Source organism: Opisthocomus hoazin, chromosome 1 (genome assembly GCF_030867145.1).
Source record: "Opisthocomus hoazin isolate bOpiHoa1 chromosome 1, bOpiHoa1.hap1, whole genome shotgun sequence".
NCBI classification, from domain to species: domain Eukaryota; kingdom Metazoa; phylum Chordata; class Aves; order Opisthocomiformes; family Opisthocomidae; genus Opisthocomus; species Opisthocomus hoazin.
In genome coordinates this window covers 64161314-64661829 of record NC_134414.1, presented here as the reverse complement: position 1 = coordinate 64661829, position 500516 = coordinate 64161314, and the positions used below count along the sequence as shown (strand labels likewise).

The window sequence follows — 500516 nt, the reverse complement described above, 5'->3', positions numbered from 1 at the left end:
GCTTTTCCCATAATCCTGGATACATTTCATCAGGACCTCTCATGCCTGTTCCCACTATTAGCACCACTGGAGCACATCTTGATCAGGTGCAGGTGCTGCCCAGTCATCTGTTGTCAATCTTTGTGCATGCGCATCATTGAGTAATACTTATTGGCTATTTAAATTATTATTATCTACATCATTATTCACCAAGTGTTGTTTTTTCCTCGGTTGTAAACTAAAAGTTTCAAAACAAGTATGAAGAAAACATGAGTAACAAAGAGCCAGTTGCATACAGGTGGCAATTGCTTCACATGAGAAACCTGACATAACAATAACATTGGGCTTTGCAGGTGTAAGATAGTGAGAATAACAGCACAACAACAACAGCGTGAGAACTACAAAGGAAAATATTGCCACAGCATCTTACATAAAAGGTTACAGGTCTTACAGAAAAGGCAGACTACAGGGCTGCAAACAGAAGACACTGAGCATTTCAAAGGTTAGGGCACTGAGCAAGGATGGTGTTCAATACCAGAACAAAGAGGACTTTACAAGTGCTATTTTACTTAGTTGTAAGGCAACTGAGAACTTCCAGAATGGCAATCTTTAGGAAACCTCTCCCATCATTTTGCTGGTCATTTCACTTTGTTTTAGCTATTCTGCACTGAATCCACTTACAAAGTATTAAAAGATGAGTATATCCTGGGCCACTTAAAGAAACGGCAAGTTGACCCAAATTCTACTATTAGCTGAGCTGGTCTTCTCAGAGTTGGAAATGCTGCTCTGCACCTGCGAGAGGTAAGTGGGGAGTTGCTCATTCACAGCTTCAAATCGTTGAAGATCATGAATTAACTCAGGCAATATACCAGAACCAGAAAGTCGATTCTCATCACATGAAAAAACACATTTCGCTCAGAAAAGGCACAAGAAGATCAGAACAGGATCAGAACATTGTGCACTGGCACTATGGCAAGCCATGAATGTGAAGAAAAGTGAAAAGTAGCCTTTCTTTCCCGCCTCCAAAGCTCGCTGTCCCTGTAGCAGATGGCTGAGTGCATGCACCATTGGACTAGCACTTTCTAATCATTTTCCTCCCCACCCAGTTTATCGTAAATGGTAGTTATTTCAGCCCTTTTAACATGTCTGATTTTGCAGAAGAGCTCCAAGCTATAATTGCAGAGATCCTCGGTAGTTTTAATAATCCAAGCAAGACAGGGTTTTTGATGGCTTTTGGGGCCATTGCCAGAATAGTCACAGACTGCAAGAGCAAGGATAAATGTGGTGTGGAGTTTGTGAAGATTGCCGGAGTTTCACTCCTTCTTGGCTGATGTAAAGCACAAAGCACAGTGATGGGTTTAGTGAGTGTTGTTAAAGCTCTAAGGGACTAGTAAAAATGTGTGTGTATCTGTGCAAGCAGAATAAATTTAGAAGCAAAATGTGATTGTATGGAAAAGTGAAAGCATGCTTTAGAAGAGAAACCAATTAAGTCATTTCATCCTTCCAGAGCCTGGCTTTTGCATTTGCATTTTGCCAGATATGCCAGCAACAAACACTAACAACAGCAAATGCCATCCACCATAGTGAAAGTAACAACAGAACACACCTATGCATGCTAACTCTGAACAGAATAAATGAAAATAGAAAAGACTTATTCACATAAAGACAAAAATGAATCCTGCCAGGCTGAATGCAAACCACATACAGAGTTTGTACAGCCTCTATCCTTTTTGCTGTAAATGAGGTGTAACTGAAATTGAAGGAATTACAGTGGCATGAAATCAGCACAAAAGTAATATCAATCCCTAAGTATGTAATCCATAGTACACTAAGGATGGAATTACTGTACAAGACACAGGCTATACAACTATATGGCATCATACACGAACCTGGTACCATTCACAGATGTGCCTGGTGCAACATGACATTTTGATATCTCAGTCAAAAGTAGAACATCTTCTTTCACTGCACCACTCATGCCAGAGATATCACCCACGCCTTTATTTGGTAACGTCCAGCAACTGAAGATCTTACAGCGTTTTCAAAATGTTTTGGAAATGTTATCTGATTAAGCTTTACAGAGCCACAGTGCAGTAGATAAACGTTGTCATCACCATTTGTTGCGATGGGAAGACTGAGGCACATATTTTTAATGACTTCCCCAACCCAGGTCACCCTGGGAGCTGAAAATACCCCATAGTATAAGCAGACAAACCTCAGGAGAATGAAAGTGAAGAGCCTTGTAGATAAGAGGTTAATACTACTTTTATTTGACCGTATTTGAAGTTGTTGTTTGCATTCTACATATGACTGAAATGGACTCTAGTGCCTCAGTCTGGCTGCAGTGCTTACAAGACCATGCTTTTTCAAAGCCTCTGCATCAGTGGAAATAATTACTAAAGTCTACATTTTGGAAAAATGAAATCCGTTCTCCTTCTGTCAGTGATTTGCCTGTGCTGTGACCACTCTGTAAAATTGATGAAGTCCTTCCCTGTGGTGTATTTCACAGGGAAATTGCACTGCATTTAAAATATTTCAAGATTTTCTCAGAGCTGTGAATGTGAAAGACAGTTCCTAATAGAAGAGGAACCCCTCACTAACATGGTCTCACTGCTGCTGGATCTGCAAGAGCAGACTCCTGATGTGATCAAAGTGACTTGGCCATTCATGCCATGGCACTGAAGAACACAAAAGTTTCTTAGCTCCTCCAGTCTCCCAGACTGCAGTCTCACACTTCCAGGCTCTCATATTTCCCTTACCAATGGATGAAGAAATTAAGATATCGCTCCAGGTATTCCCTTCTAATTTCCCAGGTGCTCGGCTCATTAAGAGTAATTCCCTTAAGAAGAGCCAGATGTGAGTAGCTCAGCAGACCATCTGGGGCCCTCAGGCTGCCTTCATGGAACTGGTGTGAAAGAGGATAGATAGACGTGAGAAGGAACACATGCCCCACTGAGGTTCTTTAGCATTCATTCTCCTAAGTTTACATTCTTGTCTGGCAGCAGACAATATTGTAATTGTCCATCAATACTTATTTTGGAATGCTTGCTTGTGTCCTCTTGTTCTGCAGGCTTGCACAAAGACTGTAAAGGAATTCAGGAAAAACAGCTGGAAGCAACTTGCCAGGAAACCCTGTGCAAACATCTTGTTTTTAGTTGTCTGTAAACAAGGATGACATCTTTCACCCTGCTCATGACAGGACTCTGGTGTTGGGGATCCAGCAGCACTGGGACCATGCTGACAAGGGTAGTAGAGACTTCATCTTTCCACAAAGTGCTCTGAGATTTCCCAAATAGCCCTACTGCCCCACATCTTGGAAAACTGCTCAGATGGAGAGCTGTCTTAAAACTGGAGGGGGGAAAACACAACAACCAACCTTCATTTGAAAACTGTGAAGGACTCGAGTGATTTCCCATATTCTGTCTGACCATAATTTCCAGCCCCAGGCAAAGTACTAGTACTTTGCAACATTTTTATTTGAAAGCATTTTTTTTTCTTGGTTTGGTTTTATTTTTGCAATAAATAAATAGTCCAAAATTTATAGCATGTACACACTCCTAGGAATTTTTCTCCTCACCAGTATGAGAATTTTCTGTGTTTCTTTCCATATTGAGCAACACCTGGGGAGATTATTTGACTTTTTAGACCAAGTCAAGGAATATCTCGGAAGCCCATGAGTTTCCTTAGGGACAGTTGCCAGGAAATCTACAGGCAGCTGAAAAATAATCTTCTTTCCTTTCAAGAGCTACCAGCAAATCCTTTACCATGCTGAGAAACCATTCCCATTGTCTGGCAAAAATAACAATACTTAGTTCAAAAAGACTTGATTTTATTTCCTTCACCTCAGGAGCTTAACACCAAGAATGTAAACAAGAATGGGGGAAACAAACTGCTATGCTACCTCCCCTTTTCTACCAACAGTCCTTCTAAATAGTCCTCATGTTGCCTGTAAAGACATCTTTAATATTACTACTGGAGAAACCCCTTTTCTAAACACCTTCTTCCTTAATCTGAAAACTAATGGCAGAACGAAATACTAGACCACAGCACTCGGGAACATAAAAAACAATATGAAATTTGAATTGTTCTTATTGCAAGTTTAGATTGCACATTCCAGTAAGTGAAAACCAACTTGGGACAAAAGGGAGAAGTGGATTTGTCTCACATGGCAGGCAACGATTGAAAAGCATAGTTTCTTCTCTTTTGCATCTAAAAATTATTTATACCTGCCTATTCTCTTTCATATTTAAGGATCATCTATACCTGCCTAAGATGATAAAATATTATCAACACATATTTGTTTCAATTATGGTGTCTGCTCAAGGAACAGCTCAATCATAAACAGTCCATGAAATGTGCAAAGAGTGAGAGTAAGACCCTCCACAAATGAAGGAAGCCTAGAGCTCAGCAGAGTAGAAGTGGTAGGAGACGTAGAAAGGCTTCTGGGATATACCTGTAATCGTGCATAAAATATGGCAACAGCAAGAAGCATGGAGTCATTCTAGTGACAAAGATCTGGTCTTCAAGCAGGGGTTTTGGCCTGCTGTTTCTTCTTCGGGTCAGTTTTCAGCTCTTCCCCCTTAGAAACATAATTCTCCACCCATTGCCATTCCTAGTAACCACTGAGGAGAAAGCTGCACCATGCAGCTTCCTCCAGCAAGCTCAATTTTATTTTGGTTTGGAGAAATATAGGAAAACTAACATTATCACCAATTACTGCCTTTTAGACTGCTGGTTTAACACACCCACCACCACAAAAACTTCATATTCACAAACTGAAGCATACGCAGGCCTAGCACTATAATTCCAGTTCCACACTAATGGAATACCAGTATGATGGATTTACGACAATCAATGTACTTAAAAATATGCTAGAAAAGTCAGGGACAGAATGTCTCCATCCCATTTCCACTCTAGCAGGCTTTCAGCCTCTTTGCACAAGTTTTGAGATGATCAGGTAGTTTAGAAAATATCTGAAAACACAGAAGGCTTGAAATGCACATGACAAAATGGGGTTCAGACTTTAAAACCTTTAAAATCACACAAATTTCAATTAGTCAGAACAACTGTCGAGAAAATCGTGAGGCCTACAGAGCTAGAAGTCGGATGCATGCCTGCTGAACTCACGCATCTTAATAGTTTGTGGTGCTGTTTCTCTGGGTTCTGAGCAATGCAGTTCGAGGATGATCCTTAGGAAGCCTTTCTCAGATGTCAGAAGAGGTCCATTACATCTCTTCTGAAATCAAGACAAAGCCCTTTGCTCCAAATTCTGTATCCTAATTGGAAACCCTTCCAGAAGGATGCCCTGGGAGGGCTAAGGAGGAGTCATTCCCACATATTGGGAGTGGATGGCAGGGCATAACTGCAAAGCTGAAGGCAAGTACAGAGTTGATTAACATGGCATAGCGAACTAAACCAAAAAAATCCAACTTTCTTTGCTGGAGGCTTTTGAAGGCTGTTGTTATAGCCTTGTCATTAGATTTTTTTTTTCTTTCCTGTGACAGCTCTTGGAACTACTGCCTATAATTTCATCTTTATCACTTATGAAGTGGAGCAGACTCACACATCAATGTGCATGATTCTCAGTAAACAATACCTTCTCCTGCTTCTTTGCACTTTTTACACTAGTAGGATCAAATAATTAATAACAGAATCCACTGTTCCTAGCTCTTCAAGTTTTCCCAACAGACAGTTGCCTTATTTCTTTCTTTTTTTTTCTGGGCAGATAGAAATTGCAACCTGTACGTGTACTGAGCAGCCTTTGGGAAGGGAACAAGCACTGCTACCCTCCTCCTTCTTTGTATCTGGAACGTCCTTTGGGATGGGGCTGCTAGCCATCACTTCAGCCCACACGACAGAGTTTGCTTCCCCTCTTTGTTGCACTTACAACTCTCTAGCTTACAAATTCACGCAGGGGTTTAGCAGCATTTACTGAATTGTGAGTATGAGGATTAAATGCTACACACCATAGTCTTCTTTTTAAATACAATGGTTATAGTAAACTCATTTTTATGACAAAAAATTATGCCCTCCCAGTGAAGGGTTTTCCGTTTACTTCCAGCCAGTCTCTGTCAGCTGAGTCCTTAGTCTGAGCCTACTTACTTATGAAACTCGGGCCTTGGAAGTTCGAAGTAAGCATCAACCAGTCTTACAAATTTTTAAATTTGCAAAGAGTAGCCTGAACTGGGTATTAATTGCTTTGGTATACAAGGAATTAGGCAGATATCTCCTTCCAGTCCATGAAATAAAGTTTGGCATACATGTAGCACAGCAAATACACTTTTAAAGGTCTGTATCTTTTGAACACAGGATAGCCTTAGAAGTAATTAACTGTTTATCACACAGCATCAGGGGTTGTGATAGAGCACCAGTTCTACCACAACCATTCATACAGGCTTCCTGAAATCTCAGCTTGCAGCACACAAAAAAAGACAACGACCTTGAGGTCAGAAGCAAATTGCTATTATACATCACTAAGGACAGTGTGTCAAGTACCATATTTATGTGTGAAGTGGAAAGGAATTAATGAACACACGTAGAATTCAGACAGTGTATGCTCTCTGGAGCAATACAAATGAATGATGTCTTGCAACTATTATTCAGCCAGATCTATTCAGATAGGAATTACTAACACATTAACATGTTAATCGATTTGCTAACCATCATGAAAGTGCATAACAAAAAGTTTGCATTATTTTTTCTGAGATTTTTACAAGCTTTTCATTTTCCAAATAACCACTCAATTATCAAGAGCTTGTTCAGCTATCATGGGCATTATACACAGCACTTCAACTTTGGACTGATAATACAGTATCTAATTTTACACAACATGTACCTGAGTATTGTGCGTGAGGCTGAGATAAAGAATTCATTTCTGAATGTTCAACCATCAGTACTCCTAGTACCTAGTCATTAGTGTCTGGTTAGTTCAATCACCTGATTTTTTCCTCTGAATAATCTGCTCTTTATTGCAGGCCATGTTTTGCCACCCTTGCCCATATAGTAGGGTTTCTACATAGAGAAGGCTAACCAGTATTACTGGTGAACGAGGAAAATTTGGCAGAAAACAAGAAGAGATAACCTTAATGGGAATTAACACTGTAAAAAAACTCTTGGCAAACTCTGACACCAAACTGCCTTGGCATTTGGACCTACTTTCAAAATAGGTAGTAGAGGGTATTCTCTCTGGTACTGTCTCAAGGAGAAAAGAATACATTTTTTCAACAGGAAGAAAAATACTATACAGGCCTGCGGGGGTGTAGACAAAGTACAAAATTGATTTTATGTTGGTTTTTTTTCACTGGGAAGTGAGAGCTTTTAGCTAAAGTTGAATTGCCAGTCACTCCCAGAGCAACTGATTAGTGGAGGGGAAAGCTGAATATTGAAAGTGTGGTGGCGGGTACCATGCAGTATGGAGATGTTTGTGCTGATGTTATTACAGTGTCCCTCTGTTTCTCTGCTTACTCAACTGCAGCTGCTCATGCGAGTAAGACAAACAAGTAGCACTGACATTTATGCTAAGTAAAAATCTGTGCTGTGCTTTTGTGAAAAGATGTGTGAAAAGACAAAAGACCAAGTTTGTAAAGTAGTTTCATATGAAGAAAATGTGAGATTGGTATATAAAATTGTAAGGAAGCCAGGTACAAAAAGAACCCCAGGTGTAATAGAATGAATTTCCTTAAGAACAATGGAGCAGTAGGTGTTTTGGAAGTAAAGAATACTTTTTTTTTTTTTTTGAGATTCCCATGAACACAAGTTGAGACTGAAGCCATCCACACATGAGGAATCATAATCAATCATAATGTTGACACTTCCCCCCTCTCAAAACCATGTCAAAACCAGGCAAACTGCTCCAGCCAGCCTGAACTTTTGTGCAGTTCTGGGAATATTTGTGCATTGTGTAAGAAGTTTATGAGAAACAGGGAGATTCTGGAAGAAAATAGCTTCCCTTAACTTCCAGGGATTTGCCTTCATGCCCCTCTGAGGTAATGAAGTGTGAGTTCAAAAGGTTAGCTTTTGTACCAGTCAGCATGGAAGCCAAGAGGCAAACTTCACATTTGAAGCTGTATCTTTTAGAGCTGTTTTTATATGATTGGTTCTAAAGACAATAAACAAACAAAAAAACTGCTTAATGTTGTTGTGAAGGTTATCAACAATTGCTGCAACTGAAGATGTATCAGATGCAGTTTACCTGCACTTATTGCCAAGTATAAACTCTGCTTCTCTTTGTTACCCTGTATTTCATCTCCTGGATATGTACAAATATGACTTTTCGGTGAAACGTTCTTCCTGAGACAGAGAAAAGTGAGAATCTATCATTCAACAGACCGTAAAAAAATCAATAGTTCTCAACAACTCTGACACTTATTTATGGAGCTGTAAAAGGATTAAATAAACTGTAGTACATCTCTTGACTTCTTTGTAACTTCCATGGGCCCTAAAGCATGGGGCTGCTACATGCATGGTTCCAAGTATTCCGCCAAGAAAAACTCCACTAATAATGAAGAACCTTTGCAAAAATTCAAATGCCTTTTGTCCTCCCAGGAATTGTTTTATTTGCTAGGCAATGTTTCCTCCCTGCCTTCATTAAGTGTTCACTCCTTCTGTAATATTAATAGGATCCTTCTGTCTTCTTTGGAGAAACTGGAAAGAAAGAACAATTCTACCCTAACCTTTTGGCATTTGAACATTTAATTAAAAGGCCTTCGTATCTCTCAATAAAACATTACCTTTGGCAAGTGTCCCAGCAGAGTCAGGAAATCATAAAGAAAATATCCTACTGCAGACCTGTTTACCAAAACTACAAGGGCATATATCACAACTTTGGTTACTCTTATTTTTCAATGATTTTTACTCTTTTCACTGATGCAAACTAGGGATCTGAGCTGCTGTATATGACTAGGTTATAACCCAGCTGCCAGAAACAGAGCACATACAGTTGATAATTTGATGGAAGTGGAATCATCCTGTGATTTAGTTTCTTCAGTCATCAATATCATCAATGAACCTGAATAAAGCCTCCGAGTTTGAGTGATTATTGAGTTCTGTGACTGCTGATGTGTTGTTGAATGGTCTTGGGAGACAGGCTCTGCTGTCAGTTTTAACTTCACGCAAACTCTTGCTTCCTCCTATTTAAGGATGGGTACCAACTACCATGGAAGACAGTGAGAAGTTCATTACTATTATGACTATGTCTTTGGTTGATGGTAAGCTCTACATGAATCAATAGTGTGTCCTGGTGGCCAAAACGGCCAGCCATGTTCTGGGGTGCATTAAGCACAGCATAGCTAACTGGTTGAAAAAAGTGATTGTCCCTCTACGCTCTGCACTGGTGCAGTCTTACCTCAAGCACTGTGTGCAGTTTCGGGCTCCACAATATAAGGATATAGAAATATTAAAATGTGTCCAAAGGAGGCAAAAAAGAGGGTGAAAGCACTAGAGGCCATGACTTACAAGAAGAAGCTGAGGATACTTGGCTTGTTCAGCTTAGAAAAGAGGAGGCTGAGGGGTGACCTCATTGCTGCCTACATCTTCCTCATAAGCGGGAGCAGAGAGGGAGGTGCTGAACTCTCCACTCCCATGTCCCGTTATAGGATGCAATGGAATAGCTTATAACTGCATCAGGGGAAGTTCAGAGTGGATATGGGGAAAAAGTTCTTCACTGAGAGGGTGGTCAAGCACTGAATCAAGCTCCCCAGGGAAGTGGTCATGACCTCAAGCCTGTCAGGGTTCAAGGAGTGTCTGGACAACACTCAGATACATGGTTTCATTTCTAGGTTGCCCTGTCTAGAGTCAGGAGTTGGACTCTGTGACCTTCATGGGTCACTTCCAGCTCAGGATATTCTATATATTCTAACTTTATTCCAGCAAAAGCCTCTTTGTTTCGATGGCGTAGTGATGGAAAGATTTCAGTTGAAATTGTTTGTCCTCCTGAACTAATTGCAAATTTATCTCCATTTCAGCTACAAAATCAAGAAGAAATAGTGAGCCCACAAAAGTATCTTCATATTCTCTTTCTATGCAATCTGGTCTGTCAACCTACCTGAACTTGTGCACAATTCTAAATCATTATTGGCAGCTACATTGGTGTAAACCATTCACAAATCTACTGGGATTGGTGGCATAGTTTCTGCATGAAAACTGTATCCATGAGGGTCACAGCCTTTCCCATTGTAATAAGAAATAAGTTTAAATGCAGTAGAAACACTACTTTGAAGAGATCTGACTTCCCTCTGTGCATTTCCACTGACACCAAATGGGAATTAATATCATTCTTCTATAATTGTCTGTGAGAATGTCCCCTTTTCTGATGGAGGCACTTGAGTGGAAGATTGGTGGCATGACTCTTGAAGCTGGATAGGAACATTCAGAGGCATGTAGCATCCTTCGCAGAAGTCAGCAGATGTTTCATTAGAATGATTTTTAATTTATACTTTAATTTGTACTTTCTGCTACAAGGAAGTGTGCCATGTAAGGAGTTAAATTATTTCACTCCCCTACCTCTCACCTAACTTTTTAAGAAGTTTTTGAACTGCAAGTACGAATTTTCCATTAAGCTGACTCTTACCTACAATAAAGACACTAATAACAAAAGAAGACTCGAGGGAGAATGGTTCCTATAGACTAATCATAACCTCAGGGAATCGGCATATCTAGCATTTTGCTACGCCCCATAGACGCAATTATCTCACTCCAGCTGCACAATTTATTGTGACTGTTAATGAAGTACTAATACATGTGCAGAATTACACAGTTAAATCCAGAAACAGAATCACACACAATAAAAGAGCAACAACTTTTACAGATAATTATTGAACTAGTCAAAATATATCATTCTGTAGAGCTGGAGATCTTACATAGGCAATGAATGATTATACGTTTGTAACATTACTTGTATAAGTAAGGCTACAGGATCAGCTCCTGACTAACCAGCTTGAAGCACCAACTCTAGCAGTATGCAGAAGTTGCAATTTAATGAAGTGGCAGTTATAAAAAGCCATTTTTAAATGGATGAGATAGTCAGATTCACAATAAAAATTCCCTCTGGGGAGATCTTGGCCTATTTAATTCACAGACATGGAGACAATTTCAGTGTAAAATAATTTTGGATGGAGAATTTATTCATTGAATAAATTATTTCTGAGATATATGCCTAAAAATATTAGAAGTTTAATTTTTTAAAAATTGTTAGATAATTACAAGACCTGAAAAAGTCCCGAAGTATGATTGTAGTATAAAATAAAAAGTTTAAGATGTTGGTACATAGCTTTTTGAATGAAATTAAGCTATGCAAAGTCACCATGAGCCTCACTGCCACTGCCTTCTCTACATCCAACTCTTCTCTTGGCTTTCAGGTTTCCATGGTCCAATTCTGCTACCACCTCCGTTCTCCTCCTCTCCTCCACCCTTCCAGTAATGACCTGCGTGCTTCCCTATGACATCCACACCTTTGCTACAATAATGAAGTAAATTAAGTAAATATTATTCTTTACCAGCTATTGGTGAGAAGAGGAAAAATAACCTAAATTAATGAAATGTACTAACTCCAGTCTGCGTGAACCAGCACACATATACGTACACAAGTATACATGTATGAACTGAGAACTTCAAAGGAAATTTGAAGGAAATTGATGCAAAAACACTGTAGGAAATGTCAGTTAGCTTGCTTTGGCAATTGGGTGTTTCAAGTACCTCTACTGGAAAGAAAAAAAGGAAAAAAAAAGCCTAAAATGGTCCTGATTTTAATGAATATTTACAAAAGTCAACACAGGCTTTTGTTAATACTCAAAGAAAATTTCTTGGACCACATAGTTTACCTGAAAAATGAGCACAGTCCAATACACACAAAAGAATTTTCCCAATGTGTAAAAACACAATGTGTTTGTTACAGAATAAATAAAGATTCAGTAATCTCATGCCGCCATCTCCTTTTTTTTTTTTACATGGATCATTTCTCATAGACTTCTGGGCTGTCATAGATTTCATAGACTACACTTGTAGACTTCACTGACTTCAAGACTATCATAGTCTATCTAAGACTATCCTAGACATGCAACAGGAACAAGCTTTGTAAAATCTGTAGCATTTGATACTTTTCACTTCAGACCATCCTTCATCCTGGAAATGAATGTGGCCAAATTTGAAGAGTCCTTCACAAAATGATATTCAAACAGAATCCTAAAAACATACACATTTTCAGTGGATCCTCTGTAGGTAGAAATTTCCATAAGTAGTCTTTCAATGAGTTACCTGTTTCAGTTGCCCAATAAAAGTGAATAATCCTCACTTGCAGGAAAAATCTGGCGATGCTTGTTAAATTATTTAAAACACAATTTTTTTAAGAGTGGGAGTAATACAGAAGACAACAGCATCCTGCACAAAGCTGATACCCAGGAAACCCATTTTTAGAGGGCTATACATCAACAAGTACAAGTGTAAATTTAGTTTTTCTGTTTGAAAAGACATCAAGGGCAGTACCAAGAGGCAGCAGATTGAATGAAGGGCAACTTTTTAGTCCACTACAACAATAAAAAAAATGTAAGATAAAAGTAAACCAAAGTTAGTCTATGGCATTAATTCTCAAACTCCCTGCCCTTTCTGGGCACTCATTTGGCATATGAAATATACAGGCTCACATCCATCCTCTTCTTGAACAGGGGAACTCCGTATGTCTTGTTGTGATTTAACCCAGCAGCCAGCAACTCAGTGCTAGACAGCCCCTCGCTCACTCTCCCCTTCCCCCCCCGAGTGGGACAGGGAGGACAAATGGACAAAAGGTAAAACTCATGGGCTGATATAAAGACAGTTTAACAAAAGAACAAAGGAAAATAGTAATAATAATAATAACAATAACAGAATATGCAAAATAAACAATACACACTACAACTTTTTTCCCACTGCCCAATGACCAATTGCACATCCAGTCCCTGAGCAGCAATCCCAGAACATGGAACTTGTGGCTTTCATTAATTTTGCAAAATCCCAAAAGAAAGGACTGAATTCACCGAAAAGTTCAAGCTCCTGGAAAAGAAAGGATATAATTTAGACTCCTGGAAAAGTGGATTCCTGCCCCCCAGCCAACCCGCATTCATAAATTGAGCATGACGCCTATGGTATGGAATATTTCCATTGGCCAGCTTGGACTAGCTTCCTGGCTGTGCTCCCTCCCAGCTCCTGCACACCTACTCGTTAGCTGAACATAGGAAACTGGAAGAAGGTCCTTGATTTCTTGGCAACAACTGAAAACATCAGTGTTATCAACATTCTTCTCATACTAAATCCAAAACACAGCAGCTATTGGGAGGCAAATTAACTTTATCCCAGCCAAAACCAGGACACTTGTCTCTCAGGCTCCATCCAAACTACTACAGATTACTTTGAGCTGAGGAAATATGTAGTTAAAGTTCGTCAGTTCTACCACTGAAGGTGTTCCAGTGTGTAGAAAAAAACCCTCAAATTTAGGAGGACAAGGATAATGAAAAAGGGAGCATGATATCCAGCCCCAGTGGAGGAATCCTGGTCTCCAGTTTTTGTTCACATACTGTTTTATTTGTCTGATTCAGTGGTTTCTTTATGTAAGTTACAAACTGGTTCACTGGCTTGGCTTTGTTTGCACAGGATTGTTGGGCTTCCATTGTTTTATCGTAGGCAGATCTGGCCTCAGTAACACCCTCGCTGTTCATGTTGGCAAGTGGTTGAAGTTCGCTTTTTTGTTAAATGTATCAGTCGGCTCACCCAGCTGTAAAAAAATGAAGAGCCAAAGCTATACCAAAGCTATTACTGAAATGAATGAAAAGGAAAGCAATACAATGAAGTATCATTTCAGACCCTCTCCAACCAACCAGAAAGAAAATTACATTTGAGATGTCAATGCTTTTCCTGCAAAGCCTGCATGACTTACCAGAAGTTAAAATCTCTATGGGTATTGACAGATCCTGACCCTAATGTCTTAAAAATTAATTGCAACAAACAACGAAAAACTCCTCTGGAAGCCAGGACAGTGCATTACAAACAGTTGTACAGCTTCACAAGCCGGAAAGGGTAAGTCAAAAAGAATTTCATAAGCCAGAAAGAAGCTATACCTTCCAAATGGAAGGTAAAGCTGATGGAAGTTGATGGTTTGTCACTGGGAAAGAACAACATCTATCCATGCGTGTAAATTCTTAATGTCTACAAAATTTTCCATCAGTACCCCTTTGCCAGTGCTTTCTGGAGTAGTGTTCATGCCTGGTATCCTCTGGCGTAGTAGATGCTGAAGGGCAGGGGAAAAAAACATGTGAAAGTTAATATCTTGCCTGAACCTTTCTAGAAGAATGAATTTCTAGAAGAAAATCCTGCAGCTTGGAAACTGTAGTCTTTCCCGTCTTTGAAAAACAGGTAGCTTAGAGGAAGTTCATGTTTGCAGGACTTCGTGTTTGAATACCAGCATCACAGAAATCCATGAAAACACACACACACCATGGCCACTGTCAGGCTGACAAATAGCTTGTCAATCCAAACTGGCCAAACACGAGGTGACACCAGGCTGTCAGAGCTGGTTTCTGGCAATGTGAGAAGTCTACATCTTGTGCAGCAGCATCAGATACATTAGTAAAACAAATGGGTTCAAAAGCAGTGCAGGACTCAGGGTGGCACAGGACAAGTTACAGACAATGCATCTACACAGTGAAATAGAGCATAGTGGAGAGATACCTGAACTAGCAAAGATCTGCAACTGCAAGTGGCAACACTGCAACTGAACTTCTTGCACACTTTAACAGAGTGGATCTGGGCACGCATTCACCAGCATGTCAGTAGTGGGACGTATTCAACTGCATGTAGTATTGTGGTAGATGGATTCACTACCTCAGATCCCCGTTAGCTCAAGCATCTCCATTTCACGTGTAGACACAGGTGGAGAGATTAAATAACCACCAATTTAGACTTGCCTTCAGACTTGCAACTCTTGTTTATTTTATGAAACTGTGAGAAGAATAGTAAAATAAACTAATTCACAGGAAAGAAAATGGCTCAGAGGAATAATTATAGCAACTTTCACCTCAACAGCTAGGTCACTGGTGCAAAATCATTCAAATCACTTGTGATTGAAAATCATTACTAGTTGACTTCACTCAATGAGCTTGAGCTTCAGGTCAGAGTAATAATTACTGTAGAACTAAAACCGCCATTAGTGGCTCCATTAGTAAGGAGAAAGAGAGGGAAAAGAAGTATCAGCCTCCACCTCATTAGCACTGCTTCCCAGTCAAGGATGAGAGGAGAAAATACTTTGAGGAATGTGCTGCTGAGGCCTGATTTAGCTGCCCAAACAAAGCACCATTTGAGATACTCCAGGATATGCCACCTGCTCTGCACCTGCATCTTCAAAAGGACACAGGTCTTCCTTGAGTCTCACCTGTCACATCTACCATCCCCATGTAGATACAATAAATAGCCCGTGTCATCTTGGCTCTAGCACTAGATGTCCATCTGAGGACAGTCGAGTCCAGCCCTTTCCACTCCAGCCTCCCTCCAGCTCTTCCAAATAGAAACTCCAGCCTCAAAAACTATCGAGTTATTAATAAGCTTAGTAATTAAAGTCTTCCCTTTTCCCTGTTTTTATCTTGTCATGTCAACCAACAAAAACCATACAGATATTGGGAAATGTTGTAAGAAAAACTAGGTACCCAGCAGACATCCATCTGGAGACCTATTTCTCTGGATATTCCTTATAGCCTAAGCTCTGCTGCACCGTCCGGGGTGTTTTTTTTCCTATAGAAAAGTGATATCTGAAATTTCAATATCATAGAGGTAAACTGAAGAAGCTGAGCTGAGGAGCTGCCCTAGGAAGAGTAAGGAGCAAGGTTTATGACAGCTCTCTGTGGCTGGACTTGCTGATGGCTCTCTGGTACGTGAACTACAGCATAATACAGCTGAGCTATGATGTTAAACCCACTGTTCTGTCAAGTGAATGACAGACACAGATGAGACCAGGTTAAAAAAGTACAGAATTACTTGTATCAGGTGAAAAGAAATTCATGGTGGAGAACAAAACTTTTAAGAGAAGATGTGTTTCTCATGTTTTCCAAAGGAACCCCATGAAAATGCCAAATATTAATGACCATGAATCCAGAGGGCTGTGAAGGGAGAGCAGTGTTTTAAGAATGGTGACAAATGCACAAATACTCTGTTAAAGATTTATTGTAAGACATCATTCTTCCTAGCAGTTTCTGGCATTTTTTAAAAATATATTTGCTTATATGACTGGATTCTTTATACCTAGATACCCTCATAATAACATGTACTCATAACAATGGTATGGACTTATTAACATTCCATAGTTAAAAGATCAGCTGACATCTTCAATTTGGTCTTTTGACAGGTTCCCCAATGGTTGTAGTTTAATTTGTCTGTCTCTTTTAAAATATCACTTTCTTAGATAGTTATCTCTCTCTTTAAGCAGGGTGTTTTAATCCAACACCAACCCTTTAGATTTAAAGAGAAGGATATTAGAACACATAAAACATATGGTCTCACTTCAGCTCCCAGTATACATAAAATTAGTCAAAACAAAACACTACCTAATCACTACCAAAACATGTGGTTCAGTCAGTAATTTTTCTCAGCAGCATCTTGGGACTAATTTAGCATGAACAACGCAATTGTTTTTTCTCACCCCACTCTTATTTCTGTAGGTCACACAGCAGCAGAAGGCAAAATTGCAGGATGAATTTCACCCTCTCTGCCTCGCTCTGTCCCTCACTTATATATCATTCAATGTTGTCTCCGGTTCCAAGATAACAATTGCTTTTAGAGACTGGGAAATCTATTTTCGGAATTTGTATTGCCTTTTGGAATTACAGAAACATATAAATCTCTCCACACTGGTGGAAGCAAAAACTTCAAAGCAATATAGACTTAGTGTTGGAAACCTGAGATAATTCCAGGGTCTTCCTCACAATAAAGATTTTTTCTTCCACCTCTATATGAGAATGAAAAAATATCTACAGGAGTGTCTAAGATTACTGCTTGGCCTGCTATTAGGAATGGGAGCACATCTGCTCCTCCAGGGAGTGAGTTCAAGCACTGAGCTTGAGACCATCAGTGGGTCCCCCTCCCTCTGGCTCTGTTTTGGGACACTGGGCAACCACTGCCTTCAAGACAATGCTCAGGTACAGTTCAAGGGATAATTTTTGCCCAGGACCACGCAATGCAGATATATGGATGACACATGTTGGTTTTGCCATCTTCTATTTAATGCAGCTTTCCACGATTTTGCATCCTCAAGACCCTTATGCCACTTCCCAGGGCAGACAAAATATGTCCTTGGTTTCACGCTGTAAAAATACCACATTGAGGAGCTGCAGTATTATTTACAATCTAGTTAGTCTGATTTACACTGGGATAACTGCAAAACGGAATCGGCCCATTTGTGGCATTTGGGCCTGACTTCAGCAAGGGTGCGAGGCCAGCAGGCCCTCTCTTACGCATGCCACAGTGAAAGGATATGCGGCAGAAGCAGATGCAAAATCAAACTGTGATTCACCGTTAATGTGTGACGGCATGTAATAGCTGTCATGGGCTTCAGGCCAAGAAGCAGACTTCAACGCAGCTTGTAAATATAGAGATGCTACTAAAAACTTCATGCTTTTAGAAGTATAATTCTGTTTAATGCAACTCCACAAAAGCCTAAGAACAGAGTAAAACTGTAAAGGAAGATTGAATGTAACCTTTGACCTTATCATGTGAATTTGACATAAGAAAATCAAAGCAAAGCAAAGTCCTGACATGCCCAGTTTTACTCATATGTTTTCACAAGATTTTCTGAGTAAAAAGAATCCAAGGATCGTGTTGCTGGGGAAAGTAAAATAATGGTGTAATCTTCTGAGAAAGTGTGAAACATAGAATTAACACCACTGAATTGAATTTAATAACACTGTGCAACGTCAGACCTACCCTTACATCAATACTTAATTTCTCAGTCCTCTTACAGATTAGTTGTAGCCATTACATCTCCAGGGAATGCCAACCACCCTTTGGAGGGGTTACTTAAGTAATACTTTGCAGGGTCTTCTAGTGGACAGATCTTAGAAATATTCTTTCAGAGTGTATAACCTCAGCCTCCACAAATAATTTTGTATATTCTGGAGACATCCCTCATGTTCTGTAGTAAATACTACGGTTGGTTTTACCCACTTAAGCTCAGTGATACTTATGGCATATTACACCTATTATTTCTAAACCTACATTAAACATAACCCACTTTTGGAAGGCAACAAAAACAATAATCAACAATGTGACTGCATAAAAATGAGCTTCTACAACCACTCCTCTCCCAGAAAGCCAATTTTAAATGGAACTCAGAACTGCAGTTTATGTTACTCATAGCAAAATTCTGCTGCTTGAAATTCTTCCATATTCTATTTCAACCCAGTTTTTACTTGAAAGTGTCTCACAATGACAAGCAAAATTGAATTAAGAAATTGGGTGCACCGTAAGATGCACTTTCACCCTTGCCTTGAAAAAAACTCTTTGTGCAAAGGCGTTGTGGCAGCAGCAGAGATGCCACTCCTTGGATGACATTCTCCTGCGGCAGCATGCAGTCCTGGCAGAGAGCACCATCGCATACCAGGGGATCAACAGATCACACCAGGTGGGGCAGCATCAGTAGATGCTCATGCAGGGTTGCTGCCAGACCTGGGACCCACCAGTTAACTGCACCGGATATGAAGGATCCTTGAGCTAAGAAGTGTGGTAGCTTAATGCTACAGATCAGCTCTCCACTACCACACAAGGAGGAGTGCATCCATCACGTCATTTGGTACACAGGCGTGCATCAAAGAGCATATGCAGTGGCCAGTGCACAAGTCTCCCCTGTCAGCTTCCCACACGTTTAAGAGAATTGTGCAGTACAAAACGTGTCAGTGCTGAATGCACTCATATGGACCTGAGCTTGGCCAAGGTGAGCCCTGCAGCATCTGCAGTTAAGCAACTTCATGCTCGGAGTGGAATTTGCACTGCCTACAGCCCTTTCTGAATCTGAACAAAGCTGTTTCTTCTTCAGGGGTTCATAGATTTGCTAAATCATTCTTGCCTAGGCAAACACAAACAGACACTTGTGAAGAATAAATGCTCCGTGTTGTAAGGAGCAACGCTTTCACTCAGTAAATAACATCACAAACTGACAGAAATAAGGATGTAGAATTAGGTTATGTCATGGCAGAAGATAAATTTTGGAGTTTTGCCTTGGCCAGTAGGCTGACTTTATACATGGAACTAACCCATAGATCAGTGTATTCTGTAAAAGAAAAGGTCAAAAGGCCTGTTAGGAAGTTAATGCCTGCCATAAAGTTTTGGCCAACAGCAACCAGCCAGCAGCAAATTCTTAGGAAGATATTTGAGAAAGTATGTCAGAGAAGGATCCTTCCCTTTTTATATTATAATTGATTTCTAGCAATCAGTAATTTATGAAATGCCTGATAGAGATATTCTAAGTCTAAACTTAGCATGTACTGACAGATACATATGGTTCATGAACCCAGAAGTCAGGGATATAGCAGAATGCTGCATGGATCATTGATGGAGTTGTATACAGAGATTGCACTGTACCTACTGGTCTATCTGTAATTCTTGGACAGGCGGTTTAGTCCCTTATTTCCATGAGCTATAAAATTACCCTTAAAAAAAAGTATTCCAAATTGTCAACATAAAAAGATTTTAGTCCTCCATCAGTTTGGCAAGAAAAGGAAGAGAGAAATAATGAAAGAGCAGATGGTAGAAGAGACACACCAACATGTTGTATGCAGCAAGGAAAGAAGATGAGAATCTTGTACGAACAAAATACGCTTTATTTGCTTAAAAATGACAGACAAAGGAGATCTTTCGTTCAATACATGAGGCAATGTGAGCATCCAGAACTGAGAAGTAAGGGGATGTTTTTCTGGGTTTCTTTCTGCTATTGAAAATAGTAAAAAAATATCTTTAGAGCTTACTGCCTTTGGTTGCAAGAAGCTATTCAAATTACTTAGGCTACACTTACTTTTTGTATTCAGTATTTAGCAAGCAATCTTTGAGTAACCCTGAAAGTAGCTGGTGAATTGCCACAACAGAGTCCAAAACCTGGGAGAGCTCCTACAGCCTCAAGAGGCAGATGCCAGTCATGGAAAGGGTTATGGATAATGCACATAAGTGTGTACAGAAAAGTTTTGAAGACTAAGACAAAGGATATCGTGTGTAAGTGTTCACATTCAGGTGAGTCTGGGCTGAGGGATGTTTCTCTTTCATATTTCTGGAAGGTGATATCCAAAGTCACTTTAATATTGGCAACAGCATAGGCTCAGTGGAACACAGTCTTCCTTTACTGTGTTTAAATATTATAGCTAAAGGATTTTTCTTAAATATTCTTTGTTTGTTCAACCAAAGCATTATTTACAGAATTTATTGGGGTTTTAGTGCCCTTAATAATTTGCTTTTTTCCCAGTTATATTGTGCTGTATCATGAGTGAAGTAAATGAATATTCTGTAAAGCTTCAGTCTCAAACATTTAAACACTTCAAAGAAACTTAAAAACAAGCAGTCCCACTATCATCCTGTTCTTAAGAGTCAAGACTTTAAAACTGCAAACTTTAAAAATGTTATCTGAGTAAAATTAATCTGTTCTACATCAGATATGACTGGAAAAATGCCAGCCTTCACCAATACATTGAGGAGGGCTGATCATTGTAGCTAATATATGACCTTATCATCATCGAAATATGTAAGAAATAAATCACTTTAAGAGAAAGGATTCTATCATGCTTTCAGGCCCATATTAAATAATAAGATAGGCAAACTAAACAGATAAAGTAGAAAAGAGCATCTAAGTGTCCTTTATGTTTCATTCATAGAATCATAGAACAGTTTGGGTTGGAAGGGACCTTATAGATCATCTGGTTCCAACCCCCCTGCTATGGGCAGGGACACCTTCCACTAGACCAGGTTGCTCAAAATACAGTACACTAAGCCCAAATACACTGCACTAAGCCCCAAACCCTCAGACTATGCCAATTCAAACACACCAAAGTACCTGAATGTTTGTCAGAGAAACAGGGCCAGTACAAACCACAACTTCTTAGTTCAACATTTTGACTGGAAGAAAAGTTCTCCAATATCTTTGAAAACAGACACTTGACTCTCTTATTTGAACATCTGAAAGCAATATACACAAACACAGCATCCACCTGGACATTTTTGTTTTGGAAAGTCCTAATCAGATTACTTATTCTGACATACTTCACTGCTTTTGGTTTTAGCAGAACATATTCCTATTAGTTTTTCCATAGTGGAAATTAAAAGCTCAAGAACCTGATTATAATAAGAACTTGAGGGCACCTTTTGTTTATAAGGTAATATGCACAATCTGGGCTAATAGATTCCGTGGCTGAAGGCCAAGGACTTTATTAGCCCAGGATATGGTTATTACGGGTTATTATACTCAATGTTTAATTAAATATTGAAATATTAAAAGATAGAGTGGGAGGAAAACTGCTTTCTTTCTTTACCGTCCTTCAGCTGTGCCCTTCAGTCTCCTGATGTACCTTCTTCTTTTTATATCATGTCCATTTTACATTACCCTCTGATCTTTTGTGTGCAGTTTCCTTTTATTTCCACAGATTCTGGTGATAACTGAATATGGAATTTAGATTGCATCTTTCAAAGTGAAAAACACTTTGAAAACTCCAAACACTGTAGTTTTTCACCCAAACATGTAGATACTAACAGACAATTGAGGTACTTGCATATTCACAGTAAAATTACTGTATAAAAATCACAAAGTGATTAGGAAACCTAAAGCACAGAGAGAGGTAGGTTTGCCAATGAAGGTAGATAACATAGATCACTCAGTGTCAGTCCTTGCTAGTGAAGATACAGGACACTTCACATAACTAGGTCTGATTGCATGTCTTATTTTAGCAGGCCATCATTAGATGAGACAAATCCCATCCCTGTTAAGAGCTCATTCCTGGACTCAGTTTTCTTAAGCTGCAACAAATACAGTCTCAAATTCTGCCACCATAAACAGCCAACGAAATGCAGGTGACTCAACTGAGTGTGTTTAGCAGAACTGTCAAGGGGGTGAATGTATTGGAAGCTGCTTAGGGAAGTGTTATCAAGCATGAGAGCAATGGGCAGTTTCAGGTGAATATATATATGAAGCAACTTTGAATGAATGTGGATGAAGACAGCTGATGAAAGAGTTGAAAGTCAGCTTGCAATTGTCTTCCTGATGATGAACTTAGCACAAGTGTCCTCTTATTTGCTATACGACCTCAAGCAGCATAACAAGGATGAAGACAAGGGGTCTAGCAAAATAGTGGGAGGAAATGTGAACCAAGGGCAGCACGATGCCAATCACAGAGAGCTCTGTCACCATTATACTCACCAGTAGTATTTGAAGAATAAAAATCTGGCACAAAAACTCATTTAGATCATAGAATCATAGAATCACAGGATAGTTTGGGTTGGAAGGGACCTTTAGTGGTCATCTAGCCCAACCCTCCTGCAATGAGCAGGGACACCTTTAACTAGATCAGGTTGCTCAGAGCGCCATCCACCCTGACCTTGAAATTTTCCAGGGATGAGGCATGTACAAACTCTCTAAGAAACCTGTTCCAGCATTTCACCACCCTCCTGGTAAAAAGTGTCTTCCTTATATCCAGTTTAAATCTACCCTTCCTTAGTTTAAAACAATTACCCCTTGTCCTATTGCCACAGGCCCTGCTAAAAAGCCTGTGCCCATCTTATAAGCCCCTTTTCAGTATTGAAAGGCCGTGATTAGGTATCCCCAGAGCCTTCTCTTCTCCAGGCTGAACAGCCCCAACTCTCTCAGCCTTTTCTCATAGGAGAGGTGCTGCAGCACTCAGATCATCTTTGTGGCCTCCTCTGGACCCACTCCAACAGGTCTGTGTCTTTCCTGTGCTGAGGGCTCCAGAGCTGGATGCAGGACGCCAGGTGGGGTCTCACCAGAATGGAGGAGATGGGCAGAATCCCCTCCCTCGCCCTGCTGGCTACACTTCTCTTGATGCAGCCCAGGACACAGTTGGCCTTCTGGGCCATGAGTGCACATTGGTGGCTCATGTCCAGCTTTTCATTCCTCAGTACCCCCAAGTCCCTCTCAGCAGGGCTGCTCTCAATCCTGCCTGTATATCAGTACATAGGAGGTTGCCCCGACCATGTGCAGGACCCTGCTGCACCTGGCCTTGTTGAACCTCATGAGGTCCACAAGGGCCTACTTCTCAAGCTTGTCCAGGTCCAGATCCATAGTCCCTGTTCTTGCTCCACATGCTGGAGTGCCAGTATTTCCATGGGAATCAGAAAGTAAGTTCCTGTCCTCCCCTATGAGTGATTCAGTAGGCTTTCCAGACTGAAAATATTTTTGTATACCGATGACCCTTTGAGCGCATGCTGATATCCAGATCAAGTTTCTGGCAGCTGCAGAGGTTTAATACCTGGCAAGATAATAATTTGTTGTCAACAAATTCAGTAATTTATAAAAGGAAGAGATGCTTCATAAATGCCATGGAAAACTGCATTTTAGTAGGAGTTATGTTCCCAAATAATTTCCATGTTTAAGCTAATTTACTCTCTAAAATGGCATATGAAGAAGCAATTGCTAAGTAAGGCAGGAAGTGAATTTCAGCTTACCTTCAGCGACTCACACTCTGAACTCTCTCACACCCTGATCTGAGAGAAACTGTGCAAATATAACTACAGTATTTGGATAGCACCTCATGAGTTGATCTGAATAATGGCAACAGAACCTCAAAAAATATAGGAATTTCACCTTATGAAACTGTGAAGGCATGCGTGGTTCATCACCACAACATTTGTGTAGCTGTACTCTGGAAGATAAATGGAAAGCATACAGGAACAAGCACCAAACAAAATGCAGGTTCTTAATACTTCCACAACTGGGAAAGATTTGGAAATTAAGTTTTAGATTGATTCTAAATAGGACAAGGAGTAACGGTTTTAAACTGAAAGAGGGTAAATTTAGATTAGATAGAAGAAAGATATTCTTCACTATGAGCATGGTGAGGCAGTGGCACACGTTGCCCAGAGAAGCTGTGGCTGCCCTTCCTTGGAAGGTTTCAAGGCCAGGTTGGATTGGGCTTTGAGCAACCTGGTCTAGTGGAAAATGTCCCTGCCATTGGCAAAGTGTTGGAACTAGATGATCTTTAAGATCGCTTCAAACCTAAACCATTCCACAATTCTATGATTCTATGAAGAGGTTAAGCAGAGTTACAAGAGATGGAGATGGACTTTGCAAGTGAGGCTGCTGTGAGAAAACCTTGAGTAAGCAACAGCTTTAAAAGCAGGGAGAATGACACTTTAAGTTTGGAAGTGATCATGAGTTGAAGTAAAAGAAAATCCTCACATTCAGACTGATCGTTCAAAGGAAAATTTTTACCCACTAGAAAGTTCCTTAATTTACCTAAGGTGGAGGTGAATTTTAACAACCTCCTCGACTCCTTAACTTTATTAGTATTCCACTGAAGATTTGGCCCCTAGCCAACCGAGCCTGCAGGTGTGGTAGATTTTCCTTTGCTTTGCTTTGCTTTCCCCATTTCGATTGCAGTACATCTGTATCCAGATTTGTTCTACATCTCTTCCTTCACTTTCAGAGGACTGAAAAGAACCCTGCAACTAACATTACTCAGTCCACACATACACCACGGCAGATGAGCTGTAAAGTAAAATTATCTTGGCAGAAATCTTCCCAGTTACCCACAGCTGTCACACGTGTGAGTGAGCTTGGGCTTTTATACTGTTTCCTTTCTGTTTGAGTGAGGAGCCTTATTCTGAATAGAGCACTTTGCTTTCCACCTGACCCAGATTCACCCACACAGAGAGCTGCAATGTGCACAACATCTCACCAAAATACAGGGGCAATATGAGTGGTGTCACCGCGTTTTTGTCCACCTGTCACTCTAACTCTAATAGTTTCCTGCTTCTCATTTTCCCTCTGGGTTTTCCATTTCTCCAAAGCGCTGCTACTCGACCTGCGACACTAACGGCGAAGAGCAGGCTCTGCTTGGCGATCTGCGCGCTCCCCGGGAGACTTGAAGGGAGGCAGCCAAACCTCCGGCAGGGAGCAAGGGGTGTAAGGTAAAAGGCAGTTGCCAAGGCACTGGGATGACTTGTATTTTTTAGTTTCAACACGCACATGTATTTCAAAGTCTACACTCTGGGTATTTGACCCACACTGGCAAGTATTCATGCAAAAAGAGACTATCAATTCTATTGTTCATAAATTCTACCTGAGTGATTCTCAGAGCTCAAGCTGAGGGCCAGCTCATGTGCCTGGCAGCCAAAGACATTTAACTTCTGGCAGTGGAGCTGTTATTTGTCTACAAAATCAATAATTCATAGGGGAAAGAAAGGCTGCACAAAACTAAGACTAAAAGAAAAACAGTAAAATCTCTAAAATACAAATGCAGGAAATAAATCACTCTTGCTTTTTCTATACTAGAAATTTAGTTCAAAGGTTCCTACATCCAGTAGTCAGCTTAATGGAAATAAACCACGAAGAGTATAACTCTCCATAGCACGCAAGTACTGAGGTCTTCTCCAATTGCCTCAGCAAGCGGTTGTTCTGCAGGGGCAAAGAAGTAGCTGAATAAGGAAGTCTGAAGATGGAAGAATACTTTGAGACTAAGTGATTTAGTCTATATTTTCCTTGCCTTTAGCTGATCTCATCAGTATCTCCATAGGAGACCTCTGATTTATTCACTATGATTTTATTTGGTTGGGTCAAACAACTTTCCCACTTGAAGAGGACAGATAACAACAGAGTGGTTTGGCCTCAGCAAAGAAAGGCAAGGTGTCAGGAAATTAGTACTGATGCCCAAGTTTCAGCACAGAAAGCTGAAGCCTGTGATGACCTCACGGAAAGCTGCATCTGTGAAGCCCAAATCTCACAAGGGCACTGCAAAGGTTCTCCCCGTTGTACACTTCAGTGGAATGATGTAGTGGAAGCCCTGTGTGTGAAAACTCACCCTGCTTCTTCCCTCCTTGAAAAGTTTTTCTCTTCACATAAACAACGATCCAGCTCAGACCTATTAATGCTGGCAATTTAATTGATTTTCAGAGTCTGGTTTCTGTTTGAAATTGCTTTGTCCAATATAATATGAAAAATAAACAATCTGGCAAAGCTGCAAGCACAGAAAATACTATGACATTGTAAACTAATGGCCCAGATTTCAAACAGCAAAAATCTGAACAATTGCCTCCAGGAGGATCCATGGAGGAAAGGGAAGGTAGATATAGTCAGTGACCGATACTTGGCCTATGCCTTATGCCATCCCAGGTGTCAGCATAAAAGAAAAGGGGAGGATACCAGTAACAGGAAAAGCTAGGGTATCCCTACACTATGTTTGCCCTAGATAGAATTTCTTGACCCTTATTGTCTCCTCAAGCTGCCGTAAGATAACAAGAAACGGTCAAAATATGGTATGAAGGGGAAGACAGTGCATGTCACATCTTACTTGAGTTTGGCATTCTTTTTCACAAGACACACTGCTCCAGCCTGTTAAGTATGAAACAGATACAGCCACAGAAGGAGCCAAAACCTACTCTCTTAACTCGTGCAAGAATCCCAAATATCATTGGCTATGCTGCCAGACGGCAGTACTTCACTGAAACACAATGTTTGCTTTCACACAAACCTGAGCAGGTAAAGCATTGCCTCCAAAGGGTGAGACTCACACTCCAGTACCTCTTAGTGCATGTTCATACAAGCTAGTCTGAGGCTGTGCATTAAGACCGAAACAAAGAGAGAGCTGAAAGTTTCAGAGGAGCTGTGGTTGTGAATATAGTGAGCAGACTTCTAAGTGTCTTCTGTTTGCAGTAAGATACTTACAGTGCCATCAATGGGGTAGGCACTAAACAGACTAAAAAGAAAGGCACATAAAAGCTCACAGTCCAAAGAGAAAAACAAAAGAAGGAGGAAAGGTAATTATACACAGAGACTCATGGTCTTGATCATAGCCTATGTTCTGGCTCCAACAATGTGGATGTAGAAGAGGGCTATATAACTTCTGTCTCTATTTCTACAAGTGGAAATTATTTCTTGGTGATGCAGCCTTTGTCCCCCAGTTCTGTCCAAATCTGATTCATGAACTCTAATGAAGGGTGATCTGGCCACGAGGCATTTAGTAGTAAGGAAAGGACTGTGCCCAAAGCAATCTGTGCTATAGCGTGGGCTGCAAAAAAGACCTGCCAATTACTTGGAATACCTAGCATGGTTCCAGCTTGTGTTGATGCTGCACTGGCTCCTGACAGCACCAAATTCTTATAGGTGCAAAAACAGTACAAGGTAGTCCTTAACCTCTTTTGGCTAAAGTTGGAAGCAAAACTCAAACAGAGAAGACAGACACCCACTATATACACACAGTGCCAGGTGATGACTGGCCCCATTTTGCTACTGCAGTATTTAAAGAGCCTTTTATTTCTAATGAAATATGTAAAGCTTACCCCAGTTATTCATTAGACAGGCCACTAATTCTGTTCCTCTGTTCCCCTTAGAGAAAGTCACCTGATGCCAGCTATTAAATTACATAGAGTAGAAGGAGCATTCCTAAGTTACCCAGCAAATATCAGTGTATGAGGTAGATTTTCAGCAGCAGACAAAGTATCATTACCTTATAGTTAATGCATTATTAGAGGAGTATGCTTTATTTGTCATGTCCAAAAGTACAAAAATTGCTGCTGCCTGAGTCGACATAAATATTCAAACTGTTAATGCATTACCACAAGTGACAGCACCAGATTGCAAAGCTTAGCATAAAATCACAAATAACTAAATATGGTATAGAGTGTTGCTTCTCCAAGCAATCAAAAACCTTGCATAATATTACAGTGCAGCTGGTTAGTAGCTCTTGCCATGTAATTTAAGTCTCCTTAATGGATAAGCAGAACTTTGAAGTAGTCTCTAATGAAATACAACTTTGGTCCCAACAGCATCCTCAATAAGTTCTCTCAGGTTTTCCCTGTTTCCAGGCATATTCATGACAATCAAAGTAACAGCTTCTGTACATTATAATATGCTTTTTCACTTTTATCATACAAGGTGAAAAGTGAGTGTTATTCCATGCCCTTGTGCAGCTGTGCACTGTATATTTGAGAAGGCCAAACACTGAATGGTATGTCAGTATTCACACCAGCAAATTAATAGCTTACAGACTCTAAGCTGTGCAAAAAAAAAAGGACAATAAAAGCTTCTCCACTACCAATTAGACAATACTAGTACACTTGGCTTGTTGTGAGAGGTGACACTGTCCCAGAAACAACCTTATTACCTGTCACATTGAGATCCAGAATCATAAAACTCTCATCTCCCCTTGTAATTTCTGACATGCTCCATAGCCCTGGTAATTGAACTACACTCCTAGGGCTTCTTTAGCATGCTGAGACACCTTACCAGCTAACTACTGGCAATTAAAACCTGTAATGTGAATAGAAAAAAAAAATGAATTAATCAGCAGTATATTAGATAAAAAATAGAGCTTTGGTTCAGAAGACAAAATTTCTGCAGAAAATGTTCCATATAATGTATGCTAAAATAACAGGGTGCAAAGAGCATTCTTAAAACTGGACTCTGGTATGTGTTCCCATACAGAAAAAAAATCACATGCATTTTCCTAGCATTCAGATGTGAAAAAACTGCCTGGAGCTATGATAGCAGCTGAATGCTTCATTCTGTTTTTTCAGCAGCAGTAACCAGCACTTTATGGAGATTAGATAAATCATTGCAATAAATATGAGCTATAGCAGAAGAGACAGTATGTTTTCTTAATTTATTCATTCATATATTCGTAATATATATTGACGCATCGATGTTAAGACATATTAAACATTAAAAGAAACAGTCAGCTCTCTGGGGCTGTAGAGCTTTTGTTTTGTTCTGGCCATTAAATTCTAACAATAGATCCAAGATTAAATTATTCACTCCCATTTACAAAAATACGATAAGAAAACATTCTGTTCTGGAATGAAAAATAAATGGTAAATTAATTGCCTCACCAAGCCACTGTGTAGCCTCTTTGAAAAACATGTTGAAGACATACACTATTCACAGAATACCCTGGAGATCAATGTGTTATGCTTAAGCAGTAATGAATTTTATGCTGGCCACTGCATTACCAGACAGTTAAGTATTTTCTTAGTCAGACCCCTGAGAATTTAGCCAGTAATTAATGATCATGAAAGATGAGAAGATTCATTACGGGTAATACATATTTTTCCAAGATATGTCATTATTCAGCTTTGTCATAAAGCAGCACCTATTCCATTAAAAACTTTTGCATTAAAGACTATACGCTTAGGAAATAAATCTCTAGAGGGACTGGAACGCTGAAATATGAAATGCTAAAACACCAAAATTTCAGAAGCCATGAGAGTCTGCAGGTAGTCTGCCTATGTCCAGGTGCTTTCAGAGGAGCTCTAATAGAAGAGGAAGCTGCCTGAAAACAAGAAACAAACAGGATCAGACATGGCAATCCAAATTAGTTACAAGAGGTGCTGAAGAGGATAATGGACCTAAGCAACCTCAGCAATGCTCTAAATACAAATTGGAGTAAAGGCTTGAACTCAGATCTGGGTGCATTTTACGAACTGGAGCAGCTACAACAGAATAAACCAAATCTTGCCTCTACACTGCCACACAGGGTGTGACCTTGAGGACAAATGCAATCTATGTGTACTTGCCTAACGCTAACCTCCACCCACCCCACCTCCCCTTGTAAAAAAAACATTACTTGATCATATTAGGCAGACAAGACAGCTGGAACTCTTCCTACAAGTGCCCCAACATCACATCCCTGAGTTCAGGCTACTTACATTGGCAATGGGGACACCAGGTAGCAGAAAGACGAGTACACATCACAACCTTCTCCTTCCCTCCCTCCCTCCTTCTTTCGCTCCTTTGAAATAAGCTACTGTGATTTTGTAACTCGGGAACTTAAGAGGCATGCTTATTGGTTACATGATGCTATAATTCTTACATTTAACAGTGTCTTGGTACACTTATCCCCCTAAAAACTTAAATTCGTTAAAATTCAAAAAAGCCACTTTCTTGCACTATGAGTGATTAAACAAAATCAAATGCTGAAAACCCAGGAGAAGAAAGTAAAACTTTATAGGCAGCTGCTGTTTTCTTAAAATCAGCCTACCTCTTCAGGGGGCTGAAGTGATAATAACCCACAAAATACTATTCATTTGGAAGGTAATGCCTCCCATACATACAAAGCTACGTAAAATGAAATTTGGTAGTGTAAGTAAAAGACTCTTTTCAGTCAGGGAAATGACCCTTGGAGAATTACATTCTTTGTTTCCTCTGCTGCTGTCATGCTGCCTCTTGAAAACCTGGACCATAGGTCAACCTACAAGTTTTGCTGCTCTCTTTTGCAGAGAAAACCTGGGTTTGGTGAGAGCTGAGCTGGTTTTAGCCAAGTGCACGAAGCAGTTCACAAAGAACAATTAATCCGTGAGCTGCTTGTCTCTTGTTTGATCCTTTTGATGAAAGTTACACAATAAAGGTGATGCTTAGTAGAAATAGTAACTGAGAAATCAGGTCAGTCTAGAAAGCTCATTCATGTTATGCTTCAATTACATCAAAGAAATACTGGCATAGAGCTAATAACAGCCACTTTCACAGAAACACCCTGTCAGCCTGACTTGAAATGGAGAAGATCATGAGCCCCTTTCTTTAGAGACAAGAAAAGATATTCTGGTGAAAATCAAGGTACTGATTTGAAGTAATCTCTGTAACCAGTCTAGACATTGCTTGTTCATTAGATGACCCAGGCACAAACTTACAAAGATCAAATAACAAACCGCCAGGTATTTAGGAAATGAACAGCAAGCACCTCGCTTGGTTGCTCATACTTCTCTGTACTCACAAGCTGTTACATATTGACAGGCAGTGCGTTGTCTTCCCAGGAGTGCTCACTGAGATAATTGCCTTTGTTCCTACAGGCAGCATCACTGACGTAAAATGGGACTGGACCAGGACGGGTGTCTGGCTGGGGTGTCCCATCAGGAGTGGCAGGAGACAAGGGCGGGCACAGGCACACCCACAGCACAGCTCAGGGCAGGGCTGGGTGCCCAGGGCTGAGCCGAAACAGGCTCCTGGGCCATGGGAAGGGGTGCATAGTTAGGGCTCTTGCGTGAGGTAACTCATTACAGTTAGGACCTAGGGATGCACTCATGCACCTGACAAGATCTATCCCTGGTGTCACCTGGAGGTTGGGACTTTGAAAACAGTGAAATTCCTCAGTAGCTTCCAACTTTCTGCTGTTTCTTGCTAAAAGGCCAATGGAATTCCTGAAAATGTGTGTAAGCCACGAAAATCAAAAACAGGCACCAGCTCACGTGCTTCTGCAGTCTGATAAATAAGAGACAAGCGGACAGTGTGAGTTGCTTCTTTTCATTTTTACCTCCTTAATGCTCTATCTATAACAAAAATTTACATACAGAAAACTTGGGAAATTCTACCACTAATTTGCATCAGACGGTTTATATATGCTTATGTTTTTTATGGTTAAAAGTACCCTTGGTACAGGAGGTTTGAAAGGTGACCAAGGTTTTAGAAGGAACCAGGGTCTAAGCAAAAACTTGAGTAATAGTTGGCCCAAAGCAATGCACTAGAAGGAATGTTTTGGTTTTGGTTTGGGTTTGGTTTCGGTTTTGGTTCTGGTTCTGGTTTTGGTTTTGGTAGAGAGCCGAGATGACCTGTTTGATCTTTCCTTTACCTACTTCCTGTGATTCTTCTTATCTGTAAGGAGGTAGAATGATAGTTTAACATTTCTTGATTACTGGCTTCATGAAAAAAATTGGTACTCATGATGTCTGTGTTTCGACTTGTCTACTGGTCTGGAAAAGAGGCAGCGGATTGCCCTGCTGCCCTCTATGTATCTCTTACCCTGAAGTTTTGTTACCCTTTGCTGCCTGAAATAATTACAACCTTTCTATACGAGAAAAATATACAGATTAACAAAGACCCTGCCCATCTTGTCAAAACCACAACAGCTAGATCCATCTTTCAGCCTTGGTTTTGCCCCATAAACCTCTGTCAGGACACCTATGTAGAAGAGAGGCCACGCAGACATGAGGGTTTTCACCACCATCTACTTTGTCAAATGTATTTCATTATTTCCATTCTGACAAGATGCATTAATAAACCCATTGTTTAGATTTGTTTACAATCTTTTTGATCAATAACCATATTTGATGTGGGTATTGAATGCCAGCCAGATATGAGATACATTAGAATAGAGAATATAAGTACCTCTAATAAATTGCCTTGTGAACAGCAGAAATCTTGGGAACAGCATTAGGAAACCATTTTCTTCTGCTTCCAGAAAATGGACCCTGCATCATATGTCAAAAGGGGAAAAAATGTGAAACGGTGCAAAACCATACATTCAAACTATAATTTTATTAAAAAAAATTACAAGTAAGATGTAGGCCATAAAAGGAGATTAGAAAAAGTGATTTGTGAAAAACGAATTCTTTTCATCTTTCTGTAGCTACGTGAAGCAATAGATTTTAACTGACTGGATCTGAGAATCTAGATTTCTTCTCTTTTCCTACTGCCCTTTTAACTGCAGTGCTAGCCTTCCTTCCTGAGGCCAAAGATGGCAAGGTACCGGCATAGCTACGAAGGAAATACCTTACCTTACATGTACTGTGAATGCACTTCAGTCACTGCCAGGGGGGCTGAATCTTAAAGGAATGAAAGGGAGAGGGCAGAAAAATACTCCTGTATCCCAGGTAATACAGTAAGAATTCTCACCCACAAGATTTGTGAATAAGCACGGCAGGGGCATTGTGAGGGTACAGGAAACAAAACAAACCAAAATTAAAGCACAGCGAGTTACAAATTCCTTAAGGAAAGAAGAATCCAAGAAGAAAAAACACTCTTTTTTTGTGAGGGATTGCTCCATCAACTGAAACCAGACACAACGGCCCTTCCTCAAAATCAAGAAATGAAGAGACAAGTAAACGAATATATTTCAAACCAATTGCACAAGATCGTATCGGCAAGGGGTCTGTATCATGAGGAAGCCTGACCCTCTGATCCACAGCAAAGATCCTGATATTTGTGTGGAAAGTGGAGAGAGAGAGTATTCTGAGTCCTGGCAACTGCAATTTGATTAAACAAAACATTGAAATCAATAATGTTATAGTCAGTTGTCCCTGAGCTCTTTATTTTAGGAGTTACAGAAGAAGCATGTTTCCTGATTAATATAATGTAAGAAATCAGTAATTAAATATTTAAGTAGATTCAAATTTGATGTTGTCAATTACAGGTTTCAGTGTCAGCCAGCCACTGAGATCTAAGCAGCATTCACCTTTCTGAGCTACCATTTCAAACACCTTCCTGCATCAGATTACAAATGTCTCATATATTTAAGACATTCTTTATCGCCATAAATTATCATTTTGTCATAATTCTCATAAATGCTTCTTTTATTGGTGATAGTAAAGTCCTGTAGGGAACATTAAGGGAGATGTGGAGGAAATTTACATTACTGTGAATGTGGGAACAGGAAAGGAGACAGCGGACACCGCACAGGGGTAGGCACAGGGACTTGCAGAGATGGGTATGATTCCTGTGGAAAGGATGAAGGGTGTAAATCTGGACCAAAGACTTTACTTTTCAGTTGTCCAACTACTCATTGGACAACTCCATCTGTAACCAGCAGAGACAGATTCAGAAGTTGACTCAGAGGTTGTCTGCTATCCATTAGCTGGTGAATTATAACACTGGTGCTTTCGTATCTATTTTACTTTAAACTGAGCTATCTTCTGATATCAGTTGATACATAGGAAGGATGGATTTGCCATTAAAGCACTACACTAACTCCACGTTTAAGTTCGCAGCTGCACTACTGGTTTTGTGTATCCAGTGAGCAGGTAGCCCAAGCTTCACTAGTTAGGAATTGGTTTAAATTTCACCTTTTCCCCAGTGTAGATGGAGAAAAACTTGTTGGTGTAAGGTCTTGCCTAAAATAAAATATAATTGATGAGATCCAATAAGATTAAATCATCTAACTTACCCTACAAACCACAGCATAGTTATGGCAGGCCCATATTAGCCAAGCTTGACCCAGGTCAAACTTGCTCAAAATTAAGCCTTATGCAGATACTTTAAAAGCTCAAGCATAATGCTTGGTAAATCAGTGTGCATTTTGGAAATGAAAAGCATTTTGAGTAAATTCCAACAATTTTTTTTTATTTCCCTCACTGGAGTCAGAAGAAGTGAAAAAAGCTTCCAAGGTAATAAAATTTTCCTTGAACACAAACAAGGTGTTTTCTCTCCCTTTAGCATATTTGTAAGGTTATTACTACTATTAATCAACATAAATTTTGTTAAATGCAGTAGTGAAATCTGGTTTTGGAATACGTAATTGAAACAGCACTTTGAAAACACCAGAACAAAGCATCTCAATTTTTCAGAAAGAATCTCTTTTTCACAAACACGTTCAATCAAAGCAAAACTGCAGTTTTCCTGCAAAAGTATTGTTCGCCTAAGAAATGCTCCCTCCCTGCACTCTTCGGCACTCTTATGCCAGGCCAGAGTGAGGGAGCTCTGCTGAGCCTTCCCCCGGGTAGCAGGCGACATCAAGGTCGCTGTGAGCTCCTCCCACCATGAACAGGGGACAGTGAAGAGGTTCAGTTCTTAGTTCAAGAGCAGGCCTGTGCTGGATCATCAAGGCAGCATGACCTGCCTCTGACCACGTACTTCTGCTTACACATGCTTGTTTGTGTGTATGAGCACGTGCATGCTTGCACGTACACCCACACGTACATACCTATACACACGCACAGGTACTTGCACATCTATGAGTGGTATTGCTTTAGCCTTATTTGCAGCCAAGAGCACAACAGAAGAATATAGTGCCAGGAAACCTAGTGATAACTGAGAAGAAAGTCCTCTCCACTACCAATAAACGCAGCAGCCGTAGATTATCTCGCATGAGTTTCCATGGTAAACAACATTAACGAAAAACGCCTCATTTCTGAATTGCATCACAAGAGAGCAATTGTAACGGAAGTAACAATGAGATATGTAGGTGATAATATTCTTCCTCCTCAATGTAGCAGAATGGGAGGAACATGCCCCTGTTGTGCAGTAAATGCCAATAGGTGCAGCCAAAGTGTTTATTGTTCTGAAGCCCTCAGGAAATTTGGGTGAAAACTAAAGCCAATTTTTCGATTGGATCATTTAGTGAAATGAACATTCATTATAACACAGAGAAATGAAACAATGTAAGGCCTTTTTAAATTTAAATATATTTTAGCAAGTAGAGCAAGGACTGCCGCATTATTCTCTCAGTAGGGTGTGAGCTGCTGTATCAGTTAGCATCTGTTCTTTGCAATTCCTCCAGTCAGAATGTGATGATTTAGTAAATACGCAAAAAGCTGTACTTCTGAAAACTATCATTTTTCCTGAGGTGTTTGTTTCTAGTTCATATACAGTAGATGGCACTGGTGGAATAAGAAGTTATGATACGCGGCAACTTGTAGAAGCTCTACAGCCTCCAGCATTTCCACCATCTTTTAGTGGGGAGACACCATTGCTCAATGCTTCTGTTCTCTGTTCTCTCTTTTCCACAGGGCCTAAAGGAACAGTAAGCATATGACAATTCTTACTCTTCACTCACAGAGACTGCAGTGGGAGCAATCTCCCAGTTCACCGAATCACAGAACGGTTGAGGTCAGAGCAGACCTCTGGAGATCACCTAGTCCAATGCCCCTCAGAGCAGGGTCAATTAGAATGGGTTGCTCAGCACCATGTCCAGACAGGGTTTCAATGCCTGCAAGGGTGGAGACTCCACAGCCTATCTGGGCAACCTATTTCTGCGTTTGACCTGCCTTACAGGAAAATAGAGTCTTCTTATGTTTAAACAGAATTTCCCCTATTTCAGTTTATGCCCATTGTCTCTTCTTCTTTCACTGGACACCACTGAAAAGAGCCTGGCTTCCTCTTCTTCACACCCTCCCTTCAAGTATTTATACACTTTGTTAAGATCCACTCCCGAGCCTCCTCTTCTCCAGGCTGAACAGTCCTAGTTCTCTCAGCTTCTTCTCACATGTCAGATGCTCCAACCCCGTAATCATCCTTGAGGCCTTTTTCTGGACTAACTCCAGTATACCCTTGTGTCTCTTGTACTGAGGAGCCCAGAATTGGACCCAGCACTCCAGATGCTGACTAGAGGAGAAGGACGACCTCCTTTGATATGCTGGCAATGTTTTTGCTAATGTAGCCCAGGGGGATTTTGGCTTTCTTTGCTGCAAGAGCATATTGTCTACCAGGACCCCCAAGTCCTTTTCTGCAAAGTTACTTACCAGTCACTTGACCTGCAGCCATTATTTGTGCTTTGGATAATTGCTTCCTAGATGTAGGACTTTGCATTTGCCCTTGTTGAACTTCACAACATTCCTGTTTGCCCATTTCTCCAGCCTGTTGAGGTCCTTCTGAATGGTAGCACAACCATCATGCCTAATAAACAATCCTCCAAGTTCTATATCACCTGCAAATCTGCTGAGCCTGCACTCTGTCCCACCATCCAGGCTCATAACGAAGTTGTTAAACAGTATTGGCCCTAGTACCTATGGTGGTACACTACCAGTTTCAAGGCAGACATTGTGCTACTGATCACAACCTTTGAAGAACGGCATTTAAGCCAGGTTTCAGGCAATCCTATTGCAGGCAATCCTATTGTTCATATATCTAGCCTGTACTTCATCATCTTGTCTACAAAGGTGTTACAAAAGACAGGTTTGAAAGCCAGGCTGAAGTCAAGATAAACAACATCCACTACCCTCTCCTTGTCCACTGAGCCAGTCAACTCATCATAAAAGGCTATCAGGTTCATGACGTATGATTTTCCTTTCATAAATCCATGCTGACTACTCCTAATCACCTTCTCGTCCTCAATATGTTAGGAAATGTTTTCCAGGATTAGTTGCTCAAACACCTTCCCACGGATTAAGGTGAGGCCATCCAGCCAGCAGTTTCCCAGATTCTTTTTCTTGTCCTTCTTAAAGACAAGAGTGACATTTGCTTTCTTCCAGTCCTCAGGAACCTGGAGGAAACAAAGAGAAGGAACCTCAGGAATTCCACCATCTCATGAGCACTGGAGATAAGGCAACCCCCAATCTTCACATCCCCAAGCATCTTGTTTGTGAGTGTCAGATCCAGCAGAGCATCTCCTCTCATCAGCTCCGTGATCACCTGTGTTAGGAAGTTGTTGTAAAAGTGCTCCAGAAACCTCCTGGATTGCTTATGCCCTGCTGTGCTGCCCTCCCAGCAGACATCAGGGTGTTCAAAGTCCCAGTGAGAATCTGGGCTTAGGAACATAAGCCTTATTCCAGCAGTCTGAAGAAAGTCTCATCTACTTCTTCTTCCCGATCTATAACAGACACCCACTGCAATGTCACCGTGTCGCTCTGCCTACTAATCCAGACACATGACCTCCCATCGGGCTCACCATCTATCCCAAGGCAGAGCTCCGTGCACTCAGAATCACAGAATCACAGAATCACAGAATCACAGAATCACAGAATCACAGAATGGTAGGGGTTGGAAGGGACCTCTGTGGGTCATCTAGTCCAACCCTCCTGCCGAAGCAGGGTCACCTACAGTAGGTTGTAGAGGACCTTGTCCAGGCAGGTCTTGAATATCTCCAGAGAAGGAGACTCCACAACCTCCCTGGGCAGCCTGTTCCAGTGCTCCGTCACCCTCAGAGGGAAGAAGTTCTTCCTCATATTCAGACAGAACTTCCTGTGCTTCAGTTTGTGCCCATCGCCCCTTGTCCTGTCACTGGACACCACTGAAAAGAGCTTGGCCCCTTCCTCCTCACACCCACCCTTCAGATATTTGTAGGCATTTATAAGGTCCCCTCTCAGCCTTCTCTTCTTCAGGCTGAACAAGCCCAGCTCCCTCAGCCTCTCCTCGTAGGAGAGATGCTCCAGTCCCCTCACCATCCTCGTAGCCCTCCGCTGGACTCTCTCCAGTAGCTCCTCATCTTTCTTGAACTGGGGAGCCCAGAACTGGACACAGTACTCCAGATGAGGCCTCATCAGGGCAGTGTAGAGGGGAAGGAGAACCTCCCTCAACCTGCTGGCCACACTCCTCTTGATGCATCCCAGAATGCCATTGGCCTTTTTGGCAGCCAGGGCACACTGCTGGCTCATGGTTATCCTGTCGTCCACCAGGACACCCAGGTCCCTCTCTGCAGAGCTGCTCTCCAGCAGGTCCACCCCAAGCCTGTACTGATGCATGGGGTTGTTCCTCCCCAGGTGCAGGACCCTGCATTTGCCTTTGTTGAACCTCATCAGGTTCATGTCTGCCCAACTTTCCAGCCTGTCCAGGTCACGCTGAATGGCAGCACAGCCTTCTGGTGTATCCACCACTCCTCCCAGTTTGGTGTCATCAGCAAACTTGCTGAGGGTACACTCTAACTCTTCATCCAGGTCGTTGATGAAGAAGTTGAACAAGGCTGGGCCCAGTACTGACCCCTGGGGGACACCACTAGTTACCGGCCTCCAACTAGACTCAGCGCTGCTGACGACAACCCTCTGAGTTCTGCCATTCAGCCAGTTCTCAATCCACCCGACTGACCACTCACACAGTCCATACTTCCTGAGCTTCCCTAGGAGGATATTATGGGAGACTGTGTCGAAAGCGTTGCTGAAGTCTAGGTAGACAACATCTACGGATCTCTCTTCGTCTACCCAGCCAGTCATGTCATCGTAGAAAGCTATCAGATTGGTCAGGCATGATTTCCCCTTGGTGAATCCATGCTGACTACTCCTGATAACCTTCTTTTCTTCCACTTGCTTCATGATGGCCTCCAGGATAAGCTGCTCCATCACCTTTCCCGGGATGGAGGTGAGGCTGACCGGCCTGTAGTTCCCTGGGTCCTGCTTCTTGCCCTTTTTGAAGATTGGAGTGACATTGGCCTTTCTCCAGTCCTCGGGCACCTCTCCTGTCCTCCAGGACCTCTCAAAGATGATGGAGAGTGGCTCAGCAATGACATCCGCCAGCTCCCTCAGCACTCGTGGGTGCATTCCATCGGGGCCCATGGATTTGTGGACGTCCAGATCACTTAGGCAATCCCTCACACAGTCCTCCTTGACCAAGGGAAAGTCGTCCTCTCTGTAGGCTTCTTCTTTTACCTCCGGGGCCTGAGATTCCTCAGGGCCAGTCTTAGCACTGAAGACTGAAGCAAAGAAGCCATTCAGTAGCTCTGCCTTCTCTGCATCCTCCATCACCAGGACACCCGCCTCATTCAGCAGCGGCCCCACATTGTCCCTAGCCTTCCTTTTGCTGCTGATGTAGTTGAAGAAGCCCTTCTTGTTGTTTTTGACATCCCTTGCCAGCTTCAATACCCGGTGGGCCTTGGCCTTCCTCGTCGCATCCCTGCATGCTCTCACTACGTTTCTGTACTCTTCCCAAGTGGCCTGTCCCTCCTTCCACATTCCATGGACATTTCTCTTCCACCTGATCTCCGCTAGAAGCTCCTTGTTTAACCATGCAGGTCTCCTGCTTCCTTTGCTCGATTTCTTTCTCAGGGGGATGCACCGCTCCTGAGCATGGAGGAAGTGACGTTTAAAAAGTGACCAGCACTCTTGGACCCCCCTGCCTTCGAGAGCCCTGGCCCACAGGATTTCTGCCAGTAGCTCCTTGAAGAGGCCAAAGTTAACCCTCCTAAGGTCCAAGGTTTTGATCCTGCTTATCACCCTTCTTCCTCCACGCAGGATCCTGAACTCGACAATTTCATGGTCACTGCAGCCGAGTCTACCTCCGACCTTCACATCCTCCACCAGTCCCTCCTTGCTTGTTAATACAAGGTCCAGCAGCGCGCCTTTCCTTGTTGGTTCCTCCACCACTTGCATCAGAAAGTTATCATCGATGCTCTGTAGGAACCTCCTGGATTGCGCCTGTCTAGCTGTGTGGTCTTCCCAGCTGATGTCAGGGTGGTTGAAGTCCCCCATGAGAACCAGGGCCTATGATTGTGAGGCTGCTTGTAGCTGCCTGTAGAAGGCCTCATCAACCTCCTCCTCCTGGTCAGACGGCCTGTAGTACACACCCACCGTAATGTCACTCGTGTGAGCCTGTCCCTTAATTCTAACACACAAGCTTTCAACTTCTTCCTTATTTGCCCCCAGGCCAAGCTGAATGCATTCCAGTTGCTCCCTCACATACAGAGCAACTCCACCACCTCTCCTTGTTGGCCTGTCTTTCCTAAAGAGTCTGTAGCCATCCATGACAGCATGCCAGTCATGCGAGCTGTCCCATCACGTTTCTGTGGTGGCGACCAAGTCGTAGCCGTCCTGCTGTATAATGGCTTCCAGCTCCTCCTGTTTATTGCCCATGCTACGTGCGTTGGTATAGACACACTTGAGCTGGGCTGTCAATCTCACCCCTGGCCCTGGCACGCCAAGCCTGGGCTCGTCCCTAGTGAGCAGGGCGATGTCCCCTTCCCCCTTCGAACCTCGTTTAAAGCCCTCTCAATGAGCCCCGCCAGCTCGTGGCCAAGAATCCTTTTTCCCCTTTGAGATAGCTGCGATGCACCTGTCGCCAGCAGGCCCGGTGCTGTGTACACCTCCCTGTGATCAAAGAAGCCAAAATTTGACCGATGGCACCAGTCCCTGAGTCATCTGTTAACCAGGTGAGTTTTCCTGCCCCTTTCAGTGCTGTTCCCTGTCACTGAAGGGATGAAGGAAAACTCCCACTGCACCCTCACATACGGGGCAGCTCCCCTTTCTTGCCATCCCAGCCTTTCCTTTCTGAAGAGCCTCCACCCATCCACGGCATCCACTGCGCCCCGCTGGGTGAGCTATCCCACCACGTCTTCAGGATCCCAATGAGGCTGTAGCCCTGCAACTGCACTCAGACCTCTTCACTCCTCCTGTCTGTTCCCTGTTTAGTGTGCAGGCACTCGGCCGTGCCAATACCCAGGAAAAGCATGAGAGGCTGCCCGCTTCTCCCTCCTGACGCCGGGGAGAGGCTGTCAGACATCTCTGCAGGGAGGTCTCAGCCAGGGCTGACCCCTTCCCCCTGGCAGCTGCTTCTGAGACAAGGCTGGGTCCTGCCTGAGCCACCAGCCCTGCTGCACCACAGCCGTGCCCCTCCCTGGCCCCAAACCCCACCAGTCTGGACCTGGACCCGGACACAGACCTGTGGACGGGCCCTGTCTGGGGACCCCCTGACCTGCCGGCCCCACAGGGAGCCCCCGCCTTGGCTGCTGAGTCTTTGGTCCCCACACAACGCCCTAGCACGCCGAAGAACAGATTTTTATACAGCTTACATTGGGTGAAACAAAATAGGTCTTTCTTCTGAATCAGTGCAGACTCTCCTTCCCTCTCTGCTTAGATGCAACACCTCAAAACAAAAACAAAGCATGTTTCTTTGGTTTTAGCACTTTTTTTGCATTTCACCATGCATGAAGCACAAAATATTTACTCAAGGAGCATTCAGGTATTTTTACACTACTGCGAGATCGCTGGGGCGCTGATAGAGTTCAAAGTGATCGCAGCTGAAAAAAACCTGACGGGTTTTAGAAGAAACCTCCTGTAGCAGCTTCAGAGCCACTGCGGTTTTTCAGGCAGGCATGTGGGCTTCCTACCCCTGGCCACGTGCTACAAAGACAAGGTTACAAAAATCAAGGAAAAATCCATTGACTGAAGCCCAAACTGACATTAAAAAATTACATCCAATGCCCCCACAAGTGTATGTTAAGGAGGGATATGAAATCATTTAAGGCACTGAGATGGAAGAAAGGACATGGATGGTGAATTTCCTTTAGCGTCACTCTGAAGCTAGAAGACCTTCTTTGGTATTAACAAAGTGTGCTGAAGATCACAAATTTTATTTAATTTTATTTATTTGACTTTTATTGAAAAGTTTTTTACCTTTGGAGGACAAGGTAAATCCCCAGCACTGTTATGCAAGGTTAGCTGCTGTCTGGAAAATTCTGCAGTACTCCCCCTGCGCACTAAATCCTAGTTCTGAATTTTCCAGCTTTTATTAGCGTTTTAAGTATTACAGCCCAACTGATTTGTTTTTATTCCAGTTTTAGCTTTAATAGTGGTGTTAAAAAAGTGAAGCCAAATGGAAGCTTTTACTTCCAAGTACATCTTAAAAGCATTTTGATAGAAGGAGATCTTGTTTAAGTTACAACTCTCTATTCTGACATGCCATGCGTGAATAAAAGAAGAGAGCCAGAGCAATTTCCTAGACACCTGCATAAAACGCGGTTGTGATTGTCAAGTGCTCTTAAGAGTAAGAAGTTATATAGTCAGCCTAGGGAAGGGGAGAAAGGTCACTCCTCTGTACCAGAGGACAAATGGTAATTCTTATATTTACACCAAGACTTCAAGGGGGTTTTTTCCATGCATTATACAGGCACCGCACTGGCTGGAATAATTTCCATTCAGCTTTTGCAGCGGATGCACAATTGACAGGTCTGGGAAATCATTCCTAGGTCTTTATTCTCCGCTGGACTTTGGGACTGCACAGTCTCATCTTCCACTTCGTTGTATGTCACTGTGCTGAGTGAAGAAGTGGGCAACCTATTGGCTTCCCTAACACTTTCGTGCCAAGTAACACATGTATTGTTTCCCCAAGCACTGTTTTGGCAGTTACTTCATGAACATCTGCTGCCCACAGACAGGGACAACCTAGCTTCCCCTGCAACAGATGACAGCAGCAGGCAGCTTGTGTCTTCACCTTCTTCTGAAAGTTCAGCTCCCTGTACCAGCTTGAGGTCTATAGCTTAGGGCAGTGAAGAGCAACTACCACAAAAAAGGTGAGAGCAGAGCAGTTGTGGTCAATGTAGCAGTGTAAAATGAAAAACGATGTTTCACTGACCTTCTCCAATGCTTCTGTCCATTCTCCTGGAGAGAATCCCAGTTTTCAGTATTCATGGGAATAGCTGGCATTGCCAAGGGCCTGATGGGAGCAACAATGCTAAAATTTTTAGCTAAGCCTTGCTGAAAAACTGACGAGTTGTGAGAAGGAAAGAAAATGGCAAGTGACGGTGGAGAAAAAAAAGAAATTTAACTGGACTTCTATTGTGACATAACACAAAAGGCAGCTGGCTTCTCTGAACTCTGGTCTAACAATGTCAGGAGTGCTGTGGAGTTAAAAAGAACAAGAAAATGGCATTAAACATAATCTATTCCTATTCTTACAGTGATAGCTGGCCCCCATCCAAGGCATTCACACAGAGCTACAGAATCCCCTCCTCCTCAGAACCAAAACACACAGTAGGGATGTTTGGTGATACAGAGGAGAAGTGAGCAAAAGAAGGAAAATAGCTTGAGGTATTCTTAATTCTTTTCCAAAACATATACCCAGCAGGAATGAATATGAATCATCAGTCAGAAAGGCGCATAAATGATCATCCTCCCTGTGCTAGTTTTGTTTCACTTGCTTTTAAATTTGTTGAAGGATTGTTTTGTTTTGTTTTGTTTTATACACCAGAGCCATCATTTTCAGTATGCTTACTTCTCGGGTTACATTCAGCCTTCAGAATTTTCTGAAATACAAGCCATATGAAACAAGTCATTCTTTGTTCACCCTCATAAATCACCATACAACAAATCACTGCCCCTACTGCCTGCAGGTGACTGATTGAAAAAATGAGTTCTGACATTGAAAAGATTATGACAAAGAAAAGGGCACTAAAATGTTCTGCTTAAGAAAACAGAGTTTGATGTGGAAAAAGAAAAGGTTAGCTTCCTCCCAATTAACTTTTGGGGCAAAGAACTCTAGATCATCAATTTGAAGCTGATGCTTCATGTCAACGATTTATTAATTAAAGTACGACTCATCTCTTCTGAGAAGCAGGAATGAGAGTTTTACAAAGAAACTGAGATTCAAATGTCTGCACATTTTCCTCTATGTCACATATGGAGTAGGATGCCAGGTCAGAGCAGTACTGAGTATTCACCATCTGCTGTTGGCTGAACTCTCACCAGGACTGAGATTCTAGTTACTAGATCCATGCATTTCAGAAGTGCTGGCACACCCTGATAGCTCATTTGTCTTAAGCAATATGATATGCAACACTCCATCACCTAGAAATTACCCACAAAATTTGAGAGTGAGCTCCAAAATGCTGAGTCAGGCACCTGCAGTCTATGGAGAAGGTATATGGGTTATCTGAGCTTGGCAACAACCAATCCACGAAGTGGAGCAGTATCTAAACTGTACCAAGAGCATTGCCAAAGGAGAGGAATGGGGAATTTTGCAGAACTTAGGTTTTGAATGCAGGTGTATGATCAGATGTGAAACGGATTCAGAGACAAAAAGGTATTTTTGCACTAAACTACCTAGGCTACACACATGCAGACCTGTAATGTCTTACTTATAAAATCTACGTCTTTGTTAGATAGCTAGGCTCCATTTACAGTCACAGGAGAGAAATAAGCACTCCCAGAAAGATTATTTTGCCTACTTTTAAGTATCTATCTGGAGATAAAACAAGTCACAAATCACATTCTAGGCATTCCTATAGATAGTTTCTAGACAGCTATTCAGACATGGACTTCTGTATTCATAGAATCACAGAAAGCTTTAGGTTAGAAGGCACCTTTAAAAGTCATCTACTCCAATCCACCTACAGTGAGCAGAGACATCTTCAACTGGACCAAGTTGCTCAGAGCCCGGTCCAACCTGACCCTGAATGTTTCCAGGGATGGGGCATCTACCGCCTCTCTGGCAACATTTCAACAGATGATTCTCATTGCCGTTGGCTTGTCAGGTTGAAAAGATGGCCATGAAACAATTCACCTGACTTCAGGAACAGATTAATTATTAGAACATTTACCAGCTCAATAGGACACTTGAGTTTCATTTTTCCTACAGAGACCAGGGTTCAGGTTTGTAACTGCTATTGGCAGAAGGAAACCTTAACGCCTCATTTCTTAGTGAAGGTGAGCCACTGTTCAAGAAAGTAACAGGTAGTAATCAAGCAGCAATACCAGTGAACTGGAATGACAGTCATCTCAGTTCCCGTCAGCACTTCCCTGAGTGAAGCAGTCAGGATTGAAAAAGAGCGACAAAACTCATAGCCAGATCTAGGTCCTCTATTTCCTTGGCAAAATCCAGCGCTGGGAAGTCAGAGACTCCTGACGTACTCTTTTGACCTCGCTGGCTCCTGAATTCTTTGCTGCCCCTCAGGAATGAAGACTGTCTTTCTCATAACCAGATGGTTAAGTTCTGCACTGGTTGGGCTGCGTATCTCTCAGGCATGCAAGCAACTATGTCATTGACCAGAAAACAGGCTTTTCTCTTCTGCTTCTGTCCGATGATTTTGAAACATGGCAACACTGACAGTTAATTTGTTAGGTATGACTAGAAAATGCTTAGACAGACTGCAGTCTTCGGGACCTTAGACTGTAAGTGCCAAAGAAGCCCAGGCAGGGAATACGTTCCCAAATGTTCAGTTCAGCCATAATAGCAGTACTGTTAACTATGCAGAACAGGAAAACTTTAGGGACATAACCATTTTCAGTAGAAAACAGGAGGATCTATTGCTCTTTCGGCACACAGATGACTGAATAGATTTTTTTTTTTTAATTTTTCTATTAAAATTGGACATCCATGTTCTTTCGAAATACACTTTAGGCACCTAGGCAATATTATCAGATTTTTCTCTTACTGCAATATTTGTACTTTGTTGTATTAAATTTGATCTCTTTCCCACTCTTCTATCCTCAAGGTTACCTAATTTTTCCTGTATGACATCCTAGCTCTCTTCTGTATTGACAATGTGACCCAGTTCCATATCAGATATTATTAGTTTAATCCTACTTCTCATGCCAAAATCATTAAAGAAAATACTAAGATCCACTCCAAGGCTGATTCATGAAAAATGCTTTTAGTAGTTCACTTCAACCCATTACAACTTTTTTTCAGCATTGCCCATTTTCATCTTCACTTTAAACAGCTCCCTAACTAACTTCAAGTTCTTACCTCTGTCCTATTAATAAGCACTTTCCTGGGGGCATCATTTCAGATGCTTTGCTCATAAATTAGTCTGTCTCAGTGTGATTACTCCCATTTAACTTCAGATGTCTTTAGGGTGGTCATCTACAGCTGAGCTAGTCACCCCTGGCTAACTTTACAGTCAACGGAGACATAAGCACTTATAGGTGTGATTCATGTAATTTATTTTAGACATTTACTTTAGGTTGGGATGAATCATACCCTAAAAGGGACTATTTTCCGGGATTGCTAAAAAGGGAGCATGGGGTGACTAATTTAGAAACAGATGTCTCCAGAGCAGACACGTGCATTTAGTCAGATGAATCCCATAATCTGTTACCAAACAAATAAGAACTTTCATATATCTCTGCTTTATAAAATGTGTTCTCCAAAAAATGCATTCAGTCATTCTGGCATAAACTTCCCTTGGCAAACCTTATTGCATTTTATACCTTTTTCACTTACTTTTGTGTCGTAAATTATTCTTTCCATCATAATTTTATCTTGCATACTGTTGATGTTACACTAGTCAGTCGTTGTTGCTCACTACTTTCACCCTGAGTAAATTAAACTCTTGTGTTTTGCTTTTATCTGCAAAGCAGTTATTTGCATTTTCTGTGCATTCATTCTGATCTTTACCTTGTTAATTTTTATTTATTATTATATGTTTATCTATACATATTTATATACTATATAATACTGATCTTCTTGTCTTTATACTTATGTTTTACATTTTCTGGTAAAGTACTAGCTAGATATTCTAAAAGTTAAACCCAGCCAATGCCAGAAGTTTGCAACATGAGAGATTTATTAGTAAAGGTGTTGAAATGATACGCTGTTCACATATAACTCTTCAGTTGCGTCTCTTTCAAATAAAAAATCATGTAACTAAAAAAGGTAATAAATGCAGTTCAGTATTCATTTTATGTTCAGTGAATCACAACAGTTATCAAAATCTGTAAACAAGAAAGGGGGAGAATGTAAAATGACTCAGCAACACATAACCCCAGAGCAGTAAGCAATCTCCACTATCCGACTCCTCTCTAACGTGAAATCTCTTTGCAAACAGATGCACTAGAAAATGATGTCTCTGCTGCTTAGTAAATTAACTTCAAATTTACTTTATTAATAGCAAATAGGTATCCTTATTAACAACAAATATTATGAACGTGTAAATATCACTATATTGCCGTATTTATCTGAAATAATAAACTGCAAACATTTAGCATAACATTAAAATCATTAATAGACCATAGAAGGGTGGGTTTTTTCATACTCTGAAGAGTCAAGAATCATGCATAATGTAACAGCATATTTTACAGCTGGTAACAGCAGGCCAGATTGCAAGAGGTATTTTAAATGTGTTTTTATTAACAAGAGAAAGAGGTCTTTCAACTGATCTGAAGCAATTTCTGAGAGAAAAGCTGAAGAGGCTATCATTATAAAATGTAATGGTAAAAGGGGAATCCTGGCAGAGAATGTCCTAGGAAACTTTTTCCTTTTACTTGATCCGTATTTACTGAGGACCTGATCCAAAGCTTATTTGAAAGTCAGCTGAAAACCTCCTGCTGAAGCCAACGGATTTTGGACCAGTATTGGAGTGCAAGAATAAGGTAGTTGAAATTACCCACAGGGGTTTGGACTTCAGATGAAAAGTAAATCATGTTCAAGATCATACATATAACTGGTGTTAAAATGAGAGATGAGACTGAACTGCAAATTCTGATACGATGTGGAGTTCTTTTGGATTTCTTTCCCCATTCAATCACCCCCAATGTCCCTCAAGGCTTTGGATCTGCAGTTTGAATCAGAAGCTTTACAAAAATAGATGGCAGGTATGAAGTGCAGCATCTGGAGGCTTCTGTAGACCCACCAATAAATCTCAATTCATGTATCAGACTCTAGTTTATTAAATACCATGGGCTAATAATATAAGTAGCTCTTTAACAATACATGGATAAAAATTGTATACAGGATGTCAGATGAACAGAAAACATTGGCAGCTAGAACATTCACACTCAAGAAATGTGTCAGGGCTTCCTATGAGCAAAACCACAGAAGCCAGCACATTCACAAATGGGCTTTTTAACATTTAGCTCATGTAAGAGTGAGACAGTTCTGCATTATCAGTAGATTCACTCATCTACCTTATATAGACTAATACAAGTTAGTATTGATAATACCTTATTATATATATATTAAGCTGATTTTATATCAGAGTCAAAATAATAAAAGAAGAACAATGCTTTGCAGCAGTATTCGCCACTGAATCAGTGTTCATGCCATGGTTTCCACCTGCAGACTCTCCCAAGCCTCTCTTTAAAGTTTTTATCTTCAAACTTAGGCAAACTAGGTACGATTCATCCATAATAGGCTAATTACCTAACAACGATATGCTCAGTAAAATGTACATTTTGAATTCAAACCTTTATTGTCTCCCTTACATTTGTTTTTCTCCCTCAGTTATTATTGTCATAATTATTGCTAATGTATTTCATATTACTGAAGATATGAATTCTTAATGTACTATCTGCATTGCATTATTCTTTATTTGCTTATTGTATCGTGTATTTAAGATTTTAAGTAAAAAATAAAAAATTTGTTACACTGAGAGGCTTTCATCGGGGGCTGGCTCCTGGAACTCTCTTTGGGAGGATCTCCTGCCTGAGAACTGACACATAGTTCCTGGTGTCAAAGGAGACAGACTTTGTTAGACTAGGATTCATCTTCCATTAATGCAAACCTCTAAAATAAGTGTGGGGATCTAGCGATGTCTATTTTTCTTCCTGATGACTGTAAAAAAGCCCATAATGAATAGCTCAGATTTAGATAAAGAGCTATGTGTGTTCAGTTACACGAACCCCACTTCAAGCGATGTAAATTTACCACTGTCTGCTGTCTTACGGTCTTCTCGGAAGGGGTGACATAAATCCCATTCAAACCTCTGCTCCACATCTTCAGGAGCAGTTCCAGCAGAAAGGAAAAGAATTAACAGGACACTTTGTGCACTGTGAGATTTTACAGTTCTACCAGTCTGAAAATGTACCATCATTTCCAGAGTGACATTGCTTGCTTTGAGAGATTGTAAATTCTGAGACAGGATAACATTTTTAACCAGGAACTTCCTAAAGGGATGCGATCTTTGCCAAAGGTAAGGCATATTAAAAGAGGCACTCACTCTACATAGCCCGTCAATAACCAGAAAACTCTCTGGAGCTTGAGAACTCACGTGAAAGTAATATCAGGCAGGTAACTGTCAAACAAAGAGTTTGTGTGGTGGTTAAACAAGACAACAGTTTTGTCTATAATGCTGTGTAAGAACACTTGTGAGCGTGGTATGTTCCGCCTCCCATTCATTTACTGTATACACAATAGCTTCCTGGTGCTCCTGTCCGTGTGTCCCCAGGTATGCCAATCGAGCAAATATGAGAGAAAATGTAGGCTTCTGCATGATCTGCAGGGTATGTTCCGCCGACCTCACACTGACAGACTGGTTTGCATGACTCACCAATTTCGTCTCAACAGTTTGCCCCCAAGCCACTGGTTCGCCCTCAACACATTGCGTAGACATAGTCAGTTGTGGTCTGGAAATGAAAAGCTGTTGGACATGTTCTGCCTTGGCAGCATTCCCACCACAGAGGGATTTTCTCCCTAGCCTTTTTAGGAGTTGTGTAGGAATAAATGATTGTGACCCAGAGCTTTAGGTCTAAATCAGACCTAAACTTAAAGGAGGGCAATAGCAAATTTACAGCTTAGTCTTTTCTGTAACTTTAAGAACATTTAGCAGTGTGACTTGCCTAGCCTTATGCTATATACTTGAGAGTCAGCAACATAAACGCATTTGGAGGCTCATTCAGAAGACACAGTCTGGTTGAAAGTCCGACATGGTTCTTGTTCACTCAGTCCAGTGGGCACCACTGTTATAAGAGCATTTCTGTTGCTCGTAAGAACAAACAAGCACATGTTCTTTTTGATTTCTCTTTTTTACTCTCTTTATTTTTTTTGGGGGGGGGGTGGGTTTACTCTTTAATTTAGAGTATGATCAAGGGCAAGGACAACATTTTCTGGATTGCAGTTAATACAGAGTGGAATTCAAAGTTACGGCCCTTGTGACTTTAACCTGCTGTTGTGATGGAAGCAAAGATCTTCCTAATTCATTCTTCATCATCCTATAGATGTTTTTATTTGACCTAATTATGTGTGACTGCAGGTGTCAGTCTTTCTTAACGTACTTGAATTGTGTGCTAGGAAAAACATTACAAGAGCTTTGAAGATAAGGTGTTCCAGACAGGCAACCTATAGAGCTTTTTATTTGCTTGCTCTGTGTATCACTGGTGGTTTAAAAACTATACAAATAAATTTATTTTTATTTTAAATCAGACTTGGTTATTTCCCGGTAAGCTTGGTGCTATAAGGTCGGAAACAGAAGATATGGGCACTCTGTTAGCATCTGTTGTGTAGCAAGGTAGTCAAATGGAAGGAATCATTCAGCAGACAGACCACGGCAGACTAAATTTACTTGGCAGTTATTGTGTAATGTCAGAAGGGTTTTCTAGTACAAAGTGCCATACTGTAAAGCTGGGGTGAATACAGAGTGTCTGCACTAGTGAGAAGGTCAGGATGTGAAATGACACAGTGGATGAGCTATCATCCAGACGATGAAGATGCAGCTTGCAACACGGGATTGAAGAAGACAGGACAGTGCTCTACCCAGCATCCTAGAACAGAGTAAGTGGTGGAATCACACTCAGCTCCACTTGTGCCAAAATACGTTGTGTCGATGGTAGGAGGGTAGTATCCAGTTTCTCTATTAGTCACTCACTGGAGAGATGAGGACTCTAACAGCGTTGTAGATACCTAAAATGGAGTCACAAAAAATTTGTTACATCGTCTCCCATTGCTCTTTCTCTCTCCTGCATGCTCCCCCTTACTTGATTATTAAACTCACTTATTTGATTGGTCTTTTGATAGTGAGAAAGTACCACTCTCAGAGTGGTACATTTCTTGGAGCAACGAGGAAATTTCACTTGTCTGTAAAGACACCTAAAAGTCTGCTGTGGTCATTTCTATTGAATCAAAATCTGGGAGCCCTCAGCAAACATTTTGTTTGGGGTTAAGGCACAGTATTTTTCTGTACATTTCCTTGTATTCATTTCCTATGTATTTTATTCTTTCTGTAGACTGTAGCAAAAAAATCTTCCACCAATGCACATTCTTTCCCTTAAACAATGTGAGGCTGACTGCTTATATTCAATTCTGACAGTGATTGCAGCAGCCAACCCTCACCAAATGCAACAGCAGATACTCTGCCTCTTGGGCAGCTTTTGTATGCTGTTTCGATATTTATGATCCACATACCATGCTGGGGGAGGACCCCTGTTCTATTTATAAGGGCAAGCAAAATTCTGCTGTTAAATTCTGCTGATCCCCCAGCACTTCTGTAGCTGTGTTCACAAACAGGCGATCAAATCCGTCAGCGATGTATACAAACTAGCCCTTTGCAGCAGATGTATGTATAACATATGTGGAACACCAGAATCCTTTCGTGGTAGCCACCTTATTTTTACAACAGGGCATGCAGATGGTAAAGGTGCACTCTGTGTTCAGCATTACCTTTTCAGAAGTCAGCTACAGATTGTTCCCTGCTTACTGTTTCCCTTAATACCACCACCCGTAAGGCAACAGATGAGGAACCTGGTGTTCCAGACACGCCGTGCATAACGCCTTGCAGCAAAGCGTTAGCCTGGATTCGCCGCTGGCGGTTTTGCCTGTATATCTGTGAGGGCCCTCGCCTGCCGCCGCTGAAGGGAACTAATGAAACGCAGCACAGGTCAGCGACAGGGAAGACGCCGGCGCTTCAGCTGTCGCATAGCTTTTGTTTTGGTGTTCTAACCCACCAGGATCACTCTTCTGTCTTAGGAAAAAGAAACATTTGCTGCCATGCGTGTTCTGTTTTTCTTGAAGATATCAGCACATTTTTGCAGCTCTGTAGCACAGCAGCCACTCGGAAATATTTTTGTCGCTGGGATATCTCAACTGTAGCACTGCTTGTACCACTCAGCACCCCTCACACACTCCAACTATTCTTTTTCTTGCTTTTTTACAGCATGGCTAACTGGGCAAGTCGATTGTCCTAGGCCACCGCTACAAAGACCTTCCTACTAGTGAGCTGGCTTAGCGCTAACACCTACCTATGGGGGAGAATCTGGTTGCAGATTAATCCGATTCTGCTGCTAAAAAGATAACACACACAGAGCTGTAAATACAATTTTACCTAACTGTGCTCCTTGCCACCATCTAGTGGGTGGCTGGACATCTTATTTATCCCTATAAATTATCAGGTTATTTTGGGGGTGAAGCCACAGAAATACTTTGCATATGTGCCATACTTGAATGTGTTTGTCAAAAATAGCTTCACTTCTAGCTGGTTCAATAACATATGTAGCTGCTACATGTTTTCATCATAAGTATACTGCTAAAAGTCAAATATGACAAGTCTTTGCTCTGTATTTAGTTTATCAAAGCTGTCTTTGAAAACTTCAGCCCAGTGAAAGCCTATAGAAATGTGTCCACTGTTTTTAGATGGAGCAGGACCTGCTTCAACTTTGCCTTTTACTTTAACAACTAAATATTTCGCATGTGGACAAAACATACGTATATCTATATGCATATGTATATGTATATACAAAGAGAAACCAAGTCATGATCAAGTCATATTCAAATCTTCTTCTGACCTCAGTCAGTCAATATTATATTCTGGCTTTTCGTATACTTGTGCATAAGTTCCCCTAGAGCCCTTCTGGACTTCTAAACTGAAAGCTTATCAAGACAGAAGAAAAAAATGGCTGCAGCCTTAAGAACACACTTACTGTGCAAGTAAGCGTTTGCTCTGCTGTCCAGCCACAATCCTGTTCTCCTGTTGCACCAACAAGCACTACCCCTACTGAAGAAGACCTGCAGCTGGGTCTAGCAATACAAATCCAGTCCTCCGAAACCAGTCAGTTGTGCAATAGACACTGAGTTCTGAGAGCCACAAGACTTCTATTTCCTTGCAATGAAGAAGCTTAAAATCTCTAACGTAAAAGTGCCAAAGTCACAAAAAATGCAGTGTACTATATGAATACAACAGAAAAGAGTAGCAGTACTTCTAGTGCTCATAAATGACAATGAAGTTATCAGGAGATGGTTAAAAAGCTGCCCTTATTCCCCTCCAAGCAGGTTTCCAGAAAAGATGTTTTGAGCAGTCATCACAGTCACTCGCTCATATGTATATATAGATATACAGATATATATAAATTTGCATATATATATAGACATTTGTATACATATATAAAAATGTATGCATGTGTGTGCATGTCTGTGTATAAATATGTCTACACACATACATACATTTACATACACTTCATCTGCTATCACCTGCTTTACCTGTTTGGTACCTTATTCTGCTGTAAATTACACAGCTGAAGTACTGTTCCTCTCTGATAAGCTATGCCTTCTCCCCTTCTCAGCTTTGTGAAAGCACTACACGTAGAGATTACTCTGTTCATGTCGTACATTAGTACAGCTCTATACCAATAAAATATCTGATTTTTTTTCAGACTTATTTTTATGTATATAATCTTTGTTGACTTGGGATTTTGCTCGACTAGCATGGGGCTGAACTCAGAACAATAAATTCAATGTAGAAAATAGCAAGCTGAATTCAGAAACAGGAACATTGTTTTCATGGTCAGCTGCTTTCTCTTTAGTATAGTCCTGAAAAATAAAATCCAAGAGGTGCTTTCGTACAACCCTTCCAGCAGTGAGCTTATGGGGAAAAAAAAGGAATTGTCACCTCGCTGTACAGCACATTCAAATCAGAGACCTAATTCACTTTAGGGGATATAAGAATGATAGTAAATCTGCATTTAAATGGTGTTTTTAAATACTAGTTAAATCTCTCAAATTTGAGAAAGGATTCTTTATGCATCCGTATTCATACTGATAACGATTTTCTCAAGTATTCTAATTGACCTTGATAGTCTTTCTCCAGTGAGTACACACCATCACCACCTTAAGTGGCCCTTGGTGACCTCCTATGAGAACCCTTTTCTTGCTAAGATATGACTTAATTATTACTAGTAACACACACTATCCAACAATACTGAATGAATTCACAGTGATTAGGCTTTCCTATCTTAACAAAAACAGTAATATTTAATTCACTACAGTTTTTAGCAGGCAAAACAAGGTCTCCTACTTCCAAAACTGGAGAGTCAGCAGCAGCAAAGATGAAGCTGGTGTACACATCTAAAGCAGGCAATTTTGGCACTCTAGACCTCCCTTGAACCAAAACTTGTGTGAAGGGACAGTGATGCACCCTTGGGAAGAGCCTAGAATGCCTAAATGGAACTTAAAACTGCCTACAAGATCTAGATCTTATATTCAGAAAACAGTTCCTCAACTAGCTGTTTTTGTAACAAACTGTTACTGTTTCTTCTGTGTTTAAAGATTTAGAAAATAACTGGTAACCTTTATGTTCGTATGTGTTTGTTTTCTTTGCTGCTTGTAAGAGAAATAGGTATAAGAACTATTCAAGCACACTTCATATGGTAGTTTGTTTATTTAGGTAGTTAAATTATCTAAGCCATCTAGTTTCAGGGAGGAAGATAACAATCGGGTCTTGATAATTCCACTAATTCTATAAACAACAAATATTTTTGCATAAATAGAAAAACAATCAAATGGTTTGCACACTGAACTTGCTCCAGGTTAGCCTGTCTTCAAAAATTTTAGCATGAAAATTAGAGATGGGCTGGTGGAAATGTTAAACTTTGCCAAATGAAACATGTCCACACAAGCTCTTTGTCCTGGTTTTCTATCAGGTTGAAGGTGAGAGCTGCCTCTTTCAAGAAATGGGTGCACAGAGAACAACTTACCTGGGTAAGCATATTTTGGCTGAGGGCTGTTACTTTGTTCCAAAATAAGCCATCCCAAAATTTCAATACAGTAAGGAAACAAGAAAAAGAAGGAGTGATATTATTACTACCAAAGATGTAATACCATAGATGTGACAACATGCAGAAAAGATCCATTCTGTGAGAAACATACCTTTTGAATTAGACAGATGGCTTAATGTGAGATCTTAACACACCTTCAAGAGCAAAACAAATCAAAACAAAAGTGATAATAAAAGTGGATGGCCTAGAATTGTGGGTTTTGCATGGGTTTCAGAAAATCAGCTCTGATTTTGTGGTGGGAATTCATGGTAGCCTAATAAGGTTAGTCTCATTAGTCTCTACTTGTAGCTAGTAGAGCCACACAGGGGAATTTGGAGCAAGAGGAAAATTAGCCATTGGGAAAACCTCCTCCCTTCCCCACATGTTCGTTTTTCCTTCCTCGTTAGGCAATCACGACCGTAAGCAGGAAGGGGTAATGCTGCACTGATAAAAATCAAGCTGAAACTAGGGAGTTTATTGTTCATCTCTCAGCTTTAAGATGGATGCAGTGATGTGTGAAGGTAGTGCACATGAATGGTGCCAGCAGCTTCACTGCTCAGGAAGCTGAAATCCCTTTTGCAAAACCATTGAGTGTACAACAGCATGGGAAGCCACTGGTATAACTATAGCAATATGTTTTGACCCTATGCAATCTTAACAAATCCTTTTCTATCTACTGTTCAGAAGAAGCCTGCAGCCTTTTAAAAATTATTTTAGAAATTCTTTCTCAAAGCTGTTGTGGTTTTTTTTATTTCCAAAATGGATAAATACTTAAACCAAATCTTAGCATGTATGAAGCAGCTTTACCTTACCACTTAAAGGATTTGAGACAGGTTACGATGCACCGTTCCAGAATGAGACTTGGTGAACCTAAACATAAAATAGTGGTTCCTGAAGGAATTATAACATCAATGGCACGAGAACAAGTGAGTTGCACAAAAAATTTTTGTTATTATTGCAGTCAACAGCTATTAATCTTTTGCCACATATTTAAGCAACCGCAACTGCATGAAAGCAAATGTTTAAAAATTCATGTTATAGAACTTTCTGGGACAACAGAATTGGAATTATTGCCTGCTATAATTATTGCCTTGGGTCTTAATTCTTTTCTCCTTATCTTCTATTTTTCCCCTTCTCTCTCATTCTGCTAAATAGAGGAGATATAACTCTTATTCATGTTTCAGTATACCATTTGTTGACTACTGCCCAGTATTTCAGCCAACATGATATGCTAATAAAACACACAAAGAAAGTAATATCTTTAAAAATACTTTTTCAGAATATGGAGTTTCAGTATCAGTTCTCATGAGACCCAGAACTTAAGAGTAAGTAACACAGCTAAACCCATCTTCTCATTTTGCCTCAAATGGGTTTAGCAGTCTGATATTAGGCTCTTTTGCTGCATTTATTTCTGTTGTTAGTGAGCACCATGATAGTCTTGTAGGAGCAGAAAACTGCTTTTGGATTAATTTGCTCCTTCAGACATGTTCATTCATTAAAGCTACTTAAGCATATTTTCTGACATCTCTCTATAGTGTTGTACCAAGAGATAATCCGGCGAAGTGAGGATAGGACTGCATCCTTGTGACACACCAGACTGTTGGCACTTGAGGTCAGGGACATGGCATTACCAAGGCTTGATCCTGCAAAACACAGCAAACTTGCTCAGAGACAGCTGATATCCTGCAAAACTTTAAACTAGGGGAGGGTAGATTTAGACTGGATATAAGGAAGAAATTTTTTACCGTGAGGGTGGTGAAACACTGGCACAAGTTGCCCAGAGAGGTAGCGGAGGCCCCATCCCTGGAAGCACTCAGGGTCAGGTTGGACGGGGCTCTGAGTAACCTGGTCTAGTTGAAGGTGTCCCTGCTCACTGCAGGGGGTTGGGCTAGATGACCTCTAAAGGTCCCTTCCAACCCAAAGCATTCTATGATTCTATGATTCTATGATTCTGAAATAGCTTCCAGACTAATTGCATTTGGAAAAGGAAGCTTTAGAAGATAATGTGACTGCAGATACTAGCTAGGGCTACAGTACAGTTCTGCCTGGTTCCAATCTTCATCATGTAATTGTTGATCTGCTTTTGTGCTACTGCCACTGAAGTGAACACACACAAGAGCGTTTGGTGCTTTACAGAACTGGGTCCTCAAGCAGATACTGAAAAAACATACAAATGCTCCAAATGCATGTGGGTTGTCGAGGGTTCTTTAAAACCACAGATATCTTTATTAAAAATAACCAGTGCCTGGACTATGTTAGATCACTTCCTAGCATGCAGGCCACTGCATCTGTGGTAGAATTTCTTGAGGTTTCTGACTCAGTTTGAAGGGAATAAATACAAAAGTAAGAAACAAGAGTGGAAATGTCCTTCCACCAAGATGCAGTCAGGAAATATCTTATGTCTTTGGATTCTGCCTGAAGGTTTCTATAGAAAGTTCAAAAGACAAACTTGCTGAAAGCGTTCCATATATTTGCCTCAGGGAGTGGGACTGAAGTGTATTGTTAATATTTTTACTTCCAGCTTGCAGACTGGAGCCATTTCTTCTTCTTTTTTGTCTTTTCTTGACATTAATTAACCTTTTTTTTGATGTGTTAAAAAAAAAGTGATAAAAAAGGCAGTAAGATTTTTCTTTCTTTTCCTTTCTCAGTAAATCAAACTGAATAATTGCAAGAGATGCTTATTATTAGGCACGCCTTGATTTGTGATGCACTGAACCATCTATCTTCTGCTGTGGTTACAAGAACAACCTGCTCCAGGCAAGCCAACATATGATCCTGTGGGGCATCCACTCTTCGCAGTCACTGCCTACACGCACATTGCTACTGGGACGTACCCTGGGGTAGATGCAAGCAAGTTTACCCTTCAGTGAAGTTATTTTTCCTTTATTATCCTGTTGCAGAATCTATCACTGCCCAACAATTCCACAATTCATTTGCTGGCAGTGGAGCCCCGGCACTTGGAATGTAAATAAACTCGAGATGAAAGTGATGTGCACTGCAGCAGCCGACGCTGAGTACAGGTACTTCATCAATTGACCTGATTTCTGGAAAATCCGCTTGCAACCTTGAAACTTGCTTGCAATTATAATCCTTGCAATAAAATATTAGTCTCCATGGTAATGAGAAGTGCTTTCCTAACTTATTTAGAAAAAAAAATGTGAGGAGATGACAATATCTGAGAAAATGAAATTTTCAGTATCATTTCATAGTTGGACAGCTTCCTGCAGACTTGTCAACAGATTAGTAGCATTCTGCCCATTTTATACATGGAAAAACTGAGTAATTAATAGCCCTCAGGCCTTCCTTGCAAAAGAGAGATTTAATGAGCTCTGTAGCAGTATCAGAACAGAAGAGCACATAAATAGTTTGCCCATGTCCATCCAAAAGAACACCACCAACAGAAGGATGGCGCTGCCTCACTCCTTACAAGATCTACTAAACATTATTAAACAAATGCTGCTCTTCCCATTTAAATGTTGCAAAATTGTGGGCCACACACGATCTTTTTGGGGCAGGAATTCTGTCTTTCCTATGTTTTTGCATAGTATCTATCACAGTGTGAGTCTGACCCACAGGTCCTATCTTACCAGGAAAAAAAAAAAATTAATTAGGGCCTAGCAGCCAACGGAAGAATGAGAAAAATGTGACAGGCTCTGTACAAAGCCAAGTGCTCAACAGACAAAATATTATTCAGACCAACTTATGAATAACGGGCTGGTTTAGGAGCCACTTGAATAAGGTTCTAAAGCTGGTTGTGAAATCTTTCTGAATAATTTCCTCACTGGAAACAGTCAAAATGATGGACAAAAATCTTCAAGGCCGGGAACAACAGAACTGAAGTCAGGGTGGAGAAAGAGAATAGAATTATCTTTTTTCTCCCTAGTTAAAGAGCCAGAGCGCACCACAGAATTCAGACTATGGCAGCCTGCCCAGGGATGTCCTACCAACTCTACTTTCCAGGGGACAAAAAGCCTTCCAGAAGATAAATGGTCAGCTGAAAAACTCAGTCTTATTTCTCTTGAGATGGAGCTGTCTTGGTTGGGCAGGAGGAGGACAGGGCAGTTTGTGTCCTATGAAAATGTTGTGGGTTTGCCTTTCTTCTGTCAGCTCTGCAAAAGTTTTTCCAAAACCTCAGAATTGCTCATAGGAAGGAAAACGCCATGTTATACCCAGCTCTCTTGGGTTCTGTTTCTTGTTCTTGCCCCTGATTGCTGTGCAATCATCGATGAGCAACTTTATCTCATTATTCCTCAAGTTTTCCACCTGTAAAGCGAGATGTTTTCCTTTGCCAAGCATTCTAGATGAAAAAAAGATAAACTATTCCTGCTTGAATTTCTCATACAGCCATAATTACCCCTGAGAAAGAAGGAAAAGAAGAAAGTTATTTACAAATCACAGCTGGAAATTATCTAAAAGCAGCCACTCTATAACTACACTGCACAGTAACTCATATGTCTTAAATCTCAGTGCTTTCTTGAGTAGACACTAAAATGCAAGCACCAGTGTATGATCTCATGTTTACAGCCACACCTGTCTATGAAACAGAATGATTTTACTGTGAATAACAATTCCATTTCACAAACACCAGCAACAAGAAAAGTTTACAATAATTTCTGCATTTTATGGCAGTGTTACTGCCTGATGTCCTGGTCTGCAGTCTGATACTATCTAATGGCTGCCTGTCAGATCATGAGGCTCACCAGCTTTGGCTCAAACACTGACGCAGTTTTAAGATCTTTCAATATAGATTTTGATTTACGAGTTAGAAACTGAGTTCACGTAAAGCATGCCCTATGAGCTTCTCTCTTTTTTTCCATTTTATTATAGAGTGTTTCATTGTATGTATTTCCCCAGAGTTCTTTTATCACTCTTAGGGTTAGCTTCAAAGATCCTTTTTCCCCTCCTACTTTTTAAATATAGGTCTTGGTCATGGAGTTCTTCACATGCGGCTGAACTTTTGAGGTTTCATTGAACCCATTGTTTGGTAAGTAGGTCTGTGAAAATGGAATAAAAGACAAGGTTAGACACGTAGCTGAAAAGCTAAACATAGCTGGAGAGGGAACCTTCATGCACAAAAAACTACAGGCCCCAATTCACTGTTTCTTGTACCTCACACCATTATTCTATATTACTCAGTATTAAATGACATCACCTGACTGGCTTACCGTATTCAGCACTTATATTTCACCTAGGCAAATGACTATGTCAGTGCAAAACAAAGGTCCAATTTGCTAATATTACATAACACAAGGAAAGGCAAATAGTTTTTCTGGTTCTCTGACCATGGTTGCAAATACTTTTCAAGAGAAGCTACTTTAGATGCTGTTGGGTTTTCTGGTACATTATAATTTCCCTAATCTTCTAATGTATTGTCCAATAGAATTTTATACAGTGTGTAATAAAGTTCCAATCAATTCAACCCTAAGACAGATAACAGCAGTCTTTAAAAGTGCCTATTTATATTTATATTTATATTTATATTTATATTTATATTTATATTTATATTTATGTGTGTGTAGATTAAAGACTATTAAACTGGAGGACAAAAGTAATGAATTACAAATCAATTATGACAGCAGAGGTGCTTGTACAGCATTTTGATTAGGACAATGCAATTTTTAAATGCAAAACTTGGAAATATTCTTAAATCATATAATGTTAGCACATGTAATCATTCTGACTATGTCTTCAATCTTTTCCTCATACAGCTTGAAATAATTTTAGGAAGGAAATCTGAGTACCTTTGAAAATGATTTAAGAGTTCCACTTTCCATTTAAATTTGCTTTTTTATCTTCTGCTTCTTTGTGTCAAGCACAGACAGATATTTTCATTTCAATTTCTGGCAAAGAGAGGGTGGAGGGAATAAACTTGTGTTGAAAGTGAAAACTTTGTATTTTCTCTAACATAACAAAAGCTAGGCAGATGTACAGAGTGAAGGAGTTCAGTCTTAATGCTGAACTTTTAATGAGTTGGCATAACTACATTGGTACTTTCCCTAAAAGTCTTAGGTTGATTATTGATAGACGGCTCTTTATTTTTTCTATAAAAGATAAAATATATATCTCATACTATGTCTAAAGAATTGTAGTGAAGAGTAGTGACGAGGATTCTTATGGTTCAGAGAACAACAGAATAGCAGAATCTTTGTTACTCACAAGTGTTTGACCTGCCACATTTTCATTTTATATTGACAAGAACACATTTCACAACCACCGGTATAGCAGAGCATAATTCTCGCTTTCAGAATTAACTACTATTTTTAAAGGATATTTTTTAGCTACCTATTTTGGGGAAGGAGAGTGTGATTAAATATATACTTTAACATAATTTGAGACTGTGAGGCATAATCCTTCAAATCTACCCTAAACATTATACACTGTATCAACAAGTCTTCAATGGATCTGCTCATTCTCAACCAGCAAGCAAAGATATGTCTACAGCAGCAAGGCTGAAGGATCCAATACTTGACTGGAAGCCTCGATACTAAAGAAAATTGAAGTTGTGGGGTCTGTCTGTCAATCCTCTTCTAACAGCTTCTGTCCCGCTTAATCCAGAGTTATCAAAGACGGGGCCTCAAGCATGTTCAGTTCCTACATGTTTCATAAAATTCATAATGGCTGCGTAAATCACTGCAAGCCTACAAACACTTTGACAGAGAAACCCAGCTATCACTAATTCTGTGTGGTGGCTAGCCGAGAAGCCTGGGCAAGCCGTTCACCCGGGAACACACTCATAGCTCCAGTCAGTCATAGAATAAAGCGAGTCTGGAACAGATGGTAAGCCAAAAAAGCAAAGTGGGGAGTTTAGAGGGATCTTAAAAAAAACGATTTACACGGGTCATGAGAGGAACTGCAGTTAGTAAAGCAAAGAGGTTTAGGAATATGAGACACAGAAAAAACAGAAAAGAAGGCTCCATTCATTCCACTCCTCTTGCAACAACCTTGTTTAACTTCTGTTTCATTTGTATTTTGTTTTTATGACTTGTGGTTGATCAAGACTGCAGCTGTAACAGGCATATGAGTTTGCCTGTGTCTACATACACATATGTGCCCACCTGTACAAAACATGACGTACAAAACAAGCTACCTAAGACCTTCTGCTACTTCAAACGCCTTGCTGCAGAACAAATACTTGGGACACAAGCTGCCTAGAGAAAGTGACCATCGAAGTACTATTAACAGTAGTAGTGCAAGTATGCCTATTATATCTGCAAATGTTTGCATATATAAGGCTTGTGCATGCCCCAGCCACGCAGCAGGTAGCGACCAGCTGACAACTGACAGTTACAAGCGGTTGTGCTCAGTGCCCACACCCACATTTACGACGGCAAAATCCAGGCCATGGAGAAGATGCAGCTGTTTCAAAAACAGCGACAGTAAAGACTGGCAGTCTCTTTCAGCTTCTGAAACATTTTGGTTGAATCTCTCCACCATAGTCCCTGACATTTTATTCTCTTGTTTGCAAAGTCACTGCAACACTCACAGATGCAGATCCCTTGAAATACAAAGTCTTCTGCACGCTCCTTTCTCACAAAAGAAAGATCGTCCTTTGTACAGATCTGCAATGGCAGGATGCTAAAAATAAGGATGCAGTAGCCACTTGGGCAGATCAATTTAGCATGCTGAGAAAACTACAGAACAAGGAGATACTCCCTTCGTACATAAATCCTCCCAGAAATTGCAGATTGACAAAAAAATAGTGTTGCATTTAGGAAATGTTTTATATTGAAGCACTATAATAACTGCTCCAAAGAAGCAGACTGGAGATAAATTATGCAATTGTAGCTGATTTGAATCAGATTTTGAGGGAAGTAGGGAACTCTCCAGAACAGGTATTTGCTCTGCATTTCTTCACATTAATTAAAACAGAACAGAAGGTTGTTGTAAAAACTGCTATATTATAAAAACAATAAAACCCTAAGAAACAGGCTTATTTCAAAATGGAAAATAACAGTAAGGAGGGACTTCTGTGTATGTTATGTTGTTCATAAGGAAATGTTAATCAGTATTGTTGTATTGACAGAAGTGGTGATGAGGTGATTTATACCATCTGTGCATCTGGCTGCACAGATATATATAAATTTGACCAGAACTGATGATATCAGCAGACAGACTTACACGGAACAAATGAAATTCCATTTATAAAACATAGATCAAGGATGTGCAGATGTGTAAGAAATGTGAGTAAAGGAGCTACTAAGACGAGTATCTGATGTGAATGGGCCATCAGCAGAAATAATACATCAGCAAATGTGATAAAGTCAAACCCTCTACAGAGCAAAATGTATCACAGAAAATGTGAAAGTGACTCATTTAGTGTAATTCTGGCAATTGTCAGTTAGTCCAGTGAGGCAAATCTCAACCTTGATTCACAGAACCTTACATATATTTACATATGCTTAAATTATAATAAATTCTTACATATGAGCAAATTCCAGCATGAACTTCAATTTCACTTGCTTCATTTGAATGTATAAAATGTAGAAGATTAAATACATGATAGACTGCCTTTCCTAGCTAAGGATTTTTTTTCTAAATTGGGCATCTCTCTTCTGAGTTGGGGCCCCCCATTAGTAAACACAAATGATTTAAAATATCTGTAAATACTGTGATCTCAGGAAGATTGTTGGATTTGGAAAAACTGGAAAGATAGTTGACAAGAATTTGGCTTGATAATACTTATCTGGGGTGGTTTGGGGGGTGTAATTTGAAACAGTAAGGATATGCGACAGTCATCGCCCAGTACTTCCTCCTCATGAATCAATGTGGCAAACCAGCCATTTTTTAGGAAGCGATACAAATCTCAATGCGTTGGATTTTAGGAGCAGAAAACCTAGAAAGCGTGTTGTTACAGATTATCTCACATTTTATCTCACAGTAAATGGCAGTCTGACCAAAAAGTCATAAAAGCATGCTTCACCTCTGCCATTTTATGATTCAAAATCGTAAGATACAAGGCTTACTGATTATGCCCACCTACATCACCAAGTCGGGGACAAGGGCAGAATGGACAAGACCATTTTAAAGTCCGAGGCACAATCTACTGGCTTGCAGGTCACGGTCTTTGCCTATTTATTTTAGCTCTTGTAACAAAGGGACCAGAAGTTTCTGACAGGCGAACAGAGCTTCGCGTGCGTGGTGACAGCTGGTCGCCGGCTTTCTACCGCTTCCCGATCCAGCAGCGCATCAGACGCTTTGTGGTAGCTGCTGAACAAGCACAAGTTACAAGACTACCATCTTCAAAGTGGGAGCTCCGCGACTACTTGAGTAATTTACCAGCCTGGGAATTGTGCTGGTTCAGCCGCTGCCTCACAAGCGGCCAAGCTGTCCGCGGCGCAGCAGCAGATGTCTCCAAGCAGGTGTCAAGGGGACAATCACGGGTGGCAACCACTGAAGCCCTCCCAAAAGCAGCATTTCTACCCGAGAGCTAAAGCCTCAGAGGAGCTATAAAGTAACCTCGTTGATTTGACACTCGATAGCGCAAACACCTCAGAAATCCCACTCCCAAATTAGACGACCCTGCCTGGCTTGCAGCCAGGATTTCTGATCTCAGCGTGTCAAGACTTTATTGTTTTTATCGGGAGGCTTCTGCCGAGCCCTCGGCAGCACCGTCCAGCGCTCGATCACGCTTTCCCACACGAAAACCACAACGACGAAACGCCCGAACAAAGCACGCCCGAACAAAGCCCTTTTTCGTGGCTTCCTCACGGTACGGGTCCCGCAGGAGCGCGGCACGAGCAGGCCCCTCGGCGAGGAAGGCAAAGGCGGGCACGGGCGGGCAGCCTGAGGCGGTGAACACACCCCCCCCACCCCGCCTTCCCCGCCGGCTTCGTCCCGTCTCTCTGCGGGGAGGGGGGAAGCTCGCCCCGGGGGGAAGGGCGGGGGGCTCAGGGCGGGGAACGGCCCGCGCAACGGCCGCGCTAACGGTCGCGGCGGCGCGCGAGGGCAGGGCGAGCCCGCGCGAGGCCTCCCTTCCCCCCCCGCGGCCAGGTAGGTGCGCGGGACAACGACCGCCGGGCCAGGGCGGGCTCCGGGAACGCGGCGCAGGCGGCGGGCCGCGCTCAGCTCCCGGCTCCCTGCGAGGCGGCGCGGCGCGGCGCGGAGTTTGAGCCGGAGAGGGAGCGACCCGCCCCTGCCCCGCAGCCACCGCGAGTGATCTCCTCGCCCCGCTTCCTCAGCCCGGCCTGCCGCGCGTCACCGCCGGCGCCGCCAATGGGAGCGTGGAGCTGCCCCGGGGAGGCGGGGAGAAGGAGGGGTGGGGCGGCTAGCCAGCCAATGGGCTCGGAGGATGTTTCCCGGAGGCGAAGCCGCCGCGGCCCCTCCCCCGCCGGCCGCTCCGGCTGGGGGCTCGCCGGGCGGGAGAGTTTCGCACCCGGGTGGGGAGATGCGGCGCGGGCTCCCACTCCTCGCAGGTAACGCGGAGCGGGACCCCCCCAGGCGCGGGGGTGGAGCGGGGGGCTTGCCCCTGCCCCGCCGGCCGGCGGGAGCGCTGGCGGAACTGGCCCGGGGGGCGGCGGTGGGGCTGAGGGCCGGGGCGGGACGGGACGGGACACCCTTCCCCCGGCTCGGCGGGACAACAGGGAAGCGGCCGGTGGGGCAGGGCCGCCGCGAAACTCCCGGCGAGCCCGCAGCCTCGCCCCTGCCCGCCCGGCGGGCCCCTTCCCCGGGACCGGGGGAAGTTTGCGGGTCCCCGTTGTGACCCTCGGTGCGAGCCCCCGGCGGGGCTCGGGGCGCCGCGGCTGAGCTCGCCCCGCCGCGGGGGTGGGCGCCGGGTCGGGGTGGGGGGTGTGCGCCGGGCCGGGGTCGGTTTGGGGTCGGGGGGTGGCGGCGGCGCTGGCGCCGCTGGGCAGCGGCGTGTGGGCCGGTCGGGAGCGGGAGAGCCGCGGGGCCGGCGGTCGGGGGCCGCGGTCCCCCGTGGGTGCTCAGCCCGGGCGGCTAGCGCGGTGTCCGGGCAAGGGACAACCCCCCCCCCCCCCCCGGCTGGGCCGCGGCAGAGGGCTGGCAGCAGGGGCTCGTCGGATCAGGAGAGCAAGGGTGATGGGAGAAACTTACTGGGCAAAAGGGATTTTGAGTAGGTTGGGTGTTGTAGCTGGGTGGCGGGCGTCGGTGCTGTGTCTGAGCCGCTGCGAGCAGTGCGATACGCTTCCCTCGGATTAACAGCCTTGCTTTGGACGGAAACAAAACCTAAACTAACAGCACAGAAGTGAATTTCTCGGAAAAAAAGGATTTGCTCTGAAAGTGGCTGGTCTGCGTTGCTCTGCTGAGGAGCATCACCCCATCTCGGGTTGCACAGCTCCTGCTGCCGGACTTTGCCTGAATCAATGGAGGGACACCGCTGTACAGTCCCCAACGCGAGAAGGGGCACTGGCGTGACAGGGGCCACCGGCTGACCGTGGGTACGGAGATTGGGAATGTGCGGAGACCGGGACTTAACGCTGCAGACAGGGCACTTACAAAGCCATTGCCTTAGCAGCTCTGATGGTCGAGTCTGTTCGAGGAGCCAAACGGCTGGAGCTTTTTGCTAGATTGTATGAAGAAGTTAAATGCGGGGTTTTCAGGGGTGTAGCAGTTGATTTAACAAAGCCAGTAAATAAGAAGAAATTGTGAAGCTGGGCTGCTGTTGTGTCCCTGTCATTCTTGGGGCTTACAAATAAAGACTTTGTATTGTGCCCTGCTTTTACTGTCGTTTTTGATTCATAACCTCCTCCCCCTGCCATTTACAGCAGCAGCACTCGGTGATAAGACCACTCCCAGTGCTGTCAGAGCACCAGAGAAGCAGAGGCAGAGCAGCCATCCAGGCAGAGGGCTGGCTTTGGAGCATCAGAAGAGAGCCTTCCAAGTAAAGGGGGCTCGTGGGTAAACCTCCAGCCTCAGTACCTCCACGCTGATGTATCACTCAGTGCTGTGGGGTTGCGTGGTCTTTTTCATCTGCCTCAGCAGCCTGATAAGCCTGTGAATACAGCAGTGGAACTTAGCCTACACTGTACTTGCAGCGTGCAGAGTGATCTAGTGAGCACTGCTTCGGTCTTAAGTGCATGCGTCTTGTTGTCGCCTTGTTTGCATTGTTGAGATTTAGGGCCCAGTCCATTAACTGCTATCTGTATATGTCTACTTGTGATGTTGGTGTGAGTTCCCTTTATGGGCTATATGTAAGACTAGATCCTTTAAATCAACTAACGGAAGAGACCTCTTTTTGCAGTTGATGATGTTTGTTTTTCACACTCAGAAGGAAATTATAGTGCTTATCATTCTCTTAGGAACTTTATAAATGTTCTACAGTCCCTGTGATGCCCCCTTTTTGTTGTACTTGAAAAGAATAGCAAGGAACAGAAAAACAGTGATTTGCTTAAGGTTTTAGAATTTACCCGTGCCAAAGCCTTAACTTAGAATCTAAGATTTTCTTGGCTTTATCTCTGTGCTCCAGCCATGAGAAATTGTGCCTTCCTTCCAAATTTGAAGTACAAAATTGTGTTTAGGTATGTTCCAGTAATTATGCAAGGCATCAAGAGAAAAATGTTAGGTTGTACGAAACTTCCTTCTCCTCTCTCAACCCAGCTCTCCATTTTTGAATTCTTTTTTAGTGAAATGCAACTATAATTGTGCATTTGTATCTATTTCTTTCAGATTTGCAACCAACATAATGCTGAAGCTCCCAACTTGGAACAAACATTTCACAGAATGGCACAAACGGAACCTAATCTGGACCATGATGTATCATGGTTCCTCCTTCCGCCATACTGGGCAAAAGCGATTGTGGCATTAATTTCCTTCCTCTGTTTTGCTAACAGCTATGATGGAGATTTTGTCTTTGATGATTCTGAAGCCATCATCAATAATAAGGTTTGTCTCTCTTCTTTGCCCCCCCCCCGCGCTCTTTGACATGAATGGTAATAGAAGAAATAGTGACAACAATTGATCTCAGTAGGCCCAAAATATTCATCATAGCAAGAGCTTCCTTCTGGTACTCTTTCTTTGAACTTCATTTTTCAGTTTTGTTTTATTGGGGTTTTTTTTTTAAGTGAGCCTTATTGAAGGTTGACAAACAAGCTGTACAGCAGTGCTCTACTGAAAAGCTAGAAGCATGTGTGCTTAACAAAATCTTATTCCTAAAGCTATTTGAAGAACATGACTTGGGTTCTAATGCATAAATAAAAGAGTGAACAAATTAAACAGCTTTTTTTTTTTTTTCCATCAGAATGTGTCCCCTCTGATTCTTTTGCAAGCAAGATGCTCTGCTTACAAGTGTTGATATCTGGTCAAGGGGAAGGGATCTCTTTTTGCCATACCAAATGGGCTTTGTCTGCTTGCCATGTAAGAAAGCATTAACTAGGGTTGCAGCAAATTTGGATGTGATGTTTAGTAACACTTATTCACAGGGTACCTGTACATCAAGACTGCATATAGATCTAATTTTATGCTTTGTTTCCCAGTCAGTGAGAGTATGCAGTAGACTTTTCTAATACCTGCTGATGTTAACAGGATATTTTTTTTCATTATCTTCTCAGGGTGACAGATGAATAAGCCCAATGAATAAACTTACTCTGTTTGCAGGATACACGATGCATCACTAAGTGAGGGTGCAGGCGTTCTCCAGCTGTGGTTTATACCATAAAAATGTTACAGGAGCAAGGAAAGCTTCCTTTTCCTATGCGCCTTCCCCAGCTAAAGTTCCTGTGATAACAGTATATTTTTTTAAATAGAGGCAGAGTGTTCTTGTGCTCTGTTTTAAAATGATCATACGTGCAATGAACAGTCCTTGAAATGCTTGGAAATTAACATGTGACTCAAACCTCTAGCTAAGATTCTTTTGATTTTGAGTTGAGTGTCTTCAGTTGCTGAGACACTGCATAGAATCACGTGTGGCAGTGAGTGAGTGAGTTAGTGAGCCTGTGCTCATAGGTGAGTCCTGGTGTGACAGCTCTTAAGCTGTTCTGAAAGGTACTTGTTAAATGCTTGGAAAGAGAAGCACAGGGTAAAAAGAGCCACCCTCATCTGTTGGTTCTGTTTTCCTGAAGCCATGGGGTTACAGGGAGGATAATCGGGAGACTCAAACTGCTAGAAGAACACAGTTCACTTTTTTTTTGGCCTTGCATGAGATTTAGAGGCAGCTTACCGCAATGTGCCTTTTAGAATCCCGCAGAATTACTGTTTCCTTAGACAAATTTGTATTATGCTTATGTAAGTCATCATACCTTGAGTTATAGATGTATGGGGGGAAAATACATCTGCCAAATCAGAAATAAATTTCAACACTTCTAAGAGAATACTATAGACAAATTAAGAACTACAGCAATTTTTTTTTTTTTTTGAGAAGCATTATATTTTAAATTACACAGCTCTTGGCAATGTTTCATTCTGCAAAGTTTTATTTGGGGCACAGTTATAATATTTCAATTTCCTGAAAGAATGAACAGAAGACTGATGTTGAAACAAGGCAGGTTGTTTTGTTCATGCGCAATTTCCACACTTGTAATCTTTCTCCATTTCTTGTGGTCTTCACTTTTGAAGTGTTTCAATTTATCTGTGCAACACAGCAGCCTGCACCAGGATTATAGCTGTTGGCAATGCTGAGAAATTCAACCAATGCTTACATAGATTACTTCATACCTAGTCTGTAGGTTTGAAAAACTGTGAGGCTTATTCTGTTTTTCACATCAAAATCGTGTATTATTCCCTAGAAATCAAATGAGATTTTTGTGACGATATCATTTTAACACAGGGGTCATATGAATAAAAAAATGGAATATGGTAATACAAAATCCACAAGAAAAATGCAGAGACGATGAGTTTACCATTTTAATGGGAAGAGAGAGTTTCTAGCAAAGGCACAGTTTATTAAACAAAGTATAGCATATTTTATACCCATTCAATAGGAGAGACAGCAGGTGAAGTAATTTTGTAGATTTACTGAGCATTACTATACCAGTATTTTCTTGGGTACCACACAGTGACCTTTTTGTTAAGCTACTAGTTCCCACCACCACACCAATCTTTCAGGATTTTCTTTTAGCAAAAGATACAGTGTTAATTGACCCCATGCTTGCTGTATTGTGGAACATTCTGGTATTAGATTTTGTTGGGGCTCAAGGCTGTTTTCCAGATGCTTTCTTGTCATTTTAAGCAGCATTTTGACTGATATACAACAGTAACTTTAATCTTTGTTTATTTACTAGCTTGGCAAGACGGAACAGTTGAATTAGGAGGAGCTTCAGACACAATGTGTCATTTCCGTAAGCCTTTATATAGAAAAACTGACCTTTCTTCAAGTATTGAACTCTGCTGTCTGTAAGCTGCTGCTAATCAAATATTTAGAGATTCTTTGATATCTGCTTGCAGTTCTTAAAGAGAAAATCATATGTAACTTTTAAACAGCTGTGTCTCTTAGAGCTAACCATTCCTGGTTTAGGGTAAGTTCACTGAGAGGGGAAAATTAATGTAAGAAACTTTTTCTCACAGAACTGGGATACAAGGGCAAGATACATGACTGAAGATTTTTAGGTCATATGGAAGTATAATCTAATCACTAAGTAATTCCATGTATTCAGCTTTTCCTGCGTTCTTCCTATGGAGTACAAAAGAAGACTGATTTTGATGAAAGGGGAAATCTAGCCTTGCACATCTGAAATACATTTCCCATCTCAAGTTATTGAAGACCATCTGTGTCATAGAAGACATACTTTTAAAATTTTAATATTAGAATAAAAGTCTTTCTTTCACAGTCCCTTTCTTTGGCATATGTACTTAAGGGGCAGTGCTGTTGGTTGCAAAAACCATCTGAGTGCCACAACGCCCACTAACACTGTCTCCTGCAGAGCATAGAGACTTCAGCAGATGCTGGTGTACAACCCAGTCCCAGCTTGCCCCTGGGAAAGCAGGGTGTGTTGATTGATTTAGTGGGCTGCTGGTTGAGTGCAATTCTGCTCTGAGAGTCAGATTAAGACCCTTAGGGCTTGTGCATACCAGGGAGGAATGGAACAGGAATTTAGGTGCCCAAGGCCAAAATTGCAGTGCTGGAAGGAGAAAGAAATTTGTAGCTCTTGCATGGTAGTAGAAACATCTGTGAGAAAGTGAAGAAATTTTGCACCTTCCTAATTCTTAAGCCCAAATATGATCCCCTGTGAGTCTTGGTTTCTTAAGATTTCTTCCTGAGAATGCCTTAATTCACAGCTGCAGTACAGGACTTTTCCAAGACTACAGTGCTACCTGCTTTGTTTTCTTCCTGTAGATTAGTAAACTATTAGAGAATTCTTCACTTCATTTGACAGTGTGCTGGGATTTTTAGCCTACTTCCTTGTTCTAATTTTTTTTTTGAGTGGTTGTCTAATACTGGCCAAATATGGTCAAGTGATAAAAATAAATCTCTTCCTGGATATTTTTTTTATTTTTGGATGGATGAAAAGTAGAATGTGTGAAGAGAGAAGCAAGAAAAATTGAGTTATTTTAAGTTCAGTTTAGCAGCAGCCGGTGAGCATGGCCCAGACATTTGGCTGTACCTTGGGACTAGCAGTGGCGTGTGTTCTCTCTTGCCTTGGCAGACCAGAAATGCTAGCTAAGGATGGGATGGAAGGTGCTGGAGACCACAGGAGGTACTCAAGGTAGTATAGAAGCAAGTGAGATGGTAGCACCATTTGAGAGGAACTGGAGTTAGTGAACCAAGGGTATTGTGATGTGAGAAGCTTGTAAGTAGATGAAGATGTAGGAGGAATAAGACATGGGACACCTGGCTTTGTAAGACCTTTCATGGGTTTAGCAACCCGGTTTGTCTGCTTACTTATGTTTGTATTGGCTTACTAATCTGCTTTGGTTTGTTGGTCTCTTGAACAATTTCAAGGGAGAAGGTAGGGGTAGAGTAACTTGTGGTTGATTGCAGGTATAGTACCAGCACTCGTACGAAAGCTGTTCATTCACTAGTACAATTTTGTTCTTAGGTTCTGTCTTAAATGTATTGAACCTGCACATTTTCTATAGCATAAATTGGTATTTAATTGCCTCAGGGAATCAGGAGAAGAGGCTCAAATAGAAGATGAATGTATTAGTTTGAGCTTCCTAGCTTGTCCTTGCAGAACACTGAGGCAGGTGTTACCAAGGTCCTTATTTTTTCCTCTCCGAAGTGTATGTTTTTCATTCAGTAGTCTAGGTTATTTGGATTTTTTCCATTATCAGCTTGTCTTTAAGATAAAAGGTAAGCGTAGACTTTGCAGTGGTTTTTTTAATAGTCTCCTACTCCACCCCAAATTAAAATAATTCATTACTTTTCTGTCTTCCACTATCAGTCTTCTAGAGCAGTATATAGAGATATTGATACTTGATTTCATGTATTAATTTATTTTTTTTTTAAAAAAAGCTATTTGAGTAGTGCCCTGTGCAAAGTAAGGCTTCAAAAAGAGCTAGTTGTTGTTTTCTATCTTTAGTCTGCTTGCTTTCATGCTTTTGTTAGTAGTTGTGCTACTGACACTGGTAAAAAAACGGCTATTTGTAGCAGTGTGTAGTTGACCTTCTTCACAAGATAACCTAGACCTAAAATTAAAGACTTTTTACAAAACTGTAAGATAAAGGGGGTTTTTTATGTGTTTCATATCTCGGCTATTGACCAGATCATCAAGTGATATGAATACACGTAGCTCTACTAAGTTTCATGTGGTTACACCTACTTACAGAGCCCAAGCATCTTGGCCCTTATGATGACGTGCATCCAAGATGTGATCTTTGTTGCCGACTTGGATACCTTGTCAAATGTCAGTAGTGGGCCAACAGAACACCTTCTGTGTCTGTGTTAGCATGAGCTTGTATTAGTTAGAACTTGTTTGTATGTTAGCTGCTCTGAACAAAACAGAAATGTTAAGAATCTGGTAATTTATGATGTTTCCTTTCAGGACCTCAGGGCAGAAACCCCACTTGGTGACCTGTGGCATCATGACTTTTGGGGTAGCAAACTCAGCAGCAATACCAGTCATAAGTCATATAGACCACTAACTGTCCTAACTTTCAGGTAAGACCTGTCTTTTTGCTCAAGCTCTGAATTTTTTTAACATATATTGGCTCAACTGATTATTGGGAGGAGGCAACAGGAAAGGAGAGAGACAAAGTATCTGAAAGGTACCTCTGCTGAATACAGTTTTCCTGTTCACTACCTTAACCTCAAATTGAGTTTTAATTTTCAGATTGTTTCTTTTCCAAAGTATACATTATTTTGACATTCTGTATTTCAGTGTACCTTTCAGAGATTCCATCTTATACTCTTATATACCTTGGTTCTAGGGGCAGTATGGTTCAGTATGTAGGTCACAACATCAAAGAACTAGGAGGTGTACATTCCTTTCACTTCACCATGCTGCCACATACACTGCTATTGTAGTTTCTGTTCTCTGTTTTCCTCGTGACCTGTCAAATGATTTTTTATAAATAGCATCCATCTGCTGCAGCCTTTTGCCGCTAGGTCACTGAATAGTCTTCCCATCTCTTCCCCCCTGATATTCTAACTTCAAGTGAGTGTTTGTGTCAGAGAATCCTAGTGAGAGAGATGTCTGCCTGTATATATAGCTTGCTGGTTTTCTCAGATAACTAACGGTTTGAGGATTACTTCTGTAGATACTTAGCTCATGTTTTTTGCACAAAGATTTGAGCAAGCAGTAAACTGTGTAGAAATTTGCCACAGTAATGCAGAGAATCTTTGCAGACTCAGTCTTAAGCTTCTTTATTTTCCCCATGTGACTCAGTGTTGTGGATGGGGACCTGACACTGGTTCTGCAGTTGTCTGGTCTAAGCCAGGGACTAAGTGATGGTGGAAGAAGTATTCCCACTCTTAGTCCTCATATTCAAGCAAAAACTTTGACTCTTGAGTGCAGTGTCAGTGTTTTAAGTACTTAGCACTGTGGGTTTCACTGTCTGTTGGGCTTTCTTCACATTTTCATAAAGGAAAATACACAACTGAATAGAATGTGTCAGTCTTAAACCTATTAACGCTTTCAGTACATTACATAGCACATGCTTTCCTTTCTTTTCAAGGTCTCAGTGGTATATTCCATCTCTAGTAACATCTTGGTTAGTTTAAAGAGTGAACTAGGATACAGTCATTACTATATCTGAAAATGTAGATGAACATGTGGAGATGGTCCATAAAATGCTATTTTCACAAGTAAGAAATTGTTTTTCTTAATTTCCCTAAGCTCCAACTTTTATGTGTATCACATTTATAGTAGGTTAGGGTTTTTTAATAGATTTCACTTAAGCTAGGTACAGGCTGACCAAATGAAGTATATAAAATCCCCTATCCAAACTAAGTTTCTCTATATGTCACGTACTGATAGAAGTATACAGATAATAGCAAGGTGTTTCTCCCTTTTCTTCTCCCTCTCCATTTTACCACAGAGTTCCTATCTTGAATAGGATTTTAGACTAAATTTTCACTTACACTTCCTTCTGGTTCTAATACTTGCATGAAACCTCTCTAACCAGTCTCACAAATTAGTTACTAAGATGTGCTAAGTAATTACTTTCTGGATTGATACTGGATTTTACACAGGTGGTTTCCGTATCGTCAGTGCAAATGCTAGGATGTTTTTCAGCTAGAATGTCAGTGGAAATCATAGTCTCAGTACGTATTACTTTCCTCACTGTGTGGATTTTAATTAAAATGATTTAATCGGATTGTTTTTGGACATAGTTTCTCTTAAACCCAAGGGTATCCCTCCGGTAGGCTGGGTTGTTTACCTGTAGGACATGCCTGCATTGCAGTATTGAAGTTATGTTGCTGACCAAAAGCCAGTTCTAAGTAACCATAAGTATGATTAACATAATAGCATTAATGTATGTCTTTGGAGAGGGCAGATATTATGCTGAATATGGTATCCCAGACGAATACCTTTGAGTACAGATCAAGACATTGTTTCTAGCCTGCTGTGGTGGCTAAGTGGTAATACTATGCGTGCTGGGGTTTGCTGGTATTTTTCAGCCTTTTTGTGTGTGTGTGTCTAACATGATCTTCTTATGGGGTTGTTCAGACGTTCTGTTTGCATGTCTTAAGCTGTTGATGTAATTCCTAGCCTTACCTTTTTTGTTCCTATATAGAATTAATTACCTTTTTGCTGGAGGCTTCTACCCAGCTGGTTTCCATGTCATCAATATAATACTGCATTGTACTATCTCAGTGTTGATGGTTGATGTGTTCTCGATTTTACTGGGTGGACTGCAATTCAGTAATAAAGGAAGAAGGCTAAACCTGGCTCCAAAGACATCTCTTCTAGCTGCTTTGCTGTTTGCTGCACATCCAGTGCACACCGAATGTGTAAGTACCGAATAATGAGCTCCAATGATTTATGTCTTAGAAGTTCTTGACCATCTTGACTAATTAGTTCTGACATAGCCTTACTCTCTATACATTGCTTTTATATTCTTAACGCTTCTCTTGGTATGTGTCTTATGAGAACAGTCAAATATTATGGTTAGTATGTCCAAAAGCTTGTAATTCCACAGGGCTGGACCTTATTAAGGAAGATAAATTAAATCATTTAAGTACAAAAACTAAAGAAGGATAGCCCTAAACTACAGAGTTTCCCTAATTACTGGATTAAGAATTCATTACTAGAAACATTAGCTTGTGAGCAGCAAAGGAGAATGGAAGATAAACTGAATGCAAATGCATAACCACTTTTCATTTCCATTTGCTTTGATAAAAAAGCAAGGAGATAGAAAATTGGAGTAGGCACATTACGTGAACTCTGTGTGTGACTGTGTTAGAATACTGCATCCAGTTTTGAATCCATGCTGCAAGGAGGACGTTGGGAAAAATGGAGAGGGCTCAGAAGAACCATGAAAATGATTAAAGGACTGGAAATTGTCCCGTGTCATGAGAGACTGAACTCCATGGGTGTATATTTTTAATATGAAGGAGAAGATTAAAGGATTTTTTTTTTTAATCAGAATCTGTAATTATGTACATGGGGAACACATGTTTGATAGTAGTGGGCACTTTAGTAGTACAGACAAAAGCGTAACAGTGGCTGGAAGTTGAAGCTGTAAAGATGCAGAATAGAAACATGGCATATGCATAGCTACCAATTAAAATACCTCATCAAAGATCAAAGTCCTTGTGTGGAAATTCTAGTGAATAGGAAGTGGTTCTCTTAAAAAAACTCTTTTGCACTCCAAGCTAAGAAAATCTTATGACCTTCTGCAGGTGGGCTTGCTGGATGTGGTCCCTGATTGCTTGATCTTGTAATAATGAATAAATGAAATATAAAATAATCACAATGCAGGAATCTTTTCTGTTTTTTTAGAGCTTGGAAGGACTGAGCTACTGAAAAAGTTCTAATTTTGATCTTCCTGCTAGTAATGAACACTGAATCCTCAGTGCACCTTATTCTATATATATGGCACTGATTTTTCATTTATTTGCAATATGCCATGGGTTTGGCTTATTTTCATTTGCTTTGCACATGATTGATGGGAAAGAGGTTACGGAAAGCTATGCCTCTCAGCTGACTGGGGACCCTGCATGTATTGGAAACCTAGAGATGGTGCAAAGTTATGTATTAGCAATTTGGCACCTTATTTGACACTGCGGCTAAAACATTCTGCCAATCATTATCTGGTGTTTGCTTGCCTGCAGAATAGCTTCTTAGGGAGAGCACATTGTCCTAGTGTCGGAAAGGCCCCTAGTATTTGTTGTTCAAAACCAGTTCTAGATGCCAAAGTGAAGTAAAACAGGTCTTCAGTGCTTTTGATGTTCTGACGTGTGAAGAGAAATCTCACTTGAGTCTTAACTTTGTAGTAGACTTACTATTGACTCTATCAATATGCATAATTTTATTCTTCATTCCATTTGACTCCAAAAAATATATTTAAATCAGCAGGCAAATGTTAGTAAGACCTTGGTCATGTCAAATAAATCACAAGTGATGCGGTCTGCTTGCACATGCGAGGTTTGAATACTTGTGTATGCTTTGTGCAAGCATTGGAAGAGGAGGAAAAAAGTAGCATGGTTACACACCATGTCGCTTCGAGGATCCAGGAGCGAACAAAGGCCTCTCTAATCATTTACACAGTAAATAATAAATCTTGCTGCATTGTAGCAGTCGTGACACTGCTATGGTTCTAACGTGAGTGTGTGTCAGGCAGCATCTCCTCAAAAAGCATTTCTCGTTATTTAAAAGCTGTGAGTTTTAAGTATCATGACACCCTGGTTTTGAAATGAGATGACATATTTTGACATAAAATTGTGAAGAATCTCTCTGTTGCTGCTTTGGATTTTGTTATATACAGCACAAAACAAACTGTCATGTAAAACAGATCTTGGAAAGTTTAATGCTTTCAGTACCTATGCAAGAAAAACATCTGTCGTTATCATTTTTTCTACCTACAAGTAAACACTCTTGTGGTGTAGTTCTCTCTTCCAAAAAATGTTAATTCATAGTAGCACTTGAGTGATGAAATACTAAATGAAACACGGATGTAAGAATATACCTGATACTATTTTAAAACTAACTGGATTTTTTTTTTTACCTTATTACCAGAGTCTATGGGCCTGATCCTACATTTGAGATAACATTGTACTGTTGGAGTCATCTGAGGCCATATATGTGTTATTAGCCCCGTAATCTCTTTGTTGTAACAAGTTGGCATTTATTTTCACAATTGTCTCAGTTCACCTTTACTGTTACCTCACTAGCTGAGAGCAGCTCCTGAAACAGAATGACACTTCATTATTTTCACATTTCAAAGCACTGCACAGCTATTAAGTTAATTCTCGTAATTCCTCGATAAGATAGAAAAAGAAGCAGGAAAGATAGGTGCGTGGCTTCAGATAAATCAAGAAGTTTTCCTGAACTGAATTTAGGAGTCCAGCAGTTTCTCATTTTACAGTGCTCCAGTGAAGCTGAGGGTAAAGTGGGAGCGAGTCTCTTCAGTGGATTCAGTCCTACTGTCATGCCTCGATGCTTCTCTTTCCTTCTCTGTTGTTATTTAGAAATAGTTGTTCCATCGTGTCAGACTGACACAAAACAATGCCCTTTTCCTAAGGGAGAGTTAGCAGGTGCCTGTAAACAAAATGAAGGTACAGTTTATCTTTTTACTTTCCTCTTTCTGTTCCGCTCACAAAATGGGACAACTGGTGTACTACACAAGAACCAAAGTTTCTGCTTTTGTCCCTGAACCATCACCTCAGAAAGTGCATTAAAAAAGAAAAACCCTGTAGCTGTTCTGCCCTGCTTCAAAGGCCTCTGTGTACATCTTTTCCTGGAAACACGAAACCCAGCACTCTGGGGAGTAAAGCTAGACTGAAAACAAAGGAGTGTTTCCATGATTTTTGCTCTGGGTGTATGTTCTAGTGAGGTCCCGACATGAGGGCCCTGCCACCCCCCCAGTGTCGTGAGTTCCACAAAAAAATCATGGTATATCCTGACACTTGTGTGTTTGAGGAGTGAAGATCCAAGAATGCGTCATGCTGTGTCTCAGCAAGTTGTTGTAAGTACAGTTTAAGGGCTTGAATCAAAGCTGATTGGTGGCCCTGAGAATGCTCTTGATTTAAATAGGTGGACACAGATCTGGAGTACAGAGGTCCCAGAATGCACTTCTCGGTTTCTTTTTCATTAGTACGGCTTCTGTTACAAGATACAGTTGGAGGTAGCTCTAATGCAATCAATTACAAAAAACTGCTGGAAGGGGAAATTTTTTTTCTGATTGTGCAGGTTGGAAGCTCTGTGTCCATTCTGAGTGTTCAGACTGCAGTGTGAAGGCTGACTTGTTTTCCGACAGTGGACAGTCTTGATTTGCATTCCAGCAGAGCTGTCAGTTTTGTTGGGGTTCAGAATGTTTGCTAGGAGTTCTACTGAAAGGCAACCTGATCCAAAAAACAGATGGAATGGAGCAGAGTCTACATTTTCTTCAGTAAGGTCCTTTGTGTCTTAAAACAGCAGTTTTTCATAAATTAAAGCCAAATCATTGACCTAGTTGATACTAAGCAAAACCCAATCAAAATTACGATGCGGCTTAGAAAACTGGGTATCACTAATCCAGTAAACCAGGTTAAAAAAAAAAAAAGTGATACAATGGTATTCTTTTATACATTTCACTTTCTGTATATGTGTGTAGCTTTATCTTAGGCTTTTTAAGAATAAAAACTGGTAATCTGAAATTTTTTTCCCTTTTTTTTTTTTTTTTTAAGGTTGCCGGTATTGTTGGCAGAGCAGACCTACTGTGTGCCCTGTTCTTCTTGTTGTCATTCCTTGGCTACTGTAAAGCATTTAGAGAAAGTAAGCATTCTGTTTGCTCCTTTAATTTTATATTGTGTGTATTTTCTGCACTCATACATTTCAGTGAAGTATAGCAAAACTAAAAATGTCAACTTGATGTGGTTCGAATTTATTAATGTTTATACCCTTATAAAACATTTTAAAAAAAGCTACTTTAGCAGGTATTTATTGTTAGAAGAACTGGAAGGGTTGCTGTCTGTAATTCCCATTAAATACTAAGAATTTATTTTAAGGTAAGTCTATTTTGTAATAGTCTTATTTGTTAAATGTTTTATTGTTTATGAGCATAAAGAAATATTTCGATAAGTATTTCAGAAACAAATCAAACCTACAAATCTGTATTCTGAAATATTTTAGTACACTTTATGCCATTATGTTGGGATTGCTTAACTGGGAAAGAACTTTAGGAACATTACTTGTATTTTTAATGAATTGTAAAGAATTATTCATATGAGTAAGCCCTCTAAATTCCTGCAATATGCAAGTGCTGGCATACACTTGATGAATATAGTGTTACTCATAGAGCTTTTCTAAGACAGCTGTGTTTAACATGAACAATTCCTTCATAGAAATTTTTTCAAGTGAGCTTTTAGATCTGTTGTATTATTTGATCGGAATGCAAGTTGGCAGTTCAGATACAGTTGTGGAGAAATTATCTTGGGGCTCTGTTAAATAAACACACAAGAATACATCAGTTCATGATTATGAGGAACTATGCAGGACGTGCAATCTGGTATCTGAATGTGCCTCATCACAGAAAATACTGGAGCCATTTGGTGAACCCATGAAGAGCTGTGTTGTGAAGAGCTTGTATAACATCAGTTCAATAGGCATGGCCTGTAATGTTGAAGCAGTTGACAGTGTGTTACAGAGGTGCCTGAGAGCTGGCCTTGAATGGTCTAGCTTAACAACAGTTGTGAATGGCGTCACAGACCTTAGTGTAGGCTGATGGGGGTAAGTTCGTCCACAGTGAGCTCCAAGATGCTGTGAATAGCTCCTGCTAATTGAGTTTAGATTGTTTAGAACTATTTTGCATATTTCTACAGCTGATATCATAAATTTAACTTAATCTTCACCACTTCAGATGATACTTATGATGATGACTGTTCACTTGTGATATTTTTTCTCCCCTTTGAGTAGGCTTCATTTCTTTCAACTGAATGAATAATTTCTTGATGAAAATTGGCCTTGGAATCTTGCTTGCTCATTTATTCTTTTCTCACCTATTTTACTGGGTGTGATTGTGCTTTAACGTTTCTTCTGTTAGTGCCAGAGTAAATTAGACAAATCAAAATAACCTTATATAGGACTCTGTAATTATTTTGTTATGGAAGACATCTCGGGAATGGTGCAAATGTGATGTGTACTCTGGTTAGAGATATTCTGAGTGCTTCTACAATTTGCGAAGGCCAGTTTGATAGCTTTTAGCAGTCAGTGTGATTTTAATAGTATTCTTGTACTGAAATTGTTGTCATTGATACAGAAGGAGGAAAATGTTGTGAAGACAAGATATTAAGTAGCACTTAGTATTTTTTGTTGCACATTACCTCATAATAGTGTCAGAGCTGTGTCTCTTAAGCGTATTTGCTGAGGAAAACTACAGTCTGCCAGCATAGTTGTGCCTTTTGTCTTTCAGATCAGTTTTCAATGTTTACTGTCACCTTCATTGCCTGCTTTTCCCTCAGCAACTTCTTAAAGAAATTTAGACTTTCTTTGTATTCAAGAATTTGTATCCAAGTTACATACTTGAGTCTCTCCCAGCAATTTCCTCATTTTGGGTAGCTTGGTGGCAGTTTCAGGTTCTTGCAGATCCTATCTGGCATGTCCTAAATGAGAGAATGAGAAGTTGTTTCCAGCACTGTGAAGAGCACTAATAAGTTCTTTAGCAGATCTTGCATGGAGCCTAAAGGGAAGACCCCAATCTTCAGAGTATTTCTTTTCTCTGAACCTTACATGATTTGCTGCAGGCCGATAAGAAATGTGCCAAAACCCAGACATTTCGGAGTCAAGGTTTCAAGGCGGAACGGTTCTGGTGTGAAAACTGATTTTGAAATGCCTGGGTGAGATTCATTACTCATCCTGGATGTTTCTTGCTGTGAAAATCGTGCATTTGTAAAAGAAAGGTGGGTGAGATAGAGTATTTCAGTTGGAAGGGACCTACTACAATCATCCCATCCAACTGCCTGACCAGTTCAGGGCTGATCAAGTTAAATCACATTATTCAGGGCATTGTCCAAGTGCCTCTTAAACACTGACAGGCTTGGGGCATCGACCACCTCTCTAGGAAGCCTGTTACAGTCTTTGACCACCCTCTCGTAAAGAAATGCTTCCTGATGTCCAGTCTGAACCTCCCCTGGCACAGTTTTGAACCATTCCCACAAGTCCTGTCACTGGATCCCAGGGAGAAGAGACCAGCACCTTCCTCTTCACCTCCCCTCCTCAGGAAGCTGTAGAGAGCATGAGGTTGCCCCTCAGCCTCTCCTCATAGTACATTGCTTCCAGCCCTTCCACCAGCTTTGTTGCCCTCCTCTGGACGCATTCAAGGACCTTCACATCCTTCTTAAATTGTGAGGCCCAGAAATGCACACAGTACTCCAGGTGAGGCCGCACCAACACTTAACACAGCAGGATAATAATCTCTTTTGACGGGCTGGTTATGCTGTGTTTGATGGACCCCAGAATGGGGTTTGCCCTCTGGGCTGCCAGGACATGCTGCTGGCTCGCATTGAGCCTGCTGCCGACCAGCACACCCAGGTCCCTTGCTGCAGGGCTGCTCTCCAGCCTCTCCTCTCCCCATTTATACTTGTGCCCAGCATTACTCCACCCTAGGTGCAGAATCCAGCATTTTGACTTGTTAAATTTCATCCCATTAATCATTTCCCAGTGTTCCAATCTGTCCAGATCCCTCTGCAAGGCCTCCTGTCCCTCAAGAGAGTCAACAGCACCTCCCAGTTTAGTATCCTCAGCAAACTTGCTAATGGTGCATTCAACTCCTGCATCCAGACCGTTGGTAAATATATTGAACAGCACTGGTCCTAGAACTGAACCCTGAGGAACACCACTGGTGACCAGTCACCAGCCAGATGTAGCCCCATTCACTACAATCCTTTGAGCCCTGCCCTTCAGCCAGTTCTTCACTCAGCACACTGTGGATCTGCACATCCCACAGCTGGACAGCTTGTCCAGAAGGATGCTGTGAGGGACAGTATCAAAAGCCTTACTAAAATCCAGAAAAACTACACCCATCACCTTCCCTTCATCCATGAGGCAGGTGACCTTACTGTAGCAGGAGATCAGATTAGTTAAGCAGGACTTGCCCTTTGTGAAGCCATGTTGATGGTGCCTGAGGAGTGTGTTATTCTTTAAATGCCTTTCAGTGGTACTCAGTATAATCTTCTCCATATTTTTCTCCAGGAACTGAGGTTAGGCTAACAGGTCTGTAGTTCCCTGGAACTTCCCTCATGCCCTTTTTTTAGATTGGGATAACGTTGGCCAGTTTCCAGTCATCAGGGAGCTCCCCAGATTCCCAAGACCTTTTGGTAGATGATTGAGGGGGGTCCTGCTATAACATCCGCTAGCTCCTTCAGTACTCTGAGATGAATCCCAGATTGTCTCCACCACCAGTATCTCTACAAACTTGACCACCAGCCTCGTAAGCCAGCTGCATTTCACCCTGTAAGTGTTATGTATGTGGTATTCTCAGGCTTTACTGGCTGAACCTTCAGGAAGCTTCCCTGCTTTGTCACCTTAAGCACATAACTTCAGCATGCAACTTAAAAGCCTGTTCTGCCTACCCCTTCTGTGTAGTCAGTGGAAGGAGACAGACACTTTTTGATGGCCAGTCAGAGGAACAGCTTATCTTAGACGCTTGCAGTCATCTTCTAGAGGTACCAGAATTCCCCCGTTGTGTAGAAGCTTAGGAAGGCGCGGCTTGTAACTTAGGGTGCGTTGTCACTTCAGTTGGGCAGAAGTGCAGGCGGCTGCTAAAATGAAGCAATCTAGGTTCCTTGTATCATAGATCATAGAGCAAATTAGGTCAGAAGGAAGCTGTGGAGGTCATCTCTAGTCCAATAGCTTAAAGCAGAGTTAACTTGATAGATCAGATTGCTTGGGGCCTTAGCCAGGTGAGTTGCAAAAATGTTTTCTGCAGAGCTGCTGCCTAGGCAGCCTGGACTGTTGCATTTTCATGGTCTTTGATTTTCATGAGGCTTCTGTCAGCCCATTCTTCCAGCTTGTCATGGTCCCTGCAAGCGGCAGTCCTGTTCCCCACTGTACCCATGTATCCTCCAACTGAACCCCTGCCAGCCATCACAACCGGTTTTACCTTCTCCCGTTGCTATAATTTTTTTGCTTTGGGATGGGGAGGTTGGTCCAACCCATCCGGCAGCTGTTTGAACATTAGTGTCTGTATAGGAAAGGGTAGTGTCTGCGTTGGAAAGGACAGCTACGACGAGAACGGAGGCTTGCTCTTCACAAGGAGCCACATTGAGAAGGCAAGGGGCAGTGGGTACAAGCTGTACTAGGAGACGTTTCACCTTGATGTAAGAAAGAAATTTTTTACAGTGAGAACAATCAATCACTGGAACAACCTCTCCAGAGACATGGCAGAGTCCTCATCACTGGAGGTTTTTAAGACACAATTGGAGAGAATACTAGGCAATCTCATCCGGGCTTCCTTTCCCACAAAAGGTTGGACCAGATGATCTCTGGAGGCCACTTCCAACCTGGGCTGTTCTGTGATTCTATGTTTGTATGAAAGGCTTTAGGAAAAGGTAACCAAATATGGTGAAGTGGCTGTAGTAAAGTTTTGTTGTATTAAAGTAAATATGAAGTTTTACCCTTGGATGCCTCCATTTTGGCAGTATGAATTTTCTGCTCTTGTGAACAATTCTTCTAGCCATTCACAAATAATAGGATAAATAAGGAGTAAAGACCTTTTTAACAGAGTGTGATTCTGCATAGATTGAGGGAGTCAAAGACGGCAAAAACTGTTTTAGTTCCAAATGTAAGCTGATCTCACTCTGAATATAGGTAAAGAACAAACATTTAAAATACATGCATATAGTTTAAAGAACAGACTTCTGTTACTTTTTCCCAATATACAGTTCCTCATGTTACCATCTTTGATAGGATAACGTTTATATTTGCAAGGAACTAATCTGTTGTTCTCATTCTGTCCTGCTGTTTTAAAACACAACTGTGGGGACAAATCCACTGCATAGGCTTTGGAGACAGCAAGAGCTGACAACTGTTTAGGTATGTTCTGAAGGGAATTGTGGGTTATTAACTTTGTTGAATTGTGATGCAGCTTCTCTGGGAATTCATAAGGCGTTTTAAAATTGCTGTAGTATTCATTTTGCCTTTGTCTTCAACCTTGACAGTGATCCAGTTGCTTGTATTTGCCATCTGCTTTGGCGATCTCCGAGTGATACAAAATCATGAGTTCATGATATTTTCTTCATGTGAATAATACTGGCGTGGATATTAAATAGGGGATCGGGGCTATCAACTGTTTGCTTATATGGTATGACTTCTAAAAATGACTCTGTTATGGTTGTGTATGTTTCTGTTTTATTATGTTCTGTGTAGTCGCCTGTTAATCGTCTACTAGTTCATTGCTAATTTAATCAAATGTATGAAGTAGATTGTAGTGATGAGTTTTGTGAATATTGGAGGTTTGTATTATGGAAGTTTTCCTATAGACTGGAAATGTTTAAGTCTCCTGTGTGAAAGAGATCGTTGTTAGGATATGGGGAATTCGTTAGCTATTTTGCAATTTGTTGAGAGGTATTTACTATTTTTAAACATGAGGGGCCTGATTTTTCAACTGTGTGCCCTGTTGTTCGTATTTGAATATACTGAGAGGGAATAGTTGTATGTGGAAAAGCGAACAATTTAATTGTCTTAGTGGGCAGAGGAGAAACAATTTTTTTTGTAGAATTAGTGCTAAATTTTGCTTGTCCAACATGGCGTAATTCAGGGATAGATGGTCCCTTTACTGTAGCGTATAGGTAATGAGTTTAAGACGCTTGGGTATGTTTAGGAATGGCATTTGCTATTGTGATTTCATTATTAAGTGAAACACTGAGCTGAGCTGCAGTAGTATGTACATTTGGAGACACACAAGGAGATCTCAGGTTTAAGTTAATTCTAACGGTGGACTTTGCTTAGCAATTCACAAGCAGGGAAATCTTAGAGCTTGGTTAGATGAGTATTTGTAGTAGTTTATTCGGAAGATACCATCCCTGCAGGCAAGGAATATAAATGGAATATATGAGCACTTGTGAACAATTTCAGTTAAAAATTAAAACTTCTTTCAGGAGCTCAACATAACTTACTTTGCTTTGACTTTCAAAGGAGTAGCTGCTTTCACAGAATCGATCGCTGGGTTTCACCTGAAGATGGTGACTTCTTAAACTCCTCCAACCTGTCACCTGGCTGAGCCCTAAATTGCTCAATTAGCTTTGAAGAAGGAGATGCCGAATGCCTTAAATGTCTGAATTGGTAATAATTGTTTGGGATATTATTAGTCTGACTTTAAAGTAAGACTAAGCTTCGTATTCTAAATGTAGTATTTTCTTCATATCCTTAACTTCTAAGGAATTTGTTTTCATTGAATTGTGGATTTTGGTCACTGCAAAATAAGATCTCACAAAAGAAACTGGATTAACATTTAGGAAGACAGAGCTGAGGTATATCACCAATGTGCTGCTCATAATTTCGGATCAGTCAATTCCATGCTGTAAAACACTTTTGTGAATGCATACTTGCTGTAGGCATACTTATACTTAAGTCTAGCGTCTAAACGGAGGAGCCCTCATGGCTTGTTTATAGTTTATATAGTTATTTCATTGAATCGCCTCAGTTTGCAGACTTAACATACTCCTAAAGAGGGACCATCTGAGCAACCCTTTTTGGTTTTGTATAGATACACTATATTTTTCTAGATTAAAAAAAAAAAGAAGCAAATACTCTGTTTCTTTGGCATGCTTACAGTTTTGTCCATCTGTTAGGGTGGCACAATGCCCACTCACAGTATGGCGTACCAGTTTCAACCAGGCACAGGTGCCAACGAAAGATTGGTTTCATTTTCTGACACAAGGTTTTTCTGGTGGGAAGCAGTGCCATATTAGGAGAATGTGCTTTGTTACACTGATTACTTCTGTTGGCATGTGTGTATCTCATAATAATAATTAGCACTGATGCAGTGCTTTACATTTTCCAATCACTGTTAAAAAAAAGAAAAAGAGTGAAGGCATTGCTGAATGTTGGTCTTTCGTATCTAGTTTTCCAGACTTTTACTGAGATTTCTGTAGTTGGAGGGGAAGTGTTGTGCATACTGACCCAGGAACAAGCACAGGATAAAATCTTTCTTAAGTTAAATTCTTTCTCTTTGAAGTTTAATCACTGATGAATTTTCATAATATTACAATTCTATATATGACGATATTGACCTTTTGAGGCTGCAAAAGAAAACAAAGGAACAGAGATTATGGCTTTCAAGAGGAGATCTTGATCACAGAATCACAGAATGGTTGAGGTTGGAAGGCACCTTTGGAGGTTACCTGAGCTGACCTGCTCAAGCAGGATCACCTAGAGACAGTTGGCCAGGACTCTGTCCAGACTGCGTTTGAATATGTCCAAGGATGGAGGCTTCACAACCTCTCTGGGTAACCTGTGCTGGTGCTCGATCACCCTCACAGTAAAAAAGTGTTTCCTGATCAGAGGTTCAGAGGGAGCCTCCTGTCTTTCAGTTTGTGCCCACTGCCTGTGGTCCTATCACTGGACACCACTGAGAAGACTTTGGCTCGATCCTCTTTGTACCCTGACTTCAGGTATTTATGTACATTGATGAGATCCCCCTAAGCCATCTCTTATCCAGGCTGGCCTTTCCTCACAAGAGACACACTCCAGTCCCTTCATCATCTTACTGGCCCTTCATTGGACTCAATCCAGTATGTCCATGGCTCTTTTATACTGGGGAGCCCAGAACTGGACACATGTGTGGCCTCCTAAGTGCAGAGTAGAGGAGAAGGATCCTCTCCCTTGGCTTGCAGGCAATATTTTGTCTAAAGCAGCCCAGGATACCATTAGCCCTCTTTCCTCCAAGGGCACACTGCTGGCTCACGTTCAACTTGGTGTCCACCAGGACTCCCAGATGCTTTTCTGCCAAGCTGCTTTCCAGCTGGGTGACCTGTTCAGCATGTACTGGTGCCTGGCACTGTTCTCTTCCCAGCTGCAGGATTTTTCTCCTTGTTGAACTTTTATGAGGTTCCCACCAGCCCATGTCTCCAGCCTGTCGAGGTCCCTCTGGATGGCATGTTGAGGCAGAGTGTACCCTCAGCAAGTTTGCAGATGACACGAAACTGGGAGGAGTGGCTGATGTGCCAGACGGTCATGATGTCATTAATGGAGATGTTGAGCAGGACTGGACCCAGTATTGATCCCTGGGGTACACTGGTAGTTACTGGCCTCCAATTAGACTTTGTGCCACTGATCACCACCCTTTGGGCCTGGCCATTCCGCCAGTTTTCTAATCCACCTCACTGTCTGCACGTCCAGCCTGTACATCAACAGCTTCTCTATGAGGATGTTATGGGAGATTGTGTCAAAGAATCACAGAATATTAGGGGTCAGAAGGGACTTCTGTGGATCATCTGGTCCAGCCTCCCTGCCGAAGCAGGGTCACCTACAGCAGGCTGCACAGGACCTTGTCCAGGCGGGTCTTGAATATCTCCAGAGCAGGAGAATCCACAACCACCCTGGGCAACCTGTTCCAGTGCTCCGTCACCCTCAGAGTGAAGTTCTTCCTCACATTCAGCTGGAACTTCCTATGCTTCAGATTGTGCCCGTTGCCCCTTGTCCTGTCACTGGGCACCACTGAAAAGAGTCTGTCCCCATCCTCCTGACACCCACTCTTCAGATATTTGTAAGTATATATTAGGTCCCCTCTCGGCTTTCTCCAGGCTAAACAAGCTCAGCTCTCTTAGCCTTTCCTCATTGGAGAGGTGCTCCAGTCCCCTCGTCATCCTTGTAGCCCTCCGCTGGACTCTCTCCAGTAGCTCCTCATCTTTCTTGAACTGGGGAGCCCAGAACTGGACACAGTACTCCAGATGAGGCCTCACTAGAGCAGAGTAGAGGGGGAGGAGAACCTCCCTCGACCTACTGGCCACACTCTTCCTAATGCACCCCAGGATGCCATTGGCCTTTTTGGCAGCCAGGGCACACTGCTGGCTCATGGTCAACCTGTCATCCACCAGGACACCCAGGTCCCTCTCTGCAGAGCTGCTCTCCAGCAGATCCGTCCCAAGCCTGTACTGATGCATGAGGTTGTTCCTCCCCAGGTGCAGGGCCCTGCACTTGGCCTTGCTGAACCTCATCAGGTTCCTCTCTGCCCAACTGTCCAGCCTGTCCAGGTCTCGCTGAATGGCAGCACAGCCTTCCAGTGTATCCACCACTCCTCCCAGTTTTGTGTCATCAGCAAACTTGCTGAGGGTACACTCTATCTCTTCATACAAGTCATTGATGAAAAAGTTGAAGGCTGGGCCCAGTGCTGACCCCTGGGGGACACCACTAGTTACAGGCCTCTAACTAGACTCAGCGCCGCTGATGACAACCCTCTGAGTTCTGCCATTCAGCCAGTTCTCAATCCACCTCACCAACCACTCACCCAGCCCACACTTCCTGAGCTTGCCTATGAGGATGTTATGGGAGACAGTGTCAAGCCTTGCTGAAGTTGAGGTATACAACATCCACGGCTCTCCCCTCATCTACCCAGCTAGTCATGCCATCGTAGAAAGCTATCAGATTGGTCAAGCATGATTTCCCCTTGATGAATCCATGTTGACTACTCCTGATAACCTTCTTTTCCTCCACTTGCTTAATGATGACCTCCAGAATGAGTTGCTCCATCATCTCTCCTGGGATGGAGGTGCAGCTGAGAAGCCTGTAGTTCGCTGGGTCCTCCTTCTTGCCCTTTTTGAAGATTGGAGTGACATGGCTTTTCTCCAGTCCTCGGGCACCTCTCCTGTCCTCCAGGCCCTGTCAGAGATGATGGAGAGTGGCTCAGCAATGACAAGTCCAGGCCTTTGACACTGTCTCCCATAAGATCCTCATCATGAGTCCTTCATTATTTCTCTTCTGCTGGGTGCTTTTACTGTCTTTGAGAGTCCGTACTTAAGCTTGGCTACACTTGATGTGCTGAGACATTTCTGGCATAAGGAGTCTTGGGATGTTCACAAGAAGATACATCTGCTTCTGTACAACTTTGGATGTGTGCCTATTGAATGGCAGTCGATTATCAGGTTTTTTCACTAGGCCATTTCTCCAGTTTGTCAATGGAATTCTGACTTCTGCTTAATATACTTCCTGGCCATTGCAGGAATAAAAATAATAATTTCATGCAGCCCATATTTTTTCTGGTGTATTTCGCACTGTCCAGTGATATTCTCATGCTTTTGTGAAGGCAAGGTGTAGGACGCTGACAGGTTTGTTTTCATCAAGAAGGCCTTTGTTTTTTTCTGTCCAAGTCAGAAACTATAATTAGTTTGATATAAATGCTAAAACTTGTCTTTGGCAAACAATTAATCATATCCTTCTATGTTTTAGAGGGTCACCTAGAAAATATTTTATCATCTTAAGTGTGTTTTTTCCTGGGTAGTTTCAACCAGCTTTTTTTCTTTAGCTTATCCTTTTGTACCTCTCTTCCTCTTTGAAAGTAGGCATGTAGGCATTGTTTTTGTTAATTTCAAGCTTTTGGATTCTCACGTGTTTTTCATCATTTCAGAGAGATAACAGTTGAGATTACTGTGGGTAGTATAGGACCTGCTGGAGTAAAATTAATCAGTCGCTGTGATTTAAAGCAAATTAACTTCACAATAAGTTCTGTGTCTTGCAGTTCGCTATTTTTGCTTTTGTTCTTGCTCCCTTTCTGCTGGTGTGCTTGCCAGCTGATGGCAGCTGACCTCTTTGTTAAAAAAAAAAATGGAGCAAAAAGGCCCAGAACTCTTCTGTTTTCTTGGCATTGTCCATTTTCTTTCCCATTGAATATTGTAATAACTTTGGCCTTGCTGATCTTCTTACTAATATATCTGTGGAATTGTGGGGTTTGTTCTTTACAAACATTACCTTGTCTCATTTTGTGATGTGAGCTTTCAGAGTTTGTTTCTGTATGAGAGCGCTGCTGTTACACTTGTCCTTGATAATTTGACCTAGTTGCTTTTTTGCTATTACTCCATTTCAAATCATGAAAGCATTTGTGAATCGCCAGCTGGTCTCTTACTATATATGCTTCCCACTATCTTCCGTGTTAAGATAGTGTGTATATGTATACTGAATACTGCTTCTCTGAGAAGTGCTTAGTTGTCCTGACTTCTTTCCACCAGAATTTGATTCTGGGAAGAAGAAAGCTCTCTGCTGAAGAAAGTACACTTCAGTAAACTCAGTAAAGTCCGTTGGCTTTGTTCACGGTTCTCCCTTTTCCACGTACTAAGAATGACTGATTGTCATTGTGTGAACACAGTCAATTACTTTGCTTTCCATCTTCGCATTCTGTCAGCTATTTTACTTGAAGAAGAAGAAAAAAAAATACACACAAAAAAAATACCAAACCAAAACTGAATTTCAAGAAACAGCTGAACAGTCTGTTGTATTGCAGAGTCTGAAAAGTTGAAGAGCTCCTCCAAGAGATGTATTTAGGATAGATTCCTTTTATTCTTAGCAATGTGCTTAGAATGAATTTTGAAGCCCCTTCCTCCATGAGTGGCAACCCTCAGTTGTTCTTCTGAATAACTGATGTGAGTTGGAGTTTCCTTATTGCGGGGTTTTGGTTTTTTTTTTTTCAGTTGCACTGTTTCTTTAGTTTAGTCATTATGTATTTTGTATTTCCATGTTTTATTTTGGTGTTGTTGAGATGTGTATGACTTTGTTCCTTCAGAAGGCTTTCTTTCTTTTAACTTTGTAACATCTGCACCTCTGATGTTAAGTCTTACCTTGCCTGTGAGGAGTGGAGGGAGAAGGAACAAATGCCTACTAGGTATTGCAGTGATGAATCTCAAACGTCTTAATATTCAGTCTGTTGAAGCTTTAAGTCTTAAGTAAGAAAGGAGTGCTAGAAGCAACTTCAAAACCTGTTCTTCCACGTATTTTTGTGAAAACTTCCACTCTCTCCCACAAAAGAAGTAGTCTGCTTCAAAATGAGAGAGGAAGCCAATGTCAGCAGATCCATTTCACACTTGTTATGTTTTGTATCTGACCCAACATCTGAGCTAGGATACTAGTTTCCCCATATAAACAGTGAAGAGAGCGAGCTACTTCTCTGAAAGGTGGACAGCTGCGTTTAATTAGGTAACTTAATGCCTAAAGGTGTCCCCTTCTCTCAGCCTGCTGGAAAGGAAGCCTAGTGTGCTAGCTCAGGTGTAGATTCCTACTCCTTCTGGTGAAATTAATCTTAATTCTGCCATTTACCCTTTCCCTAGACCGTTACTGCAGTTCTGTTTAAGTACTGAGGGTCAAACCTGCATTAGCAGTAGGAAAGAACTGGTCTAGAGATCAAGGAAAGTAAGAAAGGGATTCAGTCAATGAAAATAGAGTGAAAAAACAAAGTTGAACGTGCTAAGTCAAAGATTGTGATGCCTATAGAGCCCATGTTGCTTGAATCAAGAAGCTGCTTCTGAAGGAGGTGAGTGCTTCCCTCTGTTGTTTGCACCTGTGGAGTAGGGGTTGTGACAGATATGTTTTTATGTGAAGTACCCATGTACGCTATGTGTGATAGTACCGTGGCTGAAGTAGGACTTATTGTTATATTAATCTCAGAAATGCCTGCTTGTAGTACCCAGAATAAGCTACATGGTGCAGTCTTTAAAGACTTGTTCTTTGAGTAGAAGCTCTAGTTACTCTTGATCTCTTAACCCCAGAGTTTCTCACCCTGCTGTAAAACTGCTTCCTGAGTGCAAGAACTAACTGCTGCTCTGCTCAGATGCTGAAATTTTTGCGCTCCATGGCATTCCATTGCCGTGTTAATGAAATGACATGAGGTACTCACTAAATGCAGCAGCCCTGGAGAAGCAGCTCGTTGTGCCTTTGTAGATTAGACTGCAGTTAAACCAGTTTGCGTGTGTGACACTTCATGTGTAACCATTAGAAAGAATTTCTTGTTCTTGTGGTAGCTTGGAAGAGAGCAGCCAGTAATGACAGAGCTCTAGCTAAGGATGATAAATGTGTCTAAGTATTGGGAATTAACCTTTGCAGATGATGTATTGTTGAAACTATGTCAAGCTGCTGCCATTCTAATTAGTCTGGCTAAAACATCTAGCAAACAGGGAGATTTCTCACGTCTCTGAGAACAGAAAATGACTGCAATAAAGGGACAAATGCCAGCATATTGCAGGAGGTGCCCTGTGCTTTTTAAGTCTGTGTATCCAGATCTTGACTGATAGAAAAGATTGTGAGATTAAACGCTGTATGTTTTGAAAATTCTGATTTTAATTTAGATTTCTAACTTTACCTTTAAATGTATAAACCTGATGTTATGGCATGCTTTATTTTGACAGATAAGGAAGGACATAATTTTTCTATATTCTGGGTGCTGGTGAGTGTTATCCTAGGTGCAATAGCCATGCTGTGCAAAGAACAAGGAATTACAGTACTGGTAAGAATCCTCCTATTGACTGAATTTTGATCTCAGCATCTGTCAGGTGCAGTTTTAAAGCCTGCAAAGATGGATATTCTCCATAGCTAGTCGCATGCACACCTTTTTGCTCTGTTCAGAAAACTAGTTAATGTTGGCAAAAAGCAGTATTCTAGTAGATTTCTCTTGATTGTATCCCTGCCAATCTGTTGGAATTCTTCATTTTATCTTTTGTAAGCAGGTTGCATTTATCTGTTAATTTCTTGCAAAAATTTCAAAGATTTACAGTGGTAGTTACAATGCATATCGTGTTCATTGGCCTTGGCTTTGAATGTAATTGTCAAGATAGCGGGTCAACAAACCTCGTTGAAGGCGTACGAACAAAGACAGAACTGGAGGAGAGCATTTTTTAAAGCTCCACCCTCTTGCTTTTGTGAAGAGTGTAATTAGAAGTAGGGACATTGTTTATGCATTTCTAATACTGATTGTCTTCCTTCTGTCCCTTGTTTAAGGATCTGTCTATACAAACAGATATAGTTACTGTTCATGTTCGTTGTGCTCTTGTTTTTCATTACTTGAGTGAAGACTTTCTGTTTTGGATGACCAAATTGGCGACCTGAAACACAACATCTGTGGTTTTTACCTTTTATATAGCCATATATCTTTATAAATAAATCCAATTTGTAGCTGTAACTGACACAGATAAAGCAACAGAAGCAGAAGAATTCTTTGCAGCAAGAACCCTGTTGTCCTTGCTAGAAAAAGAGGGAGAAGGAATTACAGAAAACTTCTTGATGTAGGACATTATTTTTGGGTAGATGTTTGTAGAGTGATGTGTTTTTCAAATGTTTCTGTAAGGAAAACGTACGAAATTCTCTTAAAACATGGTGTGATTATTTTTTTAAGTGGAATGAAGTAATTATCTGAGGTAGCAGACACAGAATTGTTATTGGATCTGGGTTTTTTATTTGTTTACTGTTGCATTGCTAGGGCGATTATATTTATTGTTGTGCTGAGGGACACGGTCAGAGGGATGAAAGGAGAAACCACACATTAAAAAGGTTGCTTGTAGGCTGAATGTATTTTTCAGCAGGATTCTTGCCTTCATGTCTCCACGCAAGTGAGCCAAAAGCCTTTTAACTGGCAGGTGGCATTTCTACATGGAACCACGCTATTCTCTAAATTGTCTTCTGTCTTTGCCCTTTGACTGTTAGAAAGATACTTGTGGCCTCCAGGTGTCCTAACTCTGCCTCGCCTGGAACATTTTTACTGTCTTTTTTCCATTCAGTCTTTAGAATATTGATGTAATTTCCAAAGTTATTAGGATATAGACTGAATACTCAAGGATTGTCATGGTTGATGATTGCTGAAACATTGAAGGGAAAATGTTAAGGTTGGACTTTACTGGTCACCTCAACAGAATTACCCCTGGATATATTTCGGTTGCTTGCTTGGGGGTGGTATGTGCAAGTGTAGTCCTGCAAAGCACTGAATATGCTCTAGCTTTGTGTGTAGTGGCTGATGTCACATAGAACTTTGCTTTTTTTTTTTTCCAGCAACTTCCACTGTGTGTATTGGTGTAATTACAAGAAAAGCAAACCTGATACCTCTGTTAAATCTTTCTGAGCCTCTGTTTGTTGTGATAATTTATGTACCCTTTAAAAATAGTATTTCAGAAACCTGACAGTCAAAAGATACAATGCTGCACAGCAAAAAATAAGTAGGAGGCTTAAAGGTACTCCACCTTACTGACAGAAGCCTTACCTTTTGACAGCAGCATTTATGCTGTGGAACATTTGGGAAAGAAGACAGAGAGCAGAATACTGTTGTGACCATGCATGTGGGATCTAGATTGCTGGTCCATGGTACTCCCCGAAGGGTTATTGCATGTGGCAGGAGAATCTCCATTACAGTAACAGGATATCCTACTCAGCTGAGCTCAGGTTCTTAATTGCCATTCTGCCATCATTACTACCAATGTATCTCTGTACTTGTTTGGAATCAGAATTGAGATGTACAATAACACATGGCAGAAGGAGAATTTAAGATGTTTTTAAAAACGTATTTGTGGGTAGCGGCTCCATCTTACGCTCTTATTTTTCTCTTGGTTGCTTAGGGTTTGAATGCAGTGTTTGATGCACTGGTGATTAACAAGCTAAATGTTTTGGAGCTTATTCAAAAGTTACTACATAAGGACAAGTCATTGGAGGTGAGTTCTCAGAGGTTTTGTTCATTCTGGCCATTGAGTCATGTACTAAATGACAAAGATACAACTTCTAACAGTTTTGTTGTTGTTGAGAATTTTTTTTTTTAAAAGAGGTATTTTCAGTCGGCCTAGAAAGGTGATGTCCTATGACATCTTTGTAGCAACATTAGTAGTAATGGGATAGCATTACAATTGCATTGGATACAGAAATCCGTTCCACACTTCTTTCAACAGTATGCTAACAATACGGTGTGGAAGAGCTGGCTGCTTGATGCAACAAGTTCTGCAGGGTCAGTAGCTGTACACCTGAAATGGTTGTTTAAGACAGTTTGGTCAGAGTAAAGAGAGAGAGAGAGATTTATTCAGATTCTCAAATGAGATAGGCATTTGAAAAAGTAAGTAAAAATTATTATGTCTACTTTGCTAATCTCACCGAGGTATTACACTGTTTTCTTCAGAATACAAATTATCAGATAGGAGACAGTTCCTAGTAGATTTGGGAGTCTGAAAGAAAAAATATGTAAGCACTGATAGTCACTAAGGATTGAATTTCTGACTTTTGTTATGTCCCTTACCTAGTATTGGCTCAAATGGAACCTGGTGCCTAGTGTTTGCGCTGGCAAGCAAATTGCAGAAACAAGTAGCCTCCGGTGAATGATTGATAGCAGTCAAATAGACCAAGAGCCTACTAGAACATCACTGCTGTTCAACAGATAAATCATGTGCCTCTCCCATCAAAGGTCCAGCAAGGCAAAGGAATATTCATTGTACTTTGCATTGATCAGTGGTTTCACTGCAGAGAAGTCTTGCTCATGTTTCTGAGTAGCACAAGTCTTATTGGGCTTTTAAATTCCTTTGCAAAAAGTGAGGAGCTTTGGAGGGAAATCAGCAGAAGTGGAATCTCTAGAACTGAAAGAGTAGATTTGAACAAGAATGGCTAAGGGAAGCGTGCAGAAGTATTTGAGGCAGCAAATAGGAATGCTGGACAATTTCATTGTATAATGAAAGTAGTGTCAACTAGCATATGAGAAGAATAGAGTCTAGAGCTGTAGGGGACTAAAGCAGAGCCAGTTCAGAATTAAAGTGATGGAAGTAAAAGGTAATAAGGAGGACCTTGGCAATTACTGACCAGTCAGCCTCACATCGATGCCTTTGAAGATCATGGAACAGATCCTCCTGGAAGTTATGTCGAAACATATGAAAGACAGGGGGGTGATTAGACACATGGCTTCACCATCATGCCTGACTAATCTAGTGGCCTTCTACGATGGAGTGACAGCTTCAGTGTACGAGAGAAGAGCTACTGATGTAATCTACCTGGATTTCTGTAAGGCCTTTGATATGGTCCCCCACAACATTCTTGCTGCTAAAGCGGAAGGAGATGGGTTTCACTGATGGACTGTTGGATGGATAAGGAATTGGCTAGATGGCTGCATGCAAAGAATTACAGTCAAAAGCTCAATGTCCAAATGGAAAGCATAACAAGTGGTGTCCCTCAAAGGTCCATACTTGGACCAATACTATTTAATATCTTCATCAATGACATGGATAGTGGAATTGAGTGCACCCTGAGCAAGTTTGCAGATGGCACCAACCTGAGTGGTGCAGTTGATACTCTTGAGGGATGGGATGCCATCCTGAGGGACCTTGGCAAGTGCAAGAAGTGGCCCCTTGTGAACCTCATAAGGTTCAGCAAGACCAAGTGCAAGGTCCTGCACATGGGTTGGAGCAATCCCCAACATCAATATAGACAGGAGGATGAATGGATTGAGAGCAGCCCTGCAGAAAAGGACTTGGGGATACTGGGAGATGAAAAATTGGATATGAGCCTGTAATTCGTGCTTGCAGCCCAGAAAGCAAATCGTATCGTGGGCTGCATAAAAAAAAAAAACACGTGGCTGACAGGTCATAGGAGGTGATTCTTCCCCCTTCTCTGGTGTTGTGAGACCCCACCTGGAGTCCTGTGTCCAGCTCTTGGACGGATGAAAGGCGTGGACCTGTTAGAGTGGGTCCAGAGGAGGGCCACGAAAATCAGAGGGCTGGAACACCTCTCCTGTGAAGAACAGCTGAAATAGTTGGGGCTGTTCAGCCTGGAGGAGAGAAGGCTCTGGGGACACCTTAGTGTGGCCTTTCAATATATTGAAAGGGTTTATAAGAAAAATGGAGAGAGACTTTTTACTAGAGCCGGTAGTGACAGGACCAGGGGCAGTGGTTTAAAACTGAAAGAGGGTAGGTTTAGATTGGATATAAGAAATAAATTCTTTACTATAAGGGTGGTGAGGCACTGGAACAGGCTGCCCAGAGAAGCTGTGGATGCCGCTCCCTGGAAGTGTTCAAGGCCAGGCTGGATGGAGCTCTGAGCAACCTGGTCTAGTGGAAGGTGTCCCTGCCCATGGCAGGGGGGTTGGATTAGATGATTTTAGAAGGTCCTTTCCAGCCCAGACCATTCTATGATTCTGTGAAATGTGTCAAAGTCAAACCTTTTTTGCAGGGTTACTCTTTAAGCATGAAGAGCTCAAAGTGTTATGCTTCTGTTTTGTGAGTTTTAAGCAGTTGTGTCTGGGTGAATAAAACGTCAAATGTGCCTTTTCTTTCTTCTTCTTTTAATATAAGTAATTAATTTTAGCTCCTACCACCTACAAAAATGTGTTCTGCTCTTTTAATGGAAGTATATCTAAGAATTGTGTGTTTTGTTTTGTTGAAAGGCAGATCTTAAATTCCCTTTCTTGCAGATTTTTTTTCTTCTCAATTGAGACAGGTTTCAGTTTCAGGCAGATTTTAGTTAACTAAATCAAAGATGATACGATAATACTTCTTCTTCCACTCTTTAAATTCTGCATACTAAGAGATTTTGTGGTGATTTGTGAAATCTGGCCTTTAAGAAGCTGCGTGTACTGTTCAATGAAATTAAGCCTGGGATGAGAGGTTTTGTGCAGTTATTCTGTCATAAAGCAGTTATAAATTGTCACTATACGGTTTTCCTTCATAGCACAATTCTCTCTTCCAAAATAGTTTTTAGGAATGGTTTTCCTGTAATCCTCATTGTAATGACTTTGGCTACTGAGATTTGTAAATTGGAAGTAAGCATTTGAGCACAAAGGCTAACTTACATAAAATCAACATTACAAAATTCTTTATCCTTAGGCATTCAGCTAAACTTTACATAATGACTCCACTGTCAACTACAAATATTAAAATGCCATGTGAATATTGCTTTTAACTTAACTTTTCTATCATTTTAGAGAGTAAGTATCTTCAGCCAGGGCACTGTTGAATGTCTGGCTTTGTTCAATGTATGTTTGGTGGGGTTTTTTTTTAATCTTCAGAAATAATTAATATTGATCTCCTAAATTATTATGGTGGTGCTTGCTAATCAGCGTATTGCAATAATAGGTAGCAATAATCAGTGTGCCAGCTCCCATGGAGGACATAGAACTGATCAGGTACAACTGTCAGGTAGGTTTTTAAAGGTAATTGAAGCATATCAGACTAAGGGAGGAAGGTAGGAATAAAGGAAAACTAATACTGGAGATCACATGACCATATTTTTTTAGGATACAGTCAACTCTTTCATGTAAAAATCCATAGTTTACTGACACTTTCAGCTTTAGATGTGTAGAATGGAAAGTGGATAGTGGCCCAAATGATCTCTCATTTCAGAGGAATTCTTGGCTTCCACCCTCTGCTTCTCTAACGGCTTGTTGAGGCTGTGTAGAATAATTTCAGCCATCTGGTTTCAGACAGCTCTAAGACAGCCCTTCATTACCTGAGTTACCGTTTGCTAGCTGGGTAGGGTGTTGGAAGCTTGGATTTACATCTTGAAACTGTGGTGGGAATATTGTTACAGTTACTGATGATTCTGTTTCCAGTCTCTACTGGTGAAGCTTGAGGAACCTCTACAGTATACAGTGTTTTTCATGTCTTTTACGAAACTGATGTTTGCTTGGAGAAAATGTATTGTACTTAATGGGGGGGAAGAATGGGAAAGCGTGTCAAATTCAGCTTCTGTGACATCACTTCTTTATGTTTTATGGGAATTGCCTTCTTTAGACCCTAACATGTGTATTACGAAATATGTGATGTAAATCAACTGAGTTAATGTAGATAAACCACAAGTTTTTTTTAGATCTTGGGTAATTTTAGCCTGACCAAAATAATTTGGGTGCCTGTCTGTCATTAACTTTTTAATCACTCTAGTCATTGTGAAAATCAGCTTCTCATTCCTCCCAGTTTCTGACTATGCAGTTTTCTTGTTATATGCAGTCACATAATTTTATCTCTAAAGAGGCTTAAGTGGACAAAACCTTTCAGTGATAAGCAGTCAGCTAGATACAGCTATTTAAAATAAAGTTTACAAAGTAGCTGTCCTCCATTTTAAAAAGAAAAGATAGATCAATTTAATATGCTGTATACTAAAGGCTGTAATCTGCTCAAATTCCCTATTAGAAATTGCTGTGCAAAATTACATCAGCTGTAGAGTTACTGAGGATTTGTAGAAGAGAGACTTCTTGAATAAAAAAGTTTTCTGGTTGAGAAGGAAATGAAAATGTTTGCAAAAAACATTTTGCAATTAGTCAATGAAAGAATAGTAAAGTTTGAGAGCTTTCTAGTAACTGCAAAAATAAGAAAAATGACAACTCTAATAGCAAAAATGCACAGGAATAGCCTGATCTTCCTGAGGTGGTGGCAAAAAAGATGTGAATGTAGTGGGGGGGGAGAACAAAATAATGTTTTTATATGAAGTTTTTTCCTCTTTCTTTCCTGTAGAATGCTGGACTGTTAAGAAAGGGGCTGCTTTTCAGGATAACTCTTCTGATGTCTGGAGGGGCCAGTATACTTTATATACGCTGGAGGATTATGGGCACAGGGCCACCAGCTTTCACTGAAGTAGATAACCCAGCTTCATTTGCAGACAGTCTGTTTGTGAGAGTAAGTTATGAAGTTGTTTTTTTTCTGGCAAGCTCAGAACATTTGTCTTTGTCATCAAACTGAATTTTCTTTTCTGTGCTTCAGAGAAACAATAAAGTGGGCAGTCTTTACGTTTCAGGTTGCCTCGTGAGTCACCTTCCCTTTTGCTGCTGTGATGATTTTCTGCAAAAATAGTATACCTTGTATATTCTTTGCATTCAATTTAGCCTGCACTGCACACATTGATCTACATTTCCATTTACTACTTTTCGCATGTGTGGCAGGATTTAGCTTTTGCTGGATTTCATCCCTTTTGCACATACTGTGTTTGACTCTTCATCTCTTCTTTCACAATTGAAGAAGATACGAAGTTCTGGCCTGGTGCATTTGGAGTATGCATTGGCTTTATACCTCTGGCTGCATAAAGGCTCTTTCTGGAGATGGAGGGTGAAGGGCGAGGACAGCGGGTGCTGTCTGTTGACGTTTTCTCCTGTTGTAGGAGATTATTTTTTTTATTTTAATGTGGATATTGGTTGGACAGCACAGAATTGCATTGCCTTGTTCTGAACAGGAAAGCCACCTAGCTATGTTTAAAAAAATTAAAATTTGTTTCACAGCTGTAAAATTAATGGATATGTAACTAGTTGTAGTCTAACAGTGTTTAAGGCCTCTTTATTGTAAAAGATACATTTTGCGATAAGGGAAATGAGCAAAGAGAACTAAAGTTGCCCCCCTCTATAGTATAGTATCAAATAAATGTTTGTTTTCTTTTTGACTGACAGGCTATAAACTATAATTACTACTATTCGTTGAATGCATGGTTGCTGTTGTGTCCCTGGTGGCTGTGTTTTGATTGGTCAATGGGCTGCATACCCCTCATTAAATCCGTCAGCGACTGGAGGATAATTGCACTAGCAGCACTTTGGTTCTGCCTAATTGGTCTGATATGCCAAGCTCTGTGCTCAGAAGACAGCCATAAGAGAAGGTAAGAGACAGGGATGAATTTTAAATGCCTGGCCAACTTGAGTACAGTATTATTTTGTTAAATCCACTGTTGATAATTTTAACAATTCAGTGAAACCAGTGTCTAGCAAATGCAGTTCAAATAAATATTTATAGCTGTTATTACAGTTTTATCCCAATTTGGACCCATCACTGTACACTGACTAGTAGGAAACTGAATTGGAAGAGGAGGTATGGATGGCTGCTTTATTTTTCTCCTGAAATGGCATTTTGAGACACTTAACACTAGGTGGTAAAAAGTAATGTGTACTCAGAACAGTAGGAATGGATGTATGTTCTTGCCCCTGCTTCTTACTAGTCATCATCTACTTTAATCTTCTCCTAATAATGAGAGAGAGAAAGAGCAGATGTGCCTTGAAAGGAGGTGGAAATGCTGGCCATGGCCATACAATTAAAAATAAAACGGTGACCTGTAGTATGAGGAAACAACGCGTAGTTTACCCGAAGGAACTCAAAAATTTTATTGTTAACTGTTCTGTGTCACTAAGGGCTTCTGCTTAACTTTTCAAGGTCTGTCCCATGGATTTTTTGTATAATTAATTTCTCAGTTCTTAAAAATTTTTCAACAACTTAATCACAGCGAGGTCATTCTTTTGTTTAAAGTGCTGAATATTTTCTTTTTCTTTTCTGTGGTATTCTGTAATTTCATCTCTTCCCCCTTGACCCCTCAAATGTTAACATCCCACCTGCCTGCCTTTCTGCCGTTCCCATACTCATTTGCATGGATAAAATCGTTTTGGAGAGGGATAGAATTCTTGCTGCAAGTGATGTCATGCTTTCTGGTAAAAACACACTCGCTAAGCCTGTATTGCTGAACAGTATTTTAGTAAAAGTAAAGACAAAAAGTATCGTGAAGGAACTAGGACTCTTGGGGAGGAGAAGAGAGTAAGAGGATGCATCCACATGACAGTATAGAAATCTGTTAGTAATAAATTAGAGCAGAAGACTACCATACCTGTGGCCTTTATAACAAACACCTGACACAGACCTGGGATTCATATTCCCTTATGTCAGCTCTGTAGAAGTCAGAGACCTAGTCTCAGTTAGCTAAGCTCTTTATAGTCCGCAGGTACCTGCTGAGGATTACTCCTCCTAACATAGAGACTCAAAAAAAGGAAGACAAACTGCCCCAAAGAAATGCCTCTCTCTGCTGACCATAGAAAAAGTGTAGATGTCTAACTTTCATGTGGTTAAGCACAATGGATTCTACTGTGTATTTGCTAGGAAAGAAAATGCTTACTCAGTAGGACGTGTACATAAGTTTCTTCTTTAAAGGTGACCTTATTTTTCCCCTGTTACTGACTTACTAGTTCCAAAATTAGACAGGTAGCTTTTGCCATTACTTTTACTGCCTGTGTATTTTAAATAGGAATTGTGTAATTAATGTGTAAAGGGCCTATTTTCTGGCCTGGAAGCATGAACATTGCTTTGCCGGCAATTATAGCTAGGATTTTAAAAGTGCCTGATGGAATGAAGTGTCAAAACCTCGCTGAAAGTTAATCTGATTTTGTTATGTAGCTCTCAAAGGTTGCTTTTGAATGCCCTGTTCCATATGCACATCCTTCTGCAATGTTTACATAAAGCTTATATGTTAAGTGGAAAAGGCACTTTTGTTAAGATTTATGATTAATTTTAGAATCCATTTCTTGTTTGCAGAATTCTTACACTGGGACTTGGATTTCTTATTATCCCTTTTCTTCCTGCAAGTAACCTGTTCTTCCGAGTAGGATTTGTTATTGCGGAGAGAGTCATCTACCTCCCCAGTATTGGATATTGTATTCTGTTTACGTATGGATTTAGTCTCTTGAGTAAGCAAGCCAAGAAAAAGGTACTATTAAAACAGTCAGTAAAGTTAATGGTGAAGTGTTTCAATTGAATGGTTTGTTTCTTAACTTGCCTCTCTTTCCTTAAGAAAATTCTTGCTGTGGCAGTACTTGGAATCCTGTTGATAAATGTTATGCGCTGTGCACTCCGCAGCAGTCAGTGGAGGTCAGAAGAACAGCTTTTTGGGAGTGCACTGTCTGTGTGCCCTCTGAATGCAAAAGTAAGTCATTCATGTGGATTTTTAATCTTTTTTTTTCTTTTAAAATGTTTTGAAATTTGGGATAGAGGAGGTGTTATGCATAGTTAATATATTGTGGTACAGTGTTACTCACAGTGATGCTTGGTGCAAGAATATGACACTGACGTGTCAGACACCTAAATTACAGTGGTAGCATAGTCAAAATACCAGACAGTGCAAATTACAGTACTGTAATTCAGAACTTTGGGGTGGGAATGGGGAGGGGAGGGAGAAGGGGGAATACATTTCAGGAAAGGCATCCAGTCAAATTGGACATACTGCTAATAAAAGCTACGGAAATTGTGTGTATAATTGCAAATTATTACAACAAAATGTTGAAAAGAAAGTAGGTTGTACCAATGTTTTCACCTGAATAATGCCTGTGCTATGTGTTTAGAATCCTTTTTTGTGTGCCTTCCAGTGGTATATATAGCCAACATAGCTAAGGGACAAAGCAGCATATCGTAAGTGTAATTGCAGGACGTGGGGCTCAAATCTTTTCACCCACTTCTGCTCTTTCACAGTGGCTGAATGGGCTCGAGTCTTCAGACACGGGCACTGAGGAGAACTGCAGTGTTCCTTGCAAGGCTTAGTGAGGGAGCAAGTAAGAGGGTGGGACTGGACAGGGTGTTTCACTGAGCTGAACACCAGTGTGTGGCATAGTAGACTGAATTTAGCCTACCAATAGAGGTGACCTCCGCATCAGTCCTTTGATAGCTTGAGTGTGATCTGTTGGAGAGCACCACAGAATCCTGGTGCTGTCTGAATTTTAGCAGAGACTTTTTCTGAAGAGCCTAGGAATAGGAATGTGCAGCTTGTCAATAAAAATACATTGATGTTTTAAAATACTAGATTTCTGTAATCTAGAGTGGTATCTAGAAAAAAGCAGAGTTGAAAAAGGAACCTGTGAATGGCTGACTTTGTAAAGAGAATGGTAAACTTGGCATCTGCTGGAATACAAACATGCAACAGTGAGTTGTAAAAAGCGTTTATGGCCAATATTTACAACGTGGTGGTGTCTTTAATAATCTCAGATTTCAATACATAGAAAAAGAGCTGTTGTATTTTACTGTGTGGCAGTGGTAGGCAACCATCTTCCTTTTAATGATGACCTCAGTGTATCTTGTCTTCTGGATGACAAGCACATACTATAAATGGAGCAAATGCAGTCTGTTTCTTTGTGTGTAACTCCATCCATCTGCCATGGTAAGAGTGCTTTAGACAGATCCACACTCTCTTTGCCTGTGCTTCAAGCTGCTTGGACACAAGCCACGTCTGGCTGGGAAGCTGTGTAGCTGTGTTCGCACAGTGCTGTGCTTGAGCCGATAAGCTGTGTGCAAGCTACTGAACTAATGCAGCTGGTTCAAAGCCAACGAGTACACAGGGAAAATGAGCTTGTGTTTGTCAACACTGGGTCGTGTAGACATGCCTGAGCTGTGTGGCTGCTAGTGACAGCTTGTGCAAATGGAAAGTGTGGTGATGTGAACAAGGAGAGGTTTTGTAGGCTCACATTCCAATTTTGCTGAAGGAGAAACTTTGAAATCACAGTAGTAGGGAGGTTTTCTGGACTACAGCATTAGAGAGTCCGTGTGTGAGAGCCAATCTCTTTTTTGCTTTATGGACTCAGCTCTTATTCAATTTTGACAAAGGTAAATGTAAAAATTGGAACTAGGTTCTGTTCTGATCTTCTGTTGTTGTCTTGAAATTGCAGACTTCCTTTAAAAATGACTCCACAGGACTTTCTTTCAATGGCCCATTTATTTCAGTGGGAGGCTGATGCAGACCAAAAGATGGAATGCAGATAAGAGCTTTTTCTTGTTGTTCTTGGAACATCTTTAATATGTGTGACGTGGTCATGCTTTACTTTCCTTATGTAGCAGAGTCCCAGAATCTCCAGGTGTCTGCCAACTAGCAGCAAAGCTGCAGCTCGTAGTTCATGTTTGGTGGTACAGCTCTTTTCAATTCCAAAGGCTCTTGTATGTGAGCAGTGTACCGTGCACTTGCCTTAATTCTAAGTAACAAGTAGTTACAGCAGGGCCTTCTCTAATTTCTAGACTCATCTTCTTCAAGCATCTCTTTAGATGGAGGTGTGGAAACTGCATTAAATCAAATTGTCTGGCATAGTAGTGAGTCTGCCCACTTAAGTGATGGATGCATCTGGCTCAAGAGGATGGAAATTAGCATCAACTTTGATAAATGTTGCCCAGCGGTTTTAAAATTTATTGGAAATAATCAGGTACCATAGTGAAGTTACAAAGATTTTGACTTAAAAAAAAAAATTCACAATACAGATTTTTAAATGTTCTAAATATTTAAAAAATTGTTTTAGATGTTATTTATTTAAAATATTTAAAATATGTATGTTATATATATTATGTAGATTTATTTTTTTTTGAGAGAGAGAAAGAAGCATGTTACAGATCTTGGTTGAGCATATCCAGCAGTATGTCACACATTTGAACTTGCATGGTCCTGCAGTTAAGTTGGTTTCAAAGGTTGTTAGACTGAAACAGTATATGTTTTGAATACATATGGCCGTATTTTTCATAGCTGAACAGAAGGTGCCTGTATATTGATTCCATTTCCTCTTACCATCTTTTTTCATACCATATAGATGGACTTAATTCCTGGAGCTCGGTGGTTATACACACTAGTATGAGTTAGAACTAGGCCTGCGTTGTTTCTGCTAAAGCTGATTTTGTGAATGTTATAGAGACTATTTTCTCCTGATGCTGAATATATGTTACAGGTGGTTTATAAATTAGGAATATTTCAGTGCTGATGGCTTAAAAGGCTCACTGGATCCAATCTGGCATCTTTTCATTTGATGTCATTACGTTGCAAGTTTATCCTGGAGTGCTTTGTTGAAGTACTGGAATATCTAATTACAGTCTACCATAAAAGCATAACTACTGTTTCACCATATCAGGCTACTGGCTTGGATTTATCTCCTAAGCTTTAGACACCTACATCCGAGTGAGTCAGCCAGGCTCCCTTTATAACTGGAGAGGAGAAGCTGTCCTTTTTAGCACATGGTTCATCATCCCCTTGGACTAAACGACTGACACAGGCCAGAAGGACTGCATTCTACATCTGTGCGTTTCTCTCCACTGATGATAGAAGAAGTCCTGACAACTGGAGCAGTGACATTTGTGACATTTTGCCCTTGCCCTGCTGCTGTTCGCTACTTCTAGACATTGCTGTATTGCTCCTCACCTTCTGAGGTCATTACACATTGTTTCTTTTGATTTTAAAGGTTATTCCCAAAAATGCTCATGTTACTGCCTGAATTTGCCATGTGATAAGTAACTGTTGGAAGTGCCAAGTTGCTTTTTCTTGGCTTTTAGCAAAGCCATGGCCATTTTTAAGAATCAAGAGATGGTTTTTATTTCTGGATGACTTCCCCTAATTGATTATATAAATAAAACTTGCAACTGCATTGTTAAATACATGGGAAGTACCATTTTTCTTTTCCTAGATTTGAAATAACTGAATTTAAATGTTTGTAAATTGTTAATATGCTGTGTGTAATCTGTACATTCTCCTTGCTACTGGCTTTTCTTTAAAGGATAGAAATTAATAAACATAATTTTTAAAAATCCATTTCAGTAGCAACTTTAATGCAATAATAAGCAAGGAAGTTGTGATACTCCAAACAGAATGTGTTAGTAACCAGTCTGCCTTCACATACTGAGGGTAGTAACTTTGTACTTGATGCTTTATGCAAACTGTAATTATCACAGATACAAGTTTGTCAAAGACAAGCTATGCTGATACTGAAAATGTACAATAGAGTTTGTGAGATTACTTCCTATACTTTCTTAAAAGGTCTTGTAAAACCTCTGTGTGACAGAACAGGATTTACTGCTGTTTAAGGATTTATGAAGCTGATTTCCTTTGGATCTTGAGAATTCTTTTCTATGCTATATGTTAAAAGGGGATTATCTTCTGCAGAATTTACCTTAAGTGCTGTGGACTCTCTTTATAGGGGCTATCGGCAGTGTTTTACCACACAGATATCATTTTAGATGTCAATTTTTTTTGCATACAAGCACAGTCATGCAGAAGAAGCTCTAGACAACATTAGCTGCACAAACAAATTGTGAAGATCAAAAAGGCTTTGTTTTACTATCATTTAGAAAACAGAATTTCAGTAGAAGAGGAAAGAGAAAAGTGTTTAATGAAAGAACCTGGCATTGAACAGAAGCATCTGCATGTTTCTGTAGAAATTTTGACATCTGTGCTTTGCTTCCATCCTTCTCAGCAAGTGTTCATATTTGCTGAAAAGGTGATTATGAGCAGCTAGGAAGAGAGAATAAAATAGTTGATAATAGTAGTGCTCCAACTGAGGGGGTGTACCTCCTAGAAAATGATCCTACATTTCAATGTCTTTCTACGCTGCTTTCAGGGGGGAGGGAGGGGGGGAACCAAACAACAAAAAATGGTTTGACAGTAATTTTGGTTTTGTACGGGAAAATACCTTTTTTTTTCTCTTCCTCATTTAAACGTGAGTGCACATTTAAACACTTAAATAAGAGTTCAAGTGCTACGCGTGTCTAACATAGAATAACATACATCGCTTTTGCTTCTTTTTACTGGCTTCATGGACCGATTGAGGTATTGCGAACAGACAGACACACAGAGCCAATTCTTTGGCTAGGCTATGGTGCCATGGCTATGTGAACTTCAAACAACACGTGCCTGTTGAGATCAACTAGGTTCTAGCCTAGGGTATTTTTACCTAAGTGCCCTGATTTCCGAGAATACTGTGGTGTTATGCATCCCTGAGAAATTTTCCTTTTAAAGCTATGAACTGCAAAGTAATTACCTGTTTATGCCCATGTGCTCCTTCATCAGTCTTAATGTAATACGTCATTTCCAGTTTGTCCTGGTTTCATCTGGGATAGAATTAATTTTCTTCCTAGTAGCTGGTATAGTGCTGTGTTTTGGATTTAGTGTGAGAATAGTGTTGATAACACACTGATGTTTTAGTTGTTGCTAGGTAGTGCTTATACCAAGCCAAGGACTTTTTCAGCTTCCCATGCTGCACTGACCGGGAAGGTGCACGAGAAGCTGGGAGGGAGCATAGCTAGGGTAGCTGACCCAAACTGGCCAAAGGCATATTCCATACCATCTCAGGTCATGCTCAGTACCTAAACTGGGGGGAACTGGGTGGGCACGGGGATCACTGCTTGGAGTCAGGCTGGGTATCGGCCAGCGGGTGGTGGGCAGTTGCACTGTGCATCACTTGTTTTGTATATTCTACTATTATTATCATTATTATTTCTTCCTTTGCTGGCCTATTAAACTGTCTTTATCTCAACCTACAAGTTTAACTTTTTTTCTTTTTTCCAATTCTCCTCCCCATCCCACCAGCGGGGGGGGTTGAGCAGGCAGCTGTGTGGCGCTTAGTTGCTAGCTGGGGTTAAACTGTGATACATTTGATATCTATCTTTAATCATTCAATAATGAAATGCTATGTCTGCTTTCAGATGTTTAATCAGGAAATGAAAATCCTCTCTCCCAGGCTGCCATGCACAGTATGTATCCAAGGCAGAAGAAACACGTGTCTAGAGATGAACTTTAAAAATGAGGGACCAGTGTGATGTTTTAAGGCCAGATTCTTCCTGCCTATTGGAATATAGAAAGTACTTGTCCCGATGTTGTGCAGGTGGGGATCGCAGAAGTCAAGGAGAATTAGAGCCTTGTGCGTAGCAGAGGGCAGACAGTTACTGTAGGCCTGGTTTGGGGGAGCAGAGCTGCAGGCTGACCTCGGCATCTCTCGGTGGTGGCCAGTGAAGCGGGAGACAGGGCTGTATGGCAGAAGTCGCCTGCGCCTCTCGCACGGCTCTATGTGCCTGGAAGCCTTTTGCTGACTCTGTTCGAAGAGCAGGCTGCTACTGCATGTTACAGTCCCTTGTAAAGCTGGTTTTATGCTTGAATATTTGTGTAGGCTGAGGGGTTCTTTTGGTATATTTGTTTCGGTTTTTCTTCCCTTCCTTTCTTCTCTGTCACCGCCATATTAAGAGGAACTAAGGCTACAATTTCACTTGGAGAGAAATTAGGAAACCAACATACAACGAGGAGCTCTTCATTTTCAGGAGGGCTGTACAGAAATACAGTTTCACGCAGAAGCTGTTTCTGAGGACAGAGAAATACACTATCAAAAATGCTAATAGTTTAAGTAGTTTTACTGTCCATTTTAATAGGCCATAGTACATCTTTTTAAGTCAGTTGGCAAAATGTACACGTACACTTCATATTTCATTTGATGTTTTGACAGAGACAATTGCTCTCTCTCAGGTTTTGGCAATCTGCGCAATTCTGTTTACATGAGAATTTTTTTTTGCTGCTGCTGCTTTTGAAATAGAAATGGATATTAAGAAGTTCCATATTTTTAAAAACTGAGAAAAATGGAATCAGACAGTGAAAATACTGACTTTCCTAACATAAGACAGCTGACACGAAAGATTGAGTGGTTGGTGTATAAAAAGTTTTTCTTATCTGCTCTGTCCCCAGTCTTTAATCAAATTTCTTCTTTCAGTAATGCTTATGAATTTTGTAAAACTTAGGGGGGAAAAAAAAACTTTTGTAAAACTTCTTGAGGAAGAAATTGAATCAGGTTAATGTAATCTTGTTTGCTGATACTGAAACGTGAAGTCAAGTATTTTTAAGGGCTAATATACATTATTGAGTGAAATCTTATTTTTTCTGCTTTGCCGCAATTTATCTTTTATCTGGAAACACAGCAAAGTTTAATAACCTAATTTGCTCTGAATAAATTTTGAGTCTATAAACTTCAGCATTTGAGTCTGTTAACTTCAGAGCAATCCAGTTTGGTAAGAATGTTATCATAGTGTGCTGAGAATTTCTGGAAGAGATATACAAATAGTGTTCAGTCCTAAGAAACATCTTTCTGGGTGTGTCATTTTAGTTTAATGACTCCTGGGAAAATAATTCTATTCTGGGTTGGTTTTTTGTTTGGTGATTGGGTTTTTTTGACACAATCAACTGAGCTTTATGAATGGCTGTGTCTTAATATAAACGTACCATTCTGTTGCTTCTTTGGCGTGAACCTTGCCATATATATTTTTATGAATGTACAAAGGAAGTGCCGGGATCTTTTTTTTTCTTGGAAGCTGTGCTAGAACTGCTTTTATGAGATGATGAATTTGTGTGCTATTTTATATCTTGCAGCCTGAGGAGCTGCTGCTGTGTATGCTTAGTAAGCTTTATAGCACCTTTGCTGTCTGTAAAACCCATGAAACTACTTTTTCACTCATTCTAGAAAGCATGGAAAATGTTCTTAACTTTATTTGTTAATTATATGTTACTGCATAGTCACAAGTCATACAGAGATGGAATTCACCAATTAAATACCGTAATTATTAGGTTCAAACATAATTGTGTGTGCTGGATCAATAGGTCCCTGGTATTGTGCCAAATACAATGAGGATTTATCCTTTGATGGACACATGAGATAAAATCCAGTTTTGAATGTAGAAGGTGAATTAGAGTTACCTAATGCATTACAAACCTGTCTTTTTGTACTTCAATCTGAAGTAATTCCTGCACAGTGTTTTTGAAAAAAAAAAAAAAAATTCAAAGTGTGGAAGAAATTACAATGTGTGTTTGTTTTAGATGAAGTGTATACAATTTGATCTCAAAGAGTGAGGTAATTTAAGTAATGAGTTCTGATTTAGTTACTGAGAATTCTGTTTTCAGGAGTCGGCATTGACAGTACGTTTCTGTTATTTCTAAATTTGAGCCTTCCTTTCGCCATGTAATGTAGTCTTCTGGGATTTGTCTTAAAGTAGGATTTGAGATGTCTTCCAGCTCAGATTTGCCCTGAAATATATTCATGTCTATGTAGTCCTTGTCATAAGTTCAGATGATACGTCTTCTTCCCTGTACCTGCATCTCAAAGCTCTAGATCCTTCGTTCATTCTCCACTTTTTAACAGGCAAGGTCTCCAGCATGTTGCCACACACATTATTTTTATTTTAGAAATGCTGTTTAATGCATTTTTACCCCAAGACAATAATAGTGTGCATGTGCTGGTTAATTTTTGTGTGGTTGTGTTTGAAGTATGGGGCTTAGTTTTTTTTGTTGGTGTTGAGTTTCTTCTGGTTTATGCTATAGAGAAAGCAAAGTTTAATCAACACTTACATTGCTGTAGTGTTTTTTCTGCTATGGTGGATTTGATTGAGTCAGACTTTCTCTTACCCATCTGACAAATAAAAGAAATGAAGAGCAGGAGGTCTCCGTATAAAGAGTCTTGTGGAAAGTGTGGTAACTTCATTTATAATATCAGGAAGTGAATAATCTTGCTTAAATAGGTGGAACACGTAAGCTGATTTATTAATTTTTTCCTCAGATTTTTGTCTTGCTATCTCCATTGTATGTATTCTTCAGTCTTAAGTCTCCACCTACAACAAAAGCCAGCAGTGAATGATGCAAGTGCTGACTGTATCTGTTTGGAGTAAGAATTTTTAACAACTTGGTTCCACAAAATATCTGACTGTATAGCATCTAGTAGAACGTTATCTGTGTTTTCAGGTGCACTACAACGTTGGCAAAAACCTGGCTGACAAAGGAAATCAAAGTGCTGCAATCAAATACTACAGAGAAGCTGTAAGGTATTTGGAATTTTACTGCTTTAATGGACTATCCTCAAATTGCTTTGATGTTTAACATTAAGAAAATGCTTAGGTATTCATTTTCATGATCTGCAGTACTGCAGAGCTAACAGTTTGCATAGAGTAATACATATCACATGCATAGTAATCATCTCTTAAAATTTAAATTTTAGGTTGAATCCAAAATACGTACATGCCATGAACAACCTTGGAAATATTCTGAAAGAAAGAAATGAACTCCAAGAAGCAGAGCAGTTGCTGTCCTTAGCTGTTCAAATACAGTATGTTTAGAACACTACTAAGCAGTGTTTTGCACCAACTGAACAGATATGATACAGTAGGATTTTTGTATTCCAAATACTCAGTTGTCCTCTTCCCCCTGCCCCCCTTTGTTTTTTCTCCCCCGTCAATTTGCCCAGACCTGATTTTGCTGCTGCATGGATGAATCTAGGAATAGTACAGAACAGTTTAAGAAGGTTTGAAGAGGCAGAGCAAAGCTACTGGACAGCAATTAAACACAGGAAAAAATATCCAGATTGCTACTACAATTTAGGGCGGTTGGTAAGTGCTTTTGAATAAGTGATAGCTATGACATTAGTGTGTGTGTGTCTATACGTATGTAATCCTGCTGTACTGTTAAATGCTGATAGTTATTCCAGTTTGCTTGATTTGTAGTTCAGGGTGATTTCGTATTTTCAGTAGTTTTCCTGTTGCTTTCCCAGTGTCATTTCCATACCACCTTTAGTAGTCCAACATTTTCATATAAAGATACGTAACCAAAAATACAGGTTGTGTTCTTTTGTTCAACAGGTATTATTAATCATTTGGCAATATTAGACTGTTTTGCAGTCATTAGTATATTTAAACAAATTGTTAGGTAGAACTCTGCCAAAAAAAAATCCATTTAGATTACTGGAAATATTTCTATCAAATATTTACTTATTCTCTTGTGTAGATTTCTAAATTGCATGTTGGGCTTTTTCCCCATCCTGTTGTACGTGCATATTTGAAAAGACGGGTGCCCAGAGAGAAGCAGTGTAAAATGAGTACACAGCAGTCTGTCTTCCATACTATTCTACTGTTCTTTTTACGTTTCTTATTTTTGTCATAAAAGCAAGTTCTACTAGAATGGAATGAGACATTAATGACTCTTTAGTGCATGATAAGAAGGTAAAACAAATCAGGGTGAAATTACTGAGTTTTTCCTTCTTTTTAGTATGCAGATTTGAATCGCCATATAGATGCATTGAATGCCTGGAGGAATGCTACAGTTCTGAAACCAGAGCATAGTTTGGCTTGGAACAATATGATTATATTGCTTGATAACACAGGTATGAGCCCATTTTGAATGTTTTAATGAATAATTCAGCATCTTGCAAAACTTAAAGCTTTATCTGCATTTATGTAAAAGGAGTTCTGCCTTTTACTTGGCTACCAAGACACTCTCTATCAATGTAAAAATACCTTCTGACTCAATAGTTTTCAAGCATCACTTGAAATCCAGCCCATAAATTCAATTTCTGATGCTTGTTTGAAATGCCGTCATTGTGCAAGCACGTTTTTATTATAGACCAGACTACAGAGCATTTGCATTTGTGCTTTCGTGTTCATCTGAAAGTGTTATCTGTTGAAAACGAAATAGAGGTTTTCTATTTTCTTATTCTGCAGCGCTTTACATTTGTGTGTGTGCGTGATACCTGGTTTTCTTTAAAAATGCATGTAATCAGCTATTCGTACAATATGCTTGCTTGCAGCGTGAAAAGTAACTAATAAGGCTGTGATAAAAGATGCTTTCTCTTTTTCCTCTACATGGGCTCCCAGGCAATCTAGCTCAAGCAGAAGCAGTTGGAAGAGAGGCCCTGGAATTAATACCTAATGATCATTCCCTTATGTTTTCATTGGCAAATGTGCTGGGGAAATCACAAAAATACAAGGTAGGTAACTAGAGCTTTCTGAGCATTGGGTTTTGGGGTTGGTTTTGCCTGTTTAGACTCTGTGTAAGTTTTGTGTAGAAACTGTTTGGGGAGGTTGTTGTGGACTATGACTTAGATAACCAGGTTTCAGTGCCCATTTCTGTCACAGTATTGCTGTGTGATTCTGGCCTAAGTTCATCCCACCTTATCTGAGATGCCTGTGTTGGGAACATTGCTACCATAAGCTGTGTCAGTGGTCAGTGGAGAGAAAGAGGCTCTTAAGCACACTAGAGGGCACTTGGGACCTTGTATTGCTTCACGGCGGATAGAACGAGCCTGCTCTAACTTAGAGGCCTTGGTTCAGGAACTAAAATGAGAGGTGATAGGCTAGTCCTTGTGCTTTTGGTATGTAAAGAAAGCAAGGTTTACCATTACCCTTACACGTTCAGAGTTCTAGCCTCTTTGCCTCAGACACTATCCAAAATAGAGGTATTACAGATTTGGCAGTCCCAGATTGAGGATTGGATGCCTGAGTAATCCCAGAACATTAGGAGAAAAAGTCCACTCATTGAGCAGTGTATTGAACTTTCTCTTGGATGCAGTGGACCAGCCTGCGAGTGGTACCTCAGCATTAGCTACTTACATTTACAAGTAGTAAATCGTGGAATGGTTTGGGTTGAAAAGGACCTTATAGATCATCTAGTTCCAACTGTAAGTGTAATGGAACTGATGAGAATGAGTTATTTTCCAAAAGGAATTGTATGAGCTAATAGAGAATAAATCATACACAATTAATATATTGAGTTGTTTTAACTGAGTCCGTAGTCACTGATGTATGTATGTGATAGGAACAAATTAATAATCAGGGAAGTTTGTTGTATTCCTCAGAAAAACATCGTTTACTGAAGTATGGCTTTTGGGGGTTTTGATGGCTTTTTGATAGTGATAATGTCATCAGCACTGAAGGAACATCCTCAGTACATGCAAAGTTAAGAAGATTTTATGAAGTTAAACTTTTCAGAATAGATACATTTTTCCACCATTTACTATGCTTAAATTTCTACATTCCTGTTCAACTGTGGAGTCATGACCTGTCCATTTGTGAAGCCAGGGCCTGTGACAACCCAGCACTTGCTTTTGTTTGTGTTAGTGATGCTATTAGACACCCCATTGCTGTTTCTTGGCTGGTTTTTTTTTCCGTACACCCTATTTCTTTTCTCTCTCCACCTGAGACTATTATAAAATATGTATTTTAGGTTACTTTAACAAAGTTCCAGAAAGATACAAATTAACATCCAGAATGTATAAGGGATGAGATTATGGAGGAGGTAATTGCTAGGATTATTTTGGTGAGTCATGACTGTGAAAGAATAGAGGATTGTATAGTTATTCATCAAGAAGAGTATGCAGCATGACAGAATATGGAGCATTTACAATGAAATAAGTGGAAAAAATAAGTTTAAAACCAGCTAGAAAACCTTTCCAGGTGTAGGAGAAGCAATTCTGTCTTAGTAGATTTTAAAAATAAAAAAGGAGGTAGTGATTTGATTGCTAGCTCTGAAAGTTCATTATGCTGCAGAGGAATGTGTTGGAGACAAAGTAGAAATGATAATAGGGGGAAATGAAGCTTTCAAGTCAGCGTCCTGAATAACGCAAAAGGAGCAGTAGAGCCCAGGGAAGAAAGCAGGGAGCCATTGAGTGTTTTAGTAGTTCAATATGAAGTAGCAGGTTTGCATAAAGCAAAAAACTTAACTAGTAACTTGAAATTGATAGATTATAACAGGAGAGCAAATTAAGGGAATTGGAAAGTAAGCTCACTTAGAAAAGGTTATGATCTCAGCGGCTGTATTTTGCATCGCCTGGAAAGAGGAGATACAAGTTTTATTTTAAGTGGGAGAATGCTAAATGGCAATAAAAAGCATGGAAAATCCAGATTTCTTGTCTACCCCCTCACCATGTAAAAGCAGAAAGAAGTGGATGGCTCTTTAAGGATTTTTATTGAGTGTTCTGGATTGGAAGGGGGGAGGGGGGGATGGAGACTGTCAAGGTGATGGAGGTAATTTTCAGAGGGCTGCCTGGCTGTGTCTGATGTGTTGTATAACCTCAGGCATTTCATTTATTAGGTTACTTGTTATGTGTCTGTATAAAAGTTGTTGCTGTAAAGTAAGATTTGTTCTGTGGTTTTTTGTTATCTTTTATTTTATAAGTCATTGAGTCAAAAAGGTTTTAATATGTTATGAAAGATCTCCTCCCAATAAGCACACAATATTCAACTTCAGTTTCAAATGCACTTTGATTTTCAGCAGAAGATGATTTTCCTAAGTGACCAAAACACCCAACCCATTATGATTTCTGTTTGTATCTACTCATGAAGGATTTATTGTTCCAGAAACAAAAGCACATAAAGGATGAGCTGTTTTGGTGGTTTTGTTTTGTTTTTTTAATTAACATCTGTTACACCACGTTAGAGTTCTCCTTTAAATGCTTGTTCTTGTCACAATGGATGAAGAACCAAGCTATCTTTAGTTCTTTGAAAATATGTGTGCTGTATTTTTGTGATGTATACATCTATGCTTTTTCTGTAAAAAGTACATGAAATCAAAACCATTCAGCATTTTTTGTATTTGAAATAAAGCCAGGCTACAATTTTGTGCTGTGGTCTTGGCAGCAGATGGAATGCAGTGTGCTTACCCAAAGGCTTTGCTATATGCAGTGTGCAAGTTTCTTGGCAACACTTAAAGATTTTGCAAGATAGAGCAATTTGAAATATCACCGGATGTACTGGAGTGTATATTTACTGCATATATCTACAGTAATAGGAATATGATGCACCTTAAATAGCCTTTAATCAGCTAGTATGCTTCTGTTAGCTGCTGAGCAAAGCAGTGGTGATAAAAACGTTTTCAGCATGTAGTTGAAGATGCATGGTAATGGCAGCCAACTCTGAGAATCTATTTCATTAAATTTTCTGGGTACGCATTGCACATGTTGTCCCACTGTGCTTCAGCAGTGAAAGGACGAGTCCATACATGAGGTGCTTCTCTTTTGTGTAGGTGGCAACTTTTAGGCGTAAAACTGAATTAATTGGACAGCACATCTTTCACTTGATTGCTATTAACCTGCCCAGTGAAGTAAGCAGAGAATTACTTATTAGGCCAAAATATTAAAATTTGCAGTGGAAAGAAATACAACTTTTGGGGACTTCTGACTACTACGTGCTTTCAAGTGCCAGTCCACTGCTGATTTTTGGGCTTGGATGGTTGTATGAAAAAAGGAGGTTATCTTGCAACACCACTGGACTTGCTAAATATTTGAGTCTCAGTATGTTTCTCGGGTGACTAAGTTAGATTCATATAATAATTTTGACTGGAAGTGATGTCCAGAGGTTATGTAGTCCAAACCATGACCCAAACCAGGGCCATCTCCAGTTGAACCTTGAACACCTGTACAGATGGAGATTCTAAAACCTCTCTGGACAGCATCTTCCGGTGCTTGACCACACTTACGGTAAAAAAAAAAATGTTTCCTTTTATCTAATTGAAATTTCCTGTATGCCGGCTTGTATCCATCGTGTTGCATGCCATCTCACAGACTTGGGAGAAAAGTCTGTCTCCATCTTTTGGACTAAATGACCTTTGAAGGTCACTTCCAACCCAAACTGTTCTGTTGATTCTATTCTATCTTCTCTGTATCATCTGATCAGCAATAAGGTCTTCCCTTCATCTTCTCTTCTGAAGGCCGAAGAGATCCAGTTCTTTCAGCTGCTCCTTGTATGTCTTGTGCTCCAGCCTCCAACTGTCTCAGTGGCTCTCTGCTGGACTTCACTAAAGTATGTCCATGTCTTTCCTGTAATGGAGAGCCTCAACCTGAACACATACTCCAGATGTGGTCTTGCAGGTGCTAAACAGAGGAGAAGGATTACTTCCCTGGACCTGCTGGCTGTACTTCTACTTAATACAGAGCAGGATGTGGTTGGTCATCGTTGCTGTGAGGGTATGCTGATGGCTTTTATTCAATTTGCTGTCTGTCAGGCCCACCAGATCCATTTCTGTAGACCTGTTTCCTAGACAGTTGCCCCCCAGCCTGTACTTTTGCATGGGGTTATCTCATCCTAGATGTAGGACTTCATGAGATTTCTGTAGTCCAATTCTGTTCAACATCTTCCTTACTGATCTGGATGATGGGGCAGAGTGCGCCCTCAGCAAGTTTGCAGGTGACACCAAACTGGGAAGAGTGGATGATATGCCAGAGGGTCATGATGCCATCCAGAGGGACCATGACAGGCTGGAGAAACGGGCTAGCAGGAAACTCACGCAGTTCAACAAGGAGAAGTGCAAAGCCTTGCAGCTGGAGAGGAACAATCCCAGGCACCAGTACAGGCTGGGGACCACCCAACTGGAAAGCAGTTTGGCAGAAAACATCTTTATCAATGATCTGGATGAGGGGATTGAGTGCTCCCTCAGTAAGTCTGCAGATGACACCAAGTTGGGTGGGAGTGTCAATCTGCTTGAGTGTAGGAAGGCTCTGCAGAGGGATCTGGACAGGCTGGATCTATGGGCCAAGGCGAACTGTATGAGGTTCAAAAAGGCTAATGGCTGCGTCCTGCACTTGGGTCACAACAACCCCATGCAACGCTACAGGCTTGGGGAGGAGTGGCTGGAAAGCTGCCCAGCAGAAAAGGACCTTGGGGTGTTGGTCAACAGCCAGCTGAACATGAGCCAGCAGTGTGCCCAGGTGGCCAAGAAGGCCAACGGCATCCTGGCTTGTATCAGGAATAGTGTGGCCAGCAGGAGCAGGGAGGTGATCGTGCCCTTGTACTCAGCACTGGTGAGGCCGCACCTGGAGCACTGTGTTCAGTTTTGGGCCCCTCACTACAAGTAAGATGCTGAGTTGCTGGAGCGTGTCCAGAGAAGGGCAATGAGGCTGGTGAGGGGTCTAGAGAACAAGTCTTATGAGGAGTGGCTGAGGGAGCTGGGGCTGTTTAGTCTGGAGAAGAGGAGGCTGAGGGGAGACCTTATCGCTCTCTACAACTACCTGAAAGGAGGTTGTAGTGAGGCAGGTGTTGGTCTCTTCTCCAAACTAACTAGCAATAGGACGAGAGGCAATGGCCTCAAGTTGCATCAGGGGAGGTTTAGATTGGATATTAGGAAAAATTTCTTTACTGAAAGAGTGGTCAGGCATTGGAACAGGCTGCCCAGGGAAGCAGTGGAGTCCCCATCCCTGGAGGTTTTTAAAAAACGTGTAGATGTGGCACTTCGGGACATGGTTTAGTAGGCCTGGTAGTATTTGGTGGATGGCTGGACTCGAAGTTCTTAGAGGTCTTTTACAACCTATGATTCTATGATCCTTCCTCTCCACTAATGAGGCCGCACCTGGAATGCTGTGTCTAGTTCCCAGAGACTCATGGACATACTGGAGAAAATCCAGCAAAGGGCCACAAAGATGATGAAGGGACTGGAGCATCTTTCCTGTCGGGAAAGGTTGAGAGAGCTGGGACTGTTTAGCCTGGAGAAGTCTCAGGGGGGAGGATCTCAATGTATATAAATACCTGAAGTTGCAAAGAGGGTGGAGCTGGGCTCTTTTCAGTGGTGCTGAGTGACAGGACAAGAAGCAGTGGGCCCAAACCAAAACATAGGGTGTTCCCTCTGAACATCACAAAATGCTTTTTTACTGTGACTGAACACTGGTGCAAGTTGCCCAGCAAGGCTGTGGAGTCTCCATCCTTGGAGATGCTGCCTGGACAGAGTCCTGGGCAGCTGGCCCTGCCTGAGCAGGGAGGTTGGACCAGAGGACCTCCAGAGGTCCATTCCAACCTCAACCATTCCAGGATTCCTGCTAGTCCATTTCTCTGTCCTGTCCAGGTCCCTCTGAATAGCAGCTCCCCCCTCCAATGTGTTGACCACTCCCTCCTCTTAGATGCTATCTGTAACGTTTTTGAAAGTGCATTCAGTCGCATCATCCAAAACGTTAATGAAGACAGTACATAGTATGGGTTTCAGAGACCAGTGCATCCAGGAACATTAATAGTCTGGATATGAGCATACTGGAACTGCTGCTTATGCCAGTGAAAAGCCATGCTAAAACTTGCATTATGGAGTGATATACTCCCTAAATTTCCAGACATCTGGTTCGTTTGTTCACTCCTGTCCAAGTATTCCTTCTCCTGAAACAGGATGTCCTGCAAAAGGATTTGCCAAGAACCCTGGGATTTGTAATTTCCTTGACCTGAGAAGACAAAGGCACTTTCTGTATTAGTCTCTCCTGGCTTCAGAGTGGCAGCCTTTGTGCTAATGAGTGCTTTGAAAAGAACACGTAGTTTGGGTTTGAATTTGGACATACTGGGAAGCTCTTAAGTCACTTGAAGTTGGGTGACTCAAACTTGACATCAGAAATTTCTTGTGCCCTCAGGCACCCTTACAGAGCCTTATTTCATGCTTCTCATGTAAGACGGTGGAACCAAAAACCTGGCTGACAGGTTTCCTTTTTCAGTAGATCCTGTGTTGTGTTTTGTGGATATAAGTAATAAAAGCGTAGCACAAAGGAAAGGCCTCTTCCCCAGGTTATTCTCACATACCTCAGACAGCAAGTATGTGCATTCAGATGGAAGCCTACCACACTGAGGTAATTTTATCTTCAGGTCATTTGCATTGGAACTGAATAAGCAACTCTCCCTAAAACACAGCACAGAAATCTATGTAGAATTCACTCTCTGAAATATCTAAACTTGCATGCAAGCAAATAAATATGTTCCATTTGGATTGGGGGGGGTGGTGTATCTTTTTAAACTTCTGCAGGAAATACGCGCTGGAACAAAAGATCTATATTAGCAACTAGTTTGGGAAAATAGAAGTGTTAGAAGAAATTTAGCAGTAAACTGTTGTCTGAATATTTGGTGAGGAAGCTCAGCTTTTCAAAGAAGTACTTAGATGTCAACAGGCCTAAAAGTACACACCGCAAGTGGGAATATAGGGAAGATAACTTGTGAGGAAATGTGAGCAATATTTTTTTTTTTTTTAAGTAACAAGCAGTCAGCTACTCTTCATTGAGAACCGTGTTGAAACACCTGTTCGAAAGGGGTTTGCTAGAATGCCCCAATTTTAAATGCTAAAAAACTATTTTAAAGGGCAGGGTGTCTAACAGCAGTTTGCTGAGATACTGAATCATATTATCCTTAACTTGATTGAATAAGCAGGGAAAACTTCAGTAAGTGATGTTGAAAAAGAATAAAACTATAAAAAACAAAAGAATTTAAGTAAACTGCTTTGCAAACTTCACTAGTGCTTGATAGCTCTCTGCTAAAATACCAGCAGCCTGTGAAAGCATGGCACTATTACTGTTTTCTGGAGGCTGTAGTCACCTGAGCTACAGGATCATGCAGGCCTAGAATATATAAACGATGGTATCATATAGATATGGCATAGTTTGGGAGGGTTTTTAATTACAGTCATGGGTAAATTTTCTATTATTTTATATACTACAAGAGTAGACTCTCCTGTTGACTTGTTCTTCTAAATTATTCAGGAATCTGAAGCTTTGTTCCTCAAGGCAATTAAAGCCAATCCAAACGCTGCCAGTTATCATGGTAATTTGGGTAAGAGCCTTTCTAACTCTTATCAGCTGTATTGTTTGTTTGCTTCATATTCGTTGTGTTTAAAAAAAAAAAAAAAAAAAAAAGGCAGTCTTTTGAGAGCCTTCTTCCTACTGGGCAGATTTCTGTTTTACTTCCTAGAAAAAATGCCCGCCAGAAGGACAGGGCAGTAAACCAGAAAAGCTGTCACACAATATGACAGATCAAGAGGGCTGTACAATCCAGCCCAGAGGTGGCTGCACTTTAGTGCCTGCAAATTGGTTCATTTATGCTACGCTTGTAACCCGCAATGAGCTCACCAGATAAGAGCTGCCATTTATGGCTGCAATGTAATTCATTCCTTCATCATTCCCATGCCAGTTCTGCTCCCAGGCTTTGCTCCTGCATTTGGCAGCAGAACAAGCAGCTACTGTGCCACCAGCCAGGGAGAGACCCTCACTGGAAATAAATGCTTTAATGTTGTTTTCCAAGTGATTGGCAAGATTGCACGTTATTCAACAGTATTGCTAATGAAATTCCTCATTCATGTTCCAGCTGTGCTTTATCATCGCTGGGGAAATCTTGACTTAGCAAAGAAGCACTATGAAGTCTCTCTGAAGCTTGATCCTATGGCACCCGGGACCAAGGAAAACTACAACCTCCTAAGAAGAAAACTGGAACAATTGCAAAAGAAAGGCGGTGCCTGATGTTTCTCTTCAGGTTGTCCGTGCATGCTGTTTATGATTAATGTTACATGGTTACTTTTGACCATGTAAAGCATTCAGTCATTATTTCTCAAAAATAATAATGCCACCAGCAATGCACACTTGAATGTCCAATTATGCCCTCCTACAGATCCTAACATTTCAGCTGCAGTTTGGGGGATCGTTTTCGTTTTACTCTTGAACTGCTTTTAAAGTCCCTTAGAATGTTTTTATAGGTGTATGAAAGCAATGCAGATGGAATTTCACAGCTTTCACTTGTAATTTGATATCTTCATCTGACTTTTTAGTAGCCGGATGAATATCAGAAGGCAGTTTTATTTCTGAAAGTGATTCTAAAAAAAAGTGCAATTTCCTGTTTAAATCCTGATCTTTTCAAGTACAAAGAATATCTGGCCACTGCAGTTTTATTACTGCCTTCTACTGCCAGTCCTGCAGAGCCAGCAGAAGAATGGATTCTCTCCAGAATGTCAAGTCTGCTCTTGTAATTTGAGTTACACCCTTGTTCTTGTTTCTGGCATAACTTGAAGTGTCAGATTTGTGGAGGCGTAAATGAGGACAAGGATTTGACCATAAAGGTTTGTCAGCCAGCATACTGCTGAGGTATGCTCGAGTGGAAAAAATATTCTTGGATTAAGACGGAGACTTTAGCAAGCAGAAAAGGGAAAAGAAGTGTGAGGTGACAGGGAGTCAACTAGAGGTTCTCTTCGTGCAGGCAGCCTCATCTAGCACAGACAACTTGGGCAACAAGTCAGAATTGTTTTAGCTCCTGCCGCAGGTCAGTGGTCTAAATACAGTATAGCGTCTAGGGGAGCTAATTCCTGCATTCTCAGGTATTTCATTCCTTTCTGGTTCGGCTCCTGTGTTGTTGGTGAGCAAGGAGAGCATTTCTGTAAAAAAGTAACTGGGCAGAGCACCTGACCTTGGCTGTTGATGTATTAACTGGAAGAAACTCGGATTCACCTTTGTCTCCCATGGCTCATGCGTTCGCTGAAGCGGCGGTTAAATAAGCAGAGCTGTTAATGCATAAACTGATCACACTGATGTGGGATGATTCAGAGAGGGTACACGTTGACACAGTGTCACTTTTCAAAACGTGCTGTGCTTTAAGACGTGTTTAAACTCCGGCTGTCCAGAGGCGTTTGTCTTGTGCTAATATCTACATTCCTGCTTCAGGAAGTAGTCATGTCTATTTATTTGTTGGGTTTTTTTCTTTGAGATTGGAAGATTGCTATTGGATGTGAAAATTGAAGAACTTAACCTGTCTTTGCATATTCCTTTATCCTTTCCCTCTGTCCCCACTCATAGGAAAAAATGATCAATCTGATATTTGCAGTTTTCATAGCTCGTCCAATGATTATTGTATAGAGATTGTGGAATGTTCTCCGTGCACAACTCACTTATGCGGAGAAGCATTTAAAGTGTAGAGGGAATGGCTGCTGTAGGACAAGACGTCGTGTGACCTTGCCACCTGACCACCGTGTAACCATTCTACATCTATACTATGTTTTCAACCTAGGCTATGTTTACATTATAGATTTGCCTGGAAAGGGCATTTGTTCTTGAAAGTTGTTTCAAGAACCAAGCATGCCCACAGAGCACACTGCAATACTGCAGAGCTACCAAAGCATCCTCTGACAAAGCTAGCTGGGGTACTACAAGTAGTGCAGCTACTTCAACGTCATATTCGTGCCAGACTAACTATAAATCTGGCCAGCAAGGCTGTGGTAGTGTGGTGCTGTCCACAGATTTGGCTCTGAATGAATGAATATGCTTACATTATATAGTATGTTGCCATACTGATTTTAGTTGAGGTACCAGAGGCATGTATTTGTGCTAGGGCGGTGCTCCTCTCCTGGTAATGAACCCTGTTTCTCAGCAGGACTAATGAGTTTATGTAGGGTACTGAGTTCATGGCATTTGCTTCCATTTCTTCTGGTTTTTGGACAGAATTTTCAGAAACTAGTTTCTGAATATCTGTGCAGGATTTAAATGTGCTCTTTGATAAGTATCTGTACTGATCCAGCAGAACGCTGCACCCACATGGCTAGTCATCTTCTGTTAACCAGCATCGTTTAGTCAGTACCAATGTTTGTGTCTGAAATACTGAAATCAATTCACCCTTCAGTACAAAGAGCAGACTTCTAAGGCTTTCCATACGTAGCCTGTTATTCATCAGATACAGAGAACGCTTAGCTGCCTCACTCATGAGGTATTAGAGAGCTGGGATCTGGCTGGATGAGCTAGTTTACAGCAGAACAGAGATGTGTTTAGTATAGTCAGGTCTTTTCTGTATATTTGGAATATGACACACTGAGTTTAAATTATTCTCATCATGAAGTTCACATGTATGTTTTTTCCCTGTTGCCTGCCATATTAGCTTTACAGAAATCCGGTAGATCAATACTGTGTATGAGGTATGAATTCTCCCTCGGTTATTATGAACCAAAGTTGTGGGAATTCCTCTGTGGGAGTCAGTTTGTCCTTCTACTGAAGAGTCTTGGATGGAAGAGACATGCCAACAAATTGGATGTTTGATATCATTTAAATAATTTTCAGTGGTATAGAAATTCAATGTGATTGCTTGTATGATGGTAATAAGAATACACTTATGTCTGAGCATGATGTTGAGGCAGAATTGGGTTCAAAAGAAGCAACAAACAAGGCTGGTTTTTTAATTAAAAAATCCTTAAGACTTTCAAGATTGCTAAATATTTTTTTACTTTATTTTCAGAAATATTTTGAGAGTGCAAATAATACAGTGAGTTTTATTAAAATGGCTATAATGTTAACCTTTTGCTTGTTTTTTCATACCTCATAACTGACTCCTGGAATAGCACAGAACACGCAACCTGAAAGAGAAAAAGGTGAAGAAAAAGTGGGTTTGTACGTAACTGTTTTTACAGACATTGTCTGTCTTTCCAGCGTGCTGGATTTTTCCCCACGTTACCTTTCCACCATTGCTAGTTACAGAAGATTAAAGTTTCTTGCTTATCAGCTGGCCTGCTTGATTCTGCAATGAAATTAAGAAACCTGGATACTTTTTTTTTTCAAAGATTGCTTGTTCAAATACTGTTCTGAGGAGAGAAATACAGAATGATTCAATGCACAGAATGGAGTCAGAAAAAGACTCACAATGACTGCTGTGGATGACAGTCTCTTTTCAGCAAAAACTTCCGAGGGAGTTCCCTAATTGGATGTTTCTGTCATGTTTAGACCAATGCCATGTACATGAAGTTTCCTGTTATTTAATTTCATACTTAGGATTTAAACTTTAGAGATGTGGTTTGTGTGTGTGTGTGTGTTTATGAGCAGTCAGAAATAAAAATCTTCAATACTTTTGAATGGTTTGTTAAAAATAAAGAGCCTATTCATTTGGAACGTGTTTACTTCATATTTGAGATACCTGCATCTGGGGTTTAGGATTATTCATCCTAATTTCTCTGTGTGGTCACTGGGAAAAAAAAATAGGAAACCTGAAACATGATTCTTCATCTAAAGAGAGCATCTTTAGAACATGAGGCAGCGTGTACTTGGAGCAGGTGTTCCTCTTCCCCGACTTCGAAGGGTAACTAAGGTGATGGGCTCGTGTGTGTGAAGAAAATCTCACTGCTGCTTTCAGTTGAAGTGATCTGGTCCCATACACCTCTAGCAGTGTCGTGCGTGATCTGCACCAAGAATACAAAATGATTGGCGTTGATGCAGATTGGCAGGTCCTGGCCTTGAGAGAGGGTTACAGTAGCTGGATGAGGGAACAGGATGAGGCAAATTAAGAGAGCTTTCTGCAGACAGCTAAATTTATGTGGCTGAGAAAGCATCTGAATGTCAGTTCTCTGCCTATGGAAACAGAACATTCAGGTCCAGTTCGATCGATTGTTAGCTTGTCTGTGATCACAATAAATTCAATGCCTTCTTGCTGAAATGACTTTTGGTGTCCTTCACTTTGTTTTAAAAAGCAATCTAAAGCAACTGTAAATCTGCAAAGGTGAGATTTTTTTCTGAAATTGAAGTTGATATTTCAGGCTGTAGCTGTCAGAATGTTAAATGTGATAGCATACCTCATTTCTGTATGGTGGGTTTTGTTTTAGTTGAAGTATCTTAAAATTTATTTGCAGGTTCCTGCTTGTGTTCCACATTTCACAGGAGCATAGGTCCACGCATGTACCGGTCATTACGAGTAGACTCCCGCGGGGTTCTCGATTGGCCCTTCCACTGCGTAGCCCTTCCTTCCACGGCTCTGGTGTGCCTCTGCCAAACGCGTGTTTACGAGGGCGTGCTGAACTCGACTGAAACCTGCTAGAAACAAAAGCGAGGTCACACATTACAATTTCTGTGACGTCAACGCCGAGGGAGCCAAAGGCCTGTCGCGTACCCCTGCAAGCGGCAGGTGCCCCTGGCCACCTCGGACCGCGCCATGGTGCGACGCGGCCACACGCGGGTGTGACGCTACGGACACGGCGACTTGGGTCCTGCGCGGCGCGGCAGAAGGAGCGCACAGCCACCCGCGGAAGGAGACGCGCGGCGCGGGCTGCCCTGTGGCGCGGGTGTTAGGTGTGTGGCAGCGACAGCGCACAGCGAGGGGGTCGGGGATTTTTAAAATAAGTATTTTTATTAGGAAAAAAATCCCCACAGGTACGGGAATTGGTTGCTTGTGATTGCCGGGCTGAACTGGTTTTTAATGTGGTGTCAATCGTTTTGATCGCCGATGGTACGCTCTGATTTATTTTCAGCTGAGCAAGAAGTAAATGCATTTGTAATGGATCCATGTAATAAATCTGCATTTTGCTATCTTTTTGCATAGATTTTAGTTGTGATAACGGTGTTTATTTTTGTAATAAGTTTTTGATTTAGGGTTCTGCTACAAGGAACTAGGACTAGAGACAGTGGTCTATAGGCAGTGCTCTAGGATGAGAGGCAATGGCCTCAAGTTGCATCAGGGGAGGTTTAGATTGGATATTAGGAAAAATTTCTTCACTGAAAGAGGACTGGAACAGGCTGCCCAGGGAGGTGGTGGAGTCCCCATCCCTGGAGGTGTTCAAAAAACGCGTCGATGTGGCACTTTGGGACATGGTTTAGTAAGCATGGTGCTCTTGGGTGGATGGTAGGACTTCATCTTAGAGGTCTTTTCCAACCCATGATTCTACAAGGAAGGAGATCCGCAGGGCGCGGTGGCCTGGTACCGCGACGGGCAGGAAGACGTTCCTCCCCTCAGGTGACAGCTCGGAACCTCGCCTGCGCACGGGCGTACTGGCGCTGAACGCGTCCGCCTGACCGCACAGGGCAGCGCTCGAGGGGGGTGGCGGAACGCTTGATTAATTAACTCAGCGGCTGAAACGAGGAGCGAAGGAGACGCTGCCCCGAGCGGCCTGGCCCGGCTCCAGGCGCGGAGCAGAGCGCGGGCGGGCGGCGCCCTGACGGACGGGGCGCGCCGGAGCCAGCCGGCAACAGGCTGCCCGCCCCTCCCGCCGACGCCCCGCCCCGCCGCCGGCCCCGCCCCGCCGCCTACTCCCCGGAGAGGCGCCCCGGGACGGGCAGAACGAGGCGGCCGCAGGCGGGAGCGGAGGGAGCGGTGAGCGCTGGCGAGTGAGTGGCGCGAGCCGGGGGGCGCGCGCTAGGACCCGCGCCGCCGGGGCGGGGCGGGGCGCCCCGCCCTTGCCGTCACGTGACGCGGCGGCCGCACGCTCGGGCTGAGGGGTCGGTGGGGCGGCGGGGCCATGCCGCCGGCTCCTTGGCGGGCGGGGGCAGCGGGACCGAGAGCAGCCCCGCCGGGCGCTGCGCTGCCTTCCCCCCCCGCCGCGGAAGGTGCGCCAGGCCTGCGGCGGTCCGAGCAGCGCGCCTCGGCCGGGCGGCGGCGAGCCTTCCGCGGCGGGAGGGCCGCCCGCAGCTGGGAGCGGTGCTGGCGGGCCGGGGAGGTGCGCCGGGCCTGGTGCCGGCGGTGCGGTGCTGAGGGCGTCCTCCCGGCAGAAGCGTTCGTTACGGTCCCGGTGCTCGCTTCAGCGGCGTGCCTTCCCCTCGCCAGGAGGGGCAGCGTGCGTTTGGCTGACAGATACCTGGGCTGGCGGGAGGGCGGGAAGGAGGGGGCGCGGGTGTCGGGGTGAAGGCGGGCGGTGAGGGTGGTGCCTCTGTCCTCACAAGATAACCCTTCCCGAGCATTGGTCTCTCTGCGTTGCTTGGGCCGGACTAGTTTGTTTCTTCGTTGTTTTTTTTTTTTTAATCCTCCCAAGGATTCCATTTCACTGAATTTCCTCCTTTTTCTGTACCCTTTTCCATTTTAGAATTATGTCAACCTTTTGCTTTCGAGTTAAGGTTCATTTAGCCATAGCTGTGTTAGCTCCAGACAATTAACTTCCTCGTTTTTTGCTTCAGAGCTTTTTAATTGGCTACTTCTGTAATTTTTGCTATGGTTGGAAAGCATCAAGGCAGCAAGTCACGTAGAGCGTAATGTAGAGAGGCATGACTCTCTCATGTATCTCCATGACCGAGCTGTTCATGCAGGACGGTGTGGGGAGTGGACTTGTTCTATATACTCTCCAGTGCAAGCAGGCAGTCAGCCTGGAAAAGCAATTTCTTGACAATTAAAATTGTTTGTTGTGTGACACAGGCCGTTAAGAGAGGCTTTAAATTTCTCCTGTCTGAATGAAAAATGGGCATGCTTCCATCCTTCTTCTCCCCTCCCCCTGAGAGAAGCCTTAAAAACCTAGACGTTGTCTGTAAAGTGTGGGTATGCTCAGCCAGCGCTCATCTGCTGCGCTTGCTCCATCACAGCCACCCAAGTCAGGTGAAAACCGACGTGTCTTTTTACCCAAGTGTGTTACGGCATTCTATTGCCACCGGTAAATAAAAGCCAGACGGAACAGATGGCTCTGTTACTGTCTGTCCCAAACCCAAATTGTCAGGGGTGTTAGATGTGAAATAAAAAAATGGACTTCACGTACGTTGCTAGTGTTTTAAAATCTGCACCCTGTTGCTGACAAATATTAACTGCTTAATACACGTGTCATACTTCATTTTGCTTGGGTTCTTGCAGCCTGTTTTCTCCTCGCTTCCCAAATTACCGTGGTGTTCCGCACCAGCTTCACAAACAAGCTTCTCTGAGCTTGTTCATGAGTTTGTTTTGAGACCACTGGAATGTTGAACAAAGCTTCACTCAGTTGCAGAAGAGAATGGGTCATGTTGTCAATATCTGTCACGTCAGCTACTCCTTACAAATTTTCTTTTGGTGACTCCTTGAAATGTGTGGTCAGAGTTTTTTGCTGATCGTTTTCTCATACCAGTTCAGGGCAGAAATACTGCTGCAAATGCTTCACTTAATGCAGTCTCTGCTTTTTATCCTTTAGAAAGGATCATCGTGTCAGTTCATGTTTTCCTTAGCTGATTTTTGACATGGAAAGCTAGGTGCCTGCAGAGAATACCAGGTACAAACCAGGCCTGGTTTTGCACCAGGCATCCTGCTGTCTCTCCCACCCACGGTTACGCTGAGGACAGCCTCTTCGCTTGAAGAAGTGTTGCCTAGCGTTGGCTTCAGCCCTGCTCCGAGGGGAGGCTGGGGTAGGTGACCTTCAAAGGTCCCTGCCAACCGACGTTCCTCTGACTCTTTCTGTATGTTTTCATGACTCCCAATAGTAACCCAACTGCCTATTTCAAGAGAAGTTTCCTCTTGAAAATGACTTTCAGCTGACTGCTGATGTGACCAGGATTTTTTGCCTCCTCTGCTTCTGTTGTTCGTACGGTTGCATTTGTTCTTCTTGGAGAACTTTTGGGAAGTGAGGGTACGTGACTGCCTGGTCTACGTTTCAAACTTGAGAGTGTAGGTGCAGTCACAAAGGTGCAGTTGTGAGGGTGTTGTGAACTGAAACGAGAAAAATAAATTCTAGGGCTATGTTGTGGCATTTGCCTTCTGCTGCTAACTCTGATACGCTTCTGCTCTTTGGTGGATTAGCCAAATTATTTTTCTGTGTAATCATAAGCAGCATTAATAGTTCCTGTTCAGAGCAAAAAATAAGTTCATTTCACTGTAGTTTTTGTCATCTCTTTTGAAGCAATGTACTTTCTATTCTTATTCAAGTCTTTTTCTATGTTTCTCATGTTCTAAAAGCATATGCTCTTTGAACTCAAACCTTGTCAAATAATTTTCATAACTCTCTTGATTTAAGTAGAGTGTGAAACTTGCATGAGATTTTAGGTCACATGAACTGCTTAAGCAGAGAACACTTGCCATGATAGGATGCATTTTCTGTATGAACTGATGCTACCTTTCTTTTTCCCATCTTTCAAAATACTTTTTTTTTCCCAGCATTCTGACAGAGAGGGCAAGTGTTACACAGGTAATTTAATACGAGACAGGGGAAATGTATGGATGTAGTTAAGTCATTGAGTTTGCAAATGTAATACCTTTTTCATTCTGTCTCTCTGAAGAGTGTGCTTAATACCTTTTTTCTTCAAAACCAGAACTATTCAAGCAGCAGTAAATCACTGTTCTTAAATTCTGCAGCTATTTAGAATTTTCTGGTCTTTTTCACTCCAAAAGTTTTAATTACGTTTTATGGACCATGTCAAGTACAATTCCCTTTTCCTCACTTCCAAAAACCAATTAACACTAAACGAGGACAGACTGTACCAGGAGAATATAACATTCTATTGATTTACCATTACAGTGTTTTTTAAGGATGCCCTTTACATGAAGATTTGTGTAAATTCTTTAAGTGTGGCACTTATTTGCTCTTAACATCTTCAGAAAACATATTAAATGTCACTGTCACTCCTGATTTCTCTGTCTTACAAGACACCTCTTTTCTGTTGGAATTACCCAGATAACCACCCCTCTCTGCAATGTTCTGACTGTAACGGCTCATGTCCTTGGCTAATAGCTGGAGTCACCATCATGTTGCCAACGTTCTGACAGAAGTTCTTGGCCACGTAGAATCGCTTTCTCTCATCCCTTCCCTGAAGCGTTGCCTTTTCCCTGTGCTGTGTGTTGCCACTGTAAGTGTGAGGGAGATCATTCCACCTGCTCCAGGCTTCAGCTGTGCTAGAGGATCTGTATGAGGACCATACTGCAATTTTAACTGCATATGCTATCAAATAATACAAGAGTAATTGTAAGTCTATTTCTCTTTTTCTTTCCCTCCACTCATTTTGTCTAGCCTGATACAGTCCCACAACTTCTATCATAGTATAATTCAGGTTGGAAGGAACCTTGGGGGTCTCTGGTCGAACTTCCTGTTCAAAGCAAGGTCACCTGCGTGGGCAGACCAGGTTGTTCAGGGCTTTATGCAATGTGTCTTGAAAACCTGCAGGGATGGAGACTGCACAGCCCCTCTGGGCAGCTTGCTTCAGTGTTTATCTGCATCGTGAAAACCCTTTTCCTTGAATCAAGTCAGGGCCTCTTGTGTTTTGGTTTATACCTGTTGTTTCTCGAGCTCCCACATGCACCACTGAAGAGCCTCGCTGCTTTTTCTGGATAACCTCCTCACAGGTAGGGGAAGACTGCTATTAGGTCACCCCAAAGCCACCTCTTCTCAAGTTGAACAAACCCAGTTTCCTGAGCTGCTTTTCACAAAGCAAGTGCTCCCGCCCCATGACCATCTGAACTCACTGCAGTGTATCAATATCTTCATTGTATTGGGTGGCCCGAAACTGGGTGCTGTAGTGTTGGTGTGGTCTAGTGAGCATCAAGTGAGGGGACATTATCAGCTGTCTCAACCTCCTGTTAATACAGTGCAGGGTACTCACCGCCTTTGCTGCTTGCTTTGTTCCCCAAGGTGTATTCATGACTTAAGGTAAGGATAATTAAGTTCAACCACTGAGATGTCAGAGGAAGCATGCTTCCCAGCCTGACTTGACTTCATCTTGACTGCTGTACTGCGCTTTTGGCTGAGTCCTGGCCTTCCAAGGGCAGTCAGGGTTTTAGCTTTCCTGTTAGTGAGGAAGGAGACATAGATGTTCATTTCTGATCACGGGTTTACTTACATTTTCCCCAAGTCTCAGGAATGCTTGTTGGCATTATGTCACTTTCTGGTAGCAGTATCATGAACAATTCAAATAGTATTTTGGTATATTTGGTAGTATAAAAGACTTCTCTTTTCTCCAAAATATTTTTTGCTGCTGATTTGGACTCGGTCTTCTACAGTTCTTCTCTTGCATCTCTCCATATGCTGGGTATCAGCCTGTACCTTTGCTGCAGCCTTCTGCATCACAGGGTCTACAAGTTTTCTACATATCTAGTGAAATACGTCATTTGATACATTTAGTCTTCTTGTAGGCAGACCTGTTTGCCTACAGGACTTTAAATAATTAAGTTTTATTGTTTCTACTGACACATGGTACTGATAAGAATTGTGGGTTCCTACCTCGCTACTGCCCCACCCTTTCATTTGCTTCTTTAGATTAGAGACTTGCATTTGAAATATGAGTTTCGTTGGTAGTTGATGGTGAGAGATTCAGCTCACCTCTCTTTACATCAACTGGTGAAGCCTAAATGACCAGCCTAGATTCTGAACTTTAGGAAATTAGTTAAATGAAGTGAATACTGTCTTCTGGTTCACAGGAAGTTATTAATAGTATTCTTTCTGAATTCTTGTACATTGAACCCAAGCATTTGTTGTTTAATTGCATATTAAACAAGCTACAATATGGACACTGAATTTTAGCACTAAAATCAGTATGTAATTTTAATTATGTCTGTGAATTCTATCCACTGTAACTTCTGTAAATAACAGTTTTATTATTGCTTGGACCTCAGAATCTGTGAATTTCTCTAGAAATCAAAGAACAGGTTTGATTATTTCCCATCAGGAGAGGCACAGTCCACATATAGAGTAATACTGAAAGCTAGAAGGAAAATCGAAATAAACCAATTTTCTTCAAAACATTGTTCAGAAAAATTATATTGGAAGTGAGACTGTAAGCAGCAAGTGGAAAGCAAGGGTCTTGTTTTGGTTTTGTATTGGAAGAATGGTCATTGTGGTGGTTTTGAATGACATTTAGACCTAGTGATGAACAAGGGAGTCATGTTAGTTGTGATAAGAGATTAAGGCCATTACAGGATTTTATTAGCTAATAGCTTCATTAGAAGAAATTATGGGTTGTTTTAATGCAGAGGGAAATGGTAGATAGGTAGGCCAAAGTACATAAAGGGCCCCCCTTGAAGTTGTAATCTTCTTGTCTTTAACTAATGTTGGTTTTATTCTTTAAAAAATTCTTTTCATTTTTTTTGTTTGCCGCTTCTTTTTTAAGCGAATTTAACTAATTGCATGACCTGCAGTTCACTGCAGGTGCTGGAATAAAACATTTCAGATTCTGGAAGCACATAGCGTGTGCTTCAAGCTTGAAGGGGAGTGTTTAAAGCTGTTTAATCGTTGATTTAGCATCTGTAGGTGCAATTCCTAAAGTAGAAGCTGCAAAATAATTGGTATCACAAGCAAGCAAATTTGGAGGCATAAGTGGTTCACAAGTCCAGAAGTGCAATTGGAAGACATTGCCCAGTAAAGTAACTGGTATCCAGTGAAGGGGTGTCGACCCCTTCTTTGGGATCTCCCTAATTTTAGCTTGTAAGACACTGTGTAAATACTCTTCCCCATGCAGTCCATCTCCATGCTTATAGGCACCAGCCTGCTGTTTGTAACTCCCACCTGCCTTGTGTGATGACATTCTGCTGGCCTGTGGTTTGTATTTATTTTCCTGTGCTCAAGGGGTTATGGGGCTGTGAAACACTGGTGAAATGTTGAATGAGTGCTAGAATATGCTCTCTTGTCTGGATTCATCCAGCCCAGATCACCTGGACCGAGAGGATGTTGTTCTGCAGTGAGGCAGCGGGTTCTTGTCAGGGTTTCAGTCTGGGGGAAAATGGGAATCCTTCATGGGTATCATGAAAAGCTTGTGGAAGAGACATGCAAGGAGGCTGGAGAAAGGGATTAATAACAGAAGCATCTATAGTAACGAGCTGAAGAGAAAATTATTTGATTCAGATTTTTATCGTTGAGATCATATTTGTGCTTGCAATAGGACTTGTTCAGAGATGAACTCTTACCAGAATATATAGGTGGAAAAACTGAAGTATAGAGTTTTAAGCAGTAGCAGTAGGGTACAGATAATCAGGTGAGGGATCAAAAAAAAAGTTACTTGCCATCATTGTCATCTTAGATGCGATGGTCTTGGATTTATAGATAGGAGTAAAAGAAGGATATAGGCATTAGGTTTCCTTATACCCCTGGCTGCATGTCTGCACAGGTACTCGAGGGAGACTGTGGTTTGAAGAACAACTTAAGCCCAAACTTACCCTGGGCAAAGGAGGAACTCTAAAGAGGATGTGACAGCCCTACAGAGATTAGAAGAGTGAGGGGGAAAGATTACTAGAGATTACTGGAAAATGTAATGTTGGAGTGAATGTCAGCATTTAAATATGTTCAAGAGTGTATATCAATTGCTATTTATTTTCTTTGAGGCTGTAGTTTTGTGAAACCAACAAGAACGTAGGTTTTCTGTAGAAGGAGTAAGGGAGACTCTGAGGGCAGTGTTGCATAATATTTTCACTGAAAGGGGATAGAGTACAGCACGTGTGGAGTGTGGCAACGTGTACTTTGAAGCAGTGCTTTAAAACTACGTTGTTTTGCACAACGCCACGTACTGCTTTGTCTTGCCTTGCCTTGCCTGTGAGGTGTGGAGAGACTGTTTGGTGTGGGCAAAGGAGAATAACTAAATTAAATTTAGATGGGATTGCACAGAGATTATATTAGGGAAATGTATAAATAACTGAGAAACTATATGAACGAGAAAAATGTTTTGTTGCCATTTATGGAGTCCCAGGCTTAATTTTGCCTTAGCTGAAAATTACGTAGGGAGTAAATCCCAGCAGGGCACTTATTGTACACCTACACGTTTCACACATCAAACCACTAACGTGTTCCAAGGCTGCAGTGCTTGCTGTGATGTAGTTCAAATATACCAGCTATGAAAACTTTCAGAATATGAATCCAGCCACGGGCCAAATCTTACTAAAGCTTTTTCTGAAGCTCATTTCAAGCATATAACTTTGTGTTACTTTTCATGTTTAGGAACTTTGGTTGGGTAGAGTGTCTTAGGGGAAGGTAATATGAAGGGCTCGGAAGGAAGAATCTCTGCCTTCTGTGGACTCTGTAGATAGAAACCTGTTCTCTTAACTGTTATCCCTAACAGGAGTCAAATTCCAAAGAGAATGAGCATAAACAAAAAAAATCAACATTTAAGAGATTTAAATTATAAATTTAGGTTAATGATTTCTTTCTTTTGATTAAACTGTCCTAAGGCAGTGGGCCTTGTTTCATGATTGTGGTTCCAGACATAATAGATTTCCCAGTAATGTGATTATTTATGTAGTTATGTGAAGCTTTAGGAAAGCTGTTTAACAGAAACAAAACATCTTGGAGAAGATGAACAGGTGCAGTCAGGAAAGAAAAGAGGTTGTTGGTGTGTTTTCATGTTTCTGGTATGGGGCTTCTTAATGAGATACACTGGCTGTTTTTTTTGCTTCTCCTTTCTATTCTTGTTTATATTTACCTTTATGGTTGAAATATCAAGAAATTTAGGTCAAAATATATCTGGATCCATCTGCTCATCTAGTCTGTTCTTTTACTGCTAGTAGTTATTATATCTTTTAACTAAGTATGCTTAGTGACAGTTTACTATATTGATGGGTGGCATCAAGTATCTTTAATTTTGTACCTGATTAATTTACTAATGCAATGAAAGAGGTTTTTTTACTTTCTGTATATCAAAACAATGATTTAATCTCTTTAATTTGTCAAGTTGTAGTCTATATGTCTTATCTGTAACTTCCATTTGATTGTTGGTTTAGGTGAAAGCTCAACGAAGCTCTGTAATTTAGCTGTGTCTAGCAGAGTTATTATCACAGTCATATTATGAATACAGGGAATATTTATTCATTGGCACAGTGATCCATTTCAGTTTCGAATCTTGTTAGTTACAGTTATTCTTTTGATAGAAGAATTTTGTGCTCTAAATCTCATGAAAGACTTAAAATATAAAGTCCATGACTGACCTTTCAATTCTAGGTTCATCAGTTACATTTTTATTTTGTTTTTTTGTGGTTGACTATCAATGTTGATGTAACCTGATTTTAAGCAGGATCTGCAGAGTGGTGGAGCAGACACTTGACTTGGTAGGTAAGGAAGGAGCAGATGATAATTCACCGTTTGTGACCCTGCCAAGTCAGGTAATTTGATTTCACATGAGGCAGGACAAAAATTAATCTATTTGTCTGATTTTTGAGATTACATATGGGGTGGATTATTTCTTTGATGTTTCCCCTACCCCTCCCTGATTCTCTACATTAGCCCACTAAGCCCATGAGCCCAACTACCTCATTTTTACTTTAGGTAGTAGTGATGCTTTGGGAGTGCATTTAGGGAAAAGTGTTAGGAATTATTTTCAGTGACAGTGGAGCAGACAGTCCAGATTAATCAGGTTAATGATTTTATCTCTTGACAGGAATAAATTCCCCAGTAACCTTGTACTTCTGTAATCTGTAAAAACTCCATAGTTTGAACAGCATGCACAATTTTAGTATTTACTTCGGCATCTCTTCTTGGATCCCAACTCTGATTATTTCTGTGTTGTGGGCAGAGCTGCTCTAGATTTAACTTTTGTAGCTTGTTGTCTGAGCTACCACAACATAATCACGTAACTATCTTTAAGAAATATGTATCAGCTTACACTGTTATTTTTTATAAGACCTTGGGCATTGCTCTGGATCACACCCATATGCACGTGTAACAATTTACCTGTGAATCTCCAGTGAGATCACATATCCCGAAAACAGCCTGTGAACAAATGTGTGCGCAAGATTGTTTCCTGTATGCCTAGAAAAATAGTGGTGTGTCTTGTCTGCAGTTGCCACATCGACAGCTTGGAGGAAAACTGCATGAGGGTATAGATTTTCAATTATTCTGTATCAAAGTGATTTATCTCACCAGCTTGCTAGCAGTAGAACAAATGAGATAAAGCATATGCCTATAAACAAAATATAATTTATATTTTAAAAATATCTAATAATAGCAATGACTTCAGAACTTGTGATTAAAATGTCTTATATGTGTGATCTGAAAACAGTATTTAGCAAGAAAAATAGACAAAATGGAGAGAAGGCATGTTTCTTAGATTTGGATTTCTAGCTGCTTTTACGTACAATATGTAAAACGTATGACTGCCTTGCAAACCCTGAGGGGCACAAGCCTCTGTAGCCTCCTGCCTGAGAAGCAGAAGCTTCAGAGAGGGAATGGTAACAGTGAGCTGTGCAACTATTCTTGAGGCTGTGGCGGTGCTGTCCTGGGTCGTTCTTGCACTTTGCCTTTTTTCAGTGCTTTTGTCGGCCAAAGACGTACACGCTGGTCCGCCTTTGAGCCAGACATACCTCGTATGTGCCAGATCCAACCAAAGCCAGCTTGAGGACTAACAACAGTCTTTGGCTGTGCCATGTACTAGAAAGTAGGAAAATCAGGTTCGTGCCCTCTGTCCCAAGGGCTCAAACTCAGGTCTTTTCGGACCATTTGGTCTTGTTTGGCTGTTTGAAGCTGGATCCCAGTGCAGAAAGCAAGGTAAGATTTGTGGGATCATAGAGCGTTCGGTATAGTACCTCAGGATTGTATCTCTGAGTGTATTTGGGAGGCGCTATGTGGAGTGGGGATGGGTAGGAATCCAACACTTCATCCTCTCTTTTCAGGGTTATTGCTGTTTAGGGAAAAAGCCTCCAAAGGCAAGTAATTGCATAAAGTACCATCTATAAACAGGTAGGGAGTGTGATCTAGAAATCTCTTCTTGAGGTAGTGGGAATCTAGTGACTGGACCACAGAATCAGTCTCTTGCAGTCTCCATGAGTCTAGTATTACTTTCCATGCATAGCATATGAGTCAAACTGCCTTTTATTTTTACTTTTTAAAGGAGAGCTAAGAGATTGTCTCATCTAGTTCCTTGGCAAAAGGCAAGTTTGGTAGTAGTACTGTTATTTCTGATAGAGATTTGACTGACTGACTTTTGAGGATAGTCAGTAGTGAAGGATTCCTAGCTTTCCTGGATGGTGTAGGCTCTTCTAGGCACTGTGCTTACCAACAGATGGTTAGTGTTTCCTACTGTCCATCTTTGGAATTTAAGTTCATTGGGTCTTCTGTCCAAGCGAATGCAGAAGGAAGCTTACTGCTCTCTTGTTCTATTACAGTAGGCTTGCATATACTTAAAAGCACAATGCTATTTTCACTAAAATAAGTGATTGCAGTACAGTCTCTCGTTTTCCCTCCTTAGGTTGTAGTTTCTTGACCTATGATTGCACTCTCTCTTCTTTCTGTCCAACTGATCACATTTCTCTAGGAGTACAGTGCTCAAAGCTGGACATACTGCTCAATTTGTGACCAGATCAGAGCAGGAGATTATGTTCATGTGTCTTACTGATGATGTACAGAAAACTTCTGGTGTTTAGTTTTTTTGTTGTTGGGTTTTTTTTTGTTCTGAAATGCTGAAGAAGCTGGAGAGAGCAAGTGGCATTGTTACACTAAATACATCATGCATGTAAAATCTGTCGAACTCTGTTAGCCCACCAGACTTGGGTAGTCTCTTCTAAAAATTGTTTACATTGACATCTGTTTAAATCAAGCAATTGGGAGAAAAGCTCCTTTTTATTAATGACTCAGCATCCCTCTTCTCAGGCTTCAGCTTTTTTTCTGCTTTCCATGACTTTTTCTGTTGTTTGTATGGGCTTTATATGGGGCTGTGTTACTAGATAGCAGTATTCAAGGTTGCATTGCTTGCTTTCTTTTAGGTGATTTGATCTCCTGTCATCAAAAAACTGGGCCCCCAAATCTGTTGAGAGGTAGTAAGTGCCTTGCTGAAGCATAGGGATCTCCTCCAAACGTTATCAACAGATCCTGGATATGTCTTCACCTGAAAATAATTCGTATATCAATGTTAGCCTTTCTGTTCTGTTCATCAACAGTGGTTGGACTAAAACCTGAAAACCCCATACCTATAGAAGTCCCTATATCTTACTGAAAAAATACTGAAAGACAATATGACTTTTGGAAAGTCTGCTTAGAAAATCCATGCATAATTAGTGGAAGGGAAGTGTCAGCCTGGATATGGTTTTACAAAATGAATTACATGATCATATCTTCCTCTGTTCTCTGATCTTCCTTGTATAACAAGCTTATGACTTCTTTCAAGAGTTCAGGATTCTTTCAGTGATTTATTTGTAAAGCTATATTTAAAAAAAAAAACAAAACAAACATAGCACAACTTAAATCTTACACCAGTTAATCTACCTGCCTGCCATAGTTCTGTTTGGGTTTTGAAATAAGCATCAAAAGCTGAGAAACCTTTCATTCTCTTATGCCTGTTATCTAAAGTGAAAAGCAAATAATGTACTTTCTCATTATTCTAATGAAACACAGGGTCACCCATTCGGACTCTTTACATTTTCCATGAATTTGTCAAATTTTTTATCAGCTCTGTCTTGCTGATAGAGTGGAAGGAAGGAGAAACTGAGATTAATTAAATATTCTCTGATATTTAATTTTTTACTGAGTGTCTTGGAGATCCAAGGACAGAAAAGTAGTGATTAGCCAGTACAAAAATTGATTGCAATTAGCTAAATTCTGGTGTAGCAGAAGTCATTCGTTAAAGCCTTTTTGCAAAACAGGTGTAGGATTTAGCTTGCTCAAAGTACAGAGATACAGCAGAATTTTCACTTTGTTTCAGACCTTTTTTGACCTTGACTAAGGGATGAGGGCTTTTAAACACCTTGAGTTTCATTTTTAAAATGACCTGTCATGGTTGGTTAACTGATAATGTATCACTTAACTACAAAATTTGTCTATGTGCATCTTCTCCCATAAATTTCTGTGGGTCCACTTCTTTTGAAGTACTACTGCCCTAAAATCAAAGCACACACAACTGCAAAGCATTTTAGAAATATACTGCGTTATTCTGGTGACACCAGGTGTTGAAAGTAAAAAATGTAATGCATTATGTATTCAGAAGCATGCCTTTATTAATTGATCGTTATCATGGAGTAAACGGTGAACCGCTGAAGGTTTGTCATTTGACAATAATTTCAGTTCTGTATTTTAAAAGAAAGGTTCATATGTTGAAAATCGAAAGTGATTTATTTGTTCATCACTTGTCTTTCTAAGCCATATCAAAAATGCAGAATTAAATTCTTGTATGGTTTCTCTTCTTCCTATGTCTTAAGCAATATGCTGTTTCTTGATTTACATCTAGTGTAACTCTAATTATATTATTTCATTTTTCTTTAGTTAATTAGCATCAGTGAGTCATTATTTGCTTAAAGAATGGAGAAGTAAAATTAACTTAGATTTCCAAATGTCCCTAGATACCTTCTGTCAAATCTGGGACAACTGGTGTTCAGAATAATAACATATTCTTGTATCTGGGGACTGGGAGTTACCAGAGACTGCTGTAGTACCTGATATTTGGGCAGGGGGAGTGGCATTGGGAGGGCAGTGATGGAGTTGTTCAAGAGCTGGGATCTAACTTTCTGCTGCCAAGTTGGACTAAACAGTTATTTAATAGTCTTTTGTGCAGATATTTAGTAATGTTTTGTGCATTTTCAACATTGTATGGATAATGTTTATCTTAAAATGATGTTAACTGAAAATTTTGAAGTCCAAAAATATGATATTTGGTTAATCTGTAAAATTATCACTTCTTATTGTAGCTTTCCAATGTGAAACATATTTGATGTGAGGGTGTGCAAGTGTTCACCCAGAAGCACCTCTTGAAACTCCCGGGCCATTGTTGCTATGAGCCGGGACATTTCAGTGGAAGCAGTCTGTTTTTATGCCTGCCCCACTGCTACTGCTTGAAGGGCACGTTTATAAAAGGCGGCATGCCAGCTCTTGAAAGCCTGCTCCTGAATGCAGGCTTGTCTCCAAACAGTTCAAGCTATGGCTGTAAGCCACACACAGCTCACAAGGTGATTTCTGCAGTCTGAGGGGGTGAGCAAGTGCTTCTGTACTCAGGAGCTGTGGTGGCATGTGTGGCATAAAAATGAATTATAAATGGTGGTTATAAATTTGGTTGAATACAAGAAGAGTTGCTAAAAAGAAGAGCCTTGGGTGTATGTCACATACCAGTTTGTGCTGAGAGGATGCGTATGTTGAAAACACACGTTGGTCCCAATGCAAGAAGAAAGTTTTCACCTAGAAGGATGGAGGAGTCTTAGGACTTGCTCTTTCTGTCCTACACACCCTGTTCACTGACACTGAAATGGGAAAAAGTAAAGTATAAGGAAGTGGACTGGAGGATACTGTACATACTACTGGGTATTTGGGACCTGTGTGGAAAGGTGGGATCCCAATGAAGCAGAAAAATAAAATAAAACCTATTGCAGTGGCTATGAATCGTTTTCTCATTTCCAGAGCAAACCCTGGAAAAGGGTGAATATAGTGTTTTCATTGTCACTTCTGCCTCACATCCCACGGTGTAGGCAGTGGATGCTAGTTCGGCAGTTACCCTTACCTGTACATCCTCTTTGGTCTGCTCTGCTGACTGCTAATGTAGCCAGTTTGCCAGGCTCTTTTCTCATAGTTTTGTCCCATGTTTGGGATGTGTGAGGAGACTGTTGTGGGGAGATATTAAAGCTAGTCAGAGGATATGCTAATTTGTATTTGAGGCTTAATCACCTTTGCTTGGGATTTGCTCCAGTCCTAAGTGGGCTACATCTTAAGATCTAGCTTGAGGCATTCAAAACATTTTATGTTGTAATATAGCCTTGTCTACCCTCTGTGCCTTTCTTCCCAACACAAAGTCTAGATTGATGGATCAGTGTAGTTGGACGCTCTCCTAGATATTTGAATGCCTTAAGTTACGTGAGTTTCCTCTGATGTGCACCCAAAGTATCTTTCAAGACTTACGTCCCTAGAATGCTGTCTTTATCAAAAAAAGAAATGCTTTTTCAGCTACTCTCTATGCTGTCATGATGAGGGAACATATTGCAGATGGAAACTATCTGGTTTGTAGGAGTAAAATCCTTCACAAAATTACCCGACGCTGGAAAATATGAAGCTTTTGGGCACATAGGACCACCTTCAAATCATTAAATACAGACATCTGTCACTGCAGAAAAAGCAGTAAGAGATGCTTGCCCTAAGATAGTGCTGCTCACATAACTGTAAAAAGAATAACAGTCTGTATTTGCACGTCTAAGCCATTCCTTCCCTTTCTTTTTAACCCTGTAAATAGAGTGATCAAGGAAATAAACAATTTTCCATTCTGTGCACTTGCTAAACCTTTCATTGATGTTTTTGAGTAAAGGTGAGGTCACTTTATTGTGACTTTTCTAAATGAGGTTTTACTGGTACCTTTTATGATGTCTTCACTGTTTCCTTGGAATACTTGTTCGAGCTGTCCTGCCATCTTACAACCATGTCATATTGGTGGTTGGCACAAGTGTTTCTTGTAGCTGAAGAGGACGATGTCCTGGGCTAGTATGCGTTTCCAACACCCATGCACTCATTTGTGTGAAAAGAGGGGGAAATCTCTGAAAAGGGAATGGTTGGAAGATGAGCATGTGAATTTCTGAGGACTGCAAAACATACATGATTCTTCATGAGTATTGTATTCTTCTGGCCTACAGCTTGGCTTCATTCACTTGTCATACTGCAATCGACCAAAATGTACAAGTGTTTCCTTTTATGACAAGGTCACCCATCTGGCTGACCAAGGGAAGCTAGTAGATGTGGTCGGTTTGGATTTTAGCAAAGCTTTTTATACTGTCTCTCACAGTATCCTTCCAGACAAAATGTCCAGTACGCAGCTAGACATAATTAATGTAATACATTGGGTAAGCAATTAGCTGTCGGGTCGGGCTCAAAGAGTTACAGTAAATGGGGTTACATCAGGCTGGTGGCCAGTCACCAGTGGGGTCCCTCAGGGCTCAATTTTGGGGCCAGTGCTATTTAATGCTTTTATAAATTATCTGGATGCAGGAATCAAACGTACATGAGGTATGTTTGCTGATGATACTAAACTTGGAGGAGCTGTGGACTCCTGCGAGGTTAGAGAGGCCTTACAGAGAGATCTGGATAGACTAGAGAGCTGGGCAGTTGCCAGCTGTATGAAGCTTAATGAGTGCTGGATTCTCCACCCGGGACGGGGTAGTCCTGGTTATATGTGCAAACTGGGGGATGAGAGGCTGGAGAGCAGCCCAACAGAAAGAGATCTAGGGGTTTGAGTTGACAGCAAGTTGAGTTATGAATCAACAGTGTGCCCTGGCAGCCAGAAGGGCCAACCATGTCCTGGGGTGCATCAAGCACAGCATCGCCAGCTGGTCAAGGGAGGTGGTTGTCCCACTCTGCACTGCGCTGGTGCAGCCTCACCTCAAGTACTGTGTGCAGTTTTGGGTGCCTCAATATAAGGACATCAAATTATTAGAATGTGTCCAGAGGAGGGTGACCAAGGTCATGAAAAGTCTCAAGGACAAGACTTAGGAGGAGCGGCTGAGGTCACTTGGTTTGTTCAGCTTGGAGAAGGCTGAGGGGTGACCTCATTGCAGGCTACAGCTTCCTCAAGGCGGGCAGTGGAGGGGGAGGGGCTGATCTTGTGCATCCAAAGAAGGGTAACAAAGCTGGTGAAGGGTCTAGAGAACAAGTCCTTTGAGGAGCGGCTGATGGAACTGGAGTTGTTTAGTCTGAAGAAAAGGAAGCTGAGGAGAGACCTTGTCGCCCTCTACAACTACCTGAAAGAAGGCTGTAGCGAGGTGGGGGTTGGTCTCTTTTCCAAAGTAGCAAATGATGGGACGAGAGAAAATGGCTTCAAGTTGTGCCAGGGGAGGTTTAGATGGGATATTAGGGAAGAATTCTTCACCGAAAGGGTTGTCCAGCACTGGAACAGGCTGGCCAGGGAAGTACAAAAAACATGTAGATGTGGCGCTTTGGGACATGGTTTAGTGATAGACTTGGCAGTGTTTGGTTTATGGTTGGACTTTATGTTCTTAAAGGTTTTCTCTAACTTGAACAGTTCTGTGATCTTCTCTCTGGTGACCAGCAATAGGACACAAGGAAATTGAATGAATCTGTATCGTTGGAAGTTCAGACTGGACATTAGGAAAAGGCTCTTCACTGAAAGGGTAGTTGGTCACTGGAACAGGCTCCCCAGGGAAGCGGTCAGGGCATCAAGGCTGTCAGAGTTAACGGAGCATCTGGATGACACTCTTAGTCGTATGGTTTAGTTTTAGGTAGTCCTGTGAGGAGCAGGGAGTTAGACTCAATGATCCTTATGGCTCGCTTCTGACTTGAGATAGTCTGACTCCTTTATTGCCTTCAAGTGATGAGTCCCCAGAAGGTCTTGTGAGTGGTTCCTAAGCATGTGTTTCTGCACCTTGTATCATTAGAAGCCATCTTAATTCAAGTACATGGTTCATAGGCCATCTAATGTGTCTGTAGCATGAACTGGTCTTCCTCAGGATGCATCACACATGGATGTGGTAGACACACAACTACTTGCTGTAGCAATACCACTAATAAATAAAATAACATTGATTCCTGAGGAACATGACCAGTAACTTCTGTCTGTGCTTATTACTCCTTATTTTAATATAGTCCATTATAATCTTCCTTTAACTGACTCCTTATTCGTATAGTTCTTCCCTGTGACTCGGTCTGGAGATATTTTCACTGCCTATTAAAGAAAGTATTTTACTTGACTCCAAGGCCAATGTGTTATCCTTGTCAAAGGAGGTTGTTTTAATGACATTGGGCTGGCTTCATTCAGAATGACTTTGCATGTTACTCCCCTTCTCATTTACTTCCAATACTCGATTCTGTTCCTCTTCCTTTATTAAGTTAGTAACAGAAATTCCTTCTCAAAGGTCACTGAAAAGAGGCTGCACAGCATGTATAAGGCTATTTTCATTTATATAAATATTTTATTTGTACATAATTGTCTCTTATAAATGTCTGTATAACTCAGATGAATATTATATAATGTTTTCCTATTACAGCCAGACCTCTGGTTTGAGATGCTTTTCATTAAGGCTTCCTTCCAGGCATCCTGGGCACTGCCAAGGAGACCTTCAGTTACAGTAAATTCTGTCTGCCATCGTAAAACTAAAATAGCTTTTTTTGCAATTGCAAATGTATATCTAAGTAGAGATACGGAGTTATTTCCATCGGTATTTCTTGTGAGGCTCTTATGGCTCTAAGAGAAGATTTAAGGGCTTGATTAGTTGGCTTTTCTTGTTCTTCAGGAAATACAGACCTGTGTTAAATGTTGCATCTCAGACTACAGAACCTGTTTCTGCGTCAGAGACCAAACCACTCCTTACCTGAAAGTAAACATTTCATTCAACACATCCTTACAGGACACAGACAAACAAATCGGGAATTTCTTGTAGTCTTGCTTATGCTTGACTCTACCAGGCAGGAGGATATTTGAGATTCTGGTCAGTTTGTCTTCTGGATCTGAAAGCAGCTACTCCAGTGCCTTGCTGAGTGCCATTTCAGGCTTTCTTGTGTACCCCTAGAATATGTATTTGTTTCGTCTGTGTAGAAGATAGCCGGCCAGTAAATGCATTTACTTTGAGACAAGGATGCTTTCCCAGTTGATGAAGAAAGAGATGAGGTATGTTTCAGATTTCATTGCAGAAATTTGCAAGTCTTTGTTGAAGAACAAAAATCGAGACCGGAACAGTTGAAATAACTCATGAATTTTCTTTTCATGATGATCTGTGACTTTTTATCTTTTCTAGAGTAAACTCAGTACTAATTTCTAAACAGAAGTGATATGCCTCAGTGGGACTGAAGTAATTATATACATATGTTCGTGGTTCTTTGTAGTTTTGATTTGGTGTCCTGTTTTGGTTCCTATTATCTTTTATTACATTAGAAAATGGTAGAAGAGATTTGTTGCTGAGATGTGCATTAGGTTTTTACTTTTGACTTGCACTGAGCTGCAAGCTGAAATTCACTTAAAAAAAACTAAGTCTTCTTATTAAACAAAACTACCTGCATAGCTTATCGAAGTAAGGCTTGCATACACATTTGATTAATTAGGCAAATAAAGTAACTGCAGTTAATGAATTAGAATTCACTAACCAATTCACCACCACTACCCCCCCTCCAAAGAAAACATAATCAGTTTCTTATCTTTATTTAATTTATTCAGGTTAATTTTTTTAAAGTGGAAGGAAAATATTTCTGTGTATAACAGAAAGAAGGATCTGTTGAAGTTTTTTTTCATCCTCTCCACTGTTTGTCCAACGGCTGTCTCCAGACTATTGGTTTGACTTGCTTCAGAGCTGTAGCAGCAAACCAGTCGTTCTGCAATTCTCCTTTATGAGTATTATTATTATATGAATAAACTACTTTTCTGCACCCTTAGTAACCTCAGCTGTGGTCGTCCAAATGCCAAGAAGGGCCTCTTCTTCCACTGCTGCATAGTGGCATGCATACACTAATGGTAATGCTGTTCTGTATGTATCTTCTATATGTGTACACGTGCCATATTATCCACCACTTCTTCCAAACCTCACAAAGTTCATACAGCCCCGCTTCCCGGTGAACGTGCTTGGCCGTTACCCCATGCCATCTGTACCCTTCCTGGCTGGATATTTAAAGTATTGCTTGCATTTGAATCTTGTGGTTCCTCCAGTACAGCTGGTTTTAATCGTCCTCTCTCCTTTTTCATGGGCCACTAACGCTTTACAAGCAAAGCATGGCTCTGTGTAGAAAATCCTTGTGTATATACGTGGGTGCTGTAAATGTGTATGAATTACCTTTCCTTGGCCCCTAAAAGCAGCCTGTAGTTCCCCAAGGAATCACAGGCTGAAAAAGCCCGTCTGTCGGGGTTTGCCGATGCTTCATTTCTGCCACGTTGGTCAAAGTTTCAGCAGCAGGGCCATGCTGGGGTGGGTAGGTGCTTTCCAGAGGAAAAACAGCTCAGTGTTACGTGACGCTGTTCCCAGAGTTACACCTGGATTTTCTGTTTGGCTCGTTTAGCGGAGCAGATTTTGTTTGCTGAACACCTGCGTGTCCGTTTGGTTTTTAGGGAGGTTTGGGGCCCCGTGTTGCAGTGACCCCTCTGCACAGTGCTGCGAGGCTCTGGCCCCTCGGCCCCGGGATGGCCGCAGAGCCACAGGCTCCTGCCGGCGGGAGGCTGCTGGTGCTGGTCGGTGGGGTTTTATTCAACGTCTCCTTCCCAGGCCCAGTCGCACGCCCGAGGGACGAGGGGGCCAGTGCTGTGCCGTGCCCTGGGCACCTCTCGCCTCCTTACAGAGCATCGTTGTGCAGCCGTTCCCCCGCTTCCCATGTGGAAAGGCGCCTCACGATCTCGCACAGACCTCATGTTTTTTCCCTTCCCCTTTTCTCTTACCATCTTTTCAGCGTAGAAAAATACGTTCCCATGCCTAGGTACTCAAAAGTGTTTGCCGTGTTTTGCAGGCCGGGATGCTCTTCTCGGTCCAAAACAGCGAGCTGACCGCTCCGGGTATTGGCATGTAAATCAGTGTGCTGACCTCGCGGGGAGCCCGTCCAAGCTGCGGGCTGTGTCCCCAGCCTCAGGATGTCGGCGGTTGGAAACCCTGGGCTACGCTCTGCATGCCAATGACGGAAATAAACCACTTCAAATGCACGGTCGCTTTCGAAACGGTGCCGGCAGTCGGGCTGGCATAGCAAGGCTGCCCCGTCGACAGTTGTTTTCTACTTTTTTCCTGTAACAGCAATCTGGCATTTAAAGTTAATGCTCAATTTGTTGGGGTTTTTTTTTTCTCTTGTGTAGATACAACAGTTTAAGCATCTGTACTAAAGGTGCAAAGATGAGACATTTCTATGTATGCGATTTAAATTAATTGTTGTGTACTTGAAACAGCCTCATAAGGACCCACCATGCTGAGTGGGATTTTGAGAAGCCATCTAGTCTGCCACCTTTCCCTAAAGCAAGATTAACTGTAGCATGTATGATAGTTTGGACAAATACTCACTTCTCAAGAGTTCCAGTTTTCAAGGCTTCAGCACTGTGGGGTTTTTGGTAAATGTGTCACACCCTCTTTGCCACTCAAGAATAAGATGCTTGAGGTACCGTCGTGTTCTTCCAAAACATCAGTGCGTTGCTCAACAGCAGTCAGAAAGGCTTTGTGGGAAAGGACTACTACTTTTGTGGCCCACAGGTTTTTGAATTGTGGTAGCAAGAACTTGACACAATACTCTGTCTGAGGCTCATACAATAATAGTTAATATAATTACTTAATACTAGGACAAAATAGCCAGTACTTCATAATACTGATAAAATATTATCTTGGGGAGACAATTATGCCCATCCGACTCCATTTGTCCACATCCACTGACTTCCCATTTTCTTCATCCTCCTTTTCTTGTCCACCTAATGTGCTGGCAGTCCCCTGCACTGTCTAGAAGTTTAGTCTGTTAATCAGTCTAACGGTGTGTCCAGCATGTTTCTGCATCATATTCCCAGCATCTTTTTTGCATGTGGTGGTTTTATCTCATTGTCACTTGGAGGCCTCTGTTCCTAACAGTCACTTTGGGAATGAAACTCTTTCTGGTAGTAGTAAAAGTTAACCTAACCTAAGTTTCTCTGTGCAGTAGAGTTGAAAGTGATTCGAAACGGTTTCAAACAGACAAAAGGCAAATGTTTGCTGTGATGCCGAATGGGTGCCAGGCACGTGAGCAGCGCTGTGAGTGATGCTTGTCCGAAGGGAAGGCACCCTCGCCCTGCCTCCTGGCAGATACTCCAGGACACCTCCAAGATACTCCAGCTTAAGCACGGGCATGTTTGTTGGTGTGGGGATGCAAACTGTCCAAGGGTGAAATGAAAAGTGTCTGCAGAGCAGGCTAAGTGGTGTTTCAGGTAGCGCCCGGTAGCATCCAGCATGGCACTGGTTACTCGAATACTCTTGTTTGTTTTGACAAGCCAGCAGCTCTCCGTTTCTGAGCGGACGACTGCTGCGAGGAGACCGTAACCTCTTGATTTCAAAGGAGCCATCGTTTCGCTGGTGCCTCTGTGGTTAATGTAAGAAAGGTGTCTTGCCATAAACTTTTTCCGAGGTATTCAGCAAGGTTGGAAAGGGGTCGGCCCCGGCAGGAAGCCCTTGTCTGTGCTATAAAGAAAATAGCAAGCAACAAAATGAAAGCATCAAAGGACCAACAGGATGCGGTCCCAGGAGTCCTCTCTGGCATGTTAGTCCTTCTTGAAAGTTAGCATTGAGTGAAGAGTGACCTTAAAACTCGCTTCATTCAAACAGACTGGGCTCAAGTTTAAAGTTCAAGGCATTTTGTTTTTTCACCTGTTTCCTACAGTTTTAAGAAACTTCTGAAGAATTAATGTGTAACTATATCTGGTCACAGAGCCAAGGCAGAAATTTTTTCTCAAGGGAAAATAATGTTACTGTATGAAGGGAGAGAAATGGATACTTTCTGAGTTGGGAGAAAAAGTTTCAACAAAATAAAACCAAATCCCCTGCTACCACAATTGCAAACAGCCCTGGAGCCACCTAGCACACGCACTATGTCTTATTTTATTTTCAGAAGCAGCCTGTAGGATCCAGTAATTGTCTGAATCGTGGTAAAAGGGTGTTTATTATCGATGCTGTGGCTTGGGAAGTGGGGGTCTGGTTTGGGGCGCAACCTGGGACCGAAGAGCCTGGCTGCGGCAGTTCGGCCTCATCTGCCAGTGCTTGCTGGCTGAGCCGGCGCCTGGCCCCGTGGCCGCCTGCCCTCTCGCACCGTGCTAGAGCTGTTGGGCCCCGAGAGGGAAAACGAAAGCCCTGGGCCAAAACTCCATCGGTGGGCGAGGGCAGGTGCGAGTATGGCGATGAAGCCCTGCCAGTGCCGAGCGGCAGCCCGGGCTGCTGGCTGGCACCAGTTATAAGCCACTTTTTTATTTTCACCCAACAGCATCTGCTGCTTTCGTGGTCCTGAAATGCTGACTTTATTTTCTCGTCTTTGCAGCTCGCATAGTGAAACAACTAGTAACTGGTCCTGCGAGCCGTTTGGCAGGTCATCTTTCGTAGCTGAAAGAAATAGTTTGAAGAGGTGACGTACAGATTTCACCCACTTTTCCCCATGCCATTAAATGTTAATGATTCTGGCATGAATATTTCATGAAAGTGCTTTCTGAATGCGTTTGGTTTGTCCTGGCAGCTAACAGTATAGAGGCAGGGGGTGGCGTTTGGTTTTTGGTGGGTTTTCTTTTCCTCTTAGGTGGTTTAGAGTAAGTAAGAAGTGTCAAACTGGATTAAGTGAGAAAAGGCAACTTCTTGTTGGCCCTTCAGCGAAGCGATGCCGTCTGTAACTCTTTTCAGCTGCTTACTGAAGTATGTGAAATGACCCTCAAATAAAATCCTGCTCTTTACTCGTACTGCCACAAGGTGGCTAGAAATGTTTTGAAAGTCCGTATGTGAGTGCTAGAGATGATGCTGCGACATCGAACAGCCTTTTGGCAGCGCAACAGGCGGCGCGCAGGAGACCAGATCTATTGCACAGAAAATCGTGTATGTCTCGGTTACGTGGAGCGATGCTCAGAAAATGCTTTTACCAAGTTTACGTTGGTCGCCCCTCAGCTGGGGTTGGCTGGGCTTGGCTTTGGGTTTGTCTTCTTTATAACAGAAGGAGAAGTCATTGTGCCCAGCCCATCCCGCGTGAGCAGGAGGGCCGCTGGGGACCACAGCCCTGGGATGGGGAGCTCGGCAGCCGGCTGGGTCTGTCTGCATGAATGCTGGGTCGGAAACACTTACCCAAACCTGGGTTAGCAAGGTTTGAATTTTTGTAGGACCTCCACTGGGGTGCTGGGTGTGTTTCTTCTAAATCAGCATCAACACAGTATGTCCAGATAGCTGGCTGCCGCGCCGTCGGAAGCGCGTGCTTCATTTTCACCGATTTCCGGAGGGGTAACACTCTTCCCTGCAAACTTTTTGGACGCTTATCTCCAGCTGCACAGTAGGGATAGAGCTTTTGTTTAATGCAAACGAAGCGTATCTCTTTCTTACAGATGCACCACTCGCTATTGAGCTTTTTATGTGCGTTTTAGGTTTCCCTTTTTATTTTTTAACGTATTAACTCTGACAAGTAACCTCTTGGTTGTGAACAATTTAATTCACAATTCATTTTTCTGATCCAAAGTGAACACGAGTGCCCTAATCCCCTAATGGGAATTAATTGCATGTTTCAGTGCTTAACTCTGATCCTTTCTCAATCCCCACTGGGACAAGTTTCTTCCTGAAGGATCTGTGTTTGTTATTCAAAACATAATCTGAAAGGTAGTGATTTTTCTTCTAAAAGGGAGTCAGACCGACTGAATATTAATGCTTCTGTTATTGTGAGGGAATGAGCTGCCTCCAAAAAAAACCTGTTTATGTCATGAAGGATAAATTATGCTGAGGTATATCTGATAAAATACCGGGGGGGGGGGAGAATCATTGTGGTCTTTTTTCCTGAAGTGAAAGTTGTTTGCCAGTAAATAAAGGCACACACTGTTTTTGCTTGGAAAACTGTGTTCTGTTACAGAGAAAAACTCTTTATTTCACCAAGGGGGAAACTGCTTTCCTACTGAGTATTTTAAATTACACTGCTCTTGGCCACTAACGTACCCTTTTGGATAACCTACCTGATCTAACAGTTTTCTAAAGTAAGACTAAATGGGAGGAACTAGCTTAAGTTTCCACTTCCAGTCTGTTTTTAAAGATTATTCAAACTTCAAATACATTGTTTAATGACCCTCTTCCCACAAGGAGCTGCAGGTGCTCCTCTGGTGCTACGTGTCCGGCCCAGCCTGACGGCTCGGGGTGAGGCAGGCTCTGCCCAGTCCCCGACCGAGAGCAAAATGCGGGAAACCATCAAGCAGTGCAAGAACTGCGTCTGCCCTACGGAAACAGTGGGGAATGAACGGGGCACAGCGTGAAAAATAACCCAGGAACTACGAAGGTACCTTTATCCCCTCTGCCTTTCAATAAAGCCAGCCTTTTAGCCCATTTAAACCAATTCTGAGTGTTTTATGCTCACAGATAAAACAAATGTTGAGCAACATCGTTCAGGGTCCGTTTTCAGGAGAGGGCTAGCAGATGGGCTTCTTCAGGTGCTTTGTCACCCAAGATCTCTCGGGGAGGAGAGCCGTCGCCGTTCCCCTGCCCTGCAGCAGCGGCACCCACGTGTCCTCGCACCGGCCGACAGCGGCACCTTTCAGGCAGTGCAGCGACCAGCCCCTTGGGATGGGGTTGCCGCAGGCCACCCTGCTTCTCTCCCCGGAGCCGCAGCTTGCTCTTCAGCGCTTGTCAGTCAGCAAGCTGGACCTTGGCACTGGGGTTGCCGAAAATCCTTCGGCCTGTCCGTGAAATGATTCTACTCCAGGTTAAACTTTCCCTGCTGCCATTTTGCTTGCAAGGTCTGGCATGAAAGCCTTTTCATCCCTCTTCGTGACAGACAGGTCCTCTGTTCACCTTGGTGATGTCCCAGTTGGTACGCAGTTAAGTTGCTGTAGCCACGAGCATCGTGCTGCTTGCTTCCCCCCCCCGCCCCCTTTTTTAATTAAGAATGTTTTTTTGAAAAAAATGCCATCGAACATGTGCAGCTGCAGCACAACAGAAGCAGAAGTTTGGATGCGTTGATTTGCTTTCGGATAATGCCACTGTGCTTTATTCTATCATGAAACAAGACGACACTCAAACTCCCAAACGGCAACCAGGCTTTTCTGTCACTGAATAAAATGTTGTTTCTCAAATACTGAGTGTGGCCGTGGTGAAAGGAGAGCCTGAGCATAAGAGGGAGGGAAGCAGGCACTTCCCTGGGCGCACTGGACCGCACCGGGAGGTAGCAACACCGGGTGCCCTAGGTAGGCTGTGACCAAGTCCATCCATCCAGGCTGTAACATACACCACCTCACCCCCACAAGGGAAGACAAACTAGCTGTGGCTTCACTCCTGCAAGTTTTAATAACCAGGACTGACCTGGGCAACTTACCATGTTGCTCCATTGCGTTTATGGTTTAAAGGTGTCTGCGTAGCTGAGCTGAACTGTGATTTTTTTAAAATTATTAAATTATATTTTTAAATTACTAAATTATTTTCTTTCCCCCATAAAGGATGTGCTAAGTGGAGTTTGTTTCCATCACGGGGATGGCTTCCTGGGCTGCTTTTGGGTTTTTACTGAGCATGACATCACATTTATTTCCATAATGGTGACAAGGAAAAAAATCTGATGTTTTTGAGCTTTTCCTGAGGCTTGGGGATGCGTTGGCTGTTGGGGGCTCCATAGCAAAATCGTGGGGTGTAATTTGATTACAGCAAACTGCAAGAGTGACTTTGCCTTGTAAACAGATGCTTGAATTTAGTATGACCTCTAAACAAGGTGTAGGACTACGAGACCGCTTTTGCACATGCCTGAAGAGTCTTGCCTGGCCAACGCGTCTTGGCGTGGGTGCGGTTCTCCAGCGTGCTGGCCAGAGCAGCCACGTGGGTAACATACACCCTTGTCTTTCAGCTGCTTTTGCAGGTGTGATGGCCCGTGTCTTCGTCTACGGCACGCTGAAGAAGGGCCAGCCCAACTACAAGCACATGATCAACACGGCCAAGGGGCTAGCGAAGTTCCAAGGAAGAGGCCGCACGGTGGAGAAGTACCCGCTGGTGATTGCAGGAAAATACAACATTCCTTACATGCTGAACATCCCGGGGACGGGGCACCACGTCGCTGGGGAGATCTACTCAGTTGATGACCAGATGCTGCGGTTCCTGGATGAGTTTGAAGGCTGCCCAGACATGTACCAGCGCACCCTGATGAGAATCGAGGTGGTGGAGTGGGAAGGGAAGGGCGGTGCGGGCGAGGCGTGGGCGGCTGCCGAGGGCATCATGGAGTGCTTCGTGTACAGCACGATGACGTACCCACCCGAGTGGGTCGGCCTCCCCTACCATGACAGTTACGACTCCTCGGGGAAACACGGCCTCTCCTACGTCCTGCGCGAAAGCCGGGAGTAGGAACGGGAGAGGTAGCGCAGCCCGGCTGAAGACGTAGTACTAAGCACGTGTCGATCGGTAACCGTTCCAGGAAAGCTGTAATCCCTTGTTATTAAAACACAGGATCTCTCGTACCCTTCCCAACCCGGGAGCCTTGGCGCTAGCATTGAAGGCCCAGAGAGGGGGACCCCTCCCCCGTTAGTAAGCGCCCTCCTCGCCCCGCCAACCTGCTGCGAGTAACCGCGCCGGCGCGATGCCTCAAGTGACTGTACCTGTGCACATCGGCTTTGGGGTCCAGTTATTTTCTCAGTGCCCCCCCCCGCACCTCAGTGCAGGACTGAGGTCAGTGAAAGGCAGAGGAACAGACTAATTTCTCTTTGTTTTTTTCGGTTTTTTGCCTGAATTGACAAATTTTCTTGTGTAGTTCTTCGAAGCGGGTGGAATGATGGTACTATTGCACTAATACCTAAAACCGATTAAAAAAAGTCATGTCTACAAACAAAGCAAAGCACAACTCATATGTAGTACTGACTTGTAATGATGTTTAGTAGGGCACTGAATGTAAACAGGGAGAGATGACCCTGTGGATACTATGCGCTTTGAGACAAATATTCAATTTCTGGAGAAACAGAGAAAATTTAAAGACTATTCTTACTCCATATTGCAATGTTTTCCTGAGCTAGAAAACAGTATTTTTAAAACATAGTTAGTTTTGTAAGGTACTGTGAAGAAAATTTAAAAGAATGTAAGAGAATTACATTTAAAATTGTTATTTTTAATGTAGCATTCTAAGCACTTTAGGTACCACTTCAGCTCACTGGGGGCAGGGGTGGGTGTTGGGGACTGGGGAAAGCAAACCTGATCTCAGCTGTGAGCACTTACAGTCGCGGCGACTTTTAGCCAAGCACTTCCATGCAGAACCTGAAACTGAATTTCTTATGGGGGCAAAGATTTTATATACATTATTAAAAAAAAACCCAAAAAAATCCAAAGGACCTGTAGCATGACTATTGCAACATTAAACGGGGGGGGGAAGTGTAAAGAAGACTGCTGTCCCCCTGCCCCAACCAACTGGGCTGGCGTACAGTCTGGGAACATGGTGGCTTTCTGTTGTCACGCTCCTGTGCCTTGTGTTTTCTTTCGCATGCGGTGTTTGGTGCAGAGAGATCGTACAGTGCGCTACGGGTACCATCACCAACAGCGTTGTCCTTCTGCTTGGCTGCCGGTAGCCCTGCGACGGCCGGAGGAGAGCCGGGGTAGGGAATCGGCCCAGGGATCCAGCGTAAGGAATCGGCCTAAACTTACCAGTAACAGGCGCGGCTGCATCTGACATAGAAAACAGCGCGAAGGCTTGTGCTGCTGCAGTAGGGCAGCCAAGTAGCTTTAACGTACAATAGTCCTGTCCTCTGTCTTTACCGCACTTCTTTTTCTTTTAAAGTTGAGGGCAGCCTGCAGAACCTGAGTGTGCTCCTCGTGGAAGGGGCGCGACAGCATGGAGGAGAGTTGTAGGCAGATCTGCAGGCTGTCTGCCTCAGCTTCTCCAACCCCAAAAGCATGAATTTTCCTGGAGGGCAAGTTCGACCCAAACACTCTCCTTGCTCGTCTTGAGGGGTTTTGTAAACGAATGAACAAAGCAGATCCCTGCACTACGTTACTCCGTCCTGCCCGTGTCATTTAGTTGGTAGCTCCTCAACAACAGGAAAATCGCCTCTTCAGGCAGAAGTTTCAAGCAGAGGGAACCTTCCCAGCTGAACGTCAGTCACGGGCGCTGTCACAGACTGCTGCTCTCCTTCGCCCCTCTGCCCAGGGCGGGGTTTCTGGGAAGCAGCATGGCTGCACACCCCAGGCAAGCGGACACCAAGAGCAGCCCCCTCCTCGCTGGGGCAGTGGTCAAGGCACAGCGGGAGCAGTGACTTTGAGGGGTGGGGGTGTAAAAACCAGCTGCAGGAGGTGAGACCGAAGCCTGGCCCGGCGGTGGGCAGTGCAGGCAAGAGCACATGTTCTGAACCCAGTGACCATCCTGCGGTGTGGGGGCCTGGGCGAGGAGCAGAAAAACTCCATCTGCTTACCTGTTCTGACCACGACACCAGCCCTCTCGCTTCTGTCCAGGTCTCTCGGATCTCTCTTCTCCCCCAGCCCCTTGCCGTTTCCCACACTCTGCTCTTCTGGCAGGACACAGTCTGGCGTGGTGAGCAGTCCTGGTTCTTCACACAGCCTTCAGGGAGGTGAGAGCCTCCGCCCAACACGCGCTCCGACGCTTGGGTCTCCCTCTCCTGCTGGAGCTCAGGAGGGGAGGCTTGGCCGGAGGGACAGCGCGCGCCTCCAGCCTTACCTCGGGGCCTCGGGGACAGCGCCAGCTCCTGCGGTAAGGACGTGCATCCAGAAACCAGTTGAAAGAAGATGAAGGAGGGGGGGAAGTTGAGTATAGAGTCTGAGTAAAAGAAGAAAGTTCACGTACAACTGCAAATAAGAACACACGGGGAAAGCCTGCACTAGCAAAATAAAGCATCTAACCTGTAATTTGAACCTAGTCTATACAAAGGCTCCAAAAAATTACAATAAATCTGATCAGAATTTATGCCATCAGCAGTACGTGCTCAGCGCTTACACAGAGTGTAGGAAAACTGCTCCGTTAACCACGCGGTGGTTAATTTTTTACCAACCATTCTGTTCAATGTGGCTGGGGCCTCAAAGCAGTGATACTGCCCTGGAGGAGATGAATCGGGTTTGGGCTTTTGTTTTCTTTTTTAAAAGAAAGAGGCTTTTCCTGTTTTAAAGCAGAAATGGTATTTTATTGATTTTACTTGATCCTGAAAAAATCAAAGAATTACAAAGGTTATGTACAAGTATTTCTGGAAGTAAAAATCTGGGATCCGTTTGCCAAGGTTTAACATCTGTGTTTGCTGTCTTAACCACTGATACAATAAATACGACTGCATAAAATCTTGCACGTGGGACTGTCCGTCTTCTGTGTTGAATTGCCTTGATTTTGCTTTATGGATGGAACTAATAAAGGCTTAGCTGATTCAACAGTGTGGAGGCAGCCGCTCATTCCAGTTCCACCAGCAGATCTCCTTCTCCAACGGTATCGCCAGCTTTGCAGTGCACAGCTTTCACCTGCGGGACGGAAACAGAAATAATTCCACATCTTCCTCACCGGCAGGGTGAAATAAATGGCTTGGCTGCCGCTGCTTGCAGTGTCGCACCTGCGGGCGCAGCACGCCGACCACCCTGGGGGTCGCACGCCCTGCCTCGACCTCCAGCTCAGAGCCCAGCTGAGTTTCGGGTGGCTCTGGGGACGGAGACTCCACGGCCTGGGGGCAGCCTGCTCGACCAAATCGTGTCCAGCTCACTCCGTCAAGGTGTTCTGGCAGCTACCGCTTGCTGGGTTTCTTATTAGGGGCTTGAAGATCTGAACGTCAGATCGAGATGGCACTTCTAAAAATGAAAAAGCACCTTGCTTCCACCTGTTCACACTGATGTTCATTTACTACTAAATTTTTAAATCTTTCAGACGACAGGCTGACTCTGCCACACTCATGCTTGGACGTTTCAGTGAACTATTCCCAGTAGCTCTTGCATTACAGATAACTGAATTTTGAGACTGCAGCCATGAAGTGGGTCTCCCTCTGTCTCCAGACAGCTGAGATAAAGGATCCAAATTCAGATTTGAATCAATCAAACATAACTGAACTTTGGCAAAGGGCTACCACTGTCAGCTAAATGCAGCTACATCGATAGATGAACTATGTAGTCACGTGCAGACACCTGAGTTTTAAAACACAAACATCTCACACTAGTCCCTCACTGCCTCTACGAAACGCTGTAGCGTGTTTGAATTCCCTTTCAGCACACGGAGCTCCAGAAAATAGTCGAAGCTGTCTGTTAGACTTTGCTTGCAGCATTAATTCAGAGCTCACACTGACATGCCAAATCCTCGGGCAAAACCCGGTTCAGCCGTCCGCTCAGGTGAGTGCGCAGACGTTTCCGTGGGCTCCTGAAGGACAGCTGCAGCTCAGCCGAAGCACCAGGCTGCTACGGCCACGCCACCACCCACATCCGAGTCCGATCGTCCGATGTCCCGTGAGCTGCAGGCCTGGCTGTGGCTCCGCAGCGCCGGGCCAGTCCCTGCGCTGCTCAAGGTACGAGGCTGAACGCTGCGCGCGGGCAAAGGCACCGTGAGGTGTACAAAAAGGGGCTTCATCTCTACACCAGTAGCCAGGCAGCCTGCCCGATTCCCGAGTCTCAGTCTCTGAAGAGACGAAAGCAGTGTGAAAAATACTCTCTTTCTTTTCCTTTTCTGCACAGCCCGGGTTCAGCAAACACCGCAGCTGAGCGGCGTTTCAGACTCCCCCGTGATGTCTGACCTGCAGGGGGGCCGGCTCCCCACTCCGACCCGCGCGCAGCTGTCCCGCAGGAGACAGGGACGCGTCGGTTCCTCTCCATCTTCCCCTCATTTTGAAACCACCTGCAGCTGGACTAAACTCAAAGCAGATAAAAACAAGCCACTTTTCTCACAATTACAAACAGGAAGATGGGGGTTGATGCAGAAAAGGAATTCAGCCAGGAGCGAAACTGGGGACGTCTTCCAGCTGAAGACAAACGAGCTGAATTTCCAAATGGTTTCAAAGCATCAAACCATGGCCTAACGGCCAGCGCCAGACACCCCATTCCTGTGCAGGGGCCCAGTTATTCTAGCGCTCAGAGCCACGACTTTGCAGGACGGGAGGAAGTCTGTTTAGCACCTGCATTTCTAGGCAGCCCAAAACTTTTTTGCTCTTTCAAATTCTTGTAATTCTAAAGAATCAAGTCATTTGCTTATTATCAAAGATGCCAAGGGGACATTGCAAGGTGCGCATGGGGCCCACTGAATGGCACCATTCACACCCCACTCCGAGGGATTAATAAGCCAAATGTGGGGTTTATGTGGCCTCTGTACAGAATGAGTGGGAGATAACCTCTTAGTGGGAGAAGTACAAGCAGGATTTAAGGAACAGGCCCGCGGGTTGCAGCATACCTTGGTGGGAAAGGGAAGGCTAAGGTGAAAAATGGGGTGAGTGGGAATGGCATTTTAATTACAAATACCAGTTTAAAATCAGTGGAGCCAAAAAGCAGCAATAAGGGGTTAAACAAAAGAAGCCAGGATGAAAAAATAAACGCTAGGAAATATTAATCAAGTGAGAAAATAAATTATATAGGAGTTAACGCCTGAAAGAAAAGAATAAAGCAGCAATGCTGGAGCAACAGCAGAAGGTCCGTTCTCCCCTCTCTCTGCAACTTTTTTTCCTCAAGACCCAGTTTTTGCTCTCGACGCCCTGGAAGAGGCAAAGCCCCACGTCCCAGCCTCAGCAGCGATGCCAGTGCTGTGCCAAGGCAGCCTTTCCTGTAAACACACAAACAGTCCTTGGCATCGAGGCCTGTGCCGAGACCTCGGCGAATCCTGCCAGCGCCCAACCTCGTCCCGGCCCCGGAGTCGGGCTCCTCGCTGCCTCCCTCCGGGCCAAGGCACCCTGCATCGCGTTTGGCTTCGCTATTTTGAATCACAAAATGGCAGCGCTTCGGGGAGCGCGGAGGGGCCTGTCCCCAGGCAGAGAAGGGCTGGGGCGTGCTACGAAATACGAGATAGAGGAGAACATGTAATCCAGACCTTTGGCAAGGACTCTGACCAGTGGCTCCTCGAGAGTGAACCCGCTCTCCCTCTGAGAAGGATGGGTCAGAGCCTGCACCCAGGGCATGGTTCCAGGCTGTGAATTATAACCTGGCTCGGGGACGCCTCAAGGCCCCGGTTTAGGGGTGACAGTCCCCAGGGCAGACGGGGTTTAAGGCATGCCCTCGTCACGCAAGCCTGACCAGTTCCCTTGCCCAGCGTGCTGGTCTTGGCACGCCCTGCGCCGCGGGAGGAGAGCCCCAGCGCAGGGGCTGCAGCGCTGATCCCCCCCAGCGCGCACCCTCTCGCAAAGCTCAACGTGTCTGCAGCTCCGGGCTTCGCATGTAACAGTCACAATAATAAAAAAACCTGCTTTTCTCATCTTCCCGCAGAAGCACTTTCTATGCCTTGTTCTGAGTGGGGTTTTTTTTAAATGTCAAATTGTTTGCCATTAATGAATTAACCGGCAAAGAGATCTCTCCTCTTCAGTTGCTCTCTGGAAAGATGGAATTTGTAGAAATGGTCTGCAACACCTATCAATCCCGCTTGGCATTGTAACATCACAGAAAACAAATAATTTAGGAGAAAGAGAGTTACATGAATTTCTGCAGCCAGTAAAACTATTTCCTGCTGTGCTATCTAAGGCTCGGAACTACTTAACAGCATTCACAGCAGATGCAAATGTTAAAAATTAAAGACACCTCACTTTGAAAGACTTCCAACAATCAGATTTAATTCCTTAACAACCAGAATCCTCCTTTTTTCTTTTTTAAATTCTACCCTATTTGACAAGTTGCATATGGTTTTAAGTGACCCGAGGTAGCTTACCTTGCCTGTTTTAGCAGCAATCATACTGTTCTGCATTTTCATCGCTTCAATTACACAAATCTCTTGACCTTCTGAAACCTGGTGAAATTAAAGCAGTACAGAATGAGGATAGAGGATTTGAAATGCTGTAAGTGGGTATGATTCTTCTGGAAAATAAAGGGATTATTTCATTAAACGTTAAAAAGACTTTCATGGCACAAGTCAAGCCGGCCAGCTATACAGTCACGACACAAACCACAATCGTGAATCGCAGCTGCCTTTGACAAACTGGCAGCAACGCAGGAAAAAGGAATCGCCCACTTAAAACCCTCGGCCCTGACAAACCCTAAAGGCTCCTCACCCATCCCATCCTCTCAGCTCCAGCTTCCACACTTCGCATTTCACAGCCATCGCAGTTCGACGCTAGATCCAGAGCAAACTCTGATCCGTGCCATTTTGGCCGGGGAGCCTTTGCTTTGCTTCCCTGGCACAGATCCTGCGGACACTAATTCTGACTCAGAAGCCAGAAGTTTCTTGGCGGGGGTCCCGGGGAGCACAGGCTGGAAGCTCGGGCGATACCCAAGGGGCTGTCACTGAGCAGAACCTCACAGCTCCGCAGGTGGCAGCACCCGGGTGGAACCACCACCTCTCATCCGCACGGGATGCATGGCCAAGGCAACACAGAATCACAGAGTGTTCGAGGTGGGAAGGGACCTCTGTGGGTCATCTAGTCCAACCCTCCTGCCAAAGCAGGGTCACCTACAGCAGGTTGCAAAGGACCTTGTCCAGGCAGGTCTTGAATATCTCCAGAGAAGGAGACTCCACAACCTCCCTGGGCAGCCTGTTCCAGTGCTCCGTCACCCTCAGAGGGAAGAAGATCTTCCTCAGACACCACCATTTTCACCACAGCCAACAGCTCTGAAAGGGAAACGTTCAGGTCTCCTCTTTCTGCTTGCCTGCGCTCAGCTATGGGCATGCGTGAGGCCACCAGTGACCCACTGGGCTGCTCTGCTGGGCTCCCAGTCCGATCCTCCCCCCAGCACCTCGGATCAGACTGCACGGGGTGAGCAGCCACTCCAGGCTTCACAGGGGTTGGGGGGGGGGGGGCGCTGCCCACAGCCGAGGGGAAACCCATGGGATTTGGGGTTTATCCCTCGTGGACCCAAGGACCAGCCACGAAGATGATTTATGCTGCAGCGGGAAGGGCGCTGGGCCCCCCGTGCCAGTATTTCAGACTCATGCAGGGACACCCCTGTGGGACGCCTGGCTCCGAGCGCCCGCTGTACGCCTTTTCATTAGGCTCTTTCGCAGGTGTCGTCTGCCGTTCACTCATCAACCCAGCAAGTTTGGGAAGCTTTCACTCTGATGGCAAAGTGTCATTAAAGAGGGTCATTTCGGACCTGCAGAGATCTGGGTTATGCACTGTTACATAAGCCAGCGGCCTCAAAATCTGTTTGTCTGTATACATACATATACGCACATAGAAATATTTCTCTAAATAGATGTAAAATATATATTTAAGAACAAGTGGGTATCACTTTGGAGGACCATACTGTCCAACAGGCAGGTGCGAAGTCAGAGATGAAATGCGCATTGCACGAAGTACATTCTGAAAATTTAAATACAGCTTTTTTTCCCCTAAAGCGTGCCCTGGCAATGACTGCAAAGCACTGATGTCTGCCTGCGGACTGCAAGCAAGGCAGAAGAAAAGATGTTATGTTGGGAGGTGCTCACCCCCCCTTTCTCCAACGCACTGCCGACAGCGGTGTGACAGGGCTCTTCAGGGCAGAGCAGGAAAGCGTTCGCTCTGGGAAGGAACACGGTGTGCGAACCGGATACAGAAAACAGCCAGCACCCCACACTTCACCTGCACAGACTCCATCCAGAGCTTCAGGTCAGCGTTTAAGTCATTAGCAGCGTCAAGTCTGGTGCAGAGCATCACAGAATCACAGAATGGTCAGGGTTGGAAGGGACCTCTGTGGGTCATCTAGTCCAACCCTCCTGCCGAAGCAGGGTCACCTACAGCAGGCTGCACAGGACCTTGTCCAGGCGGGTCTTGAATATCTCCAGAGAAGGAGAATCCACAACCTAAAAAAGCCTTGCTCTTTGTCCCCAGTTATTTCCCCTCTGTTTCCCAGCCTTCTGTCTCCTTCCTCCCACACCTGCTGCTCCACCTGCAGCCTTGTCCCAGCAGCTCCCTCTTTCCTCGCTGCTTTTCCTCTGCTTCTCCCTATCTCACTGCTCAGCTTTTCTTCCATCTGCTCTGAACTTTCCAGACATTTCTGAGGTTACAAGGAAGCTATGAACATCTACTTCTGTTTTAAAAAAAGGGAAGAAAAAAAAAAAGGCAAGAATGTTTGTTGGAGAGGGGGTTTTAACGGCACATTTCAGAAACAAATTTGCCACCCTCTGGCTAAACTCGGCTATCAGAGCACCAAGACCGTGGGCCTCTAAATGGAGATGGAGAGGCTAAGGAGGGCAGAGCTGAATGGAGTGGCCTAATTCCAAGGGCACAAGAAACTCTTCTCTTAAGCCCCGGCGCAACTCAGCTGCAACGTGGCTTCATCAGGTGGCCGGCGTGCAAATGAACCAGTGAGCAACCACCTAAACAGAGTTCTGGAAACCCATCTACTGGAAAAGTACAGAGTGGTCTCTGTAGATCCTGGGTGCAGCACTAAAATGCCAGGAAACGTTGGTGGTTGTGGGACGGAAATGTCCACGAACCTGGATTTCTCCTCAGTTTCCCCCCTTTCTGAAAATCAAGTTTCTGTGGTGTGTGTATATACACCTGCCGGGTGGACGGCAAAGGAAGCACGGTCTGGGACAGGACCAACCCCTCCAACCCACAGAACATGCAGACAGAGTACCCAGTTACAGAATCACAGAATGGTAGGGGTTGGAAGGGACCTCTGTGGGTCATCTAGTCCAACCCTCCTGCCGAAGCAGGGTCACCTACAGCAGGCTGCACAGGACCTTGTCCAGGCCGGTCTTGAATATCTCCAGAGAAGGAGACTCCACAACCTCCCTGGGCAGCCTGTTCCAGTGCTCTGTCACTCTCAGAAGGAAGAAGTTCTTCCTCATGTTCAGATGGAACTTCCTGTGCTTCAGTTTCTGCCCATTGCCCCTTGTCCTGTCACTGGGCACCACTGAAAAGAGTCTGGCCCCATCCTCCTAACGCCCACCCTTCAGATATTTATAAATATTTATTAGGTCCCCTCTCAGCCTTCTCTTCTTCAGGCTGAACAAGCCCAGCTCCCTCAGCCTCTCCTCGTAGGAGAGATGCTCCAGTCCCCTCATCATCCTCGTAGCATCTGGTCTTACTGGTGTGGAAGGGGTGAGGCGCTTCCAGCAGGCAGCGTGCCTGAAAACGCTGCGTCAGTACTTCCGGTGATGCGCCATTTGTTCAAAATTACCTGGCGGAAAGCGTCACTTAAGCACAGGAGTTTAATTACTGTTCTTATGTTCAGCCTTTACAGCTCCACTCACTGCGCGGCAAAGCGACAAATCCTAAAATGAGGCACTTCCATCTCTCTTTTCTCCTGTTCAGTCTTTTGGGCATTGTTCAATCTCCTTCATTCCATAATTGCACGTATCCTTTTGCCTGTTATTTAGGCTGCAAATGAAAACTGCGGCGATGTGTACGAGTTCTTGCTTCTTAACTTATTTAAGGATTTACTGGACCATTTTTAATGTTGCATTTTCATCGTATAATTTATTTCTTTCAGCGGATGGTAAACCAATGTAAAGCACCATCTTCACGTTTCAATTGAGAGAGGTCTCAGCGATGACCCAAATCTGTCAAAACAGGCAAAAAAAATACCGAACAAAAAATCTGATCAATTGTAACCAAGTAAAATAAAAGGGCTCCTTTCCTTAAAGAAAATGAAACTTGGGTATCTCTGTCACGGAGTTACGCTGCGGACAAATCTCCCTTTACCTTGCTGAGCACATCAAAATAAACCAGCCGGCAGAGAGGCCCCTCTGAAACCCAGAGGCACGGAAAGGCGGCGCGCCCGAGGGCACCGCTGCCGCCCGATCTTTGGGAACACCGAACACGTCCCTCGGACCTCCTCGCCCCACCTGACGAAGACCTAACGATGGTGACAGGACGTCTTCGACGCCAGGCTTCCGAAATGGTCACGAGCCCCCGCGGGTCCTTCCGACGAACGCAGCGGGCGCCGACGCGTTTCCCCGCGCCCCGTCTAACTGGTGCAAAGTCTGCAGCTCCGAATCCCCCGCCTTGCCGCGTCCCCTCCTCGGACGCGAGGTCAGGGCTCACGCTCGCACCCGACGATGGCGGCGGCGCTCGCTAAGCGGCAGCCGGCCTCGCGCCCACGCGAGTTGGCTGGGAGGGGGCCCGGGCCCATTTACTCGGCGGAGGTCTGCGTTTTCAGGGGGCCCGAGCGTCACGCGGCATCGCGGCGTTTTGAGGAGTTTCAGACATCTCCAGCTGACGATTAATTGTGAGTGATGGGAAATAAAACCCAGCAAAGCCAGCTGCTTGCCATGGTCGGCAAAATTACTATAATGGATATAGGCTGCCAATTTTCCAGTTTTACTGGCAAGTCTTCCAAGTGTAATTAAGGGAAGTTATAAATGATATGGAAATCTATCAAGTCCCATTTATTTTCAGAGGACTCTTTCCCCTGAGACCTTTATCTTCAAGCTTATAGTTTGCTTTGTTGTGCTAATGATTTAAACCACTTCTTATTTCTGATTAAAGCCCCCAATATCCTTCATAAGAAGTTAGATCCACTTTATTCAGCGGGATTTAAAGAAACAGAAAGCTATCTAAAGTTGTGCTTGTTAACCGCGCCGCGCTCTCGAGTCCTCCATGGAGGCGTAAGAGAGCGTCCTCCATCTTAGGCACCTCGCTACCGCCTGGACTTCTGCTTCTGACAAATTCTGAGGATTCAGAAAGATCTGGGGGCAGGGGGAGGGACGAGAGGGAATCAAAAAGATAAAATAAAATACACTAAAGTAAAAAAAAAAAATCCACCATCAACAACACCCCAACTTCCCTCCCAATCCTAAATCCTCCAAAAACAAAGATCGTAGGCGCTGCCTGAGACACTAAGCGTTCAGCACAGGGTGATGTTGCTCACTAATGTTGTTTGATTTGGAATAAAAGCATGAAAATGATGTGCAAAGGCCTAAAATTGGAGATGTAAAGGATGACTGCACAGTATTCTATTTCTCAATTTCATCCTTCAGAGCCACAAAATGGGGGCGATACAGTTACTGGATGAGATTTACAGTAACAGCTGTGGTCTTCCCACACAAGGGAGGACCTTCTAATGGGCTGAGGTCTGTTTTGAACAGACGGGGAGTAGCAAAACAAGGTTCCCTATTAAGGGCGTGCAGTAATATTCCTGATAAAGAAAATGAGGAGTGGTAGTCAGATTGCTTTAAAAGACCTAAATCTCCTTTCCCTGTTTGCTTTTTTTTTTTTTTTTTTCAAAAGAGCTATTTTAGAAAGTGCTAACCGCTAAATAAATGAAAGATGTAAATGTGAGGGTTCGGTTTTTTCTTCATCTCCTCGCTACGAAGTGTAAAGAATGCACAGGAACCAGTGCCAGGGGCATATGGCTTTCTCCTGTGCTGAACATTCATACAAAAGACAGGTTCATCAGTCATTGGAGTATCTGGATAAAAAATTAGCTCCTGATGGATGGTATTTAGAGCTTACCTGCTGCTAGTACATTACCAGAGAAACACGGGTTTTGAAACCCACATGACGTTGGAAACTGCAGACCATGAAATACCCCACGTGCAAGCGCACTCCTGATGTACGCCAGGTTATACAAAATAAGAAATAAGCTAGTTAAACCCTCTGCCTAAAATTGGGCCCGCTGCAAGGAACCCTGGGTCAGCCCTACACAGGCCAATTAATGCACAGCATCTGCTGTACAGAAGCCGTGCATGAAGCACTTCCGAATGATTTCAGCAATTAAAAGAAAACTGTTTCCTGCCTGTTTTGACAGCAACTGTTTCAATGCAAGAGTGAGCACCAAAGCATTGTGCGCAGCCGAAAAAAATCAAGTCTTTCTTTTCCCCCCCCCCCCCCCCCTTTTTTTTTTTAATCTTGTGAAAAGAAGGTGGGAGGGATGAAGATTTCTTACGGAATCGGATCGTTCTTTTGTTGTCCGACATTCTGCGTTTTTCTGCCAAATTAGACAGAAGGCTCCAAGGGTTTACGGGGCCCTCTGCAGTATCACCTTCTGGTGCACTGTGGCTCCCTAAAAAGATGGATCAATATCAACCCTGCTGATTTGCCTACAAAAGTGAAAATCCCTCAATTACATTTTTAAGACCATTGTATTTGGAACACAGGTGCTCCGATGCGTAACATTTTAAGGCTCCTGGAGCTGAATGGAAAAAAGCAACAACAGCCCTAAGCAAAAACAATCTCGGGTTTGTTAAAAGTGAAGTGAGAATTGGATTTTATTGCTACCTCCTTTCGCAGCTTTGGGGAGACACCAGTAAATACCCATCTCGCAATCTCCACTGTGCTGCGACTTGTGTCCCCGTCGAGCCCTGTAAGTAAGCAGGGATGATGCGAGACGGTGCCGTGTGAAATCCAGTTACCCTCTCTCGTAGCCTTCCACAAAATAATTACAAACATTCATCTTGTTTATGCTTGTGCAAAACCACTGAACCGTGAATTCAGTATGCATTCATGACCTAAAACCATTATGAAGATACTGGGATTTTTTTGTTTGTTTATTTGTTGTTTAAACTTAGCCCGTGCTGGTATCATTCCCTTCCCAGATCTTTTTCTCTCTGACATGTTGGCAATCTGGCAGCAAGCATCCAACAAGAAAACAAATCAAGAGGGACTCGATGAGCAGCAATTGAAATTCCTTGACATCGTCCATTCCCGTGTAAATAATTAGTGCAGGTTTTCCCTTCTCTCCAAATTAACTTTGAAATGGGAGCTGCAACTACAATTAGCGGCAACTAATAGTACTCGACAAACCATTACGAAACTTTTTTTGCCATACCCCTTTAACGAAGACAGCGCATCCGAAATTGTGTGACCTCTGACTGGCCAAAGGTCGGCGATGCCCCCCTGACAGCAATCAGCGCGGCCGTTGCACTCCCACTTACCCCAAACACGCTGCCCCGACGGCTGCCCGCCCGCGGCCCCGGCGCGCTGGGGCAGCGACACCAGGCGCAGCACCTCCAGGGCCGGCTCGGGCAGCTCGAAGGCAAGGCTCACCTGCCAGCACACCGACCTTTATCGGCCAGCTTTTCTCAGGAACGGCTAAAACGCTGCTTATCAGTCGAAAAGGGGGAGGGGGAAAAAAAAAAATCTACGATTTCTTTACAAAGGATGGCAGCATTTTTGCCCTTGGAGGAAACTCTAATAATATTGAATATTTGCACCTCATCATCGGAATAGGATTTCATTCTTAATTACTCTACACTCAAACACAAATCTAAGACTGCGCAATTGCACAAAGATACAGAAGAAAAATCTATTCAACTCAAATTCAGAATTTACATAAATATGTTATGAGTAATTACTATAGTTCAGGTTTTTCTAATGTAACCACAACTATTACTTGAAGCCTCATGCTATAAGAATGGTGAAACATTTGAATGCTTTTACTCTTTTACTCTTGAAACTGCACAGCTGTGAAAATGGTTTCATTTCCTGACTACTAACAATTTTTTTTCCCCCACAAAAATGCGCCCCCTGAAAATTATTTACTATACAGAATCAGTGACCGCATTTGGTCAAGACTGCAAACTCCCTTTAAGACAAAAATGCAGTTAGTACTTGTACTGGGATTGCTGTAGAACAGCAGGGAGGAAAGGAGGTAAAGAAAAAGGAAAAACAACAATAGAAGAAAAAAAAAGAAGGCTCACACACAAAACAACAATCTTATTTGAATTTAAGAATATCTTACTAATTTATTGATACCATATTTGTCTAAATAAAATGTGAAACTGTTACTTAAGCAAATACATATTTACTGTTTTTCCTGGTTGTTATGCCTCTGTTACAAATTCCAACCAGTAAAACTGTAAGATAAGAAAGATTACTTTTTTTTTTTTTAGATTTTGAGGTCTGAAGGGCAAATATGATTTAAAACAACACATAACTGGCTGATGGCAACAGGTAACTTTATAACTCCACCTTTTCTTTCACAGGAATGAATGATCTACTGAGAGAATTTAGGAAGATGTTTTGGTTGGGTTTTTAGTAGTGAATATTTCAGCAGCAGAGGTCAAGCAAAACCTATCTTTTCCCATAGCAACGATTTTGTTAGGCTTGTGAAACAGAAAATTTTGGAGAAATTTTTTTTTTAACTATTTTTCTAAAGAACAACAAGAGAAACTGAAATAACGTGCATGCAACTGAACTGGAAGAGGAATGCAGTTTAGAAGAACTGGAATGCAGCTTAAAACATCTTCCTCGTTTGTTTTTAAAACGTGGGTTCACTGACAGGAGTCTGTTTTGTAAGTTATACAACTAAAAAAGCAGCCTTCAAGATACTCAGTTTTAAAATTACTGAGATAATTAGCATATACATTTAATAGCTGAGATCTTGGTAGAAAAAAACCCCATCCCATGCAGTATGAATACCCATGGCTACACTAGCACTAATTTGAAATCATAAGAAATTTTGATATGAGAAAAGCCCTTTTAAAGAGTGGTTTGAATGGTGATAACTTCCAAAACCTGGGGTAATCCTGAATTACTGGGAAGAAGAGAGGAAATTTAGAAACTTCGATCAAAATAATTAACCACCCTCTTCTTTTGGCCGTAGTCCTACAAAGATTCAGTAACACTGGGCTGTCTACCCAGAGGTGCTTTGCTTTTACATATTTATGGCTGGGGGGAATCATTAAAGCCATTTAGGCTGCCAGCACCGGTGTTAGCTTATAGACCAATGCTTGGCTTAGTAATGCCACCTGTTCCGCCTTATTTAATTAAAAAACAAAATCAACCCACAGAAATACACAGCTAAAAGAAAAACACCTTTGCATTTCTGACAGAAAACCGAAAAAGCAAACATCATGTTCACAGGTGAAAATACAGCAAAGGCTACAAGGCACTACAAGGACAGTTCAGATTTTTTTTGTCATGGACAGTTCAGACCACCAAACTCAGAATCAGTTGTGGGAGCACTCTGGGGGGCTTTCTTTAAATGGCGTACAACAACATGGCTTTACCTGTTCAGCCATCAGGATCTCAGGCTTTCCCTGCTCCTGCAGCTTCCGTGCCCAGAATCCCACACGCACAGAAATCAAGCTAAGGAACTCAAGACGAAGCAGCGTTGGCAAGTGCCTGCCTGTTTCCTACCCTTTAAGTAAAGCAGCGAATTTCTGCAGCTTTAGCCGTCTTTATGGTGCTGTATTTGTGGTAGTTGTGGTGAGATTAAAACCACACACGGTGCCATCTCCACGCTCTGGCACGAAAATACCGTCGTGTGCTACCAGGGCTGGCTTCTGCTGCCGTCGGTGTCGGCAGAAACAGAGCGAGTCCCTTGCCCGGACTCTTGAGGCTCAGTGGTTTCTCTGGCCCTTGACACCATGGAGAACCAAAAAGTAACTCTCCCAAACCTGAATTTCATCCTAATGCACGCTTGTCATTACCAATCTACTGACAAAATAAACATGCAAACACCCTCACCCCTCAAAATGGATATTTCCTATATAACACGACTCTTCTTGTGAGGAATGTAAGCTAAATCAAAATCTTCTTTCCCTAAATAATATTAACCTTCTTTCCAGCCAGCCAGATTTCAAATTGTTGTGTTGTTTATGTTGCTTTCTGCTTCTGAGTGCCTTCATTGTGTTTCCAGGAATAACTGAGTGACATCTAATTACAGTCTTCTGATCACATGAAGGAAAATAAAGAAAGTAGAAAGTAACTAAAAAGCTAAGAAAATTGGCAGCATCGCAAGTTCTGCCTCTCCCTAAATGACAAACAGCACTTCCCCACTGTGTTACTAAAATCTATAGATCATCTTACAGACAAAAGAAAATAAATTCCTTGCATATGCAGTATCTTTTGGCAAAAATTAACCGAAAACTGCTTATCAGACCGGCTGGATAGAGGATGCTCACACAACCTTCTACCGGACTTCATCAGCCTCAAGGAGTTTTCAGCAGCAGCAGCAGCCACACGAGATGCTGCGCTTCAAGGGAAAACATTGACGCATCGAGTGAGGAAAACCAAGGCAGGGATCAGCGTCGCCTTCTCCTGTGGCCAGGGACACGTCGAGAGGGACTAACGAACACCAGAGGCTGTACCGGAGCGGGCGGGATGCCCGACAGCCCAACCGCAGGCAATGAACATGAGTTTGCATGCGCGGCCGTCCATCCGGAGAGGAGATGTCCCTCTCTAGAAGTGGTGAAGGAACTCCTAAAGTCACACCTGAAGGAGGAGTGCGGCAGCCCAGCTCCCCGTGCTGCTCACCCCTCCGAGAGCATCGCTCTGCGAGCGCGGCACTGGTGCGGGGACTGCGCTGCGCTGACGCCACACAGCACAGACCACAGGCTGGGAGAAAACAATCTCCCAGCAGCTGATAACCAGGCAGCTCTGCTGCTGGGAGCAGCAACGCCTGAGTGGAAGGGGGGACAACTACCTCGCGCTCTCCCATTTTTCAGCTGTGCCGTCTTCACACGCCGTGCAAATGTGAACTGCCAAACCCAGCTGCAAACGCAGAACGGGAGCTACTTAAATTCCCATTTCTCCAGCAGACTAAAGACATCAGACTTTTCCCAAGTAGCGCAACAAAAAGAGCTGTCTCTATCAGGGAGCTACAGCTCCCTGCCCATCATGCCTTGAACAGCTGGACTGAGCGAGCTGCTTTCTGACGGACAGCCGAGACGCGTAATCTGAATCACACCATCCCACGGCTTATTCAGCGCCGACCGCTGATGCTACCCTCATCTCGCTCGCTGGCTCGCCTCTTTTTTAACGTTTTGACACTAGTCCTGAAAAGGAAGGATTTAAGTTAAAGCCCTTTCAATAACGCAAATGTGTTTTTGCAATTAAAGCCCCACAATTAGCATTGACAAGCTCAGGTCAGCAGAAGATAGATTATGCCATTCAAATGCTCTGTCACTCAGTGCCTCCAGCGAAAAGCTGCAGGAGAGGAGAAGACAAATAAAAAAAATCTCCACACATTATTTAACAACTTGTGCTCTGATGCACTGCACCGCTCGGCGATTTGTGGCGGGAGGTTCATTTATTTATTTGCTTAAAATCCCTTTGGCTCTGGCCTCCTCCTCCACTGATTCTACTCCTTCAATACAACAAGAACTATCCTCCAGGGCAAGAAGGGTGGTAACATTTAGCAGAACGAGCTTCTCAAAAACATCTTAAATTAAAAAAGGCTGAAAATCCTTGCCTTAAAAATGTTCCCCTTCACTCTTAGCAAAGAAAAGAGTATTTGCTTAAGATCTCCCTCACTCAGTCACTCTTACTGCCTAGACACAGAAATCACAGATTTCTCTGTCCATGCGATGACATAGTGATTGATTTTAATTGAATACTGCTGGTTTTAAAGGCATAAATAGTGTGTGTACATGTACAGATCACAAACCTAGAAAGCAAAGTGTAGAATTCAAAAGAATTTCTCTCTTGCTAATTTTTACTCAGCTGTACTTAGTTCTGTTTTCTCAGAAATCTCTTTATTTCATCAATATGAACATTTGCACCTATAGATCTTCAACACTAACATGATGACTCCCTTCTCTCTGTAAATAGACAGAAACAACCTTATGTTCTAAAACCAAAAGTGGCATCATAGCAAAATGTAAGCAAACAGATCACTTTATCAGTGCCACTGATGACCATCGTACGATGAGTGCAGTGCTAATTTTGGACTTGAAAACTTGATCCCATTTCTAAATTATCTCTCCAGAAAATCTAGGTTTCATTGCCCATAAATTATGAACTCTGCGACTAAAGCTTTCTGTTCGTATCTAAGTGCCACATACACGTTTATGGCATCATTTAACTGACAACAGCACTCTCAAATTAATCTGCACCATCTGATTTAAGTATTCCTGTGTCTGCATCACTGTTGCTTTCAAGGGTTATGCGAGGTAAGGGCCCTGACCTTAGAAATAACCTATAATACAATGTGGTAGAATTTCATATAAAGCTGAGTTCAAGCAGGTGTTTATCTGTAACTCTAAAACACCATATTTACATTTGTTTCCAGCTCAGTGTGAGGAAAGAAGCACTGGAAATCCCCAGGACTGCAACAGCACGTTCTGTTGCCCTTCTGTATGTCAAGTTTCTTCCTTCTGTAGGACAAGAGGATTCCCACAAGAGACCGGGAATTCCCAGCATGGAATTCCCAAATCAGGAAATTCATGTGTCTTGTGAAATGCTAGCACGGGGATTCTTAAAAAAACAAAAAAAAAAGCAGGGGGTGGAAGTTAAATATCTGTTCTGTGTCCCTTGTGTTTAATAATATTTTCATTGCTTCAGGGCAGAAAATCAACAATGCTCTCCCGCTAGCAATAACATCATACATATATACTTACGTATATTTACATGCACATACACACACAAAATTTCCTCCCCCTGCTAAGACACTTGTGATACAAAACCAAGCTATTTGCTGAGTTTCAGCTATGGACTCGTAGCCAGCTGAAAAATTTCCTTTTAAAGTCAGTTTAATTTAAATTGTGCTTCCTTACTAGTTTTCAGAATTCAAACAAAAAGCAGCACACATCCTTCAGCACACTTTATTCTACAGGTGATGTAAAAAAAAAAAAAAAAAAGTGTGACATGTAGTTTCAGTTGCACCAAGGAGAAATTTGTGTGGAATATATAACGAAAATGCAGATATATACATCACACTTCTTACCATGTCCCCAGGCTTGACAGAAACTGCCACCACTGCTCCAGGCATGGGAGATCTCAAAATGCTGGAGGTGTCCTCTGCTGCTTTCTCCGGCATGTACTTGCTCAGCTCCGCAGCATCCTTCGTCAGTATTTGCAATTTGTACTGAAGAATAGGAAGAGGAATGGTTTAGAAAACTGCACCTTGGTGAATTCCAGTCAATAATCTGCACTATTTTATGGCATGTTTTCATAGAATCCATCTGTTATCTGTTCTTCATAGGACTATATAAAAATCACTGTTTGAAATCTTTATGTCGAGTTTCATTTTCAGGATATAGGAAGAAAAATACGCAACCCCAATCTGCAGGAACGAGCGCCTAAAAGAATCAAGTACAGTAAAGAAAGGTCAGATTCATCTAAAAATTGGGGGTAGACATAGGAGATACAAGTTTAAAAAACAGAAATATCCCTATGCTTACTGCACATTACCTTTAGTGGTTGCGGAATATCGAGGGATTCGTTTCCAATGCTGCGCTGAAGTGGAAATCGATGTTTTGCGGAAGTTTGCCACATTTTCAGTGACATTATTGATTTTAAACATTACGTTTACTTTTTCAACATTTCTTTTTATCACGTATTTAACGTTTAAAGTTAATGACTTGCTTATATTTTGTGATTAAAATGTATTAAACAATTTCACTTCCATTTTTTTCACGCACGGGCAAAATGAGGGCACATTTTGGTTGCACCGAATACATTTTCTCCGTAATAAAAACTGTTCAGCAGCTGTTACATACCTCAAGAAAAAAAAAAGACTCTTTATGTTTTGTTTTCTAGCAATTAGAAATGGAAAAGCTGAACCTGAAGTGTCTGCGAGCACCCCTTTACACACAGACCTTCCCGCGAACAGCAAGGTGTGCGCGCTCGACTCCACTCCGGGCTTCTCGGGGCTTTTCAAAACCTGCGATGGCTTGGACAGGCAGTGCCCCGCTCTCGGACAGACACACGGCCCCCAGGCTCGCCCCCGAGCGCCTGCAACCCAGTGCGAGACGCCAGCAGATGGCAGCAGGTCTCTGCGGGAGAGCCCCGCGCCCGCCGGGGCCGGCGGAGGGAAGACCCCCGCGACCACGCTTCATCCATAATTTAAACAAAGGTTTTAATAATCAGCACCGGGCGGACCGCATTTACAATTCAAATGCCTATTTTGCCGATGTAAAGTTCAACACCTTGCTTTGAACAGTATGTTTTCCTCCAAAACAATTAGCTATTGTTTTATGAGCAATAGAACGTCTTTACTTTTCATTTTTACGCAGACAGAAAAAATCCGATCCCCTTCTGGTGAAGGTAAAGGGGGACTCTACCTTCTGCTTCTGCAGAGAGTAGAACAAGGTGTTTAGAAATACACGCAAAAGGTGATTAGTTCTGCAGCGACACCTTTCAAATGCAGCTTCCAAAGCCGAATTAAAAACACATAACGGAGGATTACCGTCCTCCACGAACGGCGTTCGGACACACAGAATTCTGTGCAACGAAGAGCGCAGCCGTCCAGTTAGCAACACTTGCTTCTAATCAGAAATACGGGCGAACGGCGAAACGAACCAGCCCCCCCCCACCGCCCCAGCAACGCTCCCCGAAGCTGTAAGCGGCGCCCAAAGATTTGAGCAGCCCATTCCCAAACACGTGCCGTGGTCACAACCGGTACGGCGCAGGGAAACCAGCACCATTTTGTACGCTGAAAGCTGCTCGGACTCCAAGCCTCCTGCAGGCGACCGTTAAGACCGCGGCGCTCACGCTTTCCAGCCCGACACACGGCGAGCGAGCTCCCTTGCACAAGCGCCCGCGCCCAGCGCGCGCGGTGTCTTCTCCCTGGAGGACAGCGCGCGCGTGCGTCGGCGTGCACGCCTGCACACCTGCCTGCACGCCGCGGGGAGAGGCGAGGCGATGCCTACAGGAGATTCGATGGCAGAAGTTGCAGCCACAATTGCAGCAGCGTGACAAGTCAAATAATAACATCTTACCCGCGTTTCTTCACTCTCGGGTGTCTGTTTTGCAATCAAGACGTACGAGTGTCTGCCAGCTTCTGAAGGATATGATCCTTAAGTGAAATTACTGTGCAAATAAAAGCTTTTTACTCCTATTAAAATTCATCTGAGTCATAAGTGGCAAGGAAAAAAAGCTTGCAGAGTGTATTCTGCTGTCAATCTAATAAACATTCTGTGCAGAGGGACTATTTATCAAAGATAGATTGTACTTAAAAGTCCTTCATTAAATCTATGGGGGGGAATATAATTACACCAAATTGCACAGTTTCAGTATCCATGGTTAGTGTCTTCTTTGTACTCCGAGTTTGAAAATAAAAAAAAGGGAAAAAAAGGAAGAACACAGAAATAACTTAGATTTGTGGACTCTATTGCTGCCTCTTGCAAGAGACTATTTTGACACGATTGCAAAGGATTAGGTTTAGATGCCATTTAGTTTTTTAAGCCACATACAATGCTTCCGAGCTGCCCCATTTCCAAATTTAAACTTGAAGTGAAAGCTAGAGCTAGACCTTCCGCATCCATCTAGGCTACAGCATTTCCCAGGGAGTGAAATACAAAATTCCCTATGCACTCCACAACACACAGCAGTTGGGGAAAAACCATGTTCCTCAGTATGGCTGCACTTGAAAGCTCAGTTCTCCACACCAAGTTAAAATATCCCTACCAAACATTGTTTTTACTATCTTTATAATTTTCATATCTTTCAGATTCCTTTCTCTGCAGGACTCCTGCTTTGCTTGGAGTGAGATGTAAGAGTCCGTGCACTCAAAGCTTTAAAACGCGGGTCTTTGTTATTGATGAGCTGTTCCTTTTCCTTTTGTATTTGTTTATTGTTCTTTAGTCTGTTTGGGGGATAAGCAAGTTACTGTAATCAAAAAGTAAAAAATAACAACAGTAAACTTCTGGGGAAAGGCCTTTTTTGGCACAGCCGGTTCACAAATGACCTTTCAGAATAGAGAAAGACAAAGCCGCAAAGAAAGGTTCCTTCTTTAAGATTACCTTTGATGTACTTCTGCTGCTGACTGGACCCCGCTAAACACCCGCAGAAGCGTCCCTTTGTGACACTGCTCCTCACCTCTGGGTGATGGGCTGTGCAGGGGGTACACGGAGGACTGCTCCTCACCTCTGGGTGACGGGCTGTGCAGGGGGTACACGGGGGACTGCTCCTCACCTCTGGGTGATGGGCTGTGCAGGGGGTACAGGGGGACTGCTCCTCTCAGGACTGGGCTGTGCAGGGCATACAGGGAGGCTGCTCCTCACCTCTGGGCTGTGCAGGGGGTACACGGGGGCTGTCCACCCAACCGAGGTGCAGCCGCAAGGCTCTCTGCAAGAGCAAGTCAAGCAGCGCCTGCCAGTGCTGCTAAAACTAAGACAATTAAGAATACACCACATTTTTTTCTCATGATGCAATGAACACTGCTGCTGTGCCTTTGATTTAGTGAGGACAAGGCTGGACATCTGAAGCAGAAGTTTCGATATGCTGCTGACGGAGTGCGGACGAGGTTTCAGGTTTTTTTCCTTTATCCTCACCAGGAGGAGGAGGAGATGGGAGAAAGAAGGGGCGTAAACTGGGGAAGGCTGTAAAGTCTGGGTTACAGATAGAGAGCAGAAGGTGTCCAGCGGCCTAAACCAGAAGAAACATCTGTTGGGAGTCATAAATAGATTGCGGGTGGACTCTCGGAGCAAGGAAATCTGCTCGCCCTCAGATCAGAGCTGATGAGTAGTTGTCACCAGCCACTGCTCCACTCCGCAGGGTTTCAGGGCCTAATTCTGCCAGCCAAAGCAAAGTTAATAAAGAGGTACCCGAAAGGAGCCCTACGGCTTTTGATGGCATAGAAAACAGGTGTTTCTTTTCCACCAGACCGCTGGAGTCCACAATCAGTCGACAAAAAATTGCAGCAGGGAAAAGTGATGTTACTTAATAGTTTTCTAAGGGTAACAGTATCCTGTCCTACCTCTCCCATTAAATCAATTGGGTATTTATGTAATCCAAAACTACCTCTTACCACCAAATCTCCTTGACAAAAAGGAAGAAAACAAAAAAGTGTAATAACAGCAGTGCAAAGGAGTAGGGAGGGGGAAAGAAAGCAAACAGAGTGAAAATTATACCTTGGGTTTTGTGGAGGTTTTTTGTAGATATGTACCGTGCTGATCCCCCAAGTCAGTAGGCAAGAAGTAGACTGGCTGCTACAAAAAGGTGGCCAGGGCACATCTGACCCCATCTTTGCTCGAAAACAAGTTCCGTAGCTTGCACAGATACGGTTCCCTTGCCATGTGCAACAGAATACTGCAAACCTTCAGTAAAATGTTCTAAAGTGCGCTCTGTTCCATTTCACATTGGTTTATTAAATATGATCTCCCCTGTACACCTGAAACTCGTGTCCCCAGAAGCTGTAAATGCTCAAACTCCACTGGAGATTTTATAGAGCAATCTAATGTATCACTGCCCATGTGTTCCTTACGGCAGCGTTTGGACTGCTGACCAGATGTGGATTTTCAGTACGCTTTACCTAAATGTTCAACCATGTTTTTCAAACGTCTGTCAATTCTTGTGGTCAGAAGGGGGTAAAATCTTATGTAGCTCAGATTTCAGGAGAGAAACTGTCTGCTGCGCATCTTCATTATTTTGACTAGCCCTACGGTCTCATTTTTGCCATTGGTGATGTTTATTAACTATGGTCACATGATTTCCCTTTAACATTCCTAATCCGTACCCCGCCTCAAGTCACTTCATTGTTGTCACCTGCGGTTTGACATACAAGCAGTATGTTCTTCGGTACTCACTCAAAGCAATACAAGGCAATGTTCCGGTGCCGGACACGATGAGCACGCTGCCTTTTTTCTTAACCATTATGCATTTTAACACCGTGATCGTACCCTTGCTTAGATCTCCACCACGGCAAATGATGTGTTTATTCCGTATTGCTTGAAGGTGCCAGGCACCACCTGCTTTCGGAGTCAAGGCTTTCTTACTCAATAAGGAGATCAATGACATTTTGCAAATCACAGAGACTTTTTGCCCGAGCTCCGAGTTCTAGAGCTAATCTACTTCCCCGGGGTGGTGGTGAGGCCTGGCGCTAACACCCACGCAAAACAACGGCATTTGTGGTCTAATGGAGGAGCAAGCACTCAACCTGCTGCGGGGACAGCTAAACAAAACCAAAACCAGCCACAAAACCCGTGAGCCTTTCGCAGCAGCAAAAAGGGAAAGAAAAAAAGAGAGGAGCCTCACCGCCACACAGCGCACACTCCAGCGGCGGAAACTTCACCAGACTGGCAACTTGACCCCACTTCCCACGCCTGGTGTGACACGTAGCTGTCACTCTCGAGAAACCCACCAAGGGTCAAAGCCACCGACACGTAGCTGACGCTCTCGAGAAACCCACCAAGGGTGAAAGCCACCGACATGTAGCTGACGCTCTCGAGAAACCCACCAAGGGTGAAAGCCACCCCCAGCCGCCGACACGTAGCTGACGCTCTCGAGAAACCCACCAAGGGTCAAAGCCACCGACACGTAGCTGACGCTCTCGAGAAACCCACCAAGGGTGAAAGCCACCCCCAGCCGCCAACACGTAGCTGACACTCTCGAGAAACCCACCAAGGGTCAAAGCCACCAACATGCACCTAACGCTCTCCAGAAACCCACCAAGGGTCAAAGCCACCCCCAGCCACCGACACGTAGCTGACGCTCTTGAGAAACCCGGCCAAGGGTCAAAGCCACCCTCAGCCACCGACACGTAGCTTGACACTCTCGAGAAACCCACCAAGGGTCAAAGCCACCCCAAGCCACCGACACAGTGGCTGAGGAGCCGGGGGCAGGCTGCCGGTTCCGAGCGCTCCCTCGCCCGCAGCTCGCTCGTGGCCCAGTGTGGGGCCGGGGGAGCCGGGTCAGGGGGAGCAGTGGACCCTGCTGGCGCTGCGGCCGGTGGAGCAGCCGGTTGGCCCGGGCGCTTTGACAACTCCATCAGCGCGGTCTCCAGGTAGCCGTCAACCAGGACGCATCATTTAATACAACAGCACACCACGGATCCTCGCCCCCGCGCCACACGACAGCGCATCTACAGCTCTATTCAGGCCCGCGCCCGGCTGCGCTGACAAGGCCGCGGCCGTGAGGAGCGGCGCAACAGGCGGGATCCAGGCCCCCGTTCCGCCGCGCAAGGCCCGGCCTCGCCCCACCGAGTCACGCCGTTCCCCTCGGGCTCGGCGCCCGGGCGGCCCTTCCCCTTCGTTCGCAGCTCTCGGTAATTAGATTAATGGGGTGGCGCCGCACAAAGCAGCCCCCACTTCACATCAGATAGCGCATGAATTAGGACAAACACTTCTTTCAATTCCAGGCAGAGAAAGCGGTGACTGGGGTATTTAGCATACCCTTTATGGTGGAATGAGATGTTAATTGTGTACCATTACCTCTAAACGGCTTGCTTGTTGTATAAATCACTGTGCTAATTGATGCGGAGATAGAGACGTAGCCACAGGCAAGAAAGCGCCGGAATGAGAGCCGAAGATGGTGGATAAAGGATTATCGAGTAAAACCATATGGAGCTGAGGTTCCTTTGAAACCTGCCCACCAGCAGCACTGCTCTGAACTACAGGGGGAAAAGCGCTGCACTGATGCGTAAGGAAAAACAAAAAAATCCATATTTTACGTCACCGTTTCAGAACAGAATCTGCGTAGTGAATCCGAGCTGAGCAGAAAAATGAAGAATAAATGTGTGTAATGAACCTCAACACCAGCTTCCAGAAGACAAGTAGCAGGGTAGGCGCGCCGTGGGAATAGTCACCACACTGCCCGGATTTTGGGGGCCTGAGTTAATAAAAAACACTTCAAAGCTATCCAGAGCAGATGTTCCCCTGACCCATCCGCAGACGAGAAATGCAGACTCTCTAAACAGAAACTGTGTCTGTGTGGGGGGAAAAAAAGACACCCAACCAACCCTCAAGACATGCAAGTGGCTGCTGATGAGGCAAATGTCCTAATAAGGAGGAGGAAGGGAAGCAGCTTTACACACCCAAAGTAACAACTACACATATCCTGGCCTGTGTACACCCAGAGCCAAGAAAATCCCTGCAAATCCCTCTCCAGGTACTGCAGAGGCAGGAGAGGCGAATCCCTCAGGAGTAACAAGTAGCCGTGTCAGCACCAGGACGAAGGAAGCCTGCTTTCTCACAGATGAGGTTTGTAGTTCTTTTGTCATGTCTAAAACAGCATTATAGCCGTCGGAGCGTTCGTAACTGCACTCCCCTGCGTAGATTCTCTCGCCTTAAATAAAGGGTGAGTTCGGCCAAACCCTCCACCCAGAGAGCTGCAGCTTTCTCCTCTAGCTGGACACCTTTTGTTCACAAAATGGGTTGGACCATAACGCTCTTAGGACCCTTCCCCCTCTGCTACATTTGGCCGATGTCGATCAACTGAGCCAAAGTTTCTGGGGAGCCAGGGGACAAGAGCACAACGGACATCCAGCGTGCCTGCCTAAGCCTTGGTTTCTTGGCAGAGGTGGATAAAAATAGCATTATGAAAGGCAGATGAGCTACAATGCCACCTTGAGCACCACGTTCAAGGACGAGCTAACCAGGTGACATGCTTACCTTCAAGCCATCCTTCCCCTACACATACTGCAAACCCATTCAGCAGATGTCACCTTACCCCATACCATGCTATTCTGCACCACCGCACTCTAATAAATCATCCCACATCCTCCCTTCGGCCCCTCAATCATTACATAAACTTCTTTCTTGAGCTGCTTGTTCACAAAACTTGATTGAACTTGCACACAGCTAAGACTGCACTTCATACTTTGATTACTAACAAAATGCCAAGACAAAATGCTAGCAACTAAAATACTACTCAATGTCTTATTCTAAGAAAATATATTCCCCTCGCCCACAACACGATACTTAAGAGCAATTGCTGACTTTCAGCCACAAGCTCCAAGACCTTCGCATGGTGAAATAAACTACCCAAAAATACAAGGTATCTTCCCCTTGAGTGTTCAGTCCCCACTAGTCTTCACCGTTTGATAATGCCTTAGCTTAAAAGAGCAAAGAGAATGCATTATATCTACTAGATATCTCGCTGTCTTAAGGTTCATTAAGAAGAGTGAGATATGGCATTTTCAACCTTGTTTTTAATTTTCTTTTGAGCTACTTGTTTTTCCTACATAGGGCAGCTAATTGTTACTTGGGGGGGGGGGGGCAGTAAACTGTTGCAGTAGTGTTCATTGACCTCAGTCCCCAAAGAAATACACGTAACAAATATATATGTATATGTATAGAGGGAGGGCTTAGTGGCGGACAGTTACCCTTTACAAACACACAGTGCTAACGTACAAATTACCGCTTGCTGCAAAACCAAGTGAACAGCAGAAGAGAATCACTTGCCGGTTGACAAAGTGCTTCAATTACTTTGAGAGGAACCTTTAAATTGTTTCCAACACAACACACCAAAACCGAGTAAGTAGAGTGAGACGTTAAAGACGGCATTCACTGTTTTGAAATGACAGTAGAGTTCAACAGCTTCGAGTTTGGTCACAGACACGCAGAGCCTGTGGATTATCCTCCTTTATCACTGAAGCTTACAACTTTGAGGAAACACTAGCTGTATCTGGCCAACCAAAGGGACCTATGAAGTAGAAACAAATGGCAGTAGAAAAAAAACCCTGTGCTGACTACTTTGAAATAACACCTCCCAAGTGTGCGGCTAGTTGACATAAATGGAAGTGCATTGAGGAAAAGAGCTGTGAAGCTGTGTAACGGTCCTGTTCCTAATCATTAATCACTTTTTTTAGACCTTTTAGACCATTTAAACTAGCTCATTAGAGCCTGCAGCAAAATGCCAACACTCCCATCACTTGCATGTCAGCAGTGCTGGTGTTAACAGGAGAAAATATATGGTTTCTATGGCTGTGCCCCAGTTACACAGCATTTGCTACCTTTAATTGAAAAAGGCAGTTAAACACAAGGTAAATCATTCAGTTAGCTAAGCTGTTTAATAACACATAATTGATAATGTCAATATGTTACAGTGACATAATGCATCACTTTCATCACTCTTATGCTTCAAATACATCAACTCATACTTCAAACATTTACTTTATATATGCTATTTAATGAAAAACCCAGGGAGCAATGCCTTGAGTACCACGTGTGGAACATACGTACAACACACACCACTGCCTCAACTCATCTGCGGGTTGGTTAGAAACAGGTTTCTGCCACAATGCTTGCAACTTTGTGAATGGTTTAGTCTGGTCATTAGCAACTTGTTTTTGTCTCAAAACACCAGAAGCTCCTACTGGAATAATACATATTTCTTTGATAAAATCTGCCGAAAAAGAGCATGAAAAAAATCAGCACAAGGAAAAGCAACTACTTGTTTTCTGAAAAGTGTCCCGATCCTGCAGGCTTTTGCCTAACTTAACACATGTAACCAGGCCAACAGTAGCCATCGGGACTTGTTAGTACAAAGCAAATCACATACCTAAGTGTTTACAAAATCATACCCCCTAAACACGGAATGTGATCTGGAGTAGGAAAAAATAAATCTTCTCAGCTACGTACACACAGTGTGGTTAAATATAGTCATACAATGACAATACAGTGGTTCTTAACATGTGTTAATAATAAAAGAAAAACATTTTACTTCTACAAGTATTTTAAATGGACAAGAACATAAGATCTATTATATAACAATAAGAATATAACTACTGACAAGAACCACGCAATTGTCTTCATCGTGTAGCAGAGAACAGATGGTTGCAAAATGAGACTTTTTTTTTCCCCTAAAAAAATACCCCCAAACAAACAAATGAAAAAACCCCAACACACACACAAAAAAAACCAACTCAACTTTTAGTGACCACCGTTACAAGATGGATGCAGGAAAACGTGGTGATGGAGCAGACTCAGTGGTAGGAGGCAAGACAAAGTGTGCTGCAACTTTGAACCGCCATTACCTACGTGCAACTATAATATTTGTTTGCCATGAGATTTCAATTGTATCATAGACACAACAGCTAGGAAGGCTCACTACTCTGAAAATAAAAATATGCTGCCTCATAAGTAGCCACCTGCCCTCCTCCTGTTCTTATACTTGGAAAGCAGCTGTAGTTAGTGGTAATGATACCACTACAGCCAAGTCTATAAACGTCTTTCAGAGAGGAGTTTGGTTCAACTGTCCTGGAGGAGCTCGCTGTCTGAGGAGAAGAGTTACGCAGACATCCGACTAATAAAGGGTGCAGTCAACTGCACTGCCACCGGTGACTACAAAGTTGACTGTATGTCTTGCTAAGGTAACTTGTTAGAGTAATGGATTCTCACAACTGTAAAAAGCACATCTATCGATGACGACAAACTGCGCAAGGCTCTGCACCCTGCAGAGTTCGGTTTGCGTAGAGACCTGGCCATTGTATATAATGTAATGACTTATCAAAAGGGAAAAGCCAACAAAGATGTGTGAAACTACATTACCAATTATATAGCAACCCAACACCTGTAAGATACTTGCTATTTTTCAGCCTGGTTCGTGTTTGTGAACTAGAACTTTGTAAGTTATTCAGTAATTTGAGTAAGGAAGTACTTCTTGAAAAGTACTATCTGACTTGGTGCACAACACATCCACCTCTAGAAAAAGAGCTATTGAGTAGAATTTATTTACAGAAATGTCAAGCAAATGGTGCTTAATTTCTAGACACCGATGTTTTTCCCCCTCTGGGTGGCCAATGTTTGATCCCTCTTCCCTTCAAGCTCAACACTACTTTTGGCAGTCACTTAAATGGAAGAAAAAACAGAGCACAGAGGCCTTTCATTCACTGTGAGGTTACCTACAACCCTACAGAACATTTAGATAAGTCTTATTTTCCACTGACAGCAAAAATGGCTTTAGCCTGTACGTTTCATAGGGAGAAAATTGCAGAGCAAACTGCGTTCTTTTGCAGCTTACAAAGTTTTCTAGTGGTTGGGCAAGCACTGGTTAGAGCTTGGTCTGTTAATTTGCCTTGGAGTGCTTCCAAATACTACTTGGTAAGCCACAGCATCCTTCTGTTTTATTTTGTACAGCAGGCAGCACAATGACACCTACAACTGGAGAAAAATGCGTGCAGGAAGCCAAGGCCTTTTTACAAAGATTTGGTTCAGTTTACAAAGCTCTCTGGATTGAAATACGGATTTAGGGGAAGTTAACATATGGAGCCCCTTGAACCTGGGCAAGTCCAGATGCATTAGTAGGGCTGTTCCAAACTCACAACTCAAAGCAGGAGTCTAGCTGGCCATGAGGGGAAGCTGTGAGAAAGAAGTGGCCACACAGATGAGAATTCAAGCCATCTAAGATCGTGCAGCCTTACATGAACTGTGTGATAATCTCTTCCATACGTCTTCCTGCCAGGCTCTCTGCTCTCACACCATGGCAATTACACAGCCTGGCAACTGATTTGTGGTTGTCTTTTTTTTTGTAGCATTACTGTGCTGGTTAGAGACAGAGAGGTTTTAAATCCTGGATCTGATTTTGTCCTGGACTTGTTTCTGTCAGTAGTCCCACTGATCTCAGTTAGTTTACGGTCTCACCCAAGATACTTCAGTGAACCTTCAATTTAGTAAGAACTAAGCGAGTTCCTGCACTGCACATTAATAAGGACATACCTACCTGGAAAAAAAAATATTTGAAAAATTAATCCCTCATCCTTACCGTCTTCTTCAGGGTGCAGCTGGTGAAAAACTAATAAATACAGGGGGAAAGTTGTGCTTTACTTATTCATCTCTCATTTTAAGGAAACAAAAAAGATGATGGTAAGATTATGAAAATCCACAAAAACTCTATAAATTTTAATAACAAACCAGTTTTTAATTACGTTTCTCAAGTATTCTGGATACTAAATCATCATTAAAGTCTTAGCAACAGTGCATCTACAGCACGAGTATGATACCTGTTTCCTACCGCTAAATTTCCAGGGATCATTTCATGGCATTAGGATGGATATCTATTGTTACGGGTTTGCGCGGCAACGTTTTGGTAGCGGGAGGCTATAGGGGTGGCTTCTGTGGAGAAGCTGCGAGAAGCTTCCCCCATGTCTGATAAAGCCAGTGCCAGCTGGCTCTAAGACGGACCCACCGCTGGCCAAGGCCAGGCCCATCAGCGATGGTGGTAGCGCCTGTAATAACGTATTTAAGAAAGGGAAGAAAAAACCCGGCGGTGAAACAGCTGGGTAGAGAGAGAGGAGTGAGATGTGAGAGAAACAACTCTGCAGACACCAAGGTCAGTGAAGGAGGAGGGGGAGGAGGTGCCCAAAGTGTCGGAGCAGAGACCCTTCCCTTGCAACTCCTGATGAAGACCATGGTGAGACAGACTGTTCCCCTGCAGCCCATGGATGTCCACAGTGGAGCAGATCTCCACCTGTAGCCCGTGGAAGGGAGCCCACACCAGAGCAGGTGGGTGCCCGAAGGAGGCTGTGACCCCATGGGGAGCCCCGCGCTTGAGCAGGCTCCTGGCAGGACCTGCAGACCCATGGAGAGAGGAGCCCACGCTGGAGCAGGTCTGCTGGCAGGGCTTCTGACCCTGTGGGGGACCCACGCTGGAGCAGCCTGTTCCTGAAGGACTGCACCCTGTGGGAGGGACCCACGTTGGGGCAGTTTGTGAAGAGCTGCAGCCCGTGGGAAGGACTCATGTTGGAGAAGTTTGTGGAGAACTGTCTCCCGTGAGAGGGACCTCATGTTGGAGCAGGGGCAGAGTGTGAGGAGTCCTCCCCCTGAGGAGGAAGGAGCAGCAGAGAGAGCGTGTGATGAACTGACCGCAGCCACCATTCCCCATCCCCCTGCGCCGCTCGGGGGGAGGAGGGAGAGAAATGGGAGTGAAGCTGAGCCTGGGAAGAAGGAAGGGGTGGGGGGAAGGTGTTTTAAGATCTGGATTTATTTCTCACTATCCTCCTCTGATTCGATTGGTGATGAATTAAACTCCCTTTTCTCCCCAAGTTCAGTCTGTTTTGTCCGTGACAGTAATTGGTGAGTGATCTCTCCCTGTCCTTGTCTCGACCCTCGAGCCTTTCATCCAATTTCCTCTCCCCTGTCCAGCTGAGGAGGGGGAGTGATAGAGCGGTTTTGGTGGGCACCTCGCATTCATCCAGGCCAAACCAAAACATCTACATTAGCAATAGATGCATATTCTCTAATCTTTGTAATTCAGAAATACATGCCATTGCATCTACGATTACTAGCAGCACTCTTCATGTAGGACTTAAAATGCTCTTTTACGTTACAGACTAGTGCTTTTATACTTCAAACCTTACATGACAATCTTTGCTAATATCCAAGTGCTAGATCCAACCAACGACCTGCATACCCAAAGCAGGACACTTAGGCAGAATGGAAGCACCTAAATCCAAAACGGCAATACAAACCCCTGATCATCTGTCACCTAACTCTGAAGGAACTTATATTCTGTCATCTTCCCTGGTTCAAAATACAGGTTTAGAGTTCCGCAGCTGCACCTCCTCAGAACCAAGTAACACAGCTACTTCCTTCTTCAAGCCCAGATGTTACCAAGCAGTCAGGAAAACAGCATCCAGTTCTGCTCCAGCGATCATTTCTACATTTTTCTTTCGACTGACATTGTGTATCATACATAAAATACTGCAGAGCAGATGAAAAAAAAATAGAAAATTTGAGATCAAATGGATAGTAAAAATTGAAAAAAAAGAAAACTCTCAAAGACTAGCCTCTTATTTTCAGCTTTAAGCACTCCTGTAGTTAAACATATCCCTTATGTGCGCTGATGAACTGGAGCAGCTATTTCAAAAACAGGCTTATATTTATAAATATTTTACTCACACAGAGTTAATAATTGTCAAATACTCATTAGACAATTTATGACTCAGCTGTCTTAGCCCAAAGCCATGACACTCACATAAGAGGCTCAGGTAAGAAGTGAGTCCTGGGAGTCATTTGCCAGTGAACAGTGACGTTATTCAGTGGATTTGGGTCTGGGGACGAAGCAACAAACACCACCATATCCAATTGTGCTTGATAGGGCAGGAGAATGAAATCACCCAAAGAAAGATCAGACTAGAACACCTCAGTTAACAACTCTCAACCTCCCCAAAGTTATTACTGTGTGAGCTTTGGCCACTACTTCATAACTGATTTAACCTCTGTCCTCAGGGCAATATTTTGAAATTGTTGGTCAAAGTGATTCAGTCTTTATTTTTTTAAGAAGATTAAGTTTTTGTGAGGCATTCAGAGCACAGAGTGTATTGATCTCTGTATTTTCATCTCTGCTCCTGACTCAATTTTTGACATGACAATTAAAGCATCACGTGCAACTGTTTCAGACGATTACAATGAAAACAGTAGCGAAAGAAAGCTAGGAATATTTCTTTAAATGCAAATGAAACTCAAAAAAACGAGCTTTGAATAAATATTTTATCAGTCCTACTCTTCACTGAACAATCATTTTTTTATGTCCCAGGAAATACATTTGCAATTGCCATTATTGGATTTCTTCTAGAGATGCATTTTATATATCTGTTCTATCTTGTTATATATCTAAACTATATTTATTTCTCACATCAGCATTTTTCTGAGTGTAATCCAACAGAATGACTGCTCAGACAACCTACAGCAGATTTGGACTATTACATTTGCAGCTACTACTGGTTTAGGCCCAAGAGCTATTTTCCAGGGTCACCAGGCTAATTTCTCTGCTGGTATAACAGGCGAAATGCAACTTGTAGTGCACTTCTTTCCATCACCTTGGTCATGTTTCTTTAACTGTGGGTCCTTGCTTCCCTATTCACAAGAAACCTGAACTCATTCCCAAGCCTGTTGTTCATCATACAGTGAATTTCTCTAGCCCAGGAGAAGACTAGGAGTGATCCACTGGCCACGAGGTGAAAACCAGTCAACTGGAAAGAATTTCAGCAGCAGCGATAACACAGTAAGGTAACACATCCATAGTTACATACCTATTTTCAACATAGCATTTAATCACACTTGGCATAAATAGCAACCTGAGTGAGTCTATGTATCAATAATTACACAGACCTGGTGTGGGAACAGGAAAAGAAACCAGTAACAAGAAAGAACACTGCTGAGAAATACAAAACCCTGAGCATTGCTCTGTAGAGTAAAATGAGGATAAAGCGAAGGAAAGAGTTGTAAGACTGGAAATAACTAGTACTGATGTTGTCCATCATAACACTCTCACTACTCAGTATAACGTTAGGAAGAAACATGCAGGTTATCCTGATGCTTTAAAGCTTCCCAGATTGTCTGCAAATGTCAGATTTGCAAAAAAATGGAACTGAGAATGTTTCACGGTGGGATAAGAACAAAGTTGAATAGATTAGTCCTGTAGCACTATTTACAAATAAAATTTAAAAGTGAGACAAATTGCAAAAATTTTTTTTCTTTTCTCTTTTTTTAAACTTAAACATATCCAACAGGGCTGGAATTTGGCTGACAAGGCAATCCTGCTCTGGGTGCTAAAGGAGGACTTTTCGTCAGTAGATGACTAAAACTGCAACGCACGTGACCAAGCAGGGTAGATTACTGAAAGGGCAATCAAGATGCAGCTCAGCACTCCATACTTCAAAATGGACTCTGAAAATCAAATGTCTACAAATTTGACTATAGGGTGCTCAAAGAAGACCACTTCTGCCATGTAAGGCAGGCCACTACACAGTCAAGAGTGAAGAAAGGGAACAATGAAGGAACAAAACCTGTTCTGCAGATTAAAGGCCAAGGAAGTCAGCTGAGGAGAGGAGAATGTTGCCTTCTGGTCTCCCCTCCCAGTTACCCAGCTGCCTAGTCTGACACAGGGATACGATTCTGAAAACAGGGACCAGAATCTGCGTTCCCAGCAGAATGGCTTGAGCACTAGGCTTCTCCTTATACCACCCTAAGACTTGGCAATTACAATACAATGTGGGGACAGAGCAGATTTTCATCCTGTCATGTGGGAGTCAGCACAGAACCTCTATCTCCAGCCTTCTAGGCAAGTGTGCTCAGCAGCAAGCGCAGCTGCAAGAAGTCAGCACTTTTACCTTCTGCTGCTATGAATTTTGACAAATGTGCCCACAGCTGCTAGGCTTTGGGTTGAACTCAACGCTGCCCACCCGTGCTAGATATTTTCTGAAGACTCTTCTCTCAGGAGCCTTGAGATGAGTTAAGTACTTTGTTTCAGCAGCACAGTGAGGATAAGAGAACATTTGATATCTAGTTCCCCAGAGCAGGGCTGCTGAGAAGATGCAGGTACCTTTAGTTAGACAGCTGTGAAACCTATTTTAGATGTCCTGAGGACACTTAGAAGGTTACCGAATCTTAAGCCTTCTGGATCACTTAGACACCTAAATTGCACTTGAATCTTGCTGTAGGTGCTGAAACAGGCACTTCGGTCCCTCTGGACCTTTAAGCCCGATGTCTAAAGACATCTGAATATATGACACTGAATGTTTATGTTGATTTCTGTAACACTGAATAGTGTTCTTATTCATCTGCCTTCATTTCTCTACGGATTACTTTCTACAGACAAATTCCACTCAAGATAGAATTGTATTCACAATTCATAGTCACCCGGCTCACATCCTCTGCCTCCTTTTCAAGTACAGACAACTCTTTTTACTCCCCCAGCTCTTTTGACCTCAGTACAGTTTCCAAAAGTGTTGAATTCCAGATAGCTATTCAACTGGCTGCAACTTGGTTGCAAGTTATTTGATCTTATTTGAAATGAGACAAGGGTCACAGGGCACTGGCAGAATTCTCACTGTCTCCTGTTCTCTTCATATGGTATGTGATAATCGATAACTTCTTGTCTCATATACTAAGACTTCAATATTAATTGTACAGCCTATGAAGACAATGTTTGGGGTATATGATCAATGACTAAATCTTGGTCGCGTGCTTGCCTGTGATACAAAAAGGGTTCCGTGCTTCACAGCCTTGGTGATTTAGCTGCTGCTGTTGAACAACTTTACAGTAATACAGTTCATTATCATTACAGGCAACAGATGCAAGAGCAACTTCGAGACTACCTCTGTGGCTTACTCCTGCTCGTGGTAGTTGTGCTTACTGCACTTGTCCTTCCTTGCTACTCTTTCACAGAGCGTATAGCTTGAAAGATGATCAAGCAAAAAGGTAAACTCAGCACAACTCCCTTCTCCCATCCCTGATTATTTGCTTATTTTGGAAGGTAAGGAGTTTTGACAGCAGAGTACATTAATCAGAATAATATTTGAAGCCTCAAAATCTGCTGACCTACAACATCACCAAGGACCGGGTTTGCTGCTGTTGGTGAAGACTTTAGTTCCACTCACAGAGCATCAGAGGATTTGGTACCAATTGGGGTCCTACTTTAAGATCAATTACAGGCATCGGATTTCTCTTCCTCCTTTAATACAAAACAAAACAAAAATGTGTTTACTGCCATTATGGAGGGGTAACCTTGCTAAAGCTTGCAACTGTAACTTGCCTCATGATATACTATTATTACAAGACCTTCACTGTTTATATAGTCAATAGAACATAATTAAATGACTTCATAGAATCAAATTAATTTCTCCTATGCCGTATTCATTTTAAAATAGAATCAATACTATTTACCCTACCTGATAATAATGCCCCGTGCCTCACTTAAGATTGATTCAATACCAGCAGGTAGTTATCAATGAATGCACTTTGCTGTGGTAAATGAACACAATCGATACTCAGAAATGTGAGTTTTCTGGTGTATGACTGAATTGTAACTGAAGGCTGAGTTTTGTTCAGGTCTTTTTAGTTCTTCCTTTAGGTTTCATATAAGGAGAATCTGAATTTCATAGTCAGCACCAGCACAGTAACCATCTGAAAAATTACCAGGCAGCACCATTGCACACTGAACATCGTTATCCTCTGACAAGGTTATGCCGCATGAGATAACAGACAGAAAAAAGGAAAACGCAAGAAAGAAATATCAGATTCTCAGCATTTCTTGAAAAACGTGACTGTTTGAACTCTTATGCATCACATGAGTATTATGTGAAAGGCAACTCTGTATTGTGAAGGGCACACTGCACGAATTTCTATTTGCTCTGTTCAAAACAGAGTAAGAAAGAAAAGCTATAGTTCTTGGAAGGATATCCCAAGACACCGTTTTTCATTCAGAAAAGATGTATGAATGTAGTATCAGTTAATATAAGCTAAGAACCATTTTAATTTATATTACATACATTCAAAACAAAACTAAACTCAATGAGATTGACATAACTTCTGTTAACTTAAAAATGAACTAAAAATAGGAACTTTGGCAAAGTCACTTCATTCAGAGAAATTCTAAAGCAAAACACGTGCAAAGGAGATTTTAGAAGACTAATTAAAGATATGTGTGTCTGTGACCACTCACTTTCAGTGGGAGCTGATCTTCTGGTTGCTTTCTCCCTTATAAAATGTGTCCTTGACTCTCAACAACCCTTCAGTTTTTTAATCCTTTTAAGGCAGTCCTCATTTTTCCCGGAGTAACTTCACCTAGCTTGCACTACTTCTGAAGCCATGCTGCACCAGGCAGTTTCCCAGCTACCAACGTACCGCTCCTCCTTTCTAGCAAGTTCCTCAACCTTCACACGTACTGAGCAATCCTGCTTTTGCTTTATAGAAAATTGTAGGAAGTACACTGAAGAAAAGCACTTCCATAGCACACTTGATCTCATGTTTTACTATGATTTAGTATTCAGACATTCTTTGTGCACTTTGTGTAAGAGCCAAGAAAACAAAAGCAGAATGCTTTAGAATAACATTGGCATTTCTTTACATATTTACTGAGGCAGGTGAATGGCGATTTTAAATATAAACAGTCTTCACAGTTCACATCTTTCAGAAATCAACGACAACTTCATGGCTTTTTTATAAATGTGTTTTAAGACTGAAGTTGGCCTTCTTGGAAAACAATGTGAACTTATGAAAATATTAAATAATTTGTTTCCTTAATAAAAAAAAAAATCTGATCTTCTATAACATCTATCATTGTTTTGATGTTTGCTTGCAAAAAACACGGCAAGCCAGCATGCGCCATCCATCTTTCCTCTGCTTTACCTGTGTTTCATTAAAACATCCTTATGTCAATCATAATGTACTGCAATCCTCCCCCAGAATAGCATGAATCCTATATCTAGTTTCACAGAAATCCAAAATAAAGAGAAAACTGAATAAACAGCTTTAACAACCTAAGCTTAAAATTATTTCCCCTAAAACATTAAACCACAAGCAGACAAGAAGCTGCTATAATTTACATTTCAAGTGCCCATAACAACAAACAGTAATCAATACAATGTATGTTCAATGCAGAAGAGCTGCTGTAACTGCTGGAGTCCACAAAACTGCAGGTTTGCCAGTGGGGCAGTGAGGCAATTTAACATGTAGCAGTCAACAACCACCAAGGAATACTTTTTCATTTCTCTGCTGGTTTTTCTTCTTGTTTCTATTCCTCCCAGCTTCATTTTCCCACCCTTTTACTATTTCAGGTGAAGTACGAGTTATTAACTTGCTTTCTAATTTCACTAATTCATTTAACAGCCACATCAACACAGTTACATAAAGGGGGGGGGGAATCTAAGCTTCCCTATCACATGCAGAACTTTACTAATGGAACACACAAAGTACAATCATCATCTGATTCATTTATATTTACATTAAACTGTTTCCTTTTTATCATCTAAGTTTAATCTTTATAAACAATATTTATGTATAATATATGCATATAAATCTACACTGTGTATGTTCAAGTTATATATACGTATATACTTGTGTGCACATACATATTTACATAAGTAGATACACACAAGAATTTAGGTCTGTTTTGAGGCTTATAAAACCTTTTTTCTTACAGTTATCAGTTCTTTCCTATGCAAGAATGTATTTTTTTAAATTGTGATCAGCAACATGAAACAAAACAAGTTTCATACATTGTTCTCATACATTTCAAAAGGCATCCTAAAGGAAGTCTTGTCCTTTGGTTAAGGTATCAGATAGCATGTCATACGTTAAAGAGAAACTCTGTTGTTCACGCTCTAGGTAAATTCTAGGCTCTAACAGAAACTTCCTGCAATTTCTCACCCAGCTTGAGGGGTGAGATTCAGGTACCATTGCCATTTTGGACGTTTTAAGGCATCCCCATCTGGCTTCTGCACACTGCTCCAGAAAAACTACAGGGCAACTGTAGGGCCTGCATTATAGCTGTCAGCTCCCTGTACATGCCTTGGGTACATTAAACACATGAAAGTTAGATATCAAAGTCTGAACATGAGAACTCAGACCCCTTCACAGTCAAAGCAGAGAAGCACATGGAAGAGAATCACCCTGGAAGTACCTGATTCTCTCTGCTAACTAACCAAGTAATCTGTTTGTGATAGCTAATTTGGGGGCGTTTCCTTTAGGGCAGATGAAATCTCAGATTTCTCAGTGCTTCCGTTTCCTGTCTACAAGCCACGAGAACAATGTATCCTGACTCCTCAGCGATGTGACCAGGGTAAACTCACATGTTAGTATGAAGAATCCCAGAATGTAGCAGGTATCAGTTTCAATTCTGGAAAATACTGATTTGGGAAACATCTGCAAAAGAGAAAGAGACGGGGGACAGGAAAACACAACTACACTCTCCTTTAAAAGGAAGCCCGGCTATGTAGTTTTGCCACAGTGGGATAATGGGAACCTCTGCACAAAAGGCCCATCGGTGGGGGAGGGGGGACACCCAACCAAAAATTAGGCAACTTACTCTTTCATAAATAAATTTGCTGGTGGATGGTTGGGGGGGGCAGGGGGGCAGAGTTTCATGGCTTTGCTCTATGGCAGTTGAGCTTGCTGAAGACAAAATACACCACATAGTTTCCGAATTTTCTGCAAGTGGCTCACGTACATTACTGGACCTGGAGGTGTGGAAAGGACCCCAGACCAGGCAGGCAGGCAGGTCAAGGCTCATCCACCAGGTATACATCATAGACTTTCGCATAGTCCTTGAGTAAGGATGGAGTTCTAAGAGTTCTAGAGTTCGCAGGAGTGGGGCAGGAGCTTAGCAGGATACGAGTGTGTGCACACATGGGGGAGGAGAGCAGGGCTGAAAGGGCCCATGGTCATAACAAAGTATCATTTTCCTCAAGCTTTTTGGCAGTCCTGGTCATCACCACAGTCTCTGTCTTCTCCCTTCAAACAACTGCTGGAAGTGCAGAGGATTTGTCCGAGTGGCACGGTAGCACAAATACACTACCACATATCTCTGATTTGAGCAATACATCATTTACTCACTGCTCAATGTGGAATTCCAAACAGGCAAGTTTAATCATTTTAATTTCCAGTTATTTTACCCACTTTACTAATTAACATTACAGCACTGATTAGTTTGTGATAGTTATTCATTAGCTGTAAGTTGAACAAGAGCTGATTTGAGGTAATTGCTTCCTTGACACATTCTGGGGACTAAGCATTTCATAGTCAACAGATAATGACTCTGATGAAATGCAGGGTCCATAGCAAAGACTCAGCAAATCACTGGTGAAGCTCTGAAATATTCCCAGAATCACCTCTGCTCTTCTGCATGCGGATTATTTGGTAAAACCAGCTTTCTTCCAGCCAGACTAACCACGGGTGTTACTACAGGTCATACATTATGGAACAGAAAAACAGACTGTGACACAGCTCAGTATTATGCCTTATGTACTTTGCCTTGGAGAAAGATTGTATTTTGCCTGTCTGAGACCCTCCTTACAGATGACTACAATGTCTTGTTTCTGCAGAACAGTTGTTTGTCCTTGCACTCAGCCTTCTCCTCCTCATCCCACTGATTCTCAGTGACAAAAACATCTTCCTTGTGGACAAAACCACATGCGAGAAGAATGTGTCTTTTTTCATTGGCTTGGAGGAGTTGTGCCTGGAAACACAGGATATTTCATAGGGAAGACACTGAAAGTGGGGGCAGAGGATTTGTCTCTGAAACTTCCTCAGGCATCATCCTCGTTGGCCCATTTACATGTTTAGCTTTCTCTTGTCATTGTATTGGGAGCTGCATTTTGAATCTCATCTTGAGGAAGCACTGATCAAGCCCCATCATTCTTACTACGTACTATTTAACTGGAAAGCAAGTTCAGGACACAAGAGATACACTCCTAGAGACAGGATACTGATTCCTTCTTCCGCTGAGCAGTAATTTCTTATCCATGGGATATTCTTTTATCCACTTGCGGAAACTGATGGAAACTTCTGACTTCGATGTGGCCAAGTAAACAGGGTGTGCAGCCCTTGGGCTCATCCCAATAAATATCCAATAGGAGCAAGCTGCTCTAGTGGTTACGTCCCAGATCTTAAATATCAGATATGATCTCAGGAAAATGTATTATCGGGATGGGGGGGGGGGGGGGTGTGTGACTTAAATGTTCATGTTGAATCATCTGAGAGCATGGGTGAAGTGTAGGTGGCTCCAGCAGAATTTCCTTGTTTTTACTGCTCAGCTCTCTTTCAAAAGTCCTGTCATTTACAGTTATGGCTACAATGGGCTACAAACTGAAGACTGAAGCTTTGCAATTCTGTTTCACGATCCTTACCTTAGAGATTGAATGGTTTTGTTTTCAGATCCAAACCATGCCCCCAAAGATGGGAACTCACAGGGAGAGACAAACACGAGGCTCAGAAGGATGGCAGCAACATAACACCACTCCCTCAAATGATTTGAAACAACTCAAAATTAAAAACAATGGAAGAAAACAAAACAGTAGTGAAAATCTAAGATTGAATTATTTGGGAAACACCCAAGCGTTTTCCTTTAAGCCTTGAGTCATTTCTTTACTCAATGGAAGACAAATACAAAGCACAACATTTAGCAGAAACAATACAGCAATATCGAAATGGATACAGAACAGCTCAGAAGAACTTCAAACGGGAATGGGTTTTGTTACAGCTACTCATGACACTAAGGAGAGATCAAATGACCTCTCAATATATCTTGTACTCTATGAAACTTTAACAATGCTTGAAAAAAGTACGTGGTGGGGGAAGATGGAAGTGAAGAATTTACTTCAGATGCCTTTCTTAGCAACTTCTATTTTTACATGATCTGATCTGTCGCCTTTGCTCATCACCCAAAATAATACCAACGCCCCCTCCTCCCCTGCCAAAGTCACCCCCCCCCAAGTTCCACAATGAGTTCCATTGATTTTCGAGACATATTGTCAACTACCTAATAATTTAACTGGTGGCACAGCTCTTTCGGTTGAAGCTTCAGTTTCCCAAACAAAAGCTAACCACCTGAGACCACAGAGGACAGGATATGAGCTACTTATAGCAACACTGGACCAGTGAACAAGAATAGCAGGAAAGCTGCTTATTTTCTTTTTTTTTTTCCCCTCCAGCAAAGGCCTTTGAAGTAAACTATTTATTAAACATTATAATACTCGAAACAAAAATCTTTGAAGGCAGGTTATCCTCCTCTGCACCATGTCCCGTTGCGAATGAATTGCTTCCTTTTCCTTTTCAGATTTTTTTCGCTTGTGAAACTGACACTCAAATTGTTCTCCGAAGCTACTTGGGTGAGCCCTCGCCTTCGCCGAGAGGAATAATCCATCCATCAACAAAGGGATCATTAAAAATATTTATAACTCAAACTACTTCAATATCACCGCACCGTAAGCAGCCACCCTGTTCATCAGGCAGTGTTATATAAATACAATAAATAAGTTCCTTGTGCACAGGAAAACAGTTATCGATTAATAAGTAATGATGCAGCCAGATAATTTGAAACAGAAACAAGCGGCCTAACAGCGAGACTTCATTTTTCACTTTTTTAATTAAAAAAAAGTAAATTCTCCCCACTAACCCTGTTACTGACGAGTACACCCAGGTCGTCTTTGTTCTTCTGATTAAAACATTTGTTTCTCTCCCTCCCCGTTGTTGAAAGAACTCGTTTTTCTTTATAGTATCACTAAGAGCATTGGGAGTTTCAAAACCAGACTTGCAGATTCGCCTTTTGAAATACACGTATTTGAGCCATAGAGACAGAACGGTCACAGATTATACTGCATTTGCATCCTTGAAAATCTGGCACTGACGTGCAGGGAAGAAGGGGATTGCTCCGAAACACTCACTTGGAACCATCGGAGCCTGAGAAATTCTCTGGCCAAAGCCTGGGAAATAACCAGAAGCGAACTGAAACTCCCACTGGGCCACCGTGCATGCCTGCATAGTAAAGATGTCACTGGCAAGCTACAGACAAATTCACATTAAAAGGGGTCTTAATAATCCTCCACTGAGAGAAATACTTACTCCAAGTGAGAGACAGTGGAGAAACTTAAATTATCAATATCCTATTTTCTGAAAGATGGAAGAATTTGCAACTTCCACCTATTTGCGTGGAGGTAATAGTGATCTGCCACGTCTGAAAATCTAGTCACAAAAATATGACTCAGAGTTCCTCAGTATTTTCTTAACTAAGGAGCAGACCCAGCCTTTATTTATGCAAAATAAGCCACTCTTCACAGAGTAGGTACATTTTCTCCATTTGTTCTGCCTTCTGCTTTCAGGTGCAACCTGGCACACATACATATATCAAGCACAAAGAATTCTGAATCATTTTCTTCCCAATCTCTGAAACATTTGTCCATCTGACAATATACTTCCATTATGTACCACATTTTTGCATTTCACCTTCCACAAACATCTATGAGAAATTTTTAAAACGTGTAAGGATTTTTGGTGGGTTTTTTTAATCAAAGCAAAGCTCTCCTTGCACAAAAACAGTAGAGCTAGCTTCCAATAAAATGCTTTTTTGGGTATGGAAGTACTCTACATGTCTCCTACTTCAAGTCTGTCATCGCTAACTAGCCTTAATTTATCTTTGCTACGTATAAAACTAATAGATTTATACTAGTAAGCAACTCACTTTGTATTCCCATCAGACTAAGATGAAACTTGGTAGACTTACTCAACTCCACGGTACTGGCTTTTGAAGAACAAAGAATCCATCTTTTAACCCCTGTTCTTGCTACTGGAGGGCACCAACACGCCTGTAGCCATGTTATTGCCTCTACCACAAGGACACAGTGTCAAGCAGCTGGATAAATGACACATGCCTGTAAAATTTGTACCAGTGGCAATCACTGAAGTTCTGGAGAACGTGGAGAAGGATTCTCTCTGGTGGGGAGAAAGAGAATGTACGCTCATAATTTACTGGTGATTTTACAGGCTTTCTACAGAACTGAAGTGCAGAGACAGCTCTGAAAATCAACATCAATGAAGAAAGATTCATCGGGCACTCATAATTCTGTTACTTGTGAATCCTTATTCATGTGCAAGTCACCAGGAAAAGCAGTACCTAAACTGGAGGGTGTGTCCTATTTTCCTCTGACTATCTGAGCTCACTCCAATAGGTTTTAAGCAGGGAACAAAAACTACAAAGAACGTAGGTAAATGATGGATAAAGATAAAAATGTCTACACAGATCTCAGCTCATAAAAGCATGTCAGTATTTTAAGTGCTCTTTAAGTCGCATTTTAAGTGCTTTCACGGATAAGGACATGTTGAATCAAACTCTAGCAGTTTCCTAAGGGCCTTAAATGTGTTGGCAGCCTCTAATTCTACCAGCTCTAAGGAGTACTTGATAGTCTGGAGTCACTCTTCTCAATGGACAACTTCAGTGGTTTCATTCCCAAATCTTTTGAAAAGCCTGCTAAGTTATTTGGAGAAATTGATGATTTACTTTGAGTCATCTCAGGAACAGCCTTAAGATTAAAACTCTTCAGCTCCTCTGTCAAATTCCTTTGCTTCAAAATTTGGTAAGACCATGAGTCATAGGGAGGAGGAGGTGGTTGTAGGCTCTTGCCTCCTCAGGAGTCTTCCTGTCTGTAGCTTTTTCACCAGTCTGCCTTCACACTTCCAAGTAGAATTGGATCTCATTCATGATTTCCCCCACAACATGTCCCATTTGCTCTAACTGTTTAAATCTGAGCCTGAATTTCACAGTCAACTCACCCTCTGGCAACACAGGCACAATGCGAATAAGGAACTTGCATGGTAAAATGAAGAAATTAATAAAAGATTTCCATGATTTCTCCAAGATCATTCAATTAAGTTTCACAACAAATTAACTAAATGTTGTATTTGCACAGCAGATTTGAATGTATTTTTAATTTACAACATTGAATTAATTTTTACAGTTTTATGTTTCCATTTTTGTTACATAGTAAATAAAAAGTTTTTGTCTATTACTTTAAAAAACACTTTTCCAGCCATGTGTTGACCTGCCAACAAGAGCTGCACTTAACTCATATATTGTATTCCTCACCACTGCACATGCTGCACTTCAACACCACAAATAGTGGTATGTGTCTTCATGTGTCAAAGCCTTCAATCAACTTTTGCTCATCTTTCCAACTTCTTTACAATCCTCACTGAATCATCTGCAAAGCCATCGCATGTCCAATAACTGTGGTTTGGGACTGCGGTGAGGAGGCGGCAGGCATTCAGGGAAAATCTGAGGGCAAACTAGGGACTGCGCAAAAGTATTTTCCAATTAATAAAGTAAATACTGGAAATAAGTTTCATTGTACTTTTAGTTTTGTTGGTTAGATCAATTAGAGATACTCTCCTAGTAATTTAAGTAGAATCTGGGCCTTAATATACACACACCTTTGCAAAATCCTTTCAAGTGTACGAAAAAGAACTTTGAAATAAAGGCAAAACCAGCTCATTACATCATTTTCAGACACCATTTATATCAGCTAGTGCCATCTCCAAGATTCATAATAGCATGATTTTATTAATTCTCATAAAGCCTGATTTTGCATTCAGGCAGTCAACATGATTTTAAGTGCCAATATCTCAACCTGAAAGTCAGCAAAATATAAAATAACATCAGTAGAATATTAAAATCTCCCACTGAGATAAATAGAAATACGAAGGTTCAGACAGAGCCAAATAGATTAGTGCTCACTTCCTACTCATTATGTGCTTTCAGCTAGCACAGTACAGTTTTATAATTTGATGGGAAAAAAAATGATACTTTCTAGCTATTTCCAGTCTGACTTTCAACAGCTGCTCCTCCCTTTAAAAATGGCATAGTATTATTACCTATAAAATAACACTGACTACACAACAAGCTCAGTTCAACGATGTCCACATTGCTGGGATATAGACTCTTTTCTCAAAACGCATCTTAAGAGGAACACCGAAAGCCGGGGGGGGGGGAAGGAGTGGGGGAAGGGAAAATTGTTCTCTGACATCCTCCTTACTTCAGAACTTATTTGTAGTTCAGAACAGCGTCAAATGTCGTATCAACAACTAAACTTTGACTCCTAGCAGAGCAATATTAACGCGGAGCGAGTCCCAGCGCAGCGCTGCCCAGCCCTGCACGCGGGGTTAGCTCCAGTGCTAAACAGCACGTTGCTGACCGGCACAGGAAATCCCTCTCCTGTTCCTTGCGTCGAACCAAAGGACTGGCATAAAGAAAATCTCCAAAGTATTAACAGCAACAAAAACTACAGGCTCAGAGCCAGATTTCAAAGGTGTTTGGGTGCCTAACTGGCAGTAATTTTAGAGGGACCAAGTTGCCTCTGAAAACCTGGCCTTCAGTCTTCACTTTTCTTAAGCTACTCCAGATCCTGTGGCTCTGTCAGGATGTAGAAGCAATTACACTTCACAACTTTGAATCCAACAATGTATTTTGGAAATCATTCAAAGTACAGTGCTTTTTTAACATGAAGATTCCTCCTCCAATAAAGTACACTGGAATTTTATATACTTGGTATTTGTAGGTCTCACTCCTTTTTATTTAGATTGAGGCCAGAACCCAGCCGTATGTTGAAACCGCTGACATCCAAATAAACTCAGTTTTCTTCCTTTAGGTGGTAGAAGTGTTTAATGGATACCAATGTTCTGACAAATACTTTACAAAGAGTAAAATACACAATTTCAGCTTTACTGAACACTAATGTAATTGCTCCTGAACAAAACCATTGCCTAAAGAATGCTAATCCCGAAAGAAATAATGTAGGTGTTACAGTGCGTATAAAAACCAGAAATTAGCATTTGAGGTGTCCATTCCCATACAACTCCAAAATGAACTCAGCCAAACAAATACCAGCTTGGCTTGTAAAGGAATCCAGTGTAATGAAACACATTGAAAATGAGAAAACCAAATCCTCATTTTGATTCTCAAGGCAGATGTGCACACACTTGAGCTAACAAAATCGATCTGAGAGTATTTTAATAAAATAAACACAGGTAGCAGTAATATCTAAACGCAGGTAGCTGCAATAGCTGTTAATGCCAGGCCATTTCATCAGATGATGCTCACACTGCGCCGGCAAATCATGCTGCACCGACTCTGCAAGCCCTCTCCTCATCCGCACCCACGTCCAGTTTGTCCCTTGCACTGGTTCCAGCTCCCCAACATCAAACTACAGGAACAGAGCTTGAAAAAGGTCTTAAGACAAAACTTCATCCCCCTTCCCCACTGAAGCAGCAGCAAGGAACTGGCGAAGAACTGAGGTGCTGCCCTCTTCCCTGCCCCAACATCATCAGCTGGTCTAATAAAAGATGCTGGTTTTCCCTGTGGAACTTGCCTCTCCAGTTTATACCAGTCAGTTGTTTTTCTTTCAGCAAGCCTTGCTTTTAATATCTAGCGATATTATACAAGGAAAACACACTGAAAGTACATATATTAGCTATTTAAACAGCCCTTTTCCCCCAAAGGAAAAGGGTCTGTGGGCCAGCACATTAACCTCCTTCATGGTACAATGTACACTGCCTCTCACAGGGAAGCGCAGGGATCTTCTCGTCTTCCAAGAGCACACTACTTTCTTCCTGACCCTGCTTTTTCCCAAAAGAGTTTCTCCCTCCCTGGCCTGTCAGACCTCCTCGTAGCTGGCTCACACACTCCTGCAAATCACTCCTTCAGAGAATAGCCCACCTCCCGTTAGGCACCTGCTTGAGTATAATTTCAGGAAATTTGTTCCCGACTCAGGCTAATCCTTCCTGGCTAGTCATCTTCCCTTTCCTTCCCAACTCACTATTATCCTCTGATTGTTGATTTGATCCCTTATGTCCCAAGTCATGAGGGCTCCTTCCCCAGTCCTGTGCAGGACTGGTTCCACAGGAACCCAAAAGACGGTTAACACCTGGTCAGCCTCACGTCAGTTGATGAGGAAACCTCATTTCAAGCAGAAACCAACGGCAGTAGTTTTGGCTTAGAGAAGACAAGGTACAAAATTTAAGAGTTTACTGTTGTTTATGTAGCCTAACAGTTATTCGGGGTTTTTACTCCTTTGCCCTGGTTCAACCCTAGACAGGAAACCTGTTGCGGGACGGAACTCAAAAAAATGTAAAGCAGCTGCATTTTCTTTCGTCTGTCTTCTGGAACTCCAACAAAACTACCAGCTGACGAATGGCCATTTGTAACACAGATGTCAACGCGATGCTAAATGAGACAAAAATGACCAATGCAGTTTGCAAGGCTCCCTGTGATGTGCAGTCATCAGGCAACACCGAGACCAGTGCTAACCTAAACTGGCTTCGCATACGCCACCAATACATATTTCATTATTAATTTCAACGTTCTTACCACACACGGTCGGGTTAATGGAATGTAACAACGATCACGTTCCCCCAACCTGTACCAAAAATATAAACGGTCTTTAAAGCAAATACTAGCAACATCCAAAGGAAACACTCGTGATGCTTTCACAGATAATTTTACAACCCGTACTTGCAAGGTGAAGTACCTGTTACCAGCAGAACGTATGGAGAGGCCGTCCAGCGCATTAGAAAGAACAGTTTAAGCCATCATTTGGCTCGATTCACAGCACATTCCAGGAACCCCATAAACAAAGACAACATGTGCAATGTTAACTTTCTCTTTTATGCTGACAGCTTTTTTCTCCCATATAATGACCTTCCTGCACAGTGTGTGTTACCATAAAAAGAAACAGAGCCCAGTAAAATTAGAGGAACTGCTTAATATCAAACCGTTTTATCTGAGGAAGACACCACCGCCAGTGTAAATACAAAAAGCACAAGAATGAAAAAGTATTTGTTTTGCTGTCTCTTCTTTAAGTTTAGATTGTTCAAACAAACCTTGCTCAAGTTTTCAGTTACTCTGTACTAGATGGCCCTCCCAAAGGCTGGAATGGTACTCCAGAGAATGTGAACTTGGCTCCAATTTCAGACATTTTTCGTCCTCTTCTTTCGACAAAGAGAAAACTATTTGAATGCTTTGTCTGTATCCAAGAATTTAGATATGAAAGACACACCAGTAAACAAGTCACCAAAATGGGCCACCACTACACAGACTGTAGTGCACGCTTGTTTTTAAAAAAAACTTCTCTGGCCCAAAGGACACTGTTTTATTTTACAAGCAGAATGCTAATGTGAAATTTTAGTTAGAGATTATCTCTCTCATCTAAGTACAAAAAGAAAAGCTACTTGCATTTTTGATAGACAGAGCCTATTTTGTTTGTACAAAGAAAAGTAAAAAGGAAGATAAAACAAGCACCTCACAGCCAGTCAGCCTGGTAAAATGCTGCACCAAACTGAATTTTTTTTTTATATTTTTATTTGAACTACTACAGAGAGCTGACAACCCTTCTTCATAGCATTCGCCTTTCTATCAGCATTCCCAGAATGAAAACTGAAACTTTAAAAATATCATTGCTTGGCACCAAACGCACGCTAGCTTCCACCATGGCAACTATCCCACAAAACTCAGGCAAGGCTAATCACAGTTCCCTAGTTTTATTATCTTTTATACCAAGGAGGCATTCAAAAGCACTATGGCTGCCTGGCAGCTAAGGCAGACACTGTCCTCACCCAAAAGAGTTTTCATTCTAGCCTCATACGTTTGGTGAAAATACATTTCTGAAAACCAGAGAGCACGCCAGACAAAAGCTTTCACCAGCTCCAGCACGGAGCTTCTTGCTCCGCGAAGAGGCATATACATGAACTGAGCAATAGCTCGGCGATGCCAGGGCGGCTTCGCTGACCGTGCCAGCAACGGCTCCCTACGCCGGCCAGAAACCCAAGGGAAGGAAATGAGAGCGATTATGTACAGCTGAGCAAGCACAGCACAGAGACTCCTACATCAGTGATACGGTGCTCGCCGCTGGTGTTCTGCGGTAAAAATGGTTACCATCTGTGTTACTCTCTCTTTGTTATGGACACTAATGGAGCCTTCAGACACAGAAGCATGGGGGTGGGGAACAAAAACACGACTAGGCCGAAGTACTTTAAAATCAGTTTCAACTGTATATTATTACATAATAAATGAAAAATGGATCAAAACCAAAACAGGGCAGTTTCAGGCTGAGCTCAGGAGGGCTGCACAGAGCTGGGTTACTCTGCCCTGGAGGTCTAGTTCTGAGCTATCAGACACAGACAAATCCTTTAGGTACTGAGAAGCGGCTCCAGTCTGGACACGAGAGAGGTACACTCCAATAGCTCCAGGCTTTGCAGCCCCGTCCGCACACTGAGCATGCCAGCGGCAGCGAGTTCCCTAGGAAGCAGCTGCGTTTGTACAACGCTTATCTGCAGGGGAACTTCTCCGCTGCTCACCTCCCGCTGCAGAGAGGCCACGATGGCCTGGGGATTATGACAGTCTGTAGCGAAACCAATAACTGATATACGCCATTCTGTTTGCGGTCTGTGCATAAAACCAAGCACCTGACTGCTCCTGTTAGACATCTCACACTGTCATACATGAAAAGAGGTGGAAATCACCGCCTCCAGCCTGACTTCCATCTCAGATGTTTTTTACTCTGCTCATCAGCATTTATGTAAGGGAAAGGAGTTCAAACGACCTGATATCTCCACTACAACCTCAAGCAGTTGCCTCACTATGTCTTCTGACAGTCCCTTCCCTCCCTCGCTACCCAGAATGATGCTGCAGGGCACCTGCAGTAGCTAGAGTCCACCCGGCTTCCTTCAAGCCCAAGGAAGAGAGCTGGGCTCCGACTCCCCTACTTCCACCCAACACAACCAGCTATCGGGGTGCCTACACTCCTCCAACCCCCAACACATCCACACTCTTTGGCAGCCAGTGCCCAGTTTCAACAGAGCTGTCAGTAGTTTGAGGCTAACTACTCAATTCAGCAGACGCGTACGGCGCAGCCTCACAACAACGCAAGATCATCTGTCAGTGAGAATAACGCTTTTTTGGATGAGCTGTTTCAGGTAAGTTGTTACATCTCTCGTGTTACTGATGCCAGTTCGAATGTGATTCTAGCAGAACAGGAGTGGACTTCATGAACCACAAAGCAAGCCAGGAAGTAGAAAAATCAAAGTAGAATAGGAGATCGGTTTATTTACAGCTGAAGGGGCCTTCCAGCTGTCTCACAATGCTGGAAGTCATTCTGGAACCGATTTGTCCCACCCGCAACATGACCAAAACGGAAACACCAACTGAGTTTGAAAAATGCCTTCAGAGCTGGCACAAAGTTGGAGGACTTTCTCCACCTGAAAAGAACAGAGCTCAATCAGTCTCTGGCCCCAAATTCACCACTGCTGATGCATGGTCTCAGCAGATGAACCACTGAGGGTGGATCATTCAGTGACGTGCTTGTGAAAACTTCCCAAATTCCAGGGAACTCATTGACTTTCAGTTCCTTATGCCTCTGCATAAGTTACACCTTAACTCTATGACTAGAGTCAAAAAGAAGAAGGGTAAAAGGCACTGTTTGTCACAAGTAGAGCTTCTTCTGGAATGCAGCAAATAACAATGTAGGGAAACCTGCGTGGAAACGAGCCAGCAACCACAATCCCAATAATAAAGGACAACTCCACAACTAAAAGAGCAAAGAACAAACCACTGACCCTTCAGATCACGGAGGGAAATTAATCAGACAGCATTGATAGTATTTTTCTAATTCTTACCTTGGCAGCAAACCCTCATGTCATGGAGGCATGCACCTAAGAGTCTGGAAGTCATGCATTTTTTCTCTCTCTAATAATTTACCTATCATCCAAAGGAAATCTGGTGAACCTACACATATCCACAAAAAACATGTATTTACTTTATAGCATTTAACTGTGACTTGGTTATAAAGTGCTTACTGTGCAGGGAAGCCCTCTGTTTTGTATACAGATTCCCTTTGCTTGACACTCTGCTTCTGATATTCTGTTTCCTGCATACCCTACAGAGGTTTCTATTAAAATCTCTATTCCTTCAGGACACTAACGGTAGACTGTTTGAGAGTTTAATTCATCACCAGTGATAATCTCTTCTTAACCTTTTCTACAGATTCCATCATTGCTTTCCAGCTGGATTTTGACAGGTTAAGAGGCATCAACCTGCCAGAGCTCTCTTGACTTCAAACCTCTACAACACTACTAGTGCATTCTGTTCCATGCCTATGTTTCCACAAGTGTCCATCCTCTTTCAGATTAGAAACAGAGCTTCTGACCTCTCCTCAGCTGAATACTTCCCAGTGCAGTCATACAAGCTCTTGTAAAGAATGATTATTCCCTTTTACACTCAGCGTTACCGCAGATCTGGAATTGCTTGTCCTGATTTTCTCCATCTACATTACTTCTGTGTCACTGCCCTGAAAAAGCCCTCAGGGACACCCAAGAATTTGCAAAATCACTGAAAACATTGTCAAGATGTGGAGTTGTGGAGTCGTTCAGAGATATTTGAAAGCCAGCTGGACACAGCCTTCATCAGACTGCTCTAGCTGACCGTGCTTTGAACAGGCAGTGGGTCCCTTCCAGCCTGAAATATTCTATGACTGTGAGAGCCTTCTCTGGCCTCTCTGAGAGTGCGAGTGTGTTTGTACAGTTACTTCACTTGTAAACATTGCATTTCTATTCAGCTATTTAAGATAAATTAGGAAATGGTAACCTCCTGGGTTTTCATCTTGCCTGCAGCATGGTGAGAAACATTTTAAGGGTGGAGAAACTCACTGCCTCTCTTGCATCTTAAGACGCTCCCAAACTTCTCGAAGGTATCTTCTGCTTTACAGGAAACATTAGCACAGTTTGTGCCTCGTAAAAGCCACCACTTGATGCCATACACCAGGATATTTCCATCACCACACACTCCTTTTCTAAGTCAGTGTGTCAAAAATGGGCTGCAGGACAGATGCCTTTCAGGATGTAGCTGTGATCTTCTTAATGCAGTGTCCAGATCTGGCTTTGGTACAGTGACCACATTGGGTTGTTCTGCTTGCTGAGTATTTGTTAAACGTTAACAGTGGGCTTGGAATTTAGAAGGCTAAGGGAGGGCTTCCCTGCAGCTCTTTTATAACTACAAGATAAACCTAGGGAGAAAAAAAAAAAACAAAAAACAAAATAACACAAAACTCTCACAAAAAAAACAAGGAACGCCCATAGACTTGTAACAGAACACTAATGTAAGTATTTTAAAACTCAAACATCTTTGTATGAAGAGTGACATCAAAGAAAACAGTACACGAGAGTAGGTTCCAAGGGCATGTGAGAAGAAATCGCTCTGTAGCAGGCAGGAGAATGAGGCAGCAGTGGAAACCCAGGACATCACCACGGCTTTGCTACTCACAGGGCTCTTCAGTCTCGATGGAATATTCCTGCATCCCACTCAGCGCTACTGTGTCACATACACTGAAACTCTTTGGCACAGGGGCAGTTTGTTTTCACTGTCCTTACAATAGTGCGGGCCTCTCGTTTTCATCCACGTTGCCCTGACCTCCCTTCTCTCCCTCCCTGCCCCCAATCAAACAATTATCATCAGATGCAGGAAGAACCTTGTTGTGGTTCTGCTGCTCATAACACAGTTTGCTATGCGAATGCTTCCTGTGCACCCTGCCAACATGGCATCCCTCCAAGACACAAGACTGGCGTTTGGGAGATGGTCACACAAGCATGATACTTCCTACTACAACTGCTCTGCCCTTCACCTTCCTTCGCCTTACTATAGGCAAGGGCTATAAATATCAAATGGCATGAATGAAACGAAGATGGAGGCTGCCTGCACCAGCATGAGTGTTCACAGCAGTGTCGACTGCTGTCCTTCAGACACGCACAAGATCCTTGTTAAAACGTCGTTAACAATTTTCACTGTACTTTACATAGAAGAGGATTCATGTGAAACCTCAGTCTCATAAAACGTGAAATAAACTGTTCCTGCTTGGTAAATTCAGTTCCCCTGTTATTTGCGTAGAGCCTTAAACAAACACTGGGAAAAATCTGCAAAGCTTCAAAATATTGACTGCAGACTAATAGTACATATACAAGCAATGAATAAACTGGACCCAGATACTGTAAGGTACAGAACAGCGACAAAGGAAAGACTTTTGTCTTACAAGAGTCCCTGGCGTTCCCTGTCTGTCGTACTTCTATGTTAACTCCGGTAGCTGTATGACTTGCTGACGCACAGCAATTTTTCTACAGTTTATTCTTATCCTCATACTTCTCCTAAATGCTACTTACAAAAAAACACGAGAGTTAATGTTGCATTAATAGTAATACCTCTCCTCTCAACCCATGTATCTCTCTAGCAAAAAAATAAGTATGCCTAAAAAAACCTGACACAGGAAATGCACAAGAGAAGCAATCTGAGAAAAAATGGAGAAGATAAATATGGCAGAAAAATAAAAAAAAAGGATGACTAGAAAGAACAAATGAAATATCATGAAAAAGAAGATTTGACATGGCATACCACAAAGTAAATAAGGCTTTGGTGATGAAGACAGAAGGACCGAACTTCAGATATAAAGCAATAAATCCTATCAAAAGAGACAACACAGAAGCAAACCATTTTAAAGACAGTACAGTTGAACACATACTCTGGAGTCCACAACAGGCATCTGGAAAGAGGAACTGAAACCAGTTTTAGTTTAGGGACAAATGCACAGACAAGGATTTCAGTTGTGGGAACAAAAAAGTATGGAAAGCAAATAAAAGCCGACTGAGCACACAATGACAGCACGTAGAGTCCCGCACCGGCTTCCTACCTGCTTCAAAGCACCGTGCACTGTGCTAATCCTGAGCTCTGACATGGTCTGGGAGCTGGCCTTTCCCTCAGTGATGGCCCTAGCAGTAAGGATATTTTAGCTCACAGACACACAAAATGCAATGAAATGGAAAAGTCAAAAAATTAGAGTTATTTCATCGGTTTGTGAATTTAATTACACATCCTACTGTTTACTCATCTTTTGTCATGTATTTCGGTGCTTTAACAATGGGAAAACAAGATTCACTAAGGTAATTTATAGGAATCTCTCTATTTGAACGTAGGATATAACTCGCAGTAATTATGAGCAGTGTGTGGCAATATTTTCACTATTTAGGACAGGAAGTGAAAAATACCAAACACATCTAAAACTGCATTAGGGATTTGTGCAGACAGAAGGTAATTACACAAAGTGGACTTTGGCCAAAACTCTCAGAATATGAAGCGATCTCAGAACCTGGTGGAAATTACCATGGGATGTTTAAAATAAGTGCACTAAATCTTTGCTTAAATCATCCTAAAAAAGATGCCTTCTCTAACAGCACATTGTCCCTTTGCTACACAGATTTACAGCACCATCATACTCCAAAATTAGATGGCACGTCCAATCCTACAGCACACAAGTGGAAAAACAAAAACAAACAAACAAAAAACCCAAAGCACAGTCATTTAAAAAATAGACCAGAAGGAGATATCTCAAGTGTTTCACAAGCACAGAATTACTTGCTTCCCTCTCTGTCTCATTTATTTCAGATTAGTAAGAGATCCCTTATTTTAGGTCAGTGCTATGACAATGGAAGTATGCCAACGTAACCTTCGTTTTCTTAATTAGCATTTAACAAGAAGTTTGTCATCCTCTAGAAATATTTCCTTCCATAAGGAAGAATAACCTTGAACAGAAGAGAAAACTAAGCCAAGGAGAGAAGAATGAAACTGAAGTTCCAAATATAAATATATTTACTTGCCTTCAAAATATATTTGTTTACATACCCTTAAACGTTAAATAAAATAGATCTGAGTAACGAATTACTCCATCTCCCAGAAGCAAGCACAGCAGTGTATCTGTATTCAGAACTACTCCGGGGAAAACCAGCCACAAAGAAAGCCCCTCTTTTACACATGTTTCCTACCACGGACCATGTGCTCACGTAACTCATTGTTTATCTAGTCTGGAAACAAAAATGCCACGAAAAAGCAATCACAAGGCAGATGGCCGGTTTCACTAATCTGACCCTATTTCTTCCAAGTAAATCTAGTCAACTGTTACAATAGTGATGCCCCAAATAATCCACCATTCCTATAATACTTAGATTTGCATATTTAGGTTAGAAATGCCCGGCATCACTGGATTAAGATCTTCCCGCAGTAAAACAATGCTTTGTCATAAATTCTACTCCAGAGACCATGCCGATTCTTAAACCAGACGTGTCCACATGCTGAAAACCTGAGTGGAAGCACGCCCGCAAAACATTCCTACCCATGCTCACCTCCATAGCTGAAACGTGTTTGGAAGTTTCCTTTTACTCTACTTAAACCCGACCATAAAGAGTGACAAATGCAAAGATTCTCTCTGTAGCCACCCCCATGATAACAGATGACAAGATGCAGCACAAGCTTCATCTCTTGCTAATTAAACGAATCAATTAAGAGACTATTGTTGCAACTGTGTAACTGCTGTTCTATAGTGGCAATAACAACCCCACAGGGAGGTCTTTTACTACATTAAAATGCTGTCCTCCACAACTCCATCTGATATTATTAGAAACAGTTATTTGCGTCTTGCTGTCATATTAGTAGCAAAGGCAAATTATGGAAATATGCAGACCAGAATGGTCCCAGTATGAGATCAGGTTTGGTTTTCAGCCTCCAAGGGAACAATTGCTGAAATTCCAAAGTTCCCTAAAGTTCTTTAATGGAACTGATAAATCTATCAGCACAGCATCCATTTAGATTCTAGGTAAGGGTCACATATTTGCATACTTTCCTGCTAGGCTGATACAATTCAACTAGATAAATTATCATATTAAGTTTACCCTCCTGAGTTAAACTGATGGAGTTCAAAATTGTTTTCGATGGTTGTCATTAATCGCTGTTACATCCTAAATGCTCACTTTGAAATCTAATTGTGCTGGTGTACCAAGGGTCATATTAATAGCATTTTTAATGTTAAATCTTTGTAAAACATGTTTATTTTACTGATACTACCACCGAAGCTTAGAAGACTAATGAGAAACAAAGTATATTTATTATCAATAAAAACTTCATTTAAAATTTACATTCAGAGACTTAAATTAGCTTCACTAACTTCATCATGCCTTTGTTTCATTTAAGATTCCTGGTTAAGCTTCAAAGCCATATAAATTAGTACCTCCTAAACACTTCTTGGGTATACGCCAAAGTTGCAGCCATCAAAAAGCTGTTTAAAAACACGCGGTACACATATGTTTATTACTTGGCAGTAGACATCATCTTCAGAAGAAAACACTAGATATTCGCTATGAGGTAACGGTCTTGATACAGTTGAAAAAAAAACCAACAAAACTTCTTTGGCCAAACAAAGCAACTAATAATTATTTCAATATTGGTAAATATTAGTCTACCAAAGTAAATCACTTCAGTTACCCTTGGGTAACCTGTCCACTTGTGTTCCAAGAAGCAATAGCCTGACCAACCAAGTTCAGTCCTTGTCCTTACTGTTGAGCCATTACTGAGCTCAACGAGAAAGAAACTCGTCAAATGAAGCACGGACAATCAGAAATCATTTTTTTTCCATTTGCTTATCTCCGAGGGATAAGGGCCATAATCTATTGCAACCAAAGACTACTACACTACAGATAGCACACACACTACAGAATCCACCAACTTTAAGGATGTTCACAGGATTCTGACCTACTTATGACGGTATCACAGAATTGTTCTCTGCAAATTAAAACTTTACTTGAAAACAGAAGAAAAGGGTAAGATTTAAAATTAACAAATCAAAAGCAAAACGCTAGAATCTAAATGTAATAGCCCATTTCCAGTCTGGTTTTGTAAGAAAGCAAGGCTTGCAACCCAGATCTCTGCCTCTCAATCCCCACCCCCACCTCATCCCATCCAACTATCCCCTTTGCACCCACATACACTATTTTAACCTGCCGATCAATTTCAACCACATTTAAAAAATAGGTAGTCCAACTACCTGTAAGTATTGTAAGAACCATAACTATGTTTCCACAAATCTTCTGAAGAGCACAGGAGACCTAAATCCATGCTCCAACTAAGAGAAATATGGCAGCAGCCAGTTGGCCAGCCAGTATGTTCACACCAGCCATCCAAGAAGCACATCTGCAGCTCCAGCTTCACTTTGACACCACCGTCTCTCGCTCAAGGAGGTCTCAGGCAAAGACTACAATAAGTTGTTCTGTGGGAACTTGTGGCAATTCTGGTTTCTTCTAAGTCAGAGAAGCAAAATTCAGCAAGTTCAAGATTCCCAAAATAATTTCGGTGATTTTAGGACACGGCTTTTGGTAACACCCGTATCTCTGAATCTCTCAGGTGCTTTTGAGAGTTTCTCCCCAGTGGACAGCTTTGCTATATTCATTATAGTTTCTGCTTTAAAACATCTAAATATATAACAGAATTGAAATGAGAACGGCGTATGTAGCTGTGTGGCTGCACCCCATCATCTGTATCACATGAGCCGGAACAATTCTCACTGCCGAGTTCTAATGACGGGCCAAAGTACCACTACTTTCACAAGTGAAGTCCTTGTTGCATGAATTACCCACTTGCTGCAGAATACTGCAGCAGCTTGTAGCCAGTCTCAGGATTCTCAGGGCCCATGTTCAAAAGAGACCTGTGGAAGTTCATGCTTCCAGAAGCAACTGCACTTTTCTCCTAGTGACACTTTCTGCACTACTGAAATGCCACTGATGACAGCTCTACTACCAGAAGCACTGTGGTTCACAATGCCTCTGAAGCTGGGTGGAAAGAAAAAATCTATCCAACAGTAGAATTCCCTTTAGATCAGCAGGGACCCTAATCTTAGGGCTTGTGAAAACGAAGAGTGAAAAAAAAATCATTAAAAAAAGACATTAGCTTGCAAAATAAACACCTACTGGACTATATTTATCTTCTTGTGGTTAATACTCTGCATATTCCAATAAATACAACCTTTGTAACCTCTGCAGGTTTTCAACCAATGTTTGAAAGTCTGCATAAATCTTCAGTATCTAGTTTCAGAAGTGTCACATATAGAAAGAAAAGCAGAAAGAAAGAAAACCTGTTAAGAACTGCAGTGATTTGTAAGGGTGAAAGAAGCAGGTTGTTAAACATTTGTCATTGTGAGCTAAATCAGGCTCATACAGTCAAAGCTTCCATCTTTATTGCTATTTAATTAGTCTTTGTAAGAATGCAGGGAGAAAGAAAAAAGGAGGAAGCTGTCTGGCAGCTGACAAGAATATACAGAGACTGAAAAGTTCCAGCACAATTTGTAAGCCTCAATAATGGAACAAAGTTGGGAGTTTTCTGTTACAGCAAAAGCAGACAAGTCATGGCAGGAGGGAGGAGGAAGGGGAATCAGCAGTGAAAAGTTGGTACTGTGACCTGCAGCTCCCAGGGTTACCTTAGATACGTAAATGATGAATATGCAATAAGCCAGGAAGCAAAAGCAAAAATTTTGAGGAATGCCTCTTCTGTAAAGTTCTCCATTTCTGACCAATTTCCTGAACAGCATACATAACCAATAGCCCGATTGTGTATGAAATATCCTGTTGCCAACCTATGTGGAAGTAGCTAAAGAACAATCAAAAAGTCATTAATTTTGAGCAATCACTACTGTACTAGAACATAAAAACCATGGCCAGGGCATGACAGAGGCTAGTTTTCCTAAATCCAGTGTTCTCAACCTGGAGTTTGCAAATCTTGTCACGGCAGTGGGTCTCTGCACTACTTTAAACAGGTCTGCAAAAGGGCTGAAGAACAACAAGCGTAGCATTAACAGGCTAACAGTAATCACATGAGAGCGTAAGCCTCCACAGCAAAACTTCAGATGTTCTGTAAAGCAAAGGTGGCAAAAAGCTCTCCATCAGGGATGAGACTGAAGCAATGCAAAAATCTCCAATAAGGAGGCTGAACCAAGAAAACGATGCTAGGAAACTCAGAAGCACATAAAGATGGCTTGCTTCTTAGCCCAGAGCAAATTTCACTCTGTTCCATGTGGGTTCTTATACTGTGTTCACCACTGCATGAACATTGTAAAGTAATACACCAAGCAACATGACTAACGTCTGTCACATATATGTCCTTTCATCCTTCCCCAGAGGACAGAAGTAACTGTTTTCCTCTGTATTGCTGCTCTGATGTTAAAGAACGGAAGATCAAAGCAATAGCACAAGCAACAAGCAGAGGATAGTGAAACTTTCCTCTGTGGCTGGGGACTTCTCGCTGTCTGGGTCTGTCTCTTCTGAGGAAAGTGCTTCACTGGACAGGGCATCGCCGTCAAGCATGGCCTGCAGCCCAAAGCTGACAATGACGTTACGGATGCGATGGAGCAAGGCCACTCACTACCTGAGCACACAGACAGTATTTTTTTATTCGCAATTCTACACAGAGGCCATTACACACAGTCTAGATAACATTCAATGTTTCCATAACAATCTGCAGTTCTCTGTATACCTGAAGCTCTCTTAGCGTTAAAGGCTGCCTGCCCAGATGTATGCCATCGCTGAAGTCCAGTTGACAGAGGCATGGATAACCAGCGAATGACTGGAGACATCAGTGGGCCAGCAAAAAACATTCCTCTCATGTAAGAGAACAGAAAGTGGGACGAAGAGACAAGAGACACAACAAACTGGAGGCTAACTAGAAAGAGGAACGAAGGGTGGACTTTTGTCCTCTGAAAAGATTACTCAAACATACAGGCTTTTGAACTGCAGAGGCCGAAGTAGGAGCTCTGTGTACAGACCTTAGCATTTTTCTATAGATCTTTGTTACAAAGCTACTTCGGTGAGCTGCCTACACACAGGAGACAACCCATAAAAGGACTGCCTCCTTGTTTCCTTGTACTCTTGCTTTTGGGCATGGTTTTGGGCACTAATCTGGAAGCACGGATTACCTTGTTTCATTTTTTTTGTACAATATATAGCACAGTAAGATTCCTTAGTGTTACAGTAATGCTACTAACAAATACACTATCTGAAAAACTCTACCTTAAAGTGGCAGAACAGCAGCGCTCCATCAGCATATGATACCTAGTCACGTCCACCAGAGAGGAACAAGGAGTAAAAACTCACATAAAGTCTCAATTACAGCAATAACCTATGATCTGTTCTGAAACAATTTAATTAGGACTCAAAATGTTATCATCCCAAGAAAATTAAACCAAATCAGTGCACTCTTCTATTCATCAACCATTTCTTACAGCTAAAAGTATATAAAAGTTGCTTTCTCCTCAGGCGGAAACATCCTTGTACATCCTCCAACAGCACAAGTCCTACATCAGATCCGAGACTCATAACCCTCTATCGAAAAACAATTCAGAAAAAATAAGCTATCTAATGCCACTACAATTTGAAGAGAAATGCTCATATAGCAAAGAATTTCTACTGAAGATCAGAAACAGACAAAAATCTCATTACAAATTCACGTAGACCCCCAAATGATGCTAACAGTGTGCACTCAAAGCTTTGATTTCACTGGGGAAAGCAACGTGATTTTTCCCGTTCCCCTCTAAAGCAATAGAAATACGCTGCTACACTAACAGAAACATTTATCCTAGTGTCCACACGTTTACCATATGTTATGCAGCAGTAAACTGTTGTCTTTCTGCTGCAAAGTAGTTTTCTCTGTCCTTCACGTAGCTAACTGGGACAGCGAGGATGTTTCCAAGAGAGAAGCATACCTTTCACTTCTCCTCCAAGTGTCAGCTGGCTTCCTGAAGCAGGGGCTTGCTTTCTATCAAAAACCAGTAGCGGAATTGTTTCTGCTGTCTGATGTCAAAAAAATCAAGTGAAGCCGTTTATCGAAGCTGACGCCCTCCTGACAAGCCAGGGAGCTGTGCTCCTGATCAGCTGGTTCTAAAAATACGTCCTGATGGACAGGTCAGCGGTGTGTATGTCCAGCAGCACCACGCTGCCTGCCACCACTGAAGTGCCATCAGCATTTGCCCCCATCAAAAGTAACACAGAGTGCTCACAGCTATCCCTGGCGCTTTCTACTATCAAAAAAAGAGCAGAGCAATAATTTCACAAGCTGTTTGTTATGTTGATAGCAATACATTATAATAATAATGAGCAACTAAGAGCTTCTCGCTGCTGAATATTCCTTTCAAACACTTACCATCTTAACTGCACTTCTATGTTAGCAAAGGTTTAGTAAGAGATATATAAAGGTAAGCCCAAAATCTATTTCCAGGACCTTCATTCAAGATGCTAATTCTTTCCTTTGACTGAACATTTACATTTGCAGATGTGTACACATACACATGCAGGACTGTGTAGATCTGTACATGTAGGCAATTTGTAGGTGACATCGTGGCAGGGAAAACCCATCCTTCCTCCCCTTTACCTAAGCAGAGGGTATTAAGCTGAAATCAGAAGAGTGCAGAAGGATGTTAAAGGAACAAAGGACAAAGTAAATAAATGAAAGGACTTGGGGGAAAGGAGAAGGACAGTAGGCTAGAGAAACCAACAGGAACACAGGTGCAGACTCTGGCTTAGATTCTGTGGGAAAAGTGGTATCAGAGCAAACCCTGGGAAGCAGACTTCATTACTGCTCTCTGCTCTGCTTGCTGAAGTTCTCTCTCTGGGTTTGATCAGCAAGACATCTGCATAATTTGTATTAAATAAAAAATGGTGGATGGAGTACTACAGGCTTTTCTTTTTAGTCCTCCTGAGAGTTTTAGTTGTAATCACATACTTGATTTCCCGAAATAACTAGAATCTATCAAACACACATGAGCTAGTCGGTAAGATCTGACATATATTACAATCCATTAGTTGTTTTATCATCCATTTTTTAAAGCTAAAAACACATCAATACTGTGTCCTCTTTTGCTGCTGCACAAGGCCCAGAACAAGAGTTCTGGTCTGTAAGTGAGACTCTGGGGCACTTCTACATATGAATATGAAATGTTTTCATACATAACTTAACAACAAATTTGATTTTTAATGTCACTAAATAGACAATCAGAATTTTCTCTGCTACAGCACCCACTTACAGGGGATCAATTAAAATCTTTTCATTGTTATCTTATCAGGATGCATTTGTGTTTATATCTACTTGTAATTATTTTCTTCTCACACAAAGACTATCAGATCAGTCAGCTAGCAGCACTCTTGCAGATGCAGGATGCAGTTCCAGAGCTGAAGCATCATTACAAATACAGCAGTGCAGAACAAACTTTTATTTATGACTTATTTGTAACTGCCACTCTGCCTGATATTAAGACAAGTAAGTGTATATGCATATACAGAGGTATATTTATAGAAGCAAAAATTATTAGGGGCACTTCTCATCTCTAAAAAAACAACATGCAAGCCCATGGGTATTCATGTTAAGATTACTCTTACCATGTTGCACCTCACAAAAAATGGCTTCATAGGACTTGCAGAAGAACTAATCACAAGTAAGTAGAATGAAAGCATTATCATATGCAATCTTAATCTACTTTTGTCCAAAACACATAGTGCACAGAGATGTCAGGACTAAATTCTAAATGGAACGTTTCATTTCTAGGCTTCTCACTGTTAATGTCACCACAGGAAAACCTGCTGGCAGCAATCAGGACAACTTACTTTAGAGGATACTTAAATTTTATTTCGTTTTCAAAACTATTTTTAGGTGCATAAGGAACTTGGAAAAATTCAATGACTGCATTCTAATCATGCAAATTATGGAATCTGATGCTGCTTCCAACACATATATGTTTATAAGCACCCACCACCAAACACAAAACTTTAGTTTCTATATTATACATGATTGCTCAAGATAACAGCAGATGAAAAAGCTATTTTATTGAGTAAATTCTTTCCAACGGTGTAAAATCTGATTAAGATTTTAAACATACTTCTCTTCAACAAACAAAATCTGGGAGAACCCCAGACCACTTTGCATCACTATATAGTCTTTGTACAAGACAGTTCCTGACCCGCCTCTGGGATGTGAGGGTATGTGGTATGGTGAAGCAACAGAGAGCAGAAAGTTGAGGTGGTGGGGATGAGTGGGTTTGATCCTGATGTGGATCAGACCTGGATAGGCTGCAATAAACTTACAAGTCTATAACCAGTTACTCTTAAATCCCTTGTAAATGAAACAGAGGCGGACTCAAATCAATTGAGATGCGGAATGAGGAGACTGTGCATTGTGCAGTGGAAGTCAGCTTCAGAAATTTGCCTAAATTCAGCTGTTAAGCTTAGGATACTTACATATAATACTAACCTTCACAAATACAAGCATAAATGTGCTGCCAGTGTCATTTATCTGTTTTCTGTTTAGATAATATTATTCTATCAACTTAACTCTCGACAATAGTTGCACATACTTACCACTGTGCCTAGAAACTGAATGCTTGTATCTCCAGAGGCATTCCGAGAAAGCCGCTGAAAAAAACAGATGTTAAAAACTGATTAGAAGCTTCTCTGGAATTTGAAACCATTCCATTTTCTTTCTGTCACATCACTGCAAATTAATCAAAACTAATTGAGTACACAGAACTATACATAAAACAGATAAAATATAACTATTTCCTTCAAGAATTTCAGTACTAGAAGTCTAATTCATACTTCAGCTCAGATTTTGGTTTTGTTTAAGTTAACTCCATAAAATTTATTTTTTAAGAACAATGAAAACAAATATGGCCAAGTGCAACACAGAACAACCTTGGACTTGCAGAAAGATGGATGTCATGAATAATGAGGCTTCCGCCATCTCTAAACGTTTGTGATTCTGTATTCCTGTTACTCGCATTTAGTATTATCTTCATTCTCTCCTAATGAGAGACATTTTAATCTCTTTTTAAAATGCAAACCTCAATGATGCTACTTTGAAAACAAGAAAAAAAAAAAATGACCTTATGAAATGTCTGGTCACCTACTGTGGTTCAGGAGTTGATTGAAGTTATTAAACCGTCTTCAAGTATTACATTGTCAGTAAGCCACAAGACAATGTGAAAGAAAATATGTTATTGATTTAACGCAGTATTATCCATAACCTAAATACACAAAATGCACAAAAGAACTCTTTCTGCTTGTGAATTATCTCCTCCTTGAATGTGAAAAGTTTCTTCTCCCTTTTTCTTTCTGCTGTTAAATTATGACATATTTAGATCCAAAATCAGGTCCCTAGTCACAAAATGCACCCCTAATACTTACACAATGCCAGGCATATGTATGAGTACAGAAGCACAGATTTGCAAAGGTGAGTATAAATCGCAAACAGAGAGCTGCACGGAGACCCTCAGCATTTTAAAGACAACGAATTCTAGGAACAGGGCTGGAAATCATCTTGAGAGATCTTCTAGTCTAGTACCGCCAGCAGAATCAAAACATGCCTGTGTCACTCCCAAACGATGTGTGTCTAACCATTCTTAAAACCTTTCAATTGTAGCGATTTCACAGTCTCCCTAAGCAATTTATCCCAGTGTTCAGCATCCTTATCATTAGAAAGTTTTTTCATAGTATCTGACTAAAATAACCCTCACTGCAGCTGCAGCGTATTAATTCTCCTCTTTTTCATCACAGATGGGAAATGCAGATTATTCCCGTTCTTTTTACGGCTACCTACAAGTATGTGAAGAGCCATTATCACGGCTCCCTTTAGTCTTGTCTTCTCTAGACTAAGCGAGAAAGTGCTATACAACACCACCTAGATATCCCCCGAAACAATTTTAATAGTAACAAATTAAATGCTGTTCCCTTTCCAATAATGGTGCATATTCCTCAGCTACACTTCATGAAGTAATAATTACTAAGACCCAAACATGCCTATTTTTTGACTTAACAGGTCACACACTGACACTGCAATCTGTACAATCATATGAAAACAAAGGATGATGTGCCAAAGCCTGACATATTTCAACAATAATGATCAGTGGAATGGAAAATATGGGAAATAAAATTTCATACAAAACCTGACGTTTACTTTTATAAAGGAAACAGGAATATACACTTTTCCCACAGTCTAGGATAAACACAATCAGGTTTTGGAAACCACAAAGAAGAACAAAGTACCGGCTGCCTACAATGAATGAACTGCATGCCAAAACAAACAAGTCCCAACCACTTGATAAGCTGTCAGAAAATGGCAAGCCAAAAAAAAAAATTAAAGGATTTAATTTCTTTTTTTCCTGGAATGCCCTCCACCCTTGTTAGAGTTCTGTCACTTATTGTGCTACCCTTTTGTCTACTTTCAAGGGTCATTAGAGACCTTTTCATGTCCTAATAAAAATTCCATTTTTTTGGCTAATCTCCCTGTCACACAGAAAAACACAACTTAAAAAACAAAACAAAACAAGAAATAGAGCCTTTTGTCATTTTCTTTAAAGGCTTTCACAGTAAAGTCAGGTATCTTGACAACTTGACTTGTTTTTCACAAGTGAAAACCACATCATGAAAGTATTTCCTTGCGCAGATTCTCTTTACTCACGACTAAATAAGCTAGCACAGCAACAACTCAGCCCTTTCAAAACAATTTAATCACCAATTTAATAAAGCCAAATATCTACACACACCAAGAAGGCACCTTCTAAAACCATGGTCTGAAGACAAACTAAGATATAAGCAGCTTTTTTCCTGCTCTGACACTGCTGAAGCGCGTTGGTATCACAGTATAAAATTCTCACTGCTACTGTTTGCTGTGTCCAAAACACAAAGCATTACATTCAATTGTTGACAGCATCAAGAGTCAGCGTCAGCACTAAAACCCTTCTCTTGAATTAACAGCCCGGGGGGAGGGGGAATAATAATGGGGAAGGTGAGGAAAATAGTTAACAAACAGAGGAAAAAAAGAAATATCCCTTCTGGGTAAAAAGAAATATCCCTTCTGGGTATATTTCAGAAAACAAAAACAAGAAAGAAGGTAGAGAAAATCTCCAGTCACAAAACATATGTTACATCAAGACCAAAAAGAGAAGTGACAGGCTTCTGAGAACCATGTTACAAAAGAAGTCAGCACATTATCATAATTAATGTTTCAAATTACAGTTGTAAATAAATGTCAGCTGTTAGATGTGATTAGATTTTTTGAAGCATATTGAAAGGAGTTATTTCTGTTCCACTGGTGGGCTTGTGTTTCTGGGATTTGTAAATGTAATTGATGTTTTCAAGAAAATGAAAGGACACGGTTAACAATTATTCTTTTATTTTCCACCTCTTTAGAAAAAGGACCAGTCTCCAGTTTCTCTAGTAAAGTTAGATATTTACATACTCTATACCTCATAATAGATGGTTTCATATTGCATGTGATAGCAGGAAAGTAATCAAATAGAGGTAACAAAAGAGAATAGCTAATTATATGCATTGTCATAGTTTTCCTAACAAATTGCAAATTATTTACTAGGTTTACACTGAAAAGCAAGGGAAATCTATCATTTGAAAAAATACAAAACACCACTGTGTGTTTACCTACCGATACAGTAAAATTACATTGTTGGCGTCAATTACATGATCTTAGACATAACCAAAGCTCTTCTGGTTGATTCAGCTGATAAAGATTCAGACTTTAGTGTAATATGAGGCAAAAGTATAATTTTTTTCCTTACGAGAAAGTAACAAGCTAAAACGAATCTCAAAAAAAAGAAATCACAACTGCAAAAAATCCATCTGCAGTCTCAAAGCTGTCAAATGAGTGTGTTACATAAATATTATAGGTATTTTTACACACACAGGTTTACAGTATGCTATACTGCATATGCTACGTATATCCAAACAAAATGCTTATGCACACATGTAAAAATAGACAAGTGTATACAATCACACAAAACGTGTTTGATATTCCTCCTCTATCTTAAGTGTATGCTATACCACAGTCATTTTGCAAATAATCATTTTAATCTGTAAATCCCAGTAAATCACCAGAGGTTAGTGTGATACGACTTTAAATTCTTCTGCTTTGCCATAGAAAATTATTTCCACTTAGTTGGGTATCAATGATCTATTCATCATAAGAGGCAGTAGGGTTACAATCAGCTTTGCATTAAGCCTGCAGTGGATGAGCACTCGCAGATAAAAATGACAACAACCTTTACATGAAGCAGGATAAAGAAGCTCAGCCAAACATAAAACCTGTATTACTGAAAGAGATTCTAAACCGACATAGGCATTATTAGACTACAACGAGATCTCAGAGTATTTTCCACCAATCTTCTGGTACTTTGGGCTCTCCAAGCTACTAGAGGGGAGCAGTTGCAGGAAAGGAATGATATCAAAACAAAGAAACTCCAACAGACCAAAAGCAATTTTTTTGCTTTGCTTACAAATGAAAACAAAACATGTTAAGTCAAAAAGGGTATGAACTGGCAAAGGAGATCATGGACGAAAGTTTCCCAAACACATTTATCATGAACTAATATATATCACCCTTATTTGCTGAAAGTAAAAGCTGGAGACCATTTGTTACAGAAAATGTACAGACTGTCACTTGGCCAATGTTTTTTGCAACTTTTTCAAGCCATGGCATGACTACATTAACAGTAGGACAACATGTATCAGGCTACACAGAACAAAAAAAAAAAAAAGAAAAAAATCCACATAAAAAAACCCCTAAGCCCAGAAAACCTGCTGATAAGTATCTAAAATCATTACAGAAGACTATAGATCAAATTTTGAGTGAAACACGGTGTGGTTTCCCAGCATGGTGCTGTTTTTCAGAATGCAGAAGTTCTTGCAGCCCCTATTGCTTTCTCTCAACTGCTCGGTACCAGAAATTCTGAACATCTTATGCCATGAATTCTAAATGGAGAATGCTATCCACTTGCTGGCCAGTATCTATAAATTCTTAAAAATTCCACCTCCGGCTGTGTATGAAGCACTTTGACATGCGAAAAATGTCCAAGACTTGCATAAGTGGTACCAAGCCAAAGTAGTCTTTCCCTCTAAAAGGGATTCTGCCAGGATGCTGAGATACTGGCCTCCCCTGGCACCTGTTGCAAGCTCTCTCCGTCCTTTCCCAGGGACTAAACGAAATCTGTTCCCAAACAGTACAAGCACGGATGTTAAACACAGCGTGAATGGCTCACAGGGCATCAATCCACACAGAGAAACTGCACCTGCACCTTTATAAGAGGCTGAGGCACCACATTACCACTTTTAAAAGAATCACCGTTCTCTGAATGCCTGGGATTTAATTACAGTAGACAGCTTACAAATTTCCATCCCCCCATAAACATGGAAACACAGATCCTTCCCAATATTTCTTTACGTGATATCCAATGTTAACATCACCTGTTACTTCTTTTTGACAAGCTTCAGAGATGCTTATGTTTAATATTAATACCACTGCAGTATTGCTGTTTTATACAGATAGAGCACCTTCCAAGAATGCCCATGTGCTCCTTTAAAACAACAAAAACACCAAAACAACCCCACAGAAAAGACTGTTTACTTTGTGTTGGTAAAGAATTAATCTAAAAGACATTTACTCCAGCCCAGTATTTCCAGCTATTTACAATTATTTACAATAATGAAGAGTCTAATGCTCTCTGCGAACTTCTAAATTTTTGCTGTTATTACATTAAATCACAAAATGACTACGAGTTTTAGAAACTTTACCCTTGTTTTGGCATGCTGTAATATGTTCTGCTCTTACAGGGGGACAGAGTGCAGGTAATATGCTGCCACGTGATCTGGTAATGTTTATGACTGCCCTGAAACATTCTTTGCAAGATCCACAGTCCTTTCTCACTCTTTGATGTCCCTCCTCTTCTTTCCCCTTTGCTTTCTGAATGTGCTACCGTATTCAAGAGAACCACTCCTTGTCTTTCAGGGTTTAGGTATCACAAAATTACCATGTCTATCAACAACTGAATACAATGCTTTGGTCTTTGGACACATACAGAATCCTTATAGTTCTTCATCCCAAATATCGTCTGTCATTAAAATTTATAGCTCTTTTGGAAAAAAATATGGCATAAGATACTGTGACAACTAACGTTATTTGATTAACCCCTTGAGTAAATAAATTCCAGAGGGATTGATTGGGCAGAGCAGCTGATCACTCATTTCCTTCACAGCTGAAAAAATAAAATCATTTTCATGAAGAATCAGTAAGGGTGGTGGTAGTACGTGCTTTTTGATTCTGCTGCTCAATTAAAATAAAGGCCGTAATAATGTATAAATTCATCGTCTTTTATTTCCTTGAATTTCCCTCTTCCCTCCAGACATTCTCCATTCAAACCATGGACAGAAGCACAGAGTCAGCCTTGAGTTAAACGGACTTCACACAGACTGCAGAACACTCATGAGATTTGAGTACTCTCTATTTAAAGTAGACATTAATACAAATACTCTGGTATGACAGTAAAGGATATCTGATATTTTTAAAGGTTTCATGACTCAGGAGCTGAGCATACTGCTGTCATATAGGCATACGTGTATTCAAGCATCACTTTAAAAAGTAGTACTTTTAAAAATTTTAACAAACACCCATGTCAACGAAGCAATAACAGCAATTTCTTTTTAGCGTGCATTACTGAAGATCATAGCAAGAAGCAGCGAAAAAGTCAGCTTTTAAACACCTTCCCCTTCCCTACAACCCTTGGAAATAAAGGAAGTCTTAGTCCTTTCTTAGATCCCCATGATCAAATGATGAAACTTAAGTGGCACAATTACTAATTTTCTTGTACAGAAACTTTCACAAACTCAGCAAGCAGAATTATCTAATAATTACCTAAAGCAGATCACTTGGGTCTTTCCAAGTACACATAGGAGGTACGCACTGAATCATGGACGCTGATGAAGTTTCAGAATTCCTTCTAACTACGCCTCCTCTCTGCTTCTGAGTCTGGTCCTTTGGGAAGGATCCATCTCCACCCACAAGAACATCTACATTATTTGCCAAGGGTGACACCAGGACCTCAGCATCTGTGCTCCAGAACACGTCACAGCTTCATAGTTTCCTGGTAAAGCCTTCTTGCCGAAAGTTTATCATTTTTTTCCTTGCCCATATAGTTTCCCTCCCCTCCCAGCCATTACCAACCAGAAGTGGTAATTCAATAGGAACATCAGCTCCATGCTTGGTTTTGGTCAAAAAAGCCAAAGGAAACATTTGGCATTATTAACAAGAACAGGTAACACCATTAAGTTACGGTAGAAGTCTAAGTTTTGCCTATGCTTTTAACACTGAGCACAGTTCTGGTCCCCACAGCCCAGAAAGGAGAAAACAGAAATGGGAGATGTTCAGAGCAACATAAACGTAAAGACAGGCTTCTCTGCAAGGAACGTCTCAGCAGCGCTGGAGAGAGGCAATTGAGTGAGGACACAAGCAGCATGGACACAGTGGGTAAGGATCAGCTGCTCACGGTCTCTTCCAACACAGGAGCTAGGAGGACCTCGAAGCTAATGGACACTGCCACAGCAATTACTAGGCAATGATAAGGCTGCAACAAGCAACTTACCAAAATCTATGGTTCTCTTTGTGCAACTGCAGGGAAAGAAGTAACAACAATAACAGTGCCCTGACCAACAGATTTTAATACTTTCCAAAAAAACTTGAAAGCCTGAAACACAGCAAGGCATACTACACTGCACGCAATAGGCTTTTGTATTTGTCTTCTACTTGGGATATTTGAGTCCTTGTTTGTACTTGTCTCAAATGCCAAGAGTGTGTCAAGTGAGGCAATAAAAAAATCAGTTACTCTGTATCATATCCACTCATCATTTCTGGAATTTCAAGGCTGAGCTCCATTTTCTCAGATGACTGGGGCTGGATGAGCAAACAGGAAAACACGGGCAGCCTGTCTTTCTACACTGCTAAATAAAGGAGGGCCATCGACTGATGCCTGGTCCGAAAGCCAAATGGCAATGACTATCTCAGTCCCACTGCTTAGGTCTACACAGCATGGCGTAAATCCACACCAGATTTGTCTAGGTCAGCCGTAACTGGAACAGGCTGAAACAAAGCCAGCGAGTGAGCTACCAATTAGTCAATACGGGCTAACAGGAATCCAGTGCTGGGGCTCACACTCTGGCTTTTCTTTACCCAAAGGTACAGCAGTTTGGATATAGTCTACCCAAATGTCTGCCCCTGTTTGCAAATCCTTGTGTGTCCCTCTTCTAGAGACAACCTAGCGAAAATAATTCTGAAATCGTGGGTAAATGACAACAGTGGAGTGCGTGCAGTAATTGCACAGCACTAAAGAACGGACTGTTGAGCTGTCTTCGTGGACACTGCTCACTAAAGCTTCCCAAAATCATTTGCAAGGTTTAAGAAAATGAATGTGCTGAAGTAATCGTACTTTAGACTTGAAACCTATATAATATATCATTATCACAGATTACATCTGAGCTCTCAAAAAGTAACAAAAATATATATAGGTAATTTTCCTAAAAAAAAAATTACACATATGTTTGAAAGAAGTCTCCACAGGGCTGAAGGAAATGAACACTTGGGCATAGGCTTTGTTCTCCTGTCAGACATTTCCCAGAATGTCAGACGTTTCCCAGGAACAAAGGCTTCATAACCTACACCATTTTCGTTTCTTCTGTTTCTATAAACCAAAATAATAATCAAAAGAAACATTGTATCAGAGAAGCACTTAAATCTGTCATATCCCAGGATGCAGAATATACTCCTCCTGCTGCAACTGTTGATGCAATAGATAAATTCAATTAAAAAATAGTAAGTGATGCCATCACCAAATTCCCTGTAACACTGTAAGTAAAGAAAACTCCACTGATAAATCTTCATCTCTTTCATTCACAAAAACACTTGAAGCCTGAGACTGATGATTTCAGCTTTACAGGAACATGTTCTTGTTTAGTAACTCCATTACTCTCTTAATTACATTATGCTGTGACTATAAAGACCTTTTCACCAGACAGTTTGGGATGTCCAACAGAGTCTAAGAACATTTAGGCTGGAAGGGACCTCTGGAAATCAGGCAGTCATATTCCCTGTTCAAAGCAAGGCTAATGTCAAAGTAATATAGAGCTGCTCAGGACCTCGTCCAGTCGAGTTCTGTCTACGTCCTACAGAGCTTCAGCTGAGCAGAGATCAATCCTCCGAAAGCCAGGAAATACCAAGAGAAGGCATCACCAGTACCATCCTAATATTGCTTTGCTGAAGCTGCCAAAAGCCACTAGGAGTTTCCCAGGCTCCAAGCAGAATGCCTGCACTACCTTTAGAGGGTGGGAGGTTTCATTACAGCAAGCTAGCAGAGCTGTGAAACCAGTGTGGGCCCACAATATGCCAGTGGGAGGGCGGGGTGCATATGATACGACAAAAAGGTACAAAACTGTTGGCAAAAGATGGTGACAAATCGTTTATTCTGCCTCAGAATCCTTTTGCTATAGGGAACTGTCTGCAAGTAAACGGTATGTAAGCATGGGTTGAGTGTTTGATGACGGGATCAATGAAAGCAGAGCATTCAACATTGCTAAGCAGAGCATTTAACATCACTTGTAACACTTGTCCATGCGGTGTTGCCTTAGAGCAGCCTCAGAATCTGAATGGTCGGTGGGGTGGTTTTTGAGAACTCGCCCAAACACAAGCATTGCCAAAGCAAAGAGGGCTTGAGGATCTCCTACATATGTTCTTCTGTCCGGCAACCTGCTCTCTCTGCAGACACCTGATCTTCCTGCACTGTGTCCCAACAGAAGGCACCTACTTGCAGCCTGACTGTAGTAAGGACAGACCTACAGTTGGGATCAAGTCCATCTGCTGGACTTCATAGATTCACTGATTTACCTTGAGGGCGCCTTGGATTTTGGTTCACATGAGGGAATAAAAGAAGATGTCCAGCTCTATGGAAGAGGCAGCTTATTCCCTTCTCTCCTTCCACCCAGTACCCAGTTCACATGCATGGGGAGAAAGAAAAGGTCACAGACGACGACTTCTGCAGGCACAGGGCTCACCAAAATCCAGCTTGCTTGTACATGGGAGCAGAGGGAGAGGGATAAAAATGCCCTCATTGTCCCAAAATATGCCTGCTGACCTTCTTCCAACTGTTCTTACTTTCCAGGACACCATTCTGAACCACCATTCGCCCTTCCAGTTTCCACTGGAGTTCTTGCGGTTCTTTCCCACAACTCACTCAGCCTCCTCTTTTCCACTTGCTCTTCACAGGAATCATTAAGCACCTCATCCATTTGTTTATTTTTACTCTAAATGTTGCCTGAAATGCTGTATCATATTCAAATCTTGTTTATATATAAATGTATTTTAAATATGTATTTTCAATTAAATAACAGCCAATCTCTTCAAACCTGAATCCTCAGGAAGACATATTGTAACCACATACCTATAGTTCTCTGATTTTCAGCAAAGGCAGACTCTGGATTCACAGTAGCTAGGCATAAGTAAGATTCTGAGCCACTAACATCTTTGGAAACAGATAGGGGAAACCATTTTGGCCAAGTAGTTCTGGGCACAAAAATTTCATTTGCTTGGCAAACAATACCTTACACTTCAAAAGGCGTTAAATTCAGCCTCTCCAAATGAGAGGCAGAGTCTAATCATAAGTGGAGAAAATGCTGAGAAACAGAGATCAGCTGAGGAATTAGTGAAAACAACAACAAAAAACATGATGGAATCTGTGTATTTCAAGAAATGCCATGGGGTTTGCCAACCCCTCATTCCCAGAGACTGTATCACAGAAATCCCTTGCTCAAATGATCCCAAGTTTTCACCAGCTCATCACCTTCTAGAGCATCCTACGGATGTCACAGTCACCCCGAAGCCGCACAAAGATTTCAGAGCCCTCACGCTGCAGCCAAACGTACCTGCAGTGTACCCCAGGGTTTCAGTCCCTCTATCACCTGGGGACCCGGCCAGGCGCTCCGCAGCGCCCATCTGCTGCACGCAGATGGGCTTCCTCGCACAGGAGACAAAAGCGGGAGGGAGGGGGCCGCCGCACATCGGAGCTGTGCCCTGATATGCCCTAGACAGACTGTGACCAGGGCATGTATATCTTCTCAGGTGTGCAGATGTACTCCCGAGTCCTGTCCTCTAGAAACGGTCTCAGAAAACCTGTCTTTTAACTCACAGGCCGTCTTAACTCTGGGGCAGAGCCCGTGCTCTGCTTCGCTCCAATACACATTGAGCCTTCAGCAGAGGACTGGAAATTCAGGAGCATGCTTAATTACTGATTTTTAAATGTGCGACAGATATGCAACAATTTGAATGTCTAGACTATAATTTACATAAATACATTTTAAACCAAAACATTTAAAAATTATTTATTTCCTGCTTCTGTGCTTAAGTGCTTTGCTGGATTGGGGCCAGGCTGCAGGATCGAGCCGAAGGTGCATAAATCAAACCTTCAAAGAAATATAATGTTCACAAAGACTGTATTTGGTTGAGCGAATTTAGAAGAATGAAACCAACTATGAAGAGAAATTAGATTGGCTGAAAATTAATAAAGCACAGCTGGAATTATTCGATTCATCCATATTTGTTGCTTAAATGGCTCTAGGGCTAAGTCTTGCTGAAAGAAGATACTTCAAGAATCAGGGGTCAATTGCTTTTGGAGACAAATTGACCTACAGGAATACACTTGTCTAATTTGGTTCTTGCAGCGGGGCAAGTCTACAGAAACATATAACCAAAAAACCAATTTAGATTCCAGTGAGCGGATACCAGAGGTCAAGTTTAAGGTTCTCATAAATTTACATACATACGCTAAAAGATTAATAACTTTTCAAGCTACTGGGTTTCTTTGCTAAAAGCAAAGACTAATAGATAAGATCTGAGAAAGAAACAACATATGGGCTTATTCTGCATTCTGTTGGATAGATACCATACAGCCAGCTCATCGCTTGTTGCTGTGGCTAGCCCTGCAGTGTTTCATACAGTTTGGTCATACTTGGAGAGTGCAAGTAACACTACTGCTGGCTCAGCTCCTAGAAGAAAGCATGATCACATCTCACAATCATTAATTTTGAAACTAACTTCATGTTCCAGTTCAATTATTACACTTCTAGTTAATCAGTCTTACTACTACTAGTATATGGAGACCTGTATCCAGCCATACAGTTGTTCTATGTTTGCAGTGAGGCATTCTAAATACAGTTACCTGTTCTAAATGTAACACTTTTCTTCTAGACAGATTTTGTATGTTCATACATTGGTATAGTTTCCTACCCAAAATTAGGCATTTCCTTTATAAAACAGCAGCAAAATGGACCAGTATTAAAATATAAAAATACACTTTAGAATACAAAATTATTTTAGAAATACGCAAGCCCTGAAGGTGGCATTAACCTTCTGAGAAATCTACAAAACTTAAGCGCAGAATTTACTTGGGCATGTTACAAAAATTTTACTCTCAGTCAATACCATCCTTGAAAGACACAGTATTTTTTAATCCTCAGGCTGCAGTCTTTTAAATTCAGTCATAGCAAAAATCACATTTCCATTTGGGTAATTTACCAGGGGTGAAAATGAAGAAAATAAATTCACATATTTCACTGTAAATCATCAGATATCTGACCATTGTAGCATCGATAAATGTATACAAAATAAGCAGTTAATGCTGTATGTAGAACAATAATCTTAAATACTCCAATGGTTGGGTGTTTTTTTTTTTGTTTCCTTTCACTACTTCCAGGATCAATAGATATCTATAAATGAATGACTTCTCAACAAATACATAAATCCTGACTGGTGTTGCCTTCAGAAAATTTGCATGGCAGTTAAAGGCACACCCTTCTGTTAGGAGTGATTTTCAAACACATTAGTGGCCAGAAAGAACAATGTACATTAATCTTTTTAGACCTCTTTTCTTAGAAACACATAGGTTTGGGATGTTTTCCACATTTTTCTTTTCAAGTCATGGAACTTATCATATTTCACAGAAGTATATATAAAAACATGTCACATGGGAGATGCGCTGTCCTGTGACTTTCAGTCTGCAAAGGCCCAAAAGTGGAAAAACCACGCAATTTAAACATGAGGAAGAGATCGATTTTACTGCAGAACCCCACCTTTTTGTAAATAGTAATTAGTTCCTTATTTATTAGGTAATTAAGAAACTGTATCTCCTCACCGCCATTAAGTAAAGAGATCCTAGAAACTGGGGTGAATTTCTGCCTAAAATAAGCATCTTCTCCTTAAATGAAAGATGCTCAAAACTTGGAGTGACAAGTTCACTCCACTGAAGCTCTGGATGTAGTTAAAGTAGAAATATTATTTTATTTGCACAATGTAAGATAATTTTTATGATGTAGCAAGTTTAGACCCCGCACTATTTGTATGCCCAAAGGCTTCTGGTTATTGCAGCTCTACAGCCGAAGCATTGGTGAGCTTACCTGTATGGTCCTCCGAGTGCCATCAATGGTGACAGACAACAAGGGTGAAGCCAGGTTCCACTCGCTGGTCACATTTAGTTTCATCCCATCAGCTTCCACCTGTTGTGACACCAAACAAGGCTGTTACCATGAAGACAGACAGAAAACTGATCTCAAGTTCATTACTGCATACAAAGCAGCAACCATTTTAAAACAGATGGCTCCCAAACAACCTGTCATGTTTACTGCTTCTGCCATAAAAGACAGGGTCCAACAACAGAGTCTTCCAGCTATCTCTGGGGAGAGGTGAAGGACCTGTGAACAGCTGCCTCGGAGTAGCAAGGTTTCAAGTGATTTCCAGCAAGTAACAAACAGCCATCCAACTTTTAAACCTATCTGGACATGCTACATTTACTGCAATTAGACAAGTAATGCATATAAATTCCAGTGACACCTTGCAACCCACACAACAGGGCTTGCATATAATATTCTCTCCAAGGACCAAGGGAGAACTTTTCCTATGCTTCTAATGAAGGGTTTTGCACTGTTATCTTAATTAATATGAGGCAGTAATTAATTCTTCAGTGTTTTTGCACAAAGTCTAGAAAAACTTTGCAAATTCTGTCATGTTTTCTTCCAATATACAGCTGATCAGAGGTATACAATTTCTGACTTAAATGCCAATATATTTAGCCAAAAAGATTTAAAGAAAAAAAAAAAATCACACCACAATCTTTATACAAAAATATTTCTAGGCAAAGAGTAAAAATTCTGAGTTCTGAAGAAAGTGTAGATCAGAGTAGCTGTAATGACACTTCTGTCATTCTTCTATTGTATAGTACTGTTTAAAAACATACATCACACATTCAACACTAAGAGCCTCAGAGGAAGAGCTAGATTATGAAAAAATACTATACATGGACTGATCTAATTCACGATTAATATTTGTGGTATGTTTCGAACATTCATCATGCTATCCAAGGTAAGTAATTATGATTTCAGTTATATATTTTACTATAAACAGAAGAAAAATCAGTTGGCTGATCTCTTTCGTCTCTCAAAATCTCCAAAATATTTTCAGTCAGTAAATTACAGACAACATTGATAATGACACAAATATTGTATACATTGTCAGTAAACTAGAGGAAAATTACTGCATTTAGAGTAAAAGCTGAGGCCACATTTTGCAAAATAAAACTTATAAAATCTGCTCTTAGATCTCAGACTAATCATTATTTCATCTTATAATAAGAACAGGCAACTGTAATCTTACTGTAACTTAAAAGAAATCTATAACAGAGAAGTGCAGAACAGCAACATGTAATTTGATAATTTTATTTCAGTCAAGAAGAAAAAGCTCTGGCTTAAAAAAACCTCTAATTTTATAGACTTTTGTTTGGAACACTGAATCTGTCTTTTAGTGATGCAATCTTAGTCAGTTTCTACGGACTTTAACTGTAAATAAAGTTACATCTAAAGAACATGAAGAAAAACAAGTCATTTATAACGGTTCACCAAAAGGCCAGATTAGCTGGCATGCTTCAGGTACTTTGCACCGCTCCAGTGATGCAAACCAGCCATAAACCCGGCTTGAGCTAAACCAGACCTGCAGCTGGTTTGCATTGCCAGAGCGCTGCAAAGCAGCTGGAACGCGCCGGTGAACCTAGCCCGCTCCCAGCAAACCTGAATCAGCAAATACCGTCTTTATTGAGAGCAGCAGACACGTCTGAGAAAGACTTTCCAAACGGCGAAAAGCAAAGCCGGTGCTCTGTCTCACCTCTCTGTGATTAGCAATCGAACTTCGGCAAGGCAGTTATTTAAAAAGCTGTCTGTCACTATTGCCACAACCAAAGAAAAACTGTCTGCTCTGGAGCCTGGGTCTGAAAACATCATTCACCACAGTTCTCCAGGGAAGGAAGGGAGATGATGTGAATGCATACCAGGCTACTGGCCACCAAACAAACTTCAACTGTACACCGGGCTTGTTGCACTGCGGGATTTACACATGGCCTCGCAGAAAATCTACAGCTGCTATCTGTAGTCCTCGTGAAGGGTGTTCCAGTGGCAAGAGACAAGTCAATACCTCTGCAACAAACCCAATTTAATCATTAGTTCTTTCATCACCAGACAGATGAACAAAAAAAAAGTAAACTAAGTGTGTCACAGCAGTAAATGACCTGTTTAAAATCCCTCACAAGGGTCTATACAAGTCTAGCCATCATTGATCACAGACTATGTTAGCATCAAAAAATTTCTGGTGGAAACCACCCTGCAAGAAGAGATGCATGCAGTCAGATGGTAGGTCTAAACAAATCGCAGCACACTATGGCTGCTTATGTGCAATAGAAAAAAACAGTGGACAATATGTTGCCTCAACTGTCTTTTCCCAGCTCAAGAAAGAACAAAGCACCGGGGGGGGGGGAGAAGTGTTATTTGAACTAATGCATACCCCAGTGAACTGCAGCAGTCTTCTCACAGAGCAGAGCTACAGGCTCTTTAGCTGCTTTCGTCTGGGGCTCACCAAGGTATGTGCAACAGGGGACGATGGTGTGAAGCCAGAAGGGTTATGAGGAAGTCGGCTATCTCTGCTCCAACAGGTAGGATGACAAAGCCAGGTCAAGCGATCAGAGAAAATGAATCACAGAATCACAGAATGGTAGAGGTTGGAAGGGAACTCTGTGGGTCATCTAGTCCAACCCTCCTGCCGAAGCAGGGTCACCTACAGCAGGCTGCAGAGGAACTTGTCCAGGCGGGTCTTGAATATCTCCAGAGAAGGAGACTCCACAACCTCCCTGGGCAGCCTGTTCCAGTGCTCCGTCACCCTCAGAGGGAAGAAGTTCTTCCTCATGTTCAGACGGAACAAAGACTGTGGGTAAAAGTTTTACCATGTAGTGAGCATTTTACATGGGCTACAAGCGAGGGGAAAGCGGCAGGGGGGATGACACAGGGACAGACACAGACAAACAAAAAACAGATTGGGGTTGAAATCAAACCAGTGCTTTACCTAATAGAGCAAATTTTCCTTCTGCAGCTCAGCAGCCAAGCAAGATCAGCTGGTGGAGGTGGGTGAATAGGTAAGATATTCAACAGACTTGTCGGAAGTTTGCATTTGCCTCCATTACTCCTCTAGCAATGGATACGGCAACAGAACCTAACAAATAATGCCATAAAAACAAGGCCTTTTTGCTTTAGACTTGTGGGGGTGAAGGGGGACGCAGGGATGACTAATTAAGAGCTACATTGACTATTTCCTGTTGTATTTTGTTTCTGTGCTCATAAGACAGCCAGGAACGAATCGTCACTCAATGGATACTAACATTGGAACTGCAGGGAGCAGACCCATTCAAGTCACTCATGCAGTGGGCTATATTGTGCCTTACACCACTGCTACAGAGCCTAGCTTTATCCTCAGCTACTCCTTTCCAAGTGTGTGCGCGTGTGTGTATGCGTGCATATGTGCATCGCGTTGTATTGTGTGGGGGAATTACCCTGTAGAAACTACGGATGTTTGAACCATGGCTACACCACATCAGTGTGGCGCGGCGGTGGCGGATTTTTTTTTTTTTTAATAAGATTGTTTGTCCCTGTGTAAGGGCATAAAAGATAAAAGCAGCCATGGTCCTCCTTCACAATTATTTCCAATTCAAAAGGTATTGTAAATGAGGTCTCAGAAAGAAGAATGACAAGCCCAAGACACAATGCTAGAAAAAGGTCAACAGCTTACTCTACTGTCACAACTTTGCAGACTTTTGCTGGCATGCACCTGAACTACACAAGTAGCAGCCCCTTCACCTCTTGTGGACTGAGCTCCTGATGTTCAGCATGATAGGTACCAGCGAACCAATAGTGCAAAGAGCTGCAAAGCATAATCTGCATTCAGTTTCCTTCAGCGAACATCATTTGGCATTCTATATGCATGTCAGGCAATTAAAGGAGGCAGCACAAGCCTGAGTGTTATAGCCCTGTTAATTTACTAATGCAGAGCCTCACATACATCTGGCACATGTCACTTCTTTTCTCCTGGAAATGAAGGTGGTTTTCCAGGAGACTGGAGGGCAGCTCGAGCAGTTGTTTCCTGCCTGATGCTTCAAAACATTATGCCTGAAGTTTCTCATGCCTGCCCTGAGTCTGACTAACTTAAGTCTGCTGACTTAATCCCATGGTTCTAATTTTGCCTCCCAGCACGGTGTTTAACTTGACTTTAACTTGATGTTTTTGGTTTAACTCCTGACCTAGATAGTCCTGGCCCTAACTACTGGCTTACACCACCCCTACCCCGATTCCTTACACCCCTCAATTCTACCTCTTGCAACTGCAGAAGTGGTGGCTTTCCCTAGTCAATCAGATCAACCAAATGAAAAGTCATCCTGTGCAGACCTGCCTTGCTGAAATCTTTCTCTGATCAAGACAGCTGCCCATGAAGATGCTACCTTTCAGGAAAACAGACATTACTATTCACAGGAGATTCATGAATATTTGGTGTCATAGACTCCAATGTCTTCAACTGGCATGAATTTAGCTATAAACCTAAGGCACATCCAGTGGGCAGCAAGGACTACAAACTGAAACCTTCAAATCCTCCTGCAAGGAAGAAACAACGGTAACAAGCATCACTGTTGTAAATGTGAGGTAGCATACACGTTTCAGGACTTTGCTCAAGCCTGCACAAAGTAAAGATGTCGTCTTCTCTGGGAGAAATAATCATCTTGGGCAAAAGCCTCTCACCTTCATTACTGCTAAACACCACCATCCATGCCAAAAAAGCAAGGAGATTCTTTCCATTTTCATGAGTCAGGTAAGGATAAGTATTGCTTCTTGCACAGGCGAGGGGGCAGCGAGAGGACTCACAGCACCATTTGGCAATAGAAGGTCCAGCTGTAGGCAGCTGTATCCAGTATTACTCAGTCTGCAGCGGTCTCAGACAAAGCCAGACTTAGTTGTACAAAGTGACTTTTGGTTCCCAAACAGTTTTCACAAAACTGCTGATAATTCTCACCTAATCTACTGTACAGCTAATAGAGAAGCACATGGAATGGAAGAAGCAAATGAAAACCATCCTGTGTTAAAGCTATCATCCCTTACCTTTTGTAGTCCCATGTATCCTTAGGAATGAGAATGAAGTCTTTATGGGGCTGATGATTCTAAGGCTTCCTTTAGAAGGATGATGTACAAAACTCCAGGCGTTCTGTAAAACATCTTGCTAGTCCTCAATGTAAAAAACTCTTTCCCGGTCAGCGTTTGAGCTCAAATGCTATCTTGCATCTCTGTATATTCCCAAAGCTATTAACCACAACACACCTGCTTATCGTGAAAATTACCAGCCACCTGGAGGATGTAAGCCCTTGTGGTCATTTGCAGAGCGTTCTTGGCAATTATTGGGTCTTCCTATACAATATTCTCCCACTCTCCCACACCGACTTTAAGCACACTGAATAAAAAGCAAGTCATATCTGCTACAATAGGAAACGGTACCGATGAAATAGTACTTCACATATTGCCATTCATAAATTCAAAGAACCTCATGAAGATTTCCCAAGTTGGAGGTTCTTTTTAGTTAAGTTCCTTCTTTTATATGCTTTTTCTCCTGTTCTTTGGACTGTATTTGCCAGTGACTCACGGTCTGGTTACCCATAAAGCATTTGACATTTTTCAGGGTCATGTCCTGGAAAAGGTGACAGAGTATACTACTGTCAAGTTTGCAGATGGCACAAAGCTGGGGCAAGCAGTCGACACACTAGGGTAGGTCTGCCATCCAAGGGGGCTTAGGTAGGCAAGAGAAATAGGCTAATGGAAACTTTGTGGAATTCAGAACAAATTCTTAAGTCTTGCATGTGGCAAGGAAGCGCCCCTTGCAGTGATACAGGCTGGGACCTGACTGGCTGGAGAGCAGCTCTGTGGAAAAGGATCTGGAGATGCAGGCACGCATGTGAGCTGGGCATGAATGAGCCAGCAGCACACTGTGGCAGCAAAGGTGGCTAACAGTGCCCTGAGATGTGTTAAGAAAAGTACAGTCTGCTGATAGAGGGAAGTGATTAGCCCCTCTACTCAGACCACATCCAGATACCGTGTCCACACGACAGACATTGACTTCGTTTAGTTATACAGACTTCCCATTAGCCTGTTCCTCTCGTCTAAGTCCCACGGGGTGGCAGCATTGCCCTTGACTGTGTTAAGCAGTTTCCCCCATTCTATGTCTTCTGTAAATTTTATGACTGTGCACTCCCATTGCCTCCTCCAGGTCACTGATAAGGTTGTTGAACAGGACTGGTGACAACACAGACCCTTGCAGACCCTTGGTGACCTCCAAGTAGAGTACAACCCATTAACCATGACCCACTGAGCCTGACCACTCAACTGGCTTTTTATCCATCTGGTTGTGTGAGATGGTGTCAGAAGACTTGCTAAAATCAAGGTAAATGACATTCACTGCCCTCTCCTAGTTTACAAATCATGACAATTTATGACAGGAGGCTGTCTGGTTGATCAGCCCTCAGTAAATTCATGTTGACTGCTCCCTATTACCTTCTTTATGTGACCAGAAATGTGCTCCAAGAGGACTCACTTTACAAACTTCCCAGGGATTGGAGAGAGGCTGACCAAGCTGTAGTTCCATGGGGTTTGCTTTTGGCCTTTTCTGAAGACTGGTGCAACATTTGCTTTTCTCCACTAATGACAGACCTCCCTCAACCTTCATGAGCTTTCAAAGGTATAGAGTGCAGTCTTGCTACCACATCAGTCAGCTCTCTCAGCACTCTTGGATGCGGTCTGTCTGGTCCCATGGATTTCCACGGGTTGAACTCTCCCAGTCACCAAGTTGATCTGCATCTGCCTCCTCCCTGAACTCTTCAACTAGTTACTGAGACCTGGGAGACCTTGCTGGTGAAGACTGAAACAAAAAAGTCATTAGGTGTCTTGGGCTCATCTGTGTCTGCTGTTACCAAATCACTTGTGATCCCTTTGTTGATGCAGCATTTCCCCTTTTCAGCTTTTTGTTACTAATGCAGCAGTAGGAGGTTTTCTTGTAGCTCCTAACATTCCTTGCCACTATCAGGGTAAGCTTTGTCTTTCCTAACACCATCTCTCCATGCCTGAACAATTTTTCCAAATTACTCCTTTGTATCCTGTCCCTGCTTCCACCTCTCAAATGCTGCCTTTTTGCATTGGAGCTCTGCCATTATACCTGTTCTTAACAAAGCTGTTTTTCTGATAAAGGTGCTTATTTTCCTGAGTATTCGTGCACTGAGAGGATGCTGTCCTTGAAGACCCACCAGCTTTTCCTAGCTCTTTTGCTCTTCAGAGCTGTCTCCCATGGAACTCTCCCTACCTGCTAAGTAAATGAAGAATAACCTGAAGTCTACTAGCCTGAAGTCCAGGGTCTGTACCCTGCTAATCTTATTCCTCACTCCCTTCAGGATCCTGAATGCCAGTCATTTATTTCATGCTTGCCACATCCAAGGCTGTCATTGATTATCATGTCTTCAGCTGGTTCTTCCTTGATAGTGAACAGCAGATCTGGCTGTGTCAACATCATTTCACCCATCCAGTACCAGTATCAACCAGTCATCCCAAGTACCCTTCAGAAATCTTCCTCCTTGTATCCCATCACGTTGCCCTTCCAGAAGACGTCAGGGTTCCCTACGAGGACCACATTCTGTGATGCAGAGATTTCCTCCAGTTGTTTAAAGCAGTCTTAGTCTACTTCCTCAACCAGATCAGGTGGTCTCTAACACACTCCCACCATGCTATTTCAAATTTTTTTAATTGATCAAGTCAGTATCTTTCACCTGTCAAAGTGATTTCACAGTATGGATACTTGGCTTTCAGCTTCTCTGTAGGCACAGAACAACTTGCTCTCCCAAAACCCGTGGCAAATCTACAAACATAGATGGTCTTCTCCTTACTCTGGTGAAGGATTCTTCTGACCCCCAAGCACTCACAGTCATATCTCTGCTTCTTAAGCCCTGCTCAGACTTGTTTGTACACAACATACTTGCAGGTGTTGGTCCTTGTGCTAGCTGTGGTGCACACACACACTAGCACCTACCTGAAGACACGGACAGGATTAACATCCACACCAGCAACGTGTGTCAGTCCCTTTGCCGCCATCACCGCCCTGGCCTGCATGCAACACTCACACTAAAACCCCAATTTTACATGCACAGGTCATACAGGCTTTTTCAGGGAAATCCACATTGACACCACTTTCCAGATGACTGACTTCATCTCAATCAAAAAAGAATCAAAGCTGAAAATGCCATAAAAAGGGAGGCTTCTTCCTTTTGTTTCCAGAGATAACTATTTTTTGTACTTTCTTCTGAGAATGCCACATAAAGAAATTTGGTAGATGGATGCTTCCTTTACCACACCAAAAATCTCTAAAAAGTTTTGCTTATCAGAATTAGCAATGATCTAAAAACCTGCAAGATCCGCTGCCAAAAAAGTGCATGAAAGAGCAAATGGGACAGAGAGACCCTGTGGCCAACAGCACAGTGCATCGACAAACTCATCAAAACGTCATAAAGAGAAGTTCCTTTAAGCCCGAACAGAGGCTTTCAAACAAAAACTGAATTCACTGATGCTTATATGACAGCAATTTCTTTGATTCGAATTAACCAGTTATTTTAGCTTGCATTTTCAGCTTGTAGTTATTGACGATATATTCGCATCGTATTAACGGACTGACCTTTTTGCTTCTTTTCTCCAAGTGGCTGTAAGATTAGCTTTTTGGACTTTTGAAGTGGTTGGCCAGATGCTTTCAAAAGGAAGTTACAATAAGTGAGTTTCAATCTCATTAAAAAGGCCTTTTTTTTTTTTTTAAACAAACTTTCCTTTTGTTCATATCAGCACTCACTTTTAAAAAAGACCCCAAGAGAGAGTTCCAGTCTATAGATCACTTGTCCTGAAGAAAGCTCTGTTAACTATTTATAGATCACGTCCTTTTGTACCAAACTAGATCAAGCAATTTATTCAGTGCATGACTGCAGGAGAGAAATTCATTTGCTCCAAGTGTCATCAAGGCAGCCTTTTACCTGCTATGAACAAGACCATAAGATCTGAATTGCTGGGCTTTTACTTCAAATGCACATTTTGACATTGTGTGTGGTGCCATCATTTCTTTCAAGTTTTCAAAGTATTAAGCACATTCATAGAATGAGCAGTCCTTAATCACAGGAAGAGCAAATAGCCCATAACCACTAGAATAAAGCAAACACATGCACACACATTCAAATTATCTCTCTTTTCTTTAAAGTAGCACATATAGATGCAAATCACTATTCGCTGCTTTGGTAGATCTCACTTTCGAAATGGGAACATGCCAGCCTAGAGAAGAGGCAGAAGAGCACACAACAGGCACCAGCTCCTCAGCTGAACAACAACAGAATCAAAACAAAACAAGAGAAAGAAGCGATGGCCTTCATCACCTCTAATCAGCAAGGGCTTTCATCGAGCATTCACCAGGGAAGCGATCCTCTCTGTAAAACCTTGTAGAGAGGCTGTACGCAACAAAAACACTCCACTGCAGCAAATGCTTCGTCTCACTACTTCAGTTTTCTTTGTGGAGTCATTACTAAGATGACATGTCGTATTTGTAACCTGCCTGAGCCCACTAAAGTTCAAAAAATATGAAACAAAAAAGCTGTTAAAAATACAGCAAGAAAATAAATCAGCTATTAGAAAATCATTGACGTTTGCTGGCAACAGCTTCAGGTACAAAAAGCACAGCCGGTTTGGGGAATATGGGTGTCTTGTTATACCACCAATACAGTAGAGAAGAAGAACGAACATGCCTCGCTCTCCTTTTCCAGTCGCTCTACCGAGACAAACGCCCTGGTTCTGCCTCGCCCAATACACTGCAGCCTGGCTACAGGTATTGCTCTTCGATGGCTGGAAAATGGTGCAGGTGGCTCACCGTCTGAACCACCTGCTATCTTCCTGCACGTACAGGGCACTTTTAAAGCTGCACTGCACTCCAACTTTCCTTGGCTGGTAAGATAACGTGTTGGAGGTACTCTCATTTTCTGTCTTGAAGAGGGGTCTAGCACAGAGACCAATGACAGCTTTATGCTAGGAGTTAAAAATACATCGCCAAAACAAATAGTGATAAGGTAGACACTGCTGTTTCAGTAGCTTCTGAGTCATGATTCATGCTTACATAAAATCACTCTGCAAGCCTGATTCCTAAATAACTGCGGAGTTTCCATTCTTTCTCTTCAGAGACACACAGGGATCCCAAGCACTGTCCCACCTGACAGTACAAATTCTTGAAGAGTAGAATGACATTAGCATACCGAAGTGCCACTATGAAACATGACAGACTAAAACTCATATAATCATTGTAAACAAAGAACACATTTTAGAATAGTTTTTTAAAGCGTTCATCTAATACATATATCCATTTTGTGAAAATTATGCAATAAGGATACATAAGCTAAGAACAGATTTATTTTTTTTTTAATACAGAGACCATATCACCAGAAGCTGGATCTCAAGCCTGCCTTGACTGCCAATGTGCTGCTGACAAGTCATACATAACTCTCAAGTCTCTAATTTTTGTATTCTTAACTGGGAGAGAAGGGTGGGAATTAACAGTGGCTATCAAGGAACTCCCAGTACCACCACCCAGATATCTATTTGGAAAAATATCATCAGAGGACATAAATTAGGAAGACTATTTTTAAAAGAAAATTTTTTTCTGTAAAAAAAATATTTCAAAAAAGATGACAGGCAGACCAACACACTCACACACATCCCCAGCATAAAAAAAAAAATATTAGTTCCTACTGGTCTCCTTCCATCTCCTTCCTAAACTGAGAAATATCCATCAGACTTTTGTGCTAACACGAAAGACCACTTTCATGGTCTAAACAATGCATACCACAGCAATCTGAAGAGCATTTGAAACCATGAGGGCCATATCCACCAGCTGAGAAGTGTTTCACTTCATATACCATTTACAGCTTGATACAGAGATCCAACAAAATCAGCAGGCTGCAAAATGGCTAACGAGCAAGAAAGGCATCACTTTATTATATTTGGAAGTTGAACTGTATCTCAGCCTAGTTACACAGAGTGGATGCCCACACTGGACAGTCTGCCACCGATTTCAATTACTTTTCACATTGTACTATCATGGCAGCAAGGCTATCTTCTCCTCAAATTAGTAAACAGCTAGAATAAGCAACAGTTAAAAAAAACAAAAGGGGAAAAAGTGTCTTTGATTTGACATTGTATAGTGACAAGAAGAAAGTATAGTGGGCAAGTGGGTATGGATTTCATCCAACAGTTCCAACCTACTGCTCTCGGCTGTCACAACAGGCTATAGGTCACCAGTAGTCCTTCGGATATCCCTAACCCAAGGTTATTCACCACTTAAACTAAAAGCCTTACATGTAAAATATCTGCTGTTCCATACCTTCCCCGAACTGCCCCAGATGCTTCAGGATAATAAGCATATCATGGAATCAAACCTGACTCTTTATAAAGCCAAATCTATTGATACCATCTGTGATCCAATGTATGCCCTTCAATCAAATAGCCAAAAGGAACACTTCTGCATGCTGTATCAATCCACTGGATTAAGGACGGAGAAAAAAAAAAAAAAAAAGAAAAAAAAGGTAACAGCTAGACTAGTTACATGGTTTCTCAAGTATAAGAAAAATAGCGGTTGTAGGAGAGCTTTTCTTTCTTACAGTCAAAAGATAAAAAAACTACTTTCCTAGATGCAATAAAAAATACCTGTAAGCCTATTCCCATTGCTGGTTTGTTTCTAAGTTTAATAACTTTAAAATCAAAGCAAGTGTTTTAACTGATGACTTTCAAGAAGCTATTCAGAAGTAACAGCATCATCAGATGCTTACCAAATCCCTTCCATCATACCCTGCTCCCCAACTCACATGTCAGTCATCTCTCTTGGGCATGTCTGACCATCACCAAGACAAGACCACTCTTTTTTATCAAAACACACCAGCCATCTTGCAGGGAAAAGGAAGAACTGTAAGGAATTACCAGGAGTAACCGAAGACCCATTTCTTCTTTAGAAACCCCTGCTCTAGCTTTTAAAATAAGACCAGAAAAGGGAGTAAGAATCTCACCACACCAGAGGTGTCAGGGGTGAATAGAAAAAGGAAGAGCACAGGCCGGTGCACAAGGGATAAGGATTCAAAGCTGACGCAGCAGGGAGAAGATGAGATGTCAGAAGAGTCATAAGCCACTTACACAGAAGAGGAAATGCTAAAAAGTTTTGAAGTGTTTCCACGAGCAGAACAAATCATGTAGCAATGTAAAAAAGATGTTTACATCTAATGCTATTTACCTTAGCAGTCAATGGAATTGCATTGTTTATGTTAAACTGATTACCATTAATTCAGTCAAAAGGCACAAAAGTACTGTTTGTGAATAGACACCTCTTCGAATTCAGTATTTCCTCATGGTTTTAGCTACTTACATTTAAAAAGGTGATAGTGGCTTGCTACTGACTTTTACCAGGGTAAACACAAATTCACCATGTTAACAGAACCAGTTAAATAAGAAACAAAATTTCTTTCAAAAATACCATGTAGATTAAATTCAAGTTCTTTTCATGTTTTGGGTTAAACAATCTTAATTACATTTTTAGCACATAAAAGTTGATATGGAAACTTCCACAAGTTGTTTGGAACATTCAGTTTTCCATTCTACGTAAATGTAGGGGAAAAAGTGAAGTGCACACCCTGAAATAATTTGGCATTAGAGACAGATTACCTACATCCTTTAGCATTAAACAAAGATAATTTCCTCAACAGAGAAACCTTATGAAGTGATTCTGATATCATAACTACAAAATTGCAGTCAGTACCTGCTAAACAACCTCTTTATTTTAATCATCTATAAATATTCAGACTTTGAGCAAATCAAAAATATACATCTTTGTAACAGTTGTCAGAAGAACAGAATAAGTTTTATACCATCCTAAATAAAACATGCAATCGCCACACATCAAGCTGCATATTCACTACAACACCGTGGAATTCTGGAGATATGAATTAGATATCAATTAGATAGTAGATCAGAAGAAAACACAGATAACAGAAAACAATCATGAGATCTGCTTCTCAGGCAGCAATGAATGGGGCATCCTGACACTACAGTTTCTACTGCCTTTGCTGGTTTAAATACCATGGGGCATATATAGACTTCTTTTTCAAAGGCTTTATCATAAAAGGCTTATTGTGGATTCATAGAAACATATTGTGGAGCTATGTCTAAACACATTCTGGGATCTTTCAGAAACTCCATTAATATTTCTTGTATGTGAGTAATTATTAACCTAATTTTTCTATCCTCTTTTTCTGAAAAATTAGAAGACAGAATGTTCCAGTCTAATAGCCATCATTCCGTATTCTCCAATGTAGTCACAAAACATCAGTGAAATTACAAGGATGGGAAAATGCAGAAAGTTTACCTGCGGATCATAACGCTTCAATACTCAAAGCCCTACCAGTCCCCAGAGATACTAACATTTTCCTGCTCTTCACTAACACTAAACAAGGGTCCAATTTCTGAGCTCAGTAAACCCAACAAATCTAGCTGGGCTCTATCTAACCTGCATTGAAGAAAACATCCTACTCCGCAGATGGGGTCCCTCGTACGCTCATTGTGTATGGATTCCACCATCCCAGTCATTTAAAATGGTCCCCGCACCAGAGCACAGCGATGCTCCAGGCAGAGATCAAAGAACAGGAAAATCTCCATAAGAGAAGCTCCTCCTTCTCTTACGAGACGGAAGAAGAGAAGGGCTCAATGTGAGGAATGCAATGCCCCTGAACTAATTCCACTCCTGTTTTCACAGTCAATTTTCTGCCAGGGGCATCCCTGCTCTTAAACCAGTGAATCAGTCCAAATCAGTCAACCAGATACTACAAAGACAGTGTATACAGACTGCACAGAAACAATTGGAGTTTACCTCCAGTGACGTGCTACAAGGGAGCAATCAGCTGATCTTCCCAACTTCTTTTAAAAGGTGTGAAATTCATTCTCTCTCACTAAGAAGCAAGACTTAATTTTGACATTGTAACAAGAAAGAAATAGTTGGAAGCATCATGGAGACTGGAATGTACAATACAAAAGACCATAGTAAAGATTTTGCTCTGTACAAGTTTCAATTTAGAACATATGAGACAATAAAACCGCACAAGGTGTTCTTTGGAGAAACAGGGCTTTCACCAGTCCGCCCCTAAAATCCAAAGAATCAGTGCAACTCGTGGGGAATTCAGGAGATGGTGAATGAAACAACGCAAAACTAAGACAAAAATGTTAAGACTTCCTCAATATTTTTAAAGAGTTTGAGAGGTTCTATGGAAGTGTATCAACAGGAAACGCAACACAGTACTAGTGCAAAAGTAGGTAAAATGAAGAAGCAGACAGAAAGTGTGTAAAAAGTCAAACATCATCTTCAAAAAAATTCCAAAAGCAAATTAGAAACACTAGGGGAAGCCCCAGCAAAGTTTAAAAAAAAAAAAAAATAAAAACCACCAGCAAACCAAAAATTATTTTGGACTTCAATAAAAAGCCAAAGCAACTCATGCAAACCCAGGTCAAAAAGGCAATGGACATTATCTCCGAGCAGGGAAGTCACGGTCCCTGTGTATATAGAGGCCCTACCTAGAAAACTATGTTAACAAAGCTAACGTCACACATTAAAAATCAAACATATCATAAGTGGTAGGGAGAGGACTATAAAAGCCTAGTACAATCATGTATCGATAATTCAAGGCCTCATTATTCAAAAGGTGATTGACAAAGTGAGGACAGCACAGAAAGAACAACAAGGATGGAAGGTGGGCTTGAATATACTGTTACAAAAAAATAGCAACAAGTTGAAAAGGTCAGTGTTCAAATTATTAGCAACAGACCTACACAATACCACACCATCACGCTTGCTTCCCATTCAAAATGATCCTCTAGACAGTCCAGTTCTGGGCTCCCCCGTTCAAGAAAGATGAGGAGCTACTGGAGAGAGTCCAGCAGAGGGCTGTGAGGATGATGAGGGGACTGGAGCATCTCTCCTACGAGGAGAGGCTGAGGGAGCTGGGCTTGTTCAGCCTGAAGAAGAGAAGGCTGCGAGGGGACCTTATAAATGTTTATAAATATCTCAAGGGTGGGTGTCAGGAGGATGGGGCCAAGCTCTTTTCAGTCGTGCCCAGTGACAGGACAAGGGGCAACGGGCACAAACTGAGGCACAGGAAGTTCCGTCTGAACGTGAGGAAGAACTTCTTCCCTCTGAGGGTGACGGAGCACTGGAACAGGCTGCCCAGGGAGGTTGTGGAGTCTCCTTCTCTGGAGATATTCAAGACCGGCCTGGACAAGGTCCTGTGCAGCCTGCTGTAGGTGACCCTGCTTCAGCAGGAGGGTTGGACTAGATGACCCACAGAGGTTCCTTCCAACCCCTACCATTCTGTGATTCTGTGACACCACCATGCCCAATGCCTGACTTACAGGCAGACTTCAGCAAACAGAGGACAGGCAGGAAAAGGAACAGCGATCTGAAAATCTCCAACGGGTGTAATCATCACGGCTCTTCACTATTGTGAGTAATGGGATAGAATTAAGGAGAAAAAAAATGGATGAGTCAGTAAGAATCTTTTAAGCCAAAAAGCAATAAACTTCTCTGGAGAACAAATGCCACCTCCGCCTCACCGGTCAGGGCTTCCCCTGCAAGCTGCAGGATAAAGGCCCAAGAAAGAAGGCAGCACTCTCCATTCAGATTTTCCTCTACTGTGTTTCCGAAGCACAAGGATACAAATATTCTTCAGCACTGTGTTTTAGGAACTTTCAGAGTAAATTGCAGAACTTTTTTGCCTCAGTCTTCACCGGCAACCTCTCTTCTCACCCCTCCCAAGTGAATGCACTGCAAGTTGGGGACCAGAGGGGTAAAGACCCTCTCACTGTAATGGAAGACCAGGTTCATGACCATCTGAGGAACCTGAACATACGTAAGTCTATGGGACCTGACGAGATGCAACCCAGAGTCCTGAGGGAACTGGCTGATGCCGTTGCCAAGACATTCTCCACAATATTTGAAAGGTCATGGCAGTCAGGCAAAGTCCCCAGTGACTGGAAGAAGGGAAATATTGTGTCCATTTTCAAAAAGGGTAGGAAGGGAGACCCTGGGAACTACCGACCTGACAGCCTCATCTCTGGACCTGCGAGGATCATGGAACAGATCCTCCTAGAAGCTATGCTAAGGCACATGGAGGCCAGGGAGGTGATTCAACAGCCAGTATGGCTTCACCAAGGGCAAGTCCTGCCTGACCAACCTTGTGGCTGTCTATGACAGAGTGACTACATCAGTAGATAAGGGAAGAGCTATGGATGTGATCTATCTGGACTTCTGTAAATCCTTTGACACAGTCCCTCACAACATCCTTCTCTCTAAATTGGAGAGAGATGAATTTGATGGGTGGACTGTTCGGTGGATAAGTTATTCGTTGGCTGGTCGCAGCCAGAGGGTAGCAGTCAACAGCTCAATGTCCAAATTGACGCCAGTGACAAGTGGTGTCCCTCAGGGGTCCGTACTGGGAGTAGTGCTGTTTAACATTTTCATCACTGACACAGACAGCGAGATCAAATGCACCCCCAGCAAGTCTGCAGACAACACCAAGCCGAGTGGTGAAGTTGACACACCAGAAGGACGAGATGCCATCTAGAGGGACCTGGACAGGCTGGAGAGCTGGGCCTGTGTGAACTGCATGGGGTTCAGCAAGGCCAAATGCAGGGTGCTGCACCTGGGTCAGGGCAACTCCCGCTATCAGTACAGGCTGGGGGATGAAGGGATTGAGAACAGCCCTGCCCAGAAGGAGTCGGGGGTACTGGTGGATGAAAAGCTGGACATGAGCCACCAAAGTGCACTCATGGCCCAGAAGGCCAACCGCATCCTGGGCTGCATCAAGAGAAGCATGGCCAGCAGGTCGAGGGAGGGGATTCTGCCCCTCTGCTCCACTCTGGTGAGATCCCACCTGGAGTCCTGCATCCAGCTCTGGAGCCCTCAGCACAAGAAGGACATAGAGCTGTTGGAGTGGGTCCAGAGGAGGGTCACAAAAATGATCAGAGGGATGGAGCACCTCTGCTGTGAAGAAAGGCTGAGAGAGTTGGGGCTGTTCAGCCTGGAGCAGAGAAGGCTGTGGGGACACCTTACAGCAGCCTTCCATTACCTGAAGGGGGGGTTCCGGAAAGATGAGAAAAATGCTTTTAGCAAGGCCTGTTGCAATAGGATAAGGAGTAATGGCTTTAAACAAAGGCAGGGTAGATTTAGACTAGATACAAGGAAGAAATCTTTTACAATGAGCGTGGTGAAACAGTGGAATGGGTTGCCTGGAGAGGTAGTGGAGGTCCCATGCCTGGAAACACTCAAGGCCAGGTTGGACGGGGCTCTGAGCAACCTGGTCTAGTTGCAGGTGTCCATGCTCACTGCAGGGAGATTGGGCTAGATGACCGCTAAAGGTCCCTTCCAACACAAAGTATTCTATGATTCTGTTCTATGCATGTTATCAGCTGTACCAAATAATGAGCTATGTCTGTAAACACTCCTTTAAGCAAGCTAGTTAACCTGGTGTTGCATATACAAAGGGTCAGCAGACATAAATGGAAGATCTGGTTGGCTTCAATATTTAAAATAAAATTGTTATCTGGAGCTAATCAATGTTGAACAATGCTAGTGTGGTATTTTAACTTCCAAAAGAATCCAATAAGCTTTTTGTGAATACCATTGACAGAACGGCACATGATACTACGGGAGCTATTAGGAAGCTACTTCCTAGAAACGAATGATAGCAAAAATCACAGAGAAGCCCTAGTTTTCATATGGCCATTAAATACATGTCATTTTCAACTTGCTACTACTTGCACCTCCTGTAACAATTATTCTCAATTTCTTTACATCTGTCCCATAAAAAGTGATTGCTTCTGCTTTACTTAACCCTCCACTTACATCAACCCTATTGTTCGCTTCCTTCCCTTTCATCTTCTCCACATTAATTCCCCACATAGCTTTTGATCTAGCTTTTTGTTTCCTTTATTCCCCCTACAGATTCTTCCTGATGAAGAATTTACAGCCGTCATGTTCATCTGACGTGCATGGTGATATTTTATTGATTCGCCACTCTATTAATTTCATATAATGAATACCATTATACAAAACACAAGACAGGTTGCCTATGCCTGTATCTTGGATCTTAAAACGCAACTTAACTGAACTTGAAAAATGCTGTATTTTATCAGCAAATATTCGTATTTTCTTCTAATTGGAGCAGCATACGCAAAGAGCAGCCAGAGAAAACAAACATTTCCTCCTCGCAGTCCAAAGAATGCCTCTTCGCCATAGTGGCAAGCCAAGTAAATAGAATAATTGCGATATTCACTGCTGCTAAATAAGAAATAGAAAAGCTTTCCAGGAACTGTTCTGTGTGGCTGTAATGAATGCCCACAGAAACAAGCTAACCTGCATTATTCATCCCCCTGCAGAAAGGATGGTCCTTTTAGAACTGGAAAGAGTGCAAGAAGTGGAGCAGCTGATTTCAGCCGATACAAACCTTAAGTTATATTTTAAACATATGCTATATTTAACTTTCAAGAAAAAAAAATGGTATTTAGTTCAGGTAATTCTTAAAACTTAATGTTGAACAAGTGTAGCTTTTATGTTGATAAATTAACAGCAATATACACATATATAATTCCCTCAGAAATTGTTTTACTTGCCATACTATACTTTACTTACTGCGAGATCATATAACCTAAGCTAACCCTGAGCAGTCCCAGAAGTGGAAACCAGGCTGAGGCTCCCTTTCTTCCAGCGTCGCAGCCCCACGGCCAGCCTGCAAGTTTGCTCCTCCTGGGGCACTCAGTCTCCAGCCTGATGAATCTTGCATTCCTCACTCCACCAGTAAGGCTTCAACAGAAGAAGGGTTCTGAGCGCTCCCCACCACACGAGACCAGCAGAAGGGAGAGCGGCTGCCAGCTCTCATGTTGAACTCAACGCTAAGCAGCATTGGTCAGTCCACAGGTGACGCTGCCAGTCCTTCACAGGAGGCAGGTGCAGAAACAGCCAATCCATCATGTGTCAGCAGCAACCGGAAGGAAGGGGATGCCAATGCTTCAGCCCAGGCAAGGTACTAGAAACTCCAGGCATGTGCAAGCACCAACTCTCTACACAGTTTTACTGGCAAAAAAAGTTAAGCACCTGAAGCCTTTCAGATACATTAAAGGTTGAGCCTGGGTTTTGATGATGGCACCCTGAGAATTAAAGATCAACACACCACCTGCATACAACACTTGAGCTCTTTTACGGAGCCAGGCCGGTTCCTCAGTGTGCACAGCGAATCATTTGTGATGTTTATCACCACACAGCCACGTAAGACTAGAGCAAAACCAGACAAGTTTAGAGAACTAAGCTCAGCCGTCCTCCCTCTCTGCCTCCCACCCCAACTACTGGCTGGGGACAGTCGAACGCTCTTTAAGGAAAACTAAAAAATACATCATTAAGGAAAAAAGATCCAAAACACAGGTTTTGGGGCTCCTCACCTTTTCTGTCACCTGCTAGTGTTGTTTTCACAGAAACAGAGCCTTTGCACTTGGCCATACCAGTCACCTGCTGAGGTGCCTGATCTGAAATCACCGAGAGCGGAGGAAGTGGCAACAACCAATCGAAAAAGAAAAATAAATACTGGCATCTGTAATAATTAATCACTGGAGGGAGGAAATACAAGACATGAAACAGAGGATTTCTGTTCTCACAGCAGTTTTTTTTTTCAAGTAGTTTTTCCACACAGAATATGTCAAACACTGTTACCATCCATTGCTAGTATGAGCAGGTGATCTGCACACTGGATGAATGTAAACCATGTAATGTAAAAAGATGGCCTCCCTCCCAATCCACAGATTAAGCTCTCCCCACAACACGAGCACACACACTGGACATCTGCCTGCATGAGACAGAGACTCGGCAAGGGCACCATTTGGTATGATAAACCCTGGCTGCAGCACAGCTGTTGCCAAACCTCTGGCTCTGTGTTTTGCAGGCATCCAAACAGAAAAGCTTTGGGGAAGGACTGGGGAAGAGGGTAACTTTGTAATGGGTAAACTGAAATGATGTCTGTTGTCTTTCAAGTCAATAGACGGTAGAATGGAAAACTTCAGTATCCCTGAGCTTATTAATTTTTATTGAGACAACAATTAACAGTACAAATCCTTCAGCACAGGCAAGCGAAGCTGACAAAAAAGGGCATTTTTTTCTGCTCTTCAGTAAACCCAGGAAACAAAACTGTTCTGTCTACCTATCTACAGCAATTTTCAAAGCAATCATACTCATTACTGCCAGCTATGAAGACTGACACACATACACACCTTTGACAGTTCACAGGGGAAGTATCTAGGAAAGGTCAAAACACCTAGAACAACCAGCAAGGCCAGCTGTCAAAGCCCTAAACACAGAATGAATGTTGAAATTTCAACACTGAATTTTTACAACTACAAAACGATGACACAATAAAGCAAAACAGATATAGTTTATGTACTGATTTTCTCCTCAGTCTTGAAAAATTTTTGGCATGTTCCTGAATAATAATTCTATGAAAACTGAATTCAGACAGGCTCATTCTGCAACAACAGACCCCATGAGCTAGCGCACCCAACATTCGGGTTTATTGTTAACTCCTGCTCTCTACAACCAAAGATCTCCACTTTTTCCACAGAGACAGTTTAAAATCCGAGATTTTTTTAAAACTTAAGGAAGCCCTCTATTTTGCATTACAGCACCTGTTGACTACAAAAATAATCAAAGCTTGTTAACATACCTATAAAATGTAATTACCTGGTTGGGCATTGATCTTCTTTGTGGGGAGTTTCCTTGTTATAATCACAACAAAGGTGGTGTCTAATGATAGTAATGGCAAGTAGGACTGGGAAAAATGAGTATTCAGAATTATATGACTAATGAGAAGAAACTCTCAAAATCTCTGGAGCTTGACAAACTTTCTATCCAAGAAGCTGCCAGTTATTGCATTGTTTACAGGTCTTCTGTTTAATAACTGAACATTTGATCATTTTGTAGCTTTGCACATCTCTTTATAGGAATCTAGTATTTTCCTGCCCATGAAACAGGGATTCTTCAGGTTGAATTAGCTTTAATGTCATTAAGAGTGAGGCCCTGGGCACTGATATTTTCTGATACAAAGAATTTCAGTCACCTCACAATGGAAACTTTTCATACATTTTTCCTCTGCGCAGCCAGATAATGTAAAACAAAGAGGGGTCTCTCTTTTCAAATTCTCCAATTCTTTCAAGGTATCAAGCCATCACACTACTTGCTACTTAGAAAAAAATCACAATATAGATACCTTAGTATTACATTTCATATCAAATATGCACCAGTTTCTTCTTCATACATTTTGTTTCCAGACAAAAGACAGCAGAACTGTCTTATAAGTGATAAAAACTGAATATACTTTCATTACAGATCCATATTCTGTATCTGTACTCTTGCTGAAGGCATTAGTTCAGTTAATAAAGCCCAATCTTGCAAAATCCTCCTTACCATTATGTTATGTAGAAAGAAACCTTAAGTCTTCAGAAGCAGAGATACTGAATAAAGCGGCTCAACCAGGCAGAAAATAGAGGTTTGAAGTACTTTATTCACCTAGTTAACCTAGTTGTAAATTGGGAGAATGTCAAGATGGAGCCACACCAATAGGAACCTTGGCTTAATGCTTTTACTTTATCTGTTGCTGTGACTTCGACATGTGAGGAAATAGGGACTATATGGAATTAATCAATCCTTTTATGTAATTCCAAACTCCGTATGTCAAACCACACATCTATTCATTGATTTTTTTTTTCTTGAGGTGCATCTTGCTTTATTATAACCCTAAAAATGACATCTATGTTATATTCAGTTTGCTCATTGTAGGACCTGTGCAGCCAAACGTGGTTGAACTGAGACTTGCAACAACAGATGTCTGCTGGGATACAAGCTATAGCAGGTTAGTTCCACTTTCAGTTTAGGCAGTCACTAAACTCCAGTAGTAGGTTTAGGAGAAAACATTTGTGGGTCTTACGAGTTGTTGCCAGAACTACAGCAATTACAGGCATACCAAAAGACAGTGGCCCTACTGTAAAAGAGTAAATTTTTACTCCACTTCACACATCTCCTATCAGAAATAAACCAGATTTCGCTTATTTTGACAGCAAATGCTTTAACAGTAACTTTCACAGTTACAATACCACTTGCAGCGACGGAGTCTGCCGGCCCTCTGCACCCCTGGAAACAAAGCACTCACTCTCTTTTCAAGCTTCCAAAGGCTTAATTTTTTCCTGAATGCGGCCACGACATGGTTCCAGTCCCCTTAATCCAGCTTCTCAGTGCAGAGTCCATTTGCCTGGGAGATCTGCCTGCTTCTGGTGTGAATAGCTCGTAGACAAGGATTTCTCTCCACGAGAAGGCACCATTTGTCCTTTCTTGAAATGACGCAACTGTGCCATTTACATAGATCCTGCTGCTGTGTTGTCAATCACGTTAAGAGCACACTTTTCCCCAAAAAAAAGTTTCTGAGACTTGATATTGACAGTGTGGTATCCTTCAGCCCAAACCAGGTAAAGCTCTCTTTCTGATCCAGCATGAAGTACGCGCTCCGCGTAGGGCTGCCTGCTGGCAGGCTCCCCAACATAAAAGCTGGCAGCTGTTGTTACGCATTCACTACAGTTACGGCCCTAGATGATGACAAGAATCTCCAATAAATTCATTACTAAGAAAGCTAGACGAGAAAAAGAAGGAGTTTTCGACTTCTACCTCTGTCAGAACCTATTTCTTCCTGTTCCCTGGACTCAAGCCAGATCAGAGTAGGGGGTGTTGAATGTGTCATGCTCTTCACACTAACAGGGTCTTGGCTTTTATACACGCAGAGTGACGCAGGGATGCTGACGTTAGGCAGACAGACACCGGCCACCAGAAAAGCTCTTTCAGTGGTGAGGATGGATCTCATCTTTGGCATGGAGACAGCAAAGTACACTACCTACAAGCAATTTAACGTATTAAAATGGATTGACTTTTCATTGTCAATCAAGAATCTGGGGAGATCTGAAAATAGGTGGTAACTCAGGCATTCTTTAACTAAGGCAGGCATTGGATATACTTTTTGATATGGAATTGCACAGTTCCTACTAGATCTTGCACGCTGAAGCACTTTGAGGACAAAAGTTTGTTTCTGTGGAGAGAAACCTTGGGCAGGCTTTTCCTACAAGAGAAGCACCCTTCTGATCCATGAAGTAACAAGTGCCAGACAATCAGCAGTTCCTCAGTGAGAGGAGAAAGACTTTGGTATTATTAGTAATATTTTACCAATCAGCAACCCATGACCAATTAATCACAGAATCATAAAGGTTGGAAAAGACCTCTAAGATCATCAAGTCCAACCGTCAACTCCTCACCACCATGTGTGCTAAACCATGTCCCAAAGTGCCACATCTACACGTTTTTTGAACACCTCCAGGGATGGGGACTCCACCACCTCCCTGGGCAGCCTGTTCCAATGCCTGACCACTCTTTCAGTAAAGAAATTTTTCCTAATATCCAATCTAAACCTCCCCTGGTGCAGCTTGAGGCCATTGCCTCTTGTCCTGTCGCTAGTTAATGGGAGAAGAGAGCCTCATTACAACCTCCTTTCAGGTAGTTGCAGAGAGCAACAAGGTCCCCCATCAGCCTCCTCTTGTCCAGATAAGAGAATATTTAAGTAATTTCTCATGCAGTTAAAACCACTGAACTCCTATTTCCCATAAAATGGGTAATAAAATAATGAAGCTGCACATGCCATGAGGTTTCAATAACAGCACAAGAATTTCAGAGCTTTCCATGATCCTAACAAGCCACTTCATTGTGTAAGATCTAATACCTAACCTGTCAATAGGCCACATCTGTAAAATTCCAGTTTCCTGTCATGCAACATAAGGCAGAATGATTTAATAAAACCATAGCATTACCATTAAATTTACAGAAACAAAACAAAAACCTCAAGCCCAGAATGATAAAAAATTTTATGTCTTACCCCTACTGTTGCAAAAATTGCTTCTTTGAAAGTAAGACATACTGCAGCCACCACTATTAGTCCAACAAATATTTCTTAGCCTTGGATGCACGCAATCAAAATGGAGATTATCCCTACTATTTTAAACACAGATGCCTTACACTGCAACAAGGAGAAAAAACATCCTAGTCTTCCACAGCAGACTGCACTAATGATAAGGTCTCCATGTGAGATAAAGGACAGCATGCAACTCAGGGCAGAACTCCTACAGCACTGAAGCTCAAGGTTATCTAAGCCCAAGAGATTGTTTACACAAAACATATTTCCTTAGAAAGGCCAAAAGGTGCAACCAGGGAAAGAAGAAAAGAATGCAAAAAAAATCGTAGTTTTCCCTGATGGAGAGATTTAAGGTACTATGAGACAGTAATAATGCTATCCTTTTTCAATAATGTGCTAAAATATGATTAAATAGGATGCACACAATTTTAGAAGTGTGCACTTAAACACATATACCAAAAATTTAAAGATAAAACCACAAATGTGAATATCCACGTAAAAATCATACTAGAAGCATCAGCGTACAATATAGGCACAAACAGAATGATCCCTGTCATTCCTTCCTTGCAAATCCCACAATACCTTTATCATCAGAAAAAAAATGAATGACTTAACATTTGAAAGAAGCAAGACAGTTCCATCATGCCCTAATTATTGTCACATAAGGAAACCATTCACTAAAAGAGTCCTTGTCTACATAAGCCATTTCATTCCTTCAAATCAAATGGTGCAAGCCAAGATGGTGGTAAAGACCACCCACAGGTGTGCACCATAAAGCCATATCAAAACTATATGTAGAACTCTCTTTGTGTGTGTTTCCCTTCACAGAAAATGGTAAATACCCTCTTCATAAAGAACAGTTATATGAAAAGCATCATAACAGATCAGCCTTAACTCTATATTTACAGCGTCCTTAAACTTGGGAACAGACATTTTATCTTCGTTAATGCTCCCTTGAATTAGTTGTTTCTAAAAGCAAGTGTACATCAGTTAAATGAATGTGTCTTTATTTTTTTGTTTAAGCCAAACAAACAAAATGCCTTCAGTGGGAGAGGATAACAGACTAATACATGGTTTTGGCATTACGGGAATCATTCAAAGTATAAAGGGCAGTGTGGAAAAAAAATACCAAGGTGTCTGCTGGGGAAGATGACAAATAGTATTAAAGACCAGCAAACTCAGCTGGAGATAAAGGGTACCTCATAGGTGAAAGGCTCAGGCATCTCTTTCCTTCCCGACATTAATTAATCTTCTACGTGCGTTGCACAGATTGGTTCTTAATGTCATTACTTAAGACAAAAAAGATTTCACACTGTAAGATATACTCAGAGATTATCCCAAGTCATGAAGCTGTATCTAAATCTTATCATTCCCAGTAAGTTCCCTGTAATTTTTATTTACTCTTCAGACATTTCTCAGGGATAAGACCAAATTGCAAAATATGCACTGAGCTTTCTTCAGCACTGGCGCCAACAACAGGCACCACTGATACAGCTTCAGAGCTGGAGCGTCATGTTCCAGTTCAAACACAATGCAAGCTGGTGCTGTTTTTAACAGCAAAAAAACCCCCACAACAATAGTTTAATTGAAAAATCCACCAAACCCTGTCATGCGGATTAAAAAAATTCTTGATTTAATATTTTAAAGAGATAATTAGGCCTCAATGCAAGAGAAAATACAACATTATCGAATTTTGAAGAAATAATGTAACTTGTCAGCCCATGTTGTTTTTAATTCTGATCTAGAGAAGATGAATAGTACATGCTTTAAAATTCTAATTTTAAATACTGATATATGCTGGTAATTAGGAAAGCATACAACAGAGATGAAATATAACCTAAAAGACCAAATGAGAATTTACACTCTGAAGTCATTTCCTCTGTTAATCACTCCAGCTAACTGTACCAGAAGTAAACTTGCTAAAATGATAAACTAATAGACACCATTAAAATATGCCATCTGAAGAATAAAGAAACCCAGCACATATCCACAGAAAGAGCTAGGCAGATTAATAGTTCCAAATGACTGAAAAATGCCAGAGCTGTGTGTAACATCACACATACTTCCTACTGCCATTTTCAAAATAATTTCCCACCTATTCTGGAAAGCATTACTAATGCTGAACTTTCTGGGGCACACCCTTAGCTATCAAAACTGCATCTGTTGGGAATGTGAATTGTTCAACAGACTCAAAAGATCCCACTCCGTAACACTCCTAAAAGCACTCATTCTTAAGGCCATCTAGGACTTCAGTTGTTTCAAGCACATTTTTACGAAGCAAAACCACGTATTGTGAATTGGTATTTATGACATAAATTACAATAAACCAAGTAATGAGTATTCGTACTCCACAGGGTCAGCCTGAGCAACTTTAAATCACCTCTGGTTCAGTTTGGATCACAGATGTATCCAACATAATGGGCCAACATGATTTGATCTCACCAGAGACTTCAGCTGGGTGATATTAACTCACCTATTTCAGAAAGTTTTCCTTTGCCAGGGCCAGGAAAAATCCATTAGCTGTGCAAGGGAGAAGGTCTATTTCTCTCTGTTTTATCTTAAGGGTTGCTGCGGTCTTGTTCAAGGACATCCTGTTCTGGCTGGTTTTATTCTTGGTCTGTTTAACTGCTAAACAGAGGAGGCCCAGGCCCTCAGTTTCCTGAGATTTGGATATACTATCTATCCTTCTCTTCATTTATTGCTGTTATCTTTAAACAACAAAACTGGTCTTCATACTTGCTTACTGCCTCTTAAGTGTTCAACGCTAGGTTGGACGGGGCTCTGAGCAACCTGGTCTAGTGGAAGGTGTTCCTGCCCATGGCGGGGGGGGTGGAACTAGATGATCTCTAACATCCCTTCCAAACCAAACCATTCCATGATTCTATTATGCTGACCGGGCATCATTGTAGCTTTCATTTGAGAGTTTACATGATAAAACTAATATAAAAGACCCTAAATTGCTCAAAAGTATGTTCATTATAAATTAACACTACCCAATGCTCACCATCACCACAATAAAGATGCCAGTTTAACCATACACGCTTTCCATTAAACTAATTCCTTCCTCCTCTATCAGCTAGGAGAAAATACTAAATTAAAATAGGATAAACTGTGCATGAAAGCTAGTCTGCTAGCATCAAACAGCTGGGCTGCTCCAACGGTGACAAAGAGGTCACCGTGTGAAAACACGCAGTGATTACGGCAATAAAGGAAACAGCTGACAGAGGTTAGACGGTGGAAACAAGAGGACAGCCACAACAGAGAGACAAGGTTGGAATGAAGACAGAAGGAGCATGGGAGGAGCAGAAGAAGAGCCTGCCAAAAGCCATGGGTCTGGGACACAGAACTACAGCATGAGGGGGAAGGAAGGAGCCCTAGTGCTGAAGTTGTCCAACTCCTCCCATCATCACACTGTATTTTCAGTTTCTTACAACTCAGATGAACTCTGTTTGGGCTGAACAGTCATTTAGAAGTGATTTCAGAAAGGGGACATTTCAGAGAGAAATACGCAGCCGTTTCTGACACAGAACAAGAACACATTTTTGGCCACATTACTAAATTCTACTGACATTTCTATGAAAGGCTGCAAGACCTCCTTTCTGGTTTGGAAGAGAGGCTTGAAAATCTGCCTGGCAAGTGAAACTGTTGGAATGCGCCTCTACCATCCTCTGGCAAACTGCATAACTCTGGATGAGTTCCATGCATTTCAGAAACCAAATCCTATCTATACCTGTGGATCACCATACTTCACAGCTATATTTCTAGAAGACAATTCCTTGCCTTGAACACATACCAGCCCAGGACTGAACAGGACTTCCCCTGAAATTGTGGGTTTTGGATTGTAGAATACCAGGTCAAGTACAAACCTAGCAAGATTGTCACCTCTGTCGTTTCAATGCTTACTCCTGCCAGGGCTGAGCACCAAAGGAAGAAGCAGCAGTACGAGCAACCCAGGCGCAACAAAAACTGGACACTGAGGGCTCCTTGACTGGAGAAGGCAGACTGGAACACAGACAGGAAGTGTCAGTGAAGCAGGTGCAGAAAAGATGGAGAGGAAAACTTGGAACAATAAGGTGTGGGGGACTCACTGAGCAAGAAGACTAAAAATGGAGAAAGGAAATGGAAGTTGTAACAGAAACATACGAAATCTAACTCAGAGAATGGAAGAGATGGAAGCATGCATTGATTGTGCAAGGAAGAAGGGGCTAGAAGCAGAGGATGAAGGAAAAGAGAGAACTATCTAAGGAGTCAGAGAGTGATCTTAGAAAAAGGACCAGCCAGACAAATAGTAAGGCAGAAGAAATAGGACAACAAAAATAATGTTGAGGCCCTGGAAAAGCAAAATGGAAATGAGGACCAACGCATGGATGAAAGCCTGGAGGTCTGTGGGGCAGGGCAGAGCTGCACAGAAGAAGGTCCTGTAGAAGAGAACCAAGACTGACTGCCAACTGATGTGGAAGTGCAAAGGTGAGACTCAGACTGACCAGACAATGAGCATGGACCAGCCAAGTAGACTGAAGCGTGGAAACTAGGACCAGCCAGCAGAGTGAAACCAGAACAAAGAGACAAGCTGGGAAAAGGCAGGACTTGAAAAATGACACATTAGTGGCAGCGAGCAAAAAGAAGCAAACACACAGAAGTCACAACCTTTGAAAGCTTGACCACCCTTTAGAAACAGAGTCTGGAATAAAACACAAATTCTTGACCTTTACTGTTCATTTCTATTACTGTGCTGCGCAGAAAATGGCAGCCTTGCCAGCAATTACACACTCAGCTCACTGCAGAGGTCCATGCAATGACCTTAATGGATCCAACCCAGCTAACAAATCCTCTGAGCATCAGCATTACATTACAAAGCAAATTGAGGGGGGGGAAAAAGCAACAGAGGAAGAGCTATTACATAAGAACACAGGGAGTTGTCTCTCACACATACTCACAGTTGCTAAACTCAGACATAACTTTAGATGAATATCGAGAACTGATAAAATTTGAGCTATGAAGCACAACCTGGCTTCATCTCCTTTATATACATATTTTAAACAGATTCAAATGCTGTGGACACATTACTGAATGATACTAATTAATGAAACTAGTCTCCAAACTGTTCAAGTGGGCTTACTGCACGCTACTCAAGTCTTCGCCCAGAGACCGAAGTATTGTTTTCTTCATACTTTTCACATCTCCCTTAGCACATGTTACAGAAACGTCAGTTTATTTTCACCACATTCTCATCATCTCACACCACCTAGTAGAGGTGAGACATCGACAGATTACAGTTTTAAAAGACCCTACTAAATAGATGATGCACGTGAAATCTGATACCACAGAGTGCTTTGCTTCATAACTTTAAATGTTCTGATAGCAGTGATTTCCCCAGCAGCTGTAAGTATTCAGCATTTCCACGACTGACTCTAGTGCAAAGTCTGAGGCCCAGAGAATGAAGAGCATACAAAACTGACTGCATTTATAGAACGTATGGTTTCAAAGATTTGGCTAGCACCTCTGAAAGACTTTGGCAGAGGCAGAGATAGAAGTCAGCACACAGCCCCACTAACCACAAGACCGACCCTTCTCTTCCTTACCCTCCCCTGGCACATTGCCTCTCTTTACATTTCCACAACAAATGAAACAAAGGTCTATAGACAACAGCCCTCATCACTACACAAGCTATGGGAAACGCAGAGAGCTGGCCTATATAACACACCGAACAGCAAAAGGGATTCTGCATTCAGACACATAGTTAATGCTATTGCAAAATGCACACCTGACATCTGGCATTCCTTAAATCTGAGCGATTTTGGAACAGCAACAACAACTTTTGAAATAAAGACTGGTGCATACAACATTACCTGAAACAATTCTAGCATTACAGAGCTATAAGTCTATTTTAGTTTCCAGTTGATTTCAACTCATTGTGTGTCCTTGAGACCTGTAGATTTTCTCTGGAAAATTAAATAAACTGTAGGTAATGACTACTTAAATCAGGTTCCTTTTTTTATTCTTTATATGAGCCATAGACAGTGATGCAATTCATTTTTAATAATTTAAAATCATTTTCCCCCTCCCACATTCAGAACGTCCTTGTTCTTTCTTAACCCTTTCAATAACAGTACCTTTAGGCTGATCTTGAACGGAAAAAGGCAGTTAACAAAAGGCACTGTTTATTCACGAGTCCCTCCTCTAAATCCCCACACCACACACTCAGCTTCTGAACCCACTGACTGGTCAGTATTAACCAAACATATTCAAATCCCTTTAAATTTTATGAAAAGAGAAGCTGCACAGAGAACAAACTGAGTGCCCCCATTCAACTCTTGGACAGACAAGGCCAAGCTGGCTGTCACCCAGCAGCTGGGCTGGCCAACATCCACGTGAGCGACTGCACGGCAGACCCAGACCTGCTTTCTGGCAGGACAAATGGGGAACATGAAGCCGCCAGGGGACAAGCAGAGGATTTAAGAAAGGAGGGTGACACGGTGAGAGGCAAATGGAGGCAACAACTGGGCAAAGCCAGGGGCAGAAAGAAGTAAGAGATTCCTAGCAGACACACAAATTTGCTGTAAGCTACTGGTGTGGACAAGTAACAGGGACCCAAGAGACAAGCCGGCAGACCAGCCAGTTCCAGTAACGCCAGACTGCTCACAGCCCGCCACGCCACCCAAGACACTATGCAGCTCCCTCAGCATCCAGTGCTGCGAGGATCTGGGGTTTCTTCCAGCATTTAAGAGATACTCTCCTCTCCTCTCGATGTGCCCTAGGTGCCACCACCTGCGGCAGTTGGGCAGGACTGCACTTTCTTCGATGAGAAGCGGTGAACAGCAATCGCCACAGGGTGAACAGCTCAGTCACATTGCTGGGGAGCAGAGAAGCACAGCCAGCACAGCCTGTCTCTGCAGACTGATTCTCCTTGGTGTAAAGGACATCATGACTGCAAAGCAGCCAGTGGGGAATAGACACAGGCAGAGCATCTGTCCCCTTGCCTGCCTTCCACTGATTTTCCTTGAGCATCAACCACATCAAAAGCAGTATCTGAGTATCACTCTCAGAGTATTTTACACTGATCAATCAGACATTCATCACCGCAGCCTTCGTGACATTCTTTGTTGTAGAGGTGTCACAACATGGCACAACACAGCGTCACGTGGAGATGTGCGTGCCAGCTCTGAACAAGTTAGTTCAGCCGGGAGCAGCAGAGCTGCATTAAAGCAGCACTGCCCAGACTCGGTTAGCCAGCACAGGTTTCTTTGCACCGTACTAAACTGTGCCACGTAAACAGGTCCTAAATGGGGAACCGTACAGAGCACAGTGCCTCTTTGGTGACTACGATATAAATAATATATAGGAGTGCTATCCATTGACAAGCCTGATCATTTGTACCTCTAATCTTCATTTTCATCTTCCCACAACCCAGGTTCCCTGGTATTATTAGAACATCCTGCTTGCATTCAAATCTTCCCTACAAGGAGCTTAATAGCCAGGCATACAGCTGTCCCACTAGTCTCGTACGGCAAGATCTATTCCACAGATCTCCGACTTCTACCAATAGCCAACACTGATACCGAATGAACTCCCATGAACAAAGCTATGTTTTCTTAATAATAACAGTTGTATAAACAGAAGGTCTTCTCAGTTAAAGGGAAACCAACATCAAAAAGCAGTAAAACATGGAACCCTAAACCCTTCTTTCTTTGAAGAAACACGTTTGAAGCGAGGTGTTTCTAGTTATGGGTGAATGAAATGAGAATTCAGCTGCAACAAACGGACATCCAGTCTGTATGAAAGACTAATTAGATCCATCTGAGAAGCTGTGTCTAAAACTGCTTCACATATTTCAAAGGAAAGCTCTTCTAGTCTATCTTTTGAGAAGACTACATCAAAACACTTAGTCGCAGCTGACGCACATCTATCCACTACAGCAGCATTATTTTTCATAAGCCATAAAAGCTACATTAAAGTAATGTTAATAGTCTGGCTTACTTAAAAATTAAATTAAAGAGGGGGGAAAAAAAGCAGCAAAGAAATTTAGAGCTAAGAAAGCAACTCAATGCAGCAACAACCTTATAGTTACCCCCTATGCCAAAGCATCAAGAGATCCCAAAGTAGAGTGGCATACTGAATATTAAATGTGCTGAGATTTGCTCAGAGAGCAGAATTAAAGATGAAACACCATCCAGGAGCAGCAGAGTTAACTATGGCTTTTGTGGTAATAAGCCCAGGCTCTCAGCGTTACATTAGCCTGCTTTTACATGTAACTATTGCGACTGCTGAACCAGCAGGAGGAGCTCACAACATTTTTTAATCTATTCATTCTACAAAATTTGGGGAGGGGGGCTGGGAAGCCAGAGGGGTTTCTGAGGGCAGGGAGGAGTTGGTTGGGCTTTTTTTCTTTCCAGTTCTGTTGGATGCAAAATCAATGGTAAAGAAAAGCATTCAAGTGATGCTCAGACAAGCGTTTTTAGAAACTAGAAAATAGTGATATGAATAGTGTGGTGCAGGATCCGACATGTGCATGGCACACAAATGAACTGAAGACAACACCCGTGCCCCAGGGAGTTTTCAGTCTTTCACCAAAAGACCACAGAAGGAGTGGAAGGGTGGCAGTATACCTTAAAAGCTGTTATGCCAGAAACAAGACTTTCTGAAGGAAGAAGATGGTATGTTACCGCTCTGTATCATTACAGGTATTTAATCTATATTTCAGTTTATTGTTCAGTGGAATTCCTAGAATCACTGGATCACAACCCATGGCAGAACATACTGTCCATTTTCGTACCACAGGAATTCATCCTATGAAGCCACCTGTGTGAGTAAAACTCTTCATTAGGTAATTTAGAACTCATCATTGTAAAACCCTGACTCCTTCTCTGCCTTCTAAGAACCATGTTTTAAAACAATGAAGAGAAGCCTGATTCTAACACAAGGAAAATAACTATCCATACTGACCATGGCTGCTTTTAAAATACTTTATATTTTAGCATTTCAGATCTTTCATTGCGTTTTCTTTCTAAACATTTCTTGTAGGCTGCATACCAATGCGAGACCGTATGTTACTGTGAGTTTTGTGGCAGAACTATGAATCACCAAAAACTACTATAATCGGCTATTACACTGCCCTGACAGAGGGGTGTGCGTATTAAAAACCACACAATTAATTCATTACTTTTCATGTAATTTTTAGTTTTCAAACTTGTAGATACTTTCTCTATATGCTTATGGAGTACTGTGTGAATAAATTAATCTGCGATATACTAACAAACCGACACCAACAATCTCTCTTTACAAAGCAAACATGCACCTATTGTACCAGTTCCTTACACATACTTACTGCTAAACTGGCACGTTGTTTAAAGAAGCATTCCATCCAGATACATTCTGCTTCTATTTTTGCTTAGTACACAAGCACACCTAATACAAGTAGAGACAAATATTATATTATACTTAATATTTACCTAAGTATTTTTGCCTCTATCTCGTCTAACATGTCCCAGCATCTAAATTCTCTGAGAGACTCCATGCAGCAAAGTACAAATGCATTCCAGAAACACTGACTTCACAAGATACTGAGGCCAAGGCCACTTTCATTTAAAAACACCCTGTCAGCAGCCACAGAAACGTAGCAATTAAAAGCGCTTGCCCACAGAGTCAGAACACGAGGATCAACGCTCTCCTCAGACCGCAGGGTTCAGGCGCACAGAGCTTGCCTCCCAGGAGAAACTGTCCCCACCCCATCGGGATGGGATGGGACAGCCTCTGCCCTTCCAGCAAATCTGCCGCTGTACAGATCCGCGAAGTCGCCGAGTCAGCCACCAAGTTGGAGCGCTACTACAGCCTGGGGATAACGGCAGCGCTTTGCAAGGGCAGAAAGCGTGGGTTCTGCTCTCGCCACAGCGCTAGCTTAGGCACACTGCATTAAAATGCCATTTTACAAAACACATCAGGCTTACAAACAGAAAATGCTCTGGATTTGAACCTGAATTAAGAGAGTAAAAGTAGTTATGCAACTTATAGAACATCTCGGTTTTATAGATACACAGTCTGCAGAACTTGGTAACAACGAGTTTTGTTTGCACAACCGCACGTGCACTGCAATGGAGAATTTGTCTGCACAACTGCACAAGTGAAATATAAACCACTTGGAAAAAGGCAGGGAAAGTTTTCTGCTTACAACTGATCTGCACCCTTCACTTGTGCCTTTACACGTGCACTTTCCCTTCATTCCAGTTAACACAGTACACTGGAATAGCAGCATATTTTATTCCATATGTGTAACAGCATAACATATGTAATATCCCAATATACAAACAATATATATTTAGAACTAGACTAACCAGAAAAATCTTAATTTTTTTCTGGTGGGGATATATGTTAATTTATATATCTACTGGCTACCTCTACTGTTTTCATTCCTACAGGTATTTGCTTTTCATCCCTATTAATACAGCCCTCATATTTCTTTTATATGAGCAATTAGTTATACATCATTGTGTGCCTGAAGCATAACAGAAACATAAAATACCTGTAATACGAGAACCAATAAAAATCCAGAATAATAAACAAGATCATTAATTTTACACTGATAGGGCTGGGCAATTATTATTCTTCTACTTGGACTACTGGAAAGACAGCACTTCATATGCACTGAGTTATGATCCTGTTCCATTGTCATTTGTGTTCAAGGAATTAAATGTGGACTAAGTTTATATACAGCAACTTTCTGTATCTGTGCTCTGATTTTACATTATACTATTCCTTTTTACACTTGATGCTGTGTATGTCAGCTGCATCTCATTTTTCTTTTTTTTTCTTAAGCATCTTCTCCTCCCCTGAAGAGAACTTACAAAACGAAGAAAATATTTCCCAAAGAAATTTTAAAATCAACTTATCCCTCAGTCATAAAATTTACAGCAAATGAATACAGCTGAGTTATCCTCAAATGTTTATTCATTTTAATTTGAAGACAAAGCTTAATCATAACCAGATATACATGAATCCACTAACTAAATTAAAGCATACAGATAAGCACTTATCTACTCTACTCTGATGATACAGGATGTATTCAAATAACGATGACAGCAATGCGTTAGATCTGCATTTTATACTCTCATTGATGTACTGTACAATAGGTTGTCTCTTGAAAATCCTGAGATACACAAGCCAATTTTCCACCTAAACAGATATCTAAAAAATTCTTTACTTCTCATGAAAAAAATTTGGAAAAAACATTACTTTTTCCTAAAAATTAAGAACTTTCATTAACTAGCTTCTCACTGGGCTAAACAAGCTTCACAAGTTTCACACAGAGATTTCACGTCTGTACTACATTTACTTCTTCTTAAACTGGAATTTAGGAAGTTATCCAGTATTTTGTGAAAATGATAGCCTATTCTAGTAGCAATCTGAACAAAGTAATTAAGCTTTCTCTAGTCATCTTATTCAGTGTTTGACCTGTACAGGTCCCTCTGGAAACATATCAAATTTCCATTTACTCAAAGTAACTTCTGAACTATTTCACCTTACGCTTTTTTAAAAAAAAAATAAACAACTTTCATTCACCACAACTTCAATGATAAGAAGCTACTTTATAACTGAAAACATCTGGAAATTCTGTGTCAACTGAACAGAGGAAAAGATGAGGATAAGCGGTCTGGGAAGGTATGCGTCTACTACGGAGATGAAGAACTCTAACAGAAAGGGCTGTTTTCAAACACGAAGGAAAACAACAACATTTACTTGCAGAGAAATCACGCAAATTGGCAATAGAGAATTCTTAAAACAGAGGATTCCTATACTATAACAAAGAATCAGAAAACAGTTTATGCAAAAACTGTTTTAAAAAATGCAGTTTACTGCAGAAATTACAGCTACAAATTCCTTGTTGAATTAAAATTAGGTCCTCAACCTACGCATACAGCCATTAACTTCAAACAAAAAGAAACATGACCGTATCTCCTGAAGTGTAATTAATTACTGCTGGTATTCATCATTTGAGCCTTTGGATTCATCCATTGCTTTTGCGAAAGCAGAAGTGTAGCCAAAAATCAAGATGATCCACCCCTTTTCTACCACCTCCACCACCACAAAGATATTAATACAAACCATTCTTTAGTTTTCTAATTCGAGTGACATCCATAACAGAAAAATAAAACTGAAGAATATTGAAGGAAGTAAGGAGGGTGGATTATAGCACTGAAAAGCTTGCACTAGTCACATAATTATTTGTGTTTCATTCTTTTGTTGAATGAAAATTATACAGTGGTGGATCCAATAAACTGAACTTTATTCTTGGATACCTGGTCGAATGTATTTAAGTTCTTGCTTAGGCCACTTAGATACTTTGCTATTATTTTTGTTCTACGTTTTAAGTGTATTACCTACACAAAATCCACCCACATTGGAGGAGGTCAGCTCATGGCTGTCCGTGACGCCGAGGCCCTATGCACACCAGTGGCTGGGGAGCTGCTCACAAGGCGGCTGGGGAGGGCAGCTCCCACCCAGCCCGCCGCTGGCAAAGGGACTCGGCGCTGGCTGTGAGCAGCCAGGAGTGGAAGTCTGTGAACAGGCAACAAAGCCACCATCACATGGATCCAGAGCATCCCCAATGGTTGACGTCTGACTTTGAAGGATCAGTTAAGTACTGTGCCGGGAAACTACACAGCTACTAGGTTCGCTCCCTAGATGTAGGTTCCTATTTGCTTTTGTCTCTCCCGCCCTTTGGTACTCTGCAGAAAGCCCAAGCTTTGTACAGAAATAGCAGATTCTAACCTTCATCAGCAAAACTGAATCAAGTCTTTGAATCAATGAAATCACAAAACAAACACGTTTCATAGCCAGACTGGCAATCGAAAAGGGCAAGATGAAAAATATTCCTGTCTGAAACTGAACTAAACAAAAGATTCCAGAGTTTGGCGGCGGGATGCTTCTGGGCTGTTTGTTGCTGTCTCATGTAAAGGAGGGTATTCTTCCTTCAAACTCTATCTTGATTGCAAGATCTTTAACTCCATTGATGAGAGAAAAAATTTTAAGCATAAGAAGAATACTAGTCAGAGCCCAGAATCTGACCACCTGTCCTCCAAAGAACTAATGGATATATATGATAAGCAGTTAGCTTCAAGATTCTTCTAGCAATTAAGATATTGGACAAAGCACAAAGGAAAAAGAATAAATGACATTTACATTAATTTAGTTGGTAAGTTCTTGGTACACAAGCAAGCAGATCTCACCAAAGTTTCTAAATTTTAATTCTCAAGTCAGCTCGTTAGAATCTTTTAATTGTGACAGTGTTTGTTGTTACATTGATAGGGTGTCACCAGAAACAACTGTCTGATGCTGAAAATTCTAGTACACTAACTTTATACAAACTTAAGTATTGGCATATACGTTGCTGCCTTCAGAATAACAACAGAGCTACCTCTGTTTTAAAAGAAAAAATATCAAATTAGGATTCACAGAAGTTTTTAACCTCTGTGGAAACAAGAAAACTACTATTTTTGTTTGCACTGCTTCAGGCAAACAGTATTACTCACACTTGACCACTTATCTTTTAAGCCTTTCATTTTGGGGAAGCAAGGCCTCTTAAGTGGCCTACAGCCAGCCTGCATCGAGGACCTCCGTTACAAATAAAGTGGTTAAAACCAGATGGTTACAGAACTCAAAATCCTGAAAAAAACAAAGAGCAGCAGAGAGCAGTTAACACTGCACAATTCATTAAGATGCTCATGATAAAGGGAGAAAACCACAGCTGACCCAGAGACCGAGCTGCTGACGAATGATCTGCTGGCAACCAGCGGGAGCCACGGAGCAGCCTGCTGCTCGCGCTCCCTGCGCAGAGAGCAAAGCGCTGCACACTGTGAGGTGGGGAGGTTTCGGCTGGCGAGAGGAGAAGAGTTAAGGGAAAAAAGAAAGGAATCACTGTTGGAAGAGTCCCAGTGGTAAACAAAGTAAATCGGGATGCGAACACTGCTGCTGCAACGCACAGTTTGCGGCGGGAGCAAACTTCTGAAGGGGAATGGGAAGGTGGCCCTCCCACTGGGCTACCGAACCGCACCACAGCGGCAGTTACCTTTGTCACAAGCCACAAGGGGACACAGCCCACAAAGTCAGGAGCCCATGTCACTCCAACTTAATAGCAAAAAGTAAACGCAGAAGTTCAAAAAGTGAGGCTGGCGTTTCTGACAGCAAAGTTTTGATACAGGCAGCTCTGAATTTCCCCATTTTTTCTGATGGGCTGTTCTACCTCCTGATCAGAAACAAGATTTCTCGTCCCTAGTCTTTGACTTTTCCTCTCTGAAGTTTTAAGACAATTGTTTTTCCAGTGTAAAGCTTCGAATAATAATTCAGAAGATTTTAGAATGTGCTGTATTTACTATATTCTCTTGTCTGCAGCACAGTCACCTGAGAACTCCAGCAAAAAGAAAAATATTAATAAATAATAACATGCCCTTTGCAGTATTTATCCAGTAACAATGAAAAATAAGTGCAAGTCTAAACAACCCTGGTATTCAAAAAACAGTTACCTGCTTTTTACAAACCCAGGCTCAGGAGGTAATTTTAATACGCTGTATCTTAAGGTTTAAAGGAGACAGACCTCTGGTCACATGAAATCCACCCACTGTGATTAATTTCGTCAGCTAAGGGATTTTCCAGATACAAATAAACAAGGAATTACCTCTCCCCGAGCATACAGGCTTGGTTAGGGTAGAATCAGAATGCAAAAGTTTGTCTCCAACCCCTGTGGCCCAGCCTTCAGGGTAGGCAGCCTGTCCCACCTGCCTCCTCGTTGCTGTTTCTTCAGCCCTTCACCCACGAGGCTGGGGGGTGCTCAGCCCCCCAGAGGTGCCCCTGCCTTCTCACCTCGCAGTGAGAGGTTACTGCAGGGACCCAAGGAACCTCCACAGGTCTGTTGCTCCCCTTCCCGCTCCGGTGGGATTCTTGCTGCTATCCCACAGCGCTTTCCCTGCTAAGGAAAAGCAGAAAAGGGGGCCCTAGTGGCTTTTGAAAGACAAAGGAATTTATGAAAATAAACACAAAAAAATCAGGTCATGCTTAACTACTCATCCTTGCCTAGTCCATTAATGCCAGACCAAGGTGTTAGTGTTTGAATACCACACCAAAGGACTAGAAATCAGACTCCATATATGCCGTTTCAAACTGGGCTTCTACTGGCTGTAATGCCCATACTGCTGCACCACACCAGAACTATTTAGCGGCCCTGTTTAAACTGAGAGACAGGTTTGGACTGTGGTATAGGCAGGAATGATTTTCTGTATGTTAAAATGATAAATCAGCAGCAATAGCGTTACATGTTCAGCATCCTTCCTCAGAGTTCGTACGTCCTGGAGATAAGTGCAGTTTATAACTCAGTTGCTCTGCTGCAAGTGGAATCCAGGACTGACCCATATACGAGCTTGTACGCTCAGCTACCTTCACAACTGATAGAGACAGAAGTATAAAAAAAGTACAAGTATAAAAGACGTATAAAAGTAGTATAAAAAGATCCTCTCTCTGTAAAACTCCCTCAGTCTGATTTAAAGACGTATCTTCATTGAATTTAACTGAGCAAGTATAAGTGAGAGCCTAGATAACTAAATGAAACTGAAGTAAATCACTCGAAACTGAAGTAAATCACTCAAAAAATAGTGTGTGCACATATGCAGACAGAGGCGTGCCTCTGTAACTAGCTGTGCTAAACCAAACGCCTAGCTGGATGAGGCTCAGCTATGGAATTAGATTAATCGGGGACCGCAGCAGGAAGGGGCTACGCAACACCCACAGCGACCAGCAGCCACCCTGCGCCTTCCTCCCAGCCGCCAGCAGCTCCAGGCTGACCGCTGTCAGACAGCTGCCTTCCAACAACAAGGAGGAAAGGTGTGGGCAACAACTACTCCTGCGAAGGGCCATCTGTGTCACACAAACCAGTGCTGGTCCAGCTCTGAACTGGGGCGAAATCTGGCAGAGACGGTTTGTTGTTTGAGCAGTGGGTTGTATCCAAGTTCACAGGATGCCTGTTAGGGCCATTCTAAATATTTAATTCAGTAAAAAGCTGCACGCAGACATGGCCTTTGCTCCTCAAGCAGCATTCCATGTGTGGGGTGAGTGTCCCAGCCATGGAGCAATGCCATATATTAGGCACAATCATGGAATGCTTTGGGTTGGAAGGGACCTTTGAAGGTCATCGAGTCCACCCCCCTGCAGTGAGCAGGGACATCTTCAACTAGACCAAGTTGCTCAGAGCCCCGTCCAACCTGGCCTTGAATGCTTCCATGCATGGGGCATCTACCACCTCTCTGGGCAACCGGTGCCAGTGCTTCACCACCCTCATGCTAAAAAATTTCCTCCTTATATCTAGTCTAAATCTACCCTCCCTTAGTTTAAACCATTACCCCTTGTCCTGTCACAACAGGCCCTCGTAAAAAGTTTGTCCCCATCTTTCCTATAGGCCCCCTTCAGGTACTGGAAGGCTGCTGTGAGGTCTCCACGGAGCCTTCTCTTCTCCAGGCTGAACAGCCCCAACTCCCTCAGCCTTTTCTCACAGGAGAGGTGCTCCAGCCCTCTGATCACTTTTGTGGCCTCCTCTGGACCCGCTCCAACAGCTCCATGTCCTTCCTGTGCTGAGGGCTCCAGAGCTGGACGCAGGACTCCAGGTGGGCTCTCAAACCAGGTACTGACCAAACAGTTGTTCAAGACCTCCTAGAATGCTTTCTAAAAGAAACATTACAACTAAAATGACCACCTTCTTTCACATTTCAAGTAGTACACTTGCAAGAGAAATTTTCTAAAGGTGCTGACCACAAAAACTGATCTCTGTATCACGGTGCACCTATGACCCACATGGAATAGAAAGCATCCCTGCTCTCTACTCATACTCTCGCATTCATGATGAGTATATGTTAAATACAGTGTGACAGAGGTAAAGCTAATATTAATATACGGATATTGGTTAGGCATCTTCTTGGTCCAGTTAGGCCAACAAAAAGATAAAAAAAAAAGCTAGGTTTTCATTTCCTCAATTCAAGTAAGTGAAAATAACCACCTAAAAACATAACCAGTTTCAACAGAAAATCATGTCTTTTACACAGAAATTTCAGTAGGGCAAAGCAAAGTGAATCACTGAGACAACACTGTCTTCATTATCACAGAATCACAGAATCACAGAATGGTAGGGGTTGGAAGGGACCTCTGTGGGTCATCTAGTCCAACCCCCCTGCCAAAGCAGGGTCACCTACAGCAGGCTGCACAGGACCTTGTCCAGGCGGGTCTTGAATATCTCCAGAGAAGGAGACTCCACAACCTCCCTGGGCAGCCTGTTCCAGTGCTCCATCACCCTCAGAGGGAAGAAGTTCTTCCTCATGTTCAGACGGAACTTCCTGTGCCTCAGTTTGTGCCCATTGCCCCTTGTCCTGTCGCTGGGCACCACTGAAAAGAGTCTGGCCCCATCCTCCTGATGCCCACCCTTGAGATACTTGTAAACATTTATTAGGTCCTCTAGCAGCCTTCTCTTCTTCAGGCTGAAATATTATTATATGAAATATTATTATATTAAACTATATTATATATTATTTTATTATATGAAATTATATTATTATATGAAATATTGTTATATGAAATATTAATTTAAATGTCCTTTTTCAAAGGAATGTCATGATTTTGAATGCAACATAGATGTGAACATCATGAGTATAAACATGTCACAGAGCAGATGTTGCAGAAGTTTCTTCAATGAAGACACTCAAGAAGAGTAAACAGCTGCCAGAGGTAAACTAGAGGACTCTGGGATTCCTCATAGTCCTGCTTTTCAATGATTCTAAGAAAAAACGACCTCTCTAGACCCTTTTGTAAACTTCTGCCTAAAAGTCAACAGATACTACGCAAGTCAACTGTCCATTTAAAAAAAAAAAAATTCTCAGTTTGGTTGGGGAATTACCATTAACAGACTTCAAAAGTAGTTCTCTCTACAAATCTACCTTCTCAATACTCCAATTCAACCAGTTTGCATTTTGGCTTTATTCTGGTGAACAGCTGAACACAGCATAACTGTTCTTCTGCTCTCATGGTCTGTCCTTCTGCCTTTCACACTGACAACCTTAAGTGCTTAAGCAATTATCTTAGAATATTTGTAAAATCAACAGTTTATACACATTAATCTGAAGTGACCTAGGCACATCATGAAACACTGGCATTTTACTACGACCACATACAGTTTTACCACTGAGGTGCTGAATAATTCCATTCCAGTATGATTACGCATTCAGCTTGCACGGTTCTTTGATTTGTTTTTTTAATCACTAACTTAAGCTAATGTAATTTTTGTCGACATTGCACTTATTTTCTTGCTCATATATCTGTAACCTTACTTTTAAACAAGACACTAAACAGGGACGTTAATTAGGAAACTAACAGGCATGAGCAGAGAAAAATCTTTGTACACCAGCACTGTTTAACTAACACAGAGTGTCTTGTTTTGCAATTCACAGTAATGCCTACAAAAGACAAAACAAACATCTATCTATTTTTGGTCACTAAACAGACAGAGGATGGCAGTAGGTGTCAAGGATAATATACATTGACTCAATTCATTGAATTTCTTAGAAAATGAGCAGAACTTACAGAAAATGATGTGCCATCCTTTGAAACTGCAACCGGGTAAATTCCATCTCCTAGACGCACAGAGAGCTCCCAGCTACTTCTCTTTGATTTAGCAATAGGAATTCTGAAAAAGAAACAGACAGAAGAAGAATTTTTAACAGAGATTTCATGCTTCTCCCATTTTAACCAGAAGCATTTCCCTCATAGGATAGTCGTGAAGGCAATAAAATATCATTAATCTATGGACACAGTTGGAGAGCATACTTTAAAAAAAAATTAAATACATTTTTCTGTCAAATTATATATAAGGAGCAAATACACTCTTACTTTCTTTTCTAGATTTGCCTTGACACACTGGGTATGCTGATAAAGTTATAGCAGGCTCTCGAATATAGCCAGCACTTGCTGCAGAATTAGCTCAGATCACATGAAAAGCAGATGAGAAAGTGGGTTGGTAGGAGAATAGCAAGTGATAGCTGGAGCATTCTTCTTAAGGGCAAAATATAATCACAATTTCTTTCATCTCATTCTCAGTAAACCTTAATTAAAGGTCAATTACAGACAAAAGATTCAGCCAAACAAGTAATACAAGTAATTTCATAATTACTATACATTTTAAAGTATCTCATCCACAGAGCCCTTCAAGCAAACTGAAAAAATAATGATATATCATGACAGCCCACATGCAGGATTATACCTATGCCTGCAGCATTCTGTGGCTGCACCAGTTATCAGGTAATACAAGAAATGTGAATTTTTTTCAACTTCAGCTTAAAGAAGCACACCTGACAGCAAAGGAATGAGATCTCAGTCTCCATTCTTGGAAGTTCAGAGTGAAACAAGTAATTTTCAGCTGTTTTGTTTAAACATATATTTGATTTCAGTTTCCTCATTCCAACTTCTCAAGTTTCTTCCACTTTGTTGTAACAACTGGTGTCCAAAGGTATGCTATAACTTTTCTGATGAGTGGTTGCCATACACTAGCATCTGCAAGCACCACGTAGCCTAAAGAGGAGGTACGAATGTGGGGTTTAAACTCCATTAAAACAAAGACACATTATTTCAGTATAGCTTTTGTTCCTCACTGACTCTTACACATGTTTAGACTCTCTGTAAGAAAACTACAGAGATAGTAAGTGCATCACCTTCAGGCCTCTTCTTCAGGAAAATTTCTGCTATAATGTTCATCTACTCTGCGTTATAGAGCTTGCTACACCATTTTACTGAAGCCTTCAGAGTCTTAAAACTTGGAAACATGTCTTTCTGTGTTGTGCCACGTGCCACCTCTTGAGGATTCAGGTGCCCAGTGAACCACATCTCTGCCAAAGGGAATGCTCGGGTTTCTCTGTGGAATCAGCAGGGAGAAGCACCTGTGAGGCCTCTAGAGGCCACAGGAGGAGAAACTGTCTGCCCAAGCCAGGGAGAACACACTGACTCGCTAAGGATTTCAGCAATTGTTTTAAGAAGGCTGGGTTTTTAGACACCAAAAATCCAAGCAAGTACAAGCTCAGGTACCTAATCAGACAAGGAGTTTCCAAAAACTGTGCCTTGCAATGTGCCTGAAAAGGGGAAATGGAAACACTTCGTACATTATCTAGACAAATAGATGCATACTTATCATTAGCTACTTCTGGATCCAAGCAATGTAAGGCTTCCACCAGATTTTGCCTAACATCCTACCTCACCTCTAACTATCACTATCCACAAAGTTCATGAAAACAGATATTGAAAATAGCCTGTCCCCTTACTAACGATGCCAAGTGTTACCTTTCCCATTTAATATACAGCAAAAATTGTCAAAACAGCAAATCTGAGGAAGTATCTGTGGCTCACTGGGTGCAACGACATTTCTCAGCACCTTGCCTTGAAATTCCTGTATGTATCCCAAACGTTTAGACTGGCTGATAGGAAACAGGACAGACACGGGAGTTCCTGAAGAGGAGGAAAAGGAATTTCCTGCACAGGTAGCAGGCAGCGAGCCGAGAGATGTTTTCATCGCTCTTCCTGCTGTCAGAGCAGAGGTTTGGCAGAGCCTGGCTAAATTCTCCATGGTACCCCACTGCAATAACTAACAGAATCTGGCCTTCTACAGCAACTTCATATTCTTGTCTAAGAGGTAAGACCTCATCTCAAACACAGCTTAGTAGATCCACTCCACTGGTGGCACGAGACTCCTCGTAACTTTGCTGGCATGGCCCCGCTTCATATTGCATTTGACTGGAAGTGACTTCATGAATCTGGCTGCTGGCCATCAAAGGGAAGACAGTCTTGTTCTCCAGCAAGGATTATTTTTGTTCGGTCCTGTCTTGCTGAGCTTTGTCAAGTGTATCTCCAAACAGGATGCACGCCTCTTGAAAGGCACAGCTCCAATCACTGCTTCTCCTGGGTTTCAGACAGCTGCACAGGCACACAATTCCTCTGGCTGCCACACCGGTGGTCAGGAGGGCACGGTCCAGAGCTGCATCTAATACCAAGTACGCAGCAAGTTGGGCTTCCCCCTTGGAATGGCTAGATCCATTTGCACAGGAACACTTTTCAGCTTTGCTAATCAAATGCCTGTGGCTTTGTAACTGTAACCTACAGTTACGCTGGCTAAGACAGATACTTACATTAGCTCGTGAGAATCCTACTCTTTCTTCATTAAACCAAATCCCTTTCAAACAAATTATCTTACAGTAGGAGACTCCATTCCGATTCTGGGATTCAGAGGGGTTTTTTTTTATATTAGTAAGGATCACAAAGTCCAAAAGTAAGGATGAAAGTCCAAGTTTTTCCAAGATGGAAAGGAAGTTGCTCAAGTCTGTAAACTACTTCAGAAATGCAGAAGTTTCTATCAGGGCTTTTTGGTGGTTTTGTTGTTGTTTTGTGGGTTTGGTTTTGTTGGTTTTTTTAAAATGTCTCAGAAGTCTCAGTGCATGGCAAATAATCTCTTTGTTCTGGGGCAAGGTTGTTTCCTTAGCTCAGAACCCTTCCACGTCCTCCAATGAGAAAACATTTGAACTTCTGAATATATTTTCCACTAATTAATGAAAAACTACCCAAACTTCTGGCTATTCTAAAAAATGTGTAACTTTTAAAATTCTACATACTGGGCTGAAATCTGACATATTCTATTCACAGAAAAAATACTGGGAAAAAAAATCACGTCATTTTCCCCATCATAAAAAACATGAAAAACTTAAGGTGTTTCCCCCCAACCCCAGATTCAGAATCCACATGATATGGGTTTCATAGAGTTCAGCAGGTCCTCCCGTTCTTTTCCCAGTTTTGGTAAATGACATATCATTAAAAAAATTACCTTCTCTACATATAAAGATCACCAGCTGCAGGAAGAAACACAAGTTTAGGAGCAAGATGAGAGCCAGGTGAACGGGAAGCAGGGCCACCGAGAGCCATGCACTGTTTTCCCTTGTCAGGAGTGTTCCACATAAGGAGAGGGATGGAGCAAAGACAGCACCGCGGCCACAGTGACTGGAGGCGGATGGGAGAAGGGTCTTACCAACTCCCTCCATACAGAAATGAGTGTTTCTGCACCTCTCTCCTCCAAATTGCCTTCTAAGAGAAGTAGGGGCACAGACGAAGAGTAGGGTGATGGCCTGGCTCTGAGTCATAAAGGCATTATTCCAAAGCATTGAAGTTATAAAAACACGTCAATGGTGCAAGAAGAAAAAACAGTAGTGTTTGCCTGCTTAGTTAGTTGCAGTTTGTTCAACTACAGATGATGTCATGGTCCCATAATTTATTTCATACATTGCGCAGTGTATTATGTCCCTTTTACCCCCAACTTCCATGAGAGAGAGAGAGAAAGAGAGAGAGAGAGAGAGAGAGAGAGAGAGATACTTTATAATAAGGCAGCAATTATAGCCCCTGCTTTCTTCGCAAGTTTTCAATGTGGAAAGCAGACAACTGCTAAAAATTTTAGATCGACACACACTTACTATGCTCATGGAAAACAGACACTAGTTAAACTATTATCTATTCTAGTCAAAAACAAATAACGAAAGAAAACAGACTTTCACAAAAGCAAGTCAAGTAATAACTCTGCCCTGGCCCGTCCATTTTGATTGTCATCAACCAATCAGATAGAATGAACTCAATAAAACTACAATTTTCTGCAGTTTGTGGCAAATAAACTCCCCTTTCCCGATTACTGTTGATGATGTAATGAGCTATGATAAATGTTACCAGCTCCTAACAGGTCAGGAAATTGAGTATAGATTTTTTTTTTTTTTTACTTCCAATTCAAAATATGAGTTCTAACACTGGGCGGGGGGGAAACTTACAAATCCCCTTTACTTCTGATATTTTTGCTGCATAATACTTTATGTAAACACAGAGAAATCCCAAACGATCATAAAAAATTCTCCCGTTATGAAAGATTATAAGCGTTTGAAAACCACATTATATGACACTCCGTAAAGCCGTTTTTCAATTGTGCAATTACCTATTCAGCAGTTAAATAAAAGTGAAATATTGACTTAAAACAATGTTAATGGTCAAAGAATCATTAAGAAATCCTTCATCATAACTTTCACAGCAGGTGGCCTGTAAAATGATCAAGAATAATGTGCTGGATTCTGTAGCCACCAAGGTCAGTTTCTGCATACAAATCTTTGCAGGGGAAGAAAAAAAGACCTTCAGAAAGTGGGCCATTCATCTGAACCAAGTTCAGAGAATTTCCAGCACTGTGAAAAGATATGTTATGCAAGCACATAGATGTATTCAGTGGGGGTAGACTGAACCAGCTACATGGAGACTACAAAGGAGCCCTCCCATGGCTCATGAATAAGTCGAGGAAATGATCAGAAAAAAATGGAGAGATGTTTAGACAGATGGCCCACTTAAAATGCCTGGGACAGGGCATAAGCAATTTTAATGAAACTTTAGATCTACCATATAAATTGTTTCTTATTTTCTCCACACTCCCCCCTGAAACAACTCAAGAAAGGCAAATAGAAATTTAACAACTCAAACAAGAGCCTATCTTACGATGTAAAAAAAGGAAAAAGGGAAGTAAATCTCACACTTTCAAGCATTATTCATTTAATAAGTTCATATACAAAGAAATATCCTTCACAGAACCTTCAACTATCAGATGAATATAAAAGCAGGGAATGGATAGATTAAAAGAATTCTAAACAGAAGTGTACTGCCAAACAAAACAAAAATCTAAGCTTTACTATCCGAGTACTTTCAACACTTTCCAACATAAAAGTTCATCGTTGCACAGAAAAGATAAAAGCAGCACTTTCACAGGATTATTTTAAGAACTAAAAATTATGTGAAAGGAACCTAAGAATCTGGGAATATTTTATTCAGCAATTTGAAGTATTTTCTACATCTATTCACACACATTTTCTACATATATTCAGAATGATCCATCTATATATATATCACACGCACTTTTACACAAAAATGGGGTTTCCTTCTTTCTGCTTTATGTATGCGTATGTATACATATACCCCTTTCACCAAGAGTATGAAAATATACCATCATTAGAGTAAATTATAGTTCTGCATATGTCATACAAAATAATAACCTCTGCTAGCCTGTGCGCCAGCTGATCAGACAAAGGCTGAAAGAATTACTCAATGGTTATGTCAAAAGGGTTTTACATTACATTTTCTTACATATTACATTTAGATCAATAACAAATATGCATATTTATAGCCATGTACTCTATCTGAATAGCGACCACAGGAAAAAACTAAATTACATGGAAGGTAAACTATAAAACAAAAAGCACTGCTTTAACAGGATGCTATGGAGTGCGCTGTGCTTTGATTCAAAACAGTGTACATCTGGATGCTTCCTCTTCCTTTAACAGCAGCCTTTTGGGTGATTTGCATTGACATAAGGGCCTGCAATCCAGTGCCCAATGAAAACCTCCAGTACCTTCATCAGTGAACCTCAGATCAAGGCTAAATAAACAGTTAAAGCTAGATCTTATAAATCTAGGGTGAATTTAGCTACCCAGATCTAAGCATGTGGCTCAACCCCTTTCATATTCTGAAGTAGTAACTGACAAGTAACCCTACGGACAGCCTGAGGTCGCCCTGGCTCAGCCTCTTTCACTCTGAAGGTGTGGAAGGGGTGGGGTCCTGCAAAGAGAAGTCACCCAATCCGACCACTTTGCAGCTAGCTTCCTCAGCAGCCTGGCAGGGGAGCAGGAGCTGGAGGCTCCTCTGCCAAAACTGTCTCCGTAGCCTTAAGGAGAATGTGTGCTCCAAGCATGCGGGCAAACAACAACAGTTCTAAGCCTCTTAAAAAATCTTCTCTGGCTCTTTCAGCTTTAAATATATCAGGCAAAGGAAGTAGGATTGCTGCTATTGCCCATCTTGCTCTAACAAATTCATGCTTACAGTGGGTACGTCCAGAGAATGAAAAGATTTGGGTTACGCGTCTCCCTCAGCCTGGGAGGGTTCACACCTACCTCCCATTTGGGCGTCCTGGTGGATGACAGGTTAACCATGAGCCAGCAGTGTGCCCCAGCTGCCAAGAAGGCCAATGGGATCCTGGGATGCATTGAGAAGAGTGTGGCCAGTAGGTCGAGGGAGGTTCTCCTCCCTCTCTACTCTGCCCTAGTGAGGCCCCATCTGGAGTACTCTGTCCAGTTCTGGGCTCCCCACTTCAAGAAAGATGAGGAGCTACTGGAGAGAGTCCAGCAGAGGGCTACGAGGATGATGAGGGAACTGGAGCATCTCTCCTACGAGGAGAGGCTGAGGGAGCTGGGCTTGTTTAGCCTGAAGAAGAGAAGGCTGAGAGGGGACCTTATAAATGTTTATAAATATCTCAAGGGTGGGTGTCAGGAGGATGGGGCCAAGCTCTTCTCAGTGGTGCCCAGCGACAGGACAAGGGGCAACAGGCACAAACTGAAGCATAGGAAGGTCCATCTGAACATGGGGAAGAACTTCTTCCTTCTGAGAGTGACAGAGCACTGGAACAGGCTGCTCAGGGAGGTTGTGGAGTCTCCTTCTCTGGAAATATTCAAACCCCGCCTGGACAAGGTCCTGTGCAGCCTGCTGTAGGTGACCCTGCTTCGGCAGGGCGGTTGGACTAGATGATCCCCAGAGGTCCCATCCAACCCGTACCATTCTGTGTGATACTGTGATCTCTCAAGGGAAAGAGCCAGAGCCCAGGCAGGCATTAGGGGACTCACCATCCTACCCTCCTGATGGTAGGAAGGAACGAGAGATTCATGGAGACTCAGTGAATGCAGCTTTGCAGTCTGATGATGCTTCCTCCGGGACAAGAAGTTTTGGCATTTGGTCCTACGCCAGGAGATCTCTACGCACTTTGCATTTAACAAACTGGATGAAACACAAAGCAATTCTGGGAGCTGCACGTACAGCCCAAGAACTCTCAATTTCAGGGGAGGGTCAGACTGCCCAGACCTTCAGCAGATGCCAGCATACCTTGAAAACTACAAATAAACAAATGTAAAACATGATATCTGAAACTCATTTCCTCTCCTACAGCGTGTCAGGGCCTACTTTAGCATTTGGTTTCTCTTGGAAGAAGGATACATCACCAGCATTAATGCTGGGAAAGAGATGTTGCTCCTTGTCTTATTGCAAGCATTTGTGAGATGAGAAGCAAGGAAGCTTCAAATCATGTATTCACAAGTACAGAGCTAAGACATATATTTTCCATATAATTTACAAGTCTGCGCTTCTGATTTGTTCTTTCAAACCATCTTTCCTAAATCAGCAAAACTATTTACCAAAGAATGAACTACTTGCAAGCAGGTGTTTTTAATCAGATGTGTCAACAATATTGTCTTGTACGTCCTGACAAATGTTATAGAGAGAAAAAATATGAATATCTGATCATCAGCAAAAAAAATTTGGGGCTATTTCTTCTCCATTTAAATTTCACAACTCCATTTCTCTCTAACACCCTTCAGTTTTATTAAAAGTTTACTTTGGTCAGTTTGAAAAATCAGTAATAATAATAAACTCCACAAAAGGAAAATGACAAACTCCTTTACCTGTACAAACTCCCTCGTATTTCCTTGAATAAGGAAACTTTCAATTAACTTATTGTCCAGATATTTAGGAATAGTCTAACAATAGTCATCTCTGTTAATGCTCAAAGAGCTTCAGAACAAATCACTGTGATGCAGTAGGGAGTATTACAGCTCTTCTGTTAGCATCATCCAGCAGCAGTTCTGTCCTCCCATATAACATGATGGTATTGGGAGGCAGCTATTTGTTGGGCAGCCTTCTTCCTGCACCTCCACTCAAACAATGGCTGTGCCCAGTAATAATGTGTTATTTTTCACTTTGTATTAAGTTTAGACTACTACAGGTTTCCTGTGAACATTAAAAATAGGCAGCAAGCAATCTCTAAACTACTAATATGAAAATGGAGGTGAAATGCTTAAAATATTACCTACTGATAAGTTTGATAAGGTGATAGTCATTCAGTTTTGTATCTACACATAAGACAACTTTCCATACTCCATTACTTTTTGAAACATCCAGGCAAATTCCATGTTAGGCTTGCTCAACTCATCCCAGTAGCAAAATCTGCTTGACTCATAGCCTACTGATCTCGAACTAAATTGCCACTAACCGCTGCTAAATTCAAAAGACATTTGCTGCTTTAATCCATCCTCGCTTTTGTCAGAATTTAGAATTTCGGTTACTCACCCACTTTTTCAGTAGAAGTTCTGGAGAGTTCGATATCTCAAAGTAATCAAGACAACATACAGTGGGTGTGAGAACATCAGTGTTTTAGTTCAGATCGGGAGTAGTTCTCAATGCAAATTAGCCCGATGACCCACGCTTACCCTGCTTTGGATCATGTTGCAGAACAGTCTCAGGACATGGGAATCAGGTTCCTGTCTGATCCAAGAAAGACAGAAGCCAGGCTCTAGAAACGCACCCAGCACACTCCAGTCACAAATGGGCATTCAGTGCACAGCACTGGACTAGAATCAATCAAAGTCAAATACATGCAGTGAGAGTATCAATGCCTCATCATGAACTAGAAATCCACTTGAACTGGTACACACTCTAATGACAGACAGATTAAATACTGAAGAATCTTTCATTCACATAAAGAGATTTTGACCTTAATGACAATTTCTGCAATTGCACTCCCTCAAAACTGTAAGCTCAGTATTTAGTTTCAATACTGGGCCATAGCTTAACACGTGAATGAAAACCTGATACTTAAATTCAGGCTCAAAACCCCCTGTTTAGTTGCCCCAGTAAAGAAGAGTTATGTTAAGAATTGCTTAGCACCCGCCAGCTCCTCTCAGCTGAAAGCCATGAGAATACTGTACAGTGGGGCACATTTGAAAAATCATTCTGCCAACTTGGAGGAAAAAAATACATATATCAGAATCAAATTTAAAACTTTGATTTTGAAGAAACCTCAGTCTGATATTCCAGCACTGTCTCTAGTCTGTTATGTATCTTCTTGAACACATCATCATTTCTCTATCAGTAATTTACAAGGTTAATCCCCAAAAAACACATTAACCCATCTCTTCCATCTTCAGAGATATACATCTGCACCCACAGACTGTCACATTCACCATTAAAGGCAGTAACATCTGACTGAAATGCAGCATTTCTTCAAAGAATAAAGTTTATATGACCCAATACAATGAAACCTGTCAGCACCAGCTCAACTTACCAAATCAAGAACCAGATCAGGAGTGAGACACAACTACTACAGTCAAGGAAAAAGGCAAGACATCAGAAGAAGGCAACCCCTGAGGAAATCTGGCAATGGCACTGGGAGTAAGAACACCAGCCTTCTTCAAGGCCCACAGGGAACACACTGTGCAAACTAATGAAGAATTCTAAACTATATTAACCTAATAAAAAAACCTGCAACAAACTGTCTTAGAGCCAAACTGAAAATACCTTCTTCTAGAACACCACCTCCAAATACCTTTTTGAGGTTGTTACTGTTAAGAACTATGTAATGAACACTACATTTCTTGTGTTTAATAGTTTCATTTAGGTCTCTCACCTAAGACTTACTACAGTCCCCTTTCAATGTGCCAGTCCCCTCAGAACTGACCAGATTACCTTGCTACAAGTATGGAATGATTTTCTTTCTGTCATATTTTGTAGTATCAATGATTTGACTTGGTCTCTCTGAAGCCTGTCACATATGCAATATGCCAAAGGTCACTATTTAGAACAGAATTCTACTCAGTTCTTTTGTGCATCTTGGAAAACACAATGCTTGCACCAGACTTCAGCAGGGTTCCAGAGTATTGTAAGAGCTCACTATCTCCTGCAAACTTGGTTGCAGCAGAACCAAAGAGTACATCCAAGAGCTTAACGATCTCATGCCAGTAAGTTTTGCAATACAGCTGTACTGATCATTTGTGTTCTGTTGTGACTTCTCCTTTGAGACTTAATTCAGGACATACATAGAATGCACATTCAGGATGGCACAGACTCCCAGAAAAGGATGGTCAGATTTTTCCTTACTACCCATCCTATATGCCATAGTATAAGAAACAGAAGCTGGCCAAGAACAAGAACAGTGGTTAATTTCCAACAGCCTATTTTTCTAGACAGCAGCTAGCTTTTCAAAAAGATGCTTCTTTACTGCATACACATGATCTAGTGCTGGGTGACAGCACAATATCAACGATGTACCTACCAAAACACAGCCGAATGCAATTAGAGCATTTGGCTAGAGGTACTCAAGCCAGTTTCCAACAGGCAATGTGACAGCTACTTCCTCTCCCTAACGTGAAAAATGTGGTAGATTTCACAGATTCCAAAGCTTTGTTCTCTATTTCTTCTGCACTAGATTCCTATGAAACAAATTAATGCCACTAATTCTGTTAAGTTAAAGAGAAAAAAATTGCAGATGAGAAAAACCCCAAGAGTTCATTAAAAATTATATCAGATAACATAAAACATGCGTATCTTCCATAAGTACTAATTCTTCATGCCTAGAAAATTAAAGCACACAGCAAAACTCCAGTGACTCGCACCACCTTCAATACATCTTCTACTGCACTGCGACGCCAGGAGTTCACACCACTGAGCTTTCATCACCTGATATTAACCATCTTTTCCCTTTATAACTAACAGAAAGAGAAAGGTACCCCTCCACCATGAGTTAGACCTTAGATGGGCTGAACTATCTTTAGGTGACGCTAACCTGTACTTACTACATTACTTAGGTACTATGAATCTGGGCCGCAGAAACCAAGGCTCAAATTGTTGTTTAACAAAGTCATATGCATTCAAAAGAAGATAAAACTCTATTGCTCTCCATACATTTTCATCCTTCTAATAGGACACCTGCTATTGTTCATACTATGGTCTCACAAGTAAAGAGAATAAGAAAAAAAATTGTGTGTCGGTTTCCTACTTAGCTAAAGTTACGTGTATCAGACATGAAAGAAAGAATTTCACAAGAAATTGTTTAAACTAGGACTGATTGTGAAGGACAAAACATTTTAACAGCTAGTGCCTCATGCTCAGTATTAACAGAAGAGACTTGCCCACGCAGCTTTCTGCTGCCTACAGTTGAAGTAGAGAAGCCAGGCTGTGGAGGTAGGATGGACCCAAGCAGCGGCAGTGACATGACTGCACACAAAGTTTCACACAAAGTGGGGCATCTTCTTAGATTTCCTTCTGCTTATTTTGGGAGGAGCACGATCAATCTAGCATGGGAACATAAAAATGGCCATACTGGGTGGCCTACTTATCCATCTAGTTCAATATTCAACTATCATCAGTGGATAGTTAAATAAGGTATAAGAACAGTACAAGAATCTAGTCACACTTCTACAATGCACTTAACTGAAGTTCCTTCTCCTTCCTTGCCTTTCACCAAGACAATTAGCAGTAATCAAAGCAGTTCAGGAATTCATAAAGCAAAGAAATAAATTTCCTAAATAGAAAACATTTTTCACATGCACACACAATATATACAAATAACATGACTTTTATATAACGTGCCATATAGGTACATTTTTATATGCTATAGAAAACACATTTCCTTTAAACATTATTTCTTACACATCCAATTATTACTTAATGAATATGACTACACATATTGTTTAAAAAGATGGCATTGTTCCTCTTTTTTTAGTAAGCTAATACGTAAAACTGTATTTTTCTATGAATGTTCCTCTTGTATAAACAACTGTCAGCAAACAATTTGTTTGTGGTCAAGAGGATGTTCAAAAAGCACACCAAGGCTGTTTTTTCTGATACAGCAAAAATAGACACATTTTGAACAGAAAATCTAAAATAAAACTGTTGCACCAACAGTTCCCTCCAGCTGAGGGAATCCACATACGATGACACCCATGTTCCCTCAAAGTCCAGTATCTCCTCACCTGTACCCAACATAATTTCTCTAAAATGGAAATGACTGCAGACCCTTCTGGGCCTTCCTGCGTGAGACAAGCTGGCCCCATCCCTGAAGAGTTGTGTTCCACCCTTTCAGGGCTGTGAACACAATAATTTCTCACAGCAGTGTAACTTTTTTAAACTGTGAAACAGCAACATGCTATCAGCTCTCACTACCCTTCCTTCTGGGAAGACACATACGAATGACTGAAAGCTGAGGAAGTTGGAGAGAGCTGCGGAATGGTGCTGCAATGTCCAATGTAAGGAGACTGAAGCTTAAATGGCCATAAGACTACCAGGATTCTGGAAATCGCTGGAACAGAGATTCACTGTATTCACTCAGAAGGGTTCACTTAAAATACGTGTTAAGACTTCGGAAAAGGAAGCCTGTAGTACAGGCAGACATACAATGTCCAAGATCAAAGAGTGGAAAAATCACAGCTAATAGAGGAATATGGTGGACTTCATGTTAGTAAACATCTTAAAATGATTGTGATTTGCCTGAGGATCTGAGTAACAAGAAAAAAGGATTTACTGCAGGTGTGGGGGGGGGAAATGTAGGATTTAGAAGAGAAATGCTCCCATCAGTTCAAGGAAACGAACAGAGAAAAGCTGCTGGTTTATGGTGTCTCCCTCGTCGAAGGACATTAAGGGCTGGGAGCAGCCAGATGAGGACCTGCTTTAAATCTCAATGTCTGGTAGAAAAATGGGCAGGAGGGCCTGGAGAAAATTGTTACGGTGTGACCGAGGTGTATCAGATCACCCCCCACGGTGGAGAGAGAGGCCTCACAAACGCATACCACAACACTGGGGTAAAGACAGAAGCTTAAAGCCTAGGCAGGACACAATTCAACAAATATCCCAGATTTTTGGAGGGGCTTTTTCAATCTGGAATTTAATAGGCAAATAAATTATTGGTATCATCGCGCTACTGACTGCAACAAGACTAATTTTACTAAGCACCACAGAGAGACAGGATGAAGACTGTCATCATCTCCTTTCTAAGTCAACGGGTAAACATCCCTGGTTTCAAAAAGACCAGGTCCTGTGCCGTTCTTTCCTGCCCAGTCTTTCTCACACTATGGGCTTTGAAGATACACGTTAAAGGGAAGCCACAGCCAAAACAAACTCCAAGCACCACATCTAATTACAGGGACAAGCAAACCACTAAAGAATGGTCTGTGAAAGATATTAAAGAATCGTCCATAATCACAAAAGGAAAAGTCATCTGAGCAGTCTCAGCACAGATTCAGCGAAAAAGATCCAGGCCTTTGAATACTTAATATGAGCCAACAAAAATAATATTATTTATTCAGGGCACCATCTATCTCAAGCATCCCATCTGAAATATGAGGACATACCCATGTAGTTTTTCCTTTAAGATTCACACCACCACCAGTTATGAGGACAAAAATATACAACATCTAAGGCAGAACAAAGAGCGCTACCTGAAATGCAGGTAGCAGATCACTGATTTTCAGTCGCGCAAATCTCAGACATGAGATTCAACTGTAAGACAGGGAACAGCAGCACAATTAGCAATGTTTCTTCTCAAATACTTCTCCCATTAGAATCAGAGAAATCTACTTTGTCACAGAGCAACAAATGGGCCTGTGGTCTTACACCTAAAGAAATGAAAAATGTTCTTTTTTTTTAATTATCACTTGGTAAAGCATGTACCAGGAAACGTCTTCTCAAGAAAGTGAAAAAAAAAGCTCTCCAAGACTTCAGAGAGAAAGGCAGGACTCATTTTTCTTGTGAAAATGTTTCTTCAATATTTTCACTTACACACACACACTCTAAAACTATGCAGGAGTGACCTGCCTCTCTAAAAGCTGAAAAGGAAGAAGCCTTAGCTCAATCCTCTATGTTTACACTTTTATCCTTAAACAAGACTGAATTGAACATAACTGCACTGAAGGTCAGCTTCTATAGCGGCATATCAAATGTCAAGCCAACAGCTCTTTTATTTAAAATATGTTAGATAAAAAGCTAATATGCTCTCTGTAAGCGTTCCCCTGAGGTTAGAACCTCCAATAAATTAACTGTTACCATATGTTTGGCTCCTTTTGGCAAAATTCAGTAACAAAACACTGCAAAACCTCTTTTGGCAGGTAACACTATTTGGTAGCTTACAGTACAACTTGGGAGAAAAGGAACCTGGACAGAAAGCTTGGAAATTAATAGAAGAAACTGCATTTCTCTCCTTGCATAGTTAGCTATATGCCACTGAAAGAAAAATTCTAACAAAGTCAACTCTACCGGTCTGATCTATCATAAGCAGTTGACTCCTCAAGAAGAGCTGTATCAAATGCAAAACCAAACACTCCAGCTAGTACAGTAATGCGAATATTCTGCATCCGGGTTTTTTTTTTTAAGCAATGCTACATATGTATGATCTATATTGCAGATGAGAAGCTTTGTAAAATTAGTATTCTGAAGTGTTAAAATGCATATTATTAGTGCTTTCATTATAGTGTATTTCTTTAATTATAAATGAGCAAAGTCTGGGCTTATTTGTAATGCTGCATTCTTAAGTTTCATTTATGTTAAAACTAAATTTTTTTTTCCACCACACCTTTTATACCTATATAATTGAGCACAGAACATGACAGCCTTTAACACCACACCTCTAATAATAGTTACAGACAAAGGATATGAAATTTGGGGTACATTAAGGACCTCTATTACAGACTTTTTAAAAATTTCAGCTAAACAGGTGGGTGCAAACCTAGCTGGTCCTATTCCTTTACTAAGACAAGCAGGACTTGCTCTGCTCTGTCAGGTCACAGTTATATGACATCAATGCTTTCTTAGATATGAAAATGTTCACTTCACTTTATGTTTGTAATCATCTATGATAACATACTCTAAATTCATTATTATTCTCATTTCCAATAAAATGAATATAGCCTGTTGTTCATGCCATGATGGTTTGCATGTACAGGAAAACCAGACACTTAAAAATTCCATGTTTCTTTAATCAATTGCATCATCCCATTAAATTCTAATTTTTATGCATATAAATCACTTGCTATTCAGCTTATAGTTCCACACACACATCTGGCAAGCAGTCTGAAGCAGGTTGACAGGTATAGGCCAGACATTTCACTACTTAAAGTCATGTTATTGCATGGTTAATCCTATATTTGCATTAATTTGATTACAAGCACTTGCAGGTAAAAGTAATCCTAAAGTGTAGGTCTAAAGATTATGATAACAGCTTCTGGAAGGTTTTTCCAGGAGAAAAATATTTTTGCTCTTCTATGGATGCTTGCCTCATTCGGCCATTTGGGATTTTATTAATAATCTTCTCATTACAGTATTCATCTTCTGATTTCTTATTTTTTATTTTAAGTAAGGCAATTTCTGTGAAGACTTAACACTGAAATCAGAGACTTCATTACCCTGCAAAATATATCCCCAGTTCAAAGTATTTAAGAGGGTTAAACAAAATGCAAACATTTAATGCAACATTAAGCATGTGAAATAAAAACTTGATTGCCTAGAGAAAGCATGCTATGCTGTTACCCTGGTGACAGGTTAAAAAAGGATTGTGAGCTGAATGGCTGTATGATATGAAATTAAAATGTTTCACATTGAACAATCCAAAATGAATTGGGAAAGGTTAGAGCAGAGGAGAGAGAAATCAATTCTCCAATGGCAATGGTGAATGGAAGTGAAGTCTGAATAGGATTTGCCAGTGGGGTGCAACAGCTGCCAAATATCCTGCAGCCAAAGAATTACAATAATACTGATGAAGTGTGCAAGAGCTTTTGGAATCATTGCAGGGAACAGAGAAATACTCCTACAATAATGGGGCCATTCTGTGTCCCATCCCACTTTCGCAGTTGAATCAAAGGAAAAAGAAACGGTTGAAAATTGTAATACTCAATAACAAAGGTATAAATGAATTATCTATCCCTTCAATCAATATCTTATATTTAACTACAGCCTTTGTGAACCATGCATGAAGCAAGCATACTAACGAATGGACAAATCACGACACATACACGTAAAAGTATGCAGACAATATTGAATGAGAGACTTTTTCTTCCCGTATTACTTTGTTGATAACATTTCTACAGCAACAGCATCCAGAATAAGCTGTACACTACCCAAACAAACAGCAGGACACAGCCAGCGCCCCAAGGAACTTCCCAAGGTAATGTTCTTCTGATGTTCGTGCTTGTCCTTTATATGTTAATAATCTTAGGAAAGAAACATCAATAGATCTTCTCATGTGAACACAGTCACACATGCATGTACTGAGCTCAGAAACCCTCAAACTTTGCCCTTCCATAATATCCTCCAATACTTCCTTTCTGCTCTTCAAAACTCCAGATAAAACAAACAGATGTTGGAGAGCAAAAACGATGCTAAAAATAGCTGTAAAATGACCAGGGAGCACACACTGATTAGCACGCACCTTGCTAGTTCTCTGGTTTCATGCATACGCTTTTTACACACAGACAAACATTAAAGATCAGGTTTAGGAGGTGTAAACCCGCATGAGAGGAAAGAACTGCTGGGCTTATAAAAGAAATCAAAGTAAAGAGAAAGAGGTCTTGCGGTAAAGAGAGGATCTTGCAGAGGAAGAGGTCACAAGCAAAGCATAGAAGAGAAAAGGGCCAGATTCACGACTGAAAAGGGCCAGGAACATGGCAGCACAACAGAAAACACGTGCACACTACATAAATTCAAGTTTCAACATTGCGTGAACAATACCCACAGAAGCTATAAAGCTCCTACAGCAGCTGCTTTTCTCAGCAGACATGGTGAAAATAAAAAATTCATCTAGGGACTTTGCCAGGTCTATTTGCTTTGGTGAACGGCTTTCCCACCAGCAATCACCTCTGCAAGCTGCGTGCCACTGCTCTGGGGATCTTCCCAAGAGACGCTCGGGGAGGTTCCAACTTTTCATAATGATTATCTTCATAATGATTTCATGATGATTATCAACTCTAAAGATTGAGCAAGCGTGGATTCCTGAGTGCCCAGGACACCTTTATCCCTACAAATGACTTGGGGATGACAGGCTCTGAAAGTTTCCCATAACAGACCATTCTGTTTCTGGAATTCATGTTCACGAATCATACAGAATGACTGCTCTGCTTTCAAATGACTATATAAATACCATATATTACCTATTTTATCAATTCTGATTCCATTCATATAATCCAATCAAAGAAAAATTCACACATGCATTCTGTAGAAAGTCATAAATGCTACCTTGAAATGTCCCATTTCAGCTTTTGTATTTTACATAAAAGTTCATTTCCACTGGCCAGAAATACCTGTTTCATGTATTTGCATCTACTTGTTTGTCTTTAGCACATATAATCCTTTTTCTGTAATAAGCAACTGAACAATGTAGAAGGGTAAATAATACCAGATTTTCAAGACAGGTAGAATATTTCATAGGGCAGCTGGTTTAGCAGTGATGAAGCAAGATTACAAAAAAAAAAGTAATTATTTATGAGAGGTCAAAAGAACAACATTAAGTAACACCTAAGGAGACAAGAGAGGGTTGTCACAATCAGAAGAGCCCATTATAGACAGAGATACCACACAAAAAAAGGGAGAACAGTCTTGTACCTTGCCAGCCTACAGGGAAAGAAAAAAACACACAGTGAAATAACGGTCTGAAGCTGCAGCAGTTACATAAACATATGGAGGACTTTTAAAGGCATAACAGTAAATCACGAAAAGAATGCTTGACTTGTTGACCAGGGGACCAGAACAGTAAGGATCAGGCAGTGTTGTTTGCACGAGCTAAGGATGACTGCGTAACTCCAAAGCGAGGAAATGAAGAAAGCCACAAGTGGGCCGGACTTAGTCATCCTTACCAAACGAAAACAAAGTGTTTTATCTTTATATCACACTAGAGTGTATTTGTAGGGTAATGCAAAGTATAAATATTTAGCTGCACTTGCAATAACCGTTCACGTTATTACTGCGGCTCTGGGGAGGGAGGAGAATAAAAATCACGTAATGCAATTGATACCATTCAGCGGTGTCTGTGACTGCTGCAAGAAAAAACTCTCCCTCTTTCGCCAGGTTGGATGACTCCAGTGAATTTTCCTGACATCATCTTCCTCCTTCTTAAAATTAATGTAACATAACCTTATTTTGTGCTGCTCCAGCAGCGCAGGAGTGCCAGAAAGCTCTCCTGTTGGGCAGCTGACCATCCTTCCATATGGGGAAGCCCTAGGCTGGCAAAGAGCTGGCTCCATCCCAGATTCCAGCAGGGTAAGAGGTGTAGTCTATGTGAAAGCAAGCATGCCTGAGAGGTGTGGGGCTCCGCTGCGCTCTGAGCAGTTCCCTCGCTGTCCTAATCATGCAACGGCAAGGCAAAGCAAGCATCCGACCCGTCATTGCTAAGCCTGCCTGAGGATTTACGTCAATATATTGGTACCAAATCAACCTAGACATGAACCTACAACTATTCACTAAATAAAAAGCTAAATATACCCATTTCTGTTCTTGCACTTCACCAGTCACGTTAGGTCCACTGCACTGGACCCCTCAATTTTCAGAATTTTGAAGCATATGAAAGTTCAGCCCAGCTATTTCAGAACTTCACAAAAACTTACTTGTATTTTATATGTAATTTCTTAGTATGCACTTACCCTTCCTGTGAAGGTATTAATTTATGGATAGAAAGCATCATCCATCTTAGGTCTCAAAATACTTTATACATGTCGATAAATATTTACAAAACCTCAATAATGTAGTAAAGTATTAAGGCCATTTTGTCTCTTTGTAAACTGAGACCCAATCCAACTGACTTCTCTAAGGTCCCACAAGAACAGTTAGGAGTTTAACTGAAGACTCCCTAATCCCAGTCTTTTATATTAAACACACGAGCAAGAAAAAACTTCAGGTTTTTTGCTAGCAATATAAAATATTTTCCAATGTGTTACCATCTTTTCACATGTAGTATCAGGTAATAGGGGCATGCAGCCTCACTGGTTTTTTCCAAGTCATAAATGATGAAAGGGTAAAACCCATAGAAAAATTAGGAAAATACACTTAGCAGCCAACACAAGCAACGCATAGGAAGTGCTGTAGGCAATTGGGTTTAGAAGTATAAACATCACATTAGTAGACCCATGAGATAGCATGATGTAGCCACACCTGGAGAGTCACTCTCCTATTCCCCTCCCAACCCACTAATGAAAACAAGTCTGAAGCCAAAATGTGAAGATTCAACTGTACAACATCATTTTTGGTCTCAAAGGCTAACTACATCAAACAGACGTAAAATAAGCTGGATCCACTTCAGCCAAAATATGTTTCCACTTGAAACAAGACCGAGTTCTGTCTAGAAGACCTTGGGATTTTACTAGATGCTGTAAATCTGTTCAGCAGCTGTGGGTGGCACCAGTTTCACAATAAACTGGACTATGGAATAAGTAGGAAAAGTCCTAGGTAAAGTAACTTAAAGCTGAACAATGAAACAATCATCAATCATTCATGGCTCCTTCCTGCAGGAAACATGTGCCCCTATTATCTGGATATCACAGTGAAATACCCACATTAGTATATGGCGCACAAAATACCGAGCATTTTCTTTAGCTAATCATCTTTCACTCCTCCTTCCCCCCCCTCAAAAAAAAAAACCCAAACCACCCCACAACAACCTTTTTCCCAAGAAAACTGATTAAATAACAAGCAGTTGAACTAAAAAAAAGAACAAACAAAAAAAACACAGATAATGCTCTAAACATTTACATTTGTTATGCAATTAAATATCTGTATTCCTGTAACTCTGCGCATGCACAGGTCTCCAGCAGCTGCTCTAGCTAACGGTTGGCAAATTAACCCTAGGTGACTGTTGGTAAGGCCAAGGGCACATAGCAGGGCACACAGTGGAAACTCACCTGTGGGTGCTCCACCCAAACCATAATGCAATTTATTCTAACACAGGAAACCCAAACCAGCCTTCAGCTTGTGGCCTGTATTAACCTCAGTGCCATGCAAACTACTGCAACAAAGACTCCCACTACAGGGGTCGTATCTAATTGAAGAGAAGAAAGTTGGGTGTTTGATCCTAATGAGGCAATAGCTCACAGATCATCAGCACACATTCCAGCAAGAACCTTACAGTTGATGATTCAGTCACCCGAGGGACAGCAAAATACCTATTTTTCCAGTCACACCCCTGCAAATATCATTGACTGTGGAGAAGAACCCCTCTCATAATGCTGCTACTAGCCTGATCTGTAGCACAGAGCCAAGGTCCACCTCTGACTCCCTTTTATGAGTCATCCTCTGCTCACCTTTTCCTCCTTGCTACACATTCCCACTCTTGTAGTTCTTCCAGAATAATTTCACTTGTCATGAGCACTTAACCTGGTTCTGTCAGAATGATCTAACCTAAAGTATTACTAAACTGTTTCTATGCTAATACGGGTCCATTTTAGAGTAGAGTATCAGAGTACTCTTTCTACCAGGGCAGAAAGTAATTATACACAAAATCACGCCTGCATACCTGGGGGAGGAGTAGGAAAAAGTCAGAGACCAAGAGAGGAGCAGGCTGGGACAATGATTCCTTAATCTGGCTCAGCTGCATTTCATCTGATTACAGTCTCAGAAGCCCTGCTAGTGAAAGGTGGAGCTTCTGTGAAGACTTCCAAGCATGGCTCTTTCTATCTGACTACAATAACAATCCTGAGCTCAGGCTGAATAAATCATGGCAGAAAAAAGGGAACCCAGAATACCCCTGCAGTTGTGAAAAGAATGCATATTATAAATATGCCTCCCAAAAGGGAAAAGAAAACAAACCAAAACCAAAGATAAGCATATAACTCAAGTTCAGCAGAAAACCGTCTATTTGGCAGCTGTGACAAGTTCAGAAGAAATAACGCATGATTTCAAAACGCTACTACTTTTCAGTGCAATTCCTTATGCAAAAAATCCTCAGTTGCTTTCAGTGCATGTAAAAAGAAAAAAATGCTGTCAAAATAAATAGTGCCAGAGAGCTGAAATTTTGAAGATGATGATCAACATGTTGACGTACTTTTCCAAACCATTAGGAGACTGTTATGGATCAACTTTGGACCATGCAGTCTGTCTAATCCGCTTACATCCTCCAACACGGATTTAAAATCCACACAGAATCCAAACGCTCAGTTCTGCCACAATGAACTGCATCCAAGATTACAACTGGCCTTTTTGATTTGTTGCCAGTAGCACAGGTTCATACTCTACACTTTTTGTTTACCAATATTTTTCAATCAGATTGCAGTCATATCAATAAAGATGTGCTTTCTATCGCCACAATCCTGCTCCCTAAAAAGTACCCGTGAGATGGAACACCTTCAGAAACAAGTCAGATGCAGTTTGGGTAAGTTAAGGACATGCCGTAAAGGATCCTTGATGGGACTGCAGTAAATTGTACGCTCCACAGTCCTCAGTCCCCTCTAGAGGGAGTCCACTGGCTGCTCTAAGGAATGGAGAATACTGTCCAGGACACTATGCAGTCCTTTGACCTCACGTTGCTTCTTTGACTTTTCTTCTGAAGGAGCTGCACGATTTTGGGGAAAGGCTATCATCATCAGGTTTAGTTTTCTTCAGAAGTTACTTAGCAGTAAGCTTTTTTGCACTACCTTGTCCTTACTTGGCCTCAAACAGGCAGGTTTACTATCATTAAAACAAGTAGATCTAACAATATATGTGCATTAAAACCATGACCTATTCAGTAAGAACCACACTCAGCCACCACTTGGAGAAAATGTTTAGGCTCAAGTTCTGCAGGATTCATTCCAGATCTGCATATGCCTCAACAGACAGAAAAGACCATCCTCTGAAAGCTGAGCTGAACATAAGTACACCCCATCATGGCATGAGAAAGTGGTCTTTCCGTGTACTGAAAAGATTTGTTAGCTTCACCATTTAAAATCTGAAAAAAATCAGACCTTAATCTAGTCTTACAAACTTCAGGTGGTCAGACTCTGCTGCCTTCTCTGCCCATGGTGGAGGAATACATGAGAAGGAGTTGGGCTAAGACTCAAAAAATAAGCTACTTTTTTTCAAAGCAAGGGTGAATTTCTTTGCCTGATGCCGCACAAAAAGAGATGGATGACCATGCCTGACTGCTCAATGTAACACTTTGTTTACGTATTTCACATGTCAGTTAATGCAGTTTTATATGTGTTTTCTATTAAGATACATAGACACCTAGTACTGAAAGAAAATACTTGCAGTAGAAAGAAAACATTAAAAGAGTCTTCAAAAATTTGACTCCTTTTCTTTTCTTTTTAGCAAGTAAGAACATTTTACAGGCCGGAGAAAAACATTTCATATCAGACCAGGGAATGCAATAGCAGTTTGAGAATCACTACTTAATCAACAATTCCTATCCTTGCTCCAAGTATAAAGTAATCCATTACTTCTCTGTAGCAGTACCAGACTACTTCCTATGCTGGCCAGTAAAAAATTCAGTCAAGGCTCCTCCTCGTTTTCCCTCATTCATCTTTTATTTAGGGAACAGTGGCCTCCAAGTGTCTGTTCTTCTCCTTATGCCATTTGCTATGGAGGATATAATTCATGGAAGGAAATAAAAAGGTGCTTTACTTTCCCCTGTAGGTGCATAAGGCAAGCAATGACCTAGCCCTACATATGCTATATATTATAAAGCCGTTATGCTTGCCCAAGTGTCTCTTTTTTTTTTTTTCTTAACACCATATGGTACTATTTATCTTTGTGGGTACAAATAAAAATGAAGACTTCTTGAAACCACATTTGATTTATTCCTGACCACTGTAAAATCAGTAATAGAATACACTGTCAAACCACTGGCATGGAATGTGAATAATGTCTATCCTGCATTCTGACTTCCCTCTCACACAAACACGCACACATCTACACTAAAGCATGTGAGGCAAGGAACAGGAGTCATGCTGAAGTTAGGATCCCCTGTATGCAACCGCTGCAAACACCAACTGCCCAAGCAAGTTTCACAAATTCAGTTGTTCTAACAGAAGGTCTCAAGGCATTGACAGTGATGGGCCAGAGGACAACAAAAGCTAGAAACATTGGAGGAAAAAAACATACTGTTCCAAAAAGCCAAAGTTAATTAGTATTTTGACACAAGCTACTGCAATGGCTGGCCAATTAACAGTGCTACCTAGGTTACTAGCAGCTACTATCCAAAAGAATGAGGTAGTGGGGGAAAAAAGCACCAAAAATCATACTTAAAGCAAAGCGCTGACCCTTCCAGTATTTACCAGTCAGAAAGTGTTTCCAGAATTAGACCCTAAACTATTAAGGTTCTTCATCCAGGTAGCAAATTACTCATGAATCCACAATATTTTAAAGCTCTGTAGCTGAATATTCATATTATCCCAAAGTGCTTAGATCGCTTCAAACGGGCACATGGGAAATTTGTGATGCTCAATTTGTGGTTAGTTACTAATGCAGCAACATTTTGCATTAATGAAACTCCTGATGTGCATTAATTACTGTACTGGCTTGTAACACATTTTTGTGCCTATTAGTTTCCTAATATGTAGAATAAAAATAATCACATATGACTTGTGTGAGTAGGGAAATGTAAGCCACAGCTCATTTGAATTTAGAAAAAACAGACTATATTAAGAAACCATGCAGTTTCTCACCAGTGTCTCTCGTGCGTGAGAAGATGCCTTTAACAAAACGCATCAGCACAGCTGAGTTCCTAGAAACAAACTTACCTTGGAGTCCCTAGAAATCGCTGTGATCTCAGTTGTTCAGCCACATACAAAGACGCTGCTGTTGCCAGTAGTTCTCTTCTTTCAAGATCTGTCAACTTGTGCCCTAGTTTTCAGAAAGCAGTTAACAAAAAAAAAAAAAAATTAGATATCACAGACCAACACAGACACAAAAAGTAACAACTACCAGTGAAGACACTGTTCAGTCCTTACAGACGAAACCTACTTTTTTTTCCCCTAAATGAAGCTGAGGCTCAGCATAGCAGTAGCTGTGAGCTTCAGAGTTTAAACTGCATGTTTTCATACAGATCAGCCCTACTGCTAACACTGGTATCTCTGTTAAAAACAATTTGACAACTGAAGAATAAAACAAACTGAATGATGCTGCAGCATCTTGTTTTCATTACCAAAATGTCACTGGTTGACATATTGTGCCTCATGCTGGTAAGGAATCCATCTGTACTTTAGAACGTATTCAAAATATACAGCATTCTTTCTCAGTACTTTACCTTTCAAAGGCTACAGATCTTCCAAGCAAAAGGGGTAACACAACAATATAAACCCAGGAAATAAATGGGGACAAAACTGCTTGTCAGCCCTGGGTCATTTAGTGCCATTTGTGTAACCATTAATTTGTGACTAATGGAGTCAGAGTCATGTTTGGCACTTCACAAGCAGAAAACGGCTCAAAGTAGTCTACCATCTGAAGGCAGGCAAGCTAGTAAAGGTTTGGACAAAAAGGTGCAAACCAGGGTGATTGGAAGTGGTTTTTCTCCCAGCCTGGTCTTGTTCCAGAAAGTGAAGGTTAATTAGGAATTCAGGTGTCCATTCAGCAGGCTAAAGGACAGAGCACAGCGACAAACTTTGTCCTCCTCCCCTTTAGGTCAGAAACTGCATAACCCAGATCCGGTATAAGCTGGCAATTAGGTGGCCAAGACTGGCATCACCAGAGAAGTAGAAGAGTCAAAACTGATGCGAGAGGTAGCAAAAGGACAAGTAAAGTGGTCAGTCCATAAGGCAGCGTCAGGAAGTTTAAGCTGACGTGGAAGAGGACAAGAAGAGCAAAGATGAGTTGTCATGGAGAAAAAGAGGCAAATGTTATCCTCAGGGAAGAGATTTTGTACAGATGAAAGCAGGGGTGTTTCAAAAGCCACAGGGGAGGAAAATGCAATAAACAGAGTTAAAAAAAAAGATAAAGGTTAAGACTGAAAGACTTAGCTGAACTCAGTTACAACACAGCTCTCAAAAAGTGCTTTATGTGTACGTATCACAGCAAATGCCATCATCCATGGCAAGCACAGATTCCCATGCAGGGATGGGGAAGGGGTGGGGAAGGCTGTATCTCCCTGAGCAACTCTTCCCAGTGGGGCACATATGCTTCCAGTCCTGCAGCAGAGAAACACTTACTTGGCTCCCTTCTACATCTCCGCTCTCCCATCACCTCAGCACTACCGCATGAATTAATATTTAATTCACATTCCCCAGTACTGTCACTAGCGAGTGACAGTTTCTGTCGGTAGCATAAAATAAGACTAACACGATCCTCAAGAAAACCCAGAATGGAGACCTCTGAAAAGGACTGCAGCAGACTTTACAGTAGCATGTGCACAATTTTGCAACAGGAAGTCTTGGAATCATAGAAACATTAAGGTTGGAAAAGACCTCTAAGATCGTCAAGTCCAACCGTCAACCCAGCACCACCACAGATAGGTAAAGAGGTTGCTTAGAGTCCACCTCCACAACACAATCATGCCACGGTGATGGACACACACTCATTACATTCCAGTTAACACTACAAAGAAGCTGTCCCAGGCCAAAAAAATGTAAATTTAAAAACAACAAAAGCCAGCAAATCTGCATCAATTTGTTTTTAATTTAGTCCATATTAACATATTCTGGCTAAAGATTACTGCAACTTCCTTCACTCAGTGTTTATTATTTTTTATCTGGCTTGAAATGGAAACTGTCTTTACTTTAACAAATGTATGCAGAAATGCCAATGTTGAAAGGTTGAGGAACTGGCTTGAGAAACAAACTTGACCTTTCCTTTGCCAGTTACTAGAAAAACTGATTGCAAAGCAAAGTCAAAAAACACTGAACTTCTGTACTACTTATGGGTATATACAAACACATATACGTGTACATATAAGCCTTATATAATTATACAATGCAATAACATCAACTATCTGGCTCTGAAATGTGCCAGTTTTACAGCTGTTTACACACAGTGAAGAAGCTCCAAGATCATATTTCCAAAACACTCACTGTATATAAAATTAGTGATTTGTTTACATATCTCAGCTAAAGATACATCAGGAAACCCACCCTAAAACATTTGCTTTTCAGTCACCCTTCCTAACACCCATGACAAGTCTGTGCGACCAAAACCACATGTTCTCGCCTGCTCCAACACACACAGGTACCATTAACTCATAGAGAGGAACAAGCTAAAACTAGAAAGATCCCAATTTAAAGGTTTTATTGCATGACTTTCATCCTGGATGAAATCAATAACTGCTTTTGCACTTGCTGTGCTGCAAAAACTATTTTCTCCCTGTGTCTTCAATAAAAATCAAACTCCAAACAGTGACAAAGGTCAGTAATTTGAAACAGGTTAACAACCGATCAAGAGTTACATTCACCTCTTCATTATCACAAAGATGAAAAAAAATGTTCACCCGCTTCCTCTGTTTGTCACTATTTGCACTGGTTGTGGCACAGACGTGGCAAGCAGAAAACCAGTCATGACTGTAGTACCCAATTTGGGATATTTGCACTGATTTCCTTAAGTCTAGGAGGTAATATAAACTGCTAACAAGAACATACCAAAATTAGGTTTTGGTCTTTGGCAAGAAAGATACAATCCTACCACAGAATGTCCTTCGCATAACTTTGGAGGCATACCTCGGAAACTTAATTAAAGGCTGCCTCCTAAGGATGGCAATTTACCTTTATTATACAAGACAGACTGCTGTCAGTACTGCCTTAGTTCTCTGAACTCCAGTCCCATTTCCCTTGCCTTCTGCTCTTGCTCTGCTGCTGTGCTCAGCGGAATTTTAAACAGTTTTGAAGTTAAACTTTCAATTATATTACTATATTTGGAAATACACAAATGTGCCAGATAGTGATACCTTTGTTTCACTTCACGTCTTATTCTACCTTACAAGCCACCTCTCAGGATTTCAGTTGGATTTCTTGAGGTATAAGTTAATTCACCATCAATAAAGACATAACAACACAGCCTTTCATGTTCACCATGCAGAAGATTGATCTGAAAAGCAACAAGGCTACTTCTGGGGCACTGGTCCAAGTGCTGCCTTGATAGCGAGTGAAAAGAGTAAGGAGCAAAGGTTGTCCAGCTCCCAACATGGGAAGTTCTGCTATTGCTCTTTCCTGCTCTCATCACTGCAGACTCCTGGGCTACACAGACATTTCACCTCCACCATAAAATGTAAACCAGCTCCCAGATCTCTCTGCTCAACCTGAGATACACTTCTGCATTATCACTGTCATCACTGAGATGAATTATATAAGCTCAACATAAAACAGGATTAATGGCTATAAAGTCACAACTGAAGGAGTGGGAGCGCTGTTATTCACATTATTTAAAACTAGACCGTACGCATCTATTAGTACTAAATGACAGAACCCCGGTCGGAAGACAAGGAAAAAGTATCTCTCTCTCATTTCCCTGATGTTATGATTGCTTAAATCAATATTATCCCAGTATCCCCCAAGCTGAGTCAAAAAGGTTCATGCAATTACTTTACATAACCAACTTCAAATTAAATTACATAAAAGGTCATTTTTCCCATAACAGTCTCATTTGCATTTTGCCCTAGAAATGTGTTTCCTACTATCAATTACAGCAAAAAAAAAACAAAACCACAAAACAAACAAGCCCTAGTTATGTGCCTGGGTCTGTTACTTAATACTTGAGAAGTGACTGTTTTCTGCTTGGGAAGAATAAAAATTAAAAGCAAAAGGGGTAAGCTAGTACAATGCATAATTCAGATCCATACCAGTGCAGGCAATGTTTATATCATTTCTAGGTTCTATTTTGGCCCAAGTTTTTCCCCAATGGATTTTGAAGTTGATCATTACAGATGGCATGTATATGAAAAGGCTGAGGCACAAAACAAACTTGGGTATTATTAGAGGTTTTAATTTCTTCTGAAGCACAGCAGAGCTTTGCTCCACCGAGATGGTCATGGTAAAAAACAGACAATATTGTCTGTGTATGCAATCTCAAACCATTCAGAATAGCAAAGAAGTACGTCTCTCAGAGAGCTCATGACCACTTCTAGGATAGATGCTACAGCGTACAGAAAGGAAACCTCTGCTATTTTGAATTATAAAGAGATTAGTGACAGACCAAGAAACGTTTCTTGGCTTCACCTGTCAGAAAGAAGAAAGTCAAGTAAGCTATCTGTTAAGTCAATTTTTATAATCCAGTAGCTTCATAAAATGAAGACAAAGATTAGATTCCAGTGTGGAGAAGATGAATGGAATTAACAGCAACCATCCTCTCCCTTCTAACAGCACCACAGCTAGGAGAAGACGCATTCCCCCCTCCAATTAATTACAAAAGTCTCCAAATTTAAAAGTCATATTTACAGTCTCAATTCACCTAAAAAGCGCTTTCATTCATAACAGAATCATGGAATGACTGAGGTTGAAGGGACCTTGGGAGATCCCTAGTTTATTCAGTGAGCTTCCCCTCCCCACCAAGCAATCTCAACATCAAATTCAGACCAGGTTGCTCAGAGGTTTGTGCAGTCAGGTCTTGAAAATCTGCAATTTATGGCCACTGTCTCTCACTCTGCTGCTGTGCAACGCACTAAAGAGCTTGGCTTCATCTTCTCAGGAACCCCCTCAGAGGTACGAGAATGCTGCCATAAGGTCCACCCTAAGCTTTCTTGCTTTCAGGCTCAACAAGCCTGGTTCTCCCGGCCTCTCATCACAGGTCCTCTGTTCCAATCCAGCACCACCCTGGTGGGTCTTTGCTAGACTTATTCAAGTTTATCAACAGACTTCTTGTATGTGTGAGGGGGTTAAAATCGGACACAGTATTCCAGAGGTGGTTTAGTAAGCGTTGAGTAAAGTGGAGTAATCATTTCCTCCAATCTATATAATTATGACAAACACAATGTTTCTAAAAGCCTTCACCTCATACACAGTCTCTGGAGCCAATACACAATTGCAGCAGAGAGAGGTGTTTCCTCTTTCTTCCCTTCCATAACAGGAATCAGGTAACACAAAGGATCGTCCATCAGAACTTCTGCTCTTCCTCTCCACTCAAATGAGGTAAACATGCTAGAAGAGGGAAAGGATTCTTTTTCCTTTTCCCCTGTGTTTTGGTATGACTTTCAGGATAATCTCTTGGAAAGTACTCCTCTTCGCATTTCAGGATGTCTCTCTCAAAGAGACTGACCAAGCATCTGAGATGTCATTTAATAACCAGGAAGAGCGGGCCATTAAAAAAATATCTCAATATTAAAACAGATATCCAGGAAAAGATTAACTGTGAAATAGATCGAGCCACAAAGAATGATCCAATGACCAGAGTACCAACCTAAGGATCCTTGAGTTTAATTTGCTCTTTGTAAAAGACTTCTTAGATCTTTGTGAAAACAGAGACATTTTCTGTGCCTGTAACAACAGGGATAACAGATAGCGTATACTCCTTTCTCACCAGGCAGGTTAGGAAGAACAGAAGCATCCCAGGCTGCTTGGAAGCTGTAGACGGACAGCTCATCTGACATTGATGATCAAGCAGTATGGGCTACTCCCGCGTGCTTGGCGAACACTTTTATTCTGTGAGAAAAGTGCTCGGAGGCCACTGTCAGGCAGAGGTATTTGTGTCCCCTGGCCTAATCAGTGTTGCTGCACCCACCCTCAGTTCCGCGCTCCTCCCAAAACACGCATGCGCGCTCAGAGCAGTAACCCGCTCCGGCTGCCCCGCGGCCAGCCGGCGTTCTAGCCACCCATCCCTCGTGTAGACAACAAAAGGGTATGACAGCAGCTGTCTTCCCACACTAATCACAGCCTGAGTAAGGTTAGCTTCAGCACAGCAATATTTTAAAATAACTTGCAATAAACTATGATTCTATGATTCAAACTGGTTTTGTTAATGAATGCTTATTTAAAGAAAGGAGGAAAAAGAGTTAAACCTTAATCATGAAAATTACTAAATATTCCTGTTCTAGATGTAATTTGAAGTGGGCATCACAGGTTAATGGAAAAACTACTGAGATATTTCCAATAATTAATTTTTTCTTAACTTATAGTAAAAGCCTTCTACTAAAGGACTTATAATGAAACCCCTGAAAATGAGACTGAAAAACAAAGCATCTCATATTTTACTCTTCAGTAAGACTGAAGTTAATATCTATATTTGAAGAAAAATGCACATAAGAAACGGGCCAGTACTTCATGCAGTCACCAGAAAGAACACAGCTGACGTGCACTACTTACCATCAATGTAGACCAACGGTGGCAATTGTGTACTTTACAAAAGAAACACACTGGATTGTGCCCAAGCATTACTATAGCACACATCTTCGTTGAATTTTTTTTATTTCTTAAGTTTTCCAAATTTAAAACACTTCTGGTACGGATTGCTGGATTTCCACTGTTAACAGCAGCACGTATTTCTCAGTATTTCCAAAACCACTTTGGCTACACATTGCTCTAATTTTTCAGATTATCCCAGATTTTTTTTTTACAGCTATGTGTCTTTTATAAACAATATTCAGATATATGAAGCTACTCAATTTTCAAATCCTCCTAGCAAAGTGTACCCCAGGTATTTATACAAAAAGGTTAGTTGAAGTGAGTAGGTGACTTACACCACATAAGTTAATTTGCCTTTATTTCTCTTGCTGAGTTTCTACCCATCGTCTGCCCACCACCCTTGGTTGTCTTGAACAGTTCCCATTACAGTCTTTGCATCTGCAGAAATATCTTTCAATAGGTACTTAAAAACTATCCTCCAATTCAACTCACTGATTGTTGAGTTTTTTTTAAGCCAGAAGAGTCTGATCCAGAGCAAAAGACATCATTAAAAGGGCTCTCAATTACTTCTGTGTGAGCTTTCAATCAGTACTTGTGAATAACTACTCTTGATTTCAAATCCAAATGCTTTGTAATAATGATATCTGCATTTTTTTATCATTAAGAAGGTTAATGTATGCTTGTACTTGGTATACAGAGAAGAGTGAGACTTTTCATACAGCAGAACAAAATCTAGTCCTTTCACATGTCCCGCTCATTAGTTTGTATTATGAACTATCACAATATCTCTTCTTGTGTCTTTTGGTGTCTAGAGCAAAAGCTTGTCTTTCAGACTCTGTTAATACAACATTACTGTTTATCTCAGACTGCAACATGAATCAGTCATTTGCATCACTGTGTATGTGCACACAAATACATGCACACGCAGTTCAAGTCAGATGACCCCAAAACAAATTCCTTATCATTCTGCAATTTGTGGACAAAAGTTATTAACTGATTACATACAGACTAACATTGCAGGATGAAATACTAAACAAAGAACAAACAAACAAAAGACAAGAGTGTCCTTCCATAGTCAAAAATACAGAGCAAGGGGTCTCCTCCTGCGTCAGCAAAACCTGTCCCAGCTTCTTACAAGTGACCAAGGGCCCCAACAGACACATTATCAGAAGCAAGGGTAGAATGGTTTATGTTTTATTGTTTTCATTGTTTATTGTATTGTGTGTCAGGTGAGGCTGCCTTTTCACAACATGGTATAAACCTATCCAACATCTCGCATCCTCACCTTTCTCCTCCATTCCCTTCTGCCCATTCTTAGCCTGCTACTCATGTTGCATGTCCGCTGAAGCTCACCACACTCCTTCGTGAGCTAAGTCAGCCCCAAAACTCTCAACAAACTACACAAACAAAAGTAGCAACAACAAAAAAATAGCAGGGTTTTGGTGGTTTAGGGAACTGAATCCACTCAGGAGAAAGACTGAAAAGTCCTAGAACTGTCAAAGATGCAGGACAGGGGATTCCATATGAAAGTGTCAGGGAAGGGAGATAGGCCAACTAATCGGCAGCGCTGAGCCCTGAGAGCAGATCAGAGTTCCCTCAAGTCTTTGCTGGATGAAAACCATCTGAGTTACCTGAAGATTAGTTAAGTACACCTTAGCAAAGATGACAAAGGAACTTTTGAGCTTCAACCATCACAAGTTCACTGCCACCCAAGGGGACTAACTCCTGTTGCTTTGGTTGCAGTCAGGTGCCAATAACAAGCTGGATGCATTAATCCCCTGTGTAGGACTGTATCACAGAGTTGCCAATTACGTCACGACATAAAGTAGTTCCATGGATGAATATTCTTTGCACCAAACTCACACACCGAGTCCTGAGGTAAGAAAAATCTGTTCTGCTCCTTAATGAGACTGGAATTTGGCAAGGTGCCAGTCATGTCCAGTGACTGCCAACCTGGCACTGTTGTCTCCAAAGCGGGATGAGGATTCTGCCACACTGGATTAATGATGAATGGGGGAGAAAGGAATCTCCACAGGATTCATAAAGGACCCATGAATTATGAGCTATAAACACTGGTTTTTGGTTTTTTTTTTTCTTTTAAATAAGGAAGAGGTTCTGCCTGATGAATGCCAGCTGAGGTGTGAGGTCTGTATAGAAGGATTGAGTCTCTAACCACACAGGTCAAGAAAGCATCTACAGCAGACTGGCAGAGAGAGAAGGCAACCTTTTAAAATTCGACCCTTACGAAAGGAAATCAATCTGTTTGTTTACTTACATTTCTCTACCAACCGTTGTTCTACATTTTTGAAACTGAGTTGTTCGGGATGTTGCAAAGAAACACTTGCATTTGTGTTTATGTTAACCTAACGTATGAATTAATAATTTCAAGGTGATGACCACTACTGTGCGTAATGAGTATTAAGACCAGGTTACTGAAATACTTTAATGAAATGCCAGATCCTCCAGACAATGCTACAGTGAATATTGATATTTATTTTACATATTTCATATCACCTACAAATTGTTTTTCTCGACTTTGTCACTAGAAGTATGTATTTTGCCTTCTTGAAAGTAAAGAAAGTAACTGTTTCAATTACATTATGCATTATTTAAAAACTCTAATTGCATGTAGGGACAGACACATTTGAGGAAAAGAAGTAAAAACTTGTTGGGTACCGTGTGCTTCTATAAATATAAAGGAATAATAATCAGAAACAACACCTCTCAAGAAAAAAAAGAAACATTCCCAAATGGAACTAACCTTTAAAACCATCAGGATAGACTTCAGGAAGGAATTTAGTGCTGATGTCTCCTTGAACAAAGCGGGGATGGATGATCACTTCACGTAGTAAAGAAATATTGTGAGCCACACCTGAAAACAAAGCATCAATACAAAATCAGGTAAACATATTATTTACAAATTACAGTAGGAAACAACTTGTAAAAATATGAGCTCTTATCTTCGTAGAATAAATACCTGTTCACAATTTAGAGACCATAGTACTGATGTAATCAATGCAGATTTACCAGTCTTGTTCCACTGCTGCCTCAGAACACCCTCCTTAACCACTCAGTTTAATTAAGAAGTAAACCTTCCACATTTTCACCTCACCACGCGTAATTCAAGCACCTAGTTAAGTCAATGACAGCAAGAACAACCAAGAGCCTTTTGGTTCAGTCCTAGCAGATGTTGGCAAGACCAGAGCCATCTCCTTGAAATGACAGATTAGTCACGACCGTAAGCACCAGCTCAATTCCAGTGAACCCTGGCCCACCTTGTCATCCTGCCACCTTATATATACGCTCTCCTGTGGAAGATATGCGCCACGTTACATCCCAGTCATGGTAATGGAAGATAGTAAGAAGTTTCATCACATCTATAATTTTATAACATTTTTATCATGTGTAAGTCATAAGAGACTCCTGTGGAACTTACAAAACACAGAAACCTACTGCTTGCTCCATATATATATTTATCCAACCTTGTCTGGCCAGCTCTTCCATTGAATGCCCTGTTTCCCCTTTAGCACCATTCCACGACCCTGCTTGGCAAACAGCCCCTGCCCTCTCCCCCTAAAAATTATTTCTTTAATTAAAAAATTACTTATCATACAGCGCTTATAGCCAGCTTTGTCCTTTAATTCCTTTGATTATTAAAATTTTTTTTTGTTTTTCTGAATTTCTTTATCTCCTTTCATTCCACTTCTCAGCTTGTCTCCTCTTTTTTTTTTTTTTGTATTTTTCATTCCCTTCTTTTCCCCTGCTTTTGTGCCAACAAACACAGACAGCTTCTAACAAATGCAATCTAAATCTACACAACTCCAAGGCTGCTGCCAGTGTTAGTCGGGTACTTGCATGCAAAACAGTAAGTCCTCTGCCCCTTCCTCACAGACGAATAAAAGATTAATTTGTTTTCTCAGAGAGGAAAGGAATAAACCATATCCCACTTCCTGCATAGGCTGGAAAAAACATAATCAGGAGTAGATGTCAGCACAAGATATGTACTCAGGATAGTTAACACTGGAAAAAGATTGCCTAGGGATAGATTCTGGAGTCAGTGAAGATGTTTAAAAACAGGTTAGAGAGGCACCTGTCAGGACACAGATATAATTGGTATACACCTTAGTTTAGGCAGTGGGACTAGATGACTTTCCAAAATCCTTCAAGCTTCATTTTTCTGTGAATTTAACAGGGCTATGTAACTAAGCTGGTAACCTACTGCTAAACTGCACTTTGCCAGAAGTACTTGGCAGTTTAGCACTGGTCACTAAATGTCGTTTCACTGAAATATTAAATACAGCCGTCCTTCTAGGAGGCAGGAAAGGAAAGGAGGAGCAAAAAAATCCCTAAGAAAAAAATCCCCAGACAACTTATCTTCTGCTTACTGCACTCCAAACAGTTTTTGGAGGGAAGACACTTTCTCTTTTGAGAGTAGCGCACAGGTCATCTCTGGAAAGGAAAGTTTAAGATTATGCAGGTAAGAGCAAAACACCATCTTCACCTCAACTCTCTTCTCAATTTTGGAAAGAGATTTTAACAACAAATTTGAAGAGCCACCACAGTTCAATCCCAATATGACTACACAGGATAGCACTGCCTCACAGCATCATTATTTCTTGAGAGAAGCTGAAACAGATGTGCCATTCCGGAGCATAAACTGTAAGCGTTGGCTGCAGCTGTTGCACCCATTCCAGGTACAGATAAATGAGGAAGCTGCTCTAGGAAAGAGGTTCCCCAGCCTCGGCCGCGTGGCGTGCGCACCCTCACCCTTCCGGAAACACAAAGCAATTCACATTCTTTCCTCTCAGTGTCAGAGGGAGAGGCAACTCCAGATCACATTGCATTTGCCAGGTCACATGAACTTTGGTGTTAGGTGCACACTGTGACGTATAAACGCAGAGCACATCGCAAACTAGTTTATCTTGTAAAAATTTGTCTGTGCATCCATGTCTCTCAAAGCACAAGATTCTGCACTTCAGCTTTTGGTATGTTCACTTACAAGTTGATTAATACAGTGATGACATGACTCTGAAAGTTATTTGCACATTTTTTCTGACAGCTTTAGTTCAAAATAACATGAATAAGAATTCACTGTAAACTCAGGTCTCTCAACTGTAAATTAAGATACTTAGATTTCTTCCCTTATCGAGATCTCACCCCAGCAAAGACACTAGCAGTACAACAACTGCAAATTGCTGTAGCTACAGAAGGAGATTCTTCTGCACTTCTACTTCTTTTCCCTTCGTGTTTTTCCAGTTTAGAATCACGAATAACACTCTTGTTATTTTATATGCAGACCAGTTCAAACAGTTTCAAAGCTCGTTTCCCCTACAGTCTGCTGCTGGTGTGAATTTTCAAGCGCTCTGTGTGGCCGTCACTGAAACCGCTTTCAACACATGGAGTCAGACTCAGCCTCACTGAATCATGAAGTCATAGGTTTAGAGACTAGTTCATGAGCCATTAAGTAGCACATTACACAACCAGTTCAATGACAACAAACTAAAAATTTGACCATTTGATTAAAAGAGGATCAGCTTCCTTGGTGCCTGTGACCTAGATAGTCATTCATGGACCCTGATCTCATAAACACTGAATGAAACTCGCATCTCCAAGAAACAAAAAACTTTTAAACTACACTATGCTAAATGACTGATAACTTGGAAAAAAATAAAGTCTCTCTTTGGCTGCTACAAAATCTCCCCAAAATTTCCCATTTGAATAGTAAGTCGAAATATCAAAGAGATTTTCATCTGTTAAGCACAGCTTCAGGACTATAATTAGAAGACAAAGAGGAGCTCTTCGATGCTCCTCGACTTTGAATCCAGGATTTAAACATGTTACAATGTGTAACCAGATCACCTCATGTTTTTCTTCCCTAAACTGCTATAAGATCCCCGGTGAGATGATGGGTGACGACAGATGACAGAGCTTGGTGTCTTAACTGACTGCCTCAAAAGACCTGAAATCAAAAAAATACTACAAGTATCTTCATTATTTCCAACTCATGTGAATCAGAAAAATCAGAGGCTTCTGCAAAGTTTTAAGCTCCAAAATCCATTTAAGAAGGTCAGTAGAGCAGACAAGCCTAGGCGTTTGGGAAGCAATATAACATATGTATTTCACATATGCAAATTAAAAATTTAATACACAAGTTTCCCTTTAAAGTATCATCAAAGGCTATCTTTATCAGTCCGCGTGATCATTATGTGAGCAATGACTGTGTGGTTGATCTACTTCTCAAAAACTGAGTTGATACCTTTCAGTGTGTTCCCAATCATATGGCTTTAAAAAAAAAAAAAAAAAAAAAAAAAGAGTACCAGTGTAATCCTTCAGAAGTCTAGAAGTTTTAGATTTGCAATTTAGCGTGACCTCTGCCAAAGTTCGTAAGGTCTCCATCTGTGTGTTAGTAACTGCTAGGCTACAGAAATATGGACCCCTAGAGCAGCTTGCTCCTGACTACCTGCTGCTTCCAAAACACTGGCCAGACATTAGCCCCACACTCTCACAGGATCAAACACAGGGTAACAGGCAGTGCTCATTTCATGCAAAGTTAGACACTAAACTGAAGTATATTGTATTTATGTTGCAGTGGTTTTCAGGGAATTTTTCTTTTCTTGACCAGGTCTGCAGTCTGTCAGGAACAAAATCACATTTATTAACCTGACAAGCCATGACATTTCAAAAAAAAAAAAACCAAACAAAAGCCTAAACTACATCAATTTATTTCCCCTCCAGAAAACAAAATTTCACTTCAGCATCATTTTTTTACACTGTTAAGACTGATATGGAACTGCAGTTACAGTTATAGACTTCTTTTCTCTAAGTCAAAATACAACAAGAAACAATAATCAATATTCCTCATACATCTATTTTTTTATTTCACTTGGATGTATTCTTCATACAACATTAAATCAGCAGAAGCTCAGTTTAAGATGTACTTCTTGGATTTAAATTTTGACACGCTGTTTTTCAGAATACCTTTGTGAAAGAGAGCAGACTAGCATTTAACTTCTGGGGATCTAATAAAATTTTTAAAAATCTACATTTGTATGTTTTATATATAACCTACATGTATTCTTGAGGTTAATTTTCCAGTTAAACTGTAGTTATCGCCTAATGAATACATGAGCACACTAAATAATCACATTGTTCACCAGAGCTGATTAGTAACCACTATTTGAAGAAGACCTCATTAAAAAAATAAATAAATAAAATTATAATCAGGAGAAATTACTCCCCATACTACCTGTCTCTCTATCTCGCCTCCTTCCCTTCCTCATTCTCTGGATTACATCTGCCTTAAAATCTCACTAAATATACCAGATTTTTCATCAACTTACAAACTGTAGCCTAAATACTAACCTGTCTTCCCAAGAAAAAACAACGAAGAAAAATAAGGTAAAATTAATTTTATAGAAAATAAAAATTCTATGGCAAGTTTATGAACAGGATATCACACCACATTTTTACTCACTTAAAATCAGAACTTGGAATGCCAAGGCACAAAACCATCGTCAATGTTTGCACTATAAATATTTACTGACACTAAACATATTCAGTGTTGATTAGCCTTTTTACAGCATTAAGCTTCTGTCATCTTGATGCCTGCAAATACAAATCTGCATTTATCCATGTAAACTTAATTGGAGTCCTGCATGCCTCTCTGTAGATAAGCAGTTGAATATACTTAACTTGCTGATAATTTCAAATTGTGCTAAGTGGAATAGAGAGAACTTTATCTGCATACTTAGGGATCGCAAAAACAACGTGTGGAGTACAGTACCAGATGTTTCTCCTTTTAAAAAAATAACAAAGCTAAATTATCACAAATCAGTTTAAATGCTGAATAAGAATAAATGCTATGAAATTTAGGAGGCACCCCAGTTGATTTCTCTAACCAAAAAATAAAAAAATACTAAGCTCTCCACTGAGCATTATGAAACACTAATTATGTTACTCTACACTTAAAACAAGAACATTATCATAGATTTGCACAGACTATGAAAACACCACTTTCAACACATGAACTTTTCAAAGTCCATGATTACTACCCAGCTGGCCTCCATGTTTGCAATTCCAAAAGCTGTCCTACTGTTCCCTAAAACCCTCAATGTTCAACTGTTTAACTGTCTTTCAAAGCTTGTGTTTTGCTTCAATCTACTTCAGAGGAGGCTATCTGCATACAAAGTCCCATCCCAAAAGTGAGAAGAAAGGCTTTTTTAGCTTTGTAATTTTAATACACAAACATCCACATGAGGTTATCACATAGGATCAGTGCACCACCGACCCTCAGAGCTGGACATGTATTTCAATTAAAACATTAATTCTTTTATATATTAGAGTTTGGAGCTCACAGAACTCATAGACCAGAATAACGGCGGAAAAGAAGGGGGGAAAAGCAGATAATATATGGTAATAACCTACTGTAAAAATCATTAGTTCAAAGTGAAACTAAATTTTGTACTGCATGCACTTCTGAACCTCTTAATAAGATATAGCAGTCTGTTATTTATGGTGTTAGTAAACACGTATGAATGTTTCAATCAGTAGAATAACTGGAAGAAGTAGTTAAGGAGGCTTTGACAAGAACAAGCGAAAGAAAATGTATGGCCATCCTGCCATCACCCTCGCCTCAGCCACCACTCTACTCTAAAGAAGGGGAACAGAACACCAGGCAACTTTATATCTAAGGGGCATACCTAGAAATAATCACTGACATCTTTCAATGCCTCCTCAACCTGCATTTCTTGTAGTTTTTCACTTCTACTACTCTTTTTTATCTTGATTAAAAAATCCAAACTCCTCTGACACACACAAAAAAAACCCAGGATCTTATTTTATTTCCCTTCTCCTGCACCATTAACATTGCTTTCCTCTTCTGCCTGATCACCCTGTACTTCAATTGCCCTTCTCGGAGACGAATCTTCTTTCGTGCCAGGATCTGTGCTCCAGGCTGATGTTACCGAGCATCCTGCAATGGTCTCTTCTAGACATTTTGAGCTAAGTTGGTTGCTCTTCCTTCTCCAGTTTCGGTTTGCACAGTGACACGCTTGGGAACCCGCTGGTCCCTGTTACAAATGGTCAGAGAACACAGAGGCTCTTGCAGAACTTCCAGCCCCTGTTCCTTCAGCTACGTGGAGGGGAGAATCCACAGTTCAGCTGTACAACCTGTTGCAGCACTTTTTTTAAGAACCACCAGGAAAATGAGGCCTATTTCATTCTTTTTTTTAAAACAGGCACTATATGCCTTTTGCAGGACAACTGGCTTAAAGACAGAGATTGCTTTGTTCGCAATGCCAATAAGCACACTTGCATACTTGCAGAGGATCAGAATACAGGAAAACTTGCAAGTATCACTGCCATTGAGAAGTATCTTTTAATATATAAAAGAAAAAATCATTCAGTAATTGACAATGTTTGGATATAATTAAAGTCTACTGCGAAAACCTTTGTACCTGAAAATTAATTTATTTGAAATACATAAAACACTAAAATTGAAGTGAGGTTTTTTTTGTTGGGTGCTTGTTCTTGGAAAGCGAAGGCCTTCTCCACAATACTAAGCACAATGCTCTTTTTCCTCCCAATCAGTGTGTTTACAGCTGCAAAAACTCACAACAGTTCCCGCTGCCACTGTTCTGGCAGGTCTCCATTCATATCAGAGGGTTAACTTCTATATTCCCATTCCCCTCAAACATTCACCACACTTATTTACCACTTTTCTATTTTTCCATTTCCACTTTTTTGTTTTTCTACGATTGCTCTTTTACCCCACGTTGGAAGTTTCCCACTCTGGTTGGTGGCTCCCTTATTTCCCTCTCATTTCTACTTCTTCTTGCTCTACCTGCTGCTTACTCTTCCCTCAGATGCTCTTTTTTCCCACTCTTCTTTCTCCCAAATGGTCTACTACATTCCTCTCTCTCCACAGCAAGCAGGATCTCAACAGATACTGGTTGACTTTACACAAAAACTGTTAATTTCACATTACTGCTTTCTATTTGAATCAGAAGGGAAGATAAAAATCAGGGAAGACAAGAAAGAAAGATTACAGGAATCTCTGCACTCAAGGATATGAGCTGTCTGCCCAGTCAGACCTCTGGTGAACTAATCATCAGTTCTACTTGCTGCATAAATATGTCCATTTCTTTTATTTAAACAGATAAAAACAGTTTTCATACATAAACTTTCCAAAATTTCAAAACTGGGGTTTATATACACCTTTAAAAGAACACATTATTCAGCACCATAAATTACGTGACAAACACATGCGGAAATCTTAGGGAAACTGAGAAGAGGAAATCACACATCATGTTTGCACATACAGTAGACACACTGAAAGGCATTCTTCCAATACCCTGTTTCTGTTGTTCATATCAAAAAGAAGAAACAAAACCTTAAGTTTCTGCAAAAGTAGTATGAAACCAGAGAAAGATGAACCCCTAACAACAGCACAGGCTGACAGGAAACAACTCATGCCTCATCCCGATGAGCAACAGTGTCTCTACGCTTGACCAACATCTTGAGAATTTGTGAATACTGAAAAGTTCCAGTAACCAGTGGATAAAACGAAAAGTGTATCTGCTTGAGACAAATCTGGGTAAGACCTTGAACATTAATCATGCCTGAACTATACCAGAAGACGCATAGATAAAATTGTTACCTAAGTAGACCCTTCCTCATTCAGAAGTCTCAATGAAGATTTTGAATTCAGATCAGTTCTCAATGGAGGAGTCGGTTCCTATCAGAATCATTTAGACTGTAAAGGACCTTAGGAGATTATTTAATCCAATCCACCACTCAAAGAAGTGCTATCCTAGACTTTCACCTGCTCCCATTCATAACACTGTAGATATTACACAGGAAATAAGATGTAGATTACATTCCCATGACCACACTGAATGTATCTCGAGTTACTCACATTGTTAGCATCTACTAAACAACAGACTGTAGAATTTCTTATTTCAGTGTGTGCAAGTTGTTACCAGCCCAAACTGTAATAAAACATTAAGGCAATAGGTATGTTCAGAGCATAGCATTGCTGCAAATATCACAATTTGGTTTATTTAGCATTTATAATCAAGATACTGCTGTTACAGGCACTGTATGATACAGTCTTGGTTGCTTAAAATATTATTTACTCAAATTTTGCAAAAGTCTGCTTTCTTTGCAAGTATTTGCAAAGATCAATTTTTTTTGAAAATTTAATTAATTTCCCTCATGGTGATGTCAGGAAGATTTAACTGGGAAGGACAGCTGAACCATGGATTCAAGGCCAGGTACTATCTGGTCCTAGAAAACAGGTCAATACACACTCTAGTCTGAGGATTTGTTCCTTGCAAGTGGAATAGAGTTAAAAGGGAATGGGTAACTCTTGCACACCCTAAAGCCACCGCAGTGGAAACTGCAGGTCTGCCCATACAGCCAGCAGACAAGGAACAGCAGAGCAAGTCCTTGCACTTCACGCTGCTGGCATGCCTCAGCCCAGCCTGGATGAGGCACCTCCTCGAGGGTCACTGTGCCCCTTCAGCCTCCGCACTCTCTGCTGGGACTGCCAGGAATGACATTCTACGGTAGCAATTGTTGCGAGAGGGCGTTTGTTCTTCTAGGAACTGGATAAAGACCACTGATTTCACACAGGTCAGCAAGCAACCATCAAAATATTAGTGACTGGAAGTCCTTACCAACTTTTTCCCTGCTTTGAACTGGTGACACAGAAATGATGGGAAAGACTCCATCTTCCATTAGCAGTCCCTAAGCAACCCATTAGATGGTCCTTGACCTGTTACCCAGTCACCTCATCCCATTCCCACCCTATGTGAGTGAAGGAGCATTTTTGCTTCCAGAAATGCTGCAATTCTTGGGAATTTAAATCTCAATTCTCACGGTGTATTTAACAGTACAATTTACACTGACTTCAGCTGGTAATGCTTAGCTAAAATGCTTTGTAACTCAGAAGAGACTTGTTACTTACAAGCAAAAACACATTGCTTCTAAAACACCAACCAAACATAAAAGCTGCTTCCAAGGAAATGGGAGGGAGTGGTCTGTGGCATTTCAGAAATAGGAATATGGAGCACACTACTCAGGAAGACTACGGTGATCTCTAAGTAGTTATGCACAGGCTCACTATTCAAATATCAAACCAAGTAACTCCAAAGCTAGGTGAAAAACTATTCTGTATCTTATACCACTAAAGACAACTCAGTTAATAGAGAAAACTTCAATGTGAGGCACTTTCACATAAGATCAAGGTAGTTTAATATTGTTTTACATAGCACCTAACATTTTAAAGCAAAAATATACACATTAATTTCAGACAAAAATGCATGAAATTGCTTCTACTTTTCTGATGTTCAATTATTTTTGTAATTTAAATAGCAATATGTTACTATTTCTGCATCATCTGTTAGGCTTACTTGAACTTATTAGCGAACTCCTCTGAACAAGGAGGTGTTCTGTACACACCAATGCCGTTCAGAACATTACAGATAGGACAGTTTCTACAAACTGCCCTATCAAGCATTATTCACATTAGGCAAAAGAAGAAATACTTTAATATCCATGAATGCTACATTTTAAATAAACCCTGGGAAGAAACTACCAGCTGTGTAAACTACACAAAAATCCTGTTGGTTTTCAAATGGAAAACACTGCTCGCCGCACCTTAAAAAAGTGTTTCAGAAATTCATCTACTTTTGAAACCCGTGTAATTTAAAATTTGTTCTTTGTAATATTTTTTAAAAATGCAGTCCCCCAGTAGTTCATTTATTACATCTTTCAATGTATTTAATAGATGAAGAGCTTTTTCACAGGTAGAAATACTACAGAGATATAAGGTATGAACTCTTAAATGCACACATGCATAGTAATAAAAAACTGTAAAAAAAAAAATCAAGATGTAAATCAGTAATTTCCATATGTAAGATGTCATATCCTTTGTAGGTATTTATATATCTGCAGAACTGTTATTAGGTACATACACACCTGTGTAAAACATCTAAGAACAAACAATTAGGTTCCATATTTCAGCACACAATAAAAGACAATGCTCCACGCACAATTCCAACATTCTCATTAACTATAATCCTTCTAGCATAACTTTCTACTAATTCAAACTGAGTTTGAATCCAGAGCCTGTCTACATTAAAAACAAAAAAAAAAAAAAAACACACTACGACACAAAAAAAGCCAAACCACCTCACATCAATCTAGCTATCATGGTGTAAATTCCTCTCTCGTATAAACTTACTCAGCTGATATACAGCAGGGGTTTACATCAGCACATTGTACTGCAGTAGTCTAATGGTTCAAATTGCACCAGTATAAATCCACTTCAGAGTTACGCAGTTCATTTACAATGGCTAATCCTACCACCTATCTAGCTACACTGTTGTAGAGCGACGCTCATTTTCCCCCAGATAGATAAATCTTTCTAGTCTGACACGGCATCTGTAGTATTCAGCAGACAGCATTAAAGCCAAACCAAGTTTTACAGAAACACTCATAAGACTGTCTGCTATGTGAGGTCTCCAGTCATTCAGGGAAGGAATTAAATAAGTGTTCCAAGTCTTTCTCCTGTCTCAAACCATAGAACAATCTGTCCGGCGACCAAAACAAGGAACAAAGGCAGCAAATCCTCCAACAGTTTCCTTCCTGCCTACCCTGCTTCTTCAAGTATACTGACTAGTAATGAAAAAAATAGCTCCTCCAACACCCACACAGTTAAGGGGTAAAATGAAGATTTTTCCCACATTACAGCTCCCTCCTCTAATCATCCCCAGGAAAACAAAGGATTAGAAATCCATTTTTCCCCTCTGAGTTTTCCTTCCTATTTTCCATAAGACACAGAGGAAGATCTAAAGATTTCTCCTACACAAACCATGACTTCCCTCTCTAAAACTTAAAAGGAATTAAAGTGGTCATGGTTGATTCACCCCTGCTGCTTGGGAAGGCTAAAGGAACAGCTACTACTTCTAGGCAGTCAGTCAGCAATAGCTGAAACACTTTCTGATCATCAGCCTACTTCTGTATTTGCCAAGCTTAAACAATTACCTTGAAAATGAGGAACAGATACACAATCAAATACTGCATTGTGATATTATTTGACCTTAATCAATGTATTAAACTGCTATGAAATAGCAACTACTTAAAATTTCTTACAGTGCAGTGGCCTTTTTTTTCCCTCCACAACATAATAAATGAATTATATGCTACCATTTTCTGAAAACTCTTACAAGTTTAAGGAAATTATTTCAATATTTATTTCATAATATTAAAGCAAAAATCACTGGAAGAAAAAAATAAGTCTCTCTAGATTTGATGTATCTTCTCAGCTTAATTAACACAAGCTTTTCTTGTTTTAGTTTGCACTTAAGAAGCGGGAACTTTACTCAGTTTGCTAATTACTACGTTTTTCAAGCTGTTTTCTTGAAACAGATGGCAGCCTATCACACTAGGAACTCAAATTTCTGTAGTTACCTCGAATTACGTAATTGTCCAAAGCCTCTTCCATTCTTTTCAGTGCTTCAGCTCTATTAGAGCCATAGGTAATCAGCTAAAAAAAAAAAAAGGTATTGAAGTTATCCAGAAATGAGATAGTGTTTTGTCTCTAGATTCTGAAAAGCATTTCAAATGACAATGGTTTGTAGAACTGCAGTCACAAAAACATTTCTTGCACACCACATTTCTCTGAAGTATCTCTGCTTCAGAGGCTCTCGAAAACAGCAAGAGAAAACTAAGATCTCTGAAGCCATTCAATGAAAGAAGGGCAATCACTTCTCCTTCATAAAACATAAAGCATCTAAACAAGATCTCTCCTCTTCTTTAGCACACAGAAAATTAGAGCAGAGGTTCAATGTCTAGTTGACTCTCCTGACTTCTAATACCCAACCAACTTCTAAGATTTAAATGAATTTATTTGACAACTGAACACTGACTATAATGCCATATTTTCATTTCACCAATATGTTACTGATTAATAGGAACTAATACTAGGAGACAATATCAAACATTTTTTTCACTGCTTGCTTCTGGAAGCCAGAATTATGGAAATTTTAGTTCTGGCTACTTTACGTCAAAAAACATAGATTGGCAGCACCTAAGTCTGAAAGTAATGGCTTCTGCTTAAATCAGAATCCTTTTAATAATCAGAAACTGCACAACAAATAATTACAGTGTCAAAAGATAAAAAACCTTTTGTTTAGAAGTGAGACTAAATTTCCTCTACTGCACATCTTCCTTCACTTCTTTCACATTCCCTTGAGGCATGTTATGCCTAGCACCTTTAAAACACTGATGTAAAAATCCTTTAATATACTCTCCCCCCTTTTAAAGATCTGTGTGTAAAATTAGTGTTTCATACCTCTAGATTATTGAAAAATAATAATCAACTCACTTTTGAGATCATAGGATCATAATAAATGCTAATATCACTTCCTTGTTGTATGCCACTGTCAACACGTACCTTCAAAAAAATAAGAAGCAAAAATAATTACATATCGGGAAACAAAATATTTCAACATGAGATCAAATCTACCTGGAGGCTTAAAACATAACACCCATGAAGCTTATTGTGTACATTTTTTCCCCTTGCAGAAACAGAGTAATTATTTGGATTCAGAGAAGCTGGGAGGGGGGGGAAGGGGAGCTTTCTCGTCCAACAGGAAAAATACTTGCAAGTTATTCTCTCCTTTAAAAGAAAACACAACTGCAATCCTCAGTTGATAGCCAAAATTCTCTTTTGTTCTCCTAGAATGCACAATAAACACATTAAATTTGATCTAACGGTTTAGGTTGCATTACACACTCTAAACCTCAACTCTGAACGTACCCAATTCCGATTTAATCCCCGTAATAAAATACAGCTGTAATTATTCTTTTGACTGACACCTGGCATGAAGGATGCCCCTTATAATCACATCCTTTCTGCATCTCTATGTAATCACGTCCCCCATGTTCCGCTACAGCCCTTCCGAGGGCTCCAGCAGGAAAACAAGTAGGGAGCATTCAGCAGGAACTTCGGAGCTCTGCGTATCAGCTCCATAGGAATATTGAGCCTGTGGTTTTCATGTCTGTAACACTTTCCTTCTTTGCCTCACCCTCTCAACTGTAAAACCTTTTTTTTTTTTTTCTGTTGCTGCTCTTCCCCTGAGGCTTTAATGTTTACACAGCTTTTTTCCATGGCTCTGCTTTGTAAGGACACAGCCCCAATTAAAGCTCTGATTCTGCAATATTCGTGGAAAAAAATAACACAAGTTCAAAAAATTTCTTTTGAAGAGGCTGATTGCTGTTAACCAGCCAACAAGTTAGTTAGTATATTGCTGATTCTTGTTTTCATCTCTCAGTTTGATTTCATCACTGTAGCAATGAGGTTAGCCATATAAAACTTTTCAAATGAGCAATTTCTGGGGAATAAATATTTATTAAATTGCTGCTTTTGAGCGCTGGAATCTGAAATATTTTTTAAAAACTAATCAAAATAACTCGAGAGTGATAAACACATTCTGGGGATCATAACGTTGGAGGGCTCTAATCAAAGCTGTTGACACAGCAGGGCTCCGATATACTGCATTGCAAAGGGGGTGGGAAAGAGGGTCCTGGAATCTCACTTATATCTTCACCTGGGGAAGGAACCTTTGTAATAAACAGCAGCTCATCTGTCTGCAGCAAGGCAGAAAAAGGTCAACGCAACGGCTGTTAGGCCTTTAATATTTTAATTTAGGCAATTATCAAGGGACCACATGTAGAACCTCTTGTCTACAGAATCCACATGAGGGCATGATGATGACTTTATTATCCAAATGACATAAAAAGATACCCTAGCAGGTGTACTCACTTTCTTCAGTAAGAAACACTGCCTGACCAGTTTTTATGACATTATGTTCTTTTTATTCTAAAAAGCGTACACTTACTCATATATTTGTATTTATATTTACATATTTATATATTGTTTCTTACAAATTTATGCTTATTTGTATAGCATATTTATTCACTTGTAAAGGTAGTAGCACTTCTGTAGCATTTTTATCACATCTTATCTGCATGTACTTTATCTATGCTAAACTAAGTCCCCCACTACCCATACCAGGTATGTTTAACAGCAGAAGGTAGTTCAGACATGTCACGAAGAAACACACAGCGTACTTCCCAGCTCCCCTTCTTGTAACTGCTAAACTGTCCTTCCTCCCAGGATGTCTGCCCATATATAAAGTCAATGCATACATTCTCACACTCAAACCAGAAAAAATTTATTTACCTACTCAGTCCCAGATAAATCCCTTGCCCACAATATCTTCTGTACTATACAATAAATACATATATAAGATGTGAAAGTATGACATACATGCTCCACAGGCATACTTGAATTATACTGTTCCTTTTGTCTCCAAAGGAGCACCTCTGAAGAGGTCACATACAAGTGTTCAGGGGTGCTTTACATACGCATACATGTGCATGTAACTATTTATACATGCACATCACATTTTGACAAGGAAAAAAATATATGAAAGGTGCATAATTCAGAGTAAGAAGGTTACTCAGACCTTGCAGTTACTTGTAAGGTTTCTGAGGCTACTGACTACGTGCTCTGCCTGCTCCGTTTCTGTTGATACACAACATACACACATACCACTACACAATTTACACTTTTTCCCCAAGTATAATATCCTGAAAAACAAAAATTACAGTGACAGTTGAAAACTCTTTAAAAACTACAGCATAATTTCCATTAAAAAAAAAAATCTGGAATCCTCCGTAGAAGTTTAATTTTCATAAAATAAACTCAAGATGATAAAAAGATGACAGCAGAAAAAAAAATACATTTACTATCTTCAGTTCTCTCTGTGGTGCTTATGTTTTCAGAGCCTGGTAACAGCAGGTGACTTTATAAACTATGTGGTGTGACAGAACTTAATGAATATTGGATGAAAAAGAAACCCTAATTCAACAGATACTAGCTATAATGTGCTTAACTTGATAAATAACAGCAATATTTATTAGACTTCCAGCAATTACTTCTGCTTAAAATATTTCCTTTCTTTTACTCAGTATTTAAAATACCAAAGAAAGGCTATGTTTAACATCCTACTGTACCCTACAGCTCCTTGGTATTACAGCCCCCAGCACTTCTATTGCTGTTGTACTACCATTACGTGTTACAACAATAAACTGAAAGACAAAAAAGCTTAAGGGGGGGGGGGGGGGGGGGGGGAAGGGAATGCAATTTATGTCCCAGTCCTGCAATGAACTATTAGTGCATCAAATTCCACTTACCAACGCACACAGGTTCCAGTATTTCTCAATTCTTTGCCATATCAGAGTCTAAGAGTTTTCTCTTTCTGGTAAGAGTCATTAAAATACCAGACTGCCCATCATCCTGGCAAAAAGCAATGCTGGAGCCCTTCAGATGTGGCCATACGTTCGCTATACTGCGTAAGAGCATCGAGCATGAATGCTGTCTATCACAACACGGGCTTTTGGGGTTACCTATCTTAAGCTTCATAATCAAAGATGCAAAAATTTTATATTTACGAGTACCACGTTCCAAGAAAATTACAGACTACATAACACAAAAATAGCCAGTATATTCCTATCTATAGCTAAGAAAAAACCCCTCACACAGCCATGCATGCCAGTTCCACCAGCTTGAGCAGCTGACACACAGGCACAGGTAGGCAACCAGAGCTAACCTGAGACAGAAGAAATGAACTGAAAATGCATTTGGCAATACACTACTCATAAGCTGAACTCACTGTGACACGCTACAAGTCTATGTTATTTTTTTTTTTTAAGCCAACTTGTCAACAATTCTAAAACACAAAATGCAGAAAACAAACACTGTGGCACAATGGGAGTGTAATGCTGAACTTTTTTAGTCATATTAATTTTGTTCTTAGCGGCATGACATTCTCAGGAGGGAAATTAGTTTCACAGTGGCAGAAAATATGTATTAAGACACCAAACCATGAGTGTCTACACAAAAATAGCTGTTCTATTTTTAATACGACAATAGAAGTAAACAGAAAGAGAACAGCCTAGACACTCCATATGAGCTCCTCAAACCATTGCTCTGAAGCCTCTAGCGTAATTAAAATTTCTTTCTTCGGTACCATCATGGACCACGTGAAGCGATCAGGCATCTCCCACCCTTCATTTTCAATTCACCTCTCCGCCTAAGCACAACTCCCAGCCCGCCCCGTCTACCTGACAAGTGACAGCCCAATCTGATTAAATGCTTGCAAGGGAGGGGACTCGTGGGCCTCCATGACAGGCCAAAAGTGATCACCATGGAGATACATAATTACAGCTGTCAACGCATCTACTGTCCTGCTGGCATCAATTTGATTGCTCCCAGCAATAATGATAGACAAAGCTTAGTGTGCACTCTCCTGCACCCAATCACTTTATCTATTCCGTGGTCCATTTAGCTGACATGCAACATTCACACAAGCAAATAACAGCAGTAAGCAGAACATTTAAGGCATTTTAATTGTTTTTTCTTTGTATGGATGGCTCGCAAGCGCAAATGTTATTACATAAAACTCCTGCTGCAGCATTAATTGAAGAAAGATTTGGTGGGACAAAGACTGTAGGGGGTATAGTTTGTCCATTATCACTTGTACTTTCAACAGGTCTCACGTTTGGAAAATTGCAAATTGCAAAAACTTGCAAGGGCAAAATGTTTGACATCCTGTTAGCTATTACAACATGGTGAAAACTTCTAACAACCACTAGAGTATTCATTACAAATTCTTATTAAATACACTCTTTGTTTCATTAAAAAAAAAAGTTTAGATACATCCAATGATACCTTTTTTTCCTCATCTCCTCTTTAAGATCACATAATGCCTTTTAGATCTTCACAATTTTTTTCTGCTTTCAGGCTTTGAACACAGCATGAAGCCTTAAAGACCAGAAAGGGTCAGGTCCCTTTGGAAAGTACATGGGCAAAAACAATTTAAGAAGTGAAATAAATCATATATCCAATATCATCTCCACATTCAAGATTCCTGCTGTAATCTTTCACTATTTTCCGTGCAAGCAATCAGACTGAATAATCATATTCACAGATGGTACAGCCTTGTCATTCCACTAACTGACATAGCGGTGTGTATATGTGCACTTCTGACAGACTACCTTGACTGTATAGAAAGACAATGTCCTTGTTCTTTACACACAGCAGAAAACACTGCTTGTTAAACAGCCATTCCACGCCGTTAGACTGCATCCTGAAACTTGTAATAATTGCTGTAACAAATTTCTTCTCGAAAGTCTACAAAAGCTAAACCGAAAGCACTGGCAGTTTCTCACTGGTGTCCCCAGTTCTCTGTGCCTGAAAAGCTGACTCAACATTTCACTGTCCTTTCTAATCACGACGGTATTTTTACTAAAGCTGTGTTTGAAAAACTTACGCTGAAACTTACAGAACGTAACAAAATATTTCAACATATAATCTTTTCCTGCTATACCCAACTGAACATTTTAAACACAGTTTGGAGCTGTATGTTTTTAAGCAGTTTTACAGGCTGCACAAATAAGTATTGCCATGTTCTGTTCCTGCCCCCCCGCAAAAAGCTGGGAAAAAGGCCCGCTTTACAAAGCTGCTGAGTACTTATAGCCTCTGTCTATAAAAGAAACACTCAGCACCTCTGAAAACCAGACCCAAGTTACTTACACTTGGCACATGCAATGGTTCCTGATACTGAGACAGTTTACCAATGGACGGCAGGCCAAAAGATTTGTAGGGGTCCTGAAATAAATTTCAACATAAGAAAGCATTCAGCTTTTACAGATGCGGAGAAGATAACATTCAAAAGCTTGAAGTCTAACAGAAACCACTGCTGCAATAACTTTGTTTTCTTCCCCAGAATTACTTGTGTTGAAGTACATTTCTTTATCCACCTACCCCTGTGACATCAAATAAAGAACTGGAAACATACAAATTCTCTTGGAAGAAGGGTGGGAAAGTACTCAGAAGGGTGGAGTTAAGAAGAAAGTATAAGGAAAAAATTTCAGAGATAATGGAATTTCAACCTGCCCTTTTTATCTTAAGAAATCAAACTGACCTTTATGCTTTTGGAAGTGTCCTCCATAATGCAATACCAATTCAAACTTAATAGGACAGCAAAAAAAAAAAATATATGGTCTAGAGAATAACCAACCTCATGGCAAAGTAGTTAGATTCATTACCTGCTTATAGATGTGAGGGAATCAAGTTGAACAAAACAGCTCAAGCATCAGTTACTCCAGGGTAAAGCCTATTCATACTCAGAATAGCTACCATGCCAATCACAGGGCAAATATTTATTCTTTATCAAAATAACTCATATAACTTGTAATCAGTAAAGCATGTTGAAGATCATGTGCATGCCATGATGAGAAAGCAAAAAGACAAGACAAAGTAAGATGCCCTGGGTCACAAAAGCCACAATAATTAAGCAAGGGAAAAAAACACCTCGAGGTGATGAGTTATTTCTGAAAAGCATGGTTACCTAAAATGTTCCTCAGAGTGAAGGCAGCTAAGAATCATTTCCTCATTAACGAATCTTGATTTTCATGTATCAAAAATGACAGCAAAAATATATTACTTTGAAATGCCCTTAACACGCTTGAAAAGTGGTTTTATATTTTGGCAACCTTTTTTAAGGTGAGACAAAGTCATAGAGTAATTATAAAGTTATTGTCTTGGAATGCCCTTTGAAAGTTTGCCCTATAAACTATAGTTTCAGAAAATATGTAACTTGCTTTTTCAGCAATGTATGTAAATATTTTAATACATCAACAAAAATTCTGTAAGCCATTGAATTGTCACTGTCTTTTTAAGATAACAAGTTTCAAGTACACAAGTTAAGAAACCTGAAAACACCACTTAACTGTAGCAAATAACTCCAGCACAGAACACACAGCAAATGACCTTAGAAATATATCTCTTTTACCACTTTCAATTTTGATTTTCAGAAAAAAGGTATGTCGAAATACATACTGTACTTTGAATTAAAAAATTAAAATTCTACAGCTCTACACAAGCTCATTAACCGTTTGTGTTACATACTCTAAATCGTGACTTTCATCTGATATTCCTTGACTTCACCTTGGCATCTGTCCACACCTAGGTGTTATTACGCCACAATTCAACCACCTACCCTCCTCCCCATTACCACTCATTTACCTCAGCATAAACTCGACATTCAACCGCCCAGCCGTTGATGGGAATATCAGCCTGTTTGTGCCTGAGAGGGTAACCCTTAGCAACACGGATCATTTCTTGGACTAAGTCCAGGCCAGTAATGCATTCTGTGACGGGATGTTCAACCTGCAAGGTCAAGAACTGTCAGTCAGTAGGTAACAAAAACAACAACAACGAAAAAAACCCCACACATAAAACCCAAAACATTCTCTGTAAACAAACACAGATAAACAAGAAATTAAACCAGCCAAAGAACAGACAAAGAATGCATTCCCATCCTGGTCTTGTTCCCCCCAAAAAAATTCTTCTTGACAAACTCCAGCAACCACCGCCTTTGAAGGGAAACCCCCCAAAATAATTAGCACGTTACAAAGGAAAAACTATAGAGAACACCTAGGAGGGTTTGGGGGGGGGGGGGGGGGGGGTCCATTTATTCTGTAAATTCACATGCACCTGGTGACAATGAGTTAAATTTTCCTTTGTTCGGAAGCTTTGCCCATTCGATTTTGTTTTGAAAAGACTCGCACTGTAGCCATAAATCTGTTTTACCTGAAAATCTCAAAGTAGCTGATAATCAACCCGTTCTGCTACACTTAACACGGCACGTACAGGAGCCGCTCACAATATTCCATAGAAGGAGCCTACCCTAAACCTCACCCATTCGCCTGCTTTCACTAACCCGTCCTGACAAGCGACCAGATTAGCGTAATCTCGCATCAGCGCAGTGTAGCAGAAATGAGCAGATGGATCCTTCCATTTTTTGCCCCCCCCCCCCCCCCCCCCCCCCCCACCCTCCTCCAGACTCCTCTGTTCAGCGCTTCGCATGCACAATAGCCGGGCTGGGCGGGCAGAGCCGCGCCGCGCTCTCCGCAAATTGCTGCCAACGCCTTCGCGGGACGCTGCCATGGGAATACCCGCCGGCCACGCTAACCCCGGCGTGTGCCCGCACGCGTACGCACAGGCACGCTTCTTCCCTTGAAACCGCGACAAAAACGGGCACGTTTCTTCGCTTTTAAAAAACCTTTAACTGGACGTAGCGCAGTAGGAAAGCACCCAAAGACAAGAAGGCACACCATACAGATGAAGTGAAAGACAGGCCTGCTAAAAGCATGTTCTTCACGCAGAGACAGCTGTCAGACTTTCCATGTAGAAACTATGACAGAACTGCCATTTTTATTAAGAAATGTTTGTGCTCCAAGGGCCAAAATACCTTCAGAAAACGCACTTCACGATGGTTTCTCTATCACGAGATGTCATACTACGTACATTTTGTGACACAGCAAAAGCTCAGTGACCAAACCACTTGCCTTTCTTCCTTCACCTACACTAGTACTAAGGAAAACATTCTGTCATTGTAATAATCTTGTGGTTTATCAGAACAAGGAGATGATTTGGTCTTTCAGAAACAAGCTTTGTAAAAATAAACAGATGGCATCCATAATTAGCCCTGTGTGTGCTGTGAGTTTGTTTAGAGTTTCAACAACATTTTAAGACGTTTTGACATAATTTTAATGACAAATCATCACTGAAACAAGCACCTATTCTTTGAAGGATAAAAGTGACATTGAAATGGGAATCTGATTATACAGTTTAAGGACGTACCTTTGGGATTCAGTCTTGATTCTACCTAACACATGATATTCTCCAGCATGTCAAGCTTAATAACAGTATTTGGAGGATCTACGAAACATCTCAGTGTCTACCCTGCAGTGCTAAATTGAAGCAATTCAGTTTCTATTAAGATTTGAAATTTCTATTAAAACTCCCTAAGTTAAAACTCCCTAAGTTTTAATAGAAAGTTATTTATCACACATTCGTATTTGGATAACAGAACTTACTCGCTTATTCTGGAATTTTAAGTTTTAAAAAATTACCTTTGAGTTTAGAACACGTTTGGAATTCTAACGTTCCACATAATTAAAATACAATATTTCTTTTTTTTTTTTTCCCCAAAGACATTTGCATTAGTTATACTGTCATTTTTCTTGGATTGCAATTGGCATTCCAGATTCAATAGCTTCTTTGTTGTTTTCCACTTTATTGTTGGTGATCAAAATAGGATGGAATGTTTCTGGAAAGAAAAATATTTTTGTTGTTTGGTTCTTACAACTCACAAACATTTATTTAATCCATTCTTCAATACAGATCTTTGACTTGGTCAATATTTTCTTCTGTTTCTTCAAAATACTCCCTTTGTTTCTGCACACAAAACAGCATTCAGAAAATATGACGAGGAAAAATTTTTGAGGTTTTTTTTTAGGGTGGGGAGAAGTTGTCCTGCTTTATTTTAGGACTGTGCTTCAGCTAGTGCCATTTAGGCATAATATAGACAGTACCAATTGTATCACTGATTTTGGGGTACCAAATACATTTAAAAAGCATTTTAGCATACATTAAGACAATGAGAACACCAAAATGGGGTAGAAAAGAATTTTAACCTTAAAATCCAAGTTGACTTTTTTGTAACTTCAACCCTTCAGTGAGCTGCACAGCTCAGACTGCACTGGTTTTAGCATTTCATAGAAATCATAGAAATCATAGAAAGTTTTGGGTCGGAAGGGACCCCTAGAGGTCATTTAGTCCAACCCCCCCGCAGCGAGCAGGGACACCACTAACTAGATCAGGTTGCTCAGAGCCCTGTCCAACCTGGTCTTGAATGTTTCCAGGGATGGGGCCTCCACTACCTCTCTGGGCAACCTGTTCCAGTGTTTCACCACCCTCATTGTAAACAATTTCTTCCTTATATCCAGCCTAAACCTACCCTGTTTTAGTTTAAAACCATTACCCCTCGTCCTGTCACTGCTGTCTCTACTAAAAAGATTGTCCCCATTTCGGTTTTCCTTCGGCAAGGGGAGTGCAGGAGAGGGTCAGTATTTTTCACATTATACAGAATATGCTTCAGCATACAGTACAAAAGGACACTAAAAAAGTAGTAATGCCATATCCTGGTTCAACAAGCACCCTGCAACGAAGTTCTGGAGGTGCAAGAATCCACCCACAGAGAGACACATGCAGGATCTGAAATTAAAGCTCTAATCTTTTACAAAGCAAGGAAGGATGGGGGTAGAAGTGAAGAAATTGGATCATCCTTCTCCCTTCCCTCCCCAAAAAAAGAAAGCACAAGCATCATCATTCCCTACTGATGAAAGCTCTAGAATAACTGTCACAGCTATTTGACTACGGTAACTGTTCTATCTATTTTTAAATCACTGTTAAAAGCTAGGCTTTAAACGTTTACCTCTTTTACTTTTCAGCCTTCTACATCAGGTGTCGCTCTTGGTATGCCTGCCTGTTGCATTTTCTTCTACCAATTTTATGCTATACCTCTTCTCCATCAACAGCCTTAGCATCCATAGAACAGCAAGTCAAGGACTAAATTTTTAAAGAAATGAATGCAAGTATGCTCACAAATGGAGCTGAATCACACTCAACTGATCAACTCTTCCAGCTTTAGGCCATACTCAGATTTTGTAGTCAGTTGATCCAAGATCTTGCCAGCGAAGCCCCAGTTGATAAGGCAAGCACCGATCGTGGTATGGTTATATGATAGTGGTTAAATTCACAAGTTATCTCTGTCCTTAACACAAAGGGCAAAACCATACACGTCTGCAGCAAGCAATCTACAGACCACAGCTATATCAAGGCAGCTGTACCTTATTCTCAATGGGACAAGCAGAAAAACTGATCAGCCATAACTCACTTTTGGCAGCTAACGAATTGAATCACCTTTATTACCAGTTCCTTTATTTAAACCAAGTCTATACATAAACAATTTGTAACAAATCACCATTTCAATGCACGTAAGTACAACAGGACAAGAGGCAATGGCCTCAAGTTGTGTCAGGGGAGGTTTAGATTGGATATTAGGAAAAATTTCTCTACGGAAAGAGTGGTCAGGCATTGGAACAGGCTGCCCAGGGAAGTGGTGGAGTCACCATCCGTGGTTCAAAAAACACGTAGATATTGCACTTCAGGACATGGTTTAGCAGGCACGGTGGCACTGGGTTGATGGTTGGACTTGATCTTTGATGTCTCTTCCAACCTTAATGATTCTATGATTCTATACATACCTCCTTCAAAAAGTCTTACTCCCCACTTTCTGTGATACATACACACAACTTTCTCTGAAAAAAGCCACTTCTGTTCCTGTTTTCAAGTCCATAAAGCCATAGCTGTTATTGCCAGCAACATCTACACAGGACAAAGGGAAAGTGCTTCCCTTCATACTGGATCTGGTCTTCTTCAGACACCTCACAGCAATCAGCCTCCCTGTGAGCCTTACAAGTGGTTTTGCTTCCCTAAAATCTTACAGTTTATACAGCAAGCAACACTGGTGGCAAAGCCTGTAAGAAAATAACAAGTAAAACCCAGTACATAGATGGTGAAACAGGTACAAAAGAGATAGGGGAGCCTGCCAACATCGCAGCCCAGTTGGCATTCATCCCCAGAACACTATAAAGAGGCTGGTAACTCTCGTCCTGTTCTGTGACTGCCAATGGTCTTCAAGCTTTACCATACTGGGGTTCATCCACAGCTACAGAAAGAGTCATGCACTTTGTATGAACAGTTGGAGCTAAATTAGTGATGACTGGTCCGCTATATTCAGGGGAATAATTTGAGGACACATTTTTCTGAGAACCATCAAGGTACTCAGATCTAACAGCAAACACTTCTGGATACTCTCACAGATTCCGCTCTTGCCCCTGTGTGCATAAGGCATAGAGTTACTCACACACCAGTCAGAGCATTCAAGCAGACCACAGCAGCCAAGAAAATCTACATTTCAGCAGACTTAAAACTACAGCCTGTGTCACCCCTACTACTGTAAGTCCCTAGCTGGTGTCATATACCCCTTTACGTTAAGATAAATAATCGCAAAACTAACTTTCAACATACACCTCAGTTTCTAGGAAACATGATTCACCTGGGATCCCACGGGCTTTTCTGCGGCAGCCAAATCCAGTATCAATTGACCCAAACCCATCAACTTACAGATGCTCCTCAGCCCCCTTTATTTCAGTAAGCCTGGTTTCTATTTCAGAGAACTGAACAGAAACAGAGGTGCACACATGTTCTGCTCTACAGGCAGGCCAGCTTCCTGACTACCACGAGCAGGAGCACTCTGGGGTCACATCTTCTTTCTGCAAAATAGTTCACAACAGCCATGTATATGGGGTTTGGGGGCACATAGTGAAAAACAGCTTTTCAGAAAGGCTGCCGGAAAACAGACGAGGTTTGGATTAATGTACAGAACGAATGGAAAGCACACAGGAATACATAACAGGCAATCTCCTATGTTGTCCTTTTCTATAGACGTAGTACATGATATGAATTGCTGCTTATTTTCTGATTTATTAATATGTGATTGAAGAATGGAGTGCAACCAGAACTACAAAAATTTCCATAAACTAAGATGCTCAGGTAGACTTATTGTTTCCGAAGTAAGCTGTTGCAGAAATAAAAACTAATGCAAGGACATTTGGTACTAACTGATTTTTTAATAACAGCATATAACTTCGAAAAATATTTAAACTGCTTTCTCATAGGAAGTTATCTTCCAGTCATCATTGATTCAGTTTTCTCACTTCTTCTTTGCAAGGGTTTATTTCTTTATTGTACTAGACACACGCAAGTAAGAGATCACTTAGCCTATGAATACTGAAATTGTCTTTTCCGTGTTTTAAACAAACAGCACACACTTTATTTCAACAAGTTATTTAGCTGACAATTTCAACATAACTTTCTCAATTAACATCCTGCGCTTCAGAAAAATAAAAATCTCACAATTGAGTAATTCGACACAACTTCCTTCCCACTACATACTCCACGTAAGAAAATAAAGAAACTTGCACCCACAAAACCTACATTGTCTTTATGAAAGATACAATTCCTGCTTTCACTACATTTAGCAGCACTACCAAGGCCATCTCAGAGTACTTCGTTCAAGGTGGCTCTGGTCACACTGCAGCCATTCTTGGGCTTTCTTTACATCAAGTTCACCAAAGGAAAGAAACTAGCGTACCCTTTGAAGAATGATCTTTTGTTTCTCTGCTTATTAAAAATGGAGCGAAGCCTCCTTTCTCTCTACTTTTTTTAATAGTATTCTATGATAGTTATGTGGTAATGTTGTCTCTAAGATATCACTCCATGCACTGTTAATGGCATCTTTCAGATTCAATGGCTTACACAAACAATGTCGTTCTCTTCTGTCAACAACAATTAGCAATGCTTTTCTGTAGTTCTTTTGGGAAGCCTGAAAAGCAGACAACCAGCAGCTACATAATGGAAGTTGCATTAGGAGGCAAGAATGTGGCAAAAATCTGGTTAACTGTTGTCGGCTGACCCTCTTGTGTGAAGAAGTGTTGTTTGGCAGCAAAATCACCTTTTCTTTCGGTTCTAAAAATGGCCATGAACAGCTGGTATAAACTGTGTGCAGAATGGATTCTGGTGGGCTTAGGGGATTGGTAATGGGATAAGAGACCTTTCACCTTTAGGTCAGTAGTTCAAATTCAGCCCAGGTTAGCAGCAATTGAAAGTCTTTACCATCTGACACTGTTCGTTAGCCTATTTAAAATGACTGAAGCAAAGTGTCACAGTAAAACAAGATTCCAGTATTAAGAAATATGAAGAGTCTCAGCAAACAGCAGAAACAGTCGCTTGAGACTTTACTTTGAAATCCCGCCATTCAGACTTTGTGGAAATCCACTCCTCTAACCCCTGACAGCCCCTTTCACTGCTTCCGTACTCCTGCCCACCCATCACAACTCATCCTCCAGGCAGTTACGCACGCCAAGACAACAAAACCACCTCTCGCCGTCCCACGGGTCTGCTACGGACACCAAAGTCACCACCTCTCTGCGGTCTTAGCTGGCAGTCCAGACTCCGCTCATCACTTCGCTATTTACATTTTGCTGCTACTGTTTATACAGCGCAGCTGCAATATTTTCCAGCACTTCTCTCCTTCACTGAGCAAGCGTGTAGCAGGTGCTGCCTAATGATGTGCAACAGAAGACAGATACCATTAAGAGACAGTTGGAACCAGCGGTTTATAAGCAGTGATGCTCCAGATGATCACCAACAGGATTTCTACATCCTTCTCGACATTTCCCAGCCATGCTTTTTCTGCTTTCCTGAGTGGATGAACAGATGAAGAGGGAGATAGGAAGAGACATGTTGCACGTAAAAATTCTTCCTCTGCCTTTCACACCAGGCATGGCCAGTTTTGTGCAAAGACAAAGCTCTGGAACACAACATTTTCTAGAGGTCAAAATCTGATGAAAACACTGAAAAGTGACAACAAAAATCTTAGCGCTGCGTAATGTTTTACGGGTATATGGAAGTTTATTTACATTCGCTTTATGCCGTAGAATCAGGTTACTTTAAAAGAACTTGAAAACATTTACATAAAATACTCTCTCTACAATTATCTGTAAAATAAAAACATACAGGTATGCCATTTTCTCTCAATAAATCTATTACAAACATGTCAAAATTAACTTTTAATCCCTAAAAGGTTGCGACAAAATTATTCAAACTGTCACAAGAGGAAAAAACACACTGCTACTCAAATTAGCATATTTCTCAACTTCGCTGTGCTGAACACAGTCTACACAATCTATTTAATTAGATTACTCTACGCAATTTTGGTCATGTTTTGAGAGGGAAGGGAGTGCTCATTTGTTATTTAAATCGCAGAAGGTGGGGGGCAGAAGGTTGGGAGCAGACCTGAGACACAGGCGTACAAACTGTGTTCAGGGTAAGTGCTCCCTTCACACTGTTCATCGCACTTTTCTCAGTTCTCAAGCCAACATTTCAAGGTCCTCCAAACTTCCAGAACATGTGATATTTTCCCTTTGCTGTCACCTATTGATTCACCTGTAAGAAGCTTAGCCACACTGCACACCTATACGTCAACAGATACTCTTTATTTACAGACTGTAGATTCTCCTCCTGTAAAGTCAGAGGAACATTTCTAATCTTCCAGTGAAAAGCAGAAGACACTTTTCTGGTGCAAGCCAGCATTTCTGATGGCAGCATGACAAGCAGATTTTGCCACAATTTGGAAGTTAGAAAGGCTATCAATCTAAGGGATCAGAAACTTTTTATTTATTTCAAAGTTCTTCTTTGGCTATTTTGGACTATGACTGACTTTGACTAGCATGATGACAACTAGGTAACACAAAGCACACCGCAGCATGAGAACCTATAAAGAATCAGACATTCAACATCTGGTCTGCCTCAATAATCCTAACAGTGGTAAGGTGCCTGAAAATCACTCCAAAAGTGCCCTAAATGACAACATACAGAAGTTCTCTTATAGCTGCTAGTGCAGCCATTTCTGTTTTCTTGTGAAAAGCAAGAATAACTAGTTTTGCTATGCAATTATCCAACCTCATGTTTCATACTTATCAGCTAGCCTCTGAAAGATAGCAGAGCAGCAGATAAAACAAAAAGTACATTGCCAACAGCAAAGAATAAATCATTCTAGCTGAATCACTTGGAGGGAGTGAAACATCTGTAACATATTTGTGTAGTGTACAAGAGACACAATGGAGCTGATTCACCAACTTTTTCCACTTTCCAACCTCATATTGTATTGCAGCAACACTTAAAACAAAAATTAAACAAAATATAAACTTCCTGTAAGGTGCTACTTATACTTTTTTGCAGAACTATATAGCAGAAAAGCTATATTCCCAAAGAGTTCCCCAGACAGACAGACAAATAATGCAACTCTAAAATTCTGCAAAATAATTGACAAAAACCACTGGAAGATATCTAACAGACACACCAAAGGAAGAGAAGGTAGAAATCAGCAGGCAGCGCAAAGTACTGGACACAGTTCAGTTAGCTTTACACAAGTATATTCTGAAGTCTGTATCTAAAGTAAAAAGGCTCTATGGTGATCTGATTAGAGACTGCTGAAACATTAAAACAGACACAAGAAATCGCATAATTTAGTAGACATGTTCTGATGATGCTGACAGGTAGCTGCATCTGTAATGCACGCTAACAAAGACCTTCAGAGCATCATTTATGGATCAGGTGTCCACCATGTAGGAAAGTTCTTCCAGCTGTGCAGCATTCAGCAAAAACAGGGCAAGTGACCCTGTTTGCCACTGCTCACAGAAGATGCAAAAGGAAAAGGCTGAAGCAATACAGGGACATCTAGAGACTCTCCTGGTTCTGAAGTTAAATCTAGACAAGCTTCATTAGAGTTTCTATGTTTGGCCCTTAATAGAAGGGAGCAAGAACAAGACGTTAGTTGCGTAACTGTTAGCCGAACAGAAAGTAAATCTTCAGACCTGGGAGAAGTGACAGATCAGTCGGGTATGCCTGGGGAAGAACCAGAGAAAATTACTACTCTCCAGCCCCAAACTGAAATGCTAATTAGAGACAACACACAGTCAGGATAGAGGAATTAGAGAATATCTACACAAGTACTGTATTTTAAGATTAGTAAACTTACTTTAAGAATTGGAAAGAATGAGGCTGCTAATATGGGACTGTCAAACTGCTTAGGCTGTATTTCAAAAGGAGCCTTTAAAGTCCTTAAAGATGGAATTGTGAAAGCTCTCTTACTGCTTATGTAGAGACCTCTACAATTAAGCAAGTTTGAAATTTGGGACTTCGAACGCTTACCACTATGCACTGCTGGTGGAAGACACCACAACACAGCAAAGACAACATCTTAAAAACAAACTGCAAAAAGAATCAACTCCAAGGATACTCCATTGCTAATTCCATTTAGGAACTGATAGACAGTAACGTACTACAGCAAGGAAATGGTTTTGAAGTTCCAGTGGGTTATGCAGAAAACCATAAATTCATTTTCTTCTGTGTGAACATGAAAAGTCACTAAAAAGTGTTCTCTCAAAAACCACGAGATTGGGAAAAGTGTAAAGAATATGACCAAAGTGACAGAAATTCTTCATAATATTGTAATGAACTATACATTGCCATTAACCACCACTCTCTCTAACTGAATCTAAGGTAGACCAGATTGTGCCCGGCAAACTCACAGTAAAAGAACATGAAGTTTAACTGTCATGACTAATTCCAGAAACACTGCTGCCCTGCAAGGCAAGGCAAATTTTACCAGCAGTCTTCCCCTGGTACAGGGGAAGACTGCAACATTCCCATTCCGCCTTCATACCCCAAATCCTCTCTGTCTTCTTTACGCAAAGCATACATTCACCCAGCCATTATACAAAGTCACACAAGGATGTCAGAATTACGAGGATCTCTTTATGCTCTATCACTGCCCACGTGTACAAGCAGCAGGCAGGACACGGCCCTAACAACATGTAGCTAAAACAGAATAAGAACCTAATCACTATTCTCACTTGACTCCACATTTCAGTTGTTCTGGCATTATTTAACAAGTGAGAAAAGGAGGACAAAGATGATAGAATTTACTTGCTTACAAGCTGAACTTTCTTCCCATCTTTGAGAATGATATCCAGACTTTAAGTTACTTGTCTGTTTTTACATCATGACCAGAAATGCATTATAACAGTCAAATAAGGGGGTTGAGGGTGTCCATTAAACAGTCTGGCCATTCATGTGCAGTGCACATTGCAACATCTACTACTGGCTACATGAATTGTTACAAAAATCCTACACCAGCACGCTTTTTACACAGTTGCATTCCAGTCACAATTTCAATCATATGCAGACTGCTAGTGTTTTTATTGCTGATATACACATATAGTGTTAATCACCCTCCTAGAGAAACTCAGCAAGTGATCATCAAAGCATAAAAAATAAAAAAGAAACTTCAGGGACCAGTGGGGAAAAGCATCAGAGCACAGTGGCTAGCCACTTACTGTGAACTCACAGTGGCACTTAACAGTGACCTCTTGCAAGGTCTTTAGGTCAAGTGTAACAAAGAGCAAAAGCTCTGAACGCTAACTTGAGTGCTGTGCAAGGGCTCACTGCTGCAGTGTCACATACGCAGGCTTATTAAAGTGAGTAGATCTTTTAAGTTCAGTGGGAAGTGCTCATGTGCGTCAAGTTAGTTATGTGTAAGTCTTTGCAGGAGCAGACCCCTAAGTATGGAGGGAGGTTATGTTCTGTTTTTTTAAATAACACTTCTCTGAATCTGTAGAGCTGTTTTTCTTACCTGAAGTCTAGTATTCATTTCCAAGAAGTAGAAATTCTTACTGGAGTCCACAAGGAATTCTACTGTTCCAGCAGAGGAATATTTTACTGCTTTGGCAAGAGCTACTGCTTGTTCTCCCATTGCTCTTCGAGTTTCAGGGTCTAGAAAAGTGCTACAATACAGAAAAAAATTCTTTCCTTAGTTAAAAAAAAAATCATTTCATCTTCTGCTTAAACTACCACCAAGAGGACAACACCATTATTTAAGTTACGAAAACATGTTAACTGTCAAACGTATGCCTTTACATCTATATTGCTCCTAAATGCATGCTTTGCAATTACTGCTAATGTACAGGAAATTCGGGATAAATAACAGTATTCTCTAAAATATGAAATAACACAACACAACCTTTTTTGAACACTGAGATCTATAATAATGCAAGTTAAATGAAAATCCATACAAACAAATCCATGGTATTTTAGAAGGCATATCCTACCTGCAAAAAAAAAAAAGTAACTAAAAAATCCATCCAATGTAAATATGAATACCAAAATACAAGACAGGAGGTCTAAGAGGAATTTGTTTTCTGACTCTGAATTAAAACAGCATGGCCATTTCATTGACATTCTACGCAATAAAGAAGTTTTGGAAATTAATGAAGTATTTATTCAGGCTTCTTATGTAAATAAGATTGCAATGAAGAAAATTTGGGCATTCATAATATTTAACTAAAACACTGTCAACAATATCATGACTCAGACCTTCATATCCTGTATTTCCTCTCTCAGCTTTACTTGTAAGCCTACTAGTTATCTGTGTTTGTTAACTGCAATTCATTCCTCTCCATGCATCCTGGACACACTCAAGAGCACCCAAAGAGCAGCTCAGCTCCCGCCTTGGGAGCCAATGTGAACACTGTCCAAATGCCAAGCCTTCTGATTCTAGGGGAGCAACATGCTACTTCACTGGGCCAGTGAATCGGAAGACTCGGGAAGGTACATTTTCTGCTTGTTACTCTCCTCTGTACTGCAGCCTATGCAGACTGTTGATTTAGAGCTAGAGAAACTTCTGCGGCTTTCCATCAAAGCTGTGGAACTGGTTGCCCCTCACCTTAATACACTGACCTTCCGTGAAAGACAATATGTAGCTGTTCATCTTATAGGAGCATATAAATACGCTTATTACATTTCTGCGGTGACTTACATTGGGCCTAGAACTAAGCTATCAATTTTAAAGTATTTATTTAGGGAATAGAAAGTAATTTCTACCCTACCTCTAAATTACTGTTTAAAACAAAAATACCAAATGTTATTTATTTCCTGAGGTGTCCTGAACAGTGAGTCCTAATTCTGCAAAGAATCAGAAGCCTCCACATATCTGAAGTGGCCCCATCAAAGTCAGTGAAGCTCCATCTGGGGCCCAGGACTGCACTCAGACAGAAGCCAGAGCTGGGTCAGGACTCACCTTTCAATATTTACTACGGGGTTTTTCTCTGAGACCTGAACTCACACAAAAGCTAGAGAAATCTGCCACAACAAACCATATTTGACGTGACACAAAAAGTGAGGAAATATCTAGGCCAAGTGGGAGACAATGGAATCCTTTCCTTTATGGGAAAAGTGCTACGTAGCACCTCCATCCTTCCAGTGCTCACATCAGTAGATTCTGATGGATAACATGCCAGGCATGCATTTTCAGACTTCAGCAAAAAAGTTCTTTCTTGGCAAACAACAGGATCAACAGGAAAAGAAGTCTGATCCCAAGAAAACTACCAGAGCCTACATCAGACCAAAGGAAAAAACAGAAGATATGCAAAACTGTGTCATACCTATCAAAAAAAGGCACCAGTAATGAAAAAAAGTTTCATAACATTTCTTATTTTTATTCAATAAGAGGATAATACATTACAGAAAATCAACAATCTATAATTCAGTTTAGGGTTTCTGCAAGGCTTTGGTCATGAAAGGTCAATGAGTGGCTTATAAAGAACAGAACCTTTTCAATATCAGCTTCATGCTCTTATTTCTAGAGTAACCTTTATTACTTTTCATGTGGATGAAAGACAGTTACATCCCTTTATTACAGCGGTGTCTTCCCTATGTTTGTTAAATGTAGGTCTAAGATCTATCTGTTCACCTCCTGCTGTAGCCAAAGAATGGAACAGAGGTGTCACACTGCTAAACTTGATCTCTGCCACGTGGTTAAGCTTTATCCTCTAAAATGACTGGATCATCCCTGCAATCAGTTAGGTTAATTAACCAAAGGTTTCCTATTCCTCTCTGCTGCTTTACCTTTCATATACATTGTTTCTCCCTTCTTTAACAATGCACCTTTTACAAGCGAAATAACTTCTCCAATCTAATTAGGTACCACTTGAAACCAGCATTTTAAACCTGACTTCAAATCTTTTCCTCACACATATACCTGTTATTCTTTCAGCCAAACAGCTCCTATGGCAGCATCAAGGCTGCAAAATAAAAAAGGATTTGCAAGATAAAAGCGCCAAAAAGAAAAAAAATAAGATCAGACCTGACATTTCACTCATAAGACCTTCTTCAAGCTATTGTACAGTTGAACAAAGACAACACAATTGGTTTCTTCCATTGTTTCTATATCCAGAGAGATGACCACGTGGCCAAGATGTTACCTCTCCACTTCTAGTTCATCAGATAACGTTTCCCAAAATAGCTCCATCACCTTCACTCACAGATAAGATTGAGATTTTGAAAAATACAGTTACACCCTCAGTGGAAATTTACTGCTTAGTTTAGACCAAAAATTTAAAAAAAAAAAAAAATCACCAATAACATTTACCCTTCCTCTGAAGATACCACTAACACCGGGAGAGAATAGTACCTTCATTTTCTAAATCTCAAGGTCAGCTTATCTGCGCTTAGGAAACAGACAGGCACATTGTTTGTTTAAAAAAAATTACCTACCTGTAAAACAAAAACACCATTCTCCTTTGAGATATCTATACACCACAGGCATAAATATGCTAAAGTATTTGAGAACACAGTTTTGCCCCCACATCTAAGCTGTGCCCACCTATGAATCATGTACCCAGTCACAAACAGAACAGGCTTGCTGTTTCTCTTAACCCCAAATCCTTCAAGGATTTCTAGACTGAGGGATAGGAAATGTAAAGTCTGATATATTGACATGCAGCACAACTCTAAAGAGAGCTCATACACAGAGTCTAGTTCAATAATATACCTTCCCGCTAAGTTCTTGCCTATATACATTCATCCAAATTGTCGGTGGCTTCAAGTAGCACCTTGGCAGTTAGTCTGGAACATGATCCTGAAGGACTCGTCATCATATTGAGATCTTTCAGAGACACCTTAGTGCTTGGAGAAAGTGAAAGAAGTTGCTGTGTGTGCACCTTCCAAGGACAGAAACATTGCTGAGAGAAGCTAGCAATGGATCATGCAAAAAAGGTCACAAAAACAGTTTAACTGTTTCACTTGCATTCTAATGCAGTCACTTACTGGTAAACTATCCTCCCTTTTAAATCTCCTGCCTCTTGGATCTCTCCGTCACAGGCAGAAACAGAAAGAAACATTTTTGTCCTTTGAACTGAAGCTGAAACAACATCTTTGAATTTAAAAAGACACCGCAAAACTAACATCTAGGATAGATAAGGCAATCTCAACCCTGAACGTAAGCAGCTAGGAAGAAAAAAAAACATAATAAACAAATTATTTCCTGCCGGAGATGAAACTCAGGGAAATTTTGCGAAATTGTTGAGAGACTGTCCTAAGAATCACCTTATTCTGAAAGTCCTGGATACCAAGGTTTAACCCAAGTTAATCACTGGAGAAAAGTAGAGACAGCAAAGGAGAATAAGCAGGCAGCTAGCAAGTTCTAAGGACTTGCTCACTGCGGATGCTAACACGGATCTTGCATGCTAGTACAGAATACAATGGCTTATTATTATTATTATTATTATTATTATTACAGGACACTGTTCCATCACCACTTGTCCAGGAAAGGTCTGAAAATGTAGAGAGAAGAGTTAACATCCAGTGCCCTGAAGCTCAGCATTTTGAGATATGATAGTTAGAGACTGCAGCTCAAACACTGTGTTCAGTTTTGGGCCCCTCACTAGAAGACAGACATTGAGGTGCTGGAGCGTGTCCAGAGAAGAGCAACCAAGCTGCTAAAGGGTCTAGAGCACAGGTCCTGTGAGGAGCGGCTGACAGAACCGGGACTGTTTAGTCTGGAGAAGAGGAGGCTGAGGGGAGACCTTATTGCTCTCCAGAACTACCTGAAAGTAGTCTAGCAAGGTGGGGGTCAGTCTCTTCTCCCAAGCAGCAAGCAAAAGGACAAGAGGAAATGGCCTCAAGTTGCACCAGGGGAGGTTCAGATTGGATATTAGGAAAAATTTCTTCACCGAAAGGGTTATCAAGCACTGGAACAGGCTGCCCAGGGAAGTGGCTGAGTCACCATCCCTAGGGGTATTTACAAGACGTGTAAAAGTGGTACTTAGGGACATGGTTTAGTGGTGGACTTGGCAGCGTTAGGTTTACAGTTGGATTCTATGATCTTAAGGTCTTTTCCAACCTAAATGATTCTATGATTCTAAACAGCATTCCATGGACAAGCAAATGTCTAATCTCTTTGACTGCTACAGCAAAGGACAGTGCTGGATGATTAAGGTGAGTGGAAGGGCCTTTGCATGGCACTTCTCCATAACAACACTCCAAAGTCTTAACTTTGGGCATCAAATAGTACAGAGAGCCAAGGGAGCACCAGGGCTCTCTTGAATACTATAACCTCATCAGGGTGTGAACTCAAGAGCTTTCTCTCCTCAAAAGAGAGATTGTTTTACAAGAGACTGACCTTCCCTAGGAAAACTGGACATTCAAACACAAAATAATCCCATAAGGCTAAGTTCAACAGCTGCAGACTTAGCTTTAAGAAAATCATAGAGATTATTCTCAAAACCAAAAGGCCCTCAACAGTCAGTATCTTAAACTAGATACTTAGGAAAACATCACTATAGGAAAAAAGTAAATCAAAAGAGGCTTGAGCAGAGGCCAGAGCCAAAAGCCCTAAATTGTACAAAAGACAAATAAACATTTTAACCCATAGCATCCCTATCTCCTGGGCTTCATGAAAGAAAGAAAAAAAAAAAAAGCTGCAACCTATTTCAGAGCCCTTAATGGCAGCTACCATTCAAAACAGGAGACAAAAAAAGACTACTGGGGACGACTTCTGTCCTCCACCCGGCTGTACAAGAAAACGTGTTTCCAGGAGTCATTCATCAAGGAGACCCACTGAAACAGCATGCACAGCAAGGGCCAACTTCAGGCTCTACAGTCTCTACGGTGTCTCACAGAAGTTAGTGTCCTGCTTATCTGCAGCAGTCTCTTAACCCTACGTAAATAAACAGCTTCTGCAGCCAACTGCAAGTGGCTGTAAGGCAGATAAGGCTTCCAAAGTTGTCAGTAAAAGTCTGGCAGAGTCTAAAACATGTGAAAACAAGAAGGAAGAAGAGTTTTCACACCAAATTTCGGAAGTCATTGACTTGCCCACGCTCTTTTGTAGAGTTATAGGAAGAGATGAGAAAACTTACTGGCAACTCCAACAGAGAAGTCCAAGAAAGTTAAAAGGCTGATATTTCTGATGAAACAAAACACACTGATCACAGTTGGCTGGTGAGACAAAGACATATCACTCCCTCTAATTGACCACAGGCACGCGGAATGAGCAGGCAGCGCCTTACGTGTACTCCCAAGGCAATCGACTCTCCCCTCCTAAGAGCTTGGGTATACAGATACACGCACGCATACATAACAGGACCTGAAGCCTTCACACTTCACAGACAAAAACATAGTAAGATAGGCATCAGGCCTCCGAGAAATGCACAAGCACCACAACAAGCAACAACAGCTATTTTAAGTATTTATCAGTGTTTCTGTATCCTTAGATTTTAACATTCTTAATTTAAAATCTAGGTCACAAATAGTGCCAGTCCCACAATTATGATCCCACATTAACATATATGCTGCCTATAAATAAACATCATTCAAATGATGTGTTCTTCCTCACATCCTAAATTGTTGCGTCACATAGTTCTGCGCTATAAAATAATGACAAACCCATCCCAGCTGGTGAACACATTACACCAGGAATTCCCATGGGTAGCGATACACCTAAGTCTGGTTTTCTGAAGTCAAAATTTGTTCTGCCCTTTTTCTACACGTCTTCGCTGATGAATGCAATACAACAGAAAACACAGCAAGACCATGCCTTGCACTGCAGTTACGTATTTCAGCTCCATTTGAAATCAGTGGGATTAAGATCATTTAGTACATTTGAGTTACTGGACACGTATACCATGAATGGTACTAAAAGTGGCGCAGAGTATTCAGTACTTGAGTGACAACTGGAGAGAGTCCAGCGAAGGGCTACAGAGATGATGAGGGGACTTGGAGCATCTCTCTGACGAGGAAAGGCTGAGGGAGCTGGGCTTGTTCAGCCTGAAGAAGAGAAGGCTGCGAGGGGACCTTATAAATGCCTATAAATATCTCAAGGGTGGGTGTCAGGAGGAAGGGGCCAAGCTCTTTTCAGTAGTGCCCAGCGACAGGACAAGGGGCAACGGGCACAAACTGAGGCACAGGAAGTTCCACCTGAACATGAGGAAGAACTTCTTCCCTCTGAGGGTGACGGAGCCCTGGAACAGGCTGCCCAGGGAGGTTGTGGAGTCTCCTTCTCTGGAGATATTCAAGACCCGCCTGGACAAGGTCCTGTGCAGCCTGCTGTAGGTGACCCTGCTTTGGCAGGGGGGTTGGACTAGATGACCTACAGAGGTCCCTTCCAACCCCTACCATTCTATGATTCTGTAATTCATGTTCCATTTCAAATAGAAATAAACAGCATTATCTGGCCCTCTCCGAATTCCTGTAACATAGTCAAATACTGTATCTGTGGTAAAACAAATACTTATTCCATGTTTTATTTTACTCTTAAATCCAAAAGTTGAATGTCAAAGAAAAGGAAAAATCTCAGACACATTAAGAAAGCCATCTCATATACCACATATATTTGACTGGTACGATTCATGTCCATTTTATACAAGATCATGAAAAAATTAACAACACAACATCTGTTTTCTTCTTCCAGAAGCATCATCAAGCAACATCAAATCACGCTCAAATACAACATCAAAACTTCATTACAGTCAAATGACTATAACTTAAAAATTTATTTTCTTTGTGATTTTTAACAGAATAAAATTTGCTTGCATTTGTATAATAAATAAAATCAGTAGCTTTCCAAAAGTGCCTTCAGTAACTATGAAGTTGCACCAAGAGTCTAGTATACATACCTCGGTGCTTCTTCCACAACTTTTTGGTTCCTCCTTTGAATGGAGCACTCTCTCTCATTCAACCACAAGGCATTACCATGTTTATCTGCCAAAACCTGAAACAATAACACACTGCTATTAACAAACAGATGTATCCATACGACCTTTTGACAACATACTACTATGTAGCATTGAGTCAGTGCAATTTAAAAACAGATTTTTTCCAATCTAGAAATAGATTGGAAAAAAATGCTAGCATAGAAAATTAATTGTATGTGAAATATTAATTGAATGCTCCTTCAAATTCTGAACAGGATTATTTTAAAGCCTATATATAGAGTCTACATACAGCAAAAAAACTCACTCTAAAATTCATGAGAAGCTCCGAAAAGTTCAGAAATCAGAAATCAAAAGACTGAAACTAGATTAAAATTATGTTTTCAAGCATTTCAAACTGTATTGCATAATAAAATTACTCAGAAGTATATTGTTAAGCAGTATCTCATGTCAATGAAGCAGAAAAAAAATCTCAAAGTATGCCAAATTTTGCTCCCGAATTACACCACATAAGTTTTCAGTAAAAATAACTAAGGAGCTTTTTCAGTAGGCAAACCACAGCACCCTGTCTTTAACAAAGAAGTAGTCGTCTTCAGGTACTTTGCAATCTTCTACTAAGAAGAATAAAATTTGCTGCTTCCTGTGACCGTGTGCTCTTCTGCCCTCCTTCTCTCCTGCTTAAGCCAGGAACACCAGTGGAGGCTGCAATGGCTGCAAGTGGCTTATGCTGGACTTTGGGAGATGGATGGCAACATGGTAGCCAAGGGCTGTCTGGAACAGGGACCCAGACATCTTGCTGGTATGCAAATATAAGTCAAACATCTTACTCTGTAAATAATGGACAGCCGAGGGCCCACTGAGCTGTCCTGAAACAAGAGTGGGCTGCACGCTAGGATCTCCCCTTGAGCAGGGACACCTCTCAAGGTTACTCCTCGAGGCTGAGAGATCCCTTGCCACAACAGATTCTTGGTAAGCGATTAACAGCATGCTAAGCTTTGAAATATTAGCTAAGTGATATACAGGATTGATTGCGTGTACATAGTTCTGCAGACTATACACCCACCTTGCAGAAAGTAAGGGGGTCCTTCCTGAACTTCATGACTCAACAGGAGGGTCTCCCTGACAGTTTTGTCTGACCCTGTCCTCCATGTAGTAAATAACCAAGTGTACCTTGCCACTGAATCCTGTTAAACCACTGTCACATTTACCATTGAATTTTGTTAACTCACTGTTTTATATCAATGAAGTATACTGTTGCTTCTCTCTTTTAAGTGTGGTGCATTGCTCCACCCATGACACGTCCTCAATACTTTCAATGGAAATTAAAGCAATAGTTTCAAGGAATTTCTCAAAACTCAAGTATCAGTTACAGTTCTTGGCTGCAGCTTCAGTTCATGGAGGAGGTAAAAACACAGTCAAACATCTAGATCCAACTACCTAAAATATATGTTAGAAAAAACACAAGGTCGGCATAACAGAACTCCCAATTGATTCTGCAACTTCAAAGTGGAAGGAAAAGTAAGAAAATGAACTCCATCCCTTTATGAAATCAACTGTACGCTGCAGCCATTTCCAATAGCAGGATACTGGATTTGAGGACTCAAGTAGACTTCTTCCAGGTTACAATGTTATACTCTACACTTACTCTTGGAACAACTTCCTTCATTGCAGACCACACCTGCTCCCTTTCTTCCTTATAAAATTTCCCCTTGAATCCATTTTTTCCATCTTCCTGCTCTGATCTGCGAGAACCTGTGCCAATATTCATGCTTCATTCTTTAATAGTGCAATTCTACACTGAAAACAGACAAGATAAAAAAGATACAATCTTCCTCAAACTGCATGAACTCAACCATATCTACTCACATTTGTGACAACAAATCTGCGCTATTTATTATTCCTTTTAGAGGAAGTATGGCACCGAGCAAGATGAACTCCTGTATGTATGACACCAGTGTTTGCTGATACATGAATAATCTGGGTCAACGTGACTGAAGACGAGGCACTGATCTCGTGAAGACAACTCACGTGCACTGTGCAGCATCAGACCCAGAGTGCTCTGCACTCTCTAGTGTCAGACTTATTTTTTCCTCAGAAATTCTGTTGTAATCCCAGAAACGTATGGAGCTTTCTAGAGGAAAAATCCCCTCCAAAGAGCTCTACAAGATCGATGACTTTGGGAGTTTCTAAACTACAGCTTGTCCCAGAACCCTCCTTCCCTGCCCAGAAGGAAGTTTAGCAGCAGCACAGCAGCACGAGGGTGCTCCAGCCAACTGCCACATTCTGCAACAGGCAACTCAGTACAAAGCCAAAAAAAAAAAAAAAACCACCAAAAAAACAAAACACAAGCAGCATCTAAAGCAACTTCCTACCTGAGTCTTAACTCATCCAGTCCAGAACTAAACGTCACAGAGCTCTACAGAAACTCATTTGGTAGGACAAAAGATTTTTTTTTCACTTTTTTGTTCTTTTTTCAATATTAAAACAGTAACTCTAGGGCACAGCATGGTACTCAATAGAAAAGAAAAAAAAAAATCACTGTTCTGTAAGTAGAATGATTCCTTGTGAGCACTTCTGTTTTGTTGCTAGAAAGCCTACAACCTTCCATATAATTCAGCTTCACCAAAACAAACAAACCAAAAAGTCCTAGAATATTTCAATAAAAATCAGTTCCTATGCTTCTCTTCTCTTTCTCTGTATTTTCCTGAAAGGGAAAATAAAATATTTTTCAAGTCAACTAGTAAATATTTTACTTCACTTCAGGACATTGCTTGAAACCTACTTAACTTCTGCAACCTGTATCTTAAAATAAATGTTTTTCCATTATCAGTTAATATTGCTCAAAAAGAGACACGTATGAACATTTATTATGAAAACATAATTATAAATAGAATAAGCCAAACAATATGTAGTGTTAGGCTTTTATCTTCATTTTGGGTCCACTGTTTTCATTATCAGAAACTAAAGAAGATACTTACTTTAAAAAACAACTGTATTTCAGAAGACATTGACAGAATGTTGCAATCATCACCTGAGATGACATGAGATTCCAGTACACGTCACTAAAAATGCATGCCACAGCTACAGCTTTTTTTCTAAATATCCCTAAAAGAAAACCCTCTATTTTGTGGGATCAGATGATTATGACATTAGTATATGCTATGTACATCTATATGCCAAAATAAATAAAGATAATGTATCGCAATATCTCCTACGTGATTCAGCTAAATTCTGTTTCCAGTTGCAGGATTGCTACTCAGCCAAGTAATAGTCACACATTCCATGTACTCGTCTTTTAAACTCACGTCTTTTATATCAGATATTTCAGGAGAACAAGACTTCAAATTAGTTCAAGTATAAAGTGTATTTGGACTCTATTTTCCTGTCAATTGTTTTAGTCTTTTCTCATGTTTTACAAAGTGATTGTTTTATCGCTAGACACAGGAAACCCCTTACTTATTAGTTTTAAGGACCAACGCTTTGGAGCTATATGAAAAAGTTACAAAAAAGTTCTATTTAAAAGTTACCACTAAATTAATAAATATTTGGCATCTGGTCTCAATTTGTTTGTATATTTAGCAGTTTGAAAATGAACCAAGGTCAATGTCTAAAGCTGCTTAGAACATGAAGTTAAAATTACATGCTATTATATTGTTAAAAGGTACCATCAAAGTGTTTGTGTCAGGAAAACAGCATTCATTGTACACTTATTATAAATAAAACCATGAATTATTAATGGTAAAGCTATTTTATTTAATCTAGGTGAAATTATTCAATTGTTCTTAAATACCGTACTGCCTAATTTTTTTGAGAAAATCTTTTTTAAACCTAAAAGAATTAAGACAATGTAAAATCTGCCTCAAACTCATGAAAGTATGGAGAAAACAATTTCATCTAACTTTCGTCATTAAAGAGTCACTAGGACCCTGCTGAAGCTCCCAAACCTGCAAGGACTAAAAGGATTAGATCTTTAAGGTGTATCGATTTGCATACAAAAAAAGAAAGAGTCAAAGACATAGGTAGCCAAAAATTATTACCCATGGCAAGAGAATACAGGAAGATGCTCTAACAATCTGACCTAAGATCAATCCTGAGACTAAACGCTCACTGTATACCTTTCTTTGACCCTTCAAAAGAGTATAGGTTGGGGTTTAAATTTCATTTTTACAGACTGGTTCCTCATTTCACATATGCAATAAGTTAGCCTGTGCACACAAAATAAATAAAAACATAGGAAGTATCAGGTTATGGATACATATCTGGCAGAGTAAAAAATGTTAAATTTTTTCTCTTACAAATCATTCCACACTATCAAATTTATTGTTGCTGTTGTTTCACTCAGTTATTGAGCTACTGTCAAAATACTTCAGACTCTCACTGCAAAAGAAAACATGCCACAACTTAGGAAGAGTTTATATTTCGGACAAAAATAAATGGCATTTCTATTGAGGAAACGGACATATTCCATATAGATTTCTTGTCAGGAAAGATTATTTCAAGGCTATTGGCAAACCCAATTTAGGTGCCTACATAAGATCAAACACATCACAAATTTTAAGACCACAATTTTGTTAAAGAGTCTGTCCATCACAAACAGTCTTGTTTTGCATTAACACATCTGGCTTAACACTAGATCTAATTAAAGACATAAACGGTCACAACCCAGAAGTTACGGAGAATACACCTGATTTTGAATGACAAACTGCGCAAAATGGGACACAAATTCTCCCGAGTTCCCAGGGAGCATTAGATACTTCAGAACAGAATCCAAAATACTGACAAAACCACCTAGAGACTGTAAGAAAAATATTAAGCACAGCAGTGCTTGAACTCCTACAACTCCTACATCCTTTGCTGCGCTCAAGCACTGCAATCAGGATCCAGAGCTCAAGCTCCAGCCCTCAAGACAGATGCCTACAACCTTTTTCTCTCTCTCTTTTTTTTTTTTTTGTCCCAACGAATTGAGCACAGCTCGTTGTCTTCCTGCTAAAGAAAGGCTAGAGAATAAAAACAGGAAGGCTGTCTTGTACGCGATAACCATGTAGTTTGAGCAATGGCCCAAGACACAGGAAAACACAATACTCTAGGCCTTTTTTAGAGAAGCGTTTGAAAAGTTTTGAACTTTGATTAATTTACGAGTTCAAACCTTATTAAATAAATAAACAAGAATTACTAGTAGTAGTAATAATAGTAATGCAAACCTGGATTTCTATGTGACGAGGGTTATCAATGAACTTTTCTATCAGTAAGCGATCATCACCAAAACTTGAAGCAGCTTCTTGAGATGAAAACCTAAAACCTTCCCTTAAATAACAAAAACAAAAAGAATAATCTGTATTTAAACTGTCAAGTCAAGTTCTAAAGTACACAAGAAGGAACACTTCTTCATTCCAGTCATCTGGCAACACGCACATCCAAAAACCAAGTTTTACTATTTGCATTTGATTCTTTAATGAGTATCCCTTTTTCTTTCTTTTCTCACAAAGACAAAAAAATTGCATTTTCAAAGCACAGAGAATTTCAGTGTGCTTAAAAAGTCTGAGTGCTTACAACAATTATTTATATGAATTTTGTTTGCATTTTCTTCTGCAAAAGTAATAAAGTAATCAAATTTTTCAAACCATTAATTACAAAGTGCTTGTTAAACAGAAGTAAGCCCACCACCATTGAAGGTACGCAGCCCTCTTAATACGAATAGCAGAGGTTAGTTGCACGTTAATTAGATGAAAGAACTGCAGACACAATATTGCAGACCTAGTAAAGCCAATCACTGAACACACAACCTGAAGATGCAATACTTCACTTTACAGAGCATACCAGCTGTACTTCTAGTTTTTCCCTACATTAAAGTATAATTAAGCATAATACTGCACATTCTGTATACTTCCCTTTGTTTCCTCTTTTACACATGTAACTACTCCAACAAATAAAGACTATAAGATATTATATTTATTGACTTTATTTTTCATGGCAGAAAGATTACTCCTGTGGGACGTAACTGCTGACAAACAACGTCACGTGCAGCTTTCTCAGGGTGAAATGTACCATAACGCAGGGACCCAAAGGCTCCACAGAAGTTTTCTCAGGCTCTTTCACTGGCATATGAGTCCCACTTACATTTATACATACGGAAAGTCTGGGGTAAATTTCTCTAGCACTGATTACTGAAATGCAACAGCCCTTGTAAGTTTGCATGCTTTCCATCTCTTCGATCCAGTTCAATTTCACAAACAAAACCCGGACAACAGAACCATGAGACAGGTAAATTTACAGTACAGAGATGTGTTCGTTTAAAAATATGACTTCATCCTTTTTCAAGACTGTGGAATAATATATACTACAATTTTGATATATTATACTCAATGTACAATCTTTTCTAAATTAATATTTAACTTCAATATATTTAATAACTTCATAAAAAGGGACATCAACATTTGTTACTCTGCACAGTACCTGATCTATCAAAAAAAAGTGAGGTAAAACACAGCCATACACAGTGTCTGAGCTTACTGAAACAGATTTAGAGCTATTTTAACTCCTATACCAAAGGCTCTGTTTCCTTTCATAAACATTCTATCACACAGTTACACGCAATTGACTATTTTTTCTTCATTGAAGTATGTGCTAATTAGATATCTAAACTGCAATACTTGTTAAAAAAAAAGTTAGGTGCCTAATTATCTAATCCATACATCTGTAAATCTTTTTAAATTATATATAACAGGAATGACTATCTCAGTCAAGTATTCTGACCTTGTTTGTATCTTACAAATCTGTGCAGCTGCATTTGTTCAGTGATAAAAATTACCATAAACACACTTCACCTTCCTTAAAGAGATCATACTACCCAAACGGAGATGGAGCTGAGTCTCTTCACAAATATTTAAAAACTTTAAAAAAGCTGCTTAGGCTGGAAGAGAATCCGCATTTGGAACGTTATCCTTTCACCAAGCAGCAGCCCTACAGAGCCTCCCTGCAAGGAAGACACTCCCCACGCAGCACAACTGCAGTGACATGTGCGACCAAGTCCAAAGCCTTTCCTGCCCACACTAACCCCAGAAGAAAAGTGCAGGGCAACTTGGGACAGGGAAGCCTGAACTTACTGCCCCTGTCTGGGCCCAGGTACAGTTTAGCATATAAGCAACATACCATCTGCAGCCTACTCAAGCCCGGACGCTTGATAAGACGCCATCACTCAGACTGATACACCTCACCTATATGAAGGCCATCACTGATAACTCTACACTCTGGCTCAAAGTAAAGAGGCGCTCTGGTCAGAGGATTCCCGAGCAGGGGGCTCTCCGCAGACCCACGCTCCAAACACTAACTGCCTGCTAACATGGCCATCTTCACAGCCTTCCAGTGCCAGCCACCTGCGCTAGACCGAGGGGCAGGGAGCAGGGAAGATGGACAGTCCATTAGGCACTACAGGGCGCCCCACACTGCGGGGACACCAGCTAAGCCGGTACACAAGGAGCAGAGCAAACTGCAACAGCAGCTAAGAGTGAGGGGCTTTGGCAGGAGATGCTTTTGGTAGTTTCTCATAAGGACAAGTTGGTGGTAGAGATAGTTTTGACAGCTGGGTTGGGGTGGGCATCTTGGTTGCAAGTTATTTATTTATTCAGGCAAAATTTACCGTTAAGGTTTGTCTTAGGTTCTCTGTCTCTCTTTTTTTTCTACATACACAGATTTGCTGCTTTTAGGTGCTTCAATTAGCTTCTGCTAGCTGTTTCCCAACTTGTAGATCGATAGACATGATGAAAGGGGACCGCAGCTGCCCACTGCGAGGATGACTCAGGCCCCACGTCAGCTGCCTGGAGACACACGCTGCCACGGAGCCGGTAAGCTGGAGCACTGCTAACAGCACAGCTGCGCACATGGTGACTCCACAGCCCCAGCTGCAGGAGCACCCATCACACATCAGATGCCTTGACCCAGGCTGGGCTTGGAGCAGGGGGGCTGACAGGCCACCACAGCCCATGACGAAGGTAGGCAGGGAACACTGCGGCCTCTCCCCAGGGCAGGGTGGGTCACACTGGTGGGAGCTGCACACCAGTCAAAGCCTGGAGGCATCAAAGGAAAAATCAGAAGAGGTCCACCTCTAGCAGCTGTACATAAAGGCACATGGCCAAGGAAACAAACAGGAGCTGGAGCCTGCATGTCAGTAGCATTAGAGGGTGGAATCAAGGACGTCTGGAGAAATCAACCCATACAAGTCAGTAAGACCAGATGGGATGCTAAGAGAAGTAGCCTATGTCATTGTGAGACTGCTGTGTCATCTTTGACAGGCTTTGGAGGTCAGAAGAGATTCCTGATGACTGGAGGAAGATGAACATTGCACCCATCTTTGAGAAATGTGTGAAAGAATCAGCACTACAAGCTGGTCAGCCTCACTGTAATTCCAGGGAGGAGTCATGGAGAAAGATCTTCTGAAAGCTGTATCTAGACACATGAGCAAGTGAGTGAGAACAGACTGAATTTACCAATAGTATCATGTGTGACCAATCTACTCATCATTTATGACTACACCTATGAATTACAGGAGAACAGCAGATATCTCTTCAACTTTAGCAAGACCTTAACAGTCTCCCACATCATCACTGTTTCCAAGGTAGAACGTTACCGTCTACAGAGGAGCACAACTAGATGAGTGAAAAATTGGCTAGATCTTTGGGCTCAAAGTTTGCAGCTCATCCTCTACCTGGAATCCAATACAAGGAATTTCCCAAGAAATCTATCATTCTGGAATCAGTTTAACCTCTTCATCACTGACCTGGAATGCACCACCACCAGCCTATGGACAATGCTAAAATAGGGTCAATCAATATACTCTGGGCAAAGCTGCATTTCAGAGAGATCTAGACAGTCTGGAGGAATGAGCTCACAAGCATCTTATGAGTTTCCACAAAAACAAATGCAGAGTCTTCACCTAGCACAGCCTAACCCTCTCAGCAACAGCACAGGCTGTGGAACTGACTGGCTGCTTAAAATGACCTGGAGATCCTGGTGGATTACAGGCTGTGATGCAAGTGAGCAGTGCACCCTGACAGTAATGAAGGCTTACTGAACAGCGGGCTGTATCAACTGCAGCACCACCAGCAGACCAACAGCAGCAATTATTCCCCTCTACTCAGCACCTGTCAGACGACATTTGAAACACTGCATCTAGTTTTGGACACTCCTAGTACTCAAAGACATGGAGATGCTCAAGTAACATGGTCAGAGCGCACCAGAACCAGCACAGTCAACCAGGCTTGTTAAACCTGAAATACAACAAGGCTTTAGCAGACATCTAATAGCAGCCTTCTGGTAAAGAGGAGTTTACTAAGACAATGGAGCCAAGTTCTTTATTGTAGTGCACAGCAGAAAAATAAGACAGTGGTCATAAACTGAAGTGGGGAGTTTCCAGCTGGAAGCAAGGAAAACAACTGGAAAGAACTGAGAAACCCGGGAGGCTGTGGAATCTCAATGCAACACCCAACTGGGAAGAGCTCTAAGCAAACCAGCTTCAAATCCAGGGCTGATCACATTCCAAGGGTAAAGCTGGATGAGATGATGTCCCCAATTCCCTTCATCTGTAAGGGGAAGAACAGCATGTCTTTAAAGGTTCCCCTCCCTACAGTACATTCATTCACACTGAAGTATAAAGTTGTACAAAAGCATTTATTGATCATGCCACAAGCTTTCTTGTGCTTGTCTGAAGCGAGATAGCCCATGCCAACTTTCTGCCTCCAGCTCCAAAATAAGCATTGCTGCTTTAATTAAAACAACCACTTTCTTTGGAGGCAGTCAGACATTAATAAAAGACTACAATCATTATGTAATATTTCAGTTTCCAATATCAGGAAACAGTAAAAGAAAATAGTCTTTTCTTGTCAAGGCCAGAATTAGAAAGGCCATCTAGTTAAAAACAGATGTTTGATAACCATTATTAGTACAGTAGAATTCCTCTAAAACCATGACTGGTAGGTTAAGTAACCAATAAATACTCAAATGTTGTTTGATTTTACACACAAAACCAATATCCATTGCTTCAGCTTGAATCCAAATTTTAAAAAAATTAAAAACGATCTAGTCACAGCAATTTACATATGTTTACACATGTAGCTGGCATGGAAATCTGTGGTTAAAAAACCACACCAGTTTTTAGCAAACAGTGTTCTTCACTCATCCCGTTGACTCCTTCCCCTTACCTGAACACTTCTACAGCACATACCTGTGCAGGACAGACCAAAGACACCAAACCCGTACGCTCCCATTTTTGCGGAGCAGTCTGACAGGCCAAATGCACTGCTTTGTGAAGATAATAAAACTCACTGTACAAGTTTGTAATAGGGGATGTTGTTCTTTTTTAAAGCATTATCCTCTCATACTGCACACTTCAGATTTCCTTTGCCTCAGGAGGTGGGGGATTCAGAATGATTTGTTACATATTACTCCAACTTCTTCCAGTTCCACTGCTTATTCCTTCAGAGCCACTGGAAGATTATAACATCAAGGAAAAAAAAAACTTCAACAGATGTTTCTGAAGGAAAGTGGGAAACTTCAGAAAATAATTGCAGACTACAAAAACAAATTTGCTAGCAGTTCTCCCACACATCCTGTTGTACCAGCCCAATGAAGAGCAACAACTGTGGAACAGTGGAAATAAACACAGCATGGTACCACAGGACCACAGAAGAGAAATTACAAGGGATTCCTGGAATTTGAGAGCAGATGTTTGACTTCAGTTCATAAAATTTGCATAAGCACCAAGAAAGAATTTAAGTAACAGAAAAATTTATATTTTCCTATTATAAGTTAAAAGGCAAAATCTTTCATCTCTCTAAATCTCTGTTGCTGGAAGCTGCCTTGTTGAAAGCTTTCTATACAGATACTCACTAAGCATGCAAGATTTTAGTATCTAGGAAAAGTCACAGAAGTTGAGACAACTGAGGGTGGGGAAGTGGGGGAGGCAAAATTAGGACAAAGCTTCAGATTTCTCAAAAGGGAATTCTTAGAAGATAATTCAGTACAAATTTACAACTTCGAGGTTATCAAGTTCGCAGCTGAAACTACTAGAGAAACTAATTTGTCTGCAAATCCACAGAGTTTAAAACAAGGGCTAGCAGTTCCTGCATGATGACCTCCGATACTGAACCTACATGGCAGTAAGTATCCTTGTGTGCAAAGATCCATCACAATCTCTGCCAGAAAATTTAAATCTGATCGTTGGGGAGAGGACAAGGGCCTCACGTGAACTCCTTTTCAGAGCTGCCAGCTGGCCATTTCAGGTCATGAAGCCTAGACTTCGTTACAATTGTTATAAGCGTACTGAAAGCAAGAGAGCCTTCAGTTTCTCCACAACTGAAGGAGGAATGAATCAGAAAATTTCTAGATATTCAGATACCTACTCTAGTCATGTTTTCTTGTGCTTCATAATTAACTTTGTGTTGCGTATATTTGGAAAGCACTTTCAGACCAGGCTCTGTGGGATGCCAACACAGAGGTTCTTCACAGAGAAGACCAGAGCTGGGATGATCAGACACACTAAAACAGAAGTACGTTCAGATACATACTGCAGCAGAACTTTCTCAGGCTGGGAAGAACCTTCAAACCTGAATTCAGTGGAAACCTGCACTTCATTTTCAACATTATTTCAAGTGGGTATCTAGTATGTGAAGAAAGGGCATCCTAAATTCAATTTAACCAAACCAAGTGACTAGGGATTACATCAGAGTCAAAATAGGGTTATTTTAGCTTCAGATATGGGTTAGTGGCTTGAACTGTACACAAAATTCCACACTAGAACTTGACTGAAATTCAGAGAAAAAGCAATAGAAGTGAGATTTAGGAGGTATTTACATCTGAAGAAATACAATAGCAGCCCTCCCCAGATAAAGAGGCAAGTGGCAAAACAGCAGCCATCCACAGTTACAGGCCCATGAAGAGCTATTTCAAGGAAAAAAAAAAATTCTAACAGTGGTAAAACTATTTAATTATTTCTAGTTAGAAATACCAGCTGAAAGTTACAGAAGTCTTAGTTATAGCTGGAATATCATCATAATATTTAGAGGATCTAACAAAATTTTCATTATTTGGCATATTTAAGAGATTGTGAAAAATAAAGCACCAGTAAGTTACCACAAGTGAATAATTATGTAACAGCAGCAATTAAGTCTTTCAGATAGGTCTTTTCCATTTCCAGTAACTCTTTCCATGTCACCACACAATATATTTAAGCTTTCTTTTAATATTATGCATAGACAGCCAGTTAAGCAAGAAAAGTTTTCAAGTATCCTGAAAATGCAAATGCATGTTTCAAATAAAATTAATTTATATAAGGCTTTTTTTTGAGATAGCATTTGAAATTAATCCCATGTGACAAAACCAAAGCAAGTTTACAAATCAAGATGTTATCAACAATTCTTCATACTTGTCATGCATCTATGAACCCTGAAATACAAAAGGCCATTCAGATACTGGGTTCTCAGAGTCTACCAATAGCTGAAAATCAGTTTATTTTTAGGATTACATGGATTTGGATGCAGCAAGGTAATACATGAAGTCAACAACTTTTCATGCACTATTAAAACTATCAGATACATTGTTTTGTCAATAACAAGTTGACTCACCTTCAAAACAGTCGGATGTTCTTCAGACACAAAAAGGAACAATCTTCGTTCATAACGCAATTAATGGACATGTACAACAAGTCTTTTACAGCCGTGTAGGTATTTAAGACAGACTATAAGATAAACCCACATGCTCTATTTCATATGTAAGTTTGTTATTTCATAAGTAAATTTGTTTCTATTTTCAGTTCTCAATCTCATCTTCCTGCAACAAGTATTTTGCCAATTTAATTTTGCCTTCACTGCTGTCTACCCGTAAATGTTAAAATAAGCATTTCTCCTTGATCTAAGACCAATAACTAGTGCTGATCTGTTAGTCTAGGTGTTCTTTTTCTTAGAACTTTTTAGATATTACTCTATAAAATTACACGGTAAAGACCAGGCTTGGATAACTAACCAAAAGGATTATTATAAGAGCACCACTAGCAAATTACAAGGAGCTGAATGGTATTTCAAAGGCTTTCCACAAATAAGTCAAGCATCTCTAACATCACTAAATATCACTGGGTCGAAGTAATATCACTAAATTAATTTTGTATGCAAATGTACAAAAAAGAACATCCCTAGCTGGCTTCTGTGGATACCAATCAGCTCTATCAGGTGACTTTCTAAACAATAACCACAACATTTCTCCAAAACAAATTAGCAATCATGATTTTTAGATCCAGTTTTCGATTTTTAAACAGTTACTTTTATCAAGCTCCTTTGCTCCTTTCTGAGCAAAACAAGAAATGAATGCCTTCCTTTCAAGTCCAACAGATGCAACTGCTGCCTGAACAAGATCAAGGCAGTAATTCTGGATTCTAAAGCAGTGGGAACAAAGTATCCTTGTACAAAAGCAGATTATTCTAGCTCTTCATTCCAATGCGCAAAACCTTATTTTCCTATTTAGATTTGAATATAAATGGGCTAGAGGTAGCAAGGTACAGAAAAAAACCCCCACGTTTCCTTTAAATCTAAAGTGTAACTGCTAGCCATTCACTGTTCTTTTTCCCAGCTTTAAGGTTTTGACAAACCAAAATTAATAGGGAACACAGAATGACAGGGAAATCTTGCAGGTGACTAAATTCAACTAATGACGTTTGAGTCATACTTTGAGTTGATTCCAGCATAAGCGCTGCTCTCTTCACGCGGAAAGGAAAACGTTTAGAAAGTTATCTAATTTTGGATCAAACGGGCTTTTTGTTACAAGTCTTTGAAAAATCCCAAAACGTGTTTTTCCGTAACATCAGTGGCACGCTGAAACCAGGCTCCTCACTGCCAGAGTATCAGCACAGAATGGGTTGTAAAACTTCTCCAGTCAATAACAAAGCATCTTGAAGTGTTCAGGATTCAGACAGCCACTAAGAGACACGAAAATGTCTGTGTGTTTAAACAAACATTGTTTCAAACAGGCAAAAGCACAATAATTTGTTGAGACAAATATTTTAAACACAGAAGTATGCTATTTATTGGAGCACATTCTGGAAACACCGTATGTGTTTCCACACATGGGTAATCAGTCTCACCAACTTGAACAGAACTAATGGCATGCATTAATCTTTGAGAATCAGGGCCAGTAAGTATTCCACCTCACACACAGACAATTAATACATCAGCATTCTGAAAGGCATACAGCAAAATGTTATTTAGTCTGTCACTGGACTAAAGGCAGTTCTTGGTGTTGATTTTTTACTCAAATTAATGGACCATGTTTTGTAAGGTTTAGACAAAAAATAACTTTAAATAGACACATGCAAACTCCCAAAGTACACCACTCGCTATAGGAAAGAGAGAAAACCAAATAATATCCTATTTCTCCATTTAACATTTCATATCTGCTCAACTGTCAGCTCACAGTGGCTTAATAGGACTTTGGTAACTGCAGCATTCATCAAGGCAAGCTTTTGGACAGCATCTCACCTGGTCTCTTCATCATCCCAAGCGATTCTCATGCCTTTCCCACCACCACCTGCTGAGGCCTTGATCATGACAGGGTAGCCTAACAGCGGGGAACAATTAGACAGAAGTTCAAACTTTGTTCAGTTGCTCAGAGGAACATGACAACTGACCACATGTCCAATAATGTCAGTAGACAATAACTTCGTTTATTAAAATGCTTTGTTTGGAGGGAGAGGAGAGATTTTTCTTTTCAAGACTTAGCTGTCAGTGCAGTGATTTCTGAAGTCAAGAAAGGTTGTCTTCATCTCATTGATACCAAAAAAGCACTTAATGAATTATTCCCAAGTAACAAAGTGATTTATGAATAAAGGCACTTGACCTTTTTAAGCTTACATTTCTTTAGAAACAAAATTTTGTTCCTTTGTTATTGCTGAAATCAGCTATAGCTGTGATAACATTTTTCAAAAAAAATTACTAGCAAAAATAAACAGGAGATCTTCATAAACTATTAGTCAAGAGATTCAGTAAACAAACCTGTATCTTATCAACACTTCTGGTGTAGTACATTTTAAATAACAGAGCACCTCAAGAGCTGTGCTGCTCAGGTATTATGTAATAGGATCACAGAAAACAGATTACACTTTGGGGAAAATCCTTTTTTATTGTAAAAAAAAAACCTGACATGTAGTAAGAAAAAAAAATGAGCAGCATAAATCTGATGGCATTGTGTATATACCATTGTGTGGTAATATTTTACTCTCAGAACTAGATACCTCAATATGGTATGAGTCAGGACCTTATTTTTCTGAAAGCTAGAAAAGTACAGTAACAAAGTATACAATTTAAAAGTAGATTTAGTAATGATTGTTTATCTTGTAGTATAATATTTTAATTCAAAGCAACTTCCTAAAACAAGTTCTTATTCATATCAGTGAACTTCTTTCTCCCACATCAATGCATAGAAATTTGAAAATTAAGGATCTAATTAGATAGTGTTTGAAATTTCTAGAATAGCAGAAAATTCTTCAAGCCCTTGGTCTCCAGTATGTTTAATGAAAATCATAACATTAAGCCAAATATCAGACCAGCTGATATTGTCTGGCAAGAAGAATCCATCAATCCTCGCAAACTGAAGACACATTCTATAAAAGGCTTTGAACTGGGGACAGAAAGGGACATTTGAATATGGTTTGCAATAGAAATTGTCAAGTCTGCTATCATATGTGTAACTAACATTTACAGTTTCTTTCTGGAATGTAGATCTACTCTTGCTCTGTCAAGTGACAGTGATACAGTAAGCCCAACTCCTCCCCAGAGTCATTTGACTGAAAGGAGATTCAGGAGAAGATAATCAAAACCAGCAAGATCTGGAAAACCTTTTGCTTAAGAAGATTGAAGTGGACAAAAAAAAAGGCATGATACAAACATAAGAAACAGTAGTGTTGATTGGAAGGCAGAAAAGCAGCAACAGTACAAGAGAACATTAAATGCACAAAGAAATAGCAAAAATCAATAAAATAGTTTCCAACATAACATGTTATTAGACTGTGAAACCCCGTGCTACAGAGCATTCACGTGGCTGAAAGCTGCAGAAAGGTAACAGATAAGCATATGTGGAGGACAAATCAAGTTCCTACAGGCAGGAATGACCAAGAGGCTATAAAACTTCATGCTTTAGAGTCTAAAGTAATCTCTAGCAACCAGGTATCAGGGTAAGACCAAACAGGGCCATGCAAATAAGCTCACTAGAGTCTCTCTTACATTTTCCTGTGAAATGTGACGCTGCCCAGAGGGGTATGGGATAAGTCAGAGTTCAATCCAGAACTATACTAAGTATTTTCAAGCCCTCTACGATCCCAGAGATAAAATGGCATGTGCAAAATAATAGATTGTGTGCAGTGAAGAGTGAAGTTCAGCTCATTTTCATGAAATGCAGTAAGCACAATACCTACACAAGTACAATTTATCCATGCCGTAGCTGCTTTTCCAGATCCCTGGCAACTGCCAGGATCGTAGATGTGTCACTGGCTATCTTCAGACAAAGCAAAAAGCACACCTGGTATGATTTTCATGCAAGAAATGAGAATTAAGTGGGTAACACTAATGAACTTACACCTCTGGCAACACTATCACCAGCTGGAGACTCTCTCCAACTCAAGAGGCTGCAAGCCTGAAATTCTGAAATAAGCATTGTTTTAAGCCTTATTATGGCAAACTTACTATGGCAATTTCCATCTCCTAATCTATCTTATTCAGTGTTACATATACTTGAAAAATTCATCATCAATTATGCTAACAATTTATGTCTAACAATATCAGTCTCTTGAATGGCTTGCTGATTTTAATTCTGTAAGCAGAGTCTAGTCCTAATTTACTGTTCTTTCGTTTCAACAGCAAAATAGGCATGTTGGCTGTGTGCCTTGGTGAGTCTTTGTAAGCTACAGAATATAAGAGTTCATATATCAAACTCACATGGTTAAATTATCAGACAGGATACATCAGTTACTGGTATCACTCACCAAGCGTAGGACCACTTTGCTTCCCCCCCCTTTTACATATGCATACTTGCATGCAAGGCAGTTAAAGATTCCAGAGAGCCACAATATAGTTTTAAAAAAAAAAAAAAAATCAGCGAGGTCTCTTTTGAAAACATACATACAGCTTTTTAGATTGAGAAGGAAAAAAATCTTTCCAACAGACCTGTACAAGTTAGGATGACGATTACCCAGTCCTCCCAAAATAAGAGGACTTGAACTTCTGCTCAAACATGCCTGTACAGACTACTTGCTCTCTGGAGCACTGAGCTAAGCTAAATAGCAGTTCTTTGGCCAGTACTGAAGCACTGGTATTGAACTTCTGTGCTAAGAAGGCTTTGTAGAATCTAAGTTTTGCACATGTGTTGGGTACAGGATGCTGGGATCAGGATCATCATTCTCCTAACCACTTTTGCGCTGTTCAGCAGCAATCAAAATTGCTGAAGTATCCTTACATGGATTGGTTGATTTAGTTGTGGGAAGGGAGAGGCATTCAAACAATTTCTAATAGCATTTATAAGGATCCATGACAACAGCAATGAAGAGTCTCACAAAACAGACACGTTTTTGAGTAGGTGTTAGGTTTTCAACCCTTCCCTCAAATTAGGTGCCAATTTACGTAAAATTAAAATTGCATGCACAAATTAAAACTCTTCTACTATAGTTTTACATTCTTGTGACATCTGAAGAATCTAAAAAGGTCTTACAAGGCAAGAAGGTAAAAAGCTGTCAAATTTGAAGACCATCAGGCATACTTTTGCCGTTAAATATGTATTACTGAGGTAGGACTGGTTTGTTTCCATGGCTGTTGCTATTCTGAGAATGTGAATGATACAAAGAGTAAACAAACTTCTGGTGTCCCACAGCTGTTAGATCCTGCCCCTTGCCACCACGGTTTTAAGTGTTATTTAACCATTTTTATGAAGTTGCAGGTAGTAGACCACAGAATGCATTGTGCAATATCAGTTTCAGCAATACTGCATGGGGCATTACCAGATTCTTTTCAATATCCATTACTGAAAAGCTAGTAGTAACTAAACCCATGTCAAAAGACACCTAACAAAAACATGGTTTTCACCTCTTCAGTTTTGTATAGGATTTCATTTAGTTTAGTTTAGAAGTGCCTGCACTTCATAGTTGTTCAATCCTTTCAAACTGAAAAGTAAAACTTTCTGGAGTTTCATCAATGCTTCAGGAATCAAGAAGCCAGCAGCTCTTATGTACAACTTACAAACAGATTTAAAAGTAGCATGGGAAAAGAGCTAACGTCATTAAGCACTAGAGAAAGGACCAAAAGAGAAGAACAGCCTACTCGGACTATTAGAGAAAGGAGCCTATACAGCAATTTGTGCCTGAACTTCTTCCAGTTCCCGATTTAGCCTACTATCTCTGTCACATTCTCTCAACAACTTGGGAGAGCACATCCCAAATGAGGGGCAAAGTGTAGGTTTTACTCCCATACTTACAAAATTTATATCCATAAATAATAGTCACCAAAACAGGTAAAGGCAGTGTCCCAACCCTGAAGTGCCATGCTCCACTACTACTGGAGACAGAACATAGCAGGGAGAAGCAGGAAAAAAAGCAGGCAGCAAGAGAACATGACAGTGTTTTAGAGTTTTAAGCACTGACCCACAATTAAGTTTTTTTCCTTTTCTTATGATTACTTAAGCATTCTTGGAAGACTGAGGCTCTGCATAAGTGAAATTAAAAACAACCTGAAATTATTCAACTGCATATCAAAGACCTTACATATTAGGACAAATGCATTATATGCATAAGACCCTTTAATTTCATCCTATTTTAGATCCTTTGAAATTACAAATAATTGGGTTTTATTCTGATCAGTGGTCATGACTGGACAGAAGCTTAACCAAACTGATCAACTTCTGAAAATATGGGTGGGGAAAAAAGCCAGAAAGAACATTTTTCTTTCACTATATGGCACAGCACAAGCCTTTTTTGTCTCAAATATTTGCCACCTAGATAAAGCACCACCCAGCTGTCTGTAATTGACTTTAATATCTACAGATTTAAGACTGCCTTGATATAATGACCTCCAAAGTGCTACCAATATCAAAGACAGGAACCAGTCAACAGAACACCAGAAGAACTCAGAAGAAAATTAGGCACGAATACATTTTAAAGGGTATCTGCGAAGCCACTGCATGTCTTCCAACTTACATTAATCAAAACTGCTTTAAAAATACTGAACTGAAATAAAATCATAATACTATGCCTTTAAGGACTAAAACCAATTTTATTTACAGTTCTCCTCCGACTGTTCCAAATTTTGTTGATAACCTCTTCCTTTTGTTTCTGCTCCCACGACAGTGATCAGCAATCATTTGATTTCCCAACAGAGACATAAAGGCTGACTCACAGAAATGCTGACTTCAATTGTGTCAACCTAAAAGCCAGCCAAGCCTGCACTGAGGGTTCTCAGGGCAGTTAACCAGTGCAGGGTAAAAACCCTAACTTAAACTCTAAGTGGCAGGGCATTACACTGATGAAAAGTAATATGCAGCAGCGCAAGTCCCAGTTTCTATTTGAGAAATATAAACCTGAGAACACAAGGTACAGCCATAGCTTTTGACACAGGTGAGATGTATTTGCCATTAGATCAGTAAGAAAGGCTTCAAATGCAGATACATCCTTTGAATTACATATCTGTGAACCTAAATAGCTTCTCATGGCTACTCTCTCAAAATGAAAATGCAAAAAAAATCCCAAGAAAAATCTCTTATTGCATTAGATTCTTCTTCTAGAAAGCGTTTAAGAACGTGTGTAATTTCAAGCATATGGTTAAATATTTTCCCTAATATTAAGCCTTAGTAAATAAAAGCCAAAACTCATTAAACATATATTACACTTAACCTTCACCAAAATGAGTCCCAGACAGTTTGCTGGTTGCTCTTTTCACCATTTTGAAAGATATTCAGAAGCTGAATAGCAACTTTATTCCAGAAAGCACAGAAGAAAGGCTGGTGGTCTGGATGATATTCAAGTTAACTGCAGTCCACACAGTGATGAAGAATGAAGATCGTAACATCACTAGTGTCAGTCTCCATACACAGATAAACGTACCATGCCTAACTTTTGACTATCATGTCCAGTTGTAGATATACCTGGAAATAACTCCTTTAGTGAACTACTCATGACTGCATATTACATGCATTCCACAAATCATGGCTGCACTTGTTGTGTAAAGTCCAGTTTGTAAAACTAAAATGTTATGATTTAAGAGACAGCGCGTTGATGCCTAGATTCTTCCAGTCCTATAGGCAACAGGGAACTTAAACACTATTAAAACGTTATTTGTTCTATAGGGATTACTTATTACACATTCAATTTAGTCAACCACGTCTGCTGAGAGGCACACAAATCCCACCATAGCTAATTTAAGAACTTACCAATTTCCCTTGCAATTCTGACAGCTTCATCTGCATCCTGTAAAAGCAGGAAATGAGACCCAACGTTAATCCCATCAGCCATTGCACCGTGTCCTGAGGGCAGTCATATATTGCACTACTGTCTCCTCTGATTCATTTAATGTTTGATTTTACAACCTTCTGACCCTTTTCAGCCAGAGGAATGTAAAATTAATACCATAAGTGGAATGTAAATTCTACCTCATCATTAGTATACTGAGAAACTCAAAGCAAGGAGGAATCAGCTGACAGGAAACACAACCAGGATCGCAGAAAGATTTTCTGCAGTTGCAGGAATTTAATGCTAGAATTTAGAAGTTTACAATCAATAATGGACCATAAATCAGATCGTTAAAGTTTGTCCACAGCCAGCTTGTTTCTGGCCTCGCAGGTATTTCTCCTGTTTTCCTGGCTGTTGTCAGCAGGGGGAGTTGATTCTCTATTGTTTGGGAGTGATTCGGGTTCAGAAAAAAATCTTTCAGAACTTCTTTAAAGACAAACTGGTTGTGTCTGCTGAAGAAAGAACACAAGCACTTCACTTTTGTCAGTTTTTCATTCTAAAGACAGAATGAACCTTAAATGCATCATTTTAAACTGTGTCTGAAATGAGAAGATTCACGTAATTGTTCCCATTTAAGAGTCCCCACGTGACTAGCGTATGGCAATTAGAAAAATCCTTTTGTTGATGCACCTATTGCTCCAGCTTACTCATACTACTATAGCTCGGGAGAGAAAAAAAGTACTAGGAAACCCAGAGAATAAAAAACAAAATACTCGAACTGCTTACTTGTTCATAACCAAATCTCTTCTGCCGTAGTTAATTCCAGCTTCTTCTACTACTACAAATATATTGCCTTTATACAATACTAGAAAGGAAAAGGGTTAACTAACCTACGGTGACATGGGTGAAGTTTGAAAATTCCATCTAAATTTGCTGATATTTATACTATTCCATGACATGCATTAAAAAATTTGTATGGAAGGCAGTAATGTCTGGAAACCACCAGCTGCTAAGTGTGTCTGAAACTATGGGGGCTGACTTATGAACATTAAAATGAAACCTGATATTTTTAAAGCTTTCAAGGCAATCCATTTTAAAAGCACCCAGGTCAGAACTTTAAAAAAATACAGAAGAAATGTTCATACCTGGTTCATTTATGTCCGATAATAAAACAAAATCCTCTTTAAAAGTCTTCAGTACCTAGTAACAGCCCCATGAAGAATAAGAGGGCTGGCAGGGGAAGTTGTCAGAAAATTTAATTTCCTTTCATTAGCTAGTCTGCTCCACAAATCGGTGCTTGTTAAGTTCAAAGCAGTCCTGAAAGCAACATCAGTTTTAAGTCTTTTTACTCCAGTCACATCTGTTAATGAGATTTTTCCAAATAACAATTGTTTTTAAGCCAAGAGATAAATCTAGCAAAAAAAACTTCCCCCTCCCCCAAAAAAATTAAAAAAAAAAAAAAAATCAGGGTTTACTGTTTTATTACACCTTGCTGCTTTCCGTGACCCTGCACCCTCCAAATTTCAGCTTAAAGGGATAAAATGCATGAAAAGGGTCATTTAAGAATGTTAGTGGTTTCCACACATTGAGTTTGAAGGTTCTTTGTTCCTGCCTGTGACAGTTATGCGAGAATACTTCCCCTTAATAGCCTCTCTGTCAGGAAGTGTTAAACCTGCCAAATGCAGACAATTAGAGCCTCTTGAACAAAATGCAGGAAGAGTGATGACTGATGAAGAGCCACGATTATAGTCGAGAAGGAAACTTTTACATTTCTTTTCTCTTGCAAATTCACTCATATATTTGCAAAATAGAATTAAGAGGGGAGGAAACAAACAGGGTAATTTTTTTTTTTTTTTTTCACTTAGTTACCTGCAAACAAGTGGCTAACTGATACATGGCAGTCAACAGGAAGACAAGCCGCTAATCATTACAGGGGAACTTTTCGCTGCCACTGTATTTTTATACATGCATACAACAACTTTAAGTAATAAGCGGCATCATTTCAGCAGCACTAATTGTCTCAGTACTGGCTTGAACAGACTGAAGTCATCTGCCCAGCACAGTTATTAGTTTACACTGTTTCAACATCTGTGTTTCTTTTACAGTTCTAATACATTAGAACCCAAACTCTAAGTTACAAAAAAGAAAAAAAAAAATCTATGTATATTCAAATTATTCAGCCTTCAAAGAGGGTTTCTGAAACAGAAAACAAAAATATGCCGTGCTTTAAAGAGAAAAGCTAATAAACAAAAAATTAATAAACAACTGACATACTGAAATCTCTGGTAAGTCTTTTGATCTTTTTCCCAAACAAAGTACATGTTTAGTATCGTACATTTCACTTGCAGATTACACAAATACAGCAGCAGTTTGAGTACTCATAAAAAGTTAGGACAGTTATTTTAGATTTTTGGTGCAAAGAACTTATGATACACAACACCTACTATAGAGGGGCAAAAAACTGATAACACACAAGTCCGTATGTGCAAAATGCACAAAACCACACTGCTACTAAAAGTCTTTTGAATTATTTTTTAAAAGCAAAAGCCCTCAATGATTTATTGCTGCTTCCTCCAAAAGCATATTAGCTACACTATCAAGACGTCTTCCCAAAATAAACTAGAGATTGTAAAGAAATATATAATTTTAGCACCACCTTTTATTGCACAAATAAAAATGTTCAAGTACCAGTACAAGTTTGTAAAAATCGTAAGTTATAAAATGATGTTGTAGTGTTTTCACAAATGGCTGATTTCATTAAGGTAAAAAGACATAAAATACTCATTTAGCATAAGAGTTTCTAAGCTCTTATTACATGTAAACGCCTCTCTGCAAGGTACCAGTAGGTGGAGACAAAAAGGCAAAACTATTCTGATGCAGAGGAATGCCAGGATAAAGCTGTTTAAGAGACTCCTAGAGCTGTAAAACGTTGTATTAATTATAGAAAACTACATAGTAGATTTCTTGGCTGATGGTGTCGGGCTTAGAGAACCTCCAGTTCATGTCTAGTCTCCAACCACCTCTCCAGCAATACAATGATCATTTAGTACCAGTGTCAATACCACAATGCAAGACTACAGCCAAAACAGATGCCTGAAACTTAAATACAGTAAATTCACAGCCTTGCTGAAAACCTTCAACATGTCTGCTGACGTCAGTGGAACGAAGTAGACACTCAAAAACATTAATCTTTTGGGTCTACATCCAGCTGTGTTCTACCAGCCATAAAACCAAAGTGGCTGTATGTGGTGAAACAACATAAAACTTCTTCCCTTGCCATTCCTTTGCCAGGTTTTCACTACAGCATCTCCTTATACTCATTACTCAGCCTTCACTTTCTTCTTGTCACTTCTTCCTCTTTACTCATCTCAGCTCTAACTTTAGAATAGCCATTGCTCACATGGACTAACACCACTCTTTTGATTAAGACTATTTACCACTACCTCTCCTAACCAGGCTTTAGGAAACAAATTTTAGAAACCAGAATCAGGTTCCTTAAATGTGTAGACTGGATAACCCTTGCCCCAGCCAACTGAGAAACTGAAGCAACGATGAGAAGAAAATCACTCTTGGTCAAACTACCCTCTCCACTCTCATGCCACATCTTTCCATTCTCAGTTTCATATTTGCTACAGCATTTACCTGTATGAGAATAGTTAGCTGTGTGTGTTATGCCAAGCATCCTGCTCTTCAGTCCTTTTAGGTTCCTAAGTATACTGTTGAAGGGCTTCCTTCTCTTAAATTTCTAATTCAATTTCTACTCACTGGTAATTTTTCTGCATGCAACTTCTCCAGGATATTACAGAAGCTTAGCAACTCCAGTGTCTACTAAGTGTAAGTGCTAAGCAACAAAAGAGGAGAAAAACACTTACACAGGTCCTTCACGAATAAAGGGTATCTGCAGCACTATTTAACAAGTGCTGGATAAAGACAACTCTTCAAGTAACAAAGATTTTCAGTGAAGTCCTGAGTTGAATAATGAAGCACTAGAAGTTGTTACTCTATGTTTGCTTTAACTATTCATCCACAAAGAACGCAAGCAACGGATCTTTCTTAACTTCTGGCATTGTCAGAGGCATGAATGCACTTTTCTTCCAGCTTTTATTAGACTTCACTATAAAAATGAAGCCACCTCTAATCAACTCAAATATCAAGTAGACATTTAACTCCTTCCTGGGACCTTTAAAAATTTTATTTCTCAAGAAAGAGAGCCCTCAAAAGTTTTGAAAGCTTCATAACTGACCAAAACAGACCTCCCACAGAACAGCAGAAATGCTATACAGTCTCCAGTTCCATGTGTGTTGCTCTTCTTGTTGTACCTGGTACCATGGAGCTTTGCCCTTCCTGTCTTTGTCTGAGTTGGCAAAGTAGTACATCAAGCTCTAACCAAAGATCAGGCATCCTGCATGATCTAATTACTTGGGTATTCATCCAAGCAAAAGACATTATCACAGGAAGGAGATCAGAGGACAAACACAGGCACATATTTAGATCCATAGCAAGGATGAGAATATCAATTATCAGAAGGTTTATTTCCTAGAACTGGTAACCAAAGGACTGATTAACCAAAAATTTTCATCTCCCCTTTCTGATGGAAACAACACTGGCAATGACTGTGGACTCTCTTTTTTTTCCTATTTGGTGGTTACAATGCAGGGTGTTTTTTTTTAATCTCCTGTTCTTTTTCATCAACACTCTTCAGATAATCAGAACTAGTGCAAGGCTGAGGTATGTGAAACTGATACGATATGGATATTTCAGGACTAAGCAACTACTGCATAGCTCCTTTCGATAGCTGAGGATGGGAGTTGTCAACTCAATCCTGCATTCCAGTTCACTTGGTGTTAACACTATCACTGCACATAGGTGATTGCCAACCAGATCGCTTACATTTATTAATTTTGTGTCAGGAACTTCAGATAATTGTCAAAAAACAGCACAATTAAAGGTCTTGGAAACCAGTGCAAACAGGTAAGTAGCCAGTTTCACTAGCTGTATGGCTGTTTATTAGCCACTATCCTACTTTGCCAGGTTTGTTTCTTTATATTAGCAGAGTAACCGACCCTTGCATAAGTTTTAACTCGATACAGCGATAAAACCAGCATTTTGAGTATTTGATTCTTCATTAGAAAAAGTTTTGTGGGGTTTAGATAACTAATGCAAAGTTATCTCCTAATTAGATGTTTTTCTAGAAGTTATTTTCTAGAAGTTATTTTCAGGATTTCTAGAAGAACATACAGGATATCAGACAGAACAGAGGATCTTGTGCTCAATAGCTGGCTGCTGTTTAATCTTATGAGCGCTAAGGGACCACACACACAAGCACTGCTAAAACACGCAACAAAAACCTGAAGCAATCCTGCATTCAACTTACCACTGCCAGACTTCAGCATTGCCACAAATGCCAGCCTAACACTCATATAGAGCCCTCGAGAAGAGAAACAACTCTTTGCACTTTTACCTGTTGCAGCACATCCCACTGCCAGGCATTACACACACCAGGCATTTCCATCACAAGTATTGAGAATTCTCTCGTGCATTTTGACCTCAGCTATTTCATTTTATCGTTCTCTCTCACTAGCCAAGTTCTCAAGGCATCCTCATTGGAACAGATAATTTTGTGGAGGCTTAGCCCCTTTGCACTCCATCCACCTTTCTCATTCACTAGGGCTTGGTTTTTTTCCTCCTAGCAGAGTTTAAAATCCAACTTAGCCGACAAGATACTGAACACCATTGCTCTGGTGTATGCTGCTCCTTAAAATACAGTCTGCATTCCATCAACATATTCAGTTGTTCCCAATCACCTTGACATTTACTATTTCATCATGTAAGACTTATGATGATCAGAGGGCAATATCAATTGTCATAAATAAAACCTGAAAAGCTTTCTCTTGAACTACGTTAAAGTGTGTTAAACTTTTCACTTTTTCATGCAATTCGAAGTTTTACTCAAATTTTATTTGAAGAAATCTAACTTTAATTGTCAAGAATAAAAAATTTCAACCCAGGAGGTAAACGTTTTATAATACACTTAAGTTTTAGGTGTATAAAATGAAGGTTTTAAAGGGGAAAAAAGTTATTTACCTACATTAACACAGTCAACATATTAAGACACACAGGAAAGTTTGAGAGCCCAGTACTTAATCATTATAGCAGAAAATAATCCAAAACATACTTTGTTTCACCTTATAAAATATAAAGCAACAGCCACAATATTTTTAGAAAACTACTGGAAATCATTCCTTTAAAACCCCAGAAGGGCACTAGCTGTAGATTCTGACAAAGAGCCACCAACTGCCCCCCACCCTCACCCCAAGTTTTGCAACACATGGAAATCTACACCATCAGCACAGACTGTAAAACGGAAACTCCATACCATGTAACAAATTTCACTGTTAACCTAGGGCTCTCAAGATCTTGGCCAACAAGAAGTAAAGACCTGAGTACAGACATGTGCAGATACTCAAATCCACACCTGATATTTAACACATTGACCTGCCTTCATGTTAACTTTAAAGCAAAACATTTTTAGAGACTCCATAGAAGCATTCCTTAATACATCATTCATTACGAAGGACTTGCTCTTCTTCTCCAAAACTCTCTTGCTAGTAAAAACATGTACCTCATTTTGAATTACATCTTCTTGAAAAAAGCTGAAATTATCATTACGTTCAGTGTCAGACCTTCAACAGGTATACTTCGATTCAGACACTGTTCCTACAGTGGGCAGACAGTAATTCAATGATTTCTCACCTTGACTACTCCATCAAAACCAGGGATCGTGTTGACCTTTGCATTCTTGGCTAACAATTTGCTTTCAATCTTGTCTCCCATAGCTTGAATAGCATGTGTGTCAGGTCCAATGAAGGTGACACCTTCTGATGCCTGCAAAGACAATGAAAATAGAAATATAGCAGACAAAACAAAAAAAAAAAAAACAGCTTTATACAGGTATTGTTACTATTTTTTTCTTTTTTTTGAACTAATTAATGAAATTATGTTTAGAAGACAGCGATCTGTGTATGTAACAACCTAGCAATATATAAGTAGCATTTCAGTCAGTTCATTAAAAATGTGTGTGACCTTGCGAAACTATGTCCACACACAGATTCAAAGCTCCTATAATTAGCATTTGTATAAATGAAAGCCAGGCCAAAGAAAAACAGCTGAAATTAGAAGTACTCCAGCTTGAAAGTTAGAAGCATCCCTTGAGAAGACAGAGGCTAGTTAACTCACCATTTAAATAACCACAAGTGATTTAGAAAGATGTGCTTGCTAAACCGTAATGCAGTTGAAAATTCCATTATGCATTCCTAAAACCAGACCTTGACGAAATATCAAAACGAAAGTGCAGTCTCTTGCTCAATATATTTAAAGATCTTGAAAATAAGGTAGTAAGTGAAATAATGTTTCCCCAATTATTTCAGGCAATTCTCTTCCAATACTAATGTGGAAATAGGTTAACATAAAATAATTGAATACTTTAACTGTAATACTTTAATACATAGGTAGAACACCAAATTGCATTTTCCCCCCTCCAGTTTCTCTATGCCAGCAATAGACTTCAGTGATCAAGTACACAGACGTTTTTTCAAACCTCTCCAGGGTCAGTACTATACAGAGCTAAAGGCAGCTCTATCAGAACTGTTTCACTGAAAGTTACTGAAGCATCAGTGAGTACGTGCATGTTTCAGGCAACTTAACGTCTTTTGTATTATAGGAAAACAACATCAAAAGAATTAGCATACTAGCCTTGCACATATTTTTCCAACTGTTTCATTCATTTTTTTCCCCCTCCAACTCTAAGACATCTGTAAAATGCTTAAAAACAACTTCTTTCCAGCTGATGGGCAGTTTACTTAATATCAACACTAACATAATGGCAAACATTCCATTTCTTGTATCAGAATTTGTGTCTTAATGTTTTTTTCTTTCTCAAATACACTTGTGCTGCACATGTTAGGGTTGCCAGATAGTTATAGTCACTAACAACAAAAAGTAATTTGCTGAAGCTTTATGTATTCATGAGATGGTAGTACATGGCCACAAAACAGACACAGGAAAAATATGTTTTTTAAGTTGGGGAACAATGTCCTCCTGCTTACGATCTTGTAAGAGCTGAGAGCTCCCAACGTGCTTGGGAGTCACTGTTTTCACTGTCAGCAGCTTCCTAGCAGGAAGAGTGTAATAGCAGAAGCTGTGTAGACAACTTCCCATCATCCCAGCTAACAGGGTGCTATAGATAACAGAGAAGAGACCAGATAAGTATTACAGACACACTAGGAAGCTGCGTGCAAAGACATTCAAAACAAATGCAGAGAGCATCAGTTCAGCTACATCAAAGGCTTGTTAGTTTCAACTCACAATGAACCATCTGGGTTTTTATCTCGGCCCACCTCTTCTGTACTACAGTAGGCTTATTAGCTCAGCAACTCAGTAATCGTCATTTGATGAATAGCTGTCTTAAAATCACTAGTTGGGAAGACTGCAATAGAAGGGAGGAGGAGTTACGAAGACCGACACGAGGATGTAGATCTATTAATATTATAGTGCCAAAGGATTTGAACCTTAAAGGTATTCACTTTTTAAAGGAGAAGGCAACCCAGAAGCAAGGAGTTGATGTTTGAAATCACAGTGACAAGAAGTTTGGAGCTGACCATTTCAGAAACAACAGTAGATTACAACCTGAAAACTGATACTTTATTCCCTCCTAACAAGTGGGTTTTAAATAGGTGCCTGCATACAACTGGAGGTAGGGTAGAGTTCCCTTCTGTCACCTGACTGCATTCCAATCCCAAAAAGCTTTGTGGAAGAGGTTCACTTACACACACTTTCTGCCATAACATTGGCATTTGCATCCTGATCAATGCCACTTCAAACTTCACCTTGTATTGTTTCCTCTCCCCACTCTCTTCTCAAAATCTGTCGTTAAAATCATGGTACCTCCAGATGTCATTGAGATAGTGGGTCCAAAACTTTTGCTGCCCTGACAGACTATCCAAGACTTCCAGCTTGCCATCCAACACTTCACTCTTACGATATTTTTCTTCCCCCTCTGACTTTTTTCTAGCAGAAAATACAAAAACCTTCATTCAAACTGGAGGTCACAGGAGAGGATGGGAATTACGTTCATGGCATCAGCAAGCACGCACCTTTCCAGTGAAAGGCACGTAGGGGACATCTTGCTTGACTTACTGTCTCCTCTCACTGACCTGTGGCATGGACCTTCAGGGTGCCCAGTTCATTCCCTGCTCCTGTCCAAGCACATAGTTGGATAAGAAGAGGAAAGCACCGTTCGGGAAAGGTTCGTGAACCACCTGAGAAGGAACACTCCAGGCCATTTCAAGAAATTAATCTGCTGCATCCAGTGTACTGGTTACATGAATCTTTTAGAGCTGTAATATTCTACATGAATACAACCAATACTACTTAGTAAAAACTACTAGACGATGTGCAGCAGATTCACATTACACTAATGCAAATATCACCTGATGCAACCTATATTTTTGTCTTTTTTTTAAATGTATACTTTTAATGTCCAGAATTTACAAACTGCACTTGTCTACACATGCACTTCTAACTGCTCTGAACCTTTGCACCTTACACAGAACTGCTCTTTGATTGTGAACAAGCAGCAGCTTAGTACCACCAGCTATTCCCCTACATGGTTAGTCACTTGGGGCAATCACCACATCCAGTTATTTCCCAGCAACAAAATATGAAACAAAATAGTTTAACTCAATGTGATATCACAAGATACCTGAAACCACATAATTCTGCATGCTGCAACGTCCATAAATCAAAAATAAGTTAACAAACCAAGTGGGATCCGCTGGTTTCCAGCCAACATGTCAAACCATCTCTTTCATAGTAAAGGTGTGCATTCTCTGATACGACTTGCAACTAACTTCAGCTAAGCTCACAGTAAAGACTTTGCCAGCTTAAGGCACTACTAGCCAAACTCTTGCAAGTCTTGCTACAATAATTTAAGTCCCCATCAGTCGAAGACACTTGCTCAAGCCCTCTGCCAAAGCTTCTCAGCTCATCACCAGAAACATGACCCAGCTTCTTCATTGCCAATACTCACATACAATGTACTAAACAACCCATTCAAAACTCTAGTGGCTGATACTGAAAATGTCAAAAATGGACCATAAGAAATAATGTGGTGGTAACATCTTCAGCTCCCACAAAGATTTATCAGCACTCATCCACTAGCATCCTTAGTGTATGAAGCACACAGAAGTGGTGAAACTGTGCAAGGAAAACTTCCAGTGCCTGATGACAGTCTGTCCACACACAGATTTGCCAGTGAAGCAGCAAGCACTAGGACCTCTGCTGCAGGGAACATCTCAAGTTTCACCATAAACATGCAGCAGCATTTTCTTCAGAAGCATACCTGTGAGACCTGCATATCACTGCTTACTTTGCATAATCAAAGGTACAGACAAACAATGAGGCATATTTTATAAAATAAAAAGTAATACATTCCACACCAAGAAAGTCAGTTCTTTCTTTGATTAAGGAGTACATACTGAAGAGTTTTCCCCAACAACCCTCTATTTTTGAGAGCAGCAATAGTGTTTTAATTGTAGTGCCATAAGAATCACAAGCAGTTCATTCTCTCTTCCCCCCCCCCCCCCCCCGCCTTTAAGCCAGACAAAAGCCTTATTCTACCCTCAGGGAATGTAGGACCCCAGCTATAGCAAAAACTAAACAATGTCAAAGTAGGACAAGCAAAGGCAAGATTTAGCAAATCTATTGAGGAAGTCTGTGGTTGCATGTGACCTCCACAGTTTGTCAACCATGTCTGACTGCTCTGGGAACAGAGTGGGCTAAAGGGACCTATGCTAGTGTAAATCGCCATACTCCCAACATTTGGAAAGGTCCTGTCCATCCGACAAACTCTTCTGGACCTGAGGTAACTGAAGGGACTGATCCTAGAAGAGGAGATTCTTTTGCATCTCCTGGAAATCATGAATGCCGAGATTCACAATTACTGTATTATACAGTCAGTAGTGGATTCAGCCTCAGTGACAGAATTAGCAGAACTAAACATAGAAAGCTTGAAGGAGGGAAAACTGCATAATAAACTTTTACACACAACCAGCTCCTCTGGCAACATACACTCTTCTGCGGGCTTACGAGTATGCGGCAAACCAGCCAACTCACTGCCAGGCCTCCCGGCGCTGCAGGAAATGACTGAGCGGTTCCAACCCAGCTTTAGACAAAACAAGCGATACTAAAACTTTTCCTCTGTCTTTTACCGCATTAGTTATGGACAATAAAAGACACTTTTTTGGTGTCCTCTCGAGCCAAGACATTTGAATCTGAACACAACAGCAGCTTAACATGAGCAGCTCCAACCAACAAGGGGGTACGCCGTGTACAAACACAGAGGTACCAAGAACCTGGTGTTTTCTCTTTCAGGATCATTTGGTGAGAGGATTCTTCCACTCACAGCACACTGATGTGGCAAAACACACTCCAAGTGCCCAGCTGCTTCCAGGTGCAAGAGCCCCTATAATTATCTTACCACACAGAAGCAATACCTGGTAATAATCCAGGCTTTGTGCTTGTTTGTTCTCTGGTACCTGAAACAGTTAGCTATAGGAAAATGCTTCCCCATCTCAGAGGAAGCAACGGCTGAAAGGACAGAGGTACCTCAGGAGCAATTGTAGCTGCTCTGCCTTGCTGAAAATAAACTTTCCTATCTAAATACCGAGCTGGTTTTAAACAAGCTCAGGAAATTTACAGGAGAAGCCAAATGATCTGTTGCCATACAGCAATCGGACTGTATGTTCTCAAACTCAGACTTACATTTGATGTCTTCAAGCCTACCCAAACTCAAGGTGCTACTTACTGGAAGTGACAGTAATTCACTCGGGAGAAAAGGGCTTTACCCCAGCACCGCTGGCTGGGTAGGCTCAGAACCTGCAGTCTGTCAGGAGCGACCAGAGGAGCAACTGAGCCAGCCTAGCCACTTTTCCCTCATTCTCTCTCCTTCCTCTCCTGCACACCCCTTCCCATAGTCCTGCCTTCTCTAGGACAGGCCCTGGCACTCCTCAGTTGACCTAGTTGACCAACCTGGTAGAGAATAGCTTAGGGGTTTTTTGTGAGAAGTGTTTTCGATTGCTTTCGTGAGTTAAAATTAGCTAACAGAGAAGCTTAACAGGCACTGGAGGAATGCCCACATGAGCTGCTGGAGCATACAACTGGGAACAAGAACCTTCTTTTGGGGGGAAGGTACATCCTCAAGCTCTTCGGTGTGCGGGGGGGGGCTGCATGCTGCCATATCAGCCTACTTTTGTGTTCAAGTCTGCATTTCTGTTTTAAGGGTTGTTTCAAAATAAAGGCTGTTGCTTCTCTGAATCACAGAATGGCTGAATTTGAAGCAAAGCCACTGCCTGAACCAGCTTTTTGGCATGTGCTGTCAAGTAGTGGAACAACTTTGGGGCAGAAGAGAAGCAGAAGCAAGAGTCTACTGCAGTGAGATAACAGCAAGATCAGCAAGCGTGGTAACAACTTACCACACTTACTCAAGAACTTACAGGTGAACAAGATTATAAAAGAAGGTCCACAGATAAGGACTACAGTAGAAACTTATCACAGGTCTGGTTTTCAAAGGAGTTTTGTCCCAGCCCTCAAGTTTTCTTCATAGGGTAATTTGGAAGAGGTTTCCACGAAATGCTTGCATGCAGTTGATGAATGCTTTCACTGTTGTACTGGGGAAGGACTGCCCTAATTTGTCTGCTCTCTTGACACAGCCAGTCAAGGAGGCAGATCCAATGGAGAAGGGAAGAGGCAGAAGCAGTCTCGTAATCACGAACAGTACTAGAGTTCCAGAACAACTGGAATCTTCCACAAATAGTCTCCCATCAACAGCAGGGACTCATAGCTCACCAGAAGGGAACGGACCTCTACATGCAGCTGCCTGCAGCCACGTACAAACCAAAGCACATAAGCAGCACAGCTCAAGGATCACTGGAATAGCTATCTGGCAAAAGGAAGGTCCAAGAGAGGTTTAAACAACTAGAAAATAACCAAGCAGAACAGAAAAATCCAGTTGAAGCAGCCAGATGAAACATCCAAAGACAGACAAGATTCAGGAGTCCTACCAGCAAAAAAAAAAAATTTAAAAAAAGCCACAACCACCAGGCACACTGACGTCTGTTGAAAGACGTGGGGACATAACAGATCATCTCTCAACACAAGACCTGCCCATTCAACACTGAGAAGGAATCTTACTAGGAAATATACTATAAGAATTGCCCACTCAATAACCTAGGAAATACTGAACTGGTAAAATGCTCTGCAACAGAATGTGGAGGTGAAAGAATGACCCAAAGCTTTCTGCTAGATGCAAAGCAACAACCTATCAGTTCAAAAAACTGGGCCCTGTTGCTGCTATTCTGAAGGCTCAGAATAAAGAACATAGGAGTGGCCAATGATCTGTCCAGGCATCAACCTGTAAATTTAGTATTAACAGAGAATTTCATTCCATGAAGACTTATTTTAAGCTGAAAAAGGCTTAAAAACAGCAATATGGCTAGGTGTTGCCATGGATCACCAAAAGTAGTAACTTGTTTAGAAAGAAATAAGCAGAACTTTTGAAGCTAAAAGATCTTAAGAATACGTACACACTTACCCACACACAAAAGAGAGAAAAGACAACACTTCCAGGAACAGTAGCATCCTTCATTAGAAGGAGTACTTAAAAAAACAAGCCACACTGAAGAAAAGCAAACTACAGCCTTCTGTACAGGTTTACGACAGAGCAGCGTAGCACTCCTTAGGTCAATACAGTATGTGATATAAGCAGATGGATAAATATGCTAAAGGGGCAAGGGCTCTTCTTCTCTAACTACACCTGCCTTTGGCTTCTGTAGTTCTTTCTGGAGGTCTGGCTTTGGTTTTGTTGGAGGATTTGGGAAGGAGATGGAGTATTACAATCACCTTGAGCTGCACAAGCAGCAGCAGGTAGACCATGATAGCAACTGGCCTAGGAAGTAAAAGGTTAATTGGCAATTGGGAAAGTGACAAAGACCCACACACCTTGCTAGAGGAAGGAGGTGGTGGTGAAAAACTGTACTGCCCAGCCTGTCAGACCTCATTGCTTCTTCCAAATTCTACTTCAAAATAAAAACTCACTGTTACTTAGCTCCAAAACACACTGCATTTTTAGGAGCCAGACACACCACACCAGCTGTGTCACCACCTGTGACACTATACTGTGCCATTTTAAATATCTGTACTCCCTGTCTGAAGTAGGGATGCACCCCCGAAGAAATGCTTTCAGTGTATCGCTTTCTCTTTAGAAAGGGAAAAGCTAGCAGAACGAAAATCCCTTACCTGAAATTGAATACAGCCTCAAGAAGTTTGTCTCACTTTTAAAACTGAAATTACAGATCACTAAAGCATTTTCACAACCACTACCCTAAGTAAGAAAAAAAGATGATTGCTGGGCAGCAATACTAAAAAAATGAAAACCAGAATACACTAATTTACTCGGAAATAAACTAACACAGATGCTAGTTTCCATGTTTAACCTCTGGAATGGAGAGGGAGGTGTGTTAACAAATTCCCTTTAAGCCATTATACTAAGAAATATCTCCAATTTATTTAATCCTGGTGTAAATCTGTTCACACTGGTCTCCAAAGTATAGTTTAAACTATGCAGAGCTATGAAAATACATTAATCAGTCACCATAAAACCACATACTATCTTTAAGTTCCACCAATACGACCAGTCAAACTTCTGAAGGACCAAACAAACACAGGCCTCCTCCAAGCCCCAATTGTGCCTTCTCTAAAAACAGAATGCAAGAACAGCATATCTCATATAGAGATATGCATAATTATTTTTATCAAAATGTTGTGTATGTATATTCAAATATTTGGGGGTGGGAAGAGAGAAATCAATCTATTAGACTACTCTAAAGCTCAGCTTCAGCAAAAGGTAAAGTTGCTGAAACAGTATTAACACAATCTAAGGCTACTTAACTCCACTGTCCCAAAAAAGCGTGCACCTTTCAGAAAACGTGCATGACCTCCTGCATAAACACCAGGGAGCAATAAATCTACATGGTCAGCCTCACCTTAAACACAAATGCTGCATAGAAAATAGCTTTTAAATAAACTTTAACGTCATCTCCTCTTTAATTCCACAGAAGTGGTAAGTTTACAAAATCAAAACTGTAAGAATCAGACTAATCTGTAGACGCCTTCCTTAACAAGATACAAGCTGTGAACTCATACTATCATAGAGTGTATCTACAAAGGGTAAATGTGCTTGTACTGATTTAATTCTGCATTTTAAAATTTAAAAAGTTTCATTAACCAAACATTTCATAGTGCATATTCTAAGTGGGGGAAAAACGGTATTCAGTTTTCAAGTCATATCTTTGCAAGTGAAAAGAAGCACAGAAGAAGCTTTTTCTGAGGACTCAAAGCTACAAGACACTGAGAGAAGAACAAGTCCCACCTCTGAGGCTCTATACTTACAAGTTCACTTTGGATCAGATCATCAAGCTGAAGTTTGACTTCATAATTTCACTTCAAAATAGTTTAAAGCTTTAGATGGTCTACATATGATTTTACGTCTTTGTCCAGAACCCTAATGCAGTTATCCAACTTTTTAGAAGCATTTCTCAAATACAAGCTATAAAACCAGAACATACAGGAGTTTGCATGGCATGCCACTGTCAATGATTAATCTCTTCATCACCTATAAAACATTTCACACACACACCCCCGCCACCCAGTGCACAGGAACTTTGCCCTACTGCGTTGCAAAAAGTTTGAGTATTCGACTATATCAGTAGTGAACACCGCGAACATTTAGGGAGAAACAAATGAAACTTAAGAATTTTCCCTGGATGGTTTCCATATTGCTTTTCTTCACTTCATGGCATTGAAACCACCCTCGATTTTTACATGATAAAAGGAATCTGTGGAACTAATCCTAGAAACCTCTTTCTGTTTCCTTGCTTAACACCTCCAGGCGACAGAAAAGAAAATGCTTCATTTGCATCCTTAAACATTAGAAACTGCGAATGAGCCTTTTCAGCTGCAAATGTTATTGCATCTACATTTCCAGAAGAGAAAAAAAGGTTAAACAGCCTACTCAGGTTTATGTTAACTCAACTCTTTTTAGCACCATGAGCAGTACAAAAAAGCAGAGAATGTGGAAGCTTAACAGCCCAACCTCTTTCTTCATTACGTTCAATTAGATCCTGGAAATGGATATAGCTGCTGATTACACGAAGATAAAGAGAAGAAATCAGGTATGCACAAAGGAAATGGCAAACACTAACAAGTGTAATCTTAGTCTTCCCAATCATCTAGCCTCGTGAAGACTATTTCATTTTTCATGCAACAAAAAAAAGTTCTATCAGTTGCATGACCACACAAGATTTTTGCCTGATGTAAAAGCAGCATTTGTTTAATCCTTAACACAAACTCTTCGTTTAAAACATAATGTGCCAGTGTTGCACAAAGCCATCCTGAACACGTTAGTAAGGTAAGAAAGATTCCTTGCTTGGTGTGCTACATAGTACTCCATCTTATCAATTAAAGAATAAATCTGAGCCACAGACAAACAGCCAAACAACACTATTAAGCTACTTTATTTCGGAATACAATTAAGTACAATTTATTCTTCAAGAATACTAGATCTCCTAACTGACAACATCTTTCTAAATTAGGAGTTAACCTACATGGTATTTTTAATTTGTTTGGAGTGAAAAAAAGCACTTTGAATTACTGTACTAAATTCAGGAGAGAAAGTTAGCAGCACTTTATTTTCTAGGCCATTCGGCTTCCAGTCTGGAAGAAAAGTCTTCAGCTTGGCAGAGAACACTCAATGAGATGTTTAACACAAAATATACATTACTCGATGAAAAACAGGCACTCATGGAGAAAAAGCAGGACAGAGCAATGAGAGGGAGAAACAGCACAGCACACTTCTAGCCAAACCAATACCTCACATTACCAAGGACCCAAGTGTATGACATGTACAAAATTGTCTATGTCATAAACTATCAAACTGAAAGTTCAGCAGGAAGACAAATGGTATCAACAGTTCAAAAACCTGACTGTTAGAGTAATCAAGAAAATGCATGGGCACAAGACATTCTTTATACAGCCATATTATTTCTCCTGTCCTACAGATGCATATGAAGCTTTGCAAATGAATACATAACACAAGCGCATAACCTGATTAGTAAGTGCACTTCGCAATGCTTTGGAAGACATAGACAGGAGAATATGTTTAAAGTCAACAAGTAATGAAAAATTAACACTGTGTTATTGAGATGTTACACTGAGTTTGCAGTCAAAGGATATTAATTGTGTGACTGATAAAAAAACCCACACTTTAATAATAAAACAGAACCTGGAGAGAAAAAAATTCATGTTGAAAAAATTAGCCTGGTATTTTTCCAGACATTCTACAATGCTTCAAAGTTAGTTGACGACCAATATTATTTATATTGCATATTCAGAAGCCAAAACTAAACTTAAGATGACTGTCCAAGCTCACACCTCCTGACGAGTTAAAACAACAGGAACCCTGTCATTGATAGCCAGGGAGTTAAGTGACCCTACAATCATCTTCCTAATAACCACTCTTCATATGGAGAAACAGAGTTGAGCAAAGCACACGACTATGCTGAAAAGTGTCATTTCTCAAACACCGTAAAACACACTGAATAAACAACATTGTCCATAAAAATAGGACTGTTAACTCCACTACCCTGACCAAATTCTAAACACGTATAACTCCATTCCACCCACCTACAGCTCCCTTTTCTCAACTGGCTGGTGTAGTTTAGGATCCTCCTTGTCCTCACATGAAGGTTAAGTTACTTCCCATCAAATAGCTCCCATCACTGATGTAAGACAAGGTGCTATTTCTTCGGTAGATGTAGCCATCCTCAAACATACTTGATAAAAGACTGTTTTGAAGACCTTCAGAGAGAGTTAATAAAGATGCCAGGAGCTACACTACAAGATGCAGAGCAGACCAGTGAGTTCACTTTTAGAAAACTGGAAACGTCTACATCTTGTTAGTAAACTGGAGTTATTTTCCCACAAGAAGAGAGCCATTAAACAGCTCTAGATTTAATTTCTGACATTCAAAAAAACAACATCATATGGTAACTAGGCATATTTATTCAAAAATAAATATAAATCTGTCAATCACATTAATAAACATTAGTTAAGAGCTAAACAAGCAGTAAATCAATCATATCAACAACAAAAGAGTGCATGTGCACACATTTGTTTGTGGGTTAGTTTATATTCTCCCCCCACCCAGGTTTAATTCACCAAACCAACATGCTGTCTCCCACCAAAGTCAGCATATACTGACCCTGCAGTCACTAAAAACCACACAAGTAAAGGAAGGATGGGACTGGGGCAACAGTTGCTCAAGATTAAAGCCATCATAAAACCCCAAGCACAGGATGCTGTCCCATAGGTCACAGTAAACTGTCACAGAGTAGTGACCCAGAGAGACAGCACCCCACCCCAGGTCTCAATTCCTCCTGCCTCTTGCACTACAAGCAGCATCTGTGCAGCTGCGCAGCCACCAGTTCAGGAACCACAGCAGCTAAAAAACTGCTGAAGGGGCAGAGTGCTTATAGCATTTTGAGGGACACTCCCTAGAGGGGACGGTGGCAGTAGTAACAACTGTCAACAAATACACTGTCACCAAACATATAATGGGGTACATGGGGAAAGTGTGCAGAAAAGGTACAGGCAGGACTGAACAAGACAGGATGACCGAAACGACATTTGGAGCCAGAGATGCCTGTGGGAAAGAGTCACTGACAGGCAAGAACTGGGGTTTACAGAGATACTGCCATGGCAATGATGATGAGATGACTGACACAGGAGGTGGCTGCAATCTATAATGGCAAAGGATACTGGAAGAAGGTGGTCAAACAGAGGAATGGGTAGCCCAGAGAAGCTGTGGAGTTTCTCTCCTAGAAGATATTCCAAACCCAACTGGACACGGCCCTAAGCAACCTGTTGCAGTTGATCCTGCTTTGAAAGAGAGTCTAGGTCTCTGGAGATCCCTTCCAAACTCATCTACTCTATGGCCTCAAGTAAAGAATATCAGGTTTATTATCTTTGGCCAGGTGAGGAGGGTTACAGCAACCAACACTATAGAGAACTTGGCACAATCCTTGTCATTAAAAAACAAAACGAGACCTTCTCAAATTAGCCTGAGATAAAGGGATATGGATCTTCCTACTGCATCTCACACACAGCATCCTTCTTTAACAGAAAGTAGAGCCCGGTCATACTGATCTTCTCTAATAACTGGTGGTGCTGCTGTCTAGCCATTTATTTCTACCTCTATACAAGAGGAAACTCCCTATGCCAGCACGGGTATGGAAGCACCTGGGAGAAGCAGCTACAGTCTGAGAGAGGGAGGATGGTGAAGTACTATTTCTGTGATGACCTCTCATCAGTTGAACAAGCACTAGTGTACGTACAGAATGACACCATCAGGCAATGAAGGCATAGTGAAAGAAGTCACTTCACAGAATTCTGTTAAGCACTACTGTTCTTATCGCCTTGACTATTTATTTGTAAAAGGATGCATGTAGTAGTATTACTAATAGAAGAGATTCTTATTTAAATCTGACACACAGTTCCTTGGAGAAAACTGTGGCCTAATTATCTTGTAATGAAAGATAACTAGTTCTTACAGCTGCCCACTGAGAGAAGTCCAATACGCTGCATTTAAGCAAATGAAAAATTCATTGATTGTTTATTTTTTCCTTTGGAAAGTGTTCTAAGAAAATGCTGAGGTTTTTCTGTATATTCTAACAGTCAACAGTCTTTAGTACTTACATAGCTCTCCCTCCGATTTCTATTTACGCTCAACTTACATGAAGCTTACATTAGATATTATGGGCAGATGTGTGCGACTGTTGTCCTCTTAAATGTGGATGTTCAAATAAAATAAAAAAGACTCAGGTGCTTTTGTAGCCAAACTTCAGAGAAAAATATTAATCCTAATTTGTCATCTTTAATGAGACATATATACAATTTGGATTTTCCACCAAGCCCTGTTCTTACTCTCACATATTCTTGAATTAATCAAGCAGATTTGGCCCTTTGCCTACAGTTTAAAAATAAAACCAAAAAACTACACGTGATCATGAACACCATTAAATATTATAAAAGTTTCAAACTATTTTAAAAGTATGTGTATATTCTACTTCTCAGCTAGCACGAGAAAGTAACCGTGGAATTGAGTAGATTTAAATCTATTGAATAAAATGTGGTGGAATAGCTGTGTTACAACACTCCTAACGCTACAGCTTTGTGGTAACAACCTCTCACTATCTCAGCATCATAAATGAAACCAGTCAATAATATGGATCGATGTGTAGTACTAGAGAATTTATAGGCACTTCTAATGAAGCAATCCATGCGATCCCCTTGTGGCCTTGCTCCCTACGAAACACAACCGTTCTGAGCTCAGGATAATGTACTATGACCAAAAAAAGTCTACCATGTATTCCTGAACACCACCACCTCCGGATCTGAAAGATAAATTTTGTCTGGTGGTTAAGGGTGGAACAGCTTTTTGGAACATACACCACCAAGTTCCTCCCTCCCCCTCCCAACAGATGGATCTGAGAGTTGGACAGTCTGGCTTCACTTGAGCTATAAAGTAATTAGACAAACAAATCTGGATCCTGTAAATAAGCACGTGCTTGAAATCAAGCATGCTTAAACAGTTGCAGGAAGAAGGCCTAATTTTCAAAATTTTAGCCTGTAGAGGAAATCAGCCTATTAAATGATGGCAATCTTTCTGAAAAGTTGACACTTCATTCTTTTCAAAGGTCCCCATAGAAATGGCAAGGGGGGAGAGAAACTTGGGTAATAATTATATATTATACAGTTATAAATTTATTAGTATTTCAGCTAAGCTATATGAAAATGGTGACATGCAGCAGAAATTCCAGAAGTCCAATCTCTAATTTATCCGCTGGACTAGAATTGCTTGGAAATTCTTAGCAAACTGGATTTTTACTCCTGAACTGGATATCAAAAAGTATGTGCAACCGAATGGTGTTCCTCACAAAGTAACAGGAAAAAAAAAAAAAAAAAAAAATCTTCAAAGGCAGAATATACTCTGGGATTAGCAATGAAAAAGCAACAACGGGTATATACGGAAGTCTACATTTAAAGAAGGTGACTTTGTAAATTAATCTGTCTAGAGCGTCAAATACACCAGAAAAGTTTCTTACCCTGCTTTTTCATAGCCATCGACATTGTATGGGACATCTGTAATGAACACACGCTGGATTGAGACAAATTGCCTTAAACACCCCTTTTCAGAATCTGCCACCTGGCTCACCACCCACCTCCTACACCCAAGAAGAGAGGCAGTGAGACAAGGAGAGACAACGACATTAGCAACCAGGAACGGCATCGCAGCACAAATGCACACAGGGAACAAAGGTAGCTGCCAGAGCACCTCTAACCCCCAACCTGCTGTAACTCCCAAAAGCCCAATTTTACAGCCTCAAAGTCCTTTCAACATCCTTGTTGTCACCTCCTAAAGATAAAACAGGCAGCAGCAAGAGGCTTGATCTGATGGGCTCAGCCGAAGAGGAAACGAATAGGAAATCTAATTGCCAACAGCTAGAAATGCCGTAGTACCATGATAACTAAGGCGATCTAGTGCACATCTTGCCAGAAAAGAGCAGCGTCCTGACCTCTAGGCTTTTCATTTTTCACACCTAGTACATTGCATTTTGCTGGTGCTAGCACTAAGGTCTCTTTTTGGATTACTTCTAAGCTTGCTCTAGATGACTACATAAATAGTAGTTCCAGCACACAGGAGAAGGTAGGAACACATGACCAGGGCCAGCATTTCCTTGCTACAACAGGAAAGCTTTAGCTTACGGAGATTATAAAACTGCACCTTTGCACAAATATCCACAAGATGGAAGAGGGTATTATGGCTTCCACTCCTTGTTTTGCAGGAGCAACCCAGGTACCAGTGGAGCAAGAGTTACAGCAGGACTTGAAACATTCACTCTTGAGTCCCAGGAGGAAGAAAGGCTGGAACAGAAAGGAATTTGGCATGCAAGTTCTGTGTCATCCTCCTAAAAAGTAAGTGGTCCCACCATTGAAATATCTAGAATGACCAACACTGCCTGTTAGTCAACATGTGCTGACTACTAACAAGAATGCTTTTCATCAGGTGAAAGGCAGGAGGGACCTGCTGCAAACTAGAGGTTTTCACAAGCTTCAGAACAATTGCTGAAAAGCATTTGTGCCTCAGCAGAACTCCTTTGCCAAGCCTCAGCCATAAGGCACTACCTGAATCTTCACTGAAACTTGACATAAAACAGTCTCCAATTGATGCAACGTAAGCCTGATACTCTGAAGGTAATGTATTAGCTTGACAAAGTTTTAAAACAAGTAAGAATCACCACTTCTGGTGGGAAGCACTTGGTTATTTCAAATATGGTGCCATGATGATCTCTCTGTATTATCCCAATACAGGATTTCATTAACTGCTCAGAGGCAAGCTAAGTTTATTCCTTTCCCATGCCAAAATTTCAGTCTGTGTACATTTCTGAACCAAAACACAATCTGAAGAGTGTATTTCTTAGCCTCTGTGTGTGAAACTGATGCTCATAATCTCTGCAACAAATCAGAAATTAAAAAACAAAAATCAAAACTAAATGAGTCCTGACAAGAGCTAGAGATACCAGCTATGCAAAAAAAACAGCTCATCTGACAGAAGATGCTCACATACAGAAAATTGCTTATAAGTTAGAGCTGGTGCTTAAGATGGACTTTTTTTGGAATAACGAATAAAGATCCTGGTTTCTAATATTTTCATAACAGGAAAGAATTGTAAAAATAAGGAACTCATTAACTCATGTCTGGAATAAATAATCTTTTTTACTCTGAATACAAATACATTTCAAAAGAATTCAAAAGTATTATGTACAGGAACGGGAAGTTCCAAAAAACACAGAAATCAGGACCAACACTCACTCTTTCCTAGGCAATTCTGCTCTCTAATTTTAAGGACTACAGTCCAGATCCCAGGTCCCTAGTCCTGTAGGTTTTTACGAATTAATATCAAGATCTTATCCTTTAAGAAAACAAAATAAAAACTATATTAAGTAGTCTGTTAAGCTTATATTGCATTGTAAATATTTAAAGTCAGAAAGTTCTTGCCTTTTGTTACTCACATTTTAAACAAAGTTTCTGCTGAAAAATTACTATAAATTAAGCGCGCAAGACTATTCACAGTGGAGGAGCTTGACAGGTAACTTAGAAAAGAGGAGACAAATGCCTGTATCTTCAAACACCGCTTTGCCTGGCCACAAGGACTGCTTGCATTTCTCCATTTTCAAAAGAATGGTGGGGGGTGAGATTTTTTTTTTGTGGGTGCAGGGATTAAGGTTTGCCCATTTAGAGCCCAAGGTTTTTCTTCCCTGTTTGTTTTTTGCTTACTCCTTTTTTTTCCTTCAGATGCTAACAGAATTGGAAGGGAAAAAGGCATTTCATTACACATGTGCATATGACATCTAGCACAACGGGGATTTAGTGAGCATAATAACGTTCTTTGAATTCTGCTCTAATACAAAGTCAACAGACATTAGTGAGACTGTAATATAATTACATTTACTATACACTGCAACATCCACCATTAATAGTTAAAATTAAAAAAAACCAGTGTCATTTAAGTGTTGAACAGTGAAAAATGTGATTGATGTCACAATCTAGTTACTTCTGTCTTTGCTCTTTCAAGCAAATTTTTGTTCAGCTTCAACACTGTTTTCACTGCTATTTATTCTTCAGCTTTACATCAGAAAACACATACAGCAATCTCTGTGCAAAAAGCACATCTTTTCACTGCAGATGCATGAACAGTTCATACAGGAGTTCATGATGTTTACAAAATTAGAACTACATTCACTCTATAGATCTCCATTTCTTCTTTACATAAAATATCTATAAAAATACATATGCTTACACTTGTGTTGTCTTATGACGACACTCTCACTGGGCTATTTAGCACACGTTTTCATGAACAAACTGAACACACTGGTGAAAGGACAGCTTCTGTTTTACTCACTCATACGCAGCTCTAGTTCCACAATAAACCTGGAATCCACAGTTTTAATCTCTGAATAAAAGTTAATTTGACAATGTTTAATATACTATACATTTTTCTCTTGGTCTGAATACATTTATCAGTTGTACATAATATGGTATGCCTTCATAATCCACAGAGGAGTGTATGGATCTCCACACATACTATTTAATAGCGGGCTTAAGTTTTAAAAATGACCTGGAGAATTAAGACCCTTAACTATTTTACAGAACACTATTATCCAGCAAATGCCAACTGCCTTAATAATGGAAAGTTACTGTATATAAACAGCTCAGCCTTTTTTTTTTTTAAATCGCCATGACACATCTGAGCAGAAAACCCCCTGAAGATCACACTGGATCCTTGTTTTGAGAAAGTGTCCCCATTGTTGGCTATTACTATGCAGATAATGTAGCTGAATGTTAAATTCCTTTAAAATACACAATTCAAAAAAGCAACAAGACATACCAACCGCTTGATGCCTAACAACATTTCCTTTCCTGCCTACCAAAGAAAAATCTCAGTTATTTTCCATTCTTTAAAAAAAATAACTGCTCCACAGTCCACCTCGAAGTCATCATCCCAGAGCTTTGTGACACTTTTAACACTCAGGTTCAGGTTTCTGTAGTTTGCAATCGTACAGTGTACCTGATCAGTCTCAGTTTTGGCACAATTAAAATAAAGTTACTACAGTAAAATGATACCTATAGTTTTGACTGTAATCTTCAGAATATGGTCCAATGGGCATGGGAAACTTCAGGCTGTAAGACAGTAACAAAGGCCAAACTCCAGCTATCTTCCCAGTTATGAGAACACAAGATCAAAACATGTATCTTGCAATCACATAGGAGAGTAAGCAATCAAAAGTTAAATTTAAACTCGTAATAGTAACATTTATTATTTTACATCACTCATTTTAACAATGGCATTCAACTATCACAGGAACACTGGCTACAAAGTTTTATTTATCTGTGCTGAAGTCTACTCAGTATCTAGCTTTTTCTATTGCCAAGTTCTATCTTCCTTCCAACTCTTCTAACTTATCCCTGTAGCAGCTTTTCTGTCCAAATATTTTAGGAAAGTTCGTCATTCCTAGAATGGAATCCAATCATCAGATTTTATTGCACTCTAACAGAGCAAGACACAAACATCTTACACTAGACAGTCCTTAAAAGGCAGTCATATTTTATCTTTTAAAAGGCTCTGTTTTCTTTCATTACTTTTTAGATGCAGTTGCAATGACTGCATTTTTATAGTATTGTGTATCAAGACCGACGTGCCGTTACACGACACTGAGAATACCCGACAGTACAAAATACTTCATTTGGGGAGTTTCAGCAGGAAACCATTCCTGCACCAAATGATAATGCAGACTTTGCAGAAGCTAGCTGGACTGAAATCTTAAATACACAGACAAGAACGGGGGGGGGGGGGGGGGGGGTGCTTGGTGAGTTTTTTCCTACCCTTTAGCTGCTCTTTACCTGGTTTTAAATTGTGGCCACAAGTTCCTACTCTCCAGTTCTGTGGAACATCAACAATGAAAATGGATTTGCGCATTTCTCCTAAATCATACAGTAGTCAGAAACTAAAAAACAGCAACAACAAAACTGAAAACAGACTCAAGGTTGAGAGGGGAAGATGACATTTGGGTTTAACTGCAAGAAGAAGAATGTCTGGTGTTGAAGTCCTTATGAATCATACTTTTTCCACCGAAATGTGGCAGAATGCTAAACAACTGAAAGTGGTACAGACTTCAGTTCATGCATGAACATCCTGCAGATACTTTATTCTTACTACTTCAATTTTAGGCTGCAATGGAAAAATCACACTGTAAATTAAAAAAATAGTTCTGTAGTTTTCTGGCATTTGGAGCTAAAACAACAGTTTGAAATATACTCAAAACATAATAAAATATGTAGTAACTCCACTTCCATGGATACAATATCTGTACTCAGTTCTTTAAGTTGTCTCTTACGAATTTTTTTGTGCTGCGAGGTATGCAGAGTGTCATATTTTTATCTTTTATTCTTTAAACAAAAGCAAGTGTTTTAGCACAAAGTATTCGACATAAAAGCACAGATACTGCACTGAACACATTTAAGTTACATTTGAGAGGAAAAGCACTCACAAAAGCAACAGGCAAATCATCAGAAATAAGCAGAGCAGCAACACTCTAGGAATCCAAATACAAATTTATTTTCAAGAGAATCTTTAGCTTCTTGCCGTAGGAGTCGTTTGAACCTCCCATCTCTTTAATTGTGGAGGCTACTTAAGAAATTCTATGTCAGTCAGGACCAACACTGAAATACAACTATAGTAAGCCCACTTTCAAAATTCTTGAAAACCCATTTAAGGATATCAGTAGGGGGTAAATTAAAGCTGTATGCATTAGGAAGCTAATAATTTGAAAAATGTACAGGGGCAATGAACCCTGAAGTTATCAAGCACTGAAATGACTAGAAAAGTGTTTTGTATAGTTGGAAGTAACTAAACACAAAAGCGCTGTTGTAAAAAAAGTGTACAACTATAATCTACTACGAAATCTAACATAATATTAACATCTGAAGCATAACAAACTTTTGTAGATGAAACATCGATTTCTTATCATACACACTTTTTGGTATAGGTATAGTGGAGAGGCAGAGCTAGCCTGTACGACAGCAGAACTCAGAGTGCCCTTTATCCACTCTTCGTAAACACTGTTACTCGAATATACATTTCTCAAATTCTCCATCTCATTAGACTCCTCTTCCACTCCAAGCATTTCTTGCACAGGAACTTCTCTAAGCATCTGTAAAAGGCTAGAGCTTCCAGTGAACAAAATTAAGAGAAAGAACAGCTATAATGCTGTTAAAACTTATTTAAGATGAGGGGAAAAGGAGTTTCATACAGAGGCGGGCAGACTTGAATCAACAATTCTGAAATCACAACGGAAGTCATGCTGTATCATGGTAAGCATGTTATATCATAAATAATACCTTCACCATTTTCATGAAAGAGTTACCCACGTTTCAGTTCCTCAGCCACTGAAAACCTCAATTTGCACAACCTTCTAGGACATTTTGGAGAGTCTAGCCGCCAGGTACTATGAAAACTCACTACAACCAGAGAACGCTCTGCCCACTGGACACAGGATCCAAACAGGACCATCTGAAATTGCTCCTTGGATTCGGAAATAAATGAAAATAAGGCCACTTATCTCCTGATCTTCCTATGCCTTCTAGATGAAAAACCCAAGACATTCTTGAACATAGAAAGACAAGAAAGGAAGAGAACATGCAAGGAAGTAGAAGGACTCAAGCTGAGCAGGAGGGGATAAAGATCAGCAAGATGTTTTGAGAAGAAATGTATTAACACATACAAACTTTACAAATATGCTAGAAATGAATAAGTTTTACAGCTAAATTAAATATACACGTGCCCAATGTAAAGCTTAAATATTGTCTGAAGCCAAAGACTGAAGAGTGAACACAAAGAAATACTAAGCCTCTGAGTAAGGCAAGAGTCCCATGGAAATTACCAAGCAACTACCTAACACAAAACTGTGTCAATGCCTACACAAGACCCAAATGAAAGCAGTCTTCATTTGGGCATTTCTGCCTTTTGGGTAATCTGCTTTTAAAAAGCCTGATGTTATTTTACCGCATTGGCTTTGAATTTAATATCATAAGATTAAGCACAGCTCGCCAGCAAGATGCCCAAAAATCTGGGTAGAGAACTTGTTCTTTCTAAATTCCAACCAGAGCGAATTAAGTTGAACGTCTCTATGTGCGACAGGTGGAAGCACCACTCCGCAGCACACCTGCTGCCTGCCTTTGAAAAGCAAATTTACACACTGGATTCCTGTGCAGCCCTTGTGCTAAGAAGCATGTTCTACATACACAGGCATACAGGCACTTTCAGCTTTTGTACATGCAAAAGCTTGCACAGTATTTGAGTAGCCCACTACGAAGACAGACAGTCATTTGCCAGAAGAGGTCACATTTGTGTAATATGGCTGCTATGGAAATTATTTATCTAGATTATTAAAACAGAATCCATGAATAAAAGTAACAGTCTTAGAAAATCCAAGTGTTCCAGTTGGGTATCACCTTAAAGTAACACATCCCTTCTGCAAGAGGAATAAAAATATCCACCAAAATAAAATTAGAGATAGCAGTATTCCTTACAGATGCTATTCTCTGGCTTACTAAAAGATACCGAAACTCATGTATACTTACTGTCCTCAAGACTAGAAGTTTTCTAATCAAGTTTTGGGACACAAAAATTAATGTACAACATGTCACAATACCTATGACTTGAATTGAGCAACTTGAGAAGTATCCTTTGAAGACTGCAGTATGGGTTGCACAGGTGTTGAATTCATGAGATGCTGACTACCAAAGTCTCCCTGAAGACAAATTTGGTTACGGACTACACCAATCTGGCTGACAAGAGTCTGCTTCTCACTCCATAAACAGTCCACCTGTCTTGAAGAACTGCACAACCCTGCACGCAACTACATACAGTAAGACAACGCCTTAGAGCACAACTTGATCTTACTTTGATGACAAGGGCAGCGGCACACACAGTAGCCACCTTTTGTTTAGTCAGCCATCAGGACGCACATTCAGCCAGGCAGCAGGAGGTAAGTGCTAGAGGACTTGTTCAGTAGAGACGAAGCCCTCATCCCAGAAGCCTGCCCCTCCATAAATCTGCAAGAGGAAATCTTAGCCAGCATGTTGTTTCGACTGAAAGCACTCTTCAGCCCTTCCTGATTTGAGCCATTCAGAACCAGAGTCTAACACTAAGACATAAAGCTGCAAATATTTTATGACAGTTGCCACTGGAGAGAATCAAAAAAAAAAAAGCCACACAACACAAAAACATTTTAAGTTTAAAGTGTAAAATGTTCTCCCCACTCTTCTGCAAGCTCCGCTCAGGCATCCTCATGACTGCTTTTCTGCTGGTCTGTGTCCTTCCCACGCCTAGCTGTATCTCCAGCTTTTTGAGAGAGTAAAGAGCACACACGCATCCGAACCACAAGGCAAATGATCTGACACAAGTTCAACCAGAAAAAAGGACAAGTTTCCCAAGTTTTTTTTTTATTATGAGCCAAGAAAGATGTCTTGGCTCATAATCAAAAATGTCTTTCCAGGAACATCTATAGGTATGTCGCCACCTGTTAGCTTATAAGCTATTAGCTGCTGTCTAGTCACAGTCTCAATCAACTGAGGTTCTAAATTACCACTTCAGATTCCTTCTGTGTGTTAGCACAGTGCTAAAGGCGTTGCTCTTCCCAGGCAACCCAAGTAGTAGCTCTTTTGCAAATACACAACAGAAATTCCAAATTTGACCAAGGCAGCTATGAAAATATTTCTAGCGTGTGAAAAATATTCAAATTACTACCTTCTGCAAACATTCTCATTTAAATATATGCACCTAATGTTCAGATAGGCTAATAAAAGGGTTCACAAGTTCTTACACAATGAACTGGCAGGTTTTATTCACAAGAACATTCTGGAATATCTTTTGCTGGTTTTCCCCCATTCTAAATGTTTAATGCATTCCCCATCCCCAAACTGTATAATAAGTAGCTTGAATATAAACAGCGTTCACAATACCTTCGAGAGAGCGGGAAAGAGTAAGCACCAGCATTCTTTTGCTAGAGTTCTGAAGAACATGTCAGTATGATCCTAACGGGCATCTGGAATAAAAATGCTTAGTTGTCTGTGTACATATGTAAATTTAGCAATACCTATCCTTTCGGACAGAAAATATATGCAGGACTCTCCACAAAGGAAAGCACAATTTCACAGTATAAGTTTCTGCGTAGGGCTCTGTAAATAGTCAGAGCAGCTTGGAAAATAGCAAGAATATCACTCCATCAAGAAGACATTTAGTTAATCATATAGCTTTATCACCAAACTAAGCTGTTGCCACATGAAAGCATCAATTTTCCCCCAGAAGCTAGCAACCTTTGTCTTGCATCTCATTTGCCAGCCACAGTGCTACTGCATCCCAACACACATAGATTTGCCATTACAGTAGCGAACCAAGCATCTTCAAGCCAAGATAAGTCAGTATCAGATGAGGCAGAGGAAAGAAAAAAGGGCGAGAGCAAATATTGACAGAGATCCCTATCATCATAATCTGACAGTAGGAAACTGTACAGCACGTAAGATCATTTATTTCTAGGACTCGCTGCACAAGTGTCACTTCCCTCTGCCACCTCTGAATAAGTAACCTGGTTGGGACGTCTGTCTAATGTTCCACATTCTCATATTAAGAGAAGGCCTGCCAAGAGACAAATTTTGAGGAGAACGACCAGAAAGGTAGCTACAAAGAAAGAGGGGTTTGATGGCAAAACCTACCTGAAGTAACCTTTCTAGACACCATCTCTGCATTTTCCTGCTGTTCCATGCATTACTAATCAGTGACCCACTGGAAACTTCAGCACCCACTGAAAAGCCTGGCAGGGTATTTGGCTTTCAATTCTTCTACTCAGTTTATTCCCAACACAAGTATATTCATCAGGCTTAAAAACAACTCTTGAACAAGAGCAGCCACTCAGCAATGAAATGTAAATTACTGACATGTGCTAAAACCTGGACTTGCCACTGCTAATGAGCACATTAAAGGAAAAAAGCTCACTAGATATTACTGCAACCTTTTCACTTAACCCTGTGTGTACTGAAAGCCATAATTTAGTATCAGTTAAAGAACCCACCTCTGAACAGCAAGACTCTGTTCAGCAGGTGTATGTTTCCCACACAACTCTGATGCAAAAATTATGAAGACAGACAAATGTGTGAAACACCCAATCAGGAACATGTGCACACTGATAGCAGCCTTATTTTTAACCTAAGTTTCATGAAGCGGTCCAAGAAGTCAGTTAAAAAATAAAATAAAACAACCACACATATCCTGACATACATAAATTGCTAAGTTTACAAAATTAACCGTGTCAAATCTTACATGATCAAACACAATATGATTTGCTACCAACAAGCCCCAAGGTTTGGAAGTCAATTTGTAGTAACTTTTCCCTTCTTCCTATTATGCTCACAGGGGGGTGCAGACCCTGAGAAGAGTCTTCTTTAGGGAGTAGTGTCCCACACAGTCAGGGAAAACGCCACCTTTGCCTCGATAGCGTCCATGCAATAAAAATCCCACCAAATATCCAGCCACCACAAGTTTCAAAGCTTGTAATTCCGACTAGTAATGCTGCAAGAAGCACCTGTAAACTTCCGTGCTGGGGAAGGGGGAGAGACAATGTTTGGTGAAAACCATTCCCCTCACCCCCTTTGTATTTTGGGTGATTAAGGAAATTTTTTACGGATTTGATCAATCAAGTTCTTCAAATGCTTCTATTACGTAACATTTTTGATAAGCATATAAACATACAGCAGACAGAACTTATTTTCACAGCCTAAGTTAGGTACCTAAATCAGCCTAAGTACCTAAATCCCTCTCAGGTTTCTGTCAAATACTAATTCAGCTACAAACAGGTTAAAAGGTTATCAACTTCAAGTTGCTTATTTCTGACTCTTACTCACTATACTCCACTCCCAAGACACCAGCCCTTTGAGTATGCCTCCATTTTGAGTCAGACAAAAACTTTAACTTGCTTCTGCCAGAATCATCTGTATCAGCTTAAAGACTTTAATAGGGGAGTTGGGAGCAGGGGGGAGGGATGCATTTAAACATCAATAATTTTAACAGAACAGGGCTACAAACTGACCACACATACAGTCATTCCAGCACACCCGAGGAGGGCAATAATCCCTCATGGGCACAGACAGCAACGAGCCACGTGAGCAGCCACCCCTTCAGCCAGCTCGGCCACAGTCCGAGCAGCAGTCTGACCACAGGCGAGTCACCCGGTCTTCAGGAGCTGAACACATGGGCTGGCACTCAGGGAGCAAGGGAGAAGCAGACGCTAAGTTCTACACAAAACACATCACCTAACTTCACAAAATCCATTTTATTATTTGTGTTAATTCAAAACTTCATCGTTGAAGACAATCCAACTGCCAAGTATTCTAACTATTTTCCGAAAAAACACATGCATAACAACTCTAGCAGGAATTGCTCAGTCAACCCAGTACTCTTCAGTTATCCGTGTTATTGATCACTATCATTCAATCCGAAATAGAAATGAATGAAACATGCTGTGCAAATAGACAAAGCTTATTTGTAAGCCAACCTTCAAATAGAATTAAAGATAAAATGAAAAGGCAGATGCATTCATAATAATGAGCAGGAAGTCTTCTAAAGTTCTGGAGAGTTATTTAAAAGATTTGCAAAATAAACCACTAAACAACTAGGCAGCTGCAAGTAAGCTATTAAACTCCTGCTTTTACCTGGGGGTCATCATTCCTGTTGCACTGGCTAAAGGCTTTCATTCAGAAAAACTGACAAACCAGGTAAGTTACTATAAAATAGTGCTTGTGTTGGTATGAGTTCATAGATTTTTGTTTGTTTGAGCATCTCTCCTATGCAGAGAGGCTGAGAGAGCTGGGATTGGAGAGAAAAGGCTCAGGGGGTTCTTATCATTGTGTATAAATACCTGCAGTGAGGGTGCGAAGAGGACGGAGCCAGGCTCTGCTCAGTGGTGCCCAGGGACAGGACCAGAGGCAATGGGCATAGGCTGAAACATGGGAAGTTCCCTCTGAACATCAGGAACCATGTTTTTTACTGAGAGGGTGACCGAGCACTGGCACAGGTTGCCTGGGGAAGTTGTGGAGTCTCTGTCCTTAGAGGCAGTCAAAAGCCATCCGGACACAGCCCTGAAAACCAGCTCTGGGTGGCCCTGCTTGAGCAGGGGTTTGGACCAGATGACCTCCAGAGGTCCCTTCCAACCTCCACTAGTCTATGACTATGTGAAATAAAGATTGTGTTTGATATCTAAAGCAAAAACCAGGTCCAACTGCATTACGCGTTCTACAGCCATGCAGTAAAAATATGCAACCAGCCTGAAGGTACTGTAACAAAGCAGAAGACATTAACTGAATGGCTAAGAAGTTATCAAGTGACATTAAACAGTTCAAATACTACCAAACCTTATTTAACTCTGACAAGCCTGAATATAGCTTGAGTATAGCTGTTATCCTTTACAGCTTCCATGGATGCTATAACTGGTTGATCTACGCAACGATAAGAACTTTTACTGTGTTTCAGTGCACTTTCAGTAACCAACCATATGTGGCACATTAACAGCGATCCCCTAACATGAAGAGGTAACTGAACAGATCTCCGAGACCACAGAAAACAATGACCTCGGAGAAGCTACATGACAACCTCCTGCCCAGAAAGCAATTTTGAAACAAGTGAATACTGTGGTATACTGAACAAACAACTAGGTTAAGTCTTGTTGCTGTATAAACTACTCAGAATATTGAGCACTTGACATTACAGCAGCAACATAACATCATGTGGAGGTATCAAATGCCTATAGAAAAGTTTTAATCAAGACAGATACAACAATACAAAAGGAACCAAATAGTAGCATAAAATAAACCCTGAGCTTATAGAACTTGAAGATCAAGTTCTAACAATTCAACATAATCTTAAGTACACACCACAAAAAAAAGCCTCCAAAAACAGCCTGCCCAGTCCAGAATAAAAGGTCATCTTTAGCAGCATGTTAATCAAAAGCCTTTCCGCTAACACCTTTTTCCACAGCTAATACAGAAATCACTCAAATGCCTTTGAAAGAGCTGCCAGTCATGATCCTCCCTTCATGAAGCTCATTTCTGGTCTCAGTAGATCCATTGGGGGTCAAGAATCGGAATCTGATCGAAGTGTCAGAAAGTAGCAGACATTACTCCCCTAAAACTCAAATCAGAAAAGCTAACTAAAGAAAGGTGTGAATTAGGAATGAAGACTCAGCAGAGCATGTTCATTCTTACGGAGTCACTAAAATAGGGGAAGACACAAATACATAACATCACTTACTGCAACGTGTAAGTGTCTTCAAGCTAAACACACTTCTCAAAGTACACAGAGCAACTTTTCCCCTTCCTTCAGAGGTCATTACCTCCCAGCCTTAGAATGAAAGACATTTACTACGGTCATACCACTCCTCATGTAACAATGCCACCAACAACAAAAGCCCTTGTGTAAGAAAATACAGTATGCTGTAAGACAACGTCTTCCTTGGCTCGTAAAGAGTAACTTCAGCAGACAGATTTTGGTTCGTAACTTGCTGCAATTAGTTTTCAACCACAAAAGAGAACAGCGGATAAAATAGAATTGGGAGACGGAAAATAGTTCTCCCCACACGTCACTGCTTCAATATATTTCAGCTCTGTAGGAGTACACAAAAAAAACCATCCCACCACTAAGCTGCATTCATCTTTAAAGTCAGCTTAATTCTTCCTAAAATATGCAAACAAAGAAAATACATAGAAATCCTTAAGTACCCAATCTGCAATGTGAAACTACTGAACACAGATCACCGCTATAAAATACACTCTTTCTTAAAATGCAGGCAGAAAACAGAAGCTTTTTAAGGAAACACTGCTTTTGTTGAATTCTAAGCTGAAGCTTCATCTGTCTTGCCACACAAGCAAGTTAAAATCTACAGGGCAACAGGAGTTCTTATTTCAAAGACATATAATCTCTTGACTCTCCGGGTCTAATCCAACATTGGTATCAACGGGACATTTAAAACTGACTTGGAAACAGGGAAGGGCATCACATTAGTAAGGTTACCACACTAGCTTACATCAATTATACTAGAATACACCAAATTAACAAAATCACATGAGCTCAGAATGGTCAAAGTTCACCACAAACCAGACAAGCTTGTCTGAGTCATTGCAAATCAATAGTAAAATAAAAAAGGCAGGGAGTGAAAAGAAACATTACCTATGTAAAAAATGCCTACGTAAAAGAAGAGAATTACATAGCATTACGCTTGCAAGCTTTCTGTCATTGCAATGAGGAAAAACACAGGCCTGTACAGTTGCGAATATAATTGCAACTGTGGAAAGAGAGCAAGAAGTTTTTATTCTCACAACCAGACAAGGCAAAAGTGGAAGGACAGAACAAAGCATGTCAGAAGCAACAGGAAGGATTCCTGTAAGCCTGGAAATAAGTGCTACTGCAGTGATACTGCATGTCAAGAAATAGTGAATTTCTTACAAATCAGCATTCCACAAATCCATTCATCTGCAGAATCACACACCCTAGTAAGTGTGTCAAAGTGCTGCTGCTGAAAGGCATCTCATGGGAAATATTAAATGACTTACGATAGTCCAGATAGGCAAAAATCACTCTAATATATTGTTTAATCACATGCACAGCATTAAATCATTCCAGAAGTCATGTAAGTCCACAGTTCATCCACTGAGAGTCTCAAGTTGCCAGACACTACTATTTAAACCACAAGGTTTTGTGTTTGTGTTTTTTCTAAGAACAGTTGCACATGTTAAAGCTTTCAACCTAAGCCACTTTAAGAAAATATGTAGCTTTAAAAATCACATGTTAAAAATAAAGGCTTACTCTAAGTGAAAACCAAATACAAACAGGTCAAGACCACCATGTCGGAGGAAGTCATCTCATCAGGAGATCAAGGAAAAACAACACACTAAGGTTATGAAGTTTAGCCAAAGGGATCAAAAGGAAGGAGAGCATTTTTGTCACAAGTCACACAAATATTTGACCTAACAGAAACCTGCATCTTTAAATACATGCATATAGTTTATACACATATATCCACAAGACCTGTGGATTTACACCCCAAGACTTTGGGTTTTGTAACTTTTTTTTTAGTTTAGATATAAGCCTGCACTTCAAAAAAGTACTCTATATACAGCAGTTGCTCAAGATAAAGATTTGGAAGTTGCAATAAAGTGGAACTGGCATTAATATGTTCTGTAGCATAGCCAATCTTAAACAGGACACCGATGACAACGTAAGTCATCATATGCTTTTAACAAAGGTCTATGAGGTTTTCTACAGTAAAAGAGTAGTAATACAGCCTTCCTACTTTCACACCAGGAAGGTGTCTAAGCAGAGATTTCAGATGACTATTTCATGTTTCCAGCTCACATGCACTAGCAGAGGACTAGTAATGTCTGACATATACTACCCACAATTTAATACCTGCACTATTTGTCCCTCCCACAGATTTCACATCACCTGATATTGCAGATGATTTAGATTTTTTTCTATGAAAAAAATTTTGTATTGAATACAAGAATACAGTAACATTCAGAAGCATTCTGCCTCTGAACATTAAGGAGTCACCCATCACCATCACAGACTCACAGGCAGAGCTTTCCTCTGGGGAAACTGGTGACCTGTTTAATCAGACAAGCACACTGCTCAACCTCCACCACCCAGCAGTGGCCTAGCCTCTAGTCTTCACCCGACGAAGCACCTTCAGCCACGGCAGGCAGTGATGGTAGGCACTCTGCCGCTTTGGTAGGACAGAGTAAGAAACCCATGTTAACAGCTCTGCTTGTCCCACTTCTTGAAGGATAATCTCTGGCGTAAGCAGCTTCGACACCAAGCTTCCAAAGGTGCCTTTTTCCAGCCACCACTTTGCAATTTGGAAAGCACAAACGTTAACCTGTCACGTGAAGTGCCAGCTAGGAAGCCAACGCATGTGGGAACAGCATGAGAATCATACCAAATGCTTCTCAAAAATGTAATGTCCATTGTATCATGATAAAGGAACTTCACCATTTGCTTACAAATAACAAAGCCGTGCACAACAATTGTAAAGAAACGCTGCTGCCACTAAAAGTTTACATTTCAAAAGGTGACAATCCCGTAATTAGCTGTGCATAGGGCCATGGGTCCACCTGCACAAAGTTCTTCACAGGTCAAACATGCGTCCCCTTACAGAAGATGACATATGTTGTTCTTTGTTTTACCTTTTCCATCTCAAACTCAACAGCCATTTACAAGCATGTGATCAACCATTTCCATATACATTGTTTGCCCATTTATTTCAGACAACACATTGTTGGGCTTTTTTAAATCCACCAAGAATGTTAATCTAGCTTCAAAGGTAGAGAAATAGTGCTGGCTGCTTTGTTCTCCCCTTAGTCATGCCGAACAGTAGCTGCTGAAAGGGCACAAAAGATGTATAAAAACAGGTTCCACTAGGAACTCCAAACAGGTCCGTATCTTATTCTAAAATTGCATCCTTTTGTCCCACCATGTTCATGGCTTCTACTGAAAGGAGGGGATTTTGGCAGAGGTCGGCTTTTTTTGCATCAACAAACAGAGCGTCAGGATAGTATTATCAAGGTTGCATTCAAAAGAAGAATACTCCAGATAAATGTTGCATTTGTAACCTTGATTCTTATCATTTTGAAATTATTTTTATGCACAAATTCCACAGATTTCTTGGGGAAAATACACCACAATGCACCACCTATGAAAGCAGGAATTCTATCATATATATACACAGAAGAGACTAAATTACACTGAAGATACAAAACCTGCAAACCGGTATTTTTCATACCAAACTTTGCAAAGGAATAGCGTTCATTTATCTGATTTTTTTTTTTTTAAATCAGCAGTTTCCCAACGGACTTCAGTGGCAGAGCAGGAAGAGGAAGTTCATTTGTGTTTTTCTTTTAATTAAAAAGGGGAAAACTGATCTCATTATGAGCAACTGCAACATCAAGTCACCATGCATCAAGCTTTAAGCTTCTAACCATTATCAGGAAGCAAGCAGACACATAACCTCAACTACAGGAGTAAGACTCCGACTTGCTGCTAACATCAGCTAGACCACAGGAAGAAGCGCTGTCTCTGGAACAACTGTGCAACCCAGTCCCATGCTTGCTTTCCCTCAAACACAGAATGGTAGGGGCTGGAAGGAACCTCTGTGGGTCATCTAGTCCAACCCGCCTGCCAAAGCAGGGTCACCTACAGCAGGCTGCACAGGACCTTGTCCAGGCAGGTCTTGAATATCTCCAGAGAAGGAGAATCCACAGCCTCTCTAGGCAGCCTGTTCCAGTGCTCCGTCACCCTCTCTCACTCTTTTCTCCCCCACTCCCTTCCTCATCCAGGTAAAGAAGGGAGGAGACAAAGAGCCTCTGGGACCCTGGGCCAACCCCAAAGTATTCAACATGTGAAGAGACCTGACTCAGCACTCCCACCCCCACCACACCACCTGCCCTGGAGGTTTGGAAGCAAAGCAAGGAAAACAGTAATTTCGGAGAAAGTATATCTTTCAATGACTGACCAACCAAAAGGCTCACCTTAGTCTCAGGGCTTTCTCCTCACCAAATTTCAAAGGCCCGCTGCAGACAACAGAGGTGACAGAGCTTCTCAGAAAGGGTTTGCATAGATTTTGTATCATGGGAAACATTAAGCAAGCTAACCCAAATACAGAGGTCACTAGCAAATTCTTCTAAAGCATGAAGGAACAAATCATTCTTGCAGCTCTGTACAGCATGTGGCAAAAGCTATTAGCAATTTTTTTTTTTAACGTGGCAATAGATATCAACTGTGCCTCTGGATTTATGTCAATACTGAATATTATGCAACTATTTTTTGAAGGAAGAAAACTGCTTACATGCAAATATATTTGCACAAACTACAAGTAACAAGTTACAGACTGAGTTTTACAACTTCAATATACAGATCATTTTTATAAATCACTACAAGAGTTCCAAAATGGAGAGCTCAAATTTCTGAATTAAAATTAGAATGCAAAGTAAAATTCTAAGGAACTACACTGGCACAAACCTGCGTTTTGTTATTCTACATAATAACTATTTTTATCTGCAGTATTTTAAAAGTTTTTCAAAATATTTCATATTAACACATCAATCTAAGAAATTGACCTTAAGTTTAGGAAAACTTTGACAGACTCACTTCATATAAATGCCATGGATCCCTTTTCTGTCAGCCATCAACAGCAACCAGAACAGATATGCATGAAGAAAGGACTGAATGCACCAGCTCTTTTATTGGATCACAATGAACAACATGCCAGATATTCACCTACTGATTGCTTTTCGGAAATTTTGTTTTGGAAACAATGGATCATTTACTTGTGCTCTCCTCCATTCTAAAAGAGAACAAAATTAAGTTTCTAAAGAAGAAACAAGTTAAGACTAGTAATGTTCAATACTCTAAATGTATCCATCAAATTCTACACAAGGACTGTCTATGGCTGTGTGCTCTTCTGTGAATTATTTAGGCAATGATGAACAAAAGGACATGCTTTTGTTCAAATCATGCACAGCGGGATTACATGTGAACTGACCCTCCATGTGTTAATTGAAGACAAAGCTTGGCTTTGAGCTCATTACCGTTCTTACAGACAGCTTGGCAAGTTTTGAAAGTTTAGCGTATTTCTTGGTTTCCGAAACTAGGTAATTTGTTTTAAAAGTACAGATGCACACGAGGAAATAAGCCCAGATTTCACTAGTTTCATCACTAGTTTTAGCACAAAAGAAAAAACAGTGTACGTGCAAAAAAAGGGACAGGGAGAAAGAAAACAGAACAAGAACACATCTTGGGCAACCTCGCAACAGTTTTGTAACATTTGTTACAGGCTTTAACAAAGAAAAAGGAACAGCAGGCAAGTTTTCCTGCTAAATATTTCACTCGTGGTGTCTTGAAAAATAAAAAGTAAGCAGCCTTCAGCGATAAAAAGACAGATCGTTTCACCAATTCTCACTAGGGGTTTGATACTCTAGAGCCTCTGACATGAAGGGAAGAATGATTATGTCTTAATTGAGACTTTAAATAACGCATTTCAGAAAGTAAAGCAGAACTACCTTGTTTTATTTTATTTTTAGAGAACAGAACACACCAGGTTTCTGAAACATAATTAAAAGCTATTTTGAGACTGTAGCACCAACACAAACTTGAACATGTTTCTAGTCACTACATTATTTCAGGAATTTACTGTTCCAAGGATTTGAGTGAAAAGAAGAGAAATAGGAAGGGAGAGGGAATCTACAGGAATGTTTGCACTTCCTCCATTTCTGCCTAATCTTGCCAAAAAAAGCGTTCCAGATTGTCATGTCACCACTATTGTAATTTACAACACCAAATAACCAGATTACTAGGAAACGCGCCCAGTTTAGAGTAATAACTATCAAATTTCTAACTCTGGCAGCAAAACATACAGCAAAATAACATGAGCAAGCACTTTGTTTCATTAATATTTATTATTAAAAAAAAAAAAAAAAACCAGGAACTGCCAACTAAAGCCAGTTATCCTGCTGGTCCAATCTAGTGGGAACAGTTTGTTATAAATTAACCCAGGAATCTTCCCTCTACAAAGCTCTGGTACATGAAGCAGACCAGTGACAGAAAGCTGCTAAACTGCATGAAAATAGCATGTAAGAGACTACCCCAGTTCTGGCAAATCCTGGCAAACACCACGTGTTTAGAATTCCTTTCAAATTTAACATCACCACCACTCAGCAACCAGCAGGATGCATTCGCATCACACAGAACCTGCACTTGTTTTTATTTGGGGGCTTTTAAAAAAGCACAGTGACTGAGAAGTATTAACATTTGGTATTGCATTCCCAAATAACCTCCTTGATGAGCCAGTGGTATTCTCTAACACCAAATAACCAACTAAATAGTAAAGGTCTATACGACAGCTAGAACTCAACCCAAAGCGGACATAGTCAAGGAAGAGATGTGGAAACAAGAGCTATTTCACAAATGCTAAGAACAAAAGAGTTATTTTATACAATCACATTCCTGATCTGTGGTTTTACCCTGAATCAAAAAGGTACAAATTACCCACAAAACCAGCAACAAAACCAGCCTGTGGAACAAGATGTTTTTTCAGCTATATAGTTTGTTTACTCTGTAACAAAGTTGGCAGCTGCAACAGCTTTTTACTGGAAATTTCAATGCAATATGTGCTTGTCCTTATTCTCTGTGAAACCTATAGACAAAAACACATGGTCTGCAGTGACTACATATACAGCACCCACTCAGGACTTTGCTCAAACACGGTGCATGTAGCTTTCTCCTAGCACTGCTCAAATTTATAAGCAGTTGCATGAAAATTTTTTGAAAATAATAAAATCACTAATAGGCCACATATAAGTTTCTACGATATACAAAATCACCACTGAAGTAAAGAGGTTGTGAATAATAACTTTTATGAATTCAGACATGAAATGAAAACAGCACCCTCTTGATTCTCTCTTTGGTCCTTTCAGAGAATGCAGCTCCACCATACACGACCTCCAGCAGAGAAGCCAGTTTTTAAACAGCTTCCTATTCCCATCCTGAAAGTGCAGTTCAGCACCTTCTCAGGGCTGCTGATACAGCTGTTCACCAGCTGTGCTATGAATCACCAAAGTGATCACTTAAAGCCAGATACTTTTAACCTAGATCATTTCAGTGACCCAGTTTTACAGAGCAGCCTCATAAACAGCACCGGCACAAGTGAACATGCCAAAAGGTTCTTACATCCTTGGTAAAGTCCTTACAAACAGGCACCTCCCCTTTTCCCAAAAGAAAACACAGGCTGCAATTACACCCTCAAAATGCAAGAAATCCACATGCACAGAAACTATACTGAACTCTTCTATCTTAAGGCACCTTATAGGTCTGCCTCGAATTGGTATCTTGATTCCTCAGATACCTTGGAACGAATATATCCCACCTACTACATCATTCACAGCCGAGCAAACAAAAATAACTTACCAAACGTCTAGCAAATTCTTTATTTTCTGAAAGAAATCCATATCCTGGGTGTACCTTGAAGGAAAAAAAACAAAACAAAACAAAACACATTCAAGCTGATTGAGTTCTGAAGCCAGATACCAAATCTGCTCACACCTTTTCAGATACTGGGGAAGGTGAAGTAGATCACAAACAATTTAAATTAGTTGAATACCTTAAACTGTCTCGACATACTGATATATCTGCCCTAAGTCAAGCTGCAACGACTCACTGGTTGAGCTGCCATTCCTGAAACCATCATTCCTTACTTCACTAGGGAGGAAAGGTGCTGTCTGCAGAGCAACGGACACACTCCCTTTGGTGTTTTGCCTTCTGCCCTTTTTAACTCCATTTTGCCACATTTATCTCATCGCAGACTTCCACATATACGCTTATCCACTCTCTTCTTAGTAACCACTATAAAGTAACCCTCACCCCAGAATATTTCTAGCACTGACCACCACAGTGGTCTTAAGGTCCACAGCCACAAGCCTCCTGCCTCTAGCGACCCTTGCTGGGGAATACGTTTTACTGCCTCATTAGTCTAAACCATGCATCCTTAGGTGCCTACATTTGCTATTCACATCCCGAGTTACACCCGGCTTAATTACTCGAGAGGAGTGTGGAAAAGGGTTAATTTTACTTTTCGCAATTCACATAAGATTCTTGATCCCATATACTCTGATAGACAAAGTATAAGCCATTTTATTCCCCTCTTAAAGAGTAAACAAGTGGGTTCCATATTCAGAAACTCAGAGGGGAAGGAAATACTTTTTTCGTAATCGGAAAGGTTGTGGCACTGAAAGCACTACACCAAAACATCATCTTTGAAAATTACAATGCTGATCCAAACTGTTCCAGGGTAGTGTTGTTCATATACACCCATCAAATTTTATTTTAATAAATGCTCTGTGTACAGTAGCTCTGAATAATACATTTATTTCACTGACAGAACAAAGAACATCAGGCATGTGAACATGACTACACATTAGTTTTTCTAGCCGATTCCTGTTAAGCTGTGAATCTCTGGCCAATTTGATGGGAGAAAGGCAGAACAGCCCATATTTACACATATAAGCTAATGTTCATTTTGTAAACATTCTGAAACAAAAATAATTATGGGATGCACCATTTACATTCCTGCAAGCAACATTTATAAAATTTAGCAAGTGATTCAAACCAAGCTTAAGCAAAAGCCTTTTTGGATGCATTTTGTAAAACATTCAAAAAAGCCAGTATGGCATATAAAGGGTTACCGCTCAAAACTAATTGGGATTTTTTTTTTCCCCCAGCAAATTTGGAAATGAACTGAAGCTGCTCCCTGGTGTGAAAGCTGAATCCAGCAGCCACCTGCAGGATCAGCGACCAGTGCTGCCAGATGCTACAAAGCCTTTGATTTCCAGTAGCGATTTCGGACACATTTAACTCATGTGACATGAACTAACTGGAATAGCATATTCAATCACTTCCCCCCCCACACCTTTAAAAAAAATACAAACTCTGGCTTTTCTGCTTTCTATATATGAAACAGCTGCAGCAGATAGACTCATTCAGACTCACAGCTTGGGCCCTGGTTTTCTTAATGACTTCCATGATGGCATCCATGTTGAGGTAGCTTTTGCTGGTGGGAGCTGGGCCAACACAGACAGCTTCGTCCGCCATTTTCACATGAACCTGAAGAGGCAATATTCTGCATTAACAGATGCTCCCAGCAAAAATAATTACCATCATCCTGAAATATGCACACAAATCTGATTGTTTCAAAGATAATTTACATACCACAACCACTCTAAAATACACATTGAAATTACCTACATTGACATACAAGAACTCACACAATAACATTAAATCTCATTTCATTTAACTCCGAGCTTAAGTCACTGTCAAAATGTTCTATTATTCCAATATATTACTTTGAATTTGATTAAATAAAATCATGACAAATAAAATTTCAGCTTCCTATACTCATCATCTATATGTAAATTCAGACTAAAAACTACTTTGTTACATGTAACCAGGGTAGTCTAATATCTTAATACTTAATAACAAACATTCATGACCAGTTCTAAGCAGGCTCCCCAGGAAGTTGGGGATAATTAGAGTGAATTGAATGAAGGGATGCAGTGAGTGTCCCTGCACAGCATCAGGTCAGCACCATGCACAAATTAAAGCCTATGACTAAAGAGTTCAATATCACTACACGTGAACCAGAAAATCTTGAGAATTATTTAAGCAGGCTCGTGTTTGATTCCTAATCCATTGTATCCTCATTTATATGCATTTGCCAAACATTTTTCAGCCAAAATTGAACTATACAAAAGGGACAAACATTTCCAGCATTTTACCAGGAAAAATAAAATGGCTAGGTTTGAAGTTAGAAGTTTGGTTTGAAGTTAGCAGTCTACTTACAACTCCTATGCACGCTTATCTTGAGGAAAAAGTTACGAAAGTTTAATTAGACATTTTCAGAATTCAGAATACTTTTCCTTTAAAGATACACACAGACCAAAGCAACAAAACAATCAGTTTTTTCTCATTCTGCTCTCCTTTTGTAATCTCCCTTTCAGTATGTATTTAAGCAAGCATGCCATTGCTTAAACTGTATAAGATTATACTAGCTATGCGTCAGTAAAACCTGTTTATACTGACAGTTTGACATTTCCAATGCATACCAATTTTAAGTTACTTTTATGAAATATTTCATATCATCTTCAGCATTCAAAACTGAGAATACATTGTTTGTAAAGGGTCTTCTGGAATATGAATGTTCACATCTGTGAAATTTAAAGTATTTTTAGTTTATGAACATGGAATTTTGTTCTTTGTTAAAAGGAATTTTATTTGCAAGTATTAGGAAGGCTCTCACGTATGACAAACTAAGGTCAGAAGTACTGCAGCCCACATACTATTTGCTCATTCAGAAGACACAAGGCTAAGGAAAAAATCATCTAAAAACAGTGACAAGTGGTAGTCAAATGATATTTTGTAGAATACAACAAGAAATGAATATAACAAAAATGTATAACAAGCACAGGAGTCACTTATTAAGCATTTTACTTTTTTCTTCATTTCTATTGACGTTTTTCTGAACTTGGCAAAAGTTAATCCTACCACCAGGAAGGAAAATTAACTTGACACTTAGTTCCAAGTTCCTTTCCAGAGGCATCTCTTAAATAGCTTCCAAATTTGCTGTATACTGAGCGTCTGAGAGTTCACATAACCTCCTGGAATCACCACGCATTTCGCACTTGAATTATTGCTTCTGTAAAGTCACAATGGTTTTATTTTACCACTACAGCATTAGCCTTACACTAAAAACAAACCAAAACCAAAAAACCCAATCATTAACACAAACAATCATGCAGCAGGATTTTGATGCTTTTTAGTAAGTACATCTCAGCAACTTAAGTCAGTAATCTATTTTGATCAAATGCTATCAAGATTAGCCTGTCTGCCATCCTTCCTGGAGCACTGAGTACAAGAAACAGCACAGCCCTCGGATACCCTTATTTGCATGATTGATTTATACGCTTAAAGTTGTTGTTTTGAATTCCAACATGGTCTTCATGTCTAAACAAAGCTATTCAAGTTTAAGCATAGTTAAGCATGTATGTTTTATAAACTAAAGTCTTCCTTACAGAAAAGGACTTGGACAGTTCGCTACTTTAGTCATCAAGAGAAAAACCCTGCACCCACACACTTCTCTCTTCGAGACACCAACAGTCCTACTTGTACCAAAAGTAGCCACAGAAGATACTGCAAAACCCTTGATTTTTTAACATATAAACAGTCTTGTGCACTTTTCCCGCACCTTTTTCTCTCCCCTTCTGAAATGTTTTGTTGTTCCTTTAACTCTTTGGAGTTTTGACTCTTCCTTTCCCACATTCCCCTGTAATCTGGCAAATCCATTTCGCCTCATTTACCTTACAGCAAGTTGTTAGTGCCTTCTCTAGTTCAATGCCAGTTCAGCCTTGCATACACCCTAATATACTACACATGGACATAACAAAATGGCAAAAAAAGTAGCCATCTCACACCCACGTTACGTGACACCCTGCCACAGAGCACCAAGCAAATCTATCACGGAGAAGAAAGAAGTCTCCATTCCTCCCCATTAGTTCAAAACGTCCAGATTTTCAGGTTCCAGTGACAGCTCTTCAATCTATGGATCCTACTCATATCTACTTTTTTTTTTACAAATAATTAAACCAGTCCATATATAGTCTGGAAATAGAGATCTGTTTCTTCTTGGTATTTTATGATGACAATTGCCCTCTAAGCATTTAATTTATTTCACAATGCACTGTAGTATATGAAGAATACTACAAATATACTACAGAATTTACAGTATATTATATAGAAACATAATTACACTAACCAGAATTACTAGCGCACACTACAACCAAAGCGATCAGTGGAATCTAACTACCCGTGTGGCACATAATTCACACCACAACTCAGTACATCTTTTCCTCTTGCAGAGGCTGACTTATAATGCAATATTTCTAGACAGTCCAAAGAATCCAACATCCTTTCCTCACGTACTACAAGCTGCAAATATATTTATTTTCAAATTCAAGGGTTGCTTAAGTGCTTGACTTAAATCACACAATCCTAGGTATTCAAAACTTGTCCCTAATTTACTACAGCTAAAACTTCGGAAGTGTAATTTCTCCCTTTTCTGTTTTAGTTTACAACAACGACAACAAAACAAAGAAGCAGGTCCCAGGAGGTTCTTGAAGAAATGTGATTCCTTCATAAATATTAGAATTGACCCTGCAATCTCAAGCATGAACGGATAACAACAAAGGCTGGAAAAGCAGACAAACCTTAAAGTGCTAAATGGTTTATACTGCAGGTTTTAATCATACTGGGCTACCTGTGCCTCAAAGGATACATTTCTAGCAGCTACGACGACCTGTTATGTTAGAGAATACAAACAGCTACAAATCATTAAAAGACACATCTTATTTGTGTAAAAGCAGTTTAACTTCTGTAAAAGTTGTGTGTTTGGAGTCATATGTTTCATAGAGCTAATTACATCACAGCAACAACAGAAATAACACAAGAGCTTCACCAAAACCTACTGAATCATCATTTTACAGAACCTGCCCCTAATTCAAAAACTACAGACTAAATTAGTCATGCAAATCCCTGTATAGGTTTCTTACACCTTTGAAAATCCAAACCCGAACCAGTAACAAACACCCAACCAGCCCATCACAGCCTCCTCAGCTCTGCAGTACAACAAAGAAGCTACTAGTAACACTCTGGATTTAACAAGGAGTCCTAGCAGAAGAACATTAGAACGAATACTCAAGATAGTGTAACTACTTTTAGATTAAGCTACAAAGACAACTGGGCACAACCTGAAGTACAACAATGATTTTTTTGCACATTTCTTCATGACCACATACAGAGACAAGAACTAGCTCAAGTCCAACAAGCATACTAATTCAGAAGCAAACAGCACAAAAATGGCTACCTGTTTTCAAAGACATTTTTGGTCCAGGAGCTACCTTCATGGCAAGGCACCTAAACCAGTAAACCCTTACATGGCAACAGCTTTGTGTTTCCTCACCATGTTCCCAGCAAACAGGCCCGTAAAGCAAGGAGTCCATCAGGGCTGCTTAGCTAGCCATTTTTGGCCTGGACTGGTTCCAGGCACCGCTCCAGGCTGCAGCAGCACTCAGAGTGGAGCATGCAATAAGGGGTAATAATAGTAGCAGTGACTGGTTTTGGAGATTCATCTTCTACACTATGTTTCAGTATTTCAGGAGGATTTATAAACCAGGTTTGGTGCCAGGGCTTGGCATCACATCCCAAAGGAGCAATATGCCCACGGCCCAAAATGTTGGATATAACACTATAAAAATACTCAATATCAGCTTTGCAGGCGATAACCCAATTTAGAAGGGCTGCACTGAATCAGAGCTAGTAAGCACCCAAATTGTCTAGATGACGTTAGCTCTCCTTTACCTTGGAGAGTGGCACATGTACTCGTTTGACAGCAGCATGCTCTCTTGCCCAGCCATACTCTGAATTTAACGAATTATCCCCTTAATAATTTTGAGAGATCAAAATGAATAGCTTGCTACCTAAAATATACATAGCACTCCTAGAGATGATCTGTTCAACACAGCAGAATCAATGTAACCTTCTCCAGGAGTAACTCAGCTGCTGCAGATTGCTGGTTGAAATCTATATTATAAACAGGTCATATTTACATACGCGTGCTCCTCAACATTTAAAACACAGAAAAGATTTCTTGGTATGGAAACAATGTATGAAAAATTGTATTAAGGCACAGAACTACAACACTTTTTTTCAGTGCATATGCAACCCATAAAACAATCGAAGACATTAAGATAATTTACAGAGCCCTAGCATTACAATTATCCAGCTACTCCAGAGTCCACTACCTTCTTATGGATCTGATCCATGACAGAAGTGCTTTTGTCCCCAATTTGTTTTATAGTGATTCTCATCTACTAATTCCAAAAAGTAAAGGCTGACTTTGTCATGAGAGCCAGAGGAACAAAAAAAATACATCCACATGTGTTTCCTAACAGAGTGCTTATCACCCACATAGTTTCCACAGATTATTTTGTGTACTTCAGCAGCTTCTGATGTTTATCATGTGACAGATGCCATTTACTTCAGTGTAAATGCCTAATTAACACATACACACACACACTCACTCACTCCCCCCTCTCCTCCATCTCTAAGGAGGTAAATGTCCAGGATTCCCCAGTGTCCCAGTTTTTCAGAGCAGGTCACCTTGTGCATCCCCAGGTCTCAACACAAGTTGATACTCATGCAGCAGAGACAGTTCTACTGAGTTGCAAGACATTTTTCTCCGCTCCAATTCTTCTGTACTGTTTCAGAATTTATATACAGGGAAACTGTTATAGCTGCATACACAGTGTTAATCAAGTCTAAGAAGCAATTAAAAAATCGCAGTGAAGACAACACTTCTGTTTGGTACACTAGATAAGATTGTTTAGACAAAGAAATCTAATCAAACAAGTCATTCTCCTTTTATAGCTCAAATCAATATTGCACATTGGAACAACATCCGTTGGTGTAAGTGGATTCACTTAATTGGCCCAAACTGCATAATACTGCTCAGCAAGACAGATCACAATTAGCTCAACCCATAAAATAGGGCTAATGAGTAAATCCTTTGTAAGGTAGCTAAAAAAACCAACCACCTCAAATCTTGCCAGCACCACTGCTAAGAGAGACAGTCAAAACAGAACAAAAAGCTTGTGGCATTCAACAGTCTCAAATTAAAAAAAAAAAATCAAATGGATGCAAAAAAGGTTCAAATTTACTGCTTTGCCAAAAACACATCTTTCATCTGACCTGTCTTTAGCAGCTTCACGCTAAAATACGCACACCGATACTACAATAAATATCTGCACGTAGCCAGTATGTGGTATTCGTACAGCCTTTAAAGTGCTATCTGTAAAGAAACACTGCCACACAATTACAGCATTTAACCCTAAAATGAAATAATGGAAACATTCCTAAACCATGTGAAAAGCAGAATTGTGAAAGTCATAAATACCATAACTATCCCATATTTTCCACATTCATTTTTACTCAGCATTTCAAAAACCTAAATAAAAATTCATGCAAATAAACAGGTCACCCTACAGAGTTAGCATAGGTAGATTTCTCTGCAAGTCTATTTTAAAACTTCTATTTTTTTAATCTGATGGCCCACAGTTACGTGAGGAGTAAGGTAAAACAACTTTTCAGTGGCCTTCAAGCATTTGGTTTCATGAAAAGTATTTAATTACAGTCCCCTCCAAGTCTACAATGGCTCTCAAAACAGCCCATCCGTTAGCATCCACAGGATTAGATCCTGCATTAGCAGACACCAGTCAAGAAAAAAAATTAAATATAAGCACCCTTTCCTCTAGTCCCCGCTCCTGCCCTTGGGTTTGCCAACCGGTCAAAACTTGAAGACAGCAATAGCCTCAATAACTGGTAGCCTCAAAAATCCAGAGGTTTCAATTAAAATTAAAATGGAAGAATCCAGGTTGAACTGAATAGTCTTTAAAGAGGAGAAACACCAAGCAGACAAGGAAGACTGCATTTCTAACCAAGACTAAGAGAATGCACTTTTCAACACAAGGAGTTTCATCTGTTTGCATTCTCACTTACAAACATGAATTTATTCTTGTAACCTTAAAAAAAAAAATCTCAAAATTCTCTCTCCCATGAACAAACCTCTGGAGCTTGGTTGGCTGCTAAAAATAAACAGTTTTACTCGACAAAGACCTCATCAACAGGAAAGGAACCCCCCATTGTATCTAGAGGCCTGATCACTAATACTGTGAAAAACAGACCACACTAAGGCTGTCATGCAGTGATACCCTGAAACTGAGCTCTGTTCACTGGGACAAGCAAGGAAATGCCTCCAGCGTCCTGAAGACATTGCAGGTAAGAATCTAGATAAGAGTCTTCCAGAATGGCTTTGCCTCCTAAAGCCGTTTCCTATATGCTTATTCTTTGGTAGATAACTTCCCAGGGAAGCACCTTCTAGAACACTGATGGGAAAGAAGGCTTCTCCATCAGAATTTTATTGCAAGTGCTTACTGTCTTTTACCCTCCAAAATAGTAAAGGCCAGGAACTAGTAACTTTGTGCCACAGAACTGAAGTTTAGCCATATCTGAGTAGCTCAGTGTTGGGAAGACCATATATAATTAGGCTGACTAAAACAGGGTGGTGTTTTTTTTGGCCAGACATTGAAAAGTGAAGGTATGGTGTTTGTCTCTATAGTACATTCTCTTGGACCTTTTCTAGGAAAGCTTGTTTCTACAGGCTTCTTTTCAGAAAAACTCAATCCTTCTTAAAACAAGGCTTTTTTAGCCTATCAAGTCTAGCTGCAGATAACGAACAAGTGCAAATAAAAGGTTGCTTAACTTCTTTGCAAGTTCTAGCAGCTTTTCTTTATGAAGGGAGAACCTGCTTAAAGCTTTAGAAGACAACTATGACAGCCTAGTGCTTTTTTAATAGCCAATAAGAGCAATTTGTTTGCTATTGAAAATTCAGCAGAATGAAGTGGTTGGTTCATATCACAACCTTCCATGCACTTTAGTCAACACCAATGAGGAACAATCAATAATTCTTTGGTAGAATAACTGAAAAAGAAGTGGAAAAACGCAGATCAATAGTTGTCTTGTTTACTAATCTATTTTGTATGAACTGCAGGATTAACAGAAGCAGAGGAAACAGGAGGGGAAAACCACTAGGTCCCATTCTTCAACTCCAACTCCTTGCATCAATAGCAAAACACTTCTCACAGTCTTAAAGGAAAAGGCATTCCTCTTGTCTCCTTCCACTGATGGCCCTCTCTGATAGGGTGCGGCAGCTAACAATTTTCTTCACCCAAATGAAGACTAGAGGCAGCACAGCCACTCAAAACAACCTCTGTTGATTTAGGGGGTGCTGTGAAGAAACAGTCTGCAAACTTGCAGCTGCACTCAAGACTATTTTTACTTTAGAGTACCTTATCTAGTGTAAATCTCCAGGAGAAGCAGGAGAATTTTACTTCAGAGCATACACTAACAACATGGGAAGATACATACTAAATCTGTTTACTGAAGCTAGAGTCTCCATCTGTTGCAAGAGTTGAGCAATTCATCATATTTAGATCAGTCCACTATGCTCTGCGCGGATGCTAGAGTTTCATCATTTCCATGGATGTGATTGAGCTCCAAGTGTTTTAGAAAAAGAATTACTTTTTTTGTAATGTTAACAAAACTGTAGTGGCCTACAGTGGTTTTAGTAGCCTCTCTGCATTTCAAACACATCTGCACCCACATGTCAACCTTTCCCTAATGGAATCTCAGCTTTCTAAGCACATTAGCAAAGCAATAGGACAGATCTTTCTCATGCTGTTTCTTTTTCTTGCCTCTCCCAAAAACAAGCTCACAATGGAATGCATTTGATGCACTTTCTTTGTTTTGTTTCCTAAATGGGTAAGACATATGGGAGATGGGAAAACTAGTAGTTAGGCTAGTCCAGAAAATAGTATCACGTGACAGAAAGGGTAGCCAACAACTACAGAACTTCATATATTAGAGTTTAGCTCTTCATTGAACTAGATATCCCAGAAGACATATGGGAATTGGAAAAACTAGCTTCAACTCAGCCACGTTACAAAGCAACACACAGTATGCATTGGTAGCATGCTCCTCTCTAGCATTTTCAGCTTAATTCAGAGGGACTTCCACTTTCAGATGAATTAATTCAGTACACAAACATTCAGACGAGGTTCCTGTCTAACCTCCACATATGTCTGCCTACAGATAGATGGACTGCAGAAATTGCTTCCAGCATCCAAAGACAGTAATAAAATCAGGGATCCCTGAAAACAGTTCCAGGGTTGAGAGAACAGCCCATAGTAACAGCAAGTCAAATTCACAGCTACCTGTCATTTCACCTACACAACTGTATTTAAAAGAAAGGTGAGAGGGGAAGTACGGACATCAGCTCAAGGCAACATATTCTGGAGCAGCAGCTGGAGGACTAACACTAAAAAAACAACACAGAAATATAAGATACAGACTCTACAGTAAATTAAGTTCTTCCCAATGTGGACTAACTTCTGGTCCAAAATGATACAGAATCATAGAACGCTTTGCATTGGAAGGGACCTTTAGAGGTCATCTAGCCCAAACCCCCTGCAGTGAGCAGGGACGTCTTCAACTAGACGAGGTTGCTCAGAGCCCCGTCCAGCCTGGCCTTGAATGTCTCCAGGGATGGGGCACCTACCACCTCTGTGGGCAACCTGTGCCAGTGTTTCACCACCCTCATCGTAAAAAATTTCTTCCTTATTTCCAGTCTAAATCTACCCTCCCTCCCTTAGTTTAAAACCATTACTCCTTGAGTATATCTAAGTTGAGACATGAACGAAGTTTCATAATAAGCCTCACTTTATGCAAATACAAGTTGCCACTCAAAGGCCGATCCCACCCCTGACTCTTCTCCACATTCAGCTCTAGCAATTACAACACTGCTGAGACAAATCAACGAACTGAAGAGAACCAGTGGAAAAGTAATCCAAGGGGAGGAGAAATTAACCTTCTGTCACATCAGCAAGTTAAACCATCTCCCAGCCACATGATCACTGGATCCAATACAGTGAATGAATGAGAGGGGACAGGAGAACACCAACAGTCCTTTCAGAAATATTTTGGACTTTGAGAAATTAAGATATAACATGAAACCAGATCTAAAACATTGAAAATTTCCAAAATAACACAGGTTGTGGGTGAATGCAGAATATCCTAAGGATGATAAACTTTCAGTGCAGGTTTTTTAAAAACACAGCAAATTTTCCTCATCCCTATGCAATATACCTATATGCATCATTGGAAATAGATATGTGTGTGTATATATATACACATACACACACCCCCCTTAACCACTTTTGGGTACCCAGTGAGTGGCGTTTTCCCACTACAGTTGAGTACTCCATCAGCACCTATAATAAACAACAAAAATTCAGTCACGAAATGTCAAAAATATCATCACGCACAGCATAAGATTATGTTTTAAGACGAATGGAATCTTTAATACTTACAAATTGCTTATTAAGTATTCACTTTATTACATAAAGTTCACAAAAGTAGAGCATTTTTCCTTCATAATTCCCCTAATGTGAATATTCAGATTTCTTTAAAATTATGCTTTGTTAGTTCTTCAATAAAATTGTCAAGTTCTACAAGAAAATTACTTTTCTAACTGTGTATTAAAATTATTCATTACATTCTAGGACAACTTTGAAGATAGTCCTCTATATAAAACCTGTCCTAAGTTTTCTACACTCAAAAGTCTTATTCTGAAAGACAAGTCAGCTCAGATTCCAAGAGGCAGATGTCAAGATAAAGACCATAAAAACTGTGTAGTGGAGAAAAAGCACCAAGTGTGGCTGCTGTGAGAGCTCACAGAGCACAATAAGTCAGAAATCCCATGAAAACTACTTGTTAAGTAACTTTTCAGAACAGACTGACCTTTTTAAAAAGTATGATTTTTAGCAAGAAATTATCCCTGCCCATGCCAGAAGTGTAACCACTTCCATGCCACCTGTTTGACAGCCACTTGGTCCTGTTACAACAAACACAGTAAGAAAGTACAAAGCAGCATCTGTTAACCAAACACAGTCAATCCACCACAAACTGCTAGCCCTAACTTACCTTAAAAAAAAAAAAGATCTGTAACAGAGCCTGTCAGTATTTGCAACCCTGTATTCAAAGAAAGTTTAAGCAGATTTTGCACAGTACTAGATAAGAACGATCACAGAAGACCCCACAGTCAAGTACATAAAGAATTACAGGGGGAATAGAACGTATTCTGTGAAGGAGGATTAAACTAGATAACAGCCAGGGCTAAAGACCTCCCAGTAAAAAAATCCAAACCCAGATCAGCAGAACTAAGTTACAAGACAAAGAGTTCCAGAGTTGACTGCTAGATGTGGTGCAAGACTATTTTTGCTGCATAGAAAATCTTCAACAGGCCAGAAGACAGAAGGCAGAAAAAGTGTTTATTTCTTAGTTTTATCTTATTGTGTAACACTTTTCAAAAGGTATTTAACATTGTTTAGTAGATCACTGTACTAGCCTCCATTCCATCCTTAAATATAATTTATACATTTATATTCTACAACGCTGACCATACTACCCATACATGAAGTGAAGAAGTGCATATCTGCTCTTACACTGTACATCCGCACACTTGAAAATGGTTGTAGAGACAACCAGCGGGCTCACCAAATCTGTCAGGACCGTGCACAGTCTAACAAATGGGCAGGAATGGACAAGGAAACCTGTACTGTCTAAACAAGATTTTCACACAGCTAACACCAGCACTGGACAGTCCAACCATTGGATGCTTATGCCAGACTTCATGTGGTCCCATCCTTTCCACATCACCTGACAAAAATATTTTCAACAAGTTTAGGGGTTTTTTTGGGTTTTGTTTTTTTTGTTTATAGCCAAAAGTAGTCCTCATTTGTCAAAGACTTCTACCATAGTTATACCTCAAATCACAAAGTTCTTGTTTTAGAATGACCCCATGAAAATCCTTGATTTGCTTTAGGTTATCAAGTATTTTCCCTATAGCACTTCCACCTCCCAGCTGATTTCCTATGATATACACTTTTCCATCTGAAGGTAATTCAAGGATAGCAAGCTGAATCTTAGTCTCTCCTGTATCCCATTAATCTTATGACAACATTACTTGAGCACATCAAGCAGGTTTGGTCTAAAAACAGTACACTGTATTAAGGACATGGGTCCTGATGTATAAAAGAGCATCCTTCACATGCCACTATGAAGTTCCACCCATCAAGGGTTTAAGCACAGTTCCCGTTCCAATAAACAAAAGTAGAGTCTTTTTCCACACCTACTTCACATTCTTCTATAACAAGCTATCACTTCTGAGATTTTCTTTCTGGAGGCAAGAATTGAAGAAGTACGAAGTAAAGCGCTCCTGATCTTCACCTTTGAAGACTAAACTAAAATCTAGAAAATATGGGAAGTACCACTATCAGACTAGTTCAATTACAGTATCATAAATACTTCAGTCTATAAATGCAAATATATTTTTAGATCTTAAATATAATGCACTTGATCAATGTTAAAGATATCTAGTGTAGTAAAAAAGATAATTATATTATATACAGGCATCACCTGCACAACACTGCAGGAAAGAAACAACCTATTTCGGTAAGGTAACAACTGTTACCAGTTTTACAAAATGTATATTAGGTGAAGAATGCAAAAGTTCGTACAGGTAGCATTCACAAGTCCAAGAGTAGCTCAACTTCATGTAGTTTTATAAGATATTGGAGTAAACTTTTATATAAATAGATTCTTGTTTTTAAAAAGCCTAGAATGAAGAAAATCTGTCCAAATTGCAGGGAACCTGCATAGCACAGCAACACACGTGCTCACACAACAGTTCCTTCTAAATCCTCTTTCCTGTTAGCACTTAGGTTTGGGTTTTTCCCTCCTCTAACCTGCTAAATAAAGCCATATTTCCCGCTGACAGCAAATGATTGGTTTACCTATAACTACAGGGGGTTTAACTATCCGTCCTTTAAGAAGCTTTGACAGTTTAACCTGCTGAGCTCACAGCACCCAAGGGAGGGTCTTACTTGCAGTTTTACTTCTGCTGCTGCTGACCACTAATACTGACTCCACAGATAACGGATTTCAATAACTACCTCCTACAGGTTAACACTTTGGGTACTAGCCATGACACTGCTTTAATTAAGTTAATATAGGAAGGTCAGTTTGGTAGAAAGTTTTATTACATTTGGCAGTGCTTACAATAGCAGGAAAAGTGCACATACTCACCTGTCCAGCAGCTCTGGGATAAGTTTGCATACAGATGTAATTCATCTTAGGGGTTTATGCAACTTTTTTTAAGTGCGCTCTGTTTATTAGTTCCATTTCCTCTATACATGGATTTTTCCAGCATAACCAATAATTTTATAACGGACAGGAAATGGATGCCTCTAACCATGCTGGGCACAGAATGTGTTTGTGTTTACCTGGCATATAAACAGTCCATGCACTACAGTTAAGGGGTGTTGGGCTTGGTTTTTTCCTTCGCAAGGTTTGGAGCATCCAGATGGTGGAAAAGATTAGCATTTTTGTTTCCTTTAAGCTAAGTTTCTAATATTAAAAATAAATTTTATATTTCGGCAAGTTATTAATTACATGAAAGTTTAACAACATTAAAAATATCTAGTTGAAAGTGGGAAATAATTCATTTTTACTGAAAGCAAACACTCTGCAAAATACAAAAAGGGCAGATTGGAGAGGCAGATGTTTAAACGCATTTTTCAGACTAAATATTCACTTATTCTCTTTCAACACAGCACTTAAAAGCACATACTCGCTTCAAAAATAGAGGGGAAAGCAGATTTTTTTTTGTAGAAAACTGGTATTAACCTTACCTGCAAAACCATCTGTTTGCAGGATTTCATTTTATTTTTTGTTAAAGCACACAATCTGACAGACACTCTACAGAGTAATAATCAATCAGCATGGGACCCATTTAATATATTTCTTGATTAACTCATTGCCTGTCCAGTTCTCATACAGACATGTGCTCACATGTCATAATCGTCATAACTCCCATCATCCCCACAGTTAACACACAAGCTCCTTGATTAGTGCACAACTCCCAGACGAGCCATTGCTAATGCTAAATAATTCCCTTCAGCCTCCTGCGACTATACCGCAGGCTCTCCAATTAAATATAATGTCTCTGATGAGCCATATTAATACGGACAAATTCCTGCCAGGGATTCTAGCCCACTCACTTTCAGCGAAGAAGCAACTGAAATAAAGAGAGGAAAGCTGTATACACAAAAATCAGCTGAAAAAATAGCTTTGCCATAAGGCTTTAATGATAAAACTTTGCTGTCACAAGCATGTTATTCCTGGAGGTATCCAGGAGACTGGCATATTAATACAAGTTTATTGATAAATGGCAACGAGTAAATTACCATTTTAATAATTGAAAAGCAAGCATGTAAAACACAGCTTTTCAATCAGTTAATTACAATTAGCAATATCTAATCACATGTGATAAAATTAACTACAGAACCCTCAGATCACTGTCTGGTGGTGTGGCAGTTATACTCAGCTGGTGTTGTGCATTAAGCATCATTTGAAACATTGGCATAGCTGTATATACCTATGCAAAAGTTTTTTTCAGGTTATAAAAATATTTCAGTAACAACCCACGCATAAATTTACAAAACTTGCACCAGGAATCTACCATGCTTGTTAAAAACCTGCTGCAGCATCACAGGCTCTATTGTAAAGTCCGCATATTTGAAGATCTTTATTTACATATATACCAAGTAATGTTAAAATATTTTGAGGATATAAAGGAGCCAGTCACAGGTCAAGTACACAGAAGTCAAATTATGGTCATTTTCCCCCCTTTAAAATGGGAAAAGCCACTGGAAAACCCAATCTTTTCAACATACTCTGGGATTCCTTAATATCATTTAACTCGAAATTGCTGCCATTAGCTGGAAATTCACTACTCAGATTTTATGAAAATCCTAAGGAGTTCCCAGTCCTTAGAGCAGAGACTCTTACGTCCTTAAACCTAGTGCTGACCCTCTCACTAGAAGAGGTATCAACAAAGGACATGTAAATAGATTGTTGCAGAAGTATCCTTCAGTAGTTTTAAATATTGCTTGCAACAGCATAAATTGTAAGATATTCAAATAACCCCCATGAAATTTTGATAAGCTCTTCCCCAAGGTCCTTGCACCTTCATCCTTACACTAATGCACTTCATCTTCATTTACCTGATCATTAGTTTCCAGTTTGTTCAGCTGGAAACCAACATACACTAATTACTTTGACACCACAAAGTCCTATCTGTCTTCACCACCTCCCCAGACAGCAGGGAGAAATTATCAAGGGTAGGCATGATAATACCCTGATAAATGATGATTCACATCACCTCACTGTCAATCATCCAGAAGTGCTCACGCAAGATACCACTCAATCTCATTACTGAATCCTAGGGCTAAGAGTACAATACACACCAGGAGTCATATTTCAAACAGCAGGCCACCTGGGTAAGATGCAGCTCTCAGAGATTTTCATGAATTTTGTTGGCTTTTTGTTTTAACACGGTAAATGTCAAATATTCGTATATTTTACCATGTGTATATAGGCTGGCAGAAAAGGACATGCTGAAGGCAAGGCAATTCATCTTGAGGGTTCAAGTAAGAAAAAAATCTAGGTTCTTTGAAGGGGAGGAGAAGGACAGGTAAATTTCATTAAGAGGAAAATTAATAAACCCATCTAAAGTTTGTAAGTTCAGTTTTATGATTTAATACCTTACCTGCTGAAACAAGATAAAAGCATTCAGAGCTCTGAAAGTACTAATGCTAGCTTTGAAACCTCACTGACATAGGCAAAGTTTGCTTTTCCCATGACAGAAAGCAGATATTCATAACAGCTATGTTCCTGCTTCAATAATTAGCCAAGGGGGGGGTGGGGGGTAGGTTAGTCAAGAGGCAGAATAAAAACTTAGTAAGAGCTGCTTTCTCAGAATATATCACCTCTTTCCCTACTTCCAAACTAGTATCATCATCCTTCCAGCTCTCAGTCCACTTAGACACACAAATAAAGCAGCCTCCAACAGACAAATGCCCAGGACTTGCTACTTACAGCAGAATCTAGTTCTTCTTTATGCTAAGGGAGGAAACAACACACACCACCACCTCCCCCGTTTAACACACAATTTTCTTGCCCAACGTAGATCATTCACCATCAGTAAACTTGCACAACAACGCACCACACATTGAACAATATTATCAATCACTGATGGAATAGATGAAGGAGAAAAAGAGGAAAACAAGACTGAAAGAATACAGGGGGAAAGCGTGAGGGAATTCTACAACCATGTGTAGCTCTGCTGGTGCGTGACAGGGAGAAGAAAACCAGTCAAACTAAGGACCAAAACTGAGTAGAGCGCACTACAGAAACAAACAAACAAGGAAAGAGGAGACAGCAAAAGAATGAATAAAGTACAAAGATGCACATTCTACCACTCCGCCATATTTTTCTGGCTGAAGACGCTTTCACCACTCAATGCAAGTGAGAGCAGCAGAGCCCTCTCTTGCAAGTACGGATGATACTGCTACAGGCACAGGGGTGGAGCATCCAGCAACTGCCCGCCCGCACCACTGAGCCTGAACTTGGCAGGAGCCCTCACATACATTTTCTTGCACCTCTGCTGCCCCAGACTGTTTGAAATACGATCACAGACTCACAATGCAACCCTTGTCCCATTTCAAAGCACTCTCCTGTGGGGCTACACAGGACAGGCAGCAACTTCCAGGCTCCTGTTCAGATAATGTTAACGTTTTTCAAGGAGAAACTCAGAGGACATGTTCAAAAATACATGTAAATGCAAATATCACAGAAACGCAAAGCTCCATAAAACCTCTGAAGAAGTCATTTAGGTGCGGCTGCACTACATACCTGACACATACACTGCTTGAAGCCTACCCTTCAGAGCAGCTGTGGATCGCTAATGAAGTTCAAAAGTCAAGAGCTCTTCACAAGCTTCCTGTCCCAATACCCACACCAACAAACGCCAGCTTCTAGTCTACATACGCACACAGATTTCTCACTCCCACGTCTGCGACCAACACCTTCACCTCTTCGGCACAATTTAGTTTAAGGTTGGCTTATCAAACTTACCTTACCTACCATGCTAAGTATGACAGATAAGAGATTCTACAACAATTTAGCCCGGAAAGGTTAAACAGCACACGCTTGGACAGCGGAACTCCAAGCATTTTTCCCCTCAAGAATCAAAAAGTCTGAAAATAAAACATAACCTGTCATCTCTAGCACATCAAACAAGGCAAAATTATGAGCAAAACCAGAACTTTTTTCCACCGAACACAACCTCAGTGCTTTCGTTCCTATATTTACAGAAAGGCTGCTAGGAGGGAATAAATAACTAAAATTGCTATTTTAGTTCAAAGAATAGGAGCACTGAGGAAAGGAAGCGAGCAACTCAGACCAGCAAATACCCCTCCAAATAAGCTTCAAAGTTACAAAATTTTAGAAAAGTTATTCAATTATGAACTTCATACAGAAGTGTGCTAGTTTTCATCTTAACTTCAAAACAAATAGCTGCCTTCATCACAGACTTAACTGCACCCCTAATTTCTGAAAGAACTTGTCATCTATTTGCAGTGGCCTTGAGAAGGCCACTGTTGGTTTAGCTGCTTGAAGTCATGCATTTCAAATTTATTCTGAAGAAAGAATACTGTTGCAGAGAATACATAGGCATGCATGCCTGCCTGCAAAATTAATTTAGAACAATAGTTTATGTGTTAGCTTTACTCCCAGAAATCCGAGGGTAGAAAACTGTAATAGTGATTGTATGCTGTAGTTTAGCCGATAAAAATATACAACATTCTAGCAGTTGAAGACTTTCTTAAAAAGGTATATCTTCAAATCAAGAACTGTGTTGAAATTTCTCTGTGTTAGGGCTATGACAATTGCTTTTAACACAGCAGTGTCACTTCTTGAATCTCATTAGCCTAATTTAAAAAAATAACATTCAGAACTAATTCAAACAGAAAAACACACACTTATTTGTGTTAGCTAAGTTGTAAAAGAAAATTCTCTGCAAAAAGAGCAAAAAACTGGCAAAAACAGACTTCACTATTGGGTGAATACCAAGTTGGACACATTAAGACATAAAAACTACATCTTTCTTTAAAGTTATTGAAGTTAACTTGCAGTAGAATTAAAGTATTTCCTCTGAAGGAAAAATGAAAAAATTCAATAGGAAATTGCTGTCAACAAGCATCACTACTGCAGAGCTCAATCTACAAGTTTATCTGTCAATCTTCAGCTCCACAAATTCTGAACAAGCAGCACATGACAAAACTTCAGGCTCAATTTAACCCATATTCAAGGCTGATTCTAAAAAATCTCCAAAACATTCAGCAAGTGAAATGAAATACAAACTACGCTTCTACTGTAACCGTAAGAAAAATAAAATCCAATTTACCTTTGAAATTCAGGTTATTACCAAAAATTGTATTATCATACAGCTGAAACCTCCCCCACATTATAGTCATAGATTTATATTTACAGCTAACAGTGACATATCTAAGGTAGCTACAGACCCTCTACATAATCTCGGTTTATCAAATAAAAGTTCACATTGATCTAAAAGGCACAAAAGAACATTATCCTTAAAATGGCAAATTATAACAGCGAAATCTATATTAGTACTACAGTCTTGTAAAATTAAAGCTTTGAATTCAGCATTTAATTAGTGAATAAAGAATCATTAACTGCTGAATTTATCAAGTATTACACACAGCATAAAAAATAGCTTCTCAAACCAAAAGTACAAGAGATGTTACAGTGGTTTCCAGCTCTCCAAAATTTTGTTATGCTTAACAAGGTAAACAACACAAGCAAACACATAAATAGTTCCAAGTTTCAATCAATCTTAAAGTTAGGAGTAGAAAAGGCAGTACCTTTCTGAAAGCGGGAGAAAAGAAACAAAAGAACAGCTACGGTTTCTCAAGCCCCAGCAGTAGGTCACTGTGGCAGGCAGTGGGGCTGCCCAAGCCCAGCCACTCTGCCTTTCATTCTCCTTCATGAAAAGGAAGGTTCAGGACACTGGGGCCCGGCCTTGTCAGGCAACAGTGCCCAAGGGCAACTCCCCAACCACTGTCCCTTCCCTCCCACATACACAAGGTTTTCAGCCACTAAAAGCATACAAGCAAGCAGTACTAAGTCACCCACATTCAAAGGCTTTTGGGATCCTATGTCACAGCATATGTCAGTGGCCTAGGAATACGCCAACAGGCAGCACCCAGCACCAAGCCTTCACTGCACCAGGCAGCAGACCTGCCAGAGCCCTATTGCTAGAGGAACATTACAGTACTTCGAACTTCTTATCACAGTTAGGGTTGGGTTCTCCCCCCCCTCCCCTTCCCCCCCCTCCTTTTTTTCCCCCCAAAAAGCTGAAGACTGGATTCCTGTTAGTCTTCAACGCATTCGAAGTTACCAGCTTCTCAGCTCCACAGAGCACAAACATTAGCCAGGCAATACAATTTTTATGCTTAGGAAAAGCTGTTAAGAAAATTAAAAATCTGAAACAGCAGGGAGACACAGCCCCCAGCAGCCACTCCACACAGTATACTTGTTCTGTTAGCTCTTCTCCAAGACTAACTCCTTCACTTATTAAGCAAAAACAAGCCAAACAATAATCAGGCTTAGCAAGTCAACTTTTTTCTGGGTTCAGGAGCATTTCTAGGAAACTGACAGTTCCAATACTGCACCAGTAGTAGCATCCAGAAGAGCTACTTAAGAGCAAGAGCTGTGCACGTTGGAACAAAACCATCACTCAGAAGTTGAACTGAAGAGCATTCAAACAGCTAAAGCACCATATGCAAAACTGAAAAACATTAAGCACAAGATCAGGAAAATTATGTAGGAAAGTCTGTCATAAACAAGAGCTGTTACTGAACTTTCTGGACATTATTCTTCACATTTTACACTTTTTTACCCTTTAACTTTTATCAAAAGTTGAGAGACAACTGGAGACTTACATGCACTCTCATTATTATCTTTCTTTACCCTTTCAGAATCACATCAGTATTTTGATAATCGTACATACCAAGGAAAATGCCCACTGAAAAAAAGCTTCCCCAAATCGGAACCTGACAGCTTAGCCAAGGGTAACAAGTGATTTAAAAAGTCTCACAGGTAAAGAAATAGGTCACACTTCCATAATAAACATTCAAGTTATCTGTGAAGAGGCATTCTTTTTTTCAAATAGGATGCTACAAATAGTGAGAGACAGCTTCTTTCTTTCACACTGGATACGCAAAACCTATGGATTAATCATGTATTTGCCCATTTAACAATGTAATACAAATTAACTTTGTGTTGTGCTTTTACTTGTATAAAATGAGTTCTCCTCCCACTCTGTAGGTTTTTTAAAAAAGTAATAAACAAAAATAAACAATAATTGAGGTTGGATGGGACCTCTAAGGAGTTGATCCAATTCTTTATTCATTTTGTAGTTTAGCTAGGTTGACTACCTCACAAATTCAGTTATTAAGATACTACAGGACACCAGCGAGAGCCCTGGTAAAGCCAAGGTAACTGATGTTCACTGCTCTTTTGTCCTTGGAGCTGGCCATATCAAGCATGGCTACCAGATTAGCCAGGCATGATTTGCCACAATAAACTCACATTGACTGCTCTCAGTCATATTCTCACACTTCACGTAACAAGACATGGCTTCCAAAAAAAAATTCACACCATATTTTTTTTACAATTACTTCCCTGCAGTTCTCTGGATCAAAGAAACAGTTACTCGCTTCCAGTCGTAAGGAACCTCCCACAATACTGGCATTTCAAAGATGAGAGAGAGCAGTCTCACAACGAAATAAGCTCACTCCCTCAACTCCCAGATGCATCCCATCCATCCCACGGGCTTTTCTGTGTCCAATTCACTTGCGTAACACCCAACTGATCTTTCCCTGCTGTGAACAGGACTACACTTTGGCACTGCAACTAGGCTCAGGGATCTAGGAGTGGACTTTCCCAGTAAAGGCCAAAGCAATTTAGGCACTGAGCGTCTCAGACTTCTCCAGGCTCTTTGCCATTATCAGGTACTCTGCCCAATGCGCCCACGTTTTCCTTTCTTTTGTTGCTGATGCATAGAAACTCCCTGTTGCCCCTTCACATCCTCCAGTACATAGTCAAGAGATATTGTCAACGCCATCAGAATTTTGGCTTCCTTAGTCATGCCCCTTCACACTTTGACAAGTCTTACTCCTGGGTAACCCATCCCTGCCTTCACCTGCTGCATACTCACTTTCTGCATTTGAGCTCTGCCTGAGTTCCCCATACAGCCCAGGCAGGCTTCTGCCACACTTTATCAGTCTTCTCTGTGTCAGAACAAACAGCTTCTGTACTTGAAGAAGACTATCCTTGAGTATCAACCAGCTCTCCTGGGCCACTTCGACTTCCAAAGCAGTCTCCCACGGGATCCTGACAACCAAATCCTTGCTCAGGACAAAAACCTGTTCTCTTGAAGTCGAGGGCTGTAATTCTGCTATTTGTCTTACCCGCTCTTCTTGGGAACCTAAACCTCACCATTTCAGAGTGGTCATCAGGCTTCACATCCCTGATCACCTCTTCCCTCTTTGTAAGAGGCACAACATCTTTTCTAGTTAACTCTTCAATCATTTGTGTCATGGAATCATCCCACACACGTTCCAGAAGACTCCTCAGTTGCTTTTACTCTGTCTTTCCAGCAGATATCACGATGGTTGAAACCCCACAAGTACTAGGGTCTGCAATCATGAGGCTTCCTACAGTTTTCCAGAACTGGTTCCATGCACTTCCTATTTTCAGTCAGGTCTGCAGCAGACATCCACCACAACATCGCCTAGCAGCAGAAGTCACAGTCTTCTCTACACCAAGGGTATCTATCCTCCACTTACTCAGGCATAGGCTCTTGCAAAGCTCTTCGCTCTGCAGATTCTCTGCAAAGAACCTATTCATCTGTTTGTCCTTCCTAATCCTGCAGCCAGCTCATCTCCTCCCTGCAGCTCATTCACCTGCAACTCAGCACCTGGACCCAGAGCACACCTCACACTTCTGAGGGCACTCAGCCCCTTGTCCCAGCCTCAGGGAGAAGCACCAGGCATTGCCTACAGCCCGAGACATAGAAGACTACAGCCCCTTCTCCTTCCATGTACTTCAAATGTTAAGTCATGACTGCTGCCAAGATTTAAGATTAACACATGTTCACTCCCTCAAAGCTGCTTTTCTTTCACCCTTACAATATGGCAGACTAAGGAAACAATGTGGCCATGGGACAACTTTTGCAGGGAGTATCATAAGAAACCAGTCCCCAACATTTCACTAATGTTACTTCCAAAGTGTCCTTTACAAAAGTAGTGTTGATACTATCTAAGAACAGACAAATACCTATTAAAAGTTTGTTCAAAGAAATAAATTGCACTACACAAACAAGCTTTAACTTCCTCTGACTTCTTGCTAAATGCATAGAATCCTAGTTTGATGCAGGGCCCCCTCCAAGGTCTGGTTACAGCTCAGAAGAGCTCTCTTACTATTCACCAAACCGTCAGCTTCACCATACATGTGCCCAACCCCTCTTATAAGCATATATGCTGAGAAACAGAATCAGTTGCCCACAGTGGGAAACAAGACAAAACCAAAAGCATTCCCTAGAGGACAAATGCTGTGTTCTCTAGCAGACTAGAAAGGAAAGCTTCATTCAAGTTACCTCTGATGCTCCATTACTATCTTAAGTCAGTAGAGGAAATTAATTCCTAACAGAACTATGACAGTCAAATACACCTGCACTGCTCAAAAGAATTTTAGCATTTTAAGTCAATATCAAGACAAAGATTTTCATTAACTATTAGACATTCATGTGACAGAATTTAATACAAGCCTTTTAACAACACCCTTTGGGATCTCTACTATTCAGCATCATGACAGAGCATTGGAAATGAGTAGTCCAAACACCAAGCACTCAGTTTCACACATCTGGAAGAGTAATACACTGTCTGGGATCACAGGACAAACGAAGCCACTCAGCAGGAGAAACTTAAAACTGCCTTTTTTTTTCCATTCTCAAGAGACAAATGCTGCAAAGGTAAGAAATATCACCATAATATCTGTACGAAGACAGACCACCTGATCCTCAAGAAAGTGCCTATAACATACTCTGATGAGAATCTGTCAAAAAGTGCCAACCACCAAGAGGTGGAAGATCACCTGGTCAAACCTGGTTTTATACAACACCACCAGCCAAACGTGATCACTGGCCATGGGCCAGCATCCCACACTGCTAACTAGAATCTTCTCTCTATGCAATTCAACATAGCTGCCTCAGCTTCCATTCATATTCCTCTCCCACAGGGAGCGGTGCTCCAACAGTTGTGTTATCGTGGGACCCAAGCTCAATGCACGTTCATTGCGCTGACAGCTCCATGCACGCAGAGCATGCCACAGTACCCAATTATAATCTAAGACTACAAAGAAAATACAAAGGGATATAAAACAAATTTATGAACTCGTAACATACTTTCTAAGACTGGCATCAGCGTAGACTAAGATTTTTGCACGATCGCAAAAAAAGGGTTGTTGAAAACCAAAAAGGTAGAGTACATATCAGCTTTCGTCAGGCAGCTCAGACTGCTCATGTGGAAGAAAGGATGTAAAGAGCTGTGCCTCCTTTTCTTTTTCCCACTCCCCCCTTCCAAAGCGCTATCGTTCACTGCCCCCAATAGGCACCCTCCGTGCCACACAATCTATGGTTGCTTCTCAGATTCATTCATAATGCTTCAGGAAACTACATACAGAATAAAAAGGATGAGAACAAAATCATAAAAGGTCAATCTTGGAGACACGCTTCCTGGACAGTGATGTTCCATTACTACGGAAAGCAGACAAGGAAGATGACGTGCTTTCACAAGCAATCAGTGTGTCACAAGTTTGCCTACAGCTAAGCCCATATTAAAAACACTTTCACTTTAAGAACTGTCAGCATCCTTTATTACAAGATGTGTATGTTGCAGGTTAAGAGGTAAACAGATATTAAACACTAGCTACAAAAGGACTGCAAGAATTCATGCAATACTATGCATCAAATTAACCTCCAGGAATGAAACTCAGAGCATTGCCTGATTACCACAGCAAGACAGGAACTGAAAAAGGTACTATACCTAAACAGAATACAAGCATTTCCATCAACCCAAGTCACCTTTAAGTATAGCTATCACCTTGTACCAACCATTCAAACACAGACTACTATTCTTACCTTATATTAAACAAGGCACATTAAGGTTTGGGAGGAGGTCAGTTTTTCTGAGGGGGAGAGGGGACTGTGGCTGGTTTCTTTTGGGTTGGTTTTTTTTGGCTGGCTGGTTTAGGGTTTTTTGAGGGGTTGTACTGGGTTTGCATGGCAAGGTTTTGGTAGCAAGATGGCTACTGGGGTGGCTTCCATGAGAAACTGCTAGAAGCTTCCGCCATGTCTGGTAGAGCCAATGTCAGCTGGCGCCAAGCCCCTCAGCAACAGTGGTAGTGCCTCTGTGGTAAGATATTTAAGAAGGGGAAAAACTGTTGTGGAACAGCAGCCAGAAGAAGGGATTGGGAACATGTGAGAGAAACAACTCTGCAGACACCAAGGTCAGTACAGAAGGAGGGGGTGCTCAGGTGCTGGAGCAGAGATTCCCCTCGAGAAGACCATGGTGAGGCAGGCAATCCCCCTGAAGCCCATGGAGGTCCACGGTGGACCAGATGTGCACCCGCAGCCCATGGAGAGAGGAGCCCCTGTCAGAGCAGCTGAATGCCCAAAAGAGGCTGTGACCCTGTGGACAGCCTATGCTGAAGCAGGATCTTTGCAGGACCTGTGGCCCCATGGAGAGCTGGAGTGGATTTGCTGGCAGGACTTGTGACCCCATGGGGGACCCACAATGGAGCAGCCTGTTCCTGAAGGACTGCACCCTGTGGAAAGGGACCCACATTGGAGCAGTTCATGAAAAGCTGCAGCCCGTGGGAGGGACCTTCACACTGGAGCAGGGGCAGAGTGTGAGGAGTCCTCCCCCTGAGGAAGAAGGAGCAGCAGAGACAACACATGATGAACTGACCACAACCCCCATTCCCCATCTGCCTGTGCCACTTCGAAGGAGGAAGCAGAGAAAGTCAGGAGTAAAGTTAAACCCAGAAAGAAAGGAGGGGTTAGGGGAAGGCGTTTTTAAGGCTTTTTGGTTTTATTTCTCATTACCCTACTCTGATTTGATTGGCAATAAATTAATTTCCCCAAGTGAAGTCTATTTTGCCTGTGACAGTAATTGGCAAGTGACCTCCCTGTCCTTATCCCCCAACACACAAGCCTTTCATCATATTTTTCTCCCCCTGTCCAGCTAAGAAAGGGGAGTGATAGAGCAGCTTTGGTGCACACCAGGGTCAAGCCAACACAGTCGATTCTGGCACTCAACACAGGGCATGAGGAATCCAAGATATAGATAAAAATTGTGAGAGGTAACAGGCAAAACATGGACTAAACACATCTAGAGAACAAAGACTAGAATGATTGTGGGGAATTTCTGTTGTTGTAATTTTGGTGAAGGTACCAGGATTTGACACCGTCCTGCATGATGTCCTTGTCTCTCAAATGAAGAGACATGAATTTGGCAGATGGACCACGCGGTAGATTAGTAATTGGCTGGATGATCACACTCAAGGCACTGCAGTCAACAGCTTGACGTCCAAGTGGAGACCAGTGATGAGTGGTGTTCCTCAGGGGTTGGTATTGGGACCAGTGCTGTTTAACATCTTTGTCAGCAACATGGACAGTGGGACTGAGTGCACCCTGAGCAAGTCTGCTGACAACACCAAGCTGAGCAGTGCGGTCAACACACCCCAGGGAAGGGATGCTATCTAGAGGGACCTTGGCAGGCTGGAGAGGTGGGCCCATGTGAACCTCATGAAGTTCAACACAGCCAAGTGCAAGGTGCTGCACATGGGTCAGGACAATCCCAAGCCCAAATACAGGCCAGCAGAGAATGGACTGAGAACAGCCCTGTCGACAAGGACTTGGGGGTACTGGTGCATGAAAATCTGGACATCAGCCACCAATGTGCGCTCGCAGCCCAGAAGGCCAACTGTATCCTGGGCTGCACCAAGAGAAGCATGGCCAGCAGGGCGAGGGAGGGGATTCTGCCCCTCTACTCTGGTGACAGCCCACCTGGAGTCCTGTGTCCAGCTCTGGAGACCCCAGCACAGGAAAGGCATGGACCTGTTGGAGTGGGTCCAGAGGAGGTCACAAAAATGATCAGAGAGCTGGAGCACCTCTCCTGTGAGGACAGGCTGAGGGAGTTGGGGCTGTTCAGCCTGGAGGAAGAGAAGGCTGCAGGGACACCTTACTGCGGCCTTTCAGTACCTGAAGGGGCCTACAAGAGAGCTGGAGAGGGACTTTGTAGAAGGGCCTGTAGTGATAGGACAATGGGTAATAGCTGTAGACTGAAAGAGGGCAGATTTAGACCGGACAGAAAAAAGAAATTCTTTACTCTGATGGTGGTGAGGCAGTGGAACAGGTTGCCCGCAGGAGCTGTGGAGACCCCCTCCCTGGTAGCGTTCAAGGCCAGGTTGGATGGGGCTCTGAGCAACCTGGTCTAGTGGAAGGTGTCCCTGCTCATGGCAGTGAGGGTTGGAACTAGATGATCTATAACATCCCTTCCAACCCAAACCATTCTATGAATGCAAGCAAGTCATCTGCTTTCATTGGTGTTGTGACAATGTGATTGATTCTGGTGTGGGGAATTATTTTTTGATATAAGTGAAGTTTGAAGATTGTGTGATCAATGTGACGAATGTGTATTCTAATGATAATTCTCAAATATGTGACTGAGGCGAGTGGTGTTTTTTCAGAGGCTTTTGGGGGTTGTTTGTTTGGGTTTTTATGTTTTTTTAAAAAAAAAAAAACAAGAAGTGTCAAACCACTTTGTGCTACTTTTTGTTTAAATATTTCAGTAAATTCATCCTGAAAAATAATCAAGAAAATACCAGGGTTGTAAGCAGTTTCAGAAAACTCCTTTTTGGATGCAATTTCAAACATTTATAATTGATACTATCATTTAGAAGAATTGCTATACTAATTTCCAATGAAGGCCTGAAATCAGGCTTCAAAGCTGACTATACTGACCTAGAAGATTAAGCTTTAGCCAGACACTAAGAGACAAGTACTAAACTAAAAATGAGGTATGTCATATTTCAGTCATGGTGGCCAAGACATGAAAAAAGTTTCAGGATAGAATGAGAGTGTCATCATAACATTTGATATTTTAAGACCTATTACCAGCAAGAAATATAAATTCAGATCAACTCCTACATAACCTGTTTTTTCACAGGCATTGCTTATTCATACATACTCAGAAGTGCTCCATGTCAACCTATGACAGAAACCTGAGTTTCAATCAAGGCCTTTATAGTAATAAATGCCATTTTAGGGAAAATTTTAATTGAGAGACATGATCAGTCTGGCTAGCAGGACAACATCCATACATACACAGGCATGATAATTCAAAGAAAACAAGTACGGAAGTTTTCTACTGGGAGAAAAACAGCAGTGACTGCTATCTAGAGCATCTTGTCTCCAAGAAAAAGTGAAAAATAATTTGCATATGAAGCAGTCACTTAAAAATTAAGAGGCTTTTTTCATAAAATTGAGATTTAGATATATTTTTGTATTTTCCATGTTCAATAGTTTGAACACAGGCTTATAATCTCCAAATTCAACTTCAAATAGTCCATTCTAAGAAATTGAATGTGACAAATTTAGTCACACTAATTTCACAGTAAGAACTTGCCATCCAGAGATGACCTTTAAATGATGATTCTACTCCTGATTCCCCTCTCACACCCAAATTAGACAAGTTTGGAGGACAGAGATACAATTTGTTGGTTTTAACTAAACAACCATCACCATGTGTTTGAAACAGCTATCAAAGGATGTTAGTTGCTACCTACAGACAATTCAGTAGTAATAAGTAAGAGGGTGTCTCAAACTCACACTTTTTACTTTCATCAAGGTAGCGTTATAATTTAAACAAGTGAAAGATGCTTTTTAAGAACAAGGAAAAGAGTATAACTTAAAACCACAACACCTATAAGTGTGACATGCATCCATACCTATACCTTCTATCCCACAAACTGCATTTCTTTCCTTCTCCCTACTACACCTTCACTTTGTTTCATTATTCACTGCAAGTCTGCCTCAGGTCTATCTCTGTCTGGAAGTCACCTTAACAGTAAAAGGAAACTCAGCCCAAGGCCCACCAACCGGTGTTTTCACCCACACAGACAAGAAATTGGGTAGTATTACCAAACAGCACCACTCATGAATACCACCCAAAAGCAGATCATCCTTGAATGTCCACAACCACAGCTGATGATAAATAGCACAGCTGGGACAATATAAGCCACAGGAGCACCAGATCTCAATTTCCACCATGAAACAGTTACTGTCAAGGACCTGGGTGAAAGAAAGTCAGGAAACAGATACAACACTCAAAGCCTCAAGCAAGAAGGAGTCCAAAGACTTTCTGGTCTTGTCGCCAAGAGGGTGAGGCAGCAGGAGACAATGCCGCTGCAGCACCTCTCTTAGAGGAAGATGGTGTAACTACTTCTCTGGTCACACTGACATGTTTAATTGCATAAAACTTACTGCATATAGCACTTTCCACCATCACTGCAGGAAAGGTCTACAGATCAACACAGGCAAAGTGGACTAGAACAGGTGCACATCCACTTGTTTTCTTGGGGCAATTCACTGGAATAAGCACAGTAGGTTTGAGCCAGCATTCTGGCAGCAGGAGCCATTGATCCAGAGCTGCCAATGACAGTATTTCAAGCTGTGTCCTCAGCAAGCACTCATGGCATCAAAGCAAGGAGCTGGCTGCTCTTCTTCTGCCCCCCCCAGAAAGAGACACAAGTCTTCAGAAAAAGTGAAGCCTAGGGACTTCAGCCCAGCTCAGCCTGTCGCCTAAACTTTAAGGTTGATCACTGAGGTGCATGTACGTCTCTCCAAAGCCCAGAGCTCTGGGTACAGTATCAGAGCTCTGCAGCCAGCAAGGCAACAGAAGTCAGTTTAACTGATGGCTGACCTACTCCCAACTCATTCTGCTTCCACACACAGCTCCAGCATCTGTCAGACACTCCACTGAAATACTTTAGCATGCTAAATCAGTAGAAAATATGTTCACTAACTTGACAAATAAGGTGTCTGGTGCATTCATAGCACTCAAACAGCTCAGTACAAGGTCAGAAAAGTGCTGGAGCAAGAAAGGGCCCAGAAGGACAGTACCAGGCAAGCAATTAGAGCAGCTTCAGTGTATATTAGCATTTAGTTCAAAACAGGACTGCATTTTTTACATTAATCTCCCAGTCATCCCCACTTACAACACATTTGTCTCCAACACACAGCTATCTCCAAGCACATGAACTGGGTATCTTCCAGGCAAAACTCCACCAAAAGATGCAGTCCAGCCAGCACAAGCCACCACTAGCAGGCATCAAGGCCACAGCACCAGACTAGAACCAGAGAACTAGAAGGCAGGCAAGGGCACCATGTTTTCAGCATGAACCATTTCACCCTAGACCCATCCCTGTTACTCTACACTAACCTACTGATGCAGATAGTCATCAGCATGCACAGAACTGCTGCTTTGCTCTCCACAGCACTGAGCACCTGCACATTTGGGTCACAACTAACTTCTGACTGGGCTTCCACATTTCCCTGCCCCAAGGATAATTCAGTACAACTTCTGACAATCACCTTTCCCCAAATGAGATTTATGCCAAGAAAGGAGTTTTAATCCATGCATTAATCCTTCAAATAAATCAGCTTGATAATTAAATCACCTTCCCCATGAAGGTCAAAAGACATGGATTCAACTCCCTCTTTCCAATGTGTGCTTCCCACCTCCAAGGAAGTGTCCCCAGAAAGACTGCAGCCTGATGCATAAAGCACTCTACACCCTTCCTCTCCTACTCAATCTTAACAGTTTCAACTGCAATCCAACACAAGCAACATTTCAGCTTAGCCATCAAAATACTCAATAGGAGTATGACCCGTTCCAAAGGTCATGCATGCATTTCACATCATCCTATCACTGAATAAAATGCACAGCCAGTCTTTGGAGAACTGGCTGAAACTTCAGGACTCTCCAGCTCTGATGAGTCCCCCAACTTTTAAAACTGCAGATCAAGCTTGGATTGCTCCTTATAGCCAACAAAAAAATTATTTCATCAACAGTGCCCTCCACCAATCCACTCAGCTTAGAAGCAATGATACACTTTTAAAAAAGAAAAAGTAGACTGCACTTAGCAGGCAAGACAATTTTGAACAAAAGCACACTCCTTCCACAGAGGTACTGAGTCTTCACAGGATGACCACCACTTACATCCCACATTTTACACAACTGTTCAGTAGTTCACTCAAAGCAAGGGCACAGAAGAACAACATTACCTCCACCATCTCTTGTGAAGAAATAAGCAACATGCCATCTTGGTTTTGAAACAAAAGGTAAACACACTGAAGTAAGGACAACTGCAAAGCTGGCCCTAACAACTTCTTGGTGTGATCTGGTACCTTCCTATTCTGCACACCTTGCAAACACCTTCATGAAGAGTGAGTTTCTGCAGACAGTACGTGGAGGCAGACTCCATTCTATACTCTCTAGACAACAGTCCAGTAATCAAGTGTTTAAACAAGGCATTAAAATATTAGTTTCCTTTTCATGTAGGTACTTGAACAGCTCTCTCCTCAGGTTATCCGAGCACAAACTCCTGAAGTGCCATTGGGAGGCAATGAGCTGTCAAAATGACTGAATTTCTAGTTTTCTAGCAGACAATAGAAGAAAGCTTTACATATTTTAAAGTAAACAGCAAAAGAACAAGTAAATGAGAGTTTAGACAAACTTTAAGACCTCTGTATTGTAAGTTACAAGTAAAGAAAACTCCTCGGTTTTGGATAAGCTTGCATTTTCTAATCTAATTAACTTTTTAGATTAAAGCTTAAATGCCAAATTTCCTTGCAATATTTTTGCCAAACAGATTTCTTAAAAACAAAAGAACCCAACAGCATCCTATTAAGTTATAGGGAAGTCTTCAACAAAAGGCACAGTTTCAGTCAAAAGTTCAACTTGTTCATCCAAATTCATTCAGCTCAACACAGACTTGGTGTAAAAGCTTACAAGCTTAATCAGCTCCGCAATTTCCCTAAACCACACTTCCCCTAACCTCCTAAAATACTGCCTCAGACTCCAAGCTTAAAAAAAAAAATAAAGTTAGGAAAGGAATATAGATCTTCCATTTCTAGGTAATTTGATTTTTTTCTCTTTTCCTTCACTCAGAAGCCTACAGTTTCTGGAGAACAGCTGAATTCTGTGCAATTACTTTTACATCATCGTTGATTTTATATTATCTAGCAGAACAAGATGATGATCTGCAAAAGCTAAAAACATTTGAAGATGTCTATGCTTAAGGCAATTTAATATAGTAGCACCTGAAGTCTTAAGTGACTGATAGAAAAAAACCTATGTTAAAGTATAGCTAACTGTCCACTACTCCTTAAAGTTTTAGGAACTTACATTACTTTCCCATGGGATTTTTTTCAGTCATTTATAGTTCATTGCTTCGTATGGCTATAGGATCCCTGCTGTGTTAAAAAATGCCAAATAAAATTATATCTCATTCACTGCTTTATGCTATACCTTCTTTTGTTCAGATCCAATTAGTGAAAGCTTGTTCTTCATTTATCATACTTTTAGCTGATTACATTAGGCATTACAATAGTTCTCTAGCTTTCCTTGACAATGTTTGCACCATCAGTGTTACATTTATGGTTGAGGAGGCTCTTTCATCTTAACTCTATTCCAATCAGTTCAGGGGGAAAAGTACATATGATTACTCTCGATCAGTCAAAACTTCTTTGCTTGTTTTCTCATCCCAAAAATAATTCCACCAGATATTTTAATCAGAAGAAATACAAATTCTGTTCATCCTTCCCCATTTTACCTATCCAAGTGTAAAGAATTAGTGTTTTGCAAGTTGAGCTCTGAAGTTTAAAAAAAAAAAAATCAGCATTTTGAACAGCATACAATCTCCTCCCTCTGCTTTCCCCAAAATAACAGATGTAATAAAGAGCATTAGCCAAGATTTTCAAGACCCTAACAAGCATCCATTATGACCTACTTTTCTCAGCATATTCAGTACCAGACAAGCAACTGCATACTCTATGGTAGTCTCAGAAGTCATTTTGTCAGGCTGTTTTCCCCAACCACTACAATTATTTTATTTTAGCAACTTCTCTTCCACTGCATAAATAATTTTGGACATAATTTTTCCCCCAATTCTCGCCCCCTCCCACCTCTGCAAAGGTAAATGTAATACAATCCCATTTAACACCATTTCCAATTACCTATAACTTTGCACTAATACACAAGCACCCAGAAGTCTCTGCACTCACCTACCTCCTTTTAAGCTCTGTTAACGTTCCCTCCCTATCACCTCAACAATTTTAACCTACAGAAATCCTTCAGGTTTTCGGTCATTTTTTTAAATTTAAGTGCACAAAACAGTATTTTTGTTCTTTGTATTTTCCTCCTTCAGGTAAGCTTTATTTGGCTCTCAGCAGGTTGTTCAGTTTTTGCCACACTCTCTATTTATAACAGTCTTTGCTGCTGCTTCCTGCTCATTAATGAAGTTTCAATTTCTTGAAACAAAAATTCCTTTGTACTGTTATAGTCTTGTTACCTTTCATTAATATGAAAGATTAGTCTGTCAAAACAACTATTGCTCGAACAGCATATTCAAGACATTTGCCATTGCGTTCCAAAGAAATCAAGTCTGAAGAACAAGAAAAAAAAAATCAGTTTCACTGAAGGTCTGTATGTATTTCAGGTATTCCCACCACCCCCACTCAGCACCATAAACTCAGCAAGGATTTCAGAGAATTTTAGAAGAAAGAAAAGTTGACTATTCAACAAAAAGACCCAAAATAAAGTTCCGGGATAAGACTATTCACTAATGAATCTTACAGTATATTTATTCAAAGACCAATGATTTTATGACCATGTATACCATTCCATCCAAACACCGCTCAAAATGCCTGCTTAGGTCATTTATACATTATGCATTTATTTTATTGTAAGTAACACAAGGAAAGTCCATACTGGGACTGGTGCTGTGTAACCACAGAATCAGAATGGTAGGGGTTGGAAGGGACCTCTGAGTCATCTAGTCCAACCCCCCTGCCAAAGCAGGGTCACCTACAGCAGGCTGCACAGGACCTTGTCCAGGCCAGTCTTGAATATCTCCAGAGAAGGAGACTCCACAACCTCCCTGGGCAGCCTGTTCCAGGGTTCCATCACCCTCAGAGGGAAGAAGTTCTTCCTCATGTTCAGATGGAACTCCCTATGCTTCATTCTGTGCCCATTGCCCCTTGTCCTGTCGCTGGGCACGACTGAAAAGAGTCTGGCCCCATCCTCCTGACGCCCACCATTAAGATATTTATAAGCATTTATAAGGTCCCCTCTCAGCCTTCTCTTCTTCAGGCTAAACAAGCCCAGCACCCTCAGCAAGATGCTCCAGTCCCCTCATCATCCATTTTTGTCAATGACAGACAGCAAGATCAACTGCATCCCCAGCAAGTTTGCAGATGACACCAAGCTGAGTGGTGCAGTTCACACGCCCCAGGGACAAGATGCCATCCAGAGGGACCTGGACAAGCTGGAGAGGTGGGCCTGTGTGAACCTCATGAGGTTCAACAAGGCTAAGTGCAGGGTCCTGCATGTGGGTCAGGACAACTCCTGCTATCAATACAGGCTGTGGGATGAAGGGATTGAGAGCAGCCCTGCCAAGAAGGACTTGAGGGTACTGGTGCATGGTCACAGCCCAGAAGGCCAACCATATCCTGGGCTGCATGAAGAGAAGCATGGCCAGCAGGTCGAGAGGCAATTCTGCCCCTCTGCTCCTCTCTGGTAAGACCCCACCTGGAGTCCTGCATCCAGCTCTGAAGCCCTCAGCACAGGAAAGACATGGACCTATTGGAGCAGGTCCAGAGGAGGCCACAAAAATGATCCGAGAGCTGGAACACCTCAACTATAAGAAAAGGCTGAGAGAGTTGGGGTTGTTTAGCCCAGAGAAGAGAAGGCTGCGGGGAGACCTTAGAGCAGCCTGCCAGTTCTTAAAGGGGGCCTATAGGAAAGATATGGAAAAAATCTTTTTAGCTAGGCCTGTTGTGACAGGACAGAGCAATGGTTTTAAACTAAGGGAGGGTAGACTTAGACTGGATCTAAGAAAGAAGTTTTTTTACAATGAGGGTGGTGAAACACTGGAACAGTGTACCCAGAAAGGTGGTAGAGGCCCCATCCCTGGAAACATTCAAGGTCAGGTTGGATGGGGCTCTGAGCAACTTGATCTAGTTGAAGATGTCCCTGCTCACTGTAGGGGGGTTGGGCTAGATGACCTCTGAAGGCCCCTTCTAACCCAAAGCATTCTATGATTCTCAGGAATTTGGTCTCTGGACTCATCTGTCGAGATCATCCAAACTGGCAGTCACATACACAACTGCCTTGGCTAGGTCATTCCCATGAACAATTAATAACTAGAGGTAACCAAGTCATTAAGACAGACGGCATTAGTTGAACTATTTCCCAGTGCCAGCACCCAGGGTAGTGATTAAAGAATGTATGGTAGACATAAGCAACATACATATAATGAGACAAAAAAATTAGGGCAGAGTTATTAAGTCTAAGCTATTTCAAGCACACAGCACTGTGTTTCACATAGCCTTTCTCTCATTTTCCTTTAACTACTTAGAGCTTCTTCAGTGCACACAGCTAATGCTTAGCCTTGTACAGATAGGTTTGATCAGTCTTTAAGTAAGGATCCAGAGAGCTAAGCAGATACTATTGCACCCTTACTGCACTTACCAGAGCCTCATCTCTAGTCCATGAATTCAAAGTGTCAGTGTCATTTACTCATAACAGTTCATAAAGATAATATTAAAGTGTGTTATATTAATGCATTTCTGAAATACCAGCTTGGATTTCCTTTCTCTTACGAACTATTACAAATTAAATCTCTAAAATACAAATAGAGTGTAAGACAGCACTGACACCTGAAGCAGAGTAGACATATTTTCAGTTTCCTCTTTGCAATGCACTATTCCTACTCCCTTCCCTAAGATCAGAAGTTGTACTTTTTCCTGTCATTCTTATTGCCTCATTACGTTCTTCAGCCTTGGTTTTTACTTAATTACTTTCAGACTTTTCCATAGTCTACAGCTCATAGCAGAATCCACACAATAAACAAAGCCATCCAGACACAACCAATTCATTTTCTAAAGTCTATTACAGACTGGTGAAAGAATACATTCTCTTTTTTCAAAGAGTTTTAGTTCATTTTCAGAATTAGTTCATGCCAGTGAACAAGGCTATGCAGGGCTGCTAAACAGGGAATTCATTTATCCTAACAGCAGATACCATATACATAAGATGAATACAAGTACCCATCAGCATGCTTAAGTTTTACTAGACAGATCATAGATTACATACAGAGTAGTCTGGATTCATATCCACTTAACTCTTTGCTTCCAAAATAATTAGTATTTATCATGATACCTGACACCCATCCATTCAGAATTCATCTCACAGTCTACAAGCTACTATATTCTCCCAGTTATGGCTACCAGTTAAAATCCAGACCAAGTAAACTCTTCACTCACCTCAGAAAGAAAGAATTACTTGGTAGAGAAATACAGCAGTAGGGCATTTGTCCTGTCTCAGAAAATCCAGTTTCAGTCCCTTGCTTTACCTACAGCCTATTTCTATCAACTGAGTTGGTCATGTAGGAATAGACCCACCAAAGGACTCAGACAAAAGCACTGTCAAACTCCAAAACTCTCAATAGTTCTCACCCTTCGCTCAACTCTAAAAACACCCAAGTTGTAACTATTTTCACAGATTCCATCAACCATGCTTCAGTTTTTCCAATGTTGAACAAACCAGCCACCTATATTCACAGGTCCTGTCCTGCACAAAATACACACTTTTTTCCTGATAGCTTGTCTGAGGGACCTCTTCTATTAAATCATAAGACAGGGTTTTAACACCCTTCCAGATTTCCACAACTATCCTGGGACACTGGAGCACCCACCGTCCTTTCTCCTGTAGGAGTTCTTGCAGGCAAGGAATAATATGATGTTCTCTCTGGTCAACAAGGATACAAACATGGCTACACTTGCTGTTATATGAAAGGAAATCACAGAATCACAGAATGGTAGGGGTTGGAAGGGACCTCTGTGGGTCATCTAGTCCAGCCCTCCTGCCAAAGCAGGGGCACCTACAGCAGGCTGCACAGGACCTTGTCCAGGCGGGTCTTGAATATCTCCAGAGAAGGAGACTCCACAACCTCCCTGGGCAGCCTGTTCCAGGGTTCCATCACCCTCAGAGGGAAGAAGTTCTTCCTCATGTTCAGACGGAACTTCCCATGTTTCAGTTTGTGCCCATTGCCCCTTGTCCTGTCACTGGGCACCACTGAAAAGAGTTTGGCCCCATCCTCCTGACACCCACCCTTCAGATATTTGTAGGCATTTATAAGGTCCCCTCGCAGCCTTTTCTTCAGGCTGAACAAGCCCAGTTCCCTCAACCTCTCCTCGTAGGGGAGATGCTCCAGTCCCCTCATCATCCTCGTAGCCCTCTGCTGGACTCTCTCCAGTAGCTCTTCATCCTTCTTGAACTGGGGAGCCCACAACTGGACACAGTACTCCAGATGAGGCCTCACTAGGGCAGTGTAGAGGGGAAGGAGAACCTCCCTCATCCTGCTGGCCACACTCTTCTTAATGCACCCCAGGATTCCATTGGCTTTCTTGGCAGCCAGGGCACACTGCTGGCTCATGGTTATCCTGTCGTCCACCAGGACACCCAGGTCCGTCTCCGCAGAGCTGCTCTCCAGCAGGTCCACCCCAAGCCTGTACTGGTGCATGAGGTTGTTCCTCCCCAGGTGCAGGACCCTGCATTTGCCTTTGTTGAACCTCATCAGGTTCCTCTCTGCCCAGCTTTCCAGCCTATCCAGGTCACACTGAATGGCAGCACAGCCTTCTGGTGTATCTACCACACCTCCCAGTTTGGTGTCGTCAGCAAACTTGCTGAGGGTACATTCTAACTCTTCATCCAGGTCGTTGATGAAGTTAAACAAGACTGGGCCCAGTACTGACCCTTGGGGGACACCACTTGTCACCAGCCTCCAACTAGACTCAGCCCTGCTGATGACAACCCTCTGAGTTCTGCCATTCAGCCAGTTCTCTATCCACTTCACCGACCACTCATCCAGCCCACACTTCCTCAGCTTCCCTAGGAGGATATCATGGGAGACTGTGTCGAAAGCCTTGCTGAAGTCAAGGTAGACAACATCCACGGCTCTCCCTTCATCTACCCAGCCAGTCATGTCATTGTAGAAAGCTCTCAGATTGGTCAGGCATGATTTCCCCTTGGTGAATCCATGCTGCCTACTCCTGATAACCTTCTTTTCTTCCACTTGCTTCATGATGGCCTCCAGGACAAGCTGCTCCATCACCTTTCCCAGGATGGAGGTGAGGCTGACCGGCCTGTGGTTCCCTGGGTCCTCCTTCTTGCCCTTTTTGAAGATTGGAGTGACATTGGCCTTTCTCCAGTCCTCGGGCACCTCTCCTGTCCTCCAGGACCTCTCAAAGATGAGAGTGGCTCAGCAATGACATCCGCCAGCTCCCTCAGCACTCGTGGGTGCATTCCATCAGGGCCCATGGATTTGTGGACGTCCAGATCGCTTAAGCAATCCCTCACACAGTCCTCCTTGACCAAGGGAAAGTCGTCCTCTTTGTAGGCTTCTTCTCTTACCTCCGGGGCCTGGGATTCCTGAGGGCCAGTCTTAGCACTGAAGACTGAAGCAAAGAAGGCATTCAGTAGCTCTGCCTTCCCCGCATCCTCCGTCACCAGGACACCCGCCTCATTCAGCAGCGGCCCCACATTGTCCCTAGCCTTCCTTTTGCTGCTGATGTAGTTGAAGAAGCCCTTCTTGTCGTTTTTGACATCCCTTGCCAGCTTCAATTCCAGGTGAGCCTTGGCCTTCCTCATCACACCCCTGCATGCTCTGACCACATTCCTGTACTCTTCCCAAGTGGCCTGTCCCTCTTTCCACATTCCATGGACCTTTCTCTTCTGCCTGATCTCCGCTAGAAGCTCCTTGTTTAACCATGCAGGTCTCCTGCCTCCTTTGCTACATTTCTTTCTCAGGGGATGCATTGCTCCTGTGCATGGAAGAAGTGTTGAAAAAATATGGAACGCTTCACGAATTTGCGTGTCATCCTTCCGCAGGGGCCATGCTAATCTTCTCTGTATCGTTCCAATTTTAGTATATGTGCTGCCGAAGCGAGCACGATTATCTTCCTATTCTTGCAACAAGTGACTTGGAAATATTTCTAAAACAGAGAAGAGACTACAAGACCTAAAAATGGGCAAGCAATTAGATAAGTACCACACTTGTCCAGATAGCCATGTTACCACGTTCCTGCCATGCTGCTGAGTATTAAGGGCACCTCAATATCCTCACGAAATGGAACAGCTCCAGCATGCCTATTCAACACACTCAGTAGGAGAGGGCATTCTCTGGGAAGTAATAAGCTGGATTTCCAGGCATAGGAACAATTTACACCAAGTTCTATACCATCTCCTAAGATCCACTTTTCATTGCCTTTGTGTACATTAGCAAAAACAAATTTAGGTTTCACTGTCGCTCTTCTACTTGGTGTGTCCATATCTACCAGGTGTAACATCTAGTTTAAACCAGGAAAAAAGCAAGGTAACATTTACATGAGCAAATCACAGAAGCGTTCACACAAAAAAACTTGATAAATACTTGTCCAATCTTCCCCCTGGGATTCTCCCTCCTTTCAAGAACATGGAGGAAAAGGACATATACAAACATACTTCAGAATTGCCAACATGCCCACCACGCCAATCAACAAGCCTACACAACAGTTGCAAGTCTTCTTGAATTACTATGAATCCCATCTACCATTTGAATTCAAGTAGTACTTACAGCATTGGCATCGACATCACTGTGTATGGCAACTGTTTTAATGCCCATCTTCTTACATGTTTTGATGACCTACCATATAGGAAGTGACAATTATCAATATTTAAAATACCAATAGTTTTAAAAATTAACTACAAAAAGAAGAAACTTAAAAGGTCACATACTTACTCGGCATGCAATCTCTCCTCTGTTGGCAATAAGGAGTTTTTCAAAAGTCTGAAGGGAAAAGAATAAGGATCTTGAGAGGTGAACAAAACACAAGTTTTTCTCCCTCCAGAAACATACATTCTTTTCTCCTCCACTTCCACTAAAACCCTGGTTTATCTATGAGCTTGTAAACTCTGAGCTCACCTACTCTTAAAAGGGTTCTGCTGATTTAACAATGATACAGCATAAAAGGTATGCCATACTGGATCTAGCTAGCACATACGCAGGTTCAAAGGAAAAATGTGTTGACTATTCACACCAGCATTCTCTGGATCTCCTTATCATGGAGCACATTTAATGCTGTAAATATACCTTCAATATTCCTATCATGCCTGTAAGAAGGAAATAACCTGTTAGAAGTCAATAAGCCTTACACCCTAGACAAAAACTTCCCACTAAGAGGCAGAGAAACAGAGTTGCTCAACATAAAAATCTCATTGCTGGGGGTAAGGGTTATTGCTGTCACTGGCTTTACTTCTAAATATACAGGTGCACTTTGATACTGCACCTGCTTGGTTGTAAACACAGGGTTCCACCAAAAGGGACAATCCTGCTTTATACACTTACCCCCACTGCTTCCCCTGCATCAGACCTCGCAGGGGTGCAGCTTCAGGACATATCAGTTCAACATACTAATCGAACAGTCCTACTCTGCCTCCCATGCTCCAAATCAAAAACAGGATAGGGAATCAGCAGGACTCTCCCCTTCAGGGGCAGCCAGCAGTTATACCAGATTAGGTTTATCGAAATATACCTCCAGACATTCAATAGCTATTCTCCCTCCTCTACACCAAACAGCTGTGGACTGGGAGGAGAGGAAGTATTGCCACTGCAACAATGAAACTGTTTGTCATCCCTACTGTCCTCAGATAACCTGAGGAAGGGAAGACAGGTATAAGAGGAAGGAACACTGCAAAACGCCAACAGGAATTGCTATTGACAGACCAAGGTAAATATTGTTTGCTCCCTTACTCCAAACAGGCAAATTCAATGCACCCTTGACCAAATTTACTTTTTCAAAGTCAGGGCTGAGCTGGCATCATATGACCAGTTTAAAAATGCTACCATGCAATAACAACATACAGAAATCAAGCAATAAAACCCTCCAGGCAAGAGCTGCAGTCAGCTTTTATGGTAAATTCAGACAGACCTGCTGATGAATGCATACAACCGCCTAGTACACAGGCACACCCACATCCCACTCAAAAGCTAGATCTTAAACATCCTTAAGCAAGCTGAATTATCAGAGGTACAAACACTGTTAGAACACCACAGGAGCTAGCAATCTGTTTGGAGAGCTTTTTTAGTTGGGGACTTGGTCTAAAACCCAAGCAAAAAAAATGAAATGTTTCCAACATGCTCACACAAATTGTTCCTGAATCTACATTTCAGCATTCAAGATATCTGAAGCTTTAGGCATACAGACTTCAAGGGGAGCAAAGAAACCCACCCAAACACTAGGCACTGAAAAGTTTAACAACTCAAATACTCCATCAACTTAGTTCGTGGTATACAACAGTTGTTTCATTAATCAAGTATGGTCACAGTGCAGGACAAGACTCTCAGTATCAAGATGTTAAGAACATTTGACATTCATTTTAATTTTCTAATTCTGCAATAAAGACACTAACAGGAAGAGACTGGACTCTTGCTCCTGCTGTTAAAGACAAGTCTCAAGTCCAGCACATTAAAAAAAAACAAAAATCAACTGCTTTGAAGTAACATGCACTTCTTTGTCATTTCCACTAATTAATTTAGAAGGGTCTGATATGAAAGTCTTGTCATTACAAAGACAGTGAAAGGGGCAGTGAAGGGAAAAAGCAGAAAAGGGCTTAAACTATCTGTAGTAGCCACTGATTGGAATGACATAGCTTCTAGTTAAGAGAAATCAAATACCCAATTACACTGTCTAAACATAACTATGCCTTTAGAAAAGGAAGAGGACCTTGATTAAGCAAGGACCTTAAGAACACAGATTTCTTCAGAAGGCTTCTTTTTAAGCCACAATTCTAGGTACATACCATTTTTCCCAGGTCTCTAACACCGTTTCACTCCTGGTTAATTGCTTCTGCACTGGTAGTAAGGGCAAGCCTATCAGTCCTGAATTGTTGGCATTCCTGCCCTGCAACACTAGCTTACCTTCAGCCACACTATTTTTCCAAGCGTGTTACTCTAGAGGTCATACCAAGACAATCTCCTGCAAGAAAAGTTTTTCTTGGCTCGTAACTGTAAGTTGAGATGGCTACTACACAAGTCCCAAGACGAGGATTTACTATTCTCCTCAGGCCTTAAAGGCCCATCTTCATCCAAGCCCTGGAAGTTCTCACCTCAGTGTCAGATCATCTAACAACCATGCTGCCACTACTGCATGCTTTTGTTTCTATGAAAAGTTTTTGGCTAGTCTAGCTCCCAGATGTTTTAACAAGCCTATACCTCCCATACTATGTAAACTATTAATAGTTGTTTCACAGTTATAACATGTTCAGACCAGTACATAACTTTTCCAAGCTCACAATCACTTATCCAACCTTTTCAGATACGCACTTGAAGTAGTACTCAATCTTGACAAGTACACTGCAAAAGCAACTTCCTTTTTGGTTTAAAAAAAAGGAAAAACATGCTATCAAACCAGTGACTGTACAGGGGTTATACTAGGAGAACTATCATTGTTAGTACCAGCACAAGCAAGAAGACAGCTTTAAAAGCTACATGTCAGTAGTACAGTAAAGTGTTAAAGATAAAGCATGCACCATAGTGCTTACCTTTTCATTTGGATCATACACAGACGAATACAGTTTATGTGAAGTTATAATGCACCATCTTGAACACAGCGCTTCACACTACAGAAAAAAGAAAGAGTTAAAACATTTTCCTCCTGCTACAGTATTGCTGTAAGATAAAAACAGTTCATATACTGACATCTTGAGGAAACTCTTCCATATCCTTTCACTTCCATATCCTTTCACTCCCCCACCAAGCAGATGAAAGCTTATAAAGATGTGCCCTCTGCCAAGCACCCAACAAAAAGCAAACAATTCAAGCTCTAGATATGGAGTCATTAGCTCAGGTATAAATATTTTTAATAAAGTCTACACGATATCATCTTCTTTCCTTCCTGTTCCAAGGAAAACCTACCAAGAGGTTCTCAAAAGAGCACATGAGCGTGTGTCTGTACACACTTGGGATGGGGAGAGGCCTTCACTGCCAGGGAGCTGTTGGGAATAGAGCAGGTACTGGACTGGGCCAGTACGGAAGGCAAAAGTAAAACAGACTATAGATGCTAGTTCAGCTCCCAGTCTTCCCCACCACAACTCCTGACAGTTGTTTGAGGAAGAGAGGCCTTTTTCTCCTTTTCTGAGACTTCCGCTCTGAACCAATTTCTACAAAGACTTGGTTGCTACAGTTAAACAATTCTGCTTGATATGTCACATGCTATTTCAAATAACACAATACAGTTAAGGATTGAATTCTGCCAGCTACAACAGCGCCTACCAGCTGGTCATTATCCCAAGCCTACAGCAGGACTGTTACACCTTCAGTGACTGTATTGCAATTTAGATCCCGACAGAGGGAAGAGCAAGGACAAGCTATGGCAGAAGCAGCAGAGTATACTCTCCTGCTCCAGACTGCATGCAGTTACATGGATTGAGTCCCCTCCCCTCAAACTATTGATGGAATTGCTTCTGGGACCACAAGTAGTCCGAGAAAGGTCATACAACACACACAAAAAAACTCTCCACCTAGTTAATATTATTCATTGAAGAAAGTGCTTGTTAAGCACTAAGGGGCTAATCTAAATACTTGCAGTTAGCTGGGAGAGGGAGGGAGCAAGGGAGGAAAAAGCTTCTAAACTTTCTTGTAAACACCTTTTACACAAAGCTAGTTTTGAATGTATATGAGAAGACAGAAAAGTTATGCCACAGATGGAAACTGGAAGGAAAGGCTACAATGGAAAAATTAGTTAGCATTAAGTTTCAGAATCTTAGCCAAGTGCTTCTTGAAAAAAAGCCCTGTACAAACTTTTTATACAGAAAGAGTAAAGTTACCAAGCAATTAAAAATCTGGAAAAGCATTAAATGACACTGAGCTGTTTTTACACTACAGAATTGGAGAGATTTCACATAATAATCTTGTAATAGCCTAACCTAACTATGCATCTATGTTTAAAAAACTTAACTACCTCCTCCCACATGCACTAGAATCACTTAAGAGAACCAGGTTCAGCCCTGAATTGAATCCACATGGGGTAATTTCCTAAAACAAATCAAGCATATTGCTCAACTTGGATGAGAAATTCCAACTCTAATTCACAGTTTTGTAACCACCAGGTTGTGGGGTTTTGTATGTATCTGTACCAACATACACTAAGGTTTAAGAGCTTGCTTAATCTAGAATCCGCTTCAAGAAAGGTCTCAGAGGCCTGCTCCTAGCCACTATGAGTAACTGAATAAAGATTTAAAAATAAACAGACATTTTGTTAAAAAAATGCACAGCTGTGGCCACAAAGGAACACTGCTAAATTGCCATCTCCACATCAACAGTTCCTCAGGTGTCACCTATCCCTGGGCTCCCAAGCTCCTGCTATAGGCAAGTTCATTAAAAGCTACATCAAAAACTCCAAACTCTCAAACCACCAACCCAGCCAAGCCAATTTAACCCACAGGCTACATCCTTAACTGGCTGCCTCCCCAAAGCCACACATGCCCTAGGCATAATACCTTAGATAAAAATTTCCCCAGAACAGAGCCCAGAGAGCTCAGCTTGACCTAGTGACTTTTTTGTATCTTGCAAAACTAGAAGAGGGCAGTAGAGTCATCAGGTATAACCTATTCTTGTCATGACTTGTTACTTTGATTTGATAAAGCTTTTGACTCCTGAAAGCCAAAGAACAGACTACTTATGAGCTCAACTATGGACCTCCAGATTTGGATTGGAGTTTCCCAACTCTAGTGAATCCTCAAAAAACAGATAGTGTTAGTAACTGTATTTTGGAAAAGCATGCTGCTTTACCTATTAATTATATAATAGCCAAACTGAAATCAAACCTGAATAGCTGTAACAGTTATAAAATAGCTTCATATAAACCAAACTACACAATTTTTAATTTGTAGAACAATACGTTCATCACACACTGCCGCTTTGCGGCCTCGCAGAGAACCTGCCTCCCAGGGACCCAGTGCAGCCCCAGCAAACCTCTCCAGGTGGTTTGAGGAGACAGCACACAACAGCAAAATCAGAGTTAGCTTGTTATTTAGAAATGGCTTACATGTATATTTTAAAGGTTTCTATGTCCCTTATTGAGGAAGCAAATTCCCCTGCCACACTGGCCATTTTGTAATTAACTCATTGATACTGAGCTTTACAGGCAAAAAGAGGCCTCAGTGTTGAAATGAATACTGAGAGTTCCAGATTCCAGCCAGGAAAAGCATCATATACCAACATTTGCTTAAAGTCTAATATGGAAAGGAATGTGTATTTTCACATTACTAGAAAATACAGGAAGCAATGCCCAATAGTAACAGCTACAGTAGCATAGTTCTTTTCACTAGCCATAAATTCTACCTCCTCCTTCTCTTGTCCGCTAGCAATCCTGCAAAGACTGTTGCCCCTACACTTTCAGAGGTTCAAGTTTAAGACACCATGAGAACAGCCCCTTTATTTTTGCAGTGTATTTCCCACTAGCCATAAGTATTCTCGAGTAATCATAAACACGAAGAAAACTTTTTTCCATATTTTGAGGAGACAGCAAGTTATTTCAACTCACTTGACACCCTAATTCCCTGTTTATGGGCCTCTACTAACAGAGTATGTATAAAGCACATAGGAAGCAGACACCTTCAGGTGTCTGCAAGACTTCTAATCTTTAAGTCCGAAAATATAGCTTATTAATACAAGATTGTACAAATCTTGTATACAGGAAAGCAAACAATGATTCTGTATTTTTGCTCTCTAATGAAGCACTTGCCCTTCCTTTGTACTCTCCCAGGGAGCACTGAGCACCCAAGCACTTGTAACTGTAAGCAGATCTTCCTGACGCCAACTACAAAGATGTAGCACAAGGTTCTGTAAGGTACACCACACTATACATAGGTTCTTTCACTCTTACCATGTTTGAGAACCACTGGTAATTCTAAGAGGAAGAAGAGAAAAATCCTTTTTTCATATTTGCCCATGCAGCACACAAACTACAAACAACAAAATGCTCATCCACTTATTTTTTTTTAGAAACTAAGTAATACACTCAAGTACCTTCCCCTTTGTACCAGTCCCAAAAGCCTGTGTAGCCACATAGTGAACCAGACCAGGAAACACATTCAGCTGAGAATATACTAACAAGGAGTGGGAAAAACATGTTGTCAGCCAGATTTCAGTCCAGCCTATCCACTTAGATATTCAAGCAGCAGTGCTGGCACAAGTTGGAGGAAGACAATGTAAGCTTCTTCCAGAACGAAAATTTGCCCATAGTAGATGGCACAGCACACTTTTCTTACAGAATCCAAACAGATACTGCCAGGAGCAAGGAGAAAAATCAGAAGTCTACCTGCAGTGTGCTTTAGGAGCACTTGTCAGTATCCAAATCGGTCATTTACATACTAGAAACAATCACTGAACCCCATAAGTTTAGGGCTACATTCATCTCCCCAGATTAGTGACCATTTTAACTCCCTTCCCTAATAGCAGATATCAATCTTACTATCCTATCAGCCTAGTGTTTCTGCGCTCATAAAAAAGGGGAAAAAACATTTCTCTGGAATAACAGCATGCTCAGAATAATGCCACAGAAGAAAGCAAGGAGATCCCACTGTATAGTTAACTTCCACGACTAAAAAAGTGGATGCATAGAGAGCTTCTATACACAGATGGCAGAGAAACTTGCCATACGCTTATTTCAACAGTTAGAAAATTCACCTACACTGAAAATCCATATTGGCATTTTAGTCTGGATTTCATGACGTACAGTATTTATCATTCTTCTACATTATTTTCAACAGTCCAATGTCTCTGAAGAGTTTCAAGACTGAACTACCAAAAGCCATCTCATCCTGATTCTGTAACCACAGCGTTCTTTCAGCATCTTTCTCCCAGCTCCTGAAGGGCAAAGCACTCAAAGAAATTTTTGTTCTATTCTAAACAATACCAGTTCTGCACAACAGCTAAATGGAAGTGCTAAGCATTAGATCAGAAGCACAGATCAGTGTTTTTGCACTGTCCTTTCCTCACGCCCCTTACCAATTCCCACATGAAAGGTGCAAAAGAAGTTAAGGACAACTCACTAGCTACTAGCCCTTGCAAAAAATGTAAGAACTCCAAGAATATTAAAATTTGAAGACATCAACTATACTATTTGCCTATACTAGCAAAATATATAAGAATCTATGGAAGTAATTCCCATGCAAGTTTGTTTTCTTAAATGTTTTCCAGTATACCGATGTCTTGAAGGTGACTTTCATACACATATTAAGGGCTAGAAATCACTTCAGTTACACAAGCCACAAGTGCTGTTAGGTAGCTATAGAATATTTTGTTTTACAAAGGTGTAAATAATGTAACATTTCTAAACTGCTTACACTGACACAGATGATGACAAGTTGCTAGAAGAAAGAAAACGAAGTAGGCCTTTCACAGGGAGGCTCCAAAGGACTGACAAAGTCTTTGGGCTACTTAGAAGGAAGAGGAGAAGTTTTCCACATCTACACACAGGTGTGTATGACTACCAAAAAAAGCATTCAAACAGCACAAGCCTTCTGCTAATTCCAAATCATTGTCTCCCATCAAAAATCTTTTTCCTTGCTTTTCAAGAAGCTTCTCTCATGGACACCCTCACAGCAAAACAGGTTTGCTATGCATATTTCCAAAGGAAAAATACTTGGGTAAAGCACATCCTTTTATCCTCTAACTCCTCCTCAAAATGCCCTGCCCCCATAAGTCACCTCTTTGCCAAGTGAGCTGATCTTCACAGCATTGTTACGGGGTTACATTTCTAGAAAGAAACCTATCCCACGCCCTCAGGTGTACACAGAGCAAACATTTTCTCTGAGTCGCTCCTCTCTTCCCTGCTGGAACTTGCACACCTCCACACACATGTTCCTTTCCAGAAAAAAGGTCATAAATTCTTCCTACTGTAAGCAATTAGAGGTATTTTGCACCACTTATCCCTGTACAAACTAGCTGTAGTGTCATCCAACTGCTACACAACACCACACGCTAACACTGCTTGTTCTTAGCCTAAGTGGCCTCCTCTTTCTTTTAAAAACAATCTGTAGAACAGAGGAGAAAACACAGCAACTGCCTCAGTGAAGTTACTCCATAATCTAAGGAGTCAGGCTTTCTAGAAGTTTAAGGCCTTCACCAAAGACATTAGTATAGTTCTGCAGCAAGTTCACTGCATTCTCATGAAAAGTGAGAATAATAAAAAAAAAAACCCACAACACTGCAAAGCTTTAAGTGACAGCTGAAACATCCATAACTATCTGGGGTAACGGGAGGAGGGGTAAGAGCCAACACAGCTTCAGAGCAGAAGCCGTTTTCCACAAGCGAAGATTTTACTAGCAAAAACAGCGCAGAACCACGCTCTTCACAGCCTGTAACACGCTATTCAAATTCTGCTCTGCCCTCGGGTTTCACTCAGCTCCTGTCGAAGCGGGAGAGGACGGCAGTGAGCAGGGGCACGTAACCCTCCCCATCAGCAGCGAATTCAGCTGAAAGGAAAAAAGCCCGCCCGCTCCCAGCGACACACGGCCAGGACACCCCGAGGAACGGCAGCCGGGGCTGCCGCCAGCCCTCAGCCACCGAGCCCGGGCCCCAGCCTCCGGCTCCGCGACAGCCGCTGCCCGCAGAGCCCAGCCCGCCTCCCCCGGTCCGCCGGGAGCCACAGGGGCAGCAGCAGCACCCCCTCCCCTCCCCTCCCCTCCCCTCCCCTCCCCTCCCCTCCGACACACGCACACGGACCACTTACCTCCCCCCCCGCCCCGTCCCTCACGGGGGATGGGGACCCGCCCCGGCCCCGCAGACAGGGGCATCCCCAACCCTCACCCCCCCCGAGAGCGGCCCCGCAGCCCAGCGCCGCGCAGGGAACGGGGACGCGGGAGGAAACCCCGCTCCCGGCGCGGCCCTCACCATCAGCAGCGCCCGCAGCCCCCGCCGGCCGCCCGCGGCCCCCCAGCTCAGCGCCGCCGCCATGTCCGCCGCCGCCGCCCGGCCGCCCTTTCACCCGCGCCGGCGGAGGGTCGGGCCGCCCGCAGCCAATCCGCGCGGCCGCCTTGCCGGCCCCGAGCGAGCAAGCGCGGCGGCGGCGCGCCGGGGGGCGGGGAAGGGGCGCGAGGTGCCGGGGCAGCGCGCGGCGGCGTCGGGTCCCAGCCGCTGCCCGCCCCGCCGCAGGCCTCGCGCCGTTGGGTGTGCGCGCGCGCCTGTCGCGGCGCGTGCGCGCGCGGTTTTGCTGAGGGCTGAGGCCCGGCCGCGGGTGACGGCCTGAGGGCCTGGGCGCCCCTGGGGCTGCCGGTAGGAGCGAGGGCGGCGGTCACCCGCACGCCGGGTTGCCCCGGGGCGGGGCGGCGGGGAGAGGGGCGGGGCCGACCCAGGCCCCGGCGCTGCGGAACGGTGCTCCCGCGCCCGGGGGAAGGGCCGGGGGAGCCAGCGTGACGGGGAGCGGCTGCGGGAGTGGGGCTGTTTAATCTGGAGGAGGCTGAGGGGGGACCTTGCCGCTCTCCACAGCTGCCTGAAGGGAGGGTGTAGTGAGGCGGGTGTTGGTCTCCTCTCCCAAGTAACTAGCGATAGCATGAGAGGCAATGGCCTCAAGTTGTGTCAGGGGAGGTTTGGATTGAGTATTAGGAAAAATTTCTTTACTGAAAGAGTGGTCAGGCATTGGAACAGGCTGCCCAGGGAAGTGGTGGAGTCCCCATCCCTGGAGGTGTTCAAAAAACGTGTAGATGTGGCACTTTGGGACATGGTTTCGCAGGCACGGTGGTGTTGGGTTGACGGTTGGACTTGATGATCTTGGAGGTCTTTCCCAACCTTAATGATTCTGTGAATGCCAGCAAGGCTGGCACGAGGAGTGGCCGGAGAGAGGAGCTGCTAATCTTCCGTTTCTGATCACGTTGCAGGAACTGCTTACCGCTCAGCTCTCTGGCACGTGATACTCTGAGTCAGCCTCCTCAAAAACAACCTGTGCAGCTGGGCTCGGGTTCTCTGCTGCAGGTATCCTGGATCTCAGCTGATGGAGATGATGGAGTGGTGCCAATCCCCAAATAAACTGTCATCGCTGGACAAGCTAGGAGAGTTTTACCGTGAGGAAAGCACCTAAGAAGCATCACTGTTACCATCTTGGACTTCTGTTAAAATACAACAGGGGTATAAGGCTGCCCACAGCACCGAAGTGGAGAAAAGATGTGATCCAAGATGTCCAAACCAGTGTTCACAAGGCAAAGGAACAACAGTTTTTTAAATAGCGTTATTAAAACAACAGTAGTGTGGAACAGGAGGGTAAACTTGAGCCTCCTCTTTATCCTCACTGCAGCAGCAGAGCGGACTTCTGTTTCTGAAGCTAAAAAGCAATTATTCTTAGCTGGGGAAAGGGAGCACGTCATAGATGGTTTGCAACACACTCAAGACATGCTGTGCCACAAGATCCCAACAGGGCTAGAAGACAGCAAAAAAAAGACATCCATAGGAAAAATGTATATGTGCAATATGCATATTTATATTAGGAATAAATCCCTCAGAGTTTAGACAGAAGCTAGGCCTTCAGGCAGGGTAAGAGCACATTTCCTATAGTCAGATGATTGTGTAACTGCATTGAACATTGTTAGAGAGGCTTTACCAGAGTACATCACCCTCTCAACTCGTGTGTTACATCAACCCTGATGTTTTTATCCCGTACTTTTACAGTCCTTGAGAAAAAGTACTGGGACCTCATGAGGTTCAGCAAGGCCGAGTGCAGGGTCCTGCACATGGGTTGGGGCAACCCCCGCTATCAGTACAGGCTGGGGGATGAAGGGATTGAGAGCAGCCCTGCCGAGAAGGACTTAGGGTTACTAAAGGTGAGGTGAGCCAGGGTGGCAGTGTGGGGTGGGTGACTTCTCATGGGTGCAATGGTAGTTTTGGTATCTGAGGTAGCAGAAACGATGATGGCCACAGTGTCTGACTCTGGAACGAGCAGGTGAGCAGAGCACCCGGGTGCTTCTGAGGAGGGGGTTGTTGCGGAAGAGGTTGGTCTTGGCCAGTGTGATGCTTCCTGTCAGCACTGTTTCTGGGTGCTCTGGTGTTTCTGGGGCATGAAAAGCTGGACATCAGCCACCAAAATGCGCTCGCAGCCCAGAAGGCCAACTGTATCCTGAGCTGCATCAAGAGAAGCGTGGCAAGCAGGGCGAGGGAGGTAATTCTGCCCCTCTGCTCCACTCTGGTGAGACTCCACCTGGAGTCCTGCATCCAGCTCGGGAGCCCTCAGCACAGGAAAGACATGGACCTGTTGGATTGGGTCCAGAGGAGGCCACAAGAATGATCAAAGGGCTGGAACACCTCTGCTATGAGGCAAGGCTGAGGGAGTTGGGGCTGTTCAGCCTGGAGGAGAGAAGGCTGCGGGGACACCTCACAGCAGCCTTCCAGTATTTTAAGGGGGCTTATAAGAAAGATGGGGATAGATAGAGGGCCTGTAGTGATAGGTCAAGGGCTAATGGGTTTAACTAAAAAAGGATAGGTTTAGACTGGATACAAGGAAGAAAGTTTTTTAAAATGAGGATGGTGAAACACTTGCACAGGTTGCCCAGAGAGGTGGTAGATTCCATCCCTGGAAACATTCAAGGTCAGGTTGGATGGGGCTCTGGGAAGCCTGATCTGGTTGAGGACATCCGTGCTTATTGCAGGGGGCTGGGCTAGATGACCTTTAAAGGTCTCTTCTAACCCAAACCATTCCATGATTCTAAATGCCCTCGAGCTCTGAGTACATTCATGTCCTGCAGTGAGAGCCGGGATGTTCCAGAACAACTGGCATATTCCGATGCCACAGGGAGGCACAGGGGAGGAGAAAAACTGGTGGGCAATGGGGTTCATCCACATGTGAGTTTGCAGTACTTTCATAGGACTCTTGCTGCATGGTCCTCTCAGTGGAACACAGATTCCTACTTGCGTTTACACACAATGTTGAAAAATTTGGCCTAGTTCTATTATTTTTGATGTCACGTTTTTGACTTCTTGTATCAGTGCTTACGTTCAAAGTGAAAAGCAGTGAAATCTTTGACAAGAGAAAGGAGAACGCTAGACTCATCTCTGCTGCATGCTGAAGGTGTGTGCAATGACTTCGTCTCCCTTTCCTTCCAAGCGAGTAGCAAAAATGAAGTTAGCGTTGGGTTGCCTCTGTCGCAGGTTTATGCGTTTCCTCTGCTGTATTAGCGGTGCCTACCATAACTGCACAGGGGGAAACAATGCAAGAAAACTATTCTTAATATGTCTGAAAGAGGTCACCATATTTTCAACTGATGATAGTCACAAGCAGACACCGCAGATTTTTTCAGTACACAAGGGGAGTCTCGAAAGTAAGCGAGACCGAGAGCAGAAGGGAGGTACAGACCGCATTTTCCTTTGCTGCAGGCACTGCATTAGCTGGATCAGATGCGCAGAGATACACACCACAACATCGTGTTGCTGCTCTGGAGCAATATCCCGAGGCGCTTGGCGTCAGTTCCTCCTGCATGCATAAAGCAAACCGTCGCATGGCATCACTGAGGTGTTTTCTTTTCCTCTACAAGGAGAGGTTCTGTTTGCAGGCCCCGGTGGAGGGATCGGCGGGCACCTACTGAGGCACATCAAAGGAGGCCCCCCACAGCTGCAAAGGGAAACTGGCTGGGATTACACAGAGACGCCGCAGCAGAGGGGAACTTCGCAGACAGCTGGGTGCATAAAGAGCTCGATACAGTGAGAAACAGCCTAATGCAAGCCCATTTCCAAGTGAGGCTATAGCGAAACCCTTGCATATGGAAGGAACTGGGGAAAAAACTCAAGAATGCTAATCTTTTTCCATTTTCACATGAAGTTTTTTGCTTTTAGTATGATTTGATTTTGACTGACAGATTTTACAGTCATTTTACCTATTCTGTATTGAAGTGCGTACTGCACATGAAATAAAAAATCTTGTTTCTGCCAGAAAAGGAAGATATGTAATGGATCAAAATTATAGACAATTACTGTTGAACGTTTCAAAAAACAGAGGGGTTAACATATATCACCATTGCTAAAGGAAGTGTAGATACACAAAAATAAATTTGCAATTAAAAGATACAGGAGTTTGGGTATAAACACAGAGCCTAGTTCTGCGTGTCTGTAAGCACATTTGTAACGTCATAACTCTCAATATACGCTCCTCTCTCAGTTACTAAAGCTATTAAGATGCACAAAGTTAAGCAGGTTTATAAGAGACTGGAATACCGGGCAACTTATTCTGTCATTATTTTGAAGGGATCCTGGGGAACTGTAGCTTTCAATGCTGAGAATTCCCTTCTTTACAGCAGAAAGTTACCTTCATCTTCTAACATAACTCCAAATTTCAACAGGAATTGTAAGTTGTTTTAGCATCACCTAACTTTTAAGATGTAACCCAGAGAGGAAACTGGAGTAATTGTAATCCTTCTGTCTTTATCTAATAAGGAATATATTGTATCAGGTTTATAGAACATGAAATGCATTATGCACAAAAGCCTGTGACTGAAGAACTCAAAGCTAGAAAAGCTCTTTGAAGTATCTGTTATATATTCTACAAACAGCCTTTGCTTCTATCAGCATTCTGCTCAATGCGCTGCGAGAGACAGAAGTTCAGCCTTGGAGTCGGCCAAGGCAATACCTCTGTACATCACTCACTAAGTACCTAAAGAAAGTCTTGACTGTGAGGAAAGATCTTAGGTGAACCTGACATGAAGGAGAATCAAGAGTCAGAGGTCGCGGGATCATCATGCGCTCCAGAGAATCCCTGAAGTCCAGTGCGACCACAGACTCTGGGGAGCCAGGCTGGGGTCCAGGCTACTGGCTCGCTACCCCTCTGGAGCATCTAGGTTTCAAACCCACGCCCAGCTGCCCAGACTTTGGGGTTCATCAGGACTCCTCAGGGCTGGCACGAACACCCTTCCCTTTCCAGAGCTCCCCAGGGATGACCCTACCCCACATATACACTTCAGGGATGGACTGATCCCTATCTTGGCCTCGTGGCCTCAGGAATGGTTTGAACCCCCATGGCTTCTGTCTCTCTGGGGGGTTGCTAGTCCCTTCTACCCCCTCCACCCAGGCTTTTAGGCTCCTGAGAGCAAGCTCGAGTCTCTCCCAGCCTCTTGGACTCCTCCAGGGCACCCTGAGGCCCGCCATCCCCTCATCCCCCCAGATTCCCCAGGATAGCCCAAAGTGCTCTCGGCCACCAAGGCCTCTGAGGGGGAGCATGAACCTCCCAGCCATCAGGTCTCCTCAGGAAAGTCCTGAATCTCTCTGGCCCCAGGAGCTCCTCAGAGGCAACCCAAGCACACCTAGCCCATTCTTAGGGGGACTTAACCCCATCTTCTACCTGGCTTCAGGGGTGGCTTAATCGCCAAGGCAGGTTGGCTTGCTCTGGGACATTGTGATCCCCTTGGCCACCCAGGAACAACTTGACCTTTGCAACCACACAGCCTTCGAGACCAACTTGGGACAGCCTGGATCACCCCAGCCATTCCCCAGCTCAGGAAAGGCTTGAAATCCCCAGGCCCCTGTAGTTTCTCATAGGTGCCACATCAGTCCCTCTGATGACCAGCCTCCAGTGCTCCTCAGGGTGGTCCAAGTCTTTTCCCCAGCATGGTCCAGTTCCTCTCCCCGGCTTCCTAGGCTGCTCAGGAACATCCTGAACCGCTGGCCTCATGGCTGTCTATATCCCCATCCTGGGGATGCCTGCTCTGAGGTGCCTTGATTTCACGCCTACCCAGCCACATAGGCTCCACCGGGGAGGGTGTATTCCCCTCCCCAACTCGCCTGCGGGATGACTTGACACCCCTCCAGCCTTTGGGGTCTCCTCAGGGGAGGTCTCAGCCTTCACCCACCACAGTATGGCCTCGGGGTGATTCAATCCCGTTCCCACCTTCAAAGGCTTCTCTAGGAACCCCTGTTTTCATCCCACAAGCCCTGTTCCCAGCCAAGCGACTATTCAGAGGTGGATTGATTGTCCCACCCTTGCCCAGCCTCACTGACAGCTTCAGCCTCGTCCCAGCTTCCTGCTGCTGGTTAGTCCAACTGTCCCCTGTCACCAGCCATCCAGTCCCTAGATTTTTTGGGGGGCAGCCTGAACTGCCCCCAGCCACCCCAGAGGAGTCCCAGAGCCCAGGCAGGGGTGACTTAGGGAACCCTTGCCACCAGGGCACAGTCCTGCAGGATCTGAACAGGGTGGGCAGACCTGGGTGCTAGTATCGAGGTCCATCGACAGTCCCAGACTGTTGAAGGCAAGGTGATGACGCAGGTGTAGGTCTATCCTGGGACGCCTGTCAGGGGGAGCAGCAAGAGACAGGGCTGGAGACAGAGCTGTGACAGTAGACCAAGGTCCAGCCAGAAGACAGGAACACGTGGTCTTGGGGACCACATCTGCCTCCCTCTAGTCTGATGATTGGGATCAGATACAGCTTTTCACTTTTTCACACCCTCAGGACGTTAAAAGCCCATCGACAGAAGGACTATGTAAAAACTAGGAGTTAAGCAGCGCCTGCCTCAGAGCTAGCCAGAGCCTGCCCAGAGTCTGTGGCAGGGAGGACAGGTGAAGGCTGGGAAGCAGAGCGGCTCACAGAGCATTTCAAGCAGCTCGTGAGACACAGCCCTGAACGGCGGTAGCTATCAAGGAGGGCACACGCACGTTTCGGGAGGGCATCGCACTTGGATGTGACGAAGTGATACCGCTTAATGAAATTTCTTATGAGATTAGCGCAGGAATCACAACTGCTTTGGCACCGCGGAGTGATTTCTCTGTGGGAATTGTGTTTTTCCTGTGATTTCATGGACTGAAGGATTCTGCAGGACTGCATCAAAGTGGCAGAGATCCAGACAACTGGAGTGTTCTTCAAGGAGGAAAAGGATGAGAATGTGAAATTCACAGAAAGAGTGCAAAAAGAACCCAAAAATTTATTCCAGTGTAGCCTGGAGATAGGTAAAACCCTAAAGAAATACTGAAAGGGACTCATGGGCTGGGGAGGACTCAGACTGTGCCGATGTAAAGGTCTTACTTCCTCTTCAAGAGCCTTGGGGTCAAGGGTGTTGCAGAACCAGGTAAGCACGATGGTTCCACTGGTGTGAGCAAATATAAACTTGCACTGTGGTTGACTCCATTGCACAGAAAGTAGCTTTGGCTTGGAGCCTTGCTGATGAGCTCCTGGACTTGTCACACCTGTAGGACCAAGGAGGAGTTAGGACAATTGCACGATCGCTAGGATTGCTGCTCAGCACCCATGTGATTCCTCCAGAGGTTCTGCATGACTGGAAGGTCATCTGTCCAGGAACTGGGGAAGTGACTTCTAAAGTCAGGGAGGTCCAGAGATGTGCTGTGTCTGAAATGCATTAAAGAACTCCCGTACACAGGCAAAAATTTTGCTGAGCCGCTTCTCTGTGGCGTTATTCACATGGAGTGACAATGGGCTTGACTAGTAGTTTGAAATTTACTGCCTGCTTGTAATGCAAATACAGTTTGAAACAGCTTTGGATCCTTTCTAAGGAATAAAGAATAACCCCAAAGATTAAAAACAAATTTGTAATTCCTTTGATTAAAAAAAACCCCACATTGTCAGGACTAACAAAGATTTGCGCAATGGCTGTCTGGGCTGTCAAGCCCTAACAGAGTCTTGGTGAATTCCTGCTGTAGTATTTATTGCCTGAAGGTTCACTGCTCAATAAACAGAACGGTACATTTAAATTTAAGATTGCTTTTAGAATTTGCTACTCCTGGGCATGGACAAGCTAAAGGAGATGATGGAGTTCCTTAAAAGAGGCAATAAGTTCAGCAGGACTAAATCATTTGCTTGGATTCCAGCCGTGGCACGAAAGCTTGGAGCAGAGAGAGGCGAGCTGGTTTGATCAAGAGGAAAAGAAGTTTTCTTCGTGCGTACACAGAGCAACCATCCCCCTGAGTACAGAGATGGAAATGAAACACTGAGGGAGGAAAAGGGAACAGGCCTGAGAGTAAGTATTTGCTCAGATCTGTTCCTGAGGGTGGCACCCAGAACTGGCAATAGAAACAATCTCCGGTGGGTCACATCTTGTCTTGCTGTGACAGCAAAGACATCTGTTCTTACCCATCGCCTTCTGGTTTCTGCTGGAAGCACTGGGAATTTCAAACTTGTGAAAAGGAGTCAAGAAGGCTGAATCTCAAGATCAAGCAGCACATTCATTTAGTCACAGCTCTCTGACACAAAGGGGTCTCAGTTGTGAGGATTATTCCATCCCGTTTTCCTCAGAATGATCAGCATCTTCTGTATGTGGCATGACACATGGGTGATAATCCTCATATCAACCATGAGGATACTCCTGGCTGGTCCTCGCTTGCCTGTGAAGGCTATTTAAGCACCCTAAGTCTTCACAGCTTTGCTCTGCTATCAATTTCTCAATGCCCATGGTTTCATATTCCCCCTTGGATCCAGCGATGACAAGGGAGGACAATGCATTCACCATATGGTGCTAGAAAGCACTGGATTTCGGTAGTTCAAAGGGTGGTGGAGTTAACAAAGACCAGCTTTTGAGGCATTGATTTCAGGACCCCCTGAGCACAAATAAAATGTTAAACACTGTGAGAAGAGCACGACCACCACTGCTTGCTCTCTTGCTGTTGTCTCTGAGGGAAACAGAGGGTTGTTATCCACTCAGTCCATGACTCAGAGAAGTGACTGAGGAAGGCTGTGTGGGCCTCTGAGGCCTTAATTGTCCTGGTCCACCTCACCACACGCATACCACCAGCCCCCGGACTCCATTTCAGCTCAGGTCTGGGTCATCAGGCCTGATCTGAGCTGCCTGTTCCTGAATTATTGTTCAGATTTTCTGGATTGACCTTGGACCAAACTCATGACCTTGTCTCTTCCTGATGATGGCCAGACTGTCAATGGGACCGGTTGCTGTCACCACCCCACTGGGCTGCTGTGGGACTGCCTTACCTGGGTTGTGGCCACCCTTTGCTCCTGGCTTACATGATCCCTGAAGACTCATGCCGTTTTTCACATCTCCCCTCCTGAAGCCTCACCACTCAAACCCCATCCATTGCCAACACATTGCCCTTCCAGCAGTCATAGCACAGGGGCAACCAGAGTATCAAGTGAAGTGAATTTTGGGCATGCTCTAAGCCAGTCTGGGAGAGGCTTCAATACCTCACTAGCTGGCCAGGCTACAGATCTGCGGAGCACTCCTGGGAACCAGCTGGACTGGCCAAAATTAGAGCTTTTCACAGCAAGTACCCATCAAAACCCAGGGTGTTGTGAGGTGTGAGGTCACACAATGATGGGAGGGAAGGCTATGCTGGGCCCCAAGTGCACCCATAAGCCCTAATTGCCCTGAACAAACTCACCTGGGACCTCAACCCATACCCTCTGCCCATGCTGAGGAGCCCCATTTCAGCCCCTTTGCTGGTCCGGGCTGCATCACGGGTTTTCCCATGCCCAGTCCTATTTCCCACTGCCTCTGAATTGTTCGGGTTTCCTGGATTGACCTCAAACCTGACTTGTTGCATTGCTTTTGTCTGAAAATTGCTGGACGGTTGATGGGACCTGGTGCTATCATGACCCTTGCTCTGTTCATCCTGCCCAGTCATGGTTGGACTGTGCCCTAACAGTGAGGGCACTGCCCTGTCTGTGCTGTGGTCAACCCTCACCTCACCTGCCCTCGTGCAGCAGCCTCATGATTGCTCCTCTCTGACAGGCTGTGGGTACTGTAGGAGAAAGGAAAGTCCTGCGAGGAATGGCTGGGAGACGGAGAGGAGAGAGGTCTGGGGAAGGTCACATGCCCCAGCCACCGCTGATAATTCCTGTGTTTCTGACAGCTGATCTCAGCTGTGCCAGAAGAGATCACAACAAATGTGTTGATAAAATGCTATCCAGCAAACATGCCTGCCTGGTGAATTTTGTTTCTCCAGCACTTCAGGAGGAACAGCGATGGTTTGCACTCTTTTTGGAGGTAGATACATTCTCTTCCCATTCACCTTGTTCCTGCTGGGAGCTACCTACTTTGGAAGGACTGCTGCATGGTGTATCAGCTTCTGTTAGGGATGAAGGAAGGTTTGAAGGCAGCATCTTTTTTATTCCCTGGGGAAATATCCAAATTCTGGACACTACTTCCTCGTGAGCAGACAAGTTACCTCCTTTCCTCAGCCTACCACAGCTCTGGGATGGCCTTGTTGCTTCTTCCCATTTCTCCTCCTTCTTTTTTTTTTTTTCTGTAAGGATCTTAGCAAGCCCATGTAAAGCCAGACACCATTCCCACAGCTGCACATTGGAGAGTGGGCACCAGTGAGACTTCACCTCACCCAGACCCAGCAGTGGGTAAAAAGAGACCCCAGTTTTGCTGTGACACTGCTGCTCTTTCAAATCCCTTTCAGAGCAGCACCTCAAGCTGCTTCTGCCCGTTCTCTGGCCGGCAGCGGTGCTGCAGTGGAGTCGGGAGTCATCCCTCGCTGCTGGGACAGTCGGTTGATGCCCTGCCCTGAAATGGGGCTCCTGTCCAGCATTTTGGAGTGCCCGTTATACTCCCCATAGGGTCACAGCTGGAGGGACTGAGGAGAAGGTGATGAAGGCAAAGCCTCGCTGGTAGTGATCCACCAGGTCAGAGTTCGATTAATAATTAGAAGAATGTGTACAAACAGCAGGGATATCCATAGTTACGCAGCTAACAGACAGAGAACCTAGATACAGATGGGGGTAGAGCTTGTCCTGCCATTGCTGAGGACACATACTGTCAACCACAGCCAGAGTAAAAGAGCAGCAGAAGAGCTTCTATTCAGCAGGGAGCACGTGCAGCTGTTTAAAAAACCTACTGAGCGTGGCCGGGTTATTCACGTGTTCAGTTAAGTGTGTACTTGGGCTTTCTCCTAAACTGAGGCACAAAGGCAGTCAGGATTTGACCCAGATCACATAATCATTTCGTGAGGCCATAGGAAATAATCTCTGGATGCTCTGTCTCTCGCTCCAGCCAGTGAATCACGGTGCCTGTCTGGGCAATCTGACTGGCATAATCCTGGGGGGAAAAGCAGGAAAATAAAGCAGGGTTTCCATTTTATCAAGATAAAGCTGTAGCCAGAGCTGATAACAGGTTACTTGAAAGAATGCTGGTCGTGTACACTTAGTGATTGTTGCTTAATTTGTTTAAGCTGAATAAGTCTTTTTTTACAGTGGAATACAAATTAGGGTAATTATGTTGTGATGGAGTACCGCATGTATAAGATGAAAGCCTTTCTTTACAAAAGCCTCTTCATCGCTTGAGTAGAAGAAAATAAAATCCTGGTTAAACAATACGTTGTTTTCTGTATTTCCATTTGAACAAAAGACGACTTGATCTTTTTTTTTTTTCCTGTCATATTGGATGGCTTGGTTTTCTAAAAGTACTTTTGACAACCTCACAATTAAACTCCCCAACATACATTCCAATATGTAAATATAAAAGGCCAAGGTAAACACAGTAATGTATAATTGTTTCTCAGCCTCCATAAACTATTACTAGCCGGGCATTCAGGTTATATATTTTTTTGTATTCTGCTGACTGTCACAGTTGCTTATAAGCTTTCTCCTGTCTTAACACTCTATATGTGTCATAAAAACACAATGTACAGTGATGTTTGTAGTCAGTTAAAATACTGATCTTTTGTAGATATATTTTATGAGGTACAAGCATCGCCTAGCCCCTTTGTATTTACCACCAATACTGGGTTCTCTCAAGAGCTGAAATAGGTACAGCCAGATCATCAGATCATAAGTTACTGAGATACAGATCGAAAGCGATCCAGTGCAGATGTATGTGTATCCATGATAATTATTTTTATTTCAACCTGTAAAAATCTTCCTTTCCACTTTCTATGTGAACTGCACTTACTGTTTCACACGGGACATCTTCTAAAGCATCAGTGTGAAATGCTTATTGCACGGGCTTACACTTACTCAATGCACATGTGCACTTGCACACTTACCCAAATGATCTTCTCCTGGACATCTTTATTCACATAAGCAAATCTTCCTGTAATTAGTTCCAGTGAATTGCTGTGTGACTAAGACCTACTTGCAGAAGTAAGAATTTTCTGGATTGTGCCCTCAGTTAACATGACAGGTGAGAAAATCGATTTCCTTGTACAGGAAAAGTAGATAGTGTTAAAGTGAATACATGGAGAATCATTATTCATTCTCTTCACATTACAATTCAAAATCCGGTATTTGAAGTTTGGGAAAATTGTCTTAATTAGGATTATTTTAAATGATGGCAATTTAAAGGCAGGCAATTTAATTACCAGGAAGACAGATCAAAGCAAATGCTTGAAATGGACATTTTAAAATGACTTATCAAGGAAAGCAGAATTTAATAAAATAAAGGGGAAAAGAAAGTAAATATGCAGATTGCCCAAGTACTCCTCTCCCAGGGAGCTAAGAAGACCCCCTCCTTGTCTTCATGCGCTTGACTGGAAAACCAGACATACTTGTAGATACGTCAGACCTGCTATGTGCACATGTACAGAGAAAGACAGAGAATTGCTTCTATCTCCAAAAGCAAAAGTTATTTTCTAGTTTACTTTTGCAAAAGTAAGGCTGGTATTTACACATTCAAGTTATGTTGCTGTATCTGCAAGTGAGGTAAGGTGTCTGAATGACAGCGTTTGCAGCTGTGATTGACTGACTGGGGTGCAAGAAGGCACCTAAAAACGGCAGACAAAATTGGACTTGCAACCGCACGGAGTCACGCTGACTCACAGGAGTCTGGGCAGGGGGCAGATTGTGTCTCGTCCTGCCTACCCTGCGTCAGGTACCAACACGGCAACAGAGGCAGAAGGAGGGGGGCAGCCCTCACACCTCTGTGTACGGCTGCAGAGGGAACTGAAATCCCTCAGTGCTTTCCGTGGGGGCCTGTCACTCTCGCTTACTCCTGTTTCGTTCTCATTTGTTCATGATGTCTGGTAACGTGAGTTTAAATATAATCCTAGAGTCACTAAAATTACAGAGTGCAGCAAGTATGAGAAGCAAAAGTCACCTACTAGGCATCTATCCATTTTGTAAAAAAAATCGTTTGTCTGTTACTACTGTGATTGCTTTTGATACAGCCAGTGAATTGAAGGCCGCTAAACAAAAGGTGTAATGTGATTAAAAAGCAACCAAAACAATTAGTGAAGTTTTAGACTCTTAAATGGTCAGGGAAAGTCTGCTGGCTCTTTGTGATTCTAGGCAATGCGTAACTTTTCAGGCACCACATTTTCGTTGCCTTTTTTTTTTTTCCTTTCCTAAATGAAGATGTTGGAAGAATACACCATGGAATAAATATTTGATTACATTATTTGGTGAATATTTTCATTGAAAATATCTTGTCTGCTTCTGACATTAAGATACAATAAGAGCTAAAGTGTAGAAGGTGACCCTGTGGTATTTTTTTCCAGTACTTTTTCTGTATTCTGAAATAAAGAGTAGATTTGCTCCATTTCAGTCCGCCAAAGTGTTGGTTGCCGTCACACAGCTCATCAGAAAGCACCATCACTTCCTTAGTACAGGTTATCGCACCTTGTGGTAGAGCACATTTTGGGGAAGGATATTCGAAGTGTTTTGTAGTGATGATGCCCTTAGGCTCAGCTCTGACAAAAGAGAGGGCGCAGGGTTTTATCTCTGTGGTCCAAAACAGGCCAGCTCACAGTACTGACCTCACAGACCTCTGGGCAACCATTACCATAGCACACGTTATATTTTTACAAGATTATTCTGCCCTCTGAACCTTCCGCTGACATCCCGTGGGAGTTGCCCCCGTGCCTCTGGCAGCTGAATTAGTCCTCGGCGAGTTTTTAGCACGTGGATCTCTGCACACAGCTTGGGTTAACAATAACATGTTGCTATGGGAGCTCTGTGCTTGCAACTCCCTGCTTACTGTGCCGAAAATTGAGCTGGAAGGCAAATGTAAGTATGTGTAGTATTAGCCTAATTATTAAGTAGAATTAGAATCTGGTGCTCTGTGAATATCAACCAGATAAGGAGCGTAGCGTGAAAAAGGATGCTCGCCAGCAGTGGCTGAGGTGCTGCTTCTGCATTCCTTTAAACGGAACTCACATCCATAGCCGGGAGACTAATTATTTTGGAACCTAAGGGAAATGCAGCCTATAGAAGAGAGAGAGTGATCTGCAGTTAAGGATCAGTGAGCCAGCTAATGGCTGGTTAGTCAGGAGGGTACAACTCCAGAATGTTAATAAAACGTGTCTGAAGTCCAACACCTCAGGGAAGAGGCTGAATGCTGCGGAAGATATATGGAGACAGAGGCTCTGTTGTTTTCTACTGCTGAACTACTCCTTTAAAGCAGGTTTTAAACCTGTTTCGAGACTCATTTATGAATTTCAAAATACCAGCAGGATAATAAAATAAAAGTCGCTGTGACCGAAGCAAATGCAGCTTCTAAAAGCAAAATGTTGCCATTTTGTGAAGTGCATAAAACATGTTCAGTGCTTGCTGCACAGGTGTACAGTGCAGCACTCCTGGACATTAGAGGCTTGGCTGGTTTTCATCATGCCCTCACCAATATAGACTGTGACTTATTAACTGGAACAGCATGTAACATTTTAAAATACTGTATAAATGCTGGCTGCTTAATCCTCACAAGAAACAACTCAGGTCGATACCATAGCTTTGTTTTATGGGCGGAGAGGATAAAGTAGAAACCAGTTAAAAGTTTTGACAAGAAAGCCTATAGGAAACGCCAAATTGCTACTGAAGATGTAATGCATAGAATTGCTGTTATTTTATTTTGCTTGATATAGTGCATGCAGCTGTGGAAGAAGTGCTGCAGACTAACATACTGATAAGCACAAGAGAACACGTTGCTGCTTAGAACATCCCCTCTCAGAAGACCAACTACTGTGATCCTATGAGCCCCACGCCAGGGCTCTCATGGGGCTGAGGGCCACGGGCTGGGTCCCACAAGCCTCGGAGACCTGAGTGACAAGGGAGCTGCAGGAATAGCTCCGGGGCAGGTAACAGTGCAGCTCCTTGGCATGAGTCTAGAACCAGACCCAGCTCTGTGTCGTCGTGGCGCAGCCACAACAGCCTCCACCACTCCATCCCTTCATGCCACAGCAGGAGACCCCAGCTCAACTCCTTCTGTCCGCTGCCCTCTGAGACGTTCTGGTTTGGTGTGGGGCCCTTTTATAATTGTGGGAAGAGGCAGATATGTGTTTTGCTACTCTTTTACATCTCAAACCACAGCACCAGTCACTTTGCTTAAATATATTTGCTGTTGGTAGAGTCGTAGTAGTTTCCTGAATAACAGGAACGGGCATTTTTTATCTGAGAAAGGTGCTAGTGAGGCTGTGATATTGTCCCCAAGGCATTCTATAATGTCAGCTTACAGAAGGAGTTCTCAAGGAAAATGAAGCTTGTTGCATTAGACCTTGAAGCTGACCACAGCCGTGCTTAATGTTACACTGTTGACAGCAGCCTTCTGCAAATAATACTGTCACACGAGCAGTCTTGTAGTCTAATCTCTTCTTCTAGAAGAGTTTATAATGCATAGTCTAAAATGTCTGATTATTCCACCTCCTTCTCTACTTCTACTACTAGTTGTTGTAGTAATGGTAGTTTCTCTTCCAAAAAATCATTTTGAGCAAAAAGTTTTTATACCAATTACACTGATACAAATATTCAACTGTTAGGAATAGTTATTCCAATTTACAACACCCTGATTATATTTGCTCTTGAGTTGCCTAAAGCACCCACAGGAAAGATGTGTCAGGAGGTCATTTTGTAGTTTTCAGCTTCTGGAAACTGAGATATTTTAGTATATTAGTCTTTTTACTGGCAACATATAATATTTGGGTAAAATATTTTTTGGGAGTTAGAGAAGTGTCAGAATAAATGAGTGTGTGCATATACATATATAACAAAGGGGTAGGAGAGCTCACAAGTGGTCCAGAACCTCCAAAGGACTTCTGCTCCATTGAGAAATTTGAAGTGTCCAGTTTGGAAGATTGAACAGTGGTAAGTTTTGATCTAGGAAGGAAAGTGAAGTGGTCAGACCATGGTCTCCACATTCATATGGTGCAACGCCAGAGCAGATGATGAATTTGCACCTGCAAGGAACAAGGCAGTCCCAGCCCCTAATGAGGGCTGTTGCTAATGGCTGTACCATTAAATGGTATCTTTGCTACCTCTTGGACATGTATCACTTGGATTGTTGGCATTTTTTAATACTAGCCATTTTATCACAACCCTACAGGAGTTTGAATTAAAAATATCCAGAATATCCCATACAACCAGTAACAGACACAGATACCAAATATAGTATAGAAGCTTTGAACAAAAGCTTATATTTATTTCCGCATTCTTTTGCCTGCAATAAGCTCTGGCATCTTTTTCATATTTGTAATCCCACAGTGGTAGAGATGGACGTAAATTCAAAACAATACTTTGGCATACTTCCCAAAAAATGAGTTCATACAATGAGAAATGGATTCTTAACAGAAATTGCATGTTTGCAGTTGATTTTGACCTGTTTTCGTTTCCACATCATTTGTAATCTTGTAACAATGAAGTCTGCAAGAACTCACTGAGTGTTTACAGTGAGACCTTTGCAAAATGCAGTCAGTGTGTTTGGTGTTTGAAAACAACGGCCACAGCTCACGAAGCCCCAAAGTGCAAGGAAATCTGGACTGACTTTTCGAAAGTGGAAAGTGGAGATCTGCCCACAGGATTGGGTGTTGGGTTGCACAGCTGCGGTGCACTGTTCCCTGACAGGGAACCGGAGCAACCAGCCGCAAACTGGAGCTTGCCTGGGTGGCTGTGCCGGTGAGGAACGTCGGCCTCCGTTATTTCAGCGATGCCATGGCGTATTCATCATTTAGAGATGGTGTAAGAGATACTACTTTCGTGATCACGGGGGAAACCAAAGGACTGCGGGCAGTTTCCTAGCTCTCAGCCACCTAAAACTTCCCTTTCTGCCCATCGGCTGGGCTGTGCTAGCAAGTGCGTGAGTGGAGTAGATGACAGCACAGCACATTTCTACTCAAGTAACTGCCCCAGAAAGTGTCTCTACCCAAAATGCTTCAAATTCCCAAGCAGACTAATGCTGCTGGTTTGACTTGTGACTTCTGTGCTGGGTCCCTGAGGGCCCCTTCAAGGCCTGCTGTCCCCAGTGAACTTCCCAGGGACCTCCATGCACATCACCTCCACCCGCAGCGCTGGACCCTGCTTTGGCTCAGCCATGCCCCATCCCAGCCCCATCTGTGCGTTGTCTCTCTCCAAGGCTGGGCCCAGTGCCGTTGGTTACTTGTCTCCCGGGCTCACTGCTTCCCAAAAGTGTCAGAGGCTTTTGGTGCCCATGGGACAGCACCCATCAGTGGTCACAGCCAGCCCTGGGGTCCCCACAGCACCCCACTCCCCAGCCCCCTCGTGAGGCAGCCACGCTCCTGCTGCACTCTATGAAACACCTGGTTTATGCAACAACTCTGAATGAAGACTGGGGATAGCAACCATCAGCCTCACCTGAACATAACCAACCTGAAACAACAGCGGTTTCCTGGACAGACCGGGCACTGTACCTTCTGATTGGGAGTTTGGGAAAAAAAAATCAAATTTTTCCTGTTCACCGTTGTGATTGTGTTCATTGACATGATTATGCAGATGGATTCTGTGTGTCCAAGTAGTTTTCTACTGTATGGAACTGCAGTTTCTGTTGGTCTGTTTTCTCTTCTGCTTTTTTGACTGTTCTTCAAATTTCATCTGCTGGCATGATAGGAGTGTTTCATTATCTCTGAAATCACAGTGCTCATAACCAAGGAACCAAAGCCTCACAAGGACCAAAGATTGCATCCCTCATAGCTTCTGTTCAGGAATCCTAGATTTTGCATGGATTCTGATGGCTTGAGGGCTTCTGTCTGAGAAACTGACTGAGATCAATTTGAAAATTTTTTAAGAATACAAAGTTCACTATACTCTTCTCTAAGCCTGGATGTTTTCTTCAGCTGTTCTTATTTGCATCACTTAAGAAACACTATTGTGTCTCCTGTCTTCATTAATCTTTGTTTGTGGTCCACAATTTTAGCCTACAGTGGACAAAAAAAAATGTTTTCAAAGACCAAAAGTCAATAATAAGTTATTACAGCTGATTGTAGCAGAGCTATAGCTCATGTCATTGCCATCTTTTAGTCCATGCAACTTGCTGGTCTATTCTTCTCAAAAATCTGCTTTCTCGCAGTCTCCTCAAAGGCAATTTTTTTTGGATTTTCAGTCAAGACAATGCAGCAATCTTTGAGCCTCTAGACAGTGAAAAAGACTTTTTTTTTTACTTAAAAAAAAATTGCAAGCCAATTTTCTCCTGTCCTATGGACAAAAGGGCTGGGATTTGAGAGGATAACATTTGACAGAATAGGTCTTTATTGAAACTATCTGTGAGTGATGCAGGGGAGGCTGGTGAGAAATTTGGCAGACCTGCCAACCCTTGAAAATAGTAGCTTGTGCAGAAGAGGGAACTGTAATTTTTCATCTGCGCTGAGAAAGATCAGGCTGCTGCGGATCTCACCTGCGTGGGGAGTGGCCATGTCTCCGGAGGATCACGTTGAGGGGCTCGGGGCTGAGCTGTGTTACCTGCCCCGCAGTGCAGCGTGTGCTCGGGGTGCAGCTGTGCCAGGTGCCGAGTGCTTCTCCGAAACGCTGAGTGCACTGACCGCCGACTCACGTGGCAAACAAGTGAAAGGTTGCATCTATTTGCAACACCTTACAGGAGTAGATCGTGACTTTTATGCTCTAGCATGTTACTGTTCGGTAAACATCAGTTTCAAAACCTGCAATGCAGGGTTGTCTGCGCTTGTCTGTGTCAGTCTCTGCTGAGACCCTACTCTTATCAGCAAACTTATCCCCTATTTCTGCACCTTCTGGACCTGAATGGTGTTACAAGAGCTGACTTCAGGTTGCTTACACAGAGAATTAAATGTGAACCCTTCACAAATGGCCTCTTCCTCTTTGTAAGCTTCCCCATAGATCTAATTTGGGCTGCATCCTTCCATTAATCCACTATAATTCCCACTAACTTCAGAGAGTGTGTCCCACATGAAACAGTGTCAGGACATGGCACAGGCCAATATTATATTACTGCAGAAAATAGTGGCATATTACCTTTTTTTTCTTCCATTGTACTTATTACTATTGTTTTACAGACTTTTTGTAGCCTGCATAAGCCTCTGAATTTATTTTAACACTTACTGAAAGTCCAAGTTAATGTATCTAAAACGTTTCTTGTTTTCAGAGTATGGCAATTTTCAAGGACATTATGGCAATAAGATCTTTGTTCCATAAAATACGCTTACTCTGTGTTTTTCTCAGTACATTTCACATTTGATCTCTTAATAGCTTTTGCAAACTTTCTCACAGTTAGTGAGAAAGGAGTGTCCTGTTGATGACAGAGTATCTTATTGCCATTTTGACGTTTCTGCCTCCACCTCTTTTCTGGGACAGATGTTCAGAGGTGTATCACCCTCTTGCAGCAGATAGATCTGTTCATTTCCATTTTGGTCATTTTTCTTTTTTCCTCAGGTGGATATTCTTTGCTTTTTGTGACACAATGCCATTATGGGAAGAAATACTAAACTCAGCAGATTTGGAAATAAGTCTTAAAAGTAATCATTTGGTTGCCTGTCAGTATATACCTGGCTAAGGTCTGAAGACCACAGCTACTGACTCCCTGGAGTTAAAAGTAGTGGAGTTTTCAACCTTCCAAGAAATTAATTTTGTTTAGGTCCACCCATCTATAAGAGGCAGATATGGAATATTGGCATTTATCAATATTACTTTAAAATAAAAAAAAGAATACCCCCCCCCCAACTCCAGAAGGAACATTTTATTTGAGTATATTACGGTTGTATTTCCCCCACCATAAATTACAGTGTGTCTACAAGCAGGCTTTTTTGAGTAGCTCCAATGTACTGCTTACCCCTACTTAGGTTTTAGTGCAGCAGGTTCTTAGCTGAGTAAGTTCTGTGTTTAACACTATATTAAAGAAAGTAAGGTTGCTGAATCCGAGAAACTCCCAGTATGGGGGCTAAATACACTCTCTTGGCTCTGCTTCCGCAAGTATGTGTTGGCTTCTGCTTGTCAGGTATGTTGAATAATAAGGCAAAACTGGAATTATTTGCTGCATCATTGCACTGGGGATAAAAATAGCATAAGCGTGTGAGTTTAATAAAGAATTGCTCTTAATCTGGATCCCTGTTGAAGGTGGTCAGGATGGCTGGAGTCTAAGTCTTCTGCAGGGGATGGCCAGAGCACCTCACTGATCTAGGACAGTGACTTCAGCCTATAGCTTGGCTACAGTCCCTACTCAGTCGGATAAGTTACCATAAGTTGATTCCCGTTTCCCCGCCGAGGGAACCATGGCCTAGAGTAGCACTCAAACTACATCATCATCCTTAACGGGTGAGAATGGGAAATAGATGTCACACGGGGGCTTGCGGCCTCTTGCCCAAGACAGGCTCCTGATTTATTACGTCCCCAAACACATCTCCAAATATACAAGCGTATAGATACCTGTGCACATATACATAGGTATATACTACAAATATGCATGTATTCAGGTAAGGTTCAGAAAAGCATTTCAGCACAGGATATGGAGGTGATTGATGTGCCTGAATCTAAAAAGTCACGTAAAAAAGCCCTACACAGTAATTGCAAAACATCTTGCATGCTTCTCTGGATGTCACCAGTGTCCTAGATGACCCTTGCATGCTTTTATTGCGTGCAAGAGCACATAGTGCCACACAAAAACACGGTCAAAATGGTGCAACACCAGCCTATAGGCTGTCCTTTTCTTCAAAAGATCCAGCCTCAGCTCCTTAACCACAGGCTTACAGGCACTGGGGAGTTACTGATTTCTGCTCTGGCTTCCCAGGATTTATGTATTTGGCTAGGTGTCTTCCCTCTCCTGGCTGACTGCCCTACCCCCTAGGCTTTTATTTGATGTTTCTTCTTGCCTGCCTTCCTTCTTGCCTCGTTAAGTCTTGCATTCCTGCCTCTGCCGCAACTGAGGGGTAGAGGACATGGCCCCCACTCAGCTGCTCTCCACTTAAAAGGCTCCCCAGGACAGTGCTGCTGTACCCCTCGACTCTACAACAGCTCTCAGCCCACCTCACTTAAAATTTCTCCCTTGTCACTCAGACTGTCTCTGAAAACATGTGCAAATTCTCAGTCCAGAGCAAATCAAGCTGCAGAAGCCCTGATGAGGGGTGAGGGCTAAAGCACAGCATTTCTGACCCAGCCATGCTGACCAATATTGGGGTCTGGTAGGTTGTCTTTTGGATTCAAGCATTTAATTTTAAGCATTTCACTCCTTTTTTTTTATTTTGGAACATAATTGGCACATAATTTGGCACATAATCTACTTAGGAAAGATACTCAGGAAGCAATAAGGTGCCTTTCTGGATCACAGCAACTTTGTCAGCGCCGTGCTGCATTCAGAAACACAGCAGCCAGCTCACCCCGCTGCCACTGCCAACGCTGCGGTCCAGAACCCATTGCCAGGTGGGGTGTGGTGACCGTAAAACATTCATCACCAAGGGCTACGTGATCTCCAAGGACACTGGTTCTTGGAAAGAGTGGAGTTCATGTCTGCTTAGAAGGTTGCCCAAGGGGGGGGATTTTCTTTAATAGCCTCATTTTTTTTCCCCCCTTACTATGCCTTGCAGTAGACTTTGTAGATGCAATGTAAGGGTTTCAACATTTTTAAGGTACCGTGAAGATGTTGATTAAATTTGTGAGAGAGAACAGTTGAGCTCTCTATCAGTAATGTAGTCGGAATTGCATTGTGTTTCATTTATTATGTTGTAAATAATTTGATTAAATTAACTTTTCTTTAAAATCTGCTATGCATAGAGATGTATCTTTTTCCTATGTAGTCTACACTGCTTTTGCTTCACAGAAGTCATTTTACCTTTTCCTTTAGCCTCTTCTAATTGTTGAGAAGAGGGAAAAGTGACTAAAAAAGAAAACTTGCAGTCAAATGGGAAATGTAATCTCATTCAGGTATAAACAGAGTTTATCTAAGCTCAGTCTCTAGGAGGCTGAGAACATACCCAAAAATACCAGACTTACACTAACAGAGTTCTGTTAATTCAGTGTTATGCATGCTTTTCTACCAAGATCAGGGGAGTTCCATGTTAATTTTTTGATAACACAGTAAAATATTTTATCTCTAGTTTGTTCCTGAGCAAAGAATTAAACGTGATGTGAACTCTTTAGGCAGGTCAGAAGCCAGACTGAAATGCTGGAGCAAATTTGTAGCTCTCCTTGATGCTATGTCTTTTGAGATGAATATACATCATGCAAATCTTGCTGTAATAATTCTCAAAGTTGGCTGACTTTTGAGTGCTTAATCTTTTGACCTGTATGATGCATTAATGTTTTCAACATATTTATCTAAACTTTTAAGGAAAAGGCATCTCAAGTTATGTGCGGAGGGAAAAACAGAAAAGAAAGAAATCTGGAACCAATAAAGTTGAGGAGCTTGTAAATTCCTTCTTTCCAAGTTATTCATCCTAAAGAGGGTACAAGCTCTGCTTCTTAGAAACAAAAATGCAGACAGAGGAATGGGACACTTAATGAGCATAATATATCTGGAGGTTTCAGACTGAGGACAACTAACGCTAAGTATCTGCCTTTCTAGTCAAATCTCTTAAATTTCTTTCCCAAAATGAAAGGTTCCTACCACAAAACAGTCAAAATTAATGAAAAATTAATCAAAATCTCACTGGAGAATGCTGCCCTTCAAAGCAGATTATGTCCATGTTAACTTTGCTGTGACTCTTTCATAATTTGGAAGGTTTAGTCTATGTGGAAAACATTGTTTCTTTTTTTTTCTTTTTTTTAACCATCACCACTTCAAAAGTGGATAAAAGAACACTGTAAAAAAAAGACTTAGGAAAATCATTTAGAGACAAAAACCACCGAGAGGAAATTTGAAGCCACAGAGTATTTTTTTAAGAAAATTGATCACATGAAAACAGGAAAGAAGACGATTAAATTGAAAATATTTGGCAACTGTAAGTATAACAGACACCAGTAATCATTTGCTGCTGTGTTTACTGTATAGACTGTATGTGGACAAGCTAAGTATACGCAATACATCAGATCTGAGGCATGAGCCAGGTTACGTGTGCATTGCCTTATGATTCACACCAACGTGTGTTTTCTCGCCAGCGTTCCCAAAAGCCTGTGAAATACGGACACTATGGGACTGAGACTACAGACCTTAAAACTGAAATATTGCACCAGTAAAGCAGGATAAGCTGCTCTACCGTTCATGCATCCCATGTCCTACGGGAAGTGTCATAGAGCCATGAGGCTCCGGGCTTCATATTGGAGTCTCTTGTTCAATCTCAAAGCAGTAGAGTGAGAAGACCTCACTGCAATAGATCAGGGGGATTATATTATTTCTCAGTTCTATCAAAGGTTGATAATTTCATATTGTTCTTCGTGAGATGGGCACCTGAATTATCTGTAGTGCTTACCCCTGAAAGTGCAGAAAGAAAGGCAATCTGTGTGCCTGACTCTGCTGCTTCTGCTCTCTGCCCATATCCCAGAGTGTAGCTATAGCTGGTTCTGTGGGATGGTAGCATTTCACAGTTTTTAAAATAAAATTCTGTAAATTAAAATGGATTGTGTTTAGCTCAGAGACAGTCAGATTTAATATACCAGAAAGCAAATACTGGAAATCCTTGTAAATGTTGGAAGACCAAAATTCTCTGACAGAGTCCAAAAGAATTGGTATCTTTGACGCTAACTGTATCTTTGAGAGGGGGAGATTTAACCCAACTCCATGAGTCCAGCAGCTTCATACGGATTATCTGTTACCGTCAGAGGAGAAGAGCTGTATTATTTCACTACAGGTGGTCTCCAGCTTTTAAGTGACTGATCATCTATGTTCCTGAGAGATGACTGACTGTCCTTCCAGTATAAGCGTTTTTGGATTTCCAGAGGGAAACGCCACACAGCAAAACAGGCTCATGGCACAGCATGCTTGGGGGCCCAGACTCTGCCTCCAAAGCTGCACAGTTTTACCATCAGCAGTCACAGCAAGGTGATTTCTGTAGGATCACTGCAGTGAGATGCTGCCAGGCGAGTACTGCTCATTATATCCTTCTAGGTAGGGGTCACCCAGACTAGGGAACCCACGAAGTCCCTGGGGAGCAGACAGGGAAGGTACTGGGCTCTGGCTACTGGTGGGACAACAGCCGCACACTGACCCCACAAGAAACAGTTAAATCATAGAATCATAGAATCTTGGGTTGGAAGGGACCTTAAAGATTACCTGGTTCCAATCCCCATGCCATGGGCAGGGACACCTTCCACTAGACCAGGCTGCTCAAAGTCCCATCCAACCTGGCCTTAAACACTTCCAGGGATGGGGCATCCACAACTTCTCTGGGCAGCCTGTTTCGGTGCCTCACCACCCTCATCATGAAGAATTTCTTTCTTAGATCTACTCTAAATCTACCCTCTTTCAGTTTAAAGCCATTACCCCTTGTCCTGTCACAACAGGCCCCTGTAAAAAGTCCCTCTCCAGCTTTCTTGTAGCGCCCTTAAAATACTGGAAGGCTGCTGTGAGGTCTCCCTGGAGACCTCCTTGTCTTCTCCAGGCTGAACAGCCCCAGCTCTCTCAGCCTTTCCTCACAATAGAGGTGTTCCAGCCCTCGGATCATTTTTGCAGCCTCCTCTGGACCCACTCCACCAGCTCCCTGTCTTTCCTGTGCTGAGGGCTCCAGAGCTGGACGCAGGACTCCAGGTGGAGTCTCAACAGAGTGGAGCAGAGGGGCAGAATCCCCTCCCTTGCCCTGCTGGTCACACTTCTCTTGATGCAGCCCAGGATACAGTTGGCCTTCTGGGCTGCAAGCGCACTTTGGTGGCTGATGTCCAGCTTTTCATGCACCAGTACCCCCAAGTCCTTCTCCTCGGGGCTGCTCTTAATGTGTTCTCTGCCCAGCCTGTATTTGTGCTTGGGATTGCCCCGACCCACGTACAGAACCTTGCCCTTGGCCATGTTGAACTTCATGAGGGTCGCAGGGGCCCACCTCTCCAGCCTGCCAAGGTCCCTCTGGGTGGCATCCTGTCTCTCCAGCGTGTCGACCGCACCACTCAGCTTGATGTTGTCAGCAGACTTGCTCAGGGTGCACTCAGTCCCACTGTACATGTTGCTGACAAAGATGTTACACAGCGCCAGTCCCAATACCAACCCCTAAGGAACACCACTCATCACTGGTCTCCACTTGGACATTGAGCTGTTGACTGCAATGCTTTGAGTGAGACCATCCAGCCAATTCCTTTTCCACCGAGTGGTCCATCCATCAAATCCATGTCATTCCAATTTAGATTCAAGGATGTCGTGCGGGACAGTGTCAAAAGGTTTCTCCAGTTACAGTTTCAGGTAAAATTTAGGCAGGGACAAAAGCAGCTAGGTGGAACTTTGTTGTGGGAAATGCCACGAGTCCCAGTGTCACTGGAAACACGGATGCTTGGGTCTCTTTTAAACCTCATGGCCAGGTGATGCTATCTCTGATGGAAACAGGCAAGTTCCTCTTGCGCCAAGATTTCTGTAGAGTGCCCTATAATTTCGGTCATGGGCCTGAGCCTCCGTGTCTCTGCGGAAAAGAGAAGAAAAACAGATCATATGGATGCAGAGCTGCAAAGAGAGCATCAAGCCATTTTGTGGGGAAGGGCCAAGCCCCTGCCCAGCACTGGGACAGGGCTGTGCTTCAGATCGTGCCAGCCTGTGCTGGCTCCCCAAGCAAAGAGGACTGGGAGTTGGTTACCCCCGGGCAGCCTCCCCCGGCCAGCACTTTGTTTCAGCCCACAGGGAAAGCAAGGGCACTTTTGGACCATGCAGGCTAATTTAGCAACGAGAAAATTGTCCCTGATTAGAAATGAATAGTCACACCAGTGCAGGAGGATATATTGAATGTCATCACGTATTACCAAGTCTATTATAACCTTTAAATTGCAGTTAGCTGTTCCTGTCAGAACAACCCAGACGAAAGTCATAGACCAGCCCAGTCTCCTTGTGCCACCGATCGCAGACCACAGTGCTACGTCTGTGAATGTCTGCTTTCCTCTGAAACCTGCTGGCGCTTCCTCTTGTAACTCCTCAAAAACCATCTCGGTTCCAGCTGTCGGTTGCAAGGTGAAGTATGAGCACAAACTGTTTTCAATATCCACCGCCAGTTTTCCACTTTGGACTTTAATTCTCAAATTGTGTGTTGGCAGTTTCAGTCAATAATGACTACAGAATTTTCTATTACATTAACTGTAGCAAACTGAAATCTAATACCCCTGGAAATACAGAAAATATCCTGAGAGTTATAAAAATAAAACAAGTATTTCTGAATGGAGCCCAGCAGCTGTCCTCTAATTACTTTAAATTTCAGTATGTAGAAACTATGCTGAGTGACAAGTCAATTTATTTGCATGCTGGAAAAGTTCATGTTCTAGGCATGTGTTTATATGATAACAGCTTCAAGCATATGCTTTTTATTTTTCCCTAATAGACAGATGATTTTTTTTTTTCCTAGAGGCACATAGTAGGTTTTCTGCTCCTATGCTGCTGTCAGCACACACATTTCCTTTTTTTTTTTTTTTTTGTGGGTGTGAATCTACTGTTCTTGAAAGGTGTTAGATTGACAGTCCCACAAGATACTCCAACCTGCCCTGCTATTTTCCTTAATCCTGACCTGATGAAACCACCTCCTGGGGAGGAAAGCCAGTCGCTCTCCATCCCCAGCTGGTACCTGGCGTCTTCACCGAAGGCAGTCCACAAACCCAGCAAGCAGGACCACTTCTCACGGTACTTGGTGTGGTTTAGGTGTCTGCTTGGAGGAAATGGTTGAAGTTTTATATTTTTTTACTAACCTGTTAATTCTATAGATACAGAAGCCTAAAATGCAGTTTTCTTTTGCACACAAGGAATGAGGATGTATCTCAAAGGACAATCGTGCATATTGCTGAATTAGACTTACAAAATTCAGTATTTTATATAGATTTCTGAAAAAGCTCAAAGTTCCTTGTTTTATAGAAACGTTTCCAATTTACGAAGACATATCCTGGAAAAAAAATATTTTGATTGTCTACTTCTCTGCTAAACTCCAGGTCCCTTTCATGACGATCACAATCAAGCATTCAGTCGTACTAGTTTTAAAACCATTGGGGTTTTTTTGTAGAAGGCAAACAGCCTCACAAACACATGTAAAACCAAATCACAGCTCAGGGCTAGAATTTGATGGGGAGAGTTTCACAAAATTCAGTCTTAAGAAGTTGCAAAAATACCTTCTGGAAATAGATGGCAATGGAGTGTTCTGTTCTTTATTTGATCTACGCCCATGGGATTTTTGAAACTCGGTCCCTGAGATACAGAGTGTGGCCCTTGCCTTGGCAGGAGTTCAAATCAGTTGAAATAAACCTGGAGGCTTCGTTTTGTCCGGCTTGCCCAAGAGACAACTCTAATCCGTATGGCGGCTGGATATGAAACACGTAGGCATGCAGTGACAAAAGGTGCCTACGGGCAGCAAAGGGCAAGAAATCAGGATGGGTCAGCTGAGCAAACATCAAAGTCTCTCAGATAACCGACAGAAAAGCAAATATTCTCAAGCAAATGGGATATGCCCGTAACACTACTGAGATTTCATAGAAACCAGTCTTTGAAAACAGTTCTGCAGGGGTGTCTCTATTTGCCTTTCCCATTTTGGAATATTGGATTAAAACGGTCTGTTTGCTCTTACAGTTCATCCGTTCTTGCTCCGCGTTCCCCACCGCAGCCTCTCGACACCACAATCTCTTCGGCAGCTCCCGATGCAGCCGCGGATGTTGGCATTGCCCGTCCGGATACTTCTAACGCTCTGCACCGTGGGACTTGCTCAGCAAAGTGCATGCAGGTACAGAGGATAAAAGGTATTTATCCATAGAGGGACTGCACAAGGTCTAGGAATTATTTAAAATCCACTTAAATCCCGTGAAGGGAAGCAGTAATGCATTTAAGGATTATTATTTGAGGGTATTAAAGGAGCATCTTTTAAAGACAAAAATCGCTACATGACTTCAATTGCTTCATCCCCTGCAGAAATTACAATGAAGAATTGAGATACCGATGAATTTCAATGCTCAAGCCCATAACCTGGGCTAAACCCAGATTTTTTTCTGTTTCATTGTCTCACACAACTTCTGCTGTTCTTTGGTAACAGCAAATCTGACGGGAGCGGTACGTGATGTAATCATTGCTTAATGCAATTGGCTGCTCCTTGAGTGCGTCAGCGTCGGTCTGGCTTAGGTGGTGATCTCTCTCGTGGACTGCACATGGGAGCTGATCCTTTCGGCTGCACAAGAAAACCACCCCGACAGCTGATTCAGTCACTTCGTAGCTGGCGTTAGCGGTGGGATGAATGAATTCTGCTGGAGGCTGAATCTCCTTCTACAGCTGTAGCGGAAGGGCGGTTGCCAAAATCTCCTGCCGCAGCCTGTGTTTTCAGGCTGAGGTACAGCAACTTTCTGGAAGCGCGGTGGGACAATAAAAGATGTGCTAAATATACAAGTCCATGGAAGGCAAATAAAATATATAACATTTCTTTCGGCTGGTGGTGGCGGTTGGTTGTTTTTTCCTTGGCAAGCGAGAACCTGACCCTGAAGCTGTTCCTTTGCACCCCCACCTCTTCTTCTCCCCCTTCTGCTTGTTACTCCCTTCACTGCCTCTGTAGAGACAAAGAAAATGGGTTTTCCTGAGGAACCGTTCCAGTACCAGGTTACTATTATATTTTACGGTGTCTCTTGTGCAGCGGAGTATCGTCCTTTAGTCTTGTGTCTTCAGCAGGGGTGGGTTTCCGTGGGTGTTTCAGGGGGTGGGGGGAGGGGAGGGTCAGCCGGCAGCGGAGCAGCTCGAAGGCTGTGGGGCTCAGTCCCGCGTGGGTGCCCTCGGAAACCAAAATTAAAGGGCGTTGAAGTGGAAGGGCTCTCGAGCGTCGTCCGTCCCCCCAAAAAAAGAAACAGCTGAACAAAGACAGCTTGACAGCTCCATCGCTTCTCTCGCTGCATCATAGCTGAGCTGCAGCTATGCATGATATGCGGTTTGGTTCCCGTGGTGCCGGGCTCCTGGCGCCGGGCTGGCCTCTCACCCCACCGTGCCCGGGGAGCGGGCTGAGCCCCTGGCACCCCCAGCCCGGCACCCCCCGGCACCCCTAGCCCGGCAGCCCCCGCCGCTGCCCGCTCCGCGCTCCTTCTTGTCGAGGTGTCCGCAAACGCCGCATCCTGTCCCACCCCGCGGAGGCGAGGGGCACCGCGGAGCCCTGCCGGGACCTCCCTGAGGCTTCTTCCGACGGCGCGTACGGGCCCCTGCCCGGGGGTGCGGCGGGAGCCAGACGCCCCGAGGAGCTCCCAGCGCCGGGGGCACTGCGGAGGGGCCCGGAAGGTGCCAGGGACCGGGGGGGGGAGGGACGGGGGACGGGCGGACCCGCGGCCCTGCTCGCTCACGTCTGCCAGAGCCGAAGGGGGCGAGCGGCGGGTGGTAACCGGGGGAGGTTACCGGAGGCTCCGGTGCCCGGCGAGCAGATTTCGCGCAGGGACGGCACAGCGTGTGCGTTTGCCCCGCGTGTCCCTCCCGAGGGCCGGCGGACGTTTGAGAGGCCGGGATGCCGGGATGCCGGGCACGGGGAGACGCGACCCGAAACGCCCCGGTGCCCCGGAGCGGGCTCAGGCACCCAGTGCTCGGTGGCACGGCCGGCGGGGGTCCCGTGTCTCGCCCGGCGGCGAAACTGGGGGGGGGGGGACACACGACACAGGCTGCATGGCTAGCGTGGGGAGGGGGGCTCCGCTGTTCCCCCCCCCCCCCCGCGGGAGAAACCGGGGCCAGGACGGGCGGCAGCGCCGGGGGAGGATCTGCGCCCCACGCCACGGCTCTGTCACCTCGAGAACAGTCGCGGGACTGTCGCGACAGTTCGTTTCGAACCCGTTAAGGGAAAGACATGGGCCGGGTGGAACGGGGGGGGGGGGGGGGGGCAGGATTCGGCCCCCTTGCCGGGCCCGACATCCCACCTGCGGCAGACACCCCAAATTCCTCGGGGCGCCCGCGCCCCTGCTGTGCGGAAAAAGTCCGACCCCCGATGGGGTGTGCAGGGAGGAGGCTCCCGGGGTGTCTGGGGGCCGTGGGGACGGGCGGACCGCTGAGCTGGGGGGAGGGGGGCGAGCGGGTCCCAGGCACCACCCCCGCACTCTCCGTCGGGGGCCCGCACACTCCACGCCCGGAACGGGCCCCCAGCAGATTTCTTCGCCGTCTTGGCCAAATCCCGGGCGGGTGCGGGCAAGGCGAGGGGGGGGCGAGGGGCTGGGGGCGGGCAGTGGCCGTGCCCGCCGGCGGGGGGAAGCCCCCGCTCTCGCCGCAATTTTGAGGCGCACGTCGGGCAGGAGGTCGGAGAGCCCCCTCGGCCCGGGGGGGTGAGCCCGGGGGGGGCGGTGGACCCAGGGGACGTGCGGGTGATTTGGAGGGGCGAGGGGGGGGAGTTATCCGATCCGTTTCCTAAAACGAACTGCCCTCCGCTTTGCTTTTTATTTCCTTTATTTTTTTTTTTAATCTTTATAATCATCTTTTTTTCGTCTGTACCAAAGATAAATCGATGCGGGGAGGTACGTCCCGCTCCCCCTGCCTCGCCCAGCGTTCCGAGGACCTGCGGGAAGACCGGAGGAGCGGGGGGAGATGTTGGGCAACGCGAGCTCGACCGGGTACCTCCCGCCGGGGCAAAAATCCCCGGCGGGGGATGGGAGAAGAAGGACTTGCAGCGAAGCCCCCCCCCGCCCCCAACCCCACCGGGGGAGCAGGCAGTAGGTTCCCGGGAGGAGCGGAGATCACATCCACCTTCACCCTGCTGAAAATTAAAACGCCTCCCGGTGCCTGTGCCGCTGAGCAGCCGGGAGGCTGGCAAAACCCCGCCCGGCTGGGTAGGGAGGTCTGCGGGCACCTCTCCCTCCCGCAGCCGCCCCCCTCCGCCCCCTCCCCGCACCCCAAACCCCGCCGCGGAGCGCCACGTCCGCGGGCATCCGCCTCCGCGGAGCGGGTCTGCGGGTTTTCCCCGCCATTGCGGGATTCCCTGCCGCAAAACAGAATATCGAGACCGGTTTCCTTGCGGTGCCCGTTCCAGCCTTGTAGCGCTGGCACTGAACGAGTAGGGAAAGTGTGTTCCAGGGAGGCTACGGTTACAGCGTCTTGGCCTGGCGTTCCCACATATAATTAAAACCACAGCCGCAATAATACACAAATAAATACCAGCAAGCAGAAGGATCCGTTCCTGTTCCAGTCGAGATCAACTGTTTTGGCTCTGTCGATGCATTATTTTATTGGAGCGGTCTACGCCGTTCCGTCCTAATTTTATTATTTTATTTTATATTAGTAGGAGGGACGGCAGGGAAAGAAACGATGCGCTTGTTTTTCTTTTAAAGTCCATGTTTAGTTTTAATTTTCCTGTATTTTAAAATAAACACGTTGGCTGCAGCGTGTTTGATCTCTGCGAGAAGGAAGTCTATATTGTAAAGGAATGTGCGGCAGTTTGGTATGAAAATGGGGTTGTGACTCACAGCTGCAGGCAGAAAAAAAAGGTGTTGTGGTGTCAGCCAGAGGTGTTCAGTCTAATAACTCAAGCTGTAAACTGTATCCTCTAAAATTACTTGCGTAGTAAATCACTCAGGGGTTAAAAAATAGACTGGAAAGTGTAAGGGAGGAAAAAAAAAAACCTGTTAGAAGTTCCCTTCATGAAAATTATTTGTAATGACTGGAATTAGGTTTTTAATATCTCCCTCGTTTTCTTCAGTGTCAGCCCCGTGTAGCTAATTGCCCCTAAATAGTCGACGGCGCTTGCTCTATGCTGTCCGCGGAGCCACAGAAACTTAAAACGCGTGTTTGGCGACAGCGATTTCCCTCCCCGCTTTCCCCGGCTTACAGCTAGCTTTGGCCGTCTCGAAGGGCGAGAAAAAAATATGTATATGTATATATATATATTTAAAATATATATTTCTTATACATATATAATTTCCAAGAGGCAGCCGGGGCAGGGAGCGCTCCCGAACCGTTTGCCGTCGCGGCGCAAACCCTCCGAGCAGAGGCAGCTCCGCACCCCTCCGCCGCCCCTCGCCCGCCGTCGGGTCATCCAGCCCGGGAACAGCCGGGAGAACTGGGAAGGGAGAGCTCTCTTCCAGCTCAGCGCTGGTTTTGCTGCGCGCTCCGGGGGTGGCGGGGGACCCCCCCAACTCCGGTGTTAGGCGGGTAACGAGGCAAAACTCCGACAGGCGGGTGCCAGGTGGAGCCACCGCCTTGCCGAAGAAGAGCTTTCTGCTTTTCCCGAGAGCTTGCCGCGTTTCCCGAGAGCTTTTTTCCCCGTTCCCGGCGGCGGTTGCCTTCGCTGCGCCGTCTCATGGAAACGAGATGCGGGCGGTGGCTGTCGGGGGGCTGCGCCTCGGCTGTCGGGGACGGCAACTCGCTGGCGAGGTTTCCAACGCGGGGGAGATGCGGTGATTGGCGAGGGGGGGGGGGGGAAGGACACACGACGACAATAAACCGAACACAACAGGATAAAATAAGACAAAATAAAATAACCCAAAACCAAACAAAAGAAAATAAAGAGGGACTGGGGGGAAACGCCCGACGGAGGTCAGCGAATGTTTCGGGTGGGAGGAAAAAGTCAACAGCAATTAAAATCTGGAGGCCACGTTCATTAGTATTCAGGACATCGGGTCTAGCTTTGCTGTTTATCTTTCTCCGCCGATCAATATTGTCGCAGCGTGCGCCGGGAGCGAGCAGAAACCCGTCCGCTGCGTGGGGCCGACCTTGCCCGCTCCCCCGACGGGTCGGGCCGCCTCCGTCGGAACGGGGCAGATCCTCCCCGCCACCGTCCCCGCGGCCACGGCCCGCGTTAAAACCCGGGTTTAACCCGGGGGATGCCGCCAGGAATCCGGGGAGCGGGGCTGGCTGCCCACGCGGAGGAATTAGTGCTCTAGGAAGGGGAAGAAGAAGGAGAAGAAGAAGAAGAGGAAGAAGAAGAAGAAGAAGAAGAAGAAGAAAAGAAGAAGAAGAAGAGGAAGAAGAAGAAGAAGAAGAAGAAAAGAAGAAGAAAATAATAAGAAGAAGAAAAATAAGAAGAAGAAAAAGAAGATGAAGAAGAAAAGACGAAGAAGAGGAAATGAAGAAGAAGAAGAAAAATAAGAAGAAGAGAGAAAAAAAAAAGAAAGTCGGAAGGAAAATTGCTCTTTCCCCCCCCCCCCCGCCGTAAACTGCTTTACCCCGAGATCCGGACCGAACCCACGCACACGGGCGCGCAGACACGCACACAGACCCCCGTGTCTGCTGCGGGGGCTCCGCAGGTCCGAGCTCCGCCGCCCCCGGGGCCCCCGCGGGACGCCCCACGCGCGGACACCCACGCGTAAAACACCCGCTCGATCGCTCGCTGGCGCCGGGGTGACCCCCACACCCCCTCCCCGGCTTCCGTTGCCGATTATTTCCTTTTTAACACCAAAAGAACGTGGTGTCCGTCCGTCCCCCCTCCCCCCGGGACGCTCCCGCGCGTGGGTGCCGCCGGAGGAGCGCTCTCTCCACACCGGGCCCCGCCGCCCGGCCCTGCCCGTTCCACCCGCGGGCGTGACTGGAAAGCGCTGTGGGATGGTGGTGGGGGGGTGTCACGGGCGAGGGACCCGGGGGGGAACCTGCTCGTGTTTCCTGCCCTGCGGGGAAGTGGGGTCGGCGGTGCCGCGCTTCCCCTCCTCGGGACGGGAGCAAGGGCGGCCGCTTTGAAACGGTGTGAACTGAAGACGTGAAACCCCCGGCGAAGGTCCTCCCTCCCCCGCTCTTCTGCTTCTCCTTCTTCTTCTTCTCTTTTCTTTTCTTTTCTTCTTTTCTTCCCTTCTTTTCTTCTCCCCCCCCCCCCCCCCCCGGTATTTAAAGGCAGAGGAATCCTCTGCCTGACCGGGGCCGAAAGGGAAAAAAAAAAAAATTAAAAAAAAAAGAGGGGGGCAGCAGAGCCCAAGCGCCGGGGGGGAATTGCGGTTTGGGAGGGAGGGGGGCACCCTGCCCGTTCGGGGTGGGACAATAGTTTTTCTCTTGCTTTGCCGATAAAAATGCGGCTCCTTCCCCGGCCGTCTGGATCAGGAGAAAAGAAAAAGAAAGCGGGGGTGGGGGGGTGTTGGAAACAAAAAAAAAAAAAAAAAAAAAAAAAAAGGAAATGGGGGGAAGGAAGAAAGCGACCCGGGAGATTAAAAAACCCCGACCAAAAAAAAAAACCGCCCGTGGATGGAGATGCAAACCACACGTACCTCGCTGCGTGCACGCGTGGCCGCGGAGGGCTTTGGGGGAGCCCGGTGCGGCTCCGTCGCGGGCGAGGAAACGCGTGCGAGTTTCCGAAAACAAAGGGGAAACTTCAAAGACTGCCCGGGGCTTGGGGAGGTCCGGCCGGAACCCCGCCGGTACCGGCACCGGCACCGGGAGCCGCTCCGCGCTCGGCGGCGGGCGGGCGGGAGCTGCCGTGAGTTTTTAGTGGATTTTCAGTTCGGTTTGGGCTGTTGTCAGCTCTGTCTGTTTGTGGGAGGGCGGGTTTTTTTGCCTTTGGGTTTGCTTTTTTTTTTTTTTTTTTTTTTTCGGCCACCACCGGCTGCAAAACAAAGGCGCCGGGGCCGCCGCACCGGGTGAAGCCGAGGGTTTCGTTCGGTACCGGCGGGGCAGAGCCCTCCGGCTGCGGGCGCCCGGGGCAGAGCGCGGCTCGGTTTCCGGACGGAGCCTCGGGGGCTGAGTTTTTGGCTTGGGAGGGGAGGGTGAGGAGGGAGCGATTCCCAGGGAAATCGCTCCGTCTATTCAGGGGGTCTCCGGGCAGAGTTAGGAGAGAATTTTATGATTATTATTATTAATAATAATAAAAATTAGAAGTAAAACCACCGTTCCACGATGTTTTTCAGGGTAAACGACGAGCCAGGACGCCGGAGGGGAGCCGGCCAAGCGGGGCCGCGGCAGCCGGGCGAGGGGTGCCGGCGGGAGGGCAGGGCCGTGCCCCCCCCCACCCCCAGTGCCCGCCTGCAGCGGGGGGCGCGGGGCCGGGGCCACCGGGGCGCCGTCGGGGCAGCGCCGTCGGGGGCCGGGGACCGCTCGCCGGGGGACACACACACACTATCGGGAGAGGGTCAGGCATACCGGGGGGGCTCCCGGCCTCCCTGCCTTCGGGGCCGGGGGGATTTGGAAAGCTCAGCGTGGGAGACAAAGGGAGAGATTGGGGGCGGGAGGTGGGGGGGGAACTGGGGTGAGAGGTCCGAGGTGGAGGAAGTCGAGGGGGCAGGAGGGGCGCGGAGGAGGACGCTGGGGCCAGGGGTCCCTGAACCCGGGCCACCCGCGCATAAGGCTGCGAGGTGGGTCTTGGACGGCCTTTCCCCCCCCCCAAAAAAAAAAACCGCTCCAACCCCTGAACCCGATGAATTACCGCTCTGCCTTAAGCGTGGCAGGGCCGGGCCGGGGTCAGGGCCCGGGGGAGGCGGGCGGAGGGGGGGCTGCGGGCTGGATGCGCCAAGGCCAGGGTCAAGTTCAGGGCCAACCCGGGGAGGACAGGGAAGGGGGGGGGAGGGCTTGCTCATGGCCAGGGCCGCCGCGGCCTCTTGCCCGGGCCTGCCGGCATCCCGGTGCCGGGGCGGGGGGGGTGAATGATCATCCCCGGGGCTCCCCCGAAGCCAGAGCGGCCCCGAGGGGAGGGAGAAGGGGGGAGCCCAGCTCCTGGGCGCTTCTCGCCGGCCGGGGGGGACCCCGAAGCGAGACTCGCCTCCCTCGAGCAGGGCTGCCCGTGCCCCCCCACCCTCAGAGCGGGACCGGGAGGGAGCTTGGGCAGCCGGTGGCTGGCGGGGGTTGGCAGCACGGGCCGGGCTCTGAAGCGGGACCCCCGCTCGGTTTTTCGGCTGCGGGGAGGCCGGCAGGACAAAGAGGGATGCTCGCAGCTGCGTTTCCCACGGATCTCTCCGAGGGGCAAGGCGGCATATGCCGACGATTTTAACAAATATTTTTTTGGCGTAATATTATTACCGAAGGTAAATGAGGTTTTAATGGCCGGTTGATGACCCGGGGGAGCCCGCCGCGTGCGCGGGGGTGGCGGCGCGGGGGGGGGGGCGCGGCCGCTCCGTCTCCGCTCCGCATCCGAACTTCGTTGGCAGAGCGGCGGGACCGGGGAGGGGGCTTTCCCTCCCTCCTCCCTTCCCCCCGGGTGTAGGTAACCCCCCATCTCTCCCCAGCAGCGACCAGGGCCCCACGTACCCCCGTCTCCCCACCTATCCCCCCCTCACCGGGTCGGAACACCCCCATTGCTGCTCGAACGCGGGGGACGAAGCCCGAAAAACCCAAACCGACGACCGACCCGGGGGGGTGGCGGCGGGGTCGGCCGGGTGCGGGGAGCGCAGGGCTCTCCCCGCCTTGCAGAAGCCGCCGCCGAAGGCAGCGCAGCCACCGCAGGGCGCTCGGAGCCCGGCTGACATCCCTGCCCCTTCGCCGGGCCTGTTTCGGCGGCTCGGCGAGGCCGAGCATCTTCCGCGATTTCTCGGCTTTTGCCGCGCTCCCCTCGGGTGTCCCGCTGCGGGGGGAGCCGCTGCCCGCTGGCCCCGAACGGGCGGCTCCGGCGGCCGGGCCCCGACGGCGCCCACGGGGCGCGGAGCTGGGCCAGCGCCCCGGGGAAGGCATCGCCGGGCACGTCTGACAACCCGAACCGCTCCCTGGGCCGGGGGAAGGAAAAAAGAAAACAAACAGAGGGAGAGAAAAAGATCTCGAAGGGAAACGCGAGGTCTCGGGCATCGCCGCTTTCTCCTCTCCGGGGCTGGCTGGAGGCTGCCAAAAATACGGGGGGGGGGGGGGGGGCGGCGCGGAGGGACGGGATTTACGGCTCGGAGGAGCCCTGAGCCTGGCCGTCGCCCCTCCGCCTTCCTCCCGCTTGGTCACACGGAGGGGCAACGGGGTCCCCACGGCGGAGGGAAGCCTGAGCCCAGGCTGGGGCCGAAGGCGCGGGGACCTCTTCCCAAAGCAGGTCCTGCCTGGGAAGTCGTCTGGAGAAGATGCAAACGCTCTCCTTTTGCTTTTAGCCCAGAGGCTTCCCAAAACGTTGTGCGCTGTTTGCTTTTTTTCCGCCACCTCCCCCCCCCCCCCCCCCCCCGGACGGGGAGCCCAGCTGGAAGAAATCCTCCTGTTCCAGTAACCGGTGGGTTTTTTAAAAGCATTTGCTTTCGCAGCCGCCGCTCAGCCCCCTCACAGGCGTCAGTGAGGGTTTCGGGGAGCCCTTGGCGTAAAAAGGAAACAGCTCGCGCAGTTTCAACACGTTTTATTATATTTCTGTATGCATTACTCTCAAAACATATCACAAGAAATGATGAAACCACTTAAACCTTCAAATAAAAAAATCTGAAACAGTTTATGCTCACAATTGTACATATTTATAGTTAAGAAACATTCTTTATAAATACTGTTTCCTCTGTAGCAAGTTAATACCATAATTTAATTACAAATGGATAAATATGGTAACAGGTATTTACAGGAGGAAGGGTGTTATTACGGAAAAGCTAACGGCACGACGTTTATTTTTCCTCACAATCTTCCAAACAGGAACTAACAAATCGAACTTGCAAAAGCACTAAAACATCACATGTAAACCCAGCTAACAGAAAAAATACATTCACAAGCGTTGCTGTTCGTGTGTGTGTCTGCGAGTAACAGAATGGAGACTTTGGCACGGTATTTCTTCCCCAGTCTATAGTTGAAATGCAGTTTACAATCAAGTTGCCTCTTAAAAAGGAACACAATATCCAAGATATCACAATTACAAAAGAAATCTTTTTTTTTTTTCTTCCACGTTACTTTTTTTTTTTAAAGGGGTGAACTAAAAAAAAAGGAGGTTTCAAGGGGAGGGGGAGCGGGAGAAAATAAACCAAGTCCATCACTTTCTCGGGGAAGGAAGGAAGGAAGAAGAAAAAAAAAAAAGCAAGACGACGGAGCGGGGGGAGATGGGGGGGGGGAAGAAGAAGGGGACCAATAATCCGCGGTTTACAAACGGGACGAACTTCTATACACCAAGAATCCGGGAAAACTCCGCTCGCCGCCTGGCCGGGGGAAGGAGCGGGCCGCTATGTACAGCAGAGCTGGCGGGCGCGGGGGCCGGGGAGGGGGTGGGGGTGTCCCAGTCTCTGAGCTTTTGTCCGGGGGCTCCGGAGGGAGAGTTTCTTTCCGCCGGCTCCAGAAGCTTTTCGCTGGGTGCTGCGTCGGTGTGGCGGTTGGGGTTGGGTTGGGGTTGTTGGGTGTTTTTTTTCCGCCCTCTTTCTCTCCCCTTTCGGTTCCTCTATTTGTTTACTCGTTCTCTTACGTTTTTCAGCACGTACTTTCATAGAAATACTTTTTTCTTTTTTTTTTTTTTTTTTTGCTGGTTCAAAATGTTCTCAAAAAGCAGAAAAAAAAAAAAATCCAACCAAAAAAAAAAAAGAAAATGCCCGAAGGCGGGAGGGGTGTGGGGAGAGAAAGCCCCCCGTCCCCGTCCCCATCCTGCTCGGCTGTCCTTTCGCTGCCGGCGGGTGTGCGGCGGCATCTCCGGGTGCGTCTCCGGCGGGCTCCCTCCCTCCCTCCCTCCCACCGGCACCGGCACCGGCGGGGCGGGCGCGGCGGGGCCGTGCAGAGCAGTCCGGCGGGGCCCTACACGTACCACTCGTTGAAGTTGGAGGAGAGGCCGCTGTGGCCGCCGCCGCCTCCGCCGCCTCCGCCGCCGCCGCTGCCGCCGCCGCCGCCGCCGCCCCGGTGCACGGCGGACACGGCCGCCGCCGCCGCCGCCGCTGCCGCCGCCGCCGCCGCCGCCGGGGAGAGGTTGCTGGTGCTCTGCGACTCGGCGCTGGGGGAGACCAGCCCCGGGGGGGTGGAGGACTCGTAGCCGGAGCTGGCGGCCGGGGAGGACTCGGAGCCTTGCGGGGACGACTCGTGCACCTGGGGGGCAAAGGCAAGACGGCCGGGTGGAGGGGGGACGGGGAGGCCGCCGCCGCCGCCCCCCGGGCGTGCCCCCCGCCGCCGGCCCGGCCCGCCGCCTCCGCCCCGGGGCCCCGCGCCCGCCGCCCGCCGCCCCGACGGGGCGCCCGGTGCGGGGCGGCCGCCCTCCCGCCTCCCGCCGCCGGCTGCGGGGCCGGGTACCTTCATGTGCTTCCGCAGGGAGCTGGGGTGAGTGTAGGACTTGTCGCACATCTTGCACAGGTAGGGCTTGTCCGAGGTGTGGACGTGCATGTGCTTCTTGCGGTCGCTGCTGTTGGCGAAGCGCCGGTCGCAGCCTTCGAACTCGCACTGGAAGGGCTTCTCCCCTGCGAGAGAGAGCGGCGGGGGTCAGCGCGGCCGCCCCGCGCAGAGCCCGCGCAAAGACCGCGCAGCACCGCGCCCGCCTCCGTCCGGCTTCGTTGCTCCCCCCTCCCCCCCACCCCACTTTTCCCCTCTCCCCGCCGCTTCGCTTCGCTCCCACTCTGCCCCGCAGCGCCCGGCCGCCGCACGGTTCTCTGAGCAAACCACCCCCCGGGCACCCCCGGCCCGGCATCATCCCGCCTGCTTTCGCTTCGACTGGTGCGGGCACACAGCCGGCCCCGAAAGAGGTTGCAGAAGAAAGAAAGGCGACCGAAAAAAAAAAAAAAAAAAAAAGGGGAAAAAAAAAAGGGAAAGAAAAAAAAAACCATAAAAGCAGCACCGAGCCGTTTCGCCTCGGTAGCAGATCCGCTGTCCTCTTAAACTGGAAACCGTTACCGGCACAGATTTAAGGCCGGGCAGATCGTTTCGTGTATGGATACCGGAGATAAGCGCGCATCCGCTGGGAAAATTGAACGTCTGTAAAATACTTCATTTAATTTTCATCGGGATTCCTCTTCTCGCCCGGCTGCCAGGAGTCCAAATGCCGGGGAGTAATTTGGAGGTGAGAACTCCACATCCCCCCCCCCCCGCCTTGGGGGGGGGGGGGTGGGGGAGCGTTTAACATTAAATTCCATTAGCACCTAAATTGTTTCTTAAAGACATCCGCTCAGACACAATGACTTCAGTGCGGGCATCCCGTGCAAAATACATCTTTCAAATTTTAAACCTTGTTAAAGCTCGTCTCGCACCTCGCACCGGGCTTAGCGCTTGAGAAAACAATAGGCCCCGAGATTCTCAGCCTTTCTCCGGGTAAATATTTAGAGTGGAAGTCGCTAAAATATTTGGCCGTCTTTTCTGCAATCGTCTGGCACGGTTCGGGCCGGCAGGAGCAGTAAATGAATAATAGATGAGGCGGGAGGATGCGTTTGTTTTTGTTACCCCTCGGCTCGGGCGGTTTTCCACCGGGATGAGCCCGGGCTCCTTCGCCCCTCTTCCACCTGATTTGGGGTGGAAGTTTCCGAGCCTCGGATCCTCTGTTTCCTATTACATAATTTAATAAACTGTTGCAAAAGCACCTTAAATCACCTCGAGTCAGACTTTAAAAACACTTTTTTTTTTTTTTTTGAAACGAGAAAATTTTATTGCCTTGCTCACACCATTTAAATTTAATGGAAAGCATTCCCAGAAAGGGACGTTCCGCCACTTCCAGCGGGATTTCGGACTAATGACGGGTTTTGCACGTTTTCCTATAATTTCTCGGTATCCGTACACGAAAGCCACGCTCACAAGCGCGCAAGTCGTACGCCAACACGCTGCGCACCGCAAATGAAGAAGGAGTTTTTTTGTGTATGTATATATATATGCATACGTCTTCTCGTCTTTTAGCAGGACGGCAGAAATTAGTTCGCGCTAATTTTCTGCCGAAAGACCCTGCCGAGCCTCGGCCACGAAGCTGCATCGCTCACCCCACAAATTAAAAGAAATCAGTAAAAATCTGGGAAGGGCTGGGGGGGGATGCTGGTGGGGAAGGAACCAAAACTAACGCAGCCGTGCGACGGAGCTGGGGGGGGGGGGGGAATAATAATAATAAAAAAATATATATATGTTAAAGGGGATCCCGATTTTATCCCTCTCATCGTTTTACATCTCTCTGCCCGTTCACACGCGTAGACACAGGCACGGGCAGAGGGGAGGGAAAATCCGCCGACAGAAGCGACCCGAATTACCTGTGTGCGTCCTTTTGTGGATTTTGAGGTTTTCCGATCTGGCGAAAACTTTCCCGCAGCCGGGGAAGGGGCAGGGGAAGGGCTTCTCTCCGTGTGCACTCGGATGTGGTTGACCAGTTTGTATTTCGCCTTGAAGGGCTTGCCTTCGCGGGACACTCCTCCCAGTAGCAGACGTGGTTGCTCTGCTCGGGTCCCCCGACGTGCTCCACCGAGACGTGGGTGACCAACTCGTGCATGGTGCTGAAAGTTTTATTGCAACTTTTTTTTGGGCTGTTCAGCTGCTCGGGGTCGATCCACTTGCAGATGAGCTCTTGCTTGATGCACTGCTGCCGCATGTAGCGGAAAAAGGCACCCGGGTGGTGGTGGTGGTGGTGGTGGCTGCCATGTTCATGCCCATATTCATATCATGGGGCCGTACTGGTTGTGCAGCTGAGCCGCCGAGTAGGGGTCAGTCCTGGGGCTGGAGACCTGCCGGTACTGCTCCGACCGGGCGAACACCTCCCCCGGCAGGCCCAGCCGCATCTGCCCGTTGAGGACGTTCTGGGAGGCGTGCGGGCCGTGCTGGTCGTGGATGCCCGGGAAGAGGAGGTGGCTCTGAGCGTCCGTGTGCGGGTGGTGCAGGCCGCCGGCCGCGGGGCCGAAGATGCCGTGCTGCCCGCCGGCCGGCGACGAGTCCCCGAAGCCGCGGCTGCGAAACAAGAAGTCCCGGGTGGAGTTGAAAGGAGCCCCGGAGTAGGAGCCGACGTGGGCGGCGTGGGGCCCCAGGGCGGCGGCCGGGTAGCCGGGGGCCTGCGAGGTGAACGCCGAGCTCTGCCCGGGGAGAGGTCGTGGGCCCCGGCGTTGAGCTTGAAGGCTCCCATGTGGGCGGCCGCCGTGTCCACGAAGCCGTTCTGCGCCGCCAGGCTCAGCTCCCGGTCCTGCATCTCGGCCGCGGCCGAGTGGTGATGCCGGGCGAACGTGCCCACGCCGAGGGCCGGGAACTGCGGGCCGGCGTCCAGCAGCAATGGTCCGCGCCGCTCCGGGGACGGGCGCCGAGCCGACGGGCCCGCTCCCGCCTCTCCCGCCGCCCGGCCCGGCCCGGGGCCGCCGCCGCCGCTTCCCCCCGGCAGCCGCCGCGTCCCCCCGCCGCCCGCACGGAGCCGCACCCGGAGCCAGGCAGCGCCGAGTCCGAAGGCGAGCGGAGAACCAAAGTGTATTAAAGGAGCTGAGGCGGGGGCGGGCAGGGGAGGGGAGGGGGAGCAGGGGAGGGACGGGGACGGCGGCGGGGGGGGGGGGGGGGCAAGGCTCGCCTCGCCGTTCCCCGCCGCACACACACGCACGCACACGCACACTCACACACTCCGCCGCCGCCCCCCCCCCCCCCCCCCCGCCGCCACCGGGATGTCAGAGCCGCCGACCCCCGCCCCCCCCACGCTCTCGTTTTATCCTCCGCCGGTCCCTCTCACGGAGAAAAACTCGCAGCCGCCGGGTTCCCACGGAGCGAAGGGACCCGCGGGGGGTGGGGGGGGTGCCCCGCCGTCTCGAAGGGGCGTGGGAGGGGAGGAAGCGGGGTGGGGGGGTGCCGAAGGCGGATTAAAAACAATAAGGGCGGCGGTGGGGGTGGGGAGGCGTGGGGGGGGTGGGGAAGAGGGGGGCGGGAAGGGACGGCGGAGCGGCGCGGCCGGGGCGGCGGAGTTGCAGCCCCGCTCCGCCCGCGCCCTGGCTCCCTCTCGCTCCGCTGTTTATTTCGGTGGGCGCTGCTGAGGCGGCGGCTTTTTATTTTTCCTCCCCCTCCCCTCGCTCCCCCTCTTCCTCCCCTCCCTCCCTGTCCCCGCCCGCGCTGCCGGCTCCCCTCCCGCGACACCGCCTTTACCCGGCCGCTCTCCCGGCTCCCGCTCATTGGCCCGAGCCGCCCGTCCATCCGGGCGTCCGGCCAATGGCGACGAGCTCTCCCCGCGCACCGCCCGCCCCGCGCCCCGCCCCCGGCCCCGCTCGGCGCCCACGGCCGCCTCCAGCCCGGCCCCGCCGCCGGCTGCTCCGCTCTTTTGGGGGTGCCAGATGTGGGGGTCCGTGTGCCCCCCTCTCTCGCTACCCCCAACCCCGCGGCGGGGTGGGGAGGCGCGGCGAGCCGCGATGCGCGTTA

The 500516-nt window shown here is 42.0% G+C and overlaps 4 protein-coding genes and 1 non-coding gene across 8 annotated transcripts in view; 2 read left to right on the top strand and 3 right to left on the bottom strand.

Moving 5' to 3' along the window:
- Window positions 1-65308: 65308 nt before the first annotated feature.
- Window positions 65309-126698, top strand: TMTC4 (transmembrane O-mannosyltransferase targeting cadherins 4). Its single transcript, XM_075424265.1, has 18 exons — window positions 65309-65393; window positions 67606-67821; window positions 72855-72970; window positions 75049-75265; window positions 79142-79229; window positions 92780-92877; window positions 94973-95065; window positions 99830-99991; window positions 100753-100955; window positions 102650-102821; window positions 102906-103037; window positions 111615-111694; window positions 111868-111975; window positions 112114-112255; window positions 112911-113025; window positions 113516-113628; window positions 121129-121198; window positions 121730-126698. Exons 2-18 carry the CDS (start codon window positions 67660-67662, stop codon window positions 121879-121881), a joined length of 2223 nt encoding a protein of 740 aa, XP_075280380.1. The 5' UTR covers window positions 65309-65393; window positions 67606-67659; the 3' UTR covers window positions 121882-126698.
- Window positions 126699-127373: 675 nt separating this feature from the next.
- GGACT (gamma-glutamylamine cyclotransferase) lies at window positions 127374-156880 on the top strand. Of its 4 annotated transcripts, none has more exons than XM_075424237.1 (2): window positions 127374-127479; window positions 153381-156880. In XM_075424237.1, the coding sequence occupies exon 2, from the start codon at window positions 153398-153400 to the stop codon at window positions 153869-153871; it is 474 nt and encodes a 157-aa protein (XP_075280352.1). In that variant the 5' UTR covers window positions 127374-127479; window positions 153381-153397; the 3' UTR covers window positions 153872-156880. The 4 variants fall into 4 exon arrangements, with proteins under 4 accessions (XP_075280352.1, XP_075280362.1, XP_075280344.1 ...); XM_075424247.1 differs by having other exon boundaries at window positions 127384-127465; XM_075424229.1 differs by lacking the exon at window positions 127374-127479 and adding an exon at window positions 127591-127698.
- On the bottom strand, window positions 156621-457309 carry PCCA (propionyl-CoA carboxylase subunit alpha). The gene is made up of 24 exons (XM_075424221.1): window positions 457233-457309; window positions 450878-450955; window positions 448077-448124; window positions 447912-447980; window positions 409233-409346; window positions 407655-407708; window positions 372614-372745; window positions 365842-365878; window positions 359916-359994; window positions 350601-350703; window positions 345364-345458; window positions 338049-338199; window positions 326906-327049; window positions 325412-325486; window positions 320135-320203; window positions 319219-319294; window positions 307505-307615; window positions 298231-298333; window positions 274205-274307; window positions 231519-231617; window positions 218604-218657; window positions 173150-173290; window positions 160326-160403; window positions 156621-156967 (listed from the first exon to the last, which is right to left on the bottom strand). Exons 1-24 carry the CDS (start codon window positions 457293-457295, stop codon window positions 156899-156901), a joined length of 2145 nt encoding a protein of 714 aa, XP_075280336.1. The 5' UTR covers window positions 457296-457309; the 3' UTR covers window positions 156621-156898.
- LOC142364333 (U6 spliceosomal RNA) lies at window positions 447143-447249 on the bottom strand. The gene has a single exon (XR_012766241.1). It is a non-coding gene; the product is annotated as a U6 spliceosomal RNA (small nuclear RNA).
- A 37347-nt stretch (window positions 457310-494656) lies between the features above and the next one.
- Window positions 494657-500516, bottom strand: part of ZIC2 (Zic family zinc finger 2) — a 6210-nt gene continuing 350 nt past the window's right edge. Inside the window, 8 exon segments of the mRNA XM_075435222.1 lie at window positions 494657-496268; window positions 496470-496633; window positions 498395-498487; window positions 498490-498543; window positions 498546-498768; window positions 498771-498799; window positions 498802-499215; window positions 499218-499598. Of these exon segments, the coding sequence (XP_075291337.1) occupies window positions 495984-496268; window positions 496470-496633; window positions 498395-498487; window positions 498490-498543; window positions 498546-498768; window positions 498771-498799; window positions 498802-499215; window positions 499218-499598 (1643 nt within the window). The 3' untranslated portion in view covers window positions 494657-495983.

Bases quoted from the DNA above. Each gene is read 5' to 3' on its own strand.
- PCCA (XM_075424221.1), bottom strand. From the start codon at position 457,295: ATGGCGGCGGCGCTGAGCTGGGGGGCCGCGGGCGGCCGGCGGGGGCTG. The intron at 450,956-457,232 runs GTGAGGGCCGCG...TTTTTTCTGTAG, and splicing joins GGCTGCGGGCGCTGCTGATG to TGTGAAGCGCTGTGTTCAAG. The intron at 307,616-319,218 runs GTAACTACAGAA...CTTTGTTTTCAG, and splicing joins GGACAATTACGTAATTCGAG to GTGTGGCTCACAATATTTCT.
- GGACT (XM_075424229.1), top strand. From the start codon at position 127,611: ATGCCGCCGGCTCCTTGGCGGGCGGGGGCAGCGGGACCGAGAGCAGCC. The intron at 127,699-153,380 runs GTGCGCCAGGCC...CTTGTCTTTCAG, and splicing joins TTCCCCCCCCGCCGCGGAAG to CTGCTTTTGCAGGTGTGATG.
- TMTC4 (XM_075424265.1), top strand. From the start codon at position 67,660: ATGGCACAAACGGAACCTAATCTGGACCATGATGTATCATGGTTCCTC. The intron at 67,822-72,854 runs GTTTGTCTCTCT...GTTTCCTTTCAG, and splicing joins AAGCCATCATCAATAATAAG to GACCTCAGGGCAGAAACCCC. The intron at 112,256-112,910 runs GTAAGTGCTTTT...CCTTCTTTTTAG, and splicing joins ACTACAATTTAGGGCGGTTG to TATGCAGATTTGAATCGCCA.